General features: G+C 42.1%; 3 protein-coding genes across 6 annotated transcripts; all 3 read right to left on the reverse strand.

Annotated features, from left to right (window-relative positions):
- Nucleotides 1-21,084: 21,084 nt before the first annotated feature.
- Nucleotides 21,085-81,315, reverse strand: pkd2 (polycystic kidney disease 2). The gene is made up of 15 exons (XM_063046954.1): nucleotides 80,655-81,315; nucleotides 64,661-64,774; nucleotides 51,563-51,696; nucleotides 40,712-40,962; nucleotides 39,649-39,873; nucleotides 38,157-38,385; nucleotides 36,809-36,979; nucleotides 34,824-35,005; nucleotides 34,458-34,578; nucleotides 31,106-31,204; nucleotides 29,822-29,943; nucleotides 29,617-29,734; nucleotides 28,411-28,574; nucleotides 26,837-26,984; nucleotides 21,085-25,886 (listed from the first exon to the last, which is right to left on the reverse strand). The coding sequence occupies exons 1-15, from the start codon at nucleotides 81,049-81,051 to the stop codon at nucleotides 25,659-25,661; spliced, it is 2,703 nt and encodes a 900-aa protein (XP_062903024.1). The 5' UTR covers nucleotides 81,052-81,315; the 3' UTR covers nucleotides 21,085-25,658.
- Nucleotides 81,316-115,001: 33,686 nt separating this feature from the next.
- On the reverse strand, nucleotides 115,002-120,790 carry LOC134345769 (DNA damage-inducible transcript 4-like protein). The gene is made up of 2 exons (XM_063046956.1): nucleotides 120,303-120,790; nucleotides 115,002-117,096 (listed from the first exon to the last, which is right to left on the reverse strand). The coding sequence occupies exons 1-2, from the start codon at nucleotides 120,346-120,348 to the stop codon at nucleotides 116,615-116,617; spliced, it is 528 nt and encodes a 175-aa protein (XP_062903026.1). The 5' UTR covers nucleotides 120,349-120,790; the 3' UTR covers nucleotides 115,002-116,614.
- A 57,446-nt stretch (nucleotides 120,791-178,236) lies between these two features.
- Nucleotides 178,237-463,276, reverse strand: LOC134345770 (protein phosphatase 3 catalytic subunit alpha). Of its 4 annotated transcripts, XM_063046957.1 has the most exons (15): nucleotides 463,056-463,276; nucleotides 333,058-333,258; nucleotides 287,821-287,945; nucleotides 285,655-285,766; nucleotides 276,181-276,326; nucleotides 263,824-263,963; nucleotides 235,310-235,387; nucleotides 232,863-232,957; nucleotides 212,308-212,433; nucleotides 205,840-205,917; nucleotides 204,335-204,361; nucleotides 199,089-199,173; nucleotides 197,110-197,207; nucleotides 190,791-190,820; nucleotides 178,237-179,873 (listed from the first exon to the last, which is right to left on the reverse strand). In XM_063046957.1, the coding sequence occupies exons 1-15, from the start codon at nucleotides 463,105-463,107 to the stop codon at nucleotides 179,692-179,694; spliced, it is 1,575 nt and encodes a 524-aa protein (XP_062903027.1). In that variant the 5' UTR covers nucleotides 463,108-463,276; the 3' UTR covers nucleotides 178,237-179,691. The 4 variants fall into 4 exon arrangements, with proteins under 4 accessions (XP_062903027.1, XP_062903029.1, XP_062903028.1 ...); XM_063046959.1 differs by lacking the exon at nucleotides 190,791-190,820; XM_063046958.1 differs by lacking the exon at nucleotides 204,335-204,361 and having other exon boundaries at nucleotides 463,056-463,274.
- Between the last annotated feature and the right edge of the window lie 50,920 nt (nucleotides 463,277-514,196).

A 514,196-nucleotide genomic window follows, 5' to 3' on the forward strand; every position in this document is an offset into this window, starting at 1 on the left:
GGTCCCCTAATCTGAGGAAAGACATCCTTGCCATAGAGGGAGTACAAAGAAGGTTCACCAGATTGATTCCTGGGATGGCAGGTCTTTCATATGAAGAAAGACTGGATGAACTGGGCTGGTACTCGTTGGAATTTAGAAGATTGAGGGGGGATCTGATTGAAACGTATAAGATCCTAAAGGGATTGGACAGGCTAGATGCGGGAAGATTGTTCCCGATGTTGGGGAGGTCTAGAACGAGGGGTCACAGTTTGAGGATAGAGGGGAAGCCTTTTAGGACCGAGGTTAGGAAAAACTTCTTCACACAGAGAGTGGTGAATCTGTGGAATTCTCTGCCACAGCAAACTGTTGAGGCCAGTTCATTAGCTATGTTTAAAAGGAAGTTAGATATGGCCCTTGTGGCTACAGGGGTCACGGGGTATGGAGGGAAGGCTGGGTTCTGAGTTGGATGATCAGCCATGATCATAATAAATGGCGGTGCAGGCTCGAAGGGCCGAATGGCCTACTCCTGCACCTATTTTCTATGTTTCTATGTTTCTATAAGATAGCTTATATACATCGACTTTTGTACATTCAAAAAGTGATGCTAGGCACTGGAGTGTCTGCACACAAGACGGAACAGGTTCGAGGGGCTGAAGAGCCTAAACCATTCCAGGGCATTTTGTAAATTCCAAGCAACTTTGTTGGAGTGCTCAGCAAAAAAATATTTGGAGGCAACATTGCAGAGATGTCCACAGGGGGGTAGGTAAAGAAACATCAAAAGAGGAGAGCAGGGGTGTCTTGAAGGAGTCAGGGAGTGGGTGGGTTTGGAAGAGGGTTCTGTGAGGGGAAGGGTGGAGGGATAGGATGAGAGGAAGGAGGAGGTGGTTTTTAAAATTTATTTAGTGATACAATACAGAGTAGTCCCTTCTAACCCTTTGAGCAGCACCACCCCAACAATCTCCGACAACTCCAATTTAACCCAAACCTAATCACAGGACAATTCACAATGACCTTTAATCTACCTGGTAGGTCTTTGGACTGTGGAAGGAAACACGCCGGGTTGTAGTTTTAACTTTCTTTGTGGGTAATATCCTTGCTTCTGAGCTCTTTGGATATCCTGAGGTCATGTCAGGTGCTATATAAATGTAAACCCTTGATTTACCATGGCATAACGTGGGAGCTGTGAGCACCTTCACCCCTTTGCTCAGTGGTTTTGAGGTCTGGCAGACCACTGCCTTCTGAGGTCAGCCACGCACAGGCCTGGCCAGGGGTACACAGATGTCTATCTCCATTATAAAGTCCATCACAGAAATGTAGACATTGACTCTCCTGTTTTACAAGCCCTTGGTCAATTCCTGCTGTCAGCATCACTGCTTGAAAGCCAATTGTGGTTGAACAACCCGTGGCAGTGAAAGAAAATTTCCATAACCGCTGGGTTTGTGGATTTGCCCACGACATTGAACCAGTGCCTAGCCTCTGTTGGTTTACTGACCAGAGGAAATGGATTGTTTAATCTCTAAAAGCCCTTCATAATTTTAGAAAACTTTAAAATCTAATCCATGTCCTACCCAGCAGGCTTTCAGAGTTGCAAATTCTTGTAAAGAACATCCCTTGTAGGAGATTGCTCCTCCCACAATGCATGTTCCCTCAGAACACAGCCTCCCATATTGTGACAGACCCTCGGCACTGTCCTTCACACAGTACTACATTCCCTTAGTTATACTAAATGAGAAACAATTTGCATTTCAGTAACAATGCTTCAGCTCTGCATATGAAGCAACAGATCAGTCTTCTTGGATTTAATTTTACTTACAAAAAGATAAGATATGTAAATTTAGAGAATTTATAACAACATTTGTTAGGTTTGTTAGAGAATGAACAAGTCACCCCAGGAGAGTGTAACCAGGGAATTTGACACTGTTCATTTGAATCTTATTTTGTTATGTTTCAAACAAATGAAAAGATTTCATTTGTTTAAATGGAGACAATCAGCCTATCCTTTGAGCGGTAAAGAGTCATTAGCTGGAGAGGAGTAGCCTGCTGTGATCCAGATAACTCGTTTTGGACAGTTCCAACAGTTCCTCCTCATGACCAACAAAGGTGGGAACTTTGGAAAAAAAACCTGGGAGCACTGGAAAAAGAAACTAGGTGAAGTCATATCTAGGACAGAAGTAAAGAGAAAGAAAGTTTAGATGAAGAGATTTAAACATAATTTATAACAAAATTCATTAAACTGTCTCCAGGAACTACTTAGGGATGGAGATTCTGCTGATGTAAACATAAAGACAGATAGTCTGAAAATAGCTGCAGTTATTTTTTGCAAATTGTACAGAAACATATGGTACTGTGCAAAGTAGAATTGCTCCTTTTCCAGACCACAGGTTAATAGCATTGCAAGAATGTAAATCTCCTCATTAAGAGAAAACCTCTACAAGGTGTTAAATACTGGCCCTACTTTCACGGGAAGATTAATGCACAAGGACAGTAGTTTCTAAACCTCGCCAGGAACCCGAGTTGCCGTTTTCTCCAGCTGGCTGGTAGTCCACCAGTGATTCACAACTCTTAAACTGTTCGTCACTTGCCAGAACCTGCAGGATGGCTGCTGTGTTGACAGTAAGGGGCACTCACCATTATCTTGGGAGTAAGTTTAAGTTCAAGTTTGCTGTCATCCGACTATACATATATACAACCAAACGAAACAACGTTCCTCCAGACCACGGTGTGATATATAAAACTTACATCATACACACCACATAAAACAAAATATTAGCCAGGATTAAGTTAATAAAATATCATTCAACGCACATGTAGTGCTCAGCAGGTAAACAGCTCTCTGTCCTGCCAGATGAATCTCAGGGTTGTATATGGTGGCATATAGGTACTTTGATAATAAATTGTACTTTGAACTTTGATGAGACCTCAGAGGTGGCATTAGTCTCACAGCCTGAGGGAAGAAGCTTTTACCCAGACTGGCAGTCCTGGTCCTGATGCTCCTGAATCTCCTTCCTGACGGCCTCGCGGCCTCACAGCCTGAAAGAAGAAACCCAGGAGGAATTCATTCCATTTCCTGTGACATTATGAACCAATGATCTGCTAAATGATAAAAAGTGATAATTTTAACCTGCATCTTCTTGTGGGAGACTGACAAGGTTATTAATTCTACTTTGGTAAGCTGTCACTTGTAGAGACATCCCGATGGAAACAGACCTCTTAGCCCAGTGAGTCCATACAACCTTCAAGCTCCATTTACACCAGTCCTACAATAATCCTTTTTTGTTCTCCCCACATTCCTAACAGCTCCTCCCAGATTCCACCCTTCCCCAACTACAAGACAATTAGCTCACTGACCTGCCCGACTTTGGGATGTGGGAGGAAATCAGGGCACTGCGGGGTGGGGTGAATCCACAGGGTCACAAGGAGAACAGGCAAACTCTACACAGACAGCACCCGAGGGATTGGACCTGGGTCACTGGAGCTGTGAGACTGCGGCTCGAACAGCTGTGCCCAGAGTCATGTGGTGTAAGATCAGCATTCTTCCCATTTCCCATCAGTTTCCCTTCCAATTTTATATTAAAATAAGTCTTTATGTTTCACTTTTAAAATACTAACCTCCATTGACATACACAGATTTAGTGGCTTGGCATATTTATACAGCTTTGCATGATCTTTGCCCTTGTCGACAATGAGTGACATTACGAACATCTCCCCATTGCAAGCCCTCGGTTAAAAATCAGTACCCAACTCTCGTTAAACTAACTCGCGCTTATTTTCAGTTTGGCCGCTTGCCAAAGTACATGGGACTACTTTTGGTTCTCATGCCAAGCTGTGAAAAAACTGATAACATTTTACTCCAGAATCAAGAAAAACACCTACTTTGCCTGAGTTCAATCTGTTCCGGTGCGGGGGAGAATATTAAATAAATATCCGAGTCAAACCTCCGCAAACATTCAAGAAAACAGTATTTACACTGGAAGAAAATTCCTTATTTATTCCAAATGATTTTGAACCCTCAGTAATTTTTCTGGAATGTCAATTTTCATAAACATATTAGTTTTAGTCAAATAATCTGGATAGTTGCCAACATAGATATGGAGGTTCGAGATGTATTAAAAATCTTTCATCTACATTTCTTTCGGTAGTTTGTCTGTAATTAACCCCTGTGGCCACATTTACAATAGCAAGTGACTATGTCAACATTCACGTTGTAATTATACCTTCCTTCCATGACAGGCACTATAATGAGTGTAATTACAGATTAGGAAGCTGACATGGATGTTGGGGATTAACACCAGAGAAATCAAACGGCCAGCAGGGTTAGTGTAATGCTATTACAGCACCAGTTCGATTTTGCAGTTGACTGTCAGGAGTTTGTACGTTCTCCCCTTGACCGCGTGTGTTTCCTCCGGGTGCTCCGGTTTCCTCCCACATTCCAAAAGTGCATAGTTTAGTAGGTTAATTGGTTGTATGGGTGTAACTTAGCAGTTGAGCTCATTGGGCTGGAGGGGCTTGCTACCATGCTCTATCTTTAAATAAAAAATAAAAAGGAAGGAACAGCAGATTACTGCAAGGGCAGAACAACAGCACAGTTGGTAGAACTACTGTCTCACAGTTCTAGTGACCCAATTCGATTCTGACCTCTGGTGCTGTCTGTATGGGATTTGTACGTTCTCCCTATGACTGTATGGGTTTCTTCTGGGTGACCTGGTTTCCTTGCACATCCCAAAGGTGCGTGGGTCAGTTGGTTAACCGGCTGCAGTAAATTGTACCCAAAGCGTAAGATTAATGCAACAGAAAGGAAGGACGTTAGCCAGGAAGTTGTGGAGTCGATATGGGTAGAGCTGCATAACACTAAAGGGGCAGAAAACGCTGGTGGGAGTTGTGTACAGGCCACCTAACAATAGTAGTGAGGTTGGGGATGGCATAAAACAGGAAATTAGAAATGCGTGCAATAAAGGAACAGCAGTTATAATGGGTGACTTCAATCTACATATAGATTGGGTGAACCAAAGGTTGCTGAGGAAGAGGATTTCTTGGAATGTATGCGGGAGGGTTTTCTGAATCAACATGTCGAAGAACCAACTAGACAGCAGGCCATTCTAGACTGGGTATTGAGCAATGAGGAAGGGTTAGTTAGCAATCTTGTCGTGAGAGGCCCCTTGGGTAAGAGTGACCATAATATGGTGGAATTCTTCATTAAGATGGAGAGTGAGATAGTTAATTCAGAAACAAAGGTTCTGAACTTAAAGAAGTGTAACTTTGAAGGTGTGAGACGTGAATTAGCTAAGATAGACTGACACATGATTCTTAAAGGGTTGACGGTGGATATGAAATGGCAAGCATTTAAAAATCACATGGATGAACTACAACAGTTGTTCATCCCAGTTTGGCAAAAGAATAAACCAGGGAAGGTAGTGCACCCGTGGCTGACAAGGGAAATTAGGGATAGTATCAATTCCAAAGAAGAAACATACAAATTAGCCAGAAAAAGCGGCACACCTGAGGACTGGGAGAAATTCAGAGTCCAGCAGAGGAGGACAAAGGGCATAATTAGGAAAGGGAAAAAAGGTTATGAGAGAAAGCTGGCAGGGAACATAAAAACTGACTGTAAAAGCTTTTATACATATGTGAAAAGAGAAAGATTGGTTAAGACAAATGTAGGTCCCTTGCAGTCAGAAACAGGTGAATTGATCATAGGGAACAAGGACATGGCAGACCAATTGAATAACTACTTTGGTTCTGTCTTCACTAAGGAGGACATAAATAATCTTCTGGAAATAGTAGGGGACCGAGGGTCTGGTGAGATGGAGGAACTGAGGGAAATACATGTTAGTAGGGAAGTGGTGTTAGGTAAATTGAAGGGATTGAAGGCAGATAAATCCCCAGGGCCAGATGGTCTGCATCCCAGAGTGCTTAAGGAAGTAGCCCAAGAAATAGTGGATGCATTAGTGATAATTTTTCAAAACTCTTTAGATTCTGGATTAGTTCCTGAGGATTGGAGGGTGACTAATGTAACCCCGCTTTTTAAAAAAGGAGGGAGAGAGAAACTGGGGAATCAAAAACCAGTTAGCCTGACATCAGTGGTGGAGAAAATGCTAGAGTCAGTTATCAAAGATGTGATAACAGCGCATTTGGAAAGCGGTGAAATCATCGGATAAAGTCAGCATGGATTTGTGAAAGGAAAATCATATCTGACGAATCTCATAGAATTTTTTGAGGATGTAACTAGTAGAGTGGATAGGGGAGAACCAGTAGATGTGGTATATTTGGATTTTCAAAAGGCTTTTGACAAGGTCCCACACAGGAGATTAGTGTGCAAACTGAAAGCACACGGTATGGGGGGTATGGTATTGATGTGGATAAGAGAATTGGTTGGCAGACAGGAAGCAAAGAGTGGGAATAAACGGGACCTTTTCAGAATGGCAGGCAGTGACTAGTGGGGTACCTCAAGGCTCAGTGCTGGGACCCCAGTTGTTTACAATACATATTAATGACTTAGACGTGGGAATTAAATGCAGCATCTCCAAGTTTGTGGATGACACGAAGCTGGGCGGCAGTATTAGCTGTGAGGAGGATGCAGGGTGACTTGGGTAGGTTAGGTGAGTGGGCAAATTCATGGCAGATGCAATTTAATGTGGATAAATGTGAGGTTATCCACTTTGGTGGCAAGAACAGGAAAACAGATTATTATCTGAATGGTGGCCGATTAGGAAAAGGGGAGGTGCAACGAGACCTGGGTGTCATTATACACCAGTCATTGAAAGTGGGCATGCAAGTACAGCAGGCGGTGAAAAAGGCGAATGGTATGCTGGCATTCATGGCAAGAGGATTTGAGTACAGGAGCAGGGAGGTACTACTGCAGTTGTACAAGGCCTTGGTGAGACCACACCTGGAGTATTGTGTGCAGTTTTGGTCCCCTAATCTGAGGAAAGATATTCTTGCCATAGAAGGAGTACAAAGAAGGTTCACCAGATTGATTCCTGGGATGGCAGGACTTTCATATGATGAAAGACTGGATCGACTAGGCTTATACTCACTGGAATTTAGAAGATTGAGGGGGGATCTTATTGAAATGTATAAAATTCTAAAAGGATTGGACAGGCTAGATGCAGGAAGATTGTTCCCGATGTTGGGGAAGTCCAGAATGAGGAGTCACAGTTTAAGGATAAAGGAGAAGCCTTTTAGGACTGAGATGAGGAAAAACTTCTTCACACAGAGAGTGGTGAATCTGTGGAATTCTCTGCCACAGGAAACAGTTGAGGCCAGTTCATTGGCTATATTTAAGAGAGAGTTAGATAAGGCCCTTGTGGCTAAAGGGATCAGGGGGTATGGAGAGGAGGCAGGTACAGGGTTCAGAGTTGGATGATCAGCCATGATCATACTGAGTGGCGGTGCGGGCTCAAAGGGCCGAATGGCCTACTCCTGCACCTATTTTCTATGTAAGCGTAACTGAGTGATAGAATCTGGGGGAGTTAATGGGAATATGGTGAGAATAGAAAGTGGGATAAATGTAGAATTAGTGTAAATGGTTGGTCTTTGGGTCAAAGGCCTTGTTTCCCTGCGGGGTGACTAAATGAGTTCGGTTCAGTCTGGCCTTTTCTGAGGAATGATAATATCTACTATCAGCTCTGTACACACATGAACCCTATTTTTCATTCCAGATTTCCTTAATTAAGTGAATTTAAATTCCAAATTGCTATGCTGGGATTGAAACTATCCATGAATCCATACATGTGGATACAATTCAATCACTGAACCCCTTTGCTGCCACTCCCAGAACAGGGAAAGGGAGAAACTGCAAGACACAGAGGAAACAATAATTATTTGTGACACTATCAAGAAATAATTATAATGTAGAAGCCCTTCATGTCTGTACTAGATCTAAATAATAGCAATTCAACTGGTCCCACACCCATTCATTTCAGATACTCATCCAGGTCCCTCCTGTTGCTACAAATGAACTTGCCCTTGTGCTCTCCCTAGAAATGCATTCCAAACCTAGACTAGACTTGAGGAAAAAATAATTGTTCCTTACGTCATTTTAGTTTTATTCCTAATTACTATCCTTCAACATCCTCTGGTTCTTCATTCTCCACACACAGGATCAGCATCTTATTTACTCTGTCTAAACCCTTCAGAATGTTAAATCCCAGCTTCTATAACCTTCTATTCCATCATCTCTGGATTAACTTTAGGGATGATGAGAAGGCTTTGTGGAAGATGCAGAAAAAATTCACTGAAGTGCGGCAGCGAGAATTGGATATAACATTTCAGTTGTAGGTGGACCAATCTTCCTTCGACTATGACTTCTTTGTTGCAGTATTATGTGCTATTATTTATCTGTTCATATTTTCAACCACTTTCTCAGCCTGCTCTGCCATTTTCAATGCACCCATGCAGAGAGACCCTAGATCACCCTCCTCTTTTGCCCCTTTCTGGCCTCTAGTCTACTTTCCCTCCTGTTATTCTTCCTACCAAAGGATAACATTTCATGTTTCTCCTCATTTAATCTGATTTAAAGTCATAGAATGGTAGAGTCGTTCAGCATGGAAAAAGGCCCTTTAGCCCAACTCATCCATGCCAACCAAGATACCCATGTAAACTAGATCCATTTGCCCATGTTTGGCCCAAATCTCTCTAAACTTTCCCTATGGATTAACCTATCCAAATGTCTTTTAAATGTTGACACTGTACTTGCCTCAACTACTTTCACGTTGTTTCACATGCCCAAGCCCTCGATGTGAAGAAGTTGCCTCTCAGGTCCCTTCAATCCATGTCCTTTCCCTGGGGAAAGAATTACACATTCATCCCATGTCCCTCATGATTTTATAGATCTCTATAATGTCACTCTTCAGCTTCCTACGCTGCAAAGAATAAAGTCCCAGACCTACCCAACTTATTATTATAACTTGAACTCCTGAGCCCTGGCACCTATGCACTCCTTCCACCGGCCTTGACAATCATAGCCTCCAGTGTAGACAATCACAGTCTACAGTGCCTCCCATCTTCAGCTTGTGCACTGCGACCTCTACACCCAACTCCAGACAATTAAGTAAAGCTGACTCCCGGATCTCCAATCTGAAATCTGGCCAGACTGAGAAACACCCCTTTACTGCTGCCCCATGATAATTGGACATGTTTTTACTGGTGCTGCTACAAGCCAACTTTGTTCCATGGGACTCATTCTTGACAATAAGTCTGTTATGTTACATCTTTTCTGGTCTCGTTTGGAAGCACTGACAATCAACACTGGGACACCTCGGGGTGTGTGTTTAGCCCACTGCTCTACTCTCTCTATACCCATGACTATGTGGCTAGGTATAGATCAAATACCATCTATAAATTTGCTGTTGATATGACCGTTGTTGGTAGAATCTCAGATGGAAAGGACAGGGAGTACAGGAGCGAGATATACTATCTAGTTGAGTGGTATCACAGCAACAACCTTGCACTCAATGTCAGTAAGACGAAAGAGCTGATTGTGGATTTCAGAAAGGGTAAGATAAGGGAACACGAACCATTTCTCAGAGGAATCAGAAGTAGACATGGCAATTTCAAGTTCCTGACTGTCAAGTTCTCTGAGGATCTAACCTGCTCCTACCATATCAACACAGCTCTAAAGAAGCAAGACAGCAGATATACTTCATTAGGAGTTTGAAGGGATTTTGTTTGTCAAATAAAACACTAGAAAACTTCTATAACGTACCGTGGAGAGCATTCTGACAGGCTGTATCACTGTCTGGTGGGGGGTGGGGGGTGGGGAGGGCTCCTGCACAGGACTGAAAGAAGCTACAGAATGCTGTAAAATTAGTCAGCTCCATCTTGGGTACTAGCCTCCATTGTACCCAAGACATCTTCAAGGAGCGGTGGCTCAGAAAGGCGATGTCCATTTTTAAGGACCCCCATCACCCAGGACATGCCCTCTTCTCATTGTTACCATTAGGAAGGCGGTACAGAAGCCTGAAGGCACACACTCAGCAATTCAGGAACAGTTTCTTTCCCTCTGCCATCTGATTCCTAAATGACATTGAACCCATGAACACTCTCTTACTGTTTTCATTATTTCTGTTTTTTCACTATTTAAATCTATTTGATATACATATATACTTACTGTAATTGATTTACATATTTATATTTTTCTTTCCTAAAGTATCATGCATTGCATTGAACCACACATTTCATGACACATGCCAGAGATGATAAAGCTGATTCTGATTATAACACCTTTCTTTTATTAGTTAAGCACAATTTACCTTTGACAAATCCACCTTGGATTTCACTGACCAGTTCAACACTTATTGAAATCACTCTAATTCTGTCCTAGCTGTTCACAGAACTTTCCTCACTGCCTAGTTAAAGAGACAGATCTGTGATTACTGCTTCATCCCTGCACACAGTTTAACATTTGCTGTTTTGCAGACAATAACCTCTGAACAAGATGTTTGGAAGGCCTGTCCATGGTCTCAGTAATTTTTCCCCTGACTCCCCTCCGTGAGCCATGGTGCATTGCACCTGGGCCAAGGGATTTATCCACTCAAAGTGCTGTCATACCACCTCATTAGTGATTTGTAGACCATCCAGAATATCACTGACCAACTCCAGCATCACGTTCGTCAGAGAAGACTGACGGCCTCTCTATATCGAACAGGACATTAACGTCACCAATCTTCAACTTGCTGATCACAAGGACATAGGAGTAGGCTACTCAGTCTCTCAAGCCTGATCTTCATTATGAATATGGCTCATCTCCCCCCAGTTGTCTCCTCCTGTGCCATATCCCAGGAGTCTCTTCTCTCCCTTCAATCTTTCAAAAATATATCTCTTTCCCCTATAAATACCCTCACTGATACAACCTCCACAGGAGAAGGCATTTCTAGAGATCCGCCTTCCCTGTAAGGAAGAGATTTCCATGTTCCACAGTTTAAAATCATCACTCCTCACCTTGTCCCCTTATTCGACTCTTCCAAAGGTGACACATTCTGAAATGTAACTTGTCAAGCCTTATGAGTATCTTGTATGTTTCAATAAGGTCTTCCCTCAGATTGTGTGGAAGCCTCAAAGTTCAGTAACTGGTTCAGGGACAGGGCTAAGGCAGGGAGAGCTTTGCCTACCCCTGGCTGTGCACAGTTCTTGCCGCTGATTCCAGCTGCCAACAGTGAAGAGTATTCAGTCCCCCAGAGAAAGTTTTCCTACTTCACTTTATCAAACACACGAATCCACAAGGGATTGGCAAGATTTAGAGTCCCACTAAACTTAGTCATTCAGGTAAACACACCCACGGGTATTTACAGCTGTCATGCAGAGGGAGCTGTTGGTTTTGTCTGTGGTGAGCCTGGGTTCCAACCCTGTCTAATTTGTGACTCTCAACATAAACAAGTATAATCAGGTAAAGATTCAAACTAGGACCGAGGTAAACAAGTGAACATCACTAACATCGGCACGGCCAACAGAGGGTCCTTTCACCCTCATTCCCATGGAGTTGACAGTGAGGACAAGCACCATGGCAAAACTTTCTTACAACCTGTTCCATAATATGTTCCCTCATGTCTGTGTCACCCACGGTGAGCCCTCAGACACTGCCCTTCCGCCTCCGGGCTTGGAACAGCTCTTGCTGTTTCACCATGTAGCGTTCATATCCAAGGTGTTTGTTGTACTGCCATCACCTTGCTAGGAGGAGACACTGAGGGAAGGTACAAAGGACTTCAGCATTTGGCAAAGGAGGGCCAGTCAAATGGGATCAGGCTAGGCTGCTCCAGCTCGAAAGTGCTATAAATTCTACAATACGTTAAAGTACATCCCCCTATTACTTTGCTGTAATTAATGCAGAAGTTAATAGAGTATTGTGATGTAGGAAATCCAGTCAGTTGGTGTATAGCACAGTCCTACAAAAAAACAATTAAAAATAGCCAAGTGATCATTTCCGATTACCATGGGCTTGGTGACAGACATTGACCCAAACAGAGGGGATGGGATGGTGAAATCCCTTCTCCTTCATCAACACAATGCTCTGGATAGCATTAGGAGAGTGTTCTTTGAGCTTGCAGGTAGTATACGAAAAGAGAAAGATGTAACATATGCTTAGCTTCATAAACGAGACATGTTGCAATTTGCCCCTTACTAGAGAAGGAAGGAATGTGAGGAGGTATGACAGAGGCCTTTAAAAAGATACTGTGAGGAAGGTTCTGATGTAAATGGCACCGCAGGGGCTACAGGAGATCTCACTGCAGAAGTTTCTATAGCTCTCAATTCACTGGAGATCAGCCAATGAGTTACTTAGTGGAAATGCAAATAGATCAACCCGACTGAAAAAACCACGACTGTGGAGATGCCTGGCGGTGTGTTGATACTGGACAATGCTACGGACAGATGTCTCAGACAAGAAGTGAACAATAATTCACATTATGGGCTGTGTGTGTCAGGAACAGAGTCCATAATACCATAAGATATAGGAGCAGATTTAGGCCATTTGGTTCATTGAGTCTGCTCTACCATTTCAACATGGCTAATCCATTTTCCCTCTCAGCCTCAATCACCTGCCTTCTCCCCACATCCCTTCATGCCCTGACTAATCAAGAACCTATCAATCTCTGCTTTAAATATGCGCAATGACTTGGCCTCCACAGCTGCCTGTGGCAATGACTTCCACAGATTCGCCAGTCTCTAGCTAAAATAACTCCTCCTCATTTCTGTGCTAAAAGGACGTCCCTCTATTCTGAGGCTGTGTCCTCTGGTCTTAGAGTCTCCTACCACAGGAAACATCCTCTCCACATCCACTCTATCGAGGCCTTTCAACATTCAAGAGCTTTCAATTAGACCACCCTCCATTCTTCTGAATCCATTGAGTAGAGGTCCACAACCATCAAATGCTCCTCATATGACAAGCCTTTCAACCCCAGAATCATTTTTGTAAACATCCTTTGGACCCTTTCCAATGTCAGCACATCCTTTCTTAGATAAAGGGCCCAAAACTGCTCACAATACTTCAAGTGAAACCTCACCAGTGCTTTATAAAGCCTGAACAGTATATCCTTGCTATTATATACTAGTCCTCTTCAAATGAATGCAAACATTGTATTTGCCTTCTTCATCACTGACTCAACCTGCAATTTAACGCTTAGGGAAACCTGCACGAGGACTCCCAGGATCCCTTGCACCTCAGATTTTTGAATTTTTTTCCTCCATTTAGCAAATAGTCTAGCTTTTATTTCTTCTACCAAAGTGCATGACCATATACTTCCCACCACTATATTCCATCTGCCACTTCTTTGCCCATTTTCCTAATCTGTTCAAGTCTTCTGTAGCCTCTCTACTTTCTCAAAACTACCTGCCCCTCCACCTATCTTTGTATCATTTGCAAACTTGGCCACAAAGTCATCAATTCCGTCATCCAAATCACTGACATATAACATAAAAAAGCAGTCCCCAACACAGACCTCTGTGGAACATCACTAGCCACTGCAGCCAATTAGAGAAGGCTCCCTTTATTCCCACTCTTTGCCTCCTGCCAATCAGCAAATGGTCTATCCATGCAAGTATCTTTTCTGTAATACCATGGGCACTTAAACTTGTTAAGCGGCCTGATGTGTGGCACCTTGTCAAAAACCTTCTGAAAATCCAAGTACACAACATCAATTGATTCTCCTTTGTCTATAGTGCTCCTCATTTCTACAAAGAATTCCAACAGATTTGTTAGGCTTGAGGGGAACAATCATGACTATGGTCTATTTTATCATGTGCTTACAAGTACCCCAAAACCACATCCTTAGCAGTTAACTCCAACATCTTTCCAACCATTGAGGTCAAACTAACTGGCCTATAATTTCCTTTCTTCTGCCTCTCTCCCTTTTTGAAGAGTGGAGTGACATCTGCAATTTTCCAGTCTTCTGGAACCATTCCAGAATCTAGTGATTCTTGAAAGATCATTACTAAAGCCTCCACAATCTCTTCAGCCATCTCTTTCAGAACTCTGGGGTGTACACCATCTGGACCAGGTGACATAACTACCTTCAGACCTTTCAGTTTCCCAAGAACCTTCTCTCTGGTAAGGATAACTTCACACACTTCATGCCCCCGACACCTGGAACTTCCACCATACTGCTCACGTCTTTCACAGTGAAGATTGACACAAGATGCGTAATCATTTGGTCTGCCATATACTTGTTCCCCATTACCACCTCTCCAGCATTACTTTCCAGCTGCTTGATATCTACTCTTGCCTCTCTTTTGCACTTTATACATCTGAAGAAATTTTGGTATTCTCTTTTATATTATTGGCTAGCTTAACTTCTCATACCATCTTTTCCTCCTTTATGACTTTTTTAGATGGCTTCTATTGGTTTGCCAATCCTCTAATTTCCCACTATTATTTGCTCTATTATATGCCCTCTCTTTGGTTTTTATGTTGGCTTTGACTTCTCTAGTCAGCCATGGATGTATCATCCTGCCTTTAGAATGTTCTTCCTCTTTGGGATGTATATATACTGTGCCTTGCGAATTGCTCCCAGAACTTCCAGCCATCATCCCTGCCAGTTCTTTTCCAATTAATTTTGGCCGCCTCCTCTCTCATGACTCTGTAATTTCCTTTACTCCACTGTAATAGTGATACATCTGACTTTAACTTTTCCTCCTCAAATTTCAGGCCCTAAGGGTTCCTTTACTTTAAGCTCTGATCAGTTCCAGTTCATTGCACGACACCCAGTCCCAAACAGCTGACCGTCTAGTGTGCACACAACTAAAATGCCATCTTGTAGGCATTCCAAAAAGTCCCCCTCTTGGGATTCAGAACCAACCCAATTTTCCCCAATCTACCTGCATATTGAAATCCCCAGTGACCATCGTAACATTGCCCTTCTGACATACATTTTCTATCTCCTGTTGTAATTTGTAGACCATGTCCTTACTACTGTTTGGGGTCTGTATACAACTCCCATCAGTGTCTTTTTACCCTTGTAGTTCCTTAGCTCTACCCACAATGATTCAACACCTTCTAATCATATATCACCTCTTTCTAATGATTTGACTTAATCTTTTTTGTACCAACAGAGTCATGCCAGCACCTCAGCCTACCTGCCCGTCCTTTTGAGACACACGTCTCTCAGCTTCCTCCACAGGTAATCAGTCTTTAGACACTGAAACTGACATATGGTCACAGTTATTGTCGGAATAAACTACAAAATCTTAACTGAGGTGACCAGTTCACCATTTCCTTCTGCTGAAATTGGAAAAATCTGAATGTGTATACAGTACATGCTAAGGATGGTTTTATAAACCAGCCAGGGAGTGAGGAGAATGTTGGACTTAACCCCTTTCGGAGTAAGGTAGTGAGGGGAAGTTGGATAAACATGAGGGAAAGAAAACAGAAGGAAGCAGGAAAAGAGAAGATGGAAAAGGATGTGATACACAGAGAAGAGCAGCCTCAGCTGAAAATTCTATATAACAATGGGACAAAATCACACCTCACTGAACATACTTTATGTTCAATGCTCCAGAAGTAGGAAACACTACAGACAATAAATACTGACGTTAGGGACAATCAGCATGATTTTGCACAGGGAGGTCATGCTTTACAAACTTGATTAAGTATTTTGAGGTGGTAAGAGAGATGATCGATCTGGGCAAGGAGGTGGATGTTGTTTGCATGCACTTCAGCAAAGCCTTCAGAAAGCTCCCACATGGTAGGATAATCCTCATTGAGACTTGGCAGATTCAAAATTGCCTTGGCCATAGAAGACAGAGGGTGGTGGTGTTGGAGAGGTGTTATTCTGACTGGAGGTGTGTGATCAGTGATGTTCCACAAGGATTAGTACTGGGACCTCTGCTGCTTGCAGTATGTAGTACATAATTTTTTTAAAAATTAGCCATACATTGTGGAGTATGCTCTTCTGACCCCTCGAGCCACACCACCCCAGCAATTCTACAAACCTGATTAATCCTAACCTAGGCATGGGACAATTTACAACAACCAATTAACCTATCCAGTATGCCTTTGGACTGTGGTAGGTTAAATGGAGACCCAGGAAACCCACACATTCCACAGAGACTCCTTACATGGAATTGAACTCTGAACTTCAGAATGCTCCAAGCTGTAATAGCAGCAGAGGTGGAGAGGGTTGTAAAGAAGCTGTTCAGATCTTCCACTCAAGGGTCTCTTCAATGTCAATAAGACCAAGCCCAGACTGGGTGATAGCTTTACCAAGCACCTGCACTGTCTATAGCCATCTAGTACTCCCAGTTGCTAGCTATCTTAATTCTCCTCCCCGTTCCCATCATCTGCCAGATGGGGCCAAACACAAACAAGAACAGCATTTCATATTCCACCAGCGTAGTCTACAGCTAATGGCACGAATATTGAATTCTCCAATTCCAGGTAAATTGTTCATCCTCTAGCCCTTTCTCTTTCCTTGTGATCTCTCCAGGTCTTCTCCCACATCCCCTTCTTTCCACACACCACCTTACTGCACACTCAACGCACCCCCCCCACTCCATTTATCCATCACACACATACTTCTTCTACTGTCCCCATCTGCCCTCCCCACCTCCCTTATTTGGTTCCCTCCCCCACCTTCCTTTATCTGCAGCCGTTTTGTTACCTCCACCTATCAATCTCCCCCAGCCTCTATCACTATCTATACTTTTCCTACATCTATTAAAATTCAATCAACCCTTCCAAACTTAGATCCACCATCCCTCCCCTTCAACTCTTTATGTTGGCTATCACCTTCTCACCCCTACTCTTTCAGTCCAAATGAAGGGCCACGACATTTCCTCCACAAACGTTGCCTGGCCTGGCGAGTTCCTTGAGTCGGGAGACAGCGCATATGCTCTTGTCTACAGCAATGGTTTAGCGCTTCTGGTCCAACCACATTGAATACATGACCAAGAAAACTCATGAACACCTCTACTTCCTCAGGAGGCTAAAGAAATTTGGCATGTGCCTGTTGACTCTTACAATTTTTATTGATGCACTATAGAAAGTATTCTATTTGGATGCATAATGGCCAGGTATGACAACTGCTCTGCATATGAAAGAGAATGGTGAACACAGTTCAGAACATCACAGGAACCAGGCTCCTCCTATAGACTCTGATGATACTTCTCCCTGCCTCACTAAAACAGCCAGTACAATCAAAGGCCCTAACCACCCCAGATGTTCTCTCTTCCCACACCCCTCCCAAATCAGCTTCTATTCCACTGTTATCAAACTTTTGTAAGTTAAGATGCACTCTTGGCCCACTCGTCTGAGTGCTACTGGTACCATGTAACCCAGGACTACCTGTGGCATAGTCGGGTGGTCAGCGACCAAACCAGCTCCCCCACCAGGCTTGCCTGGTGAGGAGGGTGGCTAGACACCCTGCAGGATGAAAAACAAGACCTGTCAAAGGGCGAATGAACTCTCTCGTAGGGTCAACGGCCATCTAGTAAACACGTGCCGTGAAGCGCGGAAAGGGCATCCCTTGCATCGAAGCTTGGTCTGGCCATTCACTGCAACAGAACTTCCCCCAGCCGTCTTGGACCCCACCATGCCGCTGGATCCGGGAAGGGATGTCGCAAGGGTGGTCTGGACCTGTGCAACCCCTACTCACCTAAAATCCATCCATGCACACGTTGTTTCTTTCTGAGGAGTGGGGTACCACCCCACTAACTGACTGAAAGGAACCATCATCATCCAGACAGAGGGGTGTAAAGTGAGGGTAGAAGCAAAATGTACTAAGGAGAAAAGTAAAAGTGGCAGGCTGACAAATCCAGGGCAAGCATTAAAAAGGGCCACTTTTCAACATAATTGTATAAGGGCTAAGAGAGTTGTAAAAGAGCGCCTGAAGGCTTTGTGTGTCAATGCAAGGAGCATTCGTAATAAGGTGGATGAATTGAAAGTACAGATTGTTATTAATGATTATGATATAGTTGGGATCACAGAGACATGGCTCCAGGGTGACCAGGGATGGGAGCTCAACATTCAGGGATATTCAATATTCAGGAGTTATAGACGTGAAGGAAGGGGAGGTGGGGTGGCATTGCTGGTTAAAGAAGAGATTAATGCAATAGAAAGGAAGGACATAAGCCGGGAAGATGTGGAATCGATATGGGTAGAGCTGCGTAACACTAAGGGGCAGAAGACGCTGGTGGGAGTTGTGTACAGGCCACCTAACAGTAGTAGTGAGGTCGGAGATGGTATTAAACAGGAAATTAGAAATGTGTGCAATAAAGGAACAGCAGTTATAATGGGTGACTTCAATCTACATGTAGATTGGGTGAACCAAATTGGTAAAGGTGCTGAGGAAGAGGATTTCTTGGAATGTATGCGGGATGGTTTTTTGAACCAACATGTCGAGGAACCAACTAGAGAGCAGGCTATTCTGGACTGGGTTTTGAGCAATGAGGAAGGGTTAATTAGCAATCTTGTCGTGAGAGGCCCCTTGGGTAAGAGTGACCATAATATGGTGGAATTCTTCATTAAGATGGAGAGTGACATAGTTAATTCAGAAACAAAGGTTCTGAAATTAAAGAGGGGTAACTTTGAAGGTATGAGACGTGAATTAGCTAAGATAGACTGGCAAATGACACTTAAAGGATTGACGGTGGATATGTAATGGCAAGCATTTAAAGGTTGCATGGATGAACTACAACAATTGTTCATCCCAGTTTGGCAAAAGAATAAATCAAGGAAGGTAGTGCACCCGTGGCTGACAAGAGAAATTGGGGATAGTATCAATTCCAAAGAAGAAGCATACAAATTAGCCAGAGAAAGTGGCTCACCTGAGGACTGGGAGAAATTCAGAGTTCAGCAGAGGAGGACAAAGGGGTTAATTAGGAAGAGGGAACACTGGCAGGGAACATAAAAACCGACTGTAAAAGCTTTTATAGATATGTAAAAAGGAAAAGACTGGTAAAGACAAATGTAGGTCCCCTGCAGACAGAAACAGGTGAATTGATTATGGGGAGCAAGGACATGGCAGACCAATTGAATAATTACTTTGGTTCTGTCTTCACTAAGGAGGACATAAATAATCTTCCAGAAATAGTAAGGGACAGACGGTCCAGTGAGATGGAGGAACTGAGCAAAATACATGTTAGTAGGGAAGTGGTGTTAGGTAAATTGAAGGGATTGAAGGCAGATAAATCCTCAGGGCCAGATGGTCTGCATCCTAGAGTGCTTAAGGAAGTAGCCCAAGAAATAGTGGATGCATTAGTGATAATTTTTCAAAACTCGTTAGATTCTGGGCTAGTTCCTGAGGATTGGAGGGTGGCTAATGTAACCCCACTTTTTAAAAAAGGAGGGAGAGAGAAACCGGGGAATTATAGACCGGTTAGCCTAACGTTGGTGGTGGGGAAACTGCTGGAGTCAGTTATCAAGGATGTGATAACAGCACCTTTGGAAAGCGGTGAAATGATCGGACAAAGTCAGCATGGATTTGTGAAAGGAAAATCATGTCTGACGAATCTCATAGAATTTTTTGAGGATGTAACTAGTAGAGTGGATAGGGGAGAACCAGTGGATGTGGTATATTTGGATTTTCAAAAGGCTTTTGACAAGGTCCCACACAGGAGATTAGTGTGCAAACTTAAAGCACACGGTATTGGGGGTAAGGTATTGGTGTGGGTGGAGAATTGGTTAGCAGACAGGAAGCAAAGAGTGGGAATAAACGGGACCTTTTCAGAATGGCAGGCGGTGACTAGTGGGGTACCGCAAGGCTCAGTGCTGGGACCCCAGTTGTTTACAATATATATTAATGACTTGGATGAGGGAATTAAATGCAGCATCTCCAAGTTTGCGGATGACACGAAGCTGGGTGGCAGTGTTAGCTGTGAGGAGGATGCTAAGAGGATGCAGGGTGACTTGGATAGGTTAGGTGAGTGGGCAAATTCATGGCAGATGCAATTTAATGTGGATAAATGTGAAGTTATCCACTTTGGTGGCAAAAATAGGAAAACAGATTATTATCTGAATGGTGGCCGATTAGGAAAAGGGGAGGTGCAATGAGACCTGGGTGTCATTATACACCAGTCATTGAAAGTGGGTATGCAGGTACAGCAGGCGGTGAAAAAGGCGAATGGTATGCTGGCATTTATAGCAAGAGGATTCGAGTACAGGAGCAGGGAGGTACTACTGCAGTTGTACAAGGCCTTGGTGAGACCACACCTGGAGTATTGTGTGCAGTTTTGGTCCCCTAATCTGAGGAAAGACATCTTTGCCATAGAGGGAGTACAAAGAAGGTTCACCAGATTGATTCCTGGGATGGCAGGACTTTCATATGAAGAAAGACTGGATGAACTGGGCTTGTACTCGTTGGAATTTAGAAGATTGAGGGGGGATCTGATTGAAACGTATAAGATCCTAAAGGGATTGGACAGGCTAGATGCAGGAAGATTGTTCCCGATGTTGGGGAAGTCCAGAGCGAGGGGCCACCGTTTGAGGATAGAGGGGAAGCCTTTTAGGACTGAGATTAGGAAAAACTTCTTCACACAGAGAGTGGTGAATCTGCGGAATTCTCTGCCACAGGAAACTGTTGAGGCCAGTTCATTGGCTATATTTAAGAGGGAGTTAGATATGGCCCTTGTGGCTACGGCGGTCAGGGGGTATGGAGGGAAGGCTGGGGCGGGGTTCTGAGTTGGATGATCAGCCATGATCATAATAAATGGCGGTGCAGGCTCGAAGGGCCGAATGGCCTACTCCTGCACCTATTTTCTATGTTTCTATCCCAACTTTTCTGGAAATGGGGTTTGTAAATGTGTGGGTGATGGCCAGTACAGACTTGATGGGCTAAAGGTTCTGTCTCTGTTCAAAGTGGTTCAGAGCCATGTCCTACATTCTCTGCCATATTCACAAACAGTTAGTAATTAATATAATCCCCCAGTTCTGATATCAGAAATTGACCTCTATTTTGATTGATCTCAATAACTGAACCATCTGAACTATTTACTTGCCTCCATCGATGCTGCCTGACCTAGTGCCCTTATTCCAACCAACCCAGCAGTATGCACAGAAAGTACTATATCAGGTGATTAAACATGAAAACTTTGTACAAAGCACCATCAAATTAACACCCAAATCTTCATACATTGCAAACTGCACTTCAAGAAAGATTGAAGATTAATAAATATTAGCTTTATTGGTCACATGTACAGTACATCAAAACAAAGAGTAAAATGTGTTGTTTGTGTCAACGTCCAACGTAGTCTGAGGATGTGCTGGGTACAGCCCACAAGTGCCTCCATGCTTTCCGTGGCAAAATAGCATGCCCACAACTAACTCACTCTAACCCCATACAACTTTGAAATGCGGGAGGAAACCAAAAAACCTGGAGGAAACCCACACAGTCACAGGGAGAATGTACAAAACTCTTTATAGACAGCATCAGAACTGACCCCCCCCCAACAATTCAAATTGGCACTATTCAGAATTTTGAAATTGTAACCTAAGAGCTGATCAATCAGCTATCATCCTCAAATGACAAAATACATAGAGCCAATCTAACTCCCATCTTGTTGCATCCTAACCTCTTCCTCTGTTACAGAGGAAGAGGAGCTTTCCAGCCCTGTGCTTGTTATTCAAATTTTTCAATACCTCAATTCCCATTTATAGGGGAACTCAACAATGGCCCCGAGATTTAACTCCCTGGGTTTAACATCCCAAAATATTTTATTTCTTCCTGGATGTTGAAAATTACAGGAAGATGAGTAGATCTGCAGAGAAGATATAGTTTATTAAAGTGCTCAAATACAACATGCTACAAACTACAAAAAAAACCCCAAACAATGGAAGACAAGATTTATCATCAACTGTAATTCTGTTACAACATTTGTAAACAAAGTGTACATGGTTACATAAAACAAAAATAGTAATTAAAGCTAGATAGTTCATTTGAGATTAAGAAAAAATATAAAATCAATTCTACAAACTAGACTTTATGCATTGGTACGCACAGCGTCAAGATACAGCATGGATACCCCATGAAATTATGCACTTCAAAATGAAGTTTGTTAAAATTCCTACACATCACTTTAATAAAATCTGTTTGGTTCATAAAAATGGTGATGCATTAATAGGTACGTGAATTCTTATTTAACATTATGCAAGTAATGTCAAATCTAAACTACGAGGAAAATATACATGATTAAGTAAAAACAAAAACTATTTGTTGCATTATTTGGCAAAGGCACTTTCATTCTATATTTGGAAATGCAACTGTGCAAAAAGCAATTATGTTGAAATAAGATTTAGATTGTTAATAACAGCACAGGTTACTTGAAAATCCTGTTGCTCTAGGTAAATTTGACAAACCAAATGCTCTCATTGTGCAAACATAGTCATTTCCAAAATTTCAGAATAACAATATAGCATTGTTATCTTGACCATGGTACTGACCTGTGAGTGTCAAGCACCTCATTTTGTTTTTAGGATGTGATTAAGGCACTGATGGAAAGTGGCTTTGAGAGGTTCTTGGGCTGTAATTGTGTACAACCTACATTCAACACAGGCATGATCTCATTATTGTGCTTCAGAGGAGCAAACTCACTGGAAGCATTCAGGACTTTTTGCTCACAGCAAGGCCAGGTTTTTGTCCAATTATAGCTTGTGACATTAAAGAATAGATACAAGGCATTGAACTCCTTCATGTCTTTGTTTAGCACAGCTCCTCCACACAGTATACCCAAATGTATCCAATGTACTCAATATCCACTTACTACCTATATCATGCAAAATAATTTTTTAACTATTTCTTTTTAGTGAGTTTCAGCAATGAGTTTGAGTAGAAAATACCAGGGTTCAACCATAATGTACCTTAATTCCTTCCAATGATTTCTCATGGATCAAATGTAACAGTGTTAACCATTTATAGAGTCAGACTGTCAACTCAGTTAACCAAGTGTGTAATAGTCACCTCATCCTAAACTGTACCTTTGTCCATTGCTTTTCCATTCTTAAAAATGGGTACTCAAAACTACAAAACATTCCCATTGTTCATTAAACAGAGTCATGTCCTCCAGTCCACCACATCTTTGCTGCTCACTGCATCTACCTACAGTACTTAAATCATTTTTACTACATTAGATCAAAGTTTTCTACATCTTTTTGATTCAAGCATGTGAACCGATAACCAAGACTTGAAGACTACAACCAGTTAACTGCGCCTATATAGATTCCAAGGAAGAATGCAGTAATGGAATTGGGAGTAGACTCTTATGGAGCAACAGTACAGGCCACATGGGCCAAGTGGTCAGTTTCTGTGATGCAGACAAAATCCTGCCCCTTCCAAACATTATTACACTCTTGTTCTGTGGGCAGCTTCACAGTCCTCAATTGAAAGTGAAAGATATAAGTGATAGAGATGTAGTACTGTTAGCAACAATCCCATTTATCAGGATGCTCAGCTCTCACATAGACTTAGGTCTCTCATTGCTGCCTCATGAAGAAAATTATGAAAAAGCTTTTGGGTAAAAAATCAACTTTGTTTAACAAATTCCACTGGAGGCACTTTCGGAAGTCATGGTGATGGGGCTGGTAGCTCCGGTTAGGAATCATCCCCAACATCATCACTTCCATGTCCATATAACCATATAACAATTACAGCATGGAAACAGGCCATCTCGCCCTCCTAGTCCATGCCGAACTCTTACTCTCACCTAGTCCCACCAACCTGCACTCAGCCCATAACCCTCCATTCTTTTCCTGTCCATATATCTATCCAATTTAACTTTAAACGACAACATCGAACCTGCCTCAACCACTTCTGCTGGAAGCTTGTTCCAAACAGCTACCACTCTCTGAGTAAAGAAGTTCCCCCTCATGTTACCCCTAAACTTTTGCCCTTTAACTCTCAACTCATGTCCTCTTGTTTGAATCTCCCCCACTCTCAATGGAAAAACCCTATCCACGTCAACTCTATCTATCCCCCTCCAAATTTTAAATACCTCTATCAAGTCCCCCCTCAACCTTCTATGTTCCAAAGAATAAAGGCCCAACTTGTTCATAAAGAAAGCTTCTGGTACAATGGCCTTCATAAATCAAAAGTACTAAATACAGGATGGGGTGTTATGCTGAAGTTGTACAAGATGTTGGTGAGGCCTAATTTGGAATATTGTGTGCAGTTTTGGTTGCCTGTCCACAGGTTGAAACAAGGTTGAAAGAGTACACAGAGAAAATTCACAAGGATTTTGCTGGGTTTAGAGGATCTGAGTTATAAGGAAAGATTGAATAGGTTAGGATTTATTCCTTAGAACATAGAAGTCTGAGGGGGGATTTGATAGAGGTATACAAAATTATGAGGGTTATTGATAGAATAAATGAAAGCAGGCTTTCTCCACTGTGGTTGGGTGGGACTACAACCAGAGGTCATGGGTTAAGGATGGAAGGTGAAACGTTTAAAGGAACACGAGGGGAAACTTCTTCACTCAGAGGGTCATGGGAGTGTGGAACGATCTGCCAGCACAAGTGGTGCACGCCAGCTCGATTTCAGTGTTTAAGTGAAGCCTGGGTAGGTACATGGATAGTAGGGATATTGAGGGCTATGGTCCTGGTGCAGGTCAATGGAAGTAGGCAGTTTAAATGGTTCAGCATGGACTAGATGGGCTGAAGGGCCTGTTTCTGTGTTGTACTTTTCTAGCTTTGACCTTTCCTCCATACCAAATTCACAATCCATCATCATCAATCAGTTAAAAGGGGTCTGAAGAGAAATGAGTTAAAAAAAAATTTTTGAAAACCATAACATGGTGTTCTAAAACATCACATCCTCCTAAGGGAGATAGTAGAGTACATGGAAAGGAAAAAAAAAACCAGCACACCAGCAGGTTATCACTCATCTTCCTCAGAAAATGCAATAACAAAAATGAACATATTGTGGGCCATAGCCATTAGCCAATTATATAGGTACTGCCTCATTAGAACAGGTGGATGGTCCTCCTTCCAAAATCTGATGACATTAATAAATTAAAATCAATTGACAGGCAGCAGCCCAATAACATGAAGCCAATATATTGAGAATATTTAGTAAAATCTTCGCTAAAAGATCGTTAGATTCAGTCACTATTGACAGTCATCAGAAAAGAATTTGTTGAGGCCACTCATGGATACAATCAAAATATTGCCATTTTAAACAGTTCAATGATGGGGGCCAAGAGGAATCATAAAGATCTGATAATGTCTTTTTAAATAGAACTTACAAAGGTATTTGCTTCTTTTAGCCACAAGCTTGGGCAGGAAGGAAGTTGATGTGCATTTAGTGAACCTCAATTCAGACCAACTCCAATACTCACTGAAAACATCAAAGCCAAGACTTTACCAATTCCCATCATAAGAGGGATTAGATAGGTGATCTGTTTTTCCCCATTTTATTTAACGCTGTGAAAAACCTCAAGGTAAACTGTCTATTGTTCTTTATTCATTGTATCTCATTGCCTAATTGTAATCTCCAAATAAGCTCAAAACCAGGCTCTTTCCCAATTTACTGGGAGTTTCACCAAACAAGGGTGGGGTGCATTAAAACAATGGTGTTCAACTTTCTCTAAACTTCTTGATGAAATACATGCTATAGATAGTTCATAAAAATCAACGATTTCATGGCTATACAATCCATCCCAAAGTGTTGTGTGTGATTAATCAGATGTGTAAATACTGATGCAATGTCAAACTAACATGACTATGTATATCCCTGGATACGGACATCATCAGTTCCAGGATACATAAGCTAAACGTGGCTGCCTCCAAGGCCCCCAGCATCCAAACCATCGGTAGACTGAGACGAAGATGGGCGAGAACTGCGGGACCGAGAACGCCCATTAATTCCCAGCGGCGTCCCAAGGTGATGACTCAGCTGTGACACCGTTTCATCAGATTCCCAGCGTTCCAGCTCCTCTCGTACCAAGCGCTCCATCTGCTCTCTGTGAATGTCATTGTCCCGACCCAGGCGCTCGTCCTGTGGGACAAAGGATCGTTTACTCACATCACATATTGGAAGCTTCATTTAAAGTTTATGAACAGTAACTGCTCTTTGTGATTCATCTTCTGGGATCAGGCTGAAAATCTGGAGTTGATGCAGGTCTAAGGTATCAGATTCTGAGAGTTTATAGCTGTCAGCTAAGGGCTAGAGGTGGAGGCAGGCATGCATTAATTAAAGAAAAATTAAACATACGAAGAACAGGTAGCAGGAGATTGTCATTCAACCCTGAAGCACTCTCAAAGTTCAAAGCAAATTTATACTAAACATATAATAAACTGAGTAAAAACAAGAAAATCTGCAGATGCTTGACTGATACTAAACAGATTCGTTTTGCAGAAATGCATAGAAGAAAGAAATACAATAGATTCAATGAAAAACTACAAAGACTGACAAACAACCGATGTGCAAAAGAAAACAATCTGTGCAAATAAAAAAAATAATAAATAATACTGAGAACATACTCTAAATTTGTCCACTTATAACACTTATCTAATAATCCTAGTTCTGGCAGATTCAAGATTTTCTTGGTGGAGTGAGGGCAGGGGTAAATTTTTTTTCTGTTTGTACATTCACTTCCAAACATCACCTCGAAACAGCCTCTCACTTCAAGGCTTCTCTCCTTATTCCTGATCTTCACCAGATTAAATAGTTTCCTGCTGCCCATAGTGCAAAGTGATCATTTGTAGAAACACCAAAAAAAAGCCAAATTACACTTAAAAACCATATTTTTTCCTTATCCAGACAACAACTGACTTACTGAAAAAAAATCAGTACAGCTGATGTAGTTCAAATTGAAAATCTTTATTTTTCTTTAGGGATTTAGGACTGGGAGCAGAAATGAAAACAAAGGACCAATTTTTTAAAAAAACATGATCAAGAGCTCTGTTAATGTTGATAAAATCCATCAATAATTCAGATGGGCTCACCTCTGTAACACCATCCAGCAACCTGCCCAGTACGTCCCTCCTTTTCAGCTTGGCTCTCTCCATGGCTTCCAACTTCACAATCACCGCATCAATTTTTGACACGATGCTCCCAATGGAATGCTCCATTCGATCCACACGCCTCACAAGGCTAAGCATCAAAGAAACAAGACACAATTAGAAATATAGCTTTAAAATTAACTATACATGTTTAATTATACAGTTACTGCTTACAGATTTACATAGCCTCTATTGAATAGCAGTGAATAATTTATTAAACTACTTGGTCAAATATTTCTGGCAGAGATTTTGAATTCCAAGAATATTTTTATTGTATTTGGTAAACACAAGTGTCACAGGTTCAGGTAAGGAACTGCATTCTCAAAAGCTGACTGTACTCTTTCATGAGATAGAACTCTTCAGCACTAAGTTGCCCACTGGTAAGTGTACCTGCTTTGATAAGGGCTCACTGTAGAAGCTGAAACAACCAACGTCATACTCTTCAAACAAGGCGAAGATTGATGTTGCCCACCTCTGCTTCAATCACTGTGAACACTGGGAGTTAATTGATGAGATTGGCAATGGGTAAGAAAATTACAGTGCTGGGCTAACAAGAGACCCTCACAGAGAACAAGTTTGTACTTTGCAAGCCAGGTAATGGGGCAAGTAGAAATGACTCTACTGCGAATCAGTGTTAGAAGACACGACCACTTTGCTCTTCGAGCATTCACTTACTGTTTTAAAATTACAGTGTCTGCTTACACCAACCATTTAGAATATTCCACAACGCAATTCCTCACTAAAGAAAATCTCCTTCTACTTCTGGTTCCTTTGTTGTTTACCTTCAATATATCCCCTACAGTTACTAACCACTTAGTCCATGAAACAGTTTCTCCTTATCCATTTCAAGTAGGAAGTATGACTACTTCCATTAAATCTCCTGTTAACCATTGCTGGTTTAAGAAAAATAATCTCAAATCTCCAGTCTCTCAGCATTCCTGAAGATCCCCGTTACCATTCTATCATATTCCCTCGCTTCCTTGTCAAGGCCCTTTCATTCCCACTACAAGTGGGATCACCAAGAGTGGATACAATACACTAAAAGAGACCTAATCTTAAACAACACACACGCACACACAAAATGCTGGAGGAACTCAGCAGGTCAGGCAGCATCTATGGAGAGGAATAAACAATCATTGTTTTGAGCCGAGCCCTTCATCAAGACATAGGAAGAGGCCTAATCTGCAGTTTAGGTGGTTCCAATGGTTTTTTCCCTGCATTTTCTAATTTTATCAGCAAATATCTCCCTGTTTTTGTACTCCCATGTCTCTATTACTTAATCCAAGGTTAAGTATTTTTTTTAAATAATTAAATAGTTGCATTTCCTCAAAGAGAACTTTTCTTGGATCATTGGGTTTGTAATTCTGCACTATAAATTGCAATCTTTAGCCAATATTATCTCTACTCATTCTTCCTACCGAAAAGAATCAGATCTCTATCATCTGCATTGAGTTACATCTGCCATGTGTGACCTTCTGGAGTAAAGGATGTAATGGTCCTCCAATCTGAATTCTTACACTTGAAACTCTTCGTAGGACACCCCTGTGGAACTGCTCCCTCTTCTTCTCGAACTATGACCACTGTCTTCATCGTCCTCTTCCTCGGAATCATCCATGCTCCGCGGGAAGCTTCGGCCACTGGTCGATCGAGGAAGTGAGCTTCTGTCCAGGTCCAAATCGTCCTTTAAAACCAGAGGATTTAAAATATGAACTTTTAATTTATGTATATTTTCCATCAGAGGCAGAACTCAAACCGCACATACTCTTCTTCCCCCACATAAAACACAAAAGTAGCAACAGATGCTTCACAGTTCAAAGTACATTTATTATTACAACCTTGAGATTCATTTCCTTACAGGCAGCCACAAAACAAGAAACCCGAAAGAATCCACTAAAAAAAAGACCAACGAACACCCAATGTGCAGAGAGAGGAAAAAAAAACACAAACTGGGCAAACAATAAAAACAACCAACAGCATTCAGAACGAAAGCGAGTCCATAGACTCAAAGTCTGAGACAACCAGAGAAGGCCCATAGCACCCGTTAGTGAGACCTACTCCTCAAGTACCAACTTCACAGAATTAAGGGCCTGCTCTCTATTCAAAATCTGTGCAGAACAACAAAGTTGCCGGACCGCAGAATCATGCTACTTGACTGAACAGGAAGGTAAAATGAATAGGCCAACACCCAAAATAGCTTTTCTCATCTCAGAGACTTAATGTGGGAAATCTTTGAATGTACTTATGACAAAACAACTCATGGGTCCATTAACCCAATAACACTGCTACGATCAAAGACAAATTCACAGCTTACCAAGTCAATTCACAGCCAACTCATCTATTCTTTTGAATGATGCTTTATGTGACCTTGTATTAAAAATGTCATTTCATTAAATATTCAAGTTCAAGTATCCACTTTTGTATCACAGATGTTTTAAATACTTAAATATAAACTAAAAATCTATTTGTAATATTTTGATATTATTTCTCATTCAGAAGTAACATTCTGTGACACTTTAAGCATGGTTGGTTAACTAATTGCAAGCTACACCTGCTTGACATTGGTTAATATTTCATTTCATATTAGTCAAGAGACTCTTTTGAAAACAAGTAATATGTAATCCATCATCTAAAGTAAGATTTCACTGAATTATACTCTACAAATCAAATAGACTTGAAGTACACTTGAACCAATATAAATGAGCCCAATCATGTGGCTAACTCACTCTCTCCTTCTCCAAATCGTCCCTCATTTGTTGATGTTCATGTTCTGTCAGCTCCTGTTCCCCATCCTGATCGTATTTGGCAAAGATTGCTTCTATCTCAGCATCTGTGTGACCCCTCCTAAAAAGAAAGGACAAAGTCAAAGTATTGAAATCCATATATATCAATTAAAGAACATTCTGCAACATCTGGAAAAGCTTTACTGACCCTTTCAAATCTTGTCGTAATTCATCAAAATTTATTTTTCCTCCAGCTTGTCGTGGAGTCTCCGTGATGTCATTGACAGTTGTCTTCCGCAGTCGGAGTTTCAGCATGGCCTTGCTATAACCCTAGTTAAGGGGGAAGTTTGCAGCTGGTGAGTTCTTACTAACCAGAGCAAGTTACCCATCAAGAACTTCAGATTGAACATTCATATGTGAGGCTTTGACTCTCAAATATGCCAGTTAGACCTCTGGATTTCAGAACAGTTACCGGCATTCAATGTAAAATCTCTCACCTATTTCAGGATATACTTTGGCTTTTCCTGAAATACCTTGCAAATAATTCTACTAATTTTGAGGAGATGGTTTATAAATTAATTGCTCCTTTTCAGTAAGGAAAATCCGAATACTAAGATAAAATAAAAGCATGACTGAATGAAGAAAGATATCACATTCATGACCAGAGAGTTACAAGTGTGGGTCTGGACTAACCTGCAGCAAAGATGCCACAAATGATACAAGCTAAATGTAGCAATAAGAATGAGTCACCTCTGATTTCAGATTAGATTTTCAGGAGGAAACAATCAACAACAACACATCTGCACTTGTCCTGCACAATACTACAAAGAATGATTGGGTAAACATAAATCACTTATTTCTGATATTTTAAGTTGCTGAAAGCATCGAAGAGATACCAAAAGCCTGAATAAACATGAAATGGAAATAAAGAACACAAATAATAAAATAGAGTTCTTTGGAAAAATTAAATGAAAATAACCTTTAATCTGGGAATCTCTACCAACAGCTGGGATGAAATTGGACCAAAGTAAATTGCAAGGCTGAAGATCAGCAATAAGGAATGGAATAGAGTGGCGTTTTCAGCAGTCTACCTCAATGACACAGTCTAGGAGGTGCTCTTGCTGTCACTGACCAAAACCCTTCCGTATGAAACAGAGTCATAAGAGATGCTGGATTCTATGATGTTGAATTCCTCCAGCAGAATGCCTGTTGCCTTCCATATGGAAGGCCCATTGGCAATTCAATTACATCTTCTGCCTAAGGTCTTCTGCACCAAAATGGACCACAGCAAATATTTAAAACTGCAAAGGATCACTGTTGTGAGAGGATTCCATATATCATGGGTTGGATTGTAAATCTAAGCAACCTCTGGTTAGATGACATTCTTAACAGCAAACCACAAACTAAATTACAACATATGCTATGCAGAACCTGAGACTTAAGCAAAACTTTGAACAACACGTCAAGGTTGGAATGATGCAAAATCAAATACCTTCTTAATAAGGTCAGTAAGCTCCATCTCATTCCTCTGCTGGGCCATGTCAGCTTTCACTTCAGAGTAGGTGTCGTTAATGATAGCCAAAAACATGTTCTGGTTGGGCAAGCAGAACTCAAGTGAAAAACACTCCCAGGAAAAACAGTTTACAAAATGCTAGCAGATACCTTACATGGGAGCTCAACGTTCAGGGATATTCAATATTCAGGAGGGATAGACATGAAGGAAGGGGAGGTGGGGTGGCGTTGCTGGTTAAAGAAGAGATTAACGCAATAGAAAGGAAGGACATAAGCCGGGAAGATGTGGAATCGATATGGGTAGAGCTGCGTAACACTAAGGGCAGAAGACGCTGGTGGGAGTTGTGTACAGGCCACCTAACAGTAGTAGTGAGGTCGGAGATGGTATTAAACAGGAAATTAGAAATGTGTGCAATAAAGGAACAGCAGTTATAATGGGTGACTTCAATCTACATGTAGACTGGGTGACACTTAAAGGATTGACGGTGGATATGCAATGGCAAGCATTTAAAGGTTGCATGGATGAACTACAACAATTGTTCATCCCAGTTTGGCAAAAGAATAAATCAAGGAAGGTAGTGCACCCGTGGCTGACAAGAGAAATTAGGGATAGTATCAATTCCAAAGAAGTAGCATACAAATTAGCCAGAGAAAGTGGCTCACCTGAGGACTGGGAGAAATTCAGAGTTCAGCAGAGGAGGGCAAAGGGCTTAATTAGGAAGGTGAAAAAAGATTATGAGAGAAAACTGGCGGGGAACATAAAAACAGACTGTAAAAGCTTTTATACATATGTAAAAAGGAAAAGACTGGTAAAGACAAATGTAGGTCCCCTGCAGACAGAAACAGGTGAATTGATTATGGGGAGCAAGGACATGGCAGACCAATTGAATAATTACTTTGGTTCTGTCTTCACTAAGGAGGACATAAATAATCTTCCAGAAATAGTAAGGGACAGACGGTCCAGTGAGATGGAGGAACTGAGTGAAATACATGTTAGTAGGGAAGTGGTGTTAGGTAAATTGAAGGGATTGAAGGCAGATAAATCCCCAGGGCCAGATGGTCTGCATCCTAGAGTGCTTAAGGAAGTAGCCCAAGAAATAGTGGATGCATTAGTGATAATTTTTCAAAACTCGTTAGATTCTGGACTAGTTCCTGAGGATTGGAGGGTGGCTAATGTAACCCCACTTTTTAAAAAAGGAGGGAGAGAGAAACCGGGGAATTATAGACCGGTTAGCCTAACGTCGGTGGTGGGGAAACTGCTGGAGTCAGTTATCAAGGATGTGATAACAGCACATTTGGAAAGCGGTGAAATGATCGGACAAAGTCAGCATGGATTTGTGAAAGGAAAATCATGTCTGACGAATCTCATAGAATTTTTTGAGGATGTAACTAGTAGAGTGGATAGGGGAGAACCAGTGGATGTGGTATATTTGGATTTTCAAAAGGCTTTTGACAAGGTCCCACACAGGAGATTAGTGTGCAAACTTAAAGCACACGGTATTGGGGGTAAGGTATTGGTGTGGGTGGAGAATTGGTTAGCAGACAGGAAGCAAAGAGTGGGAATAAACCGGACCTTTTCAGAATGGCAGGCGGTGACTAGTGGGGTACCGCAAGGCTCAGTGCTGGGACCCCAGTTGTTTACAATATATATTAATGACTTGGATGAGGGAATTAAATGCAGCATCTCCAAGTTTGCGGATGACACGAAGCTGGGTGGCAATGTTAGCAGTGAGGAGGATGCTAAGAGGATGCAGGGTGACTTGGATAGGTTGGGTGAGTGAGCAAACTCATGGCAGATGCAATTTAATGTGGATAAATGTGAAGTTATCCACTTTGGTGGCAAAAATAGGAAAACAGATTATTACCTGAATGGTGGCCGATTAGGAAAAGGGGAGGTGCAACGAGACCTGGGTGTCATTATACACCAGTCATTGAAAGTGGGCATGCAGGTACAGCAGGCGGTGAAAAAGGCAAATGGTATGCTGGCATTTATAGGGAGAGGATTCGAGTACAGGAGCAGGGAGGTACTACTGCAGTTGTACAAGGCCTGGAGTATTGTGTGCAGTTTTGGTCCCCTAATCTGAGGAAAGACATCTTTGCCATAGAGGGAGTACAAAGAAGGTTCACCAGATTGATTCCTGGGATGGCAGGACTTTCATATGAAGAAAGACTGGATGAACTGGGCTTGTACTCGTTGGAATTTAGAAGATTGAGGGGGGATCTGATTGAAACGTATAAGATTCTAAAGGGATTGGACAGGCTAGATGCAGGAAGATTGTTCCCGATGTTGGGGAAGTCCAGAACGAGGGATCACAGTTTGAGGATAGAGGGGAAGCCTTTTAGGACCGAGATTAGGGAAAACCTTCTTCACACAGAGAGTGGTGAATCTGTGGAATTCTCTGCCACAGGAAACTGTTGAGGCCAGTTCATTGGCTATGTTTAAGAGGGAGTTAGATATGGCCCTTGTGGCTACAGGGGTCAGGGGGTATGGAGGGAAGGCTGGGGCGGGGTTCTGAGTTGGATGATCAGCCATGATCATAATAAATGGCGGTGCAGGTTCGAAGGGCTGAATGGCCTACTCCTGCACCTATTTTCTATGTTTCTATAATATGCTTGATGATATCCTCACCACATTAGTGATGTTATAACCACCACCCATTCTCTTTCACCAGTATTACACACTGCATACACGATGCATTCTCACAAAAGGACTCCTCAAACCCATGACCAACCAGGACAAGGATGGCTAGGACCTGGAATTCAACCACATGTGGCTTTTCTGCTAAAGCACACTAGGCTTACTGGGAAATATATTGCCTCATCACTATTTCAAAATTTGAAATCTGAGTACCCAAGAGCAGCTGGTAAGATGATTGGCCTCTATAAATTTTCATAATTATGCAGATGACTGGTAGAATCTGGGCGAATTGATGAGAATGTGATGAGAAAATAGGTAGTTTAATGAAGTGTGATGGTTGGTGCAAACTTAGTGTTTCTATACTATATGGATTAATCTTAACTGTTCCGAAGCTTCAGGCTGAAATCATGTATGAATCAACTTACAATAGTACTAAACTCATTCCAGACGAAGTCATAAGACTGCAGCCCAAGTAAAATCTGGATGGATCAATGTACTATAAAACTAGATGCACATAGAATTTTCTTAACTCATCAGCAGCCACACTGGCACTCCTCCATCAGTGAAGAATACCCATGCAGAAATATTGAAATGGTGGTGCATGTAACAAAAAAAAAATGGAACTGTCCTTTCATTTTCACACACCATGTCTCCATTTTGCTTTTTTTTTAATATACAAGGCTTGACTACTCACCAAGAGAATAAAGAAAATAAAGAAGACAAAAGTAGCAAAATAAACTGGTCCCAGAATCCTGTCTGCCTCCTCAACTTTGGCAAAATCGAAATCTCCCAGAATGATGCGAAATTGAGTAAAGCTGTAAGAAAGAAACAAGGAATGTGTTAAATACAAAACACGTTGTCAGTTTCCCAACAAGAGTTCTGCCACCTATACTGATATTTGTGATCTCCAGAATGCCACTACTAATCTAAGCAACATTCAAATAGTTCTGGAGAATTAGACCCACTCCTCCCTGTCATATGTTAATAAGCAGACACATATAAACAGGTCGAGCAGAGAATGAGGAAAACATGAGGTCTCCAAGGACCCAGTGAGACTTACATGCAAGCATGGAAGGTGCTGAAGTCATCAACCTGTGTACCAAAGACAAGGTACGCCAGCTGAGCATAAGCCAAGAAAACAATAAAAAACATGATGGCAAAACCCATGATATCTTTGGCACAGCGAGACATGGTAGAAGACAACTGGATCATGGTTTTATTGAAGCTAATAAATTTGAAGATCTGTGGAAACAAAAGCTTCAATGTAATAAAGCTACTTCATTTTTCAATTTAACTGTTATATAGGGTATTTAAATCCCTAAATGCCATTGGCCTTTGTTATCTCACAGTACTAACACAGGGCATCTGACAAGAAATGGAGGCAGTCAAACAGAGCTTGTTTTACTCTTTCATCATATTATGGCTGATCTGCAGCTAAACTCCTCTGCCAACCATGATTACAGTTAACCCTTGTGCAACAAAAAGTCCATTAAGAATTTCTGGAGAGAAGATCACAACCTTTCATTATTCATTAGTGCTAAAGAGTGCCAGCTGACAACAACAATGACTCTAACTTTAACTCTCTGCCCCTTGTTCTGGACTCACTATACCTTATTAAATCCCTTTATCTAATCCGGGTATATCACAGCTTTTATATAGAGATCCAGCGCAGAACAGGCCCTTCTGGCACCACCCAGCAACCCATCTATTTAACACTAGGCTAATCACAGGACAATTTACAATGTCTGATTAACCTACTAACTGATACATCTTTGGACTGTGGTTGAAAACTGAAGCACCATGACATCACAGAAAGAATATACAAACTCCTTACAGACAACACCAGAATTGAACTTCAAACTCCAATGCCCCAAGCTGTAATAGTGTCATGCTAACTGCTATGTTAACATATGATAATTGCTCTGCCCAAGACCTCAAACTGCAGAGGTTTGTACACAGCCCAGCCCATCCGACAATCAGCTTCCCCTTCACTGAATCAGTCTACACTTCTCATTGCCTCAGGAAAGCAGCAGTATAATCAAGGACCCCCTCCAACCCGATCATTCACTTTTCTTCCTCCTTCCACTGGGCAGAAAATATATTCAGAACACACACCACCAGACTCAAAAACAGTTTCTAATCCGCTCTTCTAAGACTCTTGAACAGATCTCTTATAATGATAAAGATGAACTCCTGGTTTCTCAATCTATCTCCTGTGGTCCTTGCATCTTATTGTCTATCTGAACTGCTCCTTTTCTGTAAGTGTAACACTATATTCTGCATTCTGCGTTCCTTTTTGCTACCAAGGCATACTTGTATATTTAGTGATCTGTCTGGATGGCATACAATCAAAAGCTTTTTCCGCATCTCAATGCATGTGACAATAATAAGTTAATTACCAATTAAGTAACTAACTATTTCAATTAGATCACACCACTAACTTCTGTGTACTAATTTTACTTCATTGTCAGGCAGCCTCTCAACAGCAATGCAAGGAAAACTAGTTGAGTATGCAATGGGTGAAAGGAGATGGTCTACTCATGTTGGTGGGAAGAAAGGACTTTCAAGGTAGTGATTAATTTGTAAAAATGACCTTCTAACTATATGTTTTGTGTGTTCAACAACCTCATTCCCGAATGGCCAATGTATACACGCAAAATAAATTCTAAAAGGCGATACGGGACCTCCCCAGGTTATGACAAGCTTTCGTTCCTATATGATAAATGTTTATAGCCTGAACAGTTTGAAAGTTGGACGCAGCCACCAAGCAATGCGTTTTAATAAAAATGCACGCCAACCAAGGGCAACACATAGTTAAACTGAGGTGTTCAAACAATCAGATTTCTCTGTAAGATGCTATATTGCTGCAAACAAAAACCCCACACCTCAGAAGATGCCTACATCTCAGCAGTCTCCCAAATACTCATCCCTCTGTGTGGAAGTCTGATATTCATAACCTGGGAAGGATCCGTACCTTAAAAAATTGGTGTGGGAAAAGTTAAAAGGTTTAATCAATAAATAATCAAGACATTCATATAAACATACCTTAATCCACACAAAAAACACAACCACTGCAGCCATGTTGTTAAACTGAACCTGCCAATATGCCAGAGACTCAAGGTTGGCATATGAATTCTGGTTCTCGAGTACCTCTCCAAGTAACTCCTCAACTACTGCTGTGCGATAGACATTGATGCAAATCGTTACCAATGACAGCTGGAAAACAAGAAAAAAAAAATCACTGAAATCCACAAGGGATGCAAGACATTTCTGTAGAATCAAAATTTATTTAAAATTTCGAAATTCTACAGAAGATGTTACCGTGGGAAGAATTAAGCTGTCCATTCCCACTTGGCACATCTTCAATCTATAACATACTTGAAGATACTTTTAAGAAATATTGGTGGACTCTATATACTGTAGGCAGAGTGCACAAGCTTTCTTGCTAAACACTGTCAGCAGTTCCAAAGTCCACACTTATAACGTTTTAAATTCAAGCCAACCGAAAGCAACAACTAAAAAAGACCCTTGAGACATTCAGCATCGCCTCCTCTACGGTTGGGAAGTGGACGTGGTTAGAGAGGTGTTGGATGGTAGTTATAACAGCAGTCTGTTCCTACAACAAGCTTCAAGTCATGACTGTTCAGTCCAGATGAAGCTCTCAACCCCAAAAGTCCACTTTGCTCCCAGGTATCTATCATTTGAAAAGCTATCTTGTTCACCAGTGTCCTTCAGAGAAGGAAGCCTCCCATCTAGATTACATAAGGGACTGCAGATGCTGGAAATATGAGTAAAATACAAAATGCTGGAGGAACTCAGAGGGTCAGGCAATATCTGTGGTGGTAAATGGTCAAAACCCTTCATCAAGACTGAAAGAAAGAGGGGAGACAGCCAGTATAAAGAGGTGAGGGGAAGGGGTAGAGCAAGAGCTAGTATTCTACTGCATTGTGAAATAACCCTTGAAAAGACAATGATGTTAGACCTGCCAGCGATATCAATATCCTGTGAACAGATATATACAAACAAAATTTCCTTTCACTTTTCTATGCTTCAGTCCCAAGTTCAAGGATATTTCCATTTAAATAACTGTAATATTGTAGTTTGTCTACATAAAAGCCAACTGTCAAACAATCATGATAAACTTGTGGCAACTTTGCCAAGAACTGTAGTGAGATTCTATAATTGGACTTTTTGCCATTCTACTCAATTTGAACATTAGTTCTGAGGGTAAAGGTCTAAAATATTCTAAGTTCTAATACTGATTACACTTGAAAACTTTCACAAAAAGCAGTGTAAAAAAAAAGGTCCTTTTCATTTCCAAGTTCTTTGCAAGCTAATACATCCCAAATACTTTGAGAGATTTAAGCAAATAAACTGCCAGTTAGATGCTCACCACAATGATCAAAATATCCAAACAGTTCCAGACACTCTTGAAGTAATGCAGCTTATGAACACGGATCTCCAGAAATTCTTCAACTATATAGTAGAATATGAAAACACAGAAAGCAATTTCACAGGCAGCCAGGAAATAATCAAATGAGGAGAGATAGCGAATAAGTTTCACTGTCTGAAATTGCCAAGATGAGAGTGCACCTCCAGTTGCGGGGAACTCAACCACCAACCTGCAAGATTGAGATAAAGCATCAATGTGGAACAATTTCAAAAATTGAATAAAAGTGTTTTATAATACAAGTAGAATACAAACTATTTAAAATAGGATAAATAATGATGTGCTCAATAATAAAGTGCCCAACAACAATTTGGCCATTATACTGAGAGAACTTCACTGTGATGGGAAAAGTGGAAGTTTGTGGGAGGGATACATGCGGCCACAGTAAATTAATAATCTCATTTATCCATGTCCAATCATTTTAAGTATGAGTACAGATCTGGTGATCTTCCAACCTCCTGGAGATACTAATCTTCAGACCTCACAATCCACCTGACCAAGGCCCTTGTACCTTAGTGTCAGCCTTCACTGCACATTCTGTGACTGTTAACTCTACATATTACATTGTTATTGCTCTCTCCTTTATGTCCTCATTGTACTAATATATTGGAATGATCCACATGGATGGCTTTCCAAATTATGGTTTTTCTCACTGTATCTTGGTTTAAGTGAAAATAATAAACCATGTGTAACTGGAACCAATGCCAGAATATCCAAACCAATCCAACCAGACTAATAATTCCTCCAAAGACAATTGAACCACAACGTTCAAACTCTACAATCACTGCATTAATATTTCAAGTGTATTTTACCTTCTGCATACACACTCCAAACTTCAAGTCACTTTAATCATTGATAATCAATCTCTTACTACGAAACAGTCTTAATTGCTATTTCAATATCTTACCCTTCAAAATATACAGTATGCTGTTTTACGATTATTATGGTATCTTGTAGATGTATTATGCTTAGTCAAATGTTACTTTTAACTAAGTACTTCCTTATAATATAATTTACAACTTGATCTTGTTTTAAAGTATTCAGCTTATGATTTAACCGCCTGTTCTATCATCAAAAAGTTATTGATCATGTTTAGTTCTCTTCATTTAAGCTTTACCACAACTGAAACTTTTAAAAAAGTGACTATCATGTTAGGTCAAAATAGTTTATATTTTCTTAATATTGCATTTTTACAACTGAACACAAAAGCTAAAAGGTTTTAAATTAACAGGACTGCACAAAGAAATCATGACTTATTCCCCACCCTTAAGCTGATCTTCATGTACACCTTGCTAGCTTTGAGTTATTGAAAATTGTTCCTCCTATTGAAAACCTAATATAATAATAGAACTTCTGTTGCTCAAGAATATATAATTTCAGCCAAGCTTCTAGCTCAGCCAACAAGTAAAAGCACATTTATTGTTCCTGATCGTACCTGATCACACAAAATAAATTAATGTTTGCATTGTAGACAGAGAAATCGATAAACACAACCCTGGTGCCTCGATCAAGCCAGAGGTTCTCCTTCAGCACCTTCAACCTCGCAGCTGTTTCATCTCTATTTCTCGCCAGGTCCAAGTAATATCCTGCTCCACTGTATATGGCGACTAATCCCCAGTAGCCAATCTCTTTCAGATCTTTCTCACTCGTATATATCCAACTGTTTTGAAGAGAAAAGCCACATATTTATGCTTCCAAATTATTTCTGCAGAATCACAGAGAATTCATTCAAACAGTGACCCAAGACACTTTGTGCTGGCAAGTTTTGAATAAGGAATACATCACAATTTAAGTTGAAGTTAACCAAATACCATTTAATGGGCTATTTCCCTCCACAGATGCTGTCCGACTCGCTGACATCCTCCAGTTGCTCAGTTTTTGTCGCTGCATTGTATACTTTGGTATTGAATGTCTCTAGCTACAGAGCAGTGACCCTGATTGATAAGTTTTGACCTTTTTGCTCCTTTGAGTGTTTATTACTGCCTGGTGATTCATCTTAAAGGAGTGAGCCAAGGTAGGAGGAATTAATAGATTGTTTGCTATTGCTATTTACTCGGGCAGCTCAAGGTTAGATGCAAACAGCAGACGGTGAAAAAAGGACGATCATCTCGTGCTCCCAGAGAGAATCAAAATGCAGTGCTACAACCCCAGTTCTCGGATATACACTGAGCATGGGTTGAAATTTTCCCATGTTTTGGCAATATCAATAATTTATGTTATTATGTAATACATTCAAAGCACAGAACTAAATACAATCTGAAAAAAAAATCACAAGGAGAACAAAGTTTAAAGAAAAGTAATTTGAACTGAAATCACCTTCAGCATACTACTAGGCAAGTGAAATTAGGGAAAAAGTCACAATCTAAAACCATTATTTCATGTCAACAAATTCATTTTATTAAATGTATACCTCTAAACTATTTTGATGTGCTCACGAGGTGTCACTCAGTGCAATTTAGCGAACTGCAACAGGAATCATAAAATGAAATAATACGTACGCCGTTTTATTCATGAGACCAAATGACGCGGTATCTTCGTTTGCAATTGAATATACATCATAGCATTCCTTGATCTCATCTTTTAGGTCTTCATGTACTTTGCATGATTCATTCTTTACTTTCAGCTGCCTGATGCGAGGCACTCCCAAAAGCAGATTTTCATAATAAATTAAACTTTTGTTCACACCTAGAGTTTTATTATTGTACCACAGGTCCCAATAAAGCCCATCAAGCAAAGGACCTTCTGTGAACTAGATAGAAATGAACGTACAAAAACAGATACAAACTGGGTTACTCATGAATGTACATAAAATCTAACAATTAAATAACCTTCTACAAATGCAAGCAAACATATTAATTTTGAAAAATGAACAATGCTATAATTTAACAATCCTATAATTTCTCCACCTTAACTCCAGATTAAAACAAATGTATTACTTGTACATTCTATCCAAATATTAACCCATAATTTGCTGTGCGATAGAAATATAGCAAAATCAGTAACAGATACTGATTTAAATGTACTGTACTTAAATGCATGCAGCATTAGAAATAAAGTGGATGACCTTGTTGTACGGCTACAGGTTAAAAGATATGACATTGTGGCCATCACCGAGTCATGGCTAAATGATGGATGTGATTGGGAGCTGAATGTCCAAGGATACACAGTGTATAGGAAAGATAGGAAGGTAGGTAAAGGGGGTGGCGTGGCCCTGATGGTAAGCAACGATATCAAATCACTAGAAAGAAGGGACATAGGATCGGAAGAGATAGAATTCTTATGGGTTGAGTTAAGAAATGGTAAGGGTAAAAAGACACTAAAAACAGTTATATACAGGCCTCCAAACAACAGCTGGGATATGGACTACAAGTTACAGCTGGAAATAGAAAAAGCGTGTCAGAAGGAAAATGTCAAGATAATTATGGGGGATTTTAATATGGAAGTGGATTGGGAAAGTCAGGAAGGTACTGGATCTCAGGAGAGGGAGTTTGTAGAATGCCTACGGGATGGCTTTTTGGAGCAGCTTGTCCATAAGCCCACCAGGGGATCAGCTGTTTTGGATTGGGTGCTGTGTAATGAACTTGAGGTGATTAGGGAGCGGGAGGTAAAGGAACTCCTTGGAAGTAGTGATCATAATGTGAAGAATTCAGTTTCAAATTTGAAAAGGAGAAGCTGGTATCAGGTGTATCGATATTTCAGTGGAACAAAGAAAATTACAATGGTATGAGAGGGGAACTGGCCCAAGTCGATTGGAAAAGTAAGCTAGATAGAGGGACGGTAGAGCAGAATTGGATGAAGTTCCTACAAGAAATAAAGAAAGTGCAGGAAAAATATATTCCAAGAAAAAAAGAAAATCATGAATGGTAAAATGGCACAAATGTGGCTAACGAGAGAGGTTCAGGCGAAAATAAAAGCAAAAGAGACAGTATACAAGGAAGCAAAAATTAGTGGGAAAACTGAGGATTGGACGACTTTTAGAAACTTACAGAAGGAAACTAAGAAAGTCATTAGGAAAGAAAAGATGAATTATGAAAGGAAGTTGGCAATTAACATTAAAAAGGATACTAAGAGTTTTATTTTTTAAATATGTGAAGAGTAAAAGAGTGACAGGGGTAGATATAGGACCAAATGAAAATGATGCTGGGGAAATTATAATGGGTAACAAAGAGATGGCAGAGGAACTAAATATGTATTTTGCATCAGTCTTCACAGTGGAAGACATTAGCAACATACCTGATAGCCAGAGGTCTCAGGGAATAGAATTAGGTACAGTCAAGATTACTAGAGAGAAAGTGCTTGGGAAGCTAAATGGACTAAGAATAGACAAGTCTCCCAGACCGGATGAGGTGCACCCACGGGTTCTGAAGGAGGTGACTTTGGAGATTGTGGAGACATTGGAAATGATCTTCCAGGAATCAATAGACTCTGGCATGGTTCTGGAGGACTGGAAGGTTGCAAATGTAGTTCCTCTGTTTAAGAAAGGAGGGAGGCAGCAAAAAGAAAACTACAGACCTATTGGTCTGACATCAATAGTTGGAAAGTTATTGGAGTTGATCCTCAAGGACGAGGTTATGAAATACCTTGAGGTGCATGACAAGATAGGCCGAAGCCAGCATGGTTTCATGAAGGGAAGATCCTGTCACTCCAAGCTATTGAAATTTTTTGAGGTAATCTCAAATAAGATTGACAAGGAAAGGGCTGTGGATGTTGTGTATTTGGATTTTCAAAAGGCCTTTGATAAGGTGTCACATAAGAAGCTGCTTAATAAGATGAGAGCCCATGGAATTACAGGAAAGATATTGGAATGGGTGGAGCATTGGCTGATAGGCAGAAAGCAAAGGGTGGGAATAAAGGGATCCTATTCTGATTGGTTGCCAGTTACTAGTGGTGTTCTGCAGGGGCTGATGTTGGGGCCGCTTCTTTTAACAATGTATATCAATGATTTAGATTATGGATTAAATGGTTTTGTGGCTAAGTTTGCAGACGATGCCAAGATAGGTGAAAGAGCAGGAAGTGTTCAAGAAACGGAAAGGTTGCAGAGAGACTTGGTCAGTACAGGAGAGTGGGCAAAGAAATGGCAGATGAGATACAATGTTGAGAAATGTATGGTTGCACGTTTTGGAAGAAGAAATAATCGGGCAGATTATTATTTAGATGGGGAGAAAATTCAAAACTCGGGGGACCTCGTGCAGGATGCCCTAAAGGTTAACCCACCAGGATGAATCGGCAGTAAGGAAAGCGAATGCTATGTTGGCATTCATTTCAAGAGGAATAGTGTATAAGAGTAAGGAGGTGTTGATGAGGCTCTATCGGGCACTGGTGAGACCTCATTTGGAATACTGTGTGCATTTTTGGGCGCCCTATCTTAGAAGGGATGCACTGATGTTCGAGAGAGTTCAGAGAAGATTTACAAGGATGATTCCTGGAATGCAGGGGCTAACAGATGAGGAGCGTTTGTCGGCTCTTGGACTGTATTCATTAGCGTATAGAAGAATGAGAGGGAATCTCAAACATTTTGAATGTTGAAAGGGTTGGACAGAGTAGATGTGGAAAGACTGTTTCCCTTGGTGGGTAAGTCCAGCACAAGAGGCCACAGTCTTAGAATTAGAGGGTACCCATTTAAAACAGAGATGAGGAGAAATTTTTTTAGCCAGAGGGTCGTGGATTTGTGGAATTCGTTGCCACACAGCTGTGGAGGCCCGATCATTGAGGGTGTTTAAGGAGGAGATTGATAGGTATCTAATTTGTCAGGGTATCAAGGGATATGGGGAAAAAGCTGGAAATTGGAACTAGATGGAATAGTTTAGCTCATGGTGGAGTGGCAGAACAGACTCGATGGGCCGAATGGCCGACTTCTACTCCTTTGTCTTGTGAAATTAGACTGAGGCCTTTGCCACTTCAGTGGAGCAGAAACTTAAGTGATATCATCTCTAAACCTAGTCTGCCAGTTGGATACCTATAACTTAAGGGGACTATTTCTTCTTATAGATCACAGACAATCTGACCATCACACACTAAATTTAATCCAATTATATGTGATTTTAGAAGCTTCCTTTGTGCAGGGAGACATTAATATCTACTCCATTCCATTTTATTTGTCAGATTTTTCCATTTTATTTGTCAGATTTTCCAATTATAAATATTCCAACAGTGCACATTTATAACAGAAACCTGTCACACGATAAATATACCCCCTTGGCCTCAATTTTACATCTGCCAATTACTTGACCTGCACCTCACAGAAACTCACCTACACATAACTGAAACTGACATAGGTTTTTGTGTTCATCCCCTACTTTATCCAAACACATTCTGCCCTCAAGTAATACATTCAAGCAAGTTACAAACAAGAGAAAGTCTGCAGAGGTTGGAAATCCAAGCAACACACAAAATGCTGGAGGAACTCAGCAGGCCAGGCAGCACCGATGGAAAAGAGTACAGTCAACATTTCAGGCTGAAACCTTTCAGCAGGACGCTTTTTTCCATAGATGCTGCCTGGCCTACTAAGTGCTCCAGCATTTTGTGTGTGTTGAGCAAGTTACAAGTGGACATTTATGCAGGCAACTCCGGCTCTTTGCAATTATGAAGATTCATATAATTACCAGAAACTACTGACACAAGATAACCAAGCAATCCACAAACAAATGCACAGTAAAAGCAGAGATTTATAGGGATAATCAGCAATGGCTTTGTGCAAGGAAGGCGCTGTCCTACAAATGACCGAGCTTTTTGAGGAGGTATGAAGATGACATGGACAGGGAAGTGGATGCAACCTACATGGCTATGTGCACTTCTACTCCCTGAGTATAGGCAGAGACTGAAGACTGCAGCACCAGCAGTGAGGACCAAGAAGGTATGGACAAGGAAAGCACAGCAGCGCCTACAAGACTGCTTTGAATCGGTGGACTGGACTGTACTCAGGGATTCATCTTCGAACCTGGATGAATATGCTCCAACTTCATTAAAACCTGTGTGGATGAGTGTGTGCCTACAAAAACTTACTGTACATTCCCAAACTAAAAGCCGTGGATGAACCAGGAGGTACGTCATCTGCTGAAGGCTGGATCTGTGGCACTCAAGTCTGGTGAACCAGGTCTGTACCAGAAAACCAGGTATGATCTGCGGAGGGCTATTTCAAGGGTGAAAAGGACAATTTCAAACGAGGTTGGAGGCGACACTGGATGTACTGCAACTCTGGAAGGGTCTGCAAGACATTACTTCCTACAAAGTAAAACCCAATAGCATGAATGGCAACGATGCTTCACTACCAGACAAACTCAATGCCTTCTATGCACGCTTTGAAAGGGAGATTACAACTACAGCTGTGAAGATCCCTGCTGCACCTGATGACCATGTGATCTCCGTCTCAGAGGCCGATGTTAGACTGTCTTTAAAGAGAGTGAACCTCGCAAGGCGGAAGGTCCCGATGGAGTACCTGGTGAGGCTCTGAAACCTGTGCCAACCAATTAGCAGGAGTATTCAAGGACATTTTCAACCTCTCACTGCTATGGGCAGAAGTTCCCACTTGTTTCAAAAAGGCAACAATTATACCAGTGCCCGAGAAGAATAATGTGGGCTGCCTTAATGACTATCGCCCGGTAGCACTCACATCGACAGTGATGAAATGCTTTGAGAGGTTGGTCATGACTAGACTGAACTCCTGCATCATCAAGGACCTGGACCCATTGCAATTTGCCTATCACCACAATATGTCAACGGCAGACGCAATCTCAATGTCTCTCCACACGGCTTCAGGCGATCTGGACAACACAAACACTTTTGCCAGGATGCTGTTCATCGACTATAGCTCAGCATTTAATACCATCATTCCCACAATCCTGATTGAGAAGTTGCAGAACCTGGGCTTCTGTGCCTCCTTCTGCAATTAGATCCTCGACTTCCTAACCGGAAGACCACAATCTGTGCAGATTGGTGATAACATATCAACGACCAACGCTGGTGCACCTCAGGGGTGTGTGCTTAGCTCACAGCTCTATTCTCCATATACACATCACTGGTGGCTAGGCATAGCTCAAATACCATCTATAAATTTACTGACGATACAACCATTGTTGGTAGAATCTCAGGTGGAGACGAGAGGGTGTACAGAGTGAGATATGACAACTAGTGGAGTGGTGCAACAGCAACAACCTAGCACTCAACGTCAGTAAGACAAAAGAGCAGATGGTGGACTTCAGGAAGGGTAAGATGAAGGAACTCATAGAGGGATCAGAAGTAGAGAGAGTGAGCAGTTTCAATTTCCTGGGTGTCAAGATCTCTGAGGACCTAACCTGGTCCCAACATATCGATTCAGTTATAAAGAAGGTAAGACAGCGGCTATACTTTATTAGGAGTTTGAAGAGATTTGGCATGTCAACGAATACACTCAAAAACTTCTATAGTTGTACCGTGGAGAGCATTCTGACAGGCTTCATCACTGTCTGGTATGGAGGGGCTACTGCACAGGACTGAAAGAAGCTGCAGAGGGTTGTAAATCTAGTCAGCTCCATCTTGGGTACTAGCCTACAAAGTACCTAGGACATCTTTAAGGAGCAGTGTCTGAGAGAGGCAGCGTCCATTATTAAGGACCTCCAGCACCCAGGGCATGCCCTTTTCTCACTGTTACCATCAGATAGGAGGCACAGAAGCCTGAAGGCACACACTCAGTGATTCAGGAACAGCTTCTTCCCCTCTCCCATCCGATTCCTAAATGGACATTGAACCCTTGAACACTAACTCACTTTTAAAAAAATATAGAGTATTCCTGTTTTCGCACGTTTTTTAAAATCTACTCAATATACACAATTGATTTACTTGTTTATTGATTATTAATTTAATTTATTTATTTTTCTCTGCTAGATTATGTATTGCATTGAACTGCTGCTAAGTTAACAAATTTCATGTCACGTGCCGGTGAGAATAAACCTGATTCTGATTCTGGACTGTACTAAAGTTCTGACAACAATCACTCTTGAAAGGCTGATCCAGAAGATTAAGGGATATGAGATCCATAGAGACTTGAATTCAAAACTAAGACAAACGAAATTGCTGATGCTAGAATCTGAAGCAACAAACAAGATGCTGGAGGACCTCAGCAGGTCAGGCAGCAAATGTTGAGGGAAACAAGACAAATGACATCTTGGATTGAGACTGAAAGATGAAAGGGGGATAGCCAGTATATAAAAAGAGGTGAGAGAAGGAGTGGAATAAGTGCCGGCAAACAACAGGTGGTTCAAGGTGAAGGAGATGACAAGTAGATGAAGAAGAGGAAGACCGTCTTGTAAAAGTATTCAGCCCCCAAATATTTGTTCACATAAATACTTTATACCTTATACTTTATTGTCGCCAATCAATTGGTACTAGAACGTACAATCATCACAGCGATATTTGATTCTGTGCTTCCCACTCCCTGGATTACAAATATTAAATATTAAAAATAGTTAAAATTAGTAAATATTAAAAATTAATTATAAATCATTAATAGAAAATAGAAAAATGGGAAGTAAAGTAGTGCAAAAAAACCGAGAGGCAGGTCCAGATATTTGGAGGCTACGGCCCAGATCTGGGTCAGGATCCAATAAAATAAGTATTACAACCAGGGATTTTGATCAACTGAGAATTTTTATTTGCTCCTTTTCCACAGTAGAGCCCAAAAAGCAGGGAATATTGTAAAGCATGAAAAACTAAAAATTCAAAAACTGGAATGTCAGCAGTTCAGAAGTATTCATCCCCTTTGCCCAGTACTAAGTTGAACCACCTCTTGCAGCTATTACAGCCAGTTGTCTTTTTGGATAAGTCTCTTTTAGCATTGCACAACATGGTGGAGCAAGATTTGGCCATTCCTCTTTGCAATTGTGAGGTCTTCTCAGAGATGTTCAATTAGGTTAAGGTCAGGGCTCTGACTGGACTGCTAAAGAACATTAATTTTTTTTTAATTTGAAGCCACTCCTTGGTTGCTCTGGCAGTGTACCTTGGGTCATTGCCTTGCTGAAAGATGAACTTCCTCCCCAGTTAAAGCTTTCTGGCAGAAGCTGAAAGGTTTTTATCCAGGACCTCTCTGTATTTAGCAGCATTCATCTTCCCAACAGTTCTGACCAGATTTCCAGTCTCTGCTGCTGAAAAGTATCCCCACAGAATGATGCTACCTCCACCATAATTTACAGTAGGGATGGTGTTACCTGGCTGATGTACAATATTAGATTCACGCCGCACATACCACTTAGTGTTGAGGCCAAAAAAGTTTCACTTTAGTCTTGTCCGACTACAAGACTTTCTTCCATATCTTTACAGTATCTTGGAAGTGATGTTTTGCAAAATCTTTACAGGTAAGGATATGTTTTTTTTTAAAGTCAGGGCTTCTTTCTTGCCACTTCCATACTGATGGACCTTACAGAGAGAAGGGGTATTTATTCTTATGAAGTCATTGAAAACAGGTGATCCTCCAGTTTTTGACCTCAACAAATTGGGTGAGTTGGTAAGGTAATACAGTATGTTGCACCTGAGGTGAGTTAGTATAGTCTTTACAAAAGAGATAAATACTTTTTAAGCTTCACAACTTTGGTTTTTAAGTTTTAGTAAATTGTTGTCTTTGGATTTTTTTTTATTTGACATGATGCATAATGTTTTGTACTTTAGCTCAAAAAATTCTATTAAATTTAGAAAATGAGACAGTAAAATGTGAAAATAGTTGTGGGTGCTAAATGCTTTTTCAAGGCACTGTAGATAATGGAATCTGAGACAGAGCACAGGATCAAGTGAGGGAGATAGAGGGGGCAGACGGGGTCAGTGAGGGTGGGGAACAAGTGGAAGGAGTGTGAGGGTGATGGGGAGATGGAGTGGGTGGAAGAGGGGAATGAAATAAGATATTGGGGGTTGGGGGAGAACTGAGTATATCAGGAGAAGAGAGAAAAGAACAAAAGGGAGCAGGTTTATCTGAAACAGTTTTTTATACTTCTAAAATTAATAAAAATATATAAAGGGAAAAACAGTGCACAAATATTAATTTTAATTAATACTAATATTAATTTATGGTCATTATATTCAGTGGTGTCAACTTATTTGGCCACCATTGCAGCTGTATAAAGCTTTGGTTAGACCACATTTGGAGCATTATGTATAGTTCTGAAATATGGTTCTGTAGACAACATTACAGGAAGGCTGTGGAATATTTGAAGACGACACATAGTTCACTAGGATGTTGCTTGGATTAGAATGTATTTACTTTAAAGATAGACTAGACAAACTTGAATTGTTTTCTGAAGCATCAGAAGCTGGAGGGTGAGCTGATAAAGTTTTATAAAAATATGAAAGACATAGGTAGGGTAAATAGTCACAAGATGGATAAAGTCTTTTTCCCAATACTAGAAAGAATATAGGAATATCTTTACAGTGAGGGAGTAACATTTAAAGAAGATTTAGGTGGCTAGATTTTTTTGTTTTTACAAATAGAGTGGTAGGTGACTGCAATTTACTGCTTGAGGAATGAGTAGAAGCAAGTACTGCAGCAACATCTGCTGCAAGTACTGCAGACAATACATGAACAGGTAGGAATTGAGAGATACGTCGTCGACACAGAGATTGTGGGCTAAAGGGCCTGTATTAAGACCATAAGACACAGGAGTAAAATGAGGCTATTCAGCCCATCAAGTCATCTCCGCCATTCCATCATGACTCTCCCGGATCCCACCTGCTTCCACTTTAAACATACCCATGGGCTTAGTCTCCACCGCAGTCTGTGGCAGAGCATTCTACAGATTCACTACTCTCTGGCTAAAAATATTTCTCTTTACCCCGTTCTAAAAGGTCACTCCTCAATTTTCAGGCTGTGCCCTCTAGTTACGGATACCTCCACCACAGGAAACATCCTTTCCATACCCATCCTATCTAGTTCATTCAACATACGGTAGGTTTCAATTAGATCCTAACCCCTGCACCCCCCCCAACCATTCTTCTAAATTCTAGTGAGTACAGGCCCAAAGCTGCCAAATGCTTCTCATATGTAAACACTGTCATTCCCAGAATCATTCTTGTGAACGTCCTCTGGACTCTCTCCAATGTCAACACATTCTTCCTGAGATATGGGGCCCCAAACTGTTGACAATACTCCAAGTGCCGTCTGACTAGTGTCTTCTGAAGCCAGAGCATCATCTCCTTGCTTTTATATTCTAATCCCTCTGAAATAAATGCCAACACTGTATTTGCCTTCTTTACCACAAACTCCACCCGTAAATTAACCTTCAGGTAGTCTTGCACAAGAACTCCCAAGTACTTCTGCACCTCTGATGTTTGATTTTTTGTGCATTTAGATAATAGTTTGCACCATTGTTCCCTTTACCAAAATGCATTATCATACATTTCCGAACACTGCATTCCATCTGCCTTTTTCTTCTCCCCATTCTTCCAAATTGTTTAAGTCCTGCTGTAATTACATTGCTTCCTCAACACTACCTATCCCTTCACCTATCTTTGTATCAACTGCCATTAATTCTATTATCTAAATCAATGACAAACAATGTGAAAACTAGCAGTCCCAATACTGACTCCTGCGGAACACTAGTCACTGGCAGCCGACCAGAAAAGGCCCACTTTATTCCCACTCACCACCTCCTGCCTGTCAGCCAATCCTTTATCCACACCAGTATCTTTCCTGTAATGCCAAGAGATTTATCTTGTTAAGCAGCCTCATGTGTGGCACCTTATCAAATGTCTTCTGAAAATCCAAGTAAATAACATCCATTGCCTCTCCTTTGTCCACCCAGCTTGTTACTTCTTTGAAGAAATCGAACAGATTCGTCAGGCAAGATTTCCCTTCACAGACACTGTGCTGACTTTGATTTATTTTACCATTAGTCTCCAAGTACTCCGAAACCTCATCCTTAATAATAGACTCCAATGCTTCCCCAATCACTGTTGCACTAACTGGCCAATCCATCTCTCACACTTATTCCACCACTTAATATGGGACATGACTGAAATGTTGCATAAAATTCTGGCATAGCCTCCCTGAACTTGTACTTTATGCCCTGGCAAAGTACCTAATAAATTAAGCAAAGCATCCTACATGCCCTTTCAACCATCACATCAGCTCTCCTGCTACCTTTAAAGATCTGTGGGCATATATTCCAAGGTCTTTGTTCCTCCACAGCACTCAACATCTTCCCATTTATTTCTTATTCTGTGGTTAAAATCTGAAGCCATCCTCCACGGTGCAAACTACATTGCTGATGATAGGCAATTTTTTTTTAAAATATCATTTCCTGCGCATTCAAGTCTAGATCACTGACATATATTGAATCTTTGCAGAATTGAGTTTTCTGACAATTTTTAAGGCAACTTAACAAAAAGTGTACCTTCCAAAAATCATCCATGCTGGAGATACTCCTGAAGTTAGTTTTCTCATTTTCAGAAAAAGGAGTGTCCAGGAAAAGACTGGACATAACTTTGGTATAGTAGTACATGTTAGAGCTGACCATCCCATAGGTTGCTGCAAGAGAGAAAAACATGAAAGGAAATTTGTTTTTACTGCTTACTCATCCTCTTAGACACTTTAAACACATTTCATGAAAATAAAAAAACACATGCTCAAATCTGAAGTAAAATTAAGAAGTACTGGAAACAGCAGATCAGGGAAAATTTGTGGACTAAGTAACAGGAGTTAATATTGCATGTAGAAAACCCTTCGCTCTCATCTGACATCTTCGACCCAAAATGTTAAATTTGGTTCTCTTTCCACAAATGGTCCTTGAAGTGCTAAACAATTCCAGCAACTTCTGACTCTTTGAGCATGACCACCCACAAAAGGTACCAATTAAATGAAGAAGATTGTCAAGACTCAACCAATGACTGGAAGGACCTTTCAGACCCAGTAAATAGTAACGCGACCAACATGATGCCTCATTCTATTTCCCCAGACATTCTGAACAACACAGTGGTTCAGCTAATCAAGGAGCTGTCTCACAGTTCCAACAGTGTCGGTTCGACCCTGACCTCCAGAGCTCTGTGGAGCCTGCCTCTTCTCCCTGTGACCACTTGGATTTCCCCTGAATGCTCTGATTTCCTCCCACATGCCAAAGCTGTGTGCAGGTTGGTAGAATGGTTGGCCACTGTGAACTGTGTGGGAGAGTGGTAGAATCTGGAGGAAGCTGATGGACATGCAGAGAAAATAAAATGAGATAAGTGCAAGTCAAGGCTTGATAGCTGATGTGGTCTCAGTGAGCTGAACAGTCATTTCCTGACCAAGGGTCTCAGCCTGAAACATCGATTATGCTTCTTCCTATGGATGCTGCCTGGCCTGCTGCATTCCACCAGCATTTTGTGTGTTGCTAGTCATTTCCTTAATGTGTTACTCCAATCAGCCATATTGACAAGTTTAATCACAATCTGCTTTTGGGTATAAAACCATGCGACTGATAAAACAAATCTCATTGATTCTGATGCATAAAACAATATTTCATCATTGAATCAACTGCTTTTCTTAATTAATTTAGATAATTAGTTTAATTGCTCTATTTCCAGCCCATTGTTCTTTCAGTGACACAGAATGTACTTGCATATGCTGCAAGGTTCAAGATTTACTATGGCAAGTTCACATTCAAAATAAACAAAGAATTTTTCTTGAAGAGTTAACATTGGGGAAAAAATGAATATCAAGATTTGAACTGTTCAACAAAAAGACAACACATTAGGCAGATGGATGAACCCATCTAGTGCACCAAAGGTGGCAGTGTTCATGCCACATCCTGCTATTAAACAATAGTACATTAGCTGTACTTTGAATGTCAGAGGTAGGTCCCCCCCCCACCACACAGAAAATGGTGGGTGCCTGAAACCATTGTCACAGTGGGGGTAGAGGCTGATACATCAGGAACACACGAATTAAAGAAAAATTGAGGCTTATGGGCTGTGTTGAGGAAAGGATTAGATTGATCTTGAAGTAGTGAGAAGATCAGCACAACATCATGGGCCACAGGGCCTGTACTGTGCAATAATTTTCTATGTTCTAGAATTGTGGACACAGTTTAGCACAACACAGAAACCAGCCTTCCCCCACTCCCTTGTACTGTCTACACCACTCACTGCCTTACTAAAGCAGCCAGCCATCCTGGACACTATATTTCCCTCTCCCATCTGGTAGATGATACAAAAACCTGAAAGTATGTACCACACTGCTCAGGAACAGGTTCTGTCCCACTGTTTTAAGACTGAATTGTTCACTACTACAATAAGGTGGACAATTGACCTCACAATCAACCTTATGATCTTGTACCTTTACTGTCTACCTGCAATGTACTGTCTCTGCACGTTTAACATGTTCTGTTACTGTTTTAACTTGAACTGCTTCAATACATTATGTAATGAAAAACTGATCTGCATGAACAGTATGCAAGACAAATTTTTCACTGTACCTCTGTACATGTGATAATAAACATTCCAATTAAATCCTTAAATATTTTGCATTATTTACTATTTATATGTCAGCAACCTGTACAACATTTTAAGGCACCTCAGCCAAGCAGATATTATTTGTTGATCATTAGATTTGCACTTCTATTAAAGGCCAAAAGTACAATGGTGTCCAATGTTGTAGGAAACAGGATGATGTGGGAAAAGGTAAGAAAAAAAAACTTTAACTGACATATGGCCTTGGACGTTGGGATAGGAAGTGAGGATTGGGGAGTTCAGAATCTCTAAGGAGCACTAAAAAGTAAATGTATCTCTTGTGCTCTATTAATGTTTGCTGATCTTTGTTTACTGTACAAATGCCCACAAATTACATCACCAAACACTCAAAAGTTCATTGCTCATTCTGTATGCCAAGTTGACACATAAAATTACCTCATCTAAAAGGACAGAACACTCAGCCTACAACCAAAATAGGAAAAAAAACTTAAAAAAAGAAATTAATTCTCAATTAAGCAATCTACTTCTATTCCTGTTGACAAAGAATTCAGGGCAGATTGAAAATTTCACAAAAAGAATGTTTGTTACGAATTCAATTCCTTGCTTGTAATAAAGCATTTTAGAATTTAATTTCCGGTCTCTCTTTGGAAATAACAAATCATTCTTAAATTTTCACAGGACTTTCATAACTGTTATTGACAAGGTTGATCAATGAAAAAATCAATAATTAAATGAGTGGAAGCTCTTAATTATGGAATACAATAAATATAATAATATAAAAATATTCAGTTATAAAATAGCCACTTGAAAGACAGTAAAAAATTTAGTGACCACAAAGGACTACATCTGATCCTATACTCAAATGTATATTTACCATTTTGTCCTTGATTTCAATCTTTACTCTGTAATTAGAATTTCTAATCTCTGAGGAAACAAGAGGCAGATGAAACTCACGCGGAATAACTCAAGGAGTCTACTGATGGAATTATAAAGTTATCAGCAAGATTCACTTACAAATTTGAGACATGAATTTGTAATAGGAAAAATTAACATGCTGACCAAGATGCACCTTCCAAGCTAGTTCCATTTGCCAGCTTTTGGCCCATAACCTTACCAAACCATGTATTTGTCCAACTGTCTTTTAAAGGTTGTTATTTTACCTGCCTCAACCACTTCCTCTGGGAGCTCATTCACATAGGTACCACCCTCTATGTAAAAAAGTTGTCTCTTAAGTTCCTCTTAAATCTTTCCCTTCTCCCTTCAACCTATGCCATGTAGTTCTTGAATCCCCAACCCTGGAAAAAAGACTGAGTGCATTCACCCTATCTGTTCTCCTCATTATAGTACACACTTTTATAAGATCATTTCTCAGTCTTCTACACTTAAAGGCATCAAGCAACAAGAGCAAGGATAGAAATAGTCTCATTTCAATTGAAGGTGAAATCCATGTTTGCTGAAGTTCGACCCAGAAATGAGTATTTGTGCAACAAAAAACCACCACAGGTTTCACATGCTAGGCCTATATTTGAGCCTGATCACATCACTTAATAAGAACATGTTTTTTCAAAGTCTTGTATAAAATTGTGTCTTAGGCTATATTTTTGCTTTGGTTTATGGTTTTTAGTAACTTTACTAAATAACATTAATTAAAACCAATTTACAACCCTTATTAAATTAAATCTACTGAAACTACCTTTAGAAAAATTAAATCCTATTTTGGCTAAGCCAGTTATTTAACAGAAATATCTTGTTTGCCTTATGAGATTATAAAATTTATGAAAGGGAAAGAAAGATTAATTTTAAGAAAGGCAAGCTAAGCTTAACTACCCTTTTTTCTGCTCAAAGAAAGGTTGGCTAAAAATTCATTCTCTACTCAAAAGAGCATTGACAATTATTTTTGGATTATTGTATCTAGAACTTGCTGATCATGCTAACATACCGTGAGTGTAGATATAACAACTTTTTACACAGGGGTTCCCCAAGACCTGGAAATAATTTCAAGGGTTCCTCCAGGGCAAAAAGGTTGAGAAAGACTAGTCTAAAGAATAAAGTCCTAGTCTGTCCGATCTCTCGCTACAACTCAATCCCACAAGTCCTGGTAACATCCTTGTACATCTTTTCTGCACTTTCTCCATTTTAACACCTTTCCCATAGAATGACCAAAACCGAATACTCCAAATGTGGTCTCGCCAGCGTCCTGTACAACTACAGCATGTCCTCCCAACTTTTATACTTAATGTACTGACTTATGAAAGCCATGTGCTTGAAGCCTTCTTCACCATCCTTATCTACCTGTGACTCCACTTTAAGTAAACCCCCTGGACCCTGCCATTCACTATGAAAGTCCTAGATTTGACTTTTGAAATGCAATACCTTGTACTTAACTGAATTTGCTATTTCTTTGCTTATTTACTCAACTGATCAAGATCCCCTTAAATTTTTGATAACCTTCTTCATTGTCCACTATAATACTTACCATACTGTCATCTGCAAACTTATTAACTACACCTTGTATATTCTTAACCAAATAGTTGATATAGATGACAAACAAGGGGTCCCAGACCAAAACCTAAGGCACACCGCTAGTCATGGGCCTGCAGTCCAAGAAACAACTTCCACCATCACCTTCTGCTTTCAGGTATCAAGCCAATTATGTATCCAATTAGACAACTTTTCCTAAGAAGTCTAACTTCCAAGGATTCGCTTGATCCCAGCAGTACCTGGCCTATGCTTCCTTTTTCCTGGCCAGGACCCCAATTTCCCTTGTCATCCAAGAATTTCAACTCTGACTATTTGGGGGTACATTGTACAATCCCAAAAATGTGATTATACTATTCTTATTTCTCACCTCCACCCATATTCGTAAGGCCAGTGATGTTGTGGGGATGGAACTGGACTCTCTCACGGTGGTGTCTGAAAAGAGGATGCTGTCTAAGTTGCATGCCATCTTGGACAATGTCTCCCATCCACTACATAATGTACTGAGTGGGCACAGGAGTACATTCAGCCAGAGACTCATTCCTCCAAGATGCAATACAGAGTGTCATAGGAAGTCATTCCTGCCTGTGGCCATCAAACTTTACAACTCCTCCCTTGGAGGGTCAGATACTCTGTGCCGATAGGCTGGTCCTGGACTTATTTCATAATTTACTGGCATAATTTACATATTACTATTTAACTATTTACGGTTCTATGACTATTTATTATTTATGGTGCAACTGTAACGAAAACCAATTTCCCCCTGGAATCAATAAAGTATGACTATGACTAAAGCCTCACTGAATGATCCTTCAGTAATTTTATTTCTGACTACTGATGTAACACTCCCCTTAATCAAAAATGCAACTCCCCCTTTCATCTTTCCTCTGCCTCTATCCCACCTAAAGTAACTGTACCCTGGAACATTAAGCTGCCAATCTTGTCCTTCCCTTAGCCATGATTCTGTAATGGTTATAATATCCCAGTTCCACATAGCTATTCTAACCTTAAATTCATCTGCCTTACCTGTCTGACCCCTTCTCAGAAATAAATGCAATTTGAACCATAGGCTTTCTGCAATCCTGGCCATTCTCCTGCCTATCATCCCTATTCAACTTACTGTCACTGACTTCTGTATCACTTTCCAACCTCTCATTTGCCTCCCTGGTGCTTGGGATTCCAACCACCCCCACCTCTACCAAACTAGTTTAAATTCACTCCTGTAATCAGCCTGCCAGGATGTTGGTTTCTTTACAGTTCAGATGTAACTCATCCCTCTTGTACAGATCACCTCTGCCCCAGAAGAGAACCTAATGATCCAAGAACCTGAACCCTGTCCCCTACACCAATTTTTCAGTCATGCATTCATTTGCCATATCCTCCTATTCTTACCCTCACTAGCATGTGGCACTGGAAGTAATCCAGAAAGTACTACCCTAAAGATTCTGCTTTTATCTTCTTCTTAGACTCCCTGTATTAACTTCCCAGGACTTCATCCCTTTCTCTACCTGTGTCATTTGTGCCAACATGCATAACTACTTCTGGCTGCTCATTCCCCCCCCCCCCCACCCCCCGAGAATATATTGTAGCCACTCTGTTACATCTGGCACCAGGGAGGAACACACCATTCTAGAAGCTCTCGTGGCCACAGAATCTTCTGACCACCCTCCCCCCCCCCCCCAAACTATTGAGTCTCCTATCACTAGAGTCCTGTCTGATTTCACCCTTTCCCACTAAGCCTCAGAACTGGTCCAGGTGCCAGACCTGGCTGTTGCTGCCTTCTCCTTAATAGTCATTCTTCAACACCCCCCCCACCCCGCCCCCCAGAGTATCCAAAATAGACAATGGCCACAGGGGAATCCTGCAGTCTTTGCCTTAACCCTTTTCCATTCCTGGCAGTTAGCCCATACTTTAGGTGTGACCACCTCACTGAAACTCCCAGCAGCTCAGATGATCCTGAGTGCATTCATCTCCTTCAAGTGGTAAGTCAGGAGTGGTAGCTGGATCCATTTTTCACAGTTGTAGTCCTCAGGGGCATGGAAGTCTTCCTGATCCCCACATCATGCAGGGAGAGCACGCTACTGGTCCGAACAGCCACCCTGAATCCTGTGTGTAATGCCCTGGTTAAGATTTCTACTGTTATGTTGTGAGGTAGCTCATATTAGCAATTTTCTGTAAAAGCAATGCACCATGTAAGTATGTTTTGGCTCGGCTAAGACAAGGAGCCATGTTGCCCAACTTAGGATGAAGCCAAGTTGGAAGGAGAGAAGCTGCCTACCTATCTTTTCAGGTTGGAGAAATTGCTGCATTGTTTGTGCCAAAGGAGGCATTCAACTGTCTGAGAGAAATGCTTGAGGGTGGAACAAGTTGTGAAGAGCATGCTGTCACATGACGTGATTGCTTTACATATTCAAATGGCCTGCAAGATGCGCCCTCCTCCATCTTTTACCAAGTTACTGGGAGAAGTTAGAGAGAAGGAAAACATGATTGAGAAGTGGAACATTTCTAAAAACCAAGTAGTGTCTTCAGTGGTAGCCTCTGCTGCTAAAGTGACCCTTAATGCCACAGAGGGAGAGCTTCTGAGGAATAAGGTGGAAAACCTTCTGCTGAGCTGACTCGATGGATGTCTGCTAATGTTTCAGCTAAATAAGACACAACCCAAACCACCTGTAGAACTTACAACGCAGAGGAATGCTGCCTAAAGGGTGTCTTGATTAGAGAGGCGACCGATATTTTCTGTTACAACTGGGGAGAAGATGGACACTTCAAGTGAGACTGAGGGACAGGAAAATCTTCGAAAAGTAGGTCAATGGTTAATCAAACAGAGAAGAGGCAAAACTACAAAGGGACCCAGTAATTTCCTGGCATATTTACATATTACTATTTAACTATTTATGGTTTTATTACTATTTATTTATGGTGCAACTGTAACGAAAACTAATTTCCCCCGGGATCAATAAAGTATGACGACGACGACTACGACTACTACCACCACTACTACTAGAATGGGCTGGCATCTTAGAAAGGATACATTCCAATCAGTGTATCAAAGGAAATGCTAAACTGCAAAACACTATTCTTGAAGGTTTAGTGGGACCAAACTCTGATGCATCCACACGGATTGTAAATGTTTATGCTAGAGCAAAGTCTGTATATGAGCCCCGGTGAAAGGGTTACATTTGTGGGGCCTAGTCCGGGATTGCTGTGTGAATGCTGTTTAAGGAATGATTAAGTGTTTTTGTGTTTAAGCCTGTGTTTAAACTAGTGTTTATGGAAAGTGAGGTTCTTTATTATGGTATTTTATTATGGATGCCACGGGGATTAAAGTTTGGTGCGACTCCAAAAGGATATCCATAAGTAATGCTTATGTTCTGAGAGGGGTGAATGCCCAAATTCCAGATAAACTGCTACTAGGAGTACGGAGCTCTGTAAAAGTGTTGTGAAAAATTACCTTGATTGAATGGTATTTTGACCAATCAGCTGGCAAGGATGTCATGTTAGTCCAAGCTACCAGTGACATAACTGAAGTCACACTGCCTGATAAGATAGGGGAACCTGGAGAGGTGGGGCCATGGGCAGTGCACATCGCTAGAGAAATGGGGGTGGGGGGAGGAATGTAGCTGAGGGTGAAGACTTTAAAGACAAGTTGCTCTCGTTTCTGCAAAGTGAGGGAAGGGAGTTGTCTGATGTGAAAGGTCTAATGGGTCCTTCAGCAGCTGATTTAAATTCTGAACTGGATGATAAACGCGAAAGCATACCTTCAGAGAGCCATACTTGACACAAGTTCTCATGTTACTTTGCTTTATAGATCCTTTTACAACTTGTATTTGACACATTTACCATTAACGCCACTCAGCGCTCTTGGGATTTGGGGGCTTCGTACTGATGAGTACCCACATGATGGTAACTTGCCATTGATACCGAGTTTTCGGAAGCATATATTCTTGAACTGAAACTATTGTCGCACCAGTGTTGGTCTGCCCAGATCCAGTTGAAAAGGGTGAAGCTTCCATTTTTGTGGGAACAAATACTTCCATTGTGAGAAGGTTCGTGGTAGAATGCAAGGAGAGAAATGGAAAGAACTTTTTGAAAACCTTGTCCATTCACTTTGTGTTCATAGCTGCTTTTGAGAAGGTGCAAGTTCCTTCGAAGCCGGATGATGAGCAGAAACAAGGAACTGTATGGCACATCCAGTCTAAACCCGTCATGTTACATTCTGGAGAGTAGCTAGAGTGACAGGAACCCCCAAATTTGCTGGAATGCCCAGCATCTCGGCCATCCATGTGGATGTTCCTGGTGATCAGGAAGAAGAGTCACACTTACCTGCAGGAGTGCTGGTGAGACCTGAACTGCAGAAATCTTCAGCTGTCTATGCTAACAGGATAACAGTGATTGTCAGGAACACCTCAGGAAGAGATATTACCCTCAGACATGGAATGCTGATTGCCCATCTTTTTTTCTGTGATGGTTGTGTCTAGTTTTCTGGTGAAAATGGAAGAGAAACAGTCTACTGGATCGAGGAAGTTGACATCAAAGTCACCAATTGCCTGAGGAATGGAAAAGGTGATTAACTGAGAAGTTGGAATGCGAAGATGTCTTTTCTACTGACGAGTTTGATGTTAGTTACTCCAAGAACACTTGCCACACTATGAGAGTAATAGAGGTCACAAACACCTTTCCGAAAGAGGTCTTGCTAGTTAGCACCAGCTGAGGTTGAAGATGTGCAGCAGCACCTGCTTAAACCAAAGGAAGCTGAGTCAGGGGGCAAGGGGTGACTGAGTCACCAGAAGGTATAAGTGATAGACAAGTGGAAGCATCCTCTAATAGACAAGAAAGGTCACAAGAAGTGCCCAAGGCTGAAGAAGCTGATAAGTATGTCTCAGAATCTGGGAATCCCCAGATAAGCTAGCAAATGATGCCCCGAGGAAACAGAGTGTTGTGTCCATCACAACAGTTAGATATGTTACTTCCATTTACAAATGGATTAGGGGGTCTTGAAATCACAAAACTCACTTGAATAATGGTCATTAATATTGGTTTAATAAATTCCAAATTCATGAGGACATGACTACCTTTGGTAGAGGGAGAGTGCAATTCCCTTGTTAAGATTTCTACTGCTGTGCTGTGAACACAGAAATCTACAACACATTATAGGCCCTTCAGCCCACAATGTTGTGCCGACTGTGTAATCTACGCTAGAAACTGCCTAGAGTTTCCCTAGCGCATAGACCTCTATTTTTCCAAGCTCCATGTACCTATCTAAGAGGTTCTTAAAAGACCCAAATGTATCCGCTTCCACCACTACCACCGCATTCCACGCATCCACCACTGTGTGGAAAACTTATGCCTGACATCCCCTCAGTAACCATTTTCAAGCACCATAAAACTATGCCCCCTCGTGTTAGCCATTTCAGCCCTGGAAAAAAGCCTCCGGCTATCCACACAATCAATGCCCCTCATCATCTTATACACCTCTATCAGGTCTCCTCTCATCCTCTGTCGCTCCAAGGAGAAAAGGTCAAGTTTACTCAACCTAGGCAACATCCTTGTAAAACTCCTCTGCACTCTCTATATAGTATCCACATCTTTTCTGCAGTGAGGTGACCAGAACTGAACACAGTACACCAAGTGGGTCTTGTATAGCTGTGAGGTAGTTTATATTAGCAGTTTTCTGTAAAAGCAGTGTGCCATGCTGGAAAGCATGTTTTGGTTTCAGCTGATAAGAAGCCACTTTGCCCAATTTAGGATGAAGTTTGGGCACACGTTCCAGGAGGAAGGAGAGAGAAAGGACAGAAGTTGCCGGCTTACCTTTTCTGGTTGGAGAAACTGCTATGTTGTTGGTGCCAGTAAGGGGCCATTCAACTGTCTGAAAGAAATTGCTTGAGGATGGAGCAAGTTGTGAAGGGTACACTGTCACATGATGTGATTGCTCCACATATTTGAATGACCCGCAAGATGTGCCCTCCTCCATCTTTTACCAAGTTATTCAGAGAAGTTAGAGAGGAGGAAAACATAATTCAGCAACAGAATGCTGGGGCTGTTGTGTGCTGGGGCAGCAGGCTGAGGGTAGCAGACACCAATAGAATCAACAAAATCATTTGTAAGGCCAGTGATGTTGTGGGGATAGAACTGGACTCTCTGACGGTGGTGTCTGCATGCCATCTTGGTCAATGTTTCCCATCCACTACATAATGTACTGGGTGGGCACAGGAGTACATTCAGCCAGAGACTCATTCTACCGAGATGCAACACTGAGTGTCATAGGAAGTCATTCCTGCCTGTGGCCATCAAACTTTACAACTCCTCCCTTGGAGGGTCAGACACCCTGAGCCGATAGGCTGGTCCTGGACTTATTTCCTGGCATAATTTACATATTACTATTTAACTATTTATGGTTTTATTACTATTTAATTATTTATGGTGCAACTGTAACAAAAAACAATTTCCCCCAGGATCAATAAAGTATGACAATGACTATGAATATTTCCAAAAGCTGAGTAGCATCTTCAGTAGTAGCCTCCGCTGTTAAAAGTCACCCCTGATGCCCAGAGATGCAGCTTTTGAGGAATGAGGTGAAAAACTTTCAAGCTGAGCTGAGCGGTAATTGTGGAAAAGATGGACATTTCCAGCGAGATTGTGGGGGACAGGATTATCTTCAAAAAGTAAGTCAGCGGTTAATAAGCAGAGAAGAAAAGAGGCAAAACTACGAAAAGGCTCAGTAAAGGAATGAGCTGGGGTCTCGTAGAGGATACTTTCCAATCAGTGTATCAAGGGAAATACTAAAGTACAAAACACTATTCCTGAAGGTTTAGTGGGACCAAACCCTGATGTATTCATACGGATTGAAGGTGTTTTTGCAGAGCCAAGTCTGTATACGAGCCATTGTGAGAGGGTTACATCGATATCTAAATAGGAAATTCAAGGAACCTTACCTATACCTCTGCTCACTGAAGCCTCACAAGTTAAGACTTCTTTACTTACCACTCAAACACTGACTGCTCAGTGGCTGCTCTGCTAAAACTTGCTTTTCTTTTATTAGCTGCTGCTTAAAAACTGGCCTTTACACAATTTTCCAAAAAAAAACTTTAGCCAATCAGAAACACATATCAAAGTTGCTGGTGAACGCAGCAGGCCAGGCAGCATCTCTAGGAAGAGGTACAGTCGACTGTACCTCTTCCTAGAGATGCTGCCTGGCCTGCTGCATTCACCAGCAACTTTGATGTGTGTTGCTTGAATTTCCAGCATCTGCAGAATTCCTCGTGTTTGCGAGCCAATCAGAAAGGCCAGTTTTTAAGCAGCAGCAGGAAACTACACCTTCTGGCTCTTAGAACTTCAGTTTATTCTCATATAATCAGGGTCTGATGAAATTCCTTGCTCACGTGAGGCACTCAGAGTAAACAGTAAACAGGTAATTAGACTGATACCAGGCTTTATGGAGAAGCAGCAGACAATTACAAGTTACTTCATAGTTACTTTAAGAGCTGCTTCTTTGTGAATTCCACAGTGAAAAAGGTGTTAAGTTCATTCACAGGCCTAGATGTCATATTAAACAGCAGAATTGAGAAAACAGTCCAATGCGCAAAGTTTGCAGATGACACAAAAAGTGGTGCCATTATTGATAATGAGGAAGGTAGTCCAAGGCCACAGCAGGATACAGATCAGATGGAAAGTTGAGTAGAGTGTTGGCAGGTGGAATTCAACCTTAGCAAGTGCATGGTAATGCATTTTGGGAAGTTAAATAGGAAGAGGGGAGAGAGTAAACAGTAGCGTGCAAAGGAATATTGATGAACAGTGGAACCTTGGGGTTTGTTTGTGGTTCTCTGAATGTGATGAAAGAAAGCATACAGCATAGACATTAGAGATTTTGCATTAACACATACAAAATGCTGGAGGAACTCAGCAAATCCATGGAGGGGAATAAACAGTCAGCATTAGGGCGGAGACCCTTTAACCAGACTCATGAGCATTTTGTTCATGTTACTCAAAGCATACAGCATGCTTGCCTTTATAAGCTGGCAAAAGTTGAAATAAAAGTTGGAAATTACATTGCAACTTCACAAAACTGATTTGATCACACTCGGAATATCAAGTGCAGTTCTGGTGACCACCCTATAAGAAGGGTGGATGAGCTGGAGATATCGCAGAAGTGATTCACCAAGATGTTGCTTCAATTGAAGATCTTTAGTTCTGGAAAGAGCTTGAATAAACTAGGTTTGTTTCTCTTGGAATAATGGTGACTAAGGGGTGACCTGATAGAACTATGCAAAATTATAAAAGCTGGATAAGGCAGATAATCATAATGCTATTCCCACAGTAGGGAGAGAGCACAGTATTAAGGCAAGGTGGAAGAGTTCTAGAGTTGGAAGAGTTTTAGAGGGAATCCAAGGTAAAGTTTTTTGACACAGGGAGTAGTTGATATTTGAAACACACTGTGAGTAATAGTAAAGGAATCAAATAAATGTAAGACTTTATAATAAAAAACAAAGATGCAAAAACCAACCACATAAAATATTACAGCATTAACTAAAAACTAGGTGAAAAATAATCGTTAAATGAAAGATCACACTTACAGATGCAGAGAACAACCATGAAAACTGAGTATGTCACTAATTCTCGCAGCATGTTCTTCAAGTATCTTTCTCTGTTGACAGTCTGATCCTCCATCAGCCGGGTTCCCCATAAAGCTTTAAAAAAAGTACACACAACAATGATTTGAACTATTGACTATTAAGGCACCATTTTTAGCAGTATTGAATAATTAAAACAACAATTTAATGCAGGCACGTAAACAGAAAAAAAAATCAAAGTATATATAGACTACATAACACTTTAAAGCAGAAATAAACAGGTCAGAGTCCATGAAATTTATAACATTTCTAAAGTTTACCACTGGCTGGTTTGATAACGACAACTGTGCAGTAATGAAAGCCATTTAATGCAAAGCCTGTCAGAGTCCCTCTCACTCTAGAACACAGAATTCATATACAGTGAGGAGTTGAGGAAGATTAATTTAATGCTAGATTCTTAATACTTGTTAACCCTTGTCAAAGCATGGAGTCCATACCCACTATCAAACCAATTTACACTATCCTTTTTTGTTTATATATTTACAGTATTGTTCCTTTATTCCCATCACCTCTCCCTAGATTCTACCATTCACATTTACAGTAGTCATTAGTCAATTAGAGATACAGCACAGAATAGGCCTTTCTGGCACTTCGAACCACACCGCTCAGCAAACTACTCCCCGCCCCCAGTTTAACCCTAACCTATTCACGGGAAAACTTACAATGACTAATAAATCTACCCAGTATGTCTATTGCCTGTGGGAGGAAATGGGAAGACCCAGAAAAAGTCCATGCATTCCAGAGAGAGGACAGAGACCCCTTACAGAGGATCTCAGGATTGAACTCCAAACTTTTATACCCCGAGCTGTAACAGTGTCGCACTAACTGCTATGCCACCTACCAAATAGCATGCTATTGTAATAGAAGAGGAAACCCACACAGTCACAAGTAGAAAACGCAAACTCCACACCAAAGATCAGGAACGAACCCAAGTTGTTGGTGTTGTGATCTAGCAGCTCTACCAGCTTAATCACTGTGTATTTTAAAAGGAATGAACAAGCTCCAACCGCTTTACCTTAACCACCCAATGTTATAAAATACTAAGATGTATATAGTGAGAATGTTGACTGATTTATATTTATACCCACAATTTTATTTTGTTGCTGGAAATATTTTAAGCGTGATGTTTTGTCTGAATCACCTTCATTTCAGGTTTTATAAACTGGAGCTACTCTGAGCAAGCAACAAGTTGAGGGAAAGGAAAGAATGAAGAAAGAAACACTGGAGGCTGCAATACAGTGCACGTGTAGTGGATGAGAGACCAGTGTGCAATAACATCTGAGGCCAGTGAGCTTGCCCCAAATCATCAAGAAGCACTGCATTCATTTCAGACTAAATAATCACATACTTGAGGTAACAGAGGAATTTGATGAAGGCAAACAGTGGTTGTTGTCTATATGGGTATCATTAAGGTTTTTGACATGTTCCTGTATTGTATGATGGTCCAAAAAAATTAAAGCACTAAGAATCAGAGATTGGCTCGGTGATAACAGGCAAAGGGTAATGGTGAATGGACGTTTGAACTAGAGGTCATGGGTTAAGGGTGAAAGGTGAACTGTTTAAGGGAAACATCTTCACTCAGAGAATGCTGAGAGTGTGGAATCAGCTGTCAGTGGAAGTGATGTATTCGAGTTTGATTTCAACATTTAAGAGAAAATTGGATAAATATATGGATGGGGGGGGCAGGTATGGAGGGGTATGGTCCAGGTGCAGGTCAATGGGACTAGGCAGATTAATAACTTGTCACAGACTGGATGGGCCAAATGGCTTATTTCTGTGCTGTAGCGTCTATGACTGTTTTTCTGACTGGAAATCTCTAACAAATGGTCTACCACAGGGATTTATCATTAGGGAGAATACAGGGGTTATGATTTAGGGGTAATTATTCTATTATGGATTTACTGAGCATGCCTGCAAGAAAATGGATCTCAGGGACGTATATGATGACATGTGTACTTTGAACTTTGAAATTTTGATGATTAATATTTGCAGATTACACAAAAATTGGTGGAGTCTTAGATAACAAAATTGTTTAAAAATACTGGACATAGGTCAGCTGAAAAGTTAGACTAAGTACTGGCAATTGAAACTTAATCCAAGTAAATGTGAAGTAATGCAAACTGTGGGGTCAAATTCTGGAAAGACAAAGTAAATGGCAAGGACCACAAGAGCACTGTTGTATAGGGAGACCTTGGGGTGAAAGTCCATAGCTCTCTGAAAGTGATTACACAGGTGGAGAGGGTATTGAAGAAAGCACTTGATATGCCTGCTTTCACAGGCCAAGACATCCTTTAAGAATTGAGACGTCATGTTGCAGTTGTGCAAAATGTTGGTTAGAACACATTTGGAGTAAAGACTGCATAGTGCATTAATGCCTTCTGGAATGTAGGAGACTGAAAGGTGACCTTGTAGAGCTTTACAAAATTATAAGTACAGACAGGATGTAAATTCAGAATCTTTTTCCCAGGGCAGGAAAGTCTACAATTACAGGGCACTCTAAGGTGAGAAGTGGAGAAATTTAAAGATGATCTAAGGGCTAAGTACTTTTTTTTTTACACGAAGGATGATGCATATCTGGAATGAGCTTTTAGAAAAGGTAGTGGAGGCCACTACCATTACAACATTTAAAAGGCATTTGGACAGGAAAGTAATAAAGGGATATGGGCCAAAGGCAGCAGATGGGATTAGCACAAACATGCATCATGGTTGGAATAGACAAGGTGGACCACAAGAGCCGATACTGTGCTGTACATTTTTGTGATTCTATGATATTAGGCTTTGATGTTTGGATTAACCAGAATAACTTCTATATTGCTGGGTGCAACTTGAATATTTTTAGACAAAAATACCAATTTGGAAATCTGTTTAAAATAATAGATATACAACTTCTTGAATACATATTGTGCGGCAGTGAATTTACAAAAGTTAGTCAGAACAGAAAGATGTTGCCAGGCTCTCCTTTGTGCTTCACTGCAATTGTATATCTCCGAATTGCACCCAAAGTAGTGTTGTTGGGGTGGTGGAAACAAGTTATCCCACATTCTCCTTGTACTTGCAATGTTACCCCAGCATTGATTAACTAATTACCTGCCGAGTTTCCTACATTACAGCAACAGGAGGAACAGAAGCCTTAGGTCCCATACCACCAGGTTCAGGAACAGATTTTACCCTACAGCTATCAGCCTCCTGAACAGATCTGGACAACTTCACTCACAACGCTGAACTGATTCTACAATATACAAACTCTTTATAACTCATGATCTCAGTATATTTTCATTTCAATAATTTGTCTTCTTTTGCACAATGTTTCTTTATCAGTCTTTATGTATGGTTTTTCAAAAATTCTATCGTATTTCTTTACTTTCCTGTAAATGCCTGCAAGAAAATGAATCTCCAGGTAACATATATGTATTTGATAATATATTTTACTTTGACTTCCAAGCTTCTTCATTATCTGTAAAGTGCTGTGGGACTTCCTGCAGCCATGAATGACACTTCAAAGACACGAGTTTCACTTTTATCCATCACTTAGTATTTCCCAACAAGATCTACAGTATTGTGAAAAAGTCTTAGGTATCTATAGACAGGATACCCCAGACTTTTGCACAGTACTGTATTAACTTTATATATTGCACTGTATTGCTGCTGCAAAACAAAAACAACTTTCATGACATATGAGATTATTCATGACAGATGATAAATGTGATTCTGGTAATGGACTTCTATTGTGGACTCAGAGTGGAAAAGGGGGCAGGAGAAGGGAATCATAGTTAGGAAAGGGGAAAAGAAGAGGGATATACCAGAGAGACATTCTGTAATGATTAATAAACCAATTGTTTGGAATCAAGTGACCTTGCCTGGTGTCTCAGGGGTGGGTATAGCTGCACCCGTGCCAGGCTCTGCCCCTCGCACTCCTCCTCTGCCACCCATCCCTCACCACTCCTGTGGTGTTCCATTCTCATCATTCCCAACATCCTCTGATCCACCAGATTTACGAACTTGCTCTCCATTCTATGTTGACAAATAGAGTACTGAGCAAAAGTCTTAGGCACCCTAGCTATATACATGTGCCAAAGACTTTTGTGAAGTAATACGTTCATCTTATAAAATTACATATCTACAAAATTCAAACTCCTCATAAATCTCTACAACATTAATATTGGTGATGATGCCAATTGAATGAAGTGTTAAAGCAGGAATGAGTCACCTCTAGCAGGCTGGTTGATATCTGTCCAAATAACGGTGTCTCCAGTGCTATGCTATATCCACATAATGGAGACGTAATCCTTCAGCTAAAATCAAATTGCTATAAACATACCAATGCAATCTAATTCCTACCGAACCCAGTATTGTGCAGTTGACTCCCTATGATGCCTTTGAATCATCGAGCTCCCTAAAAAGGCTTCTACTCTGATTACAATTTACAGAAAATTTCTTCTGCATTTTGGATGAAAATGTAAACTAAGATTCTCGGCAAGTCCATCCTTGGTTCATCTATCATCAAAGATCCTCACTACCTAGCCCATGCTCTTTCCTCACTGTTGACATTAGGTAGAAGCTACAAGAGCCTCAGGACTCACACCACCAGATGCAAGAAAAGTTACTACCCCTCAACCATCAGGCTCTTGAACAAAAGGGGATAACTAAACTCATCTGTTGAGATGTTCCCACAATCAATGATCTCACTTTAAGGAAATCAAGGTGGTATATGAGGTCCTATTATGAGTACTTAGCATCAATATTTACAACAATGAACCTGGAGGATGATAGGGAGTTCAATGTAGAGTGTGCTAATTTGCCAGGGCATTTCGAGATACTACAGTTCAATGTACATTTATTATCAAGGAATGAACAGTTGCAAGAAAAAGTTTGTGAACCCTTTGCAATTACCTGGTCTTCTGCATAAAATGTGGTCTGATCTTCATCTGCATCACAACAATAGACAAACACAATCTGCCTAAACTAATTAACACAAACAACTATACTTGTCATGTCTTTATTGAACACATTGTGTAACCATCCACAGTAGAGGCTGGAAAAAGTATATGAACCCCTGTAGTTAATAGCTAGTAGAATGTCCTTTAACAGCAATAACCTCCACCAAACTTTTCCTGTAGCTGTTGATCAGATTTGCATAACAGCAAGGACCATTCATCCATACAAAAAGTTTTCAGTGCATTAATATTTCGGGAATATACAAACTGTAAGGAATCTCAAATGACCTGGGACACAGGATAGTTGGCACTTCCAGCATTTCCTGTGAATGTGGAGCAGCATGCATCAGCCAGACAATGGAAACCCGCATAAAGGATCACAGAAGGTGTATCGTTTTGGATTACTCAGAGAAATCGGTGGTAGCAGAACACTGCATTCTCAATGGCCATAGGATTCACTTTGACAGCACAAAATTACTGTGCTGCACCAATGGATTTTGGGACCGCCTAGTGAAGGAAGCCATTGAAATAAAACTAGAGGAAAAGAATTTTAACAAAGACTAAGGTTTCACTCTAAGTAAGAACTGGAATTCAATTGTAAATAAGGTGGGACAGCAGAAACCTGATTCCATGAGGACTAATCAATCAGGAGGGATGGACGACAAGGGTATACATACCACCAGACTAGACATGCCCAGGCACCATCCCTGATGAGGATGGCACAGTTTGTCATCGAAGCATTGGTTAAAATCATACCTGTACCCAGCTGAAAGCCAGGAAAGCACTAGATCCTTTTTTCTGGGATACCTTATATGAACAGCCCTCCTCAGGTCATGCCACAGCATTTCAATTGGGTTAAAAGCTGAACTAAGACTTGGCTATTTCAAAACTCGAATTTTCTTCTTTTTAAACCATTCTGTTGTTGATTTAGTCTTGTCGTTCAGATCATTGACCTGTTGCATCAACCAACTTCTATTAAGCTTCAGGTGACAGACCACTACCCTGACATTCTCCTGTAAAATGTCCTGATACAATTTTGAATTCATTCTTTCCTCAACAATTGCAAGGTATCCAGGCCCTGAGGTGGCAAAGCAGAATGATGCTTCTTCCACCATGCTTCACAGTTGGGATGAGGTTTTGGTGTTAGTGTGCAGTGCCCCTTTTCCTCCAAACACAGCGGTTTGCACTTCTGCCAAAAAGTTCAACTTTTGTCTCACTGGTCCACAGAACGTTGTCCCAGAAGTGTTGTGGGACACCCAGGTGATCACTTGCAAACTTGAGGCATGCGGCAATTTTTTTTTGGAGAGCAGGGTTTCCTTCATGGTGTCCTTCTATGAACACCATTCTTGTTCAGTGTTTTCCTTATAGTGGACACATGAACAGACTTTTGGAAGCTCTAGAGATTTCTGCAGGTCTTTTGCTGTTACCCTGCGTACTGTTACACCTCCTTCAGTATTGCGCATTGTGCCCTTGGTGTGATCTTTGCAGGATGTCCAATCCTAGTTTAGGCAGTCACTTAGATAAAGATCAGACCACAATTTTATGAGTAATTAATGCAAAAACCAGGTAATAGAACCCTGAGATTTGTCTCCTTACAGGCAACCACGAATCAAAGAAACACAATAGAACCCACTAAAGACCGTCAAACATATAATCTACAGGAAAAAAAGAACAAATCATGCAAACAATAAAAAGCAAGCAAATAACATTCACAACTACAGTTCTTTAAAGTGAGATCACAGCCATGAAGCTAGTCATCACTGCAGCCTGTCCAGTAGCCCATTAGTTGGAGGCAACAGCCTCATTCAGAGCAGAGATAAGTAAACCTGGCTGAGCAATGAGACAAACACAGGCCTGTCCCTGACACCCTGACCTTTTCAATCTAGCCCAGTACTTAAATCAGGCAAACATCGATTCATTCCTTACTGCCAGATTTGGGCCCTGCTGCTTCGAAACACTCTCAGGTCACTTGAAGAACATCAAGTGCCCAAGGGCTAATGGAACGTACGCCAGGTTACTGAGAGAGCCAAGAGATGAGATTGCTGGAACCATGACCATTATCATTGTGTCCTCTCTATCACAGGTGAGGATACGGAGGACTGGCGAGTAGCTACTGTTGTACCATTATTCAAGAAAGGAAATAGGGATAATCGTATAACCTATAGACCAATCAGTAGGAGGAAAGTTGCAGCAGAGGATTCTTAGGGATAGGATTCACAAGCATTTCGAAAACTATGGCCTAATTAGGGAGAATCAACATGGCTTTGTGTGGGACAAGTTGATTTTTTGGAGGAGATGACAAAGGTGATTGATGAAGGTAGACCTGTGGATGTTGTCTACATATTTTGAGTTAGGCATTTGACAAGGTCCCCCCATGAGAAGCTCATTCAGAACATAATGTGCACAGGATCCATAGCATATTGGCTGTCCATAAAAGATAGATAGTAGTGGTTGATGGGACTTATTCTGGTTGAAGGTCTGTGGCGAGTGGTATTCTGTAGGGATCTGTACCAGGCACTCTGCTGTTTGTGATATATAGAGACGATCTGCATGAAAATGTAGATGGGTGGGTTAATCAATTTGTAAAACATTGGTGGCATTGAGGATAATGTAGAACACTGGCAAAGAATAGTGGGATATAGTTGCAAATATGGGTGGGAAAATGGCAAATGGAGTTTAACACAGCTCAATGTGATGAATTCCACTTTGGGTGATCAAATGTATAGAGAGAGTACACTTAATGCCAATTTCCATAATTATGCTGATGTATAGAGTAGTCCAAAAGTAGCTTCCTAAAAGTAGTTACACAGGTCGATGGGGTGGCAAGAGGAATATGCCATGCTTGCCTTTATTAGTCAAGGAATTGAATTCAAGAGTCAGGAAGTTATGTTGCAGCTTTATAAAACTCTAATTAGGTTGCACTGGAAGTATTGTGCTCAGTTCTAGCTGACCCATTATGATTTCAGGAAAGATGTTGGGGCTTTGGAAAGAGTGCAGAAGAGGCTTACCAGGATGCTGCTTGGATTAAGGACACGTGCAATAAAGAGAGGTTGGACAAACCTGTCTTTTTTTTCTAGATCAGTGGAGGCCGAGTAAAGACCTGAAAGAAACATAGAAAATAGGTGCAGGAGTAGGCCATTCGGCCCTTCGAGCCTGCACCGCCATTTATCATGATCATGGCTGATCATCCAACTCAGAACCCAGCCTTCCCTCCATACCCCCTGACCCCCGTAGCCACAAGGGCCATATCTAACTCCCTCTTAAACATAGCCAATGAACTGGCCTCAACAGTTTGCTGTGGCAGAGAATTCCACAGATTCACCACTCTCTGTGTGAAGAAGTTTTTCCTAATCTCGGTCCTAAAAGGCTTCCCCTCTATCCTCAAACTGTGACCCCTCGTTCTGGACTTCCCCAACATCGGGAACAATCTTCCTGCATCTAGCCTGTCCAATCCCTTTAGGATTTTATACGTTTCAATCAGATCCCCCCTCAATCTTCTAAATTCCAACGAGTACAAGCCCAGTTCATCCAGTCTTTCTTCATATGAAAGTCCTGCCATCCCAGGAATCAATCTGGTGAACCTTCTTTGTACTCCCTCTATGGCAAAGATGTCTTTCCTCAGATTAGGGGACCAAAACTGCACACAATACTCCAGGTGTGGTCTCACCAAGGCCTTGTACAACTGCAGTAGTACCTCCCTGCTCCTGTACTCGAATCCTCTCGCTATAAATGCCAGCATACCGTTCGCCTTTTTCACCGCCTGCTGTACCTGCATGCCCACTTTCAATGACTGGTGTATAATGACACCCAGGTCTCGTTGCACCTCCCCTTTTCCTAATCGGCCACCATTCAGATAATAATCTGTTTTCCTATTTTTGCCACCAAAGTGGATAACTTCACATTTATCCACATTAAATTGCATCTGCCATGAGTTTGCCCACTCACCCAACCTATCCAAGTCACCCTGCATCCTCTTAGCATCCTCCTCACAGCTAACACTGCCACCCAGCTTCGTGTCATCCGCAAACTTGGAGATGCTGCATTTAATTCCCTCATCCAAGTCATTAATATATATTGTAAACAACTGGGGTCCCAGCACTGAGCCTTGCGGTACCCCACTAGTTACCGCCTGCCATTCTGAAAAGGTCCCGTTTATTCCCACTCTTTGCTTCCTGTCTGCTAACCAATTCTCCACCCACACCAATACCTTACCCCCAATACCGTGTGCTTTAAGTTTGCACACTAATCTCCTGTGTGGGACCTTGTCAAAAGCCTTTTGAAAATCCAAATATACCACATCCACTGGTTCTCCCCTATCCACTCTACTAGTTACATCCTCAAAAAATTCTATGAGATTCGTCAGACATGATTTTCCTTTCACAAATCCATGCTGACTTTGTCCGATCATTTCACCGCTTTCCAAATGTGCTGTTATCACATCTTTGATAACTGACTCCAGCAGTTTCCCCACCACCGACGTTAGGCTAACTGGCCTATAATTCCCCGGTTTCTCTCTCCCTCCTTTTTTAAAAAGTGGGGTTACATTAGCCACCCTCCAATCCTCAGGAACTAGTCCAGAATCTAACGAGTTTTGAAAAATTATCACTAATGCATCCACTATTTCTTGGGCTACTTCCTTAAGCACTCTAGGATGCAGACCATCTGGCCCTGGGGATTTATCTGCCTTCAATCCCTTCAATTTACCTAACACCACTTCCCTACTAACATGTATTTCACTCAGTTCCTCCATCTCACTGGACCCTCTGTCCCTTACTATTTCTGGAAGATTATTTATGTCCTCCTTAGTGAAGACAGAACCAAAGTAAGTATTCAGTTGGTCTGCCATGTCCTTGCTCCCCATAATCAATTCACCTGTTTCTGTCTGCAGGGGACCTACATTTGTCTTTACAGTCTTTTCCTTTTTACATATGTATAAAAGCTTTTACAGTCCATTTTTATGTCCTCTGCCAGTTTTCTCTCATAATCTTTTTTCCCCTTCCTAATTAAGCCCTTTGTCCTCCTCTGCTGAACTCTGAATTTCTCCCAGTCCTCAGGTGAGCCACTTTCTCTGGCCAATTTGTATGCTACTTCTTTGGAAGAAGTTTATAATATTACGAGAGGCATAGAAAGAGTAGACATTTCCAGTACCATTTTCCCCCAAGAGTTGAAAAGTCTAATACTAGATGGCACACATTTAAGGTTAAAAAAGGCAAGTTCAAACGAGATGTATAGGGCAAATTGTTTTTTTTATTAATACAGAGACTGGTGGGTGCCTGGAATGCACTGCCTGGGGCAGATGCCATTAAGATAAAGACATTCAAGAGGCTCTTAGATAGGCACATAAATATGAAAGGAATGGAAGGACATCGACATTGTGTATGCTGAAGGATTAGTTTAGTTGGGCATTTGATTACTAATTTAATTAGTTTAGCACAACGTTATGTGCTAAAGGGCCTGTTCCTGTGTTGTGCTGTTCTATATTCGACCTAATATTAAAAAACCCCCGGGTTTTCCAGCCTTTGAGCCAATCAGTCACAAAATGAAATGGATTAACCAGCTATTAACCTTGCTTCTATGCAAGACAGCAGCGTGCGTAAAAATGATCTACAGAACAACAGCCAATGTGGATCAAAGTATTTTATTGTCTGTGAAGTGCCTTAGGTCTGAGACTCGATAGGACAATAAAGTATTCTCATTTAATTTAATAAGAGGTTTGGCATAATGATCACATTTCATGATTCATTGTTTAGAACTTTTAAAACATAAATATAACCTAGTCTGATTTCCTTAAATTTAATAAAGTTACATGGAAAACAGAGCAAACCACTATCAAAATTTTATTTCTAGGCTGAATTATACAACAGATCATACTGTATTAAACAATATATTCAGCAGATGAAACTTTCCTGTTGCCTCACACTTTCTATCCTAACGTTATCATGTGTACTTAAAAGTGCCAAATACAAATTCACTGATGACAACACTGCTGTTGGAGGAGACTGATCAGTCAACACACGTAAGCAAGAACAGGACACCTGTTTGAGTGGTACCCCAAGTCTTGCTCAACATCAGAAAAACTAAAGAGCTGATTGTTGATTTCAGGAAGGGCAAGGAGGATAAGTATGCACCAGTTTACAATGGGGGAAATCAGTGAAGGAGAGAGTCAGATATTTTAAATTCCTAGGTGTTAACATATCAGACGACACGTACTGGGCCCAGCATATAGATACACTCACAAGGAAGGTGCGCCAGGGTCTTAATTAGGAGGTTCAGCTTGTCATCAAACACTCTCACAAACTTCGACCAATGTACTGTTAAAAGTCTGCTACGACAATTTGAATGTACAGGAACGCAAGAAGCTCTAGAGTGTAAAAGATTCAGCCCAATACATCGTGGGTACATCCTTCCCCACCTTCAGTGGTATCTCGACAAGATCCTCCCTCAGCAAGGCAACATCCATCAAAAATCATCATTTCAGCTACGTCACCTTCTCACAGCCACCAGGTTCAATAACAGCTACTTCCCTTCAACTGTTCCGTTTCTGAACCATCCAGCACAACCCTAATCACTACAGTTTAGCAACTCCACTTTAATCACTTTGCACTATAATCAATTTACTTGGTTCTAGTAGTGTTCTTTCTTGAATGATTTTGTTTTAATTTTGTGAATGCTGCTTATATGATGCTCTGCGCCAGTGTGCTGCTGCAAGTAATTTTTTCATTACACCTGTGCATAAGTTTACTTGTGCATATGACAATAACTTTGACTTTGCTCAACCTAATCCAATCCAATGCAAATATGTTGTTGCCCTGCCTCACACAGTGACACTCTCTGGCAGGTTTGCCTTTGGACTTGTCCCCTTCAGCTCCCTGAGATGGACCGCAAATTCAATATGCCAATTCTGATTCCATTCAAACTGCATCTATTCTGGAAGGTGGGGTCTGGTGCTTGATTAAAATACTGCCAAAATAATTTCATCCAAGGTTCCTGCATAAGAAGGTGCTGTATAAGATCAATCAAAAGGTATTCCAAGGAGTTGCCATCACCTAAAATTGAGTTTAAACACTTATTACCTGTCCATTTTTCCCAAGAATTTGTGTATATTTCAGGTAGATAATACCAACAGTGATTATTTGTTATAGCTTGTGTGGACCAATGCATGAATCAGTGGACCTTTTATTCTCTGTCACTGTCATTCACAAAATAATCAGTTAACATTTCAGCTGTGTTTTATTACAATGTGCAGGTCTGTGTCAATTTTCACAATATAATTTATGGATTTAGTACATTTCAAATCTGTATTTGCTTTGTGCCCATAACATAGTAAAATTTCCAAAACATTCTACATTACCCCGACATCTCCTCTGCACCTACTTCTAAGCATCTTAAAACTATGTCCTCTTGTGCTAGCCATTTCAGCTCTGGGAAAAAGCCTCTGACTATCCGCATGATCAATGCCTCTCATTATCTTGTACACCGATACTATTGGGAATTCTGAGTGACATGACTCATTTTTATTTGGGAAAGCAAGGACTGATTAGGGATAGTAAACATATTTTGTGCACAGGAAATCATGTCTCAAGTTTTATGAAGTTGCTTTTGAAAAGTCAGCAAGTGTATTGTTGACACTAGGCTGCTACACACTAACTGTATTTCAGCAAACCATCAAACTAGGTCAGATGGTCAGGAAGGAGAGAACACATTGGATTTAGGGTGAGCTGGCCAACTGGATACAAAATAATCATTGGTATTAGGAAACAGAGTGGTAGTAGAGAGTTGCTTTTCAGATTAGAGACCTGTGGCCAGTGGGGTACAGCAGGAATCAGTGAGTCCTCTGCTGTTTGTCATACATATTTGATAAGTTGAAAAAGAATGTAGGCAGCAAGACTAGTAACTTTGAGACAAAACCAAAATTGGTGACATAGTAAACAGCAAAGTAGTTAGTCTGCACCTTTATTCCTTCTACCAAAGTGCATGACCAATCACTTCCCAACATTGTATTCCATCTGCCACTTTTTTGGCCATTTTCCTCATCATTCTAAATCCTTCCGCAGACTCCCTGCTTCCTCGAAACTATCTGCTCCTCCACCTATCTTTCTATCATCTGCAAACTTGGCCACAGAGCCATCAATTTAATCACTGACATATAATGTAAAAAGAATTGGTCCCAACACTGACCCTTCTGGAACACCACAAGTCAAAGATGTAAACTAGTCACTGGCAGGCAACCAGAAACGGCCTCCTCTATTCCCACTCTTTGCGACCTGCCAGTCAGCCAACCTTCCATCCATACTACCATCTTACCTGTAATACCAATGGCTGTTATCTCGTTAAGCAGCCTCAATAGCAGCACTTTGCAAAGATCTTCTAAAAATCCAAGTACACAACATCTGCCAATTTTCCTTTGTCTACCCTGCTTGTTATTTCCTCAAAGAATTCCAACAGTTTTGTCAGAGAAGATTTACTCTTAAGGAAACCTGGCTTCCTTCAGACTATTTTATCATTTTATCTAAGGTTACAGCACAGTACTGAATCAACCCTGTTGAACTCTAGATATTTTGTATGTCTCTGTGTGATCACTACTCATTCTTCTGAATACAGGCCACTACAGACCTAGCTTACTTTGTCTTTTTTCATACAACAGGCCCACAACCTCAGCAACTAACTACACTACCTCAAACACCCAAGAATCCTAAACTAATCCTATTTTATTCTCCCCACATTCCCTTCACCTCTCCCTGGACTCTACGCAAGGGAGTTTACACCAGTCAATTGCTCTACCCAATTTGCACATCTTTGGGTTGGGAGAGGACAGAAAAATATCTGGAGGAAACATACACAGTCACAGGGAGAACTTGCAAACTCTGCACAAACAGCACGAGGTCAGAAGATTGAACACAGGTCAATGTCACTGTAAGGCAGCAGCCTGCCTGCTGCACCACTGTGCAGTGATAGATACTTTATTGATCCCAAAGGAAATGACAGTGTCACAGTAGCATTACAAGTGCACAGATATAAATATTAGAAGAGAAGGAGAAAGAATAAAAAATAAGTTACCACACAGTCTAACGGGGGGGGGGGGGAGGGGGTTATCATTTCCCTGGCTATAGGTTGACTCATTATAGAGCCTAATGACCGAGGGAAGAATGACCTCATTTATCACTCTTTGGAGCAGCACAGTTGTCCTAGTCTATTACTCAAAGTGCTTCTCCATTCAGCCAAGGTGGCATGCAGAGGGTGAGAAACATTGTCCAGAATTGCCAGGATTTTCCATAGGGTCCTTTGTTCTACCAAACCTATACACAATATAGACACAGACAGTGCAAGTCTCACCCTAAACAGTCCTTCAATGTGATGCAGATCTTCACATGTGAATTCATCTGTGTAATTTATTGCATCCAATGTTCTTGAACAGAAAAGCCTACAGAAAGTAGTGGATACAGCCCAGTCCATCATGGTTAAAGGCCTCCCCACCATTGAGTACATCTATAAGGAGCACTGTTGCAGGAAAACAGCATCCATCACTAAGGACCCCCCCCCCCCCCCATTCAGGCCTGCTCTCTTCTCACTGCTGCCACCAGGAAGGAGGTACAGGAGCCTCAAGATCCACACCACCAGGTTCAGGAACAGTTATTATCTTTCAACCATCAGGCTCTTGAACTACAGGGGATAACTTCATTCACCCTCACTCACCCAAACACTGAACTGTTTCCACAACCTATGGACTCACATTCAAAGACTCTATCTCATGTTCTCAATATTTATTGCTTATTTATTATTTTTTTCTTTTTGTATTTGCAGAGTTTCCTGTCTTTTGCACACTGATTGCCCATCTTATGTGTGGTTTTTCATTCATTCTATGGCATTTCTTTGTATTTACTGTGAATGCACACAGAAAATGAACCTCAACATAATAAATTGTGACATATTTGTACTCTGATAATAAATTTATTGTGAACATTGAACAAGTAGGGTCTCCCGGTTGCCAGCCTTTTAATTTCACTTCCCATTCCCACACCGAAGTCTGTCCACGATCTCCTCAATTGCCAAGTTGAATCTAGACACAGATTAGAGCAACACCACCTCATATTCCACCTTGGTAGTCTCCAAACTGGTGCCATGAAAATCGCTTTCTCTAACTTCTGGTAACCAAACCCCTCTGTCCCCTTTTATTCCCTTAACCCAACAAACCCCATTATCCCTTCTGCTCTCCCTCCCCACCCTCTCGAACTGCCCATCAACCACGCATTCCTTCCAACAGTTCTCCTTCTCACTGCTTCCATGGTCCACTGTCCTCTCTTATCAGATCCCATTTTCTCAGGCACTTTGTCTCTTCCAGCTCTCATCTCCCAGCTTCTCACATCAAATGCTACTCTCCTGTCCCTAACCTACCTCTCATCAAACTCACATGAATCCACTTACCACCAGCCAGCTCTTGCTCCACCCATTTACACTGGCCATCTCTCTTTCCTTACAGTCCTCATGAACAGTTTCAACCTGAAACATCAATTTTCAGTCTCTTGCAGAACAGACTGCAGATGATTGAATATGGAACAACACACAACCTGCTGTAGGAAATCAGGTGGTCAAGTAGCATCCACAGAAGGAAAGGAATTGTCGATGTTTCAGGTCAAAACCCTGCATCAGTCTGCAACATTGCACCTTGATGCAGGCTTCTTGACCAGAAACATCAACACTTCCTTCCCCCACGATAGGTCCACTGAGTTCATCCAGCAGATTTTGTACACAATATACCTGGCGGTAACCAAGTCAAGGAGCATAATGAAATTTAGTTCTAAATTGCGAATAAGGATTGTTGACCAGAAACGTCAGTACTTTTTTTCTCATTCCACATACCCCATCTAAATTGATTGACTTGTTGCGTGTATCCTGCGCTCTTTGATTTATTTTCAATTATTACACTCAGCTGCATAAGACAGCTTCGGGACTTGGTGCCTCAATGAAGATCCCACAGCCAGCATGGATCACAAGATTGCACTCACCTCGGACCTTGCGCAGGATGGTGCGGCCACAGCCCGGCCGGCTACTGTGGTGGGCCTCGGGGCTCTGGTCAGGGTACAGACCAGCGGTCCTGGCATTGTGCCGGACATTGTACCCGGCTGGGAGCCCGCTGCCGGACACGGGGCTAGGATTGCTTGGCGCCCCAGACTCGGCCGCCGCAGTCCAGTCCAGCTCCATGTCCAACTCCTCATCCGCGGGCTCGTAGCCCGGGTTGTCGCGACTCCACGCCTGGCGGCCCGCGCCTCGGCCCCCGCCCACCGTTTCTTGCCGGCTCTCCGCGCTCCGCACTCGGCTCATCTCCAGTTGCTCTCCGCCCGACTCCTGCAGGCGGGAGCCAGCCGAGGAGAACCCGGGCTGAGGACGCACCCGGGAGCCCATCCTCGTCTGGGCTTTCACCCCAAGGGCCCTGGCCGCGCGTCTCCTTGGCAACTGGGTAAGCCTAAGGCCTCGCCCACTACTGGACTCAGCCTACACAGTCGCCGGGCACCCTTCACAGTGGCCTCGAGTCTCCGCTCGCCATCCACAAGCCGGCCAGATCAAATCGCTGCCCGACCCAACATCACGTCCGACAACTTGGGGACGGCCGCAGGAAAACTCCAGATCCCCCGCTACTGCCAGCTCCCGACGTGACGCACTGACTGACACCTGGTCCAACCAATCATAGCCTTTGTTGGAGGCGTCCGTGAAATTTTTGGTCAATCAATCAAAACTGACACCCGCCGCCACCTTCCATCGTGATGTTATTTACACTCCGGACAATGTGGGAGATCCGGACTGACGGAACGTAGGGGCGGGCGTTTCTACGTCACGCTGATTGATGTTTGGTTTGATCAATAACGCAACAGATCCTGCAGATGCTGGTAATCGCGAGCAGCACGCACGCGAAGCGCTGGAGGAACTCTGCAAATCAGGCAGCTGGAGGGAGCAAATAGGCAACGTTTCGACCGAGACCCTTCATCAGGACCGATAGTTTTATCAAAAAGTTGTGCCTTTTCCTGAGATCAAGTTGGCTGGAGGAAGAGGCCATTTAGCCAGCCAACTCTGCCATCTCCACATCTGGGCAAGGCATCAGAAGGGGAAGGAAAACGGCATGTTAAATTTCCACAGTACACGTCACCACCTGAGGGTTCCCAAAGAATAAAAATAATAAATTATGTATTAATGACAATCAGCCATTGCAGCTACACACGAGCTATATAGAACTCAGAGGATTGAGGCATCATCTGTGGTGGGAAACGGACCGTCAATATTTCAGGTCTGTGCTGAAAGGTGAGAGGGGAGATAGCCAGTCGAAATTGGTGGTCGGCAGGTGATAGGTGGATTCAGCTGGGGCACTGATAATGCGTGATCTTGACCCAAAATATCGACTGTCCATTTGCCATCTGTCACAGATGCTGACAGACCAGCTGAGTTTCTCCAGCATCCTTGTGTGTTGGTCCAGATTCCAGCATCCGCAGTCTCTTGTATCTTGTTGGAAATTGTAAATAAAAACAGAAAATGAATCTTCAGGGAATATCACAAACGAGAGAAAGTCTGCCGATGCTGGAAATCCAAGCAACACACACAAAATACTTGAGGAGCTCAGCAGGCCAGGTGGCATCTGTGGAAAAAAAAAGCACAGTTGACATTTCAGAGCATATGTCTGTGCTTGGGAGTTCATGGAGAGGAGCAGTATTCAATGGCTCCCTGCGGGCTTCCAGGAGTGGCAGATACTGGAATGCATCCTGGGCACTGGGGAGAGTATTTTAATTTAAAAATAATGTAAATATTGCAAACACGAAATTAGTTTTTGATATAATAGAAGAAACTGGAAACAAACAGTAGGTCAGCAGGATCTTTGGGAGAAAGGAGGTACTGTTTATAGTTGAAGACCCTTTGTCAGAACTGGGAAAATACTTTTTAAAACATCTGATTCGGGCAAAGCAAGGTCTGAAAAACAGCAATGTGATAATCCAACCATGTTGATTGAAGGATAAATATTGACATACAAACTGATGGCAAACAACTGACTCCATGTCAATCAATTGACGATCTCCTTCAAAATAGTGTCATTCAGCAGCAAGGCCATTCATCTCCACTGGTGTATCTATACACTCCAGGCAACCCATCTAGAGCGTAGACCTTCTATGCATGCTTTGAAACGGAGAATACAATTTCAGCTGTGAAGGTCCCTGCTGCACCCAATGACCCTGTGATCTCTGTCTCAGAGGCCGATGTTAGGCTGTCTTTAAAGAGAGTGAACCCTTGCAAGGCAGAAAATCCCGATGGAGTACTTGGTAAGGCTCTGAAAACCTGTGCCAACCAACTGGCAGGAGTATTCAAGGACATTTTCAATCTCTCACTGCTACGGGCAGAAGTTCCCACTGCTTCAAAAAAGGCAACAATTATACCAGTGCCTAAGAAGAATAACGTGAGCTGCCTTAATGACTATCGCCCGGTAGCACTCACATCAATAGTGATAAAATGCTTTGAGAGATTGGTCATGGCCAGACTGAACTCCTGCCTCAGCAAGGACTTGACCCATTGCAGTTTGCTTATCACCACAATAGGTCGACAGCAGATGCAATTTCAGTGGCTCTCCATGCAGCCTTAGACCACCTAGACAACACAAACACCTACATCGGGATGCTGTTCATCAACTATAGCTCAGCATTTAATACCATCATTCCCACAATCCTGATCTAGAAGTTTCATAACCTGAGCCTCTGTACCTCCCTCTGCAATTGGATCCTCAACTTCCTAACCGGAAGACCACAATCTGTGCAGATTGGAGATAATGTATCCTCCTCGCTGACGATCAACACTGGCGCACCTCAGGGGTGTGTGCTTAGCCCACTGCTCTACTCTCTATATACGCATGACTGTGTGGCTATAAATTTGCTGATGATACAAACATTGTTGGTAGAATCTCAGGTGGTGATGAGAGGGCGTACAGGAGTGAGATATGCCAACTAGTGGAATGGTGCCACAGCAACAACCTGGCACTTAAGTAAGACGAAAGAGCTGATTGTGGACTTCTGGAAGGGTAAGACGAAGGAGCACATACCAATCCTCACAGAGGGATCAGAAGTGGAGAGAGTAAGCCGTTTCACGTTCCTGGGTGTCAAGATCTCCGAGGATCTAACCTGGTCCCAACATATCGATTAAGTTTAAAGAAGGCAAGATAGCGGCTATATTTTATTAGGAGTTTGAAGAAATTTGGTATGTCAACAAATAACACTCAAAAAATATTATGGATGTACCGTGGAGAGTATTCTGACAGGCTGAATCACTGTCTGATATTGGGGGCTACAGCACAGGACCGAAAGAAGCTGCAGAGTGAATTTAGTCAACTCCATCTTGGGTACAAGCCTACAAAGTACCCAGGACATATCTAGGGAGCTGTGTCTCAGAAAGGCAGCGTCTATTATTAAGGACCTCCAGCACTCAGGGCATGCCCTTTTCTCACTGTTAACATCAGGTAGGAGATACAGAAGCGTGAAGGCACACACTCAGCGATTCAGGAACACCTTCTTCCCCTCTGCCATCTGATTCCTAAATGGACATTGAACCCTAGGACACTACCTCACTTTTTTTTAATATACCTGTATAGTATTTCTGGTTTTTGGATGATTTTTAATGTATACAATATATGTATACTGTATAAAGTATACAGAATAAGATTTACTTATTTATTATTATTTTCTCTGCTAGGTTATGTATTGCATTGAACTGCTGCTGCTAAGTTAACAAATTTCATGTCACATGCTGGAGATCGTAAACCTGATTCTGAACAGTACAGTACAGCAAAGTACTTTGGCCCACAGTGTCTGCCAAACACAACGGCAAATCACTTCTACTTGCACATGATCCCTTTCCCTCAATTCCCTGCATATTCATGTGCCCATCTAAAAGTCTCTTAAGTTCCATTATTGTGCTATATCTGCTTCCACCCCTACCCCTGGTAGACCATCTCAGGTACCAACCACTCTGTGCCAAATACTTACCCCACACACCTCCATTAAACTTCCCTCCTCTCACTTTAAATGCATGCCCGCTCATACCTGACATTTCTACTCGAGGGAAAATATTCCTGCAGCCCACCCTATCAGTGCCTCACATATTTCTATAAACAACCCAAATTTATCTAACCCCTCTTTATAGCTACAACCCTCTAACCCAGGCAGCACCCTGATAAATCTCTACTGCATCCCTTCCAATACCTCCACATTCTTCTGAATTCAGTTAAACCTTAATGTACTTATGTTCTAGAATGATCTATATGGAGGCAAGCAAAACAAAGTTTTACGCTGTATCTCAGTACATGTGACAATAATAAACAAACTACCAGTTAATGGGACAATCAGAATTGGGCGTAATACAGCCTAACCATAGGTTTATATAGCTGCAACATGACTTCCTGATTCTTATTCTCAGTGCCCACCAGATGAAGGCAAGCATGCCATATGCCTTCTCCACCATATTGGCTACTCCCAGGGAGTTATGGACGTGGAACATGAAATCCCTCTCTATATCAATGCTATTAAGTACTGTGTACTTTCCTCTTACGTCCCAAAGTGCAGCACCTCACACTTGCTTATATTAAACTCCAACTTCCATTTCCCCATCCATATCTACACTTAACTATATTCTGCTGCAGTGTTTGACAGCCTGCTATCCTGTCCATAGCTCCACCAATCTTTATGTTGTCTGCAAACTTACTAACCCACCCACCTCCATTTTCATTCAAATCACTTATACAAACAACAGAGGTCTCAGCACCGATCCCAATGGAACATCACTGGTCACAACCTCCAGCAAAAATAATAGCCTTCCCCTTCTACCCTGTTTTCTGTGAACAAGCCAATTCTGAATCAAAACTGTTAGGTCACCACAGATTGCAAGCATCTTAATCTTCCAGATCAACCTACCGTGTGGGACCTTATCAAATGCTTTACTAAAGTCCACGTAGACAACATCCACTGCCCTACCCTCATCAGACCCCTTCCTCACCTCCTTGAAAAACTCAGTCAAATTTGTAAGACATGACCACACAAAGTCATGTTGACTATGCTTAATGAGGCCATTTTTTTGTCCAAGTTGTAGAGTAACAGTAAACAAGCAGAAAGTCAAACAAAATATTTGCCTCTACTCCAAGAGGGTTTGAGAAAAAAAGCAAAGACCTGATGAAAGACAGCACCTGGAATGTTGTGTACAGGTTGGCTCCACAAGCCAAGTATTCTATCATTGATTCTATTATGGTTATTGGACTTATTGAGTGTACCTGGAAGAAAATAAATCTCAGGGTTGTATATGGTGACATACATGTACTTTGATAATAAATCTACTTGGACTCTGAACTTTGACTATCAAGAGCCAAGGCAGGGAGATTCCTTACCAACCAAATGGATGGAATTGGCTTAACAGCTCCTTCTATGTCATAAAGTTCTAAAATTTCATGAACATAGATTCACAAAGGCCATTTTTCCAAGATAGGTAAACACATTGCATTTTCCCCAAGATGCACTTTACTGAGAACTCTTCATTTTATGTGTGTGTGTATGTGTGTGTGTGTGTGTGTGTGTGTATGTGTGTGTGTGTGTGTGTGTGTGTATGTGTGTATGTGTGTGTATGTGTGTGTGTATGTGTATGTGTGTGTGTATGTGTGTGTGTGTATGTGTGTGTGTGTGTGCGCGCGTGCGTACATGCATGTGCATATGTGTGAGTACATAGGGCACATATGTGTTTTGTGCATGTCTGTGCAAGTGTGCATACATCTGGTGTGTGTGTGTGTATGGATGTGTGAACAATTCTTACCAGCAGGTTGCAGCATTTCCCAACAGATTAGCCTCTTTGCCAGCGTGCTGATGTCAGTCCTGCAGAATTGCTCATTTTCCATGTGCTGGGGTCATTATCCAGTTTATTGATGAGATTCCTTTGAACAACCAGGCAATGTCCCACCTTTCATCTTACGAAAAACAGCTACAACCAGGTCAAACTGAAACCACTCTTCACTGTGAGCTTATTTCAGTTTCAGATACTTGTAATCGCAATGACTGCCACCTCAATCAGCGTGCTGTTTCATGGATCAAGTATTGGTAGTAGTACTTCCATCCACAGTGATGAAGTGTTTTGAGAAGTTGGTGGTGAAACATACCAATTCCTGAGTAGCGATTTGGACCAACTCCAGTTTTCCTTCCAGCACAACAGGTCCACAGTAGATGCCATCTCATCAGCTCTTCACTCAACCCTGGGACATCTGGACAGCAAAGATGCGTATATCAGGATGCTCTTTATCAAGTACAACTCAGCATTGAATACCATCATCCCCTCAAAACTAATCAATAAGCTTCAAGATCTTGCCCTCAATACCTCCATGCGCAATTGGATCCTCGATTTCCTCACTTGCAGACCACAGTCAGTTTGGATTGGCACCAACATCTCCTCCATGATTTCCATCAGCACAGTGCACCACAAGGCTGTGTGCCTGGCCCCCTGCTCTACTCACTTTATACCTATGACTGTGTGGCTAAGCACAGCTCCAACACCTTATTCAATTTTGCCAATGACACCGCTGTCACATGCTAAATCATAGGTGACAAAATAGAATATAGGAGGGAGTTTGAAATTCCGGCGGAGTGGTGCCACAACGACAACCTCTTACTCAACGTCAGCAAGACCAAGGAGCTGATCACTAACTTCAGGAGGAAGAAGCCAGAGGTCCATGAGCTAGGGATCAAAGGTGGAGAGGGTCAGCAACTTTAAATTCCTTGGTATTATTATTTCAGAGGACCTGTCATGGGCTCAGCATGTAAGTACAATTGTGAAAAAGCATGGCAGTGCCTCAATTTACTTCGGAGTTTGTGAAAATTTGGCAAGTCATCTAAAACTTTGACTATCTTCTATAGGTGTGTAGTAGCGAGTATATTGATAGGCTGCATCACAGCCTGATATGGAAACACCAATGTGCTTGAATGGAAAATCCTACAGAAGATAGTGGAATCAGCCTAGTACATCATGGTTCAAGCCCTCCCCACCACTGAGTACATCTACACGAAGCTTTGTTGCAGAAAAGAAGCATCTATCATCAAGGTTCCCCACCACGCAATCATGCTCTCTTCTTCTTGCTGCCATCAGAAAGAAGGTAGAGGAGCCTCAGTACTCACACCACCAGCTTCAGGAACAGTTATTACCCCTCAACCATCAGGACCCTGAACCAGACGGGATAACTTCCCTCAACTTCACTTGCCCTATCATTGAGATGTTGCCACAACCTATGGATTTTCAAGGATTCTTTCATCTCATGTTCTCAATATTTATTGTTTATTTATTTATTTGTTTGTTTATTTATTTATTATTATCATTATTTCTTTATTTTTGTATTTGCAGTTTGTTGTCTTTTGCACAGTGGTTGAATGCCCAAGTTGGTGCAGTCTTTCATTGATTCTGTTATGGCCATTATTCTATCATGGATTTATTGTGTATGCCCACGAGAAAATGGATCTCAGGGTTGTATATGGTGATATACATGTGCTTTGATAATAAGTTTACTTTGAAATTTGAATAATTCCACATAATAAATGTTTTAAAATCTATCTTAATCCATTTATCATGTTTACCTATTTCATATTTACCTATCAATGTATCTGCTATTGATCTATTATCTCTATCTTACAATTAAGAAATAACGTTAAGATTTTCTCTTAATATATCTTTTCTATTTTAGTCTATCTTAATTTCTGCCTTGTAAATTAAATATACCAGCCTTGACATCTATTCTATCCTCTTCTTGTGAAACCAGATATACAGGAGATTTTAGCAGGGTTGGATTACGTGGGAGAATCTTTACAGATGAAATTGCATCATTGGAAAACTGGCCATTTTTGCTTTTGTGTGCAATTGACATCAGTGCAGCTGATGCGTTTTATAGAACATAGACCACATACCAGTACAGCACAGGAACAGGCCTTTCGGCCTGCAATACCTGTACCAAACATGATGTCAAATTAAAGTAATTCTCTTCTGCCTGCACTGGATCCATATCCCTCCATATTCATAAGTCTATCTAAAAGCCTTTTGACTGCACTATCAGATCGACTTACTCTACAACACCTGACAGTGAAATCCACGCACCTACCACTCTCTGTAAAAAAAACTTGTCCTGTAAATTCCCATTAAGCTTTGCCTCTCACCTTAAATGCATGTACTCTGGTACTTGGCATTTCTCCCCTCTGTCTGTCTACTCTGTCCATGCTTCTCAAAAAAACTTTTAAACTGCTGCCATGTCTCCCCTCAGCCTCCAAAATTCCAGAAAACAACCTAAGTTTGTGTGAACTTTCTCTACACCTCATCTAGGGTGTATCCTGGTGAACCTCTTCTGCATCCTCTTCAAAATCTCAATGTCCTTCCTGTAACGGGCAACTGGAATTACATACAATACTCCAAGTGCAGCCTAACCAAACTTATATATAGATTAGGTTTATATATTTAGGCATAGTAAGATCCCACAAACATTTGACAAAATGAGGTCATGATCTCACCATAGTTGTTAGTATAAACGTTAGTTTAGGGTACAACTTACAATATTCAGTCAATATTCATGCAAAAAAACAAGAGGATATTGTCCGGAAATCAGCAATGGCATGTCAGTAAGATCAACTGTACTGCGATTTTGAGGTCATACGTCTGCCAGCCTGAATTTTCTCTGCTCAGGCTGATGGAAACTTTCTTACAGGCTATATTAGAGCCACGCTGCCTTCCCTAACCTCAACAAAGTTTTACTGGAGCTGTTGGGAGCGTTTTAAACTAATATGGAAGGGGGATAGGAACCAGTATGATAGAGATGAGGATGAGCCAGCAGGTTTACAATTAGGTGATGGGTGTAACATGAATGTAAGGAAGGACAAGCCGGTGATTGGGTACAAATGCAGCCAGAGCAAAGAGTTAAATTGTACCATAGATGCAAATTCAAAAGGGCGAAGAATACAGAACTGAAGGTGCTGTATTTAAATATGCGTAGCATTTGGAGTAAGGTGGACAAACTCATGGCGCAATTAAAAACGTAGAAAAAACATAGAAAAAATAGGTGCAGGAGTAGGCCATTCGGCCCTTCGAGCCTGCACCGCCATTCAGTACGATCATGGCTGATCATCCAACTCAGATCCCTGTACCAATAGAAACAAACCCTGTACCAATAGAAATGAACCCTGTACCAATAGGTGGAGGGGTAGGTAGTGCTGAGGAAGTAATGCAACTGCAGCAGGACTTAGACAAATTGGAAGAATGGGCAAAAAAGTGGCAGGTGAAATACAGTGTTGGGAGATGCATGATAATGCATTTTGGCAAAAAGAACAGTAGTGCAAACTTACCTAAATTGGGGAGAAAATTCAAACATCGGAGGTGCAGAGGAACTTAGGAGTCCTCATGCAAAACTCCCAGAAGGTTAATTTACAGGTTGAGTCTGTGGTAAAGAAGGCAAATGCAATGTTGGTATTTATTTCAAAGGGAATAGAATATAAAAGCAAGGAGATAATACTGAGCCTTTATAAGACATTAGTCAGGCCGCACTTGGAGTATTGTCAACAGTTTTGGGCCCTATATCTCAGAAAGGATGTGTTGTCATTGGAGAGAGTCCAGAGGAGGTTCACGAGAATGATTCCAGGAACAAAGGGGTTAACATATGAGGAGCGTTTGGCAGCTTTGGACCTGTACTCACTGGAAATTAGAGGAATATGTGAGGATCTTATTGAAACCTACTGAATGTTGAAAGGACTAGACAGAGTGAATGTGGAGAGGATGTTTCCTATGGTGGGGGTATCCAGAACTAGAGGGCACAGACTCAAAATTGAGGGGTGACCTTTTAGAACAGAGGTAAGGAGGAATTTTTTTTAGCCAGAGAGTAGTGAATCTGTGGAATGCTCTGCAACAGACTGTGATGGAAGCCAAGTCTTATGGAGGCCTTATATTTAAGGTGGAAGTTGATTGCTTCCTGATCGGTCAGGGATCAAAGGATATGGCGATAAGGCAGGTGTATACGATTGAATGGGATCCAGGATCAGCCAAACTGGAATAGCAGAGAAGACTGGATGGGCTGAATGGCCTAATTCTGTTCCTATGTCTTATGGTCATATGATCTAATGCTGAATTGATTCCACCACCTATAGACTCACCTTCAAGGACTCCGCAACTCTTGTTCTCAGTACTATTTATTTACTGTTTTTAATTATTTACATGATTTGTCTTCCTTAGCTCATTGGTTATTTTTTCGGTCTTGGTTTATGTATATATTTTCATAAATTTTAACGTATTTCTTCACTTTCCCACGGGATACTGAATCCCACAGTAGTATATGGTGACATACATGAATTTGGATAATGAAGTTACTTTGACTTTGCCCTTGATTCCTGCCCCCACACCGCCCCATTTGTGGTAAAGGACTGAATCAGAGCTAGTTAGCACATGTGGATACCTACACACAGGAGATGGCTGTCCCCATCGCCTCTGTGCCCGCTGGGTAAAGGTGTGTAGTTCCTGCCAGTGTTCAGCGTGACAACAATAGGGAGGATCCCTTTTCCCGATGGGACAGTACACTGGCCCTGGGCTGTGAGCAAGCAACCTTGCTGCTTTACCGCATTCCTAGTCAGTTTTCAGGGTCATTAGAGTTTCACCCTTCACAACTTCCCTCAGTAACTCCAACAAGTGGCATTCATTTCTTCTGCAATCCTCCATAAGCAGCACTGAAAGGCCGCCCGGAGATCATGATTAATGAAACTGATTGCTGTGATTAAATAAACTTCTGGGACTGTTGACAGCCTTAATCAAAAATCGAATCCAGATTTAGCGGAGGTCACCTCACCAAGGGAAATACAAGCTTTGGCATTTCCTCCACCTCAGTTGTAGAAGTGGAAATGAGAGGTGTGCCTCCCTATTCTGGCCCTTTCCACTCCGATCCTCTTTCCGCGCTGGGCTCAGATGTCCCATCACATGGCCCTGGTACAGAGAGCGATAAACAAACCCTGTACTCCTTGTACTGAGATCAGTTTTCTGTGGGTCCAGCACTTGCTATTAATATGTGAAGTGTGCTGAAATCAGGGAGAGGCTCAAATTATCTACATGACCATCACAGATGTGGGAACGCTGTAAATTCCCAATCAGTACATTGATGGCTGAATGCTCGGGAGGGCAAGCCTGCATTTTTATAGCACCTGTCACAACAAAAGCAGATCCAAATGCACTTCACAAGCTGTGCCGTCACTGTCACAACGTAGGAAACATGGCAGCTAATTTTGGGACAGCAAACTCCCACAAACTATAATAGCAAAGCATCGATAATGTTCAAATAACTGAGTGATTAGTTCCCAGGGCACAGGGTGATCTCTCCTGCTCTTGACTAAAATAATGACAATGGATCAGCACCAGACTTGGATTAATATGGAATCAACGTCTGTTTGTTAATGTTAAAGTTTGAGGTCTGATCTCTGGAGCTGGGCTTGAACCTACAGACCTCTGACCCAGAGCCCAGAGTGCTCCTGGCTATAGGATCCCCAGAAGAAGGTGCCTTTCACACCCTTGAACTCCAGTGCATGGTCAACATAACTTGCATTTCAATCTTCGATGCTAACCAGTTGTCACATTTTGTCCAGATTTCATCAGCCACGTTGACAAGGGCAATGGGGGATTAAGTACTGGAATCACATACTGTATACCAATGAAATATGATATTTTAGCGAAAGGTTCACATTTATTTCAAAGTCCCAAATTGCTTTATAACCAATTAAGTCCTTTGCTGAAAAAGTTCAACTGGCCGGGCAGCATCTACGGAAGGAGTTAGAACTTTCCTTCAGTACCTGAAGTACTAACTTGGCTTCCCTCTCCCTCCTAAGATGCTCCCTGACCTGCTGACAATTACCAATAGCCACCATGTGCCCAACATGTGCTCACAGAGAGCGTGAAATACTGGATCTGCTATTAGGGAATGAGACAGAGCAGGTGAAAGAAGCATAGCCAATGTTGTTCCGCTGTTTTAAAAAAGGCTCTAAACAGAAACCAGAAAGCTGTAGGCCAGCGAGTCTGATATCAGTTGTGGGAAAGTTATTGGAAGGTATACTAAAGGACCAGATATATAAATATTTGGATAGTTATGAACTAATTAAGGATAGTCAGCGTGACTTTGTGCATGGTAGGTCACGTCTAACCAATCTTATAGAGTTTTTGAGAAAGTTACCAGGAAAGTGGCAAAGGCAAGGCAGTTGACAAGGGCCTGCATTGGAGGTTGGTCAAAAAGGTTCAGTCACTCGGCGTTCAAGATGAGGTAGTAGACTGGCTTTGTGGGAGAAGCCAGAGAGTGGTAGTAGATGTTGCCTCACTGACTGGAGCCCTGTGACTAGTGGTGTGCCACAGGGATTGTTGCTTGTCATCTTTTTCAATGATCTGGATGATAATGTGGTTAAATGGAACAGCAAATTTGCAGATGACTCCAAGACTAGAGATGCAGTGGACAGCAAAAAAGGCTATCATGGCCTACAGAGGGATCTGAAACAGCTGGAAAAATGGACTGAGAAATGGCAGATATAATTTAATGCAGGCAAGTGTGAGGTGTTGCACTTTGGGAGGACCAACCAGAGTAGGTCTTACTCTGTGAGCAGTAGGACACTGAGGAGTGTGGTAGAACAAACGGATCTGGGAGTACAGGTCCATAATTCGTTGAAAGTTGCATCACAGGTAGATAGGGTCATAGAGATATGTATTGAGTTCAAGAGATGGGATGTTATGTTGAATTATATAAAATGTTGGTGAGGCCTAATTTGGAGTATTGTGTGCAGTTTTGATCATCTAACTACAGGAAAAATGTAAACAATGTTGAAAGAGTACAGAGAAAATTTACAAGGGTGTTGCCATGTCTGGAGGACCTGAGTTATATGGAAAGATTGAATAGATTAAGGCTGTATTCCTTAGAACATGGAAGATTGAAAGGAGATTTCATAGAGGTATACAAAATTATGAGGGGTATAGATAGGGTTAATGCAAGCAGGCTTTTTCCACTGAGGCTGTGTGGGACTACAACCAGAGGTTATAGGTTAAGGGTGAAAGGTGAAAAGTTTAAGGGGAACATGAGGGGAAACTTATTCATTCATTCAGAGGGTTGTGAGAGTGTGGAATGAACTGCCAGCACAAGTGGTGCATGCAAACTCGATCTCAATGTTTAAGAGAAGTTTGGATAGGTACAGTATATGGATAGTAGGGATCTGAGGGGCTATGGGCCTGGCGCAGGTCGATGGGAGTAGCAGGTTAAATGGTTTCAGCATGGACTAGATGGGCCAAAGGGCCTATTTCTGTACTACTCTATGATTCTAACGCAGCAGCTCACCCTTTCCACTACTGACCCTCAATATTCATCTCCCTATCAGCACCTGTTACCTGCAAGTGAGATTTAAAACCACAAACTTCAGACCGCAGGGAAAGCATGAAGCTCATTAGCCACAGCTCTCGCCTTTTAGCCTTTCCCCTCCCAGTCCTCTGAGGGTAATCAATACATCTCAGGCCCTTCATTGAGCACCAACACTTGAAGGATGAAGGTATATAAAGGGGATAGGAGACAACTGGTGTGAGAAGGCATGGATTTGTTAGACTGAATGACCCATTCTGTGCAGTAAATCCTGTAAAGAGGAAATATTGGAGGGCAAATATGAAAGTGCCTCAGGTCTCGATGCTGAGGTGTATGGTGGGTGAAGAGGTAGAGGTGAGGAGGGAGGAGGAATGGAATAAAATCAGAGGGAGGGAGTACAGAGGAAGGAGAGAGGAGGAAAGGAGAGCACAGGGGAAGAAGGAAAGAAGGAGAACAGAGGAAATCAAGACTGATACTGCATATTGGTTAAGTCCCCTCTTAGTTAGAGTTGCACCTTCTGGTTAATCTGCAACAACTCAGCAGTTACTTGGGATAGGGATCAATTGTCAATGGAAGCAGCAACATCTCGGGTTAATCCTCTGCTCCAGAACAGGATAATGAGGACATGTCTGATGAGTCCGGTTGAGAGACACATTTTCTCATGGTTCAGTTCAGTAACGTGAGAGACAATAAGTTCTATTCCAGGAAATTGCTTCTAATCTTGAGCAGATATACAAGACCCTGAGTCGCACAAGAAATGCTGGGGCTGGCCAGGGATGTTACACAGTCACCAGGACTCACAGGGGAAGCAAACCAAGTATGGCTCTGCCTCACTGCCCCAGTGACCAGGATCACCCTTCGCATACTCTCCCTGTGACAACTTGGGTTTCCCTAGGTACTCCAGTTCCCCTCCACATCCCAAAGTCATGCAGGTCAGTGGATTAATTTTCTGCTGTAAATTGTGCCAGCTGTATAGGCGAGGGGTAGACACAAGAGGTTCTGCAGATGCTGGAGATCTTGAGCAACGCACACGATAGGATGGAAGAACTCAGCAGGTCAGGCAGCATCTATGGAGGGAAATGAACAGTAGATGTTTTGTGTTGAGACTCTTCCTCTGGGGTAGAATCTGAGAGGGGTAATTGATCGGAATGTGAGGAGAATAAAAATGGGATTAGTGATGGTTTAGTGCAAATGGGTGGCTGATAGCCAGTACAGACTTGATGGACCAAAGGTCCCATCGCTCTTCAACGTGGTTAAATGGTGATTTTCTGCATATCCCTCAGTTCCTTAGATCATAGAAATCTACAGCACATTACAGGCCCTTCAGCCCACAATGTTGTGCCAACCATGTAACCCACTCTAGAAACTGCCTAGAATTTCCCTACCACAGAGCCATCTATTTTACTAAGCTCCATGTACCTATCTAAGAGTCTCTAAAGACCCTATTGTATTCAACTCTACCGCTGTCGCTGGCAGTGCATTCCATGCACCCACCACTCTCTGTGTGAATAACTGACGACTGACATCCCCCTTGTACCTACTTCCAAGCACCTTAAAACTGTGTCCTCTAGGGTTAGCCATTTTAGCCCTGGAAAAAGTCCTCTGGCTATCCGCACAATCAATGCCCCTCATCATCTTATACACCTCTATCAGGTCTCCTCTCATCCTCCGTCGCTCCAAGGAGAGAAGGCCAAGTTCACTCAATCTATTCTCGTAAGGCATGCTCCCCAATCCAGGCAACATCCTTGTAAATCTCCTCTGCACTCTCTCTATGGTATCCATGTATCCATCCTTCCTTTCTTTAGTGAGGTAACCAGAACTGAACACAGTACTCCAAGTGAGGTCTAACTAAGATCTTATATAGGTTAACATTACCGCACAACTCTTGAATTCAATCCCACAGATGATGAAGGCCATCACACCATATGCCTTCTTAACAATACTGTCAACCTGTGCATTAGCTTTGCATGTCCTATGGACATGGACCACAAGTTTTCACTGATCTTCCACATTGTCAAGAGTCTTACCTGCTCTTCTGTCCTTCTATTATATTCTGTCTTCAGATTTGACCTACCAAAATGAACCACTTCACACTGATCTGGGTTGAACTCTGTCTGCCACTTCTCAGCCCAGTTCTGCATCCTGTTGCTGTCCCGTTGTAACCTTTGACAACCCTCCAGATTGTCCACAACACCCCCAACATTTCTGTCATCAGCAAACCTACTAATCCACCTTTCTACTTCCTCAACCAGATCATTTATAAAAATCACAAAGAGGAGGGGTCCCAGAACAGATCTCTGTGGAACACCACTGGTCACCATCCTTCATGCAGAATACGAACCATCTACAATCACCATTTGCCTTCTTCTGTGGGCAAGCCAGTTCTGGATCCACAAAGCAAGGTCTCCTTGGATCCCATGCCTCATTACTTTCTGAATGAGCCTTGCATGGGGAACCCTATCAAATGCCTTACTGAAATCCATATACACTACATCCACTGCTCTACCTTCATCAACGTGTTTTGTTACATTTTCAAATAATTCAATTAGGCTCATAAGGCACAACTTGTCCTTGCCAAAGCCATGCTGAGTATCCCTAATCAGATGGTCTCTCTAAATGCTCATAAATCCTGCCTCCCAGAATCTTCTCCAGCAACTTGCCCACCACTGAAGTAAAACTTACTGGTCTATCATTTCCTGGGTTATCTCTGCTCCCTTTCTGGAACAAGGGAATGATACTTGCAACCTTCCACTCCTCTGGTACTTCTCCCGTCCCTATTGATGATGCAAAGATCATTGCCAGAGGCTCAGCAATCTCCTCCCTTGCTTCCCACAGTAGCGTGGGGTATACCTCATCCAGTCTCGGCGACTTATCTAACTTAATAGCTTTCAACAGCTCCAGCACATCTTCTTTCTTAATGTCTATATACTTAAGCATTTCAGTCTGCTGTAAGTCATCCCCATAATTACCAAGGACCTTTTCACTGGTGACTACCAAACAAAGTATTCATTAAGTACCTCCGCTACCTCCTCTGGTTCCACTCACTCCTGATTGGTCCTATTCTCACAGGGCTTGTCCTCTTGCTCTTCACATACTTGTAGAATGCCTTGGGGTTTTCCTTAATCCTGTTCACCAAGGCCTTCTCATGGCCTCTTCTAGCTCTCCTACCTTCACTCTTGAGCTCCTTCCTACCACCATTGTATATTTTCTAGAGCTCTATCAGTACCTAGTTTCTCAAACCTTGCATAAGCTTTCCTTTTGTTCTTAATTAGATTTCTACATCCTTTGTACACCATGGTTCTTTGACCCTGCCATCCTTCCCCTGCCTCAATGGAACATACCTATGCAGACCACCATGCAAATGTTCATTTGCCACATTTCTGCTGTGCATTTCCCAGAGAACATCAGCTCTCAATTTATGTTCCCAAGTCCCTGCCTAATAGCATCATATTTCCCCCTACCCCAATTAAACATTTGCCCTAATTGTCTTCTCCTATCCCTCTCCAGCACCATGGTAAAGGAGATAGAGTTGTGATCACTACCTCCAAAATGCTCTCCCACTGAGAGATCTGACACCTGACCAGGTTCATTTCCCAATACAGCCTCTCCTCTGGATGGCTTATCTACACGTTGCATCAGGAAGCCTTCCTGAACACACCTAACAGGCTCCACCCCATCTAAACCCCTTGCTCTAGGGAGATGCCAGTCAATATTAGGAAAGTTAAAATCTCCCATCACAACAACCCTATTATTATTTCACCGTTCTAGAATCTGCCTGCCTATCTGCTCCTCAATGTCCCTGTTACTATTGGGGGGGGGGTCTATGAAAAACACCCAGTAGAGTTATTGCCCCCTTCCTGTTTCTGACTTACACCCACAATGACTCAGTAGACAATCCCTCTATAACTTGCTCCTTTTCTGCAGCCGTGACACTATCTCTGATCAGTGGAGCCACTCCCCCACCTCCTTTGCCTCTCACCCTGTCCTTTATGAAATATCTAAACCCTGGCACCCTCAGCAGCCATTCCTGCCCCTGAGTCATCCAAGTCTCTATAGTGGCCACAGCATCATAGTTCCATGTATTGATCCACGCTCTAATTTCATCCGCCTTGCTCATGATACTCCTTGCATTAAAATAGACACATCTCAAACCATCTGGCTGAGTGCATCATCTGCTTATTCTTCCTCACTGACTCCTACTTGTCTCTGTTTGTGCGCCAACCACCCCGTTCTCCTCCTCTTCACTTTGATTCCCACCTCCCCCCCACCGCAAATTTAGTTTAAATCTAGATATCAGAAGTCGTCCTCTACCTTGATTCAATTCGATGACTGAAACACTGCAGCCTCCAGAGTAGTGTAATCCCAAGGTCCACTAGTCACTGAGGGAAGAGATTGCTTCTCAGTTACATGCTGAGGAACAGCTATGGTGTGCTATCTTACAAGGGGCAATTTTTCACCAGTTTCAAGTCTAAAGTGGGTCTCCTGTTGGCACATAGTGAGTGAGTGACCTCAGACACCTAAAGCTCTGGGCCAGAGTTCCACTGGGTCCAGGTAAAGGACAGTCATTGTCTTCCTGGTCTCTAACATTTGCTGCTCAATTCAGAAGATTAAAGGGACACCAAGTCACGGTTTGCAAGATGAAGGGAGGTCTTGATAAGATAGAGAAAGAAAACTGGAGACTCAAGAGAGTGTAGATGCTGGAATCTGGAACAAAAAAAAACTACTAAAGGAACCCAATGTGTTAAGCAGTATCCGTGGAAGGTGATATACAGATGAAATGTTTTGATCCAAAATGTCGACTGTCCACTTTCCTCCACAGATACTGCCTCAGGGGCTGAGGTCCTCCAGCAGATTTTTCCTGTTCCAGAGAGACACGCGAAATCAAAGGTTGCTGTTCACTGGCAATGGACATAGAGGAGAGAGGACCAGCAGGATATTCATGGGATCTGGTGCCTGGAACACCCTCCCTGTGAAGGTGCCAGGAACAAAATCCATCAATAGCACTTAATGGTTCCGCAGGATGTGGCAAGTCACAGGGTGCTGGATAATGGCTGGAACTTTAAAATCAGGAACATTTCAACAGTGGACAACAGCTGGAGGAAATCCAACAGACACGGCCAAACACACTCAGCAGACCCATTAGGTCTGCTATTGGTCTGTACTGCATTTTGGAGCCAGTGGAAAGCTGCTGAAATTCTATGGGGACAATGTGCTAGTGGCTGGAGTTCAGACTATTGGTCCAAGGGCAGGAGATTGAATCTCACCATGGTATCTGAAAGTGCAGCTCCCTATCATTACTAGTACTTTCTGACAACAACAGGGAGCAGGACTTCATTGTATAATAGAACAAAGGCATTGGTTATTTGATGGAGAGAAAGTAATTCATTAAAGTTATAAGGTTGAATCAACTTGAGTCGCTGAAATATACATAGTGGCATGCAAAAATTTTGGCACCCCTGGTCAAAATTTGTGTTACTGTGAATAGCTAAGCGAGTAAAAGATGACCTGATTTCCAAAAGGCATAAAGTTAAAGATAACACATTTCTTTAATATTTTAAGCAAAATTACTTTTTTTTATTTTCATCTTTTACAGTTTCAAAATAACAAAAAAGGAAAAGGGCCCAAAGCAAAAGTTTGGGCACCCTGCATGGTCAGTACTTAGTAACACTCCCTTTGGCAAATATCACAGCTTGTAAACGCTTTCTGTAGCCAGCTAAGAGTCTTTCAATTCTTGTTTGGGGAATTTTCGCCCATTCTTCCTTGCAAAAGGCTTCTAGTTCTGTGAGATTCTTGGGCCATCTTGCATGCACTGCTCTTTTGAGGTCTATCCACAGATTTTCGATGATGTTTGTGTTGGGGGACTGTGAGGGCCATGGCAAAACCTTCAGCTTGCACCTCTTGAGGTAGTCCATTGTGGATTTTGAGGTGTGTTGAGGATCACATTATCCTGTTGTGGAAGCCATCCTCTTTTCATCGTCAGCTTTTTTACAGACTGTGTGATGTTTGCTTCCAGCATTTGCTGGTATTTAATTGAATTCATTCTTCCCTCTACCAGTGAAACGTTTCCCGTGCCACTGGCTGCAACACAAGCCCAAAGCATGATCGATCCACCCCCGTGCTTAACAGTTGGAGAGGTGTTCTTTTCATGAAATTCTGCACCCTTTTTTCTCCAAACATACCTTTGCTCATTGCGGCCAAAAAGTTCTATTTTAACTTCATCAGTCCACAGGACTTGTTTCCAAAATGCATCAGGCTTGTTCAGGTGTTCCTTTGCAAACTTCTGACGCTGAATGTTGTGGTGAGGACGCAGGAAAGGTTTTCTTCTGATGACTCTTCCATGAAGGTCATATTTGTGCAGGTGTCGCTGCACAGTAGAACAGTGCACCACCACTCCAGAGTCTGCTAAATCTTCCTGAAGTTCTTTTGCCGTCAAACGGGTGTTTTGATTTGCCTTTCTAGCAATCCTATGAGTAGTTCTCTCGGAAAGTTTTCTTGGTCTTCCAGACCTCAACTTGACCTCCATTGTTCCTGTTAACTGCCATTTCTTAATTACATTACGAACTGAGGAAACGGCTACCTGAAAACGCTTTGCTATCTTCCTATAGCCTTTTCCTGCTTTGTGAGCATCATTTATTTTAATTTTCAGAGTGCAAGGCAGCTGCTTAGAGGAGCCCATGGTTGCAGATTGTTGGGACAAAGTTTGAGGAGTCAGGGTATTTATAAAGCTTTGAAATTTGCATCACCTGGTCTTTCCTAACGATGACTGTGAACAAGCCATAGCTCTAACAAGCTAGGTAAGGTCTGAGACCTTGGTAAAAGTTATCCGAGAGCTCAAGTCTCTTAGGGTGCCCAAACTTTTGCATGATGCTCCTTTCCTTTTTTTCACTCTAAAATTGTACAAAGCAAAAATAATACACAAATCTTGCTTAAAATGTTGAAAAGAATGTTTCATCTTTAACTTTATGACTTTTGGAGATCAGTTCATCCTCTACTCACTTAACTACTCACAGTAACAGAAATTTTGACCAGCTGTGCCCAAACTTTTGCATGCCACTGTAATTTCCATTTGCTGCTCTAGGGATTGGTCTCCAGTAACTGCCTTCTGCTAATGAAGTTAATAGCTCGATTTAAGTAGTTACTGGGCGTAGAGAAAGCTTCGTTCATCAGTTATGGAAAGAGGGTGGCCTTTGGCAGATATAGCTGACGGGTTTTGAATGGGAGTGCAAAATGAGGAGATGGGATATGAAGCAAGACTTTTCACAGAGTTGCAATAAACATTTCAGAAAAGCCTCTCCCAACCCCGCCCCACACTCCACTTCTGCTTAGACACCATAATACTTTACAGAGTGATTGCACAACTCTATGAGAGGATGGTATTGTTACAGGACTGGGGAACAACATAATAATATCCTCATTCTGTGGGATCTATAATTGTAGTTGATTATAGTGTGTTCTGTGCTGGAGTTGCTGAAAGGATTACCCAGCACTCAGTGTGGAGGTGGGTTGAATAGTAGGTGCATTGTGCACTGGTACAAAAATAAAAGACATTTCCATTTTCTCCACCCTCATCATTGTCTGTGGAGGGGGGTGCGTGTGTCACACGTTGCTTTGCACAATATCAGAGAAAGGCAATGATTTTACTGACATCCACCTCAAACAATCCTCCAGTGTTCAGCCTGTGTTAATAAAAATCCATCTCGCCTCACAATACCTCCCAGAATTCATTCCACTCTCCGTTACATTTTGTGCAATGAATTTCTGAGAAATTCTACTTAATCTACTTTCAACCTGATAACTTAAACATCTAAACTTTTGCCCTCTATCCAAACTCACATTAAACCCCATTCACCCACATCTCTGTGCTTACTGATCCAAATGATTCCCTGGTTTAATCGCACCTCAGTTTTAAAGTTCTCAACCTTCCCCTCCTTATCATTGTAAACTACTCCCATCTCATAACCCTTCAGAATCTTTGCACATCTTCAACCCTTGTCTTGCTAATCTCTCCACCACTGTCAGTAGCTTCAACTGCTGAATTCCTGAGTTCAAGGTTTCCTTCCCCAAACTCCTCCAGCTAATGAAATACTTAATCATCTCTATCAACTAACTAATGCCTTTGTCCTATTGTGCAATAAAGTACTGTTCCCTTACATGTACCAACAATGACAAGTACTAACAATCAGCACTAACAATGGTGAGATTCAAACTCCTCTTCCTGGATGAATGTCCAGATCTCCAGATGCTACTCCAGTTATAGTACCAAACCCTTCAACCCTTAATCTATTTACACACAAGTTGCTGGTGAACGCAGCAGGCCAGGCAGCATCTCTAGGAAGAGGTACAGTCGACGTTTCGGGCTGAGACCCTTCGTCAGGACTAAGTGAAGGAAGAGTTAGTAAGAGATTTGAAAGTGGGAGGGGGCGGGAGAGGGGGAGAAAGCAGGATCTCCCAGTGGCCATACATTTTAATTCCACATCCCATTCCCAATCTGACATGTCTATCCACGGCCTCCTCTACTGTAAAGATGAAGCCACACTCAGTTTGGAGGAAGAACACCTTATATTCCGTCTGGGTAGCCTCCAACCTGATAGCATGAACATTGACTTCTCTAACTTCCGCTAGTGCCCCACCTCCCCCTCGTACCCCATCCGTTATTTATTTTTATACACAAATTCTTTCTCTCTCTCTTTTTCTCCCTCTGTCCCTCTGACTATACCTCTTGCCCATCCTCTGGGTCCCCCCCCCCCCCACTTTTCTTTCTCCCTGGGCCTCCTGTCCCATGATCCTCTCATATCCCTTTTGCCAATCAACTGTCCAGCTCTTGTCTCCATCCCTCCCCCTCCTGTCTTCTCCTATCATTTCGGATCTCCCCCTCCCCCTCCCACTTTCAAATCCCTTACTCACTCTTCCTTCAGTTAGTCCTGACGAAGGGTCTCGGCCCGAAACGTCGACTGTACCTCTTCCTAGAGATGCTGCTTGACCTGCTGCATTCACCAGCAACTTTGATGTGTGTTGCTTGAATTTCCGGCATCTGCAGAATTCCTGTTGTTTGCATTAATCTATTTTACCATTTTCATGCCTCTAAAGCACTGGCTTGTTTTCAAAACAGAATGGTTTTTCGCATTGCTCCTAAACATCTTCAAAGATTGTCCCACACAACCTCATGACTTTCACTTCCTGGCAGGTGGTTGTGATAGTCTACTTCCCTCACAGCAGTGCTATAACTGGCCAGTCATCATGGCCTGGGTTAAGAAGCCATCTTCAGTTGCACAACTCCTTGAAGGTTTCATCAAATGATTGATTACCTACAATCCAGCATCTCTCTTGCCATTGGACAGGTGGCATGCCAATCATCAGATTTCCAAGTCAATTAAAAATGCAACATGTCTATTATTGGTTCCCATCACTGAAATTCTATTCCCTTTTCTCAGTTCCTCCTTTTCTGCCACATCTGTTCCCAGGATGAGGCTTTCCTTTCCAGGACATCAGAAATGTCCTCCTTCTTCAAAGAACAGTGTTTTCCTTCTTCCATCATTGAGATTGCCCTCACCTGCATTTCCTCCATTTCCTGGATATCTGCACTCACCCCATCTTTCCACCACCTTAACAGGGATAGAGTCCTCTAGTCCTCACATATCACCCCACAAGCCTCTGCATCCAACACATCGTTCTCCACAGCCTCTACCAAAATCAAAGGGATCCTACACCAAACTCATCTTTACCTCCCCAACTCTTCGCCTTTCACAGGGATCCCTTCTTCCATGATTCCCTTGTCCATTCATCCCTCCCTCACTAATCTCCGTCTTGGCACAGATCCCTGCAAACAACAGAAATGCTACACCTGCCCATTCACCTCCTCCCTCACCTTAATTTGGGGTCCCAGGTGAGGCGACACTTCACTTGTGAATCTATTGAGGTTGTCTATTGTATCCAGTGCTTCCAATGTGGTCTCCTCCACATAAATTGGGGGAACCACTTTGTTGAGCACCTCCAAAAGTGGAATTTCGGGGTGGCCAGCCGCTTTAACTCTCATCATTATTCCCACTGCAACTTGCTGGTCCACGGACTCCTCTTTTGCCACAATGAGGTCACTCTCAGGGTAGAGGAGCAACATCTTATATTCCATCTAGGAAGCCTCCAACCAGCTGGCATGAACATCAATTTTTATTTCAGGTAATTTTTCCCCTTTTTTTTCTTTTCCCCTCCCCTTTCCTTTCTATTCCCCACTCTGGCCTCTTACCCCTTCTCCTCACCTGCCTATCACCTCTCCCTGGTGCCCCTCATTCCTTCCTTTCTCCCGTGGTCCACTCTCTTCTCCTGTCAGATTCCTTCCTGTCCCACCCACCTGGTTTCACCTATCACCTTATAGCTATCATCCTTCCTCTCTCTCAATACCTTTTTACTCAGGCCTCTTCCTCCTTCCTTTCTAGTCCTGAAGAAGTGTCTCGGCCCAAAACGTGGACTATTTATTCGTTTCTATAGATGCTGCCTGACCTGCTGAGTTCCTCCAGCATTTTGTGTGTGTGGCTCCCATCACTGAAAGGTTCTTTCTCAATTTTTTCTCTATAACCAATAAGCAAAGTATTTAAATATCATATCATTGTCTAATTAATTTTTTGATTCTCCTCCTAATTTAGCTCCGGGTACTTCCTGGAATTTCCACCCCAAGGAGAGTTTGGTTAGAATTTGAATGCTTGGTAGGGACCCTGGGAATCTCACTGCTTTTCCTCGTTATGCCATTGGATCTTTACCATAAATGGACTAAGGTGAAACACCAGTCTTGACCTTAATGAATAGTGGTGGAGGCCTGGCAGTCTGGAAGGCCACATCCAAGTTCTTGTCACCAGCCAGGAGACAGTCCTTGATGGACAATGGGACTGGCCTGGTCTGTTTATAAAAGAGTTTGAACAAAATTAATTTCATTAATTAAACCCAAAGGACAATGGCCTAGATTCATAAGAACACAAGATACAGGAGCAGAGGCCATTCAGCCCCTCAAGCCTGTCCCACCATTCAATATGATCTGTGCAGGCCTCAACTTCTCTTCTGTACCAAGTTCTCATAACACTCAATCCCCTTTCAAAAATTATCTACTTTCTTTTGAACTACCTCACAGCAATCTTAAAAATGTATCTACCGGGGGCAGTGAGAGATTTACTACAATTTGCACAAGGTTACTTTCAACTCAGGTAATCCCTAACCTCTTCCCTTACTTGTGACTCTCCCACTAGTACAAACATCTCTACATCCACCCTGTCAGACCACCTTCGGATCGTGCATGTTTCAGTAAGATCGCCCTTCATTCTTCTCAACCCCACAAAGTGACCTCATATCTGGTATAGGCCATCAGTGTAAAACCAGGAGACCTCTGAGAAGCTAGATAAAGTACCGCTGAATGGAAGAATGCAGAAGCTGCCTTGAGAAACTACCAAAGCTTCTCATGTGCTCTAATGTGATCATGCAGTCCCATTACGGAAAAAGACTGCAGTCTAAGGTCTTGTTCAAGGTTCAAGATTCAAGATTGCTTAACGTCATTTCCAGTACACAAGTGTAAAGGAGAATTAAATAATTGTTACTCTGGACCTGATGCAGCAGATAAAAACACATTAAGTGTAAATACATAAGACAGCTTGATCGTATGTACACAGGAAATGATAAAGTAGTGGGGGTGGGGTGGGTTAGTAGATAAAGGTGTCAATCAGCCTCACTGCTTGGGACGTCTGGTGGTCCTGGCATGGTGCAACACAGCCTCCTTCCTGATGGGAGTGGGACTAACAGTCCATGAGCAGGGTGGGTAGGGTCCTTCCAGAACGAGGGGTCACAGTTTGAGGATAGAGGGGAAGCCTTTTAGGACCGAGATTAGGAAAAACTTCTTCACACAGAGAGTGGTGAATCTGTGGAATTCTCTACCACAGGAAACTGTTGAGGCCAGTTCTTTGGCTATGTTTAAGAGGGAGTTAGATATGGCCCTTGTGGCTACGGGGGTCAGGGGGTATGGAGGGAAGGCTGGGGCGGGTTTCTGAGTTGGATGATCAGCCATGATCATAATAAATGGCGGTGCAGGCTCGAAGGGCCGAATGGCCTACTCCTGCACCTATTTTCTATGTTTCTATGTTTCTATGTTTCAAGATATTGCCAGCCTTTTTCTGGCATCTTTCTATATATATAGAAAGATGTGTGTGTGTATATATATATATATATATATATATATATATATACACACACACACACACCCTTGATGATGGGTAGGCTGGTGCCAGAGATATGTTGGGCAGTTTTGACTACCCGTTGTAAAAGCCATTGTTGCTACTGGGCACTGTGTAACAGCTCTGCAAACATTTAGAGGATGTATTTTTCCAAACAGACCATGTGAGTGGCAGTGATGTCTTTTACATTGAATGTATTTACAATGACCCCATAAATGAATTGACTGCTCAAAACTACGAGTGTAGAGATTGGATGACCCCATGAATGTATGGACTAAGCCACACCCATAATGTATAGACTGATGAACCTACACATGTCAACACTGGACAACACTATAAATGTGAAGATGCCCATATACTCTTTTGCCTTTCTTGGATATATTTTGGCGAATAAAGTTTGTTTATGAAATTTTTGGAAGAGTTCCAATGTGTAACACTTGAGAAGTAGGATTAACACAGAGGATTGAAGGGAGTGCTTTGTAAAGAATCAGAATCAGGTTTAATTTCACTGGCATAAGACATGAAATGTGTTGTTATGCGGCAGCAGCACAACGTAATACATAATAATAAAATCTGTAAATTACATTTAGAAGTAAATATAATGTATATAGCAAAAGGAAAAAAGGTAGTATTCATGAGTTCAGTGTCCATTCAGAAATCGGATGGCAGAGGGGAAAAAGCTATTCCTGAACTGTTGAGTGTGTGCCTTTCGGCTCCTGTACCTCCTCCCTGTGATGGTAGCAATGAGAAGAGGGCATGTTCTGGGTGATGAGGGTCCTTAATGATGAATGCCACCTTTTTGAGGCATCACTCCTTGAAGAAGTCATGGATGCTGGGGAGGCTGGTGCCCATGATGGAGCTGACTGAGTTCACAGCTTTCTGCAGCTTCTTTCGATCCTGTGCAGTGACATCCCCATACCAGACAGTGATGCGGCCAGTTAGAATGTTCTTCACAGTACATCTATAGAAATTTGTGTCTTTAGTGACATAACAAATCCCCTCGAATTCCTGATGAAATATAGCCACTGCCATGTTTTCTTTGTAACTGCATGAATGTGTTGGGCTCAGGATAAATCCTCAGAGATGATGGCACCCAGGAACTTGAGACTGATCACCCTTTCTACATCTGATCCCTCATTGAGAACTGGAGTCTGTTCCCTCGTCTTACCCTTGCTGAAGTCCACAATCAGTTCTTTGGTCTTCCTGGCACTGAGTGCGAGGTTGTTGCTGCAGCACCACTCAACCAGCTGATCTATCTCGCTTCTGTGAGCCTTCTCGTCACCATTCAGCCAACAGTAGTGGTGTCATCAGCAAATTTATGGGTGGTATTTGAGCTGTGCCTAGCCACACAGTCATGGGTATAGACAGAGTGGAGCAGTGGGCTAAGCACACATCTTTGAGGTGCGTCAGTGTTGATTACAAGACCATATGGTATAGGAGCAGAATTAGGCTATTTGACCCATTGAACCTGCTCCGTCATTTCATCATGGTGATCTAGTTTTCCACTCAGCCCCTATCTCTTGCCTTCTCTCCATTTCCCTTCATTCCCTGACCAATCAAGAATCTATCAACCTCTGCCGTAAATATACACAAAAACTTAGCCTCCACAGCTGTCTGTGGCAATGAATTCCATAGATTCACCACTCTCTGGCTAAAGAAATTCCTCCTCATCTTCATTCTAAAAGGGTGCCCTCTATTCTCAGTCTGTGTCCTCTGGCCTTAGACTCTCCCACCACAGGAAAAATCCTCTCGACATCCACTCTATCAAGGCCTTTCACCATTCGATAGGTATGATCATCAGCCAGGTGACGGTATTACTTCCAATCCGCACAGACTGTGATCTTCCAGTGAGGAAGTCAAGGATCCCATTGCAGAGGGAGGTACAGAGGCCCAGGATTTGGAACTTTTTGATCAGAACTGTAGGAATGATTGTGTTAAACTCTGAGCTATAGTCAATAAACAGCAGCCTGACATAGTATTAGTACTGTCCAGGTGATCCAAGGCCACATAAGAGCCAATGAGATTGCATCCGCTGTAGATCTACTGTGGCAATAGGCAAATTGCAGTGTCCAGGTCCTTGCTTAGGCAGACAAAGGCAGAATAAAGACCTCAATCTATCATCTTATCCAAGGCTATGGGACAGTAAAGTGTCTGCTAAATAATGGGGCTATTTCCTTCTTTCCATTTTAGTTCTGAGAGAGGCTAACTGCAGACAAGCTCAGTTTTTTTTGCAGGAAGTCACCCCACAGTAACAATGAAAGAACAATGTTCCAAGGTGACTCTATCCTGCAATAAAATGTGACCTTCAGCTCCCAGATAATCTTCACAAAAATCTAAGGGAATCGATTAAAAATAAACAAACTGCATAATTGTCATGGAGTATTTTTGCTGATATAGGAATCATTGCTGTTCCTGACCTTAGTCCAAGCAGTCCAAGAGTCTGTTTGAGAACACTCACTCCTCCAGACTCTAGGGGAACTGGATGGAGATCTTTCAAAGGGCCAGTACATGCATGAGAGGATGAATGGCCTCCTTCAGTGCTATACCATGATATAATTCCAGTCAATATGAATCTTTAATAATAAAAAGGGAACTCGCTATAACTTGGCGCCTTGGTAATATTTTCAAGTAACCAAGATGCCAAGTTAAAGTCAGATGCATCTGACCATCTTGACCAGACATTGTAAATGCTTTGTTAAGCAATGTTATTGAGGCTGACAATAGATGATATATTTTGCTTGGATATACTTGCCTTCTGAAAGTAATTGCTTATTACTACCTCGTACTTTCCACACGATTGTGGGCCATTTGGTGTGACTGTTCTATGCAGGTGTTTCTGCATCAGTGATCCACTCCCACCTCTCTGCAAATCAGACCATCAGCCTATCCTTCTATTCCTTTTCACAGGAGAGGCCCATTCACTGAATTTGTGTGGCCCCTTGTATACATGAAGCTCACTGCTCAAGTGGAATTCCATTTCACTGAATAAATACTTTTACTAATAAATAGTTTCAGTAATTAATTTATTATTGTCACATGTACTGTGATACAGTAAAAAAAAACCTTGTTTGCCTGCCATCCAGAAAGATCATTCCAAATTTGAGGCAGCACAAAGGGGAGACAGTAACAGAGAATTGAGCAGCACACACAGATGCCTGGGGAGCTCAGCGAGCCAGGGAGCATCTATAAATAAACAGTCAACATTGTGGGCTAAGACCCTTCATCAGACCATAGAGAATTGAGATTTAAAAGAGAAGAACAATGATAACTAATGTAATTAATAGATCAGTTGCAATAAGCCAGCACACGCCAGCACCACCTTGGAGTTTTGACGAAGGTGACGAAGGGTCTCGGCCTGAAACGTCGACTGCGCCTCTTCCTTTTTTCTTTCTTTTTAAATCTTTTTATTGAGTAAGTATACAAAAAAGGTAAGCCATATAAACATTAATACAATGTTAAAGTATAATAAAATTCCAAAAGATAACAATACCAAAAAGAAAATACTACAAACAATGTAATTTAAGCATAAGAAACCAAGATAACATAATAGTATACTAGATTTTATATATATCAATGGAAAAAAAAGAAAAAAAAAACCCCAAAAAAAAAACCCACCGTGCAACTAACTAAAAGCAAAGCAAAGCAATGGGCTAACTTGAAACCAAACAGAGTTAAACTTAAAATCACGTCCTCAATCCCGACCTCCATTAAAACAGTGAAAAAAAAAACAAGAAGGGTAAATATTACATTAAATGAAAATATCGAATAAAAGGTCCCCAAATCTGTTCAAATTTAAATGAAGAATCATAAAGGTTACTTCTAATTTTCTCCAGATTCAAACATAAAATCGTCTGAGAAAACCAAAAAAAGGTAGTTGGAGCATTAAGCTCTTTCCAATGTTGTAAAATACATCTTTTCGCCATTAAAGTAAGAAATGCAATCATTCTACGGGCTGAAGGGGAAAGATTACTAGAAATTTTAGGTAGTCCAAAGATAGCAGTAATAGGGTGAGGAGAGATATCTATATTTAATACCTTAGAAATAATATTGAAAATATCTCTCCAAAAAGTTTCCAAAGTAGGGCAAGACCAAAACATATGAGTTAAAGAGGCTATCTGCCCCGAACATCTATCACAGAAAGGATTAATATGCGAGTAAAAACGCGCTAACTTATCTTTGGACATATGTGCTCTATGCACCACTTTAAATTGAATTAGGGAATGTTTAACACAAATAGAAGAAGTATTAACTAATTGTAAAATCTGCCCCCAATCATCCACAGAAATGGTAAGCCCCAATTCCTGTTCCCAATCTACCCTAATCTTATCAAATGGAGCTTTCCTAAGTTTCATAATAATATTATAAATCATAGCCGATGCACCTTTCTGACATGGATTAAGGTTAATTATCGAATCTAAAATATATATAGGAGGAAGCATTGGAAAGGAAGAAAGTATAGTACTTAGGAAATTTCTAACTTGTAAATATCTAAAAAAATGTATTCTTGATAAGTTATATTTATTAGATAATTGTTCAAAAGACATAAGGGAACCATCTAAAAATAAATCCAAAAACCGTAAAATACCCTTAGTCTTCCAAGTTTGAAAAGCGCGATCCGTAAAAGAGGGAGGAAAAAATATGTTATCTAAAATAGGAATCGCTAACCCGAATTGATTAAGATCAAAAAATTTTCTGAATTGAAACCAAATACGCAAAGCATATTTAACGATCGGGTTAGAGATCTGCTTAAGGCGTTTCGAATCAAAAGGAAGAGATGAACCTAAAATAGAACCAAGTGTAGCGCCTCTTCCTATAGATGCTGCCTGGCCTGCTGCGTTCACCAGCAACTTTGATGTGTGTTGGAGTTTTCTTGTTGCTGGGTCCTAATACTCAAGTCATCGGGATAAAGCTGCAGCACGGAGTTAAGTCACAGATGATCTATGATCTCAGTGGTTGATAGAAAAGTTTGGAAGGGCTGAATGGCCTGTGATCCCTGACTGTCTCCAGCACAGTATTCTTGACCACGCCAATTTTAATTGCTCTACCATCAGCTGCCATGCCTCCTTAAACCATATCTTTTTCACCAACATCTAACCAGGTGACCAGTATCAAATGTTGATCGATTGCTTTTCTGCAAAGTGTGCTTGATTGCCTTACCTTATTAAAGTGATATATAAAGGGCCTCCCTATAACAAAAGAGAAAGTGATACCATTATCATTTATTCCCCAAGACGCCCTGAGCACTGATGGATGTTATGCAGGTCTGTAGCACAATTTTAGGACGTAAAGTTAGCATTGTCCGTCCATGAGTAATCCACAATCTCCAGCTTTGCTCTTACAGAGCTGAGGAAGGGCTGCGTTGTTGGTGGTGCTGTCTTCGAGATGGAACATTAATCCTGCTCTTCAGTGCTGGGAATCCTCCCCAGTGCCACAACCAATACTGCATGTTGGATCTTGCTGTGCCAAAATTAGTCATGTGTCTCCTACACCACAGTGATGACAACCCCTTTAAAATACAGCGCTGATGTATAAAACTTCCCCGAGGTCTTTCACTTTGAACATCTGTTAAAAATGCTTGTTCTGAGCTCTTGTTGCAATAAAATTTCTGTGGTAAACTCCAAGCCTGACCCCCCCCCCCCGTGGATGCCTGATCTAGACACTGTTCAGCCGATCAGACTCTCCCTACCAACTGTACCACGAGCAGTTCCATTGCACAGGGCAGTAAGGACTCAGGGAAGCTCCCTGACAACCAGCCTTTTGCATGACAGCCTGTCGTTCTGCCAGTGAGCGTTGATGTTGCAAAAACAGTCTACTTGGTGCTCAGAATCCAAACTCTTGTCAACGTTTCAGGTCACAAGATTGACATGGCTCAGATCCAAATTCCAAAACACTCACAAACAGAAGCAAGCTTCATTCTGCTTTTAGAAGCAACATTTCTTTCCATTTGCCAGCCCACAAATCCTTAACTCTTTCTATAATCCAACCCACAGGAACCTCATCAGTGAAACATGGATATCACAAGGCCATTTCCTCTCATTGTCTTCTAACTGCCGTATCTCAAGGGTCCACCCAAACTCCACAGTGAACTTGCTTCTCAGAGCTTGATTAACATAACCTTAACAGTGTTTGCCTTTACTAATGTACAAGTTACCCAGTGATGTGGGGAGAGGGAAGGAGACTGATTATCAGCTAGGATTACTTGTCTCATTAAAGCAGTAATTCATTGACCTCCCCCGAAGACAAAGGAAACAGAGGCAGCCGTGAATTGTATGGCCCATTGAGTTTGCTCTCATCCTGCGCTATATAACCCAATCCCCATGTCCAAATATTGATTGATGCTAGCCTTCGAAACACTCAGTAACCCCCAACTCTAAAAGCATGGACCCAAGCTCTGAACTCTCCTCTACACAGGATATGTCACCTCCATGTCTGGCCTGTCAATACTGCTCAGAACTTGAGTCGCAATGAGATCAGCCATCGTTTCTCTGACCCCTGGTGGGCCAAGACTAACCTGACTGAATCTTTTCTCCAAGCAGCCTTCTCAACCCAGGAATTAATCTAGTCATGTCTCCTCATTCTGATTCCTAGAGACTCCAAAGCAATCCTAAAGGGCTGACAACCATTCTCTTCAACTTCAGAAGCTGATGAGGAGGTGTCCTTAAGCAACCATTTTAGATACAGTGAGACCCTTAAAATGATTGAGATGTTCAGTTAGGTTCCCAATTCCAAAGGCTTTTTACCTGGAACTTTGTTCTGGGATATGGAGCTACTCCCTGCAGTGAAGAATGAGGAGACCTTCAGACCACTTTGATCATTCACTCACCTCTACAAATCCTATTTACCAGCACTTGGTCCATAGCCTTCAATGCCTTGGTGATGTAATCTTCATTTCGATTCCACAACAAGTCTACAGCGGATGCAATCTCACTGGCTCACCACTGGCTTTGGATCACCTAAGTGGTGCTTGTTGGCTGCTGTTTACCAATTACCACTCAGTGTTCAACACCATTATCCCCTCACTACCAATTAACAAGCATCGAACACCTGGGCCTCTGTATCTCCCTCTGCAACTGGATCCTTGATTTCTTCATTGGGAGACCGCAGTCAATGCTGATCAGTAGCAACATCTCTTCCTCACTGACTGTCAACCCAAATGCATGATTAGCCCATGGGTCTACTCTCAGCACATTCATGACTGTGTGGCTAGGCATAACTCAAATGCCATCTAGAAATTCAATAACACCACCATGGTTGACAAAATCTCAGAGGGCAATGAGGAGGTGTACAGGAGTGAGATAGATCTGATGGTAGAGTGCTGTTGCAACAGCTCCCTCACACTCAAAGTTAGCAAGACCAAGGAATTGACTGTGGACTTCAGAAAGGTGATGTCACGAGAGCACATACCATTCATCATTAAGGGGTCAGAAATGGAAAGGGTGAACAGCTTTGAGTTCCTGGGCAACGGCGTCTCAGAGAATCCACCCAGGCAGGGCCCATCGTGTTGATGTAATTATGAAGGAGTCACGCCAGCAGCTATACTTCATTAGGAGTTTGAGATTCGCTATGCCACCAAAGATTCTTGCAAATTTCTGTAGACGTAGAGCAGAGAGCATTCTAACTGGTTACATCATCCTCTGGTATGGAGACTGCATTGCGCAGGATCAGAAGAGGCTGTGGAGGATTGTAATTGAGCCAGTACCCTCACAGGCACAGCCCTCACTACCCTCGAGGACATGTTCAGAACGTGGTGACTCAAGAAGGCAGTTTCTATCAGGAAGGAAGCTCACCATCCAGGAAGAGGTACAGGAGACTGAAGACATACACTCAGTATGTCAGTAATAGCTTCTTCTCCTCTGTCATCAGCTTTCTGAACAATCCATGAACGATATTTCACTATTCCCCTTTTTCACTATTTATATTTTCTCATTTACTGTATTTTCTAGGTCTTGCCACAAAACAAATTTCATATGTCAGTGATAATAAACTTGATTCTGGCTTACTAAATGTGAGAATCTCTGCCATGCCACCTCTTCAAGCATTGTGTTCCAGATTGAAACTATCCTCTAGGGAAAAAATAACATACTACTTGGATCCCCTCTCAACTCCTATCGCTTACCCTGAACCCATGCCTCATATCTGCCTGCACTACTCTTCCAGACCCCAGCATGAGAAGAGTTTATCTTCAGTCCTCTATTCTCAGTTTAAAATTAAGATCTTGAGTTATTGACCTCTCTGCAAGGGAGAAAGGTTCTTCCCAAACCCTGCCCCATCACTTCTCTGCTCCCTCCCCAGCCCTCCAACTTCAGGTTCATCTCCTCAATTCCAGGTCACCAACATTACCACACCATTGAAGTTCTCCAGCCCTTGTAAGTCCCTCCAGAGCTGTCACATCTACCCTGAGATAGTGTATCCACAAATGTACACAGTTCTGGTCTAATGTAAAATGCCTTCATTGCAGTCAATGCTGTTTAAAGTGTTTTCTAAATATAGAGAACAAAGTATTCTGCAAGTAATGAAGTTTTCATTTGATTCTAATCTTTAAACTTGTAAAGATTGCTGAGATACTCAGGAAATCTCCACAGAAATACCTGACTAAGAGACGTTTAGGAAGGTTGCTTAAGAATTGTTTCCTTGTGGTGCCATTTTATTCTAGTGAATTTCTGAAGCCTCTTTTCTGACTGTGTGTCCAATGTGCAATAGTGCTCCATTCTACAAGGAGCTCATTTACTTAAAACCTTTGAATTGAAAAGCATCAGGCTATAAAAATCTGATTTATTGTCCAAGGTTTTCTCCAAAAGGAACATTTTCTTTTGATGACCATATTACTACAGTGTGTATGCCCAGTTTTTGAGTCCAGTATCAGAAATTAGAAGGTACTGATCATCGAAATTGTCAACACCAGCCAGCAGCATGTGCACTACAAAAGGCAAATGATAGTCATGTGAATGAGAGTCCCATCTTTAACACTGCATCACTATCCCCGCCCCTTGTGTTAGTTAGCCCAAAACCTCAGAGCATTAACCACATGCAGTCTGTAAACATCAGGCCATTATCTAAATAGTCATGTCTTCAGTTTTCAATATATTCACATCCATAACCAGTACAAAGCCATACCCAGTGACCGTAGAACCTGGTTTTACATGAACCAGCTTCTCTACGGAAAATTCCAAGACAGGGCAAGTCATATATCCCAGAGTTATTCAGCACATTTGGAAGCAAGTTGAACCCAAGATTGTGAAGCCAGACAAGATCTTCTGAAAGCCGCAAGTTCTGGAAACACTAAGCAGGTCAGACGGCATCTCTGGAGTGTTTGCAACAATTTGTGTTTCTATTTCAGATTTCCAGCTTTGGCACTTTGTTGACCTTCAGGAGCTTTTCAGTGCAGGTAGCCTGATTCCCAGTCACAACCTGCTTGGCTTATCACATGGCTCTTGTCAGTGCCAGAACAACGGGCTCAAGTCTCTGGTAACTCAACCCACACCGGTTCCTTCGCATTAGCGCTGACACAAGTTGGAGCTACTACTGGGGCAGGTGGTAGGAAGAGCTGATAAAGCAGAGCTCTGGGTGAAGTGGTTCAGTGCAACAATCCCACAACATTACCTCAGCAGCAAGTTCTCCCAGTATCCCAGGGAGCACCATCTTTCACCAAAACAGACCGGCAATTCTCTGCTCCACGTAGGGGAAGGCTGAATAGATTAGGGCTTTATTTCCCGGAGCACAGGAGAATGAGAGGAGATTTTAAAATTATGATGGTATAGATAGGGTGAATGCATGTAGGCCTTTTGTCCCTCAGGATGGGTGAGATTAGAACTAGAGGTCATAGGTTTAGGGTGAAAAGAGAAATATTTTAAGGGGAATTGGAGAAGGGGCAAATCTTCTTCACCCAGAGGGTGGTGTGAGTGTGGACGAACTGCCGGCAGAAGTGGTGGATGTGAGGTCAATTACAACATTCGAGAAAAGATTGTGTAGGTCCATGGATGAGAGAGGGATGGAGGGCTATGATCTGGATGCAGGTAGATAGGGCTAGGTAGAAGACCAGGCTGACATGGACTAGATGGGCTGAAGGGCCTGTTTCTGTACTCTAGTACTCTATGATTATCATCTCAGATTAGAGTTTTTACTGAATCTTGTAATGACCTGTCCATCAAGGTGAGAGATCAACCATAACAAAGAAGATCTCTAAGTGTTTGGCACTTCAGCTCCAAAGCCAATATCAAACCCCAGTGGCCATTACCAAGTTGACAACCAGGGCACACAATAAAAAGTGAGTAATAACAATTTCTATCTAAATTGGCAACACTGATGTTAAATTGCCGCAGAATAAAGTGGTGATGGTGGTGAGGTAAAGCTGCCACTCAGTGTTAGACCAGGGTTAACATTCAATCACAGTCCCAGTTGAAGACGAAGAGTACAGCTTCTTTTTAATCAAGCGAAACCCGGGACTGAGTTTCAGTGCTTGCCTGAACCCAGGGGTAAAACAGGTACCAATGAAAAAGAAATCTCGGAGAACAGGCCATATGCTGCCGTCCTCCTTAAGAATCAAAGTCAATTCAAAAGTTGGAACAACAGTGGAGTCATAAACAATGCGGTCTAGCTTTCTGCACATGCTCTCGATCTCCACCATCACGTAGACGACGGATCCACGCAGCCCACAAGGCTCGCTGGAGGCAAGGCAGAGCATGCCCCTGGCTATCTTGCTGATCATTCTCTCAGGAACCAGAACTTCAGAGCAGTGCAGCTTCGTTTTTTTAGCCCTGGACAGGCAGTTCTCGAGGAGCTTGACCAAGTACTGGCATCGCTGTTCTTCCTCGTTCAAAGTGTAATCAGTGGGCTCGTGATCCCAGTAACTGAGTTCTGCAGAAATAAAGTGAAAAGTGTTTGTGCGAAGATAAATTCTAGAGATCTGCCACAACAAAAAATGTAGAAAGTGCAGGTGCTGAAATGAAAACACAGATTGCTGGAAACACTCAGCATCTGCGGAGAGAGAAAGAGAGTTAATGTACAAGGTCATAGATGTTCTATTGGCTTGAAATATCGGCAATTTGAAATTTTAACTCTGTTCCACACCCGCCCACTATGCTGACTATTTCCAGCAACAGCAGTTTTTACTTCAGACTATAGCACCTGCTGTTTTCTGCTTTAAACTTGATTTTGGTAGTTGGAGATCTGACTCCAATACAGGGCTGCAGTGTTGGAGAGATGGTGCTGCATTGTCAGACATGTGCCTTCCAATGAGAGGATAAACTGAGGCCCAGTCTCCCTCTCAGGTGGCTGTGAAAAATAAAACATTATTCAACGATATAGGATGGAGGGAGGGATGTTCCACCGGGTCCGTTTGGTTAGCTCACACATAAAACATTACCTAATTACTGTTCTGTGCAGAAATTAGTTACAATGTTGGCTATATTACAGGATTGCTTTCCCTTGCCCAAGTATTTAAGGCTGGAATATTTTGTGTCTCTTGTGTCTGTGTGTGACATTCTAATATTCACATCATCCAGTCCTGTAAAAAGTCAAGTGCTTCACAAGGTGCTCCCACCTCACCCACAACAAGCACCTTTTCAATTCCACACTGGTTTCTCAGGCAGTCCTTCGAAATGGAAGGTAACTTGCTTCCTCGCTTGGTGAAGGGTCTTGGCCCGAAACACATATTGTTCATTCCCCTCCATAGATGCTGCCTGATTTGCCGAGCTTCTCCAGCACTTCATGTGTGTTATTCAAGATAACACACATCTGCAAAATCTCTTGTGGTCCTCTCCTATGCTGTGAGCTGACAACCTGTTCTCAATGTTCCTTCTCCACTGAGTGATAAATGGAGGTAAATGAGGAGCCTGTGGGAATGTTGTATTTCTTCTTGAAGGTTTTGAACACACAGCCTGAACCTTTTCCTCAGTTGGCCTGGTGAACTGTCCTGGGAAGAGCTCGCAGCTCAGAATGGACAGGGCCAGAGCCCAACTAAAGAACAACGCCTCGGCAACAGACAGTATTCCTGCGTAAGCCCTAAATCCAACAGTGAGGGACTTCTGTCACAACCCCGTTATCCACATCAAAGCAAAGGAGGAGCTCCCAGGAACTTCAGGAATATCACCAACCTATCTTCCAGAAAGGAGTCAAATTAAACTGTGGCAATGACTGCTGGGTCTCCTGCTGTTTGTCAGGGGGAAAATCATCACCAGGGTCCTCCTCCCATCACCCCCCCGCCAGCCCACCACCACCACTCCCAATTACCACAGATTTGTCCCTGGGCGATAGTATAGATTCTGTCCGTCAGAGGCACAAAGGATGTAGTCCTCACTGCCCAGCACAACACCTCCAGGAGAAATGGCCGGAGAAGGACCAAACACTCTATGCGATACTTTTTGACCTTGACTGGGGTGGGAGGGACACTGTGGAACAAATTCCTCCAACACAGCTGGCCACAGACAAGCCTCAATTTAATGCAGGCTTCATGTCGACATAGAAGGCATAAGCCAAAGTCCACCACGGAGCCAACCCTGTTGTCCAACAAAGAAGCTCCATCCGCCAAATCATTTCCAATCCTCTGGCTACAATGAGACATTCCAAAGGGGTCCAGCTGTTGGGGTGAGTACCCCTGGTGTCTGACTGTCAGGATGAGGTACAATAAGGATCGACCGGTTGGGGGTGTGCCACCTTGAGGGCATCTGACTGTTCAGGGGGTTCACCTGGAGTGTGTCAGGCTGTTACAGACTGTCACACAATCATACAGCATGGAACCAGGCTCTCCAGCCTGATCAATTCAGATTCATAGATTCATTTGTCACATGTACATTGAAATACACAGTAAAATGCATCGTTTGCATTAATGCCCAGCACACCCTAGGACGTGCCCGGGGCAGCTTGCAAGTGCCACCATACATTCCAATGTCACCATGGCATGCCCATAATCTAGTCTGTGCTACATAAGATTTCCATCTCAATTGTTGCTATTTGTCTGCATTTGGCCCATATCTTCTAAGTCATTCCCATCATCTACCTGTCCAAGTATCTATTAAATCCTGTTGCTGTACCTGCCTCAACCACTTACCAGGGGTGTCCAGCTGTTGTGATAAATCACCCTAAGACCATTTCCAGATTAGCTGAGTGTCAGAAACAACCCCTGACTGGGTGGAAGTGAACAGAAGAACTACCATCAGAAAAGCCAATGCTACACACATAGGAAGTGTCACCAGTTTCACCAAAACATAAGCCAAGTTTTGTAGCCTTTAGGCACTTAAAGAATTAAAGCAGGAGGTGGGAACCCCAGCCAGAGCTCACAACACTGTCCAGCCAGCACCTCTCCGTGCTGAAAGTACATTTAGCAGAGGAACAAGAGGTTCTACAGATGTCGGGAATCTGAAGCAACATAAAAAAAGGACTGCTGGTGAAACTCGGGAGAAGGGGTGGTCAGGAGGCATCTATGGAGAGAAATAGAGAGTCAGTGTTTCAGGTCAAGTTAAACACGAAGACACAGGTTCAGTGGGGCAGGTTGAGCAGAGAAGAGGACCATGGCAAGTGGGTGGGGAGGATAGTCTGTGCAAGAGAAGATGGGGTAGGGGGCAGTGTGACATGGGGCTGGGATGCTCAGGGAAGGATGTGAGATGGGGACAAAGTAGAAGGTGTGGGCTGAGGTGACAGCAGGGTGACTGTGGTTGAGTTTAGAGGTAGAGTATAAATTCGTGGTCATAGGAATTTAGGGTTGACAACAAAGGAGATTTGGGTTGGGGGGATTTTGGTGTGTTGGGGTGGGTGTGTGGTGATGGAGTCTGAGAGGGAGAGGAGAGAGCTGAGCTGGAGCTGATGCTGATGAGTAGGGTAGGTGGCCGGTTAGTAATGATGGGAATTTCGTGTGACGAGGAAAAAGTCAAGTGTGCTTGAGTTTCCGAGGCAAGTTGGGGTTCGGTTGGGATAATGGAGGTTGGGAGTGCGGTGGTAGTGGAGGTGGTGAGGGGGAAAGGCGGGGTGACGAGGGAGGGTAAGTCATGGGGTGATTGCGACCGGAGCGTCATCCGCCACACCCCAAGCAGGTCAGTGGAAGACGGGCATGCTTGTCTTTCACTCACCCGGAGCTCCGCCGACCGCAGCCCTCCGCCTGCCGCCCGCCACCATCCTGACCTCCGAGAGTCCCGCCGCAGCCGGGCAGTGAACTCAGAGCGGCTCCAGCCCCTCCAGTTGTCCCAACACCAACTTCGGTTCGGTTCGACTCCGCCCGCGACCACTCACTACCGCTTCCTCCTCCTCCTCCACCCCGCACACTGAGTCACTACCCCTCCCTCTCCCACTCCTCACTGTCACTCAGTCGATCACTCTCCCTCTCCTATTTCCCCTCTCACTATCAATCGCTCTCTCACACACTCACTCTTTCTCACCCACTATCGTTCACTCCTTCTACCCTTCTCTCTCACTCTTTCTCAGTCTCTGTCACTCTCCTCCCGTGTTACACACTGTCTCACTCTTCCAGCATCAGATACTTTCTCTCTCCGATATTATTTCACCGCACCCTCTATCATTCTCTCTCCTCTCGCTTTCCCGGTTCTACAAAGTCTAAATTGCAACATGCCGAGGATACAACAAATGGATATAAGTGACTGACCAATCACAGCCCCCACTCGGAGCTTGGCTCTGCCCCATTCGTTGACTGCCCTGAGATGGAACAAATACAGCGTAGCGACTGGTTCAGCCTTTTTACCGGCCGTGGCCAATCACTCTGCAGGATTCTGCCCCGCCCCTCCCCCGATTGGCCGTCAGGGAGGCGAGGTTGGCAGTGAGCCAACGGGAGTATCTTTGCCAGGGAAAGAATGGCCCTCGGGTGTGGGAGAGACGGTCTCTGGGGAGAGGGGTGAGTGTAAGAGAATGGTGCAGGGGAGTGGGGAGAGGCTGGCCAAGGCGGTTCAGCAAAACGGCCCGGCGAGATGGTGGAGTACGGAGAAATTTTTATACTCCCATTTTGGAGAAATACTCATTTATATCTTCATTTCTCAATACCTGAGCATTACTGACAAGAGACAGCATTCAGCGCTCATCTCCAATTGTCCTTCAGGAGTGGTGGTGATACACCTGCTGGAATCTTTGCAGCTCTTCTGGCGAAGGTAGCCCCAATATTCCAGGATTTAGACTCCTGGGCAGCAGGCTACAGCCCCAGTGACCGTGTGGGTTTCTGCCGGGGTTACTGTTTCCTCCCACATCCAAGAACATGCTGGATTAATTAGCTGCTATAAGTTACCCCTGTTGTGTGGGTGAGAGGTAGAACCCAGAGGGAGTTGGTGGGAATGTCGGGAGAATGAAATGGGGTTTGTGTGGGATTGGTCTAAATGGGTGGTTGATGGTTGGCTCAGACTCCAAGACCCAGCGACAAGGACAAAACAGTGCTACATTTACAAGTCAGGATGGTGTTTGTCTTGGAGGGGAACCTGCAGATGTTTCCCAGCATCTGACGCATTTGTCCATCTTCATGGCCAAGGTCATGGGTTTGAGGATTGCAGTCAGAGTAGCCTTGATGAACTGAAAATTGAAGATGACCCACACTGCAACCACATTACACTGGCGGCTGACTAAACAGGCTAATTTATCTTGGATGGTAGTAGTTAGATAGATGGATAATTTATTGATCCCAAAGGAAATGACAGTGTCACGGTAACATTACAAATGCACAGATATAAATATTAGAAGAGAAGTAGAAATAATAAAAAATAAGTTTCCACAGTCTAACAGGAGAGGGTAATCATTTTCCCAGCTGTAGGTTGACTCATTATAGAGCCTAATGGCCGAGGGTAAGAATGACCTCACATGGCGCTCTTTGGAGTAGCACTTTAGTGTTCAGCAGTATTTAGTGTTGTTGGAGATGCCTCCTTGTCAATAGGGAGTGCTCCGTCACTCTACTGACTTGGCCTTGCAGACAGCGGACAGGCCTTAAGTTGGCAGGAGGTGAGTAACTTACAGTACCAACCCCTGACATGCTCCAGTACCCACGGTGGCAGGTCCATTTCAGTTGGGATTAGCACATGTATGATTTCCCAGAATTTTGATGATTAGATTATGAGAACACTCAGTCCTCTTTTATTGTTGTTTAGAAATGCATATATGCATTAAGAAATGATACAATGTTTCTCCGGAGTGATATCACAGAAAACAGGACAAACCAAAGGCTAACACTGACAGAACCACATAATCATAACATATAGTTACAGCAGTGCAAAGCAATACCATAATTTGATGAAGAACAAACCATGGGCACGGTAAAAAAAGTCTCAAAAGTTCCCGAGTCCCCGATAGCAGGCGGCAAAAGGGAGAAACTCCTTGCCATAAACCTCCAGGCACCATCATCTTGCCGATGCCTTGGAAGCAGCCGACCACAGCCGACACTGAGTCCATCCGTCCAAAAACTTCGAGCCTCCGACCAGCCCTCCGATACAGCCTCCCGAGCGCCTTGGACTCTTTGGTGGTAATGCCGTTGGACGTCAAGTGCGGCGATCAGACTCTCTCCCTCGTGTTGGAGGAGATTGGCCAACACTTCTGCAGTGTGACTGTCAGTGGCTCCATTGGCCTGGACGTTGTCCAGGTCTTGATGCATACAGGCATGACATTTGCTTAGTAACTGTGAATAGAATTTAACACTGTGCCAATGTTGACAAACATCTCCACTTCTGATCTTATGATAGAAGGGAGGTCATGGATGAAGGAGTTGATGATGGTTGGGTCAGGTCACTGCCCTGAGGAATTCCTGCAGTAATGTCCTGGAATTGGGGTTATTGACCTCCAACAAATACTGGGGTGCAAGGTATGACTCCAATCACTGGTGTGTTTTCCCTTTGGTACCCGTTGCCCAGTCTTATCAGGAGCTCTTGGTGTTGCACTCAGTCAAAATCAAGCCACATCTTTCTGGTGTTTTGTCCTCCTCTTTCTGTGCAGGTGGATGGGAATAGGCTGACTGGATAGTTATTAGTGAGACTGGATTTGTCCCGCTTTTAGTAGGGTGATCACTTGAGTAGAGTGCGATGTTCTCCTCAGGGGTTGTCTACTGGTGAGTCCTCAGGGGGCTGTACAGGCTGATCTGGGATCCACATATTCTGATGCGGTCCGGGATATTAGGACGGATTCCTTAGGAGCTAAGTGGCAGATGGCTAAACTCCAGCCAGCTTCGCTCTCAGGATCTCACAAGTCTCTTTACTGGAATAATTTGGCTAGAGGTGCAGCTAGTTCCAGAGGGCGGGTGTTCAGCACTACAGCTGGGATGTAGTCTGGTGCCTCAGAACTTAGGCTATCTTGTGATCTCAGCTGTTTCTAAATAGCACACAGAGTGAATGGAATTTTCAAAAGGCCAGCTGTGGTCATGGTTGGGATATCTGGAGGAATGGAGATGGGCCATTGACTCAGCATTTTTGGTTGAACATGGTTGCAAATATTTCAGCCTTATTTCCAGCACTCAAAGTAACAATCATCTCTGGATCAATTGCAGATAAAGGTTTCATATTCTGACCTCCTGTTACACATGCTTGGCTCCCATTGGCAGACTGTGATCCCTAGATCCACCTACCAACTCACAGAAACATTTCCTCTCTTCTTCCCCCCAGCTGTTCCTCTTAATCCTCTTGAGCAAATCTCTAAACCCATCCCAACGCAGCCTAGCGTCTGTAATCTCTCCTTGTAAATGAGCACATACCAGAGCAGATAGTCTGTTCTGAGTTCTCATGCCAAGTGTGACGTCTGAAACAGAACCCAGTGCTCATGGTGTGGACAACACAAATGTATGTGGCCTCTCCCACCTTGTACTCTGAATACAGGCCAGTGTTTCTTCCTTTTTTTTGATCAGTTTCAGGATAGGATAGGTCTGTAATATTTCAACAAACCTGTCTACAGAGTTCTACAGCAGCTAATGTTTTGCAGTTTAGAAAGCACACTATTCTCTCTCTTCTGGTTCATTGTGATGACTTCACATAATGAAAATCAAAACTCTGCAGATGCTGGAATTGTAAAAAAAAGGAAAATGCCAAAAACACTCAGCAGGCCAGGCAGCATTTGTGAAGAGAGAAACAATTAATGTTTCAGGTCTGGGACACTCCATCAGAACAGAATGCCACACCTGAAACATTTGCTGTTTTTCTCTCTCTGCAGATGCAACCTGAGTCGCTGAGCATTTCCAACACTTTCAATTTTTAAGACCGTAAGATATAGAAACAGAATTAGGTCATTTGGCCCATCAGATCTACCCCGCCATTCCATCGTGGCTGATTTAATATCCCTCTCAACCCATTCTCCTGCCTTCTCCCCATAACCTTTGATGCCCTTAATAATCAAAAACATATCAACCTCCATTTTAAATATATCCAATGACTTCGCCTCCAAAGCCGCCTGTGGCAATGCATTCCACAGATTCACCCCCCTTTGACTAAAAAAAATTCCTCATATTTATCTACATTGAGATGATGAGACATTTAACCACAACCATGTCTGCTTGTTCAGCTGGATGCAATGCCACAATTACAAAGAGGACCATGTAAACTTTTAAATTTCTCTGCCAATGTTACTTTCTCAGCTATCAAGAACAGAAGAATGAGAAATGGGCAAGGCACAATGCAAACCAGCTCCAGAGACCTGGGTTCAAGATGTCTGCTGTCCACGTGGAGTTTACATGCTCCTCCTGTGACAGTGTGGGTCTTCCCCTGGACTTGCTCCTCTTTCTTCCACACCCGGAGATGTGTGAGTTGATGGGTTAAATGGCCACTGTTAGTTAACCACAGTGAGGCTAACAGGGGAGTTAATGTAGCACGTGGCAGAGAGAAGGGTACGGAGGGAGATGGGAACAGCACTCATTCGAGGGACTGAATGGCCTCTTTCTGCACCACCATCATCAATGGGTAGACCACTTGGTCCCTTGTACCTACTTCACCATTCAATAAGGTAACAGCTTTTACCTTCCATTCTCCTGCGCTATGTCCAAGCCTCTGATAGTTCAAAAATCTATTGATTTAAAGAGGTGGATAAAGATAAGCTTTATTTGTCACATGTACATCAAAACATACAGCAAAATGCCTCTTTTGATTCAAATCATATCAAAGAGGATTGTGCTGAGGCAGCCCACAAGTGTGGCCATACTTCCAGTGCCAACATCGCATGCTCTCAATTCACTAATCCTAACCCATACAAAATGCTGGAGGAGCTCAGCAGGCCAGGCAGCATCTGTGGAAAAGTGTCCCGATGAAAGGTGTCAGCCCAAAATGTTGAATGTTCACTCTTTTCCATAGATGCTGCCTGGCCTGCGGGGTTCCACCAGCATTTTGTGAGTGTTGTTTGGATTTCCAGCATCTGCAGATTTTCTCCTGTTTTAACTCCAACCCGTAAGGCTTTGGAATATGGGAGGAAACCGGAGCACCCAGAGGAAGTCTGTATGGTCACAGTGAGAACGTACAAAGTCCTTACAGAAGGCGGTGGGAATCGAACCCTTATTGGTGGTCACTGGCACTGTAAAGCAATTGCACTAGCTGCTAAGTTACCATGCCATATCATGGTCTCAAACATACTCAGCAAAAGGGTCCACCTGCTTAGAGAATTTCAAGGAAATGAAGATTATTCTCACTTCGCTTTGAATCAACCAACTCTTATCTTACAACTGAGAAACAAAGTTCTAGATATCCCAGCACCTTTTCTGCCTCTTGCTGTTGGGCATTGTAAGAATTTTGAAATATAAACAGAATATGCAGGAAATACTCAGCAGGTCAGGCAGTACCTGCGGAGAGAGAGAAAGAGTCAATGTCTCAGATAATACTCAGCAGGTCAGGCAGCACCTGCGGAGAGAGAGAAAGAGTCAATGTCGCAGTAGCTGCGGAGAGAGAGAGAAAGAGTCAGTGTCTCAGATAATACTCAGCAGGTCAGGCAGCACCTGCGGAGAGAGAGAAAGAGTCAATGTCTCAGATAATACTCAGCAGGTCAGGCAGCACCTGCGGAGAGAGAGAAAGAGTCAATGTCTCAGATAATCTAAACTGACAAATGTTAGAAATCAACACACATCAAAGTTGCTGGTGAACGCAGCAGGCCAGGCAGCATCTATAGGAAGAGGCGCAGTCGACGTTTCAGGCCGAGACCCTTCGTCAGGACTAACTGAAGGAAGAGTTTAGAAATCATATATGTCTTTATTTGTACAGAAGGGAGAGGTGGAGGGAACAAGAAGAATGTCTGAGCAAAGGAGTCCGAGTGATACAAGTGTGAGGGATGCCGGCTGAGAGAGGAGTCATGGCAGTTGAACTCTGTAGAATGTGTAAATAGAGGGAGGTGAATGAAGACAAGAGAAAAATCATAAAGATGATGTTGAAACGGTAAGCAAAAACAAACAAGCCACTGGAGGATCTCAGTGAGCCAGGCAGCATCTGTGGAGGCAAATGGACAGGCAATGCTTTAGGCTGAGACCCTTCATCTGGACTGGGTGGTAAAAACAATATTGGAACTGTGAGCTATAAAGCACAGCCGCTGCTGGGAATCTGAGGTAAAAGGAAAAGGCTAGAAATACCCAGCATGTAATGCAGTGCCTAATATTTACATATGCTTGAGATCCTGTCAGCAAGTTCAAACTTAGACAAGGCAACTGTGTTTCAGAGCACCTGCATTCTATTCTCAATGGCCAACCTGCCCTCCCTGTTGCATATCATTACAACTGCCCTTCCCATTCCCACTCCAATGTGTCTCTCCTTGGCCTTCTCCGCTGATGGGGAGAGTCGAATAACGAAGTACAGGACCGGCACCTTGTTTCCCACCACAGTAGCTGATAAATTTATAAACTGCTAGTATGAACATTGAATTCTCCAGTTTCAAGTAACCTGTACTCCCAGTACACCACTCTTCTCCACCCAGCTTCATCCAGCACTATGCCCAATTGTTTCCCTTAAACATTTCACCTTTCACCATTAACCCATGACCTCTAGTTGTAAACTCACCCAACCTCAGTGGAAAAAGCCTGCTTACATCTACCCTATCTATATCCCTCATAATTTTGTACACCTCTATTAAATCTCCTCTCATTCTCCTACTCTTCAAGGAATGAAGTTCTAACCTATTCAAACTTTCCCTATAATTCAGGTCCTAAAGTCTTGGCAACATCCTTGTAAATTTTCTTTGGACTCTTTCAATCTTATTGATATCTTTCCTGTAGGTAGGTGACCAAAACTGCACACAATACTCCAAATAGGGCTTGCCAACATCTTATACAACTTCAACATATCATCCCAACTCCTGTACTTGACAGTTGGATTTATGAAGGCCAATGTGCCAAAAGCTCTCTTTATGACCCTATCAACCTGTGGCATCATGTTCAAGGAATTATGGATCTGTATTCCCAGAGCCTCTGTTTTACCGCAATCCTTGTGTTCTCTACAGTGAAGACTGATGTAAAACATTAATTTAATACATCTGTCATTTCTTTGTTTCCTGTTATTAACTCATCAGCTTCGTTCTCTACAGATCCCACACCAACCTTAGCCGCCTTTTTCCTCTTTATATATCCATAGAAACTCTCGCTGTTAAATATTACACACACATTTTCTCTCCAAACCAATTCTCTGCCTTCTTTTGAATTTTTTAGTATTTCTAAAAGCTTCCCAGTCCTCCCCACATTGTATGTTGTATTTTTCAATTTAACATTATCCTTGGCCTCCTTTGTTAACCACAAAATCTCTCTTCCTAAACGGGATGGATTCCTGCTGAGTTATGGCTAGCTGGTTTTTTTTTTCCAAAAGATGCAAAGTTTCAAAGTTGATTTGTTATAGAAGTTTTTGTCTGCAGTATTCAAACAGATTTGTCATTAAAGGTATGTTTAAAGATTGGCTTCATTTGTCACATGTACATCAAAACATGGAAACATCCTGTACAGTGAAATGTGTCGTTTGCATCATATCAAATCAGCATGGATTATACTAACAGCCCACGAGTGTTGCCATGCTCCCAGTGCCAAGATAACATGCCCACAACTCACTAATCCTAACCCGTGCATCCTTGGAATGTGAGGGATAAATCAGAGCACCCGGCAGAAACCCACACGGTCACGGGAAGAATGCACAAACTCCTTAGAGACAGTGGTGGGAATTGAAACGCAGCCTTCGAGCTGGCATTGCGAAGCTTTGCACCATTTTGCTCATATGCTGTTTGGATATCTGCTCCTGTTCACCGACCGACCTGTCTCTCAGCTTATCTTCCCAGTCCACCTTAGACAACTCCATCCTCATACCATTGTAACTGCCCCTATTTACACTGAAGATTTGGTCGTGTCGTTGTTAACCCTCAAAATGTATCTGGAATTCTGTTATGTGGTGGTCAAGGGTACCCTGAATTCAATATGGACAACAGAGACCTGTTATAGTCATAGTCGTAGTCATAGTCATACTTTATTGATCCTGGGGGAAATTGGTTTTCATTACAGTTGCACCATAAATAATAAATAGTAATAGAACCATAAATAGTTAAATAGTAATATGTAAGTTATGCCAGTAAATTATGAAATAAGTGCAGGACCAGCCTATTGGCTCAGGGTGTCTGACCCGCCAAGGGAGGAGTTGTAAAGTTTGATGGCCACAGGCAGGAATGACTTCCTATGACGCTCTGTGCTGCATCTTGGAGGAATGAGTCTCTGGCTGAATGTACACCTGTACCCAACCAGTACATTATGTAGTGGATGGGAGATATTGTCCAAGATGGCATGCAACTTAGACAGCATCCTCTTTTCAGACACCACCGTCAGAGAGTCCAGTTCCATTCCCACAACATCACTGGCCTTATGAATGAGTTTGTTGATTTTGTTGGTGTCTGCTACCCTCAGCCTGCTGCCCCAGCACACAACAGCAAACATGATCGCACTGGCCACCACTGACTCGTAGAACATCCTCAGCATCGTCCGGCAGATGTTAAAGGACCTCAGTCTCCTCAGGAAATAGAGACGGCTCTGACCCTTCTTGTAGACAGCCTCAGTATTCTTTGACCAGTCCAGTTTATTGTCATTTCGTATCCCCAGGTATTTGTAATCCTCCACTGTAATATCCATTGTAATCCTCCATTGTAATATTCCAGTGTACCACAGGTATGAAACATTGCAGCAAGAATGAGCTAAAATGCCACATATCTTATTCTTCTCAAATGTGAGTTAGTTGAGGTACAAGCAGTGATTCGCTGCAGCCGTCAACAGGGAAGACAGAATTAGTTTTTGCCACGAAGTTTGAAGTGAGTTACTTTGAAAGAGGTGTCTCCAGACCCTAACATAAAGATCAACAATGCTGTGGTCTTCTCGTTAAGGAGTCAGTGAGTTTAAAGAGCCGGACTGTTGAAGATTGCCGAACAATTAGGTCAATCAAAATCTGCAAACACTTGCAGATTGAACTCACTTTTTTTTTGTTGAGGGCCATTTTGTTGAAATTCTGTAAATCTGTTCAATGAAGGCGTGCACTTCCTGCCCAGAAACAGAATTTCCTGTTCTCATGATCCTTGCTCAGCTGTAAACTGTGATATTTATTCATTTGATTTTTCAGTGCCAGTGTCCTATTTCAAAAGCCTTCCTGCTAACTGCTGTGGACTCACACACACCCCGCTGTACCGGACGTCTGGTTTAATATTTTCATTTTCTATTTAGAGAAACAAGCCCCTTCTGGTCCAGTGAGCCCAAACCGCCCAATTGCACCTACGTGGCTGATTAACCTCCCAACCCACGTGCCTTTGGAATGTGGGAGGAAACCGGAGCACCCGGAGGAAACACACGTGGACACAGAGAGAATGTACAATCTCCCTATTGCTTGTCCTGAGCTGTCCTTGAGAAGGTGGGTGTGAACCATCCACTTGACGTACTGTTGTCCTGCTGGTGAGGGCTCCCACAACTAGGCCCAGCTTCAGATCCGGATCTGTTTCTACAGCTGTTGCATTGACCCAGTTAGCCCAGCTGAGTTTCTGGAGAATGGTGACAACCACACTGTTGATCATGTTCAGGTGGTTAGTCAGTCTGTCTGTCCGTCTATCTGTCTATTTAGAGACACAGCACAGAACAGGCCTTTCCAGCCCAACGAGCTGCACCAGCCAGCAACCGCCTGTTTAACACTAGCTCAATCACAGGACCACAGGACCAATATTCCAATGACGGTGTGCTCGATTCATGTCCACAGATGCTGCCTAACCTCTGGCATTTTGTGTGTGTTGCTCAAGATTTCCAACATTTATAGAATCTCTGTGTTTATGGTATTAATTAGATTGACATCATGGTGGGGACAGACATGATGAGCCACAGGACCTGGTCCTGTAAGGTACTGTTCTGTGTTCTTTGTTTTTGTGATTATCCCAAAGATCCTCGTCCATTCCCACTTTATTTTTCTGAAGGAATGATCAACACCTCTCCTGACATTTTCCCAAACTCAGTCCTAGCATCAGCCAGTATGTCCCCTCCCGTGCCCCTGTAGCCTCGATACAACCAGGCAACCCGGGTTTAACATTGGGGTCTCAGTATGTTGTTTCTGGACCACACGGAGAACCCATGGAGACTAAGTAACTCATCCTAATGCCTCTGTACTACCAGTAAATACAGAGGAAACCATGGTCTCTGGACACTGCAGGAGTATTTCCGGGTCTTGAGGTCTTAACTTCACACATTGGAATCCCCAGTACAGTCCATACCCCAGGGGGAGATGCCAGATTGCACAAGACACCCAACCCAGACTGACCTCAACCAATCTGATTCTGTGATTTAGAGCAACAGTTAGTGGAGACACACCAGAGGGCAGTGAGCTTGTATCCTGAGATGTGGCAACATTGAATGTTGAAGAGTAACTTTCAGCAAAAACACATCAACCATTCTCTGGCCAGCCTCGATGACCTTAAGCTGTCAGTCCCAGCCCTGTCAGTACACAGGCAGGAGCAAGTGCTACTGCTGTGAAACAGGATGCCAACTTTCTAATCGGTTCCTGGTTGTGCTCCAAAGCTTATCATTAGGTCAATGACACAACCTCTACTATTGTTCGTTTGTTATATGCCGCGTCAAACGACGTGGACCGTCACGATCATCAGCACCTGAACTTCTTCAGCCTCTACCATAGAGGAATTCTCCCACTCTGCTCTCCTGGGCGGAATACGACACTGAGCCGCAGGAAGATGGTGCAAAGAACCATTTTAACACTGGAGATGGAAAGGTGTAGGTGACAATTCCAGATCTTTGGATCCAGACTGCTGTCCTGCTCGGGTGACCTGTGGAAAAATGGGCATATTCAAGAGTACAGGAATGAGGGAGCTCAAAGATCCCTGATGTTGTTAGGCAGGATAGAGGGGTGTACAAGCCAGGGAGGGGTTACAGAGATAGGGAGGGGTTACAGAGATAGGGAGGGGTGTAGAGGTCAGGGAGGGGTTACAGAGATAGGGCAGGGTGTACGAGTCAGAGAGGGTTACAGAGATAGGGAGGGGTGTAGGGGTCAGGGAGGGGTTACAGAGATAGGGAGGGGTGTAGGGGTCAGATAGGGTTACAGAGATAGGGAGAGGTGTAGGGGTCAGATAGGGAGGGGTGTAGGGGCCAGAGAGGGTTACAGAGATAGGGAGAGGTGTAGGGGTCAGGGAGGGGTTACAGAGACAGGGAGGGGTGTAGAGGTCAAGGAGGGATTACAGAAATAGAGAAGTTTAGGGTCTGGAGGGGTTTACAGAGATAGGGAGGTGTGTAGGGACCAAAGGGAGGTTACAGAGATAGGGCAGGGTGTAGGGGCAAGAGGGGTTACAGAGACAGGGATGGGTGTAGGGGTCAGGGAGGGGTTACAGAGATAGAGGTGTTTAGGGGCTGGAGGGGATTATGGAGGTGTGTAAAGGCCATGCTGACTATTCCTAATCATATTACGCCTCTCCAAATGTTCATAAATCCTGCCTCTCAGGATCTTCTCCATCAACTTACCAACCACTGAAGTAAGACTCACTGGCCTATAATTTCCCGGGCTATCCCTCCTCCCTTTCTTGAATAAGGGAACAACATCCGCAGCCCTCCAATCCTCCAGAACCTCTCTTGTCCACATTGATGATGCAAAGATCATTGCCAGAGGCTCAGCAATCTCCTCCCTTGCCTCCGACAGGAGCCTGGGGTACATCCTGTCCAGTCCCTGTGACTTATCCAACTTGATGCTTTCCAAAAGCTCCAGCACATCCTCTTTCTTAATGTCTATATGCTCAAACTTTTCAGTCCACTGCAAGTCATCCCTATAATCGCCAAGATCCATTTCCATAGTGAATACTGAAGCAAAGTATTCATTAAGTACCTCTGCTATCTCCACTGGTATCATACACACTTTCCCACTGTCACATTTGATTGGTCCTATTCTCTCATGTCTTATCCTCTTGCTCTTCACATACTTGTAGAATGCCGTGGGGTTGGGTTTTCCTTAATCCTGTCTGCCAAGGCCTTCTCATGGCCCCTTCTGGCTCTCCTAATTTAATTCTTAAGCTCCTTCCTGCTAGCCTTATAATCTTCTAGATTCCTATCATTACCTTGTTTTTTTGAACCTTTCGTAAGCTCTTCTTTTCTTCTTGACTAGATTTACAACAGCCTTTGTACACCATGGATCTTGTACCCTACCATCCTTTCCCTGACTCATTGGAACGTACTTACTCAGAACCCCACGCAAATATCCCCTGAACATTTGCCACATTTCTTCCGTACGTTTCCCTAGGAACATCTGTTTCCAATTTATGCTTCCAAGTTCCTGCCTGATAACCTCATATTTCCCCTTACTCCAATTAAATGTTTTCCTAACTTGTCTGTTCCTATCCCTCTCCAATGCTATGGTAAAGGAGATAGAATTATGATTAATATCTCCAAAATGCTCTCCCACTGAGAGACCTGACACCTGACCGGGTTCATTTCCCAATACCAGATCAAGTACAGCCTCTCCTCTTGTAGGCCTATCTACATATTGTGTCAAGAAACCTTCCTGAACACACCTAACAAACTCCACCCCATCTAAACCCCTCACTCTAGGGAGATGCCAATCAATATTTGGGAAATTAAAATCTCCCACCACAACAACCCTGTTATTATTACTCCTTTCCAGAATCTGTCTCCCTATCTGCTCCTCGATGTCTCTGTTACTATTAGGTGGTCTGTAAAAAACACCCAGCAGGGTTATTGACACCTTCTTATTTCTAACTTCCACCCACAGAGACTCCGTAGACAACCCCTCCATGATTTCCTCCTTTTCTGCAGCCGTGACGCTATCTCTGATCAACAGTGCCATGCCCCCACCTCTTTTGCCTCCCTCCCTATCCTTTTTTTAGGTCAAACGTGGGCTAATGGGACTAGCTTAGACAGACACATTGGACAGCATTGCTGAGTTGGGCTGAAGGGCCTGTTTTGTTGCTGTATAATTCTATGACACTCGTCCACACCTCAGAAGCGAAATCCTTGGGCATTGGAAAGATCGGGTGTTAGGGCAGGAGGTGATTAGCTGGCACTCCTGTTTTCACGTGCTTCCCTTATGTCTGTCGCATATCAGCTTTGTTCTGGCGCACTGATCTAACCGCAGTCACCAATGTGTTAACGCTCCAGCAGATGTTATTTCCCTTCTTGGCTGAAGGTGCCCCCATTGCAGCCAAGAGCCTCTGCCATCGAGGAGAGCCAGACCTCGCTTAACGCCGCTTCTTGTAATGGCTGCCAGCCCACTTCATAACGCACCATGCACAGGCTCTGGGGGAGATCACCTCTACGATTAGTCAATCTCTCTTGTTGGTGTGAAGCGTGGGTTGAGGGAGGTTCTGCTGCATTGGTTGGGTGGAGGATTTTGCCCACTGCTACTTGGCATAGTGGGCACTGTAAGCTGCAGCTGTTGGGATGCCTCAGCGATGGGACACTGTTCTGTAACATGGATACCCCTCCGGTTAAAATTAGGAGGCACAAAGAACAGGGAAGCATTGGCCAAAAATACACAGCAAAGGCCAAATGGCATCTGCATCTGAGCAAAGCATTAAGTAGTACTCAATCCCTCATTAGCCAATCCCAGATTTCTGCCAGGTTGTATTTTCAGCTAAAGGTTAGTTCGAGGTTCATGTTCTAACGCTGCACAATCTGAGGGGTTGGGCTTCACTTTTAACCCTTTACCAGTAGGGCTCAACACACATCCAGTCTGGCTAAGCACTCACCAACACTGAGAAATGGTTCATTTTCTACCTCACTGCCCAGTTGTTCAGTGACTTGTAGTGATCCAGCCAACACCAAATTATGCAGCTGTAGGTTTTCACAAATAAAAACAGCGGAGGTGTTTTAAGTTTAAGAAGAACCATAACAACTCATTTATTGTATGCCAAGCACTGAACTCAAAGCGTGTCAAAGGTACCTCACATAACTGCGTCATTACGTCAGACCAGCCCCTTAAAGTGAACCCCAGCTCAATGTCAGTGGTTGTGAATTATGTACGTTTCCACCAATTACATTTCCCCTCCACCCACCCCGCCCCCAGAACTCACTGATACCAGCATTGCGAGCCTGCCTAGAGTTCAGACGAGCTGCCCAGCTCAGGTCCCATGTTCTATGGGTGGAGGAGCAGCAGAGGCCTCTAGCTCGTCCAGAGATGTGTGGACACACTCACGGTCATGTCATGCTGGCAGGGTAGCAGAATCCTCTAAATCTTGGTGGGCGATCTACTGAAATACATTCACGTTTGCCCCTATTATCTATGATAAAAGTCTTTTCTCTCCGTTCCAAAACGCGGAATGGGCGTAAGAAGGCCTAAGGGGAGGCTGGTGCACGAAAACAAATGAGGCAGAACGTAGGCCAACTGGAGTGCTGTACGCCATGATGGGAGAGAGGGTAAGTGCAAAGGAACTGAATTTACTGAGAGGGGTGGGATGCTGTTGAGAGGCCGACCAGGCGGTCGTGGTGTCAGGAACAAAATTATCTGGCGTTCATAACGGCTGCCCGTATACCAACCCAGCCACAGACGGCTGCAGGTCCCCCTTTGGTGCCATTCTGAGCCCCAGCAGGACCCACGGGGGATGATTGTGCCAACACTCATCCATCAGGGCAGCCTTTAACCAGTGGTGAATCTGCTCGCACTGGCCATTGGACTGCGGGTGATACGTTGTGGTCTGATATAGCCTAACGCCGAGGTTCTAGGCTATTGCAGTCCAGAGGGCTGATATAAATGGGGGACCGCGGTCAGAGGAAATATCAGATGGGTGCCAAATCGAGCAACCCGGGTGCTAATGAATGCCCGAGCCACTTCTGCGGCCATCGTCGATGCTACAGGGACGACCTCTGGCCAACTGGTGGTACGGTTCACCATGGTAAAGAGCTGCGTGAAACACTGGGAGGGGGTAAAGGACCAAATGGACATGGTCAAACCATCGCTCAGGAAGTTCGAAAGGTGCCAATGGCTCCTGAACATGGTGGCTGGTTGTTTGCCACTGGCTCTCCACACAGGCTGCAGTCCAATCATACTCGTCCTTTCTAAAGTCATGCCAGGCAAATTTTAGGGCAAGCATTTTCTGTGAGGCCTTCTGGCCTGGATGTGAGAGGCCGTGGATGGAGTTGAAAACAGTTCTGCCTCCAGCTTGCAGGCACCATGGGGTGAGGGCAATCGGTTGAGACAATACACAGGAGAGAAACCCCAGCTTCCCCGAACTTAATGTCAACTAATCGCAAGCGACTGCTGTCCAGTACGCCTGGACCTCTGGGTCTGAGTCAGTAGCATAGTCAGCTGCCATGCTGGCAGCTCTATGTATGGCCTGAATGGCTGGCCAGGAGAGGCAATCAGCCACCACAATACTTTTCCCCGTGATATCTGGTATATCAGTTGTGAGATCTGATATGTGGGCCAGTTGGCATTGTTGCTGTGCAGACCAAGGGTCTGATATTTTGGCCATCGCGTGCATGAGGGGTTTGTGGTCTATGAATGCTGAGAAATCATAACCCTCTAGAAGAAAACAAAAATGGTGGGCAGCCGGAAAGAGACCAAGAAGCTCACGGTCAGACGCGCTGCACTTCCTTTCGGGGGGACGGAGCTGCCGGCCGAAGAAAGCGAGTGGCTGCCACATGCCTCTGACCAACTGCTCATGCGCATCACCCACATCGTGGTCTGTAGTAATGGCTATAAGTGCGTTGGGGAGCAGGCGCACTCATAGGGTCACTTTGGAAAGAGCTGGTCTGGAATCATCAAATGCCCTGGTCATGTCCACTGGCCAGTCAAGCTCGTCATTAGGGGGATTGTCTTTGAAAGCACTATACAGGGGGAGCAGCTTACAGAATGAAGCAGTGACAGAAACTAACCAGTCGTAAAAATCCTGTAGTTTTTTTAGTAGTGCGGGGTGGTGGGAAATCCATAATAGTGGCTACCTTTGATGGGAGGGGTCTGGTACCTTCTGCAGAGATGTAATGACCCAGAAAGTCAATGGTTGACAACCTAAACTGGCATTTAGCAGCGTTAATAATCAACCCGTGTTGGCTTAAGCACTCATAAAGGGTGCAGGAATAGGATACGTATTCAGAGTTGGACGCACTGGCGACAAGCATACAATCCAGGAGAAACAAAAAGAAAATTCAAGTCTTTTAATACAGAGACCATCAGTTGTTAGAAAGTCTGTGCTGCATTTTTCAGCCCAAATGGCATGCGCAGAAACTCAAAGAAGCCAAAAGGGGCTTTCACAGGCGTTTTGGGAATGTCCTCCAAGCACACAGGTAGTCCTTAACTAGATCAACCTTGGAAAAATTAACTATCTGGCTAAACGTGCCAAAATATTTTGGATGTGTGGGACCGCGTAACGAGCGGGAGTGGTGGCTTTGTTAAGGTGTTGGTAATGGCCACATGGGTGGCAACTACCATCGGACTGAGGGACCATATGGAGGGGCGAAGCCCAGGGGCTATTCGACCGGCGTACAATGCCAAGAGTTTCCATGTTGGCACTCAGCCTTGCAGTTGCCAGCTCTTCTGGGTCCAGTCTACGCCCACGGGCATGGACTGACGGGCCAGCTGTGGAAATGTGGTGCTCAACCACATGTTTTGTGACGTAGTGGAGAGTGTGGGCTTGGCAAAGTTTGGGAATTCGCCCAGCAGTCGAGTAAACTCACATGCAGTGGTGCATGCGTTTGACAGAGTCGTTGTGGGGAATTTATTCGGGAGCAGGGTAACAACCCAAAGTCCTCGACATGCACAAGCCACAAGTTCTTAAGATCAAATAGTAGTCCGTGGGCACACAGGAGATCTGAACCAAGCAGAGGTCCAGCCACCTTAGCCAGGATGAATTCCCATGTGTAACATCACCCGCTGAAGCAGAGTGTCACCCACAGCAAGTCTGGATCCTGCTGCTGTTGGCGGCCTCCAGCAAGGTCTCATCGCTCTTGGCCTTCTCATCAATGGGCAATGCTGGCAGCACACTCACTCGAGCTCCCGTGTCACACAGGACGCGTCGCCCTGAAGGAGTGTCCGTAATGAATAGTAGACGACCCTGGCAGCTGGAACCCACGGTGTTCACAGACCTCTGATGTTCTGATGTGCTGGCTCTGTCAAAGCTACAGGGCAATTGGCACTTACTGGCGTTTGTACTTAAACGGGCGTGGTAAAAACACAGGCCCAACATCGTCCACTTCACAGCCGCCGGCATCCTTGTGTTGGGGCCTTGCTGACCGGGCTTACTGAGGTAGAGAAAGGAGGAGGAACGATGCACTTCTGCCTGGCTGAGTGTAGACTATCAGCCAATTTGGCAAGCTCCCTATGGTCCTTCATGGGTCCATTAGCAAGGGCAATGCGAACTTGATCAGGCATTTGCTGCGTGGTGAGTTCTTTAAAAATAAAACAAGAATGGTAATTTCCCAGGAGAGGCAGCATGTGGTCCATTAGCTCTGACAGCTTAGCATCACCCAGGCCGGGCAAGGAGAGCTACTATTCGGCACGCTTAGACTCTGACAGTCCAAAAGTCTGTGAAAGGTGAATTTTTAGTGATCGGTATTTATCATGTTCAGGCAGGTGGTCTAGTAGACTCACAGTGGAGTTAGTGAGTGTCGCTATCACGTAGAAATATTTGGTGTTGTTGGTGGAGATTCCTCGCAGCACGAATTGGGCCTCGGCTCGTACAAACCAAGCAACGGCATTTTGCTCCCAAAACTCCAGCGGTTTCAAAGTGACTGTGTTGGCTGACATATTCAATAACTCCTAGAGTATCGGGGTCACCAATATAGGTCTTCACAAATAAAAACAGTGGAGGCATTTTATGTTTAAGGAAAAACTATAACAACTCATTTATTGTACTCCAAACACCGAACACAAAGCATGGTAACAGAACTCCACTTAATTACATTAGAGCAGCCTCTTAAAGTGAACCCTAACTCAATATCAGCAGCTGTGAATTATGTATATTTCCACCAATTACATGATCTTACAAGGGGTCTAGTAGCAAACAAGCTACCAGAGATCATTGGTTAAGGGTGAAAGCCAAGATTTTTAAAGCAACTTCTTCACTCAGAGGGTGGTGAAAGTGTGGAACAAACTGCAAGCAGATGCGGGTTTGATTTCAATATTTAAGAGAAGCTTGGGTAAGTACATGGACTTGAGGGGCATGGAGGGCTATGGTCCGTGTGTGGGTCAATGGGACCGACTAGATGGGCTGAAGGGCCTGTTTCTGCTCTGCAGTGCTCTGTGACTCCACAACAATCTTCATACAGTACTCCCTCATCTTCACCCCATCTCAGTAGCCAACTCCAGCCAACCCTTCAAAATCTGTGCAATCCTCCAATTGTGGCCTCTTCTGCACCCCCCCCCACCTCATCTGCTCCCACTCTGACAACCATGCCATCCCCTGAGCTCTGACGATCCCAACCCCCACCTTCCTGCCCTGTCTCTCTGGGCCTTTCTCCGTGCTCGTCCCAAACCTGCTTTTTGCTGAGCGCTGGGGCAGCAGTTGTAAAATCTCCTGCTGTGGTTCTGCTGTTCACTGGGGATGGGCACTCCTGCATACATCAGGGGTACAGAATGATCTGTTCTTGCCCTTTGCCCTGTGGTAGGATGTTCCATTGGTGGCCAACACCCCCTTTGGATGTTATTCCAATTTGCCCTGGGACAGGAGGGTGCAATGGTCTGGCATTCTCTCGGCCGTGAAGAGGGTGGGGGTTTTAGGTGGTGCATAACTTCATTGATGTTATATCTGGGTTGTATGTGAGCAAGAGCAAAGTCATCTTGTTATTCACAGCCTTCAGATCCAGGGGGCATAAATCAGGGGAGATTTTGGATTTCAGAGCTAAGATTCAAATTTACTTATTGAAATATACAGTGAAATGTGTTGTTTGTGCTAAGACCATAGGATACACGTAGGAGCAGAATTAGGCCATTCAGCCCATTGAATCTGCTCCACCATTTCATCATGGTTGATACATTTCCCTCTCAACTCCATTCTCTTGCCTTCTCCCTGTAATCTAGGAAGCACTGACTATTCAAGAACTTATCAACCTCTGCCTTAAATATACCCAGTGACTCGGCCTTCACAGCCACCTGTGGCAATAAATTCCACATATTCACCAGTCTCTGACTAAAGAAATTCTTCCCCATCTCCATTCTAAATGGATGTCCCTCTATTCTGAGACTGTGCTCTCTTGTCCTAGACTCTCTCACTAAAGGAAACATCCTCTCCTCATCCACTCTATCTTGGCCTTTCAAAGTTCAATGGGTTTCAATGAGATTCCCCCCTCGTTCTTCTAAATTCCAGGCCTACAGCCATCAAACACACCTCTTATGGTAACCCTTTCACTTTATGAATCATTCTTGTAAACCTCCTCTGAATCCTCTCCAGTCTCAGCACGTCCTTTCTTAGATAAGGGTCCCAAAACTGCTCACAATACTCAAGGTGAGGCCTCACCAGTGCTTTATAAAGCCTCAGCATTACATCCTTGCTTTTATATTCTAGTCCTCTTGAAATGCATAGCATTTGCCTTCCTCACTACAGACTCACCCTGAAAATTAACCTTTAGGGAATCCTGCACAAGGACTCCCAAGTCTCTTTGCAGCTCTGATTTTTCAATTTTCTCCCGTTTAGAAAATAGTGTAATACCCTGGCTAAGACCCTGTATTATTTTGTCAATACAGTATGCTGTTAGATATTTAATACAGTATGTTATTGGGTATTTTATTTTCTGCAGATTTTCTCAAAATGCAACGTATTCTTTTAATTACATTATAAAATCAAATATTTCATTTTTGCTGTTTTAAGTTAGGCTTGTTGAATTAGCCAATAGGATTTGTCTTTCTTTCTTTCTTTCTTTTTCAATCTTTTTATTGTTTCAAATTAATAAACATAACAATAATAATGATACAAAGAGATCAGGATCACATTAATAACGATTAACGTATACAGACACAAATTCCGAGTAAGATATGTAATTTAAGCCTCCCAATCTCTTAATAATTGAACATGAAAAAGAATTTTTAAGCAAAAAACCCCCTAAACTAAATAAAAAACCAAAAACAGAACAAAACAAAGACTGGGCTGTCATGTTCCATCGGTTAAAATCATTGTTTGTCATTAACTCCACTCCTCTATACATAAACAAAAGATTGTTGAAAAGGATTCAGAAAGGGCCAGCTCACATCATATGAAAATGTTATAATATAAATAATATAAATGGCCTCCAGGATTTGTCTTATTAACAATTTTTGTGAGAGCACGGGAAAAGAACGGGGAGTCATTTTCTAGAGAGAGCGTGGGATTAAAAAAGGAGGAAGAGTGAAAATGGAAATGGACAATGGACAACAGACATTGCAGAGGAACATGCTGAAACATTCACGAACCCATTGGGAAAGACAGATACTGATGAAAGAAAAGGATGTAGTGCTTTCCTGGCGTGTAAGATGGATAAACTCTTCTTGGGCTTCAAGCCGGATACAGGCACACTTATAACTGACGTTTCGATGACAAGCCCTGCCATCTTCTTCAGAGATGATGCCTGGACAAATCTAGTATGGTGGTATTTATACCCATGTATTCCACCCCTCCTGATTGGTTAGTTCTCATCCAATCAGGTTTCTGCTCTCCCACCTTGTTTACAATCGAATTCCAGTCCTTACTTAGAAAGATATTATTGGCTTTGTTAAAATTCTTTCCCTCTAGTTTTATTTCAATTGTTTCCTTTACCAGGTGGTGCCAAAAGCCATTGGCACGGCACAGTAGCTTTGTGCTGTCAAAGTCAATCCTATGGCCATTGCGAATACAGTGTTCTGCTACCGCTGATTTCTCTGGGTAACCCAAACAGACACAGCTCCTGTGCTCCTTGATGCAGGTTTCTACCATGCGTCTCGGCTGGCTGATATATACTGCTCCATGTCAATGTTCATATAGTAATTGGCTTCGTTTTCCCTCAGAAGGAACAGCCAAACTTTCATGTTTGTGTTTATCAAAATCATATTTACCCTATTGTGTTTATTTATTGGAACTAGCCTTCTCATCATTATTCCCCATGCATTACAGAGTTATGTTGCTGTTAAGTTGAATTCATTGTAAAAGCAAACTCATTGCAAGCCCTCGGTGAGAAGGTTACAACAGTCTACGCTTTTATTCCTTCTACCAGAGGACATGACCAAACATGTTCCATCACTGCGTTCCATCTGCCACCTCTTTGCCCATTCTCCTAATTTGTCTAAGTCTTTCTGCAGCCTCCCTGATTCCTCAACACTACCTTTCCCCTCCACTTAACTTCGTTTCTCCACAAATTTGGCCACAAAGCCATCAATTCTGTCATCCAAATCATTGATATACAACGTAAAAAGAAACGGTCCCAACATCAATCCCTGCAGAACACCACTAGTCATCAGCAACCAATCATAAAAGAATCCCTTTATTCCCATTCTTTGTTTCCTGTCAATCAGCCAATACTCTACCCACGCTCATATCTTTCCTGTAATACCATGGGCTCTTAACTTGCTAAGCAGCCTCATGTATGGCACCTTGTCAAAGACCTTCTGAAAATCCAAGAAAACAACATTTATCGATTCTCCTTTGTCTATTCTGCTTGTTATTTCCTCAAAGAATTCCGACAGAATTATTAGGCAAGATTTTCTCTCAAGGAAATCATGCTGACTTTGGTCTAATTTATCATGTGTCTCCAAGTACCCTAGAACCTTATCCTTAACAATCAACTTCAACATCTTCCCAAATAGTGAGGCATGCTAACTAGCCTATAATTTCCTTTTTCTGTCCCCCTCCCTTCTTGGAGTGACATTTGCAATTTTCCAGTCCTCTGGAACTACCCCAGAATCTGGGGTGTAGTCCATTTGATCCAGGTGACTTGTCTACCTTCAGATCTTTCAGCTTCCCAACCATCTCCTCCCTGGTAATAGCAACTGCACTCACTTCTGCCCCCTGACACTCTCAAACTTCCTGCATTCTGCTAGTGTTTTCCACAGTGAAGACTGAAGCAAAATACTTATTCAGTTTGTCTGCCATTTCTCTGTTCCCTATTACTACCTCTTCTGTGTTATTGTCCAGTGGTCCTATATCCACTCTTGCTTCACTTTTACTCTTTATATACCTGAAAAAAATAGGTAAAAAATATCACCTCTTGATATTGTTGGCTAATTTACCATCATATTTCATCTTTTCCCTCTTTTGGACTTTTTGGTTGCCTTCTATTGGTTTGTAAAAGCTTCCCCACCGTCTAACTTGCCACTAAATTTTGCTCTGTTATATGCCCTCTCTTTTGCTTTTACATTGGCATTGACATTCCTTGTCAGCCACGGTTGTGTCATCCTGCCTTTAGAATATTACTTCTTTGGGATGTTTCTATCCTATGCCTTCCAAACAGCTCCCAGAAACTCCAGTTATCCCTGCTAGTGTCCCCTTCCAATCGACTTTGGCCAGTTCCTCTTTCATGTCCCTGTGATTCCCTTTATTCCACTGTAATACTGATACGTCTGACTTTAGCTTCTCCTCAGAGTGCAGGGTGATTTCTATCATATTAAGATCACTGTCTCTGAAGGGCTCCTTTACCTTAAGCTTCCTAACCAAACCCAGTTCATTACCGAACACCCATTCCAGAATAGTTGATCCCCTAGTGAGCTCAGGCACAAGTTGGTTTAAAAAGCCACTTTGTAGGCATTCTACAAATCCTCTCTCTTCAAAAGTTCAGAGTTCAAAGTAAAATTTATTATCATGCCATCACATACAATTCTGAGGTTCTTTATCCTGCGGGCATACTTAGCAAATCTATAGAACAGTAACTGTAAAAATGATCAAAGAACGACAAACTGTGCAAATGTAAATATAAATAAATAGCAATAAATAATGAGAGCATGAAATAACAATATAAAAAGTCCTTAAGGTGAGGCCATCATTTGTGGGAACACCAGAAATAGAATGAGTGTAGCTATCCCCTTTTGTTCAAGAGAAATCTCCTGGACCAGATGGAATGCACCCTCGTGTTCTGAAGGAAGTCGCTGTGGAGATTGCGGAGGCATTAGCGATGATCTTTCAAAAGTCAATAGATTCATAGAAACATAGAAACATAGAAAATAGGTGCAGGAGTAGGCCATTCGGCCCTTTGAGCCTGCACCGCCATTTATTATGATCATGGATGATCATCCAACTCAGAACCCTGCACCAGCCTTCCCTCCATACCCCCTGACCCCTGTAGCCACAAGGGCCATATCTAACTCCCTCTTAAATATAGCCAATGAACTGGCCTCAACTGTTTCCAGTGGCAGAGAATTCCACAGATTCACCACTCTCTGTGTGAAGAAGTTTTTCCTAATCTCGGTCCTAAAAGGCTTCCCCTTTATCCTCAAACTGTGGCCCCTCATTCTGGACTTCCCCAACATCGGGAACAATCTTCCTGCATCTAGCCTGTCCAATCCCTTTAGGATCTTATACGTTTCAATCAGATCCCCCCTCAATCTTCTAAATTCCAACGAGTACAAGCCCAGTTCATCCAGTCTTTCTTCATATGAAAGTCCTTCCAACCCAGGAATCAATCTGGGATGGTTCCGGAGGACTGGAAGATTGCAAATGTCACTCCGCTATTTAAGAAGGGGGCAAGGAAGCAAAAAAGAAATTATAGACCTGTTAGCTTGACATCGGTGGTTGGGAAGTTGTTGGCGTCGATTGTCAAGGGTGAGGTTACGGAGTACCTGGAGGCATATGACAAGATAGGCAGAACTCAGCATGGATTCCTTAAAGGAAAATCCTGCCTGACAAACCTATTACAATTTTTTGAGGAAATTACAAGTAGGCTAGACAAGGGAGATGCAGTGGATGTTGTATATTTGGATTTTCAGAAGTCCTTTGACAAGGTGCCACACATAAGGCTACTTAACAAGATAAGAGCCCATGGAATTACGGGAAAATCTCCTGAAGTCTACAGTCAGTTCCTTGATCTTATTGACATTGAGTGAGAGGTTGTTATTACAACGCTCAGCCGAATTTTCAATCTCCCTCCTGTCTGCTGGTTCATCATCACCTTTGATACGGCCCACAACAGTAGTGTCATCAGCAAACTTGTATACGGTGTTGGAGCTGTATTTAGCCACAAAGTCATCGGTGTAAAGCAAGTAGAGCAGGGGGCTAAACATTCATCCCTGTGGTGTACCTCTTGGGATGCAACACCAACCTGATTTTCCCAATCTACCTGAAAATTGAAATCCTCCAGGACTATTGTAACACTGCCCTTTTCTATCTCCCATTGTAATTTGTAGCCCACATTCTGTATACTGTTGGGAGGCTTGCGTAAAGCTCCCATCAGGGTCTTTTTAACCTTACAATTTCTTAACTCTACCCAAAAAGATTCTACATCTTCCGATCCAATGTCACCTCTTTCTAAGGATTCGATTTCATTTTTCACCAGCAGAACCATGCAATTACCTCTGCCTACCCCTATAAATTCAATACAATGTGTACCCTTGGATGTTAAGCTCCCTACTATGATCTTTCAGCCACGTCTCAGCGATGCCCACAACGTCATACCTGCCCATCTCTAACTGTGCTACAAGATCATCTGCCTTATTCCGTATACTGCTGGCAACTCGTCCCACTGACTGCTCATTTGCCCTAACTTTGGGGCGGCATGGCAGAGTAGTTTTTAACGCAGGGCTTTACAGTACCAACAACACGGGTTCAATTCCTGCGCCACCTTAGAGTAGTAGTTAACGCAAGGCTTTACAGTACCAACAAGACGGGTTCAATTCCTGCGCCACCTTAGAGTAGTAGTTAACGCAAGGCTTTACAGTACCAACAACACGGGTTCAATTCCTGCGGCTGCCGGTAAAGAGTTTGTACGTTCTCCCTGTGACCGTGTGGGTTTCCTCCGGGTGCTCCAGTTTCCTCCCACATTCCAGATATGTACTGGTAGGTAGGTCAACTGCTCATTGTAAATTGTCCCGTGATTAAGCCAGGATTAAATCAGGGGATTGCTGGATGACGTGGCTCGAAGGGTCAGAAAGGCCTGTCCCACTCTGTATCTCAATAAATAAATAAATAAATCATCTGCCTGCCCTTCCTCACAGCCTCACTACACACTGCCTCTGCTTGTACACCCGGTGCCCCATCCTCAGCCCTGTCACTCTGGGTCCCATCACCCTGCTAATTTAATTTAAACCCTCCCCTACAGTTCTAATAAACCTGCCCACAAGGATATTGGTCCCCCTCAGGTTCAGGTGTAACCCATCCCTTTTGTACAGGTCACACCTTCCCCAGGAAAGATCCCAATGATCCAGAAATCTGACACCCTGCCCCCTGCACCCGTTCGTCAACCACTCATTCATCTGACAAATCATCTTATTCTTTCCCTCACAGGCACATGCCACAGGCAGCAATTCAGAGATTACTATCCCGCTTTTTAGCTCCCTAGCTTCTCTCTTCAACACTTCTTCCCTTTTCCTACCAATGTCATTGGTACCAATATGTACCAAGACATCTGCCTGCTCACCCTTCCCTTCAGAATGCCATGGACTCAATCGGAGATGTCCCTGACCCTGGCACCTGGGAGGTAACCGACCTGGTGTCTCAATCGTGTCTACAGAATCCCATGTCTACTCCTCTACCTGTGGAATCCCCTATCATTACTCCTGCCGTCTTCTCCTCCCTTCCCTTCTGAGCCACTGTGCTAGAGGCCTGTTCACTATCCAAAGTGGTAACTTATTATTGAGGGGAATGGCTACAGGGGATCTCTGTACTGGCTGCCATTTCCTTTCCCTGTCCTGACAGTCGCCCAGGTACCAGCCTCCTGCAGCTACCTCCCTGTAGCTCCTGTCTGTCACCTCCTCAGTCTCCTGTATGAGCTGAAGCTCATCAATCTGCAGCTCCAGTTCCTGAACGCATTCCCTGAGGAGCTGCAGCTCGGTGCGGATGTGGTTATCTGGGAGGCTGGAGGTCTCCCAGAATTCCCGCACAATTCTCTCACAAAGAACACAGCATGACCCCGAGGAGCCATCCTCGCTGCTGCAACTATGCGCAAACAGATGAAGAATGAAGAAGAAACTTATCAGATACTTACCTCACTCAAGCCTGTTCTCAGCAAAGCCTGATGATCCGCATCCTTCCCACTCTAACACTGGTACACTCACACAATAGCCACTCCGTTTGATGCCGCCTTACTTTTTTATTACCGACCAACAGAGCCGGAGGGTGTGCTGAGGGAAGCCCGTGAGTGTGGTCACACATTCCATTGCCAACACAGCAAGCCCACTCTGTTCAGCAGAGCAAGACAAGCAGCAGAACCAGTAACATAAAGCAAAAGACAACAGCAAAGCAATCCTCTTTCCCTTGCAGACACCCCCTCACATACACAGAAAGGGGACAGACTGCCTCCCGGCTTCCAGTCCTTGGCCCAGACTCTCAGACTCACGGACATTCGGCCTTGGCCTTCCACCTGGACTTGCAGACACCACTTTCAAGCCTCCACCTTTGAACTCATTGACTTTGGTCTTTCAACCTTTCAGGCTTTCTAACTCTGGATCTCTGGACTTACCACGCTTTAGACTTTAACCTTCAGTTTGGCGCTCCAGCCTTCATCGACCTCAGGACTCACTGATCATGGGTTTGACCTCCAAGCCTCAGTCCCAGAACTTGTTGATCACGGGCTTGACCTTCAGGCTTCAACCTCTCAGTACGTCAGGCCTCGACTTCCAGAATCACACGACCTCTGATCCCAGTGGCCTGGGTGTTGACAGTCCTTGTGTCTCCCACCTCATAGCCGCTGAACAGTGATCATGTAGGGATTGTGCAAAGTGAGGGGTTAGCTTGACCTATCTCAAGGCCCAAAAATCAGTCATGGAACATTGGGCTTGGATCATTGAGGATGATGTAAATTACCACAATTTATCTGCCCAAGTCTATAGGGCGATCTCACACTTAACAAATCCTGAACATTTCCATACCCACCAGTGAGCAGAATCCAAAATGTAACAGATTGAGAGCAACAGACTGCAAGGTAGGTGGGCGGGTGGTGGAGGTTTCTGGGGAGACATGACTAAACTCCACTAGTGGATACCATGTTCACTTGCTTGCGTGCCATGTTTGTGCAACCTATCACAGAATTTAACTCTTACTCTCGAGGTCTTGGTACCAAGTTGTGAATTTCTGGATGGAGAGCCTGTGGGTGTTACTATCACTCAGTCATAACTGGACCAATCACATGACAGTATGGGTACAAGAGTAGGGCAGGATCTGGGGATCAAGTTGTCTGCTTGTTAAACACGCAGTCCTGCATGCGCACGCGTACGTACGTACACACACACATACACACACTATCCAGAGCTGAGAGAAAGCGTTAGGGGTCACTGTGGTACACCTTGTAAGAAAATGGTGATGCCACTGGTATGGAGAGGTTGAACTGGCAATGCTGCAGATTCGAAGTATGTACATGGTATACAACCCTGAGATTCACCTTCCCACAGACAGCCTCGAACCAAAGAAGAACCGCAGAACCACCCTGTTCAAAGAAAAACGTCAATGTCCTCCTCCCCCAGCACAAAAAAAATCACACAAATGGCAACAAAATCACAACGAGCAAAAACACAGAATATAAAATCAAAAGGCATATTTCAGTTCAGCTCAGTGGTTGTTAACTGCAGGCTGCCCCAATTCAAACTTGCCCACTTTGTTTCAATTGATTTTTAAGCTGTTCTCATTTCTTGGTAGTGGGGGCTGACAGTTCACGGGAGATATCTCATGGTGTGTTTATGTGTATATGAGTGTATGTATGTCTGTTTTATGTGTATGTATGTATGTGTGTATATGTGTATATATGTATATTTATGTGTATGTACAGTTACGTGCCATTTATGTGAGACGAGCATTGGTAGAATATAGTCTGCTCTTCAACTACATGACACACATCATTTATTCATGCACAGTACTTAATCTGACACACACACAAAACTTTACAACAGGTAAGCATAACTACTGAACTACTGAATCCTGATGAGGGTTCTTGGTCTGAAATGTTGACTGTTTATTCCCTTGCATAGATGCTTCCTTACCTAATGAATTCCTCCAGTGGTTTGTACGTGTTACTCTGGATTTCCAGCATCTGCAGAATCTCTTCCCTCTGCAACTAGATCCTTAACTTCCTTACCGGGATACCACAGTCTGTGCAGTTCGGAAATAACATCTCCACCTCGCTGATAATCAACACTGGCGCACCTCAGCAATGTGTGCTTAGCCCACTGCTCTACCCTCTCCACACCCATGACTGTGTGGCTAGGCACAGCTCAAATGCCATCTGTAAATTTGCTGACGACACCGCTACTGTTGGCAGAATTTCAGATGGTGACGAGAAGGCGTACAGGAGTGAGACAGATCAGCTGGTTGAGTGGTGCTGCAATAACAACCTTGTGCTTAGTGTCAGTAAGACCAAAGAACTGATTGTGGTCTTCAGCAAGGGGAAGACGAGGGAACATATACCAGTTCTCAGAGAGGGATCAGAAGTGGAAAGAGTGAGTAATTTCAAGTTCCTGGGTGTCAACATCTTTGAGGATCAATGCTGGGCCCAGCATATCCATGCAGTTGCAAAGGTACAATGGTGGTAATACTTCATCAGTTTGATGAGATTGGCATGCCACCAAAGATACCCTCTGATTTCTACAGATGGACGGTGGGAAGCATTGTAACCACCGCCTGGTTATGGGGAGGGAAGGAGGAGGGGAGAAACTGCACAGGATCAAAATAAACCGCAGAAAGTTGTAAACTCAGTCAGCTCCGTCATGGACACCAGCCTCTCCAGAGTCCAAGACATCTTCAAGAAGAGAAGCCTCAAAAAGGCGGCATCCATCATTAAGGACGCTCATCAGCCAGATGTGACCTCTTCTCATTGCTACCATCAGCGAGGAGGTACAGGAGACTGAAGGCACACACCCAACGTTTTGGGAACAGCTTCTTCCCCTCTGCCACTAGATTTCTGAATGGACATTGAACCGATGAACACCACCTCACTACTTTTTTTCTCTTTTTGCACTACTTATTTAATTTTATATATATACTTCTTACTGTAATTTAGTTTTTATTATGTATTCCAATGCATTGCTGCCGCACAAATTTCACGGCATATGCCAGTGATATTAAACCCGATTCTTGTGTCACTGTGGGAAGGCGGCGGATCGCAGTTGGACACGCGGCTCAGCTGCGCCATCTATTGGGAAATGGCGGAAGTACAGCCGTCCCAGAAATACGGTCTGGGTCATTCGCCCCATCACCGGGACCCGACAGAACTGCAGAGACACCGAGAATCTCCCCGGCGCCTTCTCCGAGACGAGCCGAGGTGGGGACCTTCAAAAATCTGGCAGTTGATTAAAGTTGTGTCACAAGTCAGAGGTTAGACTTATTTAGGAACAGACAGGTCAATGTACACAAACCTTCGGCCCGTGTCTCTGTTGTAGAACGCAGGGAAATATTCACTAAGAATAAACCGTCGTTGTAAACAGAGAAGTTCGGTCCTTGCCGAGAAGGGAAATACAGCAGGTTGCCGTCACGTTAAAGACGCGCAGCATTTCACACACCCCTGGGCACTGCGAGTATAGCTGTGGACGTGGGCTGTAGAGATGGGATGTGGGGAAAGGGTGGAGATGTGAGGAGTGGGAACTTGCAATCAGTTTATTGTTGTCACGTGTACCGAGGGACATTGAAAACTTTGCCTTGCATCCCGTTCATACAGACCACTTCGTAATTCCCGTGCTGTCTGTACGTTCTCCCCAATGGGTTTCCTCCTGCCGTGGTTATAAATTGTCCTGTGATGAGGATTAGGTTTCTGGGTGTTATGACTCGTGGATCAGAAAGGCCTATTCCACGCCATATCTCTAAATACAATTTTTTTTAAAAGGTGCATTCAGGTAGTACAAGGGAAAGCACTAACTGAATACTGAGTAAAATGTTACAATTACAGAGAAAGTTCAGTGTTGGCAGACAATAAGGTGCGAGGCCATGTTGAGAGTGACTGTGAGGTAGGGTACAGTAGTTTTATTACAGCGGGTCTCTGTACCTGGTGGACGTACTTTCAGACTCTGGTAAGGGTCCATCAAGCTCAAGAACAGCTTTGTCAGAATGCAGAGCGAAGTGTAAAAGCGCAGAGAGAGTGTAGTCAATAGTCAAGTACATGTTAAGCTGCAAGATCATTATGTAAGGGGTGGGAAGTTCAAGGGGGATATTAGAGGAAGGTTTTTTACTCAGAGAGTGGTTGGTGCGTGGAATGCACTGCCTGAGTCAGTGGTGGAGGCAGATACACTCGTGAAGTTTAAGAGACTACTAGACAGGTATATGGAGGAATTTAAGGTGGGGGGGGGTATATGGGGGGCAGGGTTTAAGGGTCGGCACAACATTGTTGGCCGAATGGCCTGTACTGTGCTGTACTATTCTATGTTCTATAATGAGTGAAACTGTGAGGTCAAGAATCCATCTTATTTTACAAGAGAGTGCAGAGTCCAGTGTGTTAGGGGCAGCATTCCTGGCCCCAGAGACCAGGAGGCTGTGGGTTCAATTTCCAGAAGCTTTCAGCCAGCACTGAGGGAGCACTGTCGTGGGTGGGATGCAACTCCTCGGACGGGGCACGGTCCAAGCTGCTCCCCTGGGCTGATGGAGACGACCCCTTGATACTGTCACAAAGAGGGCAGAGTGCAATGTTCAATGTTCAGAGCTTGCTGCTCATAACGCAGGATCAGTGTTTCACATAACAGTGGGCACACTTCAAAAATAGACGGTAGGTTGCAGAAGCATTTGGGATGTTCTGGGGTGCTTGTACCAGCTCGGCATTACCCATGGTAAACTGCTCAGAATGCTGCCTCGTGATGTTCCAGTACAATGTGGTCTGCAGACCAGCATCAGACTGCCCTGTGTCTTTTCTGGCATTAGATGGGAAGGTAACAAGAGGCAGTTTACAGGCAGGGCATCCTGTAAATAACAGAAAAGCTCAGGGTTGTTTATTAAAATGTAAAGTTAATTTTATTTCTGTTTCCCTGAATAGAGGCAAGAAGTGCAGCCCGGACCAGTGGATGTAATTAGATGAAGTACTGTCAGACGGGGCGGATGCCAGTCATGAAACTTCACACAGTTCATTCGGTCACATTAATCATCAGACATATCTGCCCCTGGATATCACAAACTCCACTTACCTCTACTACTTTTTCCTAAGTGTTGTACACAGAATGTTGAACAGTGCAACATAGGAACAGGCTGTTCTGTGTTGAACATTATGTCATACGGGGGGGGGCGCTGGTGGTGGACCCAAATGCAGGACACAGACACTGAAGTACTAGGAACAGGACTAGGTTTGGCAAGAAAGCAAGGGGAGTCAGGAAGAAACGACGCTGCACATTGACACAGGCCCTGGACGAGACTAGGATTGAGGGCCTGGGCTAGGACTTGGGCTAGAAACACGGGACCCGGACGTGGAACTAGGAACAAGGAGCCTGGACTAGGACTCCGAGCCAGAGACTGGACAGGGACCCGGAACATGGGTCTTGACTTGGGCTCAGACCCCGGATCCAGGCAAGGACAAGGCGTGGCTACAGGACTGGAAGTGAAATACTGCACAGGACAAGGCACATGGACAGGATGAGAACACAAAGCCATGACTTGGACAGGACGAGGTTCGTGGACTAGGCTTAGACAAGACGAGGTTCTAGGACTTGGCTTGGATAGGATGAGGTTCTTGGACTTGGCTTGAACAGGACGAGAGACTCCTGGACAGGACGAAGGAATCTCCAGCACAGGACAAGGAATCTCCAGCACAGGATGTGGCTCCTGGACTTGGCTTGGTTAGGCTCTTGGGTACGGAGCTGGGACTCCTCCTAGGATGCAGGGCTGAGATCCTTTCTTGGACGCATGGCTGGTACGCTTTCTAGGACGCAGGGCTGGGACGCTTTCTAGGATGAAAGGCCAGGATGACTGCCGAGGATACTAGCCGAGGAAACTGCTGAGGGACTCCTGGACTGGACGAGAGACTTCCGGACTGAACGAGAACACAAAGCCTTGACTTGGACAGGACTGGAACACGGCGCCTGGAACTTGGAACACAGGAACATAGAACACAGAGCCGGGACCCATCCTTGGGAACAGGACTTAGGGCTGGGGCTTTACATAGAGTCAGGACCCCTCCTTGGGAAGCACAGGACGTAGGGCCGGGACTTGTACACAGAACATGGACACCAAACATGGGGACACAAAGAGACTGTTCCAAACTTAACAATAGATAGTTCCTTCTCTTGGCGTGGCAAGGCTCTGGTCTCACTCCAGCGGTTGAACTTGACGAGGTTGCAGGCAAAGGTTTCAGAAGGAAGGGGAAAGGAAGGGAACAGTCCAGCCAACAATCCCTGGTTTGCAGAGGTATTTATGTGCCAGACCGAAATGAGAATCATGTGCCTCAATTAAGGTACCCAACAGAACAAGGGAGAAAACAGGAAAACCCGGAACAAGGATCGATGGACCAGACCATGAACCAGAATGCAGACTTCACGGACTGGACCATGACACATTATATCAAATTAAACTAAATCTCTTCTGCCTGCATACGATCCATATCTCTCCATCCCTGCATATTCATGTTCTAGCTCAAAATCTCTGACACTCTGTAAACATATATGCCTCCACAACCAAACCTGGCAGCCTGTTCCCAGCACCAACCACTGTGTGTATAAAAAACTTGTCCCACACATCTCCTAACTTTTCCCCCCTCACATTTTAAGTGCATGTCCTCTACAAAAAGACTCTTCTAACCTAGGGGAAAAAATCTCTGACTGCCTTGATATTTGTAAAGATTCAATCTGCTGCCTGTCATCTGGAAGAGTTAATGGTAGATCTTGGTCAGGACATTGGTCCCTGCATGTACAGAACCTGGTGCTGTTGACATTTCATTGGCATCAATGTCCTGTGGACCTGCCCTCCCAAAATAAAATGAGGGAGGAAATATTTGATATTTGCTTCATCATCTCTACCTCCAGTTCTGGCTCAGTTATTTCTAAATCTCCTGACTACCCTATAAGCTCCAAAACTTGATCTCCCCAAGTCCTGCAGACTTCTGGTCACTGACCTTTTCTAGTGTCCACCTCCCTGCATGGTCTCAATCCATCTCTCCCAGCCTCTGACCCTACCTCCTTCATAACTGGTTTTTCAATTGCAGAACCTTAACACACAGGACAAAACCATTCAGCTCCTTGCAGCTTTTGCCAAAGAGATGCCCCACTTATCTCACTCCCCACTCAGTCTCAGTAACTCATATCACCCTCCCTACCACAGAATAGGTGTAAGCAATGAACCCTGCCTGGTGAACATTGACTGACTTAATAGAGGGGAATCTTCTCAATAATCAGGAATTGGAGATAAACGACAGCAGTGGAAGCTCTAAGTCTAAGGTCTTCACAAATGTGCTCAGGCTGACTCACGTCTGCCATCCTCACAGGGCTGGACTGTGCGCAACTCCAGATCCTCTACACTTGCATTCTCTGGAATACTTCAGGAAGCTACTCAGTTGGGACGGGCACTGAATGCCAGCTGAGCTGGTGATGGTCATGCCCGATGGACAGAGAGAGTTGCTGTTTGACCGCGTGCCACCTTTGCCACTTCTCCACGTGGCAGCTGGAAATTTGCCCCTTTTGCACTTCAGCGTTGACAAGGAAACCTCCACTGCTGGCTCCAAGGCTGAGTGAAAGAGACTGGATGAAGCTGAACCAGGTCCCGGTGACCATGAACAGCACAGACTGTGCCCTGTCACAGGAGAATGCAGCTTCAGCCCACTCTTTACACTTGGTTTCTGGGGGGCGGGGGCTGTGTGGTTCTTACCTTGGACTGGTTGCAGCACAGAAACAAACAGAGGAAGGTCCTCCCGCAAACAGACCTCATGGCCAACTGTATTGTTAATACCAGATTGTTGCCCAGTCTTTCACCCTCTACTAGTAATAGCTCCGGTCTCTCCCGGTTATACAGGTTGCTGGTTCTGGGATGGGTTGAAAGTCATTGTCTTGCAAATGAGGAGAACTCTGCTGTCTACAGTACCTGTGAGGCTTCAGGTAGTCACCAGACCTGTATGATCACCTACTTCTGTAAACGGTCAGTGCCACCCTGACCCTCCCTGTGTCCTGGTACAGCTGGGCCAGATACTGAGGGGACTTGAGTTGTAAAACATGGAAGGGTTGAGGCACACTGCTCACACGTGTTTAAGGTTGGAAAGGATTTGTGAGCAAAGGAACGACCCTTGTCTGGAACAATAATGAGGGAAATGGTTCCCAGCCTTGGGGTCAGAGAAGAATGGAAGGGTATTAACATTTTCCCTGGAGACAAAAGGGATTAGTGGAATTGAAAGTCTTTCTTGTGTTACATACCTCATGGATATCTTGTGACTGTCTTGTGACCATGATGTAACTGAGTTTCTTATGAGCATGAGGTAATGGTCATATGATGGTGGGGTGATGTAATTTTCCCGCCAGTGTGAGGTCATGTGATGACATGTTCACCACGGGTATAAAAGGGAGACCCCTGAGGTGACGCAGTTAGTTTTAAGTTTAGTTTGTTATTTAATTCGTCAGATACTCCATTATGCTGCGTATTCGTCTTATGACGCAGTTTCGTTTTAAAGTGGAGTTGTACTTTCTATTGTAAGTAGTATTGGAGAGTGAAGACCTTACTAAAATACAGCAATTCACAGAGTCGAGTAAAGCTGATATCGTTTGGCGGTTTTGGAGAGGATCGACCTTTATTGAATCTTTGTTCAAGAAAAAGTGACCTGTATCTGAGATATCCTCTGCTAAAGCAGGAAGGATTGCACAGTGTCTATTCTCCAGAGGAAAAGGTCAGTTCCTTTAAACCATTTTATTTCAGTTGTCGTGAATCCTGTGGACAAGGCAGGTTCCGGCTGGGATTAGCAGTAACATCATGTCTTCGAGGAATTCTTTACTTCAGGGAAGTCTCTCCTAATTGACTGTATAAATCTTTTGGACTTTCGAATTTACCATTCTAAGAACTGTGTTCACATTTACCCTTTTAAGAACTGTTCCGGAGTTGCCGTATAGCAGTTAACTTCCGGTTAAGTTAGTCGTTTAAATACATTTCGCTTTTTTTTGAGCAGAGTTTAATAAATGTTTGTTTGTTTTTATACAACCTGACTCAATTCTATATTCATTGTCGCTGGTCACGTGACACAATTTGGGGGCTTGTAAGGATTGTTCCAATTTTGAGCTGAAGTGCTTGTTTAATTATCAATCTGATTTGGAAAAGGGGTAATACCCGATTCTTTTGTTTGATTGGTCTGTGGGTGGTATTCGGCAGCAATGAATATTGAAGACTTTATGGAATCACCAGACCTGGAGTTTTTAGTGAAGGCAAGAAAGGGTGATGTATCTGAGATTGCTAGAAGGTTGGATGTTAGAGGAATTACGAAGGTTAAAACAAAGCCCGTAATTCAGAGAAAAATTGCGGAACATTATATAAATTCAGCAAAGTTTGATGATGAGGTGTTAGGGAGGTTTCCGATGAGTACACTAGAAATGTAGTTACACCTTCAACAGGTAAAGTTTAAGAAATTGAAAGCGGAAATGGCCAAAAGAGAGGCAAATAAAAAGAGGGAGTTTGAGCTAGCGATGGAGAAATTAAGGATGGAAAATCAGTCCTCTGGTTCTAGGAAACAGTTTTTTGCTAGTCAAGAGGTTATTTTAGCTCCTCCATTTAATGAAACAGAAGTGGACAAATATTTCCAACATTTTGAAACCATTGCTCGAGTTTAGGGTGGCCGAAAGATAGATGGCCAGTGATGTTACAAGGTGTAATTAGAGGCAAGGCATAACAAGTTTATACAGCTTTTAACTGCTGAGCAAGCATTTGATTATGATATTGTGAAGCAGCATATATTAAAAGCGTATGAACTGATTCCAGAAGCTTGTAGAGAAAGATTCAGAAATTTGAAGAAGTCTGTGGAAAAAACTTGCGTGGAACTTGCCTGCGAGAAGTATATGTGTTTTCTTCCGCCGTCTCCGTCTCTGAGCCTACTTCTTCGACAAGGACTCTTCCACCCCCACCGATGACCCCTTCTCCCGTCTTCAACCCTCCTCTTCTTCATGGACACCCTGCTCTGGTCTTCTGCCTGCTCTGGATCTCTTTATCGCTAACTGCCGACGGGACATCAACCGTCTCGACTTCACCGCACCTTGTCCCCATTCCAAACTCACTCCTTCGGAACGCTCTGCTCTCCACTCCCTCCGCACTAATCCTAACCTTATTATTAAACCCGCCGATAAGGGGGGTGCTGTTGTAGTCTGGCGTACTGACCCCTACCTTGCCGAGGCACAGCGACAACTCGCGGATACCTCCTCTTATTTACCCCTCGATCGTGACCCCACTAAGGAGCACCAGGCCATTGTCTCCCACACCATCACCGACTTTATCCGCTCAGGGGATCTCCCATCCACTGCTACCAACCTTATAGTTCCCACACCTCGCACTTCCCGTTTCTACCTCCTACCCAAGATCCACAAACTTGCCTGTCCTGGCAGACCTATTGTCTCAGCTTGCTCCTGCCCCACCGAACTCGTTTCAGCATACCTCGACATGGTTTTATCCCCCCTTGTTCAATCCCTTCCTACCTATGTTCGTGACACTTCTCACGCTCTTAAACTTTTCGATGATTTTAAGTTCCCTGGCCTCCACCGCTTTATTTTCACCATGGATGTCCAGTCCCTATATACTTCCATCCCCCATCAGGAAGGTCTCAAAGCTCTACGCTTCTTTTTGGATTCCAGACCTAACCAGTTCCCCTCTACCACCACTCTGCTCCGTCTAGCGGAATTAGTCCTTACTCTTAATAATTTCTCCTTTGGCTCCTCCCACTTCCTCCAAACTAAAGGTGTAGCTATGGGCACCCGTATGGGTCCTAGCTATGCCTGCCTTTTTGTTGGCTTTGTGGAACTATCTATGTTCCGTGCCTATTCTGGTATCTGTCCCCCACTTTTCCTTGGCTACATCGACGACTGCATTAGCGCTACTTCCTGCACGCATGCAGAACTCGTTGACTTTATTAACTTTCCCTCCAACTTTCACCCTGCCCTCAAGTTTACCTGGTCCATTTCCGACAACTCCCTCCCCTTTCTAGATCTTTCTGTCTGTATCTCTGGAGACAGCTTATCTACTGATGTCTACTATAAGCCTACTGACTCTCACAGCTATCTGGACTATTCCTCTTCTCACCCTGTGTCTTGCAAAAATGCCATCCCCTTCTTGCAATTCCTCCGTCTCCGCCGCACCTGCTCTCAGGATATGGCTTTTCATTCTAGGACGAGGGAGATGTCTTCCTTTTTTAAAGAAAGGGGCTTCCCTTCTTCCACTATCAACTCTGCTCTTAAACGCATCTCCCCCATTTCACGTACATCTGCTCTCACTCCATCCTCCCGCCACCCCACTAGGAATAGGGTTCCCCTGGTCCTCACCTACCACCCCACCAGCCTCCGGGTCCAACATATTATTCTCCGTAACTTCCGCCACCTCCAACGGGATCCCACCACTAAGCACATCTTTCCCTTCCCTCCTCTCTCTGCATTCCGCAGGGATCGCTCCCTACGCGACTTCCTTGTCCATTCGTACCCCCCATCCCTCCTCACTGATCTCCCTCCTGGCACTTATCCGTGTAAGCGGAACAAGTGCTACACATGTCCTTACACTTCCTCCCTTACCACCATTCAGGGCCCCAAACAGTCCTTCCAGGTGAGGCAACACTTCACCTGTGAGTCGGTTGGGGTGATATACTGCATCCAGAGCTCCCAATGTGGCCTTTTATATATTGGTGAGACCCGACGCAGACTGGGAGACCGCTTTGCTGAACACCTATGCTCTGTCCGCCAGAGAAAGCAGGATCTCCCAGTGGCCACACATTTTAATTCCACATCCCATTCCCATTCTGACATGTCTATCCACGGCCTCCTCTACTGTAAAGATGAAGCCACACTCAGGTTGGAGGAACAACACCTTATATTCCGTCTGGGCAGCCTCCAACCTGATGGCATGAACATCGACTTCTCTAACTTCCGCTAATGCCCCACCTCCCCCTCGTACCCCATCTGTTACTTATTTTTATACACACATTCTTTCTCTCACTCTCCTTTTTCTCCCTCTGTCCCTCTGAATATACCCCTTGCCCATCCTCTGGGCCCCTCCCCCGTCTTTCCATAAGACAAAGGAGCAGAAGTAGGCCATTCGGCCCATCGAGTCTGCTCCGCCATTTTATCATGAGCTGATCCATTTTATCCTATTTAGTCCCACTGCCCCGCCTTCTCACCATAACCTTGATGCCCTGGCTACTCAGATACCTATCAATCTCTGCCTTAAATACACCCAATGACTTGGCCTCCACTGCTGCCTGTGGCAACAAATTCCATAAGTTCACCACCCTCTGACTAAAAAAATTTTTTCGCATTTCTGTTCTGAAAGGGCGTCCTTTAATCCTGAAGTCATGCCCTCTCATACTAGACTCCCCCATCATGGGAAACAACTTTGCCACATCCACTCTGTCCATGCCTTTTAACATCCGAAATGTTTCTATGAGGTCTCCCCTCATTCTTCTAAACTCCAAGGAATACAGTCCAAGAGTGGACAAACGTTCCTCATATGTTAACCCTCTCACTCCCGGAATCATTCTAGTGAATCTTCTCTGTACCCTCTCCAACGTCAGCACATCCTTTCTTAAATAAGGAGACCAAAACTGCCCACAGTACTCCAAGTGAGGTCTCACCAGCGCCTTATAGAGCCTCAACATCACATCCCTGCTCCTATACTCTATTCCTCTGGAAATGAATGCCAACATTGCATTCGCCTTCTTCACTACCGACTCAACCTGGAGGTTAACTTTAAACGAATCCTGTACGAGGACTCCCAAGTCCCGTTGCATCTCAGAACTTTGAATTCTTTCTCTATTTAAATAATAGTCTGCCCATTTATTACTTCTGCCAAAGTGCATAACCATACACTTTCCTACATTGTATTTCATTTGCCACTTCTTTGCCCATTCTTCCAATCTATCCAAGTCTCTCTGCAGATTCTCCGTTTCCTCAGCACTACCGGCCCCTCCACCTATCTTCGTATCGTCAGCAAACTTAGCCACAAAGCCATCTATTCCATAATCCAAATCATTGATGTACAATGTAAAAAGAAGCGGCCCCAACACTGATCCCTGTGGAACACCACTGGTAACCGGCAGCCAACCAGAATAGGATCCCTTTATTCCCACTCTCTGTTTCCTGCCAATCAGCCAACGCTCTATCCACGTATGTAACTTTCCTGTAATTCCATGGGCTCTTATCTTGTTAAGCAGCCTCATGTGTGGCACCTTGTCAAAGGCCTTCTGAAAATCCGAATATACAACACCCACTGCATCTCCCTTGTCTAGCCTACTGGTAATTTCCTCAAAAAATTGTAATAGGTTTGTCAGGCAGGATTTTCCTTTAAGGAATCCATGCTGAGTTCTGCCTATCTTGTCATATGCCTCCAGGTACTCTGTAACCTCATCCTTGACAATCGACTCCAACAACTTCCTAACCACCGACGTCAAGCTAACAGGTCTATAATTTCCTTTTTGCTTCCTTGCCCCCTTCTTAAATAGCGGAGTGACATTTGCAATCTTCCAGTCTTCCGGAACCATGCCAGAATCTATCAACTTTTGAAAGATCATCGCTAATGCCTCTGCAATCTCCACAGCTACTTCCTTCAGAAAACGAGGGTGCATTCCATCTGGTCCAGGAGATTTATCGACCTTTAGCCTATTCAGCTTCCTGAGTACTTTCTCTGTCGTAATTGTGACTGCGCACACTTCTCTTCCCTGCCACCCTTGAGTGTCCGGTATCCTGCTGTCTTCCTCAGTGAAGACTGATGCAAAATACTTGTTCAGTTCCTCTGTTATCTCCTCATCTCCCATTACAATTTCTCTAGTATCATTTTCTATCGGTCCTATATCTACTCTTACCTGTCTTTTACTCTTTATATACTTGAAAAAGCTTTTAGTATCCTCTTTGATATTATTTGCTAGTTTCCTTTCATAGTTAATCTTTTCTCTCTTAATGACCTTCTTGGTTTCCTTTTGTAAGGTTTTAAAGACTTCCCAATCCTCTGTCTTCCCACTAATTTTTGCTTCCTTGTATGCCCTCTCCTTAGCTTTAACCTTGGCTTTGACTTCTCTTGTCAACCACGGTTGCATCCTTTTTCCACTTGAAAATTTCTTCTTTTTTGGAATATACCTGTCTTGCACATTCCTCATTTCTCGCATAAACTCCAGCCACTGCTGCTCTGCCGTCTTTCCCGCCAGTGTCTCTTTCCAGTCAACTTTGGCCAGTTCCTCTCTCATGCCACTGTAGTTTCCTTTACTCCACTGAAACACCGACACATCAGATTTCGGCTTCTCTTTTTCTAATTTCACAGTGAACTCAATCATGTTATGATCACTGCCTCCTAAGGGTTCCTTTACCTCAATCTCTCCAATCACCTCTGGTTCATTACACAATACCCATTCCAGTACAGCCGATCCCCTAGTGGGCTCAACAACAAGCTGTTCTAAAAAGCCATCTCCCAGACATTCTACAAATTCTCTCTCTTGAGATCCAGTGCCGACCTGATTTTTCCAATCTACTCGCATGAGTCAGTTATCAAGGATGTGATAACAGCACATTTGGAAAGCGGAGAAATGATCGGACAAAGTCAGCATGGATTTGTGAAAGGAAAATCATGTCTGACGAATCTCATAGAATTTTTTGAGGATGTAACTAGTAGAGTGGATAGGGGAGAACCAGTGGATGTGGTATATTTGGATTTTCAAAAGGCTTTTGACAAGGTCCCACATGGGAGATTAGTGTGCAAACTTAAAGCACACGGTATTGGGGGTAAGGTATTGGTGGGGGTGGAGAATTGGTCAGCAGACAGGAAGCAAAGAGTGGGAATAAACGGGACCTTTTCAGAATGGCAGGCGGTGACTAGTGGGGTACCGCAAGGCTCAGTGCTGGGACCCCAGTTGTTTACAATATATATTAATGACTTGGATGAGGGAATTAAATGCAGCATCTCCAAGTTTGCGGATGACACGAAGCTTGGCGGCAGTGTTAGCAGTGAGGAGGATGCTAAGAGGATGCAGGGTGACTTGGATAGGTTGGGTGAGTGGGCAAACTCATGGCAGATGCAATTTAATGTGGATAAATGTGAAGTTATCCACTTTGGTGGCAAAAATAGGAAAACAGATTATTATCTGAATGGTGGCCGATTAGGAAAAGGGGAGGTGCAACGAGACCTGGGTGTCATTATACACCAGTCATTGAAAGTGGGCATGCAGGTACAGCAGGCGGTGAAAAAGGCGAATCGTATGCTGGCATTTATAGCGAGAGGATTCGAGTACAGAAGCAGGGAGGTACTACTGCAGTTGTACAAGGCCTTGGTGAGACCACACCTGGAGTATTGTGTGCAGTTTTGGTCCCCTAATCTGAGGAAAGACATCTTTGCCATAGAGGGAGTACAAAGAAGGTTCACTAGATTGATTCCTGGGATGGCAGGACTTTCATATGAAGAAAGACTGGATGAACTGGGCTTGTACTTGTTGGAATTTAGAAGATTGAGGGGGGATCTGATTGAAACGTATAAGATCCTAAAGGGATTGGACAGGCTAGATGCAGGAAGATTGTTCCCGATGTTGGGGAAGTCCAGAACGAGGGGTCACGGTTTGAGGATAGAGGGGAAGCCTTTTAGGACCGAGATTAGGAAAAACTTCTTCACACAGAGAGTGGTGAATCTGTGGAATTCTCTGCCACAGCAAACTGTTGAGGCCAGTTCATTGGCTATGTTTAAGAGGGAGTTAGATATGGCCCTTGTGGCTACAGGGGTCAGGGGGTATGGAGGGAAGGCTGGGGCGGGGTTCTGAGTTGGATGATCAGCCATGATCATAATAAATGGCGGTGCAGGCTCGAAGGGCCGAATGGCCTACTCCTTCACCTATTTTCTATGTTTCTATGTTTCTATGTTAAAATCCCCCACAATTGTCATAACACTGCCCTTCTGACAAGCCTTTTCTATTTCCAGTTGTAATTTGTAGTCCACATCTCTGCAGCTGTTTGGAGGCCTATAAATAACTGCCATCAAGGTCCTTTTACCCCTGCTATTCCTTAGCTCAACCCATAAAGATTCTGCACCTTCCGATCCTATATCACCTCTTTCTAATGATTTAATATCATTTCTTACCAATAAAACCACACCTCCCCCTCTGCCTACCTTCCTATCCTTCCGATACACCGTGTATCCTTGGACGTTCAGCTCCCAGAGACATGCATCCTTTAGCCAGGTCACAGTGATGGCCACAATATCATACCTGCCAATCTGTAGCTGTACAACAAGATCATCCACCTTATTGCAGTGCAACTCATCCCAATGGCTACACATTTGCCCCATCACCTGCCTGTCTTTCCTGACATCTTCTCTGCTCACTATCTTAGATTTATTTCTGTTTTCCCCTTCCTCCGCTCTATCATTCCGGTTCCCATCTCCCTGCCAAATTAGTTTAAACCCTCCCTAACAGCTCTATTAAACTTTCCTGCCAGGATATTGGTCCCCTTCGGGTTCAGGTGTAACCTGTCCTTTTTGAACAGGTCATACTTCCCCCAGAAGAGATCCCAATTATCCAAGAATCTGAAGCCCTGCCCCCTACACCAGTCTCTCAGCCAGGCATTCATCTGCCTGATCCGACTACTCTTGCCCTCGCTAGCACGTGGCACAGGTAGCACTTTCTTCCCGGACCTCCTGTCCCATGATCCTCTCGTATCCCTTTTGCCTATCACCTGTCCAGCTCTTGGCTCCATCCCTCCCCCTCCTGTCTTCTCCTATCATTTTGGATCTCCCCCTCCCCCTCCAACTTTCAAATCCCTTACTCACTCTTCCTTCAGTTAGTCCTGACGAAGAATCTCGGCCTGAAACGTCGACTGTACCTCTTCCTACAGATGCTGCCTGGCCTGCTGCGTTCACCAGCAACTTTGATGTGTGTTGCTTGAATTTCCAGCATCTGCAGAATTCCTGTTGTTTGTGTTTTGAGAGATGAGTTTCCTCTAAAAATGTGAATGGGGAGTATAATAAATTAAGAGTTGATTTTACTTGAGGAATTTAAAAGGAGAATCCTGTTGAAGTGAGGACATACTTAAATGAAAGGGACACTGCTACATTGCAGGAGTCTGTTAAATTAGCTGATGAGTATGCTTTAAATCATGAGTAAATTTTCTCCAGGTAGAACTTTTAAAAGGAAAAATAGCACGGAGAGTCAAGGTAAACCAGAAATTAAATCTGAAGTTAGTGAGAAAAGTAAGGATGAAGGGAGACCTGTGAAGGAAAGACATTTTGGTCCTATTTGTAATTATTGTAAGAAACCTGGACATGTAATAGCTACACACATCAAAATTGCTGGTGAACGCTGCAGGCCAGGCAGCATCTCTAGGATGAGGTACAGTCGATGTTTCAGCAACTTTGATGTGTGTTGCTTGAATTTCCAGCATCTGCAGAATTCCTGTTGTTTGCATGTGATAGCTAACTGTTTTCCATTGAAAAAGAAAGAGAAGGAAGCAGTCGCAGGTGCTTGTGTGCATCATATTGAAACACCTGTAAATCCACAGAGTTCGATAAATACCAATGAAGCTTTGTCAGAGTATGACCAAGTTAAGAGGGGACATGAACATTTTTTTTTCTTTTTATTCATTTTTTATTGCAACACCAACAAATTGCATTCAATGCAACCAGTTGCCAATTACATTTTGACTGTTTAACCCAGCCACCCCCCAACCTTCATCCCCATCTCCCCTCCCCCCTCTCTCCCCCCATCCCTCTCCCCTCCACCAATCAACTGAACAGTAGTACAGACAAAGCATTCCTATTTTAACAAAAGACCTTTTAAGTTAGATATCAAATTTGTCCACAATATGATTGTGTTTGGTCGTGCATCATTTACTTTTGCTGATGAAAGTTCCAGGTAAGAAATGTCCAAAAAGCTCCGAAGCCAGTGAGTATTTGAAATATTATGGGGAGGTTTCCAACGCTGGACTACAATCTTCTTAGCTGCAGTCAGGCTGCCAGCCAGATTTTGCGTGTTTTTTCCGTAAGGGAAAGGTGGGAGTCGTCATTTAGAAGATGTATAGCGGGGTCCATTGGTAATTGTACCCCCATTAGTTCCGTAAGAGTACTGATAACCTTCCCCCACAAACCAAAAACCCCTGGACATTCCCATACAACATGTATAAAAGAGCCAACGGTTCCGTGGGGGTAAAATGAGCAATGTGGGTCAGGAACCAGTCCCATTTGATGTCTAATTCTCGGTGTTTTTATGCTCTATGACAAAATTTCAAGTGTATATACCGATGATTTGGGTTTTTCGAAGCACCGGCAGCGTTATCCCAAATCGCATCCCAGTCTAAGTCTTGTCCCAATTCAGATATGTCCCTATCCCAAGCTTTCATTCCCAATGTGGGCATATAATTCTGGGAGTTTAATTTATCATAGATATATGACACTATCTGTCCTGGAGCACTCTGTATCTGACTTAAAATGGGATGGTCCTTTAAATCTGACCCCCAGGGAACGCCGTAGGCTCTACAAGCTGATCTTACTCGAAAGTAGAAGAAAAGAGAGTGTTTATCAATATTATATCGAGATATCAGTTCTTGAAAGCTAAGGATAGTACTTGCTCCAATGAACATTTTATAACTGAAGGATTCGTATCCTTGAAAGAGGGATCCAATCCAGTACCAATAAGAATCCTTAGAGATACTGGAGCTTCTCAATCACTAATGTTAGACAGTGTTCTAAAGTTTATTGTGAGTCTGACATTGGTGAGGTAAACTATATACAAGGAGTTGGGAGTGCCCTTATGCTGGTACATTTGCATAGAGTAAATTTAAGGTCAGGGTTAGTTACAGGGCCTGTTAAAGTAGGACTTCAACCCAGTTTATCCGTGAATGATGTTTCTTTATTGTTAGGGAATGACTTAGCAGATGGACAAGTTTTTTCTGAAGTGCATTTGACAATAAAGCCTATTTCTGAGGAACCACAGAGGGATTCAAACACAGATTCTTCCTGTGTTGTAACCTGAGCTATGGCTAAAACAACTGATGTACAGGATGAGGTTGTTACCCATGATTGTTCAACTTGGGATGCGAATTTTGAGGATGTGTCAGAAACTTTCTTACCTTCATTATTTGATCAAGATTATTGTAGTATGTCTGACCATGAAGATTTGTCTTTATCTCGGAAGGAGATGATAGCAGAGCAGAGTAGAGACCCTGAGATTATCAAATTAAAGGAACAAGCTCTTCCAGATAGTGAAATTGAGAAGGTGCCTGTAGGATATTATTTTGAAAAGGGAGTATTAATGAGGAAGTGGAGATTACCAACAATTCCTGCCAGTGAGGAATGGGAAGTTAATCACCAGGTAGTAGTTCCTAAAGTTTATCAAAATGAGATTTTAACTATGGCTCATAGTATGCCTTTGGGTGGCCATCGAGGTGTAAAGAAAACTAAAAACAAGGTTTTTAGACATTTTTACTGGCCTAGTTTAAGAAAAGATGTGGCAACATTTTGCAGGACATGTCATACTTGTCAATTTGTGGGTAAACCTAATCAAGTTACTCCAGTGGCCCCACTGCAACTGATTCCAGCATTTGGTGAGCTGTTTTCCAAAATTATTATAGATTATGTAGGCCCGTTGCCATAAACTAAAACTGAACATCAATATTTGCTGACCATCATGTGCACAGCGTCTAGGTTTCCAGAGGCAATACCACTCAGGAATATAACAGCCAAAACTGTGACAAAGGCTCTTATAAAATTCTTTACTTATTTTGGGTTGCCTATGGAAATACTATCCGATCAAGGTAGTAATTTTATGTCTGGATTGTTTCAGCGGATAGTTTATAAACTGGGAGCAAAATAGATCACCTTATCTGCATATCATCCAGAATTGCAAGGAGCCTTGGAGAGATTCCATTCTACCATTAAAACTATGATTAGGAAGTATTGTGTGGAAAATGAAAAGAACTGGGATGAAGGCATACATTTACTACTTTTTGCAGTATGGGAGGCAGTGCAGGAATCATTAGGTTTTAGTCCTTTCGAACTTGTGTTTGGGCATAGAGTTCGAGGACCTTTGGCCTTGTTGAAGGAACAGTGAACTAATAAAGAGGTACATACTAATTTGCTGGATTATGTTTTAAAATTCAAGGAAAGATTGCATAAAACTTGTAGCTTAGCCAAGGAAAATTTAAAATTGGCTCAAGAGAAAATGAACACTTGGTATGATTAGGAAGCTAGAATGAGGTCATTTAAGCCAGGAGGTAAGGTGTTAGTTATTTTCCTGGTGCAAACGAACCCATTGCAAGCTAAATTTCATGGTCCTTATGAGATTAAATCTAAAGTAAATGATGTGGATTACGTGATAAAAACTCCAGATCAAAGAAAGCCAATATAGCTATGTCATATAAATATGATAAAACCGTATTATGAGAAACAGGCTGCTACTATGACTGCTGTGGTCAATAATAATGAGTTTGATCCCACTGGGAACTTAATGGATGATTCATCTGAAACTCATTTTAAACCCAACATTATTTTTGACAGATTACCAATCTCAACAATTCTGGAAAATATTGACGAGAAATTTGCTCATTTACAGCCAGAGCAGAGAAAGCAGATGAAACAGTTAATTTTTAAATATAGGGATTTATTTCCAGACGTTCCTAGAAGAACCACCGTAGCTTCGCATGATGTAGATGTTGGAGATACAAAGCCTATAAAGCAACATCCATATCAGATGAACAGGGAAACATGTGAACTTGCTGAACAAGAAATTAAGTATATGCGAGAGAATAATATTATTAGACCTTCTAATTCGAATTGGAGTTCACCGTGTGTTATGGTGCCTAAGCCAGACAATAGTATTCGGTTTTGTACAGATTACAGGAAGGTGAATGCTGTGACAAAAACTGATGCATATCCAATCCCTAGGGTAGATGATTGTGTGGATAAAGTTGGACAAGCAAAGTTCCTTACAAGGATTGATTTGTTAAAAGGTTATTGGAGTGTTCCATTGACAGATAGAGGTAGAGAGATTTCTGAATTTGTACCCCATCCAGGTTATATAAATATAATGTTCTTCCCTTTGAGATGAAGAATGCACCAAGTACTTTCCAGTGGATGATTAATTCTGTGATTCATGGGTTAAAAGATATAGATGCCTATATTGATGATTTAGTTACAGGAAATAATACTTGGAAAGCACATATTACTGCCGTGGAGAAACTATTTGAAAGACTTTCAAAAGCTAACTTAACTATTAACTTAGCTAAAAGTGAATTTGGTCATACCACGGTGACCTTCCTTGGTTATGTTGTGGGTCAAGGAAAATTAGCTCCTGTTCAGGCAAAAGCTCAGGCAATTTTAGAAGCACCCACTCCAACTGGTAAGAAAACACTCAGAAGATTCTTGGGTATGGTAGGATATTACCAAAAATTTTGTAAGAATTTTACGAACATTGCTCTTCCCTTAACTAACCTCTTGAGGAAAAATGAAAAGTTTGTTTGGACAGAGACTTGTCAAGAGGCCTTTGATAAATTGAAAATTGCAGTCAACCTGTGCTCAAATCTCCTGACTTTGAAAAACCATTTTCATTAGCTGTAGGTGCTAGTGATGAAGCTGCAGGAGCAGTGTTACTTCAAAGGGATGAGGGTGATGAAGTTGATCGTCTGGTAGCTTACTTTTCTAAGAAATTTAATTTGCATCAAAGAAATTATTCAACAATAGGAGATGAATTATTATCTCTTGTTTTGGCTTTACAACATTTTGAAGCGTATGTTGGTACTACTCAGAAACCACTCATAGTTTACACCGATCATAATCCATTACTGTTTTTGAGTAAGATGAAAAACAAAAATAGAAGATTACTAAATTGGAGTTTGATGTTACAGGAGTATAATATTTTCATAACTCATATTAAAGGTAAAGATAATGTGATCGCTGATTGTCTATCTAGATGTTAAATGTACAATGTAAATTTTTTATGGAGTGGTATTTTAACACTTGTAACACTCCTACTATATATTAGTTTGCAAGATGCTGTATGATAATATTGTGCATTTTGTGTAAGTTGTAAATGTTATACATTTGTATTTTTTGTAAATAGTCAATTGTTAAAATTTTGCTCCTAAAAGACCAAAAATTTTTTGGAGGGAGGTGTTACATACCTCATGGATATCTTGTGACTGTCTTATGACCATGATGTAATTGAGTACCTTATGAGCATGAGGTAATGGTCATGTGATGGTGGGGTGATGTAATTTTCCCGCCAGTGTGAGGTCACGTGATGACATGTTCACCATGGGTATAAAAGGGAGACCTCTGGGGTGACATAGTTAGTTTTAAGTTTAGTTCATTATTTAATTCATCAGATACTCTGTTATGCTGCGTATTCGTTTTATGACTCAGTTTCGTTTTAAAGTGGAGTTCTACTTTCTATTGTAAATAGTATCGGAGAGTGAAGACCTTATCAAAATACAGGAATTCGCTGAGTTGAGTAAAGCTGATATCGTTTGGCGGTTTTGGAGAGGATCAACCTTTACTGAATCTCCGTTCAAGAAAAAGTGTCCTGCATCTGAGATATCCTCTGCTAAAGCAGGAAGGATTGCGCAGCGTCTATTCTCCAGAGGAAAAGGTCAGTTCCTTTAAACCATTTTATTTCCGTCGTTGTGAATCCTGAGGACAAGGTAGGTTCCGGCTGGGATCAGCAGTAACGTCACATCTTTGAGGAATTCTTTACTTCAGGAAAGTCTCTCCTAATTGACTGTATAAATCTCTCGGACTTTCGAATTTACCATTCTAAGAACTGTGTTCGTATTTACCCTTTTAAGAACTGTTCCAGAGTTGCCGTATAGCAGTTAACTTCCAGTTAAGTTAGTCGTTTAAATACATTTAGCTATTTTTGAGCAGAGTTTAATAACTGTTTGTTTGTTTTTATAAAACCTGACTCAATTCCATATTCATTGTTGCCAGTCACGTGACACTTGGTGATGGGATCCTCACCCTTGTAATAGGTGGAAAGGCAACAATGTTTGGGGGAGTGTCTGAAGACATAGTTGGTCCTGGGGCATTATATTTGTCGCTTGGGATGAGTGAGAGGTTTTGGATGAGAGCATGGCCTCAAGATCCTGGATATGACCAGAACAGATCGGAGTTCAATAATGAGGACTGTTAATCTGACTATGAGAATTATGTTGGGTGACCGGTATGATAAGTATGCAAAATAAGCTTTTCTCTGTTTCTCGATAGGTTCAACAATAATAAATCAATATTGATATTGGTATCAATATCATATGTATTTGCATGTTGTTCATGCAGGTCAAGTCATTAAAATGCATTGAGGTAGAAAGGGTAAAATAATAACAGTACAGAATAGAGTGTAAAAGCTACTGAAAAAGTGCAGGTTGGTAAATAACGTGCAAGATCATAATGAGGTAGATTGTGGTAACAACAACACCAACAATTTCACTGACCTTAGCAGACGTTTGAACTTAGTATTGCCATCTAGGAACTGTTCAGTTTCAGAGGATGGGTGATTTTCCCACCTGCTCCCCAGTAATCATCCAGCACCCTTTATTCTAAGGAAGAAAATGTGCTAAAGATCACATTCTTTTATCTTGCAAAGTCCAACACTGAAATATCTGTAGATTGATATCTACTTTGGGAGAGATGTCCCATAGACTACAAGAGGGTGATGACTTTAGGTAGTCAGCAAGGGATAGAGGAGAGACTAAGTTAACAGCAGTAGGTTTACTTTGCTGTGAAAGGTTTTATGTGTGAGGGAAGGGGATGGTGATGTGGACTGTCCAAGGGTCCAGGAGACTAGTACATAGACAGTCCTCATAGTCAAGGAACAGTACCCGATGTAAGCTTTGGTAATGTAGCTGGGCAAAGGGAGAGAGTGTCAGTGAGAGAACATTTCAGACAAAGAGCCCATATCTCTGTTACCTTTAAGGATGACATGACAAATAGCATGAATTGACCAGATTAAGGTCCTGAGTGGCAGGGGGCCAATTTCAATATAACATGGTAAATTTACCAGTAAATATGCATAGATTCTGAGGGATTCATTCAGAAATGAGATAGTGAAATGTTCATGGCCAGTTTAAATTGCACAGTTAAATGTTCAATTAAAGGTTTGGGATGATTAATAAGTTTGCAGATGACATGAGAATTGGTGGAGTCATGGATGGTGAGAAAGGTTGTCAAAGGTTCAGCAAGATAGAGACTAGTTGGAACTGTGGGCAGAAAAGCAGCTGATGGAGTTTAATTTGACAAGACCATAAGATATAGGAGCAGAATTAGGCCATTTGGCCCATCGAGTGTGAGATGTTGCACTTTGGGAAGTCAGATAAAAGAGGAAAGTGTACAGTAAGTGGTAGGATCAAAGGAGGATTGAGGTACAGAGGGATCTTGGAATGCAAGTCCACAGCTCCCTGAAAGTAATGACACAAGTAGATCGGACATGCTTGCCTTCATCAGTCATTCTTTGATTATGCTGACTCCTATATTGAGGCAGCGAAGAGTTTAGAAGGAGTCTTTCGAGGGGAGGCTACCCTCCAAGTTGTGCTGAGCAGTGTCCACAACTCTCTGCGGTTTGTGGTCACATGCAGAGCCGTTGCCTTACCAAGCCTTTACACATCCATGTGGGAGTAGAGGCATTCTTAGCTGTGGCATCTAAGTAGTTGAACCAGGATAGGCTATTGGTGATGTTTGCAGGAAAGGTTGTTGTCCTATCACCAGGCTCTCTGACTCTTTCCTGTAGTAGGACTCATTATTTGAGATATGCCCAATACTGTACTATGGTATCATCTGCAAATTTGTAGGTGGCATTAGGGCAGAATCTGACCACAGTGACGGGTATATAGGTAGTAGAGTAGGGGTTCAGGATGCACTCTTGTGGGGCATTAGTATTGAGGATAATTGTGACGAAGCTATTGCTGCCTATCCTTACTGTTTATGGTCTGGTGGTCAGGAAGTCAAGGAACCAGATGCAAAAGGAGGTGTTGTGTGCCACGTTTAGGACTTAGGAGCCTGCCTTTATTTATAGTATTAAAGGTGGTACTGTAGACAATAAACAGTGGTCCATTATAAGTGTCTTTACTGTGGAGCTGGAGGTTTTGTAGAAGGGTCAGAAGTAGTTTATCAAGATGCTGCCTGAATTGGAGAGCATGGAGAGGGGTTGGATAAACTTGGGTTGTGTTCTCTGGAGCGTCAGAAGCTGAGGGGAATACTGATGAACTGTACAAAATATGAGAGGCATAGACATGATAGACAGAGTATTTTTCCCCCAGGGTGCAAATGTCAAGTACTACAGGGCATAGATTTAAGGTGAGAGGAGAGAAGTTTAAAGAATTATGAGACAAGCTTTGTTTTACACAGAGAATCAATCTCCTTCAGCTTTAAGTGTTCATAGATTCTGCATCACTGCATAAAGACTCATTAACCCCGCAGGAAAATTTTAACTTATCTCCATATTAAATGGATGACTCCTTTTTTTTAAAATAACAGCAACTCCTAGTTCTAGATAGCCCCCAAAAGGGATGTCCTCTCCACATCCACCCTGGCAATATTTCTTGTATGTATCAATTTCTCTGTCTCACTCAAGTTTAGCAGCTACAACCATTCCTCATCAAACAACCCATCATCAAAGTGTCATTGTGATAAACTGCTTCTTTATACAAGAACAAAACTGTACGCAGTGTTCCACATGTGGGCTCACCAATGCTCAATGTGACATCTGTATTCAATTCCCTTAGCTAGAAACTAGAAAATACTTTTAGCTTTCCCAATCATATGGTGAACTATACTTGTATAACAAGCTTCTTTGTTCTAAATACCCCCTGAAACGGACAATTTCATATTTCACACTCCATTTGCCAGTATGTGTCCACCCATTTAACTTCTCTTCATGGTAGCCCGACAATTTTTCACCTAAACCAACAGTGGCAGAAAATACCAGTAAAGTTGGTCAGACAGCAACTGTGAAGAGAGAAAAAGTTGATGCTTCAGGTCAAGGATCACTAGTCAATCTACATCTTCAGTCCAAGCCAACCTCTTTATTCTAAAATCACAAGCTTTTATTTTCCAGGACAGAACTGAGGCGTTTCGAGTCAAACCATCATCAACTCTCCATCACTTTTGCTGGAAGTTACTAGGCATGTACTTAAGAGTCATACTACACAGTTATAGGCCCTTTAGCCCCCGGTTCATGCTAACCAAGGTGCCCATTCTAGTCCCATTTGGCTTTGGCCCATAACTTTCTAAACCTTTACAATCTGTGTACCTGTCCAAATGTCTTTTAGAAGTTGTAATTGTCTGCCTCAACTGCTTTCTCTAGCAACTCATTCCATATACATTCCACACTGTGTAAAAAAAAATCTTTCCCCTCTCACCTTGAACCTATGCCCTTTAATTCCTGATTCCCAAATCCTAAGAAAGACTGTGTGCATTCACCCTATCTATGCCTCTCTTGAGTTATAAGCCATAACGTCCTAGCCTGTCCAACCTCTCCCTATAATTCAGTCTCTCAAGTTCTGGCAGCATCCTTGCAGATCTTTCCTGCACTCTTTCCAGTTTAATAACATTTTTCCTGTAGCAGGATGACCAAAATTGAACACAGTACTCTTAAATGTGTGCTCACCAGCATCCAGTGCAACTACACCATGACCTCCTAACTGTCTTGACTGATGAGGTCAGCTTGTCATAAGCCTTCTTCACTACCGTTTACCCACAGCTCCACTTTGAGAACCATGTGCACGAAACACCGAGGTTCCTGTTTAACAACACTCCCCAAGGCCTCACCATTCACTGTGCAAGTCCTATCATGACTTAATTTCCCAAAATGCAAAACGTCACTTAGCTGAATTAAACGTTATTTGCGATCCCTGTAATTATATGCTAACTTTCTTTATTGTCTACTGTACCATCTATTTAAGTGCCATCTGCAAACTTACTAACAATTCCTTGTGCATTCGCATCCAAGCCATTGATATAGGTAACAAACTACAATGGACTCAGCATCAAACATCATGGACCTCCTGTCCAAGAAACCTTCCACCATTACCTTCTGCTTTCTAACATCAAGCCAATTGTACACCCTTCTCCAGCACTCTACCATGTCCTGATCCAACCACATTGATGCCACGGATAAGAAATATCATCAAGAAATCTCTTTCCTCAGGAGGCTATGTCCCCTTTCACCTTTACCAATTTTATTGATGCACCAATCCAGATGCATCAGGGCTTGGTAAGGCAACTGCTCTGCATGTGATCACAAGAAACTGCAGAGTGTTGTGAACATGGCTCAGCACATCACAGGAACTCTGTCTATACTTCTCACTGTCTGAGTAAAGCAGCCAACATAGTTAAAGACGTCACTCACCCAGGCATTCTCTCTTCTCCCATATGCAAAACAAGCTTTTCACTCTATCTTGGTACATACGACAATAATAAACCAAGACCTGCCTCCGATTTTAGTCTTACTGCTCCCAAGTTCCCAAGTTTTTTTTGTAGCTTTTCTTCATTACAAAATTAGCCACCCTCTAGTCTTCCATCAATTCGCCCATCTCTAACAAAAATGCGTATACAGTAGCTCAGCCAGGGCTCCAGTAATTTCTTCTCTAACTTCCCAGTATTCTTGGATATACCTATCAGGCCCAGGAGATTTGTTTACCTTCATACTTTTTAAGGCATCCAGTACTTCCTAGAACATAGAACAGCACAGCACAAGAATAGTCTCTTTCCCACAATTTGTGACAAACCAATTAAATTAGTAATCGAATTCTAACAAAGTTAGCATTACAGGGATGGTAAATAACATTTAATTCAGCTAAGTGAGGTTTTGCATTTTGGGAAATCAAATCAAGATAGACTTTCAGAGTGAATGGTGAGGCCTTGGGCAGTGTTGTTAAATAGGAACCTTGGAGTTCATGTACATGGTTCTCTGAAAGTGGAGTTGTTCATAGCTTACTATTTTCCTCACATTCATGTGCCTATTTAAGCATTTCTTGAAAGTCTTATTTCCTTTACTGTAATGTTGACTATCAATACCATGCTAATATCTATCTTATGTCCCCAAGTCTTTGTCTTTCTTTATAGTAATAAACAGAGGAGAAATAACCATCAAGGACCTTTCCCATCTTCTGAGACTCCACACAAAGGACGTACAATTTTGAATTCTTTAATATACTTAAAAAATCTTTTAAGATTCCACTACCTAAATGTAGTAATTATATCTGATCCCATTCTGTGCTGTACAACTCTAGGACTGTTAAAAATCTTATCCTTCAGGTCCCCTGTAAAAGTTACCATAAGCATATACCTTCGTCTTGCTATCAGGTTGAGGCATTAGGTATGGAGGTGGTAAAGAGGCTTCTTGGGGATACAGATGAATTGACCGAGTGGGCAAAGTGGAATGAAATATTGAGTAATGCAAGGTGCCTGAAGCAGCAAAAGTAGAGTATCGGCTGACTATTGAGAGGCTGATGTTTATATTCAAAGTGACTGTAGTGTTTTACACAAGTTACATGAAGTCAAAGATACCTTGGCCTTTATTTACAAGAGAATTTGAATACAAGAATGGGGAAATCCTACCATTGTATTGGGCGTTGGTATGACTTGTGGGCCTGTATTTTCAATCTAATTGCCCAAACAAGGTACACAGCCAAGGTTCTCAATATTCCTTCCCAGGACCCAGTTTGATGGACATGGCGAAATTGAGCAAACTTGGCCTGGATTCTGTGGAGTTTAGATACTTTATTGAAGCATACAAAATTCTGACAGAGTGGATGTTCACTGGGTGAGTAGGCTCGGACCAGAGCGTAAAGTCTCAGAATAAGGGGCCAGGTCATTTTTCTTTTCCTCTCCAGAGATGGAGACATCAGTAGAAACTACTACCCCAGAAAGCTGCGGTGGTTTGGTCGAAAGTCATTCATATATGTTTTGAGACAGAGGGAATGAGGGATATGGAAATAATGCAAGAAAATTGCAGTAGATCAGCTGAGACCTTTCAATAGGCTAGAGGGGCTGAATGGCCAGTTCCTGCTGTTGTTTGTGTTCTTAAGTATGAAGGTAGGAGAGGGGTGGCTGGTAATGAGAATGGCAGCATTTTGTGGTCTACATTTGATGAAAGTAACTAAGATTAAATAGCAACCAATAGTGAGTCCAATACCACAGTGATCCTACCGCAGCACCACAAACATCCTGGGACAGCCTCCACTCTCTAGCTCTTGGTGCTCGAGGTAGCCAATGAAACCTACACAGATCCACTGATGCACAGCAACAGAAAGAAAGTAGTGATTGTGATCTGAGTTCTGGAGACACTGAAGCCTGTGGATGTGGAAAAAAAAAACCATAAGACCATAAGATATAGGAGCAGAATTGGGCCATTTGGCCCATCATGTCTGCTCCACCATTCTATCATAGCTGATTTATTATCCCTCTCAATCCCATTCTCCTGCCTGTTCCCTGCAACCTTTGACATCCTATTACTCAAGAACCTATCAACCTCCATTCTAAATATAACCAATGACTTGGCCTCTAAAGCTGTCCATGGCAATGAATTCCACAGATTTACCACCATCTGGCTAAAGAAATTCCTCATTCCTGTTCTAAAAGGATGTCCTTATATTCTGAAGCTACGCCCTCTGGTTCTAAACTCCATCACTATAGGAAATCTCCTCTCCACTTGCACTCTATCTAGGCCTTTCAATATTCGGTAGGTTTCAATTAGATTCTTCCCCCCTCCCTGCCCCCATTCTACTAAACTCCAACAAATTCATGCTAGGGACATTAAACACTCCTTATATATTAACCCTTTCATTTCTGGGATCATTCTCGTAAACCTCCTCTGAACCCTCCCCAATGCCAGCACATCCTTTCTTAGATAAGGGACCCAAAACTGCTTGCCACATGGTCTGACCAAAACGTCATAAACACGCACATTACATCCTTGCTTTTCTAGTCTTCAAAGGTCTTTATTTATTAATCTCAAACAGACATTCTCGCGGTAGAATCCCCCCAAACTTAAAATACCTTGTCTTTTAAACTTAAGAATATAGGGGGTGCTTGGAATTTGCTATCCTACAGAGCTGTGCTGATTCAGTCAGTGAATGTACTCAAGGCACAAATAGAAATGGACTTTCGGTACATAAAGATATCGTGTGTTATGGGGAACAAGAAGAATAATGGAAACTATCACCGATAATCTCGGACATCAGACCAGCAGGGTCATTTTTAATCAGATCAGTAGTGATCTGGGCAAACAGTAGAGGAATTTCAAAGCAGAGTATTCTACCTGTGCGGTGTAATCTCAAGTTTCATTCCCATGTACACTTTGGTTGTCGTGTTTCCCAAAATCTGCCATAACCTTGAATAGCTGAATATTCCCTTAAACTGCCAGGCTTGAAGAATGTACACATATACAATTAGTTCTTTGAACATCAGCTTCAAGTGGAACTTCTTCAACTTTGTCTACTCTGCATTCAGTGCTCCCAATGTGGCCTCCCCTACATCGGCAAAACCAAGTGCAGAATAGATTACTGTTTCTCAGAACACCTACATTCAGTCCATAATTGCCACCCTCAGCTCCCATGTTTACAAACCATTTCAACCCACCTTCCCATTCCCAGAATGGCCTGTTCATCCTCAGCCTTCTCTACTATCACAATTAACCCAAACACAAAATGGAGAAACAACATATTATGTTCCATCTGGTAAGTCTATAACCCAATAGCACAAATATTGTTTCCCCGATTTTAGATAACTCCTCCCCACAATTCTCTGGTCCTCCCATTCCTGTCCACTTTCCTCCTTCACACTCCTTCACCCATCTTTGTCCCTTTCCCCCTCTTGATTCTCTCCTGCCCTCCAAATTTTCATTCACCTCACCCCAATGGTCCCCATTGTTATCTCTTTATCTGAGTCCAGTACTGATGGCCCTTTGTGTTTCTACTTACCTCCTTCCAGCAGCTGTCTCCAACCTTCACACTCCCCTCCCCTTCCGCCAACTACCTTTGCATATCGTCTCTGCTTCCCTCCATCTCTCAATCACTTGCCACTGTCCCCCAACTCCACTTCTGTTCCCCTCCCCTACTGACCACCACTTGCCTATTATCTTACACTCACTCCACCAATCACCTCAGATCCTTTCTCACTACTTCTCTTTACACTGGTCATTAGTTTCCACCTGAAACATCAGCAGTTCCTTTCATCCCACCGATGCTGCTCAACCAACCGAGTTCCTCCAGCAGAATGTTGCAATTAGATCTTGAGAGGCCACATTGTTTTTAGATGTGAGTGGAGATGACTTGGTGCAAGCAGTCTCCTGAGCAGCACACCAGACAGAGGGAACTGGCTGAGATGCTGGAGGACCTGGCCTAGAGCTAACAAAGGCAGTGTGAATGCTAGCATGACTGGCATCTCTATTCTTACAGCCATTATGTGAGGGAAACCACGGACTCTTACATTAAAGCCTCATGGATCCACATCAGAAGTGCTATAGGAAAACACAATCAATATGTTCATGCATGTTTTATTGAAATAGTAATATAAAATACTTCCTCATTGTTACAAGTGCATGCTTAAATTGCTGACATTTCAGAGGTCAAATTACAAAGGCAAGGCATTCAAGGTTGTAGTGAATTACTTGGGCACATTTACAGTCATTAAAAAGTTCATGGGTTACCCATTATGGACCAGTTTTTAACCATTTGATCAAACCCGTAACTGATAATACAGCAGAAGGTGAAAATACACGAAACTTTTTTGTGTGGCACTAAAGTAGTCGGACTTCACCATCGGGACTAAAACAGCTTCATGCATCTAGAGTTTTACATGTACCCACACATTGAGTTTTTAATTTTCACAATGCTTGCTAAACATGCTAAATGTCTACATGTGCACTTATCAGTACTGAAAAATGTTCAAAGGTTCCACTCCCTTTCTGAATAATTTCAAGATTTTTTAATTACAAAAGTTCAAAAGGCATTAAGCATTTTCATACAGTGAATATAAAGTATGCAAGTATACATTACATTTCCAGTATATGTCAGATCACTAAGCACATTACAGTCCCATATAGGGACAGTACAGCCATTAATTGGGAAAAAAAACATGCATAGAACAGTTTTACAGACTACAGATGCTTTTCACTGCATTTATATGGTATGTCTTGTTCTTCATATAGTTAAAATAAAACTTAAAAAATGAATGTCACTCATTAATATACAATTCCAGCAAGCCACAACCAACTCAATGCAAATGAAATTGAAGAGCATGATGAATGGTAAAGGTTATAAATAAATTTCCAGTTTCATTTTGGAAAAGGCTATCTCCTATCAAGTGGATAAGCTAAGTAAATAGATAAACTGGTAGCATCCAAGCACACTAAATCAACCTGAGGTAAGCAGATTCTGTACAAAACCAAATTTGATTTTTGGCATTTTTAAATGATTTTGCAACTTTACATTTTATTTTAAGACTGCCTAATTTCTTTCAAACTCTCATAAGAGTAGCAAAAATGTTAATAAATAGTCGACATCTCAAATCAGCTATTATTTAGTTTGTACAACCTCATATTTTCAATTGTTTTTTTTAAATATGTCAAACTTTTAATTCTGCAATCATAAACGGACACTAGAAGATTAAAGAGCTGCTAGACAGAGATCCCATATCCAGAATAGTAAAGGCCTTTTCAAAACAGATCTGCAAGTCTTCCTCAATGCAAAAGGAAAACAGTTTGATTCATCTAATGTGTAATATTTAACCAGCTTGTCTAGAAGCATCAAAGGCATATCCCATCTGAGGTAACTTAACTTTCAACAATCACAATACAATTTCTATCACTCTGTTACTGGAATCTGTCACCAACATCTGGCTCCCCAGAACATGCAGCAGTAATCAGAGGCAAGAGTGTCAAACCGCTTGGGACAATGATACAATCATGCCTTGGAACTGGAAACTGCAAAGGGATCATTGAATGTTACCGCTCTCAGTGCCGTTCGTCTCTGAGGAGACTGCCTTGTTAATGGAGTTAAAGCTGCCATCAGTAGCGATTCCATCACGTCGCGGAGGCATCCTTTCGTTGATTCGATCCAAACCCTTGGCTTCAGCAAAGCTGCTGATCTTATGCTGTGGTGAGAATCCCCGGATGGCTGAGTGGACCAAGATTAGATCGTAGGAGAGGGAGAGCAGGGTCAGAGGTTTGGGTAGGGGAAGGAAGAAAGAAGAGGGATAGAAGAATAAAACATCACATCTTTTCTTCTCCCTGTCAACATACCAGCTCAGTATTTGGTTAGCACATTGTGGCGTATGCATTCAAGATTCAAGAAACTCTTAACCTCTTTGTATCAGACCACACAGAACTGGACTAAGGGAGCGCACAGGCAGTGATGGGCGAGTCACTCGTGTGAAGTGAAAAACTTCAGCACAACTGTAAATATTGGTGCCAGGCTTTTGAGAAACCAATCCCTCTGCATCAGACTTCAGACCAGTCTTACACTCAGCTGTTATATGTAGGCCCTTGCTAGGAGGAAAATAACTGATTTTCCTTCATGCTGAACCACAAAATCAGGAAGAACCAAAAATTAAAAGCTCAATTTTACATAAACTGAAGGAGTTTTCCAAATCATTATACTAATGAGGGGCACGCATATAACACTGGAAGAACTCAGCAGGTCAAGCAGCATCTATTATGTTGATAGAGCTTTGACCAGTAGCCAATCCGCACATCGGAAGTTTGGAGAGGAGGGGACTTCAATCAGGTCTACTGCCTGAGGATAAAAGGCAGGAGCAGGTTGCAGCAATGTAATAGAACTTTGACCAGTGGACATTCGGCATTTGCAATTGATTAGTAAGAGCAAATTAAAGGAAGACAGGGGAAAGCACAGCGGCCATAGTCAGGTTTTAACTCAGTTAAGGTTTTAACTCTTCAAGGCTTCAGCGAAGAGAGGCTTCACTCAGAGAATGCAAAGGAAAGAAAAGCAGAAGTTTTTTTCATTCTCTTCTTTAAATCTGCTCAGCTAGGACAGTAGAGATGTGCAATGCTCCTCTTGCGGGATATGGGAAGGCAGGGAGATCACCAGTAGCCCTGACCACTACAACTGCGAGAAGTGCATCCAGCTGCAGCTTCTAACAAACCATGTCAAAGAGTTGGAGCTGGAACTAGATGATCTCCAGATCATTCTGGAGGTTGAAGAGATGTTAGATAGGACAGAAAGAGAGGTAGTTACAGCTAGGGTGCAGGACACAGGAAACTGGGCGACACTCTGGAAGGGGAAAGGGATTAAGGAGCCAGTCAGAATACCCCTGTGGCCATCCTCCCCTCAGCAACAGGTATATCACTTTGGATGCAGTCGGGGGTGGAGGGGGGGGTGAGAGAGATGACCCAACAGAGAAAGTCAGTAGTTGGGGTCTCTGGCACTGAGACTGCCTCTCTGACTCAGGAGGGAAGGGAGAAGAGGAGGCACGCTCTGATGATAGGGGATTCATTTGGGGAATGGACAGGAGGTTCTGTGGGCGAGAACGTGATTCCCAGATGATATGTTGCCTTCCTGGTGCCACGGTCTGGGATATCTTGGATTGAGTCCTCTGCATTCTTAAGTGGGAGGGTGAACAGCCAGAAGTCGTGGTCTGTGTAGGAACCAATGGCATGGGTAAGATGAGTAACGAGGTACTGCAGAGGAATTCAGAGAGTTAGGTTCCAAGTTAAAGGACAGGACCTCCAAGGCTGCGATCTCAGAATTGCTTCCTATGCCACCTGCGAGTGAGGCAAGAACTACTAGTTTAATACGTGGCTAAGGAGTTGGTGTAAGAGGAAGGGAATAAGATTTTTGGATCATTGGGTTCTTTTCCAGGGAAGGTGGGACCTGTACAGAAGGGATGGTTTGCACCTGAGCTGGAGGGAGACCAATATCCTAGCGGGAAGGTTTGTTAATACTGCATGGTGGGGCTTAAAGTAGAGTTGCAGGGGATACGGGAACCAGGGTGCCAGAAGGGTTAGTGAAGAGGTTGTGGAGGCAGATGTCCGTAAGACCCTAGACAAAGTTAGAAATCAAAAAGTTGAGCATGGTGTGACAAAATCAAAAAGGGTTGAAGGTGTTGTATCTGAATGCACACAGTATACAGAATAAGGTAGATGAACTTGCAGCATAGTAGCAGAATGTCACGAATGATGTTGTAAGCGTCACCGAATCATGACTGAAAGATTATAGCTGGCAGCTTAATCTCTAAGAATACATATTGTAGCAAAAGGATAGGCAGGAAGGCAGAGGGGGCGGTGTTGCTCTGTTGATAAAAAATATGAAATCAAATCATTGGTAAGTGACATAGGGTCCTAAGGTGTTGAATCATTGTGGACAGAGCTAAGGAACTGCATGAGTAAAAAGACCCTGATGGGGTTGTATACAGACTCCCAAACAGTAGTAAGGATGTGGCCTACAAATTACAATGGGAGATAGAAAATGCATGCCAAAAGGGTAATATTACAATAGTCATGGAGGGGGGGGCGGGGGAATGGAGTTTAATATGCAGGTAGATTGGGAAAATCGGGTGGTACTGGATTCCAGGAGGGGGAGTTTCTTGAGTGCCTACGAGATAGCCTTATAGAGCAGCTCATGCTTGAGCCCACAAGAGGATCAGCTATTCTGGACTGGGTGTTGTGCAATGAACCAGAATTGATTAGAGAGCTGAAGGTAAAAGATCCCTTAATAATATGATCAAATTCACCCTGAAATTTGAGAAGCTAAAGTTAGATGTATCAGTATTATAGTGGAGTAAAGGGAATTACAGAGGCATGAGAGAGGAGTTCGCCAGAATTGATTGGAAAAGAACACTGGCAGGGATGACAGCAGAGCAGTAATGGCTGGAACTTCTGGAAGAAATTTGGATGGCACAGGATATATATATATCCCAAAGAGGAAGAAGTATTCTAATGGAAAGATGATACAACCATGGCTAACAAGTCAAAGCCAACATACAAGCCAGAGAGAGGGCATATAATAGAGCAAAAATTAGCAAGGCAGTTAAAGAAGTTTGGAAGCTTTTAAAAACCAACAGAAGGCAACTAAAAAAAATCATAAAGGTAAAGATGGTATAGGAAAGTAAGCTTGCCAATGATATTAAAGAGGATATCAGAAGTTTCTTCAGATACATTAATGGTAAAAGAGAGGCAAGAGTGGATATTAGGCTGCTGGAAAACAATGCCGGAGAGGTAGTAATGGGGGATAAGCAAGTATTTTACATCAGTTTTCACGGTGAAAGACACTAGCAGTATGGAAGTTCCAAGTGTCAGGGGTCATGAAGTGAGTGAATTTAGCATAGCTAGACAGAAAGTTCTTGGGAAACTGAAAGTCTTAAGGTACATAAGTCGCCTAGACCAGATGGTGTCCTTTGGTGGGAGATAAAGAGGGACGATGCTTGAGAGAACCAGTCGTAGAATTTAGCCCGGTAGGGGACCATGATTCAATGGAGCCAGGTGCCAAGATCGACTGAGGATCAGTGAATATGAATTTTGGGAAGAGGTGGTTGAAGAGATCATGAAGATATTAATAATAATCTTTCAACAATCAATAAGTTTCTGGATTAATTCTGAAAGACTGTAAAATTGCAACTATCCATTCTTCAAGAAGGGAGAGAGGCAGAAAAAAGGAAACTATAGGCCAGTTTGTCTAACCCCAGTGGTTTGGAAGATGTTGGAGTCAATTATTAAGGATAAAGTCTCCAGGCACTTGGAGACACATGATAAAATAGGCTGTAGTCAGCAAGGTTTCCTCAAGGGAAAATCCTGTGTGACGCCGGAGGAAAGGTTTCACTGCTAATGTAAAGGTCTTTCTGTAGAAGCAGTGTTTGGGTTAGGGTTAGAGGTAATGGGTGCTTTGGAGTGTGAGCTGGGCCGCTTGTTTGGCGGGAGATGAAGAAGGAAGACGCTTGAGAGAACCAGTTGTAGGGTTCGACCCCATAGGGGACCGAGATTCGATACAGCCAGGTGCCAATATCAACTGATGATCGGTGAATATGAATTTTGGGAAGAGTTGAGTTCAACTTGTGCACATTTGACTGTTTAATTATAATGGGTCTTTTCATTTTTTTTTCTTTCTTATCTTTACTAAGTTAAGATTCATAAATACAGTTCCTTTATTTGTATGCAGTGTGCTGTCTGCTATTTCTTGGCACTGAGTTGTAACAGGATAGCAAATTGCACAGTATCCACACAAACCAAGGTTTGGGATGGGAGAGCCGTCTCAATCTCATAGGTTTGGCAGGTCTGGAGTGTTTATTCCCAAGACTTACACAGCCAAGGAAACCAGGGAGGTTTCAGCAACACACATCAAAGTTGCTGGTGAACGCAGCAGGCCAGGCAGCATCTCTAGGAAGCGGTACAGTCGATATTTCAGGCCGAGACCCTTCAACCCTTCGTCAGGACTAACTGAAGGAAGAGTTAGTAAGAGATTTGAAAGTGGGAGGGGGAGATCCAAAATGATAGGAGAAGATAGGAGAGGAAGGGATGGAGCCAAGAGCTGGACAGGTGATTGGCAAAGGGGATATGAAAGGATCATGGGACAGGAGGTCCAGGGAGAAAGACAAGGGGGGGGAACCAGAGGATGGGCAAGGGGTATAGTCAGAGGGACAGAGGGAGAAAAAGGAGAGTGAGAGAAAGAATGTATGTATAAAAATAAATAACGGATGGGGTACGGGGGGGAGGTGGGGCATGAGCGTGGGGTTTCACTTGCTTGACAAATCTGTTGGAATTATCTGAAGAAATAATAAGCAGGATAGACAAAGGAGAATCAGCTGGTGTTGTGTACTTGGGTTTTCAGGCGGCCTTTGACAAGGTGCCTTAACAAACTATGAGCCCATGGTATTACAGGAAAGATTCGAGCATGGATAAAGCAGTGGCTGATTGGCAGAGGCAAAGAGTGGGAATAAAAGTAGCCTTCTTTGGCTGGTGGCCAGTGCCTAGTGGTGTTCCACAGGGGTCTGTGTTGGGACAGAATATTTTTACATTATATATCAAAGAGTTGATGGAATTGATGGCTTTATTGCAAAGTTTGCAGAGGATATAAAGATAGGTGGAGGGGCAGGTAGTTTTGAGGAACTAGAGAGGCTATTGAAGGACTTATACAGATTAGGAGAATGGGCAAAGAAGTGGCAGATGGAATACAGTGTCGGGAAGTGTATGGTCATGCATTTTGGTACAAGAGGTGAAAGGGCTGACTATTTTCTAAATGGAGAGAAAATACAAAAAACTGAAGTGCAAATGGACTTGGGAGCCCTTGTGCAAGATTCCTTAAAGGTAACTTGCAGATTGAGTGTGTGGTGAGGAAGACCAATGCAATATTAGCATTCATTCAAGAAGACTAGAATATAAAAGCAAGAATGTAATGTTGAGACTCTACAAAGACCATAAGACATAGGAGCAGAATTAGGTCATTTGGCCCAACTATTCCGCTCCACTATTCAATCATGGCTGATCACCCTTCCCCCTCCTCAGTCCCACTCTCCGGCCTTCTCCCTTTGATGCCATGTCCAATCAAGATCCTATCAAGCTCTGCCTTAAATATACCTGACGATCTGGCCTCCACAAATTTACCATCCTCTGGCTAAAGAAATTTCTCCAGATCTGTTTTAAATGTACACCCGTCTATCCTGAGGTTGTTGCCCTCTTGTCCTAGACTCCCCCACCATGGGAATCATCCTTTCCACATCTACTCTGTCAAGGCCTTTCAACATTCTAAAGGTTTCAATGGGATCCCCCCCTTCAACAGTTTACATTCCAGTGAGTACACACCCAGAGCCATCAAATGTTCTTCATATGATAATCCTTTCATTCCCGGAATCATCCATGTAAATCTCCTCTGAACCCTCTCCAATGCCAGCACATCTTTTCTTAGATGAGGAGCCCAAAACTGTTCACAATATTCAAGGTGAGGCCTCACCAGTGCCTCAAAGCTCCAGCATCACATCCCTGCTCTTGTATTCTAGACCTCTTGTAATGAATGTTAGCATTGTATTTGCTTTCCTCACCACTGACTCTACCTGCAAGTTAACCTTTAGGACATTCTGCACAAGGGCTCCCAAGTCCTTTGCATCTCAGATTTTTGGATTTTCTGCCTGTTTAGAAAATAGTCTGCACAATTATTTTTTCTCCAAAGTGCATGACCATATCTTTTCCGACATTTCATTTGCCACTCTCTTACCCATTCTCCTAATCTGTCCAAGTCCTTCTGCAGCCTACCTGTCTCCTCACCACTACCTGCCCATCCACTAATCTTTGTATCTGCAAACTAGGCAACAAAGCCATCTATTCCATCATCTAAATCATTGATGTATAGCATAAAAAGCAGTCCCAAAACTGACCCCTGCAGAACACAAGTCACTGGTAGCCTAGCAAAAAAAGATCCTTTTATTCCCACTCGCTGCCTCCTACCAATCAGCCAACGCTCTAACCATGCCAGTAACTTTCCTGTAATAACATGGGCTCTCAACTTGCTAAGCTGCCTCATGTGTGGCAGCTTGTTGAAGGCCTTATGAAAGTCAAAATATACAACATCCACCGATTCCCCTTTATCTACCCTACGTGTAATCTCCTCAAAGAATTTCAACAGGTTCGTCAGGCAGGGTTTTCCCTTAAAGAAAACATGGTGACTTTGTCCTATGTTGTCCTGTGTCACCACGTACTCCATAACCTCATCCGTAACAATTGACTCCAGCATCTTCCCAACCACTGAGGTCAGGCTAACTGGCCTATAATTTCCTTTCTGCTGCCTTCCTCCTTTCTTAAAAGTGGAGTGACATTTGTGACTTTCCAGTCCTCTGGGACCATGCCAGAGTCCAATGATTTTTGAAAGATCATTATTAATGCCTCCACAATCTCTACTGCTACCTCTTTCACAACCCTAGGGTGCAGTTCATCTGGTCTGGGTGACTTGTGTACTTTTAGTTCTTTCAGGTTTTATGAGCACCTTCTCCCTTGTAATAGTAACTGCACACACTTCTCTTCCCTCACACCCTTCAACATCTGGCACACTGCGAGTGTCTTCCACAGTGAAGACTGATGCAAAATACTCATTTAGTTCATCTGTCATTGCTTTGGCCCGTCATTATTTCTCCGGCCTCATTTTCTAGCGGTCCTGTATCCACTCTCATCTCTCATTTAAAAAAAATACTTGAAAAACCTTTTACTATCCACTTTGTTATTGTTTGCTAGCTTGCTTTCATATTTTATCTTTTCTCTCCTAATGGTTCTTTTAGTTGCTCTCTGTAGGGTTTTAATGGCTTCCCAATCCTCTGTCTTCCCATTAACTTGTGCTTTGTTGTATGCCCTCTCTTTTGCTTTTACATTATCTTTGACTTCCCTTGTCAGCCACGGTTATACCAATTTGCCATTAGAGTATTTCTTTTGTTTTTGGAATACATATATCCTGTACCTTCTTCATTTTTCCTAGAAAGTCACAGCATTGCTGCTCTGCTGTCCCCTGCCAGCATTTCCTTCCAACTTACTATGGCCAACTCCTCGCTCATACCACTGTAATTTCCTTTACTGCACTGAAATACTGCTATGTCAGACTTTACTTTCTCTTTATCTAATTTCAAATTGAACTCAGTCATACTGTGATCACTGTCTCCTAAGGGTTCTTTTACCTTAAGCTCCCTAATCACCTTTGATTCATTACATAACACCCAATCTAGTATAGCTGATCCCCTAGTAGGCTCAATGACAAACTGATCTAAAAAGTTTCTAAGATAAAGCACTGGTGAGGCCTTCCTTGGAGTATTGTGAGCAGGTTTAGGCCCCTCATCTTAGAAAGGATGTGGTGACACTGGAGAGGGTTCAAAGGAGGCTCACAAAAGTGATTCCAGGATTGAATGGCTTGTCATATGAAGAACATTTGATGGCTCTGGACCTACATTCACTGGAATTCAGAAGAATGAGGGGTGACCTCATTGAAACCTATCAAATGGTGAAAAGCCTTGATAGAGTGGATGTGGAGAGGATGTTTCATATGGTGGGACAGTCTAAGATCTCAGAATCTACGAGAGTCTAGGACACAACCTCAGAATAGAGGGATGTTCTTCTAAAATAGAGATGAAGAGGAATTTCTTTAGCCAGAGAGTGGTAAATCTGTGGAATTCTTTGCCACAGGCAGCTGTGGAGGCAAGGTCTTTATGTATATTTAAGGCAGAGGTTGATAAATTCTTTGGTCAGGGCATGAGGGGATACGGGGGAGTAGGCAGGAGATTGTGGCCGAGGAAAATTGGATCAGCCATGATGAAATGATGGAGCAGCTATGATGAGCCAAATAACCTAATTCTGTTCCTGTATCGTGTGGTCTTATGTTCTTAATGAGGGGAAGCTTTCAGAACAAGTGCATTCTGTACTGCTGATACGGTGCAATGTTGCTTTTGTAGAAGTGTTAGAAAATGGTCCATAAGATGATCCCATGCCTATGCACCAATCCCCTCCAGCCAAACAAGGGACACATCAAACAGTTTCTCAATTTGGACGAGATAACCAATGAGCCACTGGTCTCTTGCCAGTATGTAACACCTGGAAAAAGTGGGGGGACTGTAATTGAAATTGAAATTGCAGGAACTGGAATTCAATTGTAAACAAGATGGGACAGCGGAAACCTAATTGGATAAGGACTGGCCAATCAGGAGGGATAGATGATGGGGGTATAAATACCACCAGACTAGACATGCCCAGGTATCATTTCTGATGAAGATGGCAGCGTTTGTCATCGAAACATCAATTAAAATCAATACCGATGCCCAGCTGAAGCCCGAGAAGAGTTTATTTGTCATAAATGTTGGGAAAGCACTTGATCTTTGTACACTTAAAACACTCCTATGTGGTCTTAAATGAACAGGAACTTTTAAGATGGGGAAAAAGATTGAGAGAGGGGGAAAAGATTGAGAGATGAGGAAATGAAGGAGGATGAGAAAATATTAATTGGCTACAAATTAGCAATAATTACTTCAGAGGAAGTGGTTGAAGCAGGTACATTAACAGTTGGATAAGTACATGGATTGGAAGGATCTAGAAGATTATGGGCCAAATGCTGGCAAATAGGACAAGCTTGGATGGGTCACCTTGGCTGGCATGGAGCAGTGGGGTTGAAAGACATGTTTCCATGCAATGACTATGAAATAATGAAGTTAATAGGGATTTAGTTGTCACCCAAAGTGCAGGTTAGGGAGTCAAAAAAAACCCATGTGCTTGGCAAAGAGGGCAAAATTAGTTGATAGAAGTGAAACAAGTGTCCAAAAGTGATTATGATGTACAGGTACTTTAATAACTAACATAGTTAACCGTTTAAGAATTTGGAAAATATCACTGCATCATAACAAACAGCTCTGAAATCATGTTCTGTGCATTTCCTTTTGGCTCAGTTTGATTTATTGAACCCAATTTGCTTTGGATTTTGCGAAGCAGAGAACGAGTGAATTTATATTGAGCTATTAATAATTGATTCTTACCCTACTCTCTCTCTTTCCCCAGAAACAGAAGCTTGAGGCAGTTCTGTAATCGGACCCTGGAGCATAATAAGCATAACCCACTTGCTGAGCTCTCGAGTTTCTGCTGCTCAACAACCAGCGTTGACAAAGTACCAGGTGTCTGCTTGACAAATACCCACCAATGGCTTCGGGTGACTCTCCCAGGGTACCGTATTACATTTGGCTGTTACTATGGAATCAGATTGGTACTGCACACACGGACCATTTGGCCATCACTGCCCGGACTATCTCTCTGGAAAGGCTATGTGGAAATAGAACCTTTTCATAGTTACAACATACCAGAAAACATGGAGCAAAGGAATCAGCAAAGGAAACTCAATGCTCAAAAGGTTAAGAGGAATGGTCATTTATATCAGTGTATCATTCAAATTCCTACAAACAGGGCAGCTGATTTGGAATGTTCAATACAGCCACAATGATTGTTAACCATTCCATTTGTCACATCCAGAAGACATGCAGCAAACAAGCAGTTAACGTGGTTTTCATTACTGCAGTGGGATCTTTTCATCAATAAAATGGCTGCACTTTAACAGAAACTGCATGCCCAGTGGCAGTCACTAGTTATGGGCAGTTAGATGTGATAATACTTTGAAGTTAAATTGTAATCAAGACTTTTATATATACAGATTTTGACCAAAATAAAATTGTTTCAGAGATTTTAAACAGGAAAGTGAAACACCTCACTGGAATCTTGAATTCATGTCTGATGCACTGCACACTCACTGAATATGGAGTGTGCATCACAGGCTCAGACCAGAACTGAATTATGGTTTCAGTGCAACAAGGAAATGTATTGTTAACTGACCATGAATAAAGCAAGTTTACTACAATTAAATTATATTATAAGCAGATCCCACTGCACACCATTTAACGGTTAGTGCTTACTTACAGACTTCCCAATGAAGCAACTGGTGATTCAGCTATCATTTGTAACACAGTAATCCAGTTTGCTGCTATGTCTGCCAGTCTGACAGTGGGATAACATGGCAGTTAACTCACACATACACACACTCACACACACACACACGCGCACATACACACTATTAAACACAACACACAGCAAAGCCACAGTCACAGAAAAAAAAGCAAAAATTAATTTCCACCACCGTTGCGGACTGTGGATCGGAGATTGTTAAATAGGTGGTTTTTAAGTGAGCATAAATAGTGGTTAAGTAGCCACTATTTAATCAGCAGTCGGCTTTGCTCTTGCTTCAGCATCTTTAGCCAATTTTGAAGCATCAATTGTTAATAGCTCTTCTGGAAAAAGTACAGTTCAACTCTAAGTTATATGACAGCACAGTTCAGCCAGAAGACTCAGGTAGGTTTTTGCAAGAACAAAGCAACACAACTGCATAAAAGATGAATCTATTCAAAGCAAGCCACACCTCAACATGGTTAATATGACAGTGTTAAGGAGTGTTAGACAACTACAGGCTAACCCAACACCCACACATCATATACAAGCTACAGAAGTATATTTACATTAGGTATGTATAAACCCAGCACAGCCCCAGTCCATTGTACAACAGAAAGGGGTCTGGCTAAAATATTACCTTCATCAGCCTCAATAGCCTCAACAGTCGCTGAAGAAAAGAAAAGGGTTGCAAAACGGATGAGAAAGTTGCTGAGAATTTATATCCTTAACAATCAATGAGAAGCAAAACAAAAAATAGCAACTGCAGCAAGTCTAATATAAGCTTTAGTACTCTTATGTGGTGATGAGAAACAGGACCAACACATTCACAGAGGACAACACACAGTCAATTTATATGTGGAGAGGAAACAGAAAATCTGCTTGTGATGACCGAGCAGAAAAATCAGTGAGCAACTTGCGGCCGCATGTGCGTGTGAATTACTAAATTGAAATTTATTGGTTTACAGTATCAGATGGAAAATAAGTTAAAATTTTCACAAGATTGTACTGAGGAACAAAGCTATGCCATAACTACGTAATGCAACAATAGATAATGCATTTGCTCACTACTGGGAGCAACATCTAAAATAGACCATGTCTCACAGAATAATCCCCATTTTTGATTGATCAGCATTGGTTTAGTAGCTGCAGTGTGATCTGTATGGGTTGGGTAGATTCAACAGTCAGAGCACCAACCCACAGCCATAGACTTCACCTTATCGTAACAGCATCTAAGTAATCAGCACCAGAGGAAGCTCTCCCCAAGGACAGGCTGCATAGCTTGGCTCCTTTTTATTTAAACATTCAGGTTTTACCTTGACACATTGCCAATAAATTTTAAACATGTTTTATTCCTGCTTCAGTGCTCATTCCAAGTAACCAAGTTTCACAGCTTGAGGGCACTAACAAAACCAGTACAGAATGACCAACCACCTGTCTTGCCACTGAAAGCCACGTGGCTACCATTTGGCTGTGGGCTTCCTGGCTGCCAGACTTACCCACCACCCGTCTTGCCACTGGAAGCCACGTGGCTACCATTTGGCTGTGGGCTTCCTGGCTGCCAGACTTACCCACCACCCGTCTTGCCACTGGAAGCCACATGGCTACCATTTGGCTGTGGGCTTCCTGGCTGCCAGACTTACCCACCACCTGTCTTGCCACTGGAAGCCACGTGGCTACCATTTGGCTGTGGGCTTCCTGGCTGGAAACTGAAACAGCCTGGTTTTGGCTTGACTTGATCTCTTGTAGATTGAGAAGCAAAACTATTCATATACAGAATTTAAATCAGAAATAAGAGTCTTAAAGTCCAACCAGGTTACAGAGAAGTTATGTAGTTTTGTGACTGGCTAAGGTGGAATAGTAGCATAAAGAAATGCAAGATAATGAGTGCAGAGTTTTATAGGGAAGACATCTGAGGTGGTGGGAGATAACGGACGGGAATTTGAGGGGCCTTGGTTCAGTGAGCACCTGAGGGCAAATTTGCCCACAGAGAGCGATGGGTTTATGGAATAAACTGCTAAAGGAAGTGTACAATTACAATGTTTAAAAGACAGCCAGAAAGATACATGGGTAGAAAAGTTTTAAGCATGGGGGTCCCAACCTAGGGTCCACAGATCCCTTGCTTAATGGTATTGGTCCATGGCACAAAAAGGGTTGAGAATCCTTGCTTTAGAGGGATATGGGGCAAATGTACGAAATATGGGATTCACATAGTAAGGCATATCTGTCTGTACGGATGACTCAAACTGGAAGGGCTATAAATCTCTATGTAGAGAACAAGGATGAAGCAATGAAAGAAGATTCGATTTACCTAAAGTGCTTAAAATTCAAGCAATTCAGGGAAAAGATCCAGTATATTGGGGTTGACCAAACGACCCGCTCTAGTTGGCATAAAGGATGCTAAAATCACAATGAGTTCTCAAAACTGGATGATTTTCTTTATGATAAAATGTTAATTTACTTCATAGACATCTTCATCCCTTAAAACTGATTCAGCACTCAATATAAATTTCCAAACCTTGCATTATATTTCTGGAACCATCCTCAAAATGCAACGTCACTCCATTTGTACCGACTTGGTGCTCAGTTGCTATACAGAAGGCATCAAACTTGTATGTCCACCAATGCATTCAACAATCAACCAGTCCTCCTGTGGTGTCACCTGCCCCATCTCAGCAAATTCTGTTAGCCATTAAACTGGAAGAGCACTATGCTCATCCACCTCCACTTCCACATATCCACAGCTTTTCACCATCCACTGACAGTGGCCACACCATCAGTTATATGGGCCCTACAACCTGGAAATCTAAACCACCACCTGTTTCTTCTTAAAATCCACACAGACTAGACTTTCAGTCACAGTACCTTGGGGTCAAACTGTTCAATAAAGCTCCAGTGAGGCCTCTTTGGACATTCCAGAATGATGGAAGAGCCACATAAATGAGAGCAGTCGATTATTTTGATTCAGACATGATTGATTCTCTCAATTCAGTCCCTTTACACAAATTTGTGCACCACTAAGCTGGGTCTTGCAGGGGCACATATGTGAGAAGTGGATCCATCTCTACAACAAAATGCCTCCAACTAAATAACCCTACTTCACATTCTACATGAGGAACACATGTGAGGTGATCACATGGGAGTACATGTGATGAGGGAGGTCCAATATGGATGAGATGATATAGCATGGGAATTATCTAGTACAGTCATCAGGTGGCATGAACAAGGATTAGGACATATGCTGTGGCAGCTCTTCTGGGGTCATGGGCCAGACTAGTTAGAGACCAAGAATTTCAACGTAAAAAACTGGCAACTTGCAGTCAACACCAATGACTAGCTTCAAAATTATTCAAGTTCACTAATATTCCTGAGGAAAAGGAGCCACTCTTCCATCTGCTCTGTCAATGGGTTCATCACCCAATAAATGCTTATTCATCTCCTTTTAAGTAACAAGCCACTCAGTTTCAAGATGCACATTTCTGAAGGCAACTGGACCAGTATAACTGCAAGTGTGTCAATGCAATCTCAAAACAGCTTCAGTCTCCAAGACCCACCATTGAGGATAGTTTCAGATTTTCTTAGGAAGCCAGAACTTTTAATCTACACACCTTCCCTCATCCTGAAGGTTGGAACTTAGCTCCATGAGTTAGTTGTGAACAATGAAGGGAAAAGCAGTGACTTCAGCAGATTCGGACTTGGTAACCATAAGATATAGGAGCAGAATCAGGCCATTTGGCCCATTGAGTCTGCTCCACCATTTCATCATTTTCCTCTTAGCCCCAATCTCCTGCCTCCCCACCCCCCCCCCATATCCCTTCATGCCCTGACCAATCAAGAATCTATCAACCTCTACCTTAAACATACATAAAGACTTGGCCACCACAGTTGCCTGTGGCGACGAATTCCACAGATTCACTACTCTCTGGCTAAAGAAATTCCTGATCTCCATTATAAAAGGACACCCCTTTATTCTGAGGCTGTCCCCTCTCGTTTTAGACTCTCCCACCATAGGAAACATCCTCTCCACATCCACTCTATCAAGGCCTTTCACCATTCAACAGGTTTTAGACCGTTAACACTCTGATTAGTAATACAGATCTTGACCCTTATGTGGAAATATTAAGATTGGTCTCTTGTAACCCACAAGCATTACTGGCTAATGCTATTTTTCCTGTTGGGATCTACTTTTCTACTTTAATGTTTTAATTTTAAAATATGAAGTAACTGATTCATAATATATTAAATATGGAAGTCCTGACAATCTAGAAAACTGAAACTGCACAGGTGAGCTATCTTTGGCTGAGAGAACAGATTTCCTCAGTACTTGCAACTTCTGGCTCCACACAGGACTGTTTTCTTTGTGATTTAGTGCATCAACCTGCACAGGTGAATGTTACTAGCATGTGTAAGTTAGCACTGACACACAGAACACTGACACACAGAGGCACAGGGTGATTTGAATGAAGCGGGTACCTGATTCGTCTGAACAGGAGAAAGAGAGAAAGAGTATATCAGAAAGCAAATAGAACATTGGAAAGAGTGAAGAGGGAGGAAGTTCACAGGGGCTTTGAACAGACAGCCCCATTCCACACACAATACCTAGTTCACACATATATAAATATAAAATAGAGACAACTTACTTCAGTAATTAACTGCAACAACACAAGTCAATGATTCAGGGAAGAAAACTCAGTTACTGAGCAAGTTTAACAGATGGTTAAACACTGATGGTTGATCTCACTGTGTCCAAGACTTACCCCAAGATAGTTCATTGATTAAGTGCAAAGTGTATTCATTTAATGGTGTTTAGTTTGGGAAAAAGGTGGAGGGGAGGGGCAAATAGATTTTGAAATTGAAATTAACAATGTCATGCTCCAATACATAATGTGGACTCCTGTTGTCCTGGAATATTTATCACATCAAATATGAGGATGCAATATTTAGCAATCATTTTTAATATGAAGATTCATAAATAAAAAGACATTAAGAGGATAATCTATCTGCCAGATTAAGGGTAGGAATTACTTTTCAAACTGTATATTACTTTGGTTTGCAACATTTCTTCAGCAGATGCAACCATGCTAAGTCAATAAAAAAACATGTTAAGCATCCTCAGACTTGCAGACAAACTAACAAAACACTGACACTAAAGTTTAATTCTCAAACAATTGTAGCTCTCAACTCTCCTCATTTAACCTTCCTGGAGGGGAAAAAATACAAACTATTTTAAAGATGTACATCAGAGCAAAACTCCAGTAAAGACTTAAGTGTCTTGTCCAATTTTTTAAAAGATTAAATTTAATAAACAAAAATGTTCTAGCTTACCACTTAACTCAAACGCATGTGGAGTTACTAGGGAAAGGCTACAGTATGCTTTAAAAGAAAAGCAACACCTGTAACAAGCAAAAAGGAACAGCCATGTTACCTGTAATAAATTATCTTGTATAGAGATAAGCAGATTCAATGGTATCACTCAGACTAGCTCTTGGAACTAATAATTGTAAATGTGCAGAACTGATGCTGAATGGAGAAAGATATTCCTTCACAAATATTTTTAACCACTCACCAAAATACTCGACCTAGGCAACAACTTACTCAACTTCCTTTCCATCAACCTGGGGGGGGGGGGGGGGGACCAGTACAGGCCAATAATGTGCAATTACTTCATTGGGGAGCTTTAAATTAAATGGCACCACTTTTGTTAGCTTGGTCTTTCATGATCTTTTGCATCATCTACAAGTCTTAGAATCGGAAACCGTGTGGCAATCACACTTGAGATTTTATGATGAAAAGGCAGATATGGAACATGCATCTTTCCCACGAACCTCTTATGCTAAGGCTTGGACACTGGGGTAATATCGATAAAACGCTGCTTCTAAATCATTTTTTTCCATTTAGACTATTGTCTTTAAGTACATGATTAACACGCTACGCAAGTCAAAAAATAATAGGGCTGCTAATGCCAAAGAATAAATTAGATTATCATAAATCAATTGAAAATGCCAGATTATGAATTAATGCTTGCACTTATTCCAATTGGCACCATGATCAAGCTGTTCCCTCTGTTCATGCAATTCATATATCCATTAAAAATTAGCAGCCCTAAAATTAATGAATTAAGAATTCACACACCAATACTCTCACCAATGATCTGGACTTCTTTATCTTCAAAGTTGCTTATAACAACTTTTAAAAAGATTAGTTAAAACAAACCTTTCTTCTGGTAATGACTGACAAGAATATTAGAGTGAAGTAGTTTTAACAATATGTTCGGAGTGGCTTCACCAACACTCAACCGGGGATTGAGAAGTATTGCATTGCCCCTGGCTGCAAGAGTGTTGTGACCTATGCCTCCTGCAATATCAAGCAAGCAGGGCAGTAGGCCATGGCACATGCCACCTTGTGGCATCTCACACTGTGGTATTTTATTTAGCTGAGCCCTGCAGTAATTCACCAATAATAACATGAAACCACAAAACACCACAAACAACTGCTACTGCAGCATACAGCTAACTGGATAAATTACTCCAGGGTGCAGAATGGATGAATGGATATAGTGTGTAACTCCCCTATGCTAATGATCTCAGTGATTCATAATACCCTTCATTTGGCACAACGAATGGCAAGTAAAATGCTGTGCTTGTGAATAACTCACGAGTCGGAGATAAAACTTGTATATAAGGACATAAGGACATAATCACCTCTTTTGAAAGTGTATTGATGCATCGATTTACCTGAAAACATAAACTCACCAAACAGTCATTTAAGCATCTTCATCCTTGTAACTACTGCAAATTGTAAGGTATCACTTTGTTCCAGTCCCAATCATTACCAGTTACAGAATACTGTGCCAAGTCAGAAAAGACTGGTAGTGAGAACACTGGTGAGAGCAGAGATGTACTGTACTTGTTCACATCAATTAAGAAAAGGACGGACAACAAGATGAATTTTGTTCTTACCGCTTTGAAGGGTTTGTTTCCCTCCAGCCAGCACTCCACTGGGAAGCATTCCTGTAGGAGTCAGGCCCTTTAGTGTCAGCACACTTTCACTCTCCTCTCTGGAAAATGCCAACACAAAAGTTATCCATGAACTGCTGTTTCACAGAAACTACAGACTTAAACAGAATAGAGATGGACACATTTTCAAAGAGTACTGGCATTTGGCCTTCGTTCTAAACTAATGATTACAAATTCAACTATGACTGGGTTTACATCAGAGCTTCTGTTGTAAACCTAATCTGGATATCAAATGAAATAATACAACATCAATGATGGCAGACAGGCTGTGAACAATCTGAATCCATTACAAGGATAGCTTCTGAAGCGTGCATTTGAACTTTTGTCTCAAGTTTAGCTTTGTTAAATCTGGGTACCACAACCTCCCAAAAACTGGCTCAATTATTCAGCGCATTATTTGATCTGGAGTCACCCTGGTATTCTGGTAACATTTATCCCTCTGCCTAAAACAAGTCACAGTATCTGGCCATTAACACAATGCTGTTTGTGGGAGTATGCAGTGTACAAACTGGCTGTTAGGTTAAGCTATGAAATGTTTCAGAACATCTCAACATTGTAAGAATGTGAGGCTCTTTTCTCAAATGATTTGCATCCACTGAAATCTCAAGTTAAGGCAACATTCAGATGCATCTTCCTCATATCTAATACAGACCAACTTTACACTCCTGAATTCCACGCGTCAAATGTATGTCCTGTAACGTCAGTCTGCTTTAACATTAGTACAATTGGCAAGTAGAGAGATGTCCTCTTCTCCCAAGAGAAACTAGCCAGGTGAATGCAAACTGAGGTGCATAGCCCCCCCCCCCCCGCCCTACGTTCTTTACACACGATTGTGTGACTAAGCACAGCTCCAAAGCCATATAGAAATTTGCCTATGACACCACCTTTGAAGAACAAGTCACAGATCGTGATAAATCAGCTCACAAGAGTGAAGTAGGACAACTGGTTGAGTGGTGCTGCAACAACTTCTCATTCAACATCAGTAAAACTAAAGAACTTGATCACTGACTTCAGAAAGGGGAAGGAGTGTGAACATGCACTAGTCTATGTTGGTGAATTAGTGGTAGAGAAGTCAGCAGCTTTAAATTCCTGGGAACACACACATTAGGTGACCTACCCTGGGCCTAGCATGTAGATGCAATCAGAAGGAAGGGGCCCCAGTGTCTTTTTTTTTCTTAAAAGAGGGTTAAAGAGGTTCAGCTTGTTACCGAACACGAGCTAGCATCTGCAGATGTACTATTAAAAGTATTCAGACTGGTTTCATCATGGTCTGTTAAGGCAATCCAAATGTGCTGGAACACAAGAAGCTGTAAAGAGTAGTGGTCTCAGCCCATGCATTATGAGCACACTCCTCCCATTTTCGATGGTATCTACATGAGATGCTGCCTTAAGAAGTCTACACCCAAAGATCCTTGCCATCTGGGCCATTGCACCGTCTCATAGCTGCTATCGAGCAAGGGATAGAGGAGCCTGAAGTTCCACAAATTTCTTAAGCTTGGAAAAGTAAAGGCACTGGAGCACCTGCCTTCAGGATCAAGACAGCTACTTCCCTTCAACTATTTGGTTCCTGAACCAACCTGCACAACCATAATCACCAATTACCACTTTGCACATCAGTGGACTGCTTTTTGTTCTAATTGTGGTCTTTCTTGAATTATTTGTTAATTTATGTTTCTCATGTGAATGTTGTGTCCTGACGAAGGGTCTCGGCCTGAAACGTCGACTGCGCCTCTTCCTATAGATGCTGCTTGGCCTGCTGCGTTCACCAGCAACTTTGATGTATGTTGTGTCTTTGATGTATGTTTCTGTGTTGCTGCTGCAACTACCTTTTTCATTGTACTTGTGCATATGACAATAATCCTGACTTTAGCTTTATGGCCCAAGCAATGGAACACCCAAAATAGCAAAGGATTTAGACTTACCGGAGGACAGAAAACATTTTGGCCATCTTGCCAATTGCTCGAATCTTGTTCCTAATCACCTCTTTACGGGCAGCAGCAGACGCACCTGTAAAGTATCAGTGGGGTCAGTTTCTGACTCAGAGATACACACATACACTAGGCAAGCAGACATGCTGAACATCTCATCAAAATGTACGCGTCAGGTGGTGTCACTTAAACTAACAGAATTTCAACAGTCTAACCCAGTGAAAATGAAAACATAATTTCAAGTCTCCATGGACACACTAGATCCTTAAGGAACCTTCTGGAAAGACCTTGAGCACCCAACACTGCATAACATTGGACTGATAATTTTAACATTCTCTCTGAGTGGGAAGGGCAAACTATACTCCAATATTTAAGGTTTATAAAATCATCATAGTGCCTTCATCATAGTGCAAGATTTCATCCCTTGGGTCCCTGAATCTCTTAATTCAGAAAACAAATTATTTTGTGCAAAATAAGGGAGAGGCAGTTTTATATTTATAAATACAGGGCTCAAGGTACACAACAATTTATTATGAGTAGCAGATTCTCCAGCATTGTCACTCTTCTTTAATTTAGACTACTGTTCTAAATGGGGCTCAACATTTGCTGTCTTTTCTATGCTTACATTCATTAACTGGATGTGTTTTGGAGCTGCAAACTGACTAGAAAATGGGTAAATAGATTTAGAACATGGAATTAAATCCTGTATATCTGCAATTTGCTGCATGATAATAAATGGAACTTGTGAAATTACTAGGAATGATTTAAGATTAAAAGTGTAGATTGACACGGTATCAATCAAATATTAACATAATTAGAACAGAAATTTAATCCTGAAATATTCTAATTCATGCAGCTGTTTAGCAGTAGATTTTGCAATACAATTTGTTTAGTCACAGGCAATAAGTTAACAACAAACTGTAGGAATTGCAATTTAAAAAATTATTTAATTCAAAATAATGCATCAACTTTACAAGCGCCTTATACTGTTGCACAACAGCTGCTCTAGCTCCTTCTGAGGAGGAGAATCTGGTTCAGTCCACATCATTTTGCACATAGGATGCCTTTTGCCTCCAGCCTTTGAACCATTCATTAACACAAGCCACCAAGACTGTGCATTGTTTTCTACACAGTCACTTTTACTTTCCAATTCTTTCTGCAGAACCAACAAAATTCAAAAAGATTTTATTTTGCTTTCACATTTCTAGGTTTTGCTTTGGAATCCCTCTGACTGCCTGTCTATTGAAACAGCCACGGCCCAAAAATGGTTGATTGACACTCCTTGAATTGATTCTGCTGCAGAGAAGTACTGTCTGTACAAGAGATGAGAACAGAAGATAACAAGGTGTCCCTTGGAGATAGACAGCTGAAGTTATAATGAGGAGTAAAGAAAAGGAAGGGGTATTAAACAGATGTTGTTCATTTGTCTTTGCCTAATAAATGGCATAATAAATATAACAGAAAAGGTGTGAAACTGAAGTTCTAATACCAGTGTGTAATTATTACCACTGAATACAAAGTACTTTGGACATTAAGGGAACTTAAAGCAGACACATTGCTGAACTTAATAGCCTACACAAAAGGGCTCAGAATGGTAGCTACAGAAATAATGAATATATTCATAATGATCTTTCAAAAACCTTATGACTTTAGAATATTCTTGGCAGAATTATATGACAGGAACTGTACTGTCTGCTGGAATCAATCTTGAGGGATTTGATAAGGCATATAGAACATTAAGATAGGATAAGACAGATGCTTTTTAGGATCTAGAAATTACATTTTCCAGATTCTCAAAATGCATCTGCTATGTTGTCACACAAGAAGCTGTTACATTAAATAAGGGCTTACATGGTTTGGGATTGGCTAAAGAATGAAAAACAAAGTGGAAACTAACAGGCTTTTTCTAGATTGCTACTGGGGGCACGACTGAGATCTTGGAGTGTCGTCTAATGGCAATTATCCAGGAAAACGATGACAAGGGAGTGAACAGGGGTGGCAAACTGAGTACATTAGAAAATATAAGACTGATCACTGATGGGAAGAATAGGCAAGAACATTTTCAGAATGATGAGAAAGTAGTAAGCACATGAGGGTGCAGATTGCAGTGCTGTGGCTCATGAAATATGAAAACAATAATCAAGGATTCGCAAGCAATTCGAAAGGGATTGGTAAATTGGCCTTGAAATGCACAGTCACTGGACTGATAACTGGGTGAGGAATTTGCTCTACATCAGAGCAAATGCCATGGACCAATATCATTAAGCAAGGGATCTGTGGACCCCAGGTTGGGAACTCCTGCTCCACACAAAGCAATTGACGAAGATTAAGGATGACCAATTGAATTAACGATTTCTTGTTAATTTGAAGAGCTGTGAGGAGAGAGGATGGTACTTACTGGAGCTCAAAGAACAAGGTTACTAATTCAAAGCATTGATAAGATATCCATCAAGAAGTTGTTTTCTTTTGATGGAGAACCTAAAACTAGGGATTCCAGTTTCAGGCTGAAGGGCCATTTCAGTTGGAGGTGATGAGACATTTCTTTATGCTATCAATATTTATAACCTCTCCCCCTATAGAAACTCAGTTGCCAAGCATATTTAAGGGTGAGGCTATTAGATTTAGGGTGTATGAGGATTGAGCAAGAGAATGGACAAGGTACAGAATAAGACATGAAGTTTCAGGTTCAGGCAAAGTCAAGGGGCAGAGCAGTTTCTACATTTTATAATTTTTTTAATACTTCAGCGATTACCTTCAAGGACTAAATAACCACGTGACTAGCAAACATTACACAGAACTTCCAGTAAACAGATGCAGATATTACTGCTCCTCCCCCATTCCCTCTCCTTTGTGCTTTTTATCCAGCATCCTCACCAATCCACCTCTACTATTCATCTTAACTTCGTCTTGTGGGAAAAAGTTCCACATCACCACTACTCTTTGGGTACTACTCTTCCTGATTGTTGTATCTCTCATTTCAGTTTTTTTTTGGTAAATGCCTATCCATGCTTTACAAAACAACTTCTCGATGAAAGGACCTGAAGATTATGAAGAAATACACCTCTTCTGTAAAACGTGTATCAACAGCTGGCGATTCCTAACTCCTTAAATTTAGCTCAATTCAATATTCAAATGAGATACAAACAGTGGCTCTGATATTCTCACAGCCATTCAGCGCTGGTGAATAAAGACTAAGATTTTGAAGTGAAGTGATTCTCCCTACACCATAAAGGAAGCTGAAATGGATTAGCAATTCTATGTAGAAAACGCAAACACGAGGAAATCTGCAGATGCTGGAAATTCAAGCAACACACACAAAATGCTGGTGGAACGCAGCAGGCCAGACAGCATCCATAGGAAGAAGCTCAGTCGACATTTCAGGCCAAGACCCTTCGTCAGGACTAACTGAAAGAAGAGATAGTAAGAGATTAGAAAGTGGGAGGGGGAGGGGGAGATCTGAAATGATAGGAGAAGACAGGAGGGGGAGGGATAGAGCTAAGAGCTGGAAAGTTGATTGGCAAAAGGGACACAAGGCTGGAGAAGGGAGAGGATCATGGGACAAGAGGCCTAGGGAGAAAGAAAGGGGGAGGGGAGCGCGAGAGGAAGATGGAGAGCAGGCAAGGAGTAATTGTGAGAGGGACAGAGAGAGAAAAAGAGAGGGGAAAACAGAAACAAACAAATAAATAAATAAATAAGGGATGGGGTAAAAACGGAAGGAGGGGCACTAACAGAAGTTAGAGAAGTCAATGTGGCCACACATTTTAATTCCACGTCCCATTCCCATTCTGATATGTCTATCCATGGCCTCCTCTACTGTCAAGATGAAGCCACACACAGGTTGGAGGAACAACACCTTATATTCCGTCTGGGTAGCCTCCAACCCGACACCATGAACATTGACTTCTCTAACTTCCGTTAATGCCCCGCTTCCTATTCTTACCCCATCCCTTATTTAGTTATTATTTTTTATTTCTTCCTTCTCTCTCTCTCTCTTTTCTCTCTCTGTCCCTGTTACAATTACTCCTTGCCTGCTCTCCATCTTCCTCTGGTGCTCCCCTCCCCCTATCTTTCTCCCTAGGCCTCCCGTCCCATGATCCTTTCCCTTCTCCATTCTTGTATTCCTTTTGCCAATCAACTTTCCAGCTCTTAGCTCTATCCCTCCCCCTCCTGTCTTCTCCTATCATTTCGGATCTCCCCCTCCCCTTCCCACTTTCAAATCTCTTACTATCTCTTCTTTCAGTTAGTCCTGACGAAGGGTCTCGGCCCGAAACGTCAACTGAGCTTCTTCCTGCGTACCACCACCATTTTGTGTGTGTTGCTCTATGTAGAAAACCTGGCTTCTAGATAGAAACGTCTGTGGGGCAGGTAGCAAGGAACAACAATATCAACTTCCTCAACCCTGAATAAGGGCAAAGATTTCTTTGCTTTTGCTTGACATTTGACGAGTGTTGGACAGATATATTGCTGGGTTCAGAACATATACCCTTCTGACCACATGCCTGCCTGTCAGTACTGATAATGTACACACTTGAACAAGTGGACTGAAGCACGGGGATGTAGAAGTTGTTGGAGCAAGTTTATTGAATTATTTAAAGTCTGTCACGAGACTTGTGGCCCATCAGGCTGGTGCTTCTGCCGGTTTCCGTGGTGTGAAGCAACTGAGAGTACGAGACTCCCCCGCAGATAGGACGCCAGTCTATCGCGAGGTTAACCCCCAGCATTTTTCCCGGTACCCACTCTCAGCTGGGTAGACTGGAGCATTGTGTGGTTAAGTGCCTTGCTCAAGGACACACACGCTGCCCTGGCCGAGGCTCAAACCCACGACCTTCAGATCACTAGTCCAACGCCCTAACCATTTGGCCACGCAAATTTTTGGAACAGGACTTGAAATGGTCAGCTTTTCATCCCAAATAATGGACAATTATTCCCTTATAGCTACAAGCTCAATTGGTTTACCTTACTGAAGCTAAAAGCAGAGAGTCTGACAGAAGAGCAGCACAGATTCAGCCAACACAACCCACTCCAAGTTTTATAAAAGGTATTTCCAATAATTGCAGAAGGTGACTCGCTGGAAGCAGTTCCAACACATCAGTTTTTGTTGCAAAAACAAATCAGATTAAGCGTTGAATTTATACAGATTGAGAACACTGCCCTACAGATGTCAGATCGTGCAAGAGAAACATGACAATGAGTCAGAGTCTCTACCAGCTTTGCCCTTCAACAATACGCTTGATTTGTACCTTTCTTCTGGCCATAAATGAGCTGTTCTTCTCATGACACAATCCAGAAAATAAAGAGATAGAAAGATCAGTAGGAAGCTTGGAGAATGAGAACAAAACACAGGTACAGATATCTGACAGAACCAATGGAAAAGCATTAAAACCAAATTCTGTGGAAATAGAAAAGAAACAAATTAGATAAGGAAATTAAAAAAGTTGATGGAAATAAGGCACTTAAAATAAAATAAGTTTGATTATTAGCCCATTAGAATGATCCACCTGAGGGTCAATGTTTAGTAACCAAGGCCTTGGGTAGTGTGTGGAGAAGGCTTACTGAATAGACCAAAGTTTGAGGAAGCTCAGTTCCATGTAGAGACTGGAGAAGCTGGGGCTACTCTTGAATACAGAAGGTTAAGGGAAGATGTAATAGAGGTGTGCAAATAAAAGAATTTGATGAGATTAACTCAGAGAAATTGCAGGAGGTTGGTGACCAAGAGGCATAGAGAAGGGCATCATAGGCAGAGTTTCTATGCAGGGAGTTGAAAGGCAGCGGGAGCAAGTTCAATGGGAACTTGCAAATGAGAAATGAATAACTATGAAGGATAAGTCTTATTGTACTAAGGAAAATGTTAAGGGGGATGGGGCAGATGGGAGAGTTTCTGCAAAGGAATGGTCAAAGCTCAGCAAGGTGGCATGATAGTGTAATGTTAATGTAATGCTATTATTGTGCCAGCAACATGGGCTCAATTTCACTGCTGTCTGTAAGGAGTATGTACAGTCTCCTTGTGAACGCGTGGGTTTCCTCTGGATGTAGTTTTCTCCCACCTTTCAAAGGTGCAAGGGGTTAGTAGGTTAATTGGTAAACATGGATGCCGTTGCACCAGAAGGGCCTGTTATTGTACTGTATGTCTAAGTAAGTAAATGAACATCTTCTGGTGCACTATGAATGTGGGGGCTTGACTGTGTGCAATGCCCAAATTGGCTCATTAATTACGATGGCCTGTTGCTCTGATCACATTTTTTACACTACAAGTTTTGATTTGCTTTTAATTACTTCTAAACCAATCCACAAAGAAAACAGGAAACAGGTCTTGCTCTCATAGGGTGTATCAATTCTCAGTGATAGTCATGCATGTGTTCTAGGGGATATCAGAAAAGCCTTAGTTCGGTGAACTAATTGCTAATATTGAGGATAGCTTCCAATCATGATAACAATAATTTGCAACATTGATCAAGGTACCAAAGACAATTACAGGTCCTGTAGATTAATCATTACGCTATTTATAATCAGTTGGATTGTTAAAAATAAGTATTTTAATAAGGCCCAGAGGTTAGAATGCAAAAAGATGAAAATTAAAATCATTAGGAAAAAATGTTGAAAAACAGGTAGTGGGGAATGAGCAATACTATGAATGAACCAGGGACAGAAGAGGATTTTGGTTTCATGGAAAGCTGCAGGAGAAAGATCTGAGCAAAAGCAGATTTTATTTTGCCAGTGGTAACAACATATTCAATTAACTGCTCACCATCAAAACCATCGTCTCCTTCTGAAATGAGTTCATCATCAGAACAGATATTGAGCACATTCACCAACATCTCAGTCACTAGGAGAAAGACGGATAAAACAGTTAGTTTAGAAAAAAACACTTGTACCACAAACAAACCCACATCAATCCACAGCAACAGAAGATGGAGGAACACATGTCCAAGGTGTAAGTGGGCCAGACAGAAGGTCAGGCAATACTGTGAGCTTTCAAATTGTAGCAGATGGATTACTTTCACTGAATTCTATGTGCTTCATTATTTCTCTAGTGGCAATGACTCAGCATGCAAGAGATACACTCTCTTTGCAATGATTTTTTTTCCTAATTAGGTGAAAATATTCATTAACTGGGGAAAGTTCACATCTCTCATCACTCTACCACTGAGCTCAGCACCTCCAAAACACAGAGCAGCAGCTAAATGTAACCGTTCTCATTAAAGGTGTCAAATGGTGCAACTCAACACACCATAAACTGTTGAAGCTTCTTTCCTTTAAATTGTGTGTTCAAATCTCAAATTAACCAGCACACACAAACTATGAATTTTAAAAGGTATGTTACTCAAGTCTGCTCTTGCAGCATGAGACCTACTTACCCCTCCCTCCATGCTAGCCACCTGCCCCTCCCCTCTACATTGATCTTGGCCCCAAAGTGCAAAATTTCAAGTTTTAATTTTCTAACAGCTAATTATCCACAGAACAAGACTAAATAGAACAAAATACAGGTTTCCCCCGCTATCCGAAGGTAGAGCGTTTCTATGAAACGGTTCGTAAGCTGGAATGTCATAAAGTGAATAAGCAATTACCATTTAATAATTTGGGAAAAATTTCTGAGTGTTCCCAGACCCAAAAAATAACTTACAAAATCATGCCAAATAACACATAAAACCTAAAATATCAGTAACATATAGTAAAAGCAGGAATGATATGACAAATACACAGCCTATATAAAATAGAAATAACGTATGTACAGTGTAGTTTCACTTACCAGAATCGGGAAGACTCGAATAAATTGCAGTTCCGTCACAGTTAAACACTTGCTTATATGAATAACCATCTGACACAATCACCTCTGATCTGGGCCGACATTTATGTGCTGGGCGGCACCTAATTGATTAGCTTCTTTCTTTTGGCTTTTTTCTTAAAGATGTGCTGGGTGTGTTCCGACTACTGCTGCACCGCTGCATTCTTCGCGGCAATGTATCGGTCCACGGCCTGGAGGTTGGGGACCACTGCTTAAACTATGAAGCTGCCCTCGCCTCAGAAACCGATCAAACCACCCATGACTACCTTTAAATTCCACTTTTGCAACACTTTCATCACCATCGTCCAGTACTTTCTGTTTCAGCTTACTAAAAAGACTGACTGATTTCTCCTTAAGTATTAAAAAACTTAACAGAACACCACGCTTTGTACACCTATCAATCCACTCAAGCAATAGAACTTCCGACTAAGAGAGACCACTTTGCTACGAGCAGAACCAACAAAAACATTGGCAGCTCTCAGGGTTCTCTCTCTCTGCGTATAAATAGTGCTAATGGTGGATGCAGGCAAGTTCAACGCACGGACAATATCCTTACTTAGTTCACCACGATCGAAACGCTTAATTATGTCTAGTTTTACACTAAGTGTAACACCCTTACGAGATCTTTTAGGCTTTTCCGATACCTTAGAACTCATCTTGCTAACAGATGCACAAAATAAATCGAGATAAAGCACGTGTTTAAGCAATGCTGGCTAGAATACAGTTCTGGGGGAGGAGCTTGGCTGTTCTGGTACGTGCTGCCTATTTTTGTAACAGTGAAAACACCTTCTGTTAGCGAAAACAGGTAACTAATGTAGGTCTTTCGTAACAGCGAGGTGTCGTAAAGCGAATGTTTGGAAAACAGGGGCCACCTGTACGATGGCCCACAAATTTGTGCCAACCTTTTAACCTAATACTAGTGTATCTACCTCTACCACAACCCCAGCAAGGCAATCCACAAACTCACCATACTGTCTAAAAAAACTCACCTACAGTGGCATGCAAAAGTTTGGCCACCCCTGGTCAAAATTTCTGCTACTGTGAATAGTTAAGTAAGTAGAAGATGAACTGATCTTCAAAAGTCATAAAGTTAAAGATGAAACATTCTTTTCAACATTTTAAGCAAGATTAGTGTATTACTTTTGTTTTGTACAATTTTAGAGTAAAAAAAAAAGAAAAGGAGCACCATGCAAAAAGTTTGGGCACCCCAAGAGATTTGAGCTCTCAGATAACTTTTACCAAGATCTCAGACCTTAATTAGCTTATTAGGGCTATGGCTTGTTAACAGTCGTTAGGAAAGGCCAGGTGATGCAAATTTCAAAGCTTTATAAATACCCTGACTCCTCAAACCTTGTCCCAACAATCAGGAGCCATGGGCTCCTCTAAGCAGCTGCCTTGCACTCTGAAAATTAAAACAGGAGAAGGCTATAAGAAAGCAATGCATTTTCAGGTAGACATTTCCTCAGTTAATAATGCAATTAAGAAATGGCAGTTCACATGAACGGTGGAGGTCAAGTTCAGGTCTGGGAGACCAAGAAAACTTTCTGAGAGAACTGCTCGTAGAATTGCTAGAAAGGCAAATCAAAACACCCGTTTGACTGCAAAAGACCTTCAGGAAGATTTAGCAGACTCTGGAGTGGTGGTGCACTGTTCTACTGTGCAGCGACACCTGCACAAATATGACCTTTATGGAAGAGTCATCAGAAGAAAACCTTTCCTGCGTCCTCACCACAAAATTCAGCGTCAGAAGTTTGCAAAGGGACATCTAAACAAGCCCAAAGCACTTTGGAAACAAATCCTGTGGACTGATGAAGTTAAAATAGAACTTTTTGGCTGCAATGAGCAAAGGTATGTTTGGAGAAAAAAGGGTGCAGAATTTCATGAAAAGAACACTTCTCCAACTGTTAAGCACAGGGATGGATCGATCATGTTTTGGGCTTGTGATGCAGCCAGTGGCACGGGGAACATTTCACTGGTAGAGGGAAGAATGAATTCAATTAAATACCAGCAAATTCTGGAAGCAAACATCACACCGTCTGTAAAAAAGCTGAAGATGAAAAGAGGATGGCTTCTACAACAGGATAATGATCCTAAACACACCTCAAAATCCACAATGGACTACTTCAAGAGGCGCAAGCTGAAGATTTTGCCATAGCCCTCACAGTCCCCCAACCTAAACATCATCGAAAATCTGTGGATAGACTTCAAAAGAGCAGTGCATGCAAGATGGCCCAAGAATCTCACAGAACTAGAAGGCTTTTGCAAGGAAGGATGGGCAAAAATCCCCCAAACAAGAATTGAAAGACTCTTAGCTGGCTACAGAAAGCGTTTACAAGCTGTGATACTTGCCAAAGGGAGTGTTACTAAGTACTGACCATGGAGGGTGCCCAAACTTTTGTTTCGGGCCCTTTTCCTTTTTTGTTATTTTGAAACTGTAAAAGATGGAAATAAAAAAAGTAATCTTGCTTAAAATATTAAAGAAATGTGTCATCTTTAACTTTATGCTTTTTGGAAATCAGGTCATCTTTTACTCACTTAGCTATTCACAATAACAGAAATTTTGACCAGGGCACCCTCACTAAAGCTTCTACATCCTTCCTTTAATGAGGTGACCAGAACTGAACACAATATTCCAAGTGTGGTCTAGCCCAGTTCTATAAAACTGCCACATTACCTTATGGATCTTGAATTCCATCCCCTGATTAATGAAGACATCCTATGAATTTGCACAACAACGTAGAAGGATCTACAGTCGTGGACCCCAAGATCAGTCTGTTCCTCCACGCTAAGAATCATGCCATTAAACCTGTATTCTACCTTCAAATTCGATCTTCCAAAGTGAATCCCTTCATACTTTACTAATCTGAACTCCATGAACCACTTCTCAGCCCAGCTCTGCATCCTGTCAATGTCCCACTGTAACCTATGACAGTCTTCTATGCGATCGACAACCACAACAACTTTCTACACTATCCACACATAGTTGAAGCTACTCCTGCTCTTGGCTAAGGAGAATGTTTAGAGCTTGATTAATCCTATCCTGGTGTTGAAGGGATATTTTTTTCTATTCAGTTCATCTTTGTTTTCAAATTCCTCTACTGCTCTGAACCACAGTCACCAAGATTTCTGTGCTCCTTTGACTCAGCATCCTTCAGCACCTTACATTCCTAATGCTCAGCAGAAATAGAAGTAAGCCATGGTTTTGATAGAGACAACTTGATAGAGCTATACAAGACTATAAGAGGCAGATGTAGGTAAAATGGACAGGCATCACCTTTTTCACAGGACACCAATGGCTAATAACATAGGACATAATTTTAAGATGAGCGAAGAAAAGTTTAGAGGAGACGTCAGAGGTAGTTGTTTTTTTGTTTAAGAAGCAGAGAGTGGCAAGTGCCTGGAATGCACTACCAGAGCTAGTGGTAGAGGCTGATACATTAAGGACATTTAAGATACCTAGATAGGCACATTTTTAAAGATAAATGGAAGCTTATGTGCTCTATAAGAGGGAAAGGTCAGGTTAATCATGGAGTAATCATGGGGGGGTGAGTGAGGTCTGGGCCTGATGCCCCACTCACCCAGGGAAAGTGTACACACAATACATCGCCTCTCCCTTCCCGGTGTACTGATCGCTGCGTGGTCACTGTCTGGCCTGCTAGGCAGGAGGCCACTGCAAATAGCCTCTCCTACATTACTGAGTCCATAGCAACACCTTCTCGTCGGTGCCCCTTGTTTCCACTGAGCTTGCTACTTCATGGCGCGACCGAGTGTCTGGTGGTATAACTGGATGGGTCGGCTGGGCTCGTTAGCCTTGGTTGGCAGCCAGCCGAAGAGAAGGACAACTCTGAATCCAAACCCGGGCAGGTGGGGCTCGTTAGCCTTGTCAGGCCATCCACCGAGGAGAAGGACACTCCGACGTAAATCCTACGACCCGAGGACCTCGCTGTCACCGTCCCAGCTTGCTAGGCTATGGCAGATGAACCCTGGGTGTAAAGGGTGGGGCCAGTACCATGCACACTGCACTCCACCTAAAATACCATTGTGCAGGCTGAAGGACACGCCCACGTCTACAACCATCCTTGCAGCCGCTGTGACCGGGTCTGCCTGTCCCATATTGGCCTCGTAAGCCACCAGTGAGCCTGCAGAAGACATGGGCAGCCCTCTTCCTAAATCTTTGTTTGCGAAGCCAAGCCATGATGATGATGAATTTAAAAGGTCAGTATCACATCATGGGCCAAAGGACTTGTACTGTGCTGTACTGTTCTATGTCTCTCTAACCTGCCTTGCCATTTTATATCATATGGACCACCTGATTTCTGCTTCAGTTCCACTCTGCTGTCTATTCTCCATAACCCTCAATACTACAGAAGTCCGTCTCTCAACATTCTCAGCTCCTGAATAGAGAACTCCAAAGATTCATTATCCTTAGAGAAGAAATTTCCTTTCAGCTTTAAACAAACAACCCTTGCTCTGAATTATACCTCTCATTTTTGGTTCCACCATCAGCAATTTACCTGCCAATCCCCTTCAAAGATTTGTATTTATAAAATGAATTCACATTCTGCAAATCCTAAAGAGTTTAGATGCAACTATCCCATTCATTCATAGAATCGCTGAATGAACCAAAACTATACATGCCTCCCAGCATCTGGTTTCAGTTGTAGGTCTACCTCAGGTACCTGTACAGCTGTGAGGGCATCACTGCTGAGACCCAAAGCACTGTAAATTCTTCCCCAAACATCACTGCTGTTTCTAAGATAATTCTAAACACCCATACCTCAAGAACAGCAGCTGCTACCATCTTCTCAAGAGCAATTAGGGATGGACAATTAAATGCATACTCAGCCTGTGAATCCCACATCTCTTGAATAAATCTATAAAGAAAGTCCTGATATTTGCTGTGGCTCACTGACAAGTTTGGCATTATTATTTTCCAAGTGAAGCATCCAGGTTGAAAGTATCTCACAAATGCAAATTGTTGTTATTCTTCTTCTCCAGTCCTAGCCTTCTATGCTGTTTAATATGCAAATGCAGAATGTTTTAAAGTTCAGGAAGTTGTAGCAATTCAGTCAATGCAAATCAAAACAGCGGAGAAAGTAAATCATAATGCAGTTTCTGGAGGTTCACTGCCACAGCTATGCTTACGCTGTATCTGCTTGACAAGATCCAGTCGGCTTAGAGAGCAAATTCAAATTGCAATAGATAAATGATCCTTGAAAGTGAGGAAATGTGGATGGGATGGAGTGGGGTGGGATAGGGGTAGGGTAGGGTAGGGGTGTGTGTGTGGGGAGAGTGGTATGGCACACCCTCAGTACCACCTACAGTTCTTCCCTGGTCCTACATCAGAGAATCAGTTTGGATAATAAGCACAAATGGCTTTACTGGGACATGGGCTCATCACCAGTCAACGTACACAGGCAAGTTACAAACCTTTCTCCCCAACAAATGGCAAGGACCAGGTGAAGACATCCATGAAGTTGGGCAACCAGTAGGGATGTGGGGAACAGTTGAACTGCCTGATATTCATAACGTTGTTCTCATATTTCAAAACTGCAGCTGGAAAGAAAAAAAGTGAAATGAATAAAGGTTCCCCCCCAGCAAGATTGAAAAGCCAATATGCAACAGTGAGTACAATCAAGTATATAGACTAGGCAGTTAAATATAACTAGTTGCACCACTCACCTTATTCCAAAATAGAAACAACGGCATGGCAAGGTACAAGATGCAGCATATTGTCAAGTTATCACCAAATAACAAATTATTGTACCTGCAGACAGATTTGACCTGGGGAGGGTGGAACTGGACAGATTCAAGAGCTAACTTTCCAATGGTTTCCTTCTAGGCATTCCCCAGGTTTGAGAATTATTTAGAAAGAGAAAACAGAATCAAAATAGTTATAGGACAAAGAAGACCATTCAGCCCATCACATCTGTGCCAACTCACTTTCAGATTAAACTATGTCTGGCTCTTTCTTTGTGGCATAACACACTTCTTCCTTAGACACATTTGAACAAAACCCTTTGGAAGGCAACTATGGAAACAGCCTCGCCACATCTGCAGGCAACACACTTTAGATTACAACCACACTGTTACTTCCACTCAAGTGAGTTCTTTTAACATAATATGATGGTTATACCCCAGCTACCATAAGGACTATGACAGAGAATGCTTGGTAAACGCACTTGAATATCGCCTCACACCCCTCCTCCGATATATTCTACTAAGGGGTCCTAAAGGGTTGGGTTTATGGTGCTTTCCCCGCAAACATGGTGGAATGTTCATTTCTTTATAGAGGGGTTGAGTAAATGGTGTATATGTACTATATTAAAGATAAATTATTTTGTAATATGATGGTAACTACATTGTGGGGTGCATCATATTCTGATTCATGTGTAGTCTTAAGTTAACTCTGTGAGTAATTAAAGATGGCACATCCTAATGCCCAAAAAAAAAAGGGCTGATCATTCTCGGTAGCAGGCAGCAAGAGACTGAGCGACCAAGAGTTCGCACTGGGCATAGTATGTCGCTATAATTGTGTTTTCTGACAGATTAAACTTTGAGGTAGATTATTAGGTATGAGTTTAACAATGGCAAATTTCTCACTAAATTTAATTTTCTTTCCATGCTATATATGGATTTCACAAATCGCACTAATGATACAAATTCCTTCAACACTCCCAAAAATTCTTGGAACCTCCCCCCCCCCCACCACTGGGGGACACTTTCAACAAAGGGTTGCAGTGGTTCTGATGGTGGCTCATCATGACTTCAAGGGCATTTAGGAATGGGCAATAAATACTACCCTTGCCCTTGATGACCACACCCAGAGAAAAAGAAATTTTTTTAAGAAGTCATTCATGTAGGTGAGATTGTTTTGTCAGACTGAGCAAGATTTGTATAGTCAAATCACTAGTGCACAAAAAAGGTTTGCAGGAATTTCACAAATAATTCACAATGTATTCTTATAAGAATAAACACAATGAATTCACATGAAAACAGGGCAACAAACTGCCGTGGATTGACAGTTGATGATAGGAGAGAAAACAAAATAGGAAAAAATGGGTCCCAGTCTAGTTTGGTTCAGGCAAGTGCCAACTCAGGGAAGGATTCAATGGCAAAATTACACACTTAGGAAAGAACTGCAAGCTGAAAAATCAATGTACATCAGGCCAGCAATTTTGTTTAAATTTTGTGAATCCAAAGATCACAGGGTGAATGTCACTGGACACTAGGGGTCAGTGCAGCTCTAACAGTGAATGTGGAAATTTTAAACATTTCCATTTTGTGTAATCTAAATAACACTTTCATCAAAGCAACTTCACGTGTTTGTACAAATGTGTAGATTGAGGAGTTTACCATATCTATGTCTACTACCTGCTTCACTTAACTTTTGTTCAGTGGTAACTTAGGCTGCTACCATTTCGTTTTACAGCTGAGTATATTGAAATTAACTAAGTTTTCATAACATGAGACAGAAGCAACCTTCATTTACGTAGAATCAGAGAAACCATATTGTTCTTTAATACATTGTCAAAATGGAGTTTAATTTTGATTAATGTGAGGTGTTGCATTTTGGGAAGTCAAATCCAGGCAACACTTCTGCAGTGAACAACAGGGCCCTGCAGAATGTTACAAAACAGAGGGACCTTGCAGTTAGGGTTGCCAACTTTCTCAACCCCCCAACAAGTGACAAAAGTAGCAGTCAAATACGGGACACTTGTGTTTACCCTGAGAAAGACTACCATGACCATGAAGCTTTGCGCAGGTACCTGCGTGCGCATGCGTGTACGTGCCAATTTTTTTCTACAACTCCGTTTTGGCTTAATCTTCCCGATTCTGTTAAGAGAAACTACACTGTACATACCTTATCTCTACTTCATATAGGCTGCGTATTTATCATATCATTCCTGCTTTTACTATGTGTTAGTGTTATTTTAGGTTTTATGTGTTATTTGGTATGAGTTGATAGGTTATTTTTTGGGTCTGGGAACGCTCAAAAATTTTTCCCATATAAATTAATGGTAATTGCTTCTTCACTTTACGCCATTTCGGCTTATGAAAGGTTTCATAGGAATGCTCTACCTTAGCGGGGGAAATACAGGACAAGGGCAGTCCCGTATGGGACAAACCAATTTAGCCCAATATACGGGATGTCCTGGCTAATACGGGACAGTTGGCAACCCTACTTAGAGTACATGTACATGGTTTACTGAAAGTAGAGTCATATTCAGGATGAGGGTAGCTTTTGGCATGTTGGCCTTCATGAATCACAGTACTGTACTGAGTATGAAAGTTGGGAGGACACAGTGCATAGTACAGGATGCAGGTGAAGCTGCACTTGGAGCAATGTGTTGAGCTTTGGTTACTCTGCTATAATTCTTTGGAATAAGGTGGTATTTGCTGCCTATTCCTAATTGCATCAGATGAGCGGCCTGAGTCACAGTGGTTCAACACAAAACAAGTCTATACTCATCTTTTTGTCCACCTACACTCATCCCATTTGCCTGGCCTCTGAATTACTGATCCAGTCCCATTACCTTCTCTGTTTTCAGAACAGCCTGGTGGTTAAAAGATTTAAAAACAAATGTAACTGTTTCCCATGACAGAGGACTGGTAACCAGAATTCCCAGCTTGAAAGTGAATGGTTAAGCCGTGGTAGCTATGAACTGGAGTGCACAATCTGGTTGAGTTCGGTTGGGACCTGGCCTCGCCTGTTGATGCTGCCCTCCCATGTTTGAGCAGTGGAATGACAGGCTGGATTGCATGTGTCTGTACACTGCTGGCAGACTGTATCATCGATTGCTGGACAATGTCACTCAGGGTCTTGGACTATATATGTTTTTTTTTGAGTGAATATGCTTTTTTGTTCAATATTTTGAATTGTGTTACTCGCTACTTTTGAATGTTTGCTTACTATTTTGAATGTTCTGCACCTTGGCCCCAGAGAAACACTGTCTCGTTCGGCTGTATCCATGTATGCTTTGAATAATAATTAAACTTGATTTGATTTGAAAAGGCTGTGTCAGTAGACGTTATAAGAATCTACAACATTGGATAGATAGCTGCAAAAGGAGTAAATTCTGGGGGACTGAGAGGAAAGAGTAGGAACTGACTAGAAAACTCATTCAGAGCCAGAACGAGTCTAATGACCAGCTTCAAAGCAGCATCATGACAGACTGAGCCAGTGAAGCATCAGATGTAACATTGATCTGCACATAGACAACTTTAGCAATTCGTTTTAAATGCAACTGGACATGACAATTACAATGTTGAGGCACAGGAAGAGCAAGTTTCTTCTGTCCAGGTAGAGAGATCGTTACCAAAGAGTCCTGAATAGAGTACAGTACAGAGCAAGGCTCACAGCAAGCTTAAAGTGATTACACTCTGTTCCAACAAAAACTAAGGCCAGGATTATCTTTTCACAAACACAAGAGAATCTGCAGATGCTGGAAATCTAAACCAGCACACACAAAATGCTGGAGGAACTCAGCAGGCCAAGCAGCATCTATGGAAATGAGTAAACAGTCAACGTTTCAGGCTGAGACCCTTCAAAATGGCAACTGTTTACCCTCTTCCACAGATATTGCCAAGCATGCTGAGCTCCTCCAGCATTTTGTGTGTGCAATCTTTTCACAACTTTTTCAACTTGTAATGCTGAAGTGCAGTAAGGAATTAACACCCCAAACTGTGTGAAGGAAATGAGAGATGTCAGCATTCAGCTTCTCTAGCCATCTTGCAAGCAGTCAACATTTAATATAAGACCATAAGATATAGGAGCAGAAGTAGGCCATTCAGCCCATTGAGTCTGCTCTGCCATTCAATCATGGCTGATCTAATTCTTCCAGTCATCCCAACTCCCCTGCCTTCTCCCCATACCCTTTGATACTCTGGCTAATCAAGAACTTATCTATCTCTGCCTTAAATGCACCCAAAGATTTGGCCTCCACAGCTGCTTGTGGCAACAAATCCCATAGATTTACCACCAGCTGACTAAAGTAATTTCTCCGCATCTCTGTTCTTAAGGGACATCCTTCAATCCTGAAGTCGTGCCCTCTTGTCCTAGACTCCCGTACCATGGGAAATAACTTTGCCATATGTGGAAGAATTTAAGACTCTTTGGATATGTAGGGGTTAACCTAATAGCTTGTGAATGCTCTTAAAATTCAGCTAAAGTCCTTGCTCTTAGAATTTAGCTGAAAGTCCCTGATAATGTCTAAAGAAAAATGTTATGGCGCCGCATTTACGTAATGCTGTTGATTGTTGAAATTTAGGCCAAGTTCAAAGTCACGTTGTTTGTTACATTTTAGGTCTAAATTCACAGTCAAGCAATGTTATTGTTAAGTGCTTTTAGTTACGTACGCTGTGTCTATATAATGAAGCGTGTCTGAAAGCTCACCAGAGCTTCTGAACACCGCTTTTAGGAAAAGAGGCTCTCCATTATATAATGTATAAATGAAGTCCTTTAGTCTGAAACTGGCCTAACCGACGTGCAAACGCAAGTGAAACTCCTAACAACAGAAGTAGTTGCCCTTAGGATGGTAGCCTTGCAAAATAGAATGGCCCTGGACCTACTCTTAGCCAAAAAAGGAGGGACATGCGCCATGGTAGGGCAGGAATGTTGTACTTATATTCCCGATGCCTTAGAAAACATAACTGACTTTAGTCAACACATAAGAGGAAAAATTGAGTAGATTAGAAAGATAAGGAAACAGCTCAAGAATTTTGGTTCAGGTTGAGTCAATGGTGAGGAAGGAAAACACAATGTTAGTGTTCATTTCGGAAGGACTAGAATATAAAACCAAGTATGTAATGCTAAGGTTTTATAAGGCACTGGTGAGGCCTCACGGAGTATTGTGTGCAGTTTTGGGCTGATTATCTAAGAAAGGATGTGCTGACTTGGGAGAGGAGTCAGAGGAGGTTCACAAAAATGACTCTGGGAACGAAAGGGTTAACATATGAGGACAGTTTGATGGCTCTGGGCCTGTACTTGCTGGAATTTGAAGAATAAGGTTGGAATCTCATAGAAACCTATCAGGTTAAATGTTAAAAGGGCTAGACAGAGTGGCTGTGGAGAGGATGTTTCCTATAGTGGGGGAGACCAGAGGACAGAGCCTCAGAATAGAGGAATAGCTTTGTAGAATGAAGATGAGGAGGAATTTCTTTAGCCAGGAGGTGAATATGTGGAATTCATCGCCACAGGCAACTATAGACGCCAGGTCACTGGGTGTATTTAGGGTGAAGTTGATAGGTCTTGATTAGTCAGGCATGAAAGGTTACGGCAAGAAGGCAAGAGAATGTGATTGAGAGGAAAAATGGATCAGCCATGATGAAATGGTAGAGCAGACTCGACAGGCCAAATGGCCTAATTCTGTTCCTAGCATGTATGCTCTTTTAAATAGGGTTAATGCATGCATGCTTCTCACCCTCAGGTTTTGTGAGACTAACTAGAGGTCACAAGATTAGGGTGAAAGGTGAAATATTTAAGGGGAATCTGAGAGGCAGCCTCTTCATTTAGAGGGTAATTCAAGTGTGGAAAGAGTTGCCAACAGAAGTGGCGGATGCAGGTTCAAGAGAAGTTTGGATAAGTAGATGGATGAGAGGGGTATAGAGGGATAGAGGGGCATGAGAGGGGTATGGATGGCACCTAATAGTGACTTGATGGCGCCTACGGCAACTCCTTTGCTTGCATCTTTGGAAACAGCTCTATTTCCATCTTTCATATCTTTTTTTTCCCTTTTTCAAGGTTCTTTTGAAGACCCTGACATGGAGTTACACGCTGACTTCGGATCTTTGCCGGAATGGGACCCGCTCTCAGGGCCTCATGGCCAGCCGCTTTTCAATATGCCAAGGACACAGCCTGGAAGACTAACGCGCCTTTAGGGTGCCAGATTTTCCTGGCTCTGGAGGCGGGCGGATTCGAGGTCGGTGCTGCTACCTGGTGTGTCATGGGAGTACACAGATCAAAAGCAGCGAGCTGGCTGCTGTGCCCAGAGATTCGAAATCTTTGGGCACAGAGCTCAGAAAAAGCGATGCAATAAACTTTTAACACCATAAATCAGTGAGTTGACTTGTTATAGTCTCCCCCTGCTGTGAAATGGGGACATCTCTTTTTAGAGAGAGAGAGCGAGAGAGAGAGAGCACGTGCGCGCCTGTGGTATGTTGAATTACTGGGTGAATGAGTGTTTTTTGGGGTACTGCAAGTGTGTGTCTTTATTTGCTGGTGAACGCAGCAGGCCAGGCAGCATCTGTAGGAAGAGGTGCAGTCCTGACGAAGGGTCTCGGCCTGAAACGTCGACTGCACCTCTTCCTACAGATGCTGCCTGGCCTGCTGCGTTCACCAGCAAATTTGATGTGTGTTGCTTGAATTTCCAGCATCTGCAGAATTCCTGTTGTTTGTGTGTCTTTATTGATGCTTTGCTGCACACTTGAGTACTCGGTGGAGGGTGCAGATGTTTTTTTGTTGGTGGGGGGTGTTGGCTTTGCTGCTGCTTATGCGTGGGAGGGTGGAATGGGGGGGGAGCTTTGGGGTTCTAACATTTAACTGTCATTCATTCTTTGGGGCATTCCTCTGTTTTCGTGGATGCTTGTGAAGCAAAAGAATTTTGGATGTCCTGTATATTGTATACATTTCTCTGACATTAAATGTACCTATTGAAACCTATTGAGATGGGCACAAGTAGATGGAAATAAGCAGAAAGCAGGCTGGTATGGACTAGATGGGCCGAATGGCCTGTTTCTGCTGTAGTGCTGTTATGAGTATCTGAGTTAATGATCTTATTACCCTCCACAAATTCACAACTCCATCACTGCTCACCATGTTACTGGTACTTCCACACTTCACTATTCCCCCACAAAATCCTGCCATGACTCCTTGACTCAATCTCATTCATGCTCCAAAATGCACCCTGTCCCATTCAACCTTTCTAACTTATACTAGCCTGAAACTTAAATTCCTCATCATGTTCAAAAAGGCTTGTGTTTTCCCTCAACCCTGCGATTTCCTGCCTTATTTTTCACAACATGGTACAGCAGTCCACGTTGCTGCCTTACAGCTGTAGATGCCCAGATTCAATCCTAGTCTAGCGCAAGTATGGTCCATGTGTAGTCTATGTTCTCAGTATTCTCACCATTGGCAAGAACGCTGCTACAAGAATGGCTCACAGTCCTCCTCATTACATACTCAGTGTTATGATTAATCAAAATGTTATAACTATTCCATCTCAGATAATTAAACCAATCCCTGCTCCCTAAATAATCCATGTAAGAACTGGGATCCAGGAACTTCAGATTCATGACGCTTCTAAAAATATATGTTTGTGTCTCCTTCCATTACTGTCTGTCTATTAATAGATTCTAAACAAGGAAAACCCTGCAACAACTAACAATGCTGCATACAAGATGGGCTACTTTTGAGATAGCACTGCCAACATATGGTTTCTCTGAATTACCGACTATCCCACCTAGTTAGTAGAGGGCCACTAAGCTCCCAAGACATTGACCAGAGCTGCAGTTGGCCTCACTGCAGTAATAGAACAGAATGGTACAGCGCAGAAACAGGCCCTTCAGCCCACCATGTCTATACGGATCCCTTCTACCTGTACATGATCCATTCCATCCGTACTCAAGTGTCTACCCAAAAGCCTCTTATACACCACTATCATATCTTCTTCCACCGTCACCCTAGGCAAACTGTTCCAGACAGACTGCTCACAGTGTAAAAATAAACTTACCCCATACATCCCCTCTAGTATTCGACATTACTACCCTTAGAAAAAAGGCTAATTGTCTACTTAATCTATGCTTCTTAATTTTATAAACTTCATCTTCCTTCAGCCTCTGACATTTCAGAAAAAAAGAATTCAAGTTTATACAACCTCCCCTTCTACCTCATACCCTCTAATCGAGACAACATCCTGGTAAACATCTTCTGCACCAACTCCAAAACCTCCACAACTGTCCTGTAACAGGAAGAGCAGAACTGCACACAGTACTCCAAGTGTGGTCTTAGCCAAGTTTTACACAGCTACACATGGCTTCTTGATTTAGAGCATATTTCATATTCAATGCCTTGACCAATGAAGGAAAGCATGACATGCGCCTTTTTTTTTAAAACCACCCTATCTCCTAGTAATATTTCAGCAGTCCAGGTGCAAAACATGAACACTGGTTTCAGGACCCTGTGATAGATTGGGAGATGCCACACTGATGGATTGGGAGATTCCTCCTGCTGCATCAAACCAGAGCTTTGTAACTGCAGCACTAGGCGCTTAGGGCATCTTGTGTCTCTCTTCTGTCCCACAAATCTTCTTCACCAGCATCAGTCTTCTGTACTCAAAGGGGCTCCAGGATGGCAGGGACACTGCTACACAGGTATCCATGTTGAACAAAGGGGTGCCACTGAGAGGGTGCAGTCTCCAGATGGTGCAAACCACTTAGTTGATTATGTATCTCAACTGCTTTATTTAGCAGTGAGATTGAAAAACTAGAAATTGAGAAATGATTCTTCAAAAGGGCATTACAGTTGGATATACTGTGGGTTATGTTTTAGGTCAATAAGCATTAGGCCAGACTAGGCATTCTTTTTAACTGAAAAAATAATGGTTCTTATTTGCATGTTGATCATCCCTCACTGTTTTCACATGACTGTTCCTGCTGCTTTCCCATAGGTACCATGGAAATTTATGGTATCTCTGGCAAGAAGCATTTCACAAACCCATACACTTAATAACTCCAGACACTTCAATGTCTTCCCAATGAATCCTCCTCAGAGAAAGAAGCAAAATATTATTCAGAGCCACACCTCCCACAGCTGAAGCACTCCCCCCAGTTCTGTCCTTCCCAATATGCAATCCTCCCTACCTCAGTGCCACCTTTCCTGCTGTGCAACACTCCTGCTCCCCTCACTGTACTTCCTGTTGTATGTCACTCCCTAGACACCATCACTCACAGCGTGCGACAGCCCCATCACAAACTGCTATTACTTCAAACTGAGGCGCTCAAAGCTGAGAATTTAACATAAACATTTTAATATGGTTAAGTGGCAATTATTAACATTTAAGATAAGAACAGAAAACACAACAGCTTGGGTAGAAGCTGATGGATGAGGAAACAAAAATACAAACCGAACAAACCAGCAAATTCTAACTATATTTAACAAGATCAGGTTTAACAAGTGCTGAGCAATCTCCAATTGGTTCAACATCCCTGGAACAGTATTACATCTTCCAAGTTTGAAGAGGATGTTGCAAGGACAAGAGGGCCTAAATTATAGGGTGAGATTTGCTAGGTCTTAATTCCTTGGGATGCAGAAGAGTAAGGGGAAAAACTGTTACCATCCACCTAATCTTATAAAAATACTTAAAATTGTGAGAAACATTGATAAGGTGGATAACACAGTTATGTGTTTAGAGGGGAGGACCCTGGAGGGATACGGGCTGGACACAGGAAACTGGAACTAGCTAAGCGGAAATAGTTGGTATGGACTTATTGGGCCAAAGGACCTATATCCATTATATCTACATCTGATCTACATAAAGCAGATCCTTTATGTGGGACCATAAACAGTGTCAGGTCTTTGATAAGTTGAGTTTGTGGCAGGTTCAATCTTGGATGTAGAATAGACACTGTCCTATATAAATTTATCAAAATTTAAAAATACATAAAATTTCCTGACAATTAGAATAGCATCTTAAGTTATTCCAAATTGTGCAGTAAAATTGGGGGCAATGTATTAGCATGGATAGAGGACTGGTTAACAAATAGAAAGCAGAGAGTTGGGATACATGGGTGTTACTCTGGTTGGCAATCAGTGGTGAGTGATATACCACATTGGATCTGTGCTGGGCCCGCAACTGTTCACAATATACATTAAGGACCTGGAAGAGGGGACCGAGTGTAATGTATCTAAGTTTGCTGATGACACTAAATTGAATGGAAAAGCATATTGCGCAGAAGATACCGAGAGTCTGCCAAGAGATATAGATAGTTTAAGTGAGTGGGCAAGGGTCTGACAGATGGTGGGCAAGGGTCTGGCAGATGGAGTACAATGTTGGTAAATGCGAGGTCATTCCAGTTTCCCCCGGGATCAATAAAGTATGACTATGACTCACTTTGGAAGGGAAAATGAAAGAGCAGATTATTACTTAAATGGTAAAAAAAAAAATTGCAGAGGATTGCTTGTGCATAAATCTCAAAAGGTTGATTTGCAGGTGCAACAGGCTATCAAGGCAGCAAGTGGAATGTTGGCCTTCATTGCTAGAGGGATTGAATTTAAGAGCAGTGAGGTTATGGTGCAACTGTACAGGGTACTGGTGAGACCGCCCCTGGAGTACTGCATGCAGTTCTGGTCTCCTTACTTGAGGAAGGATATACTGTCTTTGGAGGCGGTGTAGAGGAGGTTCACCAGGTTGGTTCCAGAGATGAAGGGGTTACACTATGAGGAGAGATTGAGTCACCTGGGACTGTACTTGCTGGAATTCAGAAGAATGAGAGGAGCTCTTATAGAAACATATAAAATTACAAAAGGAATAGATGAGATAGAGGCAGGAAAGTTGTTTCCACTAGTAGGAGATTCAGGGGAGTAGATTTAGGATGGAGATTGAGGTCAAACTGCTTTTCTCAAAGAGTGGTGAATCTGTAGAATTCTCTGCCGAAAGAAGCAGTGGAGTCTTCCTCAGTAAATATATTTAAGACAAGGTTGGATAGATTTTTGTATAATAGGGGAATTAAGGGTTATGGGGAAAAGGCAGGTAGGTGGAGATGAGTCCATGGCCAGATCAGCCACGATCTTACTGAATGGCGGAGGCTTGATCAGCCGGCCAGATGGCCTACTCCTGCTCCTATTTCTTAATTTGACAACCCGGTGCACCCTTCATGAATATGATCCTATTCACACATCTTTCCTTCCAACAAGGTCTATTTTCCTGTCACCCACTGAGACTGGTGATCAATACGAGCTGCCAGTGAATACAACAGTTTAATCTCACACTGTTAGCAAAATTCCACTGTTGTCTTATATCACCCTTTGCAGTTCATACAACTTTGCTAGATATCCATGATCCTCCAATTCTGCAATCTTAAATTTAGCAGAATGGGTCTCAATCCCTCAAATTGCCACTGTAAACCTCTCCACCAATTGAGCACATCTACAAGGAGTACTGCCACAAGAAAGCAGCATTCATCAAGGACCCCCCTCCTCCCCCTCCCACCCCATCTAGGCCATGTTCTCTTCTCACTGTTGCCATTAGGAAGGAGGTGGAAGATTCTTAGGTCCCACACCATCAGGTTCAGGAACAATTATTACCCTTCAACCATCAGGGGATAACTCTACTCACCCCATTACCGAACTGATTCCACAACCTATGGACTCACTTTCAAGTACTTTACAACTCATGTTCTCACTATTTACTTGCTTTTTTTCTGTAGAGTTTATCTTTCGCACATTAGTTGTTGGTTCATCTTTTTGTGTATTTTTTTTATTGATTCTATTTATTTCTTTATTCTATTATGAATATCTGCAAGAAATGAATCTCAGAGTAGTGCTTGGTGACATATACAGTACATTTTTGATAATACATTTACTTTGAACTCTTCCTCACTGACTGAGCTCTTCACATCTTCTTCAGGAGTTCAGCACAAAGTGCTGTCATAGCTCAGGACACTGGATGTATTAAGCCTGCTGCAGTATATTTTTTTAAACGTAAAGTGTAAATCATACTAGGGTAAAGTAATTTTGTTTGGATGGGAAAGGATAATTATAACTACAATGATAGCACCCTATTTCTCTATTGAGTTGAATGCCCACTAACCAGCTCCTTTAAATCCAAGTTTGCTGTGTTTAACTTTGAACAAAATCAGACCAATTTAACACGAAAACAATAAGTTTACTTTCACATCACATTTTTCTGGCCATATTTGTTGGGACTATTTATCCTGGCAGAACACTGTAGTGTGTACTCAAAACTTCAGGTTTTTCAAGAAGCAGTGATTTGCCGACCTTTCACATCCAAAACTCTTCAAGCTCATGGAGTAGTGGAAATAAAATCTCACTTCCTTCGTATGCCTCAATGTGTTTTTGTGGTCAAAGAAAATGCACTAGGCGCAAAGAGAAAACTATTCAAAGCTCGATTTTTAAGTGAATGCTTTATAGACAAGCATACTAGGTTTACCAAATGCAATATATCAAAAAAGCCTCCAAGAACAGGATTAGGCAGGCAAGAAAACAAACATCCAGGAAAAGAATGCAGAAGGAGTATGGAACTTGTGTACAAATGGGTGTGCACTAATCTTTAAAGGCAATAGGAAAAGTTGGGAGAAAATCCTAAAACTGAGAGAATGTGTGGAAATTTGTGGAAATACTTGGAAATGGGGGGTTGCTTCCTTTGGAGAAGCGTAGACTTCAGGAGTCAGGAAGGGCTCCAACAAAGTAGTTTACAGAAACTGGAGGTGGTGGTGGAGGGGTGGAAGCTGTGATGTCTAGGAAAACAGTCAAAGGAAATGATTCAAGAGAAATTTTCAATAGTTATTGAATAAACATTTTAAAAGAAGAGTTTTTCAGGATTTCAGGGAAAGGCAGGGGCAGAAGATATTACTTCAGCAACACGAAAAATAGGAGGGGCAAAATAACTTCCTTACATGATTTCTAATATTAAAATATTAAGGTTGAAAGTGTGTGATAAATGAAAGCTTTAGAGGGTGCCATCTCATTTTCTAATATCCCTGAGGAAATCAAGTCTGTTATCCTTTTCCAGACTGGTTTATAGGTGTCTCCAGATCCAGGAATACATTAGATTCGTAGTTAGAGATAGACAAATTTTTTCACACTAAACTAACAAACAAAACCAAGTGTTTGGTGCAAGGGATGGACAGGAGGCCTGCTTAGAAAACTGGGAAACAAGGCCAAACACAAGCAAATGAGATGATCTTAGAAGGGAACTTGGTCACCTTGGACCAATTAGTCCAAGCCCCATACCCACACTGTACGACTAAGGATAATGATGATGGGGGGTGGGGGTGCAAGACAGGCCATGGAAAGACAAGAGAAAGGTTTGAAGCTAGTGTTCTGAGGAACGAGCAGTTGAGGATTGCACAAGTGGACTATCCACTAATAGACAAAGCAAGGGCCAGCTAACCCACTGGTTTCAGATGCCATAAATGGGCATTAAGAGTTGGAAATTTAAATCTATTCATCAAATTGTATCTATTTAGAATAATTCAAACACTTTTGATAATTTGTGAGAATATTTTGCACTGTGATTCTAATGGAATGATTCACATTACACTGCATTCCTGTGGTATATACATAAACTGTTAAACTGAAGAGGAAGCTGGATTGACTAACTGAGATCTGTAGCATTTGATACAAAACTAGCGATGCCAAGGAATGCAACTATTGAGAGCTGCTGGAGTTCAACAATTAGCAGATGGCTACTGAGAATAAGGAGTTTAACCAAATTATTCCAGGTTCTTAATATAGAGATTAAGCCGAGGTATAGAAATGCATATAACATGGCATATGCCTCAGTGATGCTGATGGTAGAATTAACACTGATCCACAACTCTAGGGACAAAGGTTCTAACCTCTTTCAATTAGGGTGTGCCAGAATTTCGGGCCCTAATGCAAAATCCCATCCAAGGAGACAGAGGTGCAGCACTAAAATGTCAGCCTGTTTCATGCCAAATCCTAAGTGTAATTTGCAATCCCAACGCATTGACAAGAGGCAAAGTATATCCAGCTCGACCATTGCTGACATAGGCCTCCACACCTGGAAACAACTCCACAACATCAACCAACAGCACTTTTATCATCTTAAAGGACTCAGATTGTTTTACTGACTATCTTAGTTTGCAGTAACAAGCCAATCTGTCCACTTTGTCCTGTCAATTATACTCTCTTAATTGTGATACAAATCTCCAATGTACTTCCACTGTTACTTTAAAGTTTGTTCATAAGAAAAATGTACAGAATCTCCAAAGACAGAAGCCCTGGCGAAAGTCTTCACAACGTTGTGACGAATCAAATAAACCAGCTATTAGCTGCCTAACTAACTTAATCCTTCTGCCTGCCCAAGTCCCATGACCCTCCATTTTGTGCATATTCTGTGCCTATTGAAAAGCCTTCTAAAAATACCTCTATCACAAGTCCCTTCACTACTACCACTGGCAGTCCACTCCAGGCACCCACACTGTAAAATAAACTTGTATATACATCTCCATTGACTGCTCTTCTCACCTTAAATGCACACCATCTTGAATTTTGACCCTGGAAAAAAAGATACCACCTGTTTACATAAACAACAGGAATTCTGCAGATGCTGGAAATTCAAGCAACATACATCAAAGTTGCTGGTGAACGCAGCAGGCCAAGCAGCATCTATAGGAAGAGGCGCAGTCGACGTTTCAGGCCGAGACCCTTCGTCAGGACTAGGTCCTGACGAAGGGTCTCGGCCTGAAACATCGACTGCGCCTCTTCCTATAGATGCTGCTTGGCCTGCTGCGTTCACCAGCAACTTTGATGTATGTTACCACCTGTTTACTCTATCTTTGCCTTTCATAATCTTATAAACCTCTATCAGGCCTTTCCACATTCTCTGCTGCTCCAGAAAAAAACAATCCAAGTTTGTCCAACCTCTCCTTTTTGCTCATACTCTCTAACCCAGGCAGCATCCTGGTAAACGGCTTCTGCACCCTCTACATCCTTTCTATAACGGGTCAACCAGATTGAAAGCAAAAATCCTGATGTGGCTTATCCAGAGTTTTATAAAGCTTCAACATAATTCCCTGACTCTTGAACTCAGTGCTTCTACTAACAAATTCAAACATGCTGTGTGCCTTCCACATCACCCTTTCAGCCACATTCAGAGAGCTAAGGACTTGGAAATTGATCCCAATACCAGAAGTTGACCCCATCTACATTGTGGACAATTATCAGCTGCCTTGAGCTATGTGGCAATTTATCCTCAAACTCACTGGATGCCATTACCAAATTCTCACAAGATTCTTCATCGTAACATTATCAGATTAAATGAACAACTCAATGCTCTACCTCTCTGCACATACAGGTTATTGGAGATATCATTTTGTCATTTTTTTCTTTGCTCAGACCCTTTTCCCCTCCTTCTGCAATACTTCACTAGTTTTTTTTTCTGTAGTTCACCCATTTCCTCCCCAATCCTTTCATCTCACTGGCTAGAGAAGTGGGCCACTGGCCCCATCATAGTCCTTTCCCAGCCTTGATGGCAGCTCTCACTCTTAAGTCCAGGTGCTGAAAATGCCTGGACTTCAAGATTCAATGAGGAAGTCTAATGTTACATGCCACAAACTAGCCTGTTCCAGCAAGGTTTGGGTCAGTCATTATATGTATGAGGGCCTGGGAGCTGCTGTTTTAGGTGACTGAGTACAGTCAATAGAACAAAAACAATGAGAGGAGAGTACAGATCGATAGAGGTGTACAAGACAATAAGAGGCATGACTGGGTGGCTAACCAGAGAATTTTTTCCCCCCACAGTTTGGAAATGGCTAATATGAGGGAGCATAATTTTAAGGAATAAAAGGAATAAACCAGGGAATTAGAGGCTGGTGAGCCTGACATCAGTAGCGGGAAAGTTATTGGAAGGTATTCGAAGGAACCAGATATATATGTACTTTGATAGGCATGGATTGCTTAAGGATAGTCAGCATGGTTTCGTGTGTAGTAGATTCACATTTAAACAATCTCTTTTTTTTTTGAGTTTTTTGACGAAGTTACCAGGAAAGTTGATGAAGGCAAGGCAGTGGATTTAACAAGGTCCCACATATGAGGTTGGTCAAGAAGGTTAAATCACTTGACATTCAAGATGAGGTAGTAAACTGGATTAGATATTGGCTTCATGGATCAGCAAATTTGGAGATAGCACCTAGATTGGGGATGTAGTGGACAGCAAGACTATTGTGGCTTGCAGCGGGATCTGCACTAGCTGATAAAATGGGCTGAAAACTGGCAGATGGAATTTAATGGAGTCAAGTGTAAGGTGTTACACTTTGGTAGGACCAACCAGGATAGGTCTTACACAGTAAACGGTAGGGCACTGAGGAGTACAGTAGAACAAAGGGACCTAGGAATACAGGTCCATAATTTATTGAAAGTGGCATCAAAGGCATATAGGGTTGTTAAAAAGTTTTTGGCATATTGGCCTTTATAATTCAAAGTGTTGAGTACAGGAGATGGAATAGTATGTTGAAGTTGTACAAGACATTGGTGAGGCCTAATTTGGAGTATTGTGTGCAGCTTTGGTCACCTACTTACAGGAAAGCTGTAAAGTAAGTTGAAAGAGAACAGAAAAAGAAATACATGGATGTTGCCAGGTCTGGAGGACTTGAGTTATACGGAAAAATTGAATAGGTTAGGACTTTATTTTTTGGAATGTAGAAGATTGAGAGGAGATATGATAGAAGCATACAAAATTATGAGGGGTAAAGATAGGGTAAATGCAAGCAGGCTTTTTTTTTAAATGAGGTTGGGAGGGACTATAAGAGGTTATGGGTTAAGGGTATAAGGTGAAAGGTTTAAGGGGAACACAAAGACTACTTCTTCACTCAGAGTCATGAGAGTATGGAATGAGCAGCCAGTGCAAGTAGTGCATGCAAGCTTGATTTTAACATTTAAGAGAAGTATGGATAGGTACATGGGTGGTAGAGGTATGGACGGCTATGGTCCCAGTACAGGTCAATGTAAGTAAGCAGTTTAAATGGTTTGGAACAGACTAGATGGGCTGAAGGGCCTGTTTCTGTGCTGTACTTTTGTATGTCTCTATTGAACGGGATGTCAGAGGCAAGTTTTTTTTTCTAAATAAAGTGATAGGAGTGTGGAACACACCACCTAGCAGGGGTGGGGGGGGGGATTGTTGAGGCAGATGCATTAGGGACATTTGGGAAACTCTTAGATTGGCATGAGGATGATAGAAAAATGTATGGCTATGTTGGAGGGAAGGGTTAGATTGATGTTAGAGTAGGTTAAGTGCTCAGAACAGCATCGTGGGCTGAATAGCCTGTTTTAAGTTCTACTTGGAGACATCAGACTGGGTTAGCAAGCAAATTACACATTCCTCATCACCTCATATCTCAGATTGAATATTAAACACAGATGGCAAAGTGTAGCAGTTGACATTTATTGTAGAAAATGGAAGCACTGCTTAAAATCAGTAGTGCAGTTGTCATTTCTTCCATTGCACAAGTTTTCAGTTGACTGTTGTAAGAAATGCTCTGATGTGGCAGCTTTCAGATAGCTGCTGTCCGAGGCTGTAGGGGAATATGGATTGTCTAACATCTATCCCAACAGATGAACATCAAGGGAAGAGCACAAGAAATCAGAATTTATGTTAATCTATTATATAAGATCAGGTGGATCCTGGCTGGAGAAATGTGCCTATACCCTGTGTTACGAGAATACACATAAAATTAAGATGTTTGCTGGCCTGGGCTAGCATCAGTGGCATCAGCAGTTGGTCTGCCACCTGCCCTCAGGGGAAGGAGAGATAAGGAACAATGGAGCAGCGTCTGGAGATGTGTAATGAAGGGATGTGGGAGGAAGAGCTGTCTGGAGCGGCTCCCCCCCTTTGAACCCTGAACTGTTTGAAGTGATGGACAGGCGATACCCCAGCAGGGGGATAAAAAGGGACAGGTTCGCTAAGACAGACACACACGCCACCCGAGGTAACGAGACCCTGGAAGTGGTACGCTTCTCACGAGTGGGTGAGAAGTGCCAGACAACGACCAGGGTGGAAAGGTACGATCAGCGGGAACCCGGTGTGTGTCCGCCCTTGCCTGGGTGCCGGGTTCACTGTAGAGGATCGACCGCATCTGGAGGAGGGGTCACAGTCGGTGACCTCAGGTAACATCACCAAGGACCCGCCCAAATGCTGTTTGTGAGCCATCTCGCTGGTCTGTGAGTGAAGCTGTGCTGAATGATGAGTTGTTCCTATTCTATGTCTCTCTTCCCCACCTTGTCCATCGCCATGACAACGATTACTGCGAACTGAACTACAAACTGGACTGAACTTTGAGTCATTTTGAAATTGGTCATTTACCCCTAGACAACGATAGAGCTTGATTGATGCTGTTATCTTAATTCTGTGCACATGTGTGGTTATCATTGTTGAATTGTTGCATTTATTATCCTTTCGATTACTGTGTTGCTTGTTTCTTTAATAAAACTTTCTTAGTTCTAGTACTCCAGACTCCAACTGAGTGATCCATTTCTGCTGGTTTGGCAACCCAGTTACGGGGTACGTAACACCTGGGAAGGAAATCAGACTGAAACTTCAGGAGATTTTTGGAGTAACCATGGGACACCAATTTAAAATAAAGATCACCTGTGCTCTGACTGGATGGAGCTCTTTGGGATCTATTACTTGAATTTCCCTTGGAATGAGAGACACAGAGGTGGGCCAGGGATGGGTGGTTGGGGTTGCTCTTCGATTTATAGAAGAGACCAACATCATAAATGCTTTTGATAATATATTAAGAAAGAATAAGGGCAAGAAGGCTGGTGATCAGAGGGACATGGAATAAAGGGCATCAGCAAAAAGAACCAGGGAGTATTGTAATCTGGACCAAGTGCTTAAAAGGAGTGTAATAGCAGGTTGAACTGAGCTTTCAAATGGGAAGAGAAACATAGGGTGGTGTGAAGGAGAGGAGAGTGCAACAACTCAGAGAAATCTTTCTTCATAATGGACTGAAGGTCTTGACCATGAAGCATGGAACCTGTAATAGGACTATTTGGGAATACAGCTCATTACATGTCGAGAGACTATACTGAACCTAAAGGAGTGTAACAGTTCTTTACATGTCTTGTAAAACCTCAGCAAGTAGCTTCACATTTCCACCTCACAACTGACATCTGTCAATACCTGACATCACAGAGCAGATGCATGTTGCAATAATGCACTTAGTGTTCACCAAATGGAAAGCATTTTGTACACATTCATTCGAAACAATATCTAAGATTTAGGAACTTACACAAGAATTAATTTTAGGTGCATTGTTGCAATAACTTATATAGTGAAAGCATCCAAGGCATAGCAATTATCACTAAACTTGGAAAAGTCAGCCCTGGAGAATGGGATTTGATTCTGAAAAAGTTTTCCAATTAGAGATGGATCAGGTTTATTGAAATTGTAATTTGTGACTTGATGCATACAAAATAAACCAACGATAAAGCTTTCTAATCCCTTGCTCTACTTTACAGCAGCGACAGATGACTTATAAGAACAACACACATCACTCCTAATTTATCACATCGATAGTCTTGGGAACACAACCCAAAGTCTACATTTCTCCCACTTGACCCCTATTACTTGCTTTCTGCAAACATCTTGAAAATACACAGCTTAACACCTGTACAAGCTCTAGTTTACCGGAACAACCCATCTGCTGAGGCCAGAGGTACAGAACAAATACATTTTCAGCCAGCTTTAATAGTCTCAAGCTGGTCAGTACCATTGCACACATTCAAAATGACAGTATACAACTACACTATATTATTTTTCCATCACAGAGGGAAGTGCTGCTACATACAGGTCTGAGTGTCAGGCCTCTATCAACTCTGAATGGAGCAGTACTTCATTAACAGGACACTAAGGGATTCAACAAGGTCAATGTGTAGGGATGGTTTGTGTGGGAGAATCAAGAACCATGGGCTATTGTTTGGGGGAGGGGGGCAGGGATTACTTATTTAAAACGGTGATCTGCTGCAATCAGACAAAATTTCCGCCACACCTCTTACTGATTCTTCTTTTATGAGTGCAGTAGAAGTAGAGTCTGAATACTTTTATGGGAGAGTCAGATAGATTCTAGATAAGAAAGGGGTGAAAGATCGCCATGGTTAGATGGAAATGTAGAGTTGCATCAACAATCAGATCTTATGGTGCAGTAGACTTGAAAGGCAGAGTGGTCAACCCCTTAAATTATGTTGTAACCATCCAGTAATACAGTGGAGTCCATTCCCATACCTTTGTTATTGTAGACATCCAAGTAGTTGGGAGCTGAAAAAATGGTAATTAGTGAGGGGAAACCTGTTGTTTGGCTCTTTCTGTACATTCGGTACCTGGGAAGATAAAAAAAAATACAGTTATACCTGAAGTTTGCATCTACAATCATAGACAGGAATTAATTTGTCAATTTCCAGTCCTAACGATTGTAAAATTTCAAATTATCCATTAATTAGATTCTGTTGAACATACCATGGGCACGTTATGCTATTTGCTCTAAATGGAATCCAAGTAAACAGGGAATGATAGTGATGTCCTCATCCCAGCTGAGAACATTCGTAACGGAAAATGCAACATCTCCTACTCCAATGTCTACAGAGGTGTTTTACCTTCATTCTACAACTGTGTGTGACAGTGGTGATGACACTTTTCACAATTTTAAACTTGTCATTCTGTCTCCACTTTATGTTTGTAGCTTGTGTCTGAAGGGCCTCTTAGGTGATGGCAAGACTGCGACACTGTGGTTCAGGTTTCTAGCCGAGGTGAGTCTTCACTCAGTTTCCTCGCACACTGGCACCAGTGGGGGTTGAAGTCACAATCTCCAAACCTTTCTTTTCCCTCCTACGAGTTTGAGCAGTTATGCAAGCTGAATTTTATTTTGGTGAAAGGTGGAAGATCTCTACCACCCCCCTCCCCACCACCCCGAGTGGTAGGTGCCTGGAACTGTGCTGCCAGGGGTGGTAGAGGAAGCAGATATGATAGTGCTGTTCAAGAGGCTTTTACAGAGAGATATGAATATGTAGAGAACGTAGGGATATAGATCACATGCAGGCAAATGCGATTAGCTTCATTTGACATCATGCTCACCACAGCTCTTGTGGGCTAAAGGGTTTGTCCTGTGTTGTACTGTTCTATGTCATCATATTCAGGACAGGCAAAAAAGCTCCTGCTTCAACAAACTGCATTAACGTGAAATAAACTTCTTTCGCCAAGCTCCAGGTCACATAATGATGCTTTATATGATAATGTCAAATTTTGCTAATGCTGCTGTGTAGCTCTTTGGAGAATTTAAAAGAAATGTTAATTCACTAAATATAAATCAAGGATTCTTTAGATGATTAGTGTCCACAAAGAATTCACTAATTAGTGTTAAAACCAAAGCTTGTTGTGGACTTAAAAACTCTGCAAAGTTTGACAGTGAAGTATAGAGAATGAACTATGGAAGGCAATACAAAAGGTGGAGAACAAGTCAGATGTACATTGACTGGAGCACAAGGGCTGCTTGTGCGTAACTCCACACCAAGAAAACGGTTGAAAACATGCTGTAAATACCCAGGCCAGGCAGCATCGACAGAGATAGAGAGACAACAGTTCAGATCTGAGAAAAGAGAGCTGCGGATTTCTAGCCTCAGGAGAGCCTATTAACTCATGAATTGAAGAACAGCTACAATAAGAACATAAGGAACAGGAGAAGGCCAGTCATTCCTTTGTGTCTGCTTCACCATTCAGTAGATCCTTTATGATCTTTTACCTCAGCTCCATTTTCCAACATGACCCCTTAATATCCAAAAAATCTACTGATTTCTATCTGGAATATACTTGGCAATTACGTGGTAGCAAAATCCAGATTCCTATGAAATTCTGTCTTGCTCACAAGATCCTGCATAGCTAATTGCAGGAAACAGAACTATAGATTTTTCAATATTAAGAGAATTGAGAGGGGATGTTAGTGCAGGAAAATTGTGGTGCTATGTAAAAGGTCAGCCATTATCTCACCTCTCACTGACAGGCAGTACAGAGATAAGAGGTTGATTGGTCACCACCACCTCCTCAATTTTTAAAATCATAACATTCCCACAGTGTGCCAAGGACATGTACAGATAATTATCATTTCTGATGTTAACTGGGAAGATAAAAGAATCACTGGATAACAAATGATAGCTTCCCACAGCTCTTCTTCAAAATAATGCACAAGATTTAGATATTTACATGGAGCCAGATGAGTTTCATTTTAATCGTTCACCTGAACTGCACAGCTTCTAGCAGTGCAGCATTTACTCTGCAATGGTGTGGCAGCCAAATTCTGTCCTTGGAATGAAAGGGACCCAGTTTCTCTCTCCACAGGTGCTGAGTATTCCCTATAAGTTTTATTTACATGCAATCTGCAGCATCTTCTGCATTCTGTCTTTTATACAGTCTTTGTTTCTTAATTGCTTCAACACTTCACTATTAGGCATCTAATGGAAAGGACAATGGCATGAAGAGACTTCCTCTGGTGGCATTTATCATAAGCTGGTCATTGCAACACTCTGACATTTAATTTTCATAAAGTAGTCTGTCTCTCATTTTCCCAGCCAACCATTCTGGGCTGAGTTAACAAACATCATCACTGTTGCACAAAGGATCTATTTTAATACACAGGAATTAAGTATTCAACTTAAATGTTTAATATATAAACAAGCACCTACCCGGCATCCTGTGCCTCATGAGCTCGGATTACCGATAATAAATTATTGTGCTGTAGGAATTCGCACACTGCAGGGTAACTGCAAACAAACAGATTCAGCAGATCAAAAAGTTGTACCACTGGATTGTAGACAAGATTCTTCACTGAAGCATCAATGCAAAAGAAAACTGGACAAAAAAGATATAAAAAAGCAAATAGATAAATATACTTCTAGAGCAACTTTAATTACCTCAAGATGTTATAAAAGGCTTTGCAGCCAAGTATGAAGTTTGATCATTTTGTAATTTAGGAAACAGCAGTCTGTTCAGAAAATCAGTTGTACTACACAGAAACAAGCCATTCATCACATCAGCTTAGTTACCTCCTCAACCTATGATTCACACAACCTGTGGACTCACTTTCAAGGACTCTTCATCTCGTGTTCTCAAAATTTATTGCTTATTTATGAAGTGCTTTTATTTCTTTTGTATTTTCACAATTTGCTGTCTTTTGCATATTGGTTGTTGTCCTGTTGGGTGCAGTCTTTCATTGATTCTGTTATGGTTTTTGGATTTACTGCGCATGCCTGCAATAAAATGCATCTCAGGGTTGCATATGGTGGCATACATATATTTTGATAATAAATTTACTTTGAACTTGAATTTTGAAAAACTCAATAGTTAGGCAGGGCTGCTCCCCACACAAAGCCACGCTGATGATTCCTTTTTTCTCTAGGCAAATCCTATGCTTAGGATTTTCCATTAAGTTCCTTACCACTGACATAAGGCTCACTAGCCTGTAGTTATCTGATGTATCATGGGTAGTCTTGTTAAATTAAACAAGTTGGCTATCCTCTTGGCTTCTGATACCTCAACCTGTGAAGATGCTCCAGCAAATCTCCGTAAGCAACCTGGAAGAGGTTCATACACAGGTAACCCCCACAATCAGTAGGGTATGGAGGAAACCAACTGACACACTCCTCACCCAGTATACACCAGGATATACATGGGAAATCGCTCCTTCACCACCCATGAGCAGCTACTATCTCCTTATATGACTCATTGTCAAATCCTGTTTAATAATTTCTGGCAAGTATCTTAAAATATGTTACTGTGTTATAGACATGCCAGAAATTGAAATATGACTTTTTTCCATATTCCTTATCTGAAGAATCATATGATGGAATGTGTCAAAGTTCTGAGAACTCACCCTGACACAGCAAGACAGGATAAGGGAAAATTTAATAGATGCATTTACAATTGATGCTTTAATAGAGTACACAATAATTTACATGGCTGGGAGAGCTATGATCCAGAAAATGCAGTCTGAAAGGGTAGTGAGGCAGGTTCAACAGGAACCTACTCATGGCAGTTCATTAAATGCTTGTAAAGAAGTAATCAGTGGGGGGGGGGGATGTCAGGGACTGATTTAAAAAGCTATTTTATGGCTTCCTATTCTTAATGACTGCACGATTACTTAAATCACCAATAGCTTGTTCTGATCAACCACTAGACACAATGGCCAAGAAAGTGCACCAGTACCTCCAAATCCTTAACAGGTTAAAGCAATTCTGCATGTCCTGTTGATTGTCAACAATTTTTATACTATAGAAAGCATCTTATCTGGATGCATCACGGCTTTGTACAGCAACTCTCTGCCCGAGACCACAAGAAACTGCAGAATTGTAAATACAACTCAGCACATCACAGTAATCAGCCTCACCTCCATGCACTCTGTCTATACTTCTCATTACTTTGGTAAAGCACTCAACATAATCAAACCTCCCATCCTCTTTCTTCTCCTCCCTCCCAATGGACTAAAAATGCAAGCCTAAAAGCACATTCTACCAGGCTTAAGAACATCTTCTATCCTGCTGTTATAAGGCAACGGAACAGACTCACAGTAGGATAAGATGGACTCAACCTGTCTACCTCATCAAGAACCTGCACCTTACTTTCTGCCTGCACTGCAGTTTCTCTATGATTTTAACACTTTATTCTGCCCCATTATTGTTTTACCCTGTACTACCTCGATGCACTGATGTGATGAAATGATCTGTAAGATGGCACACAAAACAGAGTTTTCCACTGCACCTCAGTACATGTGCCAATAGTAAATCAATTTATATTAGATGACATATTAACTTTTTCCTAAAGTTCTATGAGGTAGGTCTTCATCAAGCAATGCCATCATTCGAATGAGAAGACCCCGTGTAACACAAACTGTCAACTTCATGGTACTCTTTACTAATTGTAATAAGGAGTTAATCAACTTAATAAAAACACATTATTTGATCAATTACTATCTGTCTCAATACCAGCAGTGGTAACAAAGGCAGCACCAAAAAAACCAAAAAAAATGACTGTCATTATTTTTGCCATCCCTGTTTAGCAGGGAACTGCTGGCTGTTGCACAACACCATACGGAGATATCAGTCTGCTTCCAATAGGTACCTGCACAGGTTCTGCTTTGTAACTGCCTTAATGTTGGGATGTTGGGCAAATAAATGGGAAAAGAGGCTAGAATGAGCAGTTCAGAGATATCTAGAAGTGATGCAGGTGGCGGGGAGGGAGGATGGGTTCTTGCAACTAGCACGAAGAGGGTAGGTTCCTGCGGCCCAAGATGGAAGGCCCATGTTGGGTTTCTGTGGCTGGCACAGACAATGAGGGGACTGTCTGCGAGCAGAGTGCGTGCAAGCTTGGAAAGTCAGTGGAGTTTTATCTCAGTTCTTCAATGTCTAGAATTCCCGACTCTTACTTGTGAAAGAGAGTTCAAACCAAAAGATGGATTGGACAAGCATGTAGGGCAAGTGTTCCCAAACTTAAGTTCGTGGACCTCTTGGTTAATGGTAAGGTTCCATGGCATTAAAACGTTGGGAACCCTTGTGTTGGGGGATTTTGATAATGTTGGACAGTGGCAACAATGCCATTGGATCATATAGTGGAGATGGCCATCACATGGAGCAGTTAGAATGCACAATTCTTTGCGCAACTACTAAAAATATTGGTTATAAACACTGGCTAAAGCTCTTGTTACTGCTCAAGTACAGTTTCTTTAATATAAATCCACTCCTAGAGGACAACAACATTGACAGTGCTGCACTTAATGCATTCTGCATCATTTTACTGTTTAAGTAGATCATGTACTCAAGTGCCTGTGGTAAATTGAATGTGAGGGTGTGCTGGAGGCAGACACAACGCAAAGAAAATTGGAAAAATATTGGGGAGTTCTTCAGAGCTGAAGAGAAACAGAATAACTAGAGAGCCTTTTTCAGAGAAACAGAGGCAAGTGATGAGCTATGTGGCTTCCTCCTGTGCTGAATGATTTTAATCCAGAGCTGCTGAAAGCAGATGAATAGGATTATGAGACCGCAGCTTTAAAATGCTCTAAACTGTCTGCATAATGGTCTAATTGGTCAGTTCAGTCTGAGAATACTTTCGGCTGTGTTTTCCCAAGACAGATAAAACGCAGCTGAATAACATACTTGTTTTGTGATAATAACTTAGGTACAAACAGCAACAAAGATGGAAGCAAACTGACAAATCTATTTGGTGACTTCTGCACTGAACCCATGTTTACACAGACAGAGCGACCAGTGAAAGCTACTGTCTTCCTGCAGGGCAGGAAGAAACCTACTTCCTCAGGACAATGCAGATCAGAGCACTGAGGCAACATTGAGACACTCTGACTACCAGAGTTTCTTCAAATCAATCATTTCACAGGTCAAAGCTGCTCCTGTATGAGATATAACTATAGCTGCGTACCCCCTTCTGACGCCAGTCAAGCGTCTTTTCCTGGAGGATTTCCTGGCTGTAGGGAACTGCGTCTGTTAATGGCGATAAGATCTGCTGAAAACAAGTTCAGCTTTCTGCTTTTGGATTAGCAGAGAATGCAGCTCATACCAAAAGTTTGCAATTGGTCTCATTCACATGGGAAACTTGAGAAGCCAAGAGAATTGTAAGGTTACTTGGTCCCTCAAGTCTGTCCCACCAATATGATCATGGCTGACCTATGCTGGCCTCAACACTTCTGTGGCAGTTCCCCATAGCTTTCAATTCCCTGATCTTTCAAGTATTTATCTACTTCCACCTTAAATATATCTCATGGTTCAGCCTCCAACACCCTTGGGGGCACAGAATTCCAGATATTCACCAGTTTCTGGAAAAAGTTGCTAGGAATCTTAAATGAGTGGCCCTTATCTTGTAATTATGTCCTCTTCTTCATGATTTTCCCATTGGTGAAAATCTCAACGTCTCCTGTCAAGCCTCTATGGGATGTTTTAATAAGATCATCCCTCATGTTTCTAAACTCCAAGTTATATAGGTCTGAGCTGTCTAGTTTTTCCTTTACTGGACAACTCTCATCTCAGGAATTAGCCTGGTGAATCTCCTTTGAACTGCCTTCAACTTCAGTATATCTTTTTTTAAGGCAAGGCTTTTTTAATGTAAATGTCTGCATTATTCTAGGTGTAGCCTCATGAACACCCCGTGTAGTTGTAATAAAACCTCTCTTTTTAAAAAAAAAACTCCAGTCCCTTCATAATCAGGCAACACTGCTGTTTGCCTTTTTATGTACTAGCTGTCTCTACCTACTGATATTTTGTGATACTGGACACTCAGCTCTCACTGGTGTGTCCAAGTAGCTGTCTGCATGCAAAAATGGCCACATTCGGTGAGAGCCGAGTGTCCAATGGGACCAAAGGTGCTATCACTCCCAGTACACACTTCGACCTGTGGGTTAAACAAGGTTAAGGTAGCCAGTAGACTTTATACCCCAGTGAGATGGGGACATGTGTCCTAGCATGCAAAGTCAACTCTGGTCAAAAGAGATACACAGTGAGATCCAATGGCCAGGAAGGTGGTTCTGCAATGCTTCATGGAGAGTGAAGGGCATGACAAGGCACAGAAGATATCATGGTTATCCACTGTAACCAAAGACCCCAGTTTACGATACTTATTCAGACCACTTGAGCTGTACTTCTGAGGTCGAGAGAGTAGAACTGCTTCAGTGGAACAGCTTTTCTACTTTTAAAAAAACTCTGCTGCCATCATCAGACATGATGGACAACCACCATCATATCTGTATATCCAATCATTGTAAAATCACAATGTCCTCATCAAGATGCCTTTCCACCTATTTTCGTATCATCGGCAAGCTTGAAAATTTCAGTCCCTTCATGTCATTAATGCAAATAATAAATAATTGAAGGCCACAAACCAATGCCAAGGTACTCCATTTACTTCACTTGTTATATCCCTCCATCCTCAAAAGAACCAAATTATTCCAACATTTTGTTTTCTAGATGAAACCAAATTTTGAATGATGCTAAGACACTTCTAACACCTTGGGCTCTTAATTAACGTACCAACCTCCTTATGTAACACAATGTCAAATTAAGCATGTTACTTAACAGAGGTTCCTTTCTATCAACCTTTCCTGCCACATCCTCTAAAGATTTGTTAACTTTTCATAAAACCATGCTTAGCCAGATAGCGGTGAATCTGTGGAATTCTTTGCCACAGAAAGCTGTAGAGGCCAAGTTTTCACATATATTTTTAGGCAGAGGTTGATAAGATTCTTGACTGGTCAGGGCATGAAGCGATACGGGGAGAAGGCAGGAGATTAGCCTAATTCTGCTCCTATATCTTATGGTCTTATTAGGTTTGGTTATATTCAGCATTCCTATATGATTAGTTATTTCCTTTTTGATTATTGACTCAAGTGCCTTGGCAACAATAGGTATTAAACAAACTGGCCTATAATTAAACACCTTGTCTTTTTGATCAATGGAATTACATAGGTTGCTTATTAATCTTTTTAGAAGAATTCAGGAATTCCTAAACCTCAAAGACTACAGCGATTCAAGACAGCACCATCTTCTAGAGATAATTAGATTAGATTATGAACACACGCAGTCCTCTTTTATTGTCATTTAGTAATGCATGCATTAAGAAATGATACAATATTTCCTCCAGTGTGATATCACAAAACACAGGACAGACCAAGACTGAAAAAAACTAAACAAAGCCACATAATTATAACATATAGTTACAACAGTGCAACAATACCATAACTTGATGAAGAAGTCCATGAGCACAGTAAAAGTTCAAAGTCTCTCAAATGTCCCACATCTCACGCAGACGGGAGAAGGAAGAAAAACTCTCCCTGCCATACCCGACCACGGTCCAACTCTGAGTCATCCAAAAACTTCGAGCTCTGATCAGCTCTCCGATACCGAGTACTGAGTGCCATCTCTATCCGAACGATTCGACCTCCATCTCGGTCGCCAACAGCAGACAAAGCCGGGGATTTTGAGGCCTACTCTCCGAAAGATTCCCGACTGCGCAGTCACGACAGCAGCGAATGAGCGTTTCAGAAATTTTTCCAGATGTTCCTCTGTGCTTTCATGTCCCTTCTCCATCAAATCGGAATTGTCCATGACCCCTATTTAACAGATACGATATCATTTTTCACTGGAGGGCTGTGCATGCGCAGTGCACTGCTCGCTCTCCTCCTGCCTAATTAGGGATGGTAACAAATGCTGGGTCAGCCTGTGTAGCCTACATCCCTTGAACAAATAAAAAAAATTACTTCAGACCAAGAGGGCAGAAGTAGAAACATTCAACAGCAACCCCTTTGATACTGGCTTTTGAACTAACGTCGCCAAAACAAATGTCCTAACTGCTTCAAACCCTTATCACATCAGGTAACCTTAACTACCTGCTGACACTGGATACTTCTGATGTCCTCCACGAACATTTGTTGTGCCACTGTTAAAAAGATGTATGAAAGAATAGAATGGAACAGGAATATTTGTACAATGGTGGTTTAATCAAAGCATTTTCCAATTAGTCATAGTCATACTTCATTGATCCTGAGGGAAATTTGGTTTCGTTACAGTTGCACCAACCAAGAACAGAGTATAAATTTAGCCATATAAAGCCATAAATAGTTAAATAGTAATATGTAAATTATGCCAGGAAATAAGTCCAGGACCAGCCTATTGGCTCAGGGTGTCTGCCCCTCCAAGGGAGGAGTTGTAAAGTTTGACAGCCACAGACAGGAATGACTTCCTATGACGCTCTGTGTTGCATCTCGGTGGAATGAGTCTCTGGCTGAATGTACTCCTGTGCCCAACCAGTACATTATGTAGTGGATGGGAGACATTGTCCAAGATGGCTTGCAACTTGGACAGCATCCTTTTTTCAGACACCACTGTCAGAGAGTCCAGTTCCATCCCCACAACATCACTGGCCTTACGAATGAGTTTGTTGATTCTGTTGGTGTCTGCTACCCTCAGCCTGCTGCCCCAGCACACAACAGCAAACATGATCGCACTGGCTACCACAGACTCGTAGAACATCCTCAGCATCGTCCGGCAGATGTTAAAGGACCTCAGTCTCCTCAGGAAATAGAGACGGCTCTGACCCTTCTTGTAAACAGCATCAGTGTTCTTTGACCACCAGTTTATTGTCAATTCGTATCCCCAGGTATTTGTAATCCTCCACCATGTCCACACTGACCCCCGGATGGAAACAGGGGTCACTGGTGCCTTAGCCCTCCTCAGGTCCACCACCAGCTCCTTAGTCTTTTTCACATTAAGCTGCAGATAATTCTGCTCAAATCAAGTGACAAAGTTTCCTACTGTAGCCCTGTACTCAGCCTCATCTCCCTTGCTGATGCATCCGTCTATGGCAGAGTCATCCGAAAACTTCTGAAGATGACAAGACTCTGTGCAGTAGTTGAAGTCCGAGGTGTAAATGGTGAAGAGAAAGGGAGACAAGACAGTTCCCTGTGGAGCCCCAGTGCTGCTGATCACTGTGTCGGACACACAGTGTTGCAAGCACACGTACTGTGGTCTGCCAGTCAGGTAATCAAGAATCCATGACACCAGGAAAGCATCCACCTGCATCGCTGTCAGCTTCTCCCCCAGCAGAGCAGGGCAGATGGTGTTGAACGCACTGGAGAAGTCAAAAAACGTGACCCACACAGTGCTCGCTAGCTTGTCCAGGTGGGCGTAGACACGGTTCAGCAGGTAGACGATGGCATCCTCAACTCCTAGTCGGGGCTGGTAGGCAAACTGGAGGGGATCTAAGTGTGGCCTAACTATAGGCCGGAGCAGCTCCAGAACAACTCTCTCCAGGGTCTTCATGATGTGGGAGGTCAATGCCATTCCCATTCCTTCTCTGCCTCCAAGGCTGCAAAAAAAATTATCCAAATCTCTTTACCCTCCTTATGGGTGCCACGATAGAGTAGTGGCTAGTGCGTCACTATTACAGCTCAGGGGGTTCCAGAGTTCGGAGCTCAATTTTAACACCATTCTGGAATGGGTCTCCGTACGTCCTTCCCATGGAATGCATGGGTTTTCCCCTGGTGCTCTGGTTTCCTCCCTCAGTCCAAAGTCATGCCCGGTAAATTGTCTTGTGATTAGGTTGTGGGGTTGCTGCAGCAGTGTAGCTCAAAGGGCTGGAAGGGCCTACTCCACACTGTATACTAAATAAATAACCCGATTGTCTGTTAAAAGTTCCTGCTGAATCTGCTCCCACTACTCTTTCACAGATTGCCATAACTTTGTGTGGTCGATTTGTTTCATTCACCTTAATGTTTCTTTTATTGATTACATTTTATTATATGTACTTAACAATTGTAATTAAATTACATTGATTTGAGAGCCAATGATTTGTCTGGACAAACTAAATGGCAATGGCACAGCAGATGGACCTGGTCTGTGCCTGTAACTGCATGTCACCTCATACTGAAACCCAAACATAATCTGAGAAGAGAAGCACAGTGGCTTGGCTGGTAAAGCCAAAGCCTCAATGTCAGACACTTGGGTTCAATCTTGACCTTTGGCAGAATCTGTGTGGTATTTACACATTTTCTGGGGACTGTGTTAATTGGCCTCTAAATTGACATGGGCAGAGTTGATGGAAATGTAGGGGAAAAAATTATGCTTTTCATTAATTCCACTGGAGGTTGCTCAGACTGACCCATGTATGGAGTCTTACAACACTACCATCATCACTCACTACCAAATCCTGTTGATTCGTCCTTCACAAGAATGTTCATCTAGCACTGAGTTGTCTCCGCAGACTCCTCCACATCAGGTGGCAGGACAAAGTCCCCGACACGGAAATCCTGGAACCAGCTGGGCTCTGCAGCGTCTACACCCTCCTGCTGAAAGCCCAAGCCAGGTGGGCTGGACATGTGGTCAGAATGCCAGACAGCTGATTGCCTAAGCAGCTGCTGTACGGAGAACTGTGTCAGGGCAAGCGCTCAGTCGGGGGGCAGAAGAAACATTACAAAGACTGCCTGTAAGTGTCCCTCAAAGGCCTGGGTGTCGACATCAACACGTGGGAGAAGCTTGCCCTCGACCGTCCAGCTTGGCGCAGCAAGATCACCACAGGAGCCCGTGCAGCTGAAGTCAGGCGCATCATCGAGGCGCAACGAAAGCGTGCTGTGCGCAAGGCCCGAGCAGCATCCACTGCCACGACAGCACCCACCCACTTGTGTCCCACATGTGGGCGAGCCTTCAGGGCCCGGATCAGCCTCATCAGTCACCTCCGGACCCACAGCCATCAATCTCCCATTTGACTTTGAAGCCATGGTCATCTTCGACTACGAAGGACGAACAACAACATCTAGCACTATATTCATATCAAACCAGTTAATAGCAAAATTTAAACACTGCTGAAACATCTACAGTTGATTTGCCAAAAGAGTCTTTAGTAGCCAAGCATACGCTGAAAATAACCATATAGCTCACACCACCTGGTCAAGGGCAGCAGGAGGTTTGTTGGGGTTTCCCCTGTAGACCAACGAATCCTCACAGCAACCAGACAGTTTATTTTTGCTATCTTCCACCTTAACACACGTCCCACGAATGTGAATAGGCAATTTCTAATAAAGGTTCTCCACTGTGTCTTTTGTCCAAGTTGTACAGCATACATTCACCAATCCACCATTTATTTGGGCAACTGTTCTGCATGTACGCAACTGCTCTCAATGGGACTGCAAGAAACAGCAGTTGTGAACACAGATCAACACCTCATGGAGACCAGCCTCCTTCTCTATAGACTGTCTATAGATCTCACTGTCTCACTAAAGCAGCCAGCATAATCAAAGAACCTACCAACCCCAGATATTGTTTCTTCTCCCCTCTCCCATCAGGCAGATAATACAAAAGCCTGAAAACACATACCACCAGGATCAAGGACAGCTTCCATCACACTTATCAGGCTCTTGAACAGAACTCTTGTATGATAAGATGGATTCTTGACCTCACAATTGACCTCATTGTTTACCTGTACTGCACTTTCTCTGTAGCTTTTACAATTTATCCTGTATATTTATTGTTTTACCTCATTCTATCTCAATGCACTGTGCAATGATTTTGGTCTGTATGAACAGTATGCAAGACAAGGTTTTCACTGTATTTCAGTACATGTGACAATAATAAACTAATTCCAATACCATGATTGTAGATAACCATCAGGGGCAGGTTTTCCTAGTCTGAAATCTATTTATAAGAAACAAAAACAATCCTGCACCTAATCCCCAAGCAGAGAGGCAGCTGCCTTGATCTGAAAGAACTCCCAGGATTTTCCTTAAAGAGTAGACCTGATCAAATACTCAATAAGAACACCGTTCACATGGCTCTTACACTATCTCCTGATTTCCATAATACTTCATAGTATACACTGGACAACAACTGGACAACGAAGATTTTGCTTCCTGAATATCTTTAGGTGTATCTTATGAATTTTGGGTTACTGATCATGAAAATCACCATGAAATTTCCCTATCACGCACCATTTTTTGAAATCACTTATGTTTATTATTTCAATTCATAATTCAAGTCAATTAAAATGTTGCCTACAATGTAAGCTGGAAAGTTTCCTATCTTGTCCAGGTATGCTAGGCCATGCTTAGGCGGCACAGCTGCTGCATGGCAGGGCAGGTTTTAGTAATAATTACTGGGTTCAGGACTGTAAGGATGGAATTTGCTATCACCAGGCACAAAAATTTCTATGAAGGATTTTGATATTTGAGACAGATGCTTCCCAGAATAACTGATGCCAAGATTAAGGAAAGCATTTTTGTTGGCCACAAATCAAACAGGTCATCAATGACAGGCAATTTGAAGAATTTCTAGTGGGACCGGAGAAAATCACATGAAAGGCATTCAAGGAAGTTGCTGAAATTTTTCTCAGCATCTACAGAGCACCAAACTACATGCAGCTGGTTGAAAGCATGCTTCAAGCATATGAAACCATGAAATGCAACATGTCACTAAAGATTCATTTTCTGCATTCCCATTTAGACTTCTTCCCTGCAAATCTTGGTGCTGTTAGTGACGAGCATGGTGAAAGGTTTCACCAGGACATTGTGGTCATGGAGAAAAGATACCAGGGCAACTGGAATCTATCAATGCTGGCGAATTATTGTTGGATACTTAAGTGAGAAGCCTCAAATTTTCATTTGTACAAATGAAAATCATTAACAAAATATTTTTAACTTACTTGAACTATTGCAAAGCATCAGCACCATTATACAATTAAACACATTATATTCAATAAAAGTTAATTTGTTGTTTCTCCAAATTCCTACATGATACAAATAGCCTGAAATTATATTTGCGTTCATCTTCAAGCAGTCTATCATAAACAGAAAAAAATTCTGAGGAAGCAACACTTTTGAAAACTTTATGAAAGTCCAAACATTATCCATCATTTTCTATTGTTAGCTACAAACTCAAAATCTTTCATAGTCAGAGCTTCATCAATCCATGTTGATTCAATCATTCTAACCTGATCGCCCTGTTATCACTTTAATAAATTTCTTACTATTGATGTCATGCTACGTAGTCTGCAATTTCAAGTTTTCTTTCCTTCATTTTTCTAAATAGTGGGGATACATTTGTTATCTTCCCATTTACAAGAGCCATTCAAAAATCAGCAGGATTTTTAGTGGATCCATTGATGTAATTTTCCATCTCCATAGTTGCCTCTTTCAAAATCTTAGGGTGCAAGTGATCAGGCTCGGGGAATTTCATCTCAGTTCCAATTATTTGACACTTTTTAAAAACCCGAGCCAATTCCCTTCCTCACTTACTGTAGACTTATTGTCCATTATTTGCCTAAAGCTTTCTTTAAGCTTTCTCATTGAAAACAAATTCGTCTTTGCACTGCTGAACAACCCAACGTTCTTCCCAAGTTCTGCACTTCTAACCTTGTGTACTACATTTGTTTACAATGTGGTCACCTGTGCATTGGAAAAAACAAATGCAGATTAGGTGACCACTTGGCAGAGCACCGCGCTTCAGTTTGCAACGGTGATCCTGCGCTTCCAGCCACCTGCTCCATCTTATTTTGTTACAATGAGTCGCAACACATGATTGGGGAACAGTAGTTCATTGTGTCTGGGCACGTTACAGCCTTCCAGACTTAATACCCAAATTCAACAGCGCTAGATAACTTACCTTCTCTGCATCAGATCAGTTCTGCTGCAGCCCATCCATTTTAGCCTTTATCTCTTTGCTAGCACAGTATGACATGTTGGACAACTCTGCACTTATTGGCTTACTCCCTTTTGGTTGGTTGGTTGTTTTTTTTATCTCTCACTCTCTCTCACTACCCTAATTTAACAGCTTCAGTTTGTGTTTTCTAACTGCTATCAATGACCTATCTACCAGATAACATCCTATCCATTACTCCCTCTTGGTAAGGAAAAACTAGTTTCTCTCATTCCCATTTCTGACAAGTACCATCTACTTGGATAATTGGCTGTTTTTCTCTAATACTGCCTGACCTCCTGAGTTTTTCCTTGCATTTTGTTTTTATTCCAGATATCCAGCATCTGCTGTTTTTCTCCCCACAAAATGATTATTTTCCATGATAATATAGCAAGCTGAGCAGAGCTGGGAATAGCCAGTGTATGAAGCAATGCTGGAGGAATCATCAGTTTCCGGAGCAGAACAATGAGAAGCTTCAACATATTCATCGGGATGTTGTTAAACTGATACTGCCCAAAAACAACATGCATTTGCATGGCGGCCTCAAAGCAGAAATGACCTAGGATTTCACAGGAACTGTACAGAACAAAACTCAGCATTAAACCACAGATGTGTTAAGCAGCTTGGTCAAAACGGGTTGGCTTTGGGAAGTATCTTAAAGGGATAGAGAGGAGTGGAAGGGTTTAGTGAGGGAATTCCAGAACTCAGCTGAAGGCATGATTACTAAAAGGTTAACCAGAAAGCTGTAAGAGTCAGTGAGTATGAAAGGGCCAAGTTAGGCAGGCAGGGTATGGGATCTTAGGATGGAAGGAGAGACAGAATCAGCTCTGTTATTAAATAACCTGCTGATAATTTTATATTTTACATAGCACAAGTGTTCCTGTGCTCACCACCCCACAGAGATGCTGCACATCACCAACTTGGCACAATTGTCCTGCACCCACACTTCTAAGCTAAACGAAGAAAACAAAATTTAAAACAGCCTTCGGAAATGGCAAGTCCTATTTAGTGGTTACTGTCAAATTCTGTTTGACTAGATGCCCATGAAACGCCTTGATCATTTTAGTTTATTGTATAAATAATTTTTGTTAAGGTGTTACAAACATTTATCAGATGGCTACAGTGCCAAAGGACTTATTCACAACTATTACAGTGAACTCCATCTGTATTGAATAAGCTACACATGGAAGAATGCAATCTAACATTGTGAGAGATTTAAATTAAATGCTGTAACCTCCTATTGAAGGCACATTTAATCTAAATGCTGTATTGCTAACAGACTGAGTGGAAAGAAAGGCTGCTGTCCCAAGGAACTGCTCCATCCAAAGTAAAAATACCTTGTAGCACCATAAAGGGGAAAACTGCCACATTGTTCAGTAGAACACTTTCTGAAACACATTCTAAATCTCCTTAGAATCCAAATACAGAAATACCCCAATAAGTGCACTGCCAGTTATTTTAAGACCTGCTCAGCCCCAGTAAAATACACTTGGAAGTCCCAATTTAATCCTGCCATAGATTCCTCAGGACTGTGCCCTGTCATGCCAGTTTCCTGGAATTTCTGTACCCTCACCCAATTTAAGGATCTGTTCAGTAACCAGATACATATCTAAATCTAACACTTTCGGACTTTACAATCTCATCCTTTCCACTTGACTGCAAAGTACATGGCTATTTAAACTTGAGTGCAGGCCAAAACCAGGACAATAAAACAAGATGGTCACTGACAATACAAGATAGTGACTAACAACATTTGATAGTAACTAACAACACGAGATAGTCACTAATAAATCGAATAAGGAATTCAGGAGAAACTCCGCTATCCAGAGGGTAGGGGAAGGTTGAAGTCATAAACAGTGATGGGTTTATGGGGCAGCTGAAAAGCCAAAGGAGACAGGCACCGTAAAAGGAAGCCAGCTCGTATGGGGCAGATGTAGAGCAGAGGAGCCAAATAATATACTACTTAGCTGTAGGTTGTCATCATACAGTATTTGTGAAAACACATCAATATTAGGCTTAGAGTTTTAGCAGGAGATGACTCTAGTAAAGATAATGCTGAGTGTAAGGAATTAATGTTCCTGTATAATAGAGCACTCATATCTCCACACATCTGCCGATTCAGCAAATAATTTCTGAAAGGTCCTTAGTCTGAGAAAATTTCTGACTATGGTTACTGGTACATTTAGTACATCCTGCACCAATTCCTGAAAAATGACCAGCCGTTACCCAAAGATCCGGGTTTTAAATTCTTTCACAAATTTCTGTTCTCCTCTCAAGACTTCACAGCAACCAAAACCTGCATCTAGTTCAAAATTAACAACAGTCTGCTTTGATCTTGATCTCCAAACAACACAACAGATACAGAAAAAAAATGCATCATTAAAATTGTGAGGTTTCCAATGAAAACATCTGGAGCCTTGGGCATAGGATAGGCATGTCACATACCAGTGAATCAACTTTTGAAGGGAGATTAAACTGAATCTCCATCTCAGGGAGATTCAGATTAAGTTTTTCTAACCAAGCTCCCACAACTCCATGCATTTATTCTCTATGTAAAACCTTGCATTTACAGCAAGATGCAGTCACTTGACCCTTCCAACTCTGTTGCATTCAATAAGGTCACAGTTGATCCTTCCTTTGTCCACTTCCTCATCCCTCAAAGCCCACCCCCTCAGACCTCATCCTGACCTCCATTCACATTCCCATGCCCTAAATCCTATTGTTCAGGGCCTTTAGATATACAATGACTAAGAATCTCCAGCTTTCTGGAGAAGAGAATTCCAATCATTCACAACCCTCAGCATAAATATTTCTCCCAATTTTTCTAATCCTTAAATCATCTCTCAGCTGTAGACCATCCAGCTAGGCAGAAGGATTGGCTTTTCACCACCTATCCTATCAAACCTTCTCAAAATCTTAGATGCGTGAACATGATCATGTCTCGTTCTCCTAAGCTCCAGCAGGTATAGGCCACCTTTACTCAATCCATCTTCATGAAAATAAACCCTCTCACACCAGAAATGAATTTTACAAACTTATGCTGCAATGATTCCAAGGCCAACATGACACCCTCAGGTACAGGTATCAGAAGTACACAAAGGGCCAGCTGATATAGAAACCTCTCCACACAGTGAACAATGATGCTGATCCATGATAAACTGGCAGATTCTGAATAAAGAGGGATGTGGAGTCAAGCCAAATGGACAGAGATAAATTACAGATTAACTGTGATGCCACTGATTCGACTATACAAACCGGAATGCTAAATGGTGTCTAGCAAGCTCGGCAAAACCCGTACCTGCTCTTCAACATTTGTTTTTATTGAAATTACACACATCCTCAATTTACCAAACTTTGCACTAATTACATCATCATCAGGTGCCATGCCCAGTTTGAGCTTTGACTGCCATGGCTCACACACTCCTGTTCTGGGTCAAGTGGATCAATTCATTGGTATTCATTTCCAGTTCTCTGGCTGCTGTCTCCATCATCATTTGTCTTTGTCTTCCTCTTGCTTTCTTCCCTTCAAACTTTCCCATAATTACCGTGCATTCTGACTCCTCTTTCCTCATCACATGTCCAATGAAGTTACATTGCCTTTTCATGATTACATAGGGGAATCAAATCACCTGCAGTCTACTGTGTTAAAACTAAATGAGATGGGTCTCTCACATTGTGACAACTGTCATTCTAAACCTAGCATATAAATAGACTATTTAGGATTGGTATCTCAACTGTTTATACATTACATCTCCCATCCAGTGAGAGCAGAATTGCTCCTCTGTACATTGACTTGATTACGTTCACCCTGTTTACCATGTTATGAACTGGAAACCTGTACATCTTTGCTCTATAAATCAGTTATGCTTGGTTTATGTGGATAACCAGGACTATGTGCTACAAGGGAAGAAAACGCAATAAAAGGGGAAAGTGCATAGGATGGCAGAAGACAGCTTGGTAGAATAGTTTAACAGAACCTGGTGATCTTGTTTCAGGCTGGACACAGTCCCAGCTTCATTACTACTGCTACTACTACTATTACTACTGCTGAGGACAAAACTGCCCAATATGCAACCCATACCTGACCTGCAATGAGGCTGCTAGCTGTTGCGGTTATCCTTAATGGGGGCCTGTGATACAGGAACCACGAGTCTTCCACATGTGCAGATTGATGTTAAAAATTTCCAAAGCTGCTGTCACTACACCTTGTTCAAAGTTCAAAGTGAATTTATTATCAAAGTATGCATGTCACCAGATAAAGACTGACAAACAACCAATGTGCAAAACAACTATGCAAATACAAAAATAATAAATAAATGATGGTATTGAGAACATGAGTTGTCGAGTCCTTGAAAGTGAACCCATAGCTTGTGAAATCAGTTGAGATAAGTGAAGTTATCCATGCTGGTTCAGAAGCCTGATAGTTGAAGAGTAATAACATTCAAACCTTACTCCAATCTCACATCTACAGCCTTTGTTACCACTATAGTAGAGAATCAATAAAAATTCCAATAATTCATGAACTGTTCTTGCCTCAAAACTGTAAAAAAAATGTTATGCTCCGTTCCACGTTTTAATGATGTACTACAACACAATTATGTTTCATCAATCACTCTGCTCCCAAAAGGTAATTTTATGCATGTCAACTGTAATCTTTGCTTTAGAATATATTTGACTTTTCAATTTCTACTTTAATCTACTTCCAATCTTTATTCAGTCCTCTGTAAAATATTTGAACCTGGAGTGAAAATAAATTTTACTTCCAGGTTTGGCTGCTGAAAAAAAAATTCAACCAATTTTAATCTTCGGCCAGCTTGGGGTACTTGGAACCCTATTCAGCTAACAGCAACCAAAGTCAAAAAGGAAAAAGAGCAGACTTAGAACACACTGCATCTTTGAGAGCTGAGGAGAGCAATGGACTTTGCCTGCTGACTGCAAATGCCAAGCCATTCTGATAAACAATATGGCTCAAAGGAATTCCCCCATCTCACTACAGCTGTGCAAAGAGGGCAAAACAGTGAACAAGAGTGGTTGATGTGTACATTATGTCTGTAGCACTGAATCTATTTTACAGTGGTTTATTCAAAAAGTATATTAGGCACAAAATGGCTGTAAGCATCCAGACTAGCACTTAGACAAAAGCTACATAAAATGAGAGGCATAGAGTACTTATTCTCATGGCAGGGATGTCTAAAATTAGAGGGTTTAGGCTTAAGGTGAGAGAGAGTAATTTAAAGGTGATCTGAGGGGTCGATTTTTTTTTTAAACAAAGAGTAGCTGGTTTCCAGAATGAGTTGACAGAAGAGGACATGAAGGCATTTAAGAGGCATCTGGACAGATACTTGCCAGTAGGGGATTGGTGAATGACAATCTAAAAAATATAATACCTGTGGGAAATCAAAGAATTGGCCACTAGAGAGGGACAATCAGTTGTTTCTTGTTCAGATAACATGGTACACTTCCTGCACACCTACTCGCATAACCGCCCCGTGTGTGCAGGAGAGTGCACACCACAGAGCACTTCAGAAATTGGCCATCATTTCTGACCCAGCACTCATTCACAATGAACAACTAGACTTGCACCCTGGGCTATTTGACCCCTCTCTGCTTTGCCAGTGTTTGTGCACGGCACCAACATCTTACCATCCCTCTCCATCTCTCTCATATTTACCCACCTCTGTTTCTTGGCCCACTCTCTCTGGCAGGTCTATATCCCCACCACTCAGAGTAATGAGGGGCCTCATGAACTTGCCAATGAAGTAATTAATCACATGTATTGGCCCCTACCACAGCTGGAAACAGCTTTATGTCATGTCCACTCTATCAAGTATTTTCACTGCCTTTACGTATATTTGCTAGAAGGGAACAAACCAATAGTGCAGTGGTAGAGCTGCTCACCCACATCTCCTGTGACCGAGTTCATTCTGCCAATCTCAAATAATTATGCAGGAGACGGATGTGTGGGTGAAGCAACAAAAGGAGAATGCAAAAGGAATGCCACAGGAAGACGGGCTCTTACTCCTGCATCTATAAACTAAAACTAATGAATAAGCATCAAGTCCTAGACCTCATTACCTCCTTACACAACTGGCTCCTCGATTTCCTCACTTGCAGACCTCAGTCAGTTTGGATTGGCAACATCTGCTCCACAATTACCATCAGTACAGATGCACCACAAGGCTATGTACTCAGCCCCGTGCTCTACTTGCTTCATATTTATGACTGTAAGGCCCAGTGCATCTCCAATGCCAGACTTAAGTTTGCCAACAAAACCACTCTTGTTGGCTGAATTAGAGATAGTGATGAATCAGCACACAGGCAGGAGATTGAAAATCTGGCTGAGTGGTGCTACAGTAGCAACCTCTCACTTAGTGTCGGCAAGACCAAGGAGAAGATTATTGACTTCAGGAAGAAGAAACTGGAGGTCCATGAGCCAGTCCTCATTGAGGGAAATCAGAGGTCAAGAGAGTCAACAACTTTAAATACTTTTGACCTATCAATTCAGAGGATCTGTCCTGGATCCAGCACATAAGTCCCATTACGAAGAAAGCACAGCAGCACCTCTACTTTTTTTTAAAAGCACCTCATTTTTTTTTAAAGTTTGTGAAGATTCAGCATGTCATCGAAAAATCTGACAAACATCTATACAAGTGCGGTGGAAAGTATATTAACTGGTTACATCATAGCCTGGTATGGAAACACCAATGCCCTTGTATGGAAAAGCCTACCAAAAGTAGTGGATATGACCCAATCCATCATAGGTAAAGCTTCCCTCACCATTGAATACACCTACATGGGACACTGTCACAGGAAAGCATCATTTTCAATGATGCTCACCATCCAGTCCATGTTCTCTTCACACTGCTACCATCAAGAAGGTGGTACAGAAGCCTCAGGACCTGCACCACTAGGCTCAGGAACAATTATTATCTCTCGACCATCAGACTCCTTTACCAGAGGGGATAAATTCACTCGCCCCATCACTGACCTTTTTTCTTCTCTTTCTTTTTATACTTACAAGGTTTTTTTTGCACATTGGTTGTTATCCATCCCGTTGGGTGTAGTCTTTTATTGATTCTATCATGGTTCTTGCATTTACTGTGATCACCCGCAAATAAATAAATCTCAGGGTTGTATATTGTAATGTATGTACATTGATAATAAATTTTCTTTGAACTTTGAAATCTTTCTTTCTCCAATGAAGTCATTTGAGTAACTGGAGCTTCCAAGTAACATCTCATCTCACTGTTGAAACTCAGACAAACAGGTGCCTCCCCACCTACTCCACCTTCCCACCAGGGTGACACATCTGCCCCACCCACTACACCCTACCCAGAGCAACACACCCTTCTCAACCACCATACCCTATCCACCAGGACAGTGCACCAACTCCACTGTTCTTTTGACAAGTGCAGCGCACCTTTGATATTGTACTGGTTTTAATTTGGACTTGGTTCACTAGAGTGTGACTTGAACCCATGACCACTGTCTCAAAAGGGTGCACAATATCACCTGAGTCAAGGTTGGTGTTCAGCTAATTCTAAAATTATATGATTAAGTTCAAATTAAATTAAAATTCTCTTTTGTCTGTGTAATAGTAGATTGGGCTTCAAATTCATTTTGTGCATCCTGGTCTTGATTAATGATTAGTTTCCACAGCCACTCTGCATTCAGCAAATCACAAGCCCTGGATTTTGTTTCACCGTGTGGAGAGCTGCCAACTTGACGGTCTCAGAGAATAGGCATTTGTCTTTTCCTATCTATATGCAGCACTGCTTCAATTATTGAACAGCCATTATTAAGATCGACCCATTGAGCTACAAAAACCCTTCACTGTACAGCAAGTGGGTGGATAGTTTTTAATACAAAGATTGGGATAGTAATTATCTTTTCTATTCTGTTTTGTATTTTTAAAAGACCATACCAAGTTAGTTACAGATGTGAATAGCAGCCACAATTTCATTTACAATATGAACCTTTGCTCTCCCATTAAGTGTTCGGATCTGAATTCTCAATTTTCCATTACCAAGTTTCCAAGAGAACTATAACAAACAAGTATGATATACACAACCATCTCAGGGTCTTACTACTCTGACACACTTCTGGCTGATCTCCCATATTTTCGTCCACCATAAACTTAATTCTGTTATCTGTATCTGAACTGACCAGGCTTTGTTTGCCTATCTTCCCCTGAGCACAGGCCTCCATGGCAATCACACCAGAATTACCATCTACCATCTTCCTCCTACTGCTCTCCATCACCACCCCCTCCCCAGACCATGCAAGTATCTGTAACTTTGTCACTTCTGGGAGAACTCTGCACTCTTCCTATTTTGGTCTTGTAAGCATTACAGCTCTGCTTTCAGTTGCCATGGACCTAATCTCAGGAAACCTCTCCCCAAATCTCTCTGCCACTAAGTAACTCAGAAAAATCTTCTACTTTTATTTTTTTTTAAATCACTTGTCCTAATATCCTCTGAGACTCAGTATTGCTTGATGAAGATTCTGATGACAAACCTTAAGTTCTCAGAATCAGGTTTAATATCACTGGCATATATCGTGAAATTTATTGTTCTGCGTCAGCAGTACATTGCAATACATAATAAAAACTATAAATTACAGTAAGTGTATATTTAAAAAATTCGAAGTTCAAAGTTTTGAACTTTGAAAACAGAAAATCTAATTAAATAATAGTGGAAAAAGAGAGAGAAAAAAGTATACTAAGGTAGTGTTCATGGATTCATCGTCCATTCAGAAAACTGACGGTGGAGGGGAAGAAGCTGTTCCTGAAACATCGAATGCATTTCTTCAGGCTCCTGTACCTCCTCCTTGATGGTAACAATGAGAACTGGGCATGTCCAGGGTGATGGGGGTCCTTAAAGATGGATGCCACTTTGAGGCATTGCTTTTTGAAGATGTTCTGGATAGTGGGGAGGCTGGGGTGCCCATGGCTGGCTTTCTGCAGCTTTTTCCAATCCTGTGTGGTGGACCCTCCATACCAGATGGTGATGCAACCAGTTAGAATGCTCTTCACGGCACCTCTGTAGAAATTTGCAAGTGTCTTTGGTGACATACCAATTCCCCTCAAACTCTTAATGAAAGACGGCCACTGTTGTGCCTTCTTTGTAATTGCATCAATATGTGGGTGCAGGATAGATCCTCAGAGATGTTGACACCCAGGAACTTGAAAATGCTCACCGTTTCCACTTCTGATCCCCTCAATGATGGCTAATATGTTTTGCTCTGACTTCCCCTTCCTAAAGTTCATAATCAATTCCTTGATGTTGAGTGCAAGGTTGTTGCTGCCACACCACTCACCAGCTGATCTATCTCAGTCCTATATGCCTCTTTGTCACCATCTGAAATTGAGCTAACAGTTGTTACTTTGGAAAATTTATAGATGGCACTTGAACTGTGCCTAGCCAATCATGGGTGTAGACAGAGCAGTATAGTGCACTAAGTACTCATCACTGAGGTGCACCAGTGTGGATTGTTAGCAAAATGTTATTTCTGATCCGCACAGACCAGGGTCTCCCAGTAAGGAAGTCAAGAATCCAGTTGCAGAGGGATAAACAGAGGCCCAGGTTCTGGAGCTTTTTTTTATTAGAACTGAGGGCATGACATTGTTGTACGCTGAGCTGTAGTCAATAAATAGTATCCTGACGTAGGTATTACTATTGTCCAGGTGATCCAAGGCCGAGTGGAGAATGCACCCACTGTAAACCTATTGTGGCAATATGCAAATTGCAGCGGGTACAGCTTCTTGTTTAGGCAGGAGTTGATCCTAGCTATGGCCAACCTCTCAAAGCACTTCATCATCCATTAAAAGGCAGTGCCACTGGGCAATAAGCGTTGAGACAGCTCACCTGGCTCTTCTTACAATAAGTGTACTATGCAAGTTTAAATCAATGATGTCATGGAATGGTGTGTTACATCTAAATGCCCTGAAACACCTTTTGAACAGTTTGTCCAACAGAGAGCAACTTTTGATAAAACCTCTATCCATGCCACTGGCCCTTGATTTGACATGATTCGCCTAGGATTTAGTTCTCAGACATTAAGAAAATCAAAGGATACCATGTTACTAAGTGGAACATTGCCAAAAAAAAATCCAGCCACTACCTCATTGAAAGGCAGTACTCAATGGCTCACTCCAGTTTATATTTCTTATATTCAATCAGATTGACAAAATTGTATGTACATTCCCAAAAAAGCTATACGCCATCACTAGAATGGTTGTGTGCATCACCAATCAGCTTTGAATGGCACCTAAATAAAGAAACTGACTGAAAGGAAAACATACAATTAAATGGATAAATGGGGCTGGGGTGAGGCACAAGGCAAGTTGTGCTAAAGAAAATTGAGAAACGTCTTGCATTTGTACAGCATCTGTTATGATCTCAGCTTGTTATCAAAATATTTAGATATCTGATGTAGGAAATTCAGTAACCACTGAGCATAGGATGCTCCCACAGGCAACATGATACAGAGAACATCTGTTTGCAGTGATGTTGACTGAGGGATATAAATGGGATTAGACAGAAGGGAGAACTCACTGCTCTTCATATAACACCATGGGATCTTCAGCAGATGCTTGTGAACTCAGTTTGGGTCTCAGCTTAATGCTTCATCCAAAAGAACTGAGGAAAGAAGGTCTGAAGATGAAAAAGAAAAATCAGCTCATATAAAAAGCTGAAAAAAAATAATAAAGTGCCTGGCTTACAAAACATTGAAGTCTGCAGCTTCAGAGAAAATGTAATTCCACCTGCAGCCACTTCCTCACCAATTATAGCTTCCTTGCCTGGGCCATTTATCAGTCATGTTAATAAAGCTACAGATCAAACTGTAAATGTAGCTCAGTCAGCCCTGTGAGCTCACACCCAGAGCAGGTCCTCTTGATAGATGTTATACAGTTTCTTTTCTGCAACCTGCAGTTTTGACTCCACAATAGGACAGTACTTGTTATTCAATTTTCATTGGGAATCACATTAACAAAGAAAAAACATTTTAGTTACAAAACTACTGAAACATTTATTACTCCCAAAAGAAGCATAGAATGTTAACTTTTTAAATACCTCCATGTGCTTTGTAAAAATAACTGTTTATTAAGAATATTTTGGTTTTCTGAACCAGTAGAGATTATACAGCAAGAACTGATCACGCTGAAGGGAAGGAATACCAATGGTTAGTCACACTTTGAAATGATACTGCTTGTTTCAGTCCACCTATTCTAGGTGGTGTTTCAGTGAGCAGCACTCCCGTTGGTGTCAGGAGATGGTGACTTCAGGTCCCAGTCATCATCTAGACTGCAATACAGGAGACAGCAGATGATGAAAGCTGGAGTAACAAACTAATCTGCTGAGGGAACTCAGCAGGTTGGGCAGCATCTGTGGAAGGAAATAGATAGTCGATTCTTTGAGTTGAGACCCTTCATCTGATACTGCTTGACCCGCAGAGATCCTCCAGAAGATTATTTGCTGTGCTACACAGCCCATTTCAAATGAAACATTAAAGCCACATTTCAATGACCAGGGGAAACTTGCCCAGGTCCAGGCTTTAGTTTACTTCCTAGTAACTAAGACAGACCATCTCAAGACAAGCCTGAACTGGCTACAACCATTTTCAGCCTCATCCTGAGATCATACCACCAAGGAAGCACTCTACTTTGTTCATGTGCCAAGGAAAGTGCTCAGTGTTCTGTATTCAGGAAGTCAAGGGTCCCTGAAAATATCCCAGTGACCTTTACAAGCAGTTGCATGGCATCACCGCCACCTACAGGTTCTTCTTCTCATTCACTCATGTCAGCAAAATAAAAGAGCTGGAAGAGGGGGGAGGGATGTTAGTGCACCTATTGACATCAATGGTGCTGGGGACAAGAACGTTGAGAGCTTCAAATTCCTAGAAGCAAACAAAGAAAACCCACTAGCATCTCTATTTCCTTAGGAGGCTAAAGAAATTTGGCATGTCCCCTTTGACACTTACTGATTTTTAAATCAATGCATAGATAGCATCCTATACAGATGCATCATGGCTTGGTACTGTCAATTGCTCTGTCAATCGCCACAAGAAACTACAGAGTTGTGGACACAGCTCAGCACATCACAGAAAACAGCTTCCCTCAATGAACTCTGCCTACACTTCCTGCTGTCTCGGTAAAGCAGCCAGCACAATCAAATACCCCAGCCACTCCAGATGTTCTCTTTTCTCCCCTCTTTTGACATCATAACCAACCTCATTGACCTTGAACCTTAGTGTCCTCCTACCCTTTCTCTGACACTGCAAGATTCTACCCTGCATTGTTATTGTTTTACCTTGTACTACCCCAATGCACTGTTACAATCAACTGATCTGCAAGAACAGCAAGACAAGATTTTCTCTGCACCTTGATACACGTGAAAGTCTCTGACCAAACAAGTTCAACATGTTAGCTGCAGTACCAGAGGCACCAATATTCTGTCACTGTTACACAATAATCAAGAATGCTACCATACCAACCAAAACTCATACTTTGGCAAGTCCAATCATCTGGCTGTATTTCTACTCCCAGCATATAGGCGGAGCCAATACCAGGGATAACGATCGCAAAGGTATGGCAAAGGGAGGCAGAGGTCTGCAGTGAGTCAGCAGACTGGATGAATTACAAGATCTGCAGTCTGCTGAGGGCTAAATCTGTGGCATAGAAAATCAGCGATCTAGAATCCTGCAAGTCCAGGTACAACCTATGACAGCAAAAGACAATTCTGAGTGAAATTAGAGACACAATCGAATGCACAACAGCTGCAGTTGGGTTTGCATGCCATTACTTCCTATCAAGGCAAAACCTAACAGCATAAATATAGTGATGCTTCAATTTCCCATCAGCTCATATTCTTTTACTCAAGTCTTGAAGGGAAGAACAATACTATACCTGTGTGAATTCCCCACATCATCTAGCAAACCCTGTGATCTCTGCCTTGGAGGCTGATGTCAGAACATCATCCTCAACAGGGTGAACCCTTATAAGGCATCAGGTTTATGTCACCTAATTTTGATAGTCTCTTCCTGAGGAGAAATATTGTTACCATCCACCTATCGATACCCCTCATTATTTTAAACATTTCTCATTCTGCTGTAATTCATGGAATAAAGTCCATTCCTGTCAGGTGTTGACATTTTTGTGATTCTTTCTACATGGATTTGGCTCAAAAATGTTAAATACATTCCCATTGTAATGCCAAAAACAATTGGACTTCGAACAGAAAATGGTTGGTAGACCAAGTGCCCGCAACTACGCAGTAACATCTCTCTAACTGGCACTAATTATACCAAATAATGACATTACAACAACAATGTGGCCCACAATTGTAACAGCATAGCCTGGTTTATTTCATTGTCTTTGTAGCCATTGATAGTCTAATATTCCATAAGGAGCCATTTGTTCTCATTATAGGAGAGCTGCCTTCTGTTCCTATTATTGTACATATTGACTGCTCTCTATATTCATCTGCAGGGTATAGCACTGCCAGAGTTTATCGCCCATTCCCATTGCTTGACAAGGTGATGAACCACCAACTTCCTGAACATTTGCAGTCTGTGTGTTGAAGGGGTTATTGGGTGCAATTTACATTTAGGGAAATTGGATTTAGAACCAGCAACAGTCAAAAAGTGATCCTCAGCTTGGTGAAACAGAAGTGGGAGGTAGTGTTCACTTCCAACTTCACCTAGGTAAGTAAAAAGATGTTTTAGAATGCAGCATTCAGAATAATCAATTGCATAGTGAAAAGCATGAGTGGTGGATGGAATAACAACCACACAGGCTGCTTGATGTTGAATGCTGTTACACTTGAGTGCTCGTGGATAGCACTAATCCAGACAGGCGTAAAGTGTTCCATTATGCTCCTGATTTGTGCTCTACAGATAGTGGAAAGTCTTTGGGGTGTCAGCTGAGTCATGCCTTGAGATACTCAGCTTTTGACCTACTCTTATAGTTAGAACCACATTCTACCCTTTAAAAACACCCACCCAAAATTAAATGTGTTTTATTACAAATTCCATCCTCTAATTCACAACGAGCACATTTGCTCAAATGCTTGCTTTAAATCAATTTTTAAACAAAAATATGCATCTCCTTTTTTAATCCATTATTGCACAAGGCTCGTGGGCTGTCATTATGCTGAGGAGCCAAATTACAGCAGTGTTTTAAAATGCCTCTGGGTTCTGCATACAATTTGAATTCTATCCAATTCCTTCCTCATCCACCAACTTTCTACTGACTCTCATACTGTAGTTATGACAAAGTGGTACAATAAATCATATCTCAAAATATTTCGTATGCACTTTATGCATTATACTTCAGTTTCACAGAAAATAAAATGATCTGAATTCCATACAAGTCTCATTTATATAATACCTTGAGTAGAAAGTTGTCACATAGTACACTACAGTTGAATAACACCTCATCTGTCACGGAAAACTACAGCCTTCCATATCAGATTCTACAACTTCAGGTAACCACCATCTGAGTGAGAATAGACTACTTCTATTGTAAGACATCCAACTGTGATATGACCTGCCAGCAGTAACTCACAACTGTTTATGCTAAGCTTATCTCATCCTCCTAACTGCCCCCATTAACCAAAGAATCTCTACAACTCATTCCCACAGCAACCCTGATATCACACTAAGATATCCACTCAGACCTACCCATCCCATCTACTCTACAGTCTCAACAACTTAAAACTAATTTGTCTTACTCTTCCACAGTTCCGAAGGGCCATCATCCTGAAACAATGGATGTTTCTCTTTCCATTGATGCTGCCTGACCTACTGAGTGCTTTTTCCAGAAAGTTTTAATTCAGATTCCAAGCAACCGCAAGGTTCTTGATTTTCATTTATGGGAAATATGTAGGAAAGATAACAGAAAGCAATGGGTTTTTTTCTAACCAATGTCTGAGGAATAGCAGTTAATCCAGGAGGGACAACAGAAGAGCTGAGGCAGGCGTAGGAGAAGGAGAGACAGAGTCAGTTGTCTTTAGAGCACACATAGAGCTGAAGCATGTAACAAAAATTCAGCACAATAAATTTTCAATTATTTTGACATTAAGTAAGCAACAATATTGAATAGTATTAATTTTTAATTGGAAAATAATTCAAAATAAATAATAATAGAAAGAATTCAATACTGGAGTCCCAACCATGACCAATTAGCAACCTCATCAGCTCAACTGCATAATCAATTATCTGGTCCAAGCAAAAAGCTAAGAGGAACAAGAGGAGGCCCTCAAGCTTGTTCCACCATTTAATGACATTACAGCTGATCTATATCCCATCCCATTGCCCCCATAATGCCCCTATGCCCTGGTTAAAGAAAAGTTATCAATCCCAGACTTAAAATCATTAACTGAAGCACTGAGAGACAAACCACCTTTCTGTCATCAGATGTCAAGTATTTCCCAACCTCTTTCCTGGAGCCCTGATCTGACTTTAAGATGCGCCCATGTTCTTGACTCAATCCATCACGGAGTACAATCACCTTCCCCAAAAATATTTTCAAAATTCCTTTAAAAAACTAAATGACTCATATTTTATCTATTTTATAAAAACACAAGCTTAGTGTTGTAATCTAACCCTTGTAGCCCTGGAACATTTGAGTGAAGTTATACTGCACTCATCCAAGGTTAAGATGCTTTCCTAAAGGCACTGGAACCTTCTTGTGTTCTGGGGATGGCTCATCAACAGAAACAAGAGGCCCTGTTCTACAATTTAATGAGATCACAGCTGATCTGTGACCCAAATCCATTTGCCCGTCTGCTTTACATACTTAATATATTTTATTAAGACTTAAGATCAGGTTTAAAATTAACAACTGATCCAGGGTCAATTGCTGCTCACGACAGAGTCCCAGACTCTACAACAGCGTGTGCAAGAGTGATTCCTATTAGACTCTCGAAAGCCTGGCTTTGACTTCTACATCATGACCCCCCAGCCATAACTTGAAATGCAGCAGACACTTAATCCAAGAGTGATAGGATAAATCCCCTTACCTGTAAAAGTAAGAACAGCCTCGGACTGTGTTATGAGTAAAATGTTCCTGAGACTTTTCATTGCCAAAGTCTTCTAGTGGGTCAGACCACAATAAGTCACACATGGGTCCATAAGCAGGGGGTTCTTTGAATCTATCTAACTAAAGGAAGAAAATACAAATTAAAAACATTGAAAATATAGACAAAAGACATGCACAGCACTAGTAGTGCTACAGGGTCACAATGTAAATAAAAATCCCCCATTTCACTCTTTCGAGTGGAGGACGACTGATTATTGTATTTTTATTGAATACCTTGGCTTAAATGGTAAGGAACTTTACGAGCACCACAGTCACCAATTCGTATTGGGAGTTGATGCAATATGAGACAAGACCACAAACAGTGGGATTCAGGAAAGGAGAGAAGCTTGTTTTCTCAGACTTCCAAAAAATCCCACAGTAAACAGAAACCCCTAATTCTCCCCAAAGCAAAACACAGTATACAATCCATTGTCAGCACTTCCAGCCAACATAAAGGACATGAAGACAATTCTGACTTTTAATTAAGACAGACAAGAAAATTCCCTCTCTGCTCCTGAAACATATTAGCAATGCTGTGCTTTACATCAGTAAAAGTGAACAGAATCCCAAATAATACATAAATAAACCTCTCAATATCCACAGAAATTGATACGAGAAGACTGGGGACAGATTTGTTTCTCTCCCTACTATCCAACGAATCTTCCTGACTTCCAGTGGGTTTTTTTCCAAAGGTTCCCAATAGATCACACTGTGCAGAGAAAATATAAACAAGGGACAAACAAGTTTATCTAATTTGGGGAAATCTGGAAAGCGCTGGCAATGAACAATTATTGAAAAAACCCCAATATATTTGAATTGAAGGGTTTGGTCTCTCACATCTCAGAAAGCAATCAAAACCTTGGCAGTTAGCCACAGCTTCATGGCAATGATCTAACAGAGAAGGTAGAAAGCATCTTGTTCAACTCCCTCATCCAACAATTTAGTCTGGACTGACAGCCCAAGTGGAATACTGAAATACTTTAAACAGAGACCCATTCAGCTGTCTAAGAAATACAAACCCCACAGCATTGCTTTCAGTGAGTGTACAGGATTTCTCATCTAGGTCCCAGTGGTAATGTCGACACAAGAACAGGTACCGCTGTATGAGGCAACTTTTATGCCTGCAATGGCTGCCATATTCCCTACACTACAACACAGACTACAAGGTAATTTATTGACTGAAAGGTGCTTATGGACAGAGGCATCATGTGATACACAATGGAAATTCAAGCCTTCCTTTATAAAGTCATGTATTTGATCAGGAAAAATCCTTTGTACTACTAAACTTATACACCAAACAAGAAATAAAATTCTGGTAACTTCTGACAAACCCAAATCCAAAAACATTCAGTGCCAATATCTGGAAATTATATACAATCACAAGCTCCCAATACACAACATAGGAACAGCAGTAGGCCACTCAGCTCCTTGAACCCATTCTGTCATTCAATTCAATCACAGTACAACTCTTTGCAGCTTTATACTATTCACTCATCTTAACTTTTACCATTTTCCAATTAACCCTCAGCACCTGCAGCCCCCTGAGAGACAGTTCCAGAATTCCAATGCCAGTCGAATGAGGAACTGCTTCTGAACATTCCCTGAAACACCTGACCGGTATCTTACACATCTGTCCCTTCGCTTGGAACTCCACACCTTTCTCCCTATTTGTGACGATTACATACAGGTCTACCTGGAACGATTTGCTTTGGGCTGTCACTTGCATGAAGCTCACCGCACTGGAGCATTTCACTACTTCATAGAAAAAAATAGGTGCAGGAGTAGGCCATTCAGCCCTTCGAGCCTGCACCGCCATTTATTATGATCACGGCTGATCATCCAACTCAGAACCCCGCCCCAGCCTTCCCTCCATACCCCCTGATCCCCGTAGCCACAAGGGCCATATCTAACCCCCTCTTAAATATAGCCAATGAACTGGCCTCAACTGTTTCCTGTGGCAGAGAATTCCACAGATTCACCACGCTCTGCGTGAAGAAGTTTTTCCTAATCTCAGTCCTAAAAGGCTTCCCCTTTATCCTTAAACTGTGACCCCTTGTTCTGGACTTCCCCAACATCGGGAACAATCTTCCTGCATCTAGCCTGTCCAATCACTTTAGGATTTTATACGTTTCAATCAGATCCCCCCTCAATCTTCTAAATTCCAACAAGTACAAGCCCAGTTCATCCAGTCTTTCTTCATATGAAAGTCCTGCCATCCCAGGAATCAATCTGGTGAACCTTCTTTGTACTCCTTCTATGGCAAGGATGTCTTTCCTCAGATTAGGGGACCAAAACTGCACACAATACTCCAGGTGTGGTCTCACCAAGGCCTTGTACAACTGCAGTAGTACCTCCCTGCTCCTGTACTCAAATCCTCTCCCTATAAATGCCAGTTTGTATAAAGAATAAACATCCGTAGAGTTTGTATAAAGAATAAACAATGCTCAGTTTCTAAGCTAGCAGGTCTGATTATAGCCATTTACTCTTCATTCTAGAAGCCACACTCGAATGCTTTCTGACATTTATTAATACCGCATCCCACTTTCCAAATCACCAACTGACTCTTAGGGGATGGTTGATCTGCTAAACAGCAGAGGATATTAACAAGGATTTCTGAGGACAATTCATGTCCTAACCAGTGGTGCTCTAGGAGAGCAAGCTACACCCTAATCAATCAGAAATGTCAGGAAATTTCATTATTGCCTTTCAAAGCCAATTTTGGATGATAAAAGAGTCGTTTAAGAGTCAAATACATCAGTGAAAGCTACCAGTTTTGCAAAGTTATACAAGTACCACAATTTTTTCTAGCTCCAGCTAGTTACAAATACACATGAGAATCAATGCATATTCTCCAAATAAAGGCAGTCTAATTAAATATGATTTTTTTCTGAATTCAACTCATTGCATGCTATATTAATTCCAACTACATATCATAAAGTTTTATTAAAACAAGTCTATTAAACATATTGACATTTCTGTAGCCCAATGGCATTGAATTTTTAGTGAATATTTGGGTGCAATAATAAAAAGCTTGGTTAAGTTGTCGACACAGTTAACTTGCTGCAGGCATTAAATAATTCATGCACACTGTCACATGAAAGAACTTCAATAAATCTTAAAATAAAGCAAACTCATAAATATTGATGGTTTTGCAGATTGGAAGTCTGGCAGAGACTTATTACCTCCACACAAACAGGGAAATGAGATGAACATACTTAGAAACAACAGTCCACATTTCTCTTACATCCGGGTAAATGAACATTCAGCCCATAAAAATAAATTGCTGGGTAGAGAGAATTTGTCACATCTGCATGTTAAGGAATCAGGAATATGATCAACCAGATGGACTACAAAGAACTTGCCCACTTGGGTACTGCCGACAAACCAGAGTTCACAATTCCCCACTTTAGCACTATTTCTGATATATAGCACTTTTAACAGGAAAGTTTCTCTAGATTCTACATCAGGGGCATGTGCAAACAGCTAAGATCCTGACCAAAAAGATGCTGGAAAGGAGAAGGGTGGGGGGGAGAGAGAGAGAGGGAGGGGGCAGGGGAGCAGGGAGAGGGATACAGCCTTGGTCATTGATGGAAATAAGGGAAAACTAACAGGCTGGCACTGCAGAGCAGGGAAATCCCAATCACATCAAGTGGAGTAGATTTCAGACAGGGCAGATGGCATGAGTGTAGGTGAAGAATATTAAAAGGAAGATCATGCTAAACAGAAAACTGGTGAAGACTGATGGGTCAATTGGAAATGCTCTTAAGTACAAATCAGGCTGAGATCAAGTTTAAAGGTTTTTTTCCAACCCCATTAATTGAGATGTGAGTATTGCTGACAAACCCAGCATTTGTTGAGTTTGTTAGTGACAACTACCCTGTTTTATGCCAGAGTTTTCCCCTTGATGCTCGTTGACTTCAGCATCATCAGGACTTCTTCATACCCCCAGTCAAATGTTTCATTGATATCAAGAAGAGATTCAAAGGTGGCACGGAATGTACTCAAATTGTCAAATATAGAGATAAGAGGAATAGATTTTTACCATAGTGCATGAGCTGAGACAGAGTTGGTGATGGTATGGATGCAAAGTTTGTGGTCCAATACAACACGAATATTGAGAAAGACAAGCTCAGTTTTCAACAGCTTAGAAATGGATAGCAATTGGAAGATTTATTGCAAACTGTATCTAAAGGTTTTTGACTTAACAAGTATTCTTCCAACAAATGCCGAGAATCTGAACACACGTGTTGGTTTCATCTCTATTACCTTGTCAGCTTCCCTCAAAATATAATTTGGAATTGCAAACACTGATTCGCCCTTTTACCTAGTAAATATACTATTGAAGTCTCGACTCTTCTGGTATTCCCATCTGACACTTTTTTTTTCCTTTTTGGTCATAGACAAATGTTAGCAGTTATCAATTACTGCAGTGAAAATCTGACAGCATTTTTTTTCCAAAAAAGGGATTCCCCTACACATGATATGTCATTAAAAACTATTTACAAACCGGAAGCCATGCTGGATGGCACATCTATGCAAACAATAGGCACACACAAAAGTTCGTTAATTACTTGCTCTTTCTCTGGACACAGTGCTTAATTCTGGCCACAATGAGGAGACGAGTAGTGAGTACAGTGAAGGAATGAAGTCGACGAGTAAATCTCCCTGACACCCTTGAATCTGGACACAAACAAATTCTACAGTAATGTGAGATGTGCATTTCAATAGAACTTTTCACAATAATAGGACATCATAATATGCATTTTGGCAAATTGAATGCCCCTTGAAATATGGTTACTGTTGTGATGAAAGGAATGTGGCGCTCAATTTCTGTAAAACTATGCATTACTGTGTGAGAGCTAATCATTAGATTTTAGATTCTTAGAATCAGATGTATTATCATTAACTTACAAGATCATAAGACATAGGAGAAAAATTAGGCCATTCAGCCCGAGTGATCCACCATTTGATCATGCCTAATCCATTTCTCTTGTAACCGCATTCTCCTCATAAATCTTTCATGCCCTGAATTATCAAGAATCAACTACCACCTTAAATACACCCAATGACCTGGCCCCCAAAGATGTCTGTGGTAACAAATTCCACAGATTCAGCTCTAAATGGACGTCCCTCTATTCTGAGGTTGTGCCCTCTTGTACCAGACTCCCCCACTATAGGAAACATCCTCTCCACATCCACTCTATCCAAGTATTTCAACATCCGATAGATTTCAATAAGGTCACCCGTAATTCTCCTAAATTCCAGCCAGTACAGGCCCAGAGCCATCAAGCTCTCATGATTACTCTCTCATTCCCAGAATAATTTTTGTGAACCTCCTTTGAACCCTCTCCAATGTCAACGCATACTTTCTTAAGTAAGGGGCCCAAAACTGCTCACAATGCTCCAAGTGAAGCCTCACCAGTACCTTAAAAGGCCTCATCATTGTATCCTTGTTTTTATATTCTAGTCCTCTCAAAACGAATGACAACATTGCATTTGCCTTTTTCACCACCGATTTTATATGACATAAAATTTATTGTTTTATGGCAGCTTGGCAGTCATTGGGCTTCTCCCTTGCTCTCTGACAGTGTCCTGTATCCACCCACAGGGCCTATTTGAGGCCATGGAAACGAAGTTCTTCAGGGACCTTCACAGAGGTTTACTGTTAATATTGTGCAGAGATGAATAGACTGAGTGAAATACATCAAGTAGAAAAATATTCTCTTGCTTCAGAAGCCTACTTTGATGAGACAAAGCTGAGAAAGTTCAGAGAAACATTTTCATGCTGAGGAATACAAGACTAACCCATACTGTGTCACAGAGTGATCTCACTTCCTAGATCTTGACTCTCTCTGGTTCCGGCCATCAGTAGGCCACCTGTCACTACAAATTCATCTATGTTGGTTTGACACACTCCAAAGCTGGACATTTCAGTAGCTTAATACCATGTCAGGTTTATCATAATTCACCACCATTTCCATTTACCATCAAACTTTAAGACTGTACTTTAAAAACTTTTGATTTTATTTAAAATCAAATATGAAATCATCCCACATGAACAAATGCAATTATCCCTCTAGTGAGGGAAGTACCTGGAATTTAATCAAAGCCACCTCCACACAGCAGGCTGGCGGCTGGGATACCATGCAAGCATCACGAACACCAGCCCACCTGCCACTTTTCAATGATGCAGACAGCTGAAGTGCTAATGCCTGCAGCATTGCCACCTACAGAATGCTTTCAGACATTTAAAAAATTCACGCTATTGTACAGCAAGCAGAACATTTACCAATTCTGGCTTGGGCTGCTGCTTTTACAATTTGAAAAGACCCTTGCTCTTTCCTACTCAAAACCTACCAAACACTCAGTAACCCTTCCTACATCACTTCCTTTGATGCAACATAATTTAATTTTTATATGTATTCATTTACAGGGTGTAAATATTGCCAGCACTATCCGTGTTTATTGTCCATCTCTAACTGCTCTGAGTGACCAAGCATTACAGTCAACCACTTTACTGGGTCTGCAATCACATTTGCAATCACCTGGTGAGAATAGCTGGCTGCATTCTCTTTAGGACATTGATAACTGTGAATCAGATAGGATTTTACAAACGTCTGGCAATTTTTACTGAAGCTGGCCTTCTTCAATTCCAGAACTATAGATTGAATTGATGTTAAATTTGCAATGTGCTGTGATTGGATACAAACTTAACTCTAGATCAATGGCCCAGAGCTCTAACTGTTCATCCAGTAGTCACATAGAAATACAGAAATCTACAGCACATTAGGCCCTTTGGCCGACAATTTTATGCCAACTACGTAACCTACTCTAGAAACCGCCTAGAATATCCCTAGCGTAGAACCCTCTATTTTTCTAAGCTTCATGTACCTATCTAACAGTCTCTTAAAAGGCCCTATTGTATCCGTCTCTACCACCGTCACTGGCAGTGCATTCCACACACCTGCCACCCTGTGTGAGAAAAACTTAGCTCTGACATCCCCTTCGCACTAACTTCCAAGCACCTTAAAAGTATGCCCCCTCCATGTTAGCCATTTCAGCCGTGGGAAAAAGCCTCTAGCCATCCACACGATCAATGCCTCTCATCATCTTATACACCTCTATCAGGTCACCTCTCCTCTGTCGCTCCAAGGAGAAAAGGCTGAATTCACTCAATCTTTTCTCCTAAGGCATGCTCTCCAATCCAGGCAACATCCTTGTAAGTCTCCTCTGCACTCTCTCTATAGTATCCACATCCTTCCTGTAGTGAGGTGACTAGAACTGAACAAAGTACTGCAAGTGGAGTCTGATCAAGGTCTTGTATAGCTCTAACATTACGTCACAGCTCTTGAACTCAATCCCGTGGTTGATGAATGCCAACACACCATATACCTTTCTTAACAACACTGTCAACCTGCGCAGCAGCTTTGAGTGTCCTATGGACATGGACCCCAAGATCTCACTGATCCTCCGCACTGCCAAGAGTCTTACTGTTATTATATTCTGTCTTCAGAGTTGACCTATCAAAATGAACCACTTCACACTGATCTGGGTTGAACTCCATCTGCCACTTCTCAGCCCAGTTCTGCATCTTACTGTTGTTGTGCTATAATCTCTGACAACCCTCCAGACTATCCACAATACCCTCAATATTTGTGTCATCAGCAAACTTACTAACCCACCCTTCTACTTCTTTATCCAGGTTATTTATAAAAATCACAAAGAGGAGGGGTCCCAGAGCAGATCCCTGCGGAACACCACTGGTCACCGCCTTCCATGAAGAATAAGAACTATCTACAACCACCCTTTGCCTTCTGTGGGTAAGCCAATTCTGGATCCACAAAGCAAGGTCTCCTTGGATCCCATGCCTCTTTACTTTCTGAAAGAGCCTTGCATGTGAAACCTTATCAGATACCTTACTGAAATCCATGTACACTACATCCACTGCTCTATCTTCATCTATGTGTTTTGTTACTTCCTCAAAGAATTCAATCAGGTTTGTAAGGCATGACTTCCCCTTGATAAACCCATGCTGACGATCCCTAATCAGATTATGTCTCTCCAAATGCTCATAAATCCTGCCTCTCAGGATCGTCTCCAACAACTTGCCCACCATTGAAGTAAGACTCACTGGTCTATCATTTCCTGGGTTATCTCTACTCCCTTTCTCGAACAAGGGAACAATACTGGCAACCTTCCAATGCTCTGTTACTTCTCCCGTCCCCATTGTTGATACAAAGATCATCGCCAGAGGCTCAGCAATCTCCTCCCTCACTTCCCTCAGTAGACTGGGGTATATCTCGTCTGGTCCCTCATGCAAGGTATCTAACTTACTACCTTTCAAAAGCTCCAGCACATCCTCTTTCCTAATGTCTATACACTCGAGCATTTCAGTCTGCTGTAAGTCATCTCCACAAATGTCAAAGTTCTTTTCACTGGTGAATACTGATTAAGTACCTCCGCTGCTTTCTCCAGCTCTATGCATACGTTTTCAGTCGTTCCTGATTCATCCTATTCTCACACAGCTCATCCTCTTGCTCTTCACATACTTGTAGAATGCCTTGGGGTTTTCCTCAACCCAGCTTGCCAAGGTCTTCTCATGGCCCCCTCTAGCTCTCCTAACTAAATTCTTGATCTCCATCCTGACAACCTTGTAATTTTCTAGAACTAGTATCCAGAATTTTTCTAGAATCAGTATCTAGTTTCTTGAAACTTTGGTAAGCTTTTCTTTTCAATTTGATTTGCTACATCTTTTGTACACCGTGGTTCATTTATCCTACCATTCTTTCCCTATGCAGAACGCCATGCAAATATTCCCAGATTTCTGCCGTGCATTTCCCTGAGAACATCTGCTCCCAATTTATGTTCCCAAGTTTCTGCCTAATAGCATATTTCCCCCTATCTCAATTACCCAATTAAATGTTTTCCCAAAGTGTCTGCTCCTATCTCTCTCCAGCACCATGGTAAAGGAGATAGTGTTGTGATCACTACCTCCAAAATGCTCTCCCACCAAGCGATCTGACACCTGACCAGGTTCATTTCCCAATACCAGATCAAGTACAGCCTCTCCTCTAGTTGGCTTATCTGCATATTGCATCCTGAAACCTTCCTGAAGACACCTAACAAACTCCACCCCATCTAAACCCCTTGCTCTAAGGAAATACTGGTCAATATTAGGAAAGTTAAGATCTCCCATCACAACAACCCTATTATTATTGCACCATTCCATGATCTGCCTCCGTATCTGCTCTTCAATGCCTCTGTTACTATTGGAGATTTTTATAAAGAAAAACACACAGCAGAGTTATTGCCCCTCCCTGTTTCTGACTTTCACCCACAGCAACTCAGTAGATAATCCCTCCATGACTTCCTCCTTTTCTGCAGCCGTGACACTATCCCTGATTAGCAATGCCACATCCCCATCTCTTTTGCCTCCCTCCCTGTCTTTTTTGAAACATCTAAAGCCCGTCACACTCAGCAGCCATTCTTGCCCCTGAGGCATCCAAGTCTCTCTAATGGCCACAACATCATAGTTCCAAGTATTGATCCATGCCCTAAGTTCATCCGCCTTGCTTATGATACTCATTGCATTAAAGTAGACACATCTCAAACCATCTGGCAGAGTGCTTCTGCACCCTGCAATGTTTCAACATGATGTATAAATGCAAGGTGCTGTTATAAAACTGGCTGAATTCAGGGCTAATCCTTGCAACTTTCTGCTTTCACAATTTCGTTACTGATTCAATATATCTATTGCTCTTCTCACTGTAACTTCTGGTAGACCAAGTTGGTAGTTAGTGGGAAACAGCAATCTCAACCACAAACGCATTTTACATTGTCAAATTACAATGTAGAGAATTGCTCCATCTCACACTTGGTGCAACTAAACATTTCAACCTTCCTTTGCCACTTGTTTCATTACCACTCATCCCTAACAAAGAGCTGAATTCTATATTGCAGCACCTGGTCACCTCCTCCAATTAGGCAATCACATCCAATTGAGGAAAGCATGATAAACAGCACAATACACTTCCCAGAAAGTGATCAGACTGATCACCTGAAACCTTCCTGATTCAAATGTGGGACATGCAACGATGAGAGATAACTGAAATGAAGTCTATCATTAGCTGGCTAAAGCAGATTCTCTCCAATATTAGCTAATTACTAATCTAAACATTTAACCCGTGAGGAAGGCCTAATTTTAAAGGCAATATGCTAGAGGAAATCAGCAGATTATGCGGGAGGAAAGTCATCAACATTTCTGGTTGAAACCCTGCATCAGGATGACCAACATACAGAAAAGGAGGCGGCCAGAAAGGATTCTGAGACAATTGGTGGACTGAGGAGGGGAGCAAGATGACAAGCAGGTACTGCCAAATAGGGGTTATGAGTGGAGTTGAGAAACTGTAGCATGTGAATGATAGATGGATGCAGATAAAGAGATGAAAAAGAAAAAAAATACAGATGGAGCAAGGTGAGGAGTACAGAAATGTGAAGACTATAGACAGCTTTGGATGGAGCTGAGGAGCCTAACTTTTAAAATGCTGGATGTGAGAGGCCTCAATGATCGACAGAACCACCTAAGGTGTAGCATTACTTCCAGTCAGCTGTGCAGTTGAAAGACAAGGTTGCAGGATTAAGTCCCACTCTGAAGATCTGAGCACAAAACCTACCCTGACACAGTACTATACCACTGGAGGAATTGTGTTTTGAATATGTTAAACAAAAATCATAAATTCACTCTTAGATGAAGATAAAATATTTCAAGTCACTATTCATTAGTGGTAAGACTCTTGGCAGTGTGGATGATCAGAGGGATCTTGGGTCTGAGTCCATATGACACTCAAAGCTGCTAAGCAGGTTGACTCTGGTTAAGAAGGCATATGGTGCATTGGGCTTCATCAATTGTGGGATTGAGTTTAAGAGCCAAGAGCTAATGTTGCAGCCATATTGGGCTATGGTCAGACTCCACTTGAAGTACTGTGCTCAGTTCTGGTCGCCTCACTACAGGAAGGACGTGGAAACCACAGAAAGGGTGCAGAGGAGATTTACAAGGATGTTGCCTGGATTGGGGAGCATGTCTTATGAGAATAGGTTGAGTGAACTCGGCCTTTTCTCCTCAGAGCGACGGAGGATGAGAAGTGACCTGATAGAGGTGTATAACATAATGAGAGGCATTGACTGTGTGGATAGTCAGAAGCTTTTCCCCAGGACTGAAATGACTAGCACGAGGGGGCATAGTTTTAAGGTGCTTGGCAGTAGGTACAGAGGAGATGTCAGGGGTAAGTTTTTTTTTTGTTTGTTTGTTTTTTTTAAAACACAGAGAGTGGTGAGTGCATGGAATGGGCTGCCAGTGGTGGTGGCAGAGGTGGAAATGATAGGGTCTTCTAAGAGACTCCTGGATGGCTACATGAAGCCTAGAGGGCTATGGGTAAAACCTAGGTACATGTTCGGCACAGCTTTGTGGGCCAAAGGGCCTGTATTGTGCTGTATGTTTTCTATGTTTCTGAAGGTCAAAAGAGTTCTTCCCAATGCTGTGCCCATCTACCCCAGAATAGATTTGGACATTGTGCACACCCTTTTTTGTGGGAGGCTGCAGTGAACAAATTGGCTTTCTGATTTCCCAAATTACAATAGTGACTTTACCTATTGGCTACAAAGTACTTAGGGAGGTCCGAATGTCACAAAAGGAGCTACAGCAACCCAAGGGCAGCAGACATTTGGAAACCAACATGAATTCTCCATTATGCCTCAGAAATGTATTGCGTTGCTTCATTACTCGACCGGTGCTGGAATTCCCCACTCAATAATGCCATATGAAAACCATCACCTGAAGGACTGCAATGGTTCAAGGCAAAGCTCATCACCAACCTTACGGGCAATTAGGGATAGGCAGAAAATCACTGGCCTTGCCAGGAACTACTGCTTTCCATGAATGAATTAAAACATTAAAATTCCAACTTGTGAAATATGCATTTTAAACAAGCAGTTAGCAAAGCAAAAATTCTGCCATGGGTAGTCCCAAACCTGGCTGCAAAAGGAGAAGGATTGGGTAAGGGGCCAGCAACCCTATCCCATAAAAATGGAGTACTACAGAAATGCCAACAGAAGCTCCAAAGGCCTCATCCCTGGGAGTAGAAGACTAAGATGGATTACACCTGGGATAACTTGTAAGACTGGCCAAGTTAGAGGACTCTGGTGAGCTGCTGAGAGTGGGCTATGCTCCAACAGGAGTGATGGGCTTGAGCTTGCAGAGCATAAATGCTCTCTTAGAGGGTGAATTAATAAATGTACTTACTTTCTTGATGTCTTCTAAGGTATTAACCTCAGGAGAGAGCCCACCATGTACACACAGAAACTGCTGGTTCATTAATGCAGCCAATGGCAAGCAATCAAAAGCATCCATACAGGCATCATATATTCGTTCTGAGTATTTAATTTTACCTAGAGCAGAGAAACAAAATGTTAGACAAGAGATTTACACCAAAATGCAAATGAACAGCTATTACCCCTGCAGCAATAGTAAATCAGACTTGGCCATGTCTTTATCAAACGTGAAGCCTATAAATAACACCACTGGCCTGTACTCCAAAACCGTTGCAATTTCCGAGAATGGTTATCTCTTCTTCCCTTAAAAATTTAATGCCTCTTGCTTCAATAATTGTCTGTGACAATGCATTTCATGTGTTTATAACTAATACTGCTATAATGGAGGTTGCTGCATAGCTCAGCTCTCTATACCGTAAAATGGATACAGAGGCAATGGAGAAATACAGAAAGAAATGATTTGCTTGATATCTTATCCAAGTAGTTGTGCTCAAGAACAAGGCTCAGCAGGCTGATGGCTTTCCTTACACAAAAAAGGAAGCACATCAAGTATGATGTGAGAGGGTTCTTTAAAATTACAGGAGGAGTTGAGAGAGTAAATAGATATAAGAGTACAAGAAGACTAAAACTAGATAGTGACTAATAAATACAATAATGCATTCAGGAGGAACAAGTTTAGCCAAAATGGGAAGCCTTGGAACTCTATCTCGCAAAGTGGCTGACAGAAATTCCACAAGCATGATTAAATGGGCTACTTCAACACCAGAAAAATTTTTGTCAGCTCACCATTAAGCTATAAGTAGGGAATGACAGAAAATATTAGGTGGACATTCATTTGATATTTCTGATAAGTTAAAGAGAGGAGGTTAATATCAGGCTTCAAAACTGCTTAATTTATCAAAAAGCTATTGATGCTTTCTTTAAGTGTAAGATTAGCAAGTGATGGCTCTCAATGCTGACTCCTTTGTGTTCACCTACAAAAACCGCTTAATTTCTACCTTTGATGTCTATCCTTTTCAGATTGGATGGGGTTCTGTTGAAGACCCTGACCTGCAGTTACACTCAGACTTCTGTATCTTGCAGTGGTTGGACCTGCTCCCGGGGGCTCATGATCGGCTGCTTTTCTTTCTTTTCAAATCTTTTTATTGTATATATAGGAAAAATAACATGAGTACATCGAAGTAACAACACTTACAATGCCTCAAAAAAAACCATCATCTTAAAGATTGAAAACAAAATTTTGTGATAACAAAAACCTACTGAGCAGAAAAGTGAGAAAAAAAAAGAGAACCCATTAGGTGTACAATCCCGGAGCCATGCGTCATACAAAAAGCTTCTAAAAATAAACATCAAACCGCCAGCAAGAAAATATACTAAAAAAATTTACAATTAGATTGTGGAAAAATTATATCAATTAACTCAAATGATAATAACGAGCAAATGAGCCCCATCTTTTCTCAAAATCAAATAAAGGTTCAAAGGTTCGACTTCTAATTTTCTCCGAACTAAGACATAGCATCACTTGAGAGAACCATTGTGACAAAGTGGGAGCTGATATATCCTTCCACTTCAACATAATGGCCCTCCGAGCTATCAATGTAACTAATGCAATAACATGTTGGTCAGACACAGAAATACCATGAATATTTTGAGGAACTATTCCAAAAAGCACAGTTAATTTATTAGGTTGTAAATTAATTTTAAGTGCTTTAGAAATTGTTGAGAAAACCGACTTCCAGAACTGTTCCAATATAGAACAAGACCAAAACATATGTGTCAGTGTAGCTATCTCAGTTTTACATCTATCACAATGACTATCAACATTAGGAAAGATTTTAGAAAGTCTCTCCTTTGTCAAATGATAACGATGTACAATTTTAAATTGAATCAATGACCTGTTAGATACTATTATGAGTATGAATCCTTTCATTAAGGGTTCTATTGGAAGAATTTATAATTTACTATTACAATGGGATAAGCGTCCTTTGTCTAAGATTAAGCAGGATTGGGAAAAGGAACTTAATTTGATTTTTATGACGGAGGATTGGATGCGGATTTTGAAGTTGGTTAACTCTTCTTCAATTTGTGCTAGCCATTCATTGATCAGCCACTTTTCAATATCCCAAGGATGTGGTCTAGAAAATAAGCGCGCCTTCAGGGTTCCAAGGTTTCAAAACCCTGTTGACGACTGATTCTAAGCCAGTGACGCTGACTAAAGCACCATAAGAGAGAACGTAACATCTGGAACAGCAGATTAGCTGTTGGAGGCTCTGTACTAGGTGAACTGCTCTCTCTCTCACACACACACACTGAAGGAGAGATTGCTGCCGATTCCTGGACTCAGTGGGGAAGAGGCATGACACTCTTAACATTGTAAATCAGGAAGTTGTCTTGTTTTGTCTCCCTTCTTGCTGTGAAAAGGGACACCTCTTTTTCCCTTCATTGGGGCGGGGGGGGGGAAGACAGAGAGCCTTTGACATGTCAAACTGTTGGGTGAACGATTAGTTTTCATTGTACCGTAGATCATGGTCTTTACTGTGCAGCCTATTCAGGGAAAGGCTCTCCTAGATTGGGTGTTGTGTAATAATCCAGATTTTATTAGTGAACTTAAGGTAAAGGAACACTTAGGAGACAGTGATCATAACATGATTGAGTTCATACTGCAATTTGAGAGGAAGAAGCACAAGTCAGATTTATCAGTATCACAATGGAATAAAGCAAATTAAAGATTCATGAGAGAGGAGCTTGCCCAAGTGGATTGGAGGGGGATAATGGCAGGGATGACAGCACAGCAGAGGTAGCTGAAGTTTCTGGGAATAGTTCATAAGGCGCAGGACAGATATATCCCACAGAAGTAGTTCTCAAATGGCAGGGCTAGGCAACCATGGCTGACAAGGGAAGTTAAGGATTACATTAAAGCCAAGGAAAGGGTATATTTGGTAGCAAAAGTGAGTAGGAAGTTGGATGATTGGGAAGTTTAAAAAATCCAATAAAAGACAACTTAAAAAAGATCTAAGAAGGGAGAAGATAAATAGGAGGGCAAACTAGCCAATAATATAAAGCAGGATACCAAAAGTTTTTTCAGTTATGTAAAGAGTAAAAGGGAGGTGAGAGTTGATATTGGACCACTGGAAAATGATGCTGGTGAGGTAGTAATGGGGACAAAGAAATGATGGATGAACTTAATAAGTACTTTGCATCAGATTTCACTGTGGAAGACACTAGCAATGTGCCAGAGGTCCATGATTGGCAGGGAGCAGGATTGAGTGCCATTGTTATTACAAAGGAAAAAGTGCTAGGCAAACTGAAAAGTTTTAAGGTGGACAAGTCACCTGGACCAGATGGACTACATTCCAGAGTTCTGAAAGAGGTTGCTGAAGGGATAGCAGATGCATTGGTTATGATATTTCAAGAATCACTTGATTCTGGTATGGTTCCAGAGGACTAGAAATTTGCAAATGTAACTTCACTCTTTAAGGAAGGCAAAAGAAAGGAAATTATAGGCCAGTTAGCCTAACCTCAGTGGCTGGGAAAGTGCCCGCACCCATTATTAAGGGCAAGCTTTCGGGGTACTGGGAGATTAATGATAAAATACATCAAAGTCAACACTGTTTCCGTAAAGGGAAATCTTGCTTGACAAATATTAGAGATCTTCAAGGAAGTAACAAGCAGGTTGGACAAAGAAGAGAGAAAGAGAGAGATGTCATTTACTTGGATTTTCAGAAGGTATTTGTTAAGATGCTATATGAGGCGGCTTAACAAGATAAGATCACATAGCGTTACAGGAAAGATACTGCATATACACAGGAATGACCGACAGGTAGGAGGCAGTGAGTGGCAATAAAGGGGGCCTTTTTTGGTTGGCTACCAGTGACTAGTGGTGTTCCTCTGGGGGTCAGTATTGAGACCGCTACTTTCACACTGTTTGTCAATGATTTGGGTAATGGAATTGATGGCTTTGTGGCAAGGTTTGCAGATGATATAAATACAGGTGGAGGGTAGGTAATGCTAAGGAAGCAATGCAATTGCAGCAGGACTTAGAAAATTGGAAGAATGGGCAAAAAGGTGGCAGATGGAATACAGTGTTGGAATATGTATGATAATGTATTTTGGTAAAAGGAACAAAAGTGCAGACCATTATCTAAATGGGAAGAAAATTCAAACAGAAAAGCAAAAGGACTTAGGAGTCCTCGTGCAAGACTCCCAGAAGGTTAATTTGCAGGCTGAGTCTGTGGTAAAGGCGGCAAATGCAATGTTGGCATTTATTTCAAGGGTGAATTTCCAACCCAGTGAGTAGCAGAGGCAAGATCAATGGGGATATTTAAAAAGGAAGTGGATACATTTTTGAAATGAGATTTTACGCTATGGGGATCCAGCACAGGAGAGAAGATGACCAAGCAGAAGATCAGCCATGATCATATTACATGACAGGCAGGCTTGAGGGGCTGAGTGGCCTATTCCAGCTCCAAGTTTCTCTTATTATTACTGTCATGATATATGTTACAGGACAGCAGATTTGCACACTGCAAGATCCCCATACACAAGCAGGGCAAAGGGGAAACCCCTGATGTCATGGGTGGGACTTCGGGAAATAAATTAATCTTTTGCTAACAAGTTATATTGTTTTAGCATGAGAGTACATATCTTTGGAAAGAAATTCAATATTGAACCTTTATTGTTTACACAATTCCTTCTCTGCATTTGCCCTAATTAATATTTGCCACAGATGGAAATCTTAATTTACCAGGAAATGTTGAAGATTTGCCACCAAATACCTGCCAATTTTGATGAATACAATCTTGAAAACTCAGGACAGAATGAGAAATATATATTTATCAAGAACATCTATAAAAGAGTTAGAAATGTAAAGGTTGTTAAATTATTGATATTTGCTGATCCAAGCCATGAGCATTTGTAACAGTATATCGTGATTTTATTTTCTTCAAGCCTTTGTCAAGCCCTGTAAACCCCCATAATATGACCCTCGTAAATTCTGTCTCTTTGTGCATCCATGACTTCAGTGCATTACTGGCACCAGTGAGTTCTGCAGCAGAGGTTATAAACTCTAGATTTACTCGCCTTAAGCTTTTTCACTTCTTCATTTGTTAAACCCACCTCTATGGGCAAACCTTTGTCCACATTTCATTATTTGATTCAGTGTCAAGCCACCTTGCACATGCTATATAACTGTGGGCTGATGCTGCTTTGCAAAGCCTTTGTGATTACACTGTAGTGAATGATATACATGCTGTTTTACAGAACAGGCAATAGGTGAGTTGGGATGATTGTTTTCTCAATTGCAGAGAGCAACAGAATGAGCCAGGCAGCAGGATGAAGTTGATTCACGCAAAGTAGAGATTTCTGGTTTGCAAAGAAATGACCTGCCAAGACTTTCTTGTACCTAACTTGGCAGCAGAACAAGTTCTCACCACAGGACTCCTGACAGCAGCCTGGTTGTTCCAGGAGGGAGTCAGGCAAACTACATTCCATTCCGAATTTTTTTTTAAGTGAAACAAGACAATGGACAGCTGCCATTGTACCACGTTCTTTCTGACTAATGAAATCGCCCAAAGTCAGCTTCCAAGCTCTCAAACCTCTGAGCAAAAGACAGTTCGTGGAAAGCAGAGACAACTCTGATCCACCTCAGATACCCAAGGTAGAATGCTTCACACTTGCAAGCAGGTGATTTTCTAGTCCTGATAAAGTTCTTAGTTTGTGTTTTAATAATCTTTTTCACTGCCCCTACCACCTTGTATCCCTTTGTTACCTGCCCACACAAGCAGATGTGCTGCTTACAGCTCTACAAATTGAGACAGAGGTGAACACAGATGTTACCACAATAGCTTTAAACTGCAGATCACATAATGAAAATGAGAGCTCAAAAGAGGTTATGTGAAGGTTCAGCCACAAGCTGTAATTTTAAACTGTGTCTGCACTATGGAAACTGCAGAGCAGGCCATTCTAGACTAGGTATTGAGCAATGAGGAAGGGTTAGTTAGCAATCTTGTCATGCGAGGCCCTTGGGTAAGAGTGACCATAATATGGTGGAATTCGTCATTAAGATGGAGAGTGACATAGTTACTTCAGAAACAAAGGTTCTGAACTTAAAGAAGGGTAACTTTGAAGGTATGAGATGTGAATTAGCTAAGATAGACTGAGCAAGCATTTAAAGATCGCGTGGATGAACTACAACAATTGTTCATCCCAGTTTGGCAAAAGAATAAACCAGGAAAGGTAGTGCACCCGTGGCTGATGAGGGAAATTAGGGATAGTATCAATTCCAAAGAAGAAATATACAAATTAGCCAGAAAAAGCGGCACACCTGAGAATTGGGAGAAATTCAGAGTCCAGCAGAGGAGGACAAAGGGCTTAATAAGGAAAGGGGAAAAAAAAGATTATGAGAGAAAGCTGGCAGGAAACATAAAAACTGACTGTAAAAGCTTTTATAGATATGTGAAAAGAAAAAGATTGGTTAAGACAAATGTAGGTCCCTTACAGACAGAAACAGGTGAATTGATCATGGGGAACAAGGACATGGCAGACCAATTGAATAACTACTTTGGTTCTGTCTTCACTAAGGAGGACATAAATAATCTTCTGGAAATAGTAGGGGACAGAGGGTCTAGTGAGATGGAGGAACTGAGGGAAATATATGTTAGTAGGGAAGTGGTGTTAGGTAAATTGAAGGGATTAAAGTCAGATAAATCCCCAGGGCCAGGTGGTCTGCATCCCAGAGTGCTTAAGGAAGTAGCCCAAGAAATAGTGGATGCATTAGTGATAATTTTTCAAAACTCTTTAGATTCTGGATTAGTTCCTGAGGATTGGAGGGTGGCTAATGTAACCCCGCTTTTTAAAAGAGGGAGAGAGAAACTAGGGAATTATAGACCGGTTAGCCTGACATCGCTAGTGGGGAAAATGCTAAAGTCAGTTATCAAAGATGTGATAACAACACATTTGGAAAGTGGTGAAATCATCAGACAAAGTCAGAATGGATTTGTGAAAGGAAAATCATATCTGACAAATCCCGTAGAATTTTTTGAGGATGTAACTAGTAGAGTGGATAGGGGAGAACCAGTGGATGTGGTATATTTGGATTTTCAAAAGGCTTTTGACAAGGTCCCACACAGGAGATTAGTGTGCAAACTTAAAGCACATGGTATTGGGGGTATGGTATTGATGTGGATAGAGAATTGGTTGGCAGACAGGAAGCAAAGAGTGGGAATAAACGGGACCTTTTCAGAATGGCAGGCAGTGACTAGTGGGGTACCGCAAGGCTCAGTGCTGGGACCCCAGTTGTTTACGATATATATTAATGACTTAGATGAGGGAATTAAATGCAGCATCTCCAAGTTTGTGGATGACACGAAGCTGGGCGGCAGTGTTAGCTGTGAGGAGGGTGCTAAGAGGATGCAGGGTGACTTGGATAGGTTAGGTGAGTGGGCAAATTCATGGCAGATGCAATTTAATGTGGATAAATGTGAGGTTATCCACTTTGGTGGCAAGAACAGGAAAACAGATTATTATCTGAATGGTGGCCAATTAGGAAAAGGGGAGGTGCAACGAGACCTGGGTGTCATTGTACACCAGTCATTGAAAGTGGGCATGCAGGTTACAGCAGGCGGTGAAAAAGGTGAATGGTATGCTGGCATTCATAGCAAGAGGATTCGAGTACAGGAGCAGGGAGGTACTACTGCAGTTGTACAAGGCCTTGGTGAGACCACACCTGAAGTATTGTGTGCAGTTTTGGTCCCCTAATCTGAGGAAAGACATTCTTGCCATAGAGGGAGTACAAAGAAGGTTCACCAGATTGATTCCTGGGATGACAGGACTTTCATATGATGAAAGACTGGATCGACTAGGCTTATACTCGCCGGAACTTAGAAGATTGAGGGGGGATCTTATTGAAACGTATAAAATTCTAAAGGGATTGGACAGGCTAGATGCAGGAAGATTGTTCCCGATGTTGGGGAAGTCCAGAATGAGGGGTCACAGTTTAAGGATAAAGGGGAAGCCTTTTAGGACCAAGATGAGGAAAAACTTCTTCACACAGAGAGTGGTGAATCTGTGGAATTTTCTGCCACAGGAAACAGTTGAGGCCAGTTCATTGGCTATATTTAAGAGGGAGTTAGATATGACCCTTGTGGCTAAAGGGATCGGGGGTATGGAGAGAAGGCAGGTACAGGGTTCTGAGTTGGATGATCAGCCATGATCATACTGAATGGCGGTGCAGGCTCGAAGGGCCGAATGGCCTACTCCTGCACCTATTTTCTATGTTTTCTATGAAAGACAATTCAGTACTTCATGTCCATATTGCCTCCAAGTTCTTCAGTCAGTCACACTCTCCTGTGCTCCCTTACATTACAAATTTCCTTTTTTCAAGAATTCATCAAACAAATCTAACAATTTTTAGACAATTTTTTTCATCTGTCCTCATTGGGTTAATGACCTTCTTGCCAATGAAGACACTCTCCCTTGATTTATTCCATCAAAATCTTACATGACTTTGAGCAAACTTCAACAGATGTACTGTTGAAAGTATAAAAATTGGTTGCATTATTGGCCTGGTACAGCAATTCAAATGTCCAGGAATGCAAGGAGCTGCAGAGTAGTGGATGTGTCCTAAATATTACGGACATGTTCCTGCCCATAATCAGTAGTATCTGGAGCAGGAGCTCCCAACCTGTGGTCCACAGACCCCTTGCTTAACGGTATTGATCCATGGCATAAAAAAGGTTGGGAACCCCTGGCCTTGGGGAAGCACTGCCTCTAAGAAGGTAATTGCCATCAAAAATCATCATTTGTACCCAGCCATCTTCTTGCAGTTACCATCAGGCAGGATGGATTAGCTTAGTTAGGCATTTGATTACTGATTTTGTTAGCTCAGCACTGGGCAATGAAGGGCCTGTTCCTGTGCTGTACTGTTCTATCAGAAGCCTGAAGTACCACACTACCAGGTTCAAGAATAACTACATCCTTTCAGCCATTCTGTTCTTGAACCAACCACCGCAGTCCCTAATCACTAGAACCACTTCAATTACTTTGTATTAAAATGGATTTCTTTTGGTTCTAATTTTGTTCTTGTAAAAATTTATTTTTTGTCTAATTTATGCTTTTTTGTGAATGTTGATTATATGATGCTACACACCTGTGATGTTGCTGGTGCTTTTCTATTGCACCTGTGCACAGATGTACTTGTGTAAATGACAATAAACTCCACTTTGACCTCTATTAAATCTCTCCTTAACTTTCTCTGTCACACATCACAAAGAGGCACATTGCTAAGGCTATTTTGCTAAACCTCCTTTACATCCTTCCTAAAGTGTAAAACATGACCCCATCCCAGGTCTAACCAATTTATAAAAGCATATACTAAGTGATTCTGATCTTCAACTGTGAGTTGGTACATGTATTAAGGTAACTGAAATGTGAAGCAATCCATACTTACATTCCTGCTTAAAGGTGAAATACTCCGTCAAGTGCCGGCATTCATGATTCCCACGAAGTAAAAACAAGGTTTTTGGATACAAGATTTTCAAAGCCCAGAGGTACAAAACACACTGAAAGACAAACAAAATCTAAGTCACAAATAAGCCAAAAAACACAAGCAAGCTTAGACACTGCGGCTCACCAGCGAAACTTGAAAACAAGACCGATTGGGGCATCTTTTAGAAATAATTATGAGCTGCATACAGGGACACTAATGCCAGCTTTGAAGAAGATAAATGAGCAACTTCACCATCAATCATGCCTGGAGACCACACTACTGTGAACCGGAATTGTTTCCAGGTACACAACTTGTTGGCCACAGAATTTAGTTGCAGAAATACAACTGCGTTCACCAAACTTTTCCATAGTTTCAGCCTAGAGTGCTTTTTACTGTACTAATAGTCTTAAATGGGTTCTATTCACCATACTCTTAGACAGAGCCAGCGGCTCATTGGCCCTTGCCTCAAGCTCTCAGTTCAACCACTAACTGCATAATGCATGGTTGTCTGACAAAAAGGTACATCTTCAGGTACAATACTTTACAAGTGTGAGCTACTTAACCCAACTCAGGCCAGACATGCCTGGATGCAAGGGGTTTAATTACATAAGATCAACATTTCTACCAGAATACAGAATTTAAATATTTAGAATTCCATGGAGACATATTTGACCCCATCCTTCAGTGTTTCAATCCAAAAATTAAAACAGTACATTTGCAAGTATCTGGGCTATATATTGACAAGCAAAGAGTGACCCATGGACACAAACATAAATTAATGAACTTGATGCTTAAATTAGTACAATCTCATTAATTTAATGCTTTAAAGTTGACTAAATTTATGACATGATTAATTTTAGTTACCATATGATCATGGGCACATGAAGGCCTCCAACATTAACCATGGAGATCAACCCGACAACTTTTGTTCAGCAGTCAGCAGTACCACTTCCAGTAACATACCCAAAGAAACAAATCAAATCAATTGAGAGGGTGACCTTAATGCAGAATGCTTCACATCTCACTGTGCATTTTAATTAAGCTCCCTAGTGTCATGCTTAAATTCCTTCATAGAGCTGAAACTCCTCTGCCCTAATGTCACAACTATTCAAAAGAAACATTTACAAACATTTTTGCTCAGTTATGTATAAGTCAGGCAATGCCAGCAAGTTTAATGATGACATTAAGAGTGGGACAGCAAGCATTCATCCAAGGACTGACATATTAATGATTTTGATATTAAGCATCTTAACTCTGAACCAATTCATTATACTAACCAAGCATTTGTGTATCTAGCTTTCAGGACCTCAGGATGGCCCAAGTTGGCATTCTAACTAATGAAACACTTTACATGCACAATGTGTAAAGTTGAGAAAGTAGCAGCCCATTTATGAACAAGAAGCTCCACATGTTAATCACCAGACAGATTGCTTTAACATGATGACAAACAAATGTAAACACTGGGAAAGAACCTCCTTAACTCTTCGACAAAACAGTGCCATAGCTTAGAATAAAAGAGCTTTATGGACTGTATTTTTGGCAACAAGTTATTCTTAATATTCCTACGGTATCTTCAAGATGCTGCAAAGAAGAATTACTAAAGAAAATTATACCCCAAATCCTTAAGCGACATTAACAGCAATGAGCCAAAGCTTGGTGAAAGAATTTTCAGAATGTAAAAAAGTAGAAGATAAAGGATAATGGAAAGATTTGAAACCAGGATGAGAGAAGTAAAGTGAAGTGCTGCTGGGTTGAAGAAAAGACAAACCACTTGGTAGGCTAATTGGTCACTGTAAACTGTCCTGTGATTAGACCAAGGTTGAATCGGGGGTGGCCAGGACAGCGCAGCTCAAAGGGCCAGAAGGGCCTACTTCGTGTGGTATTTCTAAATAAAATAAGGTGCAGATCAGTGAGCAATGCAGTGACTGGGACTTGGTGCAAGCTCAGGTACAGAAGCAGAGTCTGGGTAAGAATGGTAGATTGCAGGAATGCTTATGAGAACATTAGAATGGCCCAGATCAGAGGGAACAATGAAGTACATGAAAACGAGATTGATTCATGGAGGTATAAGCAGGTATTAGCTTCTTCCACTCCCACCCCACCATATGCAAGTTCCATTCTACTCACTTCAATGCTGAAGTAACCTCTGTCAACGTAGTCACCAAGGAAGAGGTAGCGAGTAGATGCGGGGGACCCACCAACTTCAAACAGCTTCATCAGATCGAAGAATTGACCATGGATATCACCACAAACTAAAAGAGATCAACAGAAAGAGTAAATAAGGCACTTAATCCTGCTAATCTACATAATGTACAGTTATAATATTCAGGAGCAACTTGTTTATATCTGCTCCAAAGGGTGGGCGGGTGAATCACAAAACATTCAGAAATTGGAAGCGAGCTGAATACATGTGAAAGCACCTCACCATTTCTTTACTGCTCTACAACTTCAGGTGGAGTTACTTACCGGCTACTGAGCCTTGACTAGCCAATTTACAAATGCAGGAGTTTCTCACTTGCTAATATGATAGGATTAACTGTTCTCCATATTAGAAATTCTTTAGGCCAGAAAATAGTTTAGCATTGAAAGTGCAATAGATGCAAATGCCATTACATTTCCAAATGATTTCCATATCACATCAGTAACTACACTTCAAAGCACTTCAGTACCTGGTTGCGAAAGAAACTGTACAAATACAAGTTCTTTTAAAGTGAAATTTATTGTATATTCAGTCCTAATTGCTAATAGTACATCTTTAAAAAAACCACACACACACTGCATATCAGGAAGCAACTAACAGCACACCTTACACAAACTGCTGACAGCTAATCATGGGCAAGGTAAAGAAACTACATTGTTTTCTTCTTTGGAAAAAAGTGAAGGAAAGGATGAGTGAATGACCTCAGATGGGCAAAAGCTATGCTGACCACCGAAGATGGTAGCCAATTTCACCAAGATCTTTCTTTGCTGAAAGCAACTCTCCAGTTATAGGTAGTCATTCACATTTTTTTTTAAGGATATCATTATGGGCCTTTATTGTTGAAAAGCTGTCTTTCACAGCAGGGGAAGGCTGGCAGCTGACCTTTAGTGCAAAAATTCAAAGCTTATTCTCTCAGACATCAGTGGATGAATTTATAGCGCTCGAACCTCTGAATGTGCAGATATGCAAGTATCATCTGCTCACCGTTACTCAATCATGATTATGCTGTACTAACACTTAGATTGGAACAACTTCTCATTTGTCCTGCAGAAAACTCAATGAAAGAGGTGCAGTATTGAATGAAAATTCAGATACACTGGTATACTATCTGTCAAGGACCTGTTGGTTAATAAACACAGCAGTGAACTTCAGGATTCAATAATTATATGAATAGATTTGACCAGTATAATAATATTACCAGCAGAGTTTCATGCAGGATGCTATTCCAACCCTCAGATTAACACATCCTTTCCTAGCAAAGTTTTTAAAAATAACTAGAATTGTTTTTATTGGTGACACTGTCGGTGTGGAATGCCTTGGGACGTTTATTTATAGTAAAGGTGCTGTATAAATGCAAGCTGTTCTTGCCACATTAACAAGTGTGCAGTAAAAAGTCAATTAGTTTAAGGAGATCAAAACTAATGCAAATGAGCGATAAATCCCAGTAAGATTAAGAATCACTCGTCTAAACAAAAGCTAGCATTTAATAAATTATCCAATGCGAACTTATTAAAAGAGCTAGAACCACTGATGTTTGAGCTGCCATTTTGTAATAATTGAGGTGAAATCCCCACGTCATGGCTAGGACTGCACCCCTACAGTGCCACTTAAAAGTATTAAGCCCCCAACCCTTTATCCACATAAGTGAATATTACAATCAGGGATTTTGATCAATTTAACCAATAATTTTTATTTGTTAATCACATGCTCCTTTTCTCCCCCCACAGTAGAGTCCAAAAAAAAGGGAAAATTGTAAAGCATGAAAAACTAAAAATTCAAAACCTGAAACATCAGCACTTCAAAAATATTCATCCTCTTTTGTTCAGTAATTAGTCGAATCACCTTTCACAGCTACTACTGCCTGTGGACTTTTTGGATAAGTCTCTATTAGCCTTGCACAATGTGATGGAGCAAGATTTTCCCATTCCTCCTTCCAAAATTGCTCAAGGTGTGCCAGGCTGGCGGAGGACAGCAATCTTGAGGTCTTGCCAGAGATATTTGATCAGGTTAATGTCTGGACTTTGGCCCACTCAAGGCCATGAATTTTCTTCATTTGAAGCCACTCTACGTTTGCGCTGGAAGCATGCTTTGGGTAGTTGTCCTGCTGAAAGATGAACTTTTTTTTAGATTAGATTATGAGGTCACTCAGTCCTCATTTATTGTCATTTAGAAATGCGTACATTAAAAAATGATACAATGTTCCTCCAGAAAGATATCACAGAAACACAGGACAAACCAAGACTAACTGACAAAACCACATAATTATAACATATAGTTACAACAGTGCAAATTTGATAAAGAGAAGACCATGGGCACAGTAAAAAAAGTCTCAAGTTCCAATAGCCCCATCACCTCACGCAGATGGAAGCGCCGCAAACTTGCCGATGCATTGGAAGCACCAGACCGCAGCCGACTCTGAGTCCGTCCGGAAACTTTGAGCCTCCAACCAGCCCTCCGACACCGAGCACCATCTCGGCTGAGCAGTTCGACCCCGCCCCGGCCGCCGAGCACAAGCAAAGCTGAGGACTCAGGGCCTTCCCCTCCAGAGATTCTGGATCACACGGTAGCAGCGCCAGGAAACAGGCATTTCAGAAGTTTCACTAGATGTTCCTCCGTGCTCTCACGTCTGTCTCCATCAAATCAGGTTTCTGCACGGCATCTACTTGACAGATAACAGATCGTTCACCGGAGTGACCACTGCAAGTTGCGTCGCGCCGCCATTTTCTCCTCCTCCATTCTGTGAACGTCCTCCACAATTTAAGCTTTCAGGCAGAGACTAGCAGGTTTTTACCCAGGATCTCTCTGTATTTAGCAGCATTCATCTTCCCAACAATCCTGACCAGATTTCCAGTCCCTTCTGCTGAAAACCGTCCCCAAAGCTTGATGCTACCTCCACCATACTTTTCAGAGGGATCGTGTTATCTGGCTGACCCGTAATATTAGATTCAAGCCACACATATTGCTTAGTGTTGAGACCAACTTCCACTTTAGTCTCATCTGAACACAAGACCTTTTAAATCTTTACAACATCTTCTAAGTGACGTTTTTGCAAAGTCTTTACGGGCAAGGATATATCTTTATGTTTAAGCTTTTTCCCTTACCATTTTTCCATAAATACCTTTTTTGTACAAGGCCTTAAGAGATTGTGGAGCCGTGAACTTCATCTGCAGTTGCAGCCACTAACTTCTGTAGCTCAGAATGACTGTCAGTGTCATAGTAGTCTCTCTTACAAGTGACATGCCATTCTTCTCCAGCAACTATTTAGAGGGGCGGCCTGACCTAAGTAGTGTGGCTGTGGTTTCATTTTTTTTCCCACTTTTTAAATGATGGACTGCACTGAGCTCTGAGGTATGTTCAGTGCCTTTCGAGATGGTCTTGAACCCTTCTCTAGATTAGTGCTTCTCTATTATCAGTTCCCAAACTTGTCTTGAATGCTCATTTGTCTTCATTTTGGTTTCGTCTGTTGAAAATCTACCATACTGGTGGACCCTGAGGAGAGAGGGGTGATTTGTTATGAATTCATTGAAAACCGGTGATCCACCAATTTTGTACATCAACAAATTGGGTGAGTTGGTAAGGTAATACAGTATATTACACCTGAGGAAAGTTAGCAAAGTAATTACAAAGGGAGTGAATATTTTTTTCAGTCTCAATTTTGGTTTTTAACTATATTTATCATGTGTTTCATTGTACTGCAACCATAAGGCTAACAAATTTCACGACATTTGGCAGCAATATTATACCTGATTCTGATTCATCTTCCTTTGCGTCAGTACCAGAACTGGCCATCTCGGCCTGAGATAATTTTGATTGTTTTTCCTGATCTTCGGCATTTACTTTGGCCTGTGGGTTGGCCCATAGCCTCATTATTTACAAAAAACATTAGGCAGACAGGTATGCAAGTAACCCTATTTCCCCCCCCCTCCCCCCGCCATTAACCCATTTGGTCTTGCTCTATCAGGATATTCCCTTGCTTCTACTCAATTGTCCCCAACCTTCTCAGCTACTAAAAATCATTTGGTTTTCCTCGTTCTCAGTTTTCACAAAGTGTCCTGACATGCAATGCCAACTGTTCTTTTCTTTACTGCCTGACCTGCTCAGCATTTCCAGTATTTCCTGTTTTTCTTTCATTTTGTGCCCATCAACTTAATCAAGACCTGTGAGGATGATTGTGTGTCCTCAAAAACATACCAGACATACCCAAACCAAAAGGCTTGGATAAACTAGAAGATTCATAATCTGCTGAGGGCAAGATCTGTGGCATTCAAGATTGGTGATCCAGAGCTATACAAGTAGTCAGATATAACCTATGGAAGGCTAAATGAAGTGCCACAAAACAATTCTGATCAAGGTTAAAGGCAGAGTCAGATGCATGTCAGCTCTGTCAAGGCTTGCAGGCCATTACTTCCTACAAAGCATGTATGGCTGTGATGCTTCACTCCCAGATGAGCTCAATGCTTTTTATGCACACTTTGAAAGGGAGAATAAAGCTACACATGTGCAAATCCTTGCAGCATCTGTGATCTCTGTTTCAGGGGCCGACGTCAGAACATCTTTCAAGAGGGTAAACACTTGCAAGGCATCAAGCCCTAATGGTGTACCTCATAGGGCATTAATAATCTGTGCCAACCAATTGGCGAAAGATGGTCAAGGATAAGCTCAATCTATCACTGCTGCAGATGGAGTTTCCCTCCTGCTTCAAAAGGGCAACAATCACACCAGTTCCCAAGAACAGTGGAGAGAGCTATCTCAATGACTATTGTCCAGCGACACTCACATCTACCGTAATGGAGAGGTTGGTCATGGCTAGAATCAACTCCTACCCAAGCAACAACCTGGCCCTGCTGCAATTTGCCTATCGCCATAAGTAGTCTATAGCTAGTGCAATCTCTTTGACTCTCTACTCAGCCTTAGACCACCTGGAAAATAGTAATACCTACATCAGGCTGTGGTTTATTGACTACAACTCAGCGTTCAACACAATCAAACACTCAATCCTAATCAACAAGTTCCAAACCCTGGTTCTCTACCTCCCTCTGCAAATGGATCCTTAACTTCCTTACCAGGAAAGCATAGTCTGTGCGGATTAGAAATAACATCTCCTCCTTGCTGGCAATCAACAATGACACACCTCAAGGATACACGCTTAGCCCAATGCTCTATTCTCAATATACCCACAATTGTGTTGCTAGGCATAGCTCAAACAGCATCTACAAATTTGATGACAACACAACTATTGTTGGCAGAATTTCAAATCGTAATGAGTTGGTGTACAAGATCAAGTTAGATCAGCTGGTTGAGTGGTTTTGTAGTGACAATCTTGCACCCTACATCAGTAAGACCAAGGAATTGATTGTGGAATTGATGGGGAAGTCAAGGGAACAAAGGGATCAGAAGTGGAAATTCTGATTCTAATGCCACCTCAAATTGTTGCATGTTAAATGCAATTTGGTAACACTTGTGAAGCATATTAGGACTTCTGCAATTTTAAAATGGGCACTCTGATATACAGCCCTTCTCTTGATCTAACACTGCAATATGAATTCAGTATTTCTCAGAGGGCATTTGCTAGGATCTTCTTCAGGAGACCTCTTGGATTTTTGAATCATAAAAAGTGAGTGAATATCAGGGAATTGATGTATTATCACTTAAACCAATAGTTAAAAAATTGACCAGCTACGTTCATTTGCGAATAATAGAGAAACACAAATCTTGATTTAGATAGGAATTTTTAAAAAAACACTTGGGTCTGCAAATCAATGTTGCTTTAATTTCCTATGGACTACAATTTTCTGACAAGCTTTATGGAACTGAACACACATTCTCAATTGTTAGAGATGAAAAAAATCACACACTTTAGACAGGCATGGAAACCTATAGGAGGTACTCCCTGCCAACAGAGCTCACGTAACATCAAGGAAATAAGTCCATTTCATGTTTCAATCAAAAGTCAGACACAAAGCTTAAAAGTCAACCAGAGAAGCACATCACTTCATCTAATGGATGCAAAAGCGCATCAATATCTAACAAGTGCATTGAACAGTACAGGTTTCCCCTGCCATCCGAAGGTACAGCGTTCCTATGAAACGGTTCATAAGCCGAAATGTCGTAAAGCGAAGAAACAATTACCATTTATTTATATGGGGAAATGTTGTGAGCGTTCGCAGACCCAAAAATAACCTAGCAAATCATGCCAAATAACACATAAAACCTAAAATAACAGTAACATATAGTATAAGCAGGAATGATATGATAAATACACAGCCTATATAAAGTAGAAATACTTTTCCACAATCATTACTGCACTGTTCTCCGTAGCGAAAATCTCACGCAAGCGCCATCGGCAGAAAGTCTCACGCAAGCGCTGTTGGCAAAAACACGGCGCAAGCGCTCTCCAGTAACCTTTAAGTTATGAAGCTGCCAAATCATACCAAATAACACGTAAAAATACACAGCCTATATAAAGTAGAAATAATGTATGCACAGTGTAGTATCACTTACCGGAATCGGGACAGCGTCCAGCACACTGATGGTGGTGTGTTAGACTGAGTCGTCGCAGGTTGGGTGGTGCATTGTCCCCACCCTCCGGGCCACCGACCGATACCGATCCGCGAAGCATGCAGGGGTCCAGCAGTAGCTGGGAGGCACACAGCACATCTTTAAGAAAAAAGCCGAAACAAACATGCTAATTAATTAGGTGCCGCCTGGCACGTAATTGTCGGCCCAGATCAGTGCCGATTTCCGATTGCATTGTCTCTGATCTGGGCCGACAATTACGTGTCGGGTGGCAGCTAATTAATTAGCATGTTTATTTCGGCTCTTTTCTTAAAGATGTGCTGTGTATCTCCTGGCTACTGCTGCATTTTCCGCAAATCGATATCTGTCTGCGGCCTGGGGCTTGGGGTGGTGGGACACTGGGGTGTCATCGTCTGTTTTCATTAGGGCAGGCAGGTCATCTTCTCCTATGACTGCCCACCTCGATGTCAAAGGTCGAGGTTTGTCGTCTGCTGTGGCTGATGTGAAAGGCTTGCTTGACTGCTGAGCTTCGCGCATTTTTCTATCACACAGTTCTTTGTAAGCACTCAAGCCATCTTGCAAATATCCCCTAAACCTATGTACCCTTTCAAAATTAAAGTCGTACTTTATCATTGCAGCGAAAATCTCACATAGTTGCCTCACGTTCAGTTCCTGGACGACATCACCTTCGGTCCGTTTGCTACTGTATTCGGTTTCGATTATTATCCTTTTTTCTTCCAATTGCATCAGCTCTTCGTCTATCAGATCTTGGTCATGAGATGCCAAAACCTCTTCAACATCATCTTCAACAAATTCCACAAGCCAAACTCACTTTGTCCTTACTTCGCTCACCACGATCGAAACGCTTAATTATGTCTAGTTTTACGCTAAGAGCAACACCCTTACGAGCTCTTTTAGGTTTTTCCAATACCATAGAACTCATCTTGCAAACGGCTGCTCACAGGCACGTGTTTAAGCAATGCCGGCGAAAATGCAGTTCCGAATCCGGGGGAGAGCGGCTGCTCGGGGCGCGCGCTGCCTTTTATCGCATGCTGATTTTTTCGCGCGCTGATTTTTTTAATCGCATGATTTTTTTTCGTAACAGTAAAAACACCTTCTGAAAGCGAAAACGGTACTAATGTCGGTCTTTGGTAACAGTGAGGTTTCGTAAAGCGAACGTTCAAAAAGCAGGGGCCACCTGTATTGGCTGGCAATTTATTACTGCCCTCAGTATTGTATGCCCTCAATGTCGTGCACACAATACTGTAGAAAGAATTTAATAATACAACTGAAGTTAAGTGGCTCAACAATGTGGTCAGTAATTCAGTTATAAGAAATCAAATTATTGATGCTAAATATCTGAAATAGAGTCAAAGCAGTAGTAGCCAGACCATTAAAGAGTTAACCACATTGTGGGTCTCGGGTAATAGAGCAAGAGTACAAATGGCTCTGAAGGGCAGCACTTTGTTTTTATCTCAGTTGTATTCATGGTTTGTGAGCTGCATAGCTGCAGCTTTTGAACGTCCCACCCTGTGTAAAAGTTAAGCTGCAGATCAAATACTGTGTACGTTTCTAGTGGCCACATTACAGGAAGGATATGATTGCAGGGGATATTCATAAGGACTGGAAAATTGTAGCCGTGGGTAAAGATTGGACAGGCTGGGATGTTTTCTTTGGAACAGAGGATAATAGGAAACAACTGAGGTGCGCAAGTTTATAAAGAGCTTCCATTGTGTAAATAGGAAAGATCCATTTCCCATAGCAAGGGGTCAAAAACCATGACTAGCAAAGCAAAAAGCCTCACACTTAAGTATTTATGTACTTGAAGTGCCACTGCCTGCAAGGCCAAAGATTTAGTCCTGGAAGGTGAGATTAGGTTCAGGAACCTTTTTTCCAGCCAGCACAGACATAGAAACATAGAATAGTACAGCACAGTACAGGCCCTTTGGCCCACATTGTTGTGCCGACCCTCAAACCCTGCCTCCCATATAACCCCTCACCTTAAATTCCTCCATATACCTGTCTAGTAGTCTCTTAAATTTCACTAGTGCATCTGCCTCCACCACTGACTCAGGCAGTGTATTCCACGCACCAACCACTCTCTGAGTCAAAAACCTTCCTCTAATATCCCCCTTGAACTTTTCACCCCTTACCTTAAAGCCATGTCCCCTTGTATTGAGCAGTGGTGCCCTGGGGAAGAGGCGCTGGCTATCCACTCTAACTATATATACATAGACATAGACATGGTAGATCAAATTCTTTTCTACTAGGATTTCTATGAAAGGGTGAAATGCAGACAGCATTATCTCAAAGTATAGGGATGTTCAAATCACTTTCTAATAACCTACAGCTTTGCTTTTTACATTTACCCACAACATCGTCAAAATACCACACTTACAAGATAAGCCATCAGAGAACAAACTTTTAAGAGGTTCCCGCAAGCAGAAAGGAACTAGAGGCTGGAAATACAAGATAAGCACAGGGTGGTGATTGTAGTCATAATATAGGAATAACAAGGGACAAAAACACAGGAACAAGTAGATTGCAATATATCCATAAAAGTGGACGAATTGTGAACTGTAAGGAAGACTATCAAAATACTCAGCAGATTATTTTGACCTGCTGGAAATGAGGTCAGATAAATTTCAGATGGAGTTTAATCTGCACAAGTGTTGCACTTGGAAGGTCAAGTGTAAGAGAAAAGTGGCAAGACCCTTTATAGAACTGTGATCTACAGTTTAACAACACTATGACCACTTTGATCACTTTGCACAAAAATTGACTTTTTTTGTTCTGATTATGTTTTTCTTTTAAAAGTTGTGTACAATTTGTATTTAGCATTCTTGTAAATGCTGCTTATATAATGATGCCACACACACAAAATGCTGGAGGAACTCAGCACCAAGTAAGCTTTTTATAGTCATAATTATAGTCATACTTTATTGATCCCGGGGGAAATTTATTACACGTTTGTAGATATGTACTTGTCCAAATGACAATACTGGACTTTGGTACAGAGGAATCTTGGGGTCCAAGTCCACATCTCCCTGAAAGTAATAACACAAGTAGATAGGATGATAAAGGCATTCATTAGCTGAAGTGGTGAGTATAAAAATTGGGAAGACATGTTGCAGCTGTATAACATTTAAGTTAGGCCATATTTAAAATACTGCATGCAGTTCTGGTTGCCACTTTACAGGAAGGATGTGGAGGCTTTGGACAGGATGTAAAAGATGTTTACAAGGATGCTACCTGTAATTAGAGGGATTAGTTACAAGGATCAATTGGACAAGCCTACATTGTTTTCTTCAACCATTGGGGGAAAACTAAAAGAAATAGAAAATTATGAGGAGCATAGAGAGGAGAGATGGTCAAAGAGCCTTTTTATCCCCCAGGGTAGTGTGGGCTCCTCTCCCTACCCCCTCCCCCACACACACATCCTCTGACGGTGTTGGTGGCTAACACAAACAATACTTTCACTGTTTTTTTCAATGTGCATATCACAAATAAAGGTAATCTTTATCCTTTAAAGGAATCACCATGTACTGGGGTGCACAGATTTAAGATGAGGGGTAAACCTTAAAGGAGATTTATGAGGTAGGTCTTTCAATTATTTATTATGGCACAGAGTGGTAGGTGCCTAGAAAGTACCGTCAGGATAAGTGTGGAAGCAGGTACAATGTTTAAGCATGGTCTGCATCAAGGACCCTCCACCATCCAAGCCATGCTCCCTTTTCACTGCTGTAATCAGGAAGGAGGTATAGGAGCCTTAAGTTCCACACCACCAGGTTCAGGAACAGTTGTTATTTCCTCAGGCATCAGACTCCTGAACCAGAGTGGATAACTTCACTCACCCCAGCACCGTGCAGATTCTACAATTTAAGGGATTACTTTCAAGGGGTCTACAAATCATGCTCTCAATATTTATTACTTATTTAATTTTTTTTTGTATTTGGACAACTTGCTGTTTTTTGCACCTTGGTTGTTCTTTGTCTGTTTGTGTGAAGTTTTTCATTAATTCTATTGTATTTCTTTGTATTTTGCATTTACTGTGAATGCCCACAAGAAAATGAATACCTGGGTAGTATATGGCTGTGCGCGCGTACTTACTTTGATAATAAACTTACTTAGAACTTTGTTTAAGAGACATTAGACAGGCACATGAACAAGTATATTGAGGGAAATAGACCACATTCAGACAGATGGGATTAGGATCATGGTCAGTACAGACACTGTGGGTGAAGGGGGCTGCTCCTGTGAGGTACTATTCTGTATTCTCATTCTTCCTGATGCTTGTATGAGGAGGAATAAAGTACATCAAGGTATATAGATATTATGAAAGACTTCAACCTTCACACACAGAAGTTAAATCAAACCAGCAAAAGTAACTTGGAAGTGAAGTTCACAGAATGTATTTAGCACAGTTTTCTATAACAATATCTTGGAGTTAGGATTCAGGCCACCTTGAACATAACCTTGAATAATGAGAATTAACTGAATGTCTCAGCAAGAGGCTTTCTGGGAAATTTTCATGACAACAGAATTTTCAACACAGATTGAAAGAAACTAATCAGTAAAACACTAAAGTACTGGGGTGGCACTTTGGTCAAGGTAGATTAGGAAATATGAGCAAGCACTTAGTCAAAGTCATAGGGTCATATAGCACGGAAATAGGTTCTACATCTCAACCTGTCCACGTCGAACAAAAAGCCTCAAAGCTAGTCATATGTCCTTGCATTTGGCCTGTCACCTTCTGAACCTTTTCAATCCAAGTAACTGTCTAACTGCCTCAACACCTTCCTCTAACAACTTATTCACATAAATATCACCTTTTGTACATTAAAAAAAAGTTGTCCCTCAAGTTCCTATTAAATCTTACCCCTCACTTTAAACCTATGCCAAGCAGCTTTTCATTTCCCAACCCTGGGAAAAAGACAGAGTGAATTCACCCTATCTATGTCCCCATGATTTTGGACACCTCTAAGAGATCATCTCTCAGCCTCCTATACCCCAGAGACTAAAGTCATAGCCTGTCTAACATTTCCTTATAACTCAATTCTTCAAGTCCTGGCAGAATCATGTGCATTTAAATATTTCAAAATTCTCAAATGTGCATTTCATTGAGAAATTTAAAAACTAAGCAAAGTTATCTACTGGATTAGACCACTCTATTAGCATAATCAGAAAATCAAAAACAGTATACAATGTTCTGAAGTGCAGCAATCCCTAGTGTTTTTGAACGCCACAAACATTCAATCAGTTACTGAAAAGAATGAGGAAATTTACAAGAAATAAAGGAGTATATGCTTCTACAGCTCTCTACAGTAGAAGGGAAAGTGTTAGGCTCTGCTTGATAAAGAAAAAAAAATTTTTTTAAGAACAGTGGGAAACTAGTATTTGTATAGAGAAGGATCTAGGTATGTTGGTTCACAAGATGCAGGAAATAAACCTACAGGAACTACAGCAAATTATACTGACAAATGATGTGCCAGCTTTGGCTGTTGTACAGGAATGACAAATCATTGATAAGATTGGGATTCAGTGACGTGTGCCATTTCAGTCTTCAGCTCAGAAAAGCTTGGTTTGGAACCATTGTTGCAGATACATTCACTGGACTGATCCTGGCACGAGGGCTTAACATACTAGAAGGTTGGCTCCAAAATGGTCCTTGCGCTAAATGAAAGTGTTTAAATAAAAGGTGATCCATTCGAACATAATCCACTGGAGGCTGACAGGTGAGCTAGCATAACAGGATTGGCCGTTTCACACTTACATTGGGAATCTCTATGCTGAAGATTGAAAATATTTGTAACTTCCTATCTCGGGGGCAATGAATGCTCAGTATATTTAAGGGTGATATCAGAGGATATTGAAGTTGAAGTTAGGTTTGTCATATGCATAAGGTGCAATGAAAAACTTAATTGCAACACCAAAGAAATGTGTACAAGAAACATTCACAAGAAAAGCAAATTAAATAAATTATACACCATTTTTAAAGGAACACAATTAGAATAAAAGAAAAAATATTTTAATGCAAAGTGATCGGTGTTGTTAAACTGTAGTGAGAAGGGTTTTGCCAATTGGCTTAAGAACGCAACAGATGAAGGGAAGTAGCTGTTCTTGAACCTGGTGGTATGGGACTTCAGGCTTCTGTATCCCCTTGTCCAATGGTAATTATGAGGAGACGGCACAGCCTGGATATTGGGAGATCTCTGATGACAGATGTTGCCTTTAAGGGAGCTTGAGTGGGAAAGTGGAGGTAGAACAAGAAAATTATATTATTGATTGGAACAACCAGCACAAGGAACCAAATGCCGATACCTGCTTCTAATGTACTGAAGTTACTCCCAAATTTCCTGTTTACAGAGAGTGGTAAGAATGTGGCAATCTCTTTCATGGCGATTGGTTGAGAGAAATTTGTATCAATGCATTTAATGTGAAGCCGCATAAATACACAAGGAGAAAAGGAATAGGTGAATATGGTGAAAAGATTGTGTGAGGGAAACACTTTCATTTAGAACAAGGGCCATTGTGGAGTAGAAGGACTATTAGCAAAATCCAAACCTGATTCACCAACCACTCAAAAGCAGCGATCTTAAAGGCTACAATATGGTCAGTCGGCAATGCAGAACCTGCCTTAGACCTGAACAGATCTATGAGGAAAGTCAAAGTTCACAGGAAAGACCCATTGACAGTCCAAAATATATCCAGTTCACCTGAATCACTGGACTAAGGTCAAAAGTAAATGGTGGATTTTAATAAAACTAAATATCTTCACACACTACTCAGTATTCATACACTTTCATGCCATTCGGGAGGAAAGTCTGTTATTTTAAAGAACATGCCACAGCCCTGCTCCACACCCTATTTATACTCCAGATCTCCTATCATCTCCATCTATTCCTTTCCTCATGTGTTAGCCCAGCTTCCCTTACATGTAGCACTGCCATTTGTCTCAATTATTCTTTATAGGAGAGAGCTCCACATTTTCACAAATTCCAAGTTGGAACCACCTTGTGTTCTGGTTACGATCTCACATGGAAACATGTTTCTACATGTACTCCGAGAAGTCCTCTAACTACGCTGAAGCTCTCGGTCAGGTCACCACTCAGCCTAACCTTTTCTGAAAATTCACACACATGGGGTTTTGTAAGTATGAATCAAAACCATTGTGTTGAAAGGCCATTCAGCCCAAAAATGCACCTGCCATCCTGTTAACCAAGATTAATCCAGTTAATCCCACTCACCCCTGCTGATCTTTCCACTGAGCCCAATAATTTTACCCTATTGAAGCTTTCCACCTACACCATCAGTTTTTAATTCTAACCCTCCAAGGCCCAGCTCAGCCATTCTGCTCCAAAGCTTTGGGAACTGGATATTTTTGGTACCAAACTGCACATTAATCTGCCAAAACCCAAATGTCACATGGAATCTATTGTAACTAGAATGGGAATCTTTAATCTAACAAGATCTCAAGATAAAGGAGCAGAAGCCGGCCATTCGGCCCATCGAGTCTCTTCTGCTACTCCACCATGAGCTAAACTATTCTCCCATCTAGTTCCAATTTCTGGCTTTTTCCCCATATCCCTTGATACCCTGACTAATTAGATACCTATCAATCTCCTCCTTAAACACCCTCAATGATCGGGCCTCCACAGCTGTATGTGGCAATGAATTCCATAAATCCACGACCCTCTGGCTAAAAAAAATTCTCATCTGTTTTAAATGGGTGCCCTCTAATTCTAAGACTGTGGCCCCTTGTCCTGGACTCACCACTAAGGGAAACCGCCTTTCCACATCTACTCTGTCCAACCCTTTCAACAATCAAAATGTTTCTATGAAATCCTCTCTCATTCTTCTATACTCTAATGAATATAGTCCAAGAGCCGACAAACGCTCCTCATATGTTAGCCCCTGCATTCCAGGAACCATCCTCATAAATCTTCTCTGAACTCTCTCCAACATCAGAACATCCCTTCTAAGACAGGGGGCCCAAAACTGCACACAATATTCCAAATGAGGTCTCACCAATGCCCCATAGAGCCTCATCGACACCTCCTTACTCTTATACACTATTCCTGTTGAAATGAATGCCAACATAGCATTCGCTTTCCTTACTGCTGATCCAATCTGGTGGTTAACTTTAGGGCATCCTGCACGAGGACCCCCAAGTAAGTCCCTTTGCACTTCCGAGTTTTGAATTTTCTCCCCATCTAAATAATAATCTGCCCGATTATTTCTTCTTCCAAAATGTACAACCGTACATTTGACAACATTGTATCTCATCTGCCATTTCTTTGCCCACTCTCCTAAACTGACCAAGTCTCTCTGCAACCTTTCTGTTTCTTCAAAACTTCCCTCTCCTCCACCTATTTTGGCGTCATCTGCAAATTTAGCCACAAAACCATTTAATCCATAATCTAAATCATCGATATACATTGTAAAAAGAAGCAGCCCCAACACCGAACTCTGCGGAACACCACTAGTAACCGGCAACCAATCAGGATAGGATCCCTTTATTCCCACCCTTTGCTTTCTGCCCACCAGACAATGCTCCACCCATTCCAATATCTTTCCTGTAATTCCATGGGCTCTCATCTTATTAAGCAGACTCTGATGCGACACCTTATCGAAGGCCTTTTCAAAATCCAAATACACAATACCCACAGCCTCTCCCTTGTCAATCTCATTTGAGATTACCTCAAAAAATTCCAATAGGTTGGTGAGGCAGAATCTTCCCTTCATGAAATCATGCTGGCTTGGGCCTATCTTGTCATGCACCTCGAGGTAATTCATAACCTCGTCCTTGAGGATCGATTCCAATATCTTTCCAACTACCAATCTCAGACTCATAGGTCTGTAATTTTATTTTTGCTGCCTCCCTTTCTTAAACAGCGGAACTACATTTGCGACCTTTCAGTCCTCCAGAACCATGCCAGAGTCTATTGATTCCTGGAAGATCACCTCCAATCCCTCCACAATCTCCAAAGCCACCTCCTTCAGAACCCATGGGTGCACCTCATCCGGTCTGGGAGACTTATCTATTCTTAGTCCATTTAGCTTCCCAAGCACTTTCTCTCTAGTAATCTTGACTGTACCTAATTGTATTCCCTGAGACCTCTGGCTATCAGGTATGTTGCTAATGTCTTCCACTGTGAAGACTGATGCAAAATACTCAATTTAGTTCCTCTGCCGTCTCTTTGTTACCCATTATAATTTCTCCAGCATCATTTTCCATCGGTCCCATATCTACCCATATCACTCTTTCACTCTTCATATATTTTTAAAAACTCTTAGTATTCTTTTTAATGTTAATTGCCAACTTCTTTTCATAATTCATCTTTTCGTTCCAAATGACTTCCTTAGTTTCCTTCCGTAAGTTTTTAAAAGTCGTCCAGTCCTCAGTTTTCCCACTAATTTTTGCTTCCTTGTACGCCGTCTCTTTTGCTTTTATTTTATCCTTAACCTCTCTCGTTAGCCACATTTGTGCCATTTTTCCATCCATGATTTTCTTTTTACTTGGAATATATTTTTCCTGCACTTTCCTTATTTCTTGTAGGAATTTCATCCAATTCTGCTCTACCGTCCCTCCATCTAGCTTACTTTTCCAATCGACTTGGGCCAGTTCCTCTCTCATACCACTGTAATTTCCTTTGTTCCACTGAAATATCGATACACCTGATACCAGCTTCTCTTTTTCAAATTTGAAACTGAACTCTTCATATTATGATCACTACTTCCAAGGAGTTCCATTACCTCCCGCTCCCTAATCCCCTCAGGTTCATTACACAGCACCCAATCCAAAACAGCCAATCCCCTGGTGGGTTTATGGACAAGCTGCTCCAAAAAGCCATCCTGTAAGCATTCTACAAACTCCCTCTCCTGAGATCCAGTACCTTCCTGACTTTCCCATTCCACTTTCATATTAAAATCCCCCATAATTATCTTGACATTTTCCTTCTGACATGCTTTTTCTATTTCCAGCTGTATCTTGTTGTCCACATCCCGGCTGTTGTTTGAAGGCCTGTATGTAACTGCTATTAGTGACTTTTTATCCTTGCCATTTCTTAACTCGACCCATAAGGATTCTACCTCTTCTGATCCTATGTCCCTTCTTTCTAGTGATTTGATATCGTTGCTTATCATCAGGGCCATGCCACCCCCTTTACCTACCTTCCTATCTTTCATATACACTGTGTATCCTTGGACATTCAGCTCCCAATCACATCCATCATTTAGCCATGACTCGGTGATGGCCACAATGTCATATCTTTTAACCTGTAGCTGTACAAGGTCATCCACTTCATTTCTAATGTTGCGTGCATTTAAGTACAGTACATTTAGATCAGTACCTGTTACTGATTTTGTTATATTTCTATCGCACAGCAAATCATCCTGTCTATTCGCCCACCTGTCCTTCTTGCCATCTTTGCTGCACAGTATTTCTATTTTCCTCTTCCTCGACCCTAACACCCTGGTTTCCTTCCCCCTGCAAACTTAGTTTAAACCCTCCCTAACAGCAATATTAAACAATCCCGCCAGGATATAAGTACCCTTTGAGTTCAGGTGTAACCCATCATTTTTGTATAAGTCATACCTCCCCCAAAATAGATCCCAATGATCCAAGAATTTGAAGCCCTGCCCCCTGCACCAGTTACTTAGCCACACATTCATCTGCTTAATTTTGCTATTCTTAGCTTCATTAGTGCGTGGCTCAGGCAGTAATCCTGAGATTATTACTCTGGAGGTCCGGCTTTTCAATTTTCTTCCTCACTCCCAGTAATCTTCCTTCAGGACCTCCTCTCTTTTTCTGTCTATGTCACTGGTACCAACATGTACTAAGACTTCTGGCTGCTCGCCCTCTCTCCTCAAAATACTCTGGACCTGATCTGAGACATCCCGTACCCTGGCACCAGGGAGGCAACACACCATCCAGGTATCCTTGTCCGGCGCACAGAATCTCTTGTCTGTTCCCCTCACTATGGAATCCCCTATAGCTACTGCATTTCTCCTTGCTCTCTTGATCACGGCACTGGGCCAGAGTGCCAGAGTCCCATAGTCTCATTTGCTGTGGTCTTCCTCTGTAGGGTCAACCTCTCCAACAGTATATAAAACGATATATTGATTTCTGAGGGGGACTGTCACAGAGATACTGTCCACTATCTTTCTATAGGTATTATCAATCACCTCCTCACTTTCCCTAATTAGCTGAAGGTCATCAAGTTGCAGCTCCAGATCGCTAACACGGTCCTTAAGGAGCCTCATCTCAATGCATCTGGTGCAGATGTAATCTTTGGGGAGGCTGGGAGTCTCCCAGGGTCCCCACATCCGGCTCTCCAAGCACAACACTAATCCAAGACACATACCTCTAATGCTGCTGTTATTACTAAATAAATAAACCTGTAACTTACCCCTTTACTATGAGACTCAACGGTCGCAGGAAGCCTCTTCCCGTTTCTGCCTAAGACCTATCACTCTGCAACCTCTCACTCCGCTGCCCGCTGGATATGGCGGTGTTCTTTTTAAGGCTTCTGTGCTGAGGTCACATGCCTTCAGAGACCCGGCCTTACCTCACTGGGAACAAGCTCGTCCTCAGCCTCTGCTCGCCGAAGCCTCTCAAGCCAAAGTCTTCCTACTCTGTTTCCCACTGCTCCGTCGTTAATCTATTCACTTTTTAAACTCTCCCGTTGTCTCACAGGCCAACTTTCACGCGCTTGCGCAGTCGTGCCCCGTTCAAACTGCCAAAGAAATGACCGCCCCTTCTCAATCTGCTTGCTTTTTAAACTCTCCTGCTGTCTCACGAGCCGACTTTCACGTGCTTGCGCAGTGGTGCCCCATTCAAACTGCCGAAGAAATGAGAGTTTAAAAAACGACAGGCTTTCACATAGCACTGGCATTCAACACAAGTTTACCAATTTTAGAAGTGCCCACTTGGTGCCAGGCCACTTTTGAATCATTGGCCCAATTGTTCAAACCTATCAAATTAAAGTCAGGTGAGTACTTGTTGCTTAATCAGTGAGAAAACTAGGTCTAATCTACCATGACAGTGCAGCCCCTCAAGTGTCACCTCATCAATGGCATCATACTTAAAATGTGTGAGTGCGTTATAGTAGCCAAAATCCCAACAGCATCCTTAAAACAAAGTTTTAGAGTGTGTTTCAGCCACCAACCATTGCAGGAGACAAAGACCTGCAGTTCAAACTGCAAAACTGATATACAACACACTTTTCCTAAAAGAACAGTAATGATAAAGTAAGGATTCAACTATTGAAAGAAAGGCAATTTGTCACAGTTTCTGTGCGTTCAAATTCTATGGCAAGCATATTTACTATAACCCAAACCACCTAACTGTCTTGAATTTGTTGTGGTCTCTGATGTTTCATATTCAAAAGTAATAAAGTTCTCATTAAAGATGCACAGATCTTAAAAGCTACCTCTTGCCTTCCATTTTAATGGTTCGGAATCATTTTGCTTTGGTTAACAGAACATTTTTTGAAAACAAGATTAAGAATTGATTTAAATACAAGTTGTTACTAACCTTGTTTTCTTTTAAAACCAAAGAGAGCAGCACCAACATCAGCATGTCTCTCAGGTTGCTGTGTTGTTATGTGTCATGTCCTAACTTCAGACTGGATTTATTCTGACAACTTGAGGCAGCCCACTGAGCAATCAACATTACACTATTTCAGTAAGAAACAAATCCAACCTTTAGCAGCAATTTTGGCTGTGGTGGGCAACCATACTTTCGCCTAGAATGGTTTCCATTCCAAGAAACTGTACACTGCCCCTGAATAAAACTGAAATATGTTTTCATAAAAACTTATTAGCCGTTGAATGAGGTTCAGCTGTGACTCACTGTCTGCAGTGAGAGTTAAGAGTCAAGATGTCAAATGCAGCTAATGGAACCAACATGCACGGGAACAATTTTAACCATTCTATTGTCACTTAAGTGTGATAGAAGTCTATTTGTTTTGCTTAGAGCTTTACTGCTAACTCCCATTGTGCTTTTTATCTACTTTATATCTGAACACTTTTGCTTATTTTATGAGAAATAATTTCAGCTCCCCACGTGGGGACTGCCTGGGTAAACACAGTAGCTCACACTGAGCTGAAGGAAAGCTATACAGTCAGCTTTGCGTACACCAAGGCAGCTGGTGGCACAAGGGCAGTAACAGTAGGGCAAAATTTGAACCACTAAATCAAATGGGGCCTGGGCACTTAAGTTGTTGCTCCCAGTAATTTCCTAAAGGTCAAAATGAGTACTTTAATAAAATTCTCACAATTGAAAATTACATTTGCCTTTAGCAACAAATTTGTTGGGTTGTAACTGCAGAAATTTTCCGCTCAAATCTGAGAACTCCGGGTGGGAAAATCGATTCACACAGCAATGTAATTGAGTACAACTTCCTGGGGTTTTACAGAGTGATTAAACCTAAATTTAACACAAAAACCTTTCAGATAAAACAAATCACCAAAAGCTTAGTGAAAGGGGGTCAACTTTAAGGAGCCTTTTTGAAGTAGAGAGGCAGTGACTTACGGAGAAATAGTGGAGTGAACACTTCAGAGATGGTCAAGAGGTTAAAATTTCCCAGCAATTCTGGACTCTTGGGTCCAGAAGAGGTAAGTGGGATGGGGAAAGATGGGTCTCGACAATCGCAGGATTGGAAAAGAAGTGAAGTGTAATACAGCGGGTAGGCAGTCACTAAGAAACAACTGCAGATTTGATTTCTCAAGTGCTACGTCCATTAAAAGACTACTTATTTCTCAATGTCATTGTAGTTCACCCAGTCTCAACACCTAAATTCCCAACCACACAAAGCTCAATGGTAGGGCTCTGGGGAGTGCTATGGAAGAGGGGGGCCAAGGGGTGCATGTGCATAGTTCGCTGAAAGTGGTGTCACAGAGAGTTAGGGTAGTGAAGGGGTCATTGGCACACTGGGCTTTATCGGTCAGGACGCTGAACAAGTATGGAAGCTGTGAAGTTGCACTGCAGTTATATAAGACATTGGTGAGGTGCATCTGGAGCATTGTGTACAGTTTTAATCACCTTGTTACAGGAAAGATGTTATTAAACTCGACAAAGTGCAGAAACAGTTCACCAGCATGTGCCTTGTCTTGGAGCCTGAGGTTGCTTAGATTAAGGCTTTATTCCCTGACATGTAGGATACTGAAGGGTGACTTTATAGAGGGGTGTTAGATCATGAGGGGCATAAACAGGAGGAAAGCACAACCATTTCCCTCCCCCAAGGAAGAATGTGCTAAAAACAAGAGGGCATAAGTTTAAGATTAGAAGCAAGAGATTTTAAATGGATATCAGGGCAGCTTTTTCCACACAAAGGGTGGTGCATATTTGGAGTGAGAGGCAAGAAATGGTGCTTGTGGTGGGCATATTATAGCAATATTAAAATCTAGCTAGATAAGTACTTGGATAGGAGAGGTTTTAGAGGGGTGTGGGCCAAACATGGGCACAAAAGACTAGCTTGCTGGCAACACAGGATGAGTTGGGCCACAAGGTCTGCTTCCATGCTGTATGACTATAACTCAAATCTAGTCTCTCAATGCAGCCAGCAAGTCAGATTAGAGAATTTAGTGTTGGGCAGATTCAACAATATGGTTTATGCAATTTCCAAATCCTTCTTTAGAAGCTGATCTGTGCATTTGTACATCACTGCTATTCACTCATTTGGTTCACAGTCAGAAATACATCAGAAATTATAAATCAAAAATTTTCAGCTAATCTGGACCCAGCTGGCAGCGTAGTGGCATCGGTGCCGGACTTCGGGACGAAAGGTCCTGAGTTCGAATCCAGCCGGCTCCCCTGCACACTTTCCCTCTGTGCTGGGTTATGAGCTGGTGATCTCTTTGGAAACTTACCTGGCAGAAGGCAATGGCAAACCTCTGCTGTAACTTGCCTCATACGCGCTTCCCCATTACGTCAGAGAGGCCTGGAGGGAAATTGTCCGCTAACTGGAGAAACTCCGGATGTGACGTACCTTTCCTTTCCTTCTACTTTGAAATTTTAGGTACAAATGTTTCAGGTAAGAATAGGAACATCATGTCACCATAATTTTCAAAAAAAATCTACTCCAGTGTGCTTTACAGATGCAATGCAATTTGAAGTTGATCATTACTGCAGTGTGGGAAAAATCTGAGTGTTGGCAATCTGAAAGCTGCAAGCTCCCACAACTGGATCATGGTTTTCATTCTATATTCCATAAACTTAAAGCCTTCCTAAACTAAGCTTCTACATCTTAACTTACACCAAGTCAATTCAACCACCAAGTTTACCAACCAACACCAGCTACCTGATAAGCAACACTTTGGTTTTAAAATTCTCAAATCAGTCAGTGGCACTGTGCCCTAACTCCATTAACCCTTTGCAATCCCCTTGCCTTCTAATTTTCATCTCCTATGCAACTCCAACAATCAATCCACTACAGCCCCTAGTTGTGGAATTCCCCTCCCCAACTTCGATACTTTCTCGCTTTCCCACACCCTCCACCACTTCTTTTAGATGCTCAAAATATGTTCCAATCCCTTTATTGCCTGGTGTCAAACTGTCTGAAGTTATTGAAGTACAGTCTAACTATAAAAAACTGAGGTACAGACAACACTAAATTAAAAGCAGGAAGGCATTGTAAGTAGAAGTGGAACCATGATTCAGACTACTTTCATATTTTGTTCTCCCATGTTTGCCAACATAACCAATAGTTAAGTTCAACACTCTGAAGTCTGTTCATCAAATCATATTAACTATGAGCCAACTACCTGGCAAGAGTGCCAAGCACATGCATCAAGTTTGCTTTGGAAAATGTGAGGCATCACAGCATGACATTTAATAATAAATATAATGTAGGAACTTTGGCAGAAAGTTAGATAGCTTCTGGTTAATACATGCATCATAGTGATAATGAAAATAACCAGTTATGACCACAAAAATGTCCAAATTAAAACAAAATTAGGATGCCAATAATGTGTTAAAGACCAATTGTATAGATTTTAAACATGAAGAGATTCTCTGTCAATGTCCTTTGCTCATCCATTTGATGTTTTCTTTGCTTTAATTCTCAATTAGATTGTTTTGCTAAAAAACTACTCCAAAAGTTGATTCTGTACGTTTATTTTCTTCAGTTCTTGGGAAATCTTGTGATGTTGGGAACTCAACCCCTGTTCACTGACAAACAAGAGAAAATCTGCAGATGCTGGAAATCTAAGCAACACACACAAAATGCTGGAGGAACTCAGCAGGCCAGGCAGCCATCTGTGGAAAAGAGTAAACAATTGACATTTCCGGCTGAGACCCTTCATCAGGACTCCAATCTGCCAAAAGCAGACAGTTTTAGAAACCTCCATGCTTGAAAAATCTAGTTACAGAATATTGTAAGGGTTATGATCCTCAGCACACAGTGCTTCAAGACACAGCAACACATTAGGAGCTGAAATGTGAAAAAAAAACAGAGCTTCTAGTCATGTATCTTCTCCATTCCGGCTCCATTCCTACTTGTCTGCCTTCGATCTACCACATCGACTAACTGAAAGTCCATCCACACAAGCTCAAGGAATAGCTCATCTTCCTCTAGTCCTCAGGATTCAATAAAGTATTCAACAGTTTCAGCAAACCTGCCTTTCCTGGTTCAATCTGATTTGGCCAAGTCTAATGCAAGATGAATTCAGTTTTTCCTCTAATATTAACTCTGATTTTCTCTCTTCATAGATTCTTCATTTTCAGCGTTCATCTGTCTCAGATTTCCAGCAATTCTACATCTTAAATTTCCAACATTTTTTTCTTCCTACTGCATATATTCATCTTCCTCTGTTTACACCTCTCCAGACAGTCAGCTGTGATTAACAAGCATTCATTTTCCTCCTTAGGATAGCACAGATAGCCATGTTACCCAAGTAACCTTAGTTTCCACCATATCACAGTCCTTCTACTGTTTCACATCCCACAGCCTCACCCCTTTGCTCTGCAACTTAAAACCTAATTGTTTTCAGTTTTCCAGTTCCGAAGAAAACTTACTGACTTAATATGTTAACTGTTTCTCTCTCCACAGATGCTACCTGACCAGCTGAAGATCCATTTCTCTAAAAGAGTGGGTAATTTAGTTAAATGTGGCAAGCAAACATAGAAACATAGAAACCCTACAGCACAATACAGGCCCTTTGGTCCATAAGGCTGTGCCGTACATATCCTTACCTTAGAATGACCGAGGCTTACCCATAGCCCTCTATTTTTCTACACTCCATGTACATATCCAGGAGTCTCTTAAAAGACCCTATCATTTCCACCTCCACCGCCAGCGGCCTATTCCACACACTCACCACTCTCTGCATAAAAAACTTACCCCTGACATCTCCTAAAATTACCTATGATAATGCACAAATATATAAACTGGAAAAATGTCCAATTGAATAACATGAAGTATCTTGGTGCACAATTTATGTTTAAGCTCAAAAAGTCATGAAATTCAAGGAGAATTAACTGCCAATGCTGCTGCCAACTCATTAGCTGACATTGGTTTCAATGCTACTTCTGTATGTGGAAAATTGTAGAGCAGGTTTGGCAGTCGTACCATGGCCCTTTCAGTTATCTTGATGATGTATTTATCTCCATGATGCATGCAGCTCCCTTCCGAGCTACAGCTGTACAATGGAATGGGTCTTGAAGCCTTTCAGCATGGCCAGGACCTCATTTAAGGGATCAAGACCTGAGTAGGCATACTCAATGAGCTGGAGCCACAACAGAAATTGCAGCAAGGGTTTTCTGCATATTTCACTGCAGCCAAGTGCATTTACTCGGTTTATTTACATTATGCATTACAACAAATAGTATATAGGGCCTTTAAATCATTGTCTGTGACTTCAACCAGGCCAACTTTAAGTGTGTGTTACCACAATACTACCAACATGTCTCCTGTCCCACCAGGGACTAAACACCCTTGACCATTGCTATACATCAAAGACGCATACCAAGCCAATCCTTGCCCATGCTTGGGTAAATCAGGCCATCTGTCTGTGCTCCTCCTCCCTACATACAAACAGAAGCTGGACCAGAAAATCATACAGTCATATAGTGCTGATGAGGAAACAGACGTGATTTTATGTGACTGTCTCCAGTTGAGAGACTGGCTCATGTGTCAAGACTCAGTTGCCAGCGTAGATGAGCATGTCACTGCATCAGATGTTGTCAGCAAGTCTGTTGAGGCCTATGTGCCAAGGGGGGAGGGGAGGGCGAGAGGGCAAGAGAGACATAGACACAGACACAGACACAGACAGGGGAGTATGGGGAGTAGAAAGTGATGGATGCAACTTTGTGGAAGCTCAAGTGTTTGGAATAACCATGGCAGAGGTAATTCTTACTAATTACAGTCAGTCAGAATGTCAGGGATACAGCTGTAGCAAAAAGCAATATTTTCTGCTTGTAATTCCATTATTCCCATTGCTCAGCTGCTTCCCTGTAACATTTTATTTTCAAGGTATTTATCTAATTCCCTTTTGAAAGTTTCTTCTAAATCTGCTTCAACAACCTTTTCATAACAATTGCTGCAGGAATGAAGAGAATTCCAAACTTATCTCAGAGAAAAACACTCTCCACTCATTAAGTCATTCACTGATAAGTAGTTTACACCTAAAAATGAAAAAAACAACAATCTCAGCATAATTTAGATTGATACCATTTTTAATTATGGTTTACACCAGTTAAGGACAATGTCAGAATCTGCCTGGGAACTCAGATTCCAATCAGCTCATTAGCAACTTCGAATCAATAATGGTAAACACATAGCATCTCCCTAGGACCTCCCACAGCACTTTATTGTCTGTGATTGACTTCTAAAGTGAAAACACTTCTGATCTGGGTAAAATGGCGGTCAGCGGTACACCAAACCCCCACAAAAAGATTGACAAGAGCATATTCTAATGGTGTTGACTGTTGGGCCACACCTAGAAAACAAGGTAACATGTCAGAATGCTATTTCTGGATCTCAGTTCAGAATTCGACACTATTGCCCCACAGACCTTGGAGAACATACTTCAACTCCTCTGTCTAAATACACCCTTGTACAACTGGGTGTTGGATTTCCTAACCAACAGACCTCAGTCAGCCAGGACGCACAACCACTCCTGAACCTCATTATCCTCAACATAGGTGCTTGCAGGACTGTATGCTGAGTCCACTGTTGTAAACTCCGCTCACACACAACTGCATAGCCAAACACTCGAGCAATCACATTGTCAAGTTTGCCGCTAATATGACAGTGGTGAGGCTCATCACTAACAACAATGAGACAGCCTACAGAGAGGTGATGGAAGATCACCAGGCAAATAACCTCTTCCTTAACGTCAACAACTTCAGGAAAGCCCGCAGCACTCACACTCCTCAGCGGCACAACAGTGGAAGCTGCAAGCAGTTTCAAACTTCTGGAAGTGCACATTTTGTAGCTCTCCTGGTCCCAGAACACATCCTCCATAGTCAAGAAAGCTCACCAATGTCTCTACTTTCCGTGGATGCTGAAGATTGCTGGACTATGCACATCAATACTTAGAACTTCTTACAGACACACAGTTGAGAGCATGATAAAAAGCTGCATCACTGTGTGGTACCAAAACTGCACTGCAGTAAACAGGAGGGCTCTACAACAGGTTAGAACTGCCCAATGCATCACCAGCACCAGCCTACCCACCCGCAAGGTCATATTTGGAGAACCACTCCTCTCCACAGCCCCTCAGCATTCTCATTCTGTACCCCCATGTACTGCCACTTCACATACAATCCACATCTCATACTTGCACTGACAGACACGGTCCTGCTTATTTTCCTGATGCTACCTCGAAGAGTTCCTCTTGTCAAGAGTCACTTTGTCACTTCATCATTGTCTTATAGGATTGCTTTATACTTACATTTGTATTTTTTATGCTGCATCAGATCTGGAGTAACAATCATTCGTTCTTTGCATTCATGTACTGAAGAATGACAATAAACGATTTTGAATCTTGAATGGAAGTGATATATGAGATTCAACATGATCAGTAACCTACAAACCTAGATCCATTGAAAGCAGAGCAATGAATTAGCCACCCATTCTCATTGCAGACACCAAAAACACACTGCGGATATATTGCTGGATTGACATCAGATTAAATTTCAATTTTCAAAACTTGACTTTATCCATATTCTGCTTTAAAATCATTAGAGGATATTCTGAATTTTGCATCTTAAAATATCTGCAATGCTTAAATTTAGACTAATACTGACTGAGCTTATTCTTCTTGTATCTTGAATCATGTTTCTGTAAAACATCCCAGTATTTGGGGCTTACTTTAGGAATGCAATGTGTTCAAGTAAAGCCCAGAGAGAGGCGCTAATTTAAAATATTGGCATACTTTTGGCAAATGCTTCTTCTAAAGTATTAAATTCCAATAGGAAAAGAACTTTATCTTTTTGTTATTGGTATTAAATAGATTATTCAACTTAAATAAACTCATTTAATTTCAAGTTTATATGTACAAACGTAGCTTTAAGATAGATAAAAAAATGACAGAAGATCCACATCAGTCGTGAAAGAAACCAGCTAGTCCTTGGTGTCAAACAGATTGAGAAACAATGGTAATTTCAGTCCCAGTGTCCTGCCTCAATCAAAAATTTCTGCTGTTTTATACACTGGTTATCAGCCATGATTCAATTAATTTCACTCTCATTGAATGTCAATCTCTCTTCACTGATCAGACTGAAGTCCAAACCACCAAGTATAGGACTGAAGGTTGAAGCATTGCTCCAGAGTGGGTGTGCTGCCAGAAAGGCTGAACGTGCAGACTCCCACACTGTCAGCATCGTGCAGGCACCAAATGGTTGCAGGGGTAACACTACTCATTGACTGACACTAGTTCAGGAATCTTGCAATGGCATCATTCTGAAGTCTGTTACTGCTCAGTGGTGCTTTACATGGTTACTCATTGTGTCCTGATATGGGTCGTCAAATTTCTGTTTAAATTTTTGTGGAGAAGAGCACCTACAAACTCTCAACAGTTCACATAGAAATATGACACTATAAACAAGCATTCCCGAGTCCCGCTCAGCATTTAAATCAGATCGAAATTGATCCATGACCCAAGCACATCAGATTTGCTTTGAATCGTTTCCAGGCTAAAACTGTTCAGTTTGGAAATTATCAAAGCACCCAGCTCTTTTACACAGCTGACTTCCTCCGGCAAAATGTACCTTCATTTCACTCTTGAATGGCCTAGATTGTGTTAAGATTGTGTTGTATTCCAGACAAGTTGTTCATTTGAATTTATCCTACAAGGAAAACAACTTTTATCTAAAAAACTTCAAACATCTAAATTTACAAAAGCTTGCCTGCAATCTGTCATAGAGTAAGTCTTCAATTATTTTATCATGAATTTTCTCTTTCAAGGGAGTCCCTTTAGCATATCACTGAAGTGCTGTGAGTTGAAGAGGCTGGTAACCCAATGTGGGAGCCACAAACTACCTTGCAAATCAGATAATATTCAAGGTCAACTAGTTTGGGCAACTAGTGCACTTTCTGCCACTGACAAGAGATGTATGCATACCTGCCAAATAGACAAAGTTCTCAATGTCATCCCAAAGTTCCTCCTGCAGTTTCAGCTGTCAAGAGCCAGGTAATTCAAGTCAGTTTTTGAATCCTTTAAACATTTCCTACTCTCTTGTAATGAAGTTCAGAAAGACATTTTCCAAAGTCTGGTATCGGGAATCAAATGGTGGGCCTGCTCTCTGAGGCCAGCTAACACTAGCCCAGGGAAGGAAGCTGACATTGGTTCGCTTATCGTACCAAAACATTTGGTAGATTATAGGGAGTTAAAATGGTTCTACTTTGGGTTCTGTGAAGATTCAACTTGATGGGGTAAGATCGGATCCATACAATTAAACCAAGAACAACACAAAACCTGGAAACATGCCAATAAGCATTGCCTAAATTTGGTCCATATCCCTCTAAATCTTTTCCCACCTTCCATTCTCTCTCTCTTCTCTCCCCTCCCATAGGGCCAAAGATACAAAAGCCTATAAGCATGTACCATCAGAATCAAGGACAGCTTCTATCCTGATGTTATAAACCTATTGAACAGTTGCCTAGTACAATAACATGGACACACTACCTCAATCTACCTTTTTTATGACCTTGCACCTTAATTCCTGCCTGCACTACACTTACTTTGTAACTGCACCACTTTATTCTGCATTACTATTGGTCTCCTTTGTATTACTACAATGCATTGCTGTAATGAAATAACCTGTATGTATGACATGCAAACTAAGATTTTTAGTGTATCTCAGTACCTCTAATAATAATAAAGCAATCCATACACCTGTCCAAGTTGTTTTTTTAACCAGTCAAGTAGTCCTCTTGGACAGCCTAAAATTCATTAACCAAATTTTGCCAAGTTATACAGGTGAGTTCACAAGTCAGACCAAATGGTAACTCTGCTAGTGCTGAACAACACTGACAAAAGAACTTACCCTATCCTTGAAGACTAGCCCTCACTTACAACAAAAGCGACGAGAGAAGCCAAGATGTAATAAGTTTATCCTGCATTCATACCCACGTCAGCCTAGAGCAAGTATTGCCTTTGGCAGGTTTAACAAGGACTAGAATCTATACCAGGAGTGCTATCAAAGGGCAGGTCAACAATGCGGGGGGGGGGGGAGGAATCGGAATTCAGGAAAATGCAGCTTTAAATTTCATCATAAAGACTGGAACCCATTAGTATTAGATCAAATATATGATCAAATATTAGATTTGACTGAGGCGCGGCACAGTAGCATAGTGGTTAGCGCAATGCTATTATAGCACAAGCAACCAGGATTCAATAGTGTCACTGTCTGTAAGGAGTTAGTATGTTCTCATGACTGCATGGGTTTCCAACAAGTACTCTGTTTCCTTCCACATTCCAAAGAGGCATGGGTTAGTGGGTTAATTGATGACAACTTTCTAGTTGGGTGGTGTGGGCTCGTTGGGCTGGAAGAGCCCGTTACCATGCTGCATTGCTGAATAAAACTACATAATAAATGAGCAGAAAAGCCAGCCATTCAACAAACACTCAGTTACGTTTAACAACTAGGAAAATACTTAAAGACACTGACATTAAACTGACATCAATAGCAAACAAGACTTGGTCCCACTAATCTTGCCCAAGCATACAAAAGACAAAGACAAGCATACAAAGATCATAACAGAAGCTGTCAGCATTGTGACTGCAGACATTTGAGAGCTACAAGAGGGCAGGATAACTAAGTCATAAGTACTTCCAGATCAAAGAACCCTTCCAAATTCTCTTCTATTCCTTCCAGAATAGAAAAATTAGTACTTCAATCCATCTGTAATGTGAGGGAAATTATTAAACCACAGGTTTACAGAGCATCTTATTTCATACTGTGTCCTTGTAAACAGCAGGTCAGGCACCAGATTGGAAAGCACTACTCCAAGTCAACAGTCTATTCATGGAATTACACCACCCCTAGTGCCCACCATCTGTTAAAAGTTTTCCTGAGGGCAGCACACAGACTTCTACCCTTGCGGAAATAAATCAAGTCAGTGTAGAGAAATCCTGGCCAGACTCAGGACCACGGCATACCATCTCCAGATATTTTTAATTTAAGAATACACAAGTGGGAGAAAGGCTCCATGTCAGTACAAAAGCACAGCCACACAGAAGAGATGTTCCAGTTCACTGCAAAATACAATTAACAACTTCGTAATTTTTTAAGGGTTTTAGAAAGGTATTTTCTTAAAAATTGTTGCATCTTTTTCCAGTTTTCTTTAACCAAAAGCAAAATTCACCATTGAAAGCCCCATCTCCTCAGATCAGGCAGAAATGCAGACAGCCCAGGCTTTAATTACTATTCATTCTTTTGTTTAGTAACAGCTTACACATACAGGAGTACGGCAGCTATCCCAGTAACACAAGGTTACAACAGTCACACATACAGTCTAGCGGTTAAATTTGTAATCCCCCAGTTACACACAGTTTTTTTTATATATGAGATCACACCTGGATGAATGTTATAGATTTGGCTTCCTCACCCAAGAAAGGAAATACAGTACTTGTCATAGACAGCAATGATTGTACTCCAGAGTGATTCTTGGCTTGGTGGGACTACTACACAATGAGAGGTAGGTTGGGTGAACCTCTGTGCATTCAGTGTTCAGAAGAATGAGATACGAAGGATACAATATTCTGACAAGGCTCAAACAAGCCTAGAGTAAGGGATAGGATGTTAGGAGAGACACCAAACTGTTTCATTCACGGGATGAAGAGCCTTGGGAATTCGCTACCTGGAGGGCAATGGAGGGTCAGTCATTTGTTCAAAACTGATCAATAAATTTATAGCAAAATGAAGCCAATGTAGAAAATCAGCTATGACACTGTATAGGACAGGCTGAAAGTGGTGGGTAGTCTTACCCTGTTTTTGATTCTTATACTGGGATAGCTACCAGATCACTAAAAGTGTAACCCAAGGATAACATGCTCATCACTAGACAATTTAAAATACAATCTGGTGATTGGAATCCATCTCAACACCAGGTTCTCCCCTTATCCAACATCTTTTACATCTAGAAAACTATTTGTTCAAATATCTTCAATAACTTGACTGCCACAGCCACTCACAATAGAGAACTCCAAAGTTTTACTACAATTGATGACTTTCCCATCTTAGTCCTAAATGTCTGAACGTTATTAGCCTAACACGGGCTGAGAGAACTCAGACAGGGAAACCTTCCTCCCTGCATTCAGCCTGTTTAGCTCTCTGCAAACATTTTAAAAGTTTCAACAAAGTTGCCTCTCATTTTTCTAAGGGAATACAGTTCAAGTCTACTCACTCTCCTCTCAAGGGAGATCCACCAACTTAGAAACCAGGTTTGTGAATCTCCACTCCCTGCTTGGCAAATATATTCATTCGAAGAGAAGCACACTAAACAACACAGTACTCAGTGGAGGCCTCACCAAAGCCTTACATGATTGCAGCAAGATCTTTTATTTCTGATTCTCAAATCCATTTACAATAAAAACATATAATTTTCCCTCTTAACAGCCTACTGCAGTGAAGTTATCTTTCTTAGCAAGAACTCCCATAGCACTTTCAAGTATTTTCCATCTCTCTTCATGCTTTTTTCATCATGGCTTGAGTTTCTGGGGGAAAATCAGGAAGGTGGAAGATAGATGTATTCTAAAAACAAAGAAATACTCATATAGCAAAATAGTACAACAGTGGCTGACAAGGGAAGTCAAAGCTAATATAAAAGCAAAAGAGAGGGCATACAACAAAGCAAAAATTAGCGGGAAGATAAAGGATTGGGAAGCTTTTAAAAACCTACAAAAAGCAAATAAAAGTATCATTTTTCATCTTTTCCTTCCTAATGATTATGTTTGCATCAGTCTTCACAGTGGAAGACTAGCAGTGTGCCAGGTGTTGAAAGGTGTAAGGGAAGAGAAGTGAGTGCAATTGCTCTTACAAGGGAGAAGGTGCTCAAAAAGCTGAAAGACCTTTGGGTACACAAGTCACCCGGACAAGATGAACTGCACCGTGCGCTCCTAAAAGGGGTAGCGGTAAAGACTGTGGGGGCATTAGTAACGATCTTTCAAGATCGTTGAACTCTGGCATGGTTCTGGAGCACTAAAAAATTGCAAATGTTACTCCACTCTTTAAGAAAAGGAGGAAGGCAGCAGAAAGAAAATTACTGACCAGTTAGCTTGACCTCAGTGGTTGGGAAGACGTTAGAATCAATTGTTAAGGATGAGGTAATGGAGTACTTGGTGACACAGGACAAGATAGTAGAAAGTCAGCATAGCTTCCTTCAGGGAAAATCCTGTCTGACGAACCTGTTGGAATTCTTTGAGGAGATTCCACGTAGATCAAGGGGATTCAGTGCACATTGAATATTTGGATTTTCAGAAGGCCTTTGACAAGGTGCCACACATGAGGCTGCTTACCAAGTTAAGAGCCCATGGTATTACAGGAAAGTTAGTAGCATGGTTACAGCATTGGCTGATTGGTAGGAGGCAGCAAGTGGGAATAAAAGGATCCTTTTCTGCTTGGCTGTCAGTAACTAGTGGAGTTCCACAAGGGTCAGTGTTGGGATTGCTTCCTTTTATGCTGTACCTACATCAATTATTTAGATGATGGAATAGATGGCTTTGTTGCCAAGTTTGCAAATGATACAAAGGTTGGTGGAGGGACAAGTAGTGCTGAGGAAACAGGAAGGCTGCAGAAGAACTTGGACAGATTAGGAGAATGGACAAAAAAAACTGGCACATGAAATACAATGTTGGAAAATACATGGTCATGCACTTTGGTAGAAGAAATAAATGTGTAGTCTATTTTCTAAATGGGGAGAAATTTCAAAAATCTAAGATGCAAATGGACTTGGGAGTCATTGTACAAAACACCCTAAAGGTTAACTTGCAAGTTGATCGGTGGCGAGGAAGGCAACTGCAATGGTAGCATTCATTTCAAGAGGTCTGGAATACAAGAGCAGGAATATGTTACTGAGGCTTTATAAGGCACTAGTGAGGCCTCATCTTGAGTACTGTGAACAGTTTTGGGCTCCTTATCCATGAAAAGACGTCCTGGCGTTGGAGAAGGTTCAGAAGACATTCACCAGGATGATCCCAAGAATGAATGAGTTATCATATGAGGAATGTTTGATGGTTCTAGGCCTGTACTCACTGGAATTTAGAAAGATGAGGGGGGGGATCTCATTGAAACCTTTCAAATATTGAAAGGCCTAGGCAGAGTAGATGTGGAAAGGATGTTTCTCTTGGTGGGCAAGTCTAGGACAAAAGGGCACAGTTTCAGGACAGAGGGGCATTCATTTAAAACAGAGATGCAGAGAAATTAGGGTGTGTTGAATTTGTGGAATTTGTTACCACAGGCAGCTGTGGAGGCCAGGTCATTGGGTGTATTTAAGGCGGAGATTGATAGATCCTTGATTGGCCATGGCATCAAAGGTTATGGGGAGAAGGCCAGGGAGTAGGGCTGAGGAGGGAAAAAGGATCAGCTATGACTGAATGGCGGAGCAGACTCTATGAGCAAAGCGGCCTTATTCTGCTCCTATGTCTTATGGTTTTGTCTTATACACTAAAGTAGATAACTTTAAGTAATACCATGTAAATTCCACCTGTGTTGTTCTCACCCTTGAGCCCGCACCCTCATGACATCCTTACATTGCTCATGACCCTCAGTCCCATCAAGAAAAATGGTTTCTCAGCCAATTCACTGATACGGATTGGGAACAGCCGAGGCTCAAACAACAGCCTCCACAGCATTCCATTAGTCACAGGCTACCAATCAGGGAAAGACCCGTTTATTTCTACTGTTGGCTTTGTCTGATGACCAACTCATTCTATGCTAGTTTATTGCTCTCAATTCCATACACTTCAATCTTATTCACCAAGCCTTCTGAAATTAAACATCACGTCCAGTAGTTCCCCTTATTCATTCTATCAGACTCATCCTTAAAGAACTTAAATAGGATATACAAATATTTTCCTTTTGTAAATCCAGACCAACTCCGCTGAATCTGATTGTTCTAGGGGTTGTTATTATATCCTTCAATATGGATCCCAGCATCTTCTTTACCTTTGCTGAGACTCTAACAGCTAGTAGTTCCCCGTTTTTCTTCACCCTCTTAAATCATATTTACATCCTTCCAATCTGCAGGAACCATTCCACAACCCACAGAAGTTTGAAATATGACAAGCAATACATTCCCTGCTTCCAAGACAATTTTTCAAAATTCTAGGATGTAATCTTCAATTCCTTGCAACTTATCAGCTTTCAGTGTCCATGACTGTTACTACTGAGAGTTTTCATTTCTTCATAATCAACCTTTGTTTTCCCACACTTCTTTCCATAAACATTACAGTCCATTTTTGTATTTTGTCAGTTTCATTACCAATGTCTTTGTCCTCTTTTACTGTATTTTAAAACACAACCAACCTTAAAACCTACCACTGTTTCTGGCAAATTGATAAGTGACCCGTTTTGATTGAATACCACCTTTAATTTCCCTCGTCAGACAAGGAAAGATCACCCTTGCTTACATGTTTGCGCCTTGAGAGCATTGTAATATCTCTTCCTAATCAAACACAAACACCTTGCTTTTTGTAACTTCATAATTTCCTTTGTGTGTATTTAAGACCCTGGTTTTTGATTGAATTATTTCAATTTCAAACTCGATTAAAAATTCCATATTATTGTCACTCTTTCTGAAAGGTCCTTTTACAGTATGATTAATTAGCCCCTTTTTGCTGCACAATGCCAGATCTAAAAGAAGCCCATTGTCTCTTTAGATCCTCAACATATTGATCAAAACAAAACATTCTGTGAATTCACCTTCAATTTATTAACTCCAACCTGACATTCACTCTATGAGATTAAAACCCAACATGATTACGGTATTACTCATTATGTGATCCTATAATTTCCGCTCCACCCCAACCCTAATTTGACCACATACAGTACTGTGCAAAAGTCTTAGGCATGTGTATATAGCGAGGTGCCTAACATTTTTGCACAGTACTGTATTTGTCAATGTGGAGCAGAGAGTGAGCTGCGAATCTGGCGGGAGCAAAGGATGTTGGGAATAGCAAGGGTGGAGCACCACGAGAGAGGGAAGGGACAGGCAGCAGAGGAGGAGTTGCAGAGTAGGGGATGATGCAGTTGCTGACACACCCAGCCCTGGGACATCTGGCAAGGTCATGAGATTCCAAACAAATGGTTTATTGATCATTGCAGGATGTCTCTCTAGTGCTTCCCATTCCCTTCCCTTTTCCCAACCATGATTCCTCTCTCCATGCCCTCTTCCCACTCTCAGTCCACAATAGAGATCCACACAAGAATCAGGTTTATCATCACATGAAATTTTTTTTTTGCAGCAGTACAGTACAAAACATTACTACAGTACTGTGCAAAAAAAAATCACTGTTCTTTAGCACTCCCTTAGGGCTTCAATATCTTTATTAGTTCTCCTGAAGTGCATCATTTATCAGGATTAAATTCCATTTGCCCATCTTATTCTTTATCATCCTGTAGATTGATTACTGCCTTCACCATCCACAGTGTGATGAATTAGCTTGTCTCCAGGTAACATGCCGCTTGGTTAGGGTGCCAATGACCATTCACAAGGTTCAGGAATCAGCACTGATCTGGCAAGATCCACAGAGTTTAACCTTGGGCTTGTTTTGGTGTCTCAATTAACACATTTCTCCTCAACTTCAACCCTAATCATTTGTTTCTTGAAGTTCACAACCAATCTATTGCCAATACCATTTCAGGCCAGCACCTTTTAGATCACACTAACATGCTGTGTGAAGTGTTTTTCTTGTCACTCTGCTCCTTTTGACAGATGTCTTAAAACTTGCCTTTTGGTTAAACCCTTCCTGCCTCCTGGAGACAGTTCCTCCTATTTAGTACCAAATGCCATCATGACTTGGAACAGAATCAAATCTCCTCATGACTTCTGTTACAGAGAATTTTGATCTTGAATTTAATTTGCGTATGTCTGCAAGGCACTATCAGGAAAAATAGTCATCTTTTCCTGTCCTCTCCTGGACCCTTCAGACTACAGGTACTAGGCAAATCCCTGGATGAACATGTACTATATATCTGGATTAGCTGAATTAAAATCTATTCATTATTGAACAACATTATTGAATCATAATCTCAGGATTGCTACCTGTGCCATGTGCTAGCGAGGGCAAGAATAGTAGGGTCAGGCAGATGAATGCATAGCTGAAAGACTGGTGCAGGGGGCAGGGCTTCAGATTCTTGGATCATTGGGATCTCTTCTGGGGGAAGTATGACCTGTTCAAAATGGACGGGTTACACTTGAACCCGAAGGGGACCAATATCCTGGCGGGAAGGTTTAATAGAGCTGTTAGGGAGGTTTTAAACTAATTGGCAGGGGGATGGGAACCGGAATGATAGAATGGAGGAAGGGAAAAACAGAAATAAATCTAAGATAGTGAGCAATAAAGATGTCAGGAAAGATAGGCAGGTGATGGGGCAAATTTGCAGCCATTGGGATGAGTTGCAGTGCAATTAAGGCAAAAAGTACCAAATACTGGTCTTAAGGTGTTATACTTAAATGCACGTAGCATAAGGAATAAGGTGGATAATCCTGTGGTACAGCTACAGATCGGCATCACTGAGACGTGGCTAAAGGATGCATGTCTCTGGGAGCTGAATGTCCAAGGATATTGGAAGGATAGGCAGGTAGGCAGAGGGGGTGGAATGGCTTTATTGGTAAGAAATGATATCAAATCATTAGAAAGAGATGACATAGGATCGGAAGGTGCAGAATCTTTATGAGTTGAGCTCAGAAATCGCAGGGGTAAAAGGACCCTGATGGCAGTTATGTACAGGCCTCCTAACAGCTGCAGTGATGTGGACTACAAATTACAACAGCAAATAAAAAAGGCTTGTCAGAAGGGCAGTGTTATGATAATTGTGGGGGATTTTAACATGCGAGTGGATTGGGAAAATCAGGTCGGCACTAGATCTCAAGAGAGAGAATTTGTAGAATGTCTGCGAGATGGCTTTTTAGAACAGCTTGTTGTTCAGCCCACTAGGGGATCGGCTGTACTGGATTGGGTATTGTGTAATGAACCAGAGGTGATTAGAGAGATTGAGGTGAAGGAACCCTTAGGAGGCAGTGATCATAACATGATTGAGTTCACTGTGAAATTTGAAAAAGAGAAGCCGAAATCCGATGTGTCGGTATTTCAGTGGAGTAAAGGAAATTACAGTGGCATGAGAGAGGAACTGGCCAAAGTTGACTGGAAAGGGACACTAGTGGGAAGGACGGCAGAGCAGCAGTGGCTGGAGTTTATGCGAGAAGTGAGGAAGGTACAAGGCAGGTATATTCCAAAAATGAAGAAATTTTCAAATGGAAAAAGAATGCAATCGTGGCTGACAAGAGAAGTCAAAGCCAAAGTTAAAGCAAAGGAGAGGGCATACAAGGAAGCAAAAATTAGTGGGAAGACAGAGGAACGGGAAGTTTTTAAAAGCATACAAAAGGAAACTAAGAAGGTCATTAAGAGGGAAAAGATGAACTATGAAAGGAAGATAGCAAATAATATCAAAGAGGATACTAAAAGCTTTTTCAAGTATATAAAGAGTAAAAGACAGGTGAGAATAGATATAGGACCGATAGAAAATGATGCTGGAGAAATTGTAATAGGAGATAAGGAGATGGCGGAGGAACTGAACGAATATTTTGCATCAGTCGTGAAGACATCAGCAGTATACGTGGTGGCAGGGAAGAGAAGTGTGCGCAGTCACAATTACGACAGAGAAAGTACTCAGGAAGCTGAATAGTTTAAGGGTAGATAAATCTCCTGGACCAGATGGAATGCACTCTCGTGTTCTGAAGGAAGTAACTGTGGAGATTGGGGAGGCATTAGCGATGATCTTTCAAAAGTCGATAGATTCTGGCATGGTTCCGGAGGACTGGAAGATTGCAAATGTCACTCTGCTATTTAAGAAGTGGGGCAAGGAATCAAAAAGGAAATTATAGACCTGTTAGCTTGACACCAGTGGTTGGGAAGTTGTTGGAGTCGATTGTCAAGGATGAGGTTACGGAGTACCTGGAGGCATATAACAAGATAGGCAGAACTCAGCATGGTTTCCTTAAAGGAAAATCCTGCCTGACAAACCTATTACAATTTTTTGAGGAAATTACAAGTAGGCTAGACAAGGGAGATGCAGTGGATGTTGTATATTTGGATTTTCAGAAGGCCTTTGACAAGGTGCCACACATGAGGCTACTTAACAAGATAAGAGTCCATGGAATTACGGGAAAGTTACATTCATGGATAGGGCGTTGGCTGATTGGCAGGAAACAGAAAGTGGGAATAAAGGGATCCCATTCTGGTTGGCTGCCGGTTACCAGTGGTGTTCCACAGGGGTCCGTGTTGGGGCCACTTCTTTTTACGTTGTTCATCAACGATTTGGATTATGGAATAGATGGCTTTGTGGCTAAGTTTGCTGATGATACAAAGATAGGTGGAGGGGCTGGTAGTGCTGAGGAAACAGAGTCTGCAGAGAGACTTGGATAGAATGGAAGAATGGGCAAAGAAGTGGCAAATGAAATATAATGTTGGAAAGTGCATGGTTATGCACTTTGGCAGAAGAAATAAACGGGCAGACTATTAATTAAATGGGGAGAGAATTCAAAGTTCTGAGATGCAACGGGACTTGGAAGTCCTCATGCAGGATACCCTTAAGGTTAATCTCCAGGTTGAGTCGGTGGTGAAGAAGGCAAATGCAATTTGGCATTCATTTCTAGAGGAATAGAGTATAGGAGTAGGGATGTGATGTTGAGGCTCTATAAGGTGCTGGTGAGACCTCACTTGGAGTACTGTGGGCAGTTTTGGTCTCCTTATTTAAGAAAGGATGTGCTGACGTTGGAGAGGGTACAGAGAAGATTCACTAGAATGATTCCGGGAATGAGAAGGTTAACATATGAGGAACGTTTGTCCACTCTTGGACTGTATTCCTTGGAGTTTAGAAGAATGAGGGGAGACCTCATAGAAACATTTCGAATGTTGAAAGGCATGGACAGAGTGGGTGTAGCAAAGTTGTTTCCCATGATGGGGGAGTCTAGTACGAGAGGGCATGACTTAAGGATTGAAGGGCGCCCATTCAGAACAGAGAAGCGAAAAAATTTTTTTAGCCAGAGGGTGGTGAATTTATGGAATTTGTTGCCACGGGCGGCAGTGGAGGCCAAGTCATTGGGTGTATTTAAGGCAGAGATTGATAGGTATCTGAGTAGCCAGGGCATCAAAGGTTATGGTGAGAAGGCAGGGGAGTGGGACTAAATGGGAGAATAGATCAGCTCATGATAAAATGGTGGCGCAGACTTGATGGGCCGAATGGCCGACTTCTGCTCCTTTGTCTTATGGTCTTTTTCAATACAAATAAAAACAAAACACAAAACTCATTACCTTGCCCAGACCATACCTGGAGAATTGGAGAAGGCTTTGGTATTCAGATCTTAGGATGAAAATGGAAGCATTGGAGAAGTGTAAAAAAAAGGATCAGAAGAATGATATTGGAACTAAAAAGGTATAATCATTTGGAAAGATTGAATATACTCAGATTTGCCTCTGGATAAAGCATATTCTAAGGGGGTGATCTTATAAAGGTTTCCACACCTAGGATGAGCTTGACAGAACAGTCTGCAGGGAATGTCAAGGGGTTTTAAAACACTCTAACAAATCTATTAAGGAATTCAGAATGAACTTTTTCCTAATGAACATTGGAAATGCAAAACTGGCTCCCATGGGGAGGGGTGAAGAAGGGCAGCAGTGACGGGTTTAAGAGGAAGCTGAATAAATATATGAGATAAGTGAACAGGAGATGGTGATGGAGAAGTGGTGTGGGAGGGATCTGTTGGGTCAAATGGCCTGGATCTGCACTCTAAATCATTTAGAATGTATTTTCATCTTCACACTGATGCACAGTTTGACCTCTTACTTCCACCCTGTAGTGGCATTCTAGGTTACTTGTGATCAGAATAAGCTGATCAGTTAGTGAACCAGCACTGATTGTGGAGATACTCAAAACTCAAACAGGCATCTCCAAGTTTAAAGAAACTTGCTGAGATCCCCAGGCCAGTGAAATGGAAGACTCGTTAAAATATTTGGGTCATTGGCTGGCAGCCCCCTGGAGTCCCAAAATTCTCTTTTTTGCTGAGGTCAGTGCATTCAGATCAATCACTTCAGTCGTTAGGCAACTATAAAAATATTTTTTACTGCCTTCCTCAGTCACAGCTTCTGTTAAAGAAAAGCTTCCTTTGGCTCTGTCCTCCTTATTCCCTCTGGAAAATATCATTAATTTAATAAGATTTAGCCTTGGTTTAAAGATTACTTTCAATTGGAACTTTTCAAATGCCCTGTGAAAATTCAGTGCCATTCTATCCAGAAAGATCACTTAGCAATTTAGTTCTTTCTCATAGAATTCCAAGAGCTGAGAAAAACAGTTTATTAAGTCGAAACCTAGACTCTCAGCTCCTTGGATGAATATTAATGATATTGTGTAAAACACTCTCAAGCACTTTCTCACTGGCTATAAATTCTATTCACACACACCTCCTTTCTGTAAATCAGGTTTATATTCACTATCCTCCAACTAATATTTAATAGTGTCTATCAATATTAACCAGCAACTCAGCTAACTTCTTACATCACAATGCTGAAAACTGATAAGATTATACTTTCCTTGATCTGTGACGCTAAAATTAAATGAGGGCACAGTACTGTCCTGGAGAGTTGAGTATTTCAGCCTAATTACTGCGTTTTTCTCTACTGTACTGATAGAAGCTCAGAGGGTATCATCAGACTCTCCCCATTTGTTCCTTGTGCACAGTAATCACCACTTGAAGATGAATTTTGAATCTCAAAACTTGAGATTCCCAAGCTGAAGTCTTGTAAAGACAACATTAAGCACTTGACATAATCCTGCAATATCCCCTAATATTTCTATAACCTTCCATCTTGGTAAACACACAAATAGCTCACCATAGTTGATTGACACACCATCCAACAACCTGGATGGATTTTTGAAGTTAAAGATGGGTATTTAATCGTCAGCGTGGGCTTGGTGAGTCAAAAGATCTGTTTCTATGCTGTATGATATGATACTATGCACCACTGCAATAAACCATCTATAGTTATTTGCCAAAGAAACTTTGATAGCAATTCCCTTTACCAATGACAAGTGCAGTGCACAAATGGGAACACCATTACCTGCAAGTCACTCCAGACTCGTACTATCCAGATTTGGAAATTTCTTGCCCTTTCTTCACTACTAGGTTAGATTATGAGGACACTCAGTCCTTGTTTATTGTCATTTAGAAATGCATGCATTAAAAAATGATACAATGTTCCTCCAGTATGATATCACAGAAACACAAGACAGACCAAGACTAAAACTGACAAAAACCACATAATTATAACATATAGTTCCAACAGTACAAAGCAATACTGTAATTTGATAAGAGCAGACCATGGGCATGGTAAAAAAAAATGTCTCAGAGTCTCAATAGCCCCAACATCTCATGCAGACAGTAGACACGGCAGAAGGGAGAAACTCTCCCTGCCATGAGCTTCCAGTGCCGATGCAGCATCCTGTAAGCACCCGACCACAGTCCGACTCTGAGTCCATTCGAAAACTTCAAGCCTCCGACCAGCCCTCAACACCGAGCACCATCTCTGCCAAGCACTTCGACCACACCCTGGCCACCGATCGACAAGCAAAGCCCAGAATTCGGGGCCTTCTCCTCCGGAGATTTCGGATCACACAGTAGCGGCGGCAGCGAAACAAGCATTTCAGAAGTTTCACCAGATGTTCCTCCGTGCTCTCACGTCTGCCTCCATCAAATCAAAATTGTGCATGGCGTCCTACTTGACAGATAACAGATATTCATCACGAGAGAGGCCGCGTGCACTGCATCGCGCCGCCATCTTCTCCTCCTCCCAAAGGCATTCTACTGGGAGTCAATTCACAAAACTCCCTCCAGAGCAGCACAGTGAGAGCCTCCACCAGATGACTGCAAAGACAAGGCAGCATCTCACCACCTTTTCCAGTACAACTGGGGTGGTAACAAAAGCTGGCCCTGCCGGTGATGCACTGATCTCAAAACAAATTCAAAGAAACAGAGCCTGAAAGGAGCTAGATAATACAAACTTCTTAAATGAGAAGAGTATATTTGAGATGTCAAGCAAGGCTTCAGATGGAGTGTGGAAGATGGGATTAAGTCAGAAAAATTTATGGAAAGGCACATTCAGATCAGACCGAATGGCTTCTGAGGAAGCTATTCCCTCTTTTCCAGTTTCCTGACATCTACAGTCTGATTTTACGATCTTGTCACCTCTGTCTTTCAAATGAAAGTGGATTTTCAACTCTGCTTACTAATAATCTTAAAATTTTCAAATAATTCTGCTCTATTTTAGTTTCTAAAATGTTTATTCAAGTTATTAGTAACCAATCACATCTGGCACCACAAAAATAAATTGCTAAAACATTGGGCAGTGCTTACCATGCACAGAAAATATGAATATGCAATGCTTCAATTGCTCTGAGGGTTTAAATTTTTAACAAACTAGAATTAACTTGGTTGGCCTTCAAGGGAGATCAACAAATTATAAGAATCAAGGGTGGTGAAGGCAGCATATGGCATGTTTGCCTTCATAGGTCAAGGCACAGAATATAGAAGCTGCCATGTTATGCTGCAACTTTACAACAGTGATCAGAGTGAGAGAGTAGAGAGGAGGTTCATCAAGTTGTCTGGATGGAGGATTTGAGTTTTGGGGAGAGAGTTTCACTTATTTCTTCAGCGAAGTAGTGGTGACTGACAGAGGCATATAAAATTATGAGAGGCATAGATAGGGTAATCAGAATATTTTTACCTGGTGGAGGCATCATAAAACAAGAGGGCATAGGTTTAAAGTGACAAGGAAAAAATTAATTGGGATTGAGGGGAAGTTTTTTTTTAAAAAGTGCAAGAGTGGTCAATATCTGAAACATGCTGCCAGAAGTGGTGGTAGAATCAGATACAATACTAAATTTAAGAGGCATTTAAACAAATACTTAAGACATAAGAAAATAGACCCAATCAATGCTATCACATTGGATAATGTAGATGAGCATACAAATTGGAATGGATGTGGTAGGCCAGAGGGCCTATTCCTGTGGTGCACAACTAATAACCCTATCCCTAATATTCAACTTTATGACTGTGCCATCTTCAAATAAACATTCCTTGAACCATTCAATTTGCATTTTAAGTACATCAATCTTACATCTGCAATCATATAACTTTTACATGCACCAAAACAACTCAAAAATAATATTCATCATGGACATCGCATGGATACAAAGGGTATATACATCCATGACTGTCCTTTCTTGCTTCAGACCACCTCAATTTCAGCATCTAACATCATTTAAAAGTGGATATTTCAGAAAAGTTGCACCGCTATATCAATGCTGTCACTGAAGTCCCATGTCCTGAGCTAGGAAACAAATTATGTAAACCAAAGAACAGGAGAAGGTGGGGAATTGGAAGGAGTACTTTACATCACCTAGGTGAAATAATTTTTCTTAATTGGCAGTCTTCTGGTTTTAGAAACACTACATTCTTACAAGTGCAGGGGATTCATAAATTGAATTCTTAATGGGAGAAGTAGGATTAGACAAGCTTGAACAAATGGAGAACAGAAGCACTGATGAGTTGAATTTTCAAATGAGAGAGCATTAGGCATTCAGCTGTACGTGTACAAACCTTGCTCCAACTCTGTTTATACCAACAGATTAATTAGCCTCGAAACATTTGTGAAATACCTAATGAGTTTTATTCTAACTGAAAATTACAAACTAGTGGACCATCTCTAACAAAGCTTCAAAATGAAATAGAATTTTACATGAGTGACACATATATTCAATAGAGAAACCAGTTGCCAAGAGTCAGACTTGACCCTCCATCAGTATAATGACTCAACAGAGCATCAATACAAGATATGCAGCATGAACCATTTACTGCCGTAAAAAAAAAATCAGTGTTACTCAACATACACAAGCACTAAAATTGCATGAAATTTACTATAACTGCTCATCTGTTTCATATAGTCTAACCAGTTCTTTGATATCCCAATTGTAAACCTTCTTTTGAGTACCACACCCAGTGCCTCCATGCATATTTCCCGTGAAATGGAGATCGGTGTAAAACCCAGCACTTTGGTATAGCAGTAACTATTCTCTGTTAACAATATCCATATACAATAATTGAAATTAATGAAGAGACAGATAGCCGTTCCAGCAGGCTTGCCACACATGATGACCATAGAAACATAACACGGCGCTTCCATTGATGCTGATATCCCATACTTCAATGTGATTTCTTAATAGAGACTGAAGATGCTGAAAATTGGGGTACACACAGTCTACAAGAACTGCCAACTTCCTCCAACATATTGCTTGAGATTTCTCAATGGTTTGGCCTTTGCTTGAGATTTCTCAATGGTCTGGCCTTTGCTTGAGATTTCACAATGGTCTGACCTTTGCTTTGGAAGCATGTTGGATTTTGACCTCATCATGACAGTAGAGGTTTCTGTCTGGGTAGCCTCAAACCTGACGGCATGAACATCAATTTTTCAAACTTCCAGTAATTGCTCACCCTCCCTCATCCCATTTTTCCTATTCCTCATTCTGGTTACCCTCTCATCCCTTTTCTTCTAACTCATCCACCACTTTTCTGGTTTCCCTCCTCTTTCTTCCACGGTCCACAGCCTTCGCCTATTAGATTCCTCCTCCAGCTCTTTACCACTTCCACCCATCATCTCCAGGCTTCTTACTTCATCTCCCCACCGCCATCTACTCACCTCTCCCCTCACCTGGTCTCACCTATCACTGGCTAGCTTGTAATCCTATTCTGGCTTCTGCCCACTTCCTTTCCAGTTTTGATGAAAGGCTATTTATTCCTCCCCCCCCGCCACATAGATGCTGCCTGAGCTCCACAAGTACTTTGTGTATTGCTTGAGATTTCGAGCATCTGTAGAATCTCTTGTGTTTATAATAAACGAGACACACTAGCCTTGTAGTAACTCACCTGTGACTGGTGCTTCAATGTCGAGCATAGTCTTCTCTTGCCGGAGAATGGAAGCTCCTTCTGTTATAATCCGCATCGCGACTGTCTCCTCTACCCGGCCTTCCTTAGTAAGGTGAGCCTTGAGTACGTCAACCCGGGGTTTCCCATCATGGTCAAAAACCTCCTTGAGAGTCAGTCGGTGGCTCGGAGGGAAGGGTACAGCTGTGGGCAGGAAAAGGATCAGAGCATCAGAATGTGTTGCATGAAAATGCCGCATTCCAGAACCACCACTAGTGCTTCTAGCAATTCAATTTCCTTATATATGTCAATATTTCATTTACCAGATTTTTACAGGAATGGAACAAAACATTTCTGCTGTCCTGTCCTTGCATGTGTAATGTCCCTACATTGTGGATCAATGATTCACACTCTTGCCTCTGACATGGGCGGTTGTGGGTTCAAGCCCCCATTCTAGTTATATGTGTGGATATTTGAATAAAGTTCCAAGGAAATAATTACACTGTCCAAGAAGATCACAAGATCACAAGACAAAGGAGAAGAAGAAGGTGACTTTATGGCCAGACATTAAATAATATACCTAGAGACAGAGCACAAAAACAGGCACTGATCCAAGATGACCAAGATTCCATCTAAGATTATGCCATTTGCCCATAACCCTCTAAGCCTTTCTGATTCGTGTAAACAATCACAGATTGCATGGAACAATGGAGTTTATTCCTGATGTATGGGGCAACATAGACTTTAAATCACTATTAAATAAACTCGTGGTCATTATAATGTTGCGGGATCTTGCATTGTGTCAACAAATACCATACTCCCCACATTACAACTAAAGTGTGTTAATAATACATTACCATAAATGTTTAGCACACAGGGCACACTGGACTGTGAAATGCTCCGCCAACTTTCAATCAGTAGAATGAATAGGTTCTGCTGCTAGTACACAGTAATTCAGATCAATCGGAGTGAACTTCTCTCTCTGCAGAAACTATTGGCAGAATTCTGTACTACATCAGACAGTGTGACTGAACCAGTGTAATGCAAAGAACAGGATCACAACATTACTCCATCTATTCATACACGTGGGAAAGCATCTGCCCTCAGGCATTATGGTGGGGGTGGGGGATAATTATTTCCCTCCCCCAACAAAAAGTAATACAGCAGCACATGAAGGAATGATTTACAGATATTAATTCAATACAACTCTTCAAAAACTGTTCAATTATAGCCTTGTAAGTAGTTCTGCTCTCTCCTTTCCAACAAATATAAATGTGGAGTGTTTACATAATGGACACCTTCAGCTGAGTAAGATTGTGCATCAAGGCATTTTGCCATTTGAATTGCTCAGCACCAGAGTCCTTGAAATCTACCTCTGACCAACCTGTGCTGCTGAAACCCTTCTCCATGCCAGAGTGGCTTTACACCTTCCACCCTTCATACGCTTGAGCTTACCCGAATTTCTGCCACAAATGCATGCTGATCCAGGCTACCCCCATTCACCCAATACATGCTGGTCTCTGGGACTTCCATTACTGTTACAGCTAACCACCAAAGTTCCTTCAGGGAGACAAGTAAGAATAACTACTGATCTCAGACTCTCAATCAAATGGTTTTGCAGAAACCTGAACTGACTACACTTGTCATTTGATCTCCATGCATTTTACATGATTTTGAATACCAACATCATCTCCTAATACCAAAAGAGCAAGCACCTTGGCTGGAGACCACAACAAATTTTACTTCACCTTTGTGGGAGAACTAGCTACATTTTTTTTAAATAATCAGAATTTGTAACTAACAATGGCAAGACTGCATCAAGTCTGGCTGTAAAAACTGATAGCAACAGCTGGAGTGGCACTCACTCAAATCAGGACAGTGCCATCAGTGATACCCTGGCTTTCCCATGCCACACTGCTGAAGTAATCAACAGTGGCCTGATGTGAACTTCAACATCAAAGTCACGGGGGGAGGAATCTCACCAAAGAAGCCTGCTATATCCTTAAAGGGAACTCAGCAGATTACCTCCCGCTTCCCCTTTGCAGCCAGCTGCACAAGGCCATTATCTATTCCTACTAAATGCAATGTTTTGCACCAGATTAAATGAATTAAAGTAATGAATATTTAGAGGATCTTCAAGACTTAAACAAAACTGAAGCAGATCATCTGAATTAAACAGCTCTAAATTAGCAGACTGTATAAACAAGCCTTTGAAGTACCTATTTCTTTTTGATACGAATATAACAGAAAAGACTAAAAACCTTTTTCTTGAATTGTGGAATACCTGCCTTTCTATGGTTCAGGTGCTAAAGGGTACTTAATGATAATTTTACTTGCAAGCAATTATGCTTTTATATGACGCAAACACCAGGAATTCTGCAGATGCTGGAAATTCAAGCAACACACATCAAAGTTGCTGCTGAACGCACCTAGCCAGGCAGCATCTCTAGGAAGTGGTACAGTCGACGTTTCCGGCCGAGACCCTTCGTCAGGACTAACTGAAAGAAGAGCTAGTAAGAGATTTGAAAGTGGGAGGGGGAGGGGGAGATCCAAATTGATAGGAGAAGACAGGAGGGGGAGGGATGGAGCCAAGAGCTGGACAGTTGATTGGCAAAAGGAATACGAGAGGATCATGGGACAGGAGGCCCAGGGAGAAAGAAAAGGGGGAGGGGGAGGAACCCAGAGGATGGGCAAGGGGTATAGTGAGAGGGACAGAGGGAGAAAAAGGAGAGTGAGAGAAAGAATGTGTATATAAATAAATAACAGATAGGGTACAAGGGGGAGGTGGGGCATTAGCGGAAGTTAGAGAAGTCTGTTCATGCCATCAGGTTGGAGGCTATCCAGACGGAATATAAGGCGTTGTTCCTCCAACCTGAGTGTGGCTTACCCTCAGGGTGGAGGAACAACACCTTATATTCCATCTGGGTAGCCTCCAACCTGATGGCATGAACACTGACTTCTCAAACTTCCACTAATGCTCCATCTCCCCCTCGTAGCCCAACCGTTATTTATTTATATACACAGATTCTTTCTCTCTCTCTCCTTTTTCTCCCTCTGTCCCTCTCACTATACCTCTTGCCCATCCTCTGGGTTCCCCCCCCCCTTTCTTTCTCTCTGGGCCTCCTGCCCCATGATCCTCTCGTATCCCTTTTGCCAATCAACTGTCCAGCTCTTGGCTCCATCCCTCCCCCTCCTGTCTTCTCCTATCATTTTGGATCTCCCCCTCCCACTTTCAAATCTCTTACTAGCTCTTCTTTCAGTTAGTCCTGACGAAGGGTCTCGGCCCGAAACGTCGACTGTACCTCTTCCTAGAGATACTGCCTGGCCTGCTGCGTTCACCAGCAACTTCGATGTGTGATACTTCTATATGAAACTGGCATTAAGCAGCCTGATTCAAATCTCCATGACTATTACAAGCTAACATTAATATTTTACCAAAATATACTGTGAAGCTCTACATTTAAGTAGAAATGCTGAACTCTGGCACCGTCTCAAAATATAGTTTTGTTCTGAATTCTGTATATAAGCACAGAATACTTTACAAATCAATAATTTCAGAAACACTTAGCAATCAAACTGAAATTTACGAAGAAACTTTAAAAAAGATTTGTTCTGGCAGCAGCCAGTAAAATCCATACCACTCCACCCACACAAATTGAAAGCTTTCACTTTCACTAGAAGCTTCAATTTGTGCCCTGTGAAAGAATGGGTTAATAATTACTCTTACTGAGCTGGGAAGTTCCATTCACCTTCCCTTGGCTTTCTGTGTAACAGTGATAACCCAGGCCTGAGATTCTCATCATGCATTTGAGGCTCTACAACCAGTAAAACCGCTGACATTGCATGTACCATCTAAGAGATAACTGCAACCTTCAACCTTCTCTCTCCCTATCCGCCCTTTTTGATAGAAATTTTCGTGAAAGCCCAAATTCTTAAGGCCCTAAAGACCCTGACTCTAGGCTTCCCTTTTGTTGCATTTTCAGATCATCAGAACACTTCAGATCATTTGGAGTTCAACAGGAGAGCAAGTCATACAAAACTAGATGCTGAAACCAGACCAGACCACAGGAGCTGGTTTTAGGCAGTCTTTTAAAGTGATTTATAGAGAAAATTCCAGATCTTAGCACGAGGAGGTACCACGGAGAGATGAACAGGAGGTCTGAATGACATAGCACAGATACTCAAAATACTCTACTTCAGTCAAGAAATAAGTATAAGAGCTGGGACAATAAATTGCAGTAAAACAAATCATTGGTAAGGTTGCTCTTGGAGTATTGTGTATAGTTTAGGTCACCCTATTATAGAAAATGTGATTAAACCGAAAACAGTGCAGAAAAGTTAGGAGAATGTCGTCAGGATTAGAAGACCTGAGTTATAAGGAAAGATTGATCAGGCTAGTTCTTTATTCCTTGGAACATGGGAAAATGAGGAATTATTTTATAAAAATGTTTAAAATGAGGGGCATTGATAAGCTAGATGGCAACAATCTTCTCCCCAGGGTAAGGGAGTCCAAAATTATGGGGCATAGATTTTAAGGTGAAAGAGTTATAAGGGACCCAAGCAGCAATTTTTCCACAGAGAAGTGGTGAGCATATGGAACAAGCTGCAAGAAGAACTGGTTGCCAAAGGTACAATAGCACAATTTAAAAAGGTATATGGAGAAGAACAGCTTAGAAGGTACAGGCTGAATGCGGGAAACCAAGACTAGCTGGGTGGGCACAGAGTTAGGCATGGACTTGTTGGACCAACAGGCCTGCATTCATGCTATATTGCTCTATGGCTGTGATTATAAATCACAAAATTCAATCCCAAACCACACACTGATATGGATATTTTCATAAATTAAGCTTGTGACACCTGCATTTTCATTCTTTCAATTATCATGCGATGTTTTGGAAAAACAACTGTCCTCTAACCTTGTACAGTTTACATTAAACGTGAACAGTTTGCCATTAGTATTCAAAGTTGTGATCAAAAACAAACATCTCCACAGGGACGAGGGCGCCAGATGCATTCTACATCTGTGGCAGCAACTAAACAGAAATAGATGAGACAAACTAAGCATGAAACGATCTAGTCAACTGCTGAGTCACACACAACCCACATCTCACTGTCACACCTACTCCACCCAAAAGTTCACACCCCACTTATCTGAACATAAAGCAAACCATCAGGTCCCTAGATAGTGATAAAGGCCCCTTGACAACTTAGATGTTATAATTCATTGTCCCAGGTTTCAAATACAACATGTGGAACCAGATCCCACTGGGAGTGCAGATCAGAATACATGAACACCGAGTCAGTATACAGAGCAAGCAGACTGCACCACACCTCATTTAGCTACTAAACTGATGAGCATTACACTCATTTTAAGTCATCATGAAGCGTCCTAGACAAATCAAGCAAGAGTTCACAGTTCTCCCTATAAAATAAGTGGAGCAGAGTAAGAAACTGCTGAAACTGATACAAAGGCAGAGGGAAAAATGATGATCTCAAAGCAGTTAAACATCCAACTTACAACCTACTAGTATTTTTGTGCAAAATTTTGTAAACTTGAAGATGTAGTTAAGAAACAACAGGTGTTAAGGTACAAAAGGCCAACATTTGTTTTTGAAAATCATTTGCCAAAACAAATGGACCTGTGTAGCTAAAGATTAAAAGATTAGCTTTATTTATCATATGTGCATCAAAACAGACAGTAAAATGCATCCTTTGCATCAACAGACAACACAAACAAGTGTAGCCATGCTCCCGAGGCCAACATAACATGTCCATAACTAACTGACCCTAACTGTATGTCTTTAGAATGTGGGAGGAAAGCTGAGAACTCTGAGAAAGACTGGGTTGTTTTATTTTACAAAGGTAGTGAGAAGGGTGCTTGGAAAGCCTGCCAGTTGTGATGGAGATAGCAAACATGGTGGTGGCACTGGAGGCTTTTAGACACATGAATATGCTGGGATGAAGGCATCAATTGCAAACAGAACAGAATTAGCTTAACTTGGCATCATGTCCAGCACAGACTTTATGAACCAAAAGTGTTCCATATTCCCACACGCAATATCAGAACACCAGGTAATTAATTATTCTAGTGGTTGGACTTTGAAAACAATGTAAACATAATGCTTCAAATTCTGAAAATCCACACACAACTCCAATAAATACTCCAGCTCCTGTGGACAGCCACAGGTATCAAACCAGCCAAATGACCTATAAAATCTGATCACATTTTCAAGCAATGAGCATGACTAAAATTAGTTCCAGACACAGGAAAGAACTTGCAACAAAGTTCAGAAATAGATTGGCAGCAATGGAATCTTTTTTTAGTTGACGCTGAATGAGAGGTAAACTGTGGTCTGAAAGGCTCCCCTCTTTTCCAATAGTGCTATAGGGTTATTTATGGGGGAATGGAAAGCACATTGTTGGTGACTGGTTCAATGTCTCATCTGAATGACAGCATTTCAGCACTCTACCAACTTTTGTAGTGGAACTTGAATTGCTATATTCTGACTTCAAATGAAGATTTCTCTCGCCTCATCTTCCTGGGTAGTCCCTCCAGATTTCAGACTGAAATGTTTTCATTCCAATTGTGTGGATTCTGAGAAGGCTGATCAGGCCAAAGTGCAAAGTGATAGATATATAGATATGATATTGTTTGAACTGTATGTAATTTAATGCTAGGAGCTTCGAACATGAATCAGTACATGGAACTATGACGTTGTGGTCATTACTGACTTGGTTGAGAGAGGGACAGGAATGGGTGCTTAATACCCCAGGGTTTCAAAGTTTTAGAAAAGATAGAGGGAGGTTGGGGGTGGGGGGAGAGAGGGTCGGAAAGAGTTGCACCACTAGTCAAGAACAATATTACAGCTGCACTCATAGGGAACATAACGGAGGGCTCCACCACTAACTCAAATATGGGGAACTCAAAAATAGGAAGGGTACAACTATACTACAGATGGGATCATACTACAGATTCCTGCAATAGCCATCAGGACATTGAGGAACTGATAAGCAGGCAAATTAAGGAAAGGTGTATGAATCGTAGGGCTGTTGTCTTGGGGAAACTTCAACTTCCCGAACATAAACTGGGAGCTTCTTAGCGAAGTGGATTAGAAGAGGCACAATTTGTTAGGTACATCCGGGAGGATTTCTTAAATCAATCTGTAGATAGTACAAGAGAGGCTGTACTGGATCTGATGTCAGGTAGTAAACCTGGCCAGCTGACTGACCTTACATTGGGTGAGCAGTTAGGGAACAGTGACCACAACTCCACAAGTTTTAAGATAACTATAGATAAGGACAAGTATGGACCTTGGAAGAAAACATTAAACTGAAGCAGGTCAAATTATGGGAACATTAAATAGGAACCAAGGAGAGTTAATCAGGGCAGCACTGTAGCGTAGTGGTTTGCTCAAGTCTTTACAGTACCAGCAACCTGGGTTCAATTCCCGCCACTGCCTGTAGGGAGTTTGTATGTACGCCCCATGATTGCTTGGGTGCTCCGAAGACTTACCAGGTGGTAGGTTAGTTGGTCATTGCAACTTGTCACATGATTAGGCTAGGATTAAATTGGGGAATTGCTGGGCATCACAACTTAAAGGGCCTATTCCACGCTATAACTTAATAATAAAAAGAATAATCTGGGCATCTGGCATGTGGAGGCTGTTTAAAGACTAACTGCACAGAGTACAATACAGGTATATTCCTGTCAGAAGGAAGGACAAGGATGGTAGGTAAGAGAATTTGAATGTTGAAAGACATGAAGAATTAAGTCAAGATGAAATAGGAAAAGTAAAGCTTAGGACACCGGAATCAAACAGAACCCTTGAGGATTATAAAGAAACCAGAAAAGAACTAAAGGAAATGAGGTAAGCCAAGAGGTGCCATGAAAAGTCCTTGACAAGTAAGATTGAAGAGGATCCCAAGGCATTCAATACCTAGTAAATCAGGAGCAAGAGGATAATTAGAGAGAGGGAGGGACCACTAAAGGATAAAGTAGGATATATTTGCTTCAATGCAAAGGATGAGGGTGAGGTCCTTAATGAGTGCTGTTGGGTCTCTTAAAGAGCACTAAGGTGAAAAAGTCTCCAGAGCCTGATGGAATACACCCCAGGTTACTGAGAGGGGCAAGTGAAGAGATTGCTAGGCATTGACCAGTATCTTTGTGTTCTCTCGAGCCACAGGCAAGGTCTTGGAGGACTGGTGAGTAGCTAATGTTTCATTGTTCAATAAGAGAACCAGGGATAATCCTAGAAACCACTGACCAGTGAGTATCACTTCAGTAGTAGGGAAGTTACTGGGCTGAATTCTTTGGGAAAAGATTTATGAGCATTTGGAAAACTATGATCTAATTGGGGAGACCCAGCATGGTTTTCTGCAGGTCACAGTACGTCTGGCTTGATGAGGATGATTGATGAAGGTAGAATTGTGGATACTGTCTACGTGGATTTTAGTAAGACACTTGACAAGGTCCCTCATGAGAGGCTCATCCAGAAGATTAATATGCATAGGATCAATGGTGAATTGGCCATTTAGAACAAACAATGGCTTGCTCATAGAAGACAAAAAGTTGGTGGTCGAAGGGACTTATTCCAGCTGGAGATCTGTTTTTAATGATGTTCTACAGGGATCTGTACCGAGACCTCTGCTGTTTGTGATGTATATAAATGATGTGGATGAAAATGTAGATGGAGGGGTTAGTAAGTTTGCATATAATACAAAGATTGGTGGTGTTGTGGATAGGGTAGACGATCAATAAAGAATACAGTGGAATTTTCCACCCAAAACTGTAACCCAGTACATTTCCCTGCAAAAACATCATCCCAATTCACACCTGCAAGTTCCAGCCTTATAGCCTCATAATTTGCCCTTCCCCAATTAAAAATTTTCCTGTCCTCTCTGATTCTATCCTTTTCCATGATAATGCTGAAGGCCAGGGTATGTGTATGATACAGGTATGTGGAGGCAAAAGAGATTAGTTTAGTTAACCATTTGATTACTAATTTAATTCATTATGACATTATGGGCTGAAGGGCTGTGCATGTGCTGAACTGTTCTAAGTTCTATTTCCATATGGTGGCAGACATACTTAGTAGGGCAGGTGGGTACTTGGTGTTTGCTGGGCTTTTCCCGTACTCCAAATACATTGACTGAAGTTTCTCAGTGCCATCACAAATTCACTATTTGGGAAGGTCATGGGCCGGAGATATCCAGGAATGGAGCTATTTTCTATTTTTTCCCCCCCAAAGAGGTTTGAAGAACACCCTTCAAGCATTTCCTCTCTTCACTTGACAATCTCTTTCCATAACAAAGCCAACATCAACAATGTTGAGGAAATTCCTGAACTTATGGTATCAGTAGCCACCTGTTGGTCCTAGGTAAAAGTGGAGCCAATAAAATCAAGAGTTTGGTGGTAGGCTGCCATGCAGAGTCAATTTGTTTTGCATACAAATTACTTCACTACATTTTTGAAAGAAACATGTTATTTCCACATGCCAGTCTACAAATAAAGCTAGAAAGAAAATGGAGCTGCTAATTAATAACAGTTAAGACAGCATTAAAAAGTGTTAAAGCCAACATACTGATGCATAAACAAGTGCCTAAATGTTAGCCAAACAAGGACCATTCTTCTTTAGAAAGTAATCAGGCCTATAGTTATCAACAATGAAGAGCAGAAAAGAACTCATTTTAAGGTCTCAACCTTTCAAAGTTTAGATCTAGTTTATGTTGAAGGATCATAGCACAGCAGGAGGCTGAAATATTTTAATATCTTGCCACCTGAAAGTACTTATTAACCATAGACGATGGCTACTCATATAACCTGGGGTCCTGGACAGAGTCGCTGCTGATGTCAGATCTCCTATGAGCAATTTTACATTTTTACAGCACAATTATTTTTTTCTGGCATTCTTTGACCCAAGACCATTTACCATAGCCTCATGATAACTCAATTTACCAGATTTTAGTTTGATTGTGCGTTTAAGTCCACTCCAAAGATTAAGGCACCAAAAAAATGGTTTCCAGTTCAAAAAGTTCAAAGTTCAAAAGTAAAAGTACATATATGTCACCAAATACAAGTCTGGATTTACTATCTTGTGGGCATTCACAGTAACTGCAAAGAAACAATAAAATTAATGAAAGCAAACACATGGAAATCTGCAGATGCTGGAAATTCAAGCAACACACACAAAATACTGGTGGAACGCAGCAGGCCAGGCAGCATCTATAGGAAGAGGTACAGTCGACGTTTCGGACCAAGACCCTTCGTCAGGACTAACTGAAAGAAGAGATATGAAAGTGCGAAGGGGAGGAGGAGATCCAAAATGATAGGAGTAGACAGGAGGGGGAGGGATGGAGCTAAGAACTGGAAAGTTGATTGGCAAAAGGGATACATGGCTGGAGAAGGGAGAGGATCATGGAATGGGAGGCCTAGGGAGAAAGAAAGGGGGAGGGGAGCCCAGAGGAAGATGAAGAGCAGGCAAGGAGCTATAGTGAGAGGGACAGAGGGAGGAAAAAAAGAGGGAAAAAAAAGGGGGGAAATAAATAGATAGATAGTTAAATAAATAAGGGATGGGGTAAGAAGGGGAGGAGGGGCATTAATGGAAGTTAGAGAAGTCAATGTTCATGCCATCAGGTTGAAGGCTACCCAGACGGAATATAAGGTGTTGTTCCTCCAACCTGAGTGTGGCTTCATCTTGACAGTAGAGGGGGCCGTGGATAGACATATCAGAATGGGGAATGGGACATGGAATTAAAATGTGTGGCCACTGGGAGATCCTGCTTTCTCTGGTGGACAGAGCATAGATGTTCAGTAAAACTGTCTCCCAGCCTGCCTCAGGTCTCGCCAATATATAGAAGGCTGCACCGGGAGCACCAGACACAGTACATCACACCAGCTGACTCACAGGTGAAGTGTTGCCTCACCTGGAAGGACTGTCTGGGGCCTGAATGGTGGTGAGGGAGGAAGTGTAAGGGCATGTGTAGCCCTTGTTCCGCTTACAAGGATAAGTGCCAGGAGGGAGATCAGTGGGAAGGGATGGGGAGGAGAAACGAATGGACAAGGGAGTCACATAGGGAGCGATCCCTGCAGAAAGCAGAAGGTGGGGTGAGGGAAAGATGTGCTTGGTGGTGGGATCCTGTTGGAGGTGGCGGAAGTTACGGAGAATTATATGTTGGACCCGGAGGCTGGTGGGGTGGGAGGTGAGGACAAGGGGAACCCTATTCCTAGTGGGGTGGCAGGAGGATGGGGTGAGAGCAGATGTGCGTGAAATGGGAGAGATGTGTTTGAGAGCAGAGTTGATGGTGGAGGAAGGGAAGCCCCTTTCTTTAAGAAAGGAAGATATCTCCTTCGTCCTGGAATGAAAAGCCTCATCCTGAGAGCAGATGCAGTGGAGATGGAGGAATTGCGAGAAGGGGATGGCATTTTTGCAAGAGACAGGGTGGGAAGAGGAATAATCCAGGTAGCTGTGAGAGTCTGTAGGTTTATAGTAGACATTAGTAGATCAGCTTTCTCCAGAGATAGAGACAGAAAGATCAAGAAAGGGGAGGGAAGTATCAGAAATGGACCAGGTAAACTTGAGGGCAGGGTAAAAGTTGTGGCAAAGTTAATGAAATCAATGAGCTCAGCATGCATGCAGGAAGTAGCCCCAATGCAGTCGTTGATGTAGCGAAGGAAAAGTGGAGGACGGATACTAGTATAGGCTTGGAACATGGATTGTTCCACAAAGCCAACAAAAAGGCAGGCATAGCTGGGACCCATAAAGGTGCCCATGGCTACACCTTTAGTTTGGAGGAGGGGGGAGGAGCCAAAGGAGAAATTATTAAGAGTAAGGACTCTTGTCAATGAAAGACTGGTGTTTGTTATCTTGGGTGCAATGTACAAAAGACAACACACTGTGCAAAAACAAAAAGAAAAATAATTATAATAAATAAATAGAGAACATGAGAGGAGAAGTCCTTGAAAGTTAGTCACTAGGTTGTGGGAACAACTCAGTGATAACGTGAGTGAAACTCAGTCATGTTTTCACCTCTGGTTCAAGAGCCTGATGGTTAAGGGGTAATAACTGTTGCTGAACCTGGTGGTATGGGTCTTGAGGCTCCTGTACCTCCTTCCTGATGGAGAGAGAAGAAAGCCTCATTATTGGAGGGCCAGTATGCAGGGAACAGCAAGGCTTGCCAAGTCTCACATTTCTAATTAATGATTAAACCAAGTCCCTCTCTACATATGTAAAAGACCCAAAGCAATTGAGATCAGAAATATTCTTCATATTTTAACATTGCCATATGAACAGCATCATATTGGTGTTCGTGAGTGCATATCTGCATTATAGCAGTCTCTATAATTTAGTAGCACCTCATTAATTGTGAAGCCCTTTGAAATATCCAAGGATGCTAAATGATGCCATTGAAATGCAAATCTCTCTTTGTTCTATTAAAATAGGGGGGAAAAAACATGGGCAGAATATTCAATCCTTGGTTCACAATTTTCTTTTGGCAGTGGTCAGGTCTTCACCGCAGATATAATCATTTCAATAAAATTACCCTATTCTCAATTTAAAAGATATGCATCTCAAGTAAACTGTTAATTTAAATTGGAATCATATATAAAATCTCCTATGCAAGTGTTGATTTGAACATCTGTGGATTTACAGCAGATTAGATCTTTATACAGATGTCCACTGACACTGTAGATGCAGCAATAAGCATATGCAATACATTTTGCATTATTTAGCATCTATAAACAGTAAAACATTCTAAGCAGTTTCATGGGAGAACTTCACACCTATCCACAAAGGTGGCATCAGGAAGGTGGCAAATTCTTAAAAGTAGTCCAGTAAGAAGAGGAGGACAAAGACACAATAGTTCAGGGACAGAAGTCTAAAACCTAGGACCCAAGCTCTCACAATTCCAAAATTAATCAGGATGCCAGAGTTGGAGCAAAGATCTCAGAGGATTGCAAAGCCAGAAATAAGACCATAAGATATAGGAGCAGAATTAGGCCCATTAACCCATCAAGTATGCTCTGCCATTTCATCCTTGCTAATCCATTTCCCTCGCAGCCCCAGTCTCCTGCCTTTCCCCACATCCCTTCATGCCCTGACTAATCAAGAATCTATCAACCTCTGCCTTACATATACCCAATGACTTGGCCTCTGTAGCTGCCTGTGGCAACGAATTCCAGAGATTCACCAGTTTCGGACTAAAGAAATTCCTCCTCATCTCCTTTCTAAAAGGACATCCCTCTATTTTAAGGCTGTGTCCTCTGGTCTTAGACTCCCACATTATAGGAAACATCCTCTCCACATCCACTCTATCGATTTCAATGAGGAATGAGGTCACCCCTCATTCTTCCGAATTCCAGTGAGTACAGGCCCAGAGCTATCGCTCTTCATATGACAAGCCTTGCAATCCCAAAATCATTTTCGTGAACCTCCTTTGAACCCTCTCCAACGTCAGCATATCCTTCCTTAGAGACCCCAATACTGCTCACAATACTCCAAGCGAGGCCTCACTGGTGCTTTATAAAACCTCAACATTGCATCCATGCTTTGTATTCTAGTCCTCGTGAAATGAATGCCAACATCACATTTGCCTTTTGCACTACAGACTCGACCTGCAAATTAACCTTTAGGGAAGCCTGCACAAGGACTCCCAAATCTCATTGTACCTCAGATTTTTGTATTTTCTCTACATGTAGAAAATATTCTACCCTTTATTTCTTCTACCAAAGTGCACTTCCCAACTTTATATTGCATCTGCCACATCTTTGCCCATACTCCTATTCTGCCTAAGCCCTTCTGTAGCCTCTCTGCTTCTGCAAAATTACATGCCCCTCCATTTAGCTTTGTACTATCCGCAAATTTGGATGATGGAATTGATGGCTTTGTGGCCAAGTTATTGACGTATAACATAAAAAGCTGTCCCAACATAGACCTCTGTGGAACACTAGTCACCGGCAGGCAACCAGAAACGTCTCCCTTTATTCCCACTCTTTGCCTCCTGCCAATCAGCCACTGCTTTATCCATGCTAGTACCTTTCCTGTAATAGCATAGGCTCTTAACTTGTTAAGCAGCCTCATGTGTAGCATCTTGTCAAAGGCCTTCTGAAAATTGAAGTACACAACATCCACCAATTCTCCTTTATCTATCCTGCTTCTTATTTTTTTCCAAATGTAAGGGGTTTCTTCTTTTATGTTACTGCGTATGTTAATTAAAATGGCTTCTTTCTTACGTTAAATGCTGATAAAGTCTCTAGCTAGCAGTTTGCTTGGGTTATATTATAGATAACAGAGCAAATGAACCAATGGGTATCCATGTTATTCTTTCTTGGGGTGATATGCTGTCTCATATGGCTGGGAAGCAGGGGGTTTTGGCGGGGAGTTGGAGGAGAGACCGTGAGGACGGCAGACGTACGGGAGAGCTGTGATCGATCACTGCGGGTGGGGAGTTGGGGAGACCGTGAGGATGACGGATGTATGGGGAGAGCTCTGGTCAATCACTTCGGGCGGGGAGTTGGAGGAGAGAGCGTGAGGACGACGGACATACGGGGAGAGCTGTGGTCCATCACTTTGGGTGGTCCTGGGCTGCGAGTTGAAGGGGTCAGAGTGGATCGCAGAGGGAAGGAAGGAGGTCCCAAGCTCCAACGTGTGCACGAAGAAATTGAACTTTGATAAGTCTGGTGCCTTTTCCATTCCTTTTTGTATTGTACCTCTATTAATCTCAGAGACTTGGTAATATCTATGAAGTGTAATTGGTAAAATGTACATTGTGTGCTGGCAGATGATTGATGTTTGAAGCTGAATCAGGTGGCATTTGTACAGCAACCGACGTAACCGGGAGAGAAGGCGGGCGGCGGACGGGGTTTCCCCGAGATAAACACGAGCCAATATAGCTGAGCGTTACACAAATAACTCCAACGGGTTTGTCAGGCAAGATCTTCCCTTAAGGAAACTATGGTGCCTGTAGCCTATTTTATCATGTGCCTCCAAGTACCCTGAAACCACATCCTTAATCAACTTCAACATCTTCCCAACCACTGAGATCAGACTAACTGGGCTATAATTTCCTTTCTTCTGCCTCTCTCCCTTCTTGAAGAGTGGAGTGGCATTTGCAACTTTTCATTCCTCTGGAACCATGCTAGAATGAATTGATTCTTGGAAGATCATTACTAATCCCTTCACAATCTCCTCAGCCACCTCTTTCGGAACCCTGGGTTGTATACCATTTGGTCCAGGTGACTCATTTACCTTTAGATCTTTCAGTTTTCCAAGGGCCTTCTCCCTAGCAATGGCAGCTTCACACACTTCTGCCCCAACACTCCCAACATTTTCATACTTCTAGTGTCTTCCACAGTGAAGACTACTACAAAATAGTTATTCAGTTCCTTAGCTCTATCCATGACTGAACACCTTCTGACTTTATCTCACCCCTTTCTAACGATTTGATTTCAATTTTTACCATCAGATCCACACCACTCCTTCTGCCTGTCTGTCCTTTCGATACAATATGTATCCTTGGATGTTAAGCTCCCAGCTATAATCTTCTTTCAGCCACGATTCAGTGATGCCCACAACATCATACAGCATATGCCAATATGTAACTGTGCTGAAGTTCACCTACCTAATTCCATATATTGCACACATTCAAATATAACACCTTCAGCCCTGTATTCACTCTTTTCTATTTTGTCTGCCTTTTACATTGCAACTCATCCTGTTGACTGCAATTTTCCCCTTATCATTAGCCTCTTCTTGCTAGCAGTCTCACTACACACTGCCTCTGCTTGTAAACCAACTACCTCATCCTCAGCACTATCACTCCGATTCCCATCCCCCAATAAATTAATGTAAACTGCCTGAACAGCTCTAGCTAATCTGCCAGAAAGGGTATTGGTCCCACTCGGGTTCAGGTATAACTCACCCCTTTTGTACAGGTCATACCTTCCTCAGAAGAGATCCCAATGATCCATAAATCTGAACCCCATGCACCAGTTCCTCAGTGATGCATTCACCTGCCAAATCATCCTAGATGACTACCCTGGAGGTCCTGTTTTTCAGCATTCTATCTTGCTCACTAAAATCACTCTTCAGGATTTCACTTTTTTTACCCATGTCGTTGGTGCGAAGTATCTACCAAGACTTCTCTAACTACCAAGTAGTTACAGAAATAGTAAGGGGAGGAACCATGATCTTGGTTACAGTCTTATGAGAGGAATCTGAAGAGATCTGGGGAATGAGCCAAGGGAGTCAAAGTAATTCGAGAGCTTTTTCAAAGAGCTGGCAAAGGTACAAACGGTGAATAGTCTCCTCTGTTGTATGACTCAAAGATTATCATAAATTTACATCAGATGGTGATCTTCAGTGAAAGTGATTCCACAAGGAAATAAGTGGGGTTCTGGGTAATACTTCACAGCTGTGACAGACTCACTTCCAGGTGATATATTAGTAAAATGTTACGCTTTCTCTAAGATTAATTGCCTGTCATGTGTTCTAATCATTTGCTGTTGATGCTTACTCAAGATGCAAAAGAATGCCTCCACACTAAAGCAAAAATTACAAAGTAATTAGGCAGCCAGCCACTCTCTAAAATTGGAAAGCAGTCCTCAACCACTCATGTAGAAATCACTTAGTCATCTCTTTTTACCTGAACGTCCAACTGGATGCAAGAACTGGTGATATCTGAAATCAATACAAACTAACAAAAATCCTGTGACCACACCTCTACTTTCCTTATTTTCCCTTACCTCCAGCCCCACTCCACTCTAAGATTTCCAGTTATGGGCTCCATTATCTCACAATTCCCATCAGTCCACCAAAAGCAGCTGTGCCATCTGCTTGTCCTTTGGAGCTAGAATTCCACACATTACATTGGAACATCTCTATTTCTCTCCTAAAAAATTTCCATATTTACCCAAGGTTTTAGACAGTAGCTATTAGCTCTGCTATATTTTATTTTGTTAATAGCTCCGCAAAGCATTATGGGATATTTTATCTTAAAGATGTCGTAGAACAACAAAATGCTGTGATTTCATGCCAAATCAACTGAGAATTGATGCAGAAATGTGGCGGACTCTTTCATACCATGGCTGAGGAAATGCTGCAATATCAAAAGAGTCTGCTGCCAGATGAGTTTTTAAAATTTTATTGAGATATAGCATGGAATAGCCCCTTCCAGCCCTTCGAGCCATGCCACCTAGCAATCTCCTGATTTCTAATCCTAGCCTAATCACAAAACAATTTACAATGACCAATTAACCTACAAACGGCTAGGTCTTTAGACTGTAGGAGGAACCCGGAGCACCCAGAGGAAGTCCATCCAGTCACGGGGAAAACGTCCAAGCTCCTTTCAGGCAGTGATGGGATTTGAACCCCATGTCACTGGTACTGTAAAGCATGAACAACCACTATGCTACCGTCAGATGTTGAACCTAGATGCTTTCTTCACGATTGCATCATTGTGGTGGGCCCAGGACAAATCTCAGATGCTGATGCCCAGGAACTGAAAGTTGCTCACCCCTCAATGAGGACTTGTGTTTGTTCTCCCAACTTCCGCTCATGAAGTCCATAATCAATTCCTTGGTCTAGCTAACAGTGAGCTCAAGGTTGCCATTATGACACCACTCAACCAGCCCATCTTCTATATTCCTTGTCATCTCATTGCCACCTGAGATTTTAACCAACAGTGGTGTCATCAGTGAATTTCTAGATGGCATTTGAGCTATGCTTAGCCACACAGACATGAATGTAAAGATCAGCCAGTGGGCTGAACACACATCCTTGAGGTGTTGATTGGTAGTGAGACGTTACCACTGATCTATGCTGACAATGGTCTCCCTCAGAGGGATTTGCAAAGCCCAAGTTTAGAAGCTTGATGATTAATACTGAGGGTATGGTGATATTCAATACCCAGCTGTAAAAGATAACAGCAACATGACGTACATTTTGCTGTTGTCTAGGGCTCCAAAACAGAATGGAGAGCCAGTGAGATTGTGTCTACTGCAGATCAGTGTGCAGAAATAAACAAATTGTAGTGGGTCCAAATCCTTGCTCAGGTAGGAGTCAATTCTAGCCTGAACAATCCTCAATCCTGAACAACACTTCTTTAAGTTAGTTGCGAGCACTACTGAGCAATAGTCATCAAGACAGCTCACCCTGCTCTTCTTGTGCACTGGTATAATTTTGAACCTCAGACTATAATAGTGAGCAACTGAAGGTGTCCTTGAACACTCCAGCCAGTTGGTCAACACAAGTTTCCATTACCAGTCAGGTACACTGTTGAGGCTTGATGCCTTGCAAGGGTTCACCCTCAAAGCATAATCTGACATTGATCGCTGAGGGTACATGTGGTTGTCCGACGTAGCAGGGATTCAAATAGGAATAGTATTATTCTCTTTTTCAAAGCCTTTATAAAAGGCATTGAACTCATCAGGATGTGTAGCATCACTGCCATTAATGAGAGTAATCGAATTTACAGCATATACAGGCTTCCGAACAGTAGCCAGGATGTGCGCTACCAATTACAATGGGAGATAGAAAAGGGGAATGTTACAATAGTCTTAGGGGATTTCAATATGCAGGTAGATTGGGAAAATCAGGTTGCTACTAGATCCCAAGCAGGGATGACAGCAGAACAGCAATGGGTGGAGTTTCTGGCAGCAATTTGAAAGGTGCAGAATAAACAAATCCCAAAGATGAAGTATTCTAAAGTGAGCATGATGCAACCTGACAAGGGAAGTCAAAGACAGCATGAAACCAAAGGAGAGGGCATATAATATATCAAAAATTATTGGGAAGTTATAGGGTTGGGAAGCTTTTAAAAACTAACAGAAGGTAACTAAATATCCACAAGGAGAGAAAAGCAGGAACATTAAGGTAAGCTAACCAATAATATAAAAGAGGATACCAAGTTTTCTTTAGAAATATTCTGTGGAGACAAACTGGACACCCAGATGGCATGTTGTCTCCCAGGTGCCAGGGTCAGGGATGTCTCAGATCGCATCCACGTCTTTTTGGAAAGGGAGGGAGAGCAGCCAGATGTCTTGATACATATTGGTACCAATGACATAGGAAGGAAAAGTAAAGAGGTCATGAAGAGAGAATTTAAAAACCTAGGCAGAAAGCTGAGTAGCAGGACCTCCAGGGTAGTAATTCCTGGATTGCTAACTGTGCCACACATCAATGAGGGTAGAAACAGGATGATTTGGCAGATAAATGTGTGGCTGAGAAGCTGGTGCAGGGCTTCAGGATCTTGGATCATTGAGATCTCTTCTGAGGGAGGTATGACCTGTACAAAAGGAACGGGTTATATTTGAACCTGAAGAGAGACCAATATTTTATGTGGGCAGGTTTGTTAGAGCTGTTGGGGAGGATTTAAACTAATTTGTTAGGGGATGGGAACTGGAGTGAAGGGACACAGGATAGGACAGATGGTTAAAAAAAAGGAAAGATAACGTGCAGCAAGACAGTTAGGAAGAGAAGGCATTTGATAGGACAAAATTGCAGCTAACAGGGTGAGTATCAGTGCATCAGGGACGCAGAATCAAAAAGGGTAACAAATACAGTAATCAAAGTGTTATATCTGAATGCACAGACTATAAGAAATAAGGTGGATGATCATGTTGCTCTATTACAGATTGTCAGGTATGATGCTGTGGCCATCACTGAATTGTGGTTGAAGAATGGTTATAGTTGGGAGCTGAATGTCCAAGGTTATACATTGCATTGAAGGGATAGGAAAGCAGGCAGAGGAGATGGTGTGACTCTGCTGGTAAAGAGTGGCATCAAATCATTAGAAAGATGTGACATAGGATCGGAAGATGTTGAATCTTTGTAGGTTGAGTTAAAAAAAACTGCAGGGTAAAAGGACCCTGATGGCAGTTACATACAGGCCTTCTAACAGTAGCTGGGATGTGGACCACAGATTACAACAGGAAATAGAAAAGGCATGTCAAAAGGGCAAGGTTATGATAGTCATGGGAGATTTTCACATGCAGGTAGATTGAGAAAATCAGGTTGGATCTTTAGAGGGTGATCTTGTTGAATGCCTACGAGATGGGTTTTTTGAGCAGCTTGTCATTGAGACTACCAGGGAATCAGCTATACTGGATTGGGTGTTATGTAAGAACCAGAGGCGATCAGGGAGCTTAAGGTAAAGGAACCCTCAGGAGACAGTGGTCACAATACGATTGAGTTCAAATTGAAATTTGATGGGGACAAAGTAAAGGTTGACGTAGCAATATTTCAGTGGAGTAAAGGAAATTACAGTGGTATGAGAGAGGAGTTGGCCAGAGTAAATCGGAAGGAGATACTGGCAAGGATGACAGCAGAGCAGCAATGGCTTGAGTTTCCGGGAGAAAAAATGAGGAGGGTGCAGCATAGATGTAAACAAAGAAATACTCAAATGGCAAACTAGTACAAGTGTGGCTGACAAGGGAAGTCAAAGCTAATGCAAAAGCAAAAGGCGGCGTACAACAAAGCAAAAATTAACAGGAAGATAGAGAATTGGGAAGCTTTTAAAAACTGACAGAAAGCAACTAAAAGAATCATTACGAGAGAAAAGATGAAATATGAAAGCAAGCTAGCAAACACAAGTTGGATAGAAAAAGCTTCTTCAAATACATAAAAATTAAGAGATGAGTGCGGATATTGGACTGCAAGAAAATGAGGCAGGAGAAATAATAACAGGGGATAAGATGGCAGATAAATGAGTATTTTGCATCAGTCTTCACTGTGGAAGACACTAGCAGTGTGCCAGACGTTGAAGGGTGTGAGGGAAGGGAAGTGAGTACAGTTACTATTACAAGGGAGAAAGTGCTCAAAAAGCTGAAAGAACTAAAGGTGCACAAATCATCTGGACCAGATGAACTGCACCCTTGGGTTCTTAAAGAGGTAGCAGTGGAGATTGTGGAGGCATTAATAATGATCTTTCAAGAATCATTGTACCAAAGATATTCGATTGGGTTAAAGTCACAACTCTGACTAGGCCACTCAAGGACCCAAATTTTTTTCATCTGAAGTCGCTCCTTGGTTGCTCTTGCAGTGTGCTTTGGGTCATTGCTCTGCTGAAAGATGAATTTCCTTCCTCGTTTAAGCTTTCTAGCAGAGGCTAGCAGGTTTTTATCCAGGATCTCTATTTAGCAGAATTCATCTTCCCATCAATCTTGACCAGATTTCCAGTCCCTGCTGCTGAAAAGCCTCCATTTTTTTTTTACAGTAGGGATGATGTTACCCAGTTAATGCACGGTATTAGATTCACACCACACATACCGCTTAGCATCGAGGCCAAGTTCCACTTTAGTCTCATCCAACCACAAGACCCTCTTCCACATCTTTACAGAATCATCTAAGTCACATTTTGCAAAGGCTTTAAAGGGACTGATATGCTTCTTTTTTTTTAAAAGCCAGGGCTTCTTCCTTGCCACTCTTCCATAAATTCCCTTTTGGTGGAAGGCCTTAGAGATTGTGGAGCCATGAACTTCATCTCCAGTCACAGCCACTGACTTCACAGCTCACTCAGGGTGACTGTTGGTGTCACAGTAGCCTCTCTTACATATGCCATGCCATTCTTCTCCTCTTAGAGGGGCAGCCTGATCTGGGTCTGGGTGTGGCTGTGGTTTCATATTTTTTTCCACTTTTTCATGATGAACTGTATGGAGCTCCTAAGTATGTTGAGTGACTCTGAGATTACCTTATACCCTTCCCCAGATTTATGCTTCTCTATTATCATTTCCCTGACTTGCCTTGAATGCTCTTTTGTCTTCATTTTAGCTTAGTCTGTTGAAAATCTACCATACTACTGGACCTTACAGCGAGAGGGGGTATTTATTCTTATGAATTCATTGAAAACAAGTGACCCTCCAAATTTCTACATCAACAAATTGGGTGAGTTGGTAAGGTAATACAGTATAATGCACCTGAGGAATGTTAGCGTAGTAATTACAAAGGGGATGAATGCTTTTTCGCCTCAATTTTGGTTTTTAATTTTTTGTGAACTATTGAGAGGTTTTGAATTTCTCTTTTGATTTGACACGGTCTCAAAAAATCCTACATCAATATCATTGAAATTTAGAAAATGAGACAAACTGTGAAAATAGTTGAGGGGTTGAATACTTTTTCAAGATACTGTATATGTCAATGATTTAGATAATGGAATTGATAGCTTTTTCCACCAGGCTTGCAGATGATACGAAGTTTGGTGGAGGGGCAGGCAGCATTGAAGAAATGGAATCTGCAGAAGGACGTTGACTGGAAGAATGGGCAGATGGAATATAGCGTAGGAAGTGTATGGTCATGCACTTTGGTAGAAGGAATAAAGACAGAGACCATTTTCTAAATAGGTAGTAAAGCTTGAGATGTTGTTTTGGGTACTGGAGCGAGATGACAGTGCGGGTGATGGCAGATAGAGCTCGATGCATGCCTGGGACAGATGAACGAGATGGTTTCTTCACAGCTAGTTCTGTTGTTTAATGGTTCCAACATCGCCAAAGTCCGGGGCTTGAAAATAAACATAAAAATGGTCACATCAGACAACACTTGTGGAGAGGGGAAGGTGAAAGGTAAATACTATGGATCCATGGCCCCTGAGCTAAAATGTTCCAAGCCCATTTCCCGTGGAATGTTATGGATTTTCTCTGTACCTGCTCTTAGATGCCCTAATAATTAACTCGCAAATCTCAGATGTGCTCAATAGGAAGTATACTAGTCACTGAAATAGAAAGTAGTATGTTCCAGAGGCTATTGGTTGATGATGTAGGTAGGTACTCCAGCACAGTATGGAAGGAATGAGATGCTATTAGTTACACACATAAAATGTTGGAGGAATTTGGGTCGGGCAGCATCCATGAAAATGAACAGTCGACATTTTGGGCTAAGATCTGTGTCCAAAAGAAGGGTCTCTGAAATGTGCCCTGACGAAGCGTCTCAGCCCAAAACATCGACTGTACCTCTTCCTAGAGATGCTGCCTAGCCTGCTGCATTCACCAGCAACTTTTATGTGTGTTGCTTTCTCTGAAATGTTGATTGTTTGTTCAGTTCCATTGATGCTGCCTGACCTGCTGAGTTCCTCCATCATTTTGTGTGTGTTGCTTTGGATTTCCAGCATCTGTAGAGGTTCTTGTTTATTTCCAACCAGGGGTTAAATGTTCGGCATAGCTGTGTGGGCCAAAGGGCCTGTATTATGCCGTAGGTTTTCTATGTTTCTAGGTAGAAAATTCAAAAATCAGATGTGCCAAGGGACTTGGGTATTCTCCTTCAGAATCCCCTAAAGGTTAACGTGCAAACTGGAGTCCATGGTAAGGAAGCCAAATACAATGTTAACACTCATTTTGAGGACTAGAATATAAAAGCAAGAATGTAATGCTGAGGCTTTATAAGGCATTCGTCAGACTGCACTCTGAGTATTGTGAGCAATTTTGGGCCTCTTATCTAAGACGTACTGGCATTGGAGATGGTCTAGAGAATTTTTGTGAGAATGATTCCGGGAGAGAATAGTTCCGTAATGAAAGAGTTAACGTAGAAGTGTTTGATGGTTCTAGGCCTGAACTCGCTGGAGTATCATTGAAACCTATCGAACATTCAAAGGCCTAGATAGAGTGGATGTGGAGAGGATATTTCCTATAGAGGGGGAGTCTGGGATCAGAGGGCACAGCCTCAGAGGGACATCCATTTAGAACAGAGATCGGGGTATTTCTGTAGCCAGAGGGTGGGGAATCTCTGGAATTCATTGCCTCAGACAGCTGTGGAGGCCAAATGACTGGGTATATCTAAAGCAGAGGTTGGTAGGTTCTTGATTAGTCAGGGTGACAATGGTTGCAGGGAAGAGGCAGAAGAATGGGGTTGAGGGGGATAATAAATCAGCCATGATGGAATGGCAGAGCACACTCAATAGGCCAAATGGCCAAATTCTGCTCCTATGTCTTATGAAAGCGGTTAAGTTTTGTATCACAACAAGTAATGGCTATGGTTGTACGGAAGCCTGTCACCTTCATATTGGTTGTTCCATAGAACACAGAACAGTACAGCACAACATAGACCCTTCAACACACAATGTGGAGGCATCCTTCTAACCTATTCTAAGATCAACCTAGCTCGTTCCTCTCACATTGCTCTTTCAGTTCTTTCACACATGTGCCTAAAAGTCTCTTAATGTATCTGCCTCTACATGGCATCACATTCCAGGCATCTCTACCAATGCAAGTGTTTTACACAAGGAATGAGTTAGAATTCAGATAGACAGGAAAGCACAGGTCAAGGTACACAAAATCAACAACAAATTCAGGGAAAACATCTGCTGGTGAGTACAGAAATCACTTTAAAACAGCTATGTTTGAAATGAATAGTAGTAGTAAATTCAAGGGGAATGTGGATGAACTGACGAGAAAAAGAGAGAGATATTGGGGTGTGATGAAGAGGATTGGGAAGGAGTTTTGAGAAGGACAGTGGCAGAGTGGATAGACCAAACGGCCAGCCTCCAAGCTGCAGATTTTACACTTCTCCAAAGTTTTCTGAGGAATTTGGTTGCAAATGTTTCTACTGATACTCATAAAGAATCAGGGAGCCATTTACTTCATACTGTGATGCTCAAGTTTCCATTTGAAAGGACATCTTACCAACTGCATTAAATTTTAAACATTCTCTTAAACTCATAAAATTCTGCTAGTCTCTGTAACACACCAAAATTCCTCTGGGCCATTCAGACATCGCAATTTTGCTTCAGCATGATTGTCTTTGAAATCAAGGTCTGTGCCAGGAAACACCCTGAAGATATAATTAGAGTCCAAAACACTGCCTTTCTAAAGTGGCTTTGGCTCTGTGTTCAGTTAAGTGTATAGGTTCTATCTACAAATGCAAATAAAATGCCTCCTGTAAAACTACTCCTTCTAACAGTCACTCACAGTAGAAGAGGGTAGTGAGGGAAATTTAATTTGATATTCTAGTTTATTGATCAACGTTTTATTCTAAGACTAAATATTGTTTAGTAATTTGAACCTTAGTAACCCCCATGAATTCTTTAACTCTAATATAAAGGAATAGGAATATCATTTGAAGACCTCACAGTCATCTTACAACCTTCCCAGGTAAATCTCTCAGACTTTGACCTGAGCAGCCAGTAAAGAAACCCATGTCCCCATGGCTCGTTTCTAAATCAAGGACTGTGGGTTCAAGTTCCAGTCCAAAGATTTCAGCATGGCACTCCACTGTACCACCGCAGAAGTGCTGCAACAAGAGCATTGTCATTTGGGTGAGATGTTAAACCAACTCCTTGGGCAAAGGTAGAATGCCCATGGTTTGGGATTGACGTGAAGCAGGAAAGGTCTTCCCTCGAGTCCCAGTGAATATCAAAGGTACTGATCAGTACTGTACTTGATTATATTGTATTCCAGGGAAGTTTGCTATGTTTAAAATTGGCTGTCCATTTTCTATATTACCAGTGATCGTACTTCAAAACCCACCTTACTTTGAAACAGCACATCTTGGGATACCAATATTCTTTGAATATTTTAGCTTTTGTTTGAGGTATTTAGAAATGCTCATTTAAAAAGCCTCTCAGCTGATCATGTGAAACCTCCAATTGTGGAATGAAGTCCATTTGCTTTATAGCTCACCTTGAGAAAGACACTGCAAGCATGGACATAGAGTGACCAGCTTCTGAAAGGTGGAGCAAAACACAGTGGTAATAAAGCCTAACAGTGTAAAATTGGCCGATGGTCCTGACCCCTGAAAATGCTGACCTTCTTACATGTGTTAATTGGATGTTTAACATTACCCTGTGTGGATGTCAGTGGATCAGCTGGCAGTGCAGCCATTGAAAGAACAATCACAGAGTACAGGCTTAAGGATAAGCCTGGCTACTGGAGGGCATCACTGAAGATCTCTCTATCTGAAAATCTGGTAGGGGGAGTTACTGCTCTTATTTTTTCTGGGTTTCTAAGCAAGAGATTGATTCTTAAATTCTTGAAGATTCTCGGAAATCACAGGAAATTTGTAATTCTGCAATTGCCTTGAAACATTCTTTTAAATTACAACCTTGAGAATTTCCTGCAACAGGGATGGCAACAAGGCTAGTCTGAACAACCTATGTAGAATGGGCATCAGGAACCATTTAAGGCAGGGATTCCCAACTTCTTTTTATACCAGGGGCCAATACCATTAAGCAAGGGGTCTGTGAACCCCAGGTTGGAAACCCCTGATTTAAATGTATATCTTTAGGAAAATCAGTGACAAAATATTAACACATTGGAGTGACATATCTTATATCAAACAAATCAAAGCATACCAGGCACAAAGTTGTATTTTAAATAATTCAGAACTATTCAGGTTAAGCAAGAGGACATGTAAAATACTAAAGGGCTTGCATATAAGGTGAGGGGAGGTAACTTTAACAGGAAGTTTATTTTTTTAATTCTACACAGGGAGTGGGTGCCTGAAATGCACTGCCAGGGTGGTAATGGAAGCAAATACAATCCACGCATTTAAGAGGCTCTTAGGCACAATATGCAGAGAATGCATGAATGAATATAGACATTTTGCTGGCAGAAAGAACCAACTTAGTTTGGTTTTTAATTACGAGGTTAGTTAGTCTGGCACAACATCATCGGCCAAAGGGCCTGCTCTTGTGCTATAGTGTTCCGTATTCTATTCAGGTGTACACAGGAAATTTTTGATCAGAGCAGGGTCAATATGGTTTGCTTCACTCTTGTAATTTCACGTACTGACTGCCACATTTTACACTGTACCAGCAACTGAAGTATTGCAGATGATAAAGCTCATACAAATTATTGTAAAACTCTGTATAAGAATAGAACAGATCCTTCAGTGGTAAAGATATACAAAATTAGGGGACATAGGCTCTGGGTAAGGGGGTGGCTAGAACCTGAAGCACACCTGCTGAAAAGCACGGTGGAGACAGATACTTCATTTAAGTGTTTGGACGAGCATTTGAAACACTAATGGATTGAAGACTGTGCAGGATTAGTATAACGTCTACACGGTCAGCACTGACTTCTTCAGTCAGTTTGTTTGCAAATCTTGACTCAACTATCCACAAGTTTTGAAAGCATGGCCGGAACATGGGCTCCTCAACAAAGACAGCTATGCTTATTGACTTATGTTGTTCCCCCCATTCCCACAACACAGCATGTTAACATTCACATTCTTTCTTTCCATACATCACCTTACCCCTCTCTACTGCAGTATACTTCAAGTCGTCCCATCCCATCAAGGGCTTCCCCCTATCCCTGTCACCAGTGGCCTTTTAAACCTTTCCCATTTTATTTGCTGCGTTACTGAAGAATGCATTTTTAGCTGCCTAGGAATAAAATATGGGTCTCTTCTCGAACAAAGCATCTTACTTAGACTCAACCTCACCGCTGCATCACCAATACCCATCTCACTACAAACAATTTTTTTTAAAAAGGATTTATTTGGTCTTCAATACCAAGTTGAAAGCTCGTCTTCCCAGTTTTAAGTATTTATAGCCTCATGTACGAAGGTACAACTACAAGACTACAGAACTTAGTTGAAAGAAATATCTCTAAACAAACCTTAAAGAGCATAGGCATAAGATTCTGCAGATGATCAAAATCCAATTAATTACAGGAGTCCCAGCAGTGTTTTGTTCCTGAAAACTGTTCATCAACCAAACATAAACAATAACAGTTCATAATCAGAAGTGAATACAAACAGTGGGAGAGTATCACAGAAATAGCTAAGTCTGTAGAGTGAACCACCAAGCCAGCCTCACCAGCTCATAAACAGAATCAGAATCTGCTTTAATACCATCCACAAACCCATTAGGAAGCTCAAATCACAGATTATGCGGTCAAAGATGACCTGGGATCCAGGATGGCTAACATTCACAGGATTCCCTGTGAATGCAGAGCAGCTTATATCAGCCAGACAGGACGCACAGTGGAAACTCACATTCAGGAGCACAGGAGGTACATCCATTTGGGTTACCTGGAGAAATCGGTGGTAGGAGAACATTACATTCACAATGACCGACTGACCGACAGCACAAAGCTACTGTGTCGCACCAATGGCTTTTGAGACTGCCTGGTGAAGAAAGCCATTGAAATAAAACTAAAGGAAAAGAATTTTAACGACAAATGTCTCACTACGAGTAAGAACTGGAATTTGAATGTCAAACAAGGTGGGACATCGGGAACCTGACTGGATGAAGACTAACCAATCAGGAGGGATGGACAACAGGGGTATAAATACCACCGGACCAGACATGCCCAGGCATCATCCCTGATGAACATGGAAGAGTTTGTCATCGAAACTTCAGTTAAAATCAATACCTATACCCAGCTGGAAGCCCAAGAAGAGTTTATTTGTCATGTATGTGGGGAAAGCACTAGATCCTTTTTTCAGGTTTGACATCACTTGTATACGTCGTGAAATTTGTTGTTTTGTGGCAGCAGTACATTGCAAAACATAATAAAACTATAAATTACAACCATGACCAACCTGCATAAGCATTTCATCATAGTAGATGTGATTTTACTGTGATTACAATGGAGAGTGAGCCAGCACAGTGCTCCCAGCTCTACTCCACCCAGCCCTGACTTGGGGATGGGAAATGTCCTTTTACCAGCTAGCAGAAGATGCCTGCAGCAGCAGACAAATCTATCGCTATCTATCCTGTTAGCCCCAAGTGCTCCCAAGTACCCATGAGTCGGAGTTCAGGATTTGTAAATGGGCGGAACAACCTAGCACAATAGGTCAGCATAGCAAGAAACCAGTTTGACAGCTGTGAGAGAAACTTTACGGAACTACAGATGTTAAACTATCAAGGATTGATGTGCACTACTCTGGGAAGACAGTTGAAGTGGAACTCTAGAGAGACAAATCACAGGCTGCACATTTAATGAATGAGAATTTAATGATGAGTTTGCTCATCATTTCAGACATTATGGTAATATTACCTGTATAAAGTAGAAGACATAAATCCTGAATTCAGTAGGGTAAGCCAATGTGTTTTTATGTCGTAAAAATATATATTCATTGCCAACTCCGTTGAAGGGAACTGTATCAGTCCCTTCACTGTTCACCTGCATCACCCATTCTTCCCCCAACCATCAATATAGGCACAGCAAAGGTGGAGCAGCTAAACTTAATCACATGGTAGAAAAATTACAAAGCAATCACTTTCTTTACAGTCCAACTATGCATTGCCACAATAAAACAAAGTAGAATTAATTTGAATACAACTAACCACCTGAACAATTGCAATTCAATTTTGAGTTAAAATGATCAAAGAATGAAAATAATACAACATGAGGCAGTTTTTCCTTAAAGGGTGGCTGTTCAAAAGCTATTAGCTCATTTGGAAGTTGCCGGGGGGTGGTTTGGGAAGAGTTAAAGCTTGCTCTCCACTTACATTTTTCAAGCTGTCAGGAAGATGAGGAACACAACAGTTCTTGGAACTGGATCCTCTTGTTTCCATCTATGCACTATAAAAGGTAAGATGGTGAGATAGTGCATATGGCACACTGACAATTCAAATTAAAAAAGATGTGCTGTCTGGTCAATAAATCCAGAATCCACAACAAGATCAATGGTAAACACAGCACCCAACCTCCACTTGAGATTTCAGTGAACACCACAGGTGCAGGACTGAGAGAATGCTGAACCACCTTTTGCAGATGTTATACTGAGGCCACACCAGGCCTCAGACCTTTCTGATCTCTCAGCACTGAGCTAAAGAGCAAGGTTCTCCCTGGCATATCAACAAAATTATTCCCTACAAGGATCTGTGAAAACTGAATTATCTTATCATGAGCCCATAGGAACTTGCTGTGCAAAAGTGGATGACAGTAACTTCATAGCAGCAGTTACAACACCTTCAGAAACTTTTACAGTTCCAAGACAGCAAAGGTATCTCAAGACTGAAAGCGCCATGGAAAGGGAAGTCTCTTTTCCAAATCAATGGTACTTAAGTAATGGTTTATGACAGTGACATGGTACACTCTATTCAGTCTGAACCTTCTCAGTACTCAATAGATCACTGGATCTTCTGCAAAATCAACTGCAGCAGATTTAGTGGCTTAAGCAGAGAGGCACTGAGAACTGAGCTTTTGTCAGGAGCACAGATACCCAGGGTAAACAATGGAAGGTATACATCACCTTGCAAACTACCATTTATCTACTCTATCAGTCACCTCCTACTCCAACTGTGTAAGACTCAGGTTCCCACATTAGCCTTTGTCACATTGTAAACCACTAAACCTAATGCCAAACACCAAGTTCACTAATGTAGCCTCAATACTTCCTGGTTTCCATGCATGATCAATGTTGAAGACTGAGGGCAGAAAGGACAGCTGGTCAGAAACAGAGGTAACATTCATGGATGGAGTGGAAGGCCATGGCCTGCAGCTTCTTAGAGGAAAAGATGGTGATAAGGCAGGAGAAATGGTGGAGGAAATTCCAGAGTATAAGACTTACATCGCCTAAATATTGCCAACCCCTTTGGCAGAGAGAAACACTCAATATTTTATGCCAGTCTAATTTTGCATTTCTACAGTGTCTTTCCTGCAGGAGGGAGCTTCTCGGAAATAGGATTTGCTGCATTTGGAAAAACATGGCGCAAGTTGGCTTTGTGCAGGGCAAGACATGGCTTACCAGCAAAATTTTGAAGTGGTGACGAAGCTGATTAATGAAGAACCAGATTTCTTTCTGGTTCAAGATGACAGGAGATAGAGAAGAAGCTCAGAAAATTTGACACTCCCATGTAATTGCAGGAACATCGACTATACTCAATATATTCTGCTGATGACAGTAGAATATACTAATCATTGCAGAACCTTCTTTTAGAAGACAGATAAAATATTAGCACAAAAAAAATCAACAAATACCTAAAATAACTTGGATTCTGGACAATGCATTGATAAGCAGATCCTGAAATTCCTTTGAAACCATGGGCACCACTTCGAAAATCAAGCATGTAGTGCTTTTGCAAATATTCTGATATACTATGGCATTAGTCAGGAGCTCCTCTCAATTAGTTCCAGCTGGTTGAACCAGTCTATTCATAACAAATCACAAACATGCAATTAAGAAAGTACAGTAATATCCTTGACAACTATGAAAGAAAACAGTTAAAGAGCTACAGGAACAGTAATTTTGATGCTAATTAAACTTCAGAGCATTTTACAGCTCCAAGGACCCCGACACACACAACTCAGCCTGTAGCTGCAAAGGCCTAAAAAAAACAGAATTTCAAAGTATTGCCCATAAGAATAACATCCTGGCAAAATATTTCAGTCACAGGGTCAGAAACAGGTCAACCAAACACAGATGGGAGAAAATTGGAGGGATTCTCCATTTCTTCGAGTGCACCCAGGAAAACAGCTGAACTCGAAAGTGATTTAAAACTTTTGATTTAAAAATTCTCATCCTCTAAATTTAAATTGCTTAACCAGTGAGTCTGTATAGGTCAGTAGGGCATAAGAATGATGGTGAACAGTACTGGTTGACATTGGTCAGCCAGGAACACACCGAAACACTTGTCACCTAGAAGTTTAGTCAGGGCACATTTGAAGTGTTGTGAGCAGTTTTAGGCCCCATATCTAAGAAAAGATTACTGGTATTGGAAAGGGTCCACAGGAGATTCACAAGAATGATTCCAGGAATGAAAGAGTTAATGTATGTGGAGCGTTTAATGGCTTTGGGACAGCAGTCACTGGAGTTTAGAAGGATGAGGTGGGGGATCCCATTGAAACCTACTGAATATTGAAGTGCTAAATTGAGTGGACATGGACAGGATGTTTCCTTCTAGTGGGAGAGTCTAGGACCAGAAGGCACAGCCTCAGAACATAAAGACGCCCCTTTCGAACAGATGAAAAGGAATTTCTTTAGTGGGGGGGAGAGAACGGGGAACAGTAGAATTCATTGCCACAGATGGCTGTGGAGGCCAAGTCATTGGGTTTATTTAAAGCAGATGTTGATAGGTTCTTGATTAGTAAGGGTGTCAAAGGTTATGAGAAGGTAGGAGAATGAGGCTGACAGGAAAAATAAATCAGTCATGATCGAATGGCAGAGCAAACTTGATGGGCTGAATGGCCGAATTCTGCTCCAGTCTTGTTCTTAACCTCTGACATCACTCTGGACTGTAGCAACATGTTCTGCCTTGAAAGTTTCAGAACCACCTATATAAATGAAACACTGAACTAGTCCCTGACTCAGAAGATTCAGATAGTTATGGGTTTTAATCTTTTCTAATAAATGTTGAGAAAATGCAGTTTATCTGGCATTGTTCCCACACTGCATTCCCTTGATTAGCATTCAGGTGGGAGGAATATGTACAAAATTTACTGATGGGCACACTCTCAACCCACACTCCATTACACAAACTCTCAGTGAATCAGCAAGCATCTGATTCAGCAGCACAAATCATGAGTCCACTTAACCCAATTCCAATCTAGCTCTGCACATTATTCCACACACCACTCTCAAATCTTCACCACATTTTAGAGGGAAAATATGACCAGAAGCTATGCAAGCTACTTGTAAGTGGGCAATGATGATATTATCAAAGACAAGGAAAGAGCTGAAATGGTGAAGGATTACTTTACATCAGTACAGTTGACAAAGGATGGAATATCCTGGATATGCCCAGAAAACTAAACCAGTATAACTCAAAAATGATTGCAAACTAAGAGTAACGAAGAAAACAATACGACTAAAGAGTGACAAAGTCCATCTGTGAGAACTGTATTCAGCTGCAGCTTACAGACTGCATTAGGGAACTGGAGCTGGATGATCATTTGGGAACCTGAAGGTTTGATTGAAAAAAGTTAGAGGAAAGCCACTGAGTCAGGTCACTAGCAGTAACTGGCTTTGTGGCTCTGAAGGGAAGGGTGGGGAGAAAGAAGAGGTGAGCAGTAGCAATAGGGGTTTCAATGGCTAGGGGAACAGACAAGAGATTTTGTGGACGTAGATGAGAACAAGACTCCCACGTGGTACGTTATCTTCCAGGTGCCAGGGTCAAAGACATCTCAGATCAAGTCCACAGCATTCTTAAGAGGAAGAGTCAATAACCAAAAATTGTGGTCCACATTACTGTCAATGACATAGGTCCCAAAGAGTGAGTTCAATGAGTTAGATGCTAAGTTAGAAAAACCAGGAGCTTCAGGGTGGTGATCTCAGAATTGCAACCTATGCCACATGCTAGTGAGGCAAGAAACAAGAGTAGTGCAATCTAACATGTCTACATAGCCACGGCAGGAGGAAGGGCTTCAGATTTTTGGATAATTAGGCTCTCTTCCAGGACAAGCAGAACCTGTACAGATGAGACAATTTTACACCTGAACTGGAGATTGACTAATACCTTTGTGGGAATTTTAAAACGCAAACACAAGGAATTCTGCAGATGAATGTTTGCTAGTGCAGCGCCTGGAGGTTTAAAATAAAGTTGCAAGTGGCTTGGGGTAAGTAGATGGTAAGCCTACAAGCAAAGACAGAAACCAAAAGGTTGAACATGGTGGTATTAATAATCTGCAATGAATCTATTTCAATGCAACGAGTATTTTAAATAAGGCAGATTTATTGGGATCAGCATGAAGAGCATGGAATTGCGATATTGCAGCCATTAGCAAGATTTGGTTGGGGCATGGAGCAGGACTGGTAGCTCAATATTCCAAGATTATCATGTTTTATACATGATAGAAGATGAGTTATTATGGAGGGAAAATAAGATGCATTGCTCATGAAGGAAAATGTCACAGCAGTGCTCAGGGATTACATACTGGAGGGCTCATCTACGAAGGCAATGTGTGGAACTGAAAAGTAAATAAGGGATGAACATGTTAAAGGAACTATACAAGAAACTTCTCAATAGTCAGAGGAATTTAGAAAAGTAAATTAGTAGAGAGAAAGACAGGTGCAAGACATAAGGTTGTGATAGCAAGTGATTTTAACTTTTCTCATTAACTAGGTATCTTGGTATATATGACAATAATAAGCCAATATCATACTGGGAACTATAAGAGTTGTGCTGGACACAAGTTATGAGGAATACTCAGCCCTGAAGGAGTACAGCAGATTTTTGTTAGCATAATGGTAGCTTAGTCCCATGGGATTATATTAATTGTAGTTTCCAGGACTGGGAAGCAGTCAGTCAGGCCTTTTGAGGCATAAAGGTGGGAATGTCTACATAAATGGGAATTGGTGCTTAGATCAATCATTCATTGTAAATCTGGTGTAGATCATTTTTATTAACTGAACAAATTCAAGATGAGGAAAGAGTAGCTTTCAAGAGTTAGATTAGAATTCAGTTTGGCAAAACAGTTGAAAGGATGGTGAAGGCAGCCTAAATGACCACTTCCTCTTCCTTCATGAGTAATCGTTACTTAAATATAATGCACCGCGGCAGTCCACAGTGCAACAACTTCCAGTGACAAACATATCACAAGCCTTATTGTTAATACAGATACAACTACATAAATTACAACATAGAAGCAGCCATTTACTCTGACCATCCCAGTTGGCAATAATGCTACATATAAATCTCCTGCTACATTACCTTTTAACCATCAGCATAGCCCATAATTCTATTCTCTCTCATCTGATTATTAAACTACACACAAATGTTATTCACCCACATACTTGTCATCTGTATTTACCAAGAAGATGGACTTGAAAGATAACCAGTTCAGGGAGTATATCAGTAGTGAGGAGAGGAATCAGAATCAGGTTTACTATCACTGGCATATGTCGTGAAATTTCTTGTTTTGTGGTACAGAATAACTATAAATTACAATAAGTATACATAAAAAAAGAAAACTTAAGTATTGCAAAAAGAGGGGTTAAAGATGGTGAGGTAGTGTTCACGCGTTCATTGTCCATTCAGAAGTCTGATGGCAGAAGGGAAGAAGCTGTTCCTGAAACGCTGAGTGTCTGTCTTCAGACTCCTGTACCTCCTCCTGGGTGATGGGGGTCCTCAATGACAGATGCAACCTTTTTGAGGCATTGCCTTTTGAAGGTACCGTGGATGTTGAAGAGGCTAGCGCCCATGGCATGGGATAGATTAAGATATAATGAATCCCCATACCTGTTGAAATCTATTCGAAGTTTTTAATGGGAAGCTGGTAGTTGATACCCCATACATATCTTTGTTAACTATAAGTAAAGTTCCAGAAGAGTGAAGTTCAATATTCTATTATTTAAGGTCAGCAGAGCTAAGCTAGGTGACTGCAGGCTGTGAACAGGATACAGTTTATGTACACTTAGAAAGATAGATGCTGATCAAACATAGTCAGCATGAGTTTGTGCAGAGGCAATACTGTCACACTCATTTTGATTGTTTTTTTTCCAGGAGATAACAGAAGTAGTGAAGGTATAGCAGTAGATATCGTCTGTATTGACTTTAGCAATACATTAGAAATGGTTCCATAAGAATCCAGAAGGTTAAGGCAAATGGGATCCAAGGTGAGTGGGTTTATTGGTTCCAAAACTGGCTTGATGATAGTTCAAGTTCCTGGCCATCATGTGTGGCTTAGCTACTAAGCTCAGTGGAACTGTTTCAACTAACAGGAGAAAGAGCAAAGGCAGGTTACTGGTGGATTAAAACCAGTCGCTCTAGGCAGATGGGGCTTGTCTGCCATAGTTGGCAGCTCATCCAGGAGGAGGAAAATTCTGATCTCAAACTTCCTCTGCCTTGCAGCTATACTCACCATGGGGAAGGCTTCAGGAGTAAACCCTGGAAAAAATCCAGAGCTGGACTCCTAAAGGCAGTCCTACATTGAGCTTGATGCTGACTGGCAACTCCCTGACACAACTGGTGCCAAACTATTAATTTCTGATGTTCCTTGGGATTCATTAGCTATGTGCAGAGGGGGAACTTGCTGCAGGGGCAAATCCACATCATACTGCCCTGACTTGCACATAGACAACTAGGATGCAACATCCATGGTTCACCCTGACCTACGGAGGTCTTCATTGCCAATAGGAGGCAAAGAGTGGTGGAGGAGGGATGCTTTTCTGATTGGAAATCTGTGACCAGTGGTGTAACTTTGGGATTGACTCTTATTTGCGTTATAATGTATATTATTGACTTGAATATGAATGTAGGAAGTATGATTATTAAGTTTGCAAATGACAAATTTGTGCTGTGGATAGGGAAGATAGATTAGATCAAATACAATGTTAGGCAGAGCACAGGCAGATGGATTTTAATACACAGTGATACATTTTAGGAAGTCAAATTAGAGTAGGATATATAGAGTAAATGGTAAGCTATGAAGGTATTTTGATGGACAAAGGAAATTTGGTTTCAAGTCCAGAGGTGCCCCAAAGTAGAAGCATAAACAGAATGGTGAGAGTGGCAAATGGCATGATTGCCCTCATTCATTAGGCATAGGATGTAAAAAGCCAAGATATTATGCTGCAACTTTGCAAACTATGAGTTGGACTGCAGTTGAGAGTATTGTGCACAATTCTGTTTGTCCCTCTTGAAGGAGCATATCTGGAGCTGGACCTAGTGTAGAGGAGGTTCACCAGTTGAGACCTACAATTGGAGGCCTTTAATTATGGGATACATTGGCTAGGCTGGGTTTATTTTCTCTGGCGTGAAGGAGACCAAGGGGTGACCTGACAGAGATACATAAAATTATAAGACACATAAATAGGGTAGTCAGTCCTAAAGAAGCAACATCAAAAACAAGATATAGGCTTAAGATAAAGGGATGACGTTTGAATGGGGTTGGAAAGGAAAGTTTTTTTTTAAAAAAGAGAATGGTGGACATCTGGAACTCACTGGAGAGGTGGTGGCAGAATCAGATACAATCACTACACTAGACCAAGATACAAGATATAGGAGCAGAATTAGGCCATTCAGCCTATTGAGTCCACTCTGCCATTTCATCATGGCTGATCCCAGATCCCACTCAACCCCATACACCTGCCCTCTCACCATATCCCTTGATGTCCCAACCAATCAGGACTCTATCAACTCCATTTTAAATATACCCACAGACTTGAACTCCACTGCAATCTGTGGCAGACCTTTCCACAGATTCATCACTTTTTGGCAAAAAAAAAATCCTCCTTATCGCTGTTCCAAAAGGACACCTCTCAATTTTAAGGCTGTGCCCTCTAGTTCTGGATACCCTCACCAGAGGAAACATCCTCTCCACATCCACCTCACCTAGTCCTTTCAACATTGGGTAGGTTTCAATGAGATCCCCATGCATTCTAAGTTCCAGTGAGTACAGGCCCAAACCTGCCAAGCACTCCTCATATGCCCCTTCATTACCGGGATCATTCTCATGAACCTTCTCCAGACTCTCTCCAATGACAATACACCCTTTCTGAGATAAGGGGTCCAAACTGTTGACAATACTCTAACTGCAGCCTAACTAGCATCTTATAAAGTGTCAGCACTACCTCCTTGTTTTTATATTCTATTCCCCTTGAAATAAATGCCAACATTGCATTTGCCTTCTTTCACACAGACCCAACCTGTGAATTAACCCTCTGGGAGTCTTGCACGAGGACTCCCAAGTCCCTTTACACCTCTGATATTTGAATTTTCTCCCCATTTAGATAATATTCTGCACTACTGTTCCTCTTACCAAAATACATCATACATTTCCCAACACTGTATTCCATCTGCCACTTTTTTTGCCCAAGTCCTGCTGCAATCACATTGCTTCTTCAACACTACCTAACCCTCCACCTATTTTCGTATCATCCACAAACTTTGCCACTGAGACATCAATTCCATTATCGAAATCACCAATGTGAAAAGTAGCAGTCCCAATATTGACCCGAGGAACACCACTAGTCACTGGCAGCCAACCAGAAAAAGACCCTTTATTCCCACTCGCTGCCTCCTGCCTGTCAGCCATTCATCTATCCATGCCGGTCTCTTTCTTGTAACACCATAGGATTTTATCTTGTTAAGCAGTCTCATGTCTGGCCTTTTGAAAATACAAGTAAATGATATATTCTCTTTCCCTCTCCTTTGCCCACCCTGCTTGTTACTTCCTCAAAGGATTCTAACAGATTTGTCAGGCAAGATTTCCCTTTACAGAAACCATTTTGACTTTGACTTGTTTTATCATTGGTCTTCAAGTCCACCAACACTTCATCAACCACTGAGGTTAGGCTAACTAGCCTATAATTTCCTCTTGTCTTCCTCCTTTCTTCAAGAGTGGAGTGACATTTGCAATTTTCCAGTCCTCTGGGACTATGCCAGAATCAAGTGATTCTAGAAAGATCATGACCAATACATCAGTTATCTCTTCAGCAACCTCTTTCAGAATCTGGGATGTAGTCCATCTAGTCCAGGTGACTTATCCACCTTAAGATCTTTCAGTTTGCCTAGCACTTTTTGCTTTGTAATAGTAAAGGCACTCACTCCTGCTCCCTGACACTCATGGACCTCTGGTATACAGCTAGTGTCTTCCACAGTAAAGACTGAAGCAAAGTACTTAAGTTTATTTGGCACTTCTTTGTTCTCCAATTTTACTACTTCACCAGCATCATTTTCCAGTGGTCCAATATCAATTCTCACCTTTTTATTCTTTATATAACTGAGGAAATTTTTAGTATCCTGCTTTATATTATTGGCTAGTTTGCCCTCATATTCATCTTTTCCCTTCTTATAGCTTTTTTTCAAGTTGCCTTTTGTTGGATTTTAAAAACACCCCCATCATCCAACTTCCCACTCACCTTTGCTACCACATATGCCCTTTCCTTGGCTTTAATGTAGTCCTTAACTTCCTTTGTCAACCACGGTTGCCTGCTCCTGCCATTTTAGAACTTTTTCTGAGGGACATATCTATGTTGCGCCTTATGAACTAATCCCAGAAACTTCAGCCACTCCTGTTCTGCTGTCATCCCCTCCAGTATCCTCCTCCAATGCACCTGGGCAAACTCCTATCTCATGCCTCTGTAATTCCCTTTATTCCGTTGCTGTACTGATACATGTGACTTACTTTTCTCCCTCTCAAATTGCAGTACAAATTCAATCATATTATGACCACTCCCTCCCAAGGGTTCCTTTACGCTAGGCTGACTAATAAGATCTGGGTTTTACACAACACCCAATCTCAGATGGCCTTTCCTTAAGTAGGCTCAAGCACAAACAGTTCTAAAAAGCCACCTTGTAGACAATCAAGTCCCTCTCTTGTGATCCAACATCAACCTGACTTTCCTAATCCCTTTGCATATTGAAGTCCCCCATTCCAATTGTGACATTACCCTTATTACATGCCTTTTCCAGCTCCCTTTGCAATCTCAACACCATATCTTGGCTACTATTTGGAAGCCTACACATGATCCCTATATTGTTTTTTTAAAACCCTTGCAGTTTCTTAACCGCACCCACAAAGATTCCAGTCTCTGACTCTATGACCTCTTTCTAAAGATGTAATTCCATCTCTTACCAATAGAGCCACACCACCACCTATGCCTTCCCACCTGTCCTTTCTATACAAGTATATCCTTTGATGTTAAACTCTCAACTATAACTCTTTTTCAGTCATGACTCAGTGATGTCTGCAACGTCACACCGACTAACCTCTAATTGCACCACGAATTCGTCCACCTTATTCCGAATGCTACATGTATTTAAATACAGCACCTTCAGTCCTGCATTCATCACCCTTCATGAATTTTGCCTCTGTGGTACAACTTAACTCTTTGCTCTGTCTGCAGCTGTACCCAATTATTGGCTTGCCTTCCTTACATTCATGTTACACCCATCATCTACTTGTAAACTTGCTGGCTCATCCTCAGCTCCATCATACTTTTAGACAGGTATTTGGAAAAAGCAAGGCATAACATTCAGACACATAGCAGGCAAATGGGATCAATGTTGATGGGCAAAAATATAAACATGGAACGGTGTGCCAGAGAGCCTGTTGTGCTGTACAACTTGGACTCCAACTCTCCTATTCCCTCTTGGATCAAGTTCCACATTCTCTGTTCTCAATGGTAGTAAAAACTAATTATTGATCCTGAAATCAACAAAACGTATGCAGTCATTTATCAAGCTAGACAACAGCCTACACCAAATGTACAATAGCCAATTTGCTAAAGGTTCTCCTAAATTGTTTCTTCAGTCACCACAGAAATGGATCAACTAAACAGATTGTACAAACTAATTCAGCAACTCCATAATTGGCAGGTTTACAAATAAAAATTACGAGACGATATGTTGGTTAGACAAGAAATTATTGCCAAGGACACTAAATAACCTCTGTAAAAGGCGGCTGTAGAGATTCATCAGCATTTTCAAATTGTTCCAAATACACTTCACTCGCAATACTGCCAAACTGTTCATTCTCTGACTGAACAGCTTTCAAGAACTATCAATATTTGGGTCTCAAATAGACTTCACAGTTTCTCACTTTTTCAAGATAGCAACCAATCCTCCTTGAGCGAGAGGGAATTACCTACGAAGCACAGAATGATACACTGGATGGAGTCAGTTGTTTGTACATGAAGTGATTCTTCGTAAGGATTTCTTAAAAATTACACGGTTTTACTGTTTCTTCACTGCAGTAATCTTCACCCTAGAGTGGGGGAGGGGGGTCCAAAACTAAGGGACAGAGGTTCAGGGTGGGTGGGGGGGGGGGAAGAAGATTTAGAATAAAACATGAAAGGCAACTTTTTCATGAAGAGGGTGCTGAGTACACTGAATGAGCTGTAGGACAGCGTGGTTGAGGCAGGTGCAATACTTGGATAGGTATGTAGCAGAATATGGGGCAAATATAGGAAACAGACAGACAGACTGAGTGGGCACTGTGATCAGCCAAATGGGCTGTATTCCTGCTCCACTGCTCTATGACTCATTGATTCATCCGAGCTTCTACTGTCCTTCCTAGTAATACATTCTAGATCATAAATATCAGTGTGTTGTTTAATAGAAATTCTCATTCCCCGCCCCCATCAACTCTAACGACACTCAGCTCTCAGGTCTTCTTCTGCCAGCATCTTAAGCTCATACAATCCCCCTCAAGAGATAATTGGCAGGTCAGCTTTTTCAAACTACACTCCTAAACTGCTGAATTCAATGCCCAAGACTATAAGGGATGAAGACTCAGCTGACACTTACACACAAGCTCAAAACCTATTTAACCTTGCCTTTAGCTAACATCTTTTTGTCTTCCATTTTCATGTTTGTTTTAAATTTTTATTTTCATGTTTGCACTTTTATCCCATTGTAAAGCACTTTGAACTACTGTACATCGTTCTATGAAAAGTGCTCTTTAAATTATTAACTCCTACCACTGTAAATGTTGCTTAATTACTTGATCAAACCTCTCAAGCACCCCTTGACCTCCCTGGTGCCTCACTTTCTCCAATGGACTGTCATTCCTGGGACTGCTCTGGCAAACTTCCTGTGTCATCTCCAAGGCCTTTCCATCCTCGAATAATTTCTGTCAGCTCACTTATCTGAAAGTTACTCAGAATTTGTCAACTTCTCGAAATCATTTAATAAGTGTTCAAGGAATCACTAGAAATACGGCAAACTGTTACATGATCAAAGAATCTATTTAATTATTGGGATAGAGCACAGACTAGGCCCTTCCAGCCATGCTGCCCAGCTAGCCCCAATTTAATGCTACTTTAATCTCAGGACAATTTACAATGACCAATTAACCTACTAACTAGTATGTCTTTGGACAGTGGGAAGAAACAGGAGCGCCCAGAGGAAATCCCTCCCATGATACAGGAGTGTCTCCAACCTCGTCATTGACTGTTTCATTGGTTCTCTTCTGAAAATGCCCTTCAGCATTGTGAAAGCAATACCTGCTCTCCCAATTGTTGAATTCCTTGACTTGCAGATCACTTGCTGAAACACAGCACTGATAAACTCTTTAAATGGGTCCTAGGAAAGCTCCCTACAACCTGAACCCGTGTTATTTTATCTTGCTCAGCCCACTAATGCTGCAACTCATGCTAATTGTCAGCATCAAACATACACTAATGCATTGGAGGGAGCACAGAAATAACTAATCCTGCAGTTCCGACAAAGTAAAGGAATTAGATTTGAGAAGAGGAGTTAATTAATAAATGGACAAAGCGGCTTTGCACAGGTCACTCATTAGTGAGGTGCAGCTAGATATAAACTGGTTGTATGACTGGGATTGCTCTATGTACTCAGCAGTGATGGGTTTAACCAGTTTACAAGCCTCAGGCTACAAAAGGTAAATGAGGGCTCTCAATGAGCCTCATCCCAATTCCTCCACACCTTTATGTTATATATACTAATGCAAGGTCTTGTCTGAATTGTCAGCTACTCCTTTACCTCCAGTGATGTCACTTGACCCACAGTTCCTCCAGCATTTTTGCTTTGCTTACGCAGAGACCATGTATAGGCAGATCGGTGAGCAGATAAATCACAAGGAATCCCAAAATCAGAGGAGATCTTATCATTCAGCCCTTCATACCTACATCAGCTCTTTGAAGAACTGAAATAATTGACACTACAACTCTGAAAATGGTTCCCTTTTGAAAATCTTTATTGAATCTACTTCTACTACAATTTTAGTACAGTCATATCATAACAATTTTGTGCAAAGGAAATCAAGTTCGCCCAACTACCTTCAATTTATCTCCTCTGGTTAGTGATCTTCCTGCCATCAGAAACAACTACTCAAGAGAATTATTAGACAAATGCATTGACAAGACACAGATATTAAGGTAGATGATCAAAAGCTTGGTCAAAATCATCAATTTTATTGAGTATCTCAAAGATGAGGTGACCAAGAATTCAAGGATGGGACCCCAGAGTAAACTTCCCAGAAGATGTGGGCACAATATTAAGTGGCGAGAGATCATGGATGGACAAGTGACCTGAACTGGAACATAAATCTTTGAGCATGGAACTACAAGAGGCTACAGAAATACAAGGTTTATCAAGCCAGATGAGATTATAAATATGATGAAGCCATGGAGGGATCAAACAAGCTTGAGAAATCCAGAAATTAAATCTTAAACTATTGCTCACTGTCAGCAACTTTCAATAATCCTAATTAGGCAGCAAACTTTATCAGGTATTATTGTAATAACTCAATCCAATCAGTCAGATATGCACATTTTCTCTGGTTCAACACTTCATCTTAAACCTGACTTCATGATAGCAAAGATATTACACCAACAGCAGATTCAATGGAAAGTAGCCAAGAATAACAGCTACGAAGAAAACCTCTTTTTGCAAATGATGAATCAAGGATGAAGGGCTGCTTGAATCGATGGTGAATTGGTTATAGAAGCAACCAAGGATTATTAGAATGGAATCCTGTGTAATTATTGTAATTATTTAGAAGGTTCAATATTTGATCAAGAGTTTGCAAAGGAAGAACGTAATGCATTAAGAGATTGTAGCAAATAAATGCTGGGAAGTTTTGTCACACCAGCAGTGAATCTCTGGGATATGGATGCAGCAGATCCATTAGCAACGTGCTCTTATTATGATGAGTGAGAACTGGCACATGACCAAACTCCAGATATCTATCCTGGCAATCACCCCAGAACATTAGCACACTGAGTAAATTCAGCACTGGCTAATTTTCAAATCCTTGCATTTACAAGGAAGATATTTGGTCACTAAAGCTACCATTACCATATAGAGAAGAGTGGAGCTGGGGAAGATATGGGGCACGTGGAGGGGGATGAACAGGGAGAGACAGAAGAACAGACTACTTCTCCATACAACATTTTTCATAATCTCTATGTCCCAAAAAAAGCACATGACTTTTCGCACTCTTACCATCAGGAGATACAGAAGACTGAAGGCGCACACTCAACAATTCAGGAACAGCTTCTTCCCCTCTGCCATCCGATTCCTAAATGGACTTTGAAGCTTTGGACACTACCTCACTTTTTTTTAAATATACAGTATATCTGTTTTTGCCCATTTTTTAAATAATCTATTCAATATATGTAATTGATTTACTTGTTTATTATGTTTTATTTTATTATTATTCTTTTTTCTCTCTCTCTGCTAGATTATGTATTGCATTGAACTGCTGCTGCTAGGTTAACAAATTTCACGTCACATGCCGGTGATAATAAACCTGATTCTGATTCTGTCACTACAGAACTTTCAAACTTAAAGCACTGCTGTTATGTTGGAAAACTTGTAACCAGTTTATAAAGGGCAAGCTGCTACAAACAACAACATAATAAACGACGAGATAATCTATTGTTATGGGTAGAACTTTCATGTTCCATTTCCACATGGTTCCTCAGACCAAAGACAACATCATCCTGCATCACTCCTCCTACAACACAACAGCTCAGCAGAGACCTCACACAGCACTCCACCGTCCCTCAACTACAGTAGTGACCCCCACAGTACCGAAGCATTCCCTCAGAAAAGCACCAAGTTTGCATTATTGAAGGAGGGCCTTAATCCCATACTGATGAACTGGTAATTGGAACACGAGAAACTGCAGATGCTGGTACATGGAGCAACACACAAAATACTGGAGGAGCTCAGTAGGTTGGGCAACATTTACAGAGGGAACTGGACAATTGATGCTTGGGATCAAGACCCTTTATCTGGACAAGTATATTTAAAAAAAGACCGTATAAAAAAGGTGTGGAGCAAATGCTGGCAGGTGACAGATGGGATTCAGGTGTGCTGGAGGTGATACACTGTTGAGGAGGGGGGTGAAAGAGTGCAAATGGTGGGGAAAGCTGTGAGATAATCCAGGAAGTGACAAAGGACTGAAGATGATGGAATCTGATAGGACAAGAAGGTGGACAATGGAACAGAGGGAGGGAATCGGGGAGGGACCCAGTGGGAGAAATACGCAGGTGATGTGTAGACAAAGATTATGGGAAGGGGTAGAAAGAGATAGGCTAATGAGGATCAGTTAGATTACAAGCAGAGAAAGAAAGAACGGGTTAAAAAAAGGGACAGAGGTGAAGCAGTTACCAGAAGTCTAAGAATTGGTAAATGCTTTTTGTCTAAAAATGTACACCACATAAATCAGACTGCATTTTCTGCAAACAAAAGACACAAACGGTAATGAGCCACAGATTACAACATCAGAATCGTCAGTTGTCGCCAGATACCCCAACATCAATGAAAATAAATGTGAAAATAGATGTGCTTGGTGAGAAATTCTACTTTACACTCACCAGCAGACACTGTTTCACCAGCAGACACTTCCTGCTGCTGTCAAGCTATTATGGAAACACCAATGCCCTTGAATGAAAAATCCTACAATAGGTAGTATAAAGAGCCCAGTCCATCATGGGTAAAGGGATCTCTACTAATAAGCACATCTACATGGAACACTGTCGCAAGAAAGCAGTATCCATCATCTGGGACCCCAACCACCCAGGAAATGCTCTCTTCTTGCTGCTGCCATCTGGAAGGTGGTACAGGAGCCTCAGGCCTCACGCCACCAGGTTCAAGAACAGTTACTTCATGTACTGAGATGAAGACACCAAATCAATGTGGCAATATACCAAACTCAATGTGGACACTGCCCTAAACACTATATAGAACAGACAGGGAAAAAAAAATGATCCACAAGACTACATGAACATCAAGAAGGCATAAGACGACATGATGCTCTGTCTCTTATCTCAGTACATGAAGACCAAAGACACAATTTCGCCTGGGAAACTACCAAGCTCCTGGTAGAAGCACAAAACAAGAAATCAAGACAATTCTTAAAAGCTTGGTTCTCAATGGAAGACTATCAACAAACATATTGAACTGGATGCAATTTACAAACCTATGCCTCTACAGGATCAGGGCCGAGGGGCGAGTTGTGGACCCCCAAGGAACCAACGTTCATAACAATAAATAACTAGGGACACAGGCCAAAAAAGACCATCCAGCTATCCGGTTGGCCAGGACTTAGTGGAGACTAGCAGCCAGCGTGAAAGCTAACCAATCAGAACAACAAGCTGGACCAAACAAGTGTGAGAACTCGGCTGAAAAACTCAGTTGTGCACCGATGATGTCACCTCAATTGGTGACGAAACATTTGCAACCTAACCTCCAGGCTTGACGGACAACCCTATAAACAAGCAGCCCACCTGAACTACCAATCTTCTCTTCCATTTCATTTATTCAGTATGCCCAGAAGAAAATGAATCTCGGGGTTGCATTTATTCATATATATGTATTTTGATAATAAATTTACTTTAAATTTTGAAAAACAGGTTAAGTTTGTACACACAAATTGCATATTCTCAAGGAGCATTTCTTTGAAAATTCTTTGCAACACGACTTCTGTGATTTATTTATGACCACTCTCATCTTTTAATCTTTCATAACCACTTGCCCTGTAATTTTTGTAAATAAACCGCAATTACAAACCATCATTCAATCTGTTGTTGCCACATTTTAACCTTCAATATTCCCATCATCTACCATCTCAGGATGACTCCTGACCAGCAACAAATGACTTAATTCTTAGCATCCATGTTGTCAGACCTGCCAATGTCCAACCTTTTGCAGTCCTACAACTTTCAGACCCCCATGCTCCTCCAATTGTGTTCTACCAGGGATAGATATGTGATGCTAATGAAGCATCCAATTTTGACATTTCTCCATTAAAGTTCCTGCCTCTCTTTAAGCATACTTCTTAAAATCAATCCAGTTATTTGATGAATCTGTCGCTTTCATTACACTGTTGGTGGACAGTGCCAGATTTTGCTCCATATTGCTGGACAAGTGTGCTCTGTTAATGCTGGGCAAGGTTTCCTGAGCAACAGCATCGGTGATCAATTTACCTTCAAATATCCTTGTGGTATTAGAATTTATCAGCAATCCACTGTACAGAAAACAATATCTAATCACAAATATCAAAATGCTTTGAAGTATTGAGAATACTAAATGGATCAGCATTTCTAGACACAACTGATAGATAGCTCCTGATGCACAGACAATTTACAGAATAAAATCAGTCTTGCTGCCCTATCCAACAATGTAGATACATTTTTTACTGTTACCTTCAAGTAACTAACAGCCATAACTCATTATTTCTGGTTGGTGTTATTAAATCATAGCTACCACATGATTTAGCTCTCCCCCAACTTGAACCTTTAACCTGTCACACCTCAATTGTATTGTCTGTACCAAATGTGCACACCCAATCAGTATTTTTTTTAAAATACAAACCACCTGTAACTGTCACTGAAGTGAGAAGGGTACATCTGAAGCCACTCAAAAGTCAGACCAGTTAAGGACTACAGATTGTTTCCCAATGATGCAAGTGAACCTGAAGAGTTTTCAATAACAATCCAGCGGTTTCATGATCACCACTACAAACACTAGATTTACTTAATTATTTGAAACCCATTTTCCCAGCTGCCTTTTTGTGATTACAGTGTGTGTGCAGACAAATAGCTCAAAGCTCTGACTGCTAGTCTGGTGTGCCTCATACCGACTACTAAGGAGACCAGTGATTGAGAGCCAGAGACTTGATTGTATTCCATACCTTTTGCAATCTAAGGGCATCCCAAAACCACTTTGTTTTTGAAGTACAGACACCAAGTGTCAGCCAAAGACGAGTCTCCCACAATCAGTAACAGATGATGTGACTGAGTAACTAAGAGGACTAATCCAAAGTGTCCCAAGTATATGCAATGAGAACAGTGGGATCCAATCACTGTAGATTAAAACCATTTTCAAAGTTTCATCAATTCCAAGTTCTGTTAAAGAGCAAAGATATGAGAGGAACTTGAAGTAGTGGCAATGATTGGACTAAACTATTAGCACCATAGCCCAACATACCAGAATCATACAGAAGGCAGTCCAGTATGCTTATGCCGGTTAAAACACAGCCACCCAGTCAAATCCCACTCAGGCCTACAGCCTGCATAGCATGGCTCATGCAGCACACCTTCAAGTGATGCTAAATGAGATGTGGCTTTCTGTCTCCATCACCTCTACAGGCAGCAAGTGGCAGACCCCAAGCACATTCTGGGTGAAAAACATTTTTCACCTCACTTCTAAGCTTGCCAATTACTTTAAACTTGGGCCCCTTGATTTGTTGGCCACTTGTTAAGGGAAATAGATCCTTCCCATTTGCTAAATCACTTCATTATTTCCCCACCACAATGCTGCACCTAATCTCCAATGAACTTCCTGCTGCAGTTTAACTAACCAATGGATTAAATGGGAAAATGTTCATCTACAAGTCACCAAAGTCACCCAAACCTCAGAAGTCAAGCTGTAAAACTTGATGCTTGCTTATACACATATTCAAAGGACAAGCTCCAAGTTATCAGCTTGTTCAATGCAGACAAGATAATCAAAGTACATTTGTTTATGTTACCATATACAACCTTGAGATTCATTTTCTTGCAGGCAGCCACTAAACCATTCACAAAAAACCCACACCACAATCAAGACAATCAAACATGTAATGTGTGAAAAAGAAAACACCAAATTGTGCAAACAATAAAAAAGGCAAACGATCCTCAAAAGGTGAACCGCAGAGTCCTCAGAGGTCAGTCCACAGTCTCGGAGCCAGTTCAGCACTGAGGAAAGTAAAGCCTCACAGAGTAGTGAGCTGAACACCGGTTCATTCAACAACGGTCCTCATACTCAACATGCACAAGAAAGACCTCCCAAAACAGGAACACCCTCATCCCCACACTATCCTCCAATATTAAGGGTTCACGTTGAGACACTGGTATGTGTCAACAATTTGTCATATGCTAGGGAGCAACCTCCATGTGAAACGATGAAATTCACAACTACATCCGACACATTACCACAGCCTTTGGCTAAGGAAGAGAGTGATTTACAATCAAGACCTCAGATCTGGTACAAAGTCCATGGTCAACCAGAAAAGGTCAGTCAAAGATGGCAACAATGCAGACTCTTCTATTTTATATACCTCAATTGTCTTCCATCAAACTCTGTTGAAAAGAAAACTCTAGTTAATCTGACAGCTAGTTTTATAATGTCAATAACATCCTCAAATCTCCCCTGCATCCTCTCCTGTGCAATCACATGACCAGCACTGTATATAGCTCTCGGTTTTTGACACAACTAGCATAAACTCCCAGCTTGTATTCTCAGGGGTGCAGGAAGACACAAAGCCATGAAGTTCTTTCAAAGTATGATGAAAATGTGAACAATCAATGCACTGCAAGATTGCAACCAAATTTAGATGCTTACCAAGGATGGAAGGTGGGAGCACGAGTGTAATATGTAGGGATGGACTGTGGGGCAAGCTCAGGCCTTTATCCTGCCAAGAGCTTCTACTGTGGCATGTTCCAAAGCACAGATCAATGTAGATCATTGTTATGATGTGAAAAACATTTCAATGAATGCCCAAGACAGTTAAAAAAACTGACAGGTTTAATACATCATCTTCTGAAACACCATGACTCAACCCAAAACACAGTAATCCCAAATTTCTGCACATAATTCCCAATAAGCATCAGTAATAAATGCTTCCATGGCTTCAACACACTGCACCATGTTCAAATCAGGTTTGTGCCAACAATTCCTCAGCAACTTCCCTATGATGCCATGACAACATTTATTTTTAAAATCAGGTCAGGAAAACATTCATGAAAACAAAACTTGCATTTATTTACTGGCTTTCAGAAACTCGGTAAAACAGAAATTCGCTAAAACACGTCTTCCACACTGGCAGATCATAACTGTTGACACTATGGCCAGATTGTTTGCATGCCCTCCAGACCTATCCACAGCTTTACACATGGTTTAATGATCATTAGTTTCAGCAATCACTTCCATACTCGCAGTTGAGAATAAGTGCCAATTAAAGTTACTGATGCAGATTATTACTAAAACTGAATCTCTGTTATACACTCATGAAATAAAATGTGCGAACTCCAGAGCCAATAGCACCAAAAGCAAAGCAATTTTTGAAACAAAGTGCTTTGAGATTTGTATATTTGAATTTTGCAAAATGACAAAGTGCATCCTAATAGAGCTCATCAAATCAGGAAAGCCATGATCAGAAGCATACTGCCTAAAAGAGCAGTGCAAGCAAACTTAATACTAACCTTAAAATACATTGGATAAACATTTAAAATAAAATTCTGCAAAGGCTGTAGAAAAGAGCTAAGATTAACAGCAAAGTTCTTTCAAAGAGCCAGCACAAGTTGATGGGCTGAAAGTTCTCCTGACTTGCCTGATTCTACAGTTACAGCACAGCAACAGGCCATTCAGCCAAACATCAATGTATCCTCTAGCTTCATTTAAAAGCTTAAATTATCACAGATAAAGGGGAATTTGATACCAAGCAATAGAATCTTTGTGGGATGTGAGAGACAGACACACCAAATCTCTTGTGCTATTTCCACTTCTCTGGAGCAGAGATTTAAAGAAAACCTAATGGAACTGGTCACAACACTGTGGACATTTGGAGCGTGGAAAATCTGGCAAATGAAAGAGTTGTAAGTTTTAATGTTTTCTAAAGAATCAGTTGGCAATGGAGGAGGAATCACTTTTCATGGAAGGTAAAGAGGTGGAACATACTGCCACATGTGTAAATGCAAATAGATTCCACCAGAAACTTCCAGAGCAATCTGATAAACTAGGGGTACAAATCAGGGGGGAAAAAGTGCTCAGCAAAAAACTAGATTGTCCTCCGAGAGGCCAGCAGCACTACTAGTTAAGTGACCTCCTCCTGTCCCTTAAAATTTCAATTCTGTGCCCCATACTATTTCAAACAGCTTTATTTCACAGTCACACTATTCTGTCTAGCACTATGCTCCAATCTCCTCCACGGGTTCTTGTCAAATTACATTACTTTAGAAAACTCTAGTGGAATAAGGCAAATCTTAACCCTTCATGCTAAGATTGCTGTTGTTCCTTTCTGCACCTTGTGTCACACTGGGTGGCAACCTTGCCATTTCTTTAGCATTTGTCTGTTTCTTTTTTAAAAATGAAACCAGGTTGTTAGCTCAACATTCAACCCATGGCTGGAAAGTGTGCAAGAAGCCAGCCAGATTCAAACCTGGGAACACTCGCCTCGAAGTCCAGTGCGGATACCACGACACCACCGGCTGGCTTCATGCTACAAGGTTCCTTCTTATTCTCTGATCCTGAGTGTTATTATTGTCTTATAACAGCAAGATAGAATCTGTCCTTCAGCCTAGTGGTATGTGCTTTCAGGGCATTGGTACTTCCGCCCAATGGGAGAGGGGACAAGAGAAAATGACTGGGCTGAACCTCCACTGGGTCACTCTGCAATCCCCTCTCCTCTAAAGGTGGTGAATTGGTTAGGGATATTTGGTGCTTTAAAGGAAACACTGATGAACTGTCTTGTGCACAACAATTGAAAATTGTTCATCTGGACCACAGACTCCTCAAACTAAAACTATAATTAAATCCATATACTGGATAAGCCAAAATCTTCAACAATATAAATAACTATTTACAATGAATCACTGAAAAAAAGTCTTTTTCCCCCAGTGAGGGAGTGCTAAAAACAAGGCATAGATTTAGGATCAGAAGAAGGAGATTTAAAAAGGAAATCAGTGGCAATGTTATCAAGCAAAAGATGGTGTGTATTTGGAATGAACATCTAGAAATAAATAGTGGTTGAGATGGGCACATTAGCAACATTTAAAAGCTATCTAGATAAGCACATGGATAGGAGGTTTCAAGGGCCACAAGACAAACTGACTGAGCAACACACCTGGCACAAATGAGTTGAATCAAAGGGCTAGCTTCCATGCTGTATGACGGAACAAAAAGAATCTCATGAATACTGTAAAGATGGACTTCTACACAGCCTGTGTTGGAGTAATTTGCAGTCACTGCAAACTGGCTCTATGCCTAAATTGTAAACTTACCTTTATAGCCCAGAATATGCAGCCAGACTAAGTTAATGAACCAGATTTAATATCACTGGCATATGTCATGAAATTTGTTAAACATATAGCAGCAGTCCAATGCAATACATGATAAAAGAGAGGAAAAAACTGAATTACAATATATAGTGCAAAAAAAAATCTGAAATAAAAAAAGTAGTGAGGTAGTGTTCACAGGTTCAACATCCATTCAGAAAAATCGGATGGCAGAGGGGAAGAAGCTGATCCTAAATTGCTGAGTGTGTGCCTTCAGGTTTCTGTACCTGCTTCCTGATGGTAGCAATGAAAAGAGAGCATGTCCTGAGTAATGGAGGACCTTCATGATGGATGTCACCTTTCTGAGGCACCGCTCCTTAAACATGACCCAGATATTATGGAGGCTAGTGCCCATGATGGAGCTGACTAATTTTACAACTCCTTGCAGCTTACTTCAATCCTGTGCAGTAGCTCTCCCCACCCCACCCCATACCAGACGGTAATGCAGCAAGTTAGAATCCAGCCACAGAACATCTGTAGAAATTTGCAAGTGTTTTTGGTGACACAACAAACCTCCTCAAACTCCTAATGAAGTATAGCCACTGTCTTGCTTTCTTTATAGCTTAATCAGTCTGTTGGGACCAGGTTAGATGCTCAGAGATTTTAACACCCAGAAACTTGAAATTGCTCACTCCTTCCACTTCTGATCCCTATGAGGACTGGTGCATTTTCCCTTGCCTTACCCTTTCTGAAGTCCACAATCATTTCTTTGGTCCTACTAACGTCGCATACAAGGTTGTTGCTGCAATACCACTCAACTAACTGGTATATCTCACTTCTGTACACAGTCTTGTCAACATCTGAGTTTCTGCCAACAATGGTTGTACCATCAGCACATTCATAAATGGCATTTGAGCTGTGCCTTGCCAAACAGTCCTGGATATAGAGAGACTAGAGCAGTGGGCTAAGCAGACATCCGAGGTACGCCAGTGTTGATTTCAGTGAGGTGAAGATGTTATTTTCAATCCACTTGGGAAGGCCACAATGCTATTCGCCATAATTAAAAAAATATCATACCAGCAAACCATGGAAAGGGAATTGTGAATCACCATAACCTTCTGCCACTCAGCTCAAAAGAAACAGCAACTAACCCAGAAGGTCAATTTTTTTTTAAATGCTGCATTTACACATTTAAGCTCGCATTAATTCACCCACAAATATTAGGACAATTGAAGAGCAACCAATTATTCAATTTCTATTTAAATAAGCACGGCAAACCAATTGTGCGGCTGTAAAAAAAAAAGAAAAAAAACAGTATAGTCAAGACTTCATTTTACCAACATGCAAGGTCAGATGGGCAAATGCATACAGAAAAAAATTGGACTAAAAGTTAACTGTGGGAACCCAGAAGCATGATCATAAATATGGGCAGTCAGTCCATTTGTCTGAAAGGACAAACACAGGCCAAACAGGAATACACTCCGTGGCCACTAAGCTGTCAGGAAGCCAACAGTAACTCAAATAACCACTTGTTATAATAGTGGTACACAGAAGAGCATTCTAATGCACAACACTTCAAACCTGAAGTAGATGGGCTGCAGTAGAAGAACACACTGTATTCCTGTAGAAATACATTTATCAGGCATCTCCTGTACCTAATAAAATTTGCCACTGAATGTATAACAAGTAGCAAGAACTTTGGAAGGTTTTAATGAGCACCTCAGAGAAGAGCAAGGACATGGGGACATAGTTGGAGGCAATTACAAAGCTTGGGGACAGACAAGCACTGACCTAGCCAGGGAAGTGATGAAAATTGGATAGCTGAAGAGGCCACAGATCCTACCTGGGTCGTGGTGCTGGAGGTTACCACCTAGGGACGACAAGGTCATAATGCATATAAAAACAAGAAAATTATAATGCTGAACCATTGCCAGAATGTGAACCTGGACATTTAACATTTGCAACTCTTCCTCAAATGAAAGCAAATTAGTGTAGGAATCCAACTTCTACTGGGTAGCAAGCTACAGAACTGAATGCAGTTTGCTGAGAAAAACAAATACATACAGCAGTTCACTGGCACACTTCCAAACTAAGAATATATTTAAGTGTTTTACACAAAACGCAAAATGACATTTGCAGACCAAAAAAAACACACGCACAGGAGAGATGGATATTGAGCCGGAATAAAGGATCAGTTTAATATTGTAAGATACATGATAAATCACTAGCACTCCACAACTCTCCATATTAAGTACAATTTCACAACAAAGGTGAATCGTTGATCTCAGACATTCCCACCTAACCAAGGTCACCATGATTGTCAGTGACAGTTTAGACTTCTGTTGGAGATTTCTAACAAATTCACACCAATGAACATGGGAGGATTGATCATATTTGAACAACATTGATGGATGGTGACCACTGGCATAGCCATATCCAGAAACTCATGTACACATCCAGCAAAAGTAACAGTACACAATTTCCTCCAAATCTTCTCTGAAGAGAACAATCTCCATTTTGCTCGTCTCTCCCAATCCCTGGAGCTATTCCAAGAAATTAACTCAAGTCCCTAACAAAGCTTGAACATTCTTCTCAAATTGAGGGAACTTGAATTGGACACAAGGCTCTCGAGGGTTCAGTATACCCTCTATTTTCTACTTTTATATCCGAAGCAGCCACTACATTCTTAACCATTACACAATACATGGCCACTTAGATTTTCACTTTCACTTCGAGATTTAACACTTAGAAAAGGGATCTAAGTGAACTTCTGAATTCTCTCCAAGTAAGGGTTAGCATTGCTATTGGGATTTGGGTTACTTTTATATAGAAGACGTCAAAGACATTCACTTCAGCGAATTATACAGCTCGAAAAGATGACCATAATCTTTACCCAAGTTTTAAAGAGCAGATTGAAGAGAAGGGGTGAAGCTTTAGGGACAGAAAACTAGAGCTTAGGATCTGAACAAATGGAGGCATAATAAAGGTGAAGCATGGGAAAATGAGAATATTCAAGTGGTCAGAAAAGATTTGTGCAGGCATTTGGGAGAATTGTAGGAGGGATGGGGAGGTTCACAAACAGGGAGGGATAAGAACATTAGATGTATAAACGAGGATCAGACTTTTAAGAAGCATTGGCAGACTGAGTGGCAGTGCAAGTCAATGGGCAGAGTTGATGGGTGAACCACAAGACAAAGGAGTAGAATTAACCCATTCAACCCATCAAGTCTGCTCCACTGTTTGACAATGGCTAATTTTCCCTTTCAACCCCATTTTCCTACCTTCTTGTAACCTTTAATGCTCTTACTAAACAAGAACCTATCAACCTCTGTTTTAAATGTACCCAATCACTGGCCTTCATAGCTATCTATGGCAATGAATTCCACAGACACACCCCCCTCTGGCTAAAGAAACTCCTCAGCTCTGTTTGAATGGGATGTTCTTCTATTCGGAAGCTGTGCCCTCTGGTCCTAGACCTGCCCACTATAGGAAACATCCTCTCTACGTTCACTATCTGTACTTTTCAATATTCAGTAGGTTTCGATGAGATCTCTTTCCCTCCTTCCTCCCCCTCCCCCATTCCTCTAAACTCCAGCAATACTGGCCCAGACTATCAAACATTCCTCATACATTAACCCTTTCATTCCTGGCATAATTCTCATTAGCCTCCTCTGGACCTTGTCTGATGCCAGCACATTTCATCGACATGGGGCCCAAAACTGCTCACAATACTCCAAATATGGTCTGACCAATGCTTTATAAATGCATTATATCCCTCATTGCTACAGTCAGGAGTTACTACCTGCTTCTAAGGGGTAACTATCATACCAGTGCCCAAGAACAGGGTGTGCTGCCTTAACGACTATCGTCCAGTAGCACTCACATCCAAGTGCATTGAGAGGTAAGTTATGGCTAGAATTAACTCCTGTCTCAGCAAGGATCTGGACCCAGTGCAATTTGCCTATTGCCACAGTAGGTCTACAGCGGATGTGTTCTCATTGACTCTTCATGCGGCCTTGGATCTCTTGAATACTAATACTTGCATCAAGCTGCTACTTATTGACTACAGCTCAGCATTTAACACAATCATTCCCATAATTCTAATCAAAAAGCTCCAAAATATGGGCCTCTGTACCTCTCTCCGCAACTAGATCCTTGACATTCTCTCCATGAGGATCGGAAATAACATCTTCATCTCACTGATGATCAACTCTGGCTCACCTCAATGATGTGTTCTCAGCCCAAAGCTCTACTCTCTCTACGCCCATGACTGTGTGGTTAGGCACAGCTCAAATGTATCTATAAATCTGCAGATGACACAACTATTGTTGGCAGAATTTCAGATGGTGACAGGAAGGCATACAGGAGCAAGACAGATCAGCTGGTTGAGTGGTGTCACAGCAACAAACTTGTACTCAATGTCAGTAAGACCGAAGATTTCACTAGTCATCATTGAGGGATCAAAAATGGAAAGGGTGAGTGTTCCTGAGTGTCAAGATCTGAGGATATTTCCTGGGCCCAACATATCAATGCAATTACAAAGAAGGCATGACAGTGACTACATTCCATTTGGAGTTTGAGGAGAACTGGTATGTCACCAAAGACACTCGTACATTTCTTCAGATATACTGTGGAGAGCATTCTAACTGGCTGCATCACCGTCTGGTAAGGGGGTTGTTTTTGGGGGGGGGTAATGGCACTGCACAGGATTGAAATAAGCTGCAGAAAGTTGTAAACTCAGTCATTTCTATCATGGGCACGAGCCTCCCCAGTATCCAGAACATCTTCAAGGGCAGTGCCTCAGTAAGGTAGGATCCATCATTAAGGACCCCTATCTACCCAGAACATGCCCTCTCCTCATTGCCACCATCAAGATGGTGGTACAGGAGCCTGAAGACACACATAATTCAGAAATAGCTTCTTCCCCTCTGCCATCAGATTTGTGAATGGACATTGAACCCATGAACACTGCCTTACTACTTCTTTAACTTTCTAAAATCTATATGCTTCTTACTATAATTTAGCTTTTATGTATTGCAATGTACTGCTGCATAACGTCAAATTTCACGACATATGCCAGTGACATTAAACCTGATTGTAATACATTCTTGTTTTTATATTCTTATCTTCTCAAATGAATTCTAATATTGCATTTCACTCACTTATTACCGACTGAACAGGAGGTGTTAAGAGTCAGGACACAGATGGCAAAGTTTTGGATAAGCTCGAGTTTACTGAAATGGAAGTGAATCAGATGGGCGTTTCAACAATCAATGTTTTCATTATCACCATTACAGCCATTGGCTTTTTATTATAGATTTAAGTACTTAAATGTAACATTTCCCAAATTGGCATTTCCAATCATAAGCCAAGCTTCTGGATATTAGTCCAGTGAAACTAGTAAACTATAAGCATCTGTCCATTCTAGTAATTAACATTAAGGAAGGTTTTGGACTGGATTTTAGCTGAACATTTCAACTTCAGCCTGTTTGGAGTTATCATACAGGCCACAATTTAAACCACATCAACAAAGTGTATCTCGTATCAGCCATAAACTTTACTGCAGAAGGTCACCTCATTACATATGGGAAATGCAGGGAAGAACTTCAATTTGCCAAGTCTATGTAACAGCAAAATTAACCTACAGAATGTGTTGTAACAAAAACGTCTGCAAGTCTAAGTACCATTTGTAGGGAAGCATTAGGACCTTGTTCTTTTAAAATTAGTTTAACATTGCCACAATTATCTAGGTACAGTCAAAGCATTTGCTTTGCATGTCATCTATAAAGATAATTTCATCGCATCAATATGTTAGCACAAGTGAGAACAAGAAATATAGTTTATGCAAAATAAAGCATAGTTACAGAAAAAGCGCAGTGTAGGCAGACAATAAAGTCTAAGGTCATAATGAGGTTTGTAAGCTCAGGAGTTCATCTTATTGTACTAGGGGACTATTCAATGGTGGTCAAGGAAGTTTGACCAAGGACCATACAGGGACATGTATTACCACTGTCACTGATTGGAAACAAATATCCTCAAAAACTGAGTTAGTAAAAGATCAATTCATTAAAGGCAACAACATAGAAACATAGAAAATAGGTGGAGTAGGCCATTTGGCCCTTCGAGCCTGCACCGCCATTTATTATGATCATGGCTGATCATCCAACTCAGAACCCCGCCCCAGCCTTCCCTCCATACCCCCTGATCCCTGTAGCCACAAGGGCCATATCTAACTCCCTCTTAAATATAGCCAATGAACTGGCCTCAACTGTTTCCTGTGGCAGAGAATTCCACAGATTCACCACTCTCTGTGTGAAGAAGTCTTTCCTAATCTCAGTCCTAAAAGGCTTCCCCTTTATCCTCAAACTGTGACCCCTCGTTCTGGACTTCCCAACATCGGGAACAATCTTCCTGCATCTAGCCTGTCCAACATCATGAAGCAAGTCATAGAACATTGAAACTGGTAGGTTTATGATTTAAAATATGGTATAAATTAAGCACTTTCTGGTTGATATCAATTCATAATTCATGTCAGGGCACTAGAGTATTGCAAAGCATGACAGGATGGAGGGGAAAGCAAGTAAAATCCATATATGAGAACAGGGTTTTTCCAGTTGGTTTTGTTCCATTTTGTAGTGTTATCTGACTATACGCCAATTTTTTTTAAATTATGGAATTAAAGTTTAGCACTCAGCCAAATCTGGACAAAGTGGATCTACCTTGGGCACAACACTGATGCAATTATAAAGAATGCATACCAGCAGCTCTACTTCATTAGGAGTTTGAGGAGACTTGGTACTTCAAATACTGGAAGATACCTACAGATGTATGGAGAGCATTGACTGATTGCATCACAGCCTGATACGGAGACTCCAATGCACAGGATTGCAAGAAGTTGCACAGGGTTGTAGAATCAATAGCTCCATCACATGTATAATCTCCTGTATGACAAAGAACATCTACAAGAGGTGGCGCCTCAGAAGGTGGCTTTCATCATTAAGGACCCTCACCATCTAGGACATGCCCTCTTCTCATGAGGTGATACAAGAACCTGAAGGGCCACACTCTACAATTCAGAAATAGCTTTTTCCACTACAACAGATTTCTGAATGGTTCATGCACACTACCTCATTATTGCTTTCTTGCACTATTTTGTACGTTATATTATGAATTTGATTTGTACTGCTGCCACAAGATATCAAATTTCATGCTATAAGTTAACAATAAACTTTATTCTGAGACAACTCACTTATTCCAGCTGTCATTGTCATCCAGCATGCAAACTGTCCTTGTGCCCACCACTGACCTACTTACACTAATACAATTTTCCCCCACACATTCACAGAACACCCCCAACTATCAACAAAAATTCAACCACCCAATGACAATAGAGGCAACTTACTGCAGCCAATTATCCACATTCCTATACACCAATGTCAAGTGGAGAGAAAACGTCACCAAACCACAGGTCACAGGAAGAACTTGGAAACTCCATACAAATAGTAGTGGAGGTCAGGACTGAACCCAGGCTGCTGGAGATGTCGCAGCAGCATTAACTGCTGCACTATTGGGCCAGAATTTCATCAACTGTATCAGCATTGATTATTTGAACTAGAGCAATTGTACTCCACTAAAAGTGGCAAGATAGATAGCCCCTCAGATATAATCAGCTACCAATCAGAAAGCAAGCCAAGTATTCATTGCTAAGAACACACCATCATACCAGTTTGGAACTTGAGTACAAAGTGAAGATGACAAATAGCTATTAGCAAAAGCCACTGAGAGCCAGAAAACACCACTTAAATTGCATTTGGTTCCATTGGTACCAAAATGCAGCAAGGAATTCTGTTGGTCTTTCAGAAATTTTTTTTTAAATATAGAAAAAGCAGCTGGAACCATTTAGTTAACTGCCATAGTGTCTTTAGAAGTAACTGTCACCATTTTTTCTCGAGAAGAGGCAAGGTTGTGAAGACTGACGGACAGATCAATCATGATATACCGATTGGATCAGGCACTGACGAGTGAATGGCAGCTCATTTTTCCTTTGAACAATTTGGAAATCAGTTATAAACAGTATTTGTTGGTTCTATATGGGTTTGAGGAACAGATTCCCCAGTGAATGGTGTACTGGTGTATATGTAGAACGACAGAAATTTAATACCACCCCCTTACAAAAGAAAAGCATTTACTTTCCTGAAAAATACTGGACAAAGGCCATATTCTTAAAGGAATTGGAAAGAAAATATTCTCAATTTGACTGCTTGAGTGTTGAAATAAGCAATGTAATAATACAGATCACTAGAACAGGTTGTTTTCCAATATCATCCAATTCTTACCACCGAAGCTCACTCACAGTTCATACCTTAATACAAAGGCAATGGGCATAAATATTTGTCCTCAAATTCCTAGAAACCAGGGCAATTTTTTATTAAGTACAGGGAAGGCAAAATGAATACGTGAACTAAGGTGCTATTTTTCTCAAATGCAATCAGTCATCCCAAATCAGGTAGTGACAACAATTCAAAAACAGGAAAAGCAATTGCTCTAACAGAGATTCATTTAGATTCTCCATCATGAGGATAAGAAACCCCCTCACATGAAGTATTTTGCAAAGCTTCCAATGTTTATCAACTCAGCCCAGACAAATGGATAAAGACTTCCCTCCGATTTCAAACAGGAGTGACCTCGCGACCCACAGAGGCAGCAGTGGCTGAGCCTGAAGGCTCAAACTGACTGAATGCCCAATGCTAAAGCCCCTCTGAATTAGAAGTCCAATCTACAGACCACATAGGGTTGAGACCCACTGCCAAGGCTACCCTAGATACCTCCATTCACCTGCTAGAACAGCCCACTCCTCTTCAGGAATTTCAGACTGACATGGGTACAACTTAACTTGCAGACCAGCTGAATCTATGAATCCATGTCTTCCAGATCTGCTCGGAAGAAAAATCATGATTCTTCCAGACCAGATGAATCTATTGCAGGCCGTCCAGATCTGTCCTTAAGTAGACATTTACCTCCCTATCCAGGTGGTTCCAGTCCATAACTCTCAGGACAAATCAATTAACTCAGAAGCATGGACAGCAAGTGAAGCTGAAATACTGTGGGTTCAAGTCCCCCTTCCCCAGAATATCACCTAACATCCAGACCTTTGAGAACAAAGCTGATGAATTAAGAGCAAGACTGATCTACCAAAGAGAACTGAGGAATTGCTGTCTGCCTTGGCTCTCCGAAAAACTATACCTGTTTCTGCTGACTGTACCATACAACCCAAGGGTTTCTTAATTCACCAGATGGACCATACATCATCCTCAGGCAAAGTTACTCACAGGCTAAAGAAATGTAATACCTCTGACTCTCACCAATTTTCATCGATACACCATTCTACTGGATGTATCATGGCTTGCTATGGCAACTGTTCTGCCTGTGACAAGAAACTGCAAAGAGCTGTGGTCACAGCTTAGCACACCACAGAAACAAGCCTCCTCTCTACAGACTCTCAACATTTTGCGTAGACTTGGAAAAGCAGCCAGCATAATCAAAGACCCCACCCACTCTGGCCATTCTTGCTTCTTCCCCCTCCCACTGGGCAGAAGACAAAGTCTGAAAACATGTGACACTAACCTTAAGGACAGCTTTAACAGTTAAAAGACTATTGAATGGTCCTCTAGTATGATAAATTGGACTCTTGACCTCAATACACCTTGTTCTGACTTTGCATCTTATTGTCTAACTGAAGTGCACTATCTCTGTAATTGTAACATTTTATTCTGCATTTTTTTTAAATTTTGTATAACTTCCAAGTCCTGGGTGTGACTCTAAACTGTAACCGGTGATGAGGCTCTGATTGAGGACTTTCAGAGCTTTAGGGAAAATGGAGTTACCCCATAGTCATTCATTGCTCCCAGGGCCACTCTGACCCGGAATGGTAGCACTTGCAAGGGTTCCTGCTCAGGATACGAGCGAAGGCCAACGGTAGATCCAGCAGGTTCAGTAACTGAATTTATGATGGAGAAGGCGGATGAGCTAGGACCTCAAATGTCAATGGCTATAGTACAGGCAGATGAACATTTGGGAAGAGAAATGGCGATTTTTTTTTAGTTTGCCCAACAGAAGGCAATAGCAAACCACCGTTGCTAGATACTAAGTTTCCTAGAATCTATTTGCTAAGAAAACCATGGTCAAACTCACAAAATGTATCACACAACAACAGCGTCAAGAGGATCTTCAAGACAATTCTGAAGATGCTTCGCTTAGTAGAGTTGATTCTGGGCAGCAGGGGATCCCCAACCATCATCAAGCTACTGCTCATAAAATTCAAGTAACACAAAAGAAAATTATTGCCACTTGGAATGTAAGAACCCTATATCAAGCAGGAAGATTGGACAATGTGATAAATGAAATGGAAAGACTAAAGATATGGGTACAACTTAACTTGCAGACCAGCTGAATCTATTCCACGTCTTCCAGATCTGCTTGGAAGAAAAATCATGAATCTTCCAGGCCAGATGAATCTACTGCAGGCCATCCAGAGTAGACATTTACCTTCAGTGCACTGTTGTAACAAATTGTTCTGTATGAATGGTATTCAAGTTTTTCACTGCACCTCAAGCCCATCCTTATTTTAGCCTAAGGCAACACGTTTAAATTGGGCTGCCACAGCTCCCAGTGAAGCCTTTACCAATAGCATAAATAGCTAAAACATTATTTGTACAAAATGGACAATTTCATTCAATGATCACTAGTGTACAAACTGGAAGGCTTGTTTTAATGCCATTTGAGCTCAAGCAGTACATGAGCTACTGCAAAATGTACTGGACTAGAAAGTTACAACAATCAGTGGAATTTATGGAAGGAAGGCACTTTCCTCACAAAAACATTGGAATAACATCAAGATATGAAGTTATAAAAGTGATTTTTCTTTTAAGCATTAAAACAGCAGAAGATAATGGCTGAATTAAGTAACAGATAATGACTTATAAAACCAAGACTGCATGCATAATTGCAAAACTTCGGAGCGTGTCTGAATTGAAACCATGGATTAGATAAAGCTTGGACAAGCTGACTGGCAGTTCCCCAGAGTAACAAGGGCCCGCCCATTCCCACTGTAAACATCTGCACATTGCAACAAGACAGAGGTCAGAGACAGGTGCACCTGACTCAGTACTGGATCCAGAAACAGACAACCTGCTGAGCCAAGAACTCAGTTGACTTCACAACCACCCCTTTGCTTTAAGTCAGGAAGGAATGGTACAGGTAGCAAAGTCCCATTCACTCGAACAGGGTCACTGATCTGGAATGGAACTCTTGGTGCCGTTTATTTTTAAAAAGGTTCAAAAATTATTACACGTGCTTTAAGTACTTAAAAAACATTTAAACCCATTTTAAACTGCTTTTAATATCCCTAGTCAGAGACACTTAAACCATTAGATCACCCCCTACCAATGTAGTCCCAGATCCATACTTCTTATTCATAGCCACCTTAAAGTTTAAGGAGCTGTGATCACTGTTTCCTAAATATTCTCCCACTGGAAGGTCAGTCATCTGGCCAGGCTCATTTCCCAATACCAAGCCCAGTGCATAATCCCTCTACAAACAAGAGAGAATCTGCAGATATTAGAAATCCAACACACACAAAATGCTGGAGGAACTCATGCAGGCCAGGCAGCATCTATGGAAGAGTACAGTTGGCATTTCTGGCTGAGACCCTTCAGCAGGACCCTTCATAATCCCCCCACTTGTTTGAATAATGCATCATATGCCCATTGGCCTCAAGTACATGCTGGTCCAGTAGCCATGACATGGGGATAATTCTCAATGAATAGTCTTCCACTCCCAACTTCACTCAGGGCATTCATGCTCTAGCAATGCAAATATAAACGCTGGACAGATCAGCAACCAAGCTAATAACACAACAGAATTCATCATGCCCATATCAGGTACACGGAGAAAGCTCTCCAGGTAGTGATTTCCATTGGTTCTATTTAAAGAATTTACATAGTTCTATTTCTATTTCTTAATCTCACCCTTTCACACGGCATGTCTCAGAAAACAATCTACAATGCAAAACAAATTACTCTGGTTCCTTTATCAATAATTTTCTTGTGTTCTAGTTACCAAACCCCATTAATACGTTCATTGATACGTTTCAATTATAGTCATCAGGTTCTACACAAATGGAAATATGCAATGCAGTGCCTTCTTAATGGACATGTTGATACCAGTTTCAAACTCTGGTCAGCTACGTTCTATCCTTTCATACCCACAATCAACCAATGCACAACACTGCTAAAACACTTGATACAGGTACACTCCAAAAGTTGTAATTTGCTGAAAGCAGACATTGAATGCACTGTTTCAATCAATCCTGTCCAGCAAGCTAACTGTAACCCAAAACTTCATTTCTTTCACAAGGTTTAGCTGCTGTTTAGAATTACCAAGGTCACAAAAGGGCCCTTAAATTCAGAACATGTAATAAAAGCACTTTGCAATAAAAGAGCTCTCAAAACTATTATTCCTCTTGGCTCTAATCCAACCTTTGAATTAGTACTAATGCAGAAGTCTCATCTGTAAAGTCTTTTATCAGATTCATCTGTCAAAACATTTTCCAAACAATTTTAATGGGTGGAGGGAGGGAGGAAGGATGAAAGAAAGAATGAATGTTTAAGTACCACAGTCTAAAAGAGAAGGGAATAGGGAGATTACAAGACTTGTATTTTTTTACCTTTCCCAATTCCAAAAGAAATAAGGAATATAAGAGGAGAACAATGTTACAACTGACAGTTATAGGAATACACAACCAAAAAGACCATTCAATGAGATCATAGGCCTCAACAGCTTAAACTGACTGAGCGGCAGTGCCAACAACCTAGACTAGGAAAGACCCTGAAATGCTCAGGACGGCACCAAACTATCTGGGGCAGCTGAGATTCAACATTCTTGAATATTAAGAGAATCAGACTCATCTAGTTAGTGCAGGAATACAGCACTGAGATAAAAGATCAGCTCCACTCCTATTGACTTGCAGAGATATGAAGGGGCAAGGCTGCCTATTCCTGCATCTGTGACACATGTTCATGAAGAGGAGGTCACTCAAGAAGAAACTATGCTCCCAGTGAAGGGACACCTATCACTGGGAAGGTATGGGCCACCAGTTTGACATTTATATGACTGCATTTTGTACTCAAACTGGCTGCTGTGCTTCCAACGTAATGGCAATGACAAGACATTTTTCCACAGGGACAGATATTGACATCAGTCTTGCACATCTCTACGCTGGTACATGCTTTATATTGTTAACATGAGGAAATAAAAGGAGACTGGCAAGAATTTTCAACCAGAATGCAAGAGTTCACAGCAGAAATAGTAGAAATTTTAATGCAGAAGAAATTGATTCATGGGACATGATCATTGTGAAGTCTGCCATTTATTGAACATTGTTAATTACCCTGGAGATGATAAGCCACATTCCCAAAATGCTGCAGTTCTTCGGTGAAATTGCATCCACGATACCAATGGGTTTGATATCAACCCTGTAACAAGAGTGGATCATTCTCTCTAACCTTTGATCTCCAGCGGTAGGGATATCATCTGCATTGAAACAAGACCACTTATAGATTAGCCTTCAAGTCACATACATGCCAATATTTTCAAAGTGGTCAAGGTTATGACAGTGAGCATGGGAGTGAAAGGTAGATGAGAATGATTAAATCAATTATAATCTTATTCAGCAGTGGGTCTCAATAACCTCCTTTTGCTCCTCATTCATCTCGTCACTTCAAATGTGAAATGAATGTAAGCAGTGGCATAAATACAGGTCAAAGAAAATAGTTATGGACTCAGTAGAAAGCAAAGTACAGTATGGGAGACATAAGGGTGGTGGGGGTGGGGGGAAGCAAAGACTACACCCACCTTGTTTTCCTTTAAACACTACCAGACTTTCTCCCTGGAGTGAGATGGAGTATAGGCACATTTACCCCTAGGACTCAGCCCAGAAGGGCAAACATTTTTACAGTCAGTGCAAGTGGTCCCAGAGGGGACAATGATGAATCAGTGTTTTTATTATAAACGTGTTTGAAAATGATAAGGACAGCAATGACAGCAACAGCTTTCATGTACACAGCAACTTTGAATAAATCAGGTATTTCATAGCAATAAATCCAAACAGTGTGGGGTATTGGGACAGACTGCCAATTTTTTTTTTAATCAAAGGAGCAATGCCTTTGTAAGATTCCTTTCTCTTCAGCTCTCACCTTCAGGATACTCTACAAACCTTTTCTACGTGACCAAGCTTTTAGTCACTTCAATTTCATATGACTAGCTGAGAAATATATCTGACAACCATAACACAGGCCCATTGTATTTGCTCCACTATTTAATTATGGTTACTTTTTTCCCTCAGTCACATTCTCCTGCCTTCTCCTTGTAAACTTTAACTTTTTTACCAATCAAGAACCTGTCACTGCCTTAAATATATCCAATAACTTGGCCTCCACAGCCACCTGTGGCAACTAATTCCACAGATTCACCGCCTTCTGCTAAAGAAATTCCTTTGCTCAGCTCAAAAGGGACATCCTTGATCTGGAGACTCATTGATTCCAAGACACTCCAACTAATGGAAGCAACCATGTTCACTCTATCCAAGCCTTTTGGTACCCAATATGTTTCAATGAGCCTCCCCAAAATCCTTCTGAACTCATTGAGTACAGGCATAAAGATATTGAACTCTCCTCATATGTTAAGCCTTTCATTCCTGGGATCAGTCCATTAGATCCTCTCAAAGGACAACACAATTTTCCTTAGATATGGGGCCCAAAATTGCTCAGAATATTTAACTGTAATCTGATCCGTGTCATATGAAGCCTCAACACTACATCCTTGCTTTTATACTCTCATCCTCTTGAAATGAATGCTACCATTACATTTGCCTTCTCTACTACCAACTCAACCTGCAAGTTAATCTTAAGGGAATTCTGAACAAAGACACCCAATTCCCTTTGCACCTCATTTCTTTATTTTCTCCCCACTTAAAAAATAATTTACACATTATTTTTTAGTACATAACCCCACAATTCACTACACTGTATTCCATCCAGCACTTCTTGCTCACTATCCACATCTGTCCAAGACCATCTGCAGACTGTGAAACCATTCCTTTATCTACCTATCGTGTATCATCGGCAAAGTTGGCCATAAGGCCACTACCTCCTTCATCCACATCATTAATGTAAAAATTGAAAAGCTGCAGTTCCAACACCGACCCCTGCAAAATCCCACTGGTCACCGGCAGCCATCCTGAAAAGGACCCCTCTCTGTGACTTCTACCAGTCACCCTATGTACTATCCATACAAGTACCTAGCCTCTAACATCCATGCGTAGCACCTTGGCCTGGTCAATAACATTAAAAGGCTCTACATGAATATAGGTTATTGCTCTGAGATTTAGGGAGGGAACTTCAGGACTCTGAAAGCTAATTGTCACCAACAGTACAGTGATTAAATTGCAGATAGGTCTCATGGAAGGATTTCAAAACTAGGATGCCAATTTTAATAAAAGGTGTGTTATACATCAGAATCCTTGTCCCATTCTGCACTCCTGGTATCAAAAAATTCCTGATATTTAATATTTATTCCATGAACATTTAGAAATACTGAGACACTACTATGTGCAAGTTGTCATCAGCTAACAGAATGATCTTTAACTAAATCATGCAATTTTCAGTGGTTTCTCCATGCATAATGCTCACTGATTTCAAAAGTAGAATTTAAAACTATACGAATTTTAACCTATACAAATTTCACCCACAAACTTTAATTTTTGCATTTCACATTTCAATTGTCCATCTACAGACTGAAGTTAAATACCTCTAATGGGAACAATGTTTGTTTATTAAGTGCAAGATACTAAATCTCAAACATACATATCATGCACATTGCAAACTAAAGAGAGGAATAGAAATAGAACTAATTTGTTCTGTTCTAAATGCCACCACTTCAACTCAAGATCTCCTATTCTACCACTTTTTTTAAAATCATATTTTATCAAAATACCTTAGGCTAGCCAAAATGTTAAGGATGTTAAGCACTCCAGTTGAAATTTATCATGAGGTAACTTTTGCATCGGAAGTCCCTCAGAGTTAAGTTTACAGGAAGATCAAAGCTTACTTCCACACCACCAAAATAATAATTCCACAGTTCCTTCTTTATATATAAAAAAATCTGGATCATAACCTCAAATTGACACATTTTGGAAGGGAGACCACTGACAGTTTTATAACAACATCTATCAATAGCTCCATCAGACCCAAAGCTTGTTGAAATAAATATAAAAACTGCATATATTGGTTACCTGAAATAAAAACAAATGCTGGAAACACTCAGCAGGTTAAGCAACAACTCCGGAAGATGAACTAGTTAATTTTTCAAATCAAAGATCCTATATAAAACATACTTTTCATACTTTTATGAAGGACGGAAGAATTATTTACACTTCTGGAGTAGCTCCCCCTTTCTTTCTCCCTAGGCCTCCCATCCCATGATCCTCTCCCTTCTCCAGCCTCGTATCCCTTTTGCCAATCAACTTCCCAGCTCTTAGCTCCATCCCTCCCCCTCCTGTCTTCTCCTATCATTTCAGAGCTCCCCCTCCCCCTTTCAAATCTCTTACTATCTCTTCTTTCTGTTAGTCCTGACAAAGGGTCTCGACCCAGAATGTCGACTGTACCTCTTCCTATAGATGCTGCCTGGCCTGCTGCATTCCACCAGCATTTTGTGTGTGTTGCTTGGAGTAGAACTGACTTGTTTCCTATTTCTTAGGGATATGGGATTCTACAGCGATACACTGATAATAAGAAATGGCCAAATATCTTTGCCAGTTCTGGAGAAGTAGATGTGATTGCCAATGGAATGCATTGAGATCTATATTTGGGAAGATAGGTATCCTCTTGGATGAAGACTGATACATAGCTAAATTTCAATGCCAAAAAAGTAAGCTGGCTAAGGATCATAACATTAAGTAGTTAACCAAATAAACAAAATTAATTAAATAGAAAACCTATTTATGGCAATATTTCACACATCAAACTTCCACATGTCACAAAATTATAAAGCACCCTCATACAAAATTTAAGGTTCACTTAGTGTAATGCTTGCAAGAATAAAACAAATGACACTGAATTCACAGCAGAAATATTACACAATCCTCAATCCCACTGAACCTTCTCATTGATCCAACCTTCTAACTTGTGGAATTTATTACCATAGGCAGCTGTGGAGGCCAGGTCGTTGGGTGTATTTGAGGCAGAGACTGATAGGATCTTGATTGGGCACGGCATCAAAGATTACGGAGAGAAGGCTGGGGAGTGGGGCTGAGGAGGGGGAAAAGGATCAGCCATGACTGAATGGCAGAAGAGACTTGATGGGCCAAATAGCCCAATTCTGCTCCTACGTCTTATGATCTTATTGCTTTCCTGCAAAAGGCATTAAGAAACAACTGCCATTTAATGGCAGGCAGCAAGGCAGAAGGGGGAAATACTTCTACCTTCTTCCATGAGAACAAACCTTGCTCAGTCAGTCAGATTCTAAATATCTGTCCCACAAATAACTGTTCACCAGGAAATTAGGTACATTCTTACTTTGTGACTGCTGTGTATACACCCTTAATCCAAGTTAACAAATTCTGAATTTGAACTACTACTGGACAGAATTGTCTCCAATAATCCATTATCGAAGGCCACCATTTTTCTGAGTAGACATTAAACTAAAGCTCCATCTGCTCTCAGGACATCAGTTTTTCAAAGACACAGAATAATTCTCTCCGTTATCTTGCACAATAATTATCTCTCAAGCATCAGACTGCTGTTTGTGGATACATGCTGCATGCAGAATCACAATTCAAAATTCCACCTTTGACAATGAAATAGAACATTAAGGTTGGGAAGGATTCTTAGAAATGGAAGAATACTTACTCTTGCCACCACATACTATGTTGCTTACTGACAAAAACAGCTCAGCTGAAGACTGAAGCATGTAGTCATTTTCCTTCCATTGCAACTTGTTCTAAACACAGCAGAAACTTGAGGATAGAGGGGGGATCTTATTGAAACGTATAAAATCTTAAAGGGATTGGACAGGCTAGATGTAGGAAGATTGTTCCCGATGCTGGGGAAGTCCAGAACAAGGGGTCACAGTTTGAGGATAAAGGGGAAGCCTTTTAGGACTGAGATGAGGAAAAACTTCTTCACACAGAGAGTGGTGAACCTGTGGAATTCTCTGCCACAAGAAACAGTTGAGGCCAGTTCATTGGCTATATTTAAGAGGGAGTTAGATATGGCCCTTGTGGCTAAAGGGATCAGGAGGTATAGAGAGAAGGCAGGTACAGGGTTCTGAGTTGGATGATCAGCCATGATCATACTGAATGGCGGTGCAGGCTCAAAGGGCCGAATGGACTACTCCTGCACCTACTTTCTATGTTTCTATGACCCACAAGTCTACCATTTTACATTCTCCAAAAAAGTTGCTAAATTATTAAACTACTGTTGATTTACAGTTTCCAGGACACTCACAATAGTACTATTGTGTCTAGAGCATGTGCATAAAAGGTAGAGTTCTAAGAATTTTGTGGAACAAAGGGATTTTAGTACGCTACAGGATGGATTTAGGACATGTTCAAATTCTGCAGAGAACAAGCCAGCCAGCTGGAGGATCAGCACTAAACCTCATGACTACAAGATAGTTGTTTATGTCAAATGGACAAAGGAATTAGGACCTTTGGAGATGACAAACCTCTGCTTGTATCAATAAAAGGTGGTGTTACAAGGATGGCAAAGAGGTGCCTGAGTGGAAGAAAGTGAAGAGGCAAAGAAAAGGGAAGCATTGAGAATGAGGTAAGAGGAGGAGGAAGCAAGTGGAATTAAACAAGAAGTAGTTTAACAAAGCTTTCTACATATTGGAGCCCCTTCCAGCAACTCTGCTGTCGCTTTGAAATGGATCACTGACTTGCTCAGGATAGAGTTTAAATATTTCAGTAGGTATCTGCCAGGCTCATTCTAAAGAACAAAAGGAGATTATCAACAGTTTAAAAGACAGGTCACACACTGTTCATTATTACAGAGATATAATTTCTGTGGTTTACTCTGAATGCAGAGGGTGCAAATACACCTCACAATCTGCTTTCAAAGAATCAGTTGTTTCTTGACATCACATAATACATAAAATATATAATTCAGCAGAGCACAAAAATCCCCCAGTGGTCATGAAAGACCATAAGAGAAGAGGATTGTGGTACTTCTCATACTTGTTACAATATACAGAGGCATATGTGGAGTTTGCATGTTCACCCAGAACTGGGGGTTTCCTCCCACATCCCAGTTAGGTAACTGTTTGCTATAGATTACCCCCTTAGCAAAAGGGTAATCAGCAAAAGAATTATAGGGAGTTGATGGGCACATCAGACAGCAAATTGCAGGATATCAGGAACATAAGGTGAGAGAGACTAGAACTGAACACGCTACTCCGCTGAGGTGGTATAGACCTAATGGGCCACATGAACTCCTACTTCATACTAAGTAAATGTATAATCAGGTTCATCAGTGACTGGCAAAAAAAAACATTAAATGATGGAAATAATCAACAGGTCAAACCACATCTGTAGAAAGAAAGTGAATTAATGTTTCAGGCTGAACAAATGAAAGCCCAGTGTGGGTCAGGTTTTCATGTTATAACTGAGCAGAGATCCAAAAGCTTTCTCCTTCCTCACTGATGAGAGGGTAGAAATGGTCAGAAAAAGGAAATGGAGGTGAAACTAAACAAAGTCAGTGCATTCCTATGGACCAATCAACCAGTACTTGAATGGAGAAGGCAGTTCAGCAATAAAACCCATCAACCATAGCAGAATGTGCAGGAAATTAAATCCAACATTCTAGTCCTTGCCTTTGACAAGGCCTCTCTTGGGAGGTTCGTCCAGAAGGGTCAATTGTTTAGCATTCAGGATGAGATAGGAAATTGAACTAGACATTGGCTTCACAGGAGCAGATGGTTGGCTCTCTGACCAGAGGCCTGTGACTAGCAGTGTACTGGGTCTGTTGCTATTAGTCATCTATATCAACTCTCTGGATGATAATGTGGTAAACTGCATAAGCAAATTTTTGGATGTCACCACTGCTGTAGGCCTAATTAAGGGTGGTGATGAATCAGCATGTTGGAGGGAAACTGAAAATCTACCTGAATGGTTCTATAACAACAACCTCTTACTCAATGTCAGCAAAACCAAGGAGCTGAGTCCTCATCATTGGAGGATCAGAGGTGGAAAGGGTCATCAAATCTAAATTCTTCTGTGCTATTATTTCAGAGGGCTTGTCCTGGACCCAGTAGACAAGTGCAATTACAAAGAAAGCACAGCAGCACCTCGACTTCCTTAGAAGTTTGTGAAGACTCAGCATGACATCTAAAACTTTTACAAACTTCTATAGATGTGTGCTGGAGAGTACATTAACTGACTGCAACATAGCCTCTTATAGAAACACCAATGCCCTTTAACAGCGTTTTGATTGTGGTGAACAAAGTAAGGACAAAGTGAGTTTGGCTTGTGGAAGCTGACGAAGATGATGTTGAAGAGGTTTTGGCATCCCATGATCAAGAACTGATAGATGAAGAGCTGATGCAATTGGAAGAAGAAAGGATAACAATCGAAACCAAATGAGTAATGATAAAGTACGACTAGGGGATATTTGCAAGATTCTTTGAGTCCTTACAAAGAACTGCATGATAGAAAAATGCGCGAGGCTCAGCTGTCAAGCAAGCCTTCCACATCAGCCACAGTGGACGACGAACCTCGACCTTCGACATCGAGGCGGGCAGTCATAGGAGAAGATGAGCTGCCTGCTCTAATGGAAACAGACGACGAGATGACACCCTAGTGTCCCACCACCCCAACACCCAGGCTGCGGACAGATACTGTACCGATTCGCGGAGAATGCAGCAGTAGCTGGGAGGCACACAGCACATCTTAAAGAAAAAAGCCGAAATAAACATGTTAATTAATTAGGTGCCGCCCCACACGTAATTGTCGGCCCAGATCAGAGGTGATGCCATCGGCACTGATCTGGGCCGACAATTATGTGTCGGGCCGCACGTAATTAATTAGCATGTTTGTTTCGGCTTTTTTCTTAAAGATGTGTTGTGTGCCTCCCGGCTACCGCTGGACCCCTACATGCTTCGCAGCAATGTATCGGTTGGTGGCGCAGAGGGTGAGGGCCACTGCACCACCCAACCTGCAACGACTCAGTCTAACACACCATCATCAGTGTGTTCTGCGCTGTCCCGATTCCAGTAAGTGATACTACACTGTACATACATTATTTCTACTTTATATCAGCTGTGTATTTTTACGTGTTATTTGGTATGATTTGGCAGGTTCATAGCTTAAAGGTTACTGGAGAACGCTTGCGCCGTGTTCTTGCCAACAGCGCTTGCTGAGGTTTTCTGCCGACGGCGCTTGCATGAGATTTTTGCTACGGAGAACAGTTCAGTAATCATTGTGGAAAAGTATTTCTACTTTATATAGGCTGTGTATTTATCATGTATTTCCTGCTTTTACTACATGTTACTGTTATTTTAGGTTTTATGTGTTATTTGGCATGATTTGGTAGGTTATTTTTGGGTCTGCGAACGCTCACAAAATTTTCCCATATAAATAAATGGTAATTGCTTCTTCGCTTTACGACATTTCAGCTTACGAACCGTTTCATAGGAATGCTCTACCCTCGGATGGCGGTGGAAAACTGTACTCACAACAAGGTTCAGGAACAGTTATTACTCCTCAACCATCAGGCTCTTGAACCAAAGGGGATAACTTCACTTGTCCCATCAATTAAATATTCCTACAATCTATTGACTCACTTTCAAGGACTCTTCACCTCGTGTTCACTATTTTTTGCTTATTTATTTATTTATTGCTTTTGTATTTGCAGTTTGTTGTCTTTTGCACCCGGTTGAACATCCACATTGCTGTGCGGCCTTTCATTGATCCTGTTATGGCCATTATTCTATGGACTTACTGAGTACTCCTGCAAGAACATGGTGACTTATGTACTTTGATAATAAATTTACTTTTGACTTTGATTGCAGGCATTGTGGACAACAAGGAAGACTATCAAAGCTTGAAGCGGGATCTACACCTGCTGTAAAAAAAAATTGGGAGATGGAATTTAATTCATACAAGTGTGAGGTGTCGCACTTTGGGAGGACCAACCAGAATAGGTATTGCACAGTGAGCATGGTAGAACAGAAGTATCTGGGAATACAAGCCCTTAAATCCTTGAAAATAGTGTCATAAGCAGACAGGGTTGTAAAGAATACTTTAGGTATGTTGCCCTTCATAAATCAAAATATGAGTTGTACAAGACCTTAGTGAGGTTTAATTTGGAGTACTGTATGCAGTTTTGGTCACCTACTGACAGGAAAGATGTCAATAAAATTTAAATAGTGCAGAGAAAGTTTACAAAAATGTTGCAGAATTTGAGGACCTGATTACAGAACAAGGTTCAGACTGTGGTTCTCAACGAGGCCACATTGGATTTCAGAGGGGCCACAAGTAAAAAAAAAGAAACTGGGCACCATAGGAGTTTTTGGACTTCTGAATAAGTTTACTGTTTTAATGAAATATTACTAAAATATATTAAGAACTTAATGTGTTCCTTTAATTGGAACCCTGAAAGAAATAAATAGTAAAATATGCCAGAGGTTCACCCTGAAAGGAATAAACAGTAAAATACCAGTATGCCAAAGGCACTGTTTTGCATCACACGTGTGTGGGGGTACTGCACATCAATCATGTCAAATTTAAATCAATGCACTTCACGATAAGTCTTTTTCCACAACTGTGTGAGGAAAATTAAGATGATTTTGAATGGCTACTAATGCATACCGAGGTTCAATAGTTATAAAAAGGTAACGTCTCTGTCACTTTGTTGCACTTTGGGATAGCACTGTAGCAGCTTGGAGAACAATTTATCACTGCTAAGTCCAACATAGAGTATCTGTCAAATAAATTTGTAACTATTTAATAAGTTCAGCCTTTCAAAGAAAAAATCTGCACTGATGCAAGTAGGTTATTACTGCTTTCTTTGGAAAACTAACTATTCAGTAGCAATATTGGACATCACGAGTATATGCAATTTCCTTCAATGGCCACTCTTAAAATGGAATCGTAAGATGATGATTTGATTGTATAGCTTAATTATTTGAAACAACGACACACTGATACAGAATTTCAGTCCAGAGACCTGCTGAAGGTGCATATTCCAGATTGGGTGGTGGATCCATTTGGAGTGAATGTGACTGATATTAACACCACATTGCATGAATGTCTTATTGAACTACAAAGTGATAGAACAGCTCAAGCAAATTCAAACACAGCAAGCAAAACTTCTGGATAACTAGTGATATTCAAAATAAGTTACCACAGCTCTAGGACAAAGAAAAATTGTTTTAAATTGGGTTTTCTACCTCTTTACTAGTTGATTGTGATTTCAGTCAAGCTCTTCACCTATCAAAAGCTCATAACCGTCATGATGTTGTGGGAAAAAAAAGTGATTTTCAATTATCTTTAACCAGGATGCAACCAGATATTTAAAAACTCATTAGTGTGCATCAATTGTAAAGATCTTACTAAACACCCAAAGTAACAACTATAAGCACCTTTTCTTTAGTAGTTGGAAGAATTTTATATGTATGATAAATAAATTTTCCTATTCAGCACTTTGAAATAGTTTTAATTTTCATATAAACCTATAACATATTACATAACATATAATATCTATAACCTGTTTAAATATTGACTACATATTTGAATAATTAGTAATTTGTGTATTTAATATTTCAGTAATATTGTAAACATGCTTGACTAAGCATTCTTTGTTTACATAATTCATTATGGGTTATATGTAGAAGTATGTGATTGGCATACGTCATTATGCTGCCACATCATATGTATGTGCCTCACTAAAGAAAAAACATGGTAGACACATGTATCATCAGCACCATGTTTTTCCTTCAATTAGTTTTATATTTTGAGAGTTAACAGTTGACCAAAAAAAACTTTAGCACATAACACAGACTATGGAGGGTGGTGTGGTGGTGGTGGTGGTGGTGGGGGGGGGGGGTTGGGAGAGAGGTCACAGAGGTAAATGGAAGTCAAAAGTAGGTCATGAACAGAAAAAGGTTGACAACCACTGGGTTAGGACTTTATTCCTTACAGCGTAGGAGAATGATGGGAAAATTTGATAGTGGTATACAAAATTATGAGGGCTATAGACAGGATAACCGCAAGCATGCTTTTTCCACTGAGGTTGAATGAAACTTGAACGAGAGGTTATGGATTAAGGGTGAAAGGTGAAATGTTTAAGGGGAACATCAGGGGGATCTTCTTCACTCAAAGGGTGTTGAAAGTATGGCATGAGCTGCTGGAGGTGATGGATGCAGGTTTGATTTCAATATTTAAGAGAAACTTGAAGAGGGGTATCAGCCTGGTACAGGTCAACGGGACAAGGTAGATTAATAGTTCAGCACAGACTAGAAGGGCCAAATGGCCTGTTTTAGTGCTGTAGTGTTCTATGTCTATTGGGAAAGTTGTGGACTGAAATCCACTCTGAAGAAGGGGTACATTACCAGAATTACCACTTTCAGGATGAAACCACCCATCCTCAGATACACGTACATAGTGTTATCATGGATAATGAGGATAGGGAAGCCTCCTCAGGACCTTTCCCAATACAGACCACACTCTGTGTGGATTGGTGATAACATATCCTTCTTGCTGATGATCAGCACTGGTGCACCTCAGGGGTGTGTGCTTAGCCCTCTGCTCTACTCTCTATATACATGACAGTGTGGCTAGGCATAGCTCAAATACCATTCATAAATTTGTTGATGATACAACCATTGTTGGTAGAATCTCAAGTGGTGATGAGAGGGCGTACAGGAGATAGATATGCCAACTAGTGGAATGGTGCCGCAGCAACAATCTAGCACTCAACGTCAGTAAGACTGACAGTCAATCAAGTGCTCATTATCTCAGGGCTGCTTATGGGGACTTGTTGTGCACATACTAGCCAAGCTCCACATCACAACAGGCACCATACTCTAAAGTATTTCATTCAGGATGGTCCTAGATTTGTGAAGGACATCTGTGAAAAGGAATGCCTTTGTATGTTTTTAAATTAAAACCATCCAGTCTTTTTGCAGCCTAAGAACAAGGTATGGCATGCTGATGTGACCAGGAGTCATAGTCATACTTTACTAATCCCGGGGGAAACTGGTTTTCGTTATAGTTGCTCCATAAATAATAAATAGTAATAGAACCATAAATAGTTAAATAGTAATATGTAAATTATGCCAGTAAATTATGAAATAAGTCCAGGACCAGCCGGTCGGCTCAGGGTGTCTGACCTTCCAAGGGAGGAGTTGTAAAGTTTGATGGCCACAGGCAGGAATGACTTCCTATGACGCTCTGGGCTGCATCTCGGTGGAATGAGTCTCTGGCTGAATGTACTCCTGTGCCCACCCAGTACATTATGTAGTGGATGGGAGACATTGACCAAGATGGCATGCAACTTAGACAGCATCCTCTTTTCAGACACTACCGTGAGAGAGTCCAGTTCCATCCCCACAACATCACTGGCCTTACGAATGAGTTTGTTGATTCTGTTGGTGTCTGCTACCCTCAGCCTGCTGCCCCAGCACACAACAGCAAACATGATAGCACTGGCCACCACAGACTCGTAGAACATCCTCAGCATCGTCCGGCAGATGTTAAAGGACCTCAGTCTCCTCAGGAAATAGAGACGGCTCTGGCCCTTCTAGTAGACAGCCTCAGTGTTCTTCGACCAGTCCAGTTTATTGTCAATTCGTATCCCCAGGTATTTGTAATCCTCCACCATGAGGCAAATAGATTAAACATGGCGGTACAACAAGTACTTCAGAAAGTAATATAAGTGCTGTTAGATCTTAATGCAACAGTTTAAAGAGACAAATATCCCCTAATTCATTCCAAGTGAACTGCCTGATTTTTATTAGTACACAGTGGCATGCAAAAGTTTGGGCACCGCTGGTCAAAATTTCTGTTACTGTGAATAGTTAAGTGAGTAAAAGATGAACTGGTCTCCAAAAGTCATAAAGTTAAAAATGAAACATTCTTTTTATCATTTTAAGCAAGATTAGTGTATTACTTTTGTTTTGTACAATTTTAGAGTAGGAAAAAAAGGAAAGGAGCATCATGCAAAAGTTTGGACACCCCAAGAGATTTGAGCTCTCAGATAACTTTTACCAAGGTCTCAGACCTTAATTAGCTTGTCAGGGCTATGGCTTGTTCACAGTCATTGTTAGGAAAGGCCAGGTGATGCAAATTTCAAAGCTTTATAAATACCCTGACTCCTCAAACCTTGTCCCACCAATCAGCAGCCACGGGCTCCTCTAAGTAGCTGCCTTGCACTCTGAAAATTAAAATAAATGATGCCCACAAAGCAGGAGAAGGCTATAAGAAGATAGAAAAGCATTATCAGGTTGCCATTTCCTCAGTTCGTAATGTAATTAAGAAATGGCAGTTAACAGGAACGGTGGAGGTCAAGTTGAGGTCTGGAAGACCAAGAAAATTTTCCGAGAGAACTGCTCGTAGGATTGCTAGAAAAGCAAATCAAAACACCCGTTTGACTGCAAAAGACCTTCAGGAAGATTTAGCAGACCCTGGAGTGGTGATGCACTGTTCTACTGTGCAGCGACACCTGCACAAATATGACCCTTCATGGAAGAGTCATCAGAAGAAAACCTTTCCTGCGTCCTCACCACAAAATTCAGCGTCAGAAGTTTGCAAAGGAACACCTGAACAAGCCTGATGCATTTTGGAAACAAGTCCTGTGGACTGATGAAGTCAAAATAGAACTTCTTGGCCGCAATGAGCAAAGGTATGTTTGGAGAAAAAGGGGTGCAGAATTTCATAAAAAGAACACTTCTCCAACTGTTAAGCACACGGGTGGATCGATCATGCTTTGAGCTTGTGTTGCAGCCAGTGGCACGGGAAACATTTCACTGGTAGAGGGAAGAATGAATTCAATTAAATACCAGTAAATCCTGGAAGCAAACATCACACCGTCTGTAAAAAACCTGAAGGTGAAAAGAGGATGGCTTCTACAACAGGATATTGATCCTAAACACACCTCAAAAATCCACAATGGACTACGTCAAGAGGCACAAGCTGAAGATTTTGCCATGGCCCTCACAGTCCCCCGACCTAAACATCATCGAAAGTCTGTGGATAGACCTCAAAAGAGCAGTGCATGCAAGATGGCCCAAGAATCTCACAGAACTAGAAGCTTTTTGCAAAAAGGAATGGCCGAAAATCCCCCAAACAAGAAATGAAAGACTCTTAGCTGGCTACAGAAAGCGTTTACAAGCTGAAATACTTGCCAAAGGGAGTGTTACTAAGTACCAACCATTCAGGGTGCCCAAACTTTTGCTTCAGGCCCTTTTCCTTTTTTGTTATTTTGAAACTGTAAAAGATGAAATAAAAAAGTAATCTTGCTTAAAATATTAAAGAAATGTGTCATCTTTAACTTTAAGCCTTTTGGAAATCAGGTCATCTTTTACTCGCTTAGCTATTCACAGTAACACAAATTTTGACCGGGGTGCCCAAACATTTGTATGCCACTGTATATACACAAATTCCACAATAATTTAAGCATCCCTGGAAGTTCTAGATAGCCTGCAACACCATACTGGGTACAGTACAAAAGGCTAAAGGTTCCAAATATTCAGCCTCCTACACAGCACATCCAGCAAGTTGATTCGGAATCTGCAAACTGAGATTTAATCTCCGAAGGGAATAAGTATCCTGAATTGCCAAATCATTTAATCCTACTTTCTGATGGATGCCCCAAGAGAAAGGATGAAGAGGAAGGGAGGAAAATACCTCATCAAGAACATCAGGTCAGGTTTTTGTTTTGAGAACCCCAACTTCCAAACCACCTCCTCTGTGTATTTAGAAAGAAAATAAATCATTCATTTTGTTATTGTATGCACTTTGCATCAACTTGTAGTTATTGCTTTGGAGCTAACATTCTTACTTGTTAAAGCATTATTTCCCAGTTGCCACTTCAGCAGTGCAATTTGTCTAGACAGGCTGCCCCTTTATGCTGGGTTACAACAGTGACCACATCAAGTCCCAGAGAAAGCAGAAAGGCTTCAGTTAAACTCTCAGCTGAATGATGTTCCTTTGGACAGCACTTCTGCAGTTATGCACTGAGATGTCAGTCTAATGTGTGTTTCTGGAGATGGCCTTGAAACCACAACGTTCTTCTCAAAGGTGTACATGCTGCCAACTGGGCCAGACTGAGGCAGCATCTGCAGACTGAACAAGGGAAGTGTAGATTGGTACCCCAATAATCCGCTTGTTTCATAATCATGGGAATACATTTTTAAAATTTTCAAAGGAGGGAAAAGGAAATAAATATTAGGGGATACTAGACTTCAGGCAGTCAAGTAAAATGGGAAAGTTCATTGCAGATGAAATCTTAGTTCTGGCAAGAATAATGTGATACTATATAAATTAGCTGGTACAGCTCCAAGAGGGTGTGGAACAGATGGACCTGGAAATGAATATTTGCATTAAGTTTGCAGTGCAGCTTTGCACTGAAGGTCAAGTTGAGAAGTTTATTAAACACAGATAGGATCAATGGCTTTGAAGGCAAAGGACAATAAATTATTTTTTTAATATGAAACCTTATGTTATCTCAGCTGTAATGCTGTCCCTAGTTCTCAGCCCACAGAAGAATGGGGAGGACACAGAAAGGCATCAGGTATGAAAGAGCAAGTTGGCAGAAAGAATGGAGGAGTGGGGCTGTTCTCAGGACAGAAAAGATGCCAGGTGAAGAAATTTAAAACGAGGGATGGCTTGGACAGACTTAAATTGGGAGAAACCAGTTACACACAAAATGAAGGAGCAGAGGAGGAGGAAACTTTTGTTATGCAGCAATCTGCTATGATTAGAGTTAGCAGCAACTTTCCGAAAGGAATTGGAGCAATACTTGAAAGAAATACCTAGCTGTGAGGAGAGAGCAGCAAAGTGAGACATTCTTTAAAAAAACCAACACGAGTTTGAAAGCAGAATGGCTTTTTCTGTACTGTAATTTTCCATTCTGCAATTTAGAATAATTTAACACTTCAGATATCATAGGCATTATGCCCTCGTGATTCTGTAATTGTTTCTAACTTTTCCCCTGTAGTTTTGAAAGTTTTTTTTAGAAAAAATTAAATTCTGTCCATAAGTACGTTCTCAGCTGGAAATAATTTTGCTCAACAATGTATAAAATTACAGCCAGCATCTCCTGGCCAAAATACTAGCTACAATATTCATTTTCTTCGTTTTAAATAAAGCACTTCAGCCACAGGACCTCCAAAGGAAGTTAACTAATTGTTCAGCAGTGCACACAGCTTAATTGTTAACCCATAAATAGAATGAATTTAATTACACAGAATATATTCAATATTAACAAATTTGAAATTGAACATTACGCATGAAATAGAGCGCATCCTCTGGAAAGAAATCTTGGATGTACACGGAGATTTTCATGCAAGATGCTTTCAGGTTTAGTATTTACTGCAGTGTAGTGCCCAATCTGAATCATGAAGGCACTTAAATCAGATTTAATAGTTATTTTTGTGGTCCCCCTCAATAAATGAGAATCAAGATATTTTAACTTTCACAGCGCAAAGAGTCACACCATTTTTGGGGAGAAATGAAACCAAATAATAAATCACTGCTAAATAAGTAATAAAAAAACAGTCAGAAAACAGAACTGGGGAACTGATATTTGGTTCATATAATCCAGGGGTATCAAATTACTGGCCTGCAGGACGATTTGGGGGGGGGGAAAAAGTATAATCACGACCGTTTATTATGTATCTGTACGGCAGCCGCTCTCTCTCCCACCACAGTCTGTGCCACCTGCTGCACCGGCAGCTTGTTGTGTGTACTTAGAAAACAACAGACGGCTGTTAACCACCTACTGTGCATAAGCACCTACCGCCCTGCACTGAAGATCACTGGGGCCCCACTTACGTCGTCAGACGCAGTATAAGCACACAGAGTACTCAGTTAAGTAACACCTGTAGCAAGGCTGAGACTGTCTGCTGCTGTGATTCAAAATGCTTTCGAAGAAAAGTTGACATTGAAGGTCAGATATTCAATGATAATTGGAAAGATTGTTTTTTTCTCCTGTGAGGTCAACGGGAAACTTGTGTGTCTGATATGCTCACAACAAGTGGCTGTGGCAAAGGAGTACAATATCAAACGACACTATGAGAAGTCACATGGAGAAAAATATGACAAGTACGCAGGACGACTCAGAGCTCAAAAGGTAAATGAGCTTGAAGCAGCTCTGAAAAAACAGCAGTCAGTGTTCACCAAAAGTCGAGAGACTCATGATGGAGCTGTCAAGGCCAGCTGTATTATTGCCAACAAAATAGCTGCTGCATCAAAGCCATACTCAGAGGGGGAATTCATCAGGGCATGCATGCTGACGGCCGCTGAGCTGGCGTGCCCTGAGAAGAGACAGGCTTTTGGTAATAGCAGCTTGTCAGGAAATACTGTGGCAGAGAGAATCGGGGACCTTGCAGGAGATTTGAACAGTCAACTAAAAGACAAAGTGAAGTCATTTATTGCCTTCTCTATTGCAATTGATGAGAGCACCGACGTGACTGATGTAGCTCAATTGGGAATATTTATTCGTGGTGTTGATGCATCTTTGACCGTCACCGAGGAGTTTGTGGAGATGGTGCCCATGACAAACACAATGGCGAAGGACGTTTTCTCCAGCCGCGTCGAGGCCTTGGACAGACTGGGGGTTGACTGGAGTCATGCTGTCAGCGTGGCAACAGACGACGCACCGTCCATAGTCGGGACAAAGGCAGGTGTTGTTGTGAAACTCAGAGAGGAAGTTCAGACAGAGAATCCAGAGCAGGAATTCAGGAATTTTCATTGTATTATACACCAAGCGGTGCAGTTGTGTAGCCTACATTTACAATTTGTTTCGTTAGGTCTACATTTGTCTCTGCTAATGATCAATTTCAAATGGTTTATTAGTGGAAGGGGTGTGGCTCCCAAAACAACCTTAGCCAAAATAGCACGTTTTTACTCTCTCTCATCTCAACTTTCTTGTAGCCTACGACTGTAAGTTAATACCAATCATAAAAATAATGCTTGCTAGGCAATCTTCTTCATAAGAAACAAAATTTGTAAAGTGAAACACTTTGTAGTTATAGCAGAGACTGAGACACAACAGCTGGTTGAAAAAACGAAGGCAACAAAGCTGTGAGAGCACGCGCGCTTGCGTTCGCACGTGCACAACTGATCTGGCCCACATGAAGTTGCATTTTGCCCAATCCGGCCCGTGACCTAAAATTTAACGTTTGGCATCCCTGACATAAGCCATCTCAAACAAACAGCATCCATTTGATTCCACATCCCCAACTGCTCAGTAATAATTTATTTACTTCAATTATAAGAGGTCCTATTTGAATACTACCTGTGAATCTGCACTTCATAAAAGTTTTGAGACATAACACAGAAACAGGACTTTCAGCACACTGAGTGTGTTATCAAGTTCCCAACTATGCCAACTCTGACAAAGGACAGTTGACCTAAAATATTACTTATTTTCTGCAAATATCACCTAACCTACGCATCTCCAGCACTTCTTGTTTGCTTGCATCTGTTAGATTATGATTTTGTAAGAATAAGTAACAATCTCTTTGGAGGTGTGGAATCTGGAATCCCATCATCACTCGCGAGAAAAATGATAGATAAAATCCAAATGTTTAATTTGATGAGACAGAAAGGTGCAAACTTAAGGGACATTCCCATATGGCATATGATTCTGTTAAAGAGTCCTGTGTAACACTTGCTCAAAACAGTCTTGTACTGGATAACAATTTGAAAGTCAGATATGCCCAAATACAAAATAATTTTTTTTCTTTTAGATTTAATGTCAATTAATTTAGATTAAGTCTTTCATGAGTCATTGTCCCAATGGACCTTGAAATTAATTGGAGAAACCCCTGGAGTTTCAGTTGCTATTTGTCAGGGGATAACACCAAATGTGTCAACAGACCAAAGGGAATCACCATAGTACATTCCCAATCTTCAGAGACAAACTTGAAAATATCAGGCTCCATTTGTGGGTCCAATAAATGCACTTAACTGCGTCAGTGACAGAGGATGTGGTCTTATGTCTCAGTCTCTTCCTAATATGTGTAACAGCACGAACTCTTACAAGCAGTAGACTCAGATGAACTGCAAACCTGGTACAGGAGATTCCATGTTATGGGTTGGCTGGGGGTGGGGGGGGTTTGGAAAAGTTGAAATCAGTCCTAGAAAAAAATTCATATTCATAAGCACTTTCAGTTCCATGTCCCTCACTAGGTGAAAGGAATCTGATGTAATATTAAAGGCAATGATGACAAGTTTGAAGCAGATCAGGCAAGAACCACAACTGATGGTTTACCCACTTTAATACTAACCTTTCCTAGATACAACTTAAATAACAGAACATTTGGCTTCTTGCTCCTGCTCCAAGATTCAACTGTTTGGCCTTTTACCTGTGGCATTTTCCTGGACAAAAGCTCCATACTTTTCCATACAATCCAAGAAGCTTCGGGTTCTCATCAAATGCTGCTGGTAACTATTACATGGGGGGGGGGGAGGAGGTTAGGAAAGGTAAATGAGGAGTGATCATGAGAGGCATAGGTCATGTGGATGGTCACAGTCTTACCCAAGGTAGGGTACATACAGTAAGTTTAAGGCAAAAGGGAAAAGATTTAAAGGGGATTTGAGGGGACACAGAGTGATAAGTATATGGAACAACCTACTTGTGAAAGTAGTACAGTTGTATTAGCAAGTACAATCAAGTTAAAAAGACATTTGGACAGGTTCATGGATAGGAAAAATTTAGAGGGAGGCAGGCAAATGGGACCATCTGAGGTAAGCACCTGATCAGCATGGACTGGTTAAGTTAAAGGACCCATTTCCATGCTGTATACCTCTATGATGCTAATCCATCTTGAGAAGATGTAATAAACCACAAATACATTAAGTCATTCAGCAGTGTAGCCCAAGGGAAAATATGATAATTAGCAACGACTTACACAAACACCCATCGATGTTGTGTTGTAACAGCATTGGGAGTAACTATATCTTTGTGTGTGTGTGTGTGTGTGTGTGTGTGTGTGTGTGTGTGTGTGTGTGTATGTATATATGTATGTATGTGTGTATATAGCAGTTCAAATTAGAAAGACTTTCTTTACAATACCTCAACGGTTAACACTGGAAGGCCCTGCAGCACCTTGGTCAGCTGTGGTAGGTGGCATGCCACTGGCAGTTCAAGTGCAATACCACTTGCCAACCCCACTCTACATGGGGCAGTCTCAGAGTGCACTGTAATTTATGTGTCATATAAACAAACAAAATTAAGTACCAACAACTAAGAGCATTACTGAGCCACACAACACAAATATGACAGATGAACAGCATTTGGTCTATCACCTAGCATTGAAACTGATTTATTTTCAAACTTCCAGTCTTTGGCTTACATCAGGCTCCTCCAATTCCACGTCCCAAAACCAAATCCTATAATTCTTAACCAACTCTTTCTGTTTCAGTAAATGCTGCATACAAGACAAGCAACTGAAAAGGTTACTCCAGGTGCTGGAATCTAAATTAAACAAAACTTTGGAGATACTCAGGAGAAACACTGCTTCTCCCCCCACAGATGCTGCTCTCCTCACTAAATATCACCAGCATTTTCCTACAAGAAAAACAATCTACACAATTTTTGCCTGAATAAATCTAAAGACAATGTTCCACGACAGTTATTGTAGTCACCTTCTATCCAGGAGCTACTCTCACCATCAGAAAGATGAAGATGCCAATCCACATTGTTTCCTATAGGTTAAGCATATCAGGGCTCTTATACGGATGCTTTCCAAAACCCCCTTTTGTCATTCATCTGCACAAGTTCAATTCTAGCTTTTGATCCAACAGATTTCAAGTCTTTTTCCTTGTTTACAAATCCCACCCTCACCTCTGCAACAGCTCAGTGACACTTGCATTGTCTTAATTCAGAAGCTACAAGTCAAAATCCCACCATAGACAGTTGAGTATATAATCTAGGCAAATACAGACCACGTAAATCTACACTCACGACTCTCAGATAGCACATTCTCCACAACGACACAATAAAAGGAAGTAGGCCACATGGGTTCTCAAGCCTGCTCCACTTTTCAATAAGATTACAATTGGTGTAATTGTCTCACTTCTACTCTTACCCAACACCCATAATACTGGATTTCTCAGCAGTCCAAAAACTCCTTCCAGCCTTGAACAGTCATAATTACAGAGCATGGAAACAGACCCTTTGTTCTAACTCATTCATGCCAACTAAGTTTCCTGCCTGGCTAGTCCAATTTGCCTACATTTGGCCCATAAATCTAAACCTTTTCTATCCATGAATCTGTCTGAATGTCTTTTAAACATTGTAATTATATTAATCTACACCACTACCTCTGGTATTTCCTATATACCTATCACCCTGTGGCCTACTTTAAATCTTTCTCCTCTCACCTTAAACCCATGGTGTTTAATTTTAGAATCCCCACCCTGGAAAAAAGACTGACTATCCACCGTATCACTCTTTAGTCTCCTTCACTCCAAGGAAAACTGCCCCAGCCTATCCAGTCTCACCTTACATCAAGCTTTCCTGCCACAGCAACATCCTTATGATTATCTTCTGCACCCTCTCGAGCTTAATAACGTAATTTGTTTCAGCTTTTTTTTTTAAAACCCCTTCCTTCGAGTGGAGGACATACCCAGTATGACCTGCTAACATTGTCCTACTCTGAATTTTGCAAAGCCCATATTCCGTATCAAGATGAGTGAAAAATCGGCATATAGGAGGGAGATTGAAAATCTGGCTGAGTGGTGCCACAACAACAATCTCTTAATGTCAGAAAGACCAAGGAGCTGATTATTGACATCAGGAGGAAGAAACAGGAGGTCCAAGAACCAGTCCTCAATCAAGGAATCAGAGGTGGAGAGGGCCGTCAATTTTAAATTCCTCAGTGTTATTATTTCTGAGGACCTGCCCTGACTCAACACATATGTGCAATTACAAAGAGCACAACAGCTCCTCTACTTCCTTAAGAGTTTGTAAAGATTCAGAATTACATCCAAAACTTAGACAAACTTCTATTGATGTACGGTGGTGAGTATATTGACTGGCTGCATCACAACCAGATGTGGAAAGACCAATACCCTTGAATGAAAAATCCTACAAAAAGTATTGGATATGACCCAGTCTACCACAGGTAAAACCCTCCCCACCATTGAGTAGATCTATGTAGAGCGTTGTCACAGCAAAGCAGCACCCATCATCAGGGACCCCACCATGCAAGCCATACTCTCTCCTCACTGCTACTATCAGTATTGTGGTACAAGACCCTCAGGACTCACACCACCAGGTTCAGGAACAGTTACTACCCTTTAACCATCAGGCTTTTGAACCACAGAGGATAACTTCACTCGACTTCACTTGCCCCATCACTGAACTGTTCCCACAGATTTATCATCAAGGACTTTTCATCTCATGTCTGATATTTATTGCTTATTTATTATTACTTTCCTATTTTTTGTACTTACACAGTCTATCATCTTTTGCATACTGTTTGTCTATCCTGTTAGTGCAGTATTTCATTGACTCTATTATGATTATTGGATTTATTGAGTATTCCCACAAGAAAATGAATCGCAGGATTACATATAGTGTCATACATACACTTCAATAACTTTTTATAAAAACTTTTGCTCTCACCATCTAACTGCTCCCATTTAATCACTGACCAGATAATTTTGTTTACATTTTATGCCCTTGGTCACCCTGGTTTAACCATATAAGAAACGTAGGCATTCCCCACTATCCCTGCAGCTTTGCAAGCTTTACTTTTGTCCTTTCCAGTTCTGATAAAGGTCTTTGACCTGAAATGTTAACTACTTCTCTTCCCACAGATGTAGTCTAACCTGCTGAGTATATCTAGAATATTTAATCTCCATGAATTTCAGAAATCCAAAGATTCCCAATCCCAAAAAGAATTGCTCATCTTGTTGTGAAGTGGGCAACTCTTATATAGATTGCCCCTTCCTCTTAGTTCTAAATTCCTCCGTGAGTGGGAACAGCCTCTCAAGCATCTTAATCAGCTTCTTCAGAATCAGCTATATTTGAAAAAGACTTAATTCCAGAATATCAGTCTATTCAATATTTCCTTATAAGATAACCTCTTCAAATCTGGGATCAATCTAATGACTCTTGTTTCACCAAAACTCCTTTGATACTCCATGTCCTTGCAATAAATGACCACCACAATTCAGTACAAAATAACTTAATCTTCCCTTTTGCTCTTTTGCCAATTTATTTTAATATTTCATGGTTACCAACCCTACTGTGGGTGGAGGCAGTAAAAAGGGCGCAACCATCTAACCTAGGACTTCTAACAAGTTATTCTTACTCTGGTTACAGTGGCAGAAACTACTCAGCAGTTCGATTTGCAAGGGCTTCACATTTTCAGGAGCATCATCAACAAATATGTGTTAACAAAGAAAAAGCCCAAATAAATACCATTGCCATTAAATGGGAACCAGGGGAATTGTCTTCAGATAAAACAAAACTAATTCCAAACAACAGTTACCCAGCAACTTCAGTGGTATATTCTCCTTGAAGTTAAGGAGTTCAATAAGCATTTAAACCAGGGGTCGGCAACCTTTTTGCCTCTGTGGGCCGGATCGCGTATTAATGAGCGGATGGTGGGCCAGATAAATGCCATAAAAAACTTGAAATATGGGAATTATCCACTTAAGTACATCTAGTTATGTTTTGCCTCAAATTAATGAATAACGCATGCTAGAAAATCATTTGTGCTTAACCAAGGATGCCAATTAGTAATCAAAGAACTCAGTTATGTTGCGATTTATTTCAGTCAAGGCATCTTTTGAATCTATTAAAAGGACACAAAGAATCTCTAAACATAAAACATATGAACACGATGCATTGAATGGTGGTAAATTAAGTATAATAAAAAAGAAAATGTTAATGCAAACAGTCGATAAATCAACGTGAAACTTGATGCTGTTTGTTTCTTGAAAGCTTCTCAATATTGGGTGTCAGACTTGATGCCAAGAGCATGACATTATCCAGATACGCATCAGTCAATCTTGTTCTCAAATGGTTCTTGGTATGTTTCATATTTGAAAATAATTGCTCACACAGATAAGTGCTGCCAAACAATGATGCCTTCTTTTTGCATGGTCCACATTCTTTGACAAACTCTCCATCTGTAAAAGGCTTCATCTTTTCTGCAATATGTTTTGAGACTTCGTAGCTGGAACGGATATTTCCTTCTTTTTCACTACTTTTCTTGGCAAAAAATGACGTTTGTTTTCTGAAACTAGCCTTCATTCGCTCAACTTCATCTTTCCTTGCTTGCCCAGTAAACTTGTTAAAATTTCCACTATGGCGGGTCTCATAACATCGCCTGATATTTGCCACCTTCTTCACAGCAACATTTTCTAGGCAAAGGAGACAAATTGGCTTCCCAGCTTGCTCGATGAAGAAGTAGTCTAGTGTCCAAGTGTCTTGGAAATTTCAGAACTCAGTGTCTACATTCCTGCGTTTTGCATTCATTGCCACTGGAATTTTTTCCTTTGATCTTATTTCGAAACGCAAGTTATTCAACAAGTATCGTAGCACATGTAAATATCTGGATATTTAGCATGGATTTCTTGTTAAAACACAGTGATGCTGTTCCTGTTTACAAATTTGAACGATCCCATCTGAAAACCTGTGCAGGCACGGAGAGCATCTAATACATATTAATAAGGTAGTCTGCCTTCCCATCATTCACATATACCAGTGTTTGGTTTGGAACAAAACAGAATCTGGGGCCAGTGTAACAAGACGCCATGCATGTCCATCAGTGTGGTCGCGTGAAACACTCAGAATAAAGAAAAATCACTCGCGGGCCGGATAAGCATAGCATCCCAATATTTGCTCGCGGGCAGGATCTGGCCCGCGCGCCGTAGGTTGCCTACCCCTGATTTAAACCATTGATATCACTATAGGTCAGACAGAACCCAATGAATGCAAGATCACTCCCTACAAGGTACATTCCTGCAAGGTAGAATAATGCAGCCCAGAAATGTCATTCAACCCGTCCCCTCTGGACTGGTGCTTCTGCTTCACACCAGCCCTCTCCCATCACTCTCCATCTGATCCCACTACCTTTCTCTTCAACATTCACCTTGCCCCTAACTATATTCCTGATCAAACCAATCGCTGTGGGACAGAGTTCCAAGGGATATGTCAAATAGGCCACTAAGCCACAAAAGCCTGCCTCAGATTTACTGATCTGATTGTAACATCAACCCTGCATTCCTATCTGTCCATGGTAACTTTTCATATGCTTGATTAACATCCATCCACCTCTGCCTTAAAAATATTCAGACATTACTTCCACTAAAGTAAGAGGGGAAGATTTAAAGGAAGGTAAAAGGTATAAAGAGTGAACCACTACAGGAAGTTGTAAAGATGGATATAATTACAGCATTTAAAAGACATTTGGACAGGTTCAGTGATAGGAAAAGTTTAGAGGAATATAGGCAGGCAAATGGGCCCAGCTCAGTTAGGTACTTTGGATGACCAATGTGTCTATGACTGTCCTATGAGGAAGAGAAGGAAGAGAGTTCCAAAGACTCATAACACCGGTGGGGGGGGGGGTAACGTGGAGAACATCTCATTATCAACAGCTTTATTTTCAAGCAGTGGCCCTAACCACAAGAGGAAATATCCTCTGCACAGTTATCAAACATCATATATTTCAAGTGTCCTTCACTCATCTAAACTCCAGCAGACTTGAGCTCAGTTTGCCCAACCTTCCCAAGTATTAATCCAATAAACACCTCTGAACTGCTTCCAACATATTGACATGGTTAAGGAGAACAACACCACACACAATACTTCCATGCTGCCCAGTATCAAATTTATTATCACTGACATATGTTGTGAATTTTGTTGTTTTGTGGCAGCAGTACAGTGCAAGCCAGAAAATTACTCTAAGTTACAAAAATAAATAAAATAATGCAAAAGAGGAATAGTGAGCTCACAGACCACTCGGAAATCTGATGGTGAATCCCAACATTATTTGTTATATCATGAGCTTTAATTTTCTGAAATAACATTATCAAATTCTTTCTGGAAATCTCAACATATTTGACCACAGTACATCACCTTTCCAATAAGTTAAAACAGTATGATTAACATCTCTTTCCAAATCGGATCTTATTTGTTAGTAGCTGATATTGTTGGCCTCAGGTTTATCTTTAAGTAGAAACAATTCTCATCTCACAGCTCATAATTTCAAAGCTCTCAGATTACCTCTCTGATTACCTCTCTGCCTCCTTTTCTATAGCAGAACAGTATTTCCCATCTGTTCAGCTGTCCCTGAAGCACATTAAGTTTCAAGTTATACCTGGTAAAAATTGATTTATTAATGATTTGTAACGTTTAAAATACTGTGAACACAAAAAATAAGCTTGCTTTAGGAATATGAACAATGGACAAATTAGGAAAGGTGGAGACAGGATTCTTCAAGTTCAAATTCAACCATACACATGAATACAGCGAAAGAAAATATTGTTCCTCTGGCAGCAAAATGCAAAACACAGTACATAGTCAACACATAGCAGAGAAAGTTATGATCCAGCACATACAGTCACAAAATTATATTAGCACAAGTTCTGAGTGGCACAGCCTGAAGATTGATAGTGCATGGGAGAGCTGGCTTGCAGGGTTAAGCCCTTTAACCTAGCAGGATGCCAGCATGCTTGCTCTACTTTTCTTTTCTTTCACACCACCTCTGGCGCCTCCTCCCCGGGTTAGTTTTACAGGTGATGTCTCAGTATAAAGGCATGGCCCATGCAATGACCCAAGGCTACGCAGCTTCTCTGCTGTTGATCTTGTTACTGAATCAGACTTACAATATTATGTATTATTAATGTCCAACTGGTCTTGCAATCATAAAAAAGTGCAAGACAAACATTTGAACCACTTGTTAGACCTGAAGAGGTTACTATAACTCTAAGTGTGCTGCCATTTTACCAGAAGTATTGGAGAGAAAGCCAAGGGAGACCTGGTGAAATATTAAATTTCTACCCATCTCACTAAATTAATCCATTCCCACAACCCTGAAACTTTTCTGGTCTTCTCTGAATCAGGCCTCTTGTACATGATTTCTATCAATCTACCATCGGTGTTCTTGCATTTGGCTGCCAAAATTCTAAACTCTGGATTCTCTACCCAAATCTCTCTTCATCTATACTGTCCCTCCTCTGCAACATTGCTTAAAACCACCTCTCTCTGAATGCATGATAGGATTAGCAAATGCTTGTATAAAATAGCTTCTCCTAATCCCAACTACCTCAGCAATGATTATCTTTCCAAGTATAAACACAACTCTAATCTCAGTTTTTAAATGAAGAGCTGGCAGCAGTCAGGTGCCTGGGAATCCCATTACAAAAGGAATGGGAAAAAATGCATGAACAATCTGAATTTGAGTAAACATTCCTTAATGCACTGAAATGCTATTTAACAGAATTTAAGATAAACTATGCGAAGGTTTGGTTTTGTAGGAAACGGTAAGATTTAGGGTGGAAATTCCAGCCTTTAGGGCCTCAATTGAAGTTACAGCTACCAATAGAATGGTAATTAATTCAGAATTAGAGGAATACAGGTTTTGCAGGGCTGTAAACTTGGAAATGGTTACAGAAATGAAGGGTATTGCCAAATAAGTTTAAACAGGAGCAGATGTGATTTAATGTCCACATGCTATAGGAAGGGGAAGCAGTGTAGGTTAGTGTTCACGAGACAGCAAAGCATGAATGCAAATCAGCTACAAAATGGGACACAGGTAGGATTTTCAATAAATTTATGCATGCACAAGTGGAAGACTGACCTCACATGGGCCAATCAACTGCTGTCACCACATGATCAAACCATATGCTGACATATTTGTTTTTGAGATAGAGTGTACATTTATAAAGGTCACATGCCGAGACTGTTTACAGAGTTCAAATCCACTCACTTTATAAACTCACTACAAATTAGTGCGACTTTAAAATTTAATAAGCAGTGCAACATTCCAGGCAACCTCCTGGTGAACCTCTTCCACACTATTGCCACCACATCCTTCCTGCAGTGGGGCAACCAGCACTGTATACAATACTCCAAATGCAGTCTACCCAACACTACGTACAAAATGTGACATCTCAGTTCATACTCAATGACTAATCTGATGACACAGCAAAGACTGCAGATGCTGGAAGTCTGAACACACCAAAAACGCTGGTCAGGAAGCATGAACGAAGGGAAATGACCAGTCAACATTTCTGACCAAGACCTTTCATCAGACCTGAAGAATCAGCCCAAAACATCGACTGCTCATGGGTCATCTGGTAATCGATTATAACATACAATATGTAAATTATTTGGATGAGAATATAGGGTGTATAATAGTAAGTTTGCAGATTACACAAATGGTTGCAATTGTAAATAGCAAAGAAGACTGTTTAAAAATCAGCAGGATAATGACCAACTGAAAAGTTGGGTGCAGGAGCAGCAGGAAGAATTACTCTAAAGTGTGAAGCAATATATTTTGGGGGGGGGTCAAAATTTGGGAGGACATGTATAGAGTAAATAGGGACTTTATGAACATTGATGTACGGAGACTTTAGAATGCAAGTCCATAACTCCCTGAAAGCAGTGACACAAGTGGAAAGGCTAGATAAAAAGGTATGTGGTATTACTAGATTTGTACCACGTTCAAGAATTTGCTCCATATTCTCATTTTGGTTAAGAAAAAAAAAAGAATTTTCCTCAAATTTCCTGTTGGATTTAGTAGTGGTTATCTTGTGTATGATCACTGATTTTGGTGCTAAATGCCTCAAACAGAGACAAAGCCAGACAAATCTTCCAATGCATTCACGAGATACTCAACACATATTAAAGGAATGTATTGTGATGCCTTTTATAAAGCATTAAAGGATGATGCTTTATAAAAGGAATCATCAAGGATTGTATGCCAGACATAAATGGGACAAAACAACAAAGAGACTCTTCAAATAAACACAGTTCAACAAAGAAAAAAGCAGTCTCCAAGCCACAGGCGTGGCAATGATTTAGATTTAGAGATACAGCATAGTAACAGGCCCTTCCAGCCCAACAAGCCTGCACACCCAATTATACCCATGTGATAGAGCAAAGGCACCAAAGCACTGACTCTGTTCTACCCATCTCCATTTTAAATGGGCTAATTATTCTGAAACTATGTCCCCTAGTTCTAGATTCCTCTCATGCCATCCCACCCTAGAGAAATATCCTCTAAGGCAGTCAATCAGGCCTCCTTGGAATCTTTTTCTCTGCTTATTCTTCTGAACTTTAACGTATTTAAGGCCAGCCTTTCCTTACAGGAACAATGTCCATGCAAGGAACCAAGCTACTGAGCCTCCAATGAAGTGTATTTCTCCTTAAATTATGAGACCAAAGCTGCCAGCAACACCCTGCTATATAACTGCAACAACATTTTTATTCTGCACTTGTTTCACCTTCCTGATTTCTAACTTTGTCCACTGTACAAGAACATTCAATATGCTTGTGCTACTGCATTCTTCCACCATTTAAACAGGATTCAGATTTTCTACTCTTCCTACTAAAGGGGAAGAACCCAATTCTTCACAATTCTATACTTCAGGTACATCTTTTCCCACCACCCCTCACCAAACTCAAGCTTGAGTGCAGAAAACATTGCCCGACAGAGTATATTCCTTCACACTGCCTGTGAATGCCCAAAACAAGCTCAATAACACAGATGTTAAACAAGACTAATGTGGAATCTAAAGCATAGGTGCCTGCTATTCAGCCCAGTGTATGTGGCTGCATGCAAGGCAGGCAGTTACACCTGACAGATAATAACTATTTTACCCAAAATATTATTTTTTCTGGAACTTACAGCGCAAAATAAAAGCCATTCTGATGGAACACACAGAGTATGCTGTAAGTGGACAACTTGTTCATCTTTAAATGTATGGAAAGTCAGTGAATTAATTCTCATGTTTTTTTTTCCAGAATAAAATTTCTAATAGTGCTCCTTTAAAGTATGAATGCAAACAAATAGTGATCAATAGTTTTTACAACTTTTTGGCTGACTTCTATGGTTGACTGCATGTGGCTACAAAAGGAGAAAATACCGAACTAAACAAATGCAAAATATGACTGCAACTGGACAAATTTTTACATGAAACCCACCCTTTTCACTATCCCATCAACCAATCCTATAAACATAACTGCCAGGGGGTGCATATTCAATGCGATGTAAATGCTTACTCAGAAAGGGACACTGTTTAGGTTCTCAGTCATTATATTTTACTTTCTTTTTCAAGGACTGATGCAAATCACCTGATCTCAGACTTCCTGAAAGTGTCTTTCTTTATCTCAGAGAGCCCGTTGTTATAAGCTTAGACTGCACAGAGTAGAATTGTAGACATGGCAGATTATTGATGTAATGTGACCAAGGCACCTGTTGGGAGTCTGTTCCAACAAAGGGGAGCAAGTGTAAGGCAGCTGGTGCCGACTCACATCTCCATTTTGAATTCCAAGAGGGCCTTCTCCTGTAAAAAGCTGCAATTATGCAGCACCTTTAATATTTTCAGACTGCTTAAATACTTCAGAGAACAGAGGTAAACAAAATCTTGATCCTGAGCTAATAAGGATTCAGAAACCTGATCAAAAGCTAGATAAGATTGTATTTTTACATCCCCCTCAGAATACCACAAAGTACTTTAACGAGGTACAGGTGTCCCCCACTTTACAGAAGTTCGCTTTAAGCCACTTTGCTTTTACGAAAGACCTACATTAGTACTTGTTTTCACTAACCAAAAGAAATCCAAAGAGGATTTTGGCTTTTACGAAAAAAGGCGCCTGCTTTAAACTTGTGTTTACCCCAAGAAAGACTACCATGACCATGAAGCCTTGCGCAGGCAGGTGTGTGCGCATGCGTGTACGTGCTGATTTTTTTTCCTACAAATCGGTTTTGGCTAAATCTTCCTGATTTTGATAAGTGAAAATACACTGTACATACATTATTTCTACTTTATATAGGCTGTGTATTTATCATATCATTCCTGCTTTTATTATATGTTAGTGTTATTTTAGGTTTTGTGCGCTATTTGGTATGATTTAGATGGTTTTTTTGGGGTCTGGGAATGCTCAGAAATTTTTCCCATATAAATTAACGGTAATTGCTTCTTCGCTTTACGCCATTTTGGCTTATGAAAGATTTCACAGGTATGCTCTACTTTCGGATAGCAGGGGAAACCTGTATAATATAGGAAAGTTAATGGTATGTTTTAAGGGTATCTTAGTTAAATGAAAGGCTGAGTGACACAGGTCTAGGATCCAAAGATATAGTCAATGATGGCAATCAAATCTGCTGCGCAGGTTGACTCTGTGATTAAGGCGGCATACAACAACCATAGGATTGAGTTTAAGAGCCATGTGGTAATGTTACAGCTATATAGGACACTGGTCAGACCCCATTTGCAGTACTGCGCTCAGTTCTGGTCACCTCACTACAGGAAGGATGTGGAAACCATAGAAAGGGTGCAGAGGAGATTTACAAGGATGTTGCCTGGATTGGGGAGCATGCCTTATGAGAATAGGTTGAGTGAACTAGGCCTTTTCTTCTTGGAGCGGCAGAGGAGAGGTGATCTGATAGAGGTGTATAAGATGATGAGAGGCATTGATCGTGTGGATAGTCAGAGGCTTCTTCCCAAGGCTGAAATGGCTAGCACAAGAGGGCACAGTTTTAAGGTACTTGGAAGTAGGTGCAGAGGAGATGTCAGGGGTAAGTCTTTTTTTTAAAAACGCAGAGTGGTGAGTGCATGGAATGGGCTGCCAGTAACAGTAATGGAGGCAGATAGGATAGAGTATTTTAAGAGACTCCTGGATAGGTACATGGAACTTAGAAAAATAGAGGGTTATGGGTAATCCCAGGTAATTTCCAAAGTACGTACATGTTCGGGACAGCATTGTGGGCCAAAGGGCCTATATTTTGTTGTAGATTTTCTAAGTTTCTATGTTGTGTCCAGCAAGAATGAAGGAACAACCAGAATAGTTACCAAGTACCAGTTCATTTCCAGATGGCTCGAGATAGAGGCAAGGGGAAGGGTTCCACAAGATAGTGTTCCCATGGAACTGCTGGCCTTGTAGTTCTTGGCAATAGAGATCATGGGGCTAGGAAGTGGTGTCAGTCAGACAAGAAACTGAACTACAATGTGCAGATTGTACACACAGAAGCCACAATATGCCAGCAGGAATGCCTGTTTAGGATGGTTGCTTGGTCCTGGGTGCTATGAAGTTTCTTGAGTTGGAGCTATATGTAACCAGGCAAGTGGAGAATATTCCAGTATTCCTTACATAGATTATGGAAAAGTTTTCGGATGTTAGGAGATCAGTTACTACCAGCAGCATACCCAGACTCTCATTTCTTCCTGTAGACTTGGTATTTATATGGAAGATTCAGTTATGTTTCTAGTGACCAATTTTAAGGAGGAGATTATTGGACAACAGGAGTCTTAATCTGATCCACTTCGGCTCAGCATCACTCCTGCAGAATATGGAATGTGCCTGAGCCAAGATGAGCAAAGTGCACTCACACTTTGGAACAACCAAGGAAGGAGATTTTGGTACAACCAAGGAAGGAGATTTTTCAAAAAGACAGATCACACAGACTAAGTGATTTGATCCAAATTAACACTACTACTTATGGTTTTAATACTGTATATACATCCAAAAAAAGAAAAGGAGTATTAAGCTTCGAAAACAATGGCACCAAAGTTGTGGAATAGTTCCTGCTGCAGGGAAAGTTGTGAGTAACAAGTTAATTTGTGGTTTCTTCACATCAGCTGTAGAATACATCTTCAAAGTCTAACCCTTTGAAGATGAACCACAATACATTCTAAACAGCAGTTTCCTGTACCAAATAATGCTCCAAACAATTCCAACAGAATGCTCAACAAGGCTTTATTCTGTAATTATACTCCAATCCAGAAGGATTCTGTTTCCAATTTCACTTGTATTCTCATCACATCCTCACATATGAACATAGAGCAGGAAAAAGGTACCAATCCAGGATAAAAACCCTGCTCATACCCTTTTGCTCTCTTCAAATTATTTCAGCTCAATTCACCCACCAGAGAATACAATAGGTGGTGGCCGATCAGTCCACTATACTTGTAATTGCTCTTTGAAAGACCTACCAATCCGTCCTACTCCCCCCACTACTTCTCAGAAAGCTTCGCTATCATTGTAAATTTACATCCAATCTCTTCTGGCTACAATCCCAATAGTAAAGAATTCTCAGCACACCATTACCCCATCCCCCACCGCCCAATTCCATCCTCCAGCATTTCACCCAGCATATTTACTCTCATCAAATCTCATAACTTTTTGATCACAACTGCACAATGATGCAACTTCCTGTACTGTATTACAAACGTACATGACCAGATACCCACTAAGCCACTGTGACAAATGGAACAATTCTGTTAATTTGTATTTTTGAAGTTCAATCAGCTTCATTAAAATTCAACTCTGGATTTTCATTGGCAAAGTATCTGTTTGGTGCAGAGTTAAAAGCAGCTTCCTTTTACAAACAACACCTGTGTCATGGCACTGAAAGACACAAAGGCAGGGCTGTGAATTTATTATGAAGTGCTAATTCATGCATCTATTGAATTGGTGACTGCTGCTCCCAACTGTTGCCAAGGTGCTTTTTCCAACCCAGGCACGTTGACTGATTGCACCGAAAGATGCAGGAGTTTTATTGTACAGCAAAGACTGCCTGCAGCCAACCTGTGATGTCCCCACAGAGCAGAACAATCCTCCAGTGCACACAAAACCAAGGACAGACTCCCAGACAAGACTTCAGGAAATGGGTCAGCTACTATTCCCAGGGCATTTCACATTTGTTCTCACATAAAGCAGAAACACACACACACACTCACTCTCTCTATACAGAAAGATACATACAATATACACTTTCTCATACACACACAGCTTGCATGGAATCATTTTAAGAAACATTTTTCTGTAGCACAGCAAGGATCAAATCCAGCCGAGATCCATCTGTACTTACCTCAACTGCCAAGTATAGAAGAAAAATGTTCATTTCCTCTTCCCTCACCCTAACCGTAAACCGAGAGGATCCAGGCTGTCCCCCCTAAACTTAGCTAACCACTTATTTAAAGGGTATGGAAACGGATGATACTCCTGCGCTGTGGCATGCTGCACTTCATGGAGATTTAGTAAGGAACATTTCCATCAGGTCATGATACACCAGGGAGGGAACATGCCCATTCATTCCACTCATCCAGATGGCCACTGTTCTGTGTGCCTGCATCAAACTGTGTGGATCCAGAATACAAAAGTGTCACTGCGTGTTGAGATTCTACCTGCATCCCGTTGTTAAAGGATGGGCCTGGCCTCAGAGGCAAGCAATATTCCATTCAACTGGAATGTGCCCCACCAAAATGCCTCTAACTACAAGTCCATCAGGGAGTGATTGGCAGAGAATGCCATAGAATCCCTGCTGTGGTCATGGGATGGTTTCCCAAGCAAACGGTCAAAATCATTTGGCAGAATACCACTTTGCCAGAGCACACACCAAGACTTTACTTGGCTGGCAGTGAGAGAAACCCTCCCCATTAGGTCTTCCTGCACAGCCAGCCTCTCATTCCTAATACACAATTGAGATGACGCCAATCTACAGGCTGTTCCCAGGGATGCATACTTATACAATCATCAACTGCTGCTGGAAGATCAACTTGATGAAAGATGCACTTTCTGTCCAAGATCTGTTGGTCTTCCAGTGCAATGAGAGGTCCACAAATGAACACCACTGACTAGCATCTTTCAAGGTACAACAGTACACAGCTCTGAAGAAAAACTATGGTTTAGGGGCCTGCTGCTACTGGACACCGAGGGCTTCAATCCAATGTAATAGCCTCTCAAACAGGTCAACGTACTGCTTGAAGAAACATGAATGGCAATGATGCATTGATTGAATGGTATGATGAATACAGAGAAAGACATACCAAGTGCATTAACTGTTTCTATACATACATAAATTTAAAACAAAAACATTTTAACTGATGCAGAATCACAGTACTTCACTGTGCCACGACTATGAAAGCGCTCTACAATAATTCCACTCTCTTGCTCTTTGCAGAGTATTTATGCAGTTTTCTTTTGAAAGGTCCCATTGAATCTGCTTCCACTTCCCATTCAGCACAATCCAGGTAACAACAGCTCAGTGTGTAACATCTACCCCACTCACAAACCAGATCAAATCTGAAGCATAACAAAACTCAACATATTTGAAATTCAAAATGAGACCATAAAGCACAGGAGCAAAATTAGGCTATTTGACCCAACAAGAAAACAGATTACACAGGATATCCTCAGATCAGAAAAGATCTGAGGAAATCCTCATATCAGGGAAAATTCGATTGGGAGAAGTGCGCAGATGCAATAGCTCGTGGCCACTGAGAAGGTTCCAGGAAAAAAGGAGTACACTGCTTAGCAGAGCAGTCATCATAGGAGTACTCGTCAGAGTAGCGCAAGTTAAAGTAGTAGGGTTTTGGCTCATCGGGGCTTCAGGTGTCAGATGTGGGATATCCAGGAGACTTTCAGCCTCCTTAATGGCCACATCTGTGCCAGGTACATTGAGCTGCAGCTCCTTAGAGACAGAGTTAGGGAACTGGAGTTGTAGCTCAATGAACTTCGGCTTGTTAGGGAAAGTGAGGAGGTGATTGATAGGAGCTACAGGCAGGCAAGTCACACCGGGGCCACAGGAGTCCGATAAGTGGGTGACTATCAGGAGAGGGAAGGCAGAACATCAGGCACCCCTGTGACCATCCCCCTTAACAGTAAGTACTCCATTTTGAGTACTGTTTTGGGGGCGGGGGGGGTGGGAACGACCTGCCTGGAACTAGCAATAGTGCCCGTAAATCTGGCACTGAGTCTGGCCCTGTGGCTCAGAAGGATAGAGAACAGAAGAGGATGGCAGCAGTAATAGGGAATTCTATAGTTAGGGGGACAGATAGGTGGTTCTGTGGGCATGAAAAAGAAACACGGATGGTAATCTGCTCCCAGGTGCCAGGGTTTGGGTGTTTCTGAATGGGTCCACTATATCCTGAAATAGGAGGGTGAGAAGCCGGAGGTCGTGGTACATATTGGTACCAACAACATAGGTAGAAAAAAATGGAGGAAAGCAGAATACAGGGAGTTAGGAAGGAAGCTGAGAAGCAGGATCTCAAGGGCAATCTTCTCAGGATTGCTGCCTGTGCCAAGCGACAGTGAGTATAAGAACAGAATGAGGTAACAGGAAGGAGGCAATAACTTTTCAAAGTGTTTTTTATAGACAGGGACATAGCTGAGCAGATAGGCAGGCAGATTCTGGAATGGTGCAATAATAATATGGTTGTTGTGACAGGAGATTTTAATTTTCCTAATATTGACTGGCATCTCCTTAGAGCAAGGGGTTTAGATGGATTGGAGTTTGTTGGGTGTGTACATGAAGGTTTCCTGGTACAATATTAGATAAGCCAGCTAGAAGAGAGCTGTAATTGATCTGGTATTCAGAAATGAGCCCGGTCAGGTGTCAGACAGCGTTGGAGAGGGATAGCAGTAGACAATTTGGAAAAATATTTAATTGGAGTAGGGGTAAAAATGTTGCTATTAGACAGGAACTTGAGAGCACAAACTGGGAGCAGATGTTCTCAGGGAAATGCACAGCAGAAATGTGGCAAATGTTCAAAGAACATTTGCATGGCATTCTGCATAGTCCATTAAGGCAGGGAAAGGATGGTAGGGGTAAAAGAATCATGGCATACAAAGGACGTAGAAAATCTGGTTAAGAAGAAAAAAGGAAGCGGAGATACTTAAATACTTTCCTTCAGTATTCACCAGGAAAAAGGACCTTGGCAATTGTGGGGATGACTTACAGCGGACTGAAGAAACACTTGAGCATATAAAAATTAAGAGGATGTGCTGGCACTTTTGAAAGGTACTAAGTTAGACACCTTAAGTTAGGGACCAGACAAGATATATCCCAGGCTACTGCAGGAAGCAAGGGAGGAGATTGCTGAGCCTCCAGCGATGATCTTGGCATCATCAATAGGGACGGGAGAAGTACCAGAGGATTGGAGGGTTGCAAATGTTGTTCCCTTGTCCAAGAAAGGGAGTAGATAACCCAGAAAATGTTACGCCAGTGAGTCTTTCTTCAGTGGTGGGCAAGTTGTTGGAGAAGACCCTGAGAGGCAGGATTTATGACCATTTGGAGAGACATAATCTGATTAGGGATATTCAGCATGGCTTTCTCAAGGGCAGGTCATGCCTTATGAGCCTGATTGAATTCTTGGAGGATCTAACAAAATACATTGTTGAAGGTAGAGCAGTGGACGTAGTGCATATGGATTTCAATAAGGCACTTAATAAGGTTCACCATGGAAGGCTCATTCAGAAAGTAAGGAGGCATGAGATCCAAGGAATCCAAGGCAAAGGGTAGTTGCAGATGGTTCATATTCTGCATGGAGGTCGCCGACCACTGGTGTTCTGCAGGGATCTGTTCTGGTACCCCTCCTCTTCGTGATTTTTATAAATGACCTGGATGAAGTAGACGGGTGGGTTAGCAAGTATGCTGATGACACAAAGGTTGGAGGTGTTATGGACAGTCTGGAGGGTTGTCAGAAGTTACAGCATCACATTGATAGGATGCAGAACTGGGCTGAAAAGTGGCAACTGGAGTTCAACCCAATTAAGTGTGAAGTGGTTCATTTTGGTAGGTTAAAATTGAAGACTGGTAAGACTCTTGGCAGTGTGGATGATCAGACAGATCTTGGGGTCTGTGCCCATAGGATACTCACAGCTGCTGCACGGTTGACAGTATTATTAAGAAGGTGTAGTATGGTGTGTTGGGATTAATCAACCATGGGATTGAGTTCAAGAGCTGTGAGGTAATGTTAGAGCTATACAAGACCTTGATCAGACCCCACTTGGGAGTACTTTGATCAGTTCTGGTCATCTCTACAGGAAGGATGTGGATACTATAGAGTGCAGAGGAGACTTACAAGGGTGTTGCCTGTTTTGGAGAGCATGCATAATGAGAATAGGTTGAGTGAACTTGGCCTTTTCTCCTTGGAGCAACAGAGGATGAGAGGTGACCTGACAGAGATATATAAGATGATGAGAGGCATTAATTGTGTGGATAGCCAGAGACTTTTTCCCAGGGCTGGAGTGGCTAACACAAGGGAGCACAGTTTTAAGGTGCTTGGAAGTAGGTACCTAGGGGATGGCAGGGGTAAGTTTATGGTTTGTTTTTTACAGAGTGGTGGGGGTGTGGAATGCACTGCCAGTGACAGTAATACAGGCGGATACAATAGGGCCTTTTAAGAGACTCTTAGATAGGTACATGGAGCCTAGAAAAATAGAGGGTTTGCGGTAGGGTAATTCTAGGCAGTTTCTAGAGTAGGTTACATAGTCAGCATAACATTGTGGGCCAAAGGGCCTGTAATGTGCTGTAGATTTCTATGTTCTATCTATGGCAATAAAGTTAACCACCAAAATTCATGGCCTTTCACATGAGCAACAAATTCCTGAAGCTAATAGAGCCACTTCCTCACAGCTCAGTAGTCATGGATTCAATCCTAACTTCACACAGGTATTGCCTGGAGTTTCCACACTCCCCAATGTGCCAGCCCACCCCCTCAGCCAGTGATCTTGCAGGATTCCAAGTGCTCAAGTTTTCTCCCACATTCAAAGACTTACAGGTTGGTAAAATAATTAGTAGCAGAATGTGGAGGTTGGGGGGGGGTGGAGTCAGACTTAGCTACAGCCTCTGTTTTGTGGTGTACAACTTTAAGACATCCACTTGTAATGCTGACACACAACCTACTGAGCATGACCAGTATTCCTCAAGCCTAGGATACAAGACCCCAATTAACGAGGAGAGAAAGTGCAGCAATGCACATACTCCAATTCCCCAACAGAGGGTGGCATCAGTTTGCTCTTCAAAAGACATGAATAAGATCTTCCATGAGCTCCACAGTATCAAGAATGCAAATCCCATGCTCTCTTCCATTCCTTTGAAACTAACATTCAGGCCATGCTCCCTCCTCACTGCTGCCATAAGTGAGGTGGTACAGGAGCCTCAAATCACACACTGACAGATTCAGAAACAGTTAGTATATGACATATATGTACATTCATAATAAATTTACTTTGAACCTGAGCACTTTAGGTCCTTACACTTATTTGGTTATATATTTTGGCCTATATGAGTATGTTGAAAATACTACACAAATGCAAGTGGTTGTATAATACACCACTTGTACTTATTTAGTGGTTATTGGTTACATTACAAAAATACAGATCTTGAATAGCTCTCCACACCTCAAAACAATGGAAGGTGCCCTCAGATTATGTATCCCATTGTTCACCATGCTGTGGGGCTTAGTTTTCAAAACTAACCAGAACACGTGACTTGGAGAGAAAACCTCACCTGTAGTTATTACTTTAAACCCAACACTGCTGCAATCCAAAAATCAGGAAGCAGATTATGGAAAATATCAGTTTGAAAGGGATTACTACCCATCAGCAGCATTGACATAGATTGAAAATAACAAAAGAACCATGAACAACTCCACAGTTTTCATGAAGTACAGTATTTCCAAATGGAGGTCTCTGGATAACTACTCTTAAACCCATTCATCAACTTTCTCACCTGCAGTCCACAGGAACCTCAGGTACTAAGGAAATGGAAAGCAATGTTAAAAAGGAATAGGACTACAAAGTACAGCAATCTGCGTCATCCCACATCCAGTCCTCCTATCTTTCTCTGGAACACCTCGGAACATCTTAACATTCAGACAGTGTGCAAGTGCGAGCCGAAATGCCCTGAATATTTCCTGTTAAATGGGAAAGGAAACCATAAATCTCTTTTGCTAAGTGTGAACAATAGTACAGGGCCAAACAGCCAACTGAATCAGTTCTGACATTCAAATGTATAATTGCACCTTGATTCTGGGCTCCATTCCTCATCCCATAACGTTATTACAAAAGTGAAACTTTCAGATGATGTCATTTTCTTTGGTGGGAGTGCAGATGGGAGGGGGAGGAGAGAAAACAATAGGGAAGAGGAGAGAAATAGAGATGTTGCAGATTTCCATTTCCCTTTGTGTATGTAGTGCCTACCAACACAGCTCCTAGCCAACATGGTCCTCATTTTTAGCTTCTGCCCCTCATCCTCAATACTTTTTAGAGAAAACAGCTTGTCCCTCTATATTCTTAATTTTATATATTTGAGGCTTGACTTTTTATTTCATCCAATAAACCAACTTCCTCCACCCCCCGCCCCCACAAAAGAGATCCATTTAAGCTATAATGCCACAATGGCTAAAAATTCTTTCAAATCCTGCCAACCAATCCAGCTTGCACGTGCAAAGAAATGGGATAAAAGTATCGACCACTACACAGGAAAATGAATTTTTTGCTTGTTATTTCTTTGACAAAAGCCTGAACCAAAATGCCCTTATTGACAAATAAATCAACATATAAAAAGATTGAAAATCTGGCTGAATGGTACTACAGCAACCTCTCTCTCAATGTCAGCAAGGTCAAAGAGCTAATTATTGACTACAGGAGTAGCAAACTGGAAGGAAACAATAACGCAGGACCATAGCTCTACTTTCTTAAAAGTTTGTGAAGATTCAGCACGTCATCTAAAACTCTGACAAACTTCTATACATGCAGGGTGGATCAACTGACTGGTTGCATCACAGCCTGGTATAGAAACACCAATGCACAGAAAAGCCTACAAAAAGTAGTGGATACAGCCCAGTCTATCATGGGTGAAGGCCTCCCACCATTGAGCACATTTATAAGGAGTGCTGTCATAGGATAGCAGCATCCATCAAGGACCCCCACCATCCAGGCCATGCTCTCTTCTCAGTGTTATCAGAAAGGAGGTACAGAAGCCTCAGGACCCACACCACCATTTCAGGAACAGCTATTACTCCTTGACCAGCAGGTTCTTTAATCAGAGAGGATAACTTCCTCATCCCAACACTGAATTGATTCTACAACCTATGGACTCACTTTCAAGGATCTCATGTTCTTGATATTTATTGTTTATTTATTATTACTTTGCTTTTTTCTTTGTATTTAATTTGTACTTTTCACATTGTCTCATTGTGTGCAGTTTTTCATTGATTCTATTGTAACACCATTTACCGTGAATGCCTGCAAAAAATTTATCTTAGGGTAGTATATGGTGATATACATGACTTTGAAAATAAATTGACTTTGACTAGTGGGGGCCAAAAGTTGATAACCAAAAGTAACCAATTGGGTAAGCAGTTAAAAAAGAAATCTGAACTGAACCACAGCAAACCACAACTATGCTCAAGGGAATATAAACCTAATCAAAGCAAAGCATCCCCATTTAAATCCACATGGGAAAAACCAGCAATTTCTCTCTCAACCCTGAAGTCACTGATATCTGCAGCCTCAGAAAAGTTCTGCAACTACTATGCCTAGCCCAACTAAATTATCAGTCTGCCTTGCTCAAAACACTGGGATCCCTTTTACTAACCTTAACTTCTGTTGTCAATTTTCCTCACTGGAAACATCATTTCTGAAGTCGTGAAGAAACCAACATAAGTTCACAGCTGTGAAACACTCTCCATCCTGCATTTTCAACTGGAATTGTGGGCAGAAAATTACGGTTACCCAACTAGAAGTTTAGGTAGAACTTTCTTTAACCAGGAAGCAGAGCTCTTCCCTTGAGTGCAAGCTCAAGGGAAAGCTAAATAAACACTAGAACGATAGATGCATAGAATAAGACACCATGCTGATGAGTGAAAGGCTTACACGGGGCATAACTCAATTGGAATGCCCTTTCCATATGATGAAACACAGGTGCGGCCTCATCCCTATAGTTCAGACTGGTCACTGAACAAAACTGTTATTTATACAAGCCTTCTACTGCCACCCTTCCTCCCCCAACCCCAGTCCAAGCAGCAACAGGCTCAGGGTCCCCACTTGCTCACATCATTGTGTCAAAATCCAGTGAGTAGGAGCAATACAATAAGGTGTCACCTGACAAGCAAAACTGCTCACCTCCAGGGAAAAAGGTAGGAAGGTAGCCCAGTGCAGAAATAACATTGGAGAAAGCATTTTCTGGGTCATTTGATGTCCGAAGTGCACAATGAAGGTCTGTGTGCAAACCGTAAGCACACTGTACTGCTCTCAAATCTTATAACACAAGGATTAGTTAATGGTCTTTTCCCCTCAGGCACATGTGAATAGCAAATGATCCCATGATACCACGTAGCACAATCTACATTTACATTGACCCGGAAAGGAAACTCTCTCAAAAGATGCTGCATGACCCCAGTAATTCCAGGATTTCTAATTTCAGATTTCCAATACCCATCTGTTTTTAAATCTACATTTCCAATTTATAATTGCTAGCAGATCTTTTCCCCCAGTATATCTGTGTCTCTGGTACTGCTGTCAGAGTCCAGATTAGAAGGTAATTTGCTCACCATCACTTCAATTTCAACAAGAATTACTCACCAACAGAAGCTAATGACCACATCATAGTTTCCTGGATTCAAACGAACTGTTCAATCGAACATGCAGAATTCAGTTTCAATTTATACTTGTTGCAAACACAAGCGTGTGGTATCTATAATCTCATGCTTCTTAAGAAATAAGCCAACTAACATTCACTATAACAAGCCTTATTCACTTTCCATCCAATCAAAATACCAGCCCCAGAGACAGAATTCTGTAAATTTCAATCCTAAATCTCCTGCCCTTAACCCAAAACTATTGTTAGGTTCCATAGATTTTGGGTTAGTGGAAAACAGATTTTAAAAATCCTCAGCACCTAGCAACACCCTCAGAATACAGCATCTCTCAGTAAAACCTCTCATTCTTCTGATCCCCATGGCATATATGACATTCACAAAGACTAATGAGTTAAAGAAAAATGCTCATTCCCAAACCCATCTCAAACCATTCCATGCAATAGATTTACCTAATCAGTGTTAACTTATATTTCTCTATCCATTAATATATCAAAAGACTGGATAAAGTCTCATATCCTCTTTAGTTCACCTTCCCTCAAACCCATGTCATCTGATTCGAAACACCTCCAACACTGGAAACAGACATTAGCTACTTATGCTATTTATAGGGTAAATAGCTAGAGTCTGTACCTCTTTGTACCTATAGCCTAGGTTCTAGAACACTACCCAGGGCTTTGTCATTCACAATATCCTTCCCTGGTCTAACTTCCCAAATGCATCACTTCACAATTAGAATAGTACAGTAAAATACTGGCCCTTCAGCCCATGATGTTGTATTGACCTTTTAACCTACCCCAAAATCAATCCCATCCTTCACTCCCATATACCCCTACATTTTTCTTTTATCCATGTGCTGAAGAGGCTCTTAAATGTCCCAAAGTATCAGCTTCTGCCACACCCCTGGCAGTGCGTTCCATATACTTACCACTCTAAAACAACCTACCTCTGACATCTCCCCTTTATTTTCCTCCAATCTGCTTAAGATTATGTCCACTTATATTAGCCATTGCCACCTTGGGAAAAAAAGGTGTTGGCTATCCACCCTATGACTCACTCCACGTTATACATGTCTATCAAGTCACCCCTTAACCTCCTTTGTTCCAAGGAAAAAAGCCCTAGCTCACTCAGCCTTTCCTCCTGAGACATGCTCTCTAATCCTGATAAATCTCCTCAGCACTCTCCCTAAAGTTTCTACATCCTTCTTATAATGAGGTGACAAGAACTGAATACAATACTCCAAGTGTGCTCTAACCAAACTTTTATAGAGCTGCAACATTATCTCCCAACCGTTGAACTCAATCCACCTAATGAAGACCAACCCATCATATGCCTTAACCATCCTATCAACTTGAGGGATCTATAGACTTGTACCTCAAGATCCCTCTGTTCCTCCACACTGCTAAGAATTGTCCAGCTTAAATGTTGTCATTCCTTCGCCTACATTCACAATTGATCAATATCATGTTAGAACAGATAGAAAACTTCACTATCTACTATACCAATTTTGGTGTCATCTGCAAGTCTACTAATCATGCAATCTACATTCTCATTCAAACCATTAAATTAAATTGCAGTTAACACTGGACCCAACACTGATCCCTACTTCACCACTGGTCACATACTTCCAATTGGAAAAACAACTTCCACTACCACTCACTGCCTTCTATCAAGACAATTTTGTACACACGGGCTTGCTCACTCCAGATCACAAAGTGTTCTAACCTTTCATCTAGCCTAACATCTGGACCTTAAAGGGTCTTCTAATGAATATACAGATAACATCAACCATCCTGCCCATGCCAGTCATCTTGGTCACCTTTCCAAAAACTCAAATTCACGAGACATGATTTCCAAAGCACAATGCCATACTTCCTATCCCTAAATGGACGTTGGTTTTCCAAATGCAAATAAATCCTATCCATCAGAATTCCTTCCAATAAATTTCCCATCATTGAATTGGCTTGAGTCTGCCCCGCCATTCCAACATGGCTGATTTATCATCCCTCTCAATCCTTCTCCCCATAACTAAATCAAGAACCTATCAACCTTCACTTTAAATATACCCAATGACTTGGTCACCACAGCTGTCTGTGGCAATGAATTCACTACCATAAGACATGGAAGCAGAATTATGCCATTCAGCCCATTGAGTCTGTTCTGCCATTCCATCATGGCTAATTCGTTATCCCTCTCAATTCACTACCCTCTGGCTAAAGAAATTCCTCATCTATTCTAAATGGATGTCCCTCTATACTGAGGCTGTACCCTCTGATCCTAGACTCACCCACTATAGGAAACATTTGTGTCACTTTCACTCTATCTAGGCCTTTCAATATTTGGTACGTTTCAATGAGATACCCCCTCCCACTCTTTCTTCTGAACTCCACTGAGTGCAGGCCAAGAGCCAAATGCTTTCATTCCCAGAATCATTCCTCTAAACCTGCTTTGAACCCTCTTCAATGCCAGCATATCTTTTCTGAGATAAGGGGCCTAAAACTGCTCATAATTCTCCAAGTGTAATCTGATCAATGCCTTATAAAGCTTTAGAATTACATCCTTGCTTTTATATTCTAGTCCTCTTCAAAATGAATACTAACACTACATTTGCCTTCCTTACCACCAACTCAGCCTGCAAGTTAATATTTAGGGAATCCTGAATGAAAATTCCCAAGTCCCTTTGCACCTCAGAGTTTTGTATTTTCTCCCCATTTTGAAAATGGCCTACGCCTTTATTCCTTCTACTAAAGTGCATAAATACATCCCTACGCTATATACCATTTGCTATTTCTTTACCCATTCTCCCAATCTTTTTAAGTCCTTCTGCAGACTGTTTCCTCAACCTCCCTTCATATCATCTGCAAACTTGGCCACAAAGCCATCAATTTTGTCATCTAAATCCATAGATATACGACGTGACAAGAGGTGGGCCCAACACCGAGCCCTGCAGAACACCACTAGTCACCAGCAGTCTTCAGAAAAGACCCACTTTATTCCCATTCTTTGCCTCCTGCAGTCAACTAATCTTCTATCCATGCTAGTATCTTTCCTGCAATATCATGGGCTCTTATCTTGTTAAACTGCCTCATGTTTAGCACCTTGTCAAAGGCCTGAAAATCCAAGTACACACCATCCAATGTCTCTCCTTTGACTATCCTGCTTGTTATTTCCTCAAAGAATTCCAACATGTTTGATCATCTGCAGCACCACACACAATACCAGAGGAACTCAGGCAGCATCTAAGAAAAGGAATAAACAGTCAACAATTAGTTTTAGTTGTGATGGCGAGAGGAGAAGATGGCAATGCGCGCGGCCTCTCCGGTTAAATGATATCGTATTTGTTAAATAGGGGGCCGTGCACAATTCTGATTTGATGGAGACAGACGTGAGAAGCACGGAAGAACATCTGGAGAAACTTCTGAAATGTCCGCTTTGCTGCCGCTGCTACTGTGCAATCAAGAATCTCCGGAGGGTAGGCCCCACATTCTCGACTTTGCCTGTTGCTAGTGGCTGGGGCTGGGGTTGAAGCGCTCGGCAGAGATGGTGCTCGGTGTTGGAGGCTCGAAGTTTTCGGACGACTCGGACTGTGGTCGGGTGCTTCCAGGATGCTGCATCGACAAGTTTGCTGCGCTGGAAGGTTCATGGCAGGAAGAGTTTTCTTCCTTCTCCTGTCTGCGTGAGATCATGGGACTTTCGAGAGGCTTTGAATTTCTTTTACTGTGCCCATTGCCTGTTCTTCATCAAGTTACGGTATTGCTTGCACTGTTGTAACTATATGTTATAATTGTGTGGTTTTTGTCAGTTTTTCAGTCTTGGTCTATCTTGTGTTTCTGTGATATCACACTGGAGGAACATTGTATTATTTCTTAATGCATGCATTACTAAATGACAATAAAAGAGGACTGCATGTCCTTCTAATCTAAACAGTCAATGTTTCAGGCCGAGACCCTTCTTCACGGCTGAGGAAGAAGGAGGAAAATGCCGGAATAAAAAGGTGGAGGAAGGGAAGTAGGCTAGCTGGAAGGCTATAAGCAAAACTGGTTGGGTAGGAAAGGTCAACAGTCATATGCGAAAGGGAAGGAGAGGAGGATCTGGGGAAGTGATAGGTAGGTGAGAAGAGGTGAAAAGTCAGATTGGGGAATGGGGGGTGTGGGGGGAGAAAGGATTTTTTTAAAACCAGAATGAGAAAGCAATATTCATGCCATCAGGTTGGAGGCAACCCAGATGGAATACAAGGTGTTGTTCCTCCACCCTGAGGGTGGCCTTATCTTGGCACAGGAGGAGGCCATGAACCAACACGTCATAATGGAAAAGTTCTGCTTGTGCCAGGTGGAGGGGAGGTGCTCAACAAAGCGGTCCCCCAATTTACAACAGATCTGTTGAAATTTTCAAGACTAGCTGAGAAAGTCTGTAAAGCAGCACACTAGGTCCAGGACTTAACAAATAGAGCAAGTCATAGTGAATATTTATAAGCACTGGCTCAGTCACAACAGGAATATTATGTCCATTTCTGAACACCAAACTTCAAGAAATTTGGAAAAGTTTGACAGAATGTACAGAAGTTTACATGAAGGATTCCAGACACAAGTGCCCTTATGATTGGGGACAGACTAAAGGGTTTTCTTCCTTGGAACAGAGGTGATTCTGAGGGAATTTGATCAAGGCATTTAAAATTATGAAGGACATAAGCTGAGTAAAGAAAAACTGTTCCCTCAAGAGTGGAGCTCAAAATTACACAGGCCCAAGATGCTCTACATAGATAACAGAGGAAATCCAGCTGCACTGCTCAAAAGGGAGCTGAATCAGTATCTGAAATTAAAGAACCTGTAGTGCTACAGGGAAGGGGCAAGGTTGTGAGACTAGCTCTCACATACAGATTCTATAAGCTGAATAAGCATCTTCCAAGTTGTAGCTATTCTGTGAAAACAGGGGCATCACCAACAAAATGCGGCAGGCAAGCTGCAACAGGAAGCGCGAGCTGTTTAATTTTACCACGACTGAACACGTGGTGATTTATCTCAATGCTATTAACGCCAACTGGAACTGAAACTGCCAGCACAATCTCAGATTTCACAAGGCCATAGGCACACCCCACTAAAAGAAAATTACAGTCCATGGCTATTCTTAGTTGCTTGAAGCAGCTCACACTGCAATAATTAAAAATAAGGTCTTTGGCTCTTTTACTGATGAAAGACTGCTACTCTGACCCAGCAATTTGGAGCACTATGCAGGACACTGCTTAATTCACAGCCATCAAGATTCTGAAAACCAGACGAGAAGCAGTTTAAAACTGCAAACTTTATCACTGAAGTATCCAGAGTATATTGAAATCCTTATTTCAGTTTCAGACAATCACAAGTTGGCTAAGCATTGCATGGCAACAAATGAAAATCATAATACTTGCATGATGTTCGCAATGTACAGCTACATTCAGTGTACAATGACCAAATCTTTCACATCCACTCTTGATTGTAGAGGGGTCCCTAGTTTAAAACCTTCTGAAAGGCCACCTCTGAAAGTCTGTTGCTCCCGTGGTATTACCCCTCTGGCAGCAGTCCTTCAGCACTACTTTGAGATGGTTGATCTCGATTTTGCACTTAATTAATCTCAACAATCTCAAAAAGTAAACAATCTCACAGTCTACCTGTGCTGTGCACTACATGCATTTTGAATGATAATTTTATGAATTTATTTATGGTAACATTGTTTTGAGTGTGTGTATGATACATGCTTTGTGGGTGCACTGTGGTCTGGAGAAACATTGTTTCCTTTGGTTGCATACAAGTACAGTTAGATGACAACAAAATTGAACTTGAACAAAGTATGCATCCAGAGCCACGGCAACATTTAAAGATGTCACACAACTGCAAAATTACCAGGATTTACACCCATTTAGTTTATACCTATTATGAGATTCAGTGGAGGGGAAAACCTCTAAAGGCCTTTTATGCAAATTACTACAAGTTTTGATGCTAAAAATGCCATGATAGATAATTCTTCTCATTATTCTGGGAAACCCAGCTGCCTTCTAACTCCATTTGAAGCACCAATAATAAAGAATATTCTTGTATTTTGAATGGCTTTAAATTGTTTTTAAAACACAAGATTGCAAGGATTACCTGTAGACTTGGAACTGATTGAACTGCTTTTAACTGTGGAGGTGACCTACAGAATAAATCTTTTAAGTACAGATCAGTCACTCTGCTACTACATACTGGATTAAAATGCATTCAGCAATTGCTTCTGAACCATGATCATGCCACAGAAGTTCCCAGCTGGTGATCTATTCCCATATCTCCAGTGCATTAAAAACCAACTGAACTGTTTCAGTGTTGTGAATACTATATGGTGAGAAACTGCTCTGGATTTTGGTTATACCATTATCTGGCAGTATTGCAGCCCTTCTCAACTTCATTTCCCTCCAAGATCTAATTTGCTCTTGGGGTATATGGAAGTGCAAATAAAAGATCTATAATTCCACTTGGAACAATTTCTTAGTTGCTTAAACAAGGTGATGGCTTGGGAATGACATACTGCAAACGTTCCAGCAGTGTAGCAGCTGTACTACTGGTAGTAGAGTGCGAACTGATGCAAGAAATGGTGAACATTGTAAACTCCCAACAGCCACAAATACATAAAAAGTTAAATCTGCAAAGCATTCTGGTAAAACAAAATTTGATGGTTTCACATGTGGATAAATTAGGGCAAATGACTAAATGCCTGGTCAAAGAGCTGTGGCTAAGGAGTGCCTTATAGAGTGGCGTAGAGGTTAACAAAGGGAATACCAGAGCTCAGGTCTTGGCAGTTAAAGGCACAGCTGCCAATGATGCAACTCACCACTTAATTTTGTGATGTTCTTCGAAGTTAATGCAAAACCATCTGCATTTCAGAAGTGACCCAGATTCTTGATTATGCACAAGGATAATCCTCAAGGCAAGAATGTTGATTCTTGACATCTGGAAAAATCTGCACAGCCAACCACTGGGATCACCAAGTACACAAAAAAAAGGTCTGAGGGCACAATCAATGGCATCGTATGCAAAAACATCCCACTGCAATTAGAAAGTGGAAGTTACCTGCTAGAAACCTGACTCAGTGACAGGGCTGGCATCGGAACACAGCCCTTCATCCACCACAAACAGACCACTGGGGTGTCAGAATGCTGCTGTTTGGAAAATTTTTAAATAGAGATTTCATTCAAATGCTGGTCTCATAATGCAACACTTCAGAACACCAAACTAATAGGAAATGTTTTCAAATTATTATTTTTTTAAATTGCCAAATCAAAATCACCAACCCTATTTAAAATAAGTTGACAATGTTCCCACCACATTATTTGATTTAAGAAATTCTCACATCTTCACTAAACCTTGGCCCCAATCAACATCAAAATCAATTTTTGTTTATTTAAGTTATTCCTTTACCAAACCATTGAACACATTCACAATAACTGTTTTTAAAAATGACTGGGCTGAAGCACTTTAGGAAATCCCAAAGACAAAGGTCACTTCCTTAACATGATTAAGTACTGTACTACAATCCAGAGGCCTGGTCTATTGATGTGGAGAATCCCACCAGGATAGATAGGATGTGTAAGTAATTAAATTTCAAGAAATTGAATACATCTTGAATTAAAAACCTAGTATCAGTAATGGTGAGATCAGTTAAATATTATAAAACCCTACTTGGTTTGCTAATGTCCTCCTGGGAAGGAAAGGTGGCAGCCTTACCCATTCGGCCTATAAGTGACTTCAGACCAAACAATATGGTTGGCTGCTCTCTGAAGGAACTATCAAGGCACTCAGTTCAATATCAAATAAGAATGGGAATTAAATGCTTACCTTATCATCAATGTCCTCAGTGCAAAATGAAGGAACAAATCATTGACTTCAAAAGTTGTGTGGAGTACAAACTTGTTTGTAACAACGGAAGTGGAAATATTTGAGTGCTTCAAGTTTCTAGGTGCTTATTCTGGTTGAAACACATGAACACTATGGACAAGGATGCACATCAATGCCTCTAATTCCTCAGAAAACTAAGGAATAAGTTCTTGATGACTCTTGCATTTTAAAAAAAAAGAAAGCATCCTATTTAAATGCATCACAGCTTGGTTGAGCAATAGTTCTGCCCAACAGCATAATAAACTGCAGAGTTCTAAACTCTGCCCAGTCCATCACAAAAAGCAGACTTTCTTCCATTGACCATTTACATTTCCCTCAGCTTTGAGAAAGCAAGACTCCTCCCACTGCAGTCATTCTCTCTGAGGCTAAGAAAAGCTGGAGAGCATGCATCACCAGATTCAAAGATCACTGCTATTAAGACTTGTACACTAAAAGATGAAATCCTGATCTACCAATATACCTCAGTACTGCCCTTGCACTATCTACATACACTGCACTCTGTAACTGTAATACTATATCCTGCATTGTTTTCCTTTTTACCATCTCACTGTACTCATATATAGATTGATCTATTTGGATCAAAGCTTTTCACTGTATCTCAGTACACTTGACAAGAAAAATCCAACACCAGAAATGATAAAAATGCTTATTTATGGTGGGATTAGAGATCTGACCACCATCTCACTGTACACTCAAAAGTCATAATCATGCAGCAGAATCAAGATTTTTGTAATTTTCTTAAAAGCCAAACCAAGAGCACAATTGTGATTTTAATTTCTTTCTTTGTAATCTGCATATTCTCAAGTGACTTGCTTCTTACAAACATGCCAATTAGAAAATAGGTAAGGAGTAACATTGTCAATTCACCCACAGAAGTATTCTGATAACTGGTAGAGTATTCTGATTTACATATGTGCCAGGGACAAACCACCAGCACAAACCAGCTGGTGTCAGAGTAGGTTTCAGACTGCATAGGTTCCTCAAATTTCCAACCAGCACTCAAAAATGAAATTAAGAGCAACATAGAAACTACGTATATCACTACCTTTGCAGACACAGGGAAGGCTGGCATTTACAATCCCACTGGCATGATTTGTTTTTTAAAATTTGAAAATCAGGTCAAATGTTCCTAACAGTTTAGTATTCAAGGAGAGTAGCATTTGTGTGGCAGCCAACGACTGAATGATATTCATGTTTAAAAAAAGAAATCCATTTTGTTCCTGAGAGACAGTGTTAACAGAAGTATGGAGGTATTATCCAGGTAGTTTTCTTTTGCCTTGAGAAATTACCCTTCAAGCAACACAGGTCAAGTGGGCAAAACAATACTGGATTATTTCAGGGAGACTGTTGTGCACTCAGACTATGTAGTGAAGACACCAAAATTGTTTCAAATTGTCACAAGGTTGAAAGACATTCCTCCATTTATATTGTTCAAAGCACTACAGGTTAAAATGAAGCTAGCCACATTAATCTGTGTTCACGGGCTCTATTCCTCGGGATACACAGTGCAAACAGCTGCACCCCATTGTTCCCTAAAGCAGACTCACTTCTGGACGTACTATGTGTAACATTCACAGAATTTAGCGCAGAATTTGGAGGAGGAAGCCATTTATCCCATATCAACAATGCTACCTACCTTAACTCTTTCACATCAACATCTGAAACGTGATACTCTGTAACAGCTGTGTATAAGAAACAATGTTCTGGGATATTTTATTACATTAAATACAAGCCGCATGTGAAAGTACACGGCTGCTGCGGCTACTAATTTTCAATCTTTGATCTCTCTGAACTGATTTTATCAGCCAATAGATCTGAACCCTTTCATCATTTCACCTAACCTACAAATTCTTACCTTTCTTCACAAGCCTACTGCAGTTAATGAAGCATCATACCACATTCAACATTCACTCACTTGATATAACACTGCAAAATAGTCTCTGAAAATACAGCCCTATTTGCATGCCCACCTGGTCTGCTCAGACTACATAAAACCAACTGTAGTTCCCTCTGGCTTCTAGCTTTGCCCCATTAACGTTGCTTACCTAATTCATCTGAACATGAGCTCAAGATAGAGGGTGCCATGGTAGCGTAGTGGTTAGCACAACACTATTACAGCTCAGGGCGTTCTGGAGTTCAGAGTTCAATTACAGTACCATTCTGTGAGGAGTCTCCATACGTGGGCTTTCTTCAGGTCCTCTGGTTTCCTCCCAAAGTCCAAAGATGTAGAAGGTAGGCTACTTTTCCCGTGATTAGGTTAGGGTTAATCAGGTTTGTCATGAGTTACTGGGGTGGCACGGCTCAAAGGACTAGAAGGGCCTATTCTGTAACGCTAAATAATGAGTCAAGCCTACCTTTCAGAATACATCTCAGTCATAGAGGTCTTCAATCTAAGGAGCACACCAACAGAATTTAAAATTTTTCCTGCAACCCTTCTGCTCCTGAATATCCCACACCCATCTCTTCTCCAGGGCTTCCTAAACCCCTTCTTGGCCATGCCCTTCCACTCTCCCTTCTGTGGTGCTTCCATTCATCTCCTGTCCAGAGATTCCTAGCCCACTCATCCTCCATCTCCAGTCTAAGCCTACCCCAACCTTCTCCTCAAATATAATAACGCAAACCAAAGACATTAAGACAAGTTGATGCAATGCCTAAAAAATTCACCAGTTACAGCAATTTTTTGTAAAGGATATTGGATAAATACTTGGAGGGTAAAATTTGCAGGGCTTTTGAAGTGTCAACGCCAGCTCAGTGGGTCAAATGGTCTCGTGGTGTCCAAGTCTGTGTGGAAGTGTACAAAAACACAACCAAGTATGAGGACTGACAGCAAATACACTTCCCCCTTTCTCGAAACAGTTGCATCTAGCATACCTTGCCAGTTCAGGTTTCCTCCAAATTATAGAGGGCGATTGTGTTTCCAGGGAACAGTCTGTACTCCAGTTTTTCAGAACGTGAAGCCTCCTGCATGTCTGGAAAAGTAAGTTGCTTTACTTCCTCCCCACCTCCCCATGCATAAAATCTGTGCAAGCAAATTTTATATGACATCAAATTTTTAGGTAGTGATTCGTGAATTCTGAACCTGTATATTTTCCATAACCTGAATGGCCAGAGTGATAGAATTATCCGCTAAAAACTGCACATCTTCCAAATGTAAGAGGATTGGAAGGCCCTTAGACTTCAGGCAAAGCAACTCTTGCAATGTTAGCATAAGCCATTCATTCGGTAATCTTTCCATCAACCCCATGAAGCCAGTAGGTGAAGTATGGCAATGCTACCTTCGCAACACTGCCATACTTCAACTCTGTGGATGAAACTGCAGGGCAAGTATCCCCCTCTACCATTCTCCCCGCCCCCCCCGCCCCGCCCCCACCAACCCCAGAACCCACAGATAGCAAGCCGTATTCAAAGATGAAAACAACAGACCAAAACAGTGATTCTCTAGTCATAGAATGTCATTGTTCTGAGCCATGCAAGTTCTCCAATCGAATCTGCTTCAATCTCCCTTCCATTCCATGCATTCCAGATTACAACAGTGTGAATAAAGTAGGCCATGATCTAAATTTTCAGAGAGCAACAGGCTGCTTTGCCCTCTTGTTCTTACATTGTAGTGGGCTTGTCCAAGTATGTTAAATTCTGGCAAACAGCAAAAGGGAAGTAAGTGCAATTTCTTGGTACTTCCCCAGCATACCAACACTCCCTTATAAAAAGCCTGCAAAAGTGATCCCCAATCACCAGAAAAATAAACCATAAGATTTCCGAAGTTTGGTTACATTGAAAACTAATCATACAACCTGAAAAATGTGGAAAAACTAATAAAATTTGGCTGACTGAAATCTTATTTGATAGTCAATGTTGAGGCCAATGAATAAAACATATTTCAGATGTCTTGCATTAGAAACGGGAGGAGGGAGCTATGCAAGCTTTCAAGCCTGCTCCACCATTCAATGAGATCATGGCTGATCCTCTGCTTCAACCATTTCTGTTTCAATTTCCATATGCTGAGTTTCTCTTACTACCCAAGAATCTGTCAAACTTTGAATATGCGCAATGACCGCGAGTCCACAGTGCTCTGGGGAACAACTTTCCAAAGACTTAAGTTTAGGCAGAAGGAAATTTTTCATCTCAGTCCAAAGGGATTATATTCCTAGTTTTAGACTCTCCAGTTCAAGGAAATATCTTTGCAGCCTTTAAGTTTTTCATTATTCTAAATCCCTATGAATAAAGCCTCATTCTTTTTAATCACTGCTTAAAGATCAAGGCCCTCAACGCCAAGATCAATCTCCACTGCACCACCTGTAAAGTATAAAAAATGAAACACCATTTTACCTAATGCTTGTATAAATACAGCAAGGCCTAAACTTTTATTTCAAACTATTGGGGTAAAGGACAACTTTCCCAACCTCTGTATTTCCTACACTGATATTTACAGTCCTTCTACACTCTAACACAAATTAGTTTCTTACATTGCAAAATCATTCTTTCTTTTCTTAACATTTGCAGCCTTCTAACCAACACAATTTAACTACTTCAGAACATCTATACTCATTGCAACTGACTGTCTCACACTGAAACTTCGAAACACTCATTTTCCATCAGATTCATTCACTTAAACTAGTCAATGCCTTGCATCCACCCTTTTGACACCTCCTTACAGCTTGAAAATTTGATCCATTGTTGAAGATGGAGTTATACTACATCAAAAGACTTATCAACCACACTAGACAGTCCAGTCACTCCAAACCCTGAAACTCTGTCCAGAAACAAAGCTAAACCATAGTAGTAATAGAGTTAAAGTTCCTACCTGGTTGAAAGGTTAGTCATACTATGGAAATTGCCATAGATAGCCAACTTCTAAAGTTGCTAAAATCAATTAACAGAAACCTCAAGCCAATAATTCTTCACCCCAACTAAGAACATCTGTACTCCACCAGTGAAAATTTCTATTTTACATACTTAGATTATGAGGACACGCAGTCCTCTTTTATTGTCATTTTGTAATGCTTGCATTATGATACAATATTCCTCCAGAATGATATCACAAGACAAACCAAGACTGAAAAACTGACAAAAACCACATAATTATAACATATAGTTACAACAGTGCAAAGCGATACCATAATTTGATAAAGAACAGACCATGGGCAAGGGAAAAAAAAAGTCTCAGTCTCTCAAAAGTCCCATCATCTCACACAGATAGTAGAAGGAAGAAAAACTCTCCCTGCCATGAACCTCCAGCGCCACAAACTTGCCGATGCAGCACCCTGGAAGCACCCGACCACAGCCGACTCTTGAGTCCGTCCGAAAACTTCGAGCCTCCGACCAGCCCTCCGACACCGAGCACCATCTCTACCGAGCGCTTCAACCCTGGCCCTGGCAACAGGCAATAGGCAAAGCCGAGGATCTGGGGCCTTTCCCTCTGGAGATTCTCGATCTCACAGTAGCAGTGGCAGCAAAGCTGGCATTTCAGAAGTTTCTCCAGATGTTTTTCCGTGCTTCTCACGTCTGTCTCCATCAAATCAGGATTGTGCACGGTACCTACTTAACAAATACCAATATCATTTCGGAGTGGCCGCGCGCACTGTGTCGCGCCGCCATCTTCTCCTCCCCTCCATCTGTCATCCTCATCACAAATATAGCTCAAATTATACTAAAGATTACCCAAGGATTTTCCTATTCGTTTTAACAGCACAATAGCAGGGATCTGATATCTATCAAATCACATACAACTGCCAAGATGTGCCAATTACAGGTCATATCTCATAACAATGGAGAATGCCATTTGACCCACTGAGTCCACAGCAGTTCTCAAAGCAATCTGAAACTAACCCCAACAATCCCCTGTAATCTATTCACCCACACTCCCTCATTAACAATTCCCGCTTCCACATCAAAGGAGCATACAAATCTTTCTCTAACCTGTGTTAATCAAAATCAGCATCATTGGGATGGTCACAAGTTAAAGGTCTTTTAAGATTTGTCAGTAAATACCCACAACTCCTTAACTGCAAGGCAATACAATAAAACTTGCAAAATGATCTGATAGGTTTATAGAAACAATTTTATACTGTGAAAACCATCTTTGTCAACTCCCACAGACTGACAATTACCTGGAGCAGCACTAACCAGTAATCCTAAAAGTGAGCAAAACAACAGATGAACAAAAAAGCTGCAGCAATTTATTTAGTCCCAAATGCGTACTTTTATAAATAAAACAGAGGAAACCCAGCAGCCTCAATTTGATCACAGCATTAGCAGATGAAACCGACGGTATATTTATGGTGGTGTGTTGTATGTGTCAAAGATAAAACTTCACTTCCACATTGCGCATGTCAAATACAAGACTCATCTCAAAGACCATTTGAAGAAACAAACTGAAATCAATAAGTGGTTAAACAATACACTTTGTTGAAACAATTAGAGAAGCACAAAAGATGGCCATTTGCCCATGAGCTCTCTGGGATTCATTCCACTTCATAGCTCTCCACTTGTATCTGTCCAGTTCACTACACTTCCAGTGACAATCTGCTTGTACACTCCACTACACTTCCTAAGTTGTTTCAGGGCTTCTTCAAAATCACCTTTTCAGTATGAGTGCCCAAATCTTACTCTTTGGAGAAATACTATTTCCTTTTCTCTCCAACCCTTGTACTATGTCCAATCCAAGGGCCGTGTTATTGGTCACCTCAGCCAAGAAAAAAAGATCCTTTAAATTCCCTTTATTCGGATTGCTTACAATTCTACAAGTATCTAATCAGCGTCAAAAAGAAGAACATACACTCCTCCAGCTCTGGCCTCAATTTAAAAACACAAGAGATTCTTCAGGTAACACATACAGAATACTGGAGGAACTTAGCAGGCCAGGCAGCATCAATGGAAAAAAAAGTAGAGTCAATGATTTGGCCCTAAACATCTTGTTTGAGATTCTGCAGGTGCTGGAAATCCAGAACAACACACAAAATGCTGGAGGAACTCAGGTAAAACATCTATGGAAATTAATAAACAGTTGATGTTTTGGACTGTGAATCTTCACCAGGACTAAAAAGGAAAGGGGAAGAAGCCAGAAGGTGGGAGGAGGGGAAGCAGTACATGATAGGTGATACCAGGTGGGTGGGGCAGGTGTAGGAAACTAGGTGATGATAAGTGGAAAAAGTAAAGGGACAATGAAGGAATCTGATAGGAAAGGAGAACAGACCATGGGAGAAAAGGAAGGATTTTAATGTATAGTACTGTGCAAAAGACATAGGCACATGCAAAAAAAATCTATAAAGCAAAGTTGCTTTCAAAAATAATGAATTCAAGTTTCTAAATATCAAACAATATACTACAAAGTGCAGTAAACTGTGAAAAAAAGCTAAGTCAAATCAATATTTGTTGTGACCACTCTGCCTTTAAAATTGCATCAATTCTCTTTGGTACACTGCTATGCAGCTTCATAAGAAAATCAGCTGGTAGGTTGTTTCAAGCATTTTGGAGTTCTTCTCTAAACTTTGGTTGTCTCACTTGCTTCAGCCTTTCCAGGTCATCCCAGATAGCCTCAATAATGTTGAGATCAGGGCTCTAAAGAGGCCATACCATCTGTTGCAGAGCTCCTTGTTCTTCTTTACACTGACCTTGAAAGTGTGTTTGGGGTCATTGTCCTGCTGCAGAATGAAGTTCGGACCAGTCAGACACCTCCCTGATGGTCTTGCATAATGGATGAGAATCTGCTTGTACTTCTCAGCATTGAGGATTCCGTTAATGCTGGCCAGATTACCAACACTATTTGAGAAATGCAGCCACAAACCTGCAGGGAACCTCTGCCATGTTGCACTGTTGGCTGCAGACATTCATCCATGTAGCCCTCCCAGTTCTTCTACAGTCAAATTGCCTCCTGCTTGAGCCAAACATTTTCAAATTTTGATTCACCATTGTTCAGTACCTCAATCCTTATGATGTTGTGAGCTGGTGAGTCTTTTGGCTTTGTTTCCACTTCAGAGGAATGGCTTTTTGAAAGCAATTCTTCCATGAAGACCACTTCTGACAAGACTTCTCCAGATTATAGAGGGGTGCACTTGGGTTTCTGTAAGTCCTGAGCTGATAGCAGTGCTGGACTTCTTTCAACTTAGAAGGGATATCAGTTTGATGCATCTCTCATCTGCTGCATTCAGTTTCCATGGCCGACCACAGCATTTCTTGGCCTCAACCTTGCCTATTCCTTTGTGCTTAGGAGCTTGACAGCATCTTGAAACTCCTGTCTGCTTCAAAATTTCTGCTTGGGAGAGACCTTCCTGTTTTGTTGCTAATCTTACCCTTGCCATGGTGGAAGACTTGATGATTTGAAGGGTAAATTATCACATATGCCACACCTTTGCTTTTTAGATTGGTTGTCCTTCACCCACTTTGATTCTTTCTACATCTGTTTTTGTTTCAGTTAATCAGTTTAGTTTGTTCAACTTATACTGTTTGTTATCTTTGTTTAATCATGTATTGGGTTATACATCTACAAAGTAATCAAGTTTTATTTGAAAAATGTTTTATTTCTTTATATATTACTTTAATGAAATAAAATTCTCTAGCTTTTTTGGAAAATGAATACTTGGAAATCCAAATTTTGCTCTTTTCTACCGACACTAATGCAGAAGACAAAAGCGAACATCCAAAACAAAATTTATATTTCAAAAATCTATGATGCCCAAGACTTTTGCACTGTACTGTACTTCTGGTTTAATGTGTATCTGACAGAAATGTCCATTGCAATTATTGTGTCTTCTTACCTTGCTTGCCCTCCCAATTGTACTGCTGCTTCGTCCATTTGCCCCTTCTTACTGAAATTTACCTGCAGTCTAGGATTTTCTTCAGTCAATTTTATATCCTCTGCAAACTTATTTATTGCTCCTGGACTCAAGCCTAAAGCATTTATGTACAACTCAGAAACTCAGTCTGTCTTTTGGAATTGCCATCCAAAATAATATCCTCATCAACCCTCCCTGAAAAATCTCATCTGACCTGATCTAAACACAACTTTCTTTGATATACCTGTGCCTTCTAAAAGCATTATACTACTCAGAATTGTATAGCCAATAATTTGATGAGTACAAGGATCAGGCTAACTGGTCTGTACGCAGTTATTCTATTAACATAGGACATAGGAGCAGAATCAGGCCATTCAACCCTTTGAGTCTGCTCCACCTTCCATCATGGCTGATTTATTATCCCTCTCAATGCCATTCTCTTGCCTTCTCGCCATAACCTTTGAATTACCTTCTCCCATTCTTTTTAAATAAAGAGTAGCAGGATGTGAAAGATAGACCCAAAGAACTTAAGATCACGCCACTGTTATAACTTAAGATACCCTGCCAGCCACACAAGATCCCACTTCAAGAATATAATAACCAGACAATCCAGTTCATATCAGATTACAAGATAATTGCAGTGAACACAGTTCATCGTTCAAGAAAAGCAATTGCTTCTTTTCCCCTCGAGAGAGTGTTGTTCCTTATCCTCCAAGTATCAGCCAGAATTTTCTTCTTCCTAGCAATCTTGTCCTCTTCGTTTCCACAGCTTAAAATAAGCATTGCAAATATGCTTACAGTCGAGGATTAATCACTTAGGAGGTGATTAATTGACATGAATTAGTCAACCTGTTCAGAAACAGTGTTTACTCTTAATGGTAAAAGTAGATTAGGAAGTTCCGTTTCTTCCTTCAGAGTTGCATAAATGGTGTTCTACAAACTACCATACATATGTCCTGTGTTTTTGGGCATGTTTCTTAGCATTACATTACAAGATAAACAAAGTAAAATATGATGTTGTATTCATATCGCTCCCATTGATATAGTCTCACCCCAGCTTAACAACTCCAAGGTTCACTCTCCCAGCACTGGCACCCAATGTTGTAACTTAAAGCAAAAATCACCTTAAACTTCTCATTCCTCCTTTATCAAGCTTTAGGTCGCCAGTCTTAGCATGCGACTGTTTTGTTTGATAATGCTCTGTAACTGGCCCTCCAATATGGGAAAGGCACTATACAAATGCAAGTACTTGGCTCAGTACTAGATTTGGCTTTCTTTCAAACAGCATATTTGCAGCAGTTATTACAATATCATCCACCTATAAAGTACCTTTAACATAGCCAAAATGTCCCAGGGTACTGTGCACAAGTATTTTCAAGTAGAAGTAGATTTGACGAAGAGGAGTTGCCATGGTTACAACCAGGACTGAAAACAAGCCAATGGTCCCTCTGCAACCAACCCCTAGCGGCTTTCAGGAAAACGTTTCAGATTAGGTTCACTGTGTCACATATGTGTACCCAACTCCTATTCTACATGCACAGTAGCAACTGGGAAAAGCAAGTGGTATGACCAGAAAAAACCCATAGGCAATGCTTACAGTTTAATTTCACAACCCCATGCTGTGATCAGTTTCTAAATCACTGAAGTACCTCTGCTATGAAGTAAAATTACTGTCCTAAACATTACAAAGTGTATTGGCCTATTCAGAGGATTAGTCTGTAATGTGATCATGGCTTTTTGAAATAAATTGCTGATGACTGTATTAAAGTGTTCCAATTCAAACTGATCTTAGAGTAAACAATTCCCCACATTCTACCGTAGAGAGGTGTTATACGAGGAGATCGCCAACCAGAAGGGAGAGCTTTCACAGAAGAGAGTCGGGTTTTTTTTAAATTGTATGATATGCTGGATTTCAGCAGCAGCAGAAAAGACAAGTGCTAGGATGGATTACAATGGTACCATCATGAAGCAATTGCTTCAATACCCTGTTGATAGAGGAAAGATTGAAACTTAATAAAAAGATTGAAAAAGAAAGAAAGAAAGATTTGGTCAGCAAAGCTCCAAGAGAGGTGACATTTAACCCTTGTTTGGAGAATAAATCAATTCATTTTAATTGTTTAAACAAGAGCATCACTAGCCAAGAGAAACTACTGCAGGCTAGCTTAGGCTTCATACTAGGTGCAGTACAGTTGCAACTCAATAGGTTGGACAAATTATGCTTATTTTTAATTCATAAAATGTTCATTTCTCCTATTTATTAAACAATGTCTGAGAGATTCCCTCATTCTTGAGCAGTGCAATGGGGACGTAGCAATTACAATGTTGCACCACACAGTCAGTGATCGTGATCTATGCTTTTACATTGCCCATTATCCCATATTGTAAGCTGCTAAATAAAATAGTTTAGCCAGTCTCCAAGGCACAACATGACCCACAACCTAGCATATATTTAAACTACATTTCAGCTAGATTTAATGAAGAAATTAATGAGTTTTTTTTACTCTGGGAAATGGGCATTGATAACAAGGCCATTAATAGCCATGTCTACCAACCTGAAGGTGGCACTGAGCACTCTTCAGTTCCACTTTTGGGGCAGGAATTAAGATGGTTAAGGTTTCTAATTAATATTTAGTTGTTGCTTTCACAGGAGATAAGAGGTTGTAGACAGGGATAAGATGGATGAGTGTGAAATGTTGGATAAAGAAAACATCAAGGATTCAACATCCTTAGACAAACTGCCAGGTTCAGATGAAATACATAATAGGATGTTACAAGCAGCATGAGGAAAATACTGTGCAGACTCTGACCCTTGATCACTGTAGTAACAAAATACTGAAGGACTACAATTTCCTTTGGGATCAATAAAGTATCTACCTAACACTGTATGGTTTAAAAAATGGAAATGATGAGCCAAGCAATTAATTGTAGCCATACAGCACAGAACAGATTCTTCAACCAACTGGTCCATAGCTAATCCCATTTGGCCTATAATCTTCTAAACCTCTCCAATCAATCCATGTACCTGTCCAACTGTCTTTTAAATGTTGTTATTGAACCTCCCTCAACCACTTCCTCTGGCAGCTGATTCCACCCTTTGTGTAAAAATTTGCCTTTCAAGTTCCTCTTAAATCTTTCCCTTCTCACCTTAAACTTATGCCCTCTAGTTCTTGATACCAGCTCTAAGGGAACAAAAAGACTGAGTGCCTCATGATGTATATGCCTCTCAGTTACGTATACTCCAAGGAATAATGTCCTCACTTGTCCAATCTCTCCCAACAATTCAGTCCCCAAAGTTCTGGCAACATCCTTGTAAATCTTTCCTGTTCTCTTTCCAGTTTAATAACATCTTTCCTGTAGCAGAATGACCAAAAATGAACACAGCACTCCAAGTGCAGACTCACAGCCTTACAACCACATTTATGACCTCCCAACTTGAATACCCAACACGCTGACTTATGAAGAGCCAAAAGCCTTCTTCAATACCCTATCTACCTGGGACTCCACTTTCAGAGAAGTCTGTACTTCTCCAAACTTCGTCTGTTCTACAACATTCTCCAAAGCTGCCATTCACTGTGAAAGTCCTACCTGGATGTGATTTCCCAAAATGCAGCACCTCACACTTTATCTCAATAAAACTCCATTCACCAGCCCATTTACACAACTGATCATGATCCCCCTATAATTCTGATAACCTTCACTATACCACGCATTTTAGTGCCATCAGCCAATTTACTAACTGTGCCTTGTACATTCTTATCCAAATTGTTGATATAGATGACAAACAATGACAGGAGTTAATGTAACTGCAATCACATTAATTGGATCAAATAGGGGATAACACCTTCATCCAGGCACAAATTAAGCCAAAGGTATATTTAGGTCTGATACTGTAACAAGGAAATGCATGTGATCTACATGGAATTTAGTAACAAGTGTCCACATGACAGATATGTCAAAAAAGTGAAAGCCAAAGTGATCCAAAAGAGAGGGCATATAGGATACCATCTGTGACCTGCTTGTGTAAGACAAAGGGTAATTGGTTGATAGGCACCTTTTATAAATGCAACTGAGGTTTGAGTCAGTCTGTACCACCCCAGCTCAGTATATTATCCAGGTCAAGATAATTATTCTCATTCCCAGCACACAAATAGAGTGTTTAAGATTATATTTATGCTAACTGTTGATTACATACCTCAGCAGTCACCTGGTTCATTTTGCTCATGCAAACAGCAGCTTATCTTCAAACTTTGCTTTCCTCAAAGTCCTTGAGCACAATGGCAATCATTAATGATGGCATCTGAACCTGTCAATGAGGTCTCCACCCATTGTCTCAGCACTCAATAGCCCAAAGTTACATGTCAACATCAACAAATGCAAAAATGGTAACAGTTACATTTTAATTCTTCATTTGAAAATTCAGACATGGTCAGCTAGTCTCACTCTTTCGCCCAAGTCAGAGGTTTGGTTTAGAGTCCCACTCAAGAATTCAACAAACAAATCTAAACTGTGTAGGTAAGAAGTGGTGTGAGTGCTGTCTTTATTGGGGCATGAACTCGCTAAATTCAGCGGTGCTATTGAAAAGACGAGAGCTCACCTCGTAATATTAAACCATCAACCAAAATCACTAAAAGAAATAATCCAGACGTGCTGACATTGCTGCTTGTGGGAACTTGCTGCGTGCAGATTGCCTGTCCGGGTCGTACACTACAGCCGTGACTTTAAGTAACACTCCTTTAACAGCAGCACTCTGGGAAATCCAAGGTCACGACAGGCTCTGCTGGGGATTCCTTCCCTGCCTCTGACACAACTGCTTACACCATATAGGTGTTCACTGTCCAACCAGGCAAGACTAGCTTCACTTGGTTCCACACACAGGCAATCTGTAACACCTTCTCCTCCAGCAACTACACCATGAACCCCTCCAGATAGCAAGAATTCAAACGCAGCCGCCAACGTTCTCATTTGAAGTCTGACCCTCTTGCGGCATCGTCAACTCCTTCCAGAGCCAAAGCTAAATGTGATCACTTCAGCACTGGTGGCTGCACCTTCAGCAACCAGTGGCAGTGCTCTGGAATTCCCAGAGTGTAGCCTACCTCTGCGTCCGTCACTGTAAAATGTCCAAAGCAGAGGAGAGCCACGCAACGCAATGTGGGGGTCCAGCCAGGAGAAGCTGAGGTTGGGCTGAAGCAGCTGTGTGGCCTGGAGAGGAGGATTAGCGGGGTACCGAGAGGGGAGGAGGTTGAGGTAACGAGGTGACAGGTAGTGCAGGAGGCTGTGGGTGCTGGCGAAAGGTGGAAGGCAGGAAGGGTTTAAGGGGAATGGGAGAAAGGGATAGGAGGGTTAGCGGGGAGGAAGGGATAGGGTGGCGGAAAGGGACGCGTGGAGGTTGGCGGGGAACGTAGTGAAGGTGTGGGGGTTGACGCGGTGGGAGGTGGTGTGGGGGTTGACGGGGGCCGCCCGGCACAGGTTCACCGGCAGGGCGCGGCGAAAGACACGGAGAGTCAAGACTCGACGGGCGGGGGCGGGGAACACTACCGAGCCCGCGGCCTCGGTCACTGTCTAAGGAGGCGCAGAGCTCCCCTAGTTAGAGCAGCAGCCGCCGCCGCCGCCCGCAACAGCCCAGCTCCGCGATCCCCCTCAAACCCCGGGCCGCGCGTCCTCCGCACGGGCGCTGGCCCCGTTCCCGGTCGGCCCGGGTGGAGCGCCGCCACCTACTCACATTTCACCGTCCGCTCCGTGGTCGAGTGCTGCTTGGGCTCCTTCTCGGACATGTCCTCACGCCGGTCGGGTCCGGGGCGCGAGCGCGGCGGGTGAGCGTCTCCGGGAGAAACGGGGCAGGAAACACTCTCCGCACCAGCTCAATGCCAGCCCGCCGCCGCTCCGCCCAGCGCTCGCGCACTAACCGCAAAGACGCAGGCACGGCGGCCGCGCGGCGCACCCCGCCCCCGGAGTCAGATCCCGAAGCCACGCCCCCACTGTCAAACCCCAGCGGCCCCGCCCCCACAGTGTCAGTTCCAGAAGGCCTCGCCCCCTCCCCCACCGGAGGGCCCGCCCCCGTGAGATCCCGCAGGCTCCCCCCTCCCCGTTGACTTTGGGAGGAGCTCTCACAGGTTCGCCTCCGCCCTGCTGCTTGCTGCGTGCTTTTCATGCCGTGTTTTTGTTGCCCCGGTGCCCCAAGTTGCCGCTTCTCTCCTGCAAGCTGATCCTCCTCTCGCACCTTTTTGTTTGTTTTCGCTGTGGGAGAGCTGCAAATTATTTGCAGCAGGGGTCTGCAATACGTGTGGCCCATGTGTCATGACTGTAGAACATGTGGTCCCTCATGAGGTGGAGGTGTCTGCAGAATTCGCAGTGGTGGAGGGGAGGAGAGTCCAGAATGTATGCAGGTTTGTTGTGATGATGGCTGGAACCCGACATGGGAAAGTTTTTTTTGTTGTGGGAGGCGGACGTGTCTGCAAATACTCTTCACTCTTTCCCTTTTAATTCATAGGTCAATGGGGCACAGCAATATAGTGTATTTGTATAGCACCTTAATGTTAATGTTTTTTAAGTTACACCAGTTAAAGTATTTGGCAAAAGCAACATATGCAATGAGGAAATGAACACATGAAACAGAAGCCCGACCCGTCTGCCAGCTCTATTCCCCACATTAAACAACTGCCTCCTGACCCTGATCCTGATGAGAACTTGTCTATCAGTGGGATATGTGTAATAGTCTGAGTTCCAGACCTACTCCCTCAACTCTCACTCTAATATTGATGGTTGTACTGATGCTGCTTCCTACACTTGCAAAAAACTTTGAAGTGTCATTACTTAGACTCTCATTTTTACCCTGCAGTCACCTTCACATGATCCAAACCTGACCTTCCCTTTCTGAATCTCTCCAACTGCATGTCAGGCAATCAGTTAGTGATAAACTACACTACAAACCCCCAGACTCCAAGCCCTCTCTTGGCCATACTTCCAGTGATCTTGCCTCCTGGAAGGACTGCATACCATGTTCAGAATTCCCCTGTCTGTTCCAATGACAAGACCTTGAATACAGATGCCTTTCAGTTACCTTCTTTCTGAAATGTCTTCTTCCTGAAAGTTTGATGTATGTTTTTCCTCTTCCCACCATCCACAGACACCAACAGTCCTTCCAACTCACTATGTGGCAATCTCTGTGATGGTGAAACTAAACTCAGATTGGATAACCTCTTTGTGGAGCACCTGCATTTAGTTCAGGTTCAGATTCACGTGTACATCGAAACGAGTTATGTTTTTGAACTCCAAAGCATAAGAACTAATTGAAAGGAAAATAAGGTCTTAAAACTGGAGAACAGTTTCATTTTTACTTTTAGTGAGATGTGCACATGACATGGTGGTGTGATGATGTATGCCATTTACGTACTTTTATATAGTGCATAACCCATTATGAATTACTTAAATAAAGACTGCTTAATCAACAACATATTTACAATAGTATTCAAATATTACAGAACTGTTAAATACACAACACTCCTCGTTTAGCTATAAACTCCAACTCAATATACAATGCATTTCAACTTGTGTACATATACATACATATATGTATATAAACAACTACTATATAAATAACTACTATAGACATCCACAACAGAGTAAATTTTAAAATAGCCTATTCAGGCCTGAAGATTTAATTGCTGTGGAGGTTTTGTGGGATAACATCTTTCCCAACAAGGGAGGTCATTCTGCTTAGCAGGTGAGACTTGTAGCTGTAAAACAATCTCAGGTTCTGGGGCCTCCTCCGTGATTGCTGTAGGAGTTGACCCTGGGACTGCAGGAGAGTGATTCTGACAGCACTCGCCATATTCCTTCTCTAACAATCAACTCTGCTCTCCTCAACCAATCAATCTGGTATCTGCCGACGATATCAGACGCAATCTGTACTGTGCAGGAAAGTTGTCCAGTTCTGTCCTTAATCTTTCTGGGTCCCCACTTTGATCAGCTCTGTAGTCCCTCAAATCTCCATGTTTCAGGAACCCTCAATATGTCTCAGCTGTTTGTCCTGCATACTCCTTCTGAGAGTGGAATTGAGGAGATGCAAGTGTGAACACAAGGGATGACCCAGGAACAGCAAAGCTAATGAGTTGATGGCTGTGGAGTGTGCTGCATTACGATATACAAGGAGGAAATTGGTGAGCTTCTGGTTCGGTGTCAGTGTGGTGTATACTGCCAACATCGCTCGCAGTGCTTCCTTTAGACTCTGGACAAACATTTTCACCATGCCATTTATAGCTGGCTGTTAAGGTGCAGATGTAATTTCTCTTATTCCATTCGTTTTCAGAAAAACCTGAAACTCTTCCACTTCAAACTGTCACTAAGTGTTCTGGCACATCAACGGTGTGCAGGGCTGTAGTGAAGGCCATTGGGAACACTTCTGGCCACTTTGTAGCTGCATTCACAGCTACTAAGAAATTTGTGGCCATGAATGGTCTGGCAAAATCCACATGAATCCTCTGCCAGGGCAATGCAGGCCATTCCCAGGGATAGAGAGGTGATGCTGTTGGCATCTTCTGGATGTGGTGACATCCTGAACAGTGCATGGCAAGCTGCTCGATCTGCTGACCCATCCCACGCCGCCAGATAAAGCTTCGAGCCAATGTTTTAATTCTGACCATGCCTAGATGACTAGCATGTACTGTAGCTCCTCCAACACTTTAGCTCTTAGCTTGGATGGTATGACAGCTCTGAATTCCAACATAAAGGGAACCTCCATCAAGGGCAAGTTCATCCCACTGCTGGTAAAAATGGAGGAACTAGTGTTTCTACTGCACATTCCACCCATGTACACCTGAAACAGTGTGGATTTTTCAGGTTTCATTTGGATCACCTCTGCTGTAATAGGGAGACCTTTGAGCTGCATCGGGAAAAATACGTCAAGAGGAGTATCCTCTTCTGTAAATTATGCAGGTACTTCCTTTTCCAAGGATTAATGGGACAATCCATCATCATTTCGTGATTAGTTGAACTCTTGAATCCGATTTTGTAATTGTGTCCTCCAAGAAACAGAGCCCATCTCTGAATTTGTGCTGTTATGGTTAGTGGAAAACCCTTCTGTGGATTGAAAATGGACACTGGTGGTTGATGATCAGTAACAAGGGTAAACTCTCTCCCATTCAAATACCGATAGAAGAATTTTACACCCCAAACCAGACTCAAGGCCTCTCTGTCAATCTATTTTTCTCTGCAGCAGTAAGAGAACATGATGCAAACAATATTGTGCATTCACTTCCATCACTAATAACATGTGACATGACTGCACCTATCCTATAAGGTGAGGCAAGCTAGCGCACGTGCTCACACTCTCTCTCTCAACTCCTTCCCTGTCTCCAATCTCTTCATTCTCTCCCCTTCCTCTCCTCCTCTACCCTCTCTCTCTCCCTCTCCCTCAACACCTTCCCTCTCTCCAAGCTCTCCATTCTCTCCCTCTCCTCTCCTCCTCTCCTGTCTCTCCTCTCTCTCCCTCACTCACTCACACTCAGCCCTTGTTAACCTAGCAGCCAGCCTTCAGCTCCCTTGGGGTTAGGGAATTCACTGCTTTCTGAGAGAAGAAATATCCATGTACCCAAGTTTTAAATGACTGCCCTGACCCCTTATCTATGTACCCTTGTTCAAGACTCTCCCACTGGTAAAAACATCCCCAAATCCATCCTGCAAAGCCCCTAAGGATATTACAAAATTCATTCTTCTAAATTCTAAGGAACACAAACCCAAACGGTCCTCTTGATGGAACCACACTCTCCTCATAGGCTGGGATTAGCCTGGTGTTTTTTTTTAACTGCCTCCAATGCTGGTGAATTCTTTCTTCAGTAAGGAGACCAAAGCTGTGTACAGTCCTGCTGTGGTGTCACCAACGCTCTGTGCAACAGAAGCCAGAATTCCTGACTAAACTTGAATCACTGAAGGATGGTCGACAGTTGTGTCAGGGCTTGAATATTATCATCTCTTAGAAAGTTAAATCAAGCAACATAGGCAACAACAGGGCTTTGCTTCCAGATGAGCTCAATACCTTCTATGCTCCCTTTGACCATCAAAACATGGAGGAACCATCACAAACTCCCACATCCCCTGATGATCCTATGATTTCAGCCTCTGAGGCCGACGTGTGAACCAACTCTCAGAAGAGTGAACCCACAAAAATCATCCAGCCCAGGTGGGGTACCTGGCCGAGTACTGAACACCTGTGCTGATCAACTGGCTGGAGTGCTCACTGAGATCTTTAACCTATCACTTCAGCAGTGTGCGATACCTACCTGCTTCAAGCAGGCTTCAATTATACCTGCGCTCAAGAAGAGTGTGGTGACCTGCCTCAGTGAAGCAACTCAGATCTGCTCCATTTTGCCTACTGGAGCAACAGGTCCACAGCAGATGCCATCTCACTGGCTCTTCACTCAACCCTGGAACATCTGGGCAGCAAAGATGCATACATCAGGATGCTTTTTACTGAGTACAGCTCAGCATTCAATACATCATCCCCTCAAAACTAACCAGTAGGTTCCATCATCTTGACCTCAATACCTCCTTGTGCAATCATATCCTCGATTTCTTCACTTGAAGACCCCAGGCAGTTGGAATTGGCAACAGCTTCTCCTCCATGATCTCTATTCACACAGGTGCACCACAGAGCTGTGTGTTTAGTCCCCTGCTCTAATTGCTTTACACTTATGACTGGGTGGCTAAGCACAGCTCCAATGCCATATTCAAGTCATAAGCTGAATCAAAGATGGCGATCAATCAGCATATAAGAAGGGGAATGAAAATCTGGGCGAGTGGTGCCACAACAATAACCTCTTAAAAAATGTCAGCAAGAGCAAGGAGCTGATTATTGACCACAAGAGAAGGAAACTAGAGGTCTATGAGCCAGTCCTCACTGGAGGATCAGAGATGGAGAAGGTTAGAACATTAAATTCCTCAGTGTTATTATTTGAAAGAAACTGTCCTGGGCCCAGCACCCAAGCGTAACTATGGAAAAGGCACGGCAGCACTTCTACTTCCTTACGAGTTTGTGCAATTTGGCATGACTTTGACGAACCTCTGTAGATGTGCAGTGGAGAGTATACTGACTGGCTGCACCAATGCCCTCGAATGGAAAATATGGCCAGTCCACCACAAGTAAAGCCCTCCCAACCATTGAGCACAGCTGCATGAAATGCTGTCGCAAGAAAGCAACATCCATCATCTGCGATCCACACCACCCAGGACATGCTCTTTTCTCACTGCTGCCATCAGGGAGAAGGCAGAGGAGCCTCAGGACTCACACCACCAGATTCAGGAACAGTTACTATCCCTCGACCATCAGGCTCTCGAACCAAAGGGGAGAACTTCACTCAACTTCACTTGCCCCATCATTGAAATATTCCACATCTGTTAGACTCACTTTCAAAGACTCTTCATCTCATTTTCTTGATATTTATTATTTATTTATTATTTATTATTATTAATTCTTTTTGCGCAGTTTGTTGTCTTCTGCACTCTGGTTGATCACCCTAGTCTTTCATTGATTCTGTTATGGTTATTGTTTTATATATTTATTGAGTATGCCCACAAGAAAATTAAACTCCAGGTTGTCCATGGTGACATATAGGTACTTTGATAAGAAATTCACTTTGAACTTTGAAGAACTCCCTACTTTTAAACTCCAACCCCTTTATAATAAAAGCCAAGATGCCATTTGCCTGTTGGACCTATCTCCTAACTTTTTGTGATTCCTACACCAGAGCATCTAGATTCCTCTGGACTTCATTTATTTATGATCTCTTTACATTTAGATAATAATCCCCCTTTTGATCCCTCTTACCAAAGAGCATGACCTCACACATTAAACTCCAAATGCCAGTATTCCGCCCACTCTCTTAGTCTCTCTCTGTCCCACCGCAGTCAATGCTCATCCCAATATGTCCTTCCACCTATTTTTGTATCATTAACACGCTTGAAAACTTTAGACACTGTTCCTGCTTATGGGACATTAATGTAGATTGTAAATAATTTCAGAGCAATATCTGGACCCCAGGGTGATCCACTCATTATTTCCTTCCAGCTTAAGAACTCATTTATTCCAACACCAGAACTATTTCTTTGTCCTGTTAATCTCTTACTCATTCTCTCTGATTTCTCCCCTCTCCAGTTCTGGCAAAAGGTCTTTAGTCTGCAATGCTGCCTCACTTTCTCCCTCCGCATACACTGCCTGACCTGCTGAGTGTTTCTGGTATAGTCTGCTTTTATTTAGGACATTGGGAATCTGCTTTAATTCGATGAGCCGTTGTGATTTACACAGTTAGAATTTCCAGTGAAATGGGTCCACATTTAGAAAAGGAAAATCTGCGGTGCCGTGAGGAAGGAGCAGTTTGGCGAGGCTCTGAAGACTGAAGACATCATCTGTGTTCTCTGATTCAATATATGAGGCAAAGCTTCTCCTTAAAGACATTTCACAACTACAACTGCGAACAATTACATAAGGAGATACAAAGACAAGGAGACACTGAAGGTCCTGACTCTGTGCTTTAATACTCCATGTGACTAAATTTTGACCAAAGCAGTCACCCTTAAGAGAGAAAGGTTAGTGAAGGACTGCCATATGTTAGGAAATTGAAATTCGAGCAGGGCTTCCTGTGACAGATTGAAGATCAAACTATGACAGAGGCCAGAGTCAGATATCAGAGGTTTGTAGGGCTGGAGGCGGGTGTCAAGGCACTGTTGCTGGGGTCTACCTGTGCTTAACTTCCTATGCCTGCCCCGTTAAGAGTGAAGGAGGCAGACTAGGAGTCACACAAGGGAACAACCTCCTTATCTAGGATACCAAATCAGACAATGCTCCATCATCCTGTATACTGATTAAAGGAAAAGCATCTCAATGTGCCACTTTGTCCCTTTTAGGATCAACATGATGATGCAATCACAACTAAGGCATGTCAGTAGCTATACTTCACAAGGAGTTTGAGGAGATTTGGTGATGTCACCAACAACTCTAGCAAAGTTCTACAGATGTATCATGGAGAGCATTCTGACCGGTTGCACCTCTCTCAGGTATGGAAGCACAAATGCACAGGATCATAACATACTTCAGAGGATTGCAGACTTTGCTAGCTTCATCATTGGCACAAGCCTCCTTGAAAACATCTTCCAAAACTGGTGTCACAGAAGCCAGCATCCATTCCAAAGGACCGTCACCATCCAGGACATACCCCCTTCTCATTTTTACCATCAGGGAGGAGGTACTGGAGCCCAAACAACCACACTAAGTATTTCATGAACAGCTTTTTTCCCTCTGCCTTCAGATTTCTGATTGGGCCATGAACCCGTGAACATTACCTCACTATTCTTCCTTTGCACTATTTATTTATTATTTTACAGTAATTTATTATGCCTGCACTGTACTGCTGCCACAAACCAACAAAAGTTCACGACTTATGTCAATGGCAATAAACCTGATTCTGATTCTATTACTATGTTGGCAAAGAACCCTGTTTGGTGTTGACTACCAACAGTCTCGTTCACATAGTGATTGGTATGTTTACTGAAAATCTGACACAAAAGTAGAAAATGCTAGAAACACCCAGCAGGCTAAGCAGTGTCTGTGGAATCTCATCTAATCAGACTGGACAACAAACTTTTTAAAAAGTGTTGCTTCCTCAGAATTTTTTTTGTTTATGATAGACGGCTTGAAGATGAACACAAATATAATTTCAGACTATTTGTATCATGTAGGAATTTGGAGAAACAACAAATTAACTTTTATTGAATATAATGTGTTTAATTGCATAATGGTGCTGATGCTTTGCAATAGTTCAACTAAGTTAAAAATATTTATTAATGATTTTCATTTGTACTCAGTGTCTGAGGCTTCTTGCTTAAGTGTTTAACAATAATTCTCCAGCATTGATGGATTCCAGTTGCCCTGGTATCTTTTCTCCATGAACGCAATGTCCTGGTGAAACCTTTCACCATGCTCGTCACTGACAGCACCAAGATTTGCAGGGAAGAAGTCTAAATGGGAATGCAGAAAATGAATCTTTAGTAACATGTTGCATTTCATCGTTTTATATGCTTGAAGCATGCTTTCAACCAGCTGCATGTAGTTTGGTGCTCTGTAGATGCAGAGAAAAAGTTCAACAACTTCCTTGAATGCCTTCCATGTGATTTTCTCCGGTCCCACTAGAAATTCTTCAAGTTGCTTGTCATTGATGACCTGTTTAATTTGTGGATCAACAAAAATGCTTTCCTTAATCTTGGCATCAGTTATTCTGGGAAGCATCTGTCTCAAATATCAAAATCCTTCATAGAAATTTTTGTGCCTGGTAATAGCAAATTCCATCCTTACAGTCCTGAACCCAATAATTATTATTAAAACTTGCCCTGCCATGCAGCAGCCATGCCACCTAAGCATGCCCAAGCATGCCTGGACAAGATAGGAAACTTTCCAGCTTACATTGTAGGCAACATTTTAATTGACTTGAATTTTGAATTGAAATATAAACATAAGTGATTTCAAAAAATGGTGCGTGATAGGGAAATTTCATGGTGATTTTCATGATCAGTAGCCCAAAATTCATAAAATACACCTACAGGTATTCAGGAAGCAAAATCTTTGTTGTTCAGTGATTCCACTGGTGGTGTCTGACCTGCTAAGTTTTTCGAGCACTTTCTGTTTTTACTTCAGATTCTTTCCTTCAGATTAGCTTTATTAAAGATTCACTTTATTTGTCATGTGTACATTGAAACATCAAAACATACAGAGTGCAAAGCATCATTTACATCAAAGCAAATCAGCAAGGATTGTGCTGGGCAGCCACGCTTCTGGCACCAATATAGTATGCCCACAACTTAATAAACCTAATTGTACATCTTTTCATTATGGGAGGACACCTAAGCAGTCAGAGGAAACCCTTGTGGTCACAGGGAGAACATACAGACAGCAGTGGAAATTGAACCCCAATCGGTGATTGCTGCCGCTATAAAGTGATACAGTGACACTGTGCTACCATGCTGCCTCCCTGTACCTCGTATCTTGTTCCTAGGTCAATAATCCCCAATCTCAGGGAATTCCTATACTTCTTGGGGCACACTCTGCACAGATCCAAGTGGCGCTGGTTTAAGTCCCATCTTGGGCTGACGTCTGAGGGAGGCCTGCTCTGTCAGATGGGCTGCCCGGCTGACGTGGATGTGAAAGATCCCATGATGATATTTTTCAAAGTTCTCCCTAGAAGCCTGAAACTAATAATAAATCATCAGAATCAGATTTAATATCATCGGCATATGTTGTGAAATTTGTTAACTTTATGGCAGCAGTACAATGAACTACATGAAAAATAAATATAGAGAAAAAACTGAGAGAGTGTGTGTATATACATATATGTCTAATAAATAGTTAAGTTAAAATAAGTAGTGTAAAAATAAAAAAGTAGTGAGGTAGTGTTCATGGAGACAATGTCCATTTGGGAATCGGATGGCAGAGGTGAAGAAGCTGTTCCTGAATCGCTGAGTGTGGGCCTTCAGGCTTCTGTACTTCCCACCCGATAGTAACAGGGTGAAGAGGACATGTCCTGGGTGTTGGGGATCTTTAATGAAGGATGTCATCCTCCTCAGGCACTGCTCCTTGAAGATGTCTCGGATACTATGGGAGCTGGTGTTTCCAGTGTTCAATTAACTGGTGTATCTCACTGCAGTACGCCCTTCCGTCACCATCAGAAATTATGCCAACAATGGTTGGTAGTTTATAGGTGCTGTTTGAGCTATGCCTAGCCACGCAGTCATGGGTGTAGAGAGAGTAGAGCAGTGAGCTAAGCACACATCGCTGTGGAGCACCAGTGTTAATTGTCTGTGAGGTGGAGATGTTATTTCCATTCAGTACAGATTAAGGCCTTTTGGTTAGGAAATCGAGGATCCAGTTGCAGATGCAGGTTCAGAGCCCCAGGTTCTGTAGCTTTTCGATCAGGACTGTAGGAGTGATGGTGTTATATGTCAATAAACAGCATCCTGACATAGGTATTTGCATTGTTCAGGTGATCCAAAGCTGGGTGGAGAGCCATAGAGATCACGTCTGCTGTGACCATAGTCACACTGCTGTTTCTGAGAGCTTGCTCTGTGCCAGTTGGTTACAGCACTTCCCACAGTAAGGAACTGCACTTGCCTGTAGAGTAAGCTGTAAAATGTGCCCTTTTACTCAAAATCTGTGATCATTTGTGGAAATGTGGAAGCTGCATTTAAATGATGCACGTAAATGCTGCTGAAACGTACATCCATATCTCTGGAATCACTTGCCTGAGTGGTTCGGTCTTCCAGCCTCTATAAATCCTGCTTCCCCTATCCTCGTTCTTAGTCATCAAGGAGATTTGAGGAGATTTTGCGTGTCACCAAATTTCGACAGATATACCATGGAGAGCATTCTAACTGGTAGCTTCACACTAGGGCCACTGCACAGGATTGGAAAAAGCTGCAAAGGGCTACGTACTCTGCCAGCTCCTTCATGGGCACCAGCCTTGCCACCGATGAGACGTCTTCAAAAGGCAACATCTCAAAAAGGTGGCATCCATCATTAAGGACACCCATCACTCAAGACATGCTCTCTTCTTATCACTACAATCAGGGAGGAGCCTGAAGCCACACTATGTTTTAGAAACAGCTTCTTCCCCTTTGCTATCAGATTTCAGAACGGATAAAGAACCAACACATGAACTATTTTGCTCTCTTTTTGCACTACTTATTTAATCTAATTTTAATATATATTTCTTATTGTATTTTCTAGTATTTTTATGTATTGCACTCCAATGCTGCTGCAAAACAACAAAATTCATGACACATGTCAGAGATATTAAACTTGATTCGGACTTCCATTCAGCCATTCATCTTGAGCTAGCAGGCATAAGTTTACCCTCCAGTTTGGAAGTACTACATGTTAATAATGTTCCTCCTTGCCTTCACTCCCCTGTAGCTAGTCCCTGCCTGGTCTCTGTAACGCCCTCAAATTCTGCAGGCCTCCATGATGTTGGACACTCAAGTGTTGCCAGTTTCCAGTGATTCACTGCTGGAGGCAAAGCCCCTGGGATTCCTTCCTTAAATCTCACTTCCAGCCCCAAGGTTTCCTTCTACTGTACCAACTTTGACAGATCTTTGTTCACCTTTCTCCCATCTCCTAATGTGCCTTGGGTCCGATTGTATCTGCAGCCACTCTCCTGAGGCATCCTTGCATGTTCTACTGTGTTAGACATGCTCTGCAATTGCAAGGTGTTGCCAAGATGATCCAGTTGATGTGCACAGGAGATTCCACAGAAGACAATCAGTTCAAACATGGCCGTTTCTGGGTAAGCAGGAGCACTAATCAAGGTATCACAAGAAATTCATTTTTCTCTGAGTTGCATTAAAGTTAATCTGAACAGACAAACAAAGCCTTAACTTTATCACAAGCATCAGTTGTTCTTAAACCTTGGAGATGGTTCTCAGAGATGAGAGAGGGTAAAAACTTTTAATATAAGTGGTCTGTATTCCAATTCAGTGGCTGATTCAGTTCAGTTCAGTTTTTTGTTTATTGTCATTTAGAAATGCATGCATTAAAAAATGATACAATGTTCCTCCAGAATGATCTCACAAGAAAACACAGGACAAACCAAGACTAAAACTGACAAAACCACATTATTATAACATATAGTTACAACAGTGCCAGGCAGTACCATAATTTGATAAAGAACAGACCATCGGCACGGTAAAAAAAGAGTCTTAAGGTCCCGATAGACTCATCATCCCACGCTGGCGGCAGAAGGGAGGAACTCTCCCCTCCATGAACTTCCAAGCGCCGCCAACTCGCCGATGCAGCACCATTGGAAGCACCCGACCGCAGTGGACTCTGAGTCCGTCCGAAAACTTTGAGCCTCCGACACAGCCTCTCCGAGCACCATCCTCTGCCGAGTGCTTCGACCCCGCCCCGGCTGCCGAGCAGCAAGCAAAGCCGAGGACTCGGAGCCTTCTCCTCCGGAGATTCTGGACCACACAGTAGCAGCAGCAGCAGCGAAGCAGGCATTTCAGAAGTTTCACCAGATGTTCCTCCGTGCTCTCACGTCCGTCTCCATCAAATCAGGATTGTGCACAGCACCCTACTTGACAAATAACAGACATCACCACCAGAGTGGCTGCTGCGAGCTGCGTCGCGCCACCATCTTCCCACCATCAAAGACAAATCACAAGGATAGTGGTGATCACAAGGAAAGAGGTGTCAGTTTTTGAGAGGTGAGCTTGTTCTCAAAGACCAACACCACTACCTCTGTCTTGAGGTCACACCAATCAGTGGAGATAGAGGTCTCCTGTAGTCTTGAGTGCAGCTAAAGCTTAGTGCCCAACTGTTGATTTCAGTCTAAACTCCTGGAACAATTTGGCTAGACCTGCCAGAAAGAATGACGGAGGACTCCAGGAAGGTGGGGCAGAGGATAAGATTTGGGGGGAACTGACATGATCACACAAGTTGCCAATTGATTGCTCTAAAGATTTGAACAAAAAATACAGGTCTTTCCAGAACAGTGGAAGGCACGGCCTGAAGGTGCATGAAAATTATTGATACAAGGAGCATTCCTGAAGGACTTGGCTCCTATATCAGGCTCCGTCTGATTTGAACAATGTAGGACAAGAGAGCAGACTTGAGACATGCAGAAACAGGAAGGCTGGCTGCATATCAAAGCTCCTGAACCATGTAAAGGTTAGATTGGAGACAGATTTTACCAGGGATTCTGATGAAGAGCACATAGGGGTAAGCCAGTAACAAGTTAATCCTCATATGATTCACTACAAATGTTTTGTTTTTAAATACTTTGCATTTCTATAACCTGTTTGGGTTGAAGGTACACCCACCTGATGAAAGTAGAGGGAGATCTGACGGAGAGGTACAAGGTTATTGATTGGTTTAGACAGAGGGAGCAGAGAAGCCATTCCCATGAACAGAATACAAGAAGCAGATAGCAAACTTATGTTGGGTAAAAGATGCCTAGGGGCATGAGAAAAGACTCTTATCAGCTGCAGCGATAATGATCTGAAACTCTCAGCCGAGATTCTGTGAAAACAGTCAATCAGGGCTTCTGAAACAAAACTGGAAAGTCAAGAGAGAGAAGTGTAATTGTCAGGCCTGGAAGGGAAAGAGGAGGGGAATGAGACTGCAGTGCTTCACTGCGGAGAGCACAGCCTCAGGGAGAGTGAGAGTGTGAGGAGGATGCAAAGAGGACCTAATATGACTTATAATAGACAGGGTGGGTGAAATAGTAAACTTAATAAATTGATTTATTATTGTCACATGTCGGGAGGTACAGTGAAAATCTTCATTTTGCACAGCAACGTTCACGCAGATCATTTCATCACATCAGTACAAAGTAAAACTAGTCTAGGACAAGAGGGCATGACTTCAGGATTGAAGGACATCCAGTACAGAGATGCGGAGAAATTACTTTAGTCAGAGGGTGGTAAATCTGTGGAATTTATTGCCACAAGCATCTGTGGAGGCCAGGTCATTGGGTGCATTTAAGGCAGAGATAAATAGGTTCTTGAATAGCCAGGGCATCAAAGGGTATGGGGAGAAGGCAGGGGAGTGGGGATGAATGGAAGAATTGGATCAGCCCATGAATGAATGGTGGAGCAGACTTGATGGGCTGAATGGCCTACTTCTGCTCCTATATCTTATGATCTTATGGTCTTAAAAGAAATAAGAGAGTGCAGGATCGGTGTTGGATTCATTGTTGTTTGTCATCTTTATCAAAGATCTGGACGATAATGTGGTAAACTGGATCAACAAATTTGTGCATGACGCTCAGCCGAGATTCTATGAAAACAGTTGGGGGCAAAGTGGACAGCGAAGATTGCAGCGGGATATGGACCAGCTGGAAAAATAGACTGAAAAATGGTAGATGGAATTTAATACAGACAAGTGTGAGGTGTTGTACTTTGCAAGGACAAAGCAGGGTAGGACTTGCACAGCAATCAGTAGTACACTGAGGAGTGTGGTAGAAAAGAGTGATCTGGGAATACAGTTCCATAATTCCTTGAAAGTGGTATCACAGATAGAAAGGGTCATAAAGAAAGCTTTTGGCACATTGGCCTCCATAAATCAAAGTTTTGAGTACAGGAGTTGGGATGTTAAAGTTGTATAAGATGTTGGTGAGGCCTAATTTGGAGTATTGTGTGCAGTTCTGCTTCCCAACATACGGGAAAGATATCAGTAAGATTGAAAGAGTACAGAGAGGGACTTGAGGACTTGAGTTATAGGGAAAGGTTGAATAGGTTAGGAGTTTATTCCCTAGAGCACAAGAGAATGAGGGGTGATTTAATAGAGGCACACACAATTATGAGGGGTTCAGATAGAGTAAATGCAAGCAGACCTTTTTGACTGAGATTAGGTGAAATTAGAACTAGAGGTCATGATGGAACATGGGGGGGATCTTCTTCACTCAGACAGTGGTGAGAGTGTAGAATGAGGTGCCAGCAGTTGTGGTGGATGCAGATTCAATTTTAACATAGAAGAGAAGTTTGGATAAGTACATGTATGGGAGGGCTATGGTCCAGGTGCAGGTGGATGATACGAGGCAGAATATTACATAAGCTAAAACCCTGTTTCTGAGCAGTGGTGCTCTATGACTATTATTACACGATCCCTTGAGTGGCAGATGCAATTTAATATGGATTAATGTGAGATTCTCCACTTTGGTTCTAAAGGCAGAAAAAAAGATGATCTGTATGGTGATTGGCTGTACAGGGAAGGTAGGGGAGACCTGGGTGTTCTTGTATAGTAGTCACTGAGGGCAAGTGTTCAGGTGCAGAGAGCAGTTAGGAAGAGAATGTAAGGCTGTCTTGCTGCAGCTGTACAGGACCTTGGTGAAACCTCATGAGGATTTCTGAGTGCTTGCAGTTGAAGCTTTATTGCATATGCCTTTGATTCCCCATTCAATTCCATCCTGTACATCACCAATTCTTTGTGTTCCTTGAACTTCCTGAGCTTAAGGTATGTCTCATCTTTTGCATTTTCCTTCTTTACTAACATCACCTTGCTGCCTTTCAGAATCAGACTGTACATTCGCCAGCAGGATAGTCAGGAGTGGGGGGGTCTAAGGTCTCTGCATTTCAATGTTACCTGCAGCCCAGTGTAGGGTAACGTAATTAGGAGAAATGTACATAATTCACAACCAAGAGAAAATCTGCAGATGCTGGAAATCCAAGCAACACACACAAAATGCTGGAGGAGCTCAGCAGGCCAGGCAGCATCTATGGAAAAAAGTACAGTCGACATTTCGGGCCGAGACTCTTTGGCAGGGCACCTCTGACATCGAGTTGGGTTTCACTTTAAGAGGCTGGTCAGACTTGACATTATTACGTAAAGACTTTTAGCATGCTTTTGCATTTAGGTTTTGGAGTTTAATAAAATGTGTACAGGTTTCATTAAATGTAAAATGCTTCACTTCATTTTATTTGTGAAAAACTACACCAGCATTCCTTCCATGCTTCCTGTTTCTTAAAGGGGAACTGCACTTGTAACCTGAGTATGCCGTCCGGGGTCCACCAATTTGAGGACCAATAGATTTTTTCTAAACGTCTTGAAACAATGTTGCTTACTGGAACTGATTATTGACTTGAGGAGGAAACCAGAGGATCAGAGATAGAGAGGGTCAGCAAATTAAAATTCCTCTGTGTTATTTTTTCAGAGGGCCTGTCCTGGGCCTAGCACGTAAGTGCAATTATGAAGAAAGCATGGCAGTGCCTCTACTTCCTTAGGGGTTCGCAAAACTTCGGCATAGCACTTAAAACTTGGACGAACTTCTATAGATGTGTAGTGGAGAGCATAATGATTGGCTGTATCAAAGCCTGGTATTGGAACATCCATGCCCTTGAACAGAAAACCCTATGAAAAGTAATGGATACGGCCCAGTCCATCGCAGGTAATGTCCACACTACCAGTTTCAGGAACAGTTACTACCCTCAACCTTCAAGTTCTTGAATCAAAGGGGATAACTTCACTTGTCCCATCATTGCAATGTTCCCACACCTATAGACTCACTTTCAAGGACTCTTCATCTCATGTTCTTGATATTTATTGCTGACTTATTTATTATTACTAACTCTTTATTTTGTACTTGCAGAGTTTGTTAGCTGTTGCACACTGGTTACAACACCCAAGTTGGTGTGGTCTTTCATTGTTTCTGTTATGGTTATTATTCTATTATGGATTTCTTGAGTATGCCTGCAAATCAAGGTTGTATATGATGACATATATGTATTCTGAAGTACCCATGGCTGTGTTTGTGGATCTTAGCTGTCATAGTCCTAAGCGGCAGTATTTGAAGATTCCCATTGGAGCTGCATGCAGTGTCGCCACTTATTGGTGCCATCTTGAGCCTGTCTTACTGAATACACACAATAGTGCTTCACAGTCAATGAAACACTTCTTACATGTACATGTCAGTACTAAGACTTTTGCATAGCATTGTGTTTGTCAACATGGAGCGGAGAGCGAATTTGTAAATCTGGTGCGCTTTGTGGGGGTCAAATGAAAGGGGAAAGTGTATGGTAAATGACAGGAACTTCAGGAGCATTCATGTACTGAGGGATCTTGGGGTACAAATCATGGTAGGTCATGTCAAACCAATCTTATAGAGTTTTTCCAAGGAGGCTACCAGGAAAGCTGATGATGGAAAGGCAGTGGGTGTTGTCTACATGGACTTTTGGCAAGGCTTTTGACAAAGTCTTGCTTAGGATGCTGGTCCAGAAGGTTCTGTCACTTGGCATTCTGCATGATGTTGTAAAATGGGAAGGTAGAGAAGGCGTACAATACGTTTGCCTTCACTAGTCATTGTAGTGAGTATAAGAGTCAGAAAGTCCTGTGGCAGTTGTAGAAAACTTTGACCAGTCCATCTTTTGGAGTATTGTGTGCAGTTCTGGTCACCACATTATACGAAGGATATGGAAACTTTGGAGAAGGTGCAAGAGAAGATTCATCTGGATGCTGCCTGGCTTGGAGAGCATGAGCTATGGGGAGAGGTTGGACAAACTATTTTTGTCTTCTCTGATGCATCAAGACTGAGGAGAGACTGATCAATGTTTATAAGATAATGAACGGCATAGATAGAGTAGACAGAGTATTTCTCCCAGTTTGGTAAAGTCAGTTACTAGAGGGCATAACTTTAAGGTAAGAGAGTTAAACTTTAAGGGAGATTTACATAACATCAGTCGTGGGTAAATTGTTGGAAAGTTTTATAAGGCACAGGATACATAAGTATTTGGATGGCCACAATTTGATTAGGGATAGTTAATATGGCTTTGTGCATGGTAGGCTTAACCAATCTTTTAGAGATTTTCAAGGATGTTGCTAAGGAAATTGATGAAGAGACGGCAGTGGACATTGTCTACGTGGACTTTAACAAGGCCTTTGACAAAGTTCCACATGAGAGGCTGTTCCAGAAGGTTTAGTCGCTTGGCATTCGGGATGAAGTAGTAAATTGGATTCAATGTTGGCTTAGTAGAAGAAGGCAGAGTGTGCTGCTCTCTGACTTGAGGTCTGTGACTAGTGGTATGTGACAGAGATTGAAACTGGGTCTTTTGTTGTTTGTCATCTATAGTAATAATTTAGATGCTAATACAGTAAACTGGTTCCACAAATTTGCAGGTGACACCAACACTGTAGTGTAGTGGACAGTGAAGACAGCTATCAAAGCTGTGAATTGGTCTGAAAATTGGCAGATGGAATTTAATGTAGACAAGTGTGAGGTATTGCACTTTTGGAGGACAAGCTAGGGTAAGAATTTTACAGTGAATGATAGGACATTGCAGTGTGTAGTAGAAGTAAAGGTTCTTCAGATAGAGAGAGGATGAGATCTTCAGACAGAGAGGGAATGGAGATTCTCAGACAGAGGGAGGTGGGGACCTTCAGATAGAGATCTTCAGTCTGTGGCATTAGAGGACCCATGTCTGACGTGAGTTGTAGACAACAGGAGTTTCACTCAAAACTTTTCCTATGTCAAAGTGGAGAAAAACTGTTCTGTTCTGTAACATAGTTCCCTACTTCTGGACAAAATGAAATGGGTACACAAAGTGAGAACAAGACCCTGGAAGAACTGAGGGTGAAAGTACAGGGGTGTACAGGTCCTCTCTCCCTATACCCAAGCCCCAGCAGAAGGTGGCAGTAGTTTCCAGGTTGATGAGGAAGGAAGATTTGCATTTTGTGGTGTTGATCACAGTGTCAGTAAGTCCCAAGGTCTGAGACAGCTGATAAAGTGATTCTTTAGTGGTGTTACAGTGGTAACTTTGCTAGCACAGCAAGCTTTCACAAACCTCCATTTCTGTTGTTCAAATGTCAGGTCAGCAGTCTGAAATATTCACACAGAGAATGAAAATTGCATAACAGAAAATGCTGGACAAACCTTGCAGGTGAGGCATCACCTGTGGAGAGAGAAACAGAATTAATGGACACAAGGGTACTTTTAATATGGAAATCAGGAAAGCCAAGGGGGGAACATGAGATATTGCTGGCAGGTAAGGTAAAGAAACATCCTAAGAGATTCTACAAGTATATAGAGCAAAAGGGTAACAAGGTAGAGAAAATTTCCCTTAAAGATCAGTGTGGTCGTCTATGTTTGGAACCACAAGGAATGGAGAAGATCTTAAATGAATATTTCTTATATAGAGTCATAGAGCACTACAACACAGAAAGAGCTCTTTCAGCCCATCTAATCCAAGTCATATGTTTTTAATGTGGAGAATACTGTGAAAACAAGGGAATTCAGGGAAGAAAATGGAGAGGTGTTGAACTATATCCTCATTACTAAAAAGGTGCTGGCAGTCTTGGTGTACATAAATGTGAATAAGTTCCCAGGTCATGACCAAGTGTATCCCAGGACATTGTGGAAAGCCAGGGAAGAAATTGCTAGGGCCCTGTCAGAGATATTTGTATCACTGTTAAGGGTGATTTATACTTCTGCGTCAAATGGACACCGTAACCTACGCAAGTGGTTTACGTTTGAGCATTTATACTTGTGCGTTGGTGTGTCTGCGTCGCTCTGCAATTCGCGCACGTCACGCATGTGCACACACCTGCCCGTGCAAGGCTTCATGGTCATGGTGGTCTTTCTCGGGGTAAGCAAGTTTAAAGTGAGCGTCTTTTTTCGTAAAAGCGAAATGTGTCCTCCATAATTTCGGAGGTCTGTAAAGCTTTATGGAAAGCATTGCAGCCAGAGTTCCTTCCCTGCCCTTCAGTCGCCCAATGGGAAGCTATTGCAGCATAGGAATTTGGGAAGGCAAGGACTGACCAGGGATATTGATCATGACTCTGTTTGTAGGAAATAGTGTCTCAGAAATTTGATTGAGCTTTTTGAAGAGGTAATAAGAGGATTGATGAAGCCAGGTTGGTAGAATGTTCTACATGGACTTTAGGTAGGCTTTGACAAGGCCCTGTTCGGTAGGCTGGTCCAGAAGGTCAGATCGCTTGGGATCCAGGGTGACCTAGAAGAAAGCATACAATATTGGCTGGCAGAAGGAGACAGAGGGCGGTAATGGAAGTTGCTTTTTCAGATAGGAGGCCTGTGACCAAAGTTGTGCAGCAGGGATTAGTGCTGGGTCCACTGTTGTTTGTCATCTATATTAACAATTTCCATGAGAACACCAAAACCAGTGGTCTGGAGGAACTAGATCAAGTTTCAGATGGAATTTAACTTTGGCAAGTGTAAACTGATGTGTTTTGGGAAGCAGTGCCTGGTTGAACTTCCCAGTGACAGAGCCTTGAGCAGGGTTGTCAAACAGAGAGACCTTCGGGTAAAATTGCATGGTTCCCTGAAAGTGGTGACAGAAGTAGACAAGGTGGTGCAGAAGGTGTTTGTTATGTTTGCCTTCATTGGACAGGACATTGAGTGTAAGAATTGGAAAGTTCTGTTACGGCTGTATAAGGTGTTGGTGAGACCACAGAGGGAGTACTGTCTGCAGTTCCAGTTGTCATACTGTAGGAAGGAAGCAATTAAGCTGGAAAGGCTGCAGAAAAGATTCACCAAAACATTTTCAGGACTGAAGGGCTAGAGTTATAAAGAAAGATTGGATAGGCTTGGTCTGTTCTCCCAGGAGCGAAGAAGTCTGAGGGGATGACCTTACATTGGTTTATAAAATCATGAGGGGCGAAGAGGATGCGGGTGGTCACTGTATTTTCTCCCTGGGTAGGAGAGTCTAATTCTAGAGGGCATAAAATTCAGTGAGGGGGCAGTACTTAAAGGGACTTGAGCAAGTTTTTCCCACACAGAGGATGGTGGGTGTATAAGGAAGTGGTAGAGCTGGGTACAATGCTTAAAAGACATTTAGACTAGTACATGGATAGACAATGGGACTAGTTCAAGAAGATACCTCTGTCAGCATGGACAAGTTGGACAGAAGGGCCTGCATCTGACCTGCATAACTCTGTGACTCTGACTGTAATGTTTCAAGTGAAAGGTCCTACGTGGAGGTACCTGGCTGTGGGTGGGTTGTACAGACAGGTCCATCAGACACGTTCAGATTTGGGGAGTGTTCCACTGTCACATCATCATCAGGGATTCTTCACCTGATGAACGATGGTCAACCTCAGTTCTTCATGTCTCTCTGCATGGACACTGCCTGACCTACTGAGTCTCCATCATTTTTTTCTGAGTTTCCAGCCTCAGCAGTTCTCACCTTTTCCATTTATGAAGGGTTCAGTGTAGCAAATTACCCCAAAATACTCTACCACAGTGAGAAAAAGTCAGAGCCAATTAGAGGGGAGCTTAACTAGCCTTGAGTGCAAAGGGCATTTGAGGAGTTTCATAAAGGAGAAGAATCATCAGGAGATCCTCCATCCTCCAACGGGAGACCTTTCCTCGTGAAATCTTCCATCAGGAGATTCGATATCAGAAGAGGTTTTATCAGGATATTCTTTCTCAAGAGATCCTTGATCAGGAGACCATCTATCTGGTGACTCTTCATCAGGGGAATCATCAGGAGAACTTCCGCCAAAAAATCCGTCATCAGGAGACCTTGTATCAGGAGAGCCACCATCATAAACCCTTCATACATGAAGCATCCCCTGACAAAGCCTGACCAGCTGAGCTTCCAGCATTTTCTCTCTCCTTACTGGATTTCCAGCCTCAGCAGTTTTTAGCTTTTCCATTTCTAAAGTGTTTTCAATTTATTAAGTTGCTGCAACATTTTTAATTATTTCAGCCCCATCTTAGGCCTATAGATCAGAGTGAATGTTGGTTGGCAGCAGTTCACACAGCGCATTAGTCCCTGATGATGGAAAAGTACAACTCTCGCCACTTGTTTGAGGATCATGGATTAGGTCCAAGCCCCAATGCAGCTCTCAAGTGGCAGCTGGGGGAGTGCTGCACTGTCTCCTGCAGTGGGTTGTTTGGCATGGTTAGCTGGCTAATAATAATCTCATGTAGAGCAGTAGCAAGCAGTCACATTATTAGTTCTGATGAGGGGTCTTTGACAATCATGAACTCCGGTTTAAGTTAGCTGATGACATTGCTGTCATTGGCTGAATCTAAAGTGGTGACGAATCAGCATAGAGGAGGGAGCTGAGTGGTGCCAGAACAACCTCTCACTCAATGTCAGAGGTAATTATTAACTACAGGAGGAGGAAACTGGAGGTCCACGAGCCAGTCCTCATCAGGGGATCAGGTGGAGAGGGTCAGCAACTTTAAATTCCTCAGCGTTATCATTTTGGAGGATCTGCCTTGGGTCCAGCACAGAAGTGCCATCACTAAGCAAGCACGGCAGTGCCTCTACTTTCTTAGAAGTTTGCAAAGATTTGGCATAACATCTAAAACTTTGACAAACTTCTATAGTTGTGCAGTGGAGAGTATATTGACTGGCATACATCACAGCCTAGTATGGAAACACCAATGCCCTTGAACAGAAAAGCCTACAAAAAGTCATGGATATGGCTCTCCCCACCATTGAGTACATTTACAAGGAGCGCTGACACAGGAAAGCTGCATCCATTATCAATGTCCCCCATTATCCAGGCCATTCTGTCTTCTCGCTGCTGCCATTAGGAAGGAGGTACAGGAGCCTCAGGACCCACACCACCAGGTTCAGGAACAGGTATTACTCTCAGCCATCAGGCCTTGAATGTGAGGGGTAACTCCACTCACCCCACACTGAACTGTTCCCACAAACTATGGACTCTCTTTCAAGGACTCTTCATCTCACATTCTGAATATTTATTGCTTATTTATTTATTTATTTATTTTTTCTCTTGTATTTGCACAGTTTGTTGTCTTGTGTGTAGTTTTCATTGATTTTATTGTGTTCCTTTGTATTTACTGTAAATGTTAGCAAAAAATGAACCTTAGGGTAGTATATGGTGACATATATGCCCTTGGATAATAAATTTACTTTGAACTATGAACTTTAAACTTTGAACATTAGTTCTATGCAGGCACTGCCAGACCCTCTAAGTGGTTCTGTTTCATATCAGGTTTCTACCAGTGGAGCCTTTCTTTTGTGCTTTTCCAGTTTTGTCAGTCCCAGCCACAAATAGTGCAACTGATTGCCATTAGTCTAGGCACTGGCCACCGTCAGGTCCAAAGAACTCAGGGAACGCATCTTAAATTGCTCACTCAACGGGTCACCATTCTGCTATCCTCTGCAAGAGCTCATACTGGCTGCAGCACAGCATGGGAAGCTTTACCACAAATCTCCTAGGTTTCAGACCTCAATAAGCAGAGAAGGTATATAAATACAAGAACTACAACACAGGGAACTTTGTTCAACCTTCCTAGGTCCTGCGTGGCCCCAGCCACAGGTCCAGCTCCAGTTCTTAGTTCCTCAATCTGGGACGGATGTGGAGGCAAGGCGGGAGGAGATTTTCTTGTGCGACCCCAGGGTTTGAGGAACCTGCCAAGAGAGACGAGGGAAGAGTGCCTGCTCCCTCAGAGCCGGGATGGTGAAGGGAGACTCGACAGCACACATAAAATGCAGGAGGAACTCAGCAGGCCAAGCAGCATTTATAGAAAAGAGTAAACAGTCGATGTTTCTGGCCGAGACCCTTAATCAGAATTGGAGAAAAAAAGATGAGGTCACTGTAAGGGGTGGGGGAGGGGAGGAAGAAATACAAGGTAGTAGGTGATAGGTGAAACCAGGAGGGGGGAGGGGTGAAGTAAAGAGCTGGAAAGTTGATTGATGAAAGAGATAAAGGGCTAGAGAAGGGGGAATCTGATAAAAGAGGAGAGGAGGCCATGGAAGAAAGGGAAGGGGGAACAGCACCAGAGGGAGGTGATGGGCAGGCAAGGAGATAAGGTGAGAGAGGTAAATGAGAATGGGGAATGGTGGGGGGGGGGACCATTACTGGAAGTTCGAGGAATCGATGTTCATGCCATCAAGTTAGAGGCTACCCAGACAGAATATATAGGCATTGCTCCTCCAACCTGAATGTGGCCTTATTGCAGCAGTAGAGAAGGCCATGGACTGACATGTCGGAATGGGAAGGGGAAGTGGAATTAAAATGGTTGGTCATCGGGAGATCCCGCTTTTTCTGGCACACCTTTCAATAATTTCAAGTTGTCCAGTCCCTATATACTTCCATACTCAACCAGGAAGGCTTCAAACCTCTCCTTTTATTTCTAGACAGCAGATCCAACCAGTTCCCCTTCACCACCATTCTCTTTCATCTGGCAGAACTGGTTCTCACTCTCAATAACTTCTCCTTCGGCTCCACCCATTTCCTCCAAACAAAAGGCGTAGCCATGGGCAATCATACAGGTCCCAGCTATGCCTGCCTTATTGTTGGCTACATAGCATAGTCTTAGTTCCAAGCCTACACTGGTTTCACTCTCCAAATTTTCCTACGCTACATCAACAACTGCATTGACGCTGCTTCCTGCACCCATGCTAAGCTCATCAACTTCATCAACTTTGCCTCCAGCTTCCACTCTGCCCTCAAATTTACCTGGTCCATTTCCGACACTCCCCTCCCCCTTCTCAGTCTCTCTGTCTTCATCTCGAGAGACAACTTATCTTTTATAAACCCACTGACTCTCACGGCTACCTGGACTTTCCACCTTGTCACTTGTAAAAATGCCATTGCCTTCTCTCAATTCCTCCATCTCCATTGCATCTACTCTCAGGATGAAGCTTTTCATTCCAGAACTGGGGAGATGTCCTCCTCCTTCAAAAGAAGGGGTTTCCCTTTCTTCATCATCAACGCTGCCCTCAACAGCATCTCTTCCATTTCACACATGTTGCCCTCACCCCATCCTCCCGCCACCCCACCAGGGATAGGGTTTTGTCTTGTCCTCATCTACCACCCCACCAGCCTCCACATCCAGCACATAATTCTCCGTAACTTCCACCATCTCCATTGGGTTGCCATCACCAAGCTTATCTTTCCATCCCCGCCACCCCCCCCCAATTTCTGCTTTCCACAGGGATCGCTCCCTACATGACTTCCTTGTCTATTCATCTCTCCCCACTGATCTTCCTCCTGGCACTTATCCTTGCAAGTGGAACAAGTGCTACACCTGCCCCTACACCTCCTCCCTCACTATCATTCAGGGCCCCAAACAGCCTTTCCAGGTGAGGTGACTCTTCACCTGTGAGTCTGTTGGGGTCATCTACAGGAGTGCTCCTGGTATGGCCTCCTGTATATTGATGAGATCCGATGTAGATTGGAAGACTGCTTCGCTGAACACCTACGCTCCGTCCACCAGAAAAAGCAGGATATCCCAGAGGCCATTCACTTTAATTCTACTTCCCATTCCTATTCTAATATGTCAATCCACAGCCTTCTCTGCAGCTGCAATTAGGCCACACTCAGGTTGGAGGAACAACACCTTATATTTCATTTGGGTGGCCTCCAATCTGATGGCATGAACATCGATTTCTTGAAATTCCGGTAATGCCCCTCCCCCACCATTCCCCATTCCCATTTCCCTCTCTCACCTTATCTCCTTACCTTTCATCACCTCCCTATGGTGCTCCTCCCCCTTCCCTTTCTTCCGTGGTCTTTTGTCCTCTCATATCAGATTCCCCGTTCTCAGCCCTTTATCTCTTTCACCAATCGACTTCACATCTCCCACTCTCCCAGTTTCACCTACCATCTTGATTTCTACCTCCTTCTCCCCACCTTCTTACTCCGACTTTTCATCTTTTCACTCCAGTTTCTGATGAAGGGTCTCAGCCAGAAACGTCGACTGTTTACTCTTTTCAATAGATGCAGCCTGGTCTGCTGAGTTCCTCCAGCATTTTTGTGTGTGCTGCTTGGATTTCCAGCACGTGCAGATTTTCTCTTGTTGGAGATTTGACGGAGGGTTTTACATTTGCTGGCTGAGCCCACTCCTGGTGATATTGTCAGTGTGACTTAATGTGACTCAGAGACCAGAACTCATGGCCACAGTCACAGTTTGGATCACTGAGCATCTCCTACGGTCAAACAGAAGACCTAGACCCCACACACCCATGCACAGTCAGCTGAGGAGTCCACTGGCTGCCACAAAACAAACATTTCATGATATTTGACGGTGAATAAAAAACCGGATTCTAATTCAGCATCCTCCTTGCTATTTCCGGCTGTCTGCATTCAATCCATAATCCCTGAGCCCTCCTCTCCACAAACCTATCCAAATGCCTCTTAAATGTTGCAACTGTACCCACTTCAACAACTTCTTGCCCCCAGTATTGGATCTTCACCATGGACTCCCCACTGTCCACAGGCCCATGCCCACAGCACAGACTGTGGGCTCCCAGAGCGGAAGATGGAATGTTAAATTCTTCTGTGGTTTTGAGAAGTAGGAGGGAAGCCTATCAAATATCTGGGAATTGTGAACGTTGATGAAATACCTCCATCCTCTCTTCACAAACCTTCACCTCTTCATTAATGGGTTTAGAATGGCAAATGGCAATCACCGACTTTGTTGTGAGAGGAACCAACATTAACCATGTCCTGGGTCTTCTGATTGAGATTTTTCACTGGTCACTGATGCTGATCACAGGGAGGTGGGATCGGTGGCTTGGTTTGATGTCACTGTTCTCACACTGACACACCGTGTGCTGTAGAGAATAGAAGGCACTGTGTACACTCTGTCACTGTCTCCAAGGCAACAGGGAAAATACACAGCCGACGGTCTGATGAAATCCTTTCCCAGCTCTGCCTGTAGATCCTGATGAGGACTGGGGGCTGGAGGAGGATGCTCGGACAGTGCAGAGGCAGGGAGATCCAGTTTCAAATCCCCGGAGACGCTGTGACACAGATCCAAACTGAACCTGAGTTGGAAGCTCTGGACAGCTGCTACCTTCTGATTCCGAGGTGTCATGGGTTACCCACCCCCCCCATGTAAAACTATTCAGCAGCTTCCCGTGCATGGAGGGAGGGGGAGGGAGTAGGGGAAGAGGAAAGGGTAGTGGTGGGGAGGGGGATGGAGAGTAATAAGGGAAGGTGGAGGAAGAGGGGGATGAAATAAAGGATGTAGAAGGGAGGAGGAGTGGGTGGGAGGGAGGCAGGAACAAAAGAGGGGGAAGGATTAGAGGGGTAGAGGAGCAGAGGAGGGGGGACAGCAGTGGAAAAAGGCAAGAGGGAGAGGGATAGAGGGGAGGAAGGAGAGGGGATGGGAGGATCCCACTGGTCACAAGAGGAGAAAAACTCAGGGCAGATTGTGGGTGCAGGGTCTCCATTGGAAGCGCAGAGGATCTGAGTATACAGCTGCAGGGACGGAGAGAATGAGGAGGCAGACCTTGGAGAGTGAGGGCAGAGACAAGGTAGACACCACACACAGTAGGTTATTGCCATCTGCAATCCATTGTCCTACATACATTCAGTAGAGTCAGCAAGGTCATCCTCTGATCTACAGAAGACAGCTGATTGGAATGGTCTAAAATGGAGGCAGCATACAGTGACTGGGCCAAATGACCTCCTTTCCGTGTGGCAAGGATTGTATGGCCTGTAATTGTAACACATATGACAGGTGCATGATTCAGAGGTTGAGTGAGACCAGGAAACATCCCTGTGGAAATTACTAGCTTTTCAGAAGAACTTATGAAACTGTTGCCATGGAGATCTGAGGATACACAGTGCCCTTGTCTCGGAAAGACAGACAACGAGTAAAGAAACAGCAGCATAGAGTTGTGGGCTGAATGGCTTGTTTCTGTGCTGTCAATGACAGGTCATCTTCAAACCAGGTATAACACCACAGAGCATTTACAGACAGGTGATTCAGATCCTCGGGGCCATGAACACCATTGTAGTGTCACAGGCAGTAGGAGCTGGGTATTTGGTTACCACTGGTGAGGTGAAGTTGGAATTGATGATTCTCCAGCCTGAGATATGAGTCATCTGTTGTAACTGGTTGATAAATTCCTCACTGAACTGACCAGTCATGGGCTGCTGATGGTGGTGGTGTCGGCAGGCTGGATCAAGCCTCTGATGATGATGGACCCAAAACTGGGTGCTGGTTTCTGGTGGGATCCAGCCCTGGAGGACCCCCTACCTAAAGCTGTAATCAGTCTGAGTCCTGATGAGCTCCTGGCATTTGCTAGTCACCAGTTTCTGAGGGTGTAAGTGTTAGTGTTGGTGCTAGCCACTGACAGCATTATTTCTGCAGTCAACACACTTCATTGTATGATTTATCTCTGTACTGCTTTGACTGACTGACCCTGGGCTGGCTGGATATACAGGTTTCTATCGCAGCCACCCTGTCTGGGAAGGGAGCACTCACTTGATTTGATTATATAATTCTCAACTCAATAACTTCTGAGAGATAAGACCATAAAGAATTTTCCTAGGGTTAAATATGGGGGGGGGGGCAGTGTTGTGCAGTTCGTTGGGCTGGAAGGGCCAGTCCACACTATCTCTAAATAAATAAAATTCGAATGTCTCAGATTCAAATTTATTTACATATTTACATATAATTTATTTACATACTTATTCACATGTACTGTATATCGAATCATACAGTGAACTGTGTCATTTGTATTAATGATCAACTCAAACTAGGGATATGCCAGTGGCAGTCGCCACACATTCCGACACCAACATAGCATGCCCACAATGCTTAGCAGAACAACACGTAACCCCAAAAAAAACCCAGAACACAACAACAGCAAAACGAGCCCCTTTCCTTCCTCCCACCCACCCGCACACACAGATAATCCTCCAACTCCAGGATGGACTTCCCGGCCTCCAGGCTTCGACTTCCAGACTACCGATCGAACATCAGGCTCCAGTCTTCCGTATCGACCCCCGGACAGGTGCAAGCATTTTCGTCATATCCATTGAGCAAACTCTCGGTGCTGCACTGGTTATAAGTTTCTTGTTTGGGTTGGAACAGTTTGTACAACAGTGAGACAGTGGTTAATTACTGGACTAGTAATTCAGAGCCTGGCCTCTGAAGTCGCACTGCCATTTGTGGAAATTAAATTTAGCTAATAATCTGGAATCTGGGACAACAAATGCATTGGGAATGTGCCTACAGAATCACTGGGTTGGTGTAAAATCTGATCTGGTTTGCTGAAGACCTTGAGCAGAAGAACAGAACATGGAACATAGAGCAACAAAGGAACAGGACCTTTGACCCATGCAGTTGCACCCATCTGCTTCCACTAATGCTACCTGATTACATGGTCCATATCACTTCACCCTCTGCATATTTTCCTGCCTATCTCAAAGACTCTGACATGCCTCTATCATATCTGCCTCCACCATCACTCATAGCAGTGCATTCCGGACACCCACCACTCTTCCTGTAAAACACTTACCCCACACATTTCCTTTGAACTTACCCCTTCTCAATTCGACATACCCTATCAATGTCTGTCAGAGTTTTATAAACTTCTATCAGGTCTCTTCTCAGCCTCAATTACTCCAGAGAAAACAACCCAAGTTTGCCCAGACTTTCCTTATAACACATGCCCTGTAATCTCGGTAGCATCCTGGTAAACCACTTCTGTATCCTCTTCAAAGTCTCACATTCATCCTATAATGGGGTGAACAGAACTGAATGCAACACCCTCGATTCCTAACCAGAATTTTATAGAGCTGCAACGTAACTTCCTGGCTTTTGAACTCAATGCCTCGACTATTAACGGCAAGCAAGCCATATGCCTTCTTTACCACACTCTCAGCCTGCGCAGCCACTGCCAAAGTGCTTTGCATTTGGATCCCAAGATCCCATTGTATATCAATGATGTGAAGGGTCCTGCCATCAGATTTACATTTGATATTCCAAAGTACACCTCACACTTGGCCAAACTGAATTCTGTCTGCCAATTCTCCAGCCATATCTGCAAGCGATCTATATACAGTGGCATGCAAAAGTTTGGGCACTCCTAGTCAAAATTTCTGTTGCTATGAATAGCTAAGCGAATAAAAGATAAACTGACTTCCAAAAGGCATAAAGTTAAAGATGACACATTTCTTTAATATTTTAAGCAAGAAAACTTTTTTATTTCCATCTTTTACAGTTCCAAAATATCAAAAAAGGAAAAGGGCCCGAAGCAAAAGTTTGGGCACCCTGCATGGTCAGTACTTACCAACACCCCCTTTGGCAAGTATCACTGCTTGTAAATGCCTTTTGTAGTCAACTAAGAGTCTTTCAATTCTTGTTTGGGGGATTTTCACCCATTCTTCCTTGCAAAAGGCTTCTAGTTCTGTGAGATTCTCGGGCCGTCTTGCATGCACTGCTCTTTTGAGGTCTATCCACAGATTCTCGATGATGTTTAGGTCAGGAGACTGTGAGGACCATGGCAAAACCTTCAGCTTGCACCTCTTGAGGTAGTCCAAAAAGCATTTACAAGCTGTGATACTTGCCAAAGGGGGTGTTACTAAGTAGTGCCATGCAGGGTGCCCATACTTTTGCTTCGAGCCCTTTTCCTTTTTTGTTATTTTGAAACTGTTAAAGATGGAAATAAAAAAGTTTTCTTGATTAAAATATTAAAGAAATGTGTCATCTTTGACTTTATGCCTTCTGGAAATCAGTTCATCTTTTAGTCGCTTAGCTATTCACAGTAACAGAAATTTTGACCAGTGGTGCCCAAACTTTTGCATACCACTGTAAATTGCCGCTTTCCCTGTAACTCCAGGCCCACCAATGTAGAGACCATTAAATACCCCTAAAATGTCCAGCAAGCCCCTCATTTCTGGTAACCCTACCCTGACCTATGTCCCAGGTAACTCACTGACCCAGCCTGAGGGATGGATGAAAACCATGTCCAATTTTGAGTCTCGTAGCTGGAGAAGGTTCAGTGTGAGGGATTGGTTCTGTGAGGGATTGGAGAGATTGGCCCACTGCCCTAGGAGCAGAGATGGGTGAGAATTTGTCTCCCACCCTTTGTGTCCTTCATTTTACAGTGAAACCATGTATCATGATCCCTACCTTAAAACAGCTCTCCCTTCTACCTGCCCAGTGTCATTCCATACATCCAAGTAATCAACAATCTAAAGGTAGATTGTGTGGGTTTTCCAATGTGAGGGAAATATGTGTACCTAACTCTGTATGATGCCATGGGTGGCAATCTAATTCAACAAGAGTTCTACAAACTGTTGGGGAAGCTCATTAAGATGTTTTAAGGAAACTCATCCAAAAGAATATCACTGTCACGCTCTGAGGACAGTGGGAGGGGCGGTACCGAGGGAGCATCACAGTGGCAGAGGGGCGTTACTGAGGGAGTGTCACGCTGAGAGAGGGGTGGGTCTGTTGGAACATCACGCTATGGGAGGGCTGATACTGAGGGAGCATTGCCCTGTTGGAGGGGCGGCACTGAGGGAATGCCACACTGAAAGAAGGATGGCATTGGACTGTGAGACGGGCAGAACCCGAGGGATGTCACACTGTCAAGTGCCAGACTTTGGATGTCAGATGATTGACCAGGACCTGAATGGTATTTTATATTCCAGATTCTTTTTGTGGGAACATTTATTCAGTGGTGCTAACTGTAATTAAGAATGTGACTTATGTAAGGGACCTCAGCAGGCGTGTCTGTGGACCTGCAGCATCCTAATGCAGAGACGTCTTCACTAGTTCCCAGAGAAGTAAATTATCACTCTTGGTTCCTTATCTGACTCTGTTTTCTATCACCCTTCGCCTTGATTTTTATAACCTCCACACCTCCAACCTCGACTCCTCTTCACCTCCACATCTCCAGCTTCCTCCACACCTCCAACTTCAACACCTCCAATGTCCACCCCTCCAACCTCAACACTTCCAATCACCTCCACATCTCAAACCTCTTTACCTCCAACATTCTCCACACTATCAACCTCCTCCAGAACCACAACATTAACACTAACCAAATTCTACCCAGGTTCACATTGTCAGCAAACTTGGACGTATTATACTTGTTTCCCACCATGAAGCTTTCGGTGCATATAGTGAACAGCCGGGCTAAGCACTGATCCTATGGTTCCCCACTCATTGCTACCTTGGAAGAGCGGTGTGCCCCCATGAGTTGACGGGAGTTTGGAGCTCTGGTCGCGGGAACCAACCATAGATGCACAGGGTGAAAGGGTACGATCGGCGGGAACCTGGTGTGTGTGTCCGCCCTTGCCTGGGTGCCGGTTTCACCGCGGAAGAACGGTCGTATCCGGAGCGGAGAGGTCACAGTCGGTGACCACAGAAGACATAAAAAAGGGTCCGCCCGAAAGCCAACTGTGAAGAACATCAAAGGTCTGCTGAATCAGATTTGCATATCTCTATCTCTCTCTCTCTCTCTCCAACGGCACGACAGCGATTACTGTGAACTGTGCTAAGCTGAACTGAACTCTGCGTCACTTGAGACTGATCATTTTACCCCTAGACTGCGATAGAGCTTGGTTGATTCCTATTACCCTAGTTCTGTGTACATGTGTGTTTTTATCATTGCTAACCTGTTGCATTTATATCTGTACAATTAGAGTACTGTGTTACTTATTTCTTTAATAAAACTTCATTAGTTTCTGTTAAACCAGACTCCAACTAAGTGGTCCATTTCTGCTGGTTTGGCAACCCAGTTACGGGGTACGTAACAAGCCTCATCATGGCAGTAGAGGAGGCCATGTATGGACATATCTGAATGGGATGTGAAGCAGAGTTGAAGTGGGTGACTACCGGGAGATCCTATCTGTTGTGGCAGACGGAGCGGAGGTGCTCGACGAAGCGGTCCCCCAATCTGCGTCGGGTTTCACTGATGTAGAGGAGGCCGCACCGGGAGCACCGGATGCAATAGATGACCCCAACAGACTCACAAGTGAAGTGTTGCCTCACTTGGAAGGACTGTTTGGGGCCCTGAATGGTGGCAAGAGAGGAGGTGTAGGGACAGGTGTAGCACTTGCGCTTACAGGGATAAATGCCGGGTGGGAGATCCGTGAGGAGGGACGTGTGGACCAGGGAGTCGCGGAGGGAACGATCCCTGCGGAAAGCGGAGAGGGGTGGAGAAGGAAAAATGTGCTTAGTGGTGGGGTCCTGTTGAAAGTGGTGGAAGTTGCAGAGGATAATGTGCTGGATCCAGAGGCTGGTGAGGTGGTAGGTGAGGACAAGGGGAACTCTGTCCCTGTTGTGGTGATGGGAGGATGGGGTGAGGGTTGAAGTGCGGGAAATGGAGGAGATGCGGGTGAGGATATCATTGATGTCAGCAGAAGGGAAACCACGATCCTTAAAGAAAGAGGACATTTGAGATGTCCTGGAACGGAAAACCTCACCCTCGGAGCAGATGCGGCGGAGACGGAGGAACTGAGGATAGGGAAGGGCATTTTTGCATGTGGGGGGGGGAAAGAGGTATAGTTGAGGTAGTTATGAGAGTCAGTGGGCTTGTAGAAGATGTCAGTGGACAGTCTGTCTCCAGAGATGGAGACTGAGAGATTGAGAAAGGGGAGAGAAGTGTCCGAGATAGACCAAGTGAATTTGAGGGCTGGGTGGAAGTTTGAAGTAAAGTCGATGAAATTGACAAGCTCAGCATGGGTGCAGGAAGCAGCACCAATGTAGTCGTCAATGTACTGAAGGAAAACTTGGGGAGCAGTACCAGAATAGGTTTGGAGCACAGACTGCTCCACATAACCAACGAAGAGGCAGGCATAGCTAGGGCCCATGCGAGTTCCCATAGCTACACCCTTGGTCTGAAGAAAGTGGGAAGAACCAAAAGAGAAGTTATTGAGTGTGAGAACCAGTTCCTCCAACCGGAGGAGGGTAGTGGTGGTGGGGAACTGGTGAGGTCTATTATCCAGAAAGTAGTGGAGGGCTTTGAGGCCTTCTTCATGGGGAATGGAGGTGTATAGGGATTGGACATCCAGAGTGAAAATGAAGCGGTTGGGTCCGGAGAACTGGAAGTTATTGAAGAGGTGGAGGGCATGGGATGTATCCCGGATGAAGCTGGGGAGAGACTGAACTATGGGTGACAAAATGGAGTCCAGGTAGGCAGATACAAGTTCGTTGGGACAGGAGCAGGCAGAAACTATGGGTCTGCTGGGACAGTCAGGCTTGTGGATCTTGGGGAGGAGGTAAAACCGAGCGGTATGGGGTGTGGGAATAATGAGTTTAGCGGCTGAGGATGGAAGGTCTCTGGAGTTGATAAGAGTGGTGATTGTGCGGGAGACAATGGTTTGATGTTTTTTGGTGGGGTCCTGTTCCAGGGGTAAGTAAGAGGAGGTGTCAGAGAGCTGCCGTTTGGCCTCAGTGAGGTAGAGGTCCATCCGCCAGACTACTACGGCACCACCTTTGTCAGCGGGTTTGATGGTGAGGATTGGATTAGTGCGGAGAGAGTGGAGGGCAGTGCGTTCAGAGGGAGTGAGTTTGGAACAGGAGAGAGGAGTGGTGAAGTTGAGACGGTTGAAGTCTCGGCGACAGTTGGAGATAAAAAGATTGAGTGCAGGTAGAAGGCCTGGGCAGGGTGTCCAGGAGGAGGAGGAGGGTTGAAGACAGGAGAAGGGGTCATCAGTAGGGGGAGGGGAATCCTTGCCAAAGAAGTAGGCTCGGAGACATAGGCGACAGAAGAAGAGTTCAGCGTCATGGTGGGCACGGAACTCACTGAGGTGTGGACGGAGGGGGACAAAAGCGAGGCCCTTGCTAAGGACAGAACCGCCTCTCTTGCCACCATTCAGGGCCCCAAACAGTACTTCCAAGTGAGGTAACACTTCACTTGTGAGTCTGTTGGGGTCACCTATTGCATCCGGTGCTCCCGGTGCGGCCTCCTCTACATCGGTGAAACCCGACGCAGATTGGGGGACCGCTTCGTCGAGCACCTCCGCTCCGTCCGCCAAAACAGACAGGATATCCCAGTAGCCACCCACTTCAACTCTGCATCCCACTCCCATTCAGATATGTCCATACATGGCCTCCTCTACTGCCATGATGAGGCTAAACTCAGGTTGGAGGAGCAACACCTCATATACCGTCTAGGTAGCCTCCAGCCCCTTGGTATGAACATAGAATTCTCCAACTTCCGGTAATTCCCTCCCCTTCCCCTATCCCTATGTCACTCTGCCCCCTCCCCCAGCTGCCTACCACCTCCCTCTTGGTTCTGCCTCCTTCTACTACCCATTGTGTTTTCCCCTATTCTTTCTTCACCTTTCCTGCCTATCACCTCCCTGCCTCCCCTCCCCCACCACTTTATCTTTCCCTCTTACTGGTTTCTCACCTGGCACCCACCAGCCTTCTCCTTCCCACCCTCCCCCCACCTTCTTTATAGGGCCTCTGCCCCTTCCCCCACAGTCCTGACAAAGGGTTCCGGCCCGAAACATCGACCGATCTTTTTCCACGGATGCTGCCCGACCTGCTGAGTTCCTCCAGCATGTTGTGAGTGTTGCTTTGACCCCAGCATCTGCAGATTATTTTGTGTTTACAGTGTTGGGAAGAAGGAGTTACACTGTATTTGGAAAATCTCCCATTCGTAACTTGATTTATATCCTGCAATATAGTTAAATGGTTTGGCAGTGGGACTTCCTTTATTGATGCGTATACAGGGCCTAACTCTCAGCACTCAGACATTAACAGCACAATATAACATTATTCAGCTTCAGAATTCCCTGCCAACTCTTTACTACACAAACTGGTCACCACTCTCTGCATTAAATATTGATCCTGGTTTACTCCAGCGGGTACCTCATTGATGAACGTTGTGCATTCCGACCCCAAGACTCTGAGAAACATTCCTTCTCCGCTCAGCCACAGTTTTAGGTTGACGCTCCCTCATCACTGACCCCTCCACTACTTAACAGTTTTTTCCACTCCACCCAGGACACTGGAACTTCCTCTTTATCCCTACCACCTGCAGCACAACATATGCTCAAGTTGTCCCTTTGGTGTAGAAGGGCATCCCCTGGCCATTGCTGAAGACCATTCAGCCCTCTAAATTGTCCTCTGATCACAGCCAGTCTGTGTTGGCCTCAACTCCGCTTTGTGTAAGATCCCTGTAACCCCTGACTTTATCTCCAGCTTAACAGTGTCACATGGTGTGGCGATGAGAAGTTTGCTCAGGGTGGTGGGCGTGAGATCAGTGAGGAGCCAAGGCAGAACATCTCAAAGCTTGGGTCCATTTGAGGCTGACGGCAGTGCTGAGAGAGGACGTGTCGGGAGATGCTGTAGATCAGAACCCTGAAGCCTTATCAAGCACCTTCCAGCCCAACAAACCCATGCCGCCCAATTACAGCCCTGTGACCAATTACCCACAACCTGTCCGTCTTTGGAGTGTTCAAGGGCCTGGGAACCCATGTGATCCCTTCTACAACGTCGGGAGAGACTATGCCTTCACTAGACCCTCGTTTGTTTCAGTATGTTTCCAGTACGTTTCACTCTCTGGCTGAAAACAAACCCCCTCAGATCTCCTCTAAACTTTGACCCCCTTTTCCTAAACCTGGAGCCTCCAACTTTAGACACTCCACCTTTGGGGGAAAAAATTGCTACTGATAATCCTGCTGATGCTCCGGATGATTTTGCACTCCTCAGTCAGGTACACTCCCCCCACCAAGACCCCTTCGCTCCAGGAAGATGGCGACGTACTTGGATGCAACAGCTTCTACAGGGCCAACCAAAGATGCTACTGTCTTTTTTTAAAAGTCATTTTTTGCAATCACGAGTCTCTGCTGGATATTAGGAACTTCTGCAGGTCTACCCCTTCAGCGGGTTGTTCGTTGGAGGAGCTGGAGGAACGGAACTTTGTACAGGGTGTGTTGCAGCTTGCTGCAGAGAGGTATTGGGCTCAGTGAGCGAAGGAGATGCGCAATCTAACAGCAAGTGATTGGCTTGTGATTGCAAGACCCTGTTGGACACTGGTAGTGTGGCAACGCTGCAAGTCCAGTTCACTGACTTACTGGCGAGACTGATGGTGGGAGAGTCGCACGGCCTTGATCTGACCCCGTGTCTCAGTGTGGCCTCCTGCAGCTGCCCAGGAGGGGTGATACCAGAGGCAGTGTGGTGCGGCCTCCACGTTGCCATCAGTTCTGTGCTCCAGTGTTTGTTCAGTGCAAGACAAGCTGGATTGCTTTCGTCTGCTGGCTGCTGTGGGCTCGTTCTTGTTGACACACCAAGGATTTGGGCTATATTATTTTTTTTGTGTAACTGTATATTTACTCCTGCCTTATGTGTGCTATATGTGCCTTGTGCACTGTGGTACTCTGTTTTGCACCTTGGCCCCAGAGGAACACTGTTTTGTCTGGCTGTATTCACGGCTGGTTGAATGACAATTAAACTTGAACTTAAATTTGAAGAACAAGTCAGTTCTATCCCTTCTCTTAGCTGAACAGCTCCATCCCAAACATTGTCCCAGTGGATGTCCTTCACACCCTCTCCAGCACCATTGCATCCTCCCTATAGTGTGGTGAGGTGGGCACAGTTGTGGACAGCTATGACCCAACCAATGATCTATAAAGTTGAACCATAACCTCCATGCTGTTATGTTCTGTGACCCTGCTAATAAAGGCAAGGATCGTGTATGCCTTCTTCACTACCCTGTGAACCTGTGCTGCCACCTTCAGGGATCATTGAACTGGTACATCAAAGTCCCTCTGTTCTTCAGTACTCTTTATGCCATATTATTTACCGTGTACATCCTCCCAAAGCGTTACACTTTGCAGTTATTTGGATTAAATTCCATCTGACATTGCTCTGTCCATCAGTATCATCCTGGAAGTCTACAGCTAGCCTCCATCAACGATTTCTGTATCATCTGTAAACTAACTAATCATTCGCAAGATTCCGCATGGGAGGTTGGTCTTGAAGGTTCAGTCACTCGGCATTCAGGATGAGTGACTGAATTAGACATTGGTTTTGCGGGAGAAGCCAGAGATTGGTACCAGATAGTTGCCTCTCTAACTGGAGGCCTGAGACAAGTCGCATGCCACAGAGATCGTGCCCAGTACGTTGTTGTTTGTCGTCTACTCTATGTCAGCAATCTGGATGATAATGTAATAGACTAGAACAGCGTACTTGTGAATGAAAACAAGGTTGGGGGCATAGTGGACAGTGAGGAAAGCTATCAAAGCTTTTAGCAGGATTTGGAATGGGCTGGAAAATGGCAGGTGGAATTTAATGCAGACAAGTGATGTTGGACGACAAACCAGAGTAGGACTTACACAGTCAGCAATAGGGCACTGGGGGGTGTGAGAGAACAGAGGGATCTGGGAATACAAATCCATAATTCCCTGAAAGTTATGTCTCAAAAAGAGAGCGCTGTAAAGAGAGCTTTTGGCACATTGGCCTTCATAAATCAAGGTATTAAGGGCAGGAGTTGGGATGTTATGTTGAAGCTGAAAAGGACATTGGTGAAGCCTAATTTTGAGTATTGTGTGCAGTTCTGGTTACTACATACCTACAGGAAAGATGTCAATAAGATCGAAGGAGTGCAGAGAAAATTTACAAGGTTGCTTCCAGGACTTGAGGACCTGAGATATAAGGAAAGGTTAAGTAATTAGGACATTATTGACTAGAGCGTAGGAGAATAATTGGAGATTTGATAGAGGTATTTAAAAATATGAGGGGTATAGGTAGGGTAAATGCAAGCAAGCTTTTTCCACTGAGGTTGGGTGAGACTAGAACTAGAGGTCATGGTTTAAGGGTGAAAGGTGAAACATTTAAGGGAACATGAGGGGGAACATCTTCACTGAAAGGGTGGTGAGAGTGTGGAATGAACTGCCAGCAAAAGTGCTTCATTTGGGTTTGATTTCAACATTTTAAGAGTAATTTCGATAGGGACATGGATGGGAGGATTATGGAGGGTTATATTCCGGGTGCAGGTTGATTGGACTAGGCTGATTATAGTTCGGCATTGTTCAGCATGGACTAGATGGGCTGAAGGGCCTATTTCTGTGCTATGATTCTTTACCTCCTGTGTTCGCATTCAGATGTTTAAGGATCCCACCATCATTCCCTATGGAATACCGCTAGTCAGAGGCTTCCTATCACAAAATCAACCTTCCACTATCAACATCTTCCTCGAACAACAAACCAGTTTCCAATCTAATTTACCAACTTGCTTTTGATCGTTAATCTTAGGTTCCAATCTTGGAACAGCCAAACATGTGGGGCCTTGTCAAAGCCCTGACTGAAGTTCATGTGAATTACATCAAGCACTCTACCTTCATCAATGTATTTTGTTACCTCTTTGAAGAATTCACTAAAATTGGTCAGACAAGATCCACCTATAACTTAATCATATGATGCAAGTGTTTTAACCTGAAATGTTAACAATTCCTCTTGCCCCCATAGATGCTGCTCGACCCACTGAGTTTCTCCAGCAGATTGTGTGTTGCTCCAGATTCCAGGATCTACAATCTCTTATGTGTCTGCACCATTCCTGTAGTGTGGTGACTTCAGCTGCACAAAATGCTCTAAGCGCGGCTAAATCAACATTTTCTACAAATAAACATGACATCCGTACTTCTAGACAACCTTCTGTACTGTTTACTATACCAGCAATTCTGGTCTCATCTGCAAAAGTACCAATTATGCCACCTACAGTACATTCTCATCTAAATGAGGAAGAACAGGGAAACAAACCAGCAGCAATTTCTGCAGCACACCACTGGTCAACAGATCCAATATTTCTATATCCTGCTGCCTTCTATGGCCAAGCCAATTTTGAATCCAATCTGGCGAGTCTTGATGGATCTCATGTACCTTAATTTTCTCGATCAGCCTATCACGAGGTTCCTTGTCAAAAGCTTTACTATCGTCCACGTAGTCAACATGTAACACCCTTCCCTTATTGATCACATTTATCACCTCCTAGAAAACTCAGTCACTGTAAAACATGACCTTACCTGCACAGTCATGCTGACTATCCCAAATAAAACAATGCTTTTCTAGATCTGAGTAGATTTTATCCCTAAGAATCTTCTCCAGTGATTTCCCTACTATTGAAGCAAAGCTTGCCAGCCCATAATTTTCCATCAGCCCATTAATGTTGTTCAAGAACCCCAACACCTACCTTTTCTTGATATTAACATGAGCTAGTATATCAGCATACCGTTCCCTTATCTCTGTAACCTCTAAATCCTTCTCCTTGGCAAATACCGAGACAAAGTACTCATTTACTACCTAACCCACTTCCTCTGACACCAGGTATAAACTCCCTCCTTTATCCTAAAGTGGTCCTACCCTCTTTGAAATTACCTTCTTGTTTTTAATGTAGGTTTAAAAGGCCTTGGGATTCTCTTTAATCTTACCTGCCCAGAATATTTCATACCTTTTGACTCTCCTAGTGCTGCAAAATTTATATTCCTAAAGGGCCCTGTCTGATTTCAGTTTCCTAAAACTCACGTATGCTTCTTTTTCATTTTGGACTAAAATTCCAACATCTCTTGTCATCTGAGATTCCCAAACTTTGCCATCCTTGTCTTTCTTCCTCACGGGAACAGGTTGGTCCTGAATGGTCAATCTTTATCCCATGGAGAGGAGTCTAAAACTAGAGGGGACGGCTTTAAGATGAGAGGGGAAATGTTTAAAGGTACCTGAGATGCAACTTGTTCTCTCAGGGGTGGTGTGTAAATGGAATGAGCTACCAGAGGTAAAGACTGGTGCAATTGCAAAGTTTAAAAGACATTAGGACAGATACATGGATAAGAGAGATTTAGAGGGAAATGGGCTGATAAGACTACAGGCAGACAATTACTTCGATGAGTTGGGTGGAAAAACTTGTTTCAGTGCCATATAAACCCGTGACTCAATTTGAGGACAAGCTTTTCACACTGAGGTCGCTGGGTATGTGAAACAAGCTGACGGGGAGGGGAGGGATGCAGAAATAAGCACAATGTTTAAAAGACATTTGGATCAGAATGGGATGAGTGTAGATGGGGTTTACAGTCAAAATCTCCAGGTTGGGCTGCGGGGCCCATCTCATGTTATACAGCCCTATGGCTCAATAATTCCGGCCTTTGACTTGCCCCCATAAATGAAAGCTGAGATCTGGACCTCCAGGCATTGGATCAAGTAACCGTGTGCTGTCAGTCATTGCAAAGCGCAGAGCCAGCCAGTCGTTCCGCACAAGCAAGCACGCCAGGTGTTGCATGTAATGAGACTCGGGGCTGCAGCTGACTGAGTCCATGCGTGATGGATCAGCGGGCTCTCTGTTGCTCCACAGTGTCTTATGCAACAAAAATAATTGCAGTTTCTAATCCTTTAAACACAAGTTAGACAAATTTGTTGCCTGGATTTAGTCTGGTGCAGTGAACTGGAACGTACAGACTGCAAATTACATTGGAGGGCGAATCTTGTAATGAATGTGGTTGGACCTGTGTTGTTGGGGATCAGCGCTTTGTTTGGACAGCAGATGCCCACAGCTATCAGCCGTGAGTTACGGAGCCACGCACTGCTCCGACAATCTACCTTCCTTATTTGATCCTCTGCACGCCTCACCTGGTTGGGTTGGAACTCCCAACAGCCGGCCCACACCACCTGTGCTCAGTGTTGACTGTCTCGTCTCTGGTGGTCTGGAGTTCACTCCCCCCCCCCCACCCCCACGCACCACTGGAGTATCACTCACACAGTCCTGCTTCAGCCTCCCCGCCGTGAAGGATGGAGGATCGAGCTGTGGAGCCAGGTCCCACGTGCAATCATATCCCCAACTGTGTCCCAGAACCAGGATCCTGCCCAGTCACTGACGTCCAACCCTGGAACTAAGGTCACTGATCCCTGACCTTGGACGTCCATTCTCAGACCCTGGTCCCCTGTTCACACTGAGTGAGTGGATGAAACACCAGTAAGCACCCCAACTGCACCCCATCCATAACCACAGTATGGTGTCCGGGAATCACCGAACACTGGGCGAATTATCCTTTGGACTGGCCCCAATGCTGCCAGATCCTTGATCAGTTAAGGAGAGTACGGGATGGGGTAGGAAGGCTTTCAGAGTGTGGCTGGGGGTTGGGGGTGAAAGGTTATTGACGGTCAACAGGAATGAGGATTTGAGGTCACAACCTTATTGCACCTGGATAGGTTTGAGGGGCCTTTTCCCAATCCTAATTTGAATATCCACGTGCAAATGGGTAAGATTTAATAGACATGCTGCTGACCTACTCAAACAGTGACCAAGGTCAGGAATTAGTTATTCTTGGATACTTAGCTTCAGTAAGAGAGAGGTGAAATGGAATTGAGGAAGGGTAGTCCTGATTGTAAGGATAGGCAGAGGCTTGGGGGGGGGGCCGCAGAATAGATGTTTATTCAGAGAATCCAGAGTTACACACAGAAAGGGGCAGCAGCTATTGATCGGGAGCGAATGGTTGAAGATAACCAGATGCATCATATATATCAGGTAATTAGAGGTACCAATAAGGGACAAAGGGGACTTTGTCTGACAGGGGTGGTAAACATTAATAGTATGGGAGCAAGTAGGGAGAAGGATGGATGGGGAACTGGCCTCATATTTTGGGAATAGCATTGTCCTATGAAAAGTGATGAATTAATGATCTGGTTATAAAGGGCCTTTGGAGAAGAATAATCATAATCTGAAAGGAATTTATATGGTCTGCAAGACATTTAGATCAATCGGATATACCTTTCAAGCTAACAGAAAAATAGATCAGTTGTAGCTATGGACAATTTAAATATCAAAGGTGAAGGCTTGTAAAGTCACCTAAAGAGCAGTAACACCGAGGACTAACAAACTTCAGAATTCAACAAAGAAGGAAGGCTTAAAGGAAAAATGTGAGAGTAGTCCAGCGAGGAACGTAGCCACAGACTGTGCACTTGTAAAAGAAATGGGCAGTGAACATGAATGGGGCCCCTGTGGACAGAGGCAGGACACATCACACTGGGAAGATGGGGTGGCAAGGAAATTAAAAGTGACTGATGTCTCTCCTTGCCAAAACTGACAGAGAAAACTGGTGTATTTTGTAACTCCAAAACACAGCTAATTGAAAGAAAAGCATGAGAGCCCGAGAAAACTTCTAAATTTCAATTTTACATATAGTTGTTTCAGCCTCTCATGGACCCACAACGCTGGCCTTCCTGTTTTGACTGCATACAAGCCCAATGTGGCTTGTTGGTTGTTGTATTTCATTGTTATGGCTGTCATTGCTGCAGGAGTTATTCTGTATAATTTCTTAGTTGAGGCTGAGGTATGCAGACGTTTCCAACGAGTGGACAGTCGCAAGGCTGTGGGACCGGACGGCATCCCAGGGCAAGTACTTAGGATGTGCACAGCACAACTGGCAGGTATGTTTACAGACATTTTTAATCTCTCCCTCTCCCAGTGTGGCGTGCCCTCCTGCTTCAAATTATCCACCATCATCCCTGTACCAAAAAAGACTAAGGTAACATGCCTGAATGACTGGCGTCCTGTCACACTCACCTCAATAATACGCAAATGCTTTGAGAGGCTTGTCAAGGACGACATCTGCAGTACCGACACAACCAATCGACAGATGACACAATAGCTACAGCTCTACACACCATCCTTATACATCTGGAGAAGAAGGATGCTTATGTGAGAATGCTGTTCTTGGACTACATTTCAGCATTCAACACCATAGTTCCATCTAGGCTCGACAAGAAGCTCAGAGACCTCAGCCTTGACCCTGCCTTGTGCATCTGGATCCTGGACTTCCTGTCAGATCGTCAGCAGGTTGTAAGAGTGGGCTGCCTCACCTCCAACCCCCTGACTCTCAATACAGGAGCCCCTCAGGGCTGTGTACTGAGTCCCCTCCTTTACTCCCTGTATACCCATGACTGTTTTGCCACCCACAGCTCCAATCTACTAATTAAATTTGCTGGCAACACTACATTGATTGGCCCTATCTCAAACAATAATGATGTGGCCTACAGGGAAGAAGTCATTTCTCTGACACAGTGGTGTCAAGAAAACAACCTCTCCCTCAATGTCGCAAAAACAAAGGAGCTGGTTGTGGACTACAGGAGGAATGGAGATGGACTAACCCCTATTGATATCAATGGATCTGGGGTTGAGAGGGTAAACAGCTTCAAGTTCCTCGGCATCTACATCACCGAGGACCTCACGTGGTCTGTACACACCAGCTGTGTGATGAAAAAGGCACAACAGCACCTCTTTCACCTCAGATGGTTGAGGAGGTTTGGTATGGGCCCCCAAATTCTAAGAACTTTCTACAGGGGCACAACTGAGAGCATCCTGACTGGCTGCATCACTGCCTCATATGGGAACTGCACCTCCCTTAATCACAGGACTCTGCAGAGAGTAGTGCAGACAGCCCAGCGCATCTGTAGTTGTGAACTTCCCATAATTCAGGACATTTACAAGAACAGGTGTGTAAAAAGGGCCTGTAGGATCATTGGGGACCCAAGGCATCCCAACCATAATCTATTCTAGCTGCTACCATCCAGGAAGCAGTACCGCAGCACAAAAGTCAGGACCCACAGGCTCCGGGACAGCTTCTTCCACCAGGCCATCAGACTGATTAACTCACGCTGTCTTGAGCATACTCTATATTACAATGACTGTTCTATTTATTATAAATTTTTATAAGTTGCTTTGATTGCACATTGTACATTTAGATGGAGACATAACATAAAGTTTTTTACTCAGGTATGTGAAGGATGTAAGAAATAAAGTCAATTCAATTAAATTCAATATCTGCAGGCTTTAGTTTGGTATCTTTGAAATGCTGTTCAATCTCATTTTATAGAATGACTGAAAGAGCTGAACCAGTATCCAATTCCATTTTAATTAATTTGCCTTTCACTTCCAGTGTAAGCCATTTAGCTTGTCTCCTATTAGTTTTCACATTGTAAATCTCAGGCTATCTTGTCCTGTGTCACTCTCATCATTATTAGATTTTTCATCAACAGCATGCAGATTAGTGCTCTTTCTGCAACTTGACTTTTTATCTTCTTCTCTTCCCTGTACAGTCCATTTATATTTGTCTGCCCGACATGCTCTTTATATGTGTTCTACATTGTTGCATTTAGTGCAAGTTTAACCCCTAAACCTGCATTGGTCTAGTGTATGTGAGCTTCTGCCACAATGGTAACACAATTTGTTTGGCCAGGCAAGTTTCTGTTTGGCCGAAGCACAACAATTTGTTCACACTCACCTTCATTGCTGACTGCAACTCAAATACATCTCTGACTGTAGTTTCCATTAATACAGTGATTTCAACAGCTCTTTCAAATATGAGTTGTGATTCAGTTAGGAACCATTTTTGAATGCTTTCTTGTATGGTTCCACAAACTAAACAGTCTCTCAGTGCATCATTAAGCATTACTGAACTGACAATGTTCAGACAAACCTCAATTCAGCCACATAAGCTGAAATGGACTTCCCTTCCTTTTGATTCTACTTATGAAACCTAAAGCATTCTGCAATCAACAATGGTTTCAGTTCTAAGTGTTCCTGCATTATTTTCACGATATCAGCAAAGCTAATTTGGCTGGTTTGGTCGGAGTAGTTAATCTTCTAAGAAAACTGTATTTTCTTCCATCTATTCCACTCACAAAACTGGCACTCATTTCCTATTGGCTATTTTATTTGCTTCAAAATCCTGCTCAATTCGTTCAGTATACAATATCTAGTTATCTCCTGTGCAATTGAAAGCATCTATTTTTCTGATGTAGCCAGCCATTTCTGCCTTTTAAAAAATTTATAATTATCACTATTTATGAACCTGTGAATTTTGTCTATTTTCTGCCTTTTTTTAAACAAATGTCTCGCTGCGCTACCAAAGAAAATAAAATATGCTGCACCTTTTTTAAAACTCTACTGTCTCGCTGTGATTCAACAGGTTATGTAGAAAGTTGTCTCGGGTTCATTTTAAGACTTCCTTGCTGCCACCATTATGTTTTGTAACTCCAAAACATAAAACTAATTGAGAAAAAACATGGGAGCCCGGGAGAACGTGTAAGCTTTCTTTTTACTTTAGTGAGGTGCATACTAATGACAGAGTAGCATAATGCCGTATGCCCTTTCATGTACTTTTAAATATAACCCGTGATGAATTATGTAAACTACAAAGAATGCTTAATCAAACAATATATTTTGTATCATTACTCAAATATTACTGAAATATTAAATACATAAATACTTGCTGGAAAAATAAACAAGTTTTGAGCAAATGTTCAATGAAATTAGCAATAGTGCAGAACTACTTTTAGAGGAAATTATGGCTGCTTTAGACTGATAGTCTGAAATCAGACCTGAAAAATGCTGAGATGTATTCTCACAGAAGTGGTAACAGGAAGATAAAATAAGAATATGATTAGACAGAGTCAATTTGGATGTTAAAGGGAAGTCAAGTTTAACAAATTCTTTCAAATTCTGTACTGAGCAAGATAGAGAAGGGGGAACCAGTGAATTTGACTTTTAGAGACCATTAATCAGGAGCCATTGAAAAAAAATGATTGAATAACGTTAGAGCACATGGGATGGAGGATAATGTCGTAGCACGGACTGGTCATGGACGAGGAACAAAGAATTGGAATAAATAGTGCATTTCAGATGGCAAGGCTGTGATATTGTGGTCAGGAGTGACCGATGATCAGGGTCATCATCACCTTTCTGTGCTGTGTTATATGACGTGGGCAGTCATGGTTCATGACCATGATTGTTCTTGGCAAATTTTTCTACAGAAGTGGTTTGCCTTTGCCTTCTTCTGGGGAATGTCTTTACAAGAAGCGTGACCAGAGCTATTATCAATACTCTTCAAAGATTGTCTGCCTGGCATCAGTGGGCACATAACCAAGACTTGTGATATGCACCAACTGCTCATACAACCATCCACTACCTGCTCCCATGGCTTTGACGTTACACCTTGCTCAAGGGTGACCTGAAAGCTAGTGGAGAGAAGGGTGCCTTACACCTCCTTTGGTAGGGATGTATCTCCTCCTCTCCATCAGGGTAACCTGCACAAAATGCCCCCAAACTCAGCAGGCCAGGCAAAATCTTTGGAGGGCAATCAACTCTTGATACTTTGGGCTAAGACCCTTTATCCGGACTGGAAAGGAAGGAAGAAGAAGCAGGAATAAGAAGGTGGGGGGGGGGGAGGAGGGAAGGGAAGGAGTGCAAGCTGTAAGGTCATAGGTGAGACCAGGGGAAGGGGAAAGCACGTAGCTGTGGTAGTGAATCTGGGTAAGCACAGGATCCAAGAGTCCAAGAGCAGCAGAGACCACAGAGGGAGCGGGAAGTGTGAGATGCTCTCACTGAACTTCCATCGAAGAAAGGATTTAATTATTTTCAGGGTAGGAACACTTTGAAGAGACTTCACAGCGGAGCAGTAAATCTTAAACTAGAAATTCTGCAGCTGCTGGAAACCCTGAGCAACACGCACACGATGATGGAGAAACTGAGCAAGTCTGGCAGCACCTGTGGAGGGAATAAACAGTCAATATTTTGGGCAAAGACCCTTCACCAAGACTAGAAAGGAAGGGGACAGAAGCCAAAATATTAAGGTGGGTGACAGGATCAACTCTAATATACCCAAGTTTGTTGAGTGGTAATACTGGATCCGGCTGGTGGGGCAGCGACATCAGCGCCAGACTCCGGAGCGAACGTTCCCGAGTTCGAATCCAGTCGGGCCACTCCCCGGCATGCTTTCCATCCGTGCCGGGCTGAATGTCGAGCTCGCAACTCGGCCTCGTAAAAAAAAAACTGCACTGTGAGGAGGACATGGGGGACCACTCACAGAATCTTTCCTCCAAGACAACCACTTGAAAAGGTGGTCGCCGAGGCTCTGGCAGAGTATGGCACACAAAAAAAAATACTGGAAAGGGTGCAGGGAAGCCTTGGGAATACAAAGGCGGCTAATTGAACAAGGAAAAGGCAAATGGAAAATCATGAAGTCATCCACGTGGGTTAAATATCAAAAGGATAGAGCTCTTTTTTTAATAGTGTAAGGTTAAAAGGTATTGGTGTTCAGAGGAACCTGTGTGTCGGAAATATAAGGCAACCAAGCACAGAAGCAGGTCCTTCAGATCCATGCCAAATGTTGTTCCATCTATACCAATGTCAATTACCAACAGTAGGTTTGGAACCTTCCACAACTTGATGATTGAAGTACCTGACCTTGCTGATTTCAATGTTCCTTACACACAGATCACGGAAAATTAATATACTGTGCAACCTCAGCAAGCAAACAAGGAGGCAAATGATATTTTGACCTCCACGGCAACAATATTTTAGTAGATATCTTGCTCTAATGTATAATGCCCTGTGGAGACAGGATAATGTGATGGATTAATTTTTCAATATACGTGGAATCCAGCGACATGGGGTTGGTGAAGCAGATTTGCAATGAAGTAAAAGAGCAGACATGATCTTATTGAAAGCTGGAGCAGAATGGCCAGTTCCAATCCTGACATTATCATGATGAAAGGCTGAGTGAAGAGAGGGGTTATCAGGAGCATGATAAGGAAAAGAGAGGGGTGAGACCAACCAGCTATATGTATAATTTGCTGATTTATGGGACCTTCCTTGCATGATCCGGCCGTTTTTACACCACATGTCCAGTTCTGTTGGGAAGTACTTCCAGAACATCCTGAGAATCTGCAGGACCTTCCTGAGCTTTATCCTCAATGTCATAGAAGGTGGGAACTGGATCCTGAAACAGACTCAGTCTGTTCATGACAGCATCACCATAAGACCGTAAGACAAAGGAGGAGAAGTCGGCCATTCGGCCCATCGAGTCTGCTCCACCATTTTATCATGAGCTGATCCATTCTCCCATTTAGTCCCACTCCCCCGCCTTCTCACCATAACCTTTGATGCCCTGGCTACGCAGATACCTATCAATCTCTGCCTTAAATACACCCAATGACTTGGCCTCCACTGCTGCCCGTGGCAACAAATTCCATAGATTCACCACCCTCTGACTAAAAAAATTTCTTCGCATTTCTGTTCTGAATCGGTGCCCTTCAATCCTTAAGTCATGCCCTCTCGTACTAGACTCCCCCATCATGGGAAACAACTTTGCCACATCCACTCTATCCATGCCTTTCAACATTCGAAATGTTTCTATGAGGTCTCCCCTCATTCTTCTAAACTCCAAGGAATACAGTCCAAGAGCGGACAAACATTCCTCATATGTTAACCCTCTCATTCCCGGAATCATTCTAGTGAATCTCTGTACCCTCTCCAACGTCAGCACATCCTCTCTTAAATAAGGAGACCAAAACTGCCCACAGTACTCCAAGTGAGGTCTTACCAGCGCCTTATAGAGCCTCAACATCACACCCCTGCTCCTATACTCTATTCCTCTAGAAATGAATGCCAACATTGCATTCGCCTTCTTCACCACTGACTCAACCTGGAGGTTAACCTTAAGGGTATCCTGTACAAGGACTCCCAAGTCCCGTTGCATCTCAGAACTTAGAATTCTTTCCCGATTTAAATAATAGTCTGCCCGTTTATTTTTTCTGCCAAAGTGCATAACCATACACTTTCAAACAAGTATTTCATTTGCCACTTCTTTGCTCATTCTTCCAATCTATCCAAGTCTCTCTGCAGACTCTCCGTTTCCTCAGCACTACTGGCCCCTCCTCCTATCTTCGTATCGACAGCAAACTTAGCCACAAAGCCATCTATTCCATAATCCAAATCGTTGATGTACAATGTAAAAAGAAGTGGCCCCAACACAGACCCCTGTGGAACACCACTGGTAACCGGCAGCCAAACAGAATAGGATCCCTTTATTCCCACTCTCTGTTTCCTGCCAATCAGCCAACACTCTATCCACGTATATAACTATCCTGTAATTCCATGGGCTCTTATCTTGTTAAGTAGCTTCATGCGTGGCACCTTGTCAAAGGCCTTCTGAAAATCCAAATATACAACATCCACTGCATCTCCCTCATCTAGCCTACTGGTAATTTCCTCAAAAAATTGTAATAGGTTTGTCAGGCAGGATTTTCCTTTAAGGAATCCATGCTGAGTTCTGCCTATCTTGTCATATGCCTCCAGGTACTCTATAACCTCATCCCTGACAATCGACTCCAACAACTTCCCAACCACCGATGTCAAGCTAACAGGTCTATAATTCCCTTTTTGCTTCCTTGCCCCCTTCTTAAATAGCGGAGTGACATTTGCAATCTTCCAGTCTTCCGGAACCATGCCAGAATCTATTGACTTTTGAAAGATCATCGCTAATGCCTCCGCAATCTCCACAGCTACTTCCTTCAGAACACGAAGGTGCATTCCATCTGGTCTGGGAGATTTATCTACCTTTAGACTATTCAGCTTCCTGAGTACTTTCTCTGTCGTAATTGTGACTGCACACACTTCTCTTCCCTGCCACCCTTGAGTGTCCGGTATACTGCTAATGTCTTCCTCAGTGAAGACTGATGCAAAATACTCGTTCAGTTCCTCAGCCATCCCCTTATCTCCCATTACAATTTCTCCAGCATCATTTTCTATTGGTCCTATATCTACTCTCACCTGTCTTTTACTCTTTATATACTCAAAAAAGCTTTTAGTATCCTCTTTGATATTATTTGCCCAGCTACCTTTCATAGTTAATCTTTTCCCTCTTAATGACCTTCTTAGTTTCTTTTTGTAAGCTTTTAAAAACTTCCCAATCCTCTGTCTTCCCACTAATTTTTGCTTCCTTTTATGCCCTCTCCTTTGCTTTAACTTTGGCTTTGACTTCTCTTGTCAACCACGGTTGCATCCTTTTTCCATTCGAAAATTTCTTCATTTTTGGAATATACCTGTCTTGCACCATCCTCACTTCTCGCATAAACTCCAGCCACTGCTGCTGTGCTGTCTTTCCCACCAGTGTCTCTTTCCAGTCAACTTTGGCCAGTTCCTCTCTCATGCCACTGTAATTTCCTTTACTCCACTGAAATACCGACACATCAGATTTCGGCTTCTCTCTTTCAAATTTCACAGTGAATTCAATCACGTTATGATCACTGTCTCCAAAGGGTTCCTTCACCTCAATCTCTCTAATCACCTCTGGTTCATTACACAATACCCAATCCAGTACAGCCGATCCCCTAGTGGGCTCAACAACAAGCTGTTCTAAAAAGCCATCTCCCAGACATTCTACAAATTCTCTCTCTTGAGATCCAGTGCCGACCTGATTTTCCCAATCCACTTGCATGTTAAAATCCCCCACGATGATCATAACACCGCCCTTCTGACAAGCCTTTTCTATTTCCAGTTGTAATTTGTAGTCCACATCCCTGCAGCTGTTTGGAGGCCTATAAATAACTGCCATCAGGGTCCTTTTACCTCTGTGATTTCTTAGCTCAACCCATAAAGATTCTGCACCCTCTGATCCTATATCACCTCTTTCTAATGATTTAATATCATTTCTTACCAATAAAGCCACGCCTCCCCCTCTGACTACCTGCCTATCCTTCCGATACACCGTGTATCCTTGGATGTTCTGCTCCCAGAGACATGCATCCTTTAGCCACGTCTCAGTGATGGCCACAATATCATACCTGCCAATCTGTAGCTGTACGACAAGATCATCCACTTTATTCCTTATGCTGTGTGCATTTAAGTATAACACCTTAAGGCCAGTATG

This window comes from Mobula hypostoma, chromosome 4 (assembly GCF_963921235.1).
Source record: "Mobula hypostoma chromosome 4, sMobHyp1.1, whole genome shotgun sequence".
NCBI classification, from domain to species: domain Eukaryota; kingdom Metazoa; phylum Chordata; class Chondrichthyes; order Myliobatiformes; family Myliobatidae; genus Mobula; species Mobula hypostoma.

Excerpts from the sequence above, each read along its gene's own strand:
- LOC134345770 (XM_063046957.1), bottom strand. The coding sequence starts at position 463,107 with ATGTCCGAGAAGGAGCCCAAGCAGCACTCGACCACGGAGCGGACGGTG. Across the intron at positions 205,918-212,307 it reads GCCATTTGTTGGGGAGAAAG|TGACTGAGATGTTGGTGAAT; the intron begins GTTTGTAACTTG and ends TCTTTCTCCTAG. Across the intron at positions 199,174-204,334 it reads CATTTATGGCCAGAAGAAAG|GTGCGTCTGCTGCTGCCCGT; the intron begins GTACAAATCAAG and ends GATACTTTACAG.
- LOC134345769 (XM_063046956.1), bottom strand. The coding sequence starts at position 120,348 with ATGGTGGCGGGCGGCAGGCGGAGGGCTGCGGTCGGCGGAGCTCCGG. Across the intron at positions 117,097-120,302 it reads TGCGGTCGGCGGAGCTCCGG|AACTCAGTTACTGGGATCAC; the intron begins GTGAGTGAAAGA and ends TTATTTCTGCAG.
- pkd2 (XM_063046954.1), bottom strand. The coding sequence starts at position 81,051 with ATGGGCTCCCGGGTGCGTCCTCAGCCCGGGTTCTCCTCGGCTGGCTCC. Across the intron at positions 64,775-80,654 it reads CATCCTGCGCAAGGTCCGAG|CTTTATGGGGAACCCGGCTG; the intron begins GTGAGTGCAATC and ends CTTTTTTTAAAG. Across the intron at positions 34,579-34,823 it reads AGCACCTTCCATGCTTGCAT|CTTTACTCAATTTCGCATCA; the intron begins GTAAGTCTCACT and ends TCTTTCTTACAG.